At 35.5% G+C, this 482,497-nt stretch overlaps 15 protein-coding genes and 3 long non-coding RNA genes across 36 annotated transcripts; 10 read left to right on the forward strand and 8 right to left on the reverse strand.

Annotated features, from left to right (window-relative positions):
• Nucleotides 1-288: 288 nt before the first annotated feature.
• On the forward strand, nucleotides 289-20,078 carry LOC123867761 (probable E3 ubiquitin-protein ligase HERC4). Of its 4 annotated transcripts, XM_045909986.1 has the most exons (21): nucleotides 289-597; nucleotides 832-1,003; nucleotides 3,861-4,097; nucleotides 4,649-4,805; nucleotides 5,193-5,301; nucleotides 6,576-6,707; nucleotides 7,372-7,554; nucleotides 8,131-8,154; nucleotides 8,511-8,582; nucleotides 9,354-9,545; nucleotides 10,075-10,254; nucleotides 10,905-11,039; nucleotides 14,166-14,327; nucleotides 14,881-15,057; nucleotides 15,585-15,851; nucleotides 16,140-16,317; nucleotides 16,512-16,690; nucleotides 17,283-17,474; nucleotides 18,026-18,168; nucleotides 18,761-18,869; nucleotides 19,672-20,078. In XM_045909986.1, exons 1-21 carry the CDS (start codon nucleotides 529-531, stop codon nucleotides 19,822-19,824), a joined length of 3,222 nt encoding a protein of 1,073 aa, XP_045765942.1. In that variant the 5' UTR covers nucleotides 289-528; the 3' UTR covers nucleotides 19,825-20,078. The 4 variants fall into 4 exon arrangements, with proteins under 4 accessions (XP_045765942.1, XP_045765944.1, XP_045765943.1 ...); XM_045909988.1 differs by lacking the exon at nucleotides 8,511-8,582; XM_045909987.1 differs by lacking the exon at nucleotides 8,131-8,154.
• Nucleotides 20,079-24,115: 4,037 nt separating this feature from the next.
• LOC123867762 (DNA-directed RNA polymerase II subunit RPB1) lies at nucleotides 24,116-50,312 on the reverse strand. 11 transcript variants are annotated; one of them, XR_006796497.1, is made up of 12 exons: nucleotides 50,185-50,309; nucleotides 49,580-49,676; nucleotides 46,128-46,269; nucleotides 40,274-40,377; nucleotides 39,902-40,066; nucleotides 31,760-31,821; nucleotides 30,877-31,230; nucleotides 30,012-30,118; nucleotides 29,722-29,828; nucleotides 28,392-28,510; nucleotides 27,376-27,484; nucleotides 24,116-25,446 (listed from the first exon to the last, which is right to left on the reverse strand). XR_006796497.1 is itself a non-coding variant. In XM_045909994.1 (12 exons), exons 3-10 carry the CDS (start codon nucleotides 46,247-46,249, stop codon nucleotides 27,437-27,439), a joined length of 1,188 nt encoding a protein of 395 aa, XP_045765950.1. In that variant the 5' UTR covers nucleotides 46,250-46,269; nucleotides 49,580-49,676; nucleotides 50,185-50,309; the 3' UTR covers nucleotides 25,365-25,446; nucleotides 26,772-26,773; nucleotides 27,398-27,436. The 11 variants fall into 11 exon arrangements, 9 of the variants coding, with proteins under 9 accessions (XP_045765948.1, XP_045765949.1, XP_045765947.1 ...); XM_045909994.1 differs by lacking the exon at nucleotides 29,722-29,828 and adding an exon at nucleotides 26,772-26,773 and having other exon boundaries at nucleotides 25,365-25,446; nucleotides 27,398-27,484; nucleotides 29,905-30,118; XR_006796496.1 differs by lacking the exon at nucleotides 29,722-29,828 and having other exon boundaries at nucleotides 29,905-30,118.
• Nucleotides 50,313-53,867: 3,555 nt separating this feature from the next.
• Nucleotides 53,868-103,363, reverse strand: LOC123867763 (short neuropeptide F-like). Its single transcript, XM_045910001.1, has 6 exons — nucleotides 103,278-103,363; nucleotides 64,585-64,683; nucleotides 58,380-58,558; nucleotides 56,351-56,461; nucleotides 55,033-55,119; nucleotides 53,868-54,453 (listed from the first exon to the last, which is right to left on the reverse strand). The coding sequence occupies exons 2-6, from the start codon at nucleotides 64,679-64,681 to the stop codon at nucleotides 54,394-54,396; spliced, it is 534 nt and encodes a 177-aa protein (XP_045765957.1). The 5' UTR covers nucleotides 64,682-64,683; nucleotides 103,278-103,363; the 3' UTR covers nucleotides 53,868-54,393.
• Nucleotides 103,364-117,663: 14,300 nt separating this feature from the next.
• Nucleotides 117,664-118,336, reverse strand: LOC123867570. Its single transcript, XM_045909660.1, has 2 exons — nucleotides 117,942-118,336; nucleotides 117,664-117,866 (listed from the first exon to the last, which is right to left on the reverse strand). The coding sequence occupies exons 1-2, from the start codon at nucleotides 118,198-118,200 to the stop codon at nucleotides 117,784-117,786; spliced, it is 342 nt and encodes a 113-aa protein (XP_045765616.1). The 5' UTR covers nucleotides 118,201-118,336; the 3' UTR covers nucleotides 117,664-117,783.
• A 956-nt stretch (nucleotides 118,337-119,292) lies between these two features.
• Nucleotides 119,293-120,779, reverse strand: LOC123867572. The gene is made up of 2 exons (XR_006796443.1): nucleotides 120,704-120,779; nucleotides 119,293-119,354 (listed from the first exon to the last, which is right to left on the reverse strand). It is a non-coding gene; the product is annotated as an uncharacterized LOC123867572 (long non-coding RNA).
• LOC123867573 lies at nucleotides 119,349-120,840 on the forward strand. Its single transcript, XR_006796444.1, has 2 exons — nucleotides 119,349-119,429; nucleotides 120,779-120,840. It is a non-coding gene; the product is annotated as an uncharacterized LOC123867573 (long non-coding RNA).
• Nucleotides 119,495-120,840, forward strand: LOC123867566. Its single transcript, XM_045909657.1, has 3 exons — nucleotides 119,495-119,623; nucleotides 119,842-120,113; nucleotides 120,445-120,840. The coding sequence occupies exons 1-3, from the start codon at nucleotides 119,495-119,497 to the stop codon at nucleotides 120,458-120,460; spliced, it is 417 nt and encodes a 138-aa protein (XP_045765613.1). The 3' UTR covers nucleotides 120,461-120,840.
• Nucleotides 120,841-125,612: 4,772 nt separating this feature from the next.
• LOC123867557 (vacuolar protein sorting-associated protein 13) lies at nucleotides 125,613-174,732 on the reverse strand. 3 transcript variants are annotated; one of them, XM_045909642.1, is made up of 61 exons: nucleotides 174,347-174,732; nucleotides 174,171-174,257; nucleotides 171,608-171,805; nucleotides 171,291-171,511; nucleotides 170,171-170,309; nucleotides 168,819-169,017; nucleotides 168,131-168,265; nucleotides 167,369-167,519; nucleotides 166,948-167,062; nucleotides 166,042-166,276; nucleotides 165,583-165,716; nucleotides 164,836-164,959; nucleotides 164,446-164,598; nucleotides 164,074-164,248; nucleotides 163,109-163,302; nucleotides 162,956-163,025; nucleotides 161,689-161,839; nucleotides 159,557-159,840; nucleotides 158,797-158,934; nucleotides 158,378-158,480; nucleotides 157,388-157,620; nucleotides 156,576-156,731; nucleotides 156,004-156,243; nucleotides 155,270-155,491; nucleotides 154,409-154,684; nucleotides 153,933-154,099; nucleotides 153,323-153,462; nucleotides 152,330-152,496; nucleotides 151,618-151,761; nucleotides 150,833-151,055; nucleotides 150,019-150,165; nucleotides 149,600-149,793; nucleotides 149,017-149,154; nucleotides 147,921-148,073; nucleotides 144,806-144,892; nucleotides 144,174-144,304; nucleotides 143,766-143,874; nucleotides 142,966-143,163; nucleotides 142,401-142,557; nucleotides 141,602-141,720; nucleotides 140,914-141,138; nucleotides 139,587-139,802; nucleotides 138,258-138,311; nucleotides 136,439-136,642; nucleotides 136,219-136,356; nucleotides 135,995-136,141; nucleotides 135,298-135,446; nucleotides 134,623-134,754; nucleotides 134,333-134,548; nucleotides 134,046-134,217; nucleotides 133,443-133,665; nucleotides 133,025-133,200; nucleotides 132,447-132,566; nucleotides 132,080-132,189; nucleotides 131,701-131,896; nucleotides 131,101-131,250; nucleotides 130,543-130,632; nucleotides 130,010-130,179; nucleotides 127,100-127,226; nucleotides 126,299-126,424; nucleotides 125,613-125,949 (listed from the first exon to the last, which is right to left on the reverse strand). In XM_045909642.1, exons 1-61 carry the CDS (start codon nucleotides 174,444-174,446, stop codon nucleotides 125,752-125,754), a joined length of 9,846 nt encoding a protein of 3,281 aa, XP_045765598.1. In that variant the 5' UTR covers nucleotides 174,447-174,732; the 3' UTR covers nucleotides 125,613-125,751. The 3 variants fall into 3 exon arrangements, with proteins under 3 accessions (XP_045765598.1, XP_045765599.1, XP_045765600.1); XM_045909643.1 differs by lacking the exon at nucleotides 138,258-138,311 and adding an exon at nucleotides 138,676-138,717; XM_045909644.1 differs by lacking the exon at nucleotides 138,258-138,311.
• Nucleotides 174,733-175,665: 933 nt separating this feature from the next.
• LOC123867559 (CTP synthase) lies at nucleotides 175,666-185,541 on the reverse strand. Its single transcript, XM_045909646.1, has 11 exons — nucleotides 185,213-185,541; nucleotides 184,962-185,132; nucleotides 184,080-184,297; nucleotides 183,559-183,723; nucleotides 183,075-183,196; nucleotides 182,555-182,809; nucleotides 181,533-181,825; nucleotides 180,960-181,188; nucleotides 180,510-180,598; nucleotides 179,933-180,030; nucleotides 175,666-179,864 (listed from the first exon to the last, which is right to left on the reverse strand). The coding sequence occupies exons 1-10, from the start codon at nucleotides 185,385-185,387 to the stop codon at nucleotides 179,942-179,944; spliced, it is 1,806 nt and encodes a 601-aa protein (XP_045765602.1). The 5' UTR covers nucleotides 185,388-185,541; the 3' UTR covers nucleotides 175,666-179,864; nucleotides 179,933-179,941.
• A 654-nt stretch (nucleotides 185,542-186,195) lies between these two features.
• On the forward strand, nucleotides 186,196-187,932 carry LOC123867565 (U1 small nuclear ribonucleoprotein C). Its single transcript, XM_045909656.1, has one exon. The coding sequence runs from the start codon at nucleotides 186,375-186,377 to the stop codon at nucleotides 186,858-186,860; it is 486 nt and encodes a 161-aa protein (XP_045765612.1). The 5' UTR covers nucleotides 186,196-186,374; the 3' UTR covers nucleotides 186,861-187,932.
• A 1,572-nt stretch (nucleotides 187,933-189,504) lies between these two features.
• Nucleotides 189,505-283,735, reverse strand: LOC123867558. The gene is made up of 7 exons (XM_045909645.1): nucleotides 283,085-283,735; nucleotides 207,148-207,238; nucleotides 199,310-199,487; nucleotides 198,736-198,938; nucleotides 198,276-198,479; nucleotides 195,233-197,781; nucleotides 189,505-191,408 (listed from the first exon to the last, which is right to left on the reverse strand). The coding sequence occupies exons 1-7, from the start codon at nucleotides 283,371-283,373 to the stop codon at nucleotides 189,892-189,894; spliced, it is 5,031 nt and encodes a 1,676-aa protein (XP_045765601.1). The 5' UTR covers nucleotides 283,374-283,735; the 3' UTR covers nucleotides 189,505-189,891.
• A 13,144-nt stretch (nucleotides 283,736-296,879) lies between these two features.
• On the forward strand, nucleotides 296,880-316,208 carry LOC123867571. The gene is made up of 3 exons (XR_006796442.1): nucleotides 296,880-296,892; nucleotides 307,588-307,598; nucleotides 316,039-316,208. It is a non-coding gene; the product is annotated as an uncharacterized LOC123867571 (long non-coding RNA).
• LOC123867563 lies at nucleotides 301,198-480,833 on the reverse strand. Its single transcript, XM_045909654.1, has 7 exons — nucleotides 480,606-480,833; nucleotides 450,499-450,675; nucleotides 321,313-321,390; nucleotides 320,343-320,524; nucleotides 305,841-306,039; nucleotides 303,519-303,625; nucleotides 301,198-302,474 (listed from the first exon to the last, which is right to left on the reverse strand). Exons 2-7 carry the CDS (start codon nucleotides 450,542-450,544, stop codon nucleotides 302,352-302,354), a joined length of 735 nt encoding a protein of 244 aa, XP_045765610.1. The 5' UTR covers nucleotides 450,545-450,675; nucleotides 480,606-480,833; the 3' UTR covers nucleotides 301,198-302,351.
• Nucleotides 316,542-377,432, forward strand: LOC123867562. Of its 4 annotated transcripts, none has more exons than XM_045909653.1 (3): nucleotides 316,542-316,724; nucleotides 374,049-374,657; nucleotides 375,815-376,046. In XM_045909653.1, exons 1-3 carry the CDS (start codon nucleotides 316,719-316,721, stop codon nucleotides 375,896-375,898), a joined length of 699 nt encoding a protein of 232 aa, XP_045765609.1. In that variant the 5' UTR covers nucleotides 316,542-316,718; the 3' UTR covers nucleotides 375,899-376,046. The 4 variants fall into 4 exon arrangements, with proteins under 4 accessions (XP_045765609.1, XP_045765606.1, XP_045765607.1 ...); XM_045909650.1 differs by lacking the exon at nucleotides 375,815-376,046 and adding an exon at nucleotides 376,886-377,432 and having other exon boundaries at nucleotides 316,545-316,724; XM_045909651.1 differs by lacking the exons at nucleotides 316,542-316,724; nucleotides 375,815-376,046 and adding exons at nucleotides 373,140-373,358; nucleotides 376,886-377,432.
• On the forward strand, nucleotides 396,842-420,753 carry LOC123867561. Its single transcript, XM_045909648.1, has 2 exons — nucleotides 396,842-397,058; nucleotides 419,045-420,753. Exon 2 carries the CDS (start codon nucleotides 419,045-419,047, stop codon nucleotides 420,101-420,103), a length of 1,059 nt encoding a protein of 352 aa, XP_045765604.1. The 5' UTR covers nucleotides 396,842-397,058; the 3' UTR covers nucleotides 420,104-420,753.
• Nucleotides 427,816-430,353, forward strand: LOC123867564. The gene is made up of 2 exons (XM_045909655.1): nucleotides 427,816-427,958; nucleotides 429,427-430,353. Exon 2 carries the CDS (start codon nucleotides 429,427-429,429, stop codon nucleotides 429,985-429,987), a length of 561 nt encoding a protein of 186 aa, XP_045765611.1. The 5' UTR covers nucleotides 427,816-427,958; the 3' UTR covers nucleotides 429,988-430,353.
• LOC123867569 lies at nucleotides 434,133-436,913 on the forward strand. The gene is made up of 2 exons (XM_045909659.1): nucleotides 434,133-434,269; nucleotides 435,955-436,913. Exons 1-2 carry the CDS (start codon nucleotides 434,260-434,262, stop codon nucleotides 436,305-436,307), a joined length of 363 nt encoding a protein of 120 aa, XP_045765615.1. The 5' UTR covers nucleotides 434,133-434,259; the 3' UTR covers nucleotides 436,308-436,913.
• On the forward strand, nucleotides 470,413-473,220 carry LOC123867560 (uncharacterized protein K02A2.6-like). Its single transcript, XM_045909647.1, has 2 exons — nucleotides 470,413-470,518; nucleotides 471,841-473,220. The coding sequence occupies exons 1-2, from the start codon at nucleotides 470,460-470,462 to the stop codon at nucleotides 472,880-472,882; spliced, it is 1,101 nt and encodes a 366-aa protein (XP_045765603.1). The 5' UTR covers nucleotides 470,413-470,459; the 3' UTR covers nucleotides 472,883-473,220.
• Nucleotides 480,834-482,497: the final 1,664 nt, after the last annotated feature.

Here is a 482,497-nt window from a genome sequence, read left to right on the forward strand (position 1 = left end):
TGTAGAACTATCGATTGTATCGATACCTAGTATTACCTTTATCAATAGTATTGCTTGTAAAGAGCTATCTATACTATCGATAGATTGTAGTTATTATATGGTTATTATACTATTGGTTTTGCCCTATCGATATACAATTGATATTAGAGTATCTTATTTATTTAACTATTACCAGTACTCTCGTTAGAGAGTAGGTAGTATGTTCCTTGATATATTAATAGATATATAATAGTCTCTAATACGTCAATGGACTATCCATAGGCAACACTACGTGATACTATTTTTTTTTATACTTTAGGTAATTTTTGACAATTAGTAAAGTTAAAAATGAAATTTTTTCTCGATTTACTCAAATAGAATAAAATTGGCAAAAATGCCGTAAAATTCAATAGCTAAATGGAGCTTGCTCAATAACTGTAACCATAGTTTTTTGTGTTTTGTTAAAAACTTATCAGGGTATACTAGCTTAGAGGTTATAAATACAGGTAGAATAACAATAAAATCCATAAATTAGCAAAGAATAGCAAAATGTTTTGTTGGGGAAATGCAACTCATCATGAACTTTGTATTGAAACTAGTTCTGACTCCCTCGATTTAGTAAGTAATATAACTTATTGTGTTATTCCTACAAAAACAATATTTTATAAAATCTTGTTTTTTGTATTGAGATAGAACCTTATTTTCTATAAAATATAATGTTTTATGACACGATTTCTGAAAGCCTATTGATTGAGGGAGTACAAACCTCCTTCAATTGAGCTAAATCTTTTAAAACCTGTCTAAATTTCCCTTTTGCTAGTTGTAAACGATCTTAAATATCTTCATCATCAGGTAATAAAACCCACTTTATCAAAATGGCGAGAGAGCAGTCACATTCAGTGTGTAGAGGCTGGAGAGTTCCATACCCTATATTTGACAAACATGGGCCACCTTTACTCATGTGGAAGCAATGAGGTAGGGCAACTTGGAAGGTATACAGATTCAATTGGAGGCAAATTTCCAGGTAAGAAAACTTAAAATTTTGTTTGCCATTAAGTTACTGACAGACTAAAATGATATGTGTATGTGAAATGTATTCTTTGTTGACTCCAGTTAAATATTTAGTTCATATAAAAGTACATTTTGAAATAAATACCTAATAATTTGAAGTTTGAGATGAATAAAAAAATAACTGTAGTTCTGTGGTCTAAAGATTGACACTCAGGCTGAGAAAGCCAGAGAGGTGCAGGTTTCAATTTTGTTATGAATTCAGAAATTCCTTCAAGTATACATAATCCATACATATAATATACAGGGTGGTCAAAAAGTCGTGGATTAAACGAAATAAGGAGATAGAGGAGATCATTTCCAGCAAAAAAGTTTTCTACAGCATGGCCATATTTAAATTGCCCTAAGAGTTATGAATATTTTTGGGTTTTTTAACAAAATACCAGATTCTCTTACAATTAGACTAATTAAAAAAAAAATGAGATAAAAAACAATAAAACAAACGATGTTGTGTCATTACTAGATAATGTATTTGCACTACAAACCTTCTATTGAGGCTCTGGCTATCAAATTACAAGAGCTATTAATTTTTTTCCAAAACTTTTAAAGCGTTACTAAAAATTAAGTGTCACTTTAAAAGCGCACTGTGAAAAAAAAAATGTACTACGGAAAAGTGACCCTGTATCAGAAAAACTTGCTGATTTAATGCCTATTTAAATGAAGTATAACACATTACTCTTTGTTTCGTAATTCTGGTATTATAATCGTTTTTTCATATCAAGGTGCAAATTTCAGTAGATTAGTTTAATTCAAAATAATTTTGAAGATTATCATGCTGCTAGTTAAACTGCTAGTTTTTTGTACGTTGGAATGTTAGAAACATCACTGTGCTTGTCACACTTAAAATTTGTGAAAAGAACAGAAACTCTTCACTACCACCACGTGCCAGAACTACCCAGAACGCCCTCTTTTCTAAAAAACAAAAGGATAAAAAAACTATGCCTCTCTTTCACATCCTTCCTTATTCCAACAATGCAAATAGAAAGGATGATTAGTGTGAACGAGAGGCATAGTTTCCTAGAAAAGATGAACTACTTGCAAGACGGTCGTTCTGGGTAGTTCTGGCACGTGGTGGTAGTGAAGAGTTTCTGTTCTTTTCACAAATTTTAAGTGTGACAAGCACAGTGATGTTTCTAACATTCCAACGTATAAAAAACTAGCAGTTTAACACGTTAAACGCCGATAGAAAAAAATTAAAATCGTAAAAATACGATATGGTCGTAATTTGTTTATTATGTTACGATACGTATAGAAAATAAGTTTTATTCAATTCTGTACATGGGTTACATAGTTACAGTCAAATACATAGCTGAGGTCACCGGTGCACCCCATGGCGCACAAATACAGAAAATATATTTTCCGGTACCCGGCGCCGCGCCGGCCACCCCGCCGGCCACCCGCTACACTTTATTTTATTTTTCAGTAAAACTGATTTTTATGTTTGTATTTCATTAAAAAATAAAGACTGCTAATTTTCGTTTAAATAATAAAGACTAATTTGAATTATATATCCTGAATTTTTATTTTGGTTACTTTTTTCGCTATCTTTCATTTTTTCAATTCCTTACAAGGTATGTTTGTCCCACTGCGCAGTATAGTTCTACAGCGCCGTGCCGGTCACGGAGTACGAATAAAGTAACAGTCAGTATGGCCGGCGGCGAGAAAAAGTAGTTTGAATATGATTATACGTTGAGGTCACCGGTGACCCCCATGGCGCTATGATAGAGGAAGGGTGAGGTCACCGGTGACCCCCATGGCGTTTAACGTGTTAACTAGCAGCATGATAATCTTCAAAATTATTTTGAATTAAACTAATCTACTGAAATTTGCACCTTGATATGAAAAAACGATTATAATACCAGAATTGCGAAACAAAGAGTAATGTGTTATACCTCATTTAAATAGGCATTAAATCAGCAAGTTTTTCTGATACAGGGTCACTTTTCCGTAGTACATTTTTTTTTTCACAGTGCGCTTTTAAAGTGACACTAAATTTTTGGTAACGCTTTAAAAGTTTTGGAAAAAATTAATTGCTCTTGTAATTTGATAGCCAGAGCCTCAGTAGAAGGTTTGTAGTGCTGATACATTATCTAGTAATGACACAACATCGTTTGTTTTATTGTTTTTTATCTCATTTTTTTTTAATTAGTCTTATTGTAAGAGAATCTGGTATTTTGTTAAAAAACCCAAAAATATTCATAACTCTTAGGGCAATTTAAATATGGCCATGCTGTAGAAAACTTTTTTGCTGAAAATGACCTCCTCTATCTCCCTATTGTGTTTGATCCACGACTTTTTGACCACCCTGTATAAATGTGAAACTGTCTCTGCCTGTCTGCTAGTTTTCAATGCCAGTCCTTCAAACCAATTTTATGATATTTGGTATATTTTGCATCCCAGGGACTAACATAGCCTTCTTTTTGTCCTGGAAAATCAAAGGGTTCTCACTGGGTATTTTTACAAAGTTAAAACCATCCAGACCAAGTTGCAGGTGTGATTTATTAATATTATAATATAAATGTGAAAGTTTGGACATTTGTTACTCCTTCACATCATGATGACTGGAGAGATTTGGCTGAAATTTGGAAAGAAAGTAACTTATACTCTGCATTAACAAGTCAGCTACTTTTTGTCCTGGAAAAGAGTTCCTGAGGGATTCTTGAAAAACCTACAATATCCACATAGATGAAGTTGCTGGCATCATATAGTTAAAAATAATATAATGTCTCAAGAAGTGCCACTCTCTTAGAACATTGTGAAATGATGGTACTTTGTATACAACTGAATCAGTACTATTGTGCAATCTGTTTTAGCTTTAGTAGAAACATTCAAAGGCTGCACTCTAACAGCAGTAGCTTGTGGCCTGCAGCATTCCATGGCCTTGGACGAATGGGGACAGCCCTTCAGTTGGGGCTCCGACAGCATGGGGCAGCTTGGAAGCAACTTGGGGACTCACGCTCAGGACAAACCAAAAATAATAAAGTTCCTTGCTACTAAAAACGTTATTCAAGTAGACTGCGGTTCTTATCATTCTATAGCTTTATCAAATAGTGAGTACACTTTAATACAATACAATAGACTTTTTTGTCAATTAAACTTTACCTATCTGCATTCTCATATTTTAAAAATCAGAATTCAGAAGTTAGTAATCAATTTATTTTGGACAAAGTAAGTTTAGCACTTTTCCTCCATATACTACATCTAAATGATGTACAAGATTTGAAATTGAACACACAATAAGTAATTAAATCTTGTACCTCCTTTAACTTTTTGTAGGTTTTTTACCTGGGCGTCTTTCAAGTTTTTATTGTATAAAAAAACGAAAGGTCCCTATCTAGTACTATAAAATCTTAAAATATCTCTTTACTCATTAAAAATGCTACATTGGACCATATTTTAGTATACCATCAATTTCCTGTAATAGTTCTGTTTAGTCTATTACAAATCATAATTATTGTTACAATTTAAAAAATTTTGAATGGGATTCAAAATGTGCATAAAATAATACTATGTTTAAATAATAACTTTGGACTTACTCCATTGAGTTAAATTTTAAAGAAAAAAGTTTAGGTAAAATAATGTAATAAAATTATTTTTTTAGATGGTGATCTCTATGCATGGGGTGCAAACACATATGGGCAATGTGGTCTGGGAACCAAATCAAACAAGGAAACCACACCGCAGCAGATTACATCGCTGCTCGGCATACCTATAGCATTGATAGCATGTGGTGGTAACCACACTTTTGTTTTATCCAAGCAAGTATTACGAATTACGATGGCTTACGAAATCAAATATATATGTTTTTATATAATATCATAAACGCAAAAGTGTGCCTGTCTGTCTGATACTTAACAACCTTTCGGTGTTACAGATTTTAACGAAATTTATTTCAGAGATAGCTTGAGTCACGGGATAAAATGCATTGCGTGTATAGGCTATTATCTCGGTTAATTTTTAGAAAACTAAATCCACGCTTACAAATTCGCGGGCATCATCAAGGGGATTATTTAATTAATAAAAAATATTTAAGTATATTCTTTTTAATAAATTAAATAAGTACTAGATTTTGTTCCATAATCAAAAAATCTTTTTTTTTTTTTAATTTTGAACATAAGTATTTTTATATTTAAAATTGTGACCAGGTCGGGTGCTGTATTTGGCTGGGGGAAAAATAGCCATGGACAGTTAGGATTGCAAGATAGAGAAAATAGATGCTACCCAACACACTTAAAAACTCTCAGGAATGTCAAGGTAATACTGGGAATAACATTATCCATTTATTGTTGGTTTACAATACCCAAAAATCTATCTTACCATTCAATTTGCATTGAGATAGCTTCTTATTCTCTAACTCAGTGTTCACACATTTTCATTATTGTTACACTTGCCTCTGGCTTCTCCATACAATTTTGCGGATTATTTTATTTTTTGTTATTATAGAACTAAATCTGTCAGATGTTGATTCATCTTTTCATTATTTATGCCTGTCAACAATCAAATACCGTACAAGTGTAAATTAAAAATTTATAACACCCCCGACGATCCAAAGTATTTGAGTTTTCTAAAACATCATTTTCAAATAAATAATTATGTATTTAGGCAACGTCCATCTTGACAGCTTGACATTTGTCTATTGACATAATATTATGAACCTAACGGTTATCCAACCTTCTTTTCTACAAGAAAACTAGAAAAGAGCTGATAACTCTTAAACGGCTGAACCAATTTTTTTAGATTATAGCTAAAAACACTCTCGATCAAGCCACCTTTCAAACAAAAAAACCTAAATTAAAATCGGTTCAATCGTTTAGGCGCTACGATGCCACAGACAGATACACAGATACACAGATACACAGATACACAGACACACAGATACACACGTCAAACTTATAACACCCCTCTTTTTGGGTCGGGGGTTAAAAATGATAGTTATCTATTTTTGAGCAAATTTTGAGGCAACTTCGTGGCTAAATCCATATTAATATTATGTGCTGCCTGAGACTAAACAAGATTTTTTTACCAGCTCTTCTCTTTAGATCTTCTTTCCGAACCGGAGAATTCTGACGTAGCATAAGTGGCACAAGTTGTCCTACATAAAATGCTTTTTAATTCCATTTCAAATGTGAAAGCGTGTCTTTCTCTGTTATCTATTCACAGCCCATCCCCTTAACCAATTTTATCAAAATTGGTTCAAATTATTTACTGTGTTTATTATTTTTTGTTGGTCAATAATGCGAAGAATTTGACTTCACAAGATATATTATATTGAGAAAAGCTATTAATTTTGACCTGCAATAGATACTGAAAAACTTAAGACAATCTGTGATAATATTAGGTATCATGATTTTAAAATTTAGATTTTAAGGTATGAGTTTATATATACTGCACATAACTAGGTATTAAAACAATATTAAAAATCTCGCCTGCGGCTTTATTATTAAACTCGCACTCATATTTTATTAGCCCTTATAAAACAAAAGTTTCATAAACTGCTAATTGCTATAAATTAATTATTTTAATTAAAGGTCTGCCATATATCCTGTGGCGAAGATTTCACAGCCTTCCTTACGCTTGACGGTGGAGTGTTTACATGTGGCGCCGGGGAGTACGGACAAACTGGGCACGGGAACACTAAAGACGAACTAGTCCCTAGGAAGGTAAGTATATCTACTAACTTGGTGAAAGGGTTCAGGCACTTATACTCTTTCCACGGAAAGAAGTTGGTGATTCAAAATGTTTAGCACCCACTGAGTGTTTTGGCTCCGTCATTTGTATGGGATTACCTAACAGAGAGAGCGCCATGTTAGCTTTTTTCCATGGATAGAGTATAGAGAGAGTCTGGACTGCGTTTTATTCTTTTGTAGAAAATAGCTGAGTTTTAGTAAAACGCCAGATTAAACTCTTTTCTCGCCTCGTAATAGCATTTTTAAAAGCTTTTAGCGCGTCTCTGATCAGACGATGGAGCTGTGAGGTGGACATTGGAACTTTGCTGGGATATGGCATGACACTCTACAGTTATCCTAAGAAGCCAAAGATTTCGCGATGATTCGATTATGCTATAATCGTCACCGTTGTCAAAACAATAGTCCGAAATTGTACTTCAAATAATTACTGGCTTGGCACTAAAAATTTAAGCGCGGTTTAAACAAACTTAAGCCCGTTTATCCCACACATACGGACGTGTTCAAGGTGAGTTTAAATCATATTAAAACTTAAACAAAGTTTAAACACGTGCGTTTGTATGGCCTAAATGTTTTTAACGTTTGTTTAAACCACATTTAAGTATATGTGTTTACACCCATGTGTTACGCTGATGGGCAGGTGTTGGAGCTGATGGGCAGCACGGTGACGCAGGTGGCGTGCGGGCGGCGCCACATGCTGTGCCGCGTGGGCGAGCGCGTGCTGGCGTGCGGCTACGGCGCGCGCGGCCAGCTCGGCTGCCCGCACCTGGCCGTCGCGCTCGTTCCCACGCCTGTGCCCTTCACGCCCGCCGACGACTCACCCGTGAGTGCCCGCCCTTACCTACGTCGAGTACTCTCGTTGCACAATGCGATTTTAAAGCCATTTTTTCTATACTAAAACAAAAATATTCTCGATCACTGCGCTTGCGTTTACTGTCCACGCCTGATATATAAAACAATTGACAGCTGCGCTCTCGCTTATATGTGTGGGGTTTCACTTACATGCTAGATGTATACACAAAAAAGATCTCGCTCGCCAGTGCATCCAACGTGAACACCCATGGTTGCATTGTCGTATATTTCCAGCGTACTATCATAGTTCACTCTGATACTGTTGTGCACACCGAGCAAACTATAAGATACAAACGTTTTGACGATCAATCTTTTACCTTTGGTGATAAGGGTAACCATTTGACAGTTCATTTCGCTTATGGCATTTGATTGCGTTTGCTAATGCATCTCAATCGGATCTACTATCACTAGTTAACCCCATTAGTAATCCTTAGTCCGGTGTAAACGCAACGCTAAAGTGCAACTTAATCTGTCTTCCATTGCGTGTCAATAGTATTATAGACCAGTAATACACACTTTTTAAAAGTCCTTACCTCCTTTTATACAGACCGACGACTATTGGCAGGATAAGGTGAATATTGAAAAAATGTATTGTTTGTTTTGTATTCTAGTAGGTAGTTAGTGTGCGTGTTTTATTTACTTATAATTTCATCAGCATTACTGTTAATGTTAAGTTGCATTTATTACTATGCATCATCATCTTTTAGTATCCTTACACCCAATTTTAAATATGCTAATATTGCTAATAATTTTAATTTAACTATCTACTTATTTTAATTTGCACAAAATTGATAACTTCCTCTTCTTCTTCAAAAAAAAATCTTTTCAAATGATATTTTTTGATTTTGACTTTCATGGCATTGTTGAATGTTCTAAATTTTTATACCATTTTTTGTCAGTATACTAACATTGGACTATTCTTCTTAGCCAAAGAAGAAATCCAAGCTGGAGAGTACTGCGACATTGCGTAAGCCTGGCGCTGGTCCCTCAAAACTTAATGTTGAGTTATCTCTTATTAACATTTTGTTTATATGTTTAAAGTTTAAATATTATTTTTATATAAAATAAATATTAATTAATATTTAAACATATTAAAAGTAATAAAGTTTAAATATATTATTTTATTATATTTACAATATTATTTGACAACCATAACCTAGTTTATTTGTGTACCAGTAGTTATAGAAATATTTCATTAATATCATAATTTCTTTGTAGATTTCTTAACATTTCTTAATACTCTCTTCAGTTTTACACAAAAAAATTAACTGTTGCATGGTCTAGGTAAGTTTAGAGATATTTGTTAAATGATTTGTTGAGTAAGTACTTTCGTATTAAAAATCGTTCTTTTAGAAACTGTTGCATGAAGTAACTAAAATATATGTTAGGATTTTTGTTCAGCCAGGTATCTAACATACATAAATATTAGATATCTTATATATACTAAAACACCGATGTTCATTCACTAAATTTTTGGAAACTAATCTTTCAAAATTATAATTTTATACTATCACAAAAATTTGTTTTTGCTAGCGATCCAAGAATCGAGTTACGGTATTGATAGTGTAATACCCCATTGACACATAATTTTTTTTTGACAAACAATTTTATAAAGTACGTAATGGATATAAGGTTCAATTCACTAACTATTTAATGTTTCAGAAAAGATTATTTTTGACTCTGGCGTAATGTACCTATCTAAAGCCAAAAATACACTAATTGATTTAACTTTAAATTGCATACTAAGAAATCGCAATGAATGTTTTCCAGTTCCCTCCCGATATCTTCAACGGCCCTATCAGAGTGTTCGCGGGTGGTGACCACAGCTTCCTAGTCATCAATAGCGACAAATCCATATCGACGGATCTCCGATTACCAGACAACAAGAAACAAATACTCACACTCAGTTTGGCTAAGCTTGGGGCTTGCCAATTTTTTAAGGACCACGATGTTGTCAACCAGGTCCGAATGTAATTTGATTTTTGGATTATTTCTTGAACCTTTTTAAGGATCTTGTTACGAATTTGAAAGCCCAGGGCACAGTTGGAATTAAGGTACAGCTGGAATTAAGTCGACGATTAAAAGTACACATTTAGCTCATACTTTTTAACTTTCGTGATAGTCTTTTGTAACTTGAGAATATTCTGAGTAGGACTGCAGAACGCCACAGCATCATTAGCATGCCAGAGCTAGCATAGTTTACACATACTCGCGTATACATAAACTTATGCGGACTAACTGACTGGCAGTCTCATCTTTATAACTAGCTTATACCCACGACTTAAACGTGGGTATAAGCGGGGATTCGATGGATTCTCAACAAGTCACACTGTTACACTACACGATTGGATGTGGTTCGTTGGAAACCTATCGCAAAAAATGAAATGAACAGACGCGGCGTTGCCACGCACCTCATTGACTATAAACTGCGCTTCTGTCGCTTATTCCATGACACCGTACGGCCTTTTCCTACAACATATTGTTTTTCTAGGAACTGCTGGCTTATTTGGAGATAGTGTTCGGATCGCTCGCTTGCGTCAACGGTTCCTTCCTGCTCGGGCATAACGCGCACTTCGGCTGCAACACTAGAGTGCCCGGCGTAGACTTGGCTAAGGCGGAGGAGGCCTTTACACTCATTAGTCGATTAGAGAACTCTACTATACAGGAACTAGTAAGTTTTTTTAGAGTAAATAAACATGTTGACTTTGGGAAATCAATCCCACTTACTTAAATTGAGTTTTGAAAAGATAAAGATAAGTAAGGTCTATAACAAGTAAAAATTCCGTGAAAACTTTGATTTTCCGGCATAAAAAGTAGGCTATGACCGGTCAGGGTTGCAAGCTGTATCTGTTTCTGTACTTTCGTCAAAACGGAAGGGCCTTTAAAAATCTCGCGAGAACTCTTTGATTTTCCGGAACAAAAAATTAGCCTATGTTCGTTTCCGCGATGCCATCTCTGTACCAAATTTTGATAAAACCGGTTAGTGGATGGACCATAGAAGGATAACAGACAGACATAAACACACTTCCGCATATATTTATTATTTATACCTAGTATTGGTATGGATTACTAGCTGTTGCCCGCGAATGCGTCCGCGTGGATTCAGGTTTTTGAAAATCCCGTGAGAACTCTTTGATTTTCCGGGATAAATTGAAGCCTATGTTACTCTCGAGGTCTTCAACTATGCATCGATCTGTTGCTCTATTGCGACGTGATTGAAGGACCAAGCAATAACAAGACTTACAACAACTCAACACACTTTCGCATTTAAAATATGGGTAGTGAAGTTTTCTCATTTGTCTGTATTGGTATTACGAACAGATATTTAGCCATTTAACGGAGCAAGTGATAAAGAAAGTGAAGGTGTCGCCGCCCGATGCTGAGGCGCTTCGGTTGTTTCTAATACTGCCTCTGTACCACGAGATGAGAAATCCCCGGCGCCATCCCGAGTTACAGGTGCGTTTAAAATATTCGTCTGGTGTGTGGTACATGGCCATAGCGGTGATGGCCTAGTGGTTAAGAGCTCGTTTACACAGGCTGCGTAAGCGTTGTGTAAGCGTAGATGTAGCGCATACCATTGCGTTGTAATGTATGGAACTGTATGAAACATGTCATACCGCTTGCGTAGTGTGAACGTTTACGTAGACGTAATGCGTACAGTTACGTCTATGTGTTCACGCGCATCACTACGCACGTGTCAGGTGTACGTGCTGCATACGCAATAGGGTATTTTACACCTAGTGAGAAATGATCTAAAAATATTTATTTACGATAGTTTAGGCAATAAGAAAACAGGAAGTGTATCAGTTCACAAAATTATAAAATAAATTTTATATTTTAATTCGAAATTTTCACTTAGTTTTATCTGTGCAGCAATTATGCGAACCGCTAGCCGCCTATGTACCCGCCATATTACTACGTCATCATGTCAGTGAATCCTTCCCTTTCTAATTGCATGACCACAGTACTTTACGAATTACACAGTAACTGCACGAATTTGGGATTACTGATGCATGGATTAATAGTTTGGGCTCCCCAAACTAAAAATACTTTTCATCTTTGTCTGAGGCACATGGTTTTTTTTCTTTACATTAGTCATTTATTTTTCATCAACAAGCGTGTTATGGAACGATATTTTTAGCCTAATGTATGGGATACAAGGGAACCATAGACAATTTTCTATACTGTATGTGTAAAATGGAACATACTGCATATAGTTTTCCATATCGTGTTCCAACTAGATAAAACAGAAAACAAAAATTAGTTACTACTTACTATATTCTTACAATACGTAATCTCAAAATGGGAACAAAAGTACACTTTCTATGACAACAAGTACAGTAAATAACTCTAATTGTGATAGATATTATAAATAATGAACAGAACTTACATCGAAGTGATCTTCGCAGAAGTACAGTCGAGATTTTTGCAACAATTGCGATGGATCCCTTTTTGCAAGTTTAAACCAAGTATTTCTCATAGTTACATCGGTTGGCACTTTAATCTACAACTTTTTTGGTGTTTTTATACTTGTATTCTTACATTCAGGAACGACACACCAAAGATATGGATAATAACTCATTTTAAATTGTAATAATTTAATAATTTATCACCGAGTTAGCTTGTTGTTTACTTTAGAATTATTATTATCACAGACTACAATCTAGTATAGAGACAAAATTAGTGTCAATCTGTCATCTCTAGGAGGTACTTTAAATACTTTGTGAGCTTACTATCTAGTTTACACACAAAGCTACTCTGTGCCACTTTGTGATCTCTAGTTCCTGCCTACTCTGTGAGTTTAGTTTACTCAGAGACATGCTACCTAAACAAGATTGTGCACTGAGACACCAAAAACGAGCCTATTGAGATAGCGCTAAATTGGAGTGTGTCCCTTTGTATTAGGGTGACAACACGATTTGATAATGTAAGACATTTGACGGATTATATGAGAATAGGAGAGGATGAATCATCATGATAACCCATCGCCGCTCACTACTGAGCACGGGTCTCTTCTCAGAATGATAAAGGTTTAGGCCATAGTCTGCCGCGCTGTAGTTATAAAAGTAGAGAAATTCAATTTTTTTTTGTTCTGCGAAAAAGTACCAGTCATGTTAAGTATGGGTACCTATAATATAGGTAAGTAAAATTATTTTGTATAATCTGGTGCATGTGTTTAGGTCCTAAACAGTTTTAGGAAGTTCGTAAGCAAGGCATACTTTTGGGAAAATTGATGGTACAGCGTTTCTTTTTAAAAAAAATTCAGTGCACACGAAGCCGTAGCAAAATCTTCCGCTTTAAAATGCATTCCGCAAACTGCCGAATATTTGGTGATATTTCCTGGAACAACAGCGATCCATTTTTGCCTTAAGTCTTCATTTTTGAGAAATCTATCGATAAACAGAAAAAAACACTTCCATTAAACAATCAAATTATGGTTACCTTACTACTTCTGTATAGTATAGTACAGAATGTTCGCCATATTGTTTTGCTTGACACTCAGTGTTGTCATCCTATTAATTTAAAAAAATATTTATAATACTTTTTAAACTAAATGATATTTTAATGACATTATAAAATAAAGATAACAGTATGAAAATTACTGCGAAAACAAAAGAAAGTAATCTTGTTGTTTGAAATTAAATAAACAATGAATAAGAACTTTGTGAGCTACATCATAATTCGTACCATAGAAAATATTTTTTTATGCTTGCAATCCATTAGACAGTGACACACTCCAATTTATAGACCTCTCGCTCGGCTCGTTTTTCCGCTTAGCATAATTGTATTAGAAATTGGACTTTATGCTAATGCAACAGAATTTATTTTTGCAGGGAATTAAAGCTGAAGTGCACAATCATGTTTAGGTAGCACGTCTCTGAGTTTACTATACCGATGACGTCATAACATGGCGTCTAGGTAGCATAGCTACCGTTATCGTCAACTTGCGCGCGAAAATTTAAAATGCAAAATTTAAATGCATTTTTTTGGTACTTATCGATTGAATAAAATTTAAAAAAAAAATCTAGTGGTAAATTATCACCTTAAGATTAAATTGAGACACTTTTCAAAAAAGAGTAAAATACCCTATTGGTGTGAATCGGCTATTAGACGTCCTCTTGGTTTGATGATCCGTGATTCGATCCCGGCTGCGCGCCTCTATCTTTTCTAATTTATGTGCGTTGTGAACAATTGAATATCACTAGCTTTAACGGTGAAGGAAAACATCGCAAGGAAACCTACATGCTAAAGAATTTTCCTTGATGTTCTCAAAAAAGTTTGTGAAGTCTGCCAGTCCAAGCTATGGCTTTAGACTATGGTCGCACACTGGTGATTTGGTCGCCGTGGACTGCTATCATACTTCATACATCGCAAACTTTTGCCTGTGAGTTCGCATCGCATCTGCCTCTTGTGACGCGAATTCGCACTGTACCGCAACGCAGTTTTGTGTTCCCGCAAAGACCGCGCGCGTCCTTGTTTTACGTGAACATTTGTATGAAACTTTTGTATCTAGCATTTCGCGAGGTTGGTGAGTCACTCGCGATTTAGCGTGACCAAATTTACAGCGTGAGAAATCGACAGGGTCCGTTCGCGGAGGCCTTCAACAACCTGTCAGCGCACCCGCAGCGCATCGTGCAGCTGTGGTGGGAGTCCCAGTCCGCGGACTACTTCGAGATGCTGGTCGACATCTTCAAGAGCGTCGTCATGTACGAGCTCATGCAGCCCACTGTCCGCGCGAACAAGGTAAAGTGTCACCAGCCTTCAACAACTATTATAATTATGCATAAAAATAAACAAAAAGTACGGCTTGGCCGTTTAATGTTCGTGGAATTTTTATCTAATAGGTGTAACATTTAAGCCCAGAATAGCTTGTGTGATAATCACGAAATACAATACAAATTAGTGATGGTCGCACAAACTATTCCTTAAGGCCTTATAATATGTTTTGTCATGTAATAGTTTCACGAACATTAAACGGTCAAGCCGTACTTTTTCAACCAAGATGTAAGGTTTGTAGAATCAGAGCTGGTAAGTAGAGTTATTTGTTATTTATTGTTATAAATGTGATACATCCAACTTAAGAGCTATATACTCTGGACTTGGGATAGGTCCCATGGGCAGCACAAATCTAAGGTCAGTTAGGGGCTTGGCTCTACTAGAGATCTCACAACTTTTTAACAGTGAAATCATTATGAACTTGTGAGTCTTGGCAACCTTTACATGAAATGTTTTGGTGGGTTATGGATTTTCCTTTTGAGGTCCGGAACCCTATAAATTTTAACCCATTTTGTTACAGAAAATATACTTTAGCAGAAGTATAATTCAAATTTTGAATGCCCTGACGGCGTTGAACAAAATAAACTTCACAAATCCAAAGAAGCCTAAAATACCCGCAGAATGTTTTTATATAGAGGAATTATGTAACTATGTTGACATCGCCTCGGATTATATTAATTGGCTTTCGGATCACGATGTAAGTGTAATTTTTCCTAGTATAATAAAATTGTAATCATCATCATCATCAACTCCTCGCTGAGTACTTGTATCCTCTCAGAATGAGAATGGTTAGATCATAGTCCATCAACTACCACGCTGCTGGTCAGATGAGGATTGGCAGACTTTTCACATTATGCAGAACTCTCAGGCATGCAGGTTTCCTCACAACACAATTTCCCCTCACTGTTAAAGCAGGTGATATTTTATTTTTAAAAACGCTATGTGCCTAAGAAAAGTTAAGGGTACATGCCTGGTGTGTCTTTACCACTAGGTTACCAAAATAAACAAATTCAAAAAAGCACAAATTTTGTATTTATTTAAGTTCCGAAACATTCAGTTTATGTCATTGTTTTGTACTATTTAGAAATTCTTTTTTTATCATTGGAAGGCTTGCGCTTGATAAACATGGTTATTAAAAAGCAATGATGAGATCTAGGTCTTGATTAGATAGTCTTGATTCTGCTTGCTGTATGCGATATTTACACTACAATGTTCTTTCACCAGTCCACACTGCCGCATCTATGTAACTACGCGTTCCTATTCGACGTGCAATGCAAGTCCTTGCTATTAAAAATCGACCAGCAACTACAGATGCAAATGGCCGTCAACCGCGCCGCGACACAGATCTTCACTCGTCTCTTCATGGACCCCACGTACGAATACCAACGGGACCAGTTCCTTAACCTGACAGTCTCGAGAAACCACTTAGTGAGAGACACGATGCTGCAGATCAGTAACCATGATACGTCGCAACTGAAGAAGCCGCTGAGAGTAAGTTCGTTGTTTGTAGATATGACCTTTTGCCCCTTAGAATTATAAAGAATTTGTTACTTGTTAGATCTAGATTAAATACAAATGGCGCCAAACCGCGTTGCGACACAGATCTTGACTCGTCTCTTCATGGACAACGGGACAGGTTCCTTAAGTTCCAGGGGGGTACTCGGATCTCTTTGGGGAGAGATCGGGTTTTGGTGGCTTGTGATGACTATCCTCTAAAGGACGTGCGCTGAACGTTGGCACTAGGCCTAGAAGCTAGAATTAAAGTATAACTTGTTTTAGGTAGAATTTGTCGGCGAGGAGGCCGAGGACGCCGGTGGAGTAAAAAAGGAGTTCTTCATGTTACTTCTTAAAGAAATATTCGATCCGGTGTATGGCATGTTCAAACAATCTGAAGAGACCAATATGATATGGTTTTCGAATAATCCATTTGAGGACGATGTCATGTACTACTTGATAGGTAAGATGCCATTTTCTGTATTTTGACTATCGTCTGCCCGCCACTTCGTATGCATGGACTACACAAATTTCAAACCCGAGAGACCTCAAAAATAATTAGAATTTTCCCTAAATTACTGCATTCTTATGAATAAAATTATTATTATTTACTACAGCAAAGAAAACTACTAAAGAAAAGGAATTCTTTTGTTTTAGGCGCCATCTATGGTCTAGCTATATACAATTCTATTATTATCTATGTGCCTTTTCCTTTGGTGTTGTACAAGAAATTGCTTGGAGAGAGTGTAATGCTCGACGACTTATCCGATCTATACCCGACCTTAGCCAATAGTCTCAAAAGTTTATTGGAATACCCTGACGAGGACGTGGAAGACGTAAGTTGTGCTAATTCAATGATTATGACTATAATATGATGTTGTGAAAAACTAAATTATGACAAGAAAATAAATAACCATTAGATAAATGGATCGATTTCGATATTAAACAAAAGATCCTGAGGTTTCCAAAAATGTATAATCTACTAGATGAAGCCCGCGACTTCGTCCGCATGGATTTAGGTAAATCCCGTGTGAACTCTTTGATTTTCCTGGACCAAAGTAGCCCTGCCCTTTCCCGGGGTGCGAGCTATTTCTGTACAAAATTTCGCCAAATCGGTTAAAAGTATGAACCGTGAAAAGTTGGCAGACCGATAGACCGATACACATTCGCATTGTATTACGAGTACCTAGTATGGATAGTGGATAGTATATCAAGTTATAGTCTGTCCATCTTTGATGAAGTTTTTAAGAGGAGTTGTTGGGTTTTAGTTCTTTGAATTAATATCTTATTTACATAGGATGATTCGAATTAGCGACGGAAATACTTAAACTGAACATTTTTATACTGGCGGGAAGCGGCTTATGATAACTTTTTCTATCAAATGCAAATTAATGCTATTTGGACACTACAAAATACTTATATTTTCAGGTGTTTAGCCTTTGTTTCGCCGTAAACACAGAGGTCTTTGATCAGATTCAAGTGCACCCCTTGAAAGAGAACGGCGAAAACATTCCTGTGACGCATGAAAACAAGGGGGAGTATGTCAATTTGTATGTGGAGTTTTTGCTCAACAAATCCGTAGAAAATCAATTCAAAGCTTTCAACCAAGGTTTTCAAAAGGTATTACTTTACAATCATCATTAAAGTGTGATAACTGATATAGTAAAAAAAAGTATCTTATAAACACCCACAAACGGTCGGCCACAATAAAAACTAAATATGTTTGTTCCTTAATGCAAGTAGTGTCTTATATGCACTTACACATATACTTAATAAAAAGAAAAATCCTACCGTAAGTTATAAGCTTTTAACTGACTGCCTGTTTTCTATGCCAGAAGACTCGCTCCGCTGCCCCTTCATTCAGTTCACCTCGATGTTCGCGCCACTCGGCTTCGTAGGTTCGCTTCATTCATCACCTCCGTCATGTGCTTCTGGTTTCACGCTTTACAAACACTAGGGTTAAACTTATGAATTATAAATAGTATGGATAGAACAGCCAAGACTGTGTGGAGGGGGGTGATTAACTTTGTTCTGATCTTAGTTTAGAGGTACTCCGGTTACCCAAAGTATACTTGTCATTTCTATTTTAAAAACCTCAATAGTTTACGTTAAGAAAAAACATTTAAAGACCCCTCGTGGCCGTCTAGAACTTTATATTTATTTAATTTTAGGTATGCGGTGGCCGTATAATCAAATTATTCCGATCTCATGAGCTTATGTCAGTTGTTATTGGAAACGAAGATTACGATTGGGATCTGTTTGAAAGTAACTGCGAATACAAAAATGGATACGTGGCTTCAGATCCGCAAATCAGGTACCTATGTATCGTTCTTGTGGTTTCTGCCGCTAATCGCAACTTATCATGCACTTTATGAAAAACCTCTTATCTTGTTAGAAGTTTTGGGACTATGTGTGCTTGTGATACTAAAGTACTCGTATCTTAACCTAAGCTCTTTATTTCTCGATTAGATAATGGCTGCGATTGTGTCCGCGTTGTTTTTTAAAATTGCCGTGGGACTCTTTGATTTTCCAGCATAATAAGCGGGCGCCAAATGTCATAGAATTTGTTTTGAACTAATAAGTAAAAAATAAAAAACAATCTATGACAGTTTTACCCCTTACCAAGATGAAAGTTATGTCTGTACAAATTACCTATTATGATGTCCGTGACTTTGCCCACGTAGATTTCAAGAATCCCTTGGGATCTCTTTGATTTTACAAGACAAAAGTTAGCCTTCCTACCTTTCCTGGGTTGCAAGCAAGATATCCCTATTACAAACTTTTCCATTGTAGACTTCATTAATGACTGCCGTAAAAACTTTTAGAGTTCATTTATGTCTAATATTGTATTGTAATGTTTAGCTTCCTGTAATTCAAATATTCAATTTATCTTTTTATATTTCTAGATGGTTTTGGGAAGTGTTCCATGAAATTCCGATTGAAGACAAGAAAAAATTCTTACTATTCCTCACAGGCAGTGATCGCGTTCCTATCCAAGGAATGCGGGATATCAAAGTAAGACATGAAAGACATCATCAAGTATTAAAAGCGTTATGTTTGTACTCTATCCACGCAGAGAAGTTAATATAGTGCTCTCTCTGTTACGTAATCCCATACAAATGACAAAGACAAAAACTTAGGGGGCGTTAACTATTTTGAGTGGCCAACCAATCACAACCTCGGTGGATAAAGTTTAGCACAGTTTTCAAAGAAACTAGCTATACACCTTTACAGACAAAGTTTTGCTGTCAAAATGAAAAGGAATTTCTTATGAGGTGGTAGATTAATTTTACCAAGTAATTTTTTATACATTTCTCTCCTTGGTACAGAACCCGCAGAGTTGACCCACATTTAGCCGTTTTTTTTTTTAGGCTTTTATCTCAAAAGGAAAAAAGGAACCCTTATGGAATTACTGTTGTCTGTATGTCTGTCTATGCGTCTGTCTGTTGAGTCTGTCAAGAAAACCTATAGGATACTTCTCGTTGACCTAGAATCATGAAGTTTGGCAGGTAGGTAGGTCTTATAGCACAAGTAAAGGAATAAATCCGAAAACCGTGAATTTGTGGTTACATCACAAAAAAAAAATTAAAATGTGTTTCTATTTTCAAAGTTTGATAACTATACTAAGTGGGGTATCATATGAAAGGGCTTTACCTACCTGTACATTCTAAAGCAGATTTTTATTTATTTTTATCCGTAGTAGTTTTTGATTTATCGTGCAAAAGACGGAAAAAATTCCCGAGTACGGAACCCTCAGTGCGCGAGTTTGACTGGCACTTGACCAGTATTTTAAAATTTGGTATTAATTTGTCCACAGATAAGAATCCAGCCAGTAGCAGACGACCGGTACTTCCCCGTGGCTCACACGTGCTTCAACCTGCTCGACCTGCCGCGATACAAGACCAAGGAGCGCCTCAAGTACCACCTGCTGCAAGCCCTGCAGCAGACGCAGGGCTTCTCACTTGTTTGAACTCTCACACTAGGCCTCCAGCTGTAGGGGGCTAGCATGGAAGTTGCGATTATCACATTGCGACAGTCGATTTTTGACATTTTCTAGGTCCTACTAATATAAAGGTAACCAGAACGTTAGCAAAAATTTAGCGTTATTATTCTTCCTAACAACAAATCAATCCATACACAATAAAATAATATAAACAATCCAATGCCAATAACCTTAATAAATAAATTACCTTATTTTGTAGTTTTACTGATTTAGTATATTTCAAACCCGCAATGTATAGCGTGCAAAATTCGAGTCAATGCCCCACCTACGCGACATTGACTCCGAGTGGCCTACTTACACAACGTTCGTTGACCTCTAGCGTCAGTCAGATGTTTTATTTGCAATACTTTGTGAAATTTTAAAAATACAGGATTTCTTTATTTGTTTTTTCCGTGTTGGGTTTTTTTTGTGGTATCTTATCAGTAATCATCATTACTATCACCTGTCTTCGTTTTTGCTAGCGTTCTGGTTACACCCTGTAATATTATAAATGCGAAAGTGTATCTGTCTGTATACTATCTGCTAGATTTCACGGCCTATCCGTTTAACCGATTTTGATGAAAGGTACAGAGTTATCTTAAATTTCGGGGACGGGCATATGGTACTTTTTATTCTAGAAAATAAAAAGCTTACATTCCGGGGACGGACATATGCTACTTTTTATCCTAGAAAAGAGTTTCCGCTGGATTCTTAAAGGCCATCCGTTTAACCGATTTATACGGAATTTGGTACAGAGATAGCTTGCATCTCGAAATTTTTTATCCCAAAAAAACAAAGACGATCCCACGAGATTTTTAGAAAAATAAATCCACACAGTCGCGTCTATAAATATAAAGTCTGGAACAAAGTCGCGGGCATCAGGTAGTTTACTATATTTTTACAAAAACTACGCATATGATGATATTGGGAGTTCAGGCAATCAAAGGTAAATCCAATTGATCACAATGTAGCTGTCGAACTTCGGTGCTAGTCCTCCAGATTATGTATCTAGAGTTTATATTAGAATTTCCGAATAGGTCGAAAAGCTTAAAAGATAAAACAGTTCTCGTGTGAGACCCAAGAAACGTTAAACACGAAACAATCGCATTGGTCTATAAGTTCAATAGATTTCTTTGCCGCTCCAAAATATAGGTATATACTACATTTTTAAGGAGAGGCAATACGTTAAAAACGTATAAATATTTTTTGCAAAAAATTCACAGTAAGTAATTACATAATACTGAAACTGTATGAAAGTACAAAGTCGGAATTTTTATAAAATGTTCGTAATGTTTTATGAAGTAAGTACATTTACACATGTCAATGACCGATTCGTAGTCCTGTTCGTTTTTGTCTGCGTCTTAGACGCAAATCTTCTTGGGCTCTAGCGAGCTTCGTGCGAAAAGTGCTCACTACAGCACATGCCGTCAAATTAACTTGCGCTGTAAAATCAAGCTACTGTATTGCTGAATAGAACACGTATACGTACGTACATTCGCACGTAGTATATAAAAACGCTATTTTTTGCTTACATAAAAATCAAAGTCAGTAATGTTTTCCAGTGAACGGCAAACAGATTAGCAGAAAGCGGCGTAGTGGGGAAAAATTGACATATCGCGGCTAGTCAGCCAATCGCGTACACCCGCGTGATAGAATTCCTCTTGCACCCCTTCAGCCCGCCAAATAGTCCCTAAACTCATACTGCGCATTTTCAATTTTTTTTTTGTTTGCGGTATTAGTTTGCCGGTCACTGTATTCATGACCATAAATCAGACTGAAATTAAGTTAAACATATTTATATTATTATAACATAATTTATTTTATTATATTGTTAAAATTATATTTTACAATCAGCATTATAATCATGGATATTTCCTTTTTACCAGTATTTCTTGTTATTTCGCACTAAAAAGTTGAAAAAAATTTACCTGTTTTTATAAAAACCACTGCCCTTGCCTCACTCGACACCATATGATGATATATTTCTTAATTTTTAACCGAAAGATGTTACATTACGTAACAAAACATACCAAGATATGGTATTTTATATTTTACTAGCGGATATACTAGTATATTTACGTTTCCATGTACAATAGAAGGCAGAATGGCCTTGAAACACGCACAGGTTTGTGATATTAATGTTCTTTTCACACATGTGTTCAAGTTAAGACACGCGTCCTCCAATCGTCCACGGGTTTGCAACTCGAAACTGTTCTCCCAAACACGTGTTCAAGGTGATGCATGAGACTTAGGTTGAAATCTACAGAGCGCACTTTGACTTTGCTTAGACCTAAGTTTCAGTTAAAACGAGACAGATTTATGCCAGCCGTATAGAGCTGTCTCGTTTTAACAGTGTCTTACGTCCAGTCTATAGATCTCAGCCTTGGTCCTCCAATTGCGCACTAATAATAAATCAATACTGTATTTGCCAAAATCTAGGTTAGGTTAGAACATAAATATTCATGTGCCTTAGGTGCCTTAGGCTTTTAGGTTCTATACTTAAGTTAAAAACGTTTCCCATCCCATGAATCGCCTTGAACACGTGTTTGGAAGAACGTTTGAATTGCAAACCCGTGCGCGATTGGAGGAAGCGTGGCATAAATTGAACAAGAATTCTGAAAGAATATTAGTGTTACATAACCGTGCGTGTTTCAAGGCAGTACACGGAAACGTAAATACGTTACCGGGCATGTGTTACAACGCAACCAGTGCGCCGCATATTTATAGTTGATTGTACTATGTATGATGGTCCGCAAGTACTAGTAACAACTGTACAAAGTTGCAACTCGATTTTATGAACAATGCGCGATCGCATAGGTAACGAACAGACAAACAAACATCAATTTTTATTTTAACGTTTAAACTATCGTTAGTGATTTCCATTTCATGAATCAATCAATTTTTATAATACGAGTATATAAGATTTCTTCACGATCTTTAGTACTGCGAGTAGGTCTATAATCAAATTATTGATTTACTGATTTTCTTCTGTTTGTTCTTTGGAATGTTCTGAACGATTTTATTTTTATTTATAATAGATTTTTTTGAAATAGGTAACGATGGCAACTAAATTTTGGAGTATTCGCATCTTTTTCTTACTAATGTAATAAGAAAAGGACAGACGAACTTATTCAATCTAAAACTGTAACAGTGACTCGTGTCAGTCTTGCCTATAGTGTTTTTGTAAAGTAGCAATAACATTTCAAGTTGTTAATTTAAAATTAGTTTTCGTCCTTTTTTAGCAGTATCAAAAAGAAAAAGATGCAGATTCTCTAAAGTTTTAGAGAAATTGTTTTATTAATCAACTAGTAATGATTAAAAAGAGCTAGTGTGGCCATCAAATATATATAATAATAATTATTATTATTATTTATTATTAATAAAGAAATGGTTACGACTGTGATAAATATTTTGATTGCATTAAAGTCTTTACATGATATAGGTACCTATAATATGTGTCTCATATATACCTATTATGTAGCATATTATTAAACAGTATATACTGTAAATAATGTACATACTGTTATTTGACTGTATTTAGCTTAGCTAATTGGCTTAAATTATTTCGAAGCATTTATTGAAGCACTACGAGCTGTTTGGTGTTGCGGTCCGGTTTGTACACAATGTATGTATGATCAAATAATATAATATTTTCATAGCAATTTTGTTTCATTGAGAAAAGCGTTCAGCAGATAAACTAGAAACCAAAATAGGATTTACGTCGACCTAACTTTCGGCTGTGGCTAAAGTTAAATCTCTAAAGTTTAGAGAGATTTAAAAAGGTTCGCCACCCAGTCTAAGGCTGTATCTATGGATCGTACTTTGACTTTGCTCAGACTTAACACACTTTAAAAACGAGACAGCGCTATCTAGTTGAGATAAATCTGTCTCGTTTTAACTGAAACTTAAGTCTAAGCAAAGTCAAAGTGCGCTCTATAGATTTCAACCTTAGAGTCTAAAGTAAACTAGAATGCCTGGTCTAAATCTAGTGCTATTGTTTTCCGCAGAGAACCTTATGAAGGGGATAGCAATACGTTTAGACCTATTAGTTAGGAGCTGATTCCTTCAACAGAATTAGCCATAATTGTACTTATATCGAACTTATTTACGTTATACATAGTCTACACCTGTTTTTAAAGATTTAAGTACTGGATTAAGCTTTATTGCGAATTTCGATTCCGATTTTTTTAATCATTTAAGATTAAAGTATCCTAAAAAAAGATTCCAACGAATTGAGAACCTCCTCCTTTTTTGAAGTCGGTTAATAACTACGCCTTAGTGACTTTCAAAATTTTTATTTAAATAAAATATAAATGACATTTTGAAGTACAAAATTATTTGATTGAACTTTTTATATACAAAACAATTCGAGCGATTTCATCGTGACTAGGTACATACAAATTAAGCTTAGCCAATAAAATTACACTTCACATTTTACGTTGTATCATGTATGTAAACTAAAATCGAATTTCCCACACATGCACGAAATTTCGGCCGGGATTTCGTGCCTATGTGTCAGGGCGGGCCCAGGGGTGGTGCGAGCGGTGCGACTGCACCGTGCGTCCTTGGAAGGTGGGCGCCGAAACGGACTCAAATGTGCAAAATCATGTGCAATATTATATTATCTCTCCTTGGGCAAATTATAAAAATAAAATAAAAAAGAATATAATTTGTACCTCCATTGTAAGTTTTTAACTCGCTTTATTTTAATATTATTTTTTCTGTGCCTTTTTATAAAAAATAAAAAATTGCACTCGCTTCGCTCGCGCTCGTATAAGTTGATGAGTTTGTTAGGTAATTGTATGAGAAAAATCTTTCGTTAAAAAAAGCTAAGAAAATGAAAGAAAAATTGCATATTGGGGGTGCTAAAATGGAATCTTGCACCGCCAAAACTGATCTGGGCCGGCCCTGGTTTGTGGAAGAGTATAACTTTGTTAAAAAAGCGTAAAGCATCGTCGCATTAATATTTTTCGTAATAATGAATTGAATATAATATTAATTTTAAATGTAAATACTTTAAAGTATGACGACGTGAAATAATAATAATTGGCGAAAAAGTACTTAGTAGTATTTTTCTAATTTTATACTTACAAGCTAGGCATAATATAATAATGATAAATGTAAAATAAATAATACCTAAATGTACTGATTGTGATTATCCAATCAAGTACATGCACAAAGACTTTAATAAGCCAAAGTCTTTACAAGTACTTCTATTTGAAGTCCAATTCGGGACAACCATTGAGTAAATATTGGTTAAAATGGTGTTACAGATGAGTATCGAGTTGTACAAGTGACTATTGATTGCAAAATCCGAATTTTACAACAGTTTAGGAAACAGTAGGTATTTAGTATGGTTTCATTATGAAAATTCGGATTTTATACGTTCGACTAAAAAAAAGTAAGTATATTTTTAGATGGAGAATGGGAATTTACACTTGGTGTCAATGAGATTACCGACTAGGTATTTGAGACATTTCTTAACTACTTTTAGTACGAGGATCGGCCCGATTGGTATTCAAAGTGCTGTGTGCCCGGCGGAACACGGTAGCTTGTGTAACAGTGGTTGAGGGCGTGCTGCGAGAAGAAACCGGTGTAGTCCTTTTTCACCTGTAACATAAAACCCATCAAACCTTATTAGCTCCGAGGGTTCCGTACCTTGAACAAATACATATAATTAATTATCTTGTTGCTTAAATTATCTCCAAATCGCAATAGTCTAGTCCAAGTCAATATAACGACAAATGAACGATTTTCGGATTTGTTCCTTTACTAGTGCTGATTGAAAACTGGTTTCAATTACGATTGCGGTTCTTTTAGGTCAAAAAGGTTCCTATTTTCAGGACGGTTTTAGTTGTTGGTTGTCGGTTCCAATTGGTTCCGATAAAAGGTATTGAAATTAATATTAATTGGATTAACATGTCACGGTATTATTTGTAAAGATTAATGCAAAATATGAGTAAACTGATCAGCCTCGTCTATGCTGGTAGAGCTTGTCTATTTTGAAATGACGCGCCCCACTACATAATTTTGTTTAGTAATGTGTAAATTGCGGTGGTGGGCGCGACATTTCAAAATAGACCAGCTCTACATGAAAATCTGAAATAGATCAGAGAACTAATCGTGACAGGATACAACCTTTTGGGAAATTAGTTTTCCGCCATTCGCAAAGCTTTGTTAGCAAACTGAACTGAAGATGGAAATTGAGCATGCAAAACGGGATGTAGGTAGGTACCTACCGTACCGGAAGTAAGCCAAATGTAAGTAATTGAGGATATGATTTAGTGATAGACTTCGGGAGAAGGAATGCCAACTGTCAATATGTGTTTGTATTATTTTACAATTGTTATGTTGGTGCTTTACCTGTATAGGAACACTCAAGAAAATTCAAAATATTTAAAAAAAGTTACATAATATAAATATATAGATGATTCCGGCTATAGGCAAGTAAATCAGCCATGATAGTTTAAAGTTTTAGACGCTAAAGTACATCATATAAGTACCTATCAAAAACGGTTCCGAAAACCGGCAGAATTCGAACCTGCGTCTCTACTGGGTATCGCACCCGTAGTTGAGTTTCGAATTTGTTAGGATTCCGTACCCAAAAGGTAAAAACGGAGTCCTATTAATGTCAGTCTGCTGTCTGTCTGTCTGTGTCATCTAAATACTAAATAGTGTTAAGCGCACATGCAGGTAGGTACATCAAGCTAAGTATAATAATATGATAACTACAAAAAATACCAAGCCTCATAGTCCACAGATTCCAGAGACAGATAAATATAATTAATAAGTAGGTACTAATTACTATACTATTATTAATTAATAACTACTATCCTAAAAGTGATGCTATGATTCGAAGTTTTTAGCCAATTATGTGATACATATTATTTATGATGCTAAAATTGTGCCAATTCTGATCGATGTTATTTAACAACTACTTAGGATGCCTGTCTACTGGAGCAGAAAGAAGCGGAAACGTTTGTCAGGCCCATTTTCCACCTAAGCGGAGAAGAGGGGAAAAGCGATGTTTATAAATAACAAATCCGTTTTATTTCCACAATTTTCTCTGCGTAGCTTTGGTGGATACCATTCTATCCGGGAGGACAGATGTCTTATTTTTCTAAACGAATGTTCAGCGAAGATGTGAGTGTGTGCGACGAGCAGACTAGATACATGCGTTTCTTCCATGACCAACTGCGCTATATTCTCCGGAGTCAACACTGCTTCGTTCTAGCCCACATACCTAATAATATACGCTTTGCATTAGTGAAATCACCCTGCCCGCTATGTCGCTCGCCAGCGCTCATCTCTCCTCTCCGCTTTAATGGAAACCGAGCCTCAACCTATCAGGATTATTATGAGAAGATGACGAGGTCACTATCACGTCATCTACCAATAAAATCTGATTGGTCAGCTGAACACATTTCCGCTCCAAACCGCTTTTGTGGACAAGTACCCTGATTGGTTCTATCAAGAAGTGCTAAAAGTTAATAGAAGTATTTTGACCAAACAGTCACACATGACTGAAGCATCACTTACTAAAGGGGTATTAAAGTCCGGCATGTACCGACTTGGGTTTGGGTCGGAACGCGACGGGCCCTTAGACCTCGTTCATGGCAAGTAATTCGGCAAGCGAATACTGTCGCAGCTAAAACAGAACATGATATCTTTCAACATTCAATGAAGGGCGACCTATCAGGTTACTAGTTACTAACTACGTAGTATAATGGTAGTTTTCTTTTAAATTTTTAAGTTTTTTGTGTTTATCTACACAATGTTTTTTGAACGTAATATATTTACTTATTGATATTAGATACTTTGTTAGTTGGTCATAGAAGCTAGGGGTTTAAAAGCCAATCCGTTCGCCAAACACGCAATTTTTATCAGTATATAGGTTCCACAAAATCAAACCCAAGCATTTGTCCATTGCATCTTCATTTTATGTCATTAGTTGATGGGTAGGTACCTACGTAGTATTAAATTTAACGGTTTCCTATATAATATTATGTACATATGGTACATGCTACGTAAATCATATCTTCAGCATGCGTTTACTATAAAATTGAAAATGATGTGCCACGGTTCCCAACTTAGAAGTTTACCCAGGAGGTAAATAAGTTGGGTGGGATTTTTAGTGTATTTTCTGGGGTAGGGATTGTTTGACTTAAGTATAATTTTTTTTTTGATTAAGAAAAAAGATATAAAAATATATGGCCTGAAGTAATCTAATGTAGCCAATCATATTTATTTGATGACCTAGTGGCTTAGCGATACTTAGTATGGTTCTTCATTACTACGTAAGTACGCGTACTTGATTAAAAAACAAATGCCACCATAGTGTTTATATATAAACACCATAAACATAGCCTTACATAGGACGTTTAACGCGATATATTACAACTACCTACTCTGTGGTGACTGGTGGTTACCACCAAATTCGGTTTTTCAAAAACATAGACCTATAAATACTTTTTAAAAGAATAGATTGTTACCTACCCACCCAATATGGGAAAAAGAAAAATGCAGGCAGGAAGAAGTATCAAGAGCTCTATTACCTTACGGGGCCTGCAGGCGGGCCCTTTCGCTAGCTGTCTCCTTGCTTCGTTCTCTGCAGCCACTGCCTCCTTCACGGTCTGCGGCGGCCATTTCTGATCACCACGCATGTTTACGCCTCCTGAATAATATTAGGGCATAGATATCATGTGATCATACTTCCGATTTTCTATATACCCACAATACTAGACCACCTTTTAACTTTACCGAGTAGGGAGGCCTAGTAAGTACCTACCTACCTACAATTTTGACAAAATATAGGTTACGTAGGTATCAATCTACCTGCCTTAAGCTACCTAAAGTTACGTTAGATATATTTGTACCTAATATACGTTACTTTACAATTTTTAACGATTTCCAAGACCTCAGTTACCTACTTAATTCTCTCTTTTAGTGCTTATAAAGCTTTAAAACAACATTCTTGAGGTGTAATATGAAAGCTTTTACGTGTGGGGAGACGCTTTTCTAAAGCGCCGTAGCGACGTATAAAAAACCTTTTTAAAATAAAAACAATATACCTACGTACTTAGTACCTAGATACCTAGTTCGAGAAGATACCTATTAGATACCTAGCTAGTGCTAGTAGCTACCATCATCACGTGTGCAAGTTTCATAGCCTTTTAATCACACTAATATTATAAAGGCGAAAGTTGTGTGTATGTATGCTTGTTACTCTTTCACGCAAAAACTACCTGGACGGATTTGTCTGAAATTCGGAAAGGAGGATATTATCGATGTACGATACCTTGGATTAATACAGAATAAACTACTTTTTATTCAGTAGAAATCTATGGTTCCCGCGGGATTTTTAAACATATATCTACAAAGATGAAGTCGCGGGCATCATCTGGTTTATTATAATGTTGTCTCCTTTATTTTACACATCTCATTCTAATTATACCTATTAAAAAAAATAACAGATCGTGAAGCAATAATGTCAATACTTAGATCTTAGGTTGGTACTTTTGAGCGATGCTGTGGGGGATTGGCTAGGGAAGACCGGCGGTGGTTGCTGGCATACGAGTTTCTGTCTGTAGAGGATAATCGTCGACGGCGGCGGTGGCTCGAACTGCCTCTGTGGCAGGTGGTACATAACCGCCAAGATCTGAGGCTAAGCGAATGCTGCTGTTCACGCTTTATAATGCTTACCTTTGAGCGGTGCTGTGGCCGGTTGACTAGCGAAGACCGGCGATGGTTGCTGGTGTACGGGTTGCTGTCGACGGAGGGTGATCGTCGACGGCGGGGGCTCGAACTGCCTCTGTGGCAGGTGGTACAAAACCGCCAAGATCTGAGGCTAAGCGAATGCTGCTGTTCACGCTTTATAATGCTTACCTTTGAGCGATGCTGTGGCCGGTTGACTAGCAAAGACCGGCGATGGTTGCTGGTGTACGGGTTGCTGTCGACGGAGGGTGATCGTCGACGGCGGGGGCTCGAACTGCCTCTGTGGCAGGTGGTACAAAACCGCCAAGATCTGAGGCTAAGCGAATGCTGCTGTTCACGCTTTATAATGCTTACCTTTGAGCGATGCTGTGGCCGGTTGACTAGCAAAGACCGGCGATGGTTGCTGGTGTACGGGTTGCTGTCGACGGAGGGTGATCGTCGACGGCGGGGGCTCGAACTGCCTCTGTGGCGGCTGGTACGCGGGCTCCGAGTACTGCGGCTGTGGCGAGTATTGGCCCTGTGGCAAGTATTGGGGCTGCTGGTTGAATTGTGGGGTCGTCGACGTCGGCTGAAAGTATTTTTTATCCATATTACAATCAATTGTAAAAATATATGATTAGAGTATCGCAACATCTGTAACATTAAAAAAACGGTATTTTAAACATATCAAATAATATCCGTCGCTTTTCTAAAAATTATTATAACACGCATAGATCTATAAATAGTCAATAACACGATAATTTGTCAGAAATATATTTGTGAGAAATTAAAGAATGTGATGGAAATGTTTGATTAATTTAAAACTATTATTATTTACCGATAGCAATAACAATAAATTAATTTTATTTTTAGCTGTCGTACAGGTCGGTAGGTACGTAATATTTTCAGCGTTTGTGCTTTTATCGGTTTAACAAAAATGTTAATTACAAACATCAAAGTTTGCTGTCGTCACTCGTCAAAGACAGATAGATAAAATAGATTAGATTATGCATTTATTAAAGCAACACAAATTCGTACTCAGGTTTTCTGGCATAGGTATACCCATCTAGATATGTTGCTGAAACCTGAAACTTTATTATCTGTAAGCTAGTAGAAAATATCATGCATACGATTCGATTTATTTATTGCGCTACACAGAAATTAACTTTTGTAGTAGGGGGCTGGGTAGATAAAATTATCACAGTTAAGGTTTTAAGATTAGGTTAGTTGACTGGAGGTAGGTATTAATGTACTGAACCTCTTTGCGAAGTTTAACAATTATAGGGTAACACGGGCAAATGCTTGGGCATGCATGCATCCGCGATGGTTTTCATTCGGTCACTCTACCTGAGGGGAGATGGGGGCTGGTACGGGCGCCCAACGACTTTGTTGTGGTCGGTAGGGCTGCGCACTAGGCGACAACGGGCCCTGGCGGTAAGATGGGGCAACTGGGGAGGCGGTGACACCCGGCCCTACAGGGATCAGCTTACTTAGCCCTGTGACTTCCTGGCGTTTCCCTTCGCAGTGAGAAGGCTGCGACTGCGTTCCTTGGTTATATTGAGGGTATTGGTTCTGGGATGGAGTAGCTTGGTAGTGAGGTTGCGGGGAGTGTTGCTGAGGTTGCGGGGAGTATTGCGGCTGTGGGGAGTACGGAGACTGGGACGAAGAGAACTGGGCGTTGTTGTTGTATGCAGGACTCTGCTGTTGAGCATAAACGGAACTGCTAAGGACCATCTGATTCACTAAAAATACTATCGACTAAGGTAGCTTAAATGAAAATGAGGATTGACCATATTACGATATTATATTACTTAGGTAGGTATAGCAAAAATGAAATCGTTAAAAATAAATAATTATTATTGAAAGGAATATTATGTTCATCTTCCAAAAATATATGACAAGAGACGATATTATAGGTAAATATCACTAGATGTGTCGTTAATGTAATAAAAATTAAGTAAAGTAAATAGGTACCTATCCAGACTTAAATTAAAAAATATGATAAACTATCAAATCAGGGGGGTTTTGGGGTACATATTTGTTTTTAAATGAAAATAGGCTATATAAATTGATTTGCAATTATTTTATAGGTAGCTACTTGCACGATAATTTATCGCGTCATATTTTCATGCTATTATTGTGCTTTCTACATCAAACTTATGCTATGTGCAGCTTTTTACTCCTATTTTGTATATGTACAAAACACATTTTCCACATGCAGACGGATTACCTGTGGTGGTTGATGATATCCGTTGGTCTCAGGCGTTGGAGGCCACACTACTTTCTTTTGGCCTGAAACAAAACAGTTTTCAGTTAATTCACGCTACAAAATCTAAAAATTATAGCAAAACAAAAATACTTTCGAATATACTTTGAAAATACGTCCTCACCAATAAAATTTAACATTTATTTGTCATGTTTGATGTTCGGCGAAAATAAATGGTGTTGAAACAAAAAGTTGTGAATGTCGACGGCTTTGAGTGTCTAGAAAATGATAAGAGTTCGTCGAAAAGATTTACCTATCCACGCCGCTTACAGGTTAAATATTCATCCATACTAATATTATAAATGCGAAAGTGTGTCTGTCTGTATGTTATCTTTTCATCCGTTTAACCGACTGTGGTAGGTAAGTACCGTCGTGTCCCGTTACTTCGCCTGGTTTTTGACAGTTTTTGTCTTCCCGCCTAGAGAGTGTTTTTTATTTCAAGTCCTGCTTTTAATATATGGTGGCCTTTAGACATGACTATAAATTAAGACTGTTACGAAAAGTAATGCAGTTTTTAGAATGCCTCAAAAACTGTTTTGACTGAGCTAGGCGAAGTAAGGGCACAATTCCTAACTTCGCCTAGCAGCGTTTCTATGTTTATTGTCTATAATAACTGTCTCTGAAAAAGCGAAAGACCTATAGATTATGCCGCAAAATCATTTAGAAACGTAAATGGCAGAAAACAAAGTTCATTTTAGAAAAAAATTATCGGTAGGCGAAGTTAGGAACCCAACTGCCGTTGTTTCCATACATTTGTTCTTTTTTGCTAAGGGTTGTCAAAAGAAAGGAATCATAAAAAATACATATTAATACTGAACATGGTTTTCATTAAAAAAAAATACAAATCCTTAAAAGTTTTTATGAAATTTTTAATGAGAAAACTAAAACCAAAATTAAATCTAAAAACTAAATCAGTAGAAGTATAAAAAATCAGGCTTTTTTAGAAGGTAGGAAAGCGCACAAAACAAAAAATGTAGCAATAACAAATAGAAACAATAATTTTTGAACAAATTAAGTGTATATAACACAATAAAAGTAAGTAGTAAAAATTTTGATTGCCTTTATTTTATATACAAACAGAAATAAATCAATATTTTTTCTTCTTGAACAGTACAAAGTACGAACCCACGAGACAATTTTTTTACAGTTTTTTTTTTTTAAACTAAGATTTGTTTGTTCAGTTGTGTTGTTGTATTCAGTTGGATAAGTGCCTATTATTATCTATACTAATCTATCTATACTAATAAATAAAATTGAAGTGTCTGTCTGTAATTTCGAAATAAGTACCTCATATTAAGCTCATATGGTTATTTGAACGATACCATAACTGAATTACAATTTTTGAATTGTCTGACTGTCGGTTTGAACGGGCTGATCTTCGGAACGGCTGAACCGATTTTGACGGGATTTTCATAGACAAGTAGAGGGTTGACTAGGAAATAACATAGGGAACTTTTTAACACACTTTCAAAAAGGGAGTTTTGTTTTTCTACCTATGTACACCGAAATCTCCAAGATTTCTGAACCGATTTGTGTATTTTTTTTTTAATCAATAGAGGAACTTTGCGACAATGTTTCTAAAAAATTTGCATTCCAACTCCTCAATCCTGATGCTGCAGGGGATCTGACCACCAAAACTGATAGGTACAAATGAATTTATCAAAGATTAAGTGACAACCCTAGGGTTAGGCGAAGTATGGGACCATCATGGTGGCCGCAGTTACCTTGTTGATAAATCTTGATGTAACTCATCATCTACATAAGATATATTGAAAGCAATTGTACAACATAAAAGACGATAAAGTAGTGATTTTATTTTACAATAAAATTTAGCCATACTTGTCGTAGATTCTTGGCGGCACGTAAAGTTTTTGGCCGGTAGAAAAAAACATCTCACTTCCCGCAGCAGATAAATGGCTCTGGTCGCTATTGTTGTAAAGTTAGTTACAAATGGTCAGGAATAGTATTGCCGTAGATAACACTAGTATTGTATTTGGTAGGTTTTGAGCTGTTCGGTTCCCAACTTTAGCAGATTTTTCGATGTTTTTAAAATTAGGCGAAGTATGGTTTAGCAGGCGAAGTAACGGGACACGACGGTACAGTCTTGGCTGTATTTGCTACAGTATTGGACAGACAATATTGGACAACAGTAAGTATTGGCTACTTTTTACCTAGCGCAAAAATCTAAGTTCCCACAGGATTTAAAAAAATCTAAATCCACGCAAGCGAAGTAGATAGGAAAGTACCTACCTATCGTATTTTATTACTTTTTTGTTCATAATAGTGGATATTTGAATTTTTTTGACTTTGTAATTATGTGATTAGCTCTGTGTGTTTCTATCAACGCATACGATCTTGGATGATAATATCTGGAGACCACACGTTTTGCTTACATGAGTGGGTAACTTATTATGACACATTCCGCTTCAAATTAGTTTGGCCCACGGTGCTTTTGGATTTGCGCCAGATGATCGAAGAAAAAATAACTTTTTTCATTTGAAATCAGCGCTAACGTCAGTGCAGACAGGCTTTATTTTAGAGAAAAAGACAGACGTGTCTTAAATTTTATATCCTACTTTTTGATATGACATCAAAAAACGATCGTGGGAAGTAAAGTATGAGTGACTAAAAATTTTATTGTCACTTGATATTATATTAAATTTATCTTAGGTAATTTTACGGTAAAACATGTCTACTTAATTGTGTTATAACTAGGTATATAATATTAGGTATGGGTTTAATCTAACTAATGTAGTACACATAAGAGAATGAGAAAAGTTTCAGACTACTTAACTTACAACTAAGAGATTTTGTGTAAAATCAGTGTCTGTTTCCTCTTAGGTAATCAATAAATAAAGAAGCCACAAAGAAGCATGGGAAAATCAAAACGGTACATTGTTACGCGTTCCTCGAAGCTTTCTTCGCGTCGCAAGTTGCAACAAATTGTATACTAGGTACCTTATACCTAACCTATCGCATACCACGTGTTTACCGATAATATGACTAAGTTGGTTATAATAAATTTTTCCTAGGACCACAGAGTGCACGTCTGAATATTAAACAGGAATATACAGGAATTATAGATGTGTTAGGAATTGAAAAAGTATGTAAAAATTATGATGTAAATAAATGGTTATGATGTGTGAAAAATATTTTTTCACCTGGAAAAACCAAACCACGTACCTAGGTACGTACTCGTTTTATTGTGATATGGTATTTATTATTTAAAAAAACTAAGAAATTTTTGTAAATATGAGAGGTGTAGAAGGACTTACGAGACTGAACCGCATGTCACTCGCTCCACTAGCAGGTCAGGACTACGCGCGGACGCGAGTTGGCTCTCGCCAGGTGTATAATATGTGCGCAAATAACTACAAATTATATTATTTTCAGACACCACAGTCCACTCCTCTATGGTACAACGTCTTTCTAACGTCTTCTGGTTATTAAGTAGGTACAATACAAAACCGCCCATAGAGCCGGTTTTGTATAGGGGTAGGTGTTTTGTGTAGGGGGGTGTTTAGGGGTTGGGATAGCCCAACGACTTCTAAGTTCCAACACATTGTCTATTTGAACTTCTAGCCTTAAAAAACTAATCGAACTAATTAGACAAGAGGACCGTTTCAAAAACTCTCGTAGATATGGCAAAAGGATCTCGTAGATACCTACATAGTATCACTCTAATTGATGAAAATCTATCTATCTAAGGCACCATATATTTTGATTACAATCAAAAGCCTTTACGTTAATACGTTTGTATTAATATGAACATATTATGATGTACCTATGGTCATAATTCTTAATTATCTTGCCCATTGAACCACAAAATAATTATATAGCGAATACCGTCGCCATCGGCTATAATTAGGGCAATTTTCTTCTGGTTATCTTCTTAGACGTAAATAAAAGGTTTATGGCACTTTCGTCACATTCATTGCTCGCCTGTAAATAAACACAACTTTGCTTGTAAAAAACCGTATACCTCTAAGATTAGAATTTAGATATTATTACAGATTTTGTTACGATAGATATTACTTAAAACAAAGTGTAAAAGAATGAAGCATTTTTGTCTTTAACTCAGTTTCTCTATATTTGTTTGGTTTATTACGTATCTACCTATTTTATCTAGCTATTGGCTTGGTGCGTAGAGATGGCAGATGGTATGATACTCGTATATTGGAAGATGGGCACTGTTGCTTATTTGGGATGCTACGTGTGCATACACTTTAGCTGCATCCCTCATTTAGGCGACCACATAATGGCAGATGCACCGGCCACTTTCAAAGAGAGAGTCGATTAAACTGGGGATTAGAGCTGGCAACTTTGGTCAATTCAGTTTGGCCATCCAAGCAAAGGTGCAAAGCTGTCGGCATCTTGGGTAGGTAGGTACAATCCCTCGCTGTGGTGGTCTCGATAATGTTTTAGATTTTAGTAACTTAATTTATTTTAGTTTCCTAGTTTCCATTTATGATTATTTAGTCTTTTTTGGTTTTAATTTAGATTTATGTTTATTTTATAGAATTCACTGTCAATTATTATAATACCAACTACCAGAATAAATAAATACAAATATAGCTTCTCTCAAAATTGGTTTTGTGGTTTTCCATGGGTAACGTGGTTCAAAAAAAAGTGAATTAAATTATTACTCTTCAAAATAGTACCTACCTAAGAGACGCGATAGAGTCATCATTTTCTTTTCTCTTTTACTAAGTAGGTGCAATGCACATAGATACAGAATTAGTTCTTGAGTCACTGGCATTGGTTTTATATTTGGCATTAAGACACGTGAAACACAAGTTGAATCATCGATTGGCCTTTGCAGCGATCATCGCTAACGTGCATTACCAATGTCAGGTGCAAACATAAACAAACATAACTAGCAGTCTCTTGAATAAAATCAAAATAAATATCTACCTACTTATACATATGTATCTGCAAAGTAGGTATATAACGTATTACATGTATGCTTTCACGTTTTTTCAAAATCTCACAACCCAATTTTCAACAAAACACATAAATCGGTATCTACGCCATATTTTAATTCAAACAACCTTCGAACATCTAATTAGCTAATCGAGATATTAATATTCAAAGGTGTTAGTCTAATATTTTAATCTTTTCAAAAGAGGATTTTTTAACATAATTATAAGGAATTTTTATAGATACAGACAAGAAAATGGCAAAGAAAAACGCCTTTGAAACGGAATAAATACTTAATCTTGTAGATACTTACAGACATTTTAGGTAAATACTATCTAGTATCTACCAACCTACTCAGATTTTTTTCAGTAGCTGACTACTCGGAACACTATGCAGAACTAATAACCTATCATTGATGTCCTAGGCGTTGGACAATACCTAGGTAGGTAAGCACTTCTTATTAATAATTAAGCATATTAAGACCTCTAGATATCTCTACACTCAATATCCTGCTAATAAATATTAAAGTATGTTGTTTGTCGGGTTTTCCTTCAATCATGTGATGATCGAGCTAATTTTTTGCATGGATTTAATAAAGACTCAAGAAGAGTAACATAGGCTAATTTTTTGGAAAATTAAAGAGTTTCCACGGGATTTAAATAAAAACCTAAATCCGCACGGATGAAATCGCGAGCATCGTCTATTAGTTCTTATTATCGTCTATTATAATACGGGTTAATCACAATCACAAGGTTAAATTGGCATCCGCATCCTTTCATGCAAGTTTATATTGTTATCAATTTTGCTGCCAGAAACAAGCCTCAATGTTTTTAGGGGCATATTTTTACGTTAGTAATTGGCTGTAGATACATCTTTGTTGCTTACATACCTAATAGTAACAGGCACTAAAATATTAGGTAGGTATTGTGTTAAAATTAGTTCTAAAAAATAGACATGACGTGTTTAAAGAGAAGAAGTGCGTTTTTTGTAGTTCAAAGGTGTAATATACAACGGTGTGTGTTACCAACGGGTAGACTTGAATCCTGAAACATGTGAACTACAATTTCTATATCAATGGATAACGAAGTATACATGTTTTTTTCTATAGGCCAATGATATTATTAAAACTAATAAGTGGTGTGAGTGTTCCCGTATTGAAAGTGATACTCGTTCGGCGTTGCACCTTCTCAACAGAAGGTTAATATTAGCCGTTGATTCATGAAACGCTCGCGAAAGTAGACTCATCAGAAATAGTTACACATTGCGTCAAACAAAACGTGTTTTTTTTTTTCAGGGAGATTTATATACCTTCAGAATGTTTGATAAATCATATAATATGACAAAACATGAGGTAAATATTATATAGGTAATACCAAATAGAGCCATAGATTCTTTCGTTGTCTCGGCTTCTTGACAAACGTTTAAACGGTTCTTCGAGTTCGCTGGAGTTTTTTACGTTTCCACGATGTGCTGTTTGCAGGGTTGTAGCTGAGTTTTAATCGATTCTATTCTAACCTCTGCTTGTCGAGATTTAGACGTTATCTAACACTTGTCGAGAATATTACCTATGATTTAATCTTTTGTCAGTATCGTAGATTCTTATCTGAGTACAGGTTATTGCTTATCTAAACTAGCATACCTAGCAGAGTGTTTGTATACCTACATACATTATATATTGTTTATTAAATACTGTTAATAAAAACTAACAGAATAGGTAATTTATTCAGTAGAAATGAACATTTTTAATGAAGATATAAGGAATTTTGAGAAAATTCTGAAATAATTTCATAAATACCATAAAGAAAGACATCAATAGATGTAAATTTTTCGAACTTTGGGACAAACACTGGAAGTTTTTCAATTTACTTCCGCATCAATTCGCTTGATTCGCTTTTGTCGTGATAAGTAAACTTTAAATTAAGTATACTTATTTTTTCACATTGCTCAAACAAACCGCCATTAACATGTTGTCGAATGGATGTGATAACCTGAATATATTATTTTCTGTGATTGCACTGTTAAACGTGTTAGAACTTCACTAAATGATAAAACTAGAAAAAGTTTCTGTACTGGCTTTACGTAATCACTGATTTCCAAAGTATTTTCTAAGGTAACAACTGAAATAAGTTATAGATAATAACTTGCAAGTGTACTTTACCGACATATACTATTTCAGACATTTTCGTTGATATTCGTTCGCTCGCGAGTAATGTACTAACACTACAAAAGAGCTCTTGAACGTTTCTTACAAAATACTTATAAATTCTTGCCAAAATTTTTACGCCAATGACCAATCTCCGCAACAAGTAGGTGTCAAAAGAGTAATAACGTACTTAATGAAGATATTTGTAACCTGAAATTACTTTTAGGACATTACTCTTAAAGACAGAAATAGTTTGCCTGTATTTTAACTAAGTGGGTACATAGGTACCTACTTATTGAGTTTGTTTTTAAGATTGACTCCTGGACCAAAAGCTTTCAAGTGCCCGATCCAGTATAGGCTTGCTGTTTTTTGGTTTTGCAAAGAATTAGCAATTTCCACGCAAATATGACCATTTGCCCTTAGAACTACCTACTAAAATCCATATTTTAATATTATAAATGCGAAAGTGTGTCTGTCTGTCTGCTACGTTTTCACGGACCAACCGCTGAACCGATTTCAATGAAAGGTACAGACTTGGGATACATACTGGGGAAGGACATACTTAGGCTACTTTTTATCACGGAAAATCAAAGAGTTCCTACGGGATAAAAAAAACCGAAATCCACGCGGGTGTAGCCGCGGGCATCCTCTAGTTTTAGAAATAAAAGTAGGTACTTGTCTGTGTTTATGTTTGCAAAATGTTGAGATATATGAGTAGAGATTAGAAATTAAATACAAAAAAAAAGACTATCTTAGTATTTTAATCTAAATCTTGCTAACCTCAGTGTGTGACCTGATAGTGCTTCATATCATAGGTCATAGTTACAAGGTTTGTTAGAAATCAAAGTTTATACTTAAATCTCAATGCAATTCCCAAGCAACAAACGTGTGACTCAAAGTCATTACACATGTTTGCGAGACATGAAATCGACTTATCTATTCTATTTGTTCTATCTACAAATTAATCTCATACATGTGCTCGAATGACATGATGTGCTCTCTCTATTGTGGTTTACTATTTCTACCAGCAACAGCGAGGGTACCTTTAGTAGCCTTCATGAGATCGGAATAAATATACGAAGTGGAGTTGATTTGGCCATCCCAATTACGAGTCGGTTTCGTCTTTTTCGGCGGCCACAGTTGGTCAAATCTTCGCTGCGTGCGGACAAGGTTCTCCAAAATCGCCTGGATTTGGGTGGGGTCTAGTTCTGACAAAGCAGTTTCTTATTAAGGATTAGTAAGCTTGGACTGAGTCACGATGCTATTTTCTAGTTCTGCTCTATCCATCACGGATTCTAGAAGGTAGATATTACATTTTCCAGTGTAAACTTTATAAACATCTAGATTAATTTGCATTGTATAAGGTTAAAAAGGTACCCAAATCTGGTTCACGCAAACAGCTGGCGGTTACTTACTTGGTAAACCTTTGCGGTTGCGTTCTTCTTCCTCAAGCATGCGCAGAACGGCTGAGTTTGCCAGATTAGCCGGTTTGTCGGTACCGGGTTGCTGGAAGTTAATACTGCAACAAGAAAAACGACAATCAATAAAAATAATATTTTAATAAGTAGCTGTATATATTTCATAAATATTATATATATATATTTCGTATATATTTACCAAAATAGTAAAAGGAACCTTATGGTCTCTTAGACTGAGGTGCGACTAAATCCATCTATCCGTCCGTCCGTGCACAATTTCATGGACTTTGGTTGCTTTATTCAAATGAAATTGGAACTACGTTTGTATAGAGCGAGTGACGGAGAGACCCCTCTTAAATGGCAATCAGAAAGTAGTTTGTAAAAAAGGTGAATCGCGATAGGTACAGGAAACTTGTGGGAAACCGTAGCAAAAACTTGACAAAGCGTAAGAACTAACTTTGCTTTGATTGTGTTTCACAGTTTCCAATTCTGTTAATTTACACCATTCACGGCTTTAAGAACACCTTTGTTCATTCAGCTAATTAATTCATTATTATTTTGTTTTCTTCGTGCAATTTTCTAAAATAGGTCGTTATTCAAAATCTAAACTACACTGATCATAAAATTGAATGATCATCATCATCAACCTAATGCCTGCCCGCTACTGAGCACGGGTTCCTCTTTGAATGAGTCCACCACGCTGGCCAAGTACGGGTTGACCTTTGAGACCATTATGGAGAACACTCAGGCATACAGATTTCCTCACGATGGTTTCCTTCACCGTTAAAACAAGCGATATTAATCGTTAAAACGCACATAAATTCCAAAAATTAGAGGTACCTAAGTATATTTACGTGCGTATAATTGAATATTTGTGTAAGTAAAATAAAAATTGGATGTCGTAACTCATGAACTTACAGCCAAAAATGTATTTTAATTAATCATGTGGAATAGCTTAATATATCTACGTACTCTACTCACATTTTGCAAAATAAATCATTTCATTTCATTTCTATTTTGTGTCACCACAGTACAAACAATAATAGCTTTGTTGTTATTCGGTAATTACGGAAAACATACCAGTGTCGTCTAGATGTTGTGACTGATTTTATTCATAAGACCTTATTCAGTAGTGTAGTAGTACTAATTGTGATTATATAGCAAGCCTAAGCAGATTCTCCCAAGAGAAAAAATATTCTCGTTTTGATATTTTTAAAATATACCGTGCTACAATTTCATGAAGTATTATTATGTACTTACTTTGTGAAATTGTTTGATTAACGGACTCGGAAAATGAAAAAAATAAATAAAGGCAAACTGTAATTAGGTACTGTACACCGACTGTAAAGTTGTTAACTATAGGTATTCAACTAGTATTGAAGTAACAGTTGGTAGGCTTTTGGTAGGTATGTTTTCTAGACTAACACTGAAAGTCTACTGATGCAGCTTTTGTGTAGACTCAAGGCGTCATGGATCTGTCGCGCGATGTGTGTGCCCGAGCCTTTAGCCACTACCTACTTAGTAGGTACCTACTTACAGTTGTATTGCCCAAGTTTTCTATCAGATTAGCCCGTTTTCTTTCTTACTTTTCAATTTTATTACGATCTTGTGAGATACTCGTCGAGGGAAAACCTGTCATAGTTGAAACAGATTGAACTTGTATGCAGGTCGTTGAGCTACGATATTGCATTTTATACAAGTCAATACTTATTCATAAGTTCTAGCTATTTTCTGTGGGAAAATATCTTGTTCTTAGGCTATATTTTTAAAAGGACTGCATTATTAACAATTGAAACCGGTTTTATAGATTTATATACTAACCTAAATTGAGTAATGTGATCATTGAAAGTCTATATCTGTATTTTGATAGACATCATGATATTACGAAGAAAACATCGGTAAATACAGTACATTATACATATATACCTATAAATCGTTATAGTCAGTAGGTATGTTAAAGTACCTATGTTAAATTTTAACGTGTTCCCGTCAACATACTTTATGAAAGGTATCAAGTTAACTTTTATAACCATTTGTATAAATATTTACGTTTATTTTTACAATATAAATAATTAAAAACTTATACTTAAATATAACACATACTCTAAAATATTGACTCACCTACGCACTTCCATGACCATATTGCGAAGTTTAAATAATTTAGAAGTTGCACCGAATCAACAACGTTTGATTAATGAATTTAAATTTAACTTTATGGTTGATTGTATGCCAAAATGAAAATGCGGCGATGATCTTTTTAAATACCGAGCACGTGTTTCAGTTTAATTTTGTAATCAATATTAATAATACAATACTCAAAACTAATAACAGCGATTTCCTTTTGGATTTTTAAAAGACCTTTCGTATGCTTCTTATACCGCTGTTTTATAGTATTTATATTTTTAATATTAACAATAGTACTTTAATGAAAACAATTAAAAAAATATTTATTCTTAACTGATATATTTTTTTATTACTCAGATTTTTTAAACCGTGTTTAGTTTTAAAATGCTGCGCAAGCGCAGTGCGGTGCGGCAACAGATCGCGTCGGACTGTGCATGGACGCCAGCGTCCTTCTCCTCGTTTACTACCTACCTACGACCTAGAGAATCTAAAGATGTAATAATTGGCGATTTTAAAACACTCATAAATTATCTACGTACTAGAGAAATAAAACGCTTGATATTTGATAATTTAACCTCATCATAAGTGAATTAGTTCACGTAGATTTAACTTTAGGACTCTTTGATTTTTGAAAAAAATTCCTTAATCCGTCAAGTATTTAACAGAAAACATTACGTACTGTACCCATTTAAGAGAAGTACTTAAATAACTGCACAAAAAGCTAAACAACAACAAAAACTATGAAGAAAGTAAGTAAGCAAATCATAATATTAATATTATGCTCTAGCATGAACTTAATATTAAGCTTTAGCATGAATTTAGCTTTAATTGAGTGAAAGTTTTAAAACTTTTCAAACATAGAATGAGCTTTTTGAAAGTTTTTAGTCCAGCAAGTAATAAGCTTTTTTAAGTTAAAGAATTTCTTTCATTTTTAAAAATTTAAAATAATTCTTAAGTAATATATTCGTTCGATTTCCATTTCTGTCTATGTAGGTTATACGAAAAAGTTTTGAATTTGAAATATATATTACTTTTGGAGATACTTTCGTCTGGCGTTGATCTGGAGTATTTAAAAGATATTAATTTTGAGTAGTGTATCACTACTAATATTATAAATGCCAATCTTTGTTTGTTTGCTGATTTGTCCTTCAATCACGCCGCAATATAGCAATGGATCGACCGACGTAATTTTTTTCATAGATATAGTTAAACACTTGGTGAGTAACATACTACTTTTAGCCCGGGAAATCAAAGAATTAGGTTAAAGGGATTTTTAAAAACTGAAATCCACGCAGACGAAGATCGTGTAGTAATCAGTAATTAGGAATATGCTTGATACTATTATTTTTGATACTAATTTTCTTGTTTAAAAAATGAAATAAATTATATCATTGAATATTGCATTTAGCGGAGATTTATTTTGGCACAACCATTATGCTATACGGGAATGCAAGTAATGCAAATTGCAAACGCGGTGCTAAATCTACGCAAATGTCAGTGCCCTCGAAATGCACTTCCTTAGTACAAAAGTAGCCACATACCTACATAATTGGGTCATCATTTTTTTACTTAAACAAAAGCTTACTTAAAAAGCATTTTCGTCGGAAGTCCTCAGAAACAGCTCCGATTTTGATGATTTTTTTTTTAAATTCTTGTTTTTTATACATTATTTAAAATCAGAAACGTTTTGAAGCGGGGAAATAATTTTTAGTATTTTTTTATCCATTTGTGCGATATTTATACACGAAGTCCAGAAAAACGCTACTTTCTCTTTGAGAAGTTGTAGAGAAGGTCAAATGCTACAAATGACCTTTAAACACTTATGGGCGAAAACCGCCCGTTTTTGAGTTATTGATCGTTTTCAGAAAAATACGTATTTGTTTCTTTAAAAAAAAAAGTAAGGCATATTGCCGACTTTTTATTTAATTTCTAAGTACTAGACATCTCAATTAATAATTGTGAATACTAAAATAAAAATAATCTTTGTAGGTTCCCCGGTTAGGGATCCAAGACTGTACCAGTTTCATAATTTCTATTGGGTTACTTTGCCAAAAATACTATTTTTTTTAAAAGATACAGAAAATTTTGGCCTGCAAATTATTTGCAAAGCTTCTACACATTCTCAGCTATCTAATGATGTATAAAACTTGAAAATAAGTTGAAAATTAGCTAAAAAAATGATAAAATAATAGCACAAGGGAGAAATTTCTTAACGCTTAAATCTTAAGTAAATCGTTCCTATCGATCAATTGAGCTATCCCGTGGCCAATCTTATGATCAGATTTGACCAGATCATATGTTCACAGTAAACTGTTACCTCTTTCTAAGAAGAGACTACCTCTAAACAAAGAAAAAACGATTTGTTTAAAATTTAAGCGTTGAGAAATTTCTTCCCTGTGCTATTGTTTTATCGTTTTTTTTAGCTAATATTCAACTTATTTTAATGCTTTGTACATCATTAAATAGCTGAGAATCTGTAAAAGCTTTGCAAATAATTTGCAAGCCAAAAATTTCTGTAACTTAAAAAAAAAATAGCATTTTTGGCAAAGTAACCCAATAGAAATTATGAAACTGGTACAGTCTTGGATCCCTAACCGGGGAACCTACAAAGATTATTTTTATTTTAGTGCTCACAATTATTAATTCAGATGTCTAGTACTTAGAAATTAAATAAAAAGTCGGAAATATGCTTCACTTTTTTTTTAATAAATTTTAAAATAAACAAATACGTATTTTTCTGAAAACGATCAATAACTCAAAAACGGGCGGTTTTTGCCCATAAGTGTTTTGAGGTCATTTGTAGCATTTGACCTCCTCTACAACTTCTCAAAGAGAAGGTAGCGTTTTTCTGGACTACGTGGATAAATATCGCACATATGGATAAAAAAATACTAAAAATTATTTCCCCGCTTCAAAACGTTTCTGATTTTAAATAATGTATAAAAAACAAGAATTTAAAAAAAAAATCATCAAAATCGGAGCTGTTTCTGAGGACTTCCTAAGATTGGCTATTTTACGGCTTTATTTACTCCACTACAGCTAAGACCGCTTGAGAGAATCAGGATAAAGTAAAGTATAAAACTGTACAGGTTTATTTACCTATTGTTAAATTTATACTGCTATTTGACCACAAAACATCTCGTAGAGAGAGTGCGTATCTAATATTTAAAGTTTAGCATTTGTACGTGGCGTTTCAAAGTTTGTTTGTTTAGGTTTGGGTTGAATGCTAACTTCACGAGTAAGTTGCTTTGAGGTGAGAACAATGTTTTATTTGTGTTGGGAACTGTACCGCTGCCGTAATTCTGTAAATGCTGATTGTCTCATCTAAGGTATTTTTAAGAAATCTACGTTCCCTCGAGACAAATGAAATATTTGAATGTCGGATTTATTAACGTGCAAATTAAGCGTTTTATTAAATACGCACAAGAGCAAAAGGCAGATCGCCCTTCAGATGGACAGATCAGGTGAGGGCTGTAGTGACGTCATGAGTGCACGAGGAAGGCAGCTGTTAGTGAGGAGTAGAAACAACAACTGTTCTATCAAGAGCGAAAAGATTGAGAAGAAGGTTTATTTAGCGGGTGGTTCTGCTTTTAACCAAATGTTCCAGAACCATAGAAGAGAGGGTCAAGGATTTAACATGCCGCCCCAATGTGGATTGTCACGTATTTGTCTGTGTTTATCATGGGAAGTTATATAAAATAAAAATAATATAATCTCTACTACAAACCCGACGGTGCCATTGTCGAGGTTCTGCAAATGTTTGTTCAGCGTCTCTTGGATGTTTTGTTGAGAGTATAGACCAATAGGCGAGTTGAATTGCTTGTGCACTATCTTCGGACCGGTGGCCATTTTGGAAGTCGTTCGTTGCGCTGAAACAGAAAAAAAATTACTTTGCTAATTAAAAAAAGAATTTTTTGTTGATTTTCTTGATTTAGCTAACTAAAAGTAGACGAAAATATTAGGAAGGATTTTTCGAAGTATTGTATGTTTTTGTGTAAAATATTCAAGGAAGATATTAATTTTTAGCTTCACTTTTGGGTATTACTTTCTCGCCCTCAGCTTCGCTCGGGTGAAATTCCGGTCAAGCCGTTTGTATAAATTGATTTTTTTATTATTGGACTGTACCCACCGTACCTACTTCTCTATGTCTGACTAACTTTCAATCTGTCCGTCTTCATTGGTCCGGTATTTTTTTTATGTCAACAAGGCAACCTATTTCAATCTTATTGTTGCAAAGATTCATAAAGGAAGCAATTGCAAACTGCCATTCGTAACTTTATTGGTTACATTGTTGAAAGTTGAATTGCTTTTAAAATGTTTTTGAAAACCTACCTACAAGTTTTGAAAATTTGAAATACTTACTTTAAAAGGAAATTTAAAAAGTTTGCAACTTGTCAGGTTACCTAGATGTAATCTCAATAGGTAGGTACCTATTCGTCGCGGATATAGGTACGCCCGTCAACAACGCATTGGTGCACTTTGATTTACGTTTCTAACAAAATATAATCCGTAGATACGTTATAATTTACTCCGCTATAAAAATAAACATGTAAGTACTGTTTAAGTAGTTAAACAGTACTGTGACGATACGTAATGGTTAAGCCGGTACTAGACGGAATCTTACCGAACGACTTTTTTCTTGCAAAAATCAAGCCGCACTGTACCCTACCTACAATTATTTGTATGAAACCTCAAACGCCGTACGTGAATATGATGTCACAAATTGAATTGTATACAATTGCGATGATAATATCTCGCGGTTTGTTTTCGCAGAGTTTGGTAGCCGCAATTTTTCACGCAGAATTCTGTGCAGAAAGCTGTACGTATTGGCGAGAAAAATACGCGCAAACGGCTTCATATAATTTCTATAATTCAAAATTCTGCAATGAAAATCGCGCAGTAAAATTCCGCAGTGCGGGCTTACCCTTACACATGGAAAAAATTGGATTGTCAATTTGTATCCTCCTCATGAGATAATTTTATTACTGCTCCGTAAGATTCATGCCTCGGGTTACAGACGAAGCTTGCCGTCTTATTACGATTTTATTAGCCCTGGCAGCGACGACGACGGCTACAATATTTTTTCCGGATAATGTGTCAGAGACAGGGGCAGGTATCTTTGAATTTGAATCAATACGGTAATGCATGTATGTATTAGCTATGTAAAACATTAGATGCGATCTATTTTCCCTAAGCTGAGATAATAGGTAAGTAAGCATATCGTTGGTAACTTTTACGAAAACGCATATTATGCACTAAGGAAAATTCAGGAAAAATGTTAATAAAAGTTTAAGTAGATTGATATAAGTATTTTTGATCCTAACAATTCTTAGTTTAATATGTCTTACAGTATTTTCCAAAAGTTTCATGAACTGAATTGAAGTAGTAGGTACCCTCTCCTATAGTCAAACATCATCAAGGTAGATTGTTACAGGTCAAGACCACAATAGTAGGTAAAAACACCGCAGGTATAAATTAGTAACTATATAAAACGAAATAATAAGTAGAAATTATTTAGCATTAAAAGTCTCTGGCTTGTGCAAAGTGTGAACAGTTTAAGAATAGATTCATTTATTTCCCAAGAGAGATTAGATAAAAACAAGTTTTACGGGTGTGGTGGATGTTTGAAATATTCTGCCACAAACCAAAGTATGCAGAAAGATATACTTAAGTACTTTTGGAATTAGTAAAAATATAGTTAGGTATCTAGCCAATGACGTAAAACATTAAAAATGAATCTAGGTAATCATAGAGTTCTAAGTTTAAAGATTCTAGTTAGAAAAAGATAAAAGCAATATTTTACCCAAAAACTATCTATTGGAGTTAATTCACGTCATGATTTAAAAGTACATCACAACTAATTATCAAAACTAATCATAGTTTTTGCAGTAAAAATTCATCATGATTTGACTGAAGAAGTTCATTAATTTACCAAATTACAATATTTAATTAAGTACAAGATTTATATATTTTACATGTTCATGGTAAATCATGTTAGCAGACCATGCAATTTTCTGTTATCATTACCTAATCAATAAAATAAGAAAAAAAGACAGTAAAACCAATTCGACTGAAATAGATTAATTTGGTGCTTTTTTATTGGAAAATAATAGTTCGAAATATTCTAATATTTTTCTGTACAATTTTCAGGAAAAACTGAAATCGTAAACAATTATTCAAGTAACAGTATGGTTTCTAATAATAATTCGTCGAGAGCGAAGCATGCGTGGGAGAAACTAAAAAAGTTTGCGTTCCTGTCCCAAAGACACGTTTTATTTTAGAGCTGGGTGTTGATCTATGGTATTTTGTTTGTGATTTTGTTCGTTCACCTGTAGGGTTATCATCTATCTATAAATAAGAAAGAAATACGGTTTAATAATTTTAATATAATCAACTTCTCTGAATCCAGAGCTTTTCATACATACTTTTATATAACTTTGTAAAACTAACTATTTTTTATTTATTAAAATTAATATATAAAAAGTATGTAAATAAATGACATTATTTATTCATCACGATAATTTATTATTTATTTACGTAATTTTTAAAAAAATATAACACCCAGCAAATCCGGAGGTATAAATTACGTAAATGTACCTAACTTTCATTTTATGAAAAACAACATCACGGTTGTCTTATACATTTTTAGTTCCAATAATAATGTAATAACAATGTGTCTGGAACAGTGTAAAGGCCGAAACAGCTGTTGGTAGCGACAAGGTTAAGAGTACCGTCATCAAGGTTCAAAATATTTCTGTCCAAACCATACTGGACGCAAGTAGATACAGAAATAATTTTACTGATTATAAAAGCACATCTAATTCTTTATGCATGATTCGTGTGCCACAGACTTTGCAGTAATTAACATGCTCGCCTCTACCTTGTGCACCCAAGGTGCCAACATGACGAAATGTTCTCATAATAATTTATTACATGCATACTAAAATTTCCCCGACGCTGACGCGGCGCATTATACCCATCCGTGAAAATGAGACGCGCTATTTTCAGTATCGTGGAGTAAAGGCGATTATTTTTGTAACAAAATATTTGCGTGGAGTTAGTCATGGTCGTCGTGGTCAGCAGGTGACATACGAATGAAAAAACACATACGTCTAAAGCTTTTATTAGTACTAATGTTACGTGAAGCGTTGAGTTTAAAGAGTTTAGTGCGGAATATACCTTTTGCGGCGGAGAGGTTCGTGCGAGCAGCGGCGGTGCCGAACTCTTACTGAGCGGTAGGCGGCGCGCCCACGCCCGCCCGAGCTTCTAGCCTCACCTGTAACGTTTCATGAAAATCATAATAAACTGAATGAACTGCATTGCTAACTATTCGTTTTTCATTCCAACTATTCCATTTTCTACTGCGGTGATAACCTTGTAGTTAAGACGTCCGCCTCCTATTGGGGAGGTCACGGGATCCTCTAACTTTTCGAAGTTAATATGTATGAAGAGAGAGTGCGTTTAAAGAGATTAAATATCACTTGCTTTAACTGTGAAGAAAACATCGTGAGTAAACCTGAATGCTTGAAAGTTCTTCATAATATTCTCAAAGGCATGTAAAGTCCACCAATTCCCAATTAGCAAGCATGGCGGACTATGGTTTAAACCCTTTTCATTCTGAGAAGGGATCCGTGCTCAGTAGTGAGCCGGCGATGGGTTGAACATGATGATGATGATTACATTCCAAAACTCTCGCGTATAGGTACTCCATACGCTCGCAGAAAGAAAAGTTTTGAGGAAAAATACACATTGCCCGTTGTAGAGCCTTGACAGTGATGTCTTACCTGAGGAAAACAAAGAGTCTTCTTACACAATGCAGTCCTTGAACTTAAACTGGTGCGCACTAATGACTGTAATGAGCTGTGACAGACGAACGTCTCAGATGCTACCGACTCCTAGCCTGCGAGTGAACTAGCATATTCTATTACAAAATAAGCGAACATTTTTATTCACTAACTAAACTATTTTTAGACCCACAAAGTACATGACACTCGTAGATATAAGACTGCCAATTTAAATTATTTTCAAACAATCATGAAGGTTATTGATCCTTCAGACAATTCCTGGTCAAAATAATGTATTACCTACTTAATCCTTAACAAACTTAACAAACAATACTGGTTTAATTATGTTTATAGAGCAATAAAGAAGCAGTAATAATAGAAAAAAAGCGGCGATAGCCTAGTGGTTAAAATGTCGGCCTGAGAGTACTCCACAATCTTGACATGTTGTGTGAAGTCTGCCAATCGGCACTTAGCCAGCGTGATGGACTATGGTCAAACTTTTCTCATTCTGAGAGGAGACCCGTACTCAGTAGTGAGCCAGCGCGGCGATGGGTCGATGTTAATGCTGAAGGTAGAAATCACAAAAAAGTTTAAACTTACTTGTATAGCAGAATTTTGTAGTTATTTAGTATGGACTTAATCGTTTATTAAATCTATTTTTTTTAAAGATTTTATCATAAAACCTTGTCATAATACAAAGAAGCACTGCGAAATTGATGCATTGTTTTTATTTATAGCAGTAGACGAAAATAGAATAACAGGTGTGTAACCACACACAAAGTTTCTGCCAAAGTTAAATTCATATGACTATAATAAAACTGATAGAGTTTGCCTGTTTGTTTGTGAGCAAAATTATCAAGCAACCCCACTGAATTGATAAAGACGATACTTCTGTGTCCAAAAGTATTAATTTACTTCAAGAAGCCCGCGATTTTGACCGCGTGGATATAAATTTTAAAAATTCCGCGGGAACTCTTTAATTTCACGGGCTGAATAGCGCTGATAGCACTTGTGATTCGCTTTCCGTGAAACGTAGCTAACATTGCTTGCTATATTAATTTAACTAAATGTTCCTTTTTAACACGCAGCGATGCGCGTATTCTCACTTGCGCTTTCTTTAGCGTACAACAAACAATAATAGGAAATAATTTTGAATTTTGCTTCGTAAATTTTACAGGTTGTTTTAAGTGTACCTACCTACGACAAGGCTTTATGCTGAGCTGTTCACCCATTCTGGGTGGTGTCTACGGATGCAAATACCTACTTGTTCTTACATTTGTATTTCATTTTTATGTCTGTGACACCATTGTTGAATAAACATATTCCGTTCTTTCGTTTCTCTCTTTCAGTACATGCAGCTGAGTGTGACGTCCTATCGATCATTTCAAATCACACTGTACTGATACTGCTCATTGTGCTTGTTCCAAGAGCTAAAAGCCTTAAATATAGGTAGCTACTGATTCAACTTTGATTGTCAATTGTTGATTTTGTAACATAATACGGTAATTGCCTATGTCCAAAGTAAATTATTTCTCAGTGATCATTAAATGGAGGGTCTACCAAAATATGTAAAATCCACGTCCTTTGTTAGTTTTAATTGTAATAACCATTTTAAATTATCGATTAAACTTAAAAAAAGCACGTTAAATAGTTGTGACGCCACATACCAGTATTTCATAGAAGCTCGCATACTAAGCACGTGTTTTTCCGTTTGGTAAAAAGGTAGGTACTGATCAAGGTACTGATTTGACTAGTTGTCAAACACCGGATTGGTAATAGTGATACGTAAACTTTAAACTAAAACTACCAGGGTACGTTCCGCTTGCGAGGGTTTGAGACTCCATAATACAGCTCAATCCAATAGCAAGTGCAGCCGAATGCAAAAGCTAATGTAGCAAGTTTTTGTGTAGTACTATTTTTATTTATGATGTCATTGTGTGATGCACAGCTGTGAATATAAAAATACATCACTGTCTTTGGATTGCTGTTTGGTATTTTGATTTATTTCTTTATATTGATAGTAATAATAACAGTATTTATAGCGGTGATAGCTAGTGGCAAAGACTTCAGCCTCCTAATCGAGGGCTCTGGGGTTTGACTTTTTGCTCTAATTTGACCTCTACCTGTACCTAACTACGTGAATTTTAACTTTTTAACCCCCGACCCAAAAAGAGGGGTGTTATAAGTTTGACGTGTGTATCTGTGTCTCTGTGTATCTGTCTGTGGCATCGTAGCGCCTAAACGAATGAACCGATTTTAATTTAGTTTTTTTTTTGTTTGAAAGGTGGTGAAAAAAGGTTTCGAGAGTGTTCTAAGCTATAATTCAAGAAAATCAGTTCAGCCGTTTGAAAGTTATCAGCTTTTTTCTAGTTACTGTAACCTTCACTTGTCGGGGGTGTTATAAATTTTTAATTTACACTTGTTAAGTGATTAAATATCACTTTCTTGAAGGAAATCATCGTGAGAAAACCCTGCATGCCTTAGATTCCCATATGGTAGATCTCGATATTGTCTCAAAGGTCTGTGAAATCTACCAATTTGCACTTTGCCAGCATACTGGACTATGGTCTAACCATTTCTCATTCTAAAAGGAGACCTGTTGCTCAATAGTTGACCGGCGATAATAAATAATCGGCCGTTGTAATAAGGCCAGTTCCTTTCCATTAAACGATCGAGTCGATCCACGAGTGAAACGGATTATACGATACCTTGTGTTCCTGACAATTTGACGTGTACAATTTCTTCCAGACAGCCCTCTGCAGACGAGAATACCCCTCTCATATCTCTGAGCTGTATTTATTTGTACAAAGTTTGATGTAGGTAGGCACAAACTTCAAAATCACCAACATCATACTGCTGTTACCTACATAATTAAAATCAATTTTCATGTCAAGGTAGGTTACATTTTGATTTACTTTCGTCAAATATCCATTTGCAATAAAACTTGAGAAATTGGCTATGGTCACTTGCACTGTGTCAGTGTAAACACTCGCAGTATGTTGCCTCATACCTTTATCATCATCGCTAGCTAATCCGCCCTGGCTTGTTCGGGTATAATTTGTGATAATCCTTCCTTATTGGGTCTACCTACATTACACTTGAAGAAAACCTAGATTCATATTGTCTAAGGAATGGGTAAGCCCACTTGAGCCCACTTGATCCAGGGTGGTCAACGAAGTACTTAGTCGTTTATAAAGCTTCCTCCTATTAAAATCTCAAAATAATACATATTTTAATGCACAGCTTTTTTCCAATTATAGTTCTTTTATAGGTATCTGAATACCTGTAGAGACATTATTTTTATGAAGTTAAGTCAGGTTAAATTCCATTTGACTGAATCATAATGCGGCTATCTCTTTACACCAGATCCCTGCTTTAACAAAATTATAGCTAGTCAAATCTTTAAAATGACTTTCCTGGAAGCTTTTGAATTAACATTTATCATAATAATCTGCCGAAATCCTTATCCTACAGTTTTAAGAGATTTTAACCCAATTAAATATAATTACATACTTAATATAGGTACCTACCTCGTTAAATATTGGTAGTATCACAAGCATAATAACCTCATCTTATTTTATCCATATAATGCTAGGATGAATTTTTTATGGGTATAGAGCATGAACTTACTCGTATAAATAGAATAAAACATAATTTTGAGGGCGATATGAAATAAAACATCATAATTCGGATTAGCTTTTTATATTTCAACTTATTAATTGCACTATAATTACTATTTAAAGATAAATAAACATTAAAACAGTATTACTACTGGTGAAAAAAGTGGGAAAATCAGTACCTACATTAATTTATATGCCGAGTCTAACTACGAATAGTGTAGTAAAATAAAAATAGCAAAGTAAATTTTACATTTATCCAGCTCAAAAAATGTAAAATTCTTTGCTAGAAATAAGTAAAATCATGTTCTCAATAAATAAAATAGTAGATTTTTTATTATCAACTAAAAGTTTAGCGTTAGGATAGGATAACATATTTTAACAACATACATTTTATACTACATTTTGATTATGTACACATAGCTTATAATTGTTGTAGTTTAATTGAAATAACATCTAAAATTGATATTTAAAATTTGACACTTAGAATGTACGTCGTAAATATAATAAGTACTCTTTCCTTAGGACTATAGTTGCTGATAATAATTTGTATGGAGCGGAGAGATGAATTTACCTATAGAAGTGTGAATGTTCAGTTTGGTTGTCTGTCGTCTTCTGAACTTCCCGCCTTCACTTCCTTGGGTAGAGCCGACTGAAAATAATGAGAAACATATTTAATGTTAATTAATGTTAATTATTTATGTTCCACAAAGAAGGTAGGACAACAAAGCTAACCTGGAGCTAGTCTCAAAATCCATACTTCCATGCTAATATTGTATTGTAAAAACATGTCAGTTCTTTTGACTGTTATACGGCGCATTTAACTAATTTTGACGAAATATAATGCAGAGTTAATTGGCTTACATTTCAGGGACGGACATACTTTTCGTCCCGTAAAATCAAAGAGATCCCACGGGATTTTTCAAAAATCTTTATCCAACTAGACGAAGTCGCAGACATCATCTATTTAGTACAGAGGTACCTTGCATCGTGGAGATGGTCATACACTTGACATGCCATAGGAGTCACCGTTAGCCTACGAAATATTTTCAGGCGTGCTTTTGTTATATTAATATGGATTTTTTGTAAACTTCAATGCGGTTTCCTTATCTTAAAGAGAGATATTGTCCTTACATTCACACATAGCCTATAGAACAGGTGACCGTATGGTCATGGACCATGCGAAGCTGGGGCGCGTCAACTATAAAATCATATTAGTATAATTACTTACCTCAAATGGCAGCAGAAACATATTATTGTCGGATCTTCGGCCAAATCGGAGACGCATGGACGGGGCGCGCACAGCACGTTCCTGGTCCTGTGTAGTAAAGAAACTCGTGAAAACTACGATAAAAATGACTAACAACCATCATAACGCTAACACGATAATTAAAGTGCTGACCACGTTTCGTGATAATAGGAATAGTTCGATAGCTTCGAACTTCGCATATCGAACCATCGAGTTCGAAACGTTTAAGAGAATCAAGATGTGGAAGAGTTTTGGTCTATTGGTAACTAACCTTAGTTAGAATTTTCTCTTCAATAAAAGTTGCGTACGATCTGATTAGTTAAATAGTATGTTATTAAATGAAATGTAGTTTCAAGTTCAATCAATCCATCACCAGTTCACTACTGAAGTCAGTCTCCTCTCAGAATGAGAAGGGTCTAGGCCTCAGTCCAACGCGTTGGCCAAGTGCGGATTGGTTGACTTCACACATCGATGTTTTCCTTCACTGTTAAAGCAAGTGATATTTATTTGCTTAACACATATATAACTCCAGAAAGTTGGAGATGCGTGCCCGAGATCGAGCCTCTGACCCCCTGAATAGGAAACCTACGTTTTAACCATTAGGCTATCACCACTCACGGATTCAGGTTATGAAGTAGCAATTCTGAAACTATTTAATAAAGTTGCAGTATTTATTTATTTATTTATTTATTAAACCTAGTACCATTAAACTTTAGCCATTATCAAAGCTTTCAAATGCAGTTACTTTATTATTTTAAATATAAACTTTTAATGCAATATACTTAATGATGTGCATAATATAATCTATCATATTATTTATCTCTATGAATCTTATATATCGATGTAATCCTTCTACGCAAGTTTGGTACAAACACTCATATTTTGAACAAAAACCTAGAGAAAACAATTTAAAGTTACAAAATTGATTCAATTGCAAGAGGTTTCAACGATATGAAAGTTATAGCTCGACACATATTGCACGTCTGGTCTCACAAGAGAAAAATTGGACTATTCGTCATAAAACCGCGCCATTGTCGTAACAGCGAATAGTGGTTTGTTAGGGTGAATGAGTTCGTTTCGTGATTTCATGGCGTGTTACAGTTTTTATGAAGTCTCGGTCATTGTACCTACTTTGAAGGTGTTCGTAAGTATTGAGGGGGGTTTATTGTTGGTGTGATTTAATTACGAGCATATTGCCTGGGTACAGCTGTTGAAACTGGTTGTTGCAACTCTTGTTCCTCTTGTTGGCCATCTCATATTAGGTATAAGTTTAAGTACCTACCTTTAATGAAATGCTCACCTCCTGTGGGAAAATATGTGGCACGGCGCGTTCGTCTGATCGACGTCCGAAGCGCAGGCGCACGGGCGTACGCACATCGCGGAGGGACAATAGTTCGTCCATTTCGTCAAGCTAAAACGAGATGAAGTACATACTAGAATCCGATTATCCGACCTTACAAAAAAAATACTTTTAGTAATATCACCTCGGAAGAACGGTTAGGTAGATATTGCGTGCTAGTTCGAATGTTATTTAAACATTTATATTGTTATATTAATGATGATAATGGTTTGTTTTATGAAGCAAGTAAAGCAAGCTAAAACCTAAGTATGTAACAGGAAAGGTATAGCACTATCACTAGAACTAGTAGATAAACAAAAAATAACTATTTTATATTTTGGATTTCGCTGTTGTCATATTAATATGATGCCTACTCGGCAAGATAAAAGTGAATATAAATTAAATTGAGATAAGAAACAATAACATCAAACCGATATTTCAGTTAAATTGAAATTTGATACAAATTACATTATCTTCACCAGATTTTCTTTCACTTATTGAAAAAATGAAGTATTTTGATTAGATCACTCGCTATATTATGAAATCAGAGCTGTTAATAAAATATCTATTGAAATATCGAGTGGACCACCTAATTGAATTCAATGGATATCTAATGAAAATAATAAAACTAAATAGATTTTAACTATTTGATTAGGTCTCCATGTAGTATATGAAATCAGAGTTGATAATTATTTCTAATGAAATATTGAGTAGGTGTATAATCAAATGCAATTGAATAATTCATTAGAAATTAATAAAGGTAGATTTTAACCACCGAACTCTAAAAGTAATAAATAGGTAAGGTAAGGTCAATAAATGGTATGTGAACTCCGTCGTTGATTTTAATCAACTCAGTCATACCAATATGCACAAAAATAAATTTGGAAAGAACATAACTTACTTAATCACTATTATCTGTAGCATCCAAAGCAACATAAATAAATAATTTTACTGTAACCATTTACCGTCACTATCTTCCGAAAGAATAGAAATAAATACAACAATTAGATATTATATACAATATAAATAATATACTTATTCAATATTTTTTTTTTTTTCGTTTTAATGATTGTTTCACAATTTTTCATATCACAATTTTTAGTAGTTCTACTGTATTAAAATGCCTAGTTAATTAAAAACCTACTGTTCACGCTGTTCGTTTGTTAGTGGTAACACAAAAATCTTAAGTCGCGAAATTTACTCTTATCCATTGAGAGTTCTTCAACGAGCTCTCAAATCAAAAAACTTTTCAAAATATACCTAGGTATCTGATAAATAAATACTGACCTTCGTTTGTTAGTGGTAACACAAAAATCTTGAGTCAGAAATTGCATATACCACAAGATTCAGATTCAGATCTTGTTTGGTCGAATTGAGCAAAAGGGATCGCTTTCAAACCGTTTCAGGCTGAAATTACGGGTAACATTATCCACTTTTGTTTGCATTATCCTCTTGGGTACGTAATGCACAGATTTGCGGAATCTTGTAAATCAGTTTGGAGTTTTTTGATTCTTTTTGAGGTAGTAATTTTGCAGACTTGTTACCGGTAAGTAACTGTGAATATGTTGAGTTTAGGTTGAAATTACATTTGTCAGTGTCAATTCGCATTTAGCTGAGTACTTTAGAACACGAGTCAAAGGCTGCAATAGATAGCTATCACATGATTTCAGCTTCAATAGAATAAATACTATCGTGTTAATGATGCTAAAGAGTGTATAATACACCTAAGTGTATGAAATGGGCAAATAGACTAAGAACAAAAACAAGTGAAAAAAGCGAAAGCTGTCCACACGAACGGATTCTGTACGCTGTGACTCAAACTCACTCTGTAGGTGCTCGATCCGCCAGTCTGGTAGTAGGTATGGTACATAGTTCACGAAATGATTTTCAAAAATTACAGCTAGCCGGGGCGATTAAATTAGTTTTCATACGGAGTGTACTGCACCACTCTGCTATCAATATTTGCTGTGTGTTCAGGCTTTATACTTACAGGAGCTTGAGGAGGCATTTCAGGGTCGGAGCGTCGTCCGAAACGCAAGCGTCTTGAAGGTGAGCGCACGGATTTACGAGCGAGTGTGTGTCCGCTGAGAGCGTCGTGCTGTGCCAGTAGCGCGTAGAGCCCGTTTAGTGCATCCCACCCGCTCCTACTGTCAGCGACCGCGGATGATCCTGTCAGAGAAATATTTGTGTCAACGCAATGTATTTTGTACACTGTACTGTGGATAAATACATGATACTACTGTAAAAATATCTTTTAACTAATTCACTGTATTAACAAGACAAATGAATTTGAATTAGTTTGTCGGAAAAAGATTTGGGATTTTGAATTAAGAGGTTCAACTTCCCAAGATTTTATCTAGGGGAATTCAGGATGAAATCGAAAGACACCGTGTTAAGCTTGGTCGGACGGAGATTAAAAAATAGCTTTTGTACTTAATCATTTTTGAAACTGATCTAGAAAACTACAGTAGAAAACAGTAGTTATGATTTTACTTTATCAACTGTCGGATAAACAATTTTTTAAATGAAATAAACGCGCCGCGCTAGGTACTTAAGTATAATTCGGATATTTTCTTTAACAGATTTTGTTGCATCGTTTAGATGTTTGTTGTTGTTATACTATACCCTACCTACGTCTCTTATTTTCTAGAATAAAAATGACATGATTTCGTCTTAGTGAATATATTTTTACTTTATATATGAAAAAGTTGGACAATGTTCGTCAAATATAACATAAATACAAGTATAGTATCGTCTAAACCAAGTCGACGGAGGCGTCCAATCAACCAAGTATTCATCTGCAAGTTTAGTTAATCTCGGAATGTAATCACCCTTATCCCAAAGGGAATCCTACGTTAAACGTGAAGGCGATTAGGTGCTCGATGTAAAGATTGCAAGCAATTTGTTTCTCCAGTGTAAGGATTTCAAGTTTTATGATGGCCAATTTATTTGTTGTATCCAACGTCCGCCCTCTGCAGGGGTATTGAAATCATGGAATGTATTGTTACGTTTAAAATATCGCGCTCAAATGTAGTTGTAAGGTCACGTTTTTCATTATAACGAGCATGAAATATTTTGTAATTCAAAGTAAAGTCTTAGTATTTAATACAAAATATTGTATTTAATCTGTACTTTATATGTATTATATTTAGTTACTCGTAATTTTTACAAACTTTTATACTCATATATCTAAGTTCAAATTCAAATTCAAAATATTTTTATTCAATTAGACTTTTACAAGTTCTTTTGAATCGTCAAAAGCATCTACCACTGGTTCGGAATGCCTTTCCTACCGAGAAGAACCAGCACGAAACTCGGCGGTTGCTCTTTTCAAAGATTTGATACTAGAGGATGCCCGCGGCTTCGCCCGCGTGTATTTCGGTTTTTTTGAATCCCGTAGGAACTCTTTGATTTTCCGGTATAAAAAGTAGCCTATGTCCTTCCCCGGGATGTATCCCAAGTCTGTACCTTTCATTAAAATCGGTTCAGTGGTTGGGCCGTGAAAACGAAGCAGACAGACAGACAGACAGATAGACAGACAGACAGACTGACAGACACACTTTCGCATTTATAATATTAGTATGGATTATGCCATATATAAAAGCAATTGAAGTCCCGCGCATTGCTGGAGCGAATTGCAGGTCAAATCTACGCTCTTTTATCATTTACATAATCTTCGATTGTATAATGTGCTTTTCTCAGGAGCATATTTTTAATAGATTTTTGAACCTGTGTAAAGGCAAGTCCAAAATAATTGATTGAGGAATTTTCAAGATAATATCTATATTACCCATGTTAGCTACTGAGTATGACAAACGGTAGGTATACTAATATTCTCCATTTCGCTTCCAATTAAGCTTAAAGGACTTAAGGATAATATTAGGACAATAGTGCAACAGCCTGTCCTGTAGGTACCTAGGTACTTTTAGGATGATTAATTTAGTTGTTGCGTTAGCGGATTCAAGTGTAAGTTTATAATTTTTTATCAATAGTATATATAGGTAAGTACTATGATAAAATATTAGACTTAACAGGGCTCTCTCCGTCACTTACTTCATACAATCGTAGTTCCAATTTCATTTGAATATTAAGCAACCAAAGTCCATGAAATTTTGCAGACATGTTCTAGAAACTAATATCTGTGCTTGTTGTGTTTTAGATTTTTCTAAAAATATGTAGTTTTAAAATTACAGGGGCTTAAATATTTGTATTTGAATTTTTAAGACCGCGTAACTTTGAAACCGAATATTTTAACAGAAATCTGGAAAACCACAGGCATAAATATTAGTTTCTAGAATATGTCTGCAAAATTTCATAGACTTTGGTTGCTTAATATTCAAATGAAATTGGAACTACGTTTGTATGGAGCGAGTGACGGAGAGACCCCTCTTAAACCAAATAATAAAACAATTATTTTAATTGATCTAACGAAATATTTTGTCTAAGAGTTTGACAAATCAGCCAGAATAGAATACGAGAGTTATAAATTAAATTCAAATTGTGATAAGTTAATTTTAAAGCGTGTTCTTCATTAACATTGTTATTGCTGTTAATTTAATATGCAAATAGTTCGTTAAACCACTTGATTTAATTAGTGGTTGTAAAGCTTTATTCCGGGAGGTTCTATATATTACTTACGTACAGTATTTTAAACGTGTCTACCTGTATCGCATATTACATATCGTATTGTTAACGTAATTAACCCCCGACCCAAAAAGAGGGGTGTTATAAGTTTGACGTGTGTATCTGTGTATCTGTCTGTGGCCGATAAACCGATTTTAATTAAGTTTTTTTTGTTTGAAAGATGGCTTGATCGAGAGTCTTCTTAGCTATAATACAAGAAAATCGGTTCAGCCGTTTGAAAGTTATCGGCTCTTTTCTAGTTACTGTAACCTTCACTTGTCGGGGGTGTTATAAATTTTTAATTTACACTTGTTTGTACTTTCCACCCCATGTTTCCACCTAATAATAAAATGATTACACATTTTTGATTTCAACTCCAGGTTTTAATTATATCCAGTTTATAAAACCGATAATTACAGTTACATATTTATAACAGGTTTACTTATTCATATCGTATCATATTATTTTAATCCAAAGGTTAACGACATACCTACTTACGTGACTTCTGCTCATATAGTTTAGATTTATTGCGCTTTGTTTATATAGGTACCTATGTTATATACCTTGATATACCTACCTACTCTCGACATGGGATATTTGAAAATGTACCTAAATGTACCTTCATAACATTTTAATAGGTATTAATATCAAATATTTAGAAAAATAGACGCCCGCTGCTGGGCACAGATCTTTTGTAGAGATTTCCATATACCTCGGTCTACAAGTATAAGCACAGTTTTAATAAGTGCATGGCGCTCGTACCCAGGGACTCCTTACGACCCTTTTAAAATGTAGTCTATTGATATACTCAATACTACGCTTTTCGGTTACTATTCGAATAACTTGGGAATTAGGTTGGTCAGTTCTTTGAATGCGCCCCGCTTATTATCACTTAGCTTCAACTTGTTGACCTAAATCGATTACCTACTCTCGTACGTATCTCTTCATTCATCATTTTTGATTTGATCACACAAATAAACTTCCATTTCCAATCCATTCACCCGCTGCACTCAGTCACTACTACTAGAGCTTTCTAATGGGCTGATTGTTAGCGGCTATGGAGCCGGGTGACAGAAAAATAGTAAAGGAATATCGATTCAGATTATGGGAAAAAAATCTGATAAAAAGAACCAAAAAAATAGGTGTGAAAACTATATTTTCAATTACGCTTCCTACAATGATTGATTGCTTATATTTTTGTAGAGGATGTCTTGTACCAATTCTGATTTGGAGGCACAGCTGTTGCTGGACAGGACCGTCCAATTGATTTTGAATCACTCACCCTATAGGCTCTATCATATGTTAGAAAGTTATAGTTTTGTATTTGGAATTTCGCTTAATTGGATACTATAAACACAATTTTGAATTCCGTTTTACCACGGAAATATATTCCCGGAACTTAAAGCTCTAACCCGCGTCAGTTATCTTTTCTATCAATTATTTATTAATTGATTGACCAGATTGTTCAAGGTATCTATTTCAAACCGAGACAGAGATGTTGATTTGAGTACGAAATTATGTGTTTGAAACTTAAAAAGGTCCATGTTGGAAAGATAAGGCTAGCTTTTGTAATATTTTCCATAAAAAATTGGAAAGTTTTGATTAAAAATGTTTGTTTACATTTGGTAAATACTGTTTGTATGGTGTGTATATCAAGTTGAAATGACCAATGTTTTTTGTCGTGAACAAATGTACGAGTATTTCGTGGTTACTTATTTATTTGATTCAACACATAAATAAATATTAATTTTGTTTCTCGATGTCGTTTGCCGAGATTGCTTTTTAACATCAAAGCTTATTTATATAAAGTACCTCTATCCACCTACCACTGTCCGACACACAAGTTGCTTTATTTTATTTTTATAATGAAAGTGGAATTGATACCTATTTATTTCAGGGAATTATGAATTAGGAATCTTAATCATAAAAACGTTTTTTAATCTTTATTAAAAGGTAACGCAAATATCTACCAACTTACATAATTCAAGTTAAAATACTACATGACACTACCCATCTAATTTTGTCACACTTTTTAACAGCGAAAAAATTGAAAATGGAATGAAATGAATTTGCAGTAGGTAAGTAGGATTAAACTTACCTACTAGGACTTTGACTGGGCATATATTGGCTATTTAAGCTTTCTTTCTAGCCGCTGAAAACGGTAAAGCTTTCTAAATTATTTTGGGCAGTCATAACTTCTATAACTTGAACATCTTTTTTGACACTATAACTGCTAGAGCGGCTACTTACAAGAAATTGCCAATATGCGCCCAGCCTTGCGTTTGAAGCAGCCTGATGTACCTACCTACTGCAGCGGATTTAGAAAGTTCGTTTCGCCTATCATTACTTTAATCAGCCAAAATTGCTTCACTAGTACCTAAATAGCAATAAGGCTCAGATTTTAAAAATGAATGTAGGTTTTTTAAGCAAAAATAGACTTTGTGGTTTTATTATATGCAAATGACATTAAATCTCATTTTTATTGTGAAATAGGCTTGCGGTTCGGTTAGACGACAATCATGCTAAATGATTAGCCTAGAAGATGTGTATTCACTTTTGCCTTAAAGGCTATTTAGGTTATACGTGGCAGGAAACACAGACACCAGAAAGACATTCGACCATAACGGTACGTATCAGAAAACCTAAGTGTGGTACAGCAATTTTATGGTTGATAATAATCTGTGAAATTCATAGAAACTATGATCCCTTGCAGCAATCACCTCACTTGCGGTGCGAGAGGAGAATTTATAGCAGTCGTAAAATTGAATACTTAATAGGTGCTCTGTCGTCATACATTACAATAAAGCAAAGTAGGCAAGATGCTGTCTTGCCTACAGCTTTGCTTTATTGCAAGCTAAGCAAGCAATGCTCACCACCACTACGCAACACCACACATATTCCCAAAACATACTATTGACGCATGTTTCGCTCCGACACCGAAGCATCCTCAGGAAAAGTAGACCTTACAATGTGCAATTGCAAAGTCAAATATGCAATTGCTTTGCAATTGTGCATTAATTCCTTACATTTGGGCATTGTAAGGTCTACATTTAAGGTACTTGGTAGTGAGGGTCATGTGAGCGTACTCGAAAATAAATGCTAGTGATGAGACACCTGTCAACATAGTGTCAATATGAAGAATATAATTGACATAAAGTGTCAATTTTATTCCAGGTATTTACGCTCACTGGGGATCTTGGAATCGGAACAAAAATAACTGTCATTCACAATGTTACACGTCGAGCTGCACATTTTTCTTACCTACCCACTAGATTAAGTATTTTGTACCTACCTACCCTTTGACCTATAAATTTGGTACTTTGGTAATACTGGTTTCATAGTTTGGCTATAAAACTATAATAAGTTAACGCAGTGCCTAGTAAAACTGACTGTGGTGTTTGTGGCACTGAATATAACAGAAATGCCCTGTACATTCTATAAGTTTAATAAATATAAATACCTCAATTAAAAAATTGTATGGCACTCGTGTTCCAGTCAGTGCGTAGATTCCACTATTATAGGACTATCAGGGAGCAAAGCCGGGATAGGTCAACTAGTTATTTTAATATTACCGTCATATTGTGATAGTGCCTGCGCCGAGGATACGGGAATCATGCATATCGCTGTGAAGCCGTAAATTGCTAGAGCCAGCATCGTGTTCCGGGACATATCTGAAACAAGCAATAACATTTTGAATAATATACCATATTTTACAACACATTCAATATTCAGTTTTCACACAATCAACTTTCCAGAGCATTCGTTCGCATTTCCGGCACTAGCGAGTGTGCCGATTTACACACACATAATTCCCTGAGATAATAATGAAAATGATATAGAGAATATAAACCACTGATATTGATCATCCATCCTATGATAATACATGTATGCAGTATAAGCACTATGAAACTACTCGTATGAGTACTTATGACATAGCTGCCTGCGTAGCTACTCGTATATCACTCTTTAAGAATGACATAGCATGGATCTGTGTCTATAGTTAAAGACCTCTGAGTGAGAAAGAGTGATATAGCTGCGCAGGTAGCTATGTCACAGATCCATGCAAAAAAGTCAATCAGTTGCTACGTTGCGGTGTGATTGAAGGAAAAACTCACTATTGCCATTGATGGGTAGTGATAGATTCCATTAAAATCAGAAAAAATATACTTTTGTTTATGAAATTTACTAATAAAATAAATTATTTAGTACATACAGTACAAGTAGTCTTACAATGAAGCGCAAATAAGAGATAAAAACCAATTTATTTGTCAGAAAGGTTCGGACCTTAAATCACAATATTGTTGTAATGAAGACAGGTGGCTCGAGGTCGCTCTACTTCTTAAATATTGAATTTCACATAGCCTTTCTGATCATAATATTATATAAGTTAGGTATTACAAACATTACCAATTCTTAATTATTTACCTCTAATAGACTTAACTTGCCGAAGACATTTAAGTACAAAGATGTTACAAGATCATTGCTAAGTATTTTGACAGAAATCCAAGTTTTGAAAGGATTTCGACGTAAAAAAGGGTATAAATCTTAAGTTAAGGAAATAAAGCGTATAAATACAGTAAATAAATAGTACGAAAGCGTTAGCTATTATAAAAATAACATCAAAATGCCTCGTTTTCTTAGCGTTTTAATGGAGGTTAACCTTATAATGAAAATAAAGGGAGAATTAGGTATCTTTCTATCCTTATTAAGTAACTATACTTATGTTTAATAGCTAAGGTAGTTACAAGCATAAATCCTACAGTGGTGTACTGTACATAATTACTTATAAGGATAGTTAAAAAGTTACCTAGTATCCAGTAATAATAAAAATTCACTACCACTTTACTTCAATGACTGGATGTCTAAAAATATCAAACGGGCAAATGTTAAATCTAAAATAAGTTCTTGCGAAAGCAACTCTTTGAAACTTTCTTCTTTAACTTTACAACCAAGTTTACAACTAGGTATATAAAACTTTACAAAACTTTTCTTTTTATATCTATATTAAAATTTTACAAAACTACGGAACTTACCGTCAAGATGGAAATAATTATTATCCTACTGAAGATCGCAATAAAGAAAATTGCGGATAAGTGGTATAAGTATTGCACAGTCATGTACCTATATTGAGATAAAACAAATAGCTACTCGTGTACCAATACGAGTAGGTACCTAATACACAAAACCTAAACTCAATTTTAACTTGTGTGATTGACATTTCGATTAAACTTTAACTTTACTTCATTCTACAACTCCACCCTTTCATATATTTTTGAAATAGCTGATTTCATACAATATATTGCTGAATTTATTATTTTCAATCGATATTCGACATCTTTCAGTTCGATATTTTTCAGGCTCTCTTTTGGGAAATTACGTTTTTAGAAATTAATCAGTAAACAGACACATTCCTTGATATATGTAGTTAGACTGCTTCTAAATAGATCAGGAATCTATAGTTCGCGACAAATCGAGATGGCATTTGGGGTATGAGGCAGGGGGACGCCGCCTCTCGCACTGGGCTACCACAGGGGCTGTGCGGGGCGTCCCCATCCCGATTGCCATCTCTACCTGTCGCGTCAGAAGCAGCAATTCAGACAAGTACCTACTAACTATAGCTACAGAAGCAGGTATTTTTTGAAAAGTTTTAAAGTATTAGAAAAAAACGACCAAGTGGGATTTTTGTTCCAGAAAATCTAAATGTTTCCACGGGATTCTTAAAAAAACCAGCCAAGTCAGTCAGACTCGCGCACTGAGGGTTCCGTACTCGGGTATTTTTTCCAACATTTTGCACGATAAATTAAAACTATTATGCATAAAAATAAATAAAAATCTGTACAGGTAAAGCCCTTTCATATTATGATACCCCACCTGGTACGGACGGACAGACAGACAGACAACAAAGTGATCCAATAAGGGTTCCGTTTTTTCTTTTGAGGTACGGAACCCTAAAAAATGAAAACCTTAGTAATACAGATAAAAGATTTATTTAGTTAACGGTAGATAGTTAAATTATTGCTCAAATAACTGCGTTAATCTATCATCCACACAAACCCAATTAATCAGTGAATCACAGATTTGTTTAACTGAGATGTCCTCTGAGAATCTATTTTATGCTAATTAATCAATTATTATATCAGTTCACGCTAAGCCTAATGGTAATTTTCAATTGATTAGTAGCGATTGCTGTCGCAGCCTCTAATTCAAATAGGTATCATAATGTAACAAGTGTAAATTAAAAATTTATAACACCCCCGACAAGTGAAGGTTACAGTAATTAGAAAAGAGCTGATAACTTTCAAACGGCTGAACCGATTTTCTTAGATTATAGCTAAGAACACTCTCGATCAAGTTATCTTTCAAACAAAAAAAAAACTAAATTGAAATCGGTTCATTAGTTTAGGAGCTACGATGCCACAGACAGATACACAGATACACACGTCAAACTTATAACACCCCTCTTTTTGGGTCGGGGGTTAAATATTTAACTTAAATTTGGAGTTTTAGAATAAGACACCCGTATTTATATAAATTACTAGCATCAGCTAGCTATACATAAAAAAAAATAACTTTATAGTAAGGCCGCAATTAAACCTGTAGGTAAGTTTTACTCACGTATGTGAGTAGCTTACACATCGATGAGCTTACATAATTAACTTTTAACTTTACTAATGTAAACACTCTTTTAAGTGTCATTTACTAACATAAGGTAGGGCATTTACCTTAGTTTTGTTGTCAAGGTGTAATCGCGGCCTTATAAAAAAAACATGACAGAGATACAAGAAATCAGAAAAGAGTGACAGGTACCTAAGTAGCTACCTACACATAGCGTGTGACATGTGAATGTTTTATGAAAGTCAAAAATGAGACAAATATAACCACGTTCAACAAGTAGGGCAACGTGCCGTGGCGTGGTGTCATAAGCATAACGACCCCTCGTTCCGTCGCTCGAGACGTCATCAATCACGCTTATCACAGCCCCTGTCCCAACTCACAAGCACGGAACATGCTGCATTTTTTCATCGCGAATAAGTCATAGCTTATTTGTTCCTATTTGGTTTGGCCGTATTCAATTGTAACAAGTGTAATTTAAAAATTTATAACACCCCCGATAACTGAAGGTTACAGTAACTAGAAAAGAGCTAATAACTTTCAAATGGCTGTTTGAAAGTTAAATCGATTCAGCCGAATCGATTTTCTTGGATTATAACTAAGAACACTCTTGATCAAGCCAATTTTTTTGTTTGAAAGGTCAAACAAAAAAAAACTAAATTAAAATCGGTTTATTAGTTTAGGAGCAATGATACACACGTCAAACTTATAACACCCCTCTTTTTGGGTCGGGGGTTAATTAATATCAAAGCTTTCATGAACTTTTAGGTAGGTTCTTTACGTAGGTGCGTAGTCTTCAGCTAGTCTTTTAAGGTAAGCTAGCAAACTGGCAGACTTTCGTATGTTAGTGATATTATTTAAAATATTTGAGGAAAATATGGATGCATCCTAGTCGTGTGTACAACCAGAACATGTATAATTTTGGTTTAATTCAAAGTTAGAGCAGAATGTTCACACCGCATTCAGTTTAATAGCTTGGTTTGTGCCATGTGCCACTTATTTCTAAGCCTTTGATCCGAGTATAACTCTCGACTTATGTTAGGTAGGTAGGTATGTACTATACAAGTTTCAGTTCTGGGAGCAAGTTCTTCACTCACTAATTACTACGATGTCGTAGCCCATCGCTTGTAGATATGCTGAAATATCTTAGTATAAGTTGCTTGGAATCAAACAAATCAGTAGATTGTAATCATATAACCTACTGTAAAGAAAACATTAAAAGAAAAAAATAAATCAATCTATTAAATACCACACAGACACAAATTTCTTTTACTTAAATAAGTATTCATTTAGAAATCAAGGTCACTATACTACTCACAGTAATCAAGTATCAACCTATATAATATTGTGAAATACATCGATTAACACTACGTTTGATATACAAGACCACCTTCCTGCCTCATTATTATTAGATCGTGATCTCAGGTGATCTCGATCTGTACGCCAAGTAATCAACGAAAGCAATTCATAGAGCCCAAACGAAAAACATCATAAATTGCGAGCAAATGAGCAGGCGGGTCACCTGTTATTAGTCATGAACCGTCCTGTTGAAACTCGTCTTCGAAAAATATAGAAAAGACATGTGATCGCTCAGTCCGTTTGATTGCTGCGATTCCGCGAACACACACACAATATTTAAAAAGCTTAACGCCTTATATAATTTTAAGTATTATTTAAGTATTTATATAATTTTAAGTATTTATTGCATTTTAAGTATATTATTTTTAAATTTTTTATGATAGTGCTTTACCTTCAAGGAAGAACACTTATTTAGAAATAAGTAATCATATTTTAACATCCTGAAGTTTAAAAATCACGTTCATCGCAGGTAGATTTCCATTAAAATTAAAATTAAGCCACTTTTTCATTTAATCGATTACATTTTGTGATTAAAGGCGCGAATATAAAATGATTGATGATGTGAAATTTAAATTTTGTGACTCGTGCGGCTACAGATAACATTTTCCTTTGATGCGGCTGATGGAATGAACTTTTACGGAAAAACTGTCTGGTTTTTAACCCTGCATGAATAAGCTATTTGCATACCTATGTGCTTGTCTGCTATCTGCTATGCTATCCAACATAAACTGAATTTTCCCACAGAAATCTGTAGTCGTGCTAGGTACTCTTTCTATCAACTTCACTACTAACTAACAATCTTTTATCTCAGTTAAAACTCATACTGAAGTTGCTTATTTTCTAAAGGTTTTGGCTATTTTGGCTAATTACTTAGCTATTCAATTTTCTATATTTATGTGCTCATTTTCAATATTATCTACACCTTTTAATATTATTTGAATAGTATATGACAAAAAAACTGACATGATTTCTTATCAGTGACTAAACCAAGTCTATTGTGAACAAAATTGCCATTACAGTGGCATCTGAGAACACAGAATATATTTGTATTCTTAAGTATTTACCTACTTGAAGATAGGTTTTCATGTGTTTGCGTTCACTTTTTTACTGATACTGATACAAAAGATAACATTTCCTGAAAGCTCGTTTGTTTATTTGTTATACATCAGTTTCTTTTGTTTCGGTTTCTTTTGGTGGTCGATACGATTTTATTTCGTACTTTCATAATGTGATGCCCGTCACTTCGTTCGCGTGGATTGTTTTTAAACTTTTTGATTTTCCGCCATAAAAAGTAGCATAATATCCATCCCTGGGATACAAGCCATCCATATTCGTCAAAATCGGTTAAACGGATGGGCCGTGAAAATCTAGCACACTGACAGACAGACAGATAGATAAACTTTCGCATTTATTGTATGGATTTCTTTACTGTAAGAATAGTTCTCATGGAATTTACAGCGCAAATACTTTGCGAAGACTCAATTGCCCAAAGGTCAAGGGGCGAACTGAAATCTGAAAGGTCTTAACTCGTTAGTTCAGACTCCGTTGAACTATAATCGTACCTATTCCCAGCGTAGGTAAGTTTTACGCTCAGTTGGAGGGAAAGGAGAGTACATAATATATGATAGATTACACACGTAATACACTTTTGTGGAGAAAATATATCCTAATACCTATGTGATGATGCCCGAGACTTCGTCCGCGTGTATTTAGGTTTTAAAAATTCCGTGAGATCTCAATGAATTTCCGGGATAAAATTAGTCTACTTTTGTCTCCGGGATGCAAGCTATCCCAGCATCATTTACTTACGTAGATGATACCCCGCAACTTCTTCCATCTGGATTAAGATTTTAAGAAAGCCCCGTGGGAACTCTTTGCTTTTTCGGGAACAAAAGCTTATGTCCACGGGATAATATGCCTGTATCAGCTATCTATGTACCGGATTTCGTCAAAATCGGTTAAACGCATGAAAAGCTAGCAGATAAACAAACAGACATATAGACAGATAAACACATTTTTGCATTTAGGTATATTAATATATTTGTTCGTACCATATTATTATCTAATCTACCATTATAAACAGATATAGGTAGGTAAATCTAAAATTTTGGTTTCCAAAACAAAGCCATCGTTAAAATAAATCACAACAATTTGAAACCTAAATGAATGTAATAATTATTGTTTTTGTTGGAACAAGTTTCTATACTTAGTCACCTATTATTATTTTCAATTCATTTTACCTAATAGATTCGAAATTCTCTTTACATTATGTTTGTTTATACGTTTTCGTAATTTCCAACTGTAGATATTTCAGCAGCATGAACAAACCAGCTAAGCCCTGATTTAGCCCCGGGCTGGCTTTTGCCAGCGGGCCCATTTTAGAACCGTCCACACCCCCAACTTGCAATCTCCTGCACAATGTACATATATGTATTTTTCATAATATCTCTTTTAATTTCCTTAGACCGGGGAAGGGTTTGGCCGTGATTAGTTATCACCCTACAGCCGTGCCCCAAGCGATTTAGCGTTCTAGTACTAAGGCGCGTAATAACCGATTTCCTTGATAAAAACTGCTTTAAGTACCAATTCCACTGCTTCTATCTTAGACTGCCTCATTTGTTAGGTACCACATGAAATATAATGTCGTCGCACTAAAAAAAGGTATGCAAACCACATACGTCAACGAAAATGTTACCAAAATGATATTTTAAAGTATGAATCATATATTATTGTGTTATCTATATGACGAGGTGGCCCGTCACGAGCGAAGCGTGAATCAGCCTCTTTGATCCTCCAACCGGCAAATTGGTTGTCGACGCGACCACCGCCACCTGTACAATGTACTTACATACTCTCCACTATGATTTACACTAAATTTGAGCACATCAGTTTCAAATTTAAAATAATTTGCATTTCATAACGGATAAAAAATTTATAGGGTTAAATAATTGGAAGTATTTCTGAAAAAAAAAAAAAAACGTTCCAATCCACAATCTCAAAATTAAGATATTATGAACAAATGACGGTAAAATAACACGTCGCATCACAAACGTAGTTAGAACGTTTACAGAAAATACGTCCTATTTGTATTCAAATGTCGCTGTAGGCTGTAACTAGTTGTTTTTAAAATTTTATGTATTGTTCAAGATGTTATTAGTGTTATTTATGCTACAAGTGTGGCATGATGAAAATTACCGTCAAGGCGTCAATAGCGCCAATTGTCAACCCGAGCCGAAGGAGAGGCTATTCAAATATAGCGTCGAGAATGTAATTTTCAATGTGCATGTGTATCATACAACATTTTAGAATACACAGATGACAGTTAAATTAAAATGTTATGAATGTTATGGGGTTTCGGGGTACAGTAACGAGTTCAGTAACTATTAATTGCTTGATCACACGGGCTAGAATGTTGCATATTTAGAGTTTTTATTATCCTACTCCTCCTAACTACTCAGTACTGTGAAACACCTCAATAATAGCGGCTCCGAAACACCTGTTTCATGTGGCGTCCATTACATTCCCGCACAAGTGCGAATATGTATATTTCCTGCGCGCCTTTGCAAGGATAATAATAGCAGTGCGGTAATAGTTTTATTGTCCAAGGATAGTAAAAGTCTACTGTACTTATATTTTTTATAGCAGTGAAGTATGAGCCACTTTACGAGCAAATAAAACTATTGTAAAAAACTTGAGAAACCTTAACAACTCCCATAATAATATGTTATTCTGATAACAAATGATTTTTGCACGAGTATAAAATATTACGACGTTAAATAAGAAATATAAATCGCTGTCAGTCTACCCTCGACGGTGAATGATATTAGCTAGATTCTTTACATCATAATAATATCATTTACATGACACTATTCTTATAGGCATGGTAATATCATATTATATTCTATTCTGATGTGTATTTTGGACTGCAAACAGATTCATCAGTTTCATCAGTCATCACCTGCACCTACGTTACTCCGAATAATTCATGGGGCCTACCGTATCTTATTGTTGGTCGTAGGTATGCTTTATAGCAGAAGAACGTCGTTGCCATAACTTCTAATAATATATCTTTATCTAAGCAACTGCTAGCACTTTCATATAAATTCTGGTATCTACCTTTTCCAGTCTAAAGTAAGGGTAGAATGGTTCGTGAATAAATTCTTAGGTTCCCCAGATGACCGAAACCAAGGACCTGAATAACTTTTAACGGTATTGTAGGTATAGTTTAATAGGTATTTACAAGGTCAATGTTGCCTATTTCTTTTACAAATTAGTCTTATGTTTGTGAAAGGTTAACTTATACCTACGTTATAGTACCTATGTCTGCGTTTTAACAACGTCTGCAAGTAATTAGATACCCGCTGTATTTATCTAGGCCTTATTATTTAGCTACTCTCTCAACAAACATAAAATTATCTTTATTAAGAATTGATATTATGATAATAGCCTCAGCAAATCCTAAACGCATAAAATATATGTATTATAATAATATATTATAATGATTGACTGCCATCAATTAGCCGCAAAATGTTTGGATATTTTGAGCTTAATCGATTTGTACCTACCACTACCTATGGTAGGTACAGACTACGTACCGACGGCCGCGGCAGCCCAAGCAGAATCGTAGTGACACGTCTTGCGGGTTTTCCAAGATTTATCAATGAAAATGCAACGACAAAGGGTCGTTGTATTGATTGGGCCTATGATGCACGTTTCGGAAAACTTAATAGGTGCATAGTAGGAACGAATAATTTCCTTTCTCTAAAAACGAAGTCAAGTGTCGCTTTTGATTGATGTTTCTAGAGTAGTGGTGTTCAAAGGAAATTGAGACAACGAACTTAAATCATTTTCTTGCAAGAAGACTTAATAGTAGATCTTCACAGCTTTATTGCTAAATATAATAAATACCTATTAACATTTATAACATCATTATAAAATAAATTATTAGATAAACCATATCTTTTTATTTCATAGACCTAGATCATATAAGCCTGCGACTTGGTTCGCGTAGATTTAGGTTTTACAAAAATGGCATAGGAAATTTTTGATTTTCCGACCAAAAAATAGTCTATGTCCTTCTTCGGGATGCAAACTACTTATATATCTGGACCGAATTCCCTCAAAATTGATTAAACCAAACTGACACTGATAAACGCACTTTTACATTTGTAATATTAGTACAGATCGTAGTTAAAGCTGCAAGATTTGTTTTAACAAGTGTAAATTAAAAATTTATGACACCCCCGACAAGTGAAGGATACAGTAACTAGAAAAGAGCTGATAACTTTCAAACGGCTGAACCGATTTTCTTGCATTATAGCTAAGAACACTTTCGATCAAGCCACCTTTCAAACAAAAAACTAAATTAAAATCGGTTCATTAGTTTAAGAGCTACGATGCCAGATACACAGATACACACGTCAAACTTATAACACCCCTCTTTTTGGGTCGGGGGTTAAAAATAAGCACACTTTATGTAAATCAAATTCACACACAACACTTTCAAATCGAACTTTCAACCCTTCCGAGTTCTGGGTTTATAATTCTCTAACTGAATAGGTATTTCTCGTAAATGTATAAACTTTCGCCACGCTTACAATCTACTTGCTACCATAATATAAATTGACTGGCTGACATAAGATCAGCGTACAGCTTAAACCGTTTGGTTTAGTAACTTAAGATTTTGCATGAAGAAAGCTATAAGAAAGCAATTTCATCTGAGTAAAGACTCCTTCTTCAGTTCAAGGTCAGCTTGTCGTGTATATTTGAAATCTACATAATATTATAGGCTCTAGTGTTCTGTGTAACAAGGATATCCGTGTGGATTTGAAACAACTGCAGCTGTTTATAGGCGAACAAACGGGCGGACAACATCGCTTAATAACACGAATAGATAATTTACATCCAGACCCTTTGGACTGTAATTCATTTAGAAATAGGTATTTGTTCTTAGGATATATTCGTTCTCATTCTGAGAGGACACCCGTGTTCAGTATGAGCCTGCGATGGGTTTATCATGATGATGATTTTGGAAGTAAATATGAATTTTTAAATAGAATGTTTATGTAAAGTATTGATTAATTAGTTGCACGAATTTTATAGTATAAATCTAATTTTAACAAGGCATCAATTAATTTATGGACATAAACATTAAGTGAAAAATCATTTGCATGCCATTGCGCGGCTGATTTTGGCTTAGTTTAATTTCACTTGAAGGTAATCCCTCTGTTTACACATCTGCAACCATGAAAATAAAATAATGTATTATATAGTATGTGCTGTTTGTTCGACTTAATTGATTTTAGTAGAAGTAAGGGTAAGTACCAAGTAGGATTTCTAGCGCGAAGCTATGACAGTCATCACAGAAATATATCTCTCGCTTTTAACTAAAAAAAAAAAAAGTTCTACGTTCATCTACTATGCGTGTGAGTGAAGTCCTATCACATATTATTTTATACCGGTAAAGACACACTCTGACAAGTTCAACTTTCTATCTATTACAGTTCATGAGATACACCCCGTGATTGACAGACGGACGGTAAAGGCTTAGTAATAGGAAGAAATTGGCACCCTTCCAGTTACGCAACCGCAAAAACTAGTCACTTACACTTTACACCGATGCAAGCACACTAAAGCGAAAAATGCAATCAAGTTTTCCGGAAAACACGCCATAACAAGACGCTTTCATGGGGTGAAATAAAAAACAGCCTATGACATCGATCGAGCGAGAGGCAACAGGTAGACACGAGGGGAAAATAACAGTTCCGTGATCAGGTCTGTTCGATACATTTGTAATGAATAGGTATGATTCGACAGTAACATTTTGTTGATACATAATATTATACCTACACTACACTAATATCAAATACCTAAATCCACGCGGGCGAAGTCGCGGGCATCGGCTAGTCTATAATAATCTTTCTCAGCCGCAATCCGTGTATGTCTGTGTACTCACTTTTAACTTATAAACTTCTTGAGATTTTAACATTTTTCACGAGAATGATTTATATTATGTAAAAACACATCATAATAATAATCACGTCATCACACATAATATTTAACATCCTATAAGTATTACATATTAAGAATAGGTTGTTACGGCTATATACATATCTACTTAGTACATCCATACACTATACAGGTACATATTTAGTCGACTAGTTTACAGCTAACACGTTACAGAAGGTAATGAAGACCCAATGTTGTCTAGTATTATAGAATACCAAGATTAACATGGGAAAAAATTGCACTGTTCTGTTCCTTTCAAAAATTCTCACATTAGACTATACATAAATATTACTATGTATTTATATGAAGTATTTTTATAGCATATTTGAATAAAAAACAACTTGCAAACGTCTCTGACACTCGTCAGAGGGAGCAGCCGCCTCTTGTATTTGTGACAAGAGTAATAAAAAAAAACAATCTATGCTTATAATGGAAATCCTTGGATGAAGGACTATCTCTATGTGGAAATCACTCATAAAGTATGACATAGCTACCTATGCCTACTTACATAGTTATTTGAAATTATTATAACCATACGTCGAAGTAACCATATTAATAGAGCGAAGCCGGAAAGAGTCAGTAACTGGGATAATAATATGAAATAAGTATTTTTTCATCACACTAGCTCAGAAAAGCTTTTCTGTCGTTGGAATCTGCGGGGAGAATCCATTTTAATCATATTTTAATTGCTAGCGTGAAGAAGTCATTTAAAATTCGAACGTGACGAACTATGATGGTGTATATGGTAAAGCGTACCTACCTTTTTTCTTTCTATTGAAGAATAAACCACATACTGAAATTAACTAAGATTATGGAACCTATAGGCAAAAATTAGATTCGTATTGGGTCTTCGAATTCAAAACGCACTAAAAAAAAACTTTTTTTAAAATTTTCTTGTACAATTAGGTTTGTTTTCTTTGCTGTAGTAAGATATAAAGTTGTGTGTTTCGCACTGCTCCAAAATTATTTGTGCAGTGCCTTTGAATTCCTCGCTACGCTCAGGGTTCTATTTTTCTACTACTTGCTTCGCCTCAACCAAAGAATCCTTCGCTTGCTTGGAATTCAATACAAACACTCGCGCCAAATAACAACTTTACAGCCTTGCGTAACAAATAACTAAGTATTAATTTTTTAATATCTTGATTAATTTGTCCAGCGAAATCGGCGTTCCCGAAAAAGCTTTTCTGTTTCATAGAAAGATCACGTCGGGCTACGGTAGGTAGATACCTACTATACCTGCCCGTAAACTTGCTTCCATTTAATTGACATTACAAATTCGGAGACACTTTGCATTTGTTTATAAAGTCAAGGATAAAGTTTACAAATGAATATTTAAGTAAAGTAAAGTGATGGAGATTAATTATGAAATATCGTTTCACAAACTTTTTGATTGATTTAAATAACTTCAGCTAGGATTATAAACAGTGCAAAAGTTTTGAGTGAGTTGTCTCGTAAATTTTAATGGTTGTCCTACACCTGAAGCCTTTAAAATCTTTTACAGGTAATCAAAGCTTTAAGTTTAGAGACTATAGCAGAGCTGTGCAAGCGATATCGTTCACAAAAGTTACACTTTTAATGGAACTGTAAAATTAAATTCACTTTATAAATTAAATTTTAAATAATAAAAGACGTACCGACTCGTAATATACTAACTTACTAAGTAAAACATTTTAAAACAATCAAAAATTGATTGAAAAAACTGGTTAGTAATTGGTTGAAATCTGAATTACGGAGCTATGGACTATTTTATTTACGGAGATCGGAGGTTCGATCCCGGGCACGCACCGATGATGGATGAAAGGTAAGGGAACGGAAAATAAGTTAGTGATCTTGGCTAGACAGAATTTTAAGAACCTAATTCCCCGCGGACGAAGTCGCGAACAAAAGCTAGTTGGTTATAAAAATCTCAGAATAGTTATATCTAGCAAATCCCCGATTCATTATATGTGGTTGTGACAAGACCATCACATGCCTGCGTCGGTAGAGAGTAGAACCCCTTTTTCTCTTCTACTTTACTGCAAAGTACCTACACACGAAACTTTACAATAAAATCTTACATACTCGTGGTTACGAATTTTTATTGCTCACAGAATACTTATTTAATACCCTGAGAGAAAAGTTACCTACCTAATTTTCAACTATAGGTTTGAACCATGTTATGTTTCAACGGTTTTCACATAAAATGTTACAAATAGAGAGGTTCAAAAGGTGATAATTTGGGTACATACTCAGTCATGCGTTGATTACAACCAACATTTCTGTGGCTACGCGCTAAAGACAGCACTCCAGTGAAATTTGTAACAATCATACAACATTATCGTAGACGTTTGTATCTACTGATACTAATAGAATAAAGAGGATGCGTCTTAAATTCTTAAAATGTAGGTTAAGAGGAGTTAAATCTTTGAACCCGTCTCGGAAATCTGGAAAACCACGCATTATACTTAATACTTGTTTCTAGAACATAATATCAAAGGTAAGTTTTGTAGGGAAACGCTAGGGAAACTGCTCTTAAGGATAAAAAATATCTAAGTACCTTCATAAAATTGATTGTAGTGAATCAGTCTTATGAACACATCTAAATAATAATACAATTGTCTTTTGTTACAACTTAAGTCCGCAACGACTTATAGTCCAGTCACTAGCATAAGGAAAGGGTCAATCTCGGAATGAGAGGGACTAAGCTGAATTTTGGTACTTAAATAAATATATACATTCAAATTAATTTATGGATATATGTCCATGTGGAATAATGTACCTTCCGAATGGTGAAATAATCTTTAAAATAAATAGGTGCAGGCCGTTGGTAGGTCAATAATACACGTTAGAGGTTCCGAAGATTACCCTCCACATATGCACAAACTCCTAAATTCGCAATCTTTCTCATCGTCATGACAAACCGCCAGCTCACTACTGAGTACGGGTCTCCTCTCAGAATAAGAAGGGATTGGCCATAGTCCGTCACGCTGGCCAAGTGCGGATTGGTACCTTTGAGAATATTGTGGGCAACAAACACACAAAACAAAGTAGGTATACTTGTATAGGTATAGATTATGTAAATATAAATTTAATATTATGTATATTGTATAGGTAATATTTAAGAAAAAGACCCGTAAGCTCTATCCATCTCCACCTTACGTAATAATTGAGGATACGCTAGTACTCTGAAGGGCGATTTTGAGGGTAGTAATTTAAATGAGGGTTGCTTTAATGTAATTTTCGACCTCTTTCGGGATTATTCTACAAAATGATTTTGACGTCTATAAGGACGTCATGGTTTCCCATGTTTTATTTAATATAAAAAATAATAATATCATTTGAAATTTGAAGTAGGCAATTTTTTAAGAAACTAATAATAATTCATGTTGGTCGTCACCATAAAACATGATGTTATACAGCAACCATAGTGCTTTAAGTATTACTGAGTAATGAGTAATGAAGTGAATTATGAAGGGAATCCTGTTCATACGTCATTAAAATGGCTCCTGGTTACTGGTCCGTTTCCTGTCCGTCACCGGGGACCGCTTGTTACGTCTCATGAATAAAATCCACGTTCTCGGAAATCAAATTTTTATCACACGGCAACTTTTGCTCAAACTCGTTAATAGTTAGGTACGAATACGTAATTTTTGCTTCCCAATATTCAATTTTTTGAAATAAGATTTCATCACCATTTGCTTTAGTAGGTAAACAACCGAAAAGTTTATTCAAAATTCGAAAATCGTATGTAACCAAGCTTAATCTTTGCTTAAACCTAAAACTGTACACACAGAATCGTGAATTACAACAATAATTGCACTTTCTTCATTCTAACTATCACTTTAAAAACTCTAATAAGTATTATAGTTTTTGTTGCAGATGACACAAAATTCAAAGACTAGTATATTATCTAAAACCAAGAACAAATATAACAAATGTAAATTAAAAATTTATAACACCCCCGACAAGTGTACAGTAATAACTACAAAAGAGCAGATAACTTTCAAACGGCTGAACTGAATTTCTTGGATTATTTATAGCTAAGAATACTCTCGATCAAGCCACCTTTCAAACAAAAAAAACTAAATTAAAATCGGTTCATTAGTTTAGCAGCTACGATGCCACAAACAAATACACAGATACACAGATACACACGTCAAATTTATAACACCCCTCTTTTTGGGTCGGGGGTTAAAAATAATACATTGTATCTTCAGTAGGTAATATTCTCAGATTGGTTTCTAGTGAATTTTCCATTTAACTGACTTGTCGTTTCATTTGGATGGGCCAACGTTATGATTAGATAATATTATAATCTAAACAAAGGTAAATTAACGTCACTCCAATGCTCCAACGACACGTTTCAACTTTAACCAATAAATTTCTAATAAATATTTTTTTTAAAGGAACTGTAAAACAATAACATCGTTAAAAGTTAGGTATTGAACAAATAATTACCTACTTCGTTAAAACTTTTGAAGTGATTTTTTACAAACCCTTTTAATAACGAGGAAGTCAATTTATTCATAGCAGTCTTTCTGACTCTTTCATAATTTTTAAAGTTTTCTAAACTCATGTTTTTTAAACTTTGTTCGCTAGTCTTTATTCTAATTAGATATGAGTTATTTACCTTAAAATACAAACAAAATTTTAAAAATTGAAAATAGGAATAATTAAAAGAAAAATTAGGAACATTTCCTGATAGAAAAATAAAAATTTCGTTGTGGACCAATTTTTTCAATGCCTAAATAATCTTTAGCTATTAATTCATTGATGTCGGAAATAATCTACCATTATTGAGTCAAATTTTTACGTTTGGAATGTTTTTTCGGCTAATAGAAAAACAATCAAATCGTTATTCCTCAGTTAAAAGTTATTATTTAAAAATTGGCCGTCAAATACAAAAATATTGAATAAAGTTTTTGACGTCGTTTTGGTCTAACCGAACATATTGATTAAAAAGTTCCTAATTAGTTCTAGTTTGATGTGTCCATTTCATATTATAACCCCTTAAACTATTTGCTCAGTCGCTCATGAATATGCAAAAGACAATGTTATGCGGCAATCACCCTTCATAAAACTTCTCCTTACACACGAAAAGCCTTACCTAAGCAAATTAGTTTGAATGATTTTCGGAAAGAAGTTACATAAAATATTTGTTAAACATATGGAAGAGTTAGTAAAGTCTACATTTAAAATTGAATACGTCTTAACTCTTAACCGATTACTAAAGCCTTACGATAACTAAATAATTTATTTTTAATTACTCTTTTAAATTTGATTTTAAATATTTATATAGTTTATTTTTTAAAGTTATGTAACACATACTTAACGGCTGAATACGGCGGCGATTGGCTTATCTTGTCGATTTAACTAGTAAAAGTATTAATCTAAGTATATAAATAACAGCAAAGAAAAATTCCCACTATTATAATGTGCATTGGAAGATTCTATAAAAGTTATAGGTACCTAAGAAATCTGTATATAGTTCGGCCATGGTATTCATGGAGACTGAGTAGATAAGCGACGCCTTTTGCAGCAGGAAAATTTCTGTTCACATGGGAAACTAGAAATTTTACGCGGCAAAGCCGCGGGCAACTGCTAGTTAGGTTAGGTATAAAGTGTTAGAGTAGGACGTACCTACTTTCAATACTTCTATTTATTTAGTGACGATCCATTTTTGTGCTAGTATGATTTTACAATTGAATAATTCAACGTAAGTACAGTTGACAATTGAGATTAAAAACTTGTGCGACAGCCGCAATTCGCAAATTGAAGCGGATGTGTGATGCCGCATAAATTGTGTAGGAAGGGCGAGCGAGCCGTCGAAGCCTTCGAAACAAATGTTTGCGTTCGGATTTTACTGTCGACCACCTTTGTGTAACCACTATGCATTTGCAGGATCACCATGGCAAGAGTGCTCTGGTGTATCCTAACACTTGGCCAAATACTACTTGGAATGCAATTTTATCTACCTACGTATGGCTTATTTTTGAAATTCCGAAAATTCATTCAAAACAAGCTGTTTCAAACAACGTAAGCTAACGTCGCTAACGTTGTAAAAGTTTTAAGGACAACTACCATTAGAATATTTGCGCCTCTATTACCTTTCGATGCCAGGTGCATTATATTGAGTATACTTACTTGATAATAGTTTTTTTCGATACTTATTTGGACTATGCTATAAAATATTATCTTTCACTACGTCATGTACCTACCCGCACAATCTTACAGCGTCTAAAGATACACGTGCCATAAATCTCATTACTTGGGTCAGTTTATAAGGCCTGTCTTGATTCCATTATGGAAAATCAATATATGGGTGCAATATCTCAAGCAGGTGATGACCATAAATTAGATAGACTATTGAGCAGCCTTCATGAATTTCATAATAATATATTCTCAAAGTATGTACATAGTAGGACATTTGACACTAATATTGATATTTTGTACCTATGTATTGCTGCATATATTTGAAATGCTAACAAATATTAAAAAAATCACAATGAAAAGTTCAACCAGTTTTTAAAAATAAATTTTAAAAGTAAAGCAAACAGTACCGGAACAAGGCACAGCTGAAGTAGTTATTTTTATAGTCCACTAGCTGATGCCCGCAACTTCGTTCGCGTGTATGTAGGTTTTTAAAAATCCCGTGGGAACTCTCTAATTTTCCGGGATAAAAAGTAGCCTTTGTGCTAATCCAGGGTATAATCTATCTCTATTGTAAATTTCAGCCCAATCCGTTCAGTAGTTTTTGCGTGAAGGAGTAACAAACATACACACACATACACACAAACTTTCCCCTTTATAATATTAGTGTGAAGGGATAAAATTTTAAGGATGACGCGGTTGAGAAAAACTGAGTTAATAAATGGTAGATATAGGTACTTGTGTATAAAAATTGGGGACCGTGCCCTGCCAAATATTTTGTCGTTCTCTTTGATTTTGTTAAGGTCCCAGAGGAGTTGGGCAATACGAACATATTTATAAGTCATCGAATTCATCACAACCTAAGTACACCTCATAAATATTATGAATTGAAGTTTTCATGCCCCCAACATCTGCATGATTTCAGGTTGCAGGTTCAGTTCATGTGTTAGCATGCCTTGAATGACTTTAACTTTGACTTTGACTTTAACTTTGACTGACTGTACTTTTATTTTTAAACTCTGACTTATTCTGAACGTGAATTCACGTCATTCAACCCAATAGAGTGCTGTAATGCCAATTATTATAGTTTTTTTTTTAATAAGTTATTTTTACCCACATTATTTGTCTTGCCCATCCTTTAGCGAGTCCTTTTTAAAAAGCACCTCAAAATTTCGCACCAACTCTCCAACTTTTATGTTCCTTTTGTTATATCTACATAATGTGATATCTACAAAATGTCCTAACATTAAGCCATGTAATAGATAGGTCTTACAGCATATTTATAGTGCCCTTCCACAGTGAATGGCTTCATTGTGCGCACTAGGCGAGTGTTTACCGAGCGGGCCTTAGGTAAACATTCATAATGGCGTACTTCAACTTTCTTTCCACGTCATTGTTCCCGTTTGTTCTATTGCAAACTCTGCTCTCATTGTGACCACAATTTTAAATACCCTATTGCTTCTGGTATGGCAGGATATTATATTTTTTATAAATTAAAAAGAAATTAGGACAAAATTATTACGCTAACCAAATAGATTTTATACTAATTTAGCGTAGATTTAGCGTAGAACCTTTATAGGATCACTTCATTACCCGTTTGTTTGTTTTTATGTCTTGTGTCAAGACCGTTTTTCTCGGGAACGCGTAGAATTAGAACCGTAAAATTATTTATACAGAAATGCGATTACTATGTTGCAGTTGGAGATAATTTAAGCAACTAAATAATTATAAGGGATATAAGGGACTCCATATAAGGGACTTCCGTAGCTTGGAAAGATAGATAAGTACTAGGTAGATACATGTAATTATTATGGTAGGGAACCCTTATTATTATGGTACTTAAGAGGGCTCTCTCCGTCACTCGTTTCCACTTGTTTCATACAATCGTAGTTCCAATTTCATTTGAATACTAAGCAACCAAAGTCCATGAAATTTTGCAGACATATTCTAGAAACTAATATCTATGTCTGTGGTTTTCCAGATTTCTGTTAAAATACTCGGTTTCAAAGTTACGCGGTCTAAAAATTTTCATACAAATCTTTGAGCCCCTGTAATTTTAAAACTACATATTTTTAGAAAAATCGAAAACACCACAGACACAGATATTAGTTTCTAGAATATGTCTGCAAAATTTCATGGACTTTGGTTGCTTATTATTCAAATGAAATTGGAACTACGATTGTATGAAACGAGTGGAAACGAGTGACGGAGAGAGCCCTGTTAAAGAGCTTGCACTCGGCTGGTTTTTTTATTAACAAATCATGTTTGTAAATTAATTATTTCATAAAAAATTTGGAGAAAAGCTTTGTAAAGCAATTTAGTCACCTTGCCACATAAAAACTACTGAAGCAATAGAAAAGATCCATCATAAGTTTAAACATTTAAACTTTCGTACCTACTTACTCTGAAAACCTAAACTACAACAGTTTGCACACAGAAAGTATAATAAATTATGTTGTGTTACTATATCACACCACTGAATTAAGAAGTATTAATCGTAAAAAAATAATGTACAAAGGTAGATACAATAATGGTGAACAGAAGCCAAAGATACATTTATAGGTATGTTATAGATTCAAGTAGACCCTATAAACACACCCACATAAAGCTGATAACACACATATTATTTTAGCTCCGAACCCGATGTAGCGTGATGTAAAAACATTTGAAACAATCGTTAGTGACAACTGATTGAGTTTTTATATTTGAGTAAACAATGCTCAAGACCCTTTTAAATATTGGTTATTATGAAATATCCGAAATATCCCATATCCTCAATGAAATAATAATGAAATAAATTCTTAGTTACGAGTAAGTATCTATCTTCCTTACTAAGGGCACTTTATCTCTAATCACCGAAACGGTCGGTCTGTACGTAAGAATGCACCTTTGAAATGTAAACTTTCTCTACAATGCAGTCTGATATGATAGTCTAACTTAACATTTTATAAATATAAAACTTTGGATGTTTGTTATTTTTTACGTTTTTAGCTGAATAAAGATAGCTAAAAACATGAATAAGCTTTTTATGCCCGAAAACTATATCGACGCGAACGAAGTCGCATGCATCATTTAGTAACTAATAATTCTCTTCTCAACTTGTTTTATATACAATTATAACATATAGACAATTAGCATATAGACAAAGGGCAATGGGCTAAATAAATAGTCCTCAACTTCGCTATTTCCGAAACTTGTTTAAACAACGATAATAACGGAATAATTATTATTATTAACAATAGTTGTAGTTAACATTATGACTCTCTATGTTACTTAATGAAGAAGTTGTAGACATCGATATAATGAAAATATTCGTAATAATAGAATGAAATAAGTATCAGTATTGTGCAAAGTGTGGAGTGCGGGTTGAGTGGCGCATAGTGCAGGGTGCGAGACAAAGGGTTATTCTACATATCATTCGTTTCGTCATAAAGAATTAATAAAATATCTATTATATTAATAAAATATATAATTAATATTATAAAAGAATTAATAAATATATTTGTGAAGTGGCCGTTCTGAGGTCCAAGGTCATGTATTTTGCCCATTATCCTTAAAAAAACAAATAGGTAGGTACATAATATTAGTAACCACCCACTAAAAGAAAAAAATTATAATTTTGGTACCAACAAATAAATAAAATTGCTAAAAGTCAGTGTCGTGGAATAAAATAAAATGAATTGCAAAAGTTCAATTGCTTTCATCGTAATACATTCTGAGTAAAATGAATAAAATTTTCACTTTTTATATAGACTAACTGACCCTACCCTGCTTCGCTCGGATGAAATCACTCAAAACTCTTTCTTATTGGGGGATCTACACTATAGGAAAACGCTAAATGTAAAGTACTCGTATCTATTATATTTTCTACAGTTTTTACTGTAAATTGTACTTAGATACACGTTGATATTTCAATAAATCCTTTTGTATGTAAAGATTTGAGTTTTTACTCGTTTAATAGATTGATGTTGAACATTTCTGAATATTGTTGTGGGTAGTTGTGTCGTAGTGTGAAAGTATTTCACGAGGAGAACAAGGTTTAGCACTTAATTTCCGTTTGGTTAAACAGCTTATCTATAGAAGTACCTACCTACGTATTGTAAGTACGTAGTCACCAATATTTTCTTATATCAATCTTTTTGAAACAGTAGCATTTTGGGAATAAATCGGAGATAAATCTAAATTCCGCGCGCGGGAATTTGATTTCGGTGTTTTTGCGCAAATAATATGGCACCCTTCTGTCATTTCCATAAACTACAGCGAGCGAATTTTTCCTTATTTTTCCACTTGTTTACCTAAATTTTTGTGCAATTATATTATTTTACTTTATTAGTAGGTACGTATTTCTAGGTACGTATTTCTTCTTATTTTTATATTTTATACTTATACTAGTTCAAGTATAAGTATAAAATCGTAGTAAACTGCTTTTTTATTTGTTGAAACGAATAATTAATAGTTTATTGAAAATTTTACGATAAAACTTAAAGCATTATTCAACTGTACAAAACATGCCCGCGTGAAATGGTGCCAAGAATACTGACTGCATTTACGCGTTAGACAGTCAGGCTAATTCACTAAGTTAATAATGACGTATTTTAATCTTAAAATCATTTATTATTAGTACTGCTGTGCAAGCAAAGTTAGTTTAACTCTGAAGGGGCATCTGTCCACTCTTTGAGAGTGATACTTGTTACCTTGTTACGGCGCCCTAGCTTCTCGCTGATGAAAAGGGGTAGGTTAATTGGTAGCTTTGCATACCGCTACGAAGATACTTTGAGGCTTTTATTTTAAATGTCATCTTGTATATCCTCACGTTTTTCTTCCCAGGGGTAAAAATATCACACCTTAATAACATACGTACTACACATAGGTACGAACGTAGGTATTTTTAACGGAATTTTATAGCTTTTACGTTTTAGACTGAGCTGCCTAATCTTTGAAATATTTTATATACGTGACACCGGGATTACGTTAGTATGCAAAAGGCTATTTATGTACTTGATGGAAAAACTAAATCATCAGGCATCAGCTAGTTTCTTCAAAATATATCACTCGGGAGTCGGGACTAGTCGGCACCCAGCGGCAGTCATGTATAGATAGATACTCGAAGAATGTCAAACGGGACCTATTACTAAGAGACTCCGCTGTCCGTCCATCAGTCCGTCTGTCAGCGGGCTGTATCTTGTAAACTATAAATCTAGGTAGATCTGAAATATTTCACACAATGTGTATTTTTACTATATTTTGTATTTGTCGCTATAACAACACATACTTTAAAATTGCCACCACCAAAATTAAAAATAAATAAAAAGTGATATTTCTTCTATGATGGTTCGGAATTCTGTCGATGTACGGATGTGACATCCTCTACGAGATCCTCGGTCGCCTGTGTGAGACCGACTCACCCTTGGCCAATTTCTTATGTGTAGGTAAGTTATTGTTTACCACTTTGACTTGTCGCTTACTTAAATCGATTCTGACTATAACTGAAAACATTGTGAAAACAGATGCTGTCAAATACAGTCACCGTAATGATGGTCGTGGCAGGGTTGTTTACCCGACTCGAGTCTATATTTATATATAACGTGTGTTATGTTCATAACGTTAAATAAAAATAGTCGTCGTAATCAAGTTTACGCGTAGTCGATCTATTTTTAGAGTGATATAAGTACAAGTTTTGTGAAATCGGTTTGTCTAGTTTGAATTAGGTATCGATACGAAACGATTTCTGACTGAAATCTGATCAGACGCTATTTAAGCAGCTAAAGCGTGCCTATCGTGATGAAGGATACGCCCGGAGCTTCGTGATAATTTACAGGTAAAAGTTAACTCGCTATACGCGGTGGTCGCATTCATATTATCGAACTAAATAGTACTTACCTACAAGTCATCGTGCATTAAAAAGCGATAGTTCAATATGGACGTGTGGATTTATTGGGCCTGTTATTATACAGATGGAAAGCGTTAGTGATTTTAATATACATATTACATAATGTTATATATTCTAAATATATTTAGAATATTTTCTTTACAGGTTACTTAAAAGTTAAAACATGACAGACAATCACTTTTTTACGAAAACATCATACTAATGGTAGGGGAGGCCCGACGATTTGAGCTACGTCACAGTCACTGTAAAAAGTGATTGCTATATAGACGGTCCCATCTATATAGAAATCACTTTGCTATCAAAAAATGGGAGATCATTGAAAATCTATCTGAAAAGTTTCAGATAAGAGCCCACGTGCGTGGGAGGGGTGGTTTTAAATTTCCAAAAAGGACAAAAACTTGATGTTCAGCGCAAACGATTTCACATCATCGTAAACCTATGGGTTGAACATTGAAAGGCAAATCTGAGAACAAATACTAATAGATGTCAATAAATTAATCTGAGCAAGTCTTATGAGTAATGACTAATAAATTCCTTGACTTGATTCCTTTAATAATATGGCTGAGATTTCTATTTGAGGTGGATTCGACAACAATAATCAAATGAACGGGATCGGAAAATTAATTAAACTCTAGTTATCTGAGCATAATCTCCGGAAATGTGAGAGATTCAAGCGACAAAGTCGAAATTGTTGATGCAGTTATGCAACATCAATGAAATTTGAACTAGTGTAGGTTGTACGCGAAAGGTCGCAAACGGGGTATGCCCCGTACACCTGCACAGCACCCACGCTATCCCGCACCGGGTTAGCACGGGTGCTGTGCGGGTTTGCGGGACGTCCCCACCCCGATTGCCATCTCGACCTGTCGCGTACTATAGATCTAAACAGAAACAAAAGGTTGGTACATTAAACTGGAGTTAAGCCGGAACGAAGAATCTAAATAATCATTTTCATTATATTAAAACCTTCAAGCAAAAGTTTCCGTAAATAATAAAAATGACACCGAACTAATTATTATTATAACTTCAATTAAACCAAATAATAAAATTGTTAATATAACTCACCGGTCTTGTTAATTATTGAAACAATTTGCAACAGAGTGCAGACATAAGAAAGCGATATTCTTCGAGGTTTCGCCTTTCATTACCGCAAGCTCGTTAGGAATTAGCTCGACGTACGCGTAAGTTCTTTGATTAGGAGAGACGAGCCAATTCGTCTGAACCGCGCTGGTTTATGAGCACGTGCGGTTTATTGCTGCCACTATCACACCGTTTCGTGTACCTATAATATATTGAGTTTGAAGTGTTTTTCTTGTCAATACAAGAAATAAACGCCACCGATTTGTAATCTTTCCCACGACACAACAAAATCAGGATTTTTATAACCAATCTATACTTACTCTATACTAATACTTTAATAAATAAAATTGAAGTGTCTGTCTGTTTGAACGGGCTAATTTTCGGAATGGCTGAATTTGAGGGGACTTTCATAGACAAGTAGAGTTAACCAAGAAGTAACTTAGGCTACTTTTTTAACCAACTTTAAAAATGGAGGAGTTGTGTTTTTCTACCTATATACACTGATATCTTCGAGATTTATAAACCGATTTGCGTTTTTTTTAATCAATAGAGGAACTTCGCGATCTTGTTCCATAAAAAATTGGATTCCAACTCCTCAATCCTAATGCTGCAGGGGATCTAACCAATCCACGCGGGCGAAGCTGCGGGCATCATCTAGTTGGTAATAAGAATTAGGTATTTACGTATAAATCCCTGGTAAAAATATGAAATAACAATCTGTAAAAGGAGGAAACTATAGATAGCTACCTAATTATTCGCAAGTGATAACTTTTTTAAACCAAAAAAGAGATATTGAAAAACTTGTAATAAAATAATATCGTGTGCACAAGTAAATACTTAGCTATTTGATTTCGAAGTAAATGCAATTTTATTTTATCGTTATTAATTTAGTCTTCGCTTTTATGGTTATAGGTAACCATTTTTTTATAGGTCATAAGTCAGCCATACATCTGACCTAGTCAGACATCGTACCTGGTCCTATTGAATTAGATAAAACTGAAACATAACTCTTACCGTGGGTGGATGAAAAATGCAAACACCTATATTTTTCAACTATCATCGGTTTTTGCTTTTGTCATAGGTAGATGGTTAGATTTATAGCTCCGTTTTATTTGAAACGATAGATTTGAATATTTATTCAGAGCATAGACTGTAAAGTGAATTTTTACACTAGGACTGCCCAAAAAAATAAATGTAATGTTTTCAGGGTTCATTTCATAATGTGAGTTTCCATATTCCACCATAACTTCTAAATGCTGGAACAGATTTTGATGTATGGGGTATTTTTAGGGTCCTTATAATTTCTCGAGAGCACTGGACTTGTAGGTGATAACCGCAGTTGGTGTTTTAAAATCATTTGAATCCTACGAATATTATAAACGCGAAAGAAAGTTTGTATGTATAATGTATGGATGTAATGGATGTTTGTTACTCTTTTACGCAAAAACTACTCGATGGATTTGACTTAAATTTGGAATGGATATAGATTATACCACAAACGCTACTTTTTATCCCGAAAAATAAATGAGTTCCCACGGGATTAAAAAACCTATATCCATGGAAACGAAGTCGCGGGCATCGGCTAGTGATTAGATATTGTGTAATTCCACCAATCTAAACGTTGTGTGTGTGACTTTCAGTTACCCAGAAGATGATGTAGTACTGTTACTTATTGTAACTTTTTATGATTTGAAAAGAGCTACTTCTTAGTTAATGTTATATAAGCGGAAATCTTCTCAGTAGAATCTGTATTCCCAAAACGATTAAAGAATCGCATCGATGTCGCAAAAGAGACACTAGTTGTAGAGACAGTAGTTGTGTTGTAGTTGTAGGTTTTCTATATGAAATGTACATTTTTATTTGGATTTTTTATGGAAAATATGTACCTACCTTGATATCAAATCACGACACCAGTTGCAGGCTCATCCTAAATAACAGATTAAAATTAACACCCGCGCCGCTGAGTTGTTCAAAATAAATTCAAAAGTTTAAGTGGAGATTTAGATTTTAACTAATTTAATGACAAGAATTCAATGGAGTCTCGTGATTAAATTAATTTAACCTACACTTAAATTTGTGGATCTGTTTTTCCGTGAATCATGCTAGCTATCTTATAAAGTTGACTTACTCTGACACGCCATCTGGTGTATTGTGCTCTATTATATAGCTAACTTTATAAAGTATTTTGTTAAGGAAACACATTTTCACTTTACTTTTTGCGCAGTCTTTAGTTTCAAAAGTTTCAGATCTTTCTTTTATGAAACTTGCGTTTACTTCATCTATTATACAATGATGCTAATGAGCCTACTCGGATGTGTCATTGCTCTTTCTTTGTTATGTTAATTAGGTAGGTAACTTAGTAGCTCATAAGCTAACTCGTTAAGTTGTTCCCAGTAGACATTTTCTTCCATTTCCTGTTTCGGAGAGATTTTAGCTTAGAACATTTTAAAATAACAATTTTACTATCTCTATATTGTAGTGTATTGTAGTGCGTAAAAAACTGGCTCATCAAGGTTAGTGAATCTCACTGTAAGTGTATCCGGCTACCCAAGCTTAATATCTTACTATAAATGCAAAACCGAAATAAAATGAAGGAAACGAGAATTTTAATAAATTGGAAGGAACATAATTGAGAATTAATAAATTGAAAGGAACATATTATAAAAATGACACACAGGGGCCCGAGGTTCGATCCCGGGTACGTACCTCTAACTTTTTGATGAGTTTTAAGCAAACCCGCATATCTGAGAGTTCTCTAGTCTATACTGTTTTCAAAGGTGTATGAAGTCCGGAAATCCGCTTTTGGCCAGCGTGGTAGCCTATGACCAAACCCTTCTGGGCGTCTTAAACTTGCCGCAAAGAGGTGCTGCGGCCGCGCTGCTTTGGAAATCCATATTTAGTAAATTGACGCACGGCCTTAGCGCGGGTATAGCACAGTTTATGGAAAAGAAGGCATCCTTATTGCGAGAGAAGACCCGTGCTCAGTAGTGAACCGGCAACGGGAGCCGGATCACTACCTACTGATGAATAGAGTCTGAGTCTCTTCAGCTATCTAAAAATTAAACTTTTTATTTTATTTTTTCTAGAGTATTTAATCATCGGTCACGATCTTCCCCAAAGGAAACTCGGTCAAAAGAGATAGGCCTTTAAATGTTCTGTAAGTCACGTCACGGCGTTATTAAAACATCCTCCGTAATATTAAGCAAACAGTCAGTGTAGACAACTTCATCTTAGAGTTGAGTCGAGGAAAGTAAAACATTTACTGACACGGAACCAATTATATTTAATAGCGGAATATGTGATAGGATATTGTTTCCTACAAATATAATATTTCTTCAGTAACTCGGTTGCTCCACCATCATCAACCCATTGCCGCGCGCCGGCCGCCGGCACTACTGAGTACGCTCAGTGTGCCTAGTGGGAGATTTTTAACCTATTCGATCGCGTAAAAGTTAACTGCGTTTTGTATGGAATTGAAACAGCGCTATCTTCTTGTCACTAGATGGCGCTGTTTCAATTCCATACAAAACGCAGTTAACTTTTACGCGATCGAATAGGTTAAAAATCTCCCACTAGGCACACAGAATGACTATAGGTATATAGGTATACGTATACAGTAACATGTTTTCTTATAATATAACGGTTTATGAAATCTGTCCTACAAAATAGTAATATTATCTATATAATCAAACTCCTCCACGAGGAAGCAATCCTTGTTTTGTGAAGCCTAAAAATCTTAATACTACTAAAATTATAAATATTATTACCAACACGGATAAAATATTCTTGTTTAATAATATATAAACAGTTACGAAAAGCCACGATTGTTCGCACTTCAAGTAAGTGCAATGTAACGAGTGGATGAAATGGAACCTTCATTAGCAATGGACAGATTACAAAATTAAATTAAATTAGAAAAAAACTGTTAAAATAGCACTCCGTTAACATTTTCCGGCAGCTTTACCAGCCAATGTATGTATAATGTATATGTTCTGATTTCCGATGGTTATTATTTTCATCATAATGCATTCTAATATTATAAATGCGAAAATGTGTCTGTCTGTCTTTCTGCTAACTTTTAACGGCCCATCAGTTTAATCAATTTTGACGATGCAGAGATAGCTTGTATTTTGGAGACAGACGTACTAACAAAGCTACTTTTTATCCTGGAAAATCAAAAAGGATTGCCAAGGGAGTTTTAGAAAACTTTAATCCAAGCGGTTGAAGCGCGGGCAACTTCTAATTACATAGGCCAAATATTTACAAATACTTAAAGTTTATTGCATTAGGCGACAAGTCGGAGACAAAAGTACCTACTTGTAAAAGTTTATTTGAATAAAAATCTTTCTATTCTACTCTGTACTTTTACTGTATGTAAGTACATAAATAATATAGTATCACTAAGTAATATGACAATGCCCAATGAACACGATAAATGTTTGCCTCAGTATCGCTGTCTTTAGAATAACACATCATAAAGACAGTTGATGAAAGCCGCACTCGCCTCCATGCAATTCCATTGAGGACCACCACAAATCGATCACGAGCTCGCCTCACAATGACGTTCTAGAGACACGAGGAACATGAATTACGTCTGCCTAAAATGGAGTGACTGATTGCACACAAATAAAAGGATAAACATGCTATTTATAAAGTAGGGATGCGCATTCTTATTATGAGAAAAGTAGGTCATAACATATAATATAAGTATCCCTCAGTTTATCTGTGTCAACAGTTGAAATTGTCCTAATTATTGCCAACCCTTGGAAGGAGACGGCATGCTGAGAAGAAAACTGTTTAACAGAAGGCTTGCGTCGGAAAGCTCTATAATAAGAAAATACCATTTTTTATTCTTGAACTTAAAATATGGTAGAGAGTGAAAGGCTTTCTCATTTATAAGTAGAATATACCTGCTGCTAATATATATTTTCTATCTGTAGGTACATAGTCAGTTTCGAGAATAATAAAAGTACGTATAAAATCAGCTTAGTTTCGATAGAATGAGTAATAACAATTAGCGAAGATTGTTGGAGATAAATGATAATAATTAAAGTTTTAGAAGTGTTGCACGGCACTGAAAGTAATGCGATTATAATCAAAATGAAAGCTTAAATAATATAATTACTTACTCTTCAGTTGCTGGTTTTAGTCTTTGTGTATTTTTAATTAGGCGTAAAACAGATGATAACGGTACAAAGAACACTGAAAAATCGTGTCTTAGTTTTCACTAGAAAATACTCTTGACTTTGTTCGCCGTGTGAGCACTGTTTTTCTACGTACCTACTGGAATGAGCTTTGACACTATAGTCAAATGAGATCCGTAATAAATTATATGTTACTTTAATACTTTTTACGACATTGACACGTATAACATAAGTAAATATTCGCGTTTCATTTCAGACTGAGTGTAAAGCCAGCGCTAGGTAAACTTTTTCTAGGCTTGCGTACCCGTAGGGTACAACGGCACTCTATTACTAAGCCTCCGCTGTCCGTCCACCAGTCTGCCAGCGGGCTGTAACTCATGAGCCGTAATAGGTAGAGAGTTGAAATGTTCACAAAGTAGGTAAATTATGGCTGCTATAGCAAGAACCCATAAAAAATCAAGATGGCAAATTTCAAATTGGCCGCCTTATAAATTAAAAAGTAAATAGTGTTATATCTTGTACGATGGTACGAACTCTTCGTGTGCGACTCTGACTTCACTTGAACTATTTTATTATTATACTACTTTTAATCAAGGACGTCGAGTTTTTGAATTTCAGTCCGCTTTTTACCATTGAGCTAGTGGTTGGCACTAATTTTATTGTAGGCAGGTTTCTGATTCGTAACATAAGCTGTTTACAAGTTATACAGTAGGCATAATTAAACAGAACAGAGAGTATTTTTTGCTCTTTTAGGTAAACCGTAAATTTTTATTATTCCTAAGTCATAAACATGAATAATGCTACCAAACTTGCTAACTTATGTAGCTCCCTTCTAACAAGTCTTTAAAGAATTGCTCTGGTCTGTGAGAGATTACGTAGTAATCTGAGTAAGTAACTTAGATTGTGGCTATATTATTTTAATTATTTTGGTGAAAAATTAGTGTAATACATACTACAAAATGGGCAGGCCACATAATTCAAAAAGCCGATAAACGTTAGGGTCCAAGATGCTGGAATGCCCCCTTTTCCTAGTGTTGGACGGACCTACTAGGTGGAAGGACGACATCAGGCGAGTCGCAGGGAGCCGCTGTATTTAGGCGGCGCGGCGCAAGACCGTGGAGTGTGGAAGTCCCTACAAGAGACCTATGTCCAGTAGTGGTCGTCTAGCGGTTGTTGATAATAATGAGGACACTACAAGATAATAGACGATGATACAAGATGAATAATATGTCCTCGGCAACCTGGGCGGTCTACTTGGCTTCTGGAGCAAGCTTGGATGACTGGAGTGAAGACTTCGGCGGGGAGGGGCAACACACGCACAACAGACGGAAACGTTTAAGTGCGGAAACCAGCCCAGAGAGAAGAAGAAGAAGATGAATAACTTTATTTAGTGGTAAATAAAAATTGGCCTTTTCACTTGCTAATGAGAAGTAAAATTTACAATACATGTAAAAATATTTATTTTGTACACGTGAAGCTAAAATGAAATACATACATACGTATCTATTACGACATCCAATAAATAGACATTTGAGAGAGTTTCCGTTCAACTTTTACAAGAAATGTTTCCTCGTTTCTACCTTTCGCTGTTCTTCTCTTTTGATTGTTTGACTTGCCTTAAGGGGTTATTTGAGATATCTAAACTTTAACGTGATATGCAAAATTTTATCGATAAATTAAACTTTTCTAATTACACTTTCAGAAACAGCGGTAATTAGTACCTAAAACTTTAAACACGGAACTATAGGCTTCCTATATGATCAAAGTTATAGGCGTAAAATAGCCAGGCTCCAATAAAAATCAGACAGATTGGTTTTTCAATGTACTTAGAAAATGATCAACTTTCTTAATTTTCGACTCATCTTTGTCAACTAAATCATTTGATTCGCTCTAGATTTCATGCTCATTTATGACAGATCCAAGTTTCAGGATTTTATAAACCAAGTTTGAAGCCTCTCAGTAATTTTTTTACAAAGACCTGTTGCGATGATTGACACGCGCGACCTTTGGCCTTAAACTGATAAACCTGTTGAGAAATAAGTTACTGTGTCCTTTTTTGCCCACAGGATTGTTCTTGTTTGACTCATAATGTCTAAGGACACTTTGAGTTCCTGATAGATACATCTGCAGTCTATACTCTGTATGTCTCGATCCAGTCATGGACATCATAATCGTTTTGTTTGATGATTATTGATTTTCGTATATCCTTACGCTAATTAGCGCACCTATTCTAATTGATATATTAATCTCACCAACAAATACCTTGTTATTGGTCGGTGCGGTTATTAGATTAAAAAGACCTCGCTAGAATGTAGAAAATCAGTGAAACAATATTAAAATTCATAATAAAAGATTTTCAAATACAGCGTTGACCATACACTTACATGGTTGTAACACAAATTTTAGGATTAAGACGTTTATGTATTCCTACAAAAATTCTATTTTCTCACAAACCCGTCAAAAATAATGATTTAAAAATCCACTAGTTTATTTCAATCTTGAAACTCTGTTTGATTAACAAAGGTTTAAGGATTGCAAAAATACACAATTTGAAACTCTAAAGTCTAAAACTATTTCAAAGTAGTTCATTCTTAGATATTTATTTTATCAGCTAATCTTTGGATGGTCTAAAGTAAACTTTTTATATTGCGACTGGAATCGAAAACAAACGAGATCTAACTACTTACCTCTTTTAAAAGCATAAACAAAATATAAGTATATTTTACTGCGATTGCGAGAGAGTTTTTCAATGAAAATAATGAAATTTTAAAATTTAAGACCTTTTAATGTCACTGGCGAAGAAGCTTTTCTAAGTGCATATTCCAATACACTGGGTTAGTGCGTCATCGAACAGTAAAATAATTTTATAGCTGTCCAGTTGGATGCTAAACGCATAATCTGTCCATAAAACTGGTGTTTATTATCGACAAAATACAATCCTTTAGATAGCTACTTCAAGTAAGCTCCAGAGTTCCTTCCGCAAATATTGACAGTCAAACATAATATACTCATGATGTAGTAAACAGAAGAAATAGGAGAGAATTTAGACCAGTATTATATACCTACGGGTCATCTGTCTGTCTGAAAGCAGCAGTTTGCAAATAGAAGGTATATTATTACAAAGTCTCAATTCACGTGTCTGTAGGTGTAATTTACCTAAATTTTTCAATCTCAAAAGAAGTTTTATCATTGGTATTTACTGCACTTGCTAGAAAGGTTTTTAAATTAAAAATACATATTCCAGTTTAGTCCTTAGAGTAAATAATCTAGTCCATGTGCAGCTGAAGGACGAGTTAATTAGAGTACCTAACTAACACAAGTAAAAGACTCAAAGTAAGTGATGAATGTAGAAAATCATTTGTAGGAGATCATTTGAAGTAAGCAAGCCAATGTAGTAGTTTTTTTTTTTTAATGTTTTATACGAAAACAGATAATCATCAAAAGCTTCTTTGTGGTCATTATAATAACTTTGGACTTTTAATAATTATAATAACATGTAAGGGTAGGTATAATATTGTGATATAAGACTTCAAAAGATTAGCTTTAATTTGCAACTTTGTCCGAGTGATATATGTAATTCATAACTTTTAAGCACCCGAGAATAATGTAGTTTTCCATCAAAGGAAGAATTTTCATATTTAGGGCCTGTTTCACAACAGATAAACTTTATTTAACGGATAAATTTGACGTTATAACGGTTTTTGTATTGAAAAACTGTCAAAATGACAAAAACAAACTCACAAGTTAATCATCTCTCTTATCTCGTCATAATATCATCATCTCGCCATAGTATAGATAATGATTCAATAAAGCCATGTGAACCGATGCTACGAGTACATTAAAATTCCGAGCGCATTTTAGCTAGCTAAGATTTATTACCCTCAGGTGGTTTTATTATTTTAAATGTAAATCCATAAAATTCAAATAACTATCTTTTAAAGCAGAAACATTACATGAAAATAATTGGCTGTCAGTTAGCTACGTATTACATAATAAAGAGTTTAACTTTATTATAAGCTCTTCTATTTGGAACATTTAACACAGTTCGTTTAAATTTTCTAAAGCTTATTCTTAAAGGAAGTAACAAATTAAAAATAATATTTATTGGGTTATAATATGTATAGTAATGGTAACTAAACACACTCATACAGAAATAATTAGAAATAACATCACTCTAGTATCCAAAAATATAATGTATCATACGTGGCAGGTCGAGGTGGCAGTGGCAGGTCATTGAGAAACAAGCACTGAGCTATTTCAATCTAGGTAAGCAGTGTTTTTATGCCTCTATGTCCTACACTCCATTGATGTTTTCCTAGCCTTTCTTGGATTAGTTGCAGTCGAGCTACTATTAGAATCTCCTCTGTACTTAAAACAGAATGAATATCTTCTTCCCGGATCTATTTGTTTCAATATACGTTACTACCCGAAGAACCTAATGTTTCCGATGCTATGAGGGTGAGGAAATAGAGAGTGCGCCTGTGGTTGCACCACTTATCCACTGTAATATCTCCTAGTTCTCTCATATTTTAAAATCTTGGAAATTCGGAGGGTATCACTCGAGGTAGGGGGTGATTCATTTAGCCTCCAATTTCATGTATTTAAAGTTTTGCTAAGTCTGAATTATTTTATGTAGGTTACTTATTTTTTTTTGTAAAAAAATATAGTTACGAATAATGGTGTGGAATCCTTTGTTTTCCCGGTATGAAACGTATCCTATGTCACTCTCCAGAATGCAAGTCCGCTTCAGTGGTTGAACCGTAAAAAGATGACAGGCAGACGTACACATATAACTATTAATAATTTTTAACTTAATTATTTATTTTATCTGAAGCCTTCTTATATTTGAAAATACAAAATCTGAATTATATTTTTGACCGACTACATTGAATAACACTTTAACAAGGTGCTACGGCGTAGGCCGTAGGCCCGTAGGCTCGTAGATCACGAAGCAGTCTCGAGTCTTTGTAACTGTGAGGATAGAGTAAACAGATCTATTCAGTTTTGACATTCAATCTTGGGGGAGATGAAGCGACCCCTGTGTTTGTGCCTCACTCTTTTTTATTATTGATGATTCATACCTGCCCGATTTCAATAACATCTAGATGACGCGAATACTTTGTATAGCTAGTAGGGCAGTATTACTATTTGCCATATTTTTCAGAATAATAAAATAACTCACAGCTAGTGTTGAAATCAATGGCAAGACGGATTATTGTATTCATTGCTCGAAATAATAATATACAAATACAAGACAGGATTTTTACTTAAATTAAAAAATTTAATAAACCGACCTTTCCCTTGTCCACAGTATCTCTGTTCATTTTTAGTTTTTTTAATGCAATTTATTACGGATATAGGTACGCCCAAAAAAGTGCGTGGCAGAATACACATAAGGTCTCGTAAAAATGCTTAAATAAATAAAAATCATCGTACCCTAAGACAAAAAGAAGAATAAGCCTAGTAACGAAGCTATTTTTGTTGGGAAAATAAAAATTATACTAAAAATAGCCAAGCTTAATATTACTAAACAAACTATTAACTGTCCAAATAAAATACCTGAAAGTGTAAATTTGTTTTGTATTTAATTTCTAGCACTTACAATAATTGTAGAAGGCTTTAAATAAATACCTAGTTTAATCCGATGGGAGGCAATTAGCTGAAACCTCAATTTTCGCAGGGGCATTGAGATAGGTGTTAAATTATTATTACTATTCTAGTTATTCAATAAAACTATCTGCAAATAAAGATAAAATATAATAGAAATAGGCAGGTGCTTACATTTTTAATCCGCAATTCTTATATTATGTAAGTAGCTATAAAAACAAAATTGTTTTAATCTTTGTAGTCTTAGTATGCTTGCCACATCAGTTTGTATTCATAATATATTTTCATTCATAATACTAATTTAATTTGCAACCCTACAGCATAATATATTGAAAACTTTACGACAAATTACGTCTTATAGTAATTAATTTTGTTTTATTTTGCCTCTACGGCATGAGTACTCAAAGTTATTTGATTTTCTTTATTGCTGAAAGACAAAACAAAATAGGTACCTCATTATTTTAAAAGCAATTTATAAGACGGATAAGTAACGGCAGAGTTTTTGATTAAAAATAGTATAATACATTTTAAATATAAAAGATTACATTAAAATAATTAAGACAAAAAGCAGAATTTAGTAAAGTGAGTGTGTTTATGAAAAGTGATAGGCGTATTTTTTGTCTCTATGTTGTTCTTTCCTCATATTGAAATGCTTTTTATAAACTTCGGTACTTATCCATTTCTAAAGAACAGAAAGGGTTATTAGTGTCTTCTTTTACCCGAAAAAGAGAATATTCATTTATGATGAATGTGTCATATTATTTGTCTATATGTACATCATATTCCAGTAAAGCGGATGAGAGGCGTGTTAGGGGTTCGGCGAAGGGTCTTTAATTTGTGAAGCGGATGAATTGTTTGGATCTAGTTAAGTTTATGCATACATACATACTAAATAGGTACCTGTAATTAAAGGCTGTTAACGTTAACGAATGAGACTGATCGCACATGACACATCTTAGCCCGTGCTGAATTCGATATATTATGTACCTACGAGTATTTAACTTTACATTCGTATATTAAAATCCTTCAACGGATTTCACAATTGCTTCTACTGTATCTTATCATATTGTAGGTATAATTAAATCTGTATGGAACTTCGTACATAAATTTTGTTCCCATGTCAATATAACAAGCATTATGGGACTCTAGGTTCTGAATAGTTTATTAGAATTTATAAATTCCTTTCAAATAATTCGTTCGTAAATGAATCAGTCATCATCATCATCATCTCGACTCATTGCCGACCCACAGCTGAGCACGGGTCTGCTCCCAGGATAAAGAGAGATCACGTCGGTTAAATTAAGATTATCACACTTCACTGCTCACCTTTGAGAACATTATGGAGATTCTCAGGCGCATGTCAGGTTTCCTTATGATATTTTCCTTAACTTTCCTTTTAAAGCGATATTTAATTGCTTGAAATACACAATCTGAGTTTACACAAGTTTAGTGAAAGAAAAATAGGTGCATGCCCGGATTAAACCCCGGACGCCCCGGAGTTCAGTTCCGGCCTCCGAGACGTCTGATTAGATATTAGGTACATATTAGCAAGTTTATACAAGACTGATTTATTTACAAAGTAAATAAATACTTTTGACAAAGTTGGCAATAATAAATATATGGAATAAGAAATCCTTAGATAATTTAAGAGTTGCATAGATTATTTCTTGTTGTTTCTCTAATCATCTACAAAAGATGTATACCTAATTGAAACGAAAACTAATCAATAATAACCTATTCTTGAAAATCTCAGGTTAAGACTCAGCGGTTTATTAAAATATCCTTTGAAATCGAAGATTAAATGGTAATAAAGACTGATGGTTTCTATCGATGCATCGATTAATCAAACCATCGATATTTTAAGGGTGACATATTTTAGGTTTTATATTTTTATAGAAGGTAATAATAGCAAGAGCAAGATTGCCATTGTAGATTGCAAACTATGCTGCTTTGTTGGCATTATCGCTTCACAGGAAATAGGGAAAGTTTAGTATCCAAACATAAACAGCGACGAGTGACTTAGCGTGCTCTTTGAGCATGAAGAAGCTTAAAGTCAATGGATGACATATTGAGTTTGAAATTCCACTGAATAATGACCAAAGTGCTCTTTAATTGAAGGGCGAATCTTAGGGATAAGTACCCATATATGCTTTTGCTTAATTGCCTATTAAAATGTGACCACAGTAGTTGATTTTAATTTATTTGTAGAATTTTTTATTGATACATAATTACAACCATCTCTCAATATGATCTATTATCAAATAAAGTCAGTTTTTTTAAAGCATCGCACCAAATGCCAGCATTGAGGTAGCTGCAAGCTTGCTTTGCTTTGTAATATGCCTGGATACATTTAAATCCCTAAGAACTGGATTTTAATCAAGTAACACATTGGATGAAAATGTCATGCAGTGGGTTCTTGGACTATAAATAATTAAATGTCAAACACACAATCAGTGCTAATTATGTCACACTTGCTTAGCGTGTCTGGTGGCCACTTGGAGAGACATGATTAAGTGGCTTTTTCGTAATTGGATGCGAGGACGCTCCCCTATGTTATTCAAACTATTTGTGTTTATTATTGTGGAATGATTCTCTTATGGTAAAAATTATTTGAATACAAAATTAATCTGAATAAAAAATATATATAATTAAAAAGTGACTGACTGATTGATTGACAGATCTAACAACGCACAGCTTAAACGCGGTAGATACGTAGTTCGGGATAATTATAAGCTTGCTTCAAGTATGTAATATCTTTTTCAGAATTTTTGATATTAGGTACATCTTTTCCCGTAAGGCAATATATGTTACGTGATGCCAAAAGAGTCTACAGCGTCAAAAGATTCAAAGAAAATATTCTCACATTTTTATGATAATATGCGCCTGCTTTGGAATGCTTTGTTAAAGAATCTGATATTCAGGCATCCAAAAAGGATGTATTCAAATATAAGACTAATATGAAGGCTCATATTGTTACAAGTACAATAACAATAACTTTCTTTATGTTTTTACTAAATACCGAAAGTTGTTCCTTTTATTTTTATGTTAAAGGTTTAAATGCTATCAACTCCAAAATTTAAAAACGAAATATAATATATCAAGCGAAACGAATATCAAATATTGTATCTAGTTTGCAGCTATTTTAAATAAAAATCATTTTACTCATTACTATTTTACAAAATCAAATGATTTTACTCACATTCTAGAGTGTCTGGAAAAATTTTCACAGAGACAAAAACCTTATGCACATCTTCGTATCGTTTGTACTAATAATATAGTTTGACAAAAATAGTAAAAATTTCTTGAATTATTTTAACTTTGCAGGCTGGAATACATCCGGTGTCAGAATTCACTCTCGTGATTTCTTCGCGTCGCGTTGTATTCAATGAATACGTTTTCCACGCCGCGAAACAAAACTTTTATAAGAGGAACTTACCTGACAAGCGTGAAGTTTCGGAGCGCGGGAAAGTGTCACTGGAAGAACTTTACTGTGGTGTCACTCAGCCGATATGATCGCACGCATTCAATAACAAACTTTTCAGGCTTGCAGAGCTTATATAGGGCAGCGCTCCGCCCATTCCCGCCTGGGGGCGTTTCTACGACCGCGCTAACTTGACACCATTATAGTTTTCGTGAAAACTTAATGCGATTTCTTTGGCAGTGAAAGTTTTTTGTTTATTCCAGAAGTTGGTCAATGCTAATCGAATAGTTTCAATAGCACCAAATCCATAATGCTTTCATTCAGCGTGTATAGAGATACTCGTACGTACGGCTCAGTGTACCAACTTATAAATTGGTATTCTTACTTGCCCAGACAATATTCTTGAAGGAACGCAAATAAAACGATACTTTGGTAGTTTTGAAGTAGGGGTGTTAAGATGTTTTCGAATTTCAGTCCGCTCCTTTAACTGTCTAGCCTAATTAGAGCCTTAATAAAGGCTCTAATTTTATATTAAGAGCTCGGCCTCTAAAGTAAATATTACTTGCACTTGTCTTATGCACTCGAGTGTGACCACATTCCAATAATATGGTAACCATGACCAGATATGGTAACCAGAATAGTCTGCAAACTAACTAATGCTTTAAAAACTTACAACTCATTGATTTGGTCTCAATGAGTAACTGGTTTACAGACCAGGGTCTGAGTATGTGATATCTATTAAAAGTAGGTCTACCGAGTTTGTACTCATTGGATCTGATATGTTGGAGCAGGTAAGTGCTCGGTAATCGGATAACAAGTTTAGAATCGTCGACACATACATTCACATGTCGAGGGTGATTTAAATTCTTAATTTATCTATCTGATAAGAAAAGATTAAATTGGTACAAGAAAGATGGAAGTTTATAATTAGAGACCTTAACTTTCTACTAAGTTAAAAAATAAAATAAAAAGAGCCTTTATTGCAGAGTTAAAACTGTACAGGTTTTTCTTAATTAATTAATTAGATATAGGTACTTAAAATTATTACGATTAAAAAAATATTTACATACTACAAGGTTTTAAATTTATATTAATTCATACTCTCCGTGTCCATCGACATGGGCCTCCTCTAAATTTTTCCAAATGGTTCTGTTTCTGGCTAATCTTGTCCACATACCCCCAATATTTCTTATAAATATTTTTCAATATTTCTTCTATATTTCTTATATCATCCTCCCATCTTTTTTTTATTCTGAAAAAAAAATTAATAGATCTACTAAATTAATAGTGCGCAAATATTTAAATAAACAAAATAATACTAAATAAATGTCAAACAATATAACGAGCTAATTACATAACGTCTTTTATAATAATCAGGAAATAGATATTACAATAGAAGAAACAGAACAAAGACACAAAATATTGATATGACTACACTATGGTATTGATGTTATCCTCGAAGAACTCATTTACTGTGTACCTAATACTAATAAACAAGAGTTTGAATATTTTTGATTTAAAATTGCTTATATTAAGTTTTTTGAAGCTTTCTGGTAACTTATTTTAGACTCGTATGGCCATGCAATACACGTTCTTTTAGTATAGATTTATTCTTTGTCGTACGAGTTTATTTTCAAACCTTTATTAGACCTTGACATTGTGTCAGCCATTTGTTATAGTTGTTAAACTGAAACATATTATTGTTATACTAAACTCATATTTAAAAGCATTGAACTACTATGCACTAGTATCTCTATGTATAAAAGTTATCTTTTATATTCACTTTGATATTTGAAACATCTTGTACCTACTGTAAAGCTTTCAGCTTTAAATTTAAAGCTCCTGGCCATGAAATCGATATGAATGTCGAATTAATGCAAAAGTGGATTGTCAAAGGACTGTATTTTTAGATAGCACGCTGAATAACTGAAGCGAATTGGACTCCATTTGAAATGCTCTTGCAGTGCAAAAATATGAGCTTTGCTATTCCGGCGCTCAAGTGTCAACACTCTTGTAAAAAGCAATCGAACTTAAAATGTATTTCCACGTAATATTTTTCGTTAACTTGTTTCGTTTTGCTGTTTTTTTTAAGTTTTTAATAACCATGCCAACTATTGGTCTCAAGATGACTCTCAGTAATTTTTTTTTTATTTAAAAAAGAATATTAGCCATGTTAAAATGACTAATATTCTCCTTTCCTCTCCAACTAAGCGTCATGCTTGTGCTAGGAGTAGGTACGACAATAGTGCAACGGGCGGGGTTTGAACCGTCGATCTTTCAGCTTTCAGTCCACTCCTTTACCGGTTGAGCTATTGAGGCTAATATTCAGCGCGCGATGGAGATGGATGCTTGGAGTTTCTCTGCGTGATCAAATAAGGAATGAGGAATTCCTCAGGACAATCAGAGTAACCGAAATAGCTCAACGTGTCGGAAAGCTGAAATGGTAACGAGTAGGCCACATACTCGAAGTTTGAAAAACCGATGGAGACTGGGGTACCACTCCCAAGGTGCTAGAATGGCGACTTCAGACTAGAAAGCGTAGCGTTTCCAGGCAGCCCACTAGAGTAGAGAGACGAAAGGAGATCGAACGAGTCGCATGGAGCCGCTGAATTCAGGCGCCGCCGCCGCAGCGCAAGACTGTGGAGTGTGGGAGTCCCTACAAGAGACCTATGTCCAGCAGTGGTCGTTTATCGGTTGACAATGATAATGGGGAGAATGAACCATAAACATAACAGTTTTTAACAGTAATTGCGAACTTATTCTCTTTTCTATGAACTACGTCATCTAACATGGTGTCAGAAGTAGGTGTCTCTATATTCTCTGATTCTCTGTCTCTATATTGTCAATTTTATCTAAAAATCTAGATATTTAATTGTTTTTCTTTCTTTTATAAGTGTTTCCCATAAAGTACAATTTTGTGGCAGTAAATATTTTCCTCTAATATCACATCATACTATCGTACTATTCATACTGATATTATAAAAGTAAAAGTTTGTGTGTATGTTTGTGTGTATGTATGTGTGTATGTGCGTGTGTATGTTTGTTACTCACTCCTTCACGCAAAAACTACTTGACGGATTTGGCTGAAATTTGGAATGAAGATAGATAATATCCTGGATTAGCACATAAGCTACTTTTTATCCAGGAAAATCAAGGAGTTCCCACGGGATTTCAAAAAGCCTAAATCCACGCGGGTGAAGTCGCGGGCATCAGTTAGTTATTAATAAAATAAATAATGAAACTATTCCCTTACATTTTTTCCAATAACAAAATACAAAAGTTTCTATAGTTTGATTGAAATTTCCGGCCTACGTGAACTAGGCACCTACCTACTTTGTTTCTTTCGGTGTTCTGAATTCCCCGAAGGAATTATTCTACTCCCTTATCATAAATATGATTTAGATGAAATTTACAGGGATCCAAATTGTTTTATATAAAAAAAATATTTTGGGCAATTTATTGGCACTTAAAATAAAGTGCGCAAAAGTGATTTATCGTTAAAAGTCACTAAACAACTCTTTTTTAAACGTTAGATAAATTTAATGAAAAAAGTAAGTACATATATAGTGAAAAAATAAAATGGGAAACCACCATTGCATTCAATTGATTGCGTTTTAACTTTAAAGTGTTTATGATAGATTACTTGTTAACTCTTGCGTTTCATACCAAATGCATTTTTATTGTTACCTATAACTCACTATCAACTAGATGAATTCCATTTTGGGAATCAATTATGCCGAAGCAATTATAAAAAAGTGGTGGACAACAGATATGCATCATGCGTCATCGTACCCTCATCAATCAAACATGTTAGTCCACTCCAACGATTATGTTATGAATGTTTACGTAAAAAGCAATTAATGAATGTTTTCCCATTTGTATTCGGAAAACAATCAAAGCGAGAAGTGGGTAATTAAAATATATTTCACTCAAAACTTTGCTATAACTTTTCAAACTATAACAATGGGAAACCATATCTATCAACTGCCACTTGAAAATTACTGAAAATACGGTTTGCGCGGAATATACTTTGTTAATTTTATTAATGTATTTTCATAATAAATACTTACTATACCTAAGTCTCAACCCTGCAAAATTTATTAACAATATAATATATTGAATCAAAATACATCAACACGGCGGAAACTTTTCCCTTTCTTAGTTCTGCAACGCATTACAATTTACTGTAGCACTAGATAATACTGTCTATTTTTTCTTAGAGTATCTCTCCATTTCTAATCATCATACTACAACATTAGTAAGAGTTCACAATTTCATGCTTTTCATGATTTTCATGCTTAATAAGTTGTGGTACGAGTACCGGTAAGCGGATCACAAAAGTAAATTCGCCAACTTGCAGAGGAAAAGTCGCGAGATATACCCCAAAACCCGCGCTCAAATCGACGAAACTCTCTCTCTCTAATGCAGAAGGGAAATAGTTTGGTACATCAATTGGACAAGTTTGATAGAAACCAGCCTGGCCCGAATTCAAGCGCACGGCGAGATTTCAAACGCTCGGTTTCATCCGCTTCGGGCTGCTACTATACACGTCCCGGGAGATATATTCGTTAGGTCTAAGTTATAACCATTTATGCAACGAGTCGACGAGTAATTATTGTCTGGACCTTCAATTTTAAAGTGCACTAATGATTCTCGCGTGCGTAAGTAGGTACTTGCTTACGTTTCTATCGTTAAAAGAAAGAAAGAAACAAAACGATTATTTAAAAACTGTGCCACACTGTGTGGCCCACACATCACCTGAAGGTAGGAGAAGGTTACAAAGTGACTCCTACTTTGTAACCGCGCCGACTTTTTTAAAATCTTTCTGTCTGGCTCTACTGTAGTAGAGTTTGAATGAATCTGAAGTAATTATATTACAGCTTAATTTACATACCAATAATTACGTACCAATACGTACCGATTAACTACCACTAAATTTACCAGTTACCACCAATCACCATACTACCGTACCTAATTTATATACCAATTGTCGTTTTGAGATACAGAATTACGAGGAACTTTAATCATAGTTTATTTTTTATTTTTGATAGCGCCTTTCTTTTTTAACTGGAAATGAATATGTATGGCGCTGTACATTTGTATCCGTCGCAACCATAGACTTACGATTTTTTCGCTATGCTCGTACATTCGTAAGTCTATGGTTGCAACGAAAACGCATAAACCAGGATTTCGCCATATCCCTCAGGGATATGGTCAAACCCCGCGAGATGTGAAAACGAAAACTCAATTAGACCATTTCACTAAACAAATCTAGTGATATCATAAAATACTGAGCATATTATCGTGGTATTTCACTAGTCACTCAACTATGCTCAGTATTTTATGATATCACTAGATTTGTATAGTAAAATGGTCTAACTGAGTTGTCGTTTTAACATCTCGCGGGTTTGACCATATCCCTGAGGGATATGGGGAAATCCCGGTATATATACCATTTTCCTGCGACATATCTACGCTAAGCTTTTCATTTCGTAGCACCGCTACATAAAAGTTGCTACAGATTTAAATTATAATATCGTTCTTTTCGCAGATCCGTCGACTGTAGCGTAATAGAGATTTAAATTACCTCATATTTAGTTTTTCAAATTAGGCCAAATGACAAGGCTTGATTATACACATCAAATGTAAGTATGACCGAAATGTGTTTATTGTTTAAGCTTCAGTGTGTTACAGTTGAGTAAGGATCAAGGAATAAGGAAATAAAAAAATAAAAAAGTGTAGATTGGTTCACATTTATTCCAGCTAGATCCTGGAAAATCGTTCCCTAGAATCAAAAATTTGTCTCCAACATTCCAGGAGCATCCAACGCTGACAATAATCTTCGGATTGCAATACATACTTAGGTACTGTATTGGAATTATAGAAAGTAAGTATAAGACACCACAAATACCGTACCTACCGTTATAGATATTATTATAACGGTCTATTCGAAATAGTTAATCCATCCATACTAATATTATGTCTGTCTGTCTGTCTGTCTATAGCTTACCACGACCCAAGTCTTTAAAACCGATTTTGATGTTGGAAAAGAGATAGTTTTCATCCCGTAGATAAACATAGGCACTTTTATCCCGAAAAATCGAAGAGTTCCCACGGGGTTTTTGAAAACTTAATCCAACGTGAATGAAGTCGCAGAGATCAACTATTTGGTACAGAGATAGCGCATCCCTTATACCTACGGATATAGGCTACATTTTATCCTGGAAAATAGAAGACTTCTATCGGGATTTATCAAAAACCTTAACCCACGCAGACGATATCGTGGGTATCATCTAGTATTTTATATCTATTGTTTGTTACGACTTGGATCCTCTCTGTCATCTCACCCACTTACATCCACTGTACAGTTTACACTGCTCATTTGTTCACTGTTTTAGATCAGCTGTTATTCTTCATTGCATTATTCTTTATCCTAAATTGACCTACGTTGAGTTTACTTTAAAGTACATTTTCCGCTGAACACCTCAAAGTTTTATCTTTGTTAGCAAGCGAATCAGCCTCATGAAGTGGAAGAATATGCGAACACCGTACCGTTTAAAGTCGATGTGTATTTCTATAAGATATTTTATCTACCTACTTATTAAAATTGAAATCCGAAGTGTTGTAGTTCAAACCCCATCCATTGTTGTAGGATTGGACGGGAGTCTTTAAAATGTAAGTTTCTGTTTCGTTCACTATTAGAATCCCTCACAAAAAAGATGCAAAACACGTCAAAATGTTTTGTGGTGTATCGTAAGTAGTGATAGAAGGCGATTGAAGGCATCCATTACATATCTGCATACCTAAATGAAGAGTCAAGATATAGGCACATACGCGGCTCTCTGACACGCTCCGATAAATCACTCCGGCAGATTGCAACACAACACAACACAGTTATGTGTCTGAAGCTTAAGATATGAAATTAGCAGCTTCCAAACTAGAACTAGAACGGGAAACCAACGTACATAATAGGTAAGTATGTAGATGCCTTCGCGTGACTCGATGTTTGTCCATTTCTTTTATCTTAGACAATAAGAAACGGAAAAGACGCAAAGTTTCGGCAAATATGTACACGTTTAGCAATTCAGTAAAATAAACAATTTGTGTAAAGACATTTTAGCTGCGTATCTAGTTTCTTCAACATCAGTGATACGTAGGTAGGTACGTGTATTAACTGGTCTGCCTATGCCGTCTTTGTGTGCCCCTGTTAAAATGACTGTTCATATTTTATCCCCGGATAAACTCTGATGAATTAATTTGACGTTTTGACAGATTTCCTCCTGTACTTACAAAACCTTCCAAAACCTTTATTTATTAACCCCCGACCCAAACAGAGGGGTGTTATAAGTTTTACGTGTGTATCTGTGCACCTGTGTATCTGTCTGTGGCATCGTAGCGCCTAAACTAATGAACCGATTTTAATTTAGTTTTTTGTTTGAAAGGTGGCTTGTTCGAGAGTGTTCTTAGCTAAGTATAATCCAAGAAAATCGGTTCAGCCGTTTGTAAGTTATCAGCTCTTTTCTAGTTGTAACTACTTATAACCTTCACTTGTCGGGGGTATTATAAATTTTTAATTTACACTTGTTCCTTAATTATTTGACGATTGAAAATTTTGCCCTTATAAATATAATTCTTATACATCTATCTCATCATTATCATCATCATTGTCAACCAATAGACATCCGCTGCTGAACCTTGCAGGACTTCTACATGCCTTAGTCTTTCGCCGCCTAAATCCAGCGACTACTCCCAAACACTCGTTTGATGTCTTCTGTTTACCCCGTGGAGGGTCTGCCAAAACGCTGGGAGTCAACCTAGGCTTGGAACCTATCTATCTACTTTAATTGTAAAACACCACACTATCACACTATTATATCTACGATACATACTATACACGCTATTATATATACTATGTCACTATCACTTCACTAATATTATAAAGGCGAAAGTTTGTGTGTATGTTTGTTACTCCTTCACGCAAAAACTACCAGACGGATTTGCCTGAAATTGGGAATGGAGATAGATTATACCGTGGATTAGCACATAGGCTACTTTTTATCGCGGAAAATCAAAGAGTTCCCACGGGATTTAAAAAACCTACATCCTCGCGAACGAAGTCGCGGGCGTCAGCTAGTTAATTATAATGTCAAGATATATTATATATACCGCGTTTAATAGCCTCATCGGGTGACAGAAGGGCTGGCTCATTTTTTGCGCAACGGATCAGCCTGGCTGTCCAACGCGGAAATGCAGCCAGTATTCTTGGCACCATTCCACGCGGGCATGATTTGTATAGTAATTAGATAAGGCTAGCTTTAAGTTTTATTGTAATATTTTCAATAAAAAAAAAAAAAAAAAAAAGATATATTCTCTTTTTGAAGTTTTAACAACCTATTTTATCTACCTAGGTAAACCTAGTCAAAAAAAAAAAGATAGTTGTTTAACTATTAAATAATTTGTTAACATACTTTGGTGGTACATAGAAATGTAGCATAGCGAAAGGTAATTTTGTTATTTACGAATTACGAAGCATAGAAATACAATACGAGTAAGAGGCTTTACCTACCTACTTATTGGAAAATGGGGGATTCGTAATTGCTTATCATTCAATAATGGTTTTGATCGTTTGAGAATTTTATTCTATAACTTAAGCTCCGGCTACACGCTCCGTCTTACCTGAGAGCTTACTTGCACAAGCCACTATGCTGTGCGTGTCTGTGGTGCGTGTGTACAGCTTGAAGAAGACGGTATCCCGCGCGGTTCCAAATCTGCTAAAGATTGGACTGCGTTCTTGGTCTTGCACTGGCAGTTTTAACAACGCATGCAAGACGCTCGTGTAGTCGGCTGCCATTCTCGATGGTGACGTATTAATGTGGTATTTGGTATGGTAAAGTAAAAGATATACTCGCATTTGCTCGATCAACTTTAGTTCGTAATGTTTCCGCCTGTGTCGCTGGCTGTAGATGTATGAAAAAACTCGTTTTCGAGTTTAGTATTTTAAAAACTGTGAAATCTTATACTAGCCATACAGAGCGTTACTCGTAACTAAAATAATGTGTTTTCTGTATATACCCAGATCTGTTTGTTTATTGTAAAGGATTGGACACACAAAACGTGGTTCCTAAAAATTGCTATACTAATGTTTAGTTTTTGCCGCTCCTCGCAGCCGGTGTGCTGCATGAAGCGCACAAAGTCAACCATGCACACCTTATTAAAATAACATGCCTCATCATCTTCCGAAGAGAAGACTTTCAAGTAACAGCTACCTACCTACCTATTGAAATATACTAACAGTTATGATGCTGTGATCATATCTATAATACACAGGTAATAGGTAATATAATATGTACCAACAGGTATAGAACGCGACAGGTCGAGATGGCAATCAGGGTATGAGGCGGGGGGGACGCCCCGCACCCCGCGCACGTGCGCTATCCTGCTCTGGATTAGCGTGGATGGGGCCTCCTGTGCGGATGTGCGGGGCGTCCCCACCCCGAACGCCATCTCGACCTGTCGCGCACTATACCTACCTACAAAGTACCTAATGCCTTTGTCTTTCAAACAACATTCGTAACTATAATCCTGAAACATAAAGTGATTTTAATGGTCAATAACTTAATCCCATCAAAATACACATTAACCCTCTTACCTTATTTAATTGACTAACATAAATACGATTAAGGCTGAAATTTACTTGTACAACACATTGCGTGTTATGCTCTACAGTCATATCAACATCTACAGCATCAAACGGCAATGTATGAAATAAAACTGTTTTATTCGTTTATTCATGCGATTTGTATACCACCTACTCTTCCACGTAACTCTGTTTTTCGATATCAAAGCTTAGAAGCCTCGTCATTGTCCCGGCATGTAGTAAGAATACCAAATTAATATTAAGCAATAAAAGGACTTGAACAAATCATAATAGCCCATAAACAGCAGAACTAAAATCTTACCTAATAACTCCTTATACCTACCCTAAGGTCACAGATGGACTTAGATTTTGTTTAAATCACCTGAGAACTATAATTTTCCGGTTTAAAAAGTGGCCTATATTTGTAGTATCCGCGTCTACTGTAGTACATTGGGATGCAAGCTATTTCAGTAATATATTGACGTTACTTCTTTGCAGTAGGTTGGGTAGGTATGGTAAACTGGTAAAATGTATGAACATAACAATGCTCAAGTCATGTCTTATGCAAAAAATTGTTATCATTTCAGATTCAGTGCAGTTTGTATCAATATAACTCAAAATTTAAAGAACCCCCGACACAAAAACCTCTATAAGAAAACTAGAAAAGAGCTGATAACTTTCAAACGGCTAAACCGATTTTCTTCAATTATAGCTAAGAACACTCTCGATCAAAGCCACCTTTCAAACAAAAAAAAAACTAAATTAAAATCGGTTCATTCGTTTAGAAGCTACGATGCCACAGACAGATACACAGATACACACGTCAAACTTATAACACCCCTCTTTTTGGTCGGGGGTTAAAAAACGGGCGAATCGCCCGTCCTCAGGCGAATTAGCCCATTTCAAATAATACGTTTACGTACGTACTTACCTACTTAACTGTACTTTACAGCTGATTGACCTACTTAAATCGTGTACCTATAAGTTGGCCGTCATTTAATTATAAAATTAAACTAAGCTGACGGCAATTTCCTATAAATAGGATATTAGGTGCACCGAAGCGACGAATCTGCATCGATCTGGTGAGGACACGCCGTGCTGGCAGCTTTCTCGACCACTTTGGCTTTAAACTACCCATTTTAGACTACAATAATTAACTTCACTGCATCATTTCACTGATGTGGTTATATAATAGAAGTCATTGTTCGTGGATTTATCTAGGTTTTTAAAAATTCCGTAGAAACTCCTTGATTTTCCGGGTTAAAAAGTAGTCTAGGTCATATCTCTCGTCTATCATTATTCGGTGTAAATTTTTTAATTATCAGGACCTAGGTCATATCTCTCGTCTATCATTATTCGGTGTAAATTTTTTAATTATCAGGACCTAGGTCACATCTCTAGTCTATCATTATTCGGTGCAATTTTTTTTTAAATTATTATTAGACTTGTCCATTCTAGGTATGTATAAATTCTTGAAATCATAACTGCAGCTGTTGGTATACATAGATAATAACTTCTGCTGCAACGTTCAAAATAAACCTACTCAAGTTAGGTAGGTATAAATTCATCATATCAGCCTGCCTACATTATTCTATTGTTGTTATATATTAGTTTCATAAAATAAAAGTAACAGGTCATCCTCCGCTCTCGGCATCTTCATAACGAAGGTTGACATCTTGAAAAATTGAACCGCGTGAGTCTTCTACTAAGCAGGATCGTCGCATAGCCCCAGACCAGCCTACTTGAAAAATTGTTTGTACATGAGACTTTTTATTAAGAGTCATCTCTCGTCTTTCGTATAAAATAAACAGTTAGGTAGGTAATTAAATACAACACTCCACTGCAAATGCGTACAGAGCTTAGCACCGTCCCGTCGAAAGAAAAAAAAAATATTTTAATACTAGAGGATGCCCGCGACTTCGTTCGCGTGGATTTAGGTTTTCAAAGATGCCGTGGGAACTGTTTGATTTTCCGGGATAAAAAGTTGCCTATGTCAGGGACACAAGCTACCTCGGCATCTTTGATACAAATTGGTTAAGCGGATGAGTCTTTAGGAATCCCGTGGAAACAAGGGCAGGTACTCCAAGGGTTCCTTCTCGAAAACTATCAGTCAAAGATAGCTTAGTACCTACTACTAGCCACGATACTAAAGTATCTGGTAGGTAGGTACCTAATGCATGTCCTGATTTCTAATACTATTTCGAAGAAAATATAAAAAAATTACATTTTATACCTACTTTGACGAAAGATTTTAACTATACACCTTTGTTACCTGTTATCTGCCAAAGCCACGATGATCTAAGCTTCAGTCGTTAATCGTACCTATCCGTGTTGGAGACAAAGCGCATAGAAACTTTCTGATTTTATAAAATAACGAAGAACTCGCCCTCACAGGCTCTCTCTCTACAGGTTGAACAGGTACAGACATCACATAGGCACTTAGGCAGCAGGTACACGATGGCCGACCTTTGAGTTTGTAGGCTTATTTAAGCCTTTCACTCCATTGATTCGGTAATATTTTCCTAATTTAAGTAATTAAGTAGGTAGGTACTTACTATATAATATACTTCGCTTTATTAATCTAAGTAGCCGCTGAACACGCCTAAAGCGAAATTTCAATTAAGCAATGATTTTAATTAGATGATGTAAATTTTAGTGGAAAGTCTCTTCGACCAAAGAAAGAGGACGGCAGGCGCGGCGTTAAAATTTAAATAAATTAAGGAGGCCTAAAATTTATGGGGTTATAGGATTTATAGGAAGTAGCCTAAATTAGGTAGGTAGGTAGGTATCCAGTATACATACTTAGGTACATGATATTATTCAGAATATGAATCTACTCATGCCTATGAGTAACATGTAGGTACATTTACCACATCTAAGATCTAGCCATTTTAGGCCCGGTTTCCACCTAAGCGGGCGGAGAGAAGTGTTTAGTCGACCAATCCAATTTGAAAAGATGACATGATATTTTTTCCACTTCGTTTATTAAAAATCTGATTGGTCGACTGAACACATCTCCTCTCCGCTTCGCTTAGGTGGAAACCGGGCCTTACAGTGAAATAGGCCCCGAGATCAAAAACGAACGGTTATAGTTTGATGGAACCGTATTAATATGGTCCCTCTTCCACTTTTTCGAATATAAGCCGTCAGTAGCTAGGTAGAACCTGGAAGTACTTCTGCCAACTTTGTTAAGGCCTATCCCATTTCGCACATTTTTTCAAAAAGTAGCTACCTATCTAGTAGTAGTTAGTTAAGTATTTTAGGTTTGACAGTTTTTGTATACGAAATCACTGTCTAAACGTCAAAATTCCTCAGATAAAAGTTATTTGACGATAGAAAAGACATACTGAAAAGTTTTGAATAAGTTCTCCAAAAGCAATTTAGCGTTTCTTTTGTAGAAAGCTTCAGGGCAATATCAAGCTTTATTTTATCCTTCAGTCATTTTACAAGAGCAAGACTGCCTAAAAAAAGGAATGTAAGTACCTACCTACCTGTTTTCAGCGTTCATGTATATACCTACTTACTAGTATTTTTATTAAATAGTTCTCATTAAATAGTAGTAGTTCATTCTTATTAAATAGTAGGATAGGAGGAAGGAGTTTCAAATGTTTTAAGTAGGTACAACTCTTTTGAGTTAAGTTACTCGAATCAAATGCGATGTTTAATGAGCCATCCTTTAATGTCATTAAAATAATCGTACTTAACAGTGACGACGTACCTAAGCCTTCCTCCAGAATATCCCTTTTATTGTTTGGAAATAAAGTGTTTTACAACTTTTTTTATTGTAACATTGACAACTTTATAAGAATTTGGTTTATGTCCTTATAATATCCATTAACTAAATTGAGATGTGAGGGGAAAGAAGTTGCCAATCGGTCAACATTTTCATTTCTAACTGCTTCTAAAAATGAAGGTTCTCAGGTAATAGACTACGGGCCCATGTACAAAAATGGATGGGTCATATGAACCACCAGATGACGTATATAGGACGATATAAGAGCATAAAATAATACGATTCAGCACTATGCCGTCACTTGTAAGCTGTCCAACTGAGTGCTGGTGAGAATTCAAAAGTGCAGGTAGAGTGAGTACATTTTGGTCATATATTTTTGTACGGCATTTTTACCATCGATAGATCCATGAAAAATAGTAAGAAAGCGCGCAGTGCCGTAAAAAAATGGTGCGCCACAAAGTCGGTAAATTTTTTGATTTTCTGATAATTTCCGGAGTAAATTTGGTCATTTCATTCTGTACGGCATTAGTTTCATACTGTTTCAATACAGCCTCTAATCCATTATTCCGCAACGCCGTACAAAAATCATGCGACAAGGGGAAAAAATCGAGGGTTGCAACCGCCTCTCTTTCCGTGCTCCAGGGGGTGATTTGAAAAAGAACGGCTTTGGTTCCAAAACATTATCTAGCACTCAAAAGTACTATTAAAAATAATGCCGTCAAAAAATTAGTGTTCATTTGAATGTGTATCAATAATTATCTTAATTTCATGGTATACTTGATTTTTAAAGCTGTAAAATCATTTGACTCTGTACGGCAACTTTTTTTTTAACATGATAGTGTAAAATACTATTGTTATATAGTATTGCCGTTCAAAAGAAACTGTTCTAAAAAAAATTATTGAGAAATACAAAAACTGAAATTTTTCAAATTATTGCAAAAGTTTAAATATTCATAGATTAATAAAATATAGCAATTTTCTTCATTCTCCCCTTGTTTTAAATAGTATTAAGATAAATGAATTAGGAAAAAATGATGCCGTACATTTTAATGCAGTCCATATCTTTTAGGCTGATGAAAATGAAACAACTATTTTTTAGATAAATTCGATATATTTAAAGATGATAATACAAAATAAGGTTTTTATTTAAATTAATCAGTATCGGAATCAGCCGCTGAGTTGTTATCGGAGTCAACGTCTTCATCGACGTCCGAATTATCTTCTCTATCATTTTCTGAAACATGAATAAGTTTTTGTCAAAATTAAAGTCTTACGTACAGATTGAAGATGTAAAGATATATTTATTCACCTATGACGTCATCAATTTCTTCGCCTGATTCCTCATCCGGTTCCGTTATGTCACTGACTTTTTGGGGGCATTCCTCGCCGTGGAACCAGTCGAAATCGTACCGACCGTCATTGAACATCCATCCATATCTTATTGGTAACAAGGTCGACGGTATTTGTTTGTAGGCATTACACCAAATCTGTGCTATGTAGGTACTTCTCTTCATATGTTGTTTTAACTCCCTGAAACAAGGGGGAAACGACGTTGCTTCCAATTTCATAGCTTTCTTTTTGAAAGCTTCATTACAGCTTTTCGGTGTATAAATCCTATCGAATATGATACACCTTGCTTCGTTGACAGTTTTTCTTGCTTTTACATTGTATAAAACGCATACATATTCTTGCAGAACATTGAAAGTTTGTTCACTTTTTATAAATTACTAGAGGATGCCCGCGACTTCGTCCGCGTGGATTTAGATTTTAAAGATCCCGTGGGAACTGTTTGATTTTCCGGGATAAAATGCCTATGTCACTTACAGGATCGCAAGCTACCTCGGTACCTTTCATACAAATCGGTTAAGCGGATGGGTTTTTAGGAATCCCGTGGGAATTCTTTGATTTTCCGAGATAAAAAGTTGCATAAGTCAATTACAGAGACGCAAGCTACTTCGGCACCAAATTTCATACAAATCGGTTAAGCGGATGGGTTTTTGGGAATCCCGTGGGAACTCTTTGATTTTCTGGATAAAAAGTAGCCTATGTCCGTCCCCGGGATATAAGCTAACCCTGTACCAAATTTCGTCAGAATCGGTTAAACTGTTGGGCCGTGAAAAGGTAGCAGACAGACAGACAGACTGACACACTTTCGCATTTATAATATTAGTATGGATTGCATTAAGTACAAATAAACTATCTAAATGCCGTATAAAAAAATATCGTCATAAAGGACATCATTCACGTTTCATACATGTTTGGACCAAAAAATGAAAGTGCCGGCCAAAAAGAAAAAGTACTATAATCGGATAGAATACACAATTCCTAACATTTTTTACTATGACGTCCAATCTGTGCGCACAATGGTTACGTCGTAATAACATAAAAAATATTTTTTTTTTTTTTTAATTCTTAGGTGATAAAAAGGTTGGAGTGTCATTATAATATAAAAAATATTTATTAAAAGTAACTTACATGACCGCAAAATACTCAAGGTCAAATCCTAGTGGTCAAAATAATATAAAAACGTACTATTTAACACATTCATTTTCTTTATAATAAAGAATGTTGTCTTTTTAGAGTCAATCATTACTGGTTACTCTCTCTCTCTCTCAAAACTTCAAATGGAATTCCGAGAAATAATGAAAAGGGACGGCTACCTGGGTGCGTGAACGCATTGTTATTGGTTGCCGACCGCCCGCGCCACGCCAGCGTCACCAGCCTGCAGCCAGTCAGTTATCCATGCGACTTTGGTTACATCGGACGGCTATCGTGACATTACTCTCTTGTTCTTAAAGTGATACAATATCAAGTGTATTTAGCGAAACTTTTACGCAGCTCTGTGGCTTATTAACTGACATTATGAACGTACAATTGCGTATTTCGTGTTGTGTGCCTATTGGTGATCGCCGAAGTTATAGTTGGACATCCCGTGAATCACAACACATCGAAATCGCACAGTTTGTTATTGAAGATCTACTGGATCATCAGGTAAGGATTGTATTATCACTATATCGAATGAATATGCCTAAGATATTTACTACGAACAAACATCATAATACTCATGTACATATAACCTAAGCCGCATTTACTGCTATGTGTTTTTTAACAAATACAAGTTTTCAAATAAAGAGGGCCCCCCGCCCTCCGCAGATTTATTATTTTTTTATTTAATGATATATTACTAAGCTGATAAACATTTTTTTCAGAATGAACCTACAGATGTTATATGCCGACCTTGTTGGCAAAGGGCCGAGCGGCAATATCTCCGACGTCAACGTGAAGTGCAGGAACAACCTGACAACGAAGAACCTGATGTTGCAGGCGAAGGAGTTGACGCTGTGCCTCATTCTACAGTTTTACCTGGATATGTCCGAACTAGTAATACGGCAAACTCTTGTGTATTTCAACACTGTGTAGACACAACAAGACACAGAATATCAGAAAACATTATTCTACGTGTTCTTTGCCGATACAGTGTATTAATATCAGAAAACAGTCGTGTTTAAAACTGTAGAATGAGGCACAGCGTCAACTCCTTCGCCTGCAACATCAGGTTCTTCGTTGTCAGGTTGTTCCTGCACTTCACGTTGACGTCGGAGATATTGCCGCTCGGCCCTTTGCCAACAAGGTCGGCATATAACATCTGTAGGTTCATTCTGAAAAAAATGTTTATCAGCTTAGTAATATATCATTAAATAAAAAAATAATAAATCTGCGGAGGGCGGGGGGCCCTCTTTATTTGAAAACTTGTATTTGTTAAAAAACACATAGAAGTAAATGCGGCTTAGGTTATATGTACATGAGTATTATGATGTTTGTTCGTAGTAAATATCTTAGGCATATTCATTCGATATAGTGATAATACAATCCTTACCTGATGATCCAGTAGATCTTCAATAACAAACTGTGCGATTTCGATGTGTTGTGATTCACGGGATGTCCAACTATAACTTCGGCGATCACCAATAGGCACACAACACGAAATACGCAATTGTACGTTCATAATGTCAGTTAATAAGCCACAGAGCTGCGTAAAAGTTTCGCTAAATACACTTGATATTGTATCACTTTAAGAACAAGAGAGTAATGTCACGATAGCCGTCCGATGTAACCAAAGTCGCATGGATAACTGACTGGCTGCAGGCTGGTGACGCTGGCGTGGCGCGGGCGGTCGGCAACCAATAACAATGCGTTCACGCACCCAGGTAGCCGTCCCTTTTCATTATTTCTCGGAATTCCATTTGAAGTTTTGAGAGAGAGAGAGAGTAACCAGTAATGATTGACTCTAAAAAGACAACATTCTTTATTATAAAGAAAATGAATGTGTTAAATAGTACGTTTTTATATTATTTTGACCACTAGGATTTGACCTTGAGTATTTTGCGGTCATGTAAGTTACTTTTAATAAATATTTTTTATATTATAATGACACTCCAACCTTTTTTATCACCTAAGAATTAAAAAAAAAAAATATTTTTTATGTTATTACGACGTAACCATTGTGCGCACAGATTGGACGTCATAGTAAAAAATGATAGAAATTATGTATTCTATCCGAATATCGTACTTTTTTTTTCTGGCCGGCACTTTCATTTTTTGGTCCAAAATGAATGATGTCCTTTCACTTTACATTTCGTTCTATGGATTTTTCCTTGAGTTTTTTTCCCCTACAAACCTTTGGACCAACGAAAATGTACGGCATGTAAAAAAAAATTATCTATGCATAAAATACTTTCAAAATAAATTAATTTTATGTTGTTTCAAATCACCCCCCGGAGCACGGAAAGAGAGGGAGTTGCAACCCTCGATTTTTTCCCCTTGTCGCATGATATTTGTACGGCGTTGCGGAATAATGGATTAGAGGCTGTATTGAAACAGTATGAAACTAATGCCGTACAGAATGAAATGACCAAATTTACCCCGGAAATTGTCAGAAAATCAAAAAATTTACCGACTTTGTGGCGCACTATTTTTTTACGGCACTGCGCGCTTTCTTATTATTTTTCATGGATCTATTGATGGTAAAAATGCCGTACAAAAATATATGACCAAAATGTACTCACTCTACCTGCACTTTTGAATTCTCACCAGCACTCAGTTGGACAGCTTACAAGTGACGGCATAGTGCTGAATCGTATTATTTTATGCTCTTATATCGTCCTATATACGTCATCTGGTGGTTCATATGACCCATCCATTTTTGTACATGGGCCCGTAGTCTATAATTGTAGATATGCATATGCGTCTGTACCCATGTTGAGATTTTTCCTTTGTGACTTAACCAATCTGTACTCTGTTATTTTAGTTTTGTAGACAAAATTTTTTAAAGTCTACTGATGGTTTAGCGCCCGTTTGCAAAGAGACCCGTTTGCAAAAATGGACTATTTTATTTTTTAAACAAATTCGGATATCTGTCCACTGAATCAATCACATTATTGAGAGATAACGTTTTAATTTCACCAATTCATCTCTCAATATTGTGATTGATCCACTGATGTTTTCGGCACTGCTTCGCTTGAATGGACAGGCACCCTTAAGATGGCGGGTTTAGGTCATACTACGGTGTACATATAAAAAGACAGTCTGCTTAGTTCAAATTATTTAATATCAATCAAAAAGAGCTATACATAAGCTTCTGATAAGACAAAAAAATACATTAGAAATAAGTAAAGTGCGTTAAGCAATAATAGATTAAATATAAAATTATGTTTATCACAATAAACACTAATTAGCCATACTCAGGTCAATATCAATGTATCATGCATTTATTTGTCAAACGCTACATTCCCTCAAGCCCAGTATCAGCCAAAGCAGACATAGGCGGTGATATGTTTAGCAAACCAACCAGATTATTTATTACACCAACCAATCAAATTATTATTAGATTTACATAGATGACGTGTAATATTTTTGCGTCATCTATCAATACTCTGATTTGTCAGCTGAACACATCTCCGCTTCGCTGCGCTGAAGTGGATACCGGGCCTAAAAGTGACCTGAATACGCCTTTCAATACAGATTATAGACACGTAAACAATATCAAAAATATAGTTTTACAAAAAGGAAGAAATCGCACACTGTGCAATTTGAACGTTCAGTATAGGCTCAATTAGCCTCTTCATTGAATTGATTTATAACATCGGATCACTAAACTCTAACGGTATTAGAAATGAATTCACTAAACTTCGGATTAAGATCTGCTACGGTAGAAAATGGAAAATCGTCATAAACGCACATAAATTTAACGAGTCAGACACGAGAGTAAGCGCCACTAAAGAATGAATTTATTTTTAATACCGCAAAGGTAACACATTAATAAAATTTGCGAACAACCTAACAGATTCACAAAACTTAAATCAGCGTTGATACCCATCAACAAATCTAAACATCTCTTATATTATGTAAAGAATTGAACATCCTATATTTGCAACGGTCGTAAGGCACTGATAAGAATGGGTGAAACTTATTAATGTACTAACAAATCAATTATTAATTTATCAATAACGAGATGATGCCCGCTACTTCGCCCGGGTGGATTTGGGTTTTTTTTTTAATCCCGAGGAAACTCTTATTTTCCGGAATATAAAGTAGGTACCCTATGCCCATATTATGTGGGATGCAAGCTACCTCAGTAGCAAATTTCATAAAAATCGATAAGGCGGATGGGTCGTAAAAATGTAATAAACAGACAAGCAGACACACTTTCACATTTATAACATTAGTAATTAGCATTATTATGAATGAAAAATATTTAAGGATAAGAGATTTTATCACTTTATTCGAGTAATTTTTAATTAAGCATTTACGAGTAATTTACAATTTATTTCTAATGATGATCAATAATTGAAATAGTATTTGAATATGTGATTAGTTTTTATCGTGTCACAATATCGTTTCGAATAACAATCAGGCCGACTGCACTTTGGATGCGTTTTGGTACGACTCATGCGAACCGTACGAACTCGCATGAACAAACCCGACCTTCCAAGTAGGTATTATCGAAGCGCGCGTTAGTCATCTAATTATAGTCGTACGTGAAATTGTAGTTCTGACGTCCGAAAACAATCCGGATTTGTTGGACCTTTTAAATACACTTTTTTGCGTTACTTATAAAAAACGTATGTAGAAAATTGATTAACTTGGTTTACGGACACAAATATTTGTGGTACCTAAGCGAGAAAATAATATATCCAAAGAAATAGAAAGCCAAGGGAACACTATCTGACGGCGAAAACGTATCAGTGTTTGCAGTGTACGGCCAGTACGTTACGTACGATATAGGTACAAACTCGCATCCAAAGTGCGGTTAGCCTTAGAATACCTATTTTATAAACTGCTAGCTGGTGTGTTTTATATAACCATTTACACTTAATCACAATTAAATGCGTTATTGTTGGAAACAACTTAACGACAAACATAAAGAAAATTTTATACCATAATAAAAGTTATTAGTAATCCAGTTTATTAGGTAATTTGAGTATCAAACCTAATACTTATAGGTCTCCACTGGGAATTTTGAGAGAGGGCTGCTTAAGTAGACAAAAAACATAACAAGTATGGCCACATTCCATATAATAAACTATAATTATGTTAAATCATAAATAAACTATGATTTTTTCCAAAAAAAAAAACCATACTATAATATTTGCAATTAATCCAGTAAATATTTTGTGAAATAGAAACGTTTAGAAAACTCGTTCCATACAATGTGGTCATTCAATAAATAATGTAAACTATAATTTATTATGTCAAACCATAAACAAAGGATGATTTTTCCAAAACTACACTATAATATTTGCATTTACTTACACAATAAAGATTTTGTAAAATAATACCGTTACAACTCACTCCTTACACTGTGGTCATTCAATAAGTAATAATAGCATATTATGTACGAATTGTGATCGTAAAATAAAATACAGCAAGTGATGTAGTCGAACTGAATTTAAAGAAAACAAATTGACGTTTTTTGGGCTCCCATTTTGTAGCTTATTATTATTTATTAACGCGTGGGTTTAAAATTAATAATCTGTACAAGCTCTTTTCACGGGATCCATAGCACACGTAATAACATCTAAATCATACGAATAAAGAAATATAAAATAATATAATATTTTTGCAAGAAATTGACCTGATGAAACCTCGTTTACCAGAGAGCTTTTTTTATCGCGCGTTAAAAAAGCCTAGCAAATCAAAAAAATGGGAAACTGCATCTCTTCACACGCGTCGCTTTGTAATGGCACAGTATTGGCTTTTCAACGCTCTGCGGTAAGCATTGGATCGAAAATTTTATACAACGCTTTCATTATAATATATTATTACGCTCTCAAACCGATGTTTCAATCAATTATGTACTAAATATGCAACCCCACACAAAACTTCATAAAAAAAAAATCCGTTTTAAGTTTGTACTTACCTGTAATAATTTTTATAGCGAAATTAATGAAGGACGTATTTTCTGAAAAACGTTCCAACCTACAAGACAAAATTAAGATAATGATTATAAAAAATTGGTCATGGGTGGCGATCCCGGTACAATGACATGTCGCATCCCAAAATAAGTAGGTACATATTATCCTAATCATATCCCGGATATTTCTTTTGGGATGCAAAATGTTACTTTACTGTAATCATCCAGCTGTAATCAGTAAGTAGGAATCTCAATTTTTACGTGAGTTGAAACGTTATTCAGAAAATACGTGTAATTATACGAGAGTTAATTTTTCACGCAGCTTATCTAGTACATTAAGCTCTTTTCAGACTACACTATAATATAATAGCACAACAATATCGCGCACCATGCATTATTAATATATATGGTACAGTGAACTGTGAACGTGTCCATAATAATGTATGGTGCGCGATATTGTTGTGCTTTTAACTATTATGCTATTATATTATAGCGTAGTCTGAAAAGAGCTATAACGACAGAAGCTTAGTCGGGCTATATCGCAAGCACGGCAGCTTCGATCGAATACTTAGCGAAAGCCTTTCGGATTCAAGTGGTGCATGTTAAGGTGATAGGCGACAGCAAGCAGCGCGGTGCGACAATCGAATATAAGTAGAAAGAACTCCCCCAGCCAGTCGGCCGCGGTCATCCTTTCTACGGGCTCGTGTCAACGCGGGCGCATGAGGCGCTCGCACTGCGCGAGCAGGAAGCGCTTCTGCTGCTCGTCGTACAGGAACACCACTTTGCCCGAGCCCGAGCTGGGGAACATGCCCAGCACCTTCCTCTTGGCGGTCGGGATGTACACGCCTTTCGCGACCGCCGTCGGCACCTCGGGTATCTCCGACCACAGGTACGTCCACACGATCTGTAACATTCGTTTATATTTTAGAATACCTATTAATTTTAATTAATATAATATTGCGGTCAAACCCCCAAATCACGTACAATGTATGTATGTTCGTTTATTCTTCAATTCTCACACTTGGCATAAAAATTTAATTTAATTGTACTTAGTTATTAATCTTTTTGGAAATAAATTATTTATAATTTATAAGTCTAAAGTAACAGATTTCTTGTACTAAAACTGTCAAAATGCGATTTAATACTTTGACAAATGAAAAATCAACCCTAAAAAAATTGATAAAAAAATCCAAAATAATTGATCTTATTTATTGATTTTTTACTAAGAAACGATTGATTCAAATAATTTTTACCTGCCATCCGCCGAAAACGTTATTCTTCTCGAGGTAAAGCAGCCTTTTGTCCGTGCACATGACCACCTCCTTGCCCGGGATCACCCACACGTGCGCCTCGTACGTATCGGTGCTGACGAATTTACCCTGAACATGAATTAAATAAATAAATAATCATTTATTCATGTATCTCATATGATCCATTAATTACATCCATACTAATATTATAAATACGACAGTGTCTATTGTCTGTCTTTTAAATTTTCACAACCCATCCATTTAACCGATTTTGACGTTTGGTACAAGAGATACCTTGCATTTCGGGGAAGGACATTTGGTGCCGGAAAATTAAAATGGCTAACTTGTAAGTTCCCATGGGAATTTGTAAATCCTTAATCCACATGGACGAAGTTGTAGTAGTTGACGATAATGGTGCATCTACCGCTAAAACGTTTCCAAATTCCAACTCGAACAGCATCTTAGCCTTCGGGTCAGTAAGAGGCTTCAGCACCGCCCTGGTCCATATTGCCTTACCATTTCCTGCTCAAACAACATCTTGTAGCCCTCAGCCTGGAGGCGCAACTAGGGCTGCACGCCGACGTCAGACGCCAGGTAGTGCGCCGCCCTACGCTTCGTAACCTTGGACAGGTCCGCCTACCTGGTACCAGGGAAAACCCTCCACCTTCCACGCCCCACCAACCTCTCGGTTATATGGGGCGAATCGCGGGAGAGCGCCTATTCGGTACTTGCTCTTGGCGTTCTCCCGGGACGCCTTCTTGACTCTACAAATTATTTATGCCGCCCTGGTACATATCACCTTACCTTTTCTAGCTCGAACAGCATCTTGTAGCCCTCAGCCTGCAGGCGGGAGTAGGGCCGCACGCCGGCGTCGGGCGCCAGGTAACGCGCCGCCCTGCGCTTCGTCACCTCTTCCGACAGGTCCGCCGCCCTGGTATATTTACATAATACAAACGATGGTGCTTACTGGGATGTACAAAATCTCTAAACTGACAGATTTAAATGTAGTACAACCCCTTTTACAATGTTCCCCATAGAAAAAACCTTTCAATTTAGTTTAGAGATTACGTAAAACCGAACAATCGATTAAGCACCAATGGAAGAATAAAGCACTCGTGAAAGCAATCGGTGCCGCTGCCTGTACTAGGACCGTGCTAAAAATTTTGTAGGAAACACTGCACTCCGCATTGCGCATTGTAGGCCCCAGCCTATAAATTATTAAAAATGATTAACTAAGTTCAGTAAATTTCTTTTTAAAAATGTAAAACAGTCTACTTTCGGATTTATAGCAAATAGTTGTATTTAGTATAGATAATATTATTAATGTATATATAATACCAGTCGTACCTACGTGATTAGATTACCTACTTATTTGAAAATGTGACTTCAAATTAAAAAAAAAAATTAGCTCAACTATGTAGTAACAACAATTATTATATACAACAGACAATTACTTTACAACAGCTAATTAGCAACATGTAGGTATTTATGGAAATTAGAAGGAAATACGATCTATTTGAATTTTCAACAAACAACACAAAGGTAGGTAGGTTATAACCAGCATAATATTTCAACTCAGATTTATGAAAAAGCATGGAACATAATATCAATTAAATCGATAACCTATTAATAATTACAATCGTTTTATTTCTAGGACTAAGAGCTGAATTTCCAACCGTCAAAACATTAATTGGCAAAAAAATGATGTTTCGACAGATTTCTATAAAATATAGAGAACTATAAAAATGTCATATTTATGCCTCAGTAAAAATTATTATTCGACGATGGAAAAATCGGCCCTTAACAAAATATTTTTTCTACTCTACCCCAAAATGACTACGTACTCGTATCGCCTACATGTCCTAAAGCTTACTTCTAAAGGTGATTTTCATTGAGAACCTTCGGACAGAGGTGAGAAGGCCGGAGGTAAAGTCGACGAATCCGCCGACCGGTCGCACGACCAGTCCGATGGCGCCGTGGCCCAGGCCGCGCACGAAGCCGCTGGCGCCGCCCGCCTGCGCGCCCGCCAGCGGCCGCGCCACCACGCCGCGCACGCCCTCCACTACGCCCTACCACACGCGTGCAGCTACACTCGCGCAAGCGACAGTAGCGTGCACTGCCCACAACCCAGCAAAGTTAACTTGACCCGAACAGAATGCGTCCTCCCTTAGGTACTACCTAATAAGTTTTCTTTTTACACGACTGCCCAAAATAAGGAGTGTAATGTTTTTAGTTTTCATTTATGTAATAAAAATAAAAAACACGCATATCTTCCTATTTTACTTCCACTTAAACCACCCAGTAAATTAATCAATATTCAAGAAAAGATTCAAGTTAACTTTGGCAGGTTGTACAATGTACAAGCATAAAAGCATTGCATGCCTTTCAAAACAAAATAGGTACAAAAACTAAAACCCCAACTAATCGCAACGAAAAAATTTACAGTACCTCCGTGCCTGGTTCTTTAAAGGAGTACCTTTTCCAGGTTATTTTCTTCTGCCGAAATATCTACTAAGACATAAATTTGATGCCAAACCCGATACGTTTGTACATTTTTCTCTTGGTGTTGTCTTGGTTAGTCTGATAAAAACATCAGTCATATTTTGATTCCATATTGATTTGTTTGTGGTTAAACATGCCGAATGTTATAGAAATAAGTTATACTTGTATACGATGTGCTTTTGGCAAAATTTAAGACTTTCTGCCATTAAGACTTATGTCAAATAGCAACTCCTCAGTTTGTTGACCACTACTTTATGACCCGACCCGTGAACAAATTACCATTTATCTCAAAAGTCTTAAAAACAATATGAGAAACCACGCCAATTACTATTGTAATAATAAAAGCTTTTATTTTCTAGTTAGTAAAGCAAGCATAAGTAATATAAAAGAACTATACCAAACATATTCCATAATAATATGCATTCATATCTATAGCGCTTTATGCTATAGACTAATAGAGGAAAAATAGAAAAGCCCGTCAAAGCTGAATATCCAGTTGGTTCGTACACTGACTTTGAACCGCGTTTTTATAACTGTGCTAACAGAGACGCTGCGCGCGTTTCGACTATTAAGTCCTAAAGCCGCGCTTTCACGTGCCGAACAACTTGGGTAGTTCGTAAGTCATTCTACTTAAAACTTGTTTACACGTTTCGAAATTATGCAAATTGTAGGCTACAAGAAATTATACGCAAAATTCTAGCTTGTTTCTATAAACCGCATTATTATCAGTTTTCACATAGACAGGGATTGTTTTGGTACAAATCCAGAATAAGGCTAGGTATGACCATTTTCTGTCCCATAAAAAGCAAAATTATAAAATTAATAAATCTAGTCGAACAATGGCTTGTCGGACGGCGTAGTCGAACGACTTGTAGACGTTCGACTGACCACATGATGCGTCGAACGCCAAAGTAGGCAGTGTTTTACTTTAGTCGAATCGAAATTAAAGTTGAAAGACTTGGTCGAAATATTGTATACACGGACGAGTATAAATTTAACGACCAAGTCGTTCTACCAAGATGAACCCGTGAAAACGCGGCTTGTATTAGAACCACAGATCACCGTTAGAACAGTTGCAGATGTACGAAGCAGAGTTGGTGCGCGAATGTAGAAGATACGCAGCTTAACATCCACGCAAACAAGTGCAAAAAGTAGTTTAGGCCGGAAGCACCAAGGCAACATGCAAAACAGGTATGCACAGTTTGCTATCACCTTTTGACGGCATCGAACGATCCCGAAGCGAAATCAACGACGCCTGCCGTAGGTCGCGCCACGAGCCCTACGGCACCCACGCCCAGCCCTTTAAAGAACCCTTCCACGCCCTGGTCCCGAGCGCCCTCAAAAGGCTTTGTGAACACGCCTGTCACTCCATCCACCACGCCCTGTGTTCGTCACAAGTCAGTTTTATCATTAGTCAAGGCTTGCAAAAGTTGCATCTTTCAATTAAAATTCAGCAAAGATTTCAATTTTGCCACTTATTTTTATCATCTGAATATTATGGATGGATAATATCGGCCATGTACAACTCCGAACTTTTAAAGGCATTAACGTGATGTTATTACGTTAGAATCATTTATTAAATTCAGAAATTTCAGGTATAGACGAACAAACGGATTTGACAAATCCCGTGTGAAGTTTTATAACTTGTAATCACACTACACTAAAAGCCCTGATAGGTTTGTAGTAAATGCAAATATCATAAATAAGCAAAATTAAACTGTCAAAATAAAAATAAAAAATCATACCATTACAAGTCCCTTTCCACTTCTGGCGAGACCTTCCTGCAAGTTAGCCGGTGGTTTGTTGATGTTATCCCTCCGACGCCGCTGGTAATCCTGTATCGAAATAATAATAATGTCCATAAAAATTATGATGTCAATAAATGTATGTAATGTAATGTAATACTTTTAATTTTTTGCACCACAATAGCGACTAGAATATTTTACTAAGAATATAATTACGTTTGTAATGGCAAAGAAAGGAATGGAGCTAAAACGCCGTCAAAATAGACGAAGGGCCAGCGCAGACCAAGCGCGTCGAATAATCACAGTGCAGCGAATGGCGGTGAAAGCCGCTGCTTGTCGAGTGGCTACTAATGCAGGGTCATATATTTTCATTATAACAATTTCAATCGTATGAGAAAAACAAGCTGAGTTTAAGTTGCTAAAAAGTTGCACAAGTCAAGAGTGAATAAGGCAACTTCTAGGCAAGCGTGCTCCATCTTAGGCTGCGTCATCACTTGCTAGCAGGTCTGATTGCAGCCACGCGTTAGTCTGTAAATTAAAAAAAAAAACAAAGCTCACCTTGTCCAGCGACAGTGCAGCGAGGCCGTGTCCCATGGCGCCGGTGATGCGCGACACCGCGCCTGCCGCGCCGCCCACCGTGTGTCCCACCAGCGAGCGGACGCCCAGCATTAAACCTTCCGCGAACTCGCCAGGCCCTTGGATCGCGCCCTACGTCACACATACGCACATTTTCAATCAAGCAATCCTAGCCACAGAATCCATTCTTACTAATATTATAGACATGAACGTGCGTCTCTTTATCTACTATCTTTTCACAGCTCATCTTTTGAATTTCGACAGAATTTGGTACAGAGATAGCTTGCATTCCGGGGAAGGATAAAGGTTATCTTTTCTCCCAGACAATTAAAGAGTTCGTATTGGATTATTATTAACCTAAACCTAATTGCGGATTGGTAGACTTCACACACCTTTGAGAATATTATGAAGAACTCTCATGCAGGTTTCCTCACGATGTTTTCCTTCATTGTTAAAACAAGTGATATTTCATTAAAACGCACATACCTCCAAAAATTAACAGATGCGAACCTCCGATCCCCGATCAGGAGGTAGACGTCTTAAACACTAGGCTATCACAGCTTTTAAAATATCCACACTAACCTGGAACGGTTCATAAAAGAGATCTTCAACCCCCTTCTTCAGTCCAACAACCAGCCCGTACGGGTTGCCGATCACGTCGAGGCCGAGCACGAGCACATATAGCTGTTTCAACGCTTGCCCCGTGTAGTGACTCTGTACTTGAGCGATCAATTCCTTTTGGGACAAGAACTCGTAATTCCTTTCATAATATGACAGCCTATGGGACAAAAGTAGCATCAGTAATAGAAAAATTACTACATTTATTACTCGGTTGTGTATCATATATATAAAAAAATCACATAAATTCCAGAATAATACTTTATTTATTTGAAAAGAAGTACTTTCATAATTTTCCCTACGGAAATAGATAGGGGAAATAGAACGTTGAGGAAATACTCACTTGAATACAACATCGTTCATATCAGTCAACGTAACGCCTATACTCTGAAGTACAGTGCCTACGAATGTAGGTAGTTGGGTCGCTCCGCCCAATGAAAATGACACGTGAACCTAGTAAATAATGACAGCAAGGATAAATATTTAACAAAATTAATTCAATTTTTACGTAAATATGATAGGTAAAGACCATACTTCTATGACCATAAGAGTGACAGCAACTTCAAGAAATCAAAATTTCACTAAGGCTCAGAATTTTACGACTATAGCATATAGTTCTTGTAAACATAAATAAATCTTGTAGTTTTATGATAAGTAAACAACATTCAATCTAAGGGTGGTAACGCAATTTTATAGTCGGTGATACATACTTTCAGTGGGGACAGATGTAAATTGTCATAGAAGTTTTTCATATCCGAAGCAGCGCCCATTGCTGCTAGAGCTTCTAATGGTTGTCTTGCTTTTTCGATATCGAGTCGGAAGGCATCCAACTGTAAAGAAAAATTGTTTCAAAAAAAAGCACAAAAATGACAAACGCTCAGCCGTTACAAAACCTCAGCGTCAAAAGTGTATCCTGGTGCAGCCTCACACAGTGTTGACAAACCAATTTCGACATATTATGGGCCATGCGAAAACTATGCGACTTATTTGTAAAAGTTCCTTAAATCTCCCGATCACTATGCCGGGGACATCGATAAGTAAAGATCGACAGGTTCGTAAATAATAGATAATAATAAATGGAAGCAAGCGTTACTTTGCGGAGTTCCATTACACAAGGAACCACAAGCTAATTCACTATAATCTGCCAAAACGGACGAACCTGTGTGGTACAACGTGAACGACATGCGATATGCATCGTCAGCAGATGTAGACTCCACGTGGGACGACGGACAGCAGATTAAGCTTGTTGTTCCTTGTGTTCGTAAAGAATGATCGGGCGTGGTCTTACAGCTTCCTGCTCGGTGGGCACGCGCTGCGGGAACATGCCCATGAGCGCGTTGACGAGCCCCATGTCCAGCTTGACGTGGAACTCCTGCACCAGCAGCTTGTAGTACTTGTACTGCCGCACCGCGCTGTGCTCCATCATGCGCTCCACGATCGACACCTCGATGAACGGCTTCGTACCTGTTCATACATTCTATTCATAGGTATATTTTTAAAACAAACACTGGAATTTAATGAACAAGAAACTCACTTCAAATATTTTTCAAATAAAAAAGTGACTTGGATTCGCGTCTAACTACCTATACTTCTACTAATACTAGAGAAACAGACCGTTGACTAAACAATTGTATGGAATAAGAGTAAATAGCTGTTGCCAGTTAAGGAGTTCCGTCCCTCCTTTATCAGATCGTCAGTAAACATACCGGCGGGGTCATCGTTGGCGACGGACTTGGGCGGCGGCACGGGCGCCAGCATGACGGGGAAGGTGGGCAGCGGCAGTTGCTGGTCCACCTGCAGGCGGTACAGGCGCGCGTGCAGGCGCCGCGAGTGCGCGGTCAGCCCTAGCACCGCCCACACGCCCGGCGAGTGCGTGCGCCGGATCATACGCTCGTGCGGACGGATTATGCTCATTATAGCGAAATCCACCTGAATGTTGAAAATCATATACATTAAGGACAACATGCTGTTTTTTCAAATCATTAATACATACTGACAGAAAAAATCTGACGCATTTTCTGGCACGACACAAAACAGAAAAACGCATAATATGCCGCACACGTATCCGGCGAGTGCGTGCGTCGGATCAGACGCTCGTGCGGAAATACATCTTGATATTTTAAAAAACCTTTAATTATTTACATCACTTATTCCAGCAGGACGGGGTACACAAAATGTAAAAAGGGGGCATATTATATAATGGTCTACTACTAATTATGATAACACCAAGGTCAAACCTCAAGATTGCTATTTATTAATATCGGCAAAACATACACATACATCTCTCTATATACGAGTACATGGCATACCTCGGTCTTGTCATCAATTTTAACGCGTGGTGACACCTCACTATCGCTATCGGAAACCATTTTCTCAGCTTGGTATTTCTGATATGCTTCTTCGATCTGCATCGCCTTTAGTCCTTCAATTATTTTGTATCGTCGGGAACCTACTTTGCACTGTTCCCATATTATACCCGAACTGTAATATGTTAAATTAAAATTGTAAAAAATGAAACAAAATGAATTAAGCACCAATTGACAAAGAGTTTGTTTGGTTGAAAAAACTTTACAGTATTTACAGGATGAATACATACTTAGATATGCTGACATATAGAATCTCTGTGAGTTCAGGATCGTTAACGAGGGAAAGTCCAAGTCCGTGCATGGCCAGAACAAACTCAGTATGTATGGGTTCTGCCTCGCCAATAGTATGCGCTCCGCTCGCTAGAATTGGATCATCGGTGAAAAGAATCACTCGTTGAAGTCCGTCCAGGAAGGACACCCACCATAAACGTTGAGTTTCGTTAATCCTACAAGATAAAGTAACCATCAAAAGACAATTCGTTATTTTTGTCGTAGGTATTTTTCTGTTAACAGCACTTACATAAAATCTCCGATACCATCTTTTCTCAGGTCATTCTCAATCTCCTTACGCTTGTGTCCTTCAAACAAAAGTATTCGTGGACCCGCAGGATTTTCCCAAGTGTACAACATTTGGTTCATGGAAGGTAATTTTCTGTAAAATAAAATGACATGAAAAAGCTGAAACAACTAATGAAACGAGAACAATAATTTATTAATCAGAGGGAGAAACAAATAACCGGCTAAGTGCGAGTAAGAATTCCGAACCTTGGAAAGATACGCCCAGGGATTGAAACCTGCGCCATACAACATAATAAAGCACCTCTTTGCCGACTGCGCAGTTTATAAGCTTTCAAAAGATCTAATGCTTAGAAATATCAGTTTTGTGCCTAAGATTTCTAGACGCGATTTGAGACTATAATTTTCGAATTATTTCCTTTACTTATGAAACAAGAGTTTTCATTGTATAGTTCAACGGAAATTACCCTGTAACTTATAGGTATAAGTTTTGTTGATGCTACTTTTTATATAAAAACACGCTTCAAATAACTGTATCATTTATTCAATTAAATAAGTTATTGAGTTTAATATTCAGTATAAATTTTAACTTGATACCTCGATCCTTTTCTGAGAAAAAGGGTATGCAGTTACGAATTTATAATCTGAATAGTGAATTTTTACGCTAATAGCTATGTACCGGACGTTAACGTTTTCTTTCTCGTAAACGGTGATGCTGTGCTGCGTGTAGTTGACGAGCAGCGCGGGCGCGTGGCCGTCGCGGTACTGACGCACCGTCACGTACGTGCCGCCTTCGCTGAGCTGCACCTCCACGTGCAAGCCGCCATACTGCGGACATACAAAACGATCACATCGTAACATACAGTCCGACAAAGCTCTTTTGGTGCGTGGCCAAAATCAGAACTAAATCCGCCATCTAGAGAAGTGCACGTGTTGATAATTCGCTGTAAAGCGACAACTGCGCCCTCACTCAAGTGGCAAAGGAGCCTTGTCGGACTAGTTTTTCCTTTATTTTCTTTATCCTTAATTTTGGGAAATTAATCTTAACAAAATGTTTAAATTTAATTGCAACGAAATCAAAAGTAGCCAGTTTACTATTTACTTTTGTGAATTTATCGAATTTTGTGTGACATGCATCTGAGCACTATCAGTAACGGACACTTTCACAGATTTTGACGCAATTCAAACAGTGACGTCGCATTTAAATTAGATTAGAGGAATTTGTCAAAGTGCTATGATATAGGCGGCAGGGGTTAATAACTGCAATCGATGCCGAAACTTTATAAGTTATGGAGATACGAACAAATCAGGTCTGCAATGAAATAAACACACGGTTACTCAATTTATTTAGTTGTTAAGAAACATGAGCATCTTACCTCGTTATTAAGCTTCAGGCAAACACAATGTTGCTCAGTGTAGAGAAAGGGTGCTGCTATTTCTGTGGAGCCGGACACTCTCAGCAGCAACAATTTGTCCTCTTTTTCCACAACGGGCCAAAGTGGTGCACTTGAGTTTTGCTCAACCTAAACAAAACAAAAAAAATTGTAAGGCCTAAAAATTCAACCTATTATGATAAAAAAAAATTAAAAAAAATCCTTACCTCTTGCCAAGGATCTCCAGATCTGTTAAACTCTTGGTACTGAATCGGAAATGGGCATTCATTAATGATGAGGAAGAACGGCGTAAATATAACCATTTTCGTTAAACTGTTGAATGTCAATTGATTCGTCACTGCCACCTAAAAGGTTAATATAGCATAATTATTGTCATAGTGGAACCAAAAATAAATAAAAAGTTAAATAAATTGTTTCTGGTATAACCTGATAAGTTCTACCCTCATTCTTGCACGTAACGACTCCTGAACTTCCGGGAACGTCCAATGAAAACTTATCCGACCACTCTCCGAATTCGACTCTGATCGCAGCCTTCTTCTTCCCGAAGAAATTCTTTGCACGGAATGAAAATAGTATCGGTTCTTTGTAGTCTTTCGGATGGAAGATAACGTTGCCGGTTTCGTCAACATTCTACAATTGAATCAAATACAATAATTTTATTATAACACACCAACGGGCCATAGAAATATTATACAAAACTAGATCCACAACTTTATCCACGTGGATTTATATTTATTTTTAAATGCCTTGGCAACTTTCCAGAATTCAGTTCAGATTTTTTTCCAGAATTCCGGATTTTCCAGAATAAAATGTATCCTATGCCCATCTCCAGGATGCAAGCTATCTGTGCACAAAATAGATGACGCTCGCGACTTCATCCACGTGGATGGATTTGGGTTTTGAAAATCCCCTGGAAACTCATTGATTATCCCGGACAAAAAGTAGCCTACGTCCGTTCCCGGGATGCAAGCCATCAATGTACTAAACGTCAAAATCTGTTAAACGGATGGGCCGCGAAGATCTAGCTTCGCATTTTTTTTGATACTATTAGTATGGAAGGAAGTATAGATTATATATTGATAATTAATTTGTTGTTAAAAGTGTAATATTAAATACATTAAATATTTAACTTGGTGACCTCCTTATTAGTACAATGATGGTGATCTATGTACCATTCTGGTATAGTAATTTTAAAAGACATTTTAAGTAAAAGTTAAAACAATTATAACCCTTATAAGCCACAAGCAAAGAAAAAGCGCCTATCACCTCAGTGTTACGGCAACTTTTTGAAAATGTTTATCTTGATATTATCTTATCTCTTAGATTTAAAATACTCCATATTATTATCGCTTTTGACTAAAAAATGTACAACATTTTCAACTTTGTTTAAAGAATAAGCTCCCAACATAACAAAAATTACTATATCCATGCATCACGTGCAGTTACATAGACATGATTGAAGTATATGATGTGTTAACAAAGCTTGTCGGATTTTGAGAAAGATCACGGCTCCAGATGCATGCCCCTAATTTGACAACAAAATAACATCGCCACAATTTAATTGTAACACAGCTCTCGTAGTCCCAGCCGTAAGACACTTAATACGCGTTTCTTGAACAAGATATTTCCTTTGGTAGTTAGTCCTCTTTAGAACTCAGGACCATCAAGATTTTTGATGTAAATTTTTGAGGTTTCCCCTGAAAAATCAGCCCTCAGTCTGATTTTGAACATCGGTTAAGCAGCTAGACCAAGTTTGCTGCAATGCAAATCTGTATTCCTTTATGGAATTATAAATGAATACAGCATTGCAAAAAGTGGTAAAATGACAGTTTTCTGTTTTTCTGATGTATTGTGTAAAAGAAAAAACTCATAGCTCATTCAGTAATTCAACAATTTTTTTTTTGACATAGTGATAGTAGATAGTATTTAGCAGCCTTTATTTATTCGAAAATGATACCAAACTTGGCCTAATAGCTTAACTAAGGTAGGTATCAAAGATCAGACTGTGGGTCTTCCACCGATCTTCATTTACATCTCAATGGCTCCAATTACCTATTAAATCCTTTTTTGGGACCTAGGGATCAATCCTACCAAAGGAAATCTCTTGAACTTTTTCGTCGTGTACAGATGAGACTGAAGCTAAATATGCCCAACATAAACATTTCTGTGCAAAAGGCTGTGGATACCCGATTCTAGTTAAATTAATCCCCATCATCTGTGCGTACTATAATGTGTTTGCACTCACCGCCAAACACGAAGTATGGCGTCTAATAAATTTACTGCAACGAGAATGTTTTATCTGCAATGATATATGGGTACACTAATATAAATGCTATGATTCCGATATTCTGAATCTAAATTACGCAAACTAGAATATTATATAGGCTCCTTCTGGCTACTGATGAACATTTGTATAATTTATACTAAGCTTATATATTAACTATGTTTACGTAAATGAGTTAAGAATGATGATACACCAGTAACAAATAAATTCGAAACCAAAAAAAAAACTGTAACAAATAATGCAGTATTTCGAATGGTTGTTAAATTTTAGTTATATAAGCCAATTAGTTTATACAGAAAATAAATAGAAAGAATGCCGGCCAAAAAATAAAAGGCACTAATAATAGTGTATCTAAACGTGATATCCATCGTAAAGGTACCTTGTTGGGTGTACTGGAATCTTTTTCTGGTTTCTTTGATTTCTGCAAGTATGTTATGCTATTTGAATTCAAAAGACTAGAATATAATATGGAGAATCACAATAATCTACTATCTATACCATCATAAAAAAAAACCGGCCAAGTGCGAGATATTTAATTATACATAGAAATTACACAACCTGTAGCAATTCTAAATGGAATCCTAAATAAAACCAATTTAGTTTTTTTAATATAGTCTAAAAATAATTACGGTATAGACAATTTTGATGGTATAGAACAAGATATTATTATTTACGTCAGAGCGGCCATACGGGTGCAGTATCGGCAGTTGATCATAATGATCTTTGTGTTGACCTTATGTTGACAGATGTCGCTCATTGCTGCTATCAGCGTCAAAACGGCAAAAATCAAGTTGCTTACAAAACAGGTCGGCAATCGCAAGTCCAGCGTAATTGTATTAGTAGAGGTCAGTGGTCATTGATGACTGCTGCACGTGTATGGCCACCGATACTCGCAGAAAAACTAAAAATGGGTTTTCGATATCGTTAGTCACTTTTATTCTATGTATAAGTTCAATATTGATATAAAAATACCCTTTATCACACACCATACTATTCACAACCTTTAACTACACTGCACCTTCAGTTATTTGTCATTTATCTGCAATGACTTCAATAGACTGGTAACGGGCTGTCATGTTTTGAAGTAAGCTCGTAGGAGTCGTTTTACCTAAATGTATGTAAACACCGCGTCAGCTTGTGTTTGACACGCATGCGCGTAGCAGCAATCTACCCGCATGCGTGTCGCACGCAAACAAATCCCCGTACGCGTAAGATTTAATTTAAAGTGAAACAAAGCAAGTATTGCATGGTAACAAAACTGTGTTCTATAAACCTTACTTATAGACTTACCCTATAGCAGAGCGTAAAGCCGGTCTTGTTAAGCATCCAGAATGGACAGTAAAGGGACAACATCTGTGTGCCCTCCACGTCCGCACTGTGCATGCCCAGCTCTAGCGTCATCAAGGACGGGCTGTCGTGTGACTCGAACGACCACACTGACAGCTCTTCGAGTTCATCCGGTAGGTTCTTGGTGCATACCCAGCATTTATCCAGGTAGTTCTGAACCTATAAATAGAAACAAGGCAATGCATATAATAAAAATTTGCTGATGGATATTATTCGGCAACCCATGGCCGTTGGGGCAGACCGAGTACCAGCTAGCGCAGTGTAAGACGACCTCCAACCCGCTGGATGGACGATCTTTTGAACGCGTAGAAGGTAGTGGCAAGTGGTTGGATGAAGAAGACGGAGGATCGTGTGTGGTGGCTTACGTCCAGCACTGGACGCAAATAGGCTGATTGATTGATTGATTTGAATCTTATATGGCTAAGTTATTTGATTTGAGAGTGAATGATGCATTTTCAATCAGAATAAATAGTATTGAGCGTTTACGGTTTGAAGGGTGCCGATCGAAGCTCTATTGGGAGAGATACGACAGATGCGAACGATATGATACGAACATCTTTCCCCGCTCGAAAAGTTGTGTTTGTCGCAGGCCCAAATAACTCACAATGAAGGGCACCGCTAAGCAGTTCTGAAGCCTAATGCCCGATTTGAGAGTTACGCATTTTCTACCTTGTCTTGCTTTTTCATACAAGTCGTTTCTCAAAATTTGTGATTTGAGTGAGTCCGGAGATCTTTCCATAATAAAGATGGAAGCTCTATCTATTGGGTGAAAGATGCAACACCTGGAACATCTCTCTCGGTTCAAAGAGTTGCGTCCGTCGCAGGCTCAGTTGAGATACGAAATGCACCGATAAGCAGTTCTATAGCTTTACGGCCGAGTTAAGAATTACGCCTTTTCTACTTATTACCTTGTCCTGTTTTTTCACGAAGGCGGTGTCAGAGGGAGATCTTACCATAATGACGATTGAAGCTCTATTGGGCAACAGATGGAACATCTAAGCAGTCCTGTAACTTTACGGCTGAGTTACGAATTACGCCTTTTCTACTTATTAATTTGTGCTACTTTTTCATGAATTTTCATGTGAATTGCAGTTTGAGAGAGATCTTACCATAATGACGATTGAAACTCTATTGGGCAACAGATGGAATATCTAAACTAAGCAGTTCTGTAACTTTACGGCTGAGTTAAGAATTACGCCTTTTCTACTCATTAATTTGTCTTACTTTTTCATGAATTTTCATGTGAATTGCAGTTTAAGAGAGATCTTACCATAATGACGATTGAAGCTCTATTGGGTGAGAGGTGTGACAGATGGAACATCTCTCCCGGCTCGAAGACTTGCGTCCGCCGCAGGCCCAGTTGAGATACAATAACGGGGACCGGTAAGCAGTTCTGAAGCTTCACGGCCGGCTTCAGAACTATGTCGTAGCAGGAAGAGGCGAATGTGTGTCGATTCGAATGCTCGAAGAAAACTTGCTCCATCGTACCTACAGCCTGAAAGAATAAAACATTAATGCGATACATTGAGGCTAATTCAGCTGTACACAATCTCTTAACTAAAATGATAGGTCTCAACTGCAAATATATTGCTATCCCTTTCATAATGCTCCCAGCAGAAAAAGATAGCACGAGATTCTGTCCTTTCAATATAAATTTCGTTTAATTTCTTATTAAATTATTCAATATTCTTGAATGCCTAAAACACCAACCGACACACATGTCTGTTCGAACGAACTGCCAAGATAATACGAAGTAAAAAAGCTAATGAATATTATGCTAGCATAATAGTGACTGCATATATTATAGCCTATATTACTTCTGAAAAAAGTAGCTTTAACATGATGAAAAAATTATTAATATAGCTTAAGTGGTTTCAGAGTTTATCGATTACAAACAAACAAACAAATCTTTCCTCTTTATAATATTATATTTCATCTTTATAGAAGGATAGACTTACCCTGAGGTAGAATTTCTCTCCACTGTTTTTGTCCTTGGAATCACATTGCAGCAATTTCGACAACTTCACTTCTTGTTGTAGTTCACGCCATACAAACGGAGACACTGATACTGTGAAACCTGTGAAATTATATACAGCAACGTTTAGCTCTCAATTACTTTAGCTAATTACAGTTTTATTACTTTTACAGGAGGCAGCTATAGACCAAGGATTAAGATAGATGAAGATCTTGTCAACAAATGATGATAAAAAAATTAATTACGAAAGATTATAACCACAAAGAGGTGTCACTTATTTCTGGCTGTCACCTTGCCCTCTTCTTTGACTTAGAGCATATTTCGTATATTTTTAATGTGTGAAAGGAAAAACGGAACCCTTATAGGATTACTTTGTTGTCTGTCGGTCTGTCTGTCTGTCTGTTTGTCCGTCTGTCGTATCTGTCAAGAAAACCTATATGGTACTTCCCTTTAACCTAAAATCATAAAACTAGGCAGCTAGGTAGATCTTATAGCACAAGTAAAGGAAAAAATCCGAAAACCGTGTCGTTTTTTTATGTCGCATAAAAAAATTAAAACATGTTCACGAAAAATTTAACAGACCGTTTACTTGCAGAATTCTACATAAATGTGTTAGGTATATCTTGTACGATGGTACGGAACCCTTCGTGTGCGAGTCCGACTCGCACTTGACCGGTTTATTATTATTATATGGCCGTAAAATATTCTCGAATTTAGATTAGGCTCAATAAGGCCATAGACCCCAGATCCGTAAATCCATTTAAGAACAAAAAAAAAAGTACCTTCGACAGAGAAAAATATCTCCGCAGTGGGAGTGTGCACAGCCTGCAGCGGCAGCCGGAGGATGTCCCCCGGCGCCACGTCGCCCAGCAGCCGCACCTCGTTGCCGCTCAGCGTCATGTAGTATACCGACACCGCCACCGACAGCGTGTTTGACACCTGTTTACATTATCACACTAATATTATAAAGGTGAAAGTTTGTGTGTATGTTTATAACATTTTCACGAGGGGAGGAAGGGAGGGAGGGAGAGAGAGAGAGAGAGCGAAGGAGGGAGAGAAAAAGTGAAGGAGGCAGAGAGAGAGAGTGCGCGCGAGAGCGAGAGAGCGCGAGAATTTGAAATTAATTTGTATTATGGTGTGTATATCAAACTGGTGGTCTCTTCCAGGTTTTGTTGTTGAGAGAGCGAAGGAGGGAGAGAGAGAGTGCGCGCGAGAGCGAGAATTTGAAATTGATTTGTGTTATGGTGTCTATATAAAACTGGTGGAGTCTCTTCCAAGGTTTTGCTGTCAGTATATCAACGGCGGCTATGGCGGCGTGCGAGATGTTCGCCTGCTGAACTGCGTTACCTGAACAATGCTCCTAAGGTATATGTGCAGGGCCGCGTCGTGCATGACGACGTCGGAGATGAGGCCGCGCGGCTCCACGGCGGCGGCGTGCGAGACGTTCTTGGAGCGCGAGTCGGCCGTGAGGCGCCGCCCTATCTGGAAGTAGCGCTTGTCCGCACGCTCGACGGGGATCGTGATTTCTTCGTCCATTTCCATGATCTGTGTTGATAAAAATCCAATAAAGCTTCCACACGCTTATATTCCAAAGAAGAAAAAATGGGATTTATGTTGTCATCTAAATCCGATGAAAGACCGCGCCTTGCCGGCAATCGGCCACCGTGCCGACAACAGACGGAAACGTTTAAGTGCGGAAACCAGCCCACAGACAAGAAGAGCCTTTTGCCGATTGCGTCTAGTAGCTCCCTACGACTGGTTTGATATTGCCTGGACGGCCTGGACCGCCTGTTAAAAGAGGTTATCACTGCACTTCCCGATGCATGACCGAAATTCCAGCACCTTGAAACTCCCAACGTCTCGTGTATTTATTTACACGGGTCGACGATTGACTCCTATTGTTCGGTTTCGTTATTCAAATCCAAGAGTACCAAAATGTGTATTAGTATTAAAGAGTTTCTTAACTACCAACTGTTTGTTGTCTGTACTAAGACTGACATACATTTTAGTATTCGGTTGGTAAAGTATCAACTTCTACAAAAAAATCTAAGTTTGTTGTGTAAAAAATGGCATAATGTTAGCAGTGGTTGAGAGATGGTAACCTTATAAAATGAAATTCATCGGAACTCTAGATTATAAATATTTACCTTAACGTTTAGTTTAAGGGGTGGTGGAGGTTCATTTAGCTTCATGATGTTAAGTCCGCCGTGCTTCAGTTGCAAGGGAACAGAAGCGCTAGGCTCTAATACGACTTCTCTGCAAACAAACTCATAATATTTGAAACCAATAATTTCAAAATCAATAAATTAGTTTCAGTACACCTAAAACGAGTTTCTGTATTCAAAAACTAAATTCAATGTCAAGTTCTTCTATATCTCCCCTAGCGCCTCTAAGGAAAGTTTGTGACATAAAAATCACAAGTAAAGATATACAACTTTGAAATATGCAAAGTCCAAATGTTATAGACATGTATTATATATAGACATTCTCGATAAAGTCAAAGTTTTCGAGGTGTTAAAACTCGTTCTAGGGGTACTAGTTTCAGTATTACATACTTGAAATCGGAGTCAATATCATCAGTGAGGAAGACGGAGAAATCTTTGTTATTCACAAGTGACAGCTTGACCGTGAGCCCGGTACAGTTGTGAAACACATACGGCGCACCCAAAAACTTTTTATCAGGTTTCTGAAATTGATATAACAAAAGGTAGGTAAATGAATTAATAGAACGAATAAATTGTAAAGGCGGGTCCAGATATGTATCATTTGGTCGGATCCGATCCGACCACTGTATCCGTAACACTGTGTCATTCGTCGTATTTCATTGTGGCCTCCTTTCAGATTACTTCATATCTAATGTTATGATCGCCGTATCAAATTATCCAGTCCTGTATTTATCTCTCGAATCGTATCCGTATCGCCTTTGATGGTAAAACCGAGTGGATATGGAACAAGCTGGTTCGCGTATCGTATCAGAGCGGCGTACATGCGGTCGGACGAATTATATATATCTGGACCAGGCCTATGCGTCGAGCTCACTGCCAATGGAGTAGAACATCTGGTTTAGCACAACTGACGATCTATCGGATACATTACAGTGAACACAAAATGCGGAACTTTGAACTCAGTGTTCTAGCTCACTAACATGTGGGATCGAAGCTTAAAGTAATATTAAAGTTTTCCTCACACTATCGTCTATCTTCGACTTTGAGAGGACTGATGTGTCAGTGTCCCCAACAGCGGCCGAGAACGAGTTGCCCAGTTGAGTCAATACCTGAAAAAATATGCATATGAAAACGTGAACATTACTCCTCTACTTGTCCTAGATTAAGAACCTGTTTAGCAAACGTCAGATAAATTTTATCTGACCAATTAATTTGTCGTTGTGACAGTCTTTGTACTGAAAATCTGTCAAAATGTCAAATTTATTTATATTATTTATATAAAGTTTATCTGGTGGTAAACAGGCCCTTAGTTTGTTCATTAAGGGAAGTGACCGAATGTTTAGAGCCCAAATCTTCTTCTTCCTGACGTCATCCCAAAAGTTATTCCATACACCTATATACTTGAACTATGAAGTACACCAAGGTACAAGGTAACAGGTTGGTTAACAAGAGCTGGCACGCTTACAGTACTAATACAAATGCAATTTTATTAGGCAGCATGTTCTAAAAAAACGATTGTCAAAGAAAGTGATAATGTGGATGTGACACGTTTACCTAGAAGATGCCTATTCACTCTTTTATTGAAGATACCCGTATTGTAATTGGTAGGAAACACCGATCGCAAAGAGCATTCCAAACCTTAGCCATGCGTATGAGAAATGATGATGCAACGTTTCGTGCGTCGTGGTTATCGTGGAGATGGGATGTCGACGACATAAGGATGGAAACACGCCCAACGTCTTGCGGTTCGAAAAGGGGGGACAAGATCGAAAACTTCCTATACACACTCACAGAAGTATATCCTATAAAACACCGAAAAGCCGGCGAGCTTACGGCGGTGATCGAGACTTTGAAGTTTCGCCAGCAGAATAATTCTGTGGCCTGGTACTAAAAGGGCCAAAGTACGTTTTTATATGAAACGAGATTGTAATGCCAGTCTATTGTAAAAGTATGATATTTTTTTGTGCTAAAAGGGCGTTAGTGTATTAACAATCTTTCAAAAGTTACTATGTAAAAAAGGCCAATGTAGTGTGCGCTTTCATACAGTTAAGTAAAAAAATAAAAATGATGAAAGGGCTGAAGCATACTTAAGCCGATAAGAAATTATTAATTTTTACTTTCCTAGTAATAGGGTAAGAACTAAAACGATCAAAGTTAACATTAGCCCTTTTTTGTGATATAATTTTAGTTTGCTGCTTTATATATATCAAAGCAAAATAGACCAATGTATACATTGGTCCATTTTGCACTAAGCCAGTAATATTTTTACTAATATCCAAATGTTAAAAAGACCAAAGTAATGGTTGAAGAATTTCCAAAAAAGTCAACTAAGGTTGTCAATGGGTTGAGTAGACGCCAATGAGAGCCTCAATAGCTCAACGGTTGAGGAGCGGACTGAATTCCGAAAGGTTGGCGGTTCACACCTCACCCGTTGCACTATTGTCGTACCTACTCCTAACACAGCTTTGCGCTTAGTTGGAGGGGAAAGGGGAATATTAGTCATGATTAGCATGGCTAATAATAATCTTTAAAAAAAATGGACCCGAAAATACTTCTTCATTAATCAAAGTGAAACTAGAACTGAACTATGTCAAACTATGTTCCTTAGTACATTATCACTATCATTGAAAAAAGTAAGAGTAGTTGTTGAGAAAAAAAGGAACTCAGAGGTAGGAATACTTTCTGAAGATCAGCGAGGAAGGCACCAAAAGCAGAAAAGAATTAGCGAGGCCAGTAAGATGGAAGTAGAAAAAATTTAAATTGCAGTTAGAAGTGGAGCCTAACTTAGAAAAGAAACAAGAAATTGAGACAGAAAGATATGAAAATGAATAGCTGTATGAGTCTTCATATGCTGACAAAAAAAGAGACAATGAAAAAGCTAAAGTAAATGACAAAGTTATACTTAAGTTATCTTTCAACACCTTATTGAACAGCAGGGTTCAGTTTTTACAAGCGACAATTATGGACCCTGAACTTAACAATTTATAGAGTATCACAATCATCAGCAGATGCATATTGTTTATTATGGGATGAAACAATTGCTGGTAGAGGAGGACAAGAAATAGCTTTTTGTTTATATCACAATCTGAACACCCTGCCTAATAACATAGGCGAAATTAACATGTATAGTGACAGCTGCCCAGGACAGAATCGAAATATTTATGTTGCTATTATGATCATGTATTTTATAGAAAACTCTATCAACTCGCCAAGCAAAACCTTAAGTTTTTAGAACCAGGCCACACACATATGGAAGGAGACACTATACATGCTTCTATAGAAAAAGCTAAAAAAAACTGCAATGAAAATAGAATTACCAAAAGACTGGGCAAATTGTAGAAATGCAACAGTCACAGTTCTACAACTTCCAAAAACTACTCACTACACAATACGTACACCGAAAGATAAATTCAGTGAAAGAAAAGGTCAATGTGAATAAAATAAAATGGATACAGTGTAGAAAAATAGATCCAGGGGTATTATACTACAAATACTCATTTGATGATAGTAAATAATTATTCAAAGTGCTAAGTTTAAAAAGAAACCGAAATATGACACGTTCACAATCAGAAGATACTGCAACAGTTATAGCACCTCTCATGCCCCTAAATCAGAGACCTATTAAACTCCCTGCACCAAAAGTCAGAGACCTGCAATCATTTCTGGAGTACCTCCAACCATCCAGCTGTCCATTTTATGAGTCTTTGGAGACTGGCCCCGAAATGGAGGATATTGTGTCATGTTCTGATGAAGAAAATTAAAAATATTGTAATCTCTCCTTAATAAAATTTCTTAGAAAAACAACATTGGCCTTTTTAATTTTATACATAATTGGGAACTAACATAATAATTGTCATCAGTGCTAAAGGGGCTTAAGTTGTTAATATTTTCCAAAATATCATTTTTTTCTTAAATTAGAATTTAATTCATAAATCTACTTAAAAACATAAATCAAATAAAAGTGAAATATCTTTGCCATACTACATATAACACCTAAAATAATAACTATGTATGCTGATTCATTCTTATAACGCTCATTACTGAAAATAATGATTATTGATATTGGCCCTATTAGCACCAGGCCACAGAATTAATTTGCAGTAATTTAACGTCTCATTATGAATCGGTACGCTTTACCTCCATCCCGCTGCGAGTGATCGTGATCTCCAATGTTTCGCTGCTCGAGACTGTGATGGTCTTGCTGGCCTGGCGCTGCGCCACGGCTTGTATGTTGTTTGCGTCGTCCGAAGTATCGATAGAGAGCTGGTTCTCTTGTGGACGCATTACCACCTGCACAATACATTTCGTACCTTTAAAACTTCCTATTTTAGGCAAAATATCAAGGAAGCTGTGATAGCCTAGTGGTTAGAACGTCCGACTCCTTAATCGGAAGTCGCGGGTTCGATCCCGGGCACGCACCTCTCTATTTTTTCAGTTATGTGCGTTTTAAGCAATTAAATATCACTTGCTTTAACGGTGAAGAAAAACATCGTGAGTAGTAAACCTGCAAGCCTGAGAGTTCTCCATGTACTCAAAGGTGTGTTAAATCTGACAATCCGCATTGGGCCAGCATGGTAGATCATGGCCTAAGCCCTTCTCACTTTGAGAACAGATCCGTGCTCAGTAGTGGGCCGGCAATGGGTTGATTATGTCATGTCATCAAGGGAGCTTCTGTGTACATCTATTAGATACATATAAAAGGATTAACTAACCGAAGTACTCCTATTAACATCCTACTTATCCTCCCTGGTAAAAATATTTACTACTAGCTTATGTCCGCGACTTCGTCCACGTGGATTTAGGTTTTTCGTAATCCCGTGGGCTATGTAGACTATGTGCTAATCTAGGATATTATCTATCATCATTCCTCAGCCAAATCCATCCAGTAGTTTTTGCGTGAAGGAATAACAAACATACACCCACACATATCCACAAACTTTCGCCTTTATTACGTGTGATAGTTTGATTTATTTCAAATCTTCTCAGTTCCTAACAAACTAATATTTATTTATTTATTAGGACACCAGAAAATTATAATATTAATACATTCTTAAATCTATATATACACACACACATTATTAAATATATAACTTATTAATTAGGTGTCACAACTTGTGCCAAAAGAAATAAAAAAATAATTCTTATTAAACAATAAAAAAGTTTACAATGTACAAAATTTATGCCTTAAAATAAAGTAATTATCTAGCAATGAGTATATTTCAATTAAACTTACCTCCATTTTGAGCTCCCACGGTACGTGTTTGTACTGGGAGTCTTTCAGTACCTCTACTGGCTCTATGAGAGGCTCCCACATGGCACGCCCAATGTTGTAGTACGACACTTGCATTGCCCACGTAGTTTCCATAAACAACTGTTAATAACAATTTATACATTAAAAAAACCGGCCAAGTGCGAGTCAGACTCGCCTACTGAGGGTTCCATACTCAGGCATTTCTTCCAACATTTTTCAAGACAAATCAAAAACTATTATGCATAAAAATATTAATTATTTGTTCATTAATTTTTTTGTGGTGTAACCACAAATTCACGGTTTTCGGTTTTTTCCTTTACTTGTGCTATAAGACCTACGTACCTGCCCAATTTCATGATTCTAGGTCAACGGGAAGTACCCTATAGGTTATCTTGACAAACACGACAGACGGACAGACGGACAGCGAAGGCTGTGTGTAGGGTCCCGTTGACACCCTACGGGTATGCAACCCTAAAAAGTATACCAAGTCATATAAACAAGATTTATAATAATAATTATAATAGCCAAGTTAATCCAAAATAAAAATGCCACAGTAAATACTTACATCAGAACTCCAGTCCTTAACTTGACCAGTCAATGAAGCCTGCATTACAAGTACTGGAATTGTTTCATTACCGATCTCCATTTCCAAAGCCAACACTATAGATGGGCTCGACATAAGGCATATCTCTCCCACTGGTGGTTTGACTACCTCTTGACCAGGTGTTTCTTCTAAATCGAGAGCTTCTACGGCTTCCTCTAAACAAAAAACATATGTAGCAATTGAATATCTACATACAGTAGCCAGCAAGAAATATTGTACATCAACCTTTAGAAAGAGAATTCGGATTCGCAGAGTGTTGTCTCTGTCACTCATACCTATGTTACGTTTTGTCGGTCTCAACAACAAAGACAACGCTCTACGAAACCGCTATCTCTTTCTACAGCGAGGCTGGAGGTCTTCCCACACTGTCTTAGTCTTACCTGTCTTTAAAAACCAGTATGAGGTGGGTTTAAAAGGCTTAATGTCCCACAGACGGTCGTAGAATATTGGTTTGTTCTCTTGTTCGACGCAATCTTCCTCGCTGCTTGTGACCGTCGCTAGTACCCGATTCAGTAACGCGATAATTTCTGTGCGAAATACAATAAAAATTATTATATTAAATAAAAGAAGTAGATATCATACCTGCATAGCTAAAGTGAATACTTTAAACTTGTGTCGCATTCGTAGACCAATATCTCTTCTATTCACGTGCGTGATAATCACCGAACACGAATTATATACGCCATATAATATTAATGTAACATATCTATAGTATAGTAATATATAGTAGTAGGTCATTGATAAAGGAAGAACAATTTATGTAGACTCAACTGCAGTACATAATTTATGCGAATGAAATTAGTTTTACAAAAAAAAAAAAACAAAACTTAACTAAAAATATATGTCCTAAAATAGGTTAATCGGAGAAGTAAGCGCGACGCAATGGACCCCGCAGACCGGACACTGCGCCCTCCGCTACCATACGCTCCTCTATCTTACGCAGTTTTAGGTCGAAATCCATAGAGCGCACTTTGACTTTGCCTAGTTTCAGTTAAAACGAGACAGATTTATGCCAGTGGTATAACGCTGTCTCGTTTTAACGTATCTTAAGTCTGCGCAAAGTCAAAATGCGCTCTATAGATTTCGACGTTAGATGCCATCGCTTTTTGCCAGCAGCGAGCCACTTTGACGAAATAACGACATATTGGCGTGAAACGTGTGTAACGACAAGAGTGAAAAGAAGAAGTGACTAACCCGGCGACACAGTGATCTTGATGTCCGTGAGAGCGATGTCCACATGCATGCCCTGTCCGGGAGGCTGCGAGAGAGCGAGCGACAGATGCGCGGGCGCGAGCAGGAAGCGCGGCGCGGCGGACAGCTGCGCGCCCAGGCGCCGGACAGTCACCTGCAGCCCGGACACTGCGCCGTCCGCTACCATACGCTCCTCCGTCTTGCGCAGCTTAAGGCGCATCTCCATCTATTGGCACGCATTTTTTTCCATCTTTACACTTTTTTTGCTTAAAACTTAAAAATGTATGTGTATGATCCGATAAAATAAATCTGTATGGTACAACATACAACTCTTTTGGAGGAGTTGTGTTGTGTTACGTGATGATGGTGCGTTTTGCTTGCTTGCTTTACCAGTTTGTTTGTCTGGTGGGAGGCTTCGGCCGTGGTTAGTTACTACCCTCCCGGCAAAGCCGTGCCGCCAAGCGATTTTGCTATTCGGTATGATGCCTTTGACTGCCAGTCACATGATGGTAAATGACGATGCAGTCTAAGCTGGAAGCGGGCGAACTTGGAAGGGGTATGGCGGTGTCTACAAGGTATCGTAACGGATCCCTAAATCGCTCGGCGGAATGATTTTGCCGGTTTATCAAACATTGTTCATCAAAATTATACTGTTTTTGTTCAGTTTAAAGTAGTTTTGACTGGATAAGCGTTTTGACTGTAACTAAATAATTATGTATAGTAAGATGAATATGTAAGAGAAGATAGGGAGTACAAAAAGAGAACTAGAATGGGTTGTTGTCACTCACATTGAGAACAAGGGCATCGCACTCCTTCTGCTCTAGCGACTCCACCAGTATGATGTCGGGCTGCTCGATCTTGATGTTGACAGTCATCATCGCCAGCTTCGGCTCCGCCACTGAAGGCGCTGACACCACGGACACCTTTTTTCTCTACAAAGTACCAAAGTTAAAAGTTAGTCTTTACTAGCTGATGACTTCATTCGCGTGGATTTAAGTTTATTTTTCCGGGATAAGAAGTAATCTATTATGTCTGTCTAATGGGAAGATCAATACGACTGTTGAAACGTGAAAAGCTAACAGACAAACACACTTTCGCATTTATAATATGGGTAATGATAAGTAACCTAAATCCTTCTCATCCCAAGAGGAGATCCATGCTCAGTAGTAGACCGGCAATGGAAACCACCGACAAACGAAAAAAATAAGAAACAATCTAATATTATATAGGCGACAGTTTGTGTGTATGTGTGTCTACTTGTTACTCTTTCACGCAAAAACTACTAGACGGACTTGGCTGAAATTTAGAATGAAGATAGATTATACCCTCGATTAACACAGCAGGCTACATTTTATTCCGAAAAATTGAAGAGTTCCTAAGGGACCTAAGGGTAAAAAAACCTATATCTATATAGGGTTGAAGGGTTCCTAAGGGTAAAAAAACCTATATCGACGCGAACGAAGTTGCGGGCATTAACTAGTGAAACAATAATGTTCTTACGGTCACGTTGTCCAAAGACCTTTCAGTCTGCAACTTCACAGCTTTAACATCTTCTATGGGTTCAGAGTCTGGCGTTGCGTCACTCAAGCCAGTAGTCATAAACTCGGCAATCTTGTTTAGGAAATCCATTGCAAGGATTAGATTGAAGCTAAATATCCTCATATCAACTGGAAGAAAACAAGTATTTTTAGTAGGTACCCTTAGTAGGTACTCGTTTGCATATCTGAATAAAAATAAGTAAAATGGACCTAACCCCCTTGTTTTAAGTCATAGATTTGTCATCGAATTTTCTATATCTGCAGCAGTTATAGTGCATCCATACATCTATCTGTATGGACGAGTTAAACTCTCCATACCCTTAGTACATCTCAATAACGTTGATAGATGAGGAAAATAGACCCTATCCCCTTATGCTCAAGTCATAGAATCATTGCAAATGTTTCTATATCTACAGCAGATATAGTGCATCCATACATTTATCTATATGGACAAGTTAGAGCCTTGAAATAAGACAGTTTAGATCCCTTTTACATTGACTTCTGGTTACGATACTAGTAGAAATCTTTTTGTCTCAATCTTGAATTTAAGTACAAGTATGCTGTCTATCTTGTTAGGCTTGGGCCTAAACAAAACCTTGCAAACAAAAAAAAAACTACTTAGGTGGATATTGGTATCCACCTAAGTAGTTTTTTTTTGTTTGCAAGGTGGCTTGATCCAGAGTGTTCTAAGCTATAATCCAAGAAAATCGGTTCGGCCGTTTGAAAGTTATCAGCTCTTTTCTAGTTACTGTAACCTTCACTTGTCGGGGGTGTTATAAATTTTTAATTTACACTTGTTAAAAGATGACGTGATCATTTTTTCGCGTCATCTATTATGAATCTAATTGGTAGACTGAATACATAACCTCTCCTCTCAAGCGGAGATTGATATCGGGCCTTAATCTAGAAGATATAGTATGTATGATATTATATTTATTCGTGAAGTGAATCTTACCGAAGGTATCACCGTTCTTCATGGTGTAAGTAATGTCGATCATGCTGCGTATCTTTTCGGGTGTCTCCATGATTTTCTCTACTGTTTCATTTGACACGGAACGCTTTACTTCTTGTTTGTCGCGTCGCCTTTCTAAATACCTGGTGATGCAAGTTATTCATATGCCATATTTAACAGGTGCCAAGTTAATCTATCTATAATATATTGACTGTGGTATCACGCCTTCTAGACTAGTATAAAAGTGCAATGTGAATAATTTTTATGCGATTTGAATCCCAGAAACTTATTTATGTTTTCTGCTAAAGGACAATCTACATCTTGGTAAATTAACATGGAATAGGCCGTCGAAGTTCATTTGTCCATCCCTCTGATGTGATACAGCAAAAATTGTGAAAATCAGGATTAATTTACAGATTATCTTGTAATACTTTGCTGGCTCTATGCCTACAAGACAATTTTAGCCTCTGACACTATACTCTATCCGCCCTATCTTTTCACTGCCCGATTCTTTTCCACCTTAGGCATCCGAGTCAACAATGTAGTGCCAATAGTGAAATTCCAGAAAAACCTAGGATATAGATAAAAATATAGGATCAAAACGCAATCTCACCTCGTTATTTTAGCTCCACGGCCTGGCCTGGTGTCATCAAGAGTGCAGTCCACCAGTAGCACTGAAGTGTGTATGGAACCGTCCGAGAACATTCGACCCTTCACTGATAGTAACGCTAAACAGAAACGGGCCAGATCCACGTCTTTTACTAACATTGAATCCTCCGACTAAAACAAACATTGAAATATGAATAAATTGAGTTATAGTTTTGGATATTTTTCGTTGAAAATAATATATAAATAGCACCACAAATTAAACGTGAAGATACTTACGGCATCAATATAGCTCTTTGAACATAAAAAAAATCTAAACCTAAATGGTCTAAAAATCTAGAAAACTACAGTGTGAAATTTTTGTTTATAAAACTCATAAAATTATTTGTTTCATTTTGAGTATATAGGTTTCTAGATTAGTAGGATGGCATTAAATTTTCAAAAATTAACGACTATGTACGATATTATACGTTAGGTACTTACGTCACTCGTATTCATGAGATCTATAACAAAACTGTCCATCGTAAATGCGAACTTTATAGTAGTTCGTGGCATTTTAGTTTGTTCCTTCGATGGCGTCACTACAGTGACGGTCGATTTAGTTTGAATCCTACTCGTTTGGCTCTTCATAGGCACTTTGGAGGTTGCTTTGGACACGCCTGCCTGAGATTTGGCTTCTTCCGTCTTTGTTTGACCTTCTTGAAGGTTTTGGTTCAGAATTTTCATTATACTTTTGTAATCGCTATGCCCCACGGTAATCTAATGAAACACAAAATAATCTTGGTAATAATAAAAGTTTAACAATCCTCACAGCACGCCATCTTGCTGTTGAAGTTAAGAAAAAGGAACTCTGACCTTGAACCTGCGCAGTGGATGATTTATCAATATATGTTTGGTGGTATGAAGTGAGAAACGACGGTGGGGATGACTATCCCTTTCGCCAGTCAACCTTTCGAGTACCGTAGTAGTACTGTACCATTACGCATACATAATATCCCCTCTACATTCATCCAAAGATCTTTTTACCTGACAGTAATTGTATTTTGTACACAATAAATATATGTATCTTCTAAAATACATTCCAATCCAACCCACAATTAAGTCAGAATTATTATGAGCAAACTGAGTACAACTGGGCTTATTAAAATAACATAATATCGCATTACAAAACAAATATCCTGCAATTATCCTGGGTATTTCTTTTGCGAAGCGATATTTCATTTTATAATTGGCCTGCTGGTTTCAATTCAATCAATTTGTTTATATGTAAATTTAGACTTATGGGTTGAAAAGTTTCTCAGAAAATACGACCGAATTCAAGCGCAAAAAGTCAAAAGAACTCACGGCAATAGTTTTCATCCTTCCCGATATGTCCAAGTCGGGTAGGCTCTCGTACCAGGAGGAGAGGCTGCGCTTGACGAAAAGCTTGAAGCTCGTGGGACGCAGCAACTTGCGTTCGTGCACAGCGCCTTGGAAGTCGTTCTCGTCCGTTAGCATCACGCACGATACTTTCATGTCTTCCAGTTCGAGCGTTAGTTCGTCCACTGTTACTTTGTTATCGACGTCCTGATGAAGACAACAAAGACAATTTATAGGAGAAACTGGCTTACTGATTCTGATACTAAATATCAGAGTATTCGCATCTTTTTCTTACCAATGTAATAAGTATACACAAAACTAATTTAATTTAGAAGTGTCAAACCGCGTGCCGAACGCCAGTCGTAAGCCTATTGTTTAAATTTGTAGAGTGCACTAAAATTTAGATTTATTTACATTGTATAGTGTAACTTGTCAACGTTGCATGGCGTTGAGGCATAGTTTCCAGCCTACTGGCAAAGCCGTGCCGCCAAGCGATTTAGCGTTCCGGTATGATGCCTTGTAGAAACCAAAGAAGTATGGGTTTAATGAAAACTGCCATACCCTTTACAGGTTAGCCCGCTTCCATCTTAGACTGCATCATCACTTACCACCAGGTTAGATTGCAGTCAAGGGCTAACTTGTATTTGAATGAATAAATAAATAATGTGGTACTTTTGCACGTTCACTGTCAGTAATGTAGAGTACAGGTAGACACTTACGATAGCGGGCACGTCGACGAACTTGTTGCTAAGGTTCATGCGGCCCAGGTCGAGCAGCATGGCGGTCAGGCTGCTGGAGTTCTCGGGCACGATGATGATGGGCGCGGCGAGGCGCACGCGCAGCGACAGCTTGGTGGAGTTCTGGTACGCGTTCTGCACGTTGGCGCGCGCCGCATCCGCCGCTTGCGACGACGCTTCGATAATAGCCGCTTGTGCAGTTTGGAAATTGTTCAAGAATTCCTACGAAAAACGTTATGTAAAAACTAGATGTCACCTGCGACTTTGTTGGCGTAAGTTTCGGTTTTTTAGAAATCTCGTAAGAACTCTTTGATTTTCCGGGATAAAAGTAGCCTATATCCGAAGCTATTTCTGTAGAGGTCCGCGATTTCAAAGGCGTGGATTTGGGTAATCTAAAAATCCCGTAGAGACTCTGAGTTTTCCGGGACAAAAAGAAGCATACTATGTATGTAAAATCGTTAGTAAAATCATCAGGTAATAATTAAGTAACCAAGATAATAAATAATAAGGAACATAATTGCAAGTCTAAAAAGACAGTTACAAATTCTACTTACCAGCATAGAAGAGACGAACCAGTTGAGGAACACAATGCGAAGGCAATTAATTTGGGCATCTATGGACATATTGACGTCACTGACTGTTGGGTACTGGTCCAAGTTGTACAACACTATCTGGACGTTGATCACGTCACCGCCTAGCACTTTCAATATCTGAAATAGTAATGATATGACAGTATTTTTTGCTTATTATCGTAACACCTAGAAAGAAACCGGAATTGTTGCTTGTAGACGTTCCATAACTAAAGATAACAGAAATAACTACAAGTTAAGTTTTTAGATTCTTGTCTTCTTAAATTCTAATAAATTACGTAAACCATATTATGATTATGATATACCAAAAGAGTGAGCCTTCTGTAGCTGTAAGGTACAGAAGGCTCACTAAAGGCTCACTCAGAAGGTATACAGGGTGGAATTTTGTAATGCCACCTGAAGGGAAAGTACTCTTAATACTGTAGACAGAAAATTTTACTCAACGAAAACATTCCTTCATTTTTAAATAGAAAGAAAACTGCATTCAAAGATTTTCGAAAATTCGCTTGTGACACCCGGGAATCGAACCGATAAAAATCTGTAAAAATTACAACCTGTACTTTTATTGCATAGATCATTAGGGTCATTATAAGGATCAGATCTCTCTAAGAAACTTGATAAATTAAATTAAAGGAAAACCGTGAAATCTGGAATCAGATGACTATGTCACGTCAATTTACAATGATCTGATTGGTGGAACCTACACTGTGCGTTTCGAGCGCACTATGAGACCTCATAGTAATGATTGTGAATATGGTGTTATACTCGTACCATACCTCTTTGTGAACTGTTTCAGGATTCAAATCTTCCACCTTTATGGAGGCGATGGCACAGTCGACTTGCGTGTAAGACGTCTTGAGTATCAGTCCAGCGCCGGCGCCCTGCAGCTTCACTATGGACAGCGGTCTGACGTCGGTCGCGAATTCGATCTCCACAGCTCCGATCTTAACGTTAATTTTCAGTTGGATACTCTCCACTTGCTTGCGACGTGAGGGTTTTGCTACACTCGCTGGAATCGTTTAGCTTACTAAACAACTATACAAAAACAGAGATGCCTAAAATTCCAGCGTCGATTTAATTTTTTTTTTTAATATTCACTAAAATTATCTCCTAATATTAAAAATGCGAAAGTGTGTTTGTTTGTTGGTATATTGGTTTGTGAGGATTTTTCTAAAGCATAAAATATAAGTCAGGAGATGAAAATTTGTATGAAAATCCATCATTTCTCAAGCTATACATCTATAAGAGTAAGGAAAGTGAGTCAGGTAAAGCAAGTAAAGTAAAAAGTATTAGCATTTACGATGTTGGGAAATTCTAAGGGAAAGGAAGGCAGATAGAGGGTTAGATAAGAAGTGATACACACGGGATTTTTAACGACTTAATTTCACGTGGACGAAGTCGGTACTAAATTAATATTTTGTGGAACTTTTTATCCGTCATATTATTAACTTGCAACCCAGGCGGCTTGGCGCGGATCCCTTATTGCGATTTTCGTAGGGATCTCTTATTATTTTGAAAATAAAATATAGCCTATGGAACTCAGGAATAATTTTGCTTTCTACTGCTGAAAGAAATTTCAAAATCGATTCCTAATTACTTTCTACAAAAAAACTTTTAATACATATTAGTATAGATAAAATTATTTTAAATGACACTAAGTTTTTTTCTTTGAAAATTCAGCATACCCAACTTTTCCATTCATATTTTCGTGCAATTATGAAATTCTTTTATGATTTGGCACACATTTCATTAAATGCAGTCTTTACCTTTAGACTTGGCAACCGAGAATTCTTCATCTTCAGCAATGGTTTCCAATGGTCCCGCATTCGCGTACCTATCCACTGTACTCTGAATCGATTGTAACCTCGTCTAAAATTGTATAAGATTGGTAAATAAATAATTCCACATTACATCTATACAAATAAGTAAATTGAAGGGTCTTTCTGTGATTTTCAAATAAACAATAACTGAACTCTTATTTTTACATTATCTAACAAATTCAAGAATGATCATCAAAAAATGTACAATGGTACCTAATTTGTATAAATGGTTTGACTTTGACTTTGGAATAAGTATTTAACAGTCTAAAAGTATAAACAATGGGCTAAAGAGCTTCAACTATCACAGTAGTCGGTAGGTTTCCAAAGTCATGCTAGTAGAATCCTTTGACGGTGAACATATTTACCTGGTACTCATTGACTACAACTAAAATTTCCTGTAGACCTTCAAGATGCAGCAAAAGTTTTAATCTGGTAAAATCCAACTCGATCATTTGTTCCACTGAGCCATAATGACTTCGAAACTCCGGACATTTTTTATCCACCTGCGAATTTATCATAATCATGTATGCTTTACAAAACCACAATTTGTGTACAGGTCAAAACACTCGGTATAGAAAGTTCAGATGTCATATGTGTTACCCATATGCAACAACTGAAGAAGTTTTTTGAAACACTGAACATGTCAATTAGTTCATACTTAATATTATAAATGCGGAAGTGTGTCTGTCTGTCTGTTAGCTTTTTACGGCTCTTTCGTTTAACCGATTTTGACTAAAAGTACGGAGATAGCTTGCATCTCGGGGACAAACTTTTTTCTGGAAAACCAGAGTTCCCACTGGATTTTAAAAAACCTAAATCCACGCAAACGAAATCAGGTGTCTAATCAAATTCCAGCAGATATGGATGAAGTAGCCTTCTTCTCTTCCTGGGCTTCTTTTTCGTACTTGTACGTGAGAATGAAATAACCATTCATTGGCTCGATTACGGTAAAATGACAGCTACAATTTTACAATCGCAATCACCTCTGATTGGTTGACGCTTGCTCAATACTGACTGCAGTACATTATTGCAACAAGAATACCATAAATTCAGCCAATCATGACAATTGAGATTTTAAAAAAAGTTTGATGCAGTTTTTCCGCAATCGACCCGCAGCTCACTTACATTGCTATACGTGACAGCGAACAAATACTGGTTGACGGATGCAGTCGTCAACACTGGACTGTCCGACGCATCAACATCTGTCGTCAACTCCGGTGTCTCTATCATATTGATGATCTTCCGTCCCGCTCTATGGTGTTGCATGTCTACGGAACCGAGCCTTACATTCGCTTCTAGGGTAAACGTTTTTTGTGTGGCTGTAATCTCTAGGAGATTCAGAGAGAATACCAAAAACTTATCGTCTTGCGTTGCATGTACTGTTTTTCTGTTGACGCTTACTATCAGTTCTGAAAAGAAAATTACACTTAGTACGAGGGCGGCACTGAAAATTTCGGGAATCAAGGAAGTGACACAACATTACTATTTAAAAATGTATTTATTGCTTTTCGAAGTATTCTCCGCGAAATTTGACACATTTTTCCATACGATGGAACCAATCATTGAAGCAACCATTCCATTCGGAAGTTGGGGTCTTCAAAATGGCCGTTTTGTAGGCGTCCACAGCTTCTTCAGGTGATGAAAATCTCTGACCACGCAATGTATTCTTTATTTTAGGGATAGTAAAGAAATCATTAGGGCTTAGGTCGGGGCTGTACGGCGGATGGTCTAATAATTCTAAGTTTTTTTGCTCTAAAAACTCTTTTGTTCTGTGCGCGGTGTGACAACTCGCATTGTCGTGATGGAGGATGATGCGGCGGTTGCAGTTCTCTTTACGAAGTTCAGAAACGACCTGTGGCAAACAAATGCTAGCATACCATTCTGCATTAACCGTTCTTTGTACCTCAAGAGGAATAGTCGCAACATGGCCGGTTTTGGAGACAAACGTGGCCACCATTTTTTTTGCAACACTTCGTGAACGAACAATTTTTGTTGGCTTTAACTCATTTTCGAACACCCAAACTCGTGACTGGTTTTTTGTTTCGGGTTCGTACGTGTATATCCAGGATTCGTCACCTGATACGATGTTGTATACAGCATTTGAGGATCCTGCGTGGAATCTTTCGAGAGTTCTGACGCACCAAGTAACGCGAGCCGCTTTTTGCTCTTCACAGAGCAAATGCGGTATCCATCGGGAAAATAACTTTTTTACACCTAATTGTTCATGCAAGAATATTTGTATTTGACTCATGCCAATGTCTAAAGTTGCCTGAATTTCGCGGTATGTCACATGTCGATCTTCCTCAATCAGCTTACGAGCAGCATCAACGTTTTCTTGGGTGACTGCAGTTTTTGGACGACCTTGACGGGGATCATCACTGAGCTTGACACGTCCACGTTGAAATTCAGCAAACCAGTGATAAATTGTGGTTTTGGATGGGGCTTCATCACCAAATGCAGAAATCATCCGGTCAACACACTATTTTTGTGTTAAACCACTTCGAAAGTCATAATAAATCATCACTCTAGAATTTTCTCGAGTCAATTCCATTTTCTCAACGACTAAACAAGTTTGACAAGACATTGTGAAAAGACCGAGAATCTTTTTTTAAATGAATAAATGGTATTCGATTTTTAAAACCAAGGAGTTTTCAATTAAAAAGATTTTAATATGACAGGGACAGTGGAAATATTCCATTCCCGATACTTTTAGTGCAGCCTATGTACTCGCACATAATTGTATGTTATTGAAGTGAAAACTTCATTAGACGCGTTGGGTGGTTTCGGGATGGGTAAAAACTTCAAGGTCGCATCACCGACTACCGTGCTAGGCAAGCCCGCTCCAAACTAGACCTCATCATTGCTTTTTATTAAGCACTAGCCGATGCCCGCGACTTCGCCCGCGCGGTTTTAGGTTTTCAAAATCCCGTGGGAACTCTTTGATTTTCCGGGATAAAAAGTAGCCTATGTGCTAATCCAGGATATTATCTATCTCCATTCCAAATTTCAGCCAAATCCGTCCAGTAGTTTCTGCGTGAAGGAGTAACAAACATACACACACATACAAACTTTCGCCTTTATAATATTAGTGTGAAGTGTGATGATTATCGTCAAGAGCAAGCATATCTTGCTATTAAAAAAATAACACGTGTGAATACTGATGTTGGCACAAGCACTGGTCTATGTAAAACTCTGGTGATAAAAATTTAATTTCCTTAAATCTGATTCTGAAAAGCAATAGTGAATATTCTTCTTACCTTTCATGATAAAGAACGCTTCAACCTCAGTCAATTGCACAGTGTGTTCCGAATCTTTTCTTTGTTTAGATCGTGCTGTGTCCCTTTTTTGTTTCTCTACTGGATCTAGGTATTTTAAAAGTGATAGACTGGATGCCTTTGAATCACTCGGCTAAAAACAATAAGGTTATTTTATCATCTTTTATACTATTGTAACTTATTAAGTACGCCTGCTACCGTTGTTATGATTTATAAACTTACTGCTAACGCTGTTGAAATGCGTCTGCTAAAACGACTCACGCGTCACTACTGTACTACTACTGTATATTGTAATGGTACTATGTCAAAAAAATTCACGTACAGAACCCGGCAGCAAAATTTGCACATTAAACTTTAAAAAGAGACTTCGGCTGCGTAGAGCGTCGTCTCTGTCACTCATACCATTGACCATCATGTCGGTCTCAACGACACACATAACGCTTTACGAATCCGTTATTCTCTTTATAAAGTTCTATGCGCCATCTTTCCTGCCGGGTACAACTGTCCAGAACAATACAACACAAAGATTCAACTCAATTGGATGAATGAATCGGTTCGCATGGGTAACGAACGAACGAACAATCAGACATTAATTTTTATAATACTAACAATTTTTAATATTCCTATATGGTACTTATGTATGAATTAGTTTTAGTAGATCTACTTATAAAGGTATTTTTCAAATGTGACGTGATTTGTAACTAAGTACAATATGGTAACTAAATAAATAATAATTTTATTTAATTGATACCGAGTTTATTTATTTTGTTTTTGTGTTAAAATGCAAAAATAAAAACATTTAAATACTATTGTACTATGAAGTCCATGACCATATATTTAAATTATACTACAAAATAGACGAGTATATCTAAATGTGTGTAATTATAGTATTGATGCTAATTCAGTTGTGCATAATCTCTAAATTTACAGTAGTGCTATCTCCTTCACAATGTTTCCTGCGGTACAAGATAGCATCACTTTTAGACCTCGACTGAGTTTAGAGATTATGTAAAACAAATTAGCACAATTGTCTAATGTGAAGTTATCCACTGCTAAAAACAAAAAGTCATAATTCAGTATTTTTACCGCACCGTCGCCTTCTTGTACAGTTATCGTTGTTTGGATAACTTGACCAGATATGGTGTAAGCTAACTGGTAGCAAAATATCTTCAAAACAAATTAAAAATAAATCAAGAAATAATCAAACACGCTGAAGTATTTAATAAATCATAACATCAAGAATGTTTACCTTCAATTGGGTAGCTTCTTGTGATTGTGGTAAAGGCATGCTCACTAATATTTCACATAAAGTAAGTAACCTGGAAATTCAATTCATTTGTTAATTGGACGTAAAATGACTACACATTATAGTATTATGTGATATTTGCTTGTAAAAAATTACCTATCCTCCGATACACTGACGGCAATTTTTTGCAATTCGCCCATAATCTTAATTTTTGGCAACCTCGGGTCGTCGGTTATAAGGCATTTGTGAATTTGAATGACTAGGTTGGTGGGTTGCAGTAAATGTAAGGGTGTCGCTTCATTGGAAGCTATCGCGGAATGCCAATCTTCTTTTGGAGAAGCAATAACGATCTGAAACAGAACATAACAGACTAATTATTATTGTTAGCATGTTTGATTGGTGATAAAGCTGCTGTTGCGTGCTACCAAAATTAGACCGGGATTAATAACAATTCATTTAGTTTTTTCGCACGAAGTCGGGGACGCCGCAGCAGTGTTTGGAATTTCCTACATTATATCCTCCTGGCTTGCCCGTACAGGTTCAGCGAATCTTGGCGATGCAGAGCGTGGACATCGAGCGAGGCGTCGATTTCACGCTGATCGCACCCAACTTCACAATATTACTACTGGTACCTGCATCTCGGTGAGTCGGAGCGCCATGCGGTCGTAGCTGTGCTTGGCGATCTCCTGCAGTATCTCTTGTTCGGGCAAGCCTTGGCGATGCAGAGCGTGGACATCGAGCGAGGCGTCGATTTCACGCTGATCGCACCCAACTTCACAATATTACTACTGGTACCTGCATCTCGGTGAGTCGGAGCGCCATGCGGTCGTAGCTGTGCTTGGCGATCTCCTGCAGTATCTCTTGTTCGGGCAAGCCTTGGCGATGCAGAGCGTGGACATCGAGCGAGGCGTCGATTTCACGCTGATCGCACCCAACTTCACAATATTACTACTGGTACCTGCATCTCGGTGAGTCGGAGCGCCATGCGGTCGTAGCTGTGCTTGGCGATCTCCTGCAGTATCTCTTGTTCGGGCAAGCCTTGGCGATGCAGAGCGTGGACATCGAGCGAGGCGTCGATTTCACGCTGATCGCACCCAACTTCACAATATTACTACTGGTACCTGCATCTCGGTGAGTCGGAGCGCCATGCGGTCGTAGCTGTGCTTGGCGATCTCCTGCAGTATCTCTTGTTCGGGCAAGCCTTGGCGATGCAGAGCGTGGACATCGAGCGGCTCCGCGCGAGGCGCCGACTTCACACTGATCGCACCCAACTTCACTACTGCGCACGCTTCCTCTCTAAAATTATATAAATCAAGTTCAAATTACAACAAGAACACTCCTACTCTTTTCTCCTCCTCTCTCTCTCCCCCCTCTCTCACTCTCTCCCTCTCTCTCTCTCTACCTCTCTCTCTCCCTTTCTCTGTCTCTCTCTCTCAGTTTCCATTCTGATTCTGTATTCAGCATTTTCACTATATAAGATATAGATTTCTCACCCCTTGTACATGCCGGTTTTTGGAATAATGATGAACGACGCAGCAATGTCCACGTCCAATTCAATAAACGTGTGATGATGGACCGCGTACTGCATGCCCAGTGTGGATTTTTCTTTCAAGTCTGACAGCTTATTCTCCGCTACCGCTTGTAAACTGTCAAATAATTCAACATGTCAAGATGAAAAAAATAGACATTCTCGTATTGTAATAATTCTATGTTGTGCACTATTACATAAACTCTGACACAGTCCACTTAAAGTATACCCAATACATGTACTGAAAACAATCTTAAAAAAAGTTGCTAGTTATTTGTAAATAAAATATATGCAAACGAAACAATTGTTAGAAGAATTCACTTAATCCATATAATTGGACAATTATTCTACTCACGTAGTCAAAGCAGTGGATTCTGTAGGTGGCTTGAATACATTGACAATTTCGATGACCGTTTGTGCGTCGTATACTATTTGAAGAGGACGTGCTTGCACTCTGACGCGCTGATCGCATGCACCGTCTAGAAGAAGCATTCAAATTTAATCTGTAATCTAATTTAAATTCACCTGTACTGTCCCACGCCTGGACTAAGGCCTCTCTCCGATTCAAACTCAAACTCAAATCATTCATTCAAAGTAGGTACTATTGTACTCCTTTTGATGGTCAGAATTGTTAGATTTGTAAGATGATATAGTGGTTATAATTAATTACGTAAACTTAAAATTAAAGCTACGAGGGTTCCTCATATCACAATCCTAATTGCAAAATTTATCTATTCCACCACGCTATCGTCATTTCGGCCTGCCAAGCTGGCGTTGATGAATATAGAAAATCCAGAAATAAGATTTCCCCCAAGTCATATGGCATATCGCACACATAACCTGCCTAGCCCCATTAAATAAAGCGGCTGTAAGGCCAACGCTGGCTACTCGCGATTTGGAACACATAGCAAAATTTCTTGCACGATTTGCTAGAACAAAATTCCTTGCACGATCTGCTAAAGCAAAATTCCTTGCACGATCTGCTAGTTCTAGCCCAAGTATACTACGTTCCACAGCTCCTTGGCTCCTTGGCAAATCTTGAGCTTGGACTTTGGAGAGAACATTATACACACATTGGAGATTTTATCAAACAGGCTCTTACCTAACGGGTTTGTTTCAAATAGCACATTCAAAAGATTGACGTCCTTTGACACTTCTTTCGATGTTACTAATTGGGGCTCGAAGTCACCTTGACATTTTCCAGTTACCGTAAACGCACGCATTTGAACATCCACTCTGTAAAAAAAAATTACTTACTTATATCAATGCACACACAGTTAGATTAAGTACCTATCTTGTAAGAGTCTAGATAGATGTGCTGCATTTGGACTTCAAACTGAGTGTAAAATTGCAGTTGAGATGCAGTTTATTTGCAGTTAACACAACTGCTGACCGACTACGCATTTGCCGTGCAGTTTACCCAATGTACGCGTACTTTACATTAACTTTATACAGATTGCACGCGGACTGCACAGCCGATCGGTTAATCGTGGGGCGTACCCGCTATTTACATCGTCATTAAACCACGATATAGGCCTAAAATCATAACTTGGTTCCAAACCTCAAAGCATTAGCACTGGGTCTCTGTTTCATATCAACTTCAACGTTCTCGACGCAAGCTCGCAAAACTTCAACAAGGTCGTTGACTGAGACTTGTAGTTTGTCTAGACGGAAGTATCCTTCCACGGCGACGTATTCCGTGGGCAAATGTAGCGGGGCCGTGTTCTCTTGGTAGTCGATTGCGCGGAAAAGTTTCTCTTTTTCTTCTGGCGTCATTGCTTTCTCGAATTGTTTCACTAGAAAACAAAAATATTATCTCAACCTTTTTAAAGTTTAAACTATCATGAGTGATATTCATCTAAATATATAAAAGGAAAATTGATTGACTGATTGATCTATCAACGCACAGCTCAAACAACTGGACGGATCGGGCTGTTTGGCATGCAGATAGCTATTTATGACGTAGACATCTGTTAAGAAAGGAATTTTGAAAATTCAATCCCTAAAGGGATAAAACAGGGGTTTGAAATTTGTGTAGTCGACACGGACGAAGTCGCAGGCACAAGCTTATTATGAATATAAATATATGACGCTTTTAACGCCAAGACAACGCCATCATCCTTGGAAAAGGACACCATTAGTTCCGCATGCCAGAACTACAGTGACGATGGCAGCGACGAAGACCTGCAGGAACCGCGGGAGATGATCTACGGTTGCGAAACAGATGTTTCGTATAGCGGCCATTATATTTCCGCACTAGTGTGAATACTAATATTTCTGCATAACTTTATAGGCTAATAGCTGCGCTAATAATTTTAGTGCCCAAGGATGGTATTTGATAGTTTTAATAGTGTTCAAGTAAGAGACATTTTACGAGCAAATGTATTGTAAAATATATTTTTTTACAGCGAACGAATGAAGATAATACTCGTAGAAGTTTCTATATTAAAATGGAATTTGCACTTACTTATAGCAACGCCTTCTGAAAGTTCATCGTCTTTGGCAGAGCCGCCCGACCACCAGCCACTGAACCATCCGCGGGATTTTTTCGCCTCTTCCTCCAATTTACCCAGCCTCTCCACCTGATTTAAATATTGTTTATAATAATTAACACTTGGATTACGAAATAAAAAGTGCGAGTCGGACTCGCATAAGGAGCAGAAGGTATTTAACTTGGCATAGCATATTTTAAGTACAGTGGGCCACTATTTTTTTTATCACTTACTATTTATTTTATATTTATTAAACATATAAAATTTTTTACATTCAGTGCCATAAAAACCACAGTCAACAAAAAATTGCGAAATAAAAAAAAAAAAACGACTTCCCATTTTGAAGTTAGGGTAGTTAAAACAGTAGGTCCAGCGCTTATATCACATGCGACCTACCTCCATTTCTATCCTCTGTCGGATGACAACCAAGTTGAAGAGGTCCAGTGTTTTCTCTGCCTCGTCAAGCACGCATTTGTTTTCTGCGGATACTTTACCTTTGTTGCTAAGCTTACATTGGTAAGCAGACGCGTAATCTTTACATAATTGCCTGTAAAAGTGAAAATCAATTTATATGAAATTAAATTGTAATTTATTCAAATATGTAAGGGTACTACTGAGTAACTAACATGTGAACGAACACCGCTCACACATTAAATACAGCTTAAACCACTAAGTATTGCAGCACGTAGGTCTTTTCTATGACATAGACTTTCCTCTAAGGATTTTCAGAAATTCGTTCCGAGGCCAGACCAAAGTCTATAAAAATAAATATATCTACACGCTGATGTCCGCGACTTCAGGTTTTTAAAATCCTGTGGGAACTCTTTGATTTTCCAGGATAAAAAGTAGCCCATGTCAGTCTCAAGGCCTTTGACTATATTCATGCAAAAATCACGTCGATCCGTTGCAGCGTGATTTAAGGAGAAACCAGCAAACAAATAAATTTTCGCATTTATATTATGGATACTAATAATGGAAAGTCTGTCTGTGATATAGCCTTTTCAAGTATCAAAAACACTCATTTAAAATTTTTATCACTCGAAGGTGTTATCCTATGAAGGATCAACTCAATTTTCACACTTCCGAATGCAGTAAATGGCGAGCAATTGGACTAGGCAATAAGTAAAATTAAGTGAATTATTATGGAAAACTTCATACCTATGAGCCAACATGTGGTTCCAGTCCCAATTTCGTCGCCTTCTTTTAACCTCTTCTTCTAGAATACATTTGAACGCAAAATGCCACCAGGCTTTGTAGTGACCTTTGTATATGTTCAGATTGGGTCTGTATTTTCTGAAAGTTTATATAATTTTATAGTTTTTTTAAACTAGCTAAAACTACAGTAGCTACGGCCTACAAAAAACACGCGTGGGCAGTTACACTTCCCGACAGGAAAGATTGGACATCAAACTTTAGAAAGAGATATCTTCTTTGTAGAGCATCGTCCCTGTCACTCTTACCTATGTGTGCCTACGCATAGTTCTGAGATGCGGCAAGTCATATTTAACAGCGTCAATTATTTCTAATTTTCATAGCATGATGATGATGAGGATAAACAAAGATCGTGATCCTTACTTATCGTTATTTTTTTTTTTAATGTGTAAAAATAGCGAGCGACCGGAAGGTGAGTCCACCTGATATTAAGTGATTACCGCCGCCCATGAACATTTGCAGTAACAGAGGAATCGCCCAATGCGTTGCCGGCCTTGCAGGAATTTGTTGATCCGCCCTTTTAAATAACCCCGCATGGAAATCTAGTAAGAACACCGCCGAAGTGATTTGGTTCCACAGTTTGCATGGGGGTGAAGAAAAAGATCACAGTTTTCACAATGTTATATGAACTAACCTGTATGGTGCGCCTTTACTCATTCTGTCCATAGAATCTGCTAAGAGCATCATATCTTGGTACTGCAATTTTGTAAGACTGACTGCTAGTTGCTCCATATGCAGAGTAAGAATCACCTTTGGTATACTAAACTTTGGAAAGTCGCCTTCGGGTTTGGGATTCAATTTTAATTTGGCTGTTGCATTTATAGGACCCAATGCTGTAACCAATCGTAATAATTGCTGTTTTGTGTTATGAATAAAGCTGGGCAAGCATGTTTTAAACTTAAAGAACAATTGATTTTAAACTTTACTTTAGCATTAGTAGTTACTGAAATAAATAGACGTCACAGACGGACAGACTTAATTAGGTACTTGAAAAGAGAAAGCTATGTATGTGTGGAAAAGCACAGGCACAGATATTAGTTTCTAGAATATGTCCGCAAAATTTCATGGACTTTGGTTGCTTAATATTCAAATGAAATTGGAACTACGATTGTATGGAGTAAGTGACGGAGAGAGCCCTGTTAAAATCTCAAAGAACGGATTTAGATTTTTTTTACTATCGTAATCGTAATCCATTTTGGTGCGGAACCCTAAAACATCACATTGATTTTCTAGAATCTGGGAATGTCGCCTTATCAAATTATACAGCTAACTGCGTTCGTTCTATTTGGAAGAATGCCAGTTTCAGCCAGACTTTTATTTCTGTAACTGTATATGGATGAAGTAAACCATAAAAGATAAAAACAGAAGGTTGATGTAAAATTAGCTTTGTCAATATAAAGAGAAAATAGGGAAACAACTGAATTACACAGTAATAACATCAATATCATCATCATCACGATAAACCATCGGCGGCCCACTACTAAGCACAGGTCTCCTCTCAGAATAAGGTTTAGGCCATAGTCTACAGTGACCAAGTGCAGATTGGCAGACTTTACACACTTTTGAGAACGCTATGGAGAACTCTCATGCAGCTTTCCACACGATGTTTTCCTTCACCGTTAAAGCAAGTGATAATTAATTACATATAAGTGTTAATTAAAATTTATAATGCCCCCGACAAGTGAAGGTTACAGTAACTAGAAAAGAACTGATAACTTTCAAAAGGCTGAACCGATTGTCTCGGATTATAGCTAAGAACACTCTCGATCAAGCCATCTTTCAAACAAAAAAAAACTAAATTAAAATCGGTTCATTAGTTCATGAACTACGATGCCACAGACAGATAAACAGATACACACGTCAAACTTATAACACCCCTCTTTTTGGGTCGGGGGTTAAAACACACATAGCTCCGAACAGTTAGTGGTGCGTGCCCGGGATCGAACCCCCGACCTCCCGACCTCAATAATAATATGCATTAAGTACCATATTTATAAGATGATGGCTTTGAGGATTTTGTAGCAATCTCTCCCTGTAGTCTCTTTTTAATTTGTTCAACATCATTCTTTGAATACAATTCGGTGGCAGGATTCCAATAAATAGCTAAGCCTTCCAAGCTTAAAATCTGTTAATAGAAATAATATAAATAATCACAATCATTCACTGAAATAGGTTCATACATTTGAACACGCAGAGCGCAATATATTTATCCTTAACTGGTTGTGAACTCATGGAGGCCAGATAGCAATAGCAACGAGTAAAAACTTTAGACTGTCTCAAACCTTTTGTAACAGGAAAGGAATACTAAGATGGAAGCTTAGTAATCATAATAATTTGATGACTTCATAATCGCCAATTTTTTAGGCTAATTCGTAACGGTGTCGTTCGAAATGGTTTTTACTTATTAACTTCAAGGGAAGATTCATCATCGTAATCAACTCATCACCGGCCTACTACTGAGCACGGGTTTCCTCTCAGAATGAGAAGGGTTTAGGCCACAGTCCGCCACGCTGTCCAGTGCGCGTTGGATGACTTCATACACCTTTGAAGAACTCCCAAACGGGCAAGTTTCCTCACAATGTTTTCCTTCACCAAGGATGCGTTGCATCAATTCATCGCGTATTTTGTACAATAAACTTAATAACTACAAGTGTAAATTAAAAATTTATAACATCCCCGACAAGTGAAGGTTACAGTTACTAGAAAAGAGCTGATAACTTTCAAACGGCTGAACCGATTAACTATTATAGCTAAGAACACTCTCGATCAAGCCACCTTTCAAACAAAAAAAAAACTAAATTAAAATTGGTTCATTAGTTTAGGAGCTACGATGCCACAGACAGATACACAGATAGACATGTCAAACTTATAACACCCATTTTTTGGGTTGGGGGTTAAAAAGCACATGTGGAGCATTCAGCCTAAATATGTGATTTGTAGATTAACATTAAATGTTTCTCAGGCTGAGATCAAAAAGACATAAGACTGTTAAAACGAGACAGCGTTGTACCGCTGGCTTTAATCTGTGTCGTTTTAACTGAAACTTAAGTCTAAGTAAAAGTAAAGTAGTAAAGTGCACTCTATAGATTTCAACCTAAGAACTCACTTTGAAAATCTTGGTTACAGCTTCTTGTATGACAGTTTGCTTCCAATTTTCGTCTGTTGTGTGGACGGACAGATTGTGTAGGGTTATACCAAACGAGAAAGGCGCTTTAGGATTTGTTATGCTGTCCTCGTATCTTACGTGGATATCGCTTATTTTAAGCTGGACATTCTTAATAATCTGCGTTACTAATTTTTCAACAAACGTCTCATCCAATTTATCATCTGCAATCATAGTCAATGGAAAGCTTGATTAGAAATGATTGAATTAAATAAATTACTGTGGAAAATTGTTATTAAAAGTGAACAAAGTATACCTACCCTTTTCTGCCTCTTTCTTCTTAGCTTCTTCAACTCTAGCGAGCTCTGCTTGTTTAGCTGCCAGCGCCATTTTCTCCTCTTTTTCAGGATCATATTTAACTTCAGCGGTGGGGTTTACAATAAGAAACAACCGTTCTATAGTTGCTTCCACAGATGCACCATATAGATTTTTCCATGGTATTTTTAGTACAAGCTTTCCTGCAGATTAGAAATCTCTCAACTTATCCATACATATCAAGATGAAAGAAAAAAATTACTGACTGACATTACATACAGCTCAAACTTTTGGGTATAGGAAACACGAGATCTAGACTCTAGCTGATATATATTCTGTTTCTGTTAGATTTCCTCAAAAATGTACCTAACATCTTTCAACAATGTAAAATTTATCTCAAACAGCTACTTTTAAATGGATGTGACACATGGACAGATGGACAGACCGACCAGATGAAACTATAAATAAGGGTTCCTTGTTTTGCCAAAAAGCCTAAGTCCATGTGAAGTCGCAATATACCTAATAGCTAGTTTTACTATAAATAAATATAGAATCAGAGTATAATTAACAACAAGGTTTCAGACCATAGCTTTTTATGATTAACTAGCTAGTATAATCTTTTTATCTTTAACAATAATGACTAATTCTAATAATAATATTGATTAGTATTGGCTGCCTTTAATCCTATAATTTTTAAGCATATCTTATCTCTCCACAAAGTAATAAATAATTGTTATCTTTAAAATATTGTTAATATAGATATATATAGGCAAGCACATGTTTATAGAGTGAGCTAAAATCTAAATAAAAAAAATGTTTTACATAAGTACATATTGTTTTATCTTAATAAGTTTAGTAACACTTTAGATAACATGCTGTTATGGAGGTTACATTAAAATAATTAATTATTATTATATTTAGTAGGAACCTGATTTAATTTTAGTTTTGAATATGTTGTATTGAACTAATTAATAACACTTTCATTAGTATATTCATAATTTCATGATTATAATTTTTATAATTTCACAAATAAAATAATTTTGAAATTCATTTTCTACCAAATAAGCCTAAAGACGGAAACAAAATATTATCATACGCGACTGACCGCCGCGGCTTATAGGCATCTGGATACAAAAATGTACACTAAACTGTGCAAACTATTTTCAGAGTCGGTCTACTTGACTGATTTTGAGAAAATATGGTATAGACATAGCTTGCATCTAGAAGACAACATAGGCTAATTTTTAACTAGAAAAATTGAAGAGATCCCATGAGATACTTATAATCAATAAATCTGTACAGGCAAAGTCATAGGCATCATCTAGTAGTTATATAAAAAGGAGAAACTGACTAAAATCAAAATGCAGCTGAATCTGCGTAGTCTAGAAATTTAAGATTTTGCAGGTATGTTTAATGTAATCTCTCAATGAAAAAGGATATTCAAAAAATCCACTTGAGAGAAAATGGAGAAGATCATCTAGTAAAAAGTAAAAACGATAATAGTGCTCATGATACTTAGAGTAGCAAACAACTAAGTAGCAAGTACCTATAAAACTCAAACAAATGTCTCTCTCTAACTACATTATTAATTAAGTAAACTATAAAATTAGTTAATTATCACCTGTATTCCTATCAAGTACAATCTCACAATTGTTATCCTCTAATATTTAATAGAGTGAGTCACTACTACACTCAAACAGGTAGGTAACCATTTGGAGGCATGATGTCACTCTTTGAAGAATCTACTCCATAATAATTAATAAGGTCTAAGTTGCATGCTAACTACCTGTGACCTTGTATTAGTAGGTTACATTCAGTGATTTTATTTTTAGAAGTAGTAAGTATACCTATACAGTATACACTAGTTAGGTATGTTATCAAGAGTGCATTTTGTCAAATAACTAATTTGGTACATAATAAAAGCATTATTTTCTTCCTGCCTAGATTAATTATACTTTTATAGGCAGTAGTAAAATATACCTGAGTAATAGATAATTTTACACTGCTGTAAATTATGAAATTCAGTGCCAACATTTAAATGCATTCCAATAGCCATCTACAGAAAAATTAATCACAAGCTAGAAATGCTGAATTGTGTCTATTTGCTACCGAAGATGCATTGCATCATATTTTCAAAATTAATATTGCTAGTGTGTGTATACTGCAGTAGTCCTATTGTTTTATGTTTAACCACTCCTGCTGGATTATTCTCAAACTTAGTGTTCAACACTTAATGATGGCCAACAAGCTCATTTGACATTGATTGGTTCTGCATTGCTGCTTCACTGATATTAAAATATTTTTTCATATAAAACCTTCAAGGATTTTAAAAATAAATGTCAATTGAACTAGGTGGCTATCACAATGTTCAACATTGAGTTAGCAAGAGTATTAACTCACAATATTTTCCGTCCCCATTAAAACAAGTAATTAACATCACAAATAAGTCAGAGAATCTTAACCACTAAGCTATTATCAAGCCATATAATATCTCTGTTTCAATATCTATACCTATAAAATTTATCTATTTTTTAATGTCAATAGAATATTAATATTTAAATGGTATACCTAAGTGGCCATAAACAGTTTGAACAGGTATGTTGAGTTCCTCCAGGGCATTTTGTTTTAGTATTAGATTTTCAAGTACTACGTCACCTGAAAAAATAAATGTACAGCAAAATATAAATAAAAACAACCGCAATTATAGGGTATGTGTATGACATCACGCCTCATACAAAACTTACCGCCCCAAATCCCGAGTTTTAATTGAGATCTGTTCAAATTTTCGACGTAATTTCCAAGAAACCTGTTCAGTACATCTACAACTATTGATTCGAAAACCATGGTCGAGTTTTGATCTTTGGATCACTTAATTATTATTTCTATTAGGTATTTTTATAAACACATGATAAATTCAAAACAACACAGCTTCATCCAGTCAGTAGTCACTAATTCACAAAAAAGTGATTTATTAATAAAATGTCCCATACAAATGATATTTTTATAACATTACACAGCGTGCATAATAAGTTCATTTGAAAATTTTCAACAGAATTACAATAGTTATTGAATAATTCTTCCAGATAAATTCAAAATTACAAAATTCACGAAATCTCTTCGACAGCGAAAAATGGTAACTATTTATGTCATTGTCAAGAGCATAGAGTGTCAATGAATGTCAAAGTGACGGCGGTTGTCAACAGCTTTGCCAGATGATAGCTCTAGCAAATCCTCTGAAGTACAATAGAAACGGGTAACATTACTATAGCAGCAAGGGTTTTACGATGCCACCAGATGCCACAAAAAGTTTTATGTAGTGGTAGACCGCTTATGTTTTGTGCAAAATAACTATGAAGGTGTGTGTGTGTATCATAGATTTGATAAAGGTGTGTTCGCATTTGTTTAATTACAAAAAAAATCAGTTTATAACACGATCCTCGATTGAGAGCCACTCCGACATGATAATAGGCACAGAGAGTTACTTACCTATGTAATCACTACGATATTAGGTTCTAGGCCCCGGCAGTTTTGTAGATCGGACCATCGGACGAAGGTACCTACCTACACTTCTAATCTTAGCAGCACCGATTGCAACAGAAAGTTTATTGACAAAAAAATCCTATCCTGATTAATGTAATAGGCGCGGCAGGCTCTACCTTAGTGCTTTTGACCAAAGAGTAAATGTATATTATTTTTTGACTTAAGACCCGAGTCTGGAGAGATCTAAGCTTAAGGTTTAGATGCCTTGGAACTGGTCAGAAGCCAGGACTCCTCCAGAAAAAATTGCCAATGCAGGAGATGCAATGATGAGATGGTTATTTCCACCTTGCCCCGAGTGTTTTAAACGTTCAACCGAGTTTCCAGCCCATCTTCGTTTACTATGACTAAGCAGCAAATAAAAAACTTTTTCAAAATATAACATTTTATTATGCCTTAGTAGCTTATTCCACTGATACAAAGAACAACTATTTAATTACAAGAGTCTGATTGTCAACAGACAGTCACCAATGTCTCTTGTATTGGAATGACAATAATATTAGGTTAGGACTCTTGCGATCGTATATTATCTTATACTTACATTAATAATATTGTTCACCAAAACCGTGCGTTATAGTACATTCCCACTCAGGCAAACATCGGTACCTATCATTAGCCGACGAGCGACGTTGGCGAGTGTGAAAACTGTGAATGTTACAATTATTTAATACATTGAGCGGAAACCTTGCGAATACAGCGCGTGGTTGCCCGCTCCAAGTATCGCACGGCCTAACACATTCATACCATTTAAACAAATTCATGAACATTAAGTTAGAACCTCGATAGCTCAACGGTTGAGGAGCGGACTGAAATCCGAAAGGTCAGCGGTTCAAACTCCATCCGTAGAACTATTGTCGTACCCACTCCTGGCACAAGTTTTACGCTTAATTGGAGGGCAAGGGGAGTATTAGTCATGATTAGCATAACTAATATTCTTAAAAAAAAAAGGATATTATACATATTATTATTTAATACCTAATCGTTACGTTCAGGAAGACGTTGCGCGGCACGTGATACGTCGCGTTGTGCGGCACGTCTTGTGGTTACACGGTTCATGGGAGATGGTTGGATGGATACGGTCAAGTTAGCCCTTGACTGCAATTTCACCTGGTGGTAAGTGATTGAGCAGTCTAAGATGGAAGTCTATTGATTTGTTTCAACTCTTGAGTATGTCCCATCCGTTAAATGTTGATATTTGGAACAGCATGCACTCACGCTCGACTTGGAGCGCCAAAAGCGCGCGACGACACTTCTTCGTAAAAGCTCACATATTAGGTACATCAACATCGTTATATTTGGCCGCGTTACGCTACGCCAACGCACCGTGGAACGCTTCCCGTCTGAACGACGCCTTATAAATATTTCACGAACAACATATATTATTATTTAGTTTATATCGTATACTTACTAATTTGGGTTAAAATACATTTACACTACTCTTAAATAATATGTTGGCACTTTAAGAATGTTTTTTTGTGTATTTTTTGTGTATAGAGATTCATCTTCTAAAAGTAACAATAATTCAGGTAAATAATGGGATAGATTTCTGCTACATCAATGTTAACAGTAAGTAAAATAAAATGAAAATATAGATCTTTTAGACTATTTCTAACTATCTAATTTTCAGTCAAAACTATACAACATAATACAGTTATTGAAAAATAAACGTGTACTTATACACAGAATAACAATCAGGCCTCAAGCATCTCAACTTCCAAGGTCTTTGCAGGATGTTTATGTGCTGTTTCTTTAAAAGTACGAAGTTGCAAAAGCTTGTTACGAAATGTGTACATCTAACCTTCTTATACCCGGCTATTGTGTTTTAATTTTAATTTTGCGATAACTTTTCGTTGGAGACTGTTGTGGTGCGTGTGCTTTATATTTGTGTTACCTTTTGCTTATTTTTAATACTGTGTGTCTCCATAAAAATAAAAAATAAATCTAAAACAGGAAACCAATAGAATTTGAAAATTTTGCGTAAAAGCAAATTGCTTTACCAAATTGATTACTTTTTCACCAGCCATTTTTGTGTTATTCCATACGCTCATACCTAGTAAAACAAGCATGAAATATTTACTTTATAATGTATAATGTGGAATGTTTACTGATATATTTATTTTTACTTGTATGATATAAGTGTAACAATTATATTATACGCCTACATTTACGCAAAAGCGCATATTATGCAAGCGGGCTGTACCGTTTGAGAACATGGATAAGTTAGGTATTAATTCATCAAGAACAGCTCAAATGTGCAATGAAACACTTCCTATAGATTGATATTAACAATATAAAATAATGTAAAATAGTTAATTTCAATCATAGCTTATAATTCATATTGTAGGGTAGATTGTATTACATTAATAACTATATTTATCAATTTAAAATATGTATACTTAATAAAAATAAATTTCTCAGAATATGTTGACTATGAAGTTTTGGTTAACTAATTGAAGTTATTATGCTGTATAGCTGATGACTAGGCTATTTCCGATATCGATATTAATATAGGTACATTTCTTATATTTCAACATACATAAACTAATATACAAAGGTGCCTTATTGGTTTTGCACAAATCTCTAAACATAACAAGTGATCGTGTACCTACTAGAGATGTGCTATCCTTTTCTACGGGGATCATTTCGAAAAGGATAGCATTACATTTAGAGTGGTCAATTTAATTAGTAATAATGTTAAAGATATTTGTGTAACCAAATAGGCACCAATATACTACCGAGACATTAAAGTTTTTTTTTTTTATATTTACGCATTTATCACAATCAAATTACTTATTTAAATTATCTTAAAATTCATAAACATGCTGTAATATTTTTACATATTAAATGAACGCGAAACATATGCAAGCGATAATTTATATCTTACGAGTCTAAAAGTAGATTGCATATTTGTTAGATTTTCGACGATCGTTTGTCGCTTGACATGCTGTGTTTTGACCAGTAAGATTCCTGTCAGTTTCTTACAGATTTGCTGGATTTTATCGATCTTTAACATATAATCGATCGATAATAAATATCAACATTGAAATCGAGGATATTTCACAGATATCACTTGTTGATTTGTCGTAAAATTGTTTGTTGCTAACACATTTTATTTCTTTTATTTTTTATTTTAAAGGTTTACTAACGATTTAACATAATATCAACTTAATAACTAGTAACTTTTATTTTAAAGGTTTGCCTACTAACGATTTAACATATCAACTTAATAAGTATAGTAAATACATTGATTTTTCTATCATGCTCAAGTATGTTAAATCATTTAATGCTGATTCCGTAAAAATATGAAGAGGATAATAATTAAAGTACATAAAGATTCAATAAAATGTGTCTGTATGGCTAAATACAGTAATTTACGGAATATTAATGCTAATTCATTTCCTAAACTTTATTTGATTCAAGGTGAAAATTGTCATAAATCCGAGCAAATCTGTAGGCAACTTTCAGCAGATTGTGCATCTAATAGCACCACTGACCAGATGCACCCTAATTCGTCATTGCATTCAATTAGGAGTACAAGTCTATAAGCCATCTCAAAGCTTTCCTTTGGACACAAGAACTTTATCCAAATAAGAATAAGAAATATTGAATATTTTTGAATACATTTGACTATAAAATATTTTAGTTACAATAGGTAATAACATGTTCTTTAAAAAAAATTACAGATTGTAATAAGGCGAATAAAATACTTGTTGTATTATGATTTCGTAAACAGTAATAGCTGAAACTAGAAGATAATTATATTTTTATTATGGAATAAGTAGGTATAACAGATAAAATTCATCTTTGTCCAAAAACAGTGTAAAAAGTTTAAAACTCACATCAGTTTTCTTAAAATTAAAACTCATTTTCTTACTTAAAACTTTCTAAGTATGTGTAGCAAACAAAAATAATAATAATTATTTTTCAACTTGATACCTAAAGATCTAGACACAAAAATAAGAACTAAACAAAATTAGAACACAGAATTAGAATCTCATTAAAATATATCATTGAAAAGTGTAAGGCAGTTTTTTTTTTAATAATATCAGCTTCCAATAAAAACATAACGTATAAGTAAGTACATAGTGTACTAGGTATTTCAATTGAGAAACCATCGGAAAGTTGCTCCGCAACTCGCATAGCTGTCATATTTATATAATAGCAATTACAACCTAGATATAATAAGGTCTCAGAATAAGGTAAAAAATAAGCACAACAATAAAGAAACTAGAATTCAATTACAAGTTTGACATTACATAATGTGACTAATTCTGTTGTACACAATCTCTTATTTAATGTTGGGTTCCTATATTTAATGTCTGTAATCCGTCGATAAGTAACCATTGTTATTTGCCATAAAGATTATACAATTTTTGACAAATAATAACGTTGCTGCAAGTAACGTATCCTTAGATTAGGATAGATTAACTATAGGAACCTGTTTCTCAACGTTAATATAATTAATTGACAGGTCTAAATATAATGCTACCTTTTACGCAGAGAGCATTAAGAAAGGGATAGCAATACACAGAACTGTCATATTAGTTTAGAGATTGTGAAATATGTACGACAACATCAGTCACAATATCAAATGTTATGGCGTTGCTCTTCTTAGTTTTAAAAGTATAGAACTTAAAATTAAGTAAATCATATAAAACTAACTAATTCAACTCATTTTAAACTGGGCAAATAGACGGGTTTAGCTTATCAACTATACATTTATTTCTTAACTCAAAGTCTTTTTTTCTTAACTAGACAGTTAAGAAAAAAGGACTTTGAGTTAAGAACTATGTTACTAATATTTATTGCACACCATTAACTGGTTTTCCATTTTCTAGTACACTCTTTTCATCTATCAGGCTTAATGAAGATATTGATATATCTTCTTCATCTAGAACAGAGAAATGTAGTTTTTATATAATATTTATGGGCACCATTCTTAGTTGAAATAATAGGTAAAACTAGCAAGTAATTTTTGCAGTAACATGTAAGAACTTGGATATTCTATCTATGAACAAACAATGAAAACCTGGCTTTTCTGCCACTTATAGCTTGAGTACCTTAAAGATACCTATTGATGATGCCTATCTGTCTGTCAGCTGGCTTTTCACAGCCCATCTATTCAACCGATTTTGACGAATTTGGTACAGAGATAGCTTGCATTCTGGGGATAGACATAGGCTACTTTTTATCCCGGAAAATCAAAGAGTTCCCATGGGTATTCCAAAAATCCTTAATCCACGCAGGCGAAGTCGCGGGCATCAGCTAGTGATATAATAAACTCAAAGAATGTACGTCAATGACGTACATTCATCATTAACTTAGTGACACAGTTTACTTAATTAAACTAATAAAATTAATAATAATTACCTGAGCTAACATCTGACTGATTTCTAGGGCTGAATCGACATCCTTTAGACAAGTAACTCTTCAACTTGCCAATAGAAGCAAGTATCAACCTGCGAAAAAATTGAGCTTTCTTTAAAAGTAGGAATTCTCTAGATAATTAATCACAAACTATTATTTGATTTCAAAGATTAAACAGCCACAAGTTCTTCCATTAAAAATTAGACAATTTTGAAAATTAAATTCTACTATGAACTAAAGCTGTTCCTCATAAAAATCGGTCTGCGTGATAGTGAGCGGGACAGATACTCGGTATGGAACTGCTCGGAAACGTAGTAGGGGTGAGAGTCCACTACCGCCGCTTTAATGCGAATGCGCGTGGAGTGGCCATAATTTTTTATGTACCTAATTTGTGGCTTGTACCTTACTAGCAAATAATGCTATTAAAAAAGTTTACTACAGCTAAAGCCTTACCCCATAAACACTGGACTGGGTGACAGTGGCCGGGACAGATACTCGGGATGGAACTGCACAGACACATAGTAGGGGTGCGAGTCTACTACCGCCACCTCCATGCGAGTGCGCGTGGAGTCTTTGCCCACGAAGCGCAGGCCGCCGGCTTCCAGACGCTCTATGTACTCCGGGTTCACCTCATAACGGTGCCTGTGGCGCTCTTCTATCACGTCTTTCTTGTACAGTTTTGCTGTTAATTTTTAAATAAATAAGTAAAAGTTTATTCAGCTCAACAAAATCACAAAAAAAAAAGAATAAAAATAAATATACAATTCATACAAAATATCAACTAAACTTAAAACTAGAAAATACTAAGACCAATATTGTGTCTGTGAGCTAAAATATAATACAAATAATATATTAATAATGATTTTACATAATATCATTATTAATTATAAGCCGATCTGCCCGGCTTGCTTGGGAAATTTGATTAATATTCATAATAAATTATACATTACGTTAATTTATCACAATCGGGATTCACTTCAAAGCTGTGGGTGCCTTTCAAGCCAAAAGAAAAGAAGAAGTACTTACATACGATGCTAGGCTCCAAGTAAGTTTTCCTTTTCCCGAGTCTCATAGTACCGCCGAGGTTGCCAGGGTGGTGCTCCGGCATGTCGATGACGAGCTTGTCATCGCAGTCGGGGTTCACCTCAGTGCTATTGGCGCCCTTCAAGCCGAGCACATTTCTAGCGAACTCTACGACGGCCGCCTGCAGGCCGAGGCATATTCCTAGCATAGGCTTCTGAGTTTCCCTGCACCATTGGCACGCTTCGATTTTACCTTCTATTCCTCTTTGACCAAAACCGCCGGGGACTATAATACCACTGGAATAGTTAAGGTGTAAATTAATAATTTAAATGTAATGTATATTTCCTCAGTAAATATAAACAGAACTATTTTGCCATAGGTATATGCTGCTAGAGAATTTCAAGTCCCATAATCATCATGATTTTTGTCAAGACAGACAAACCTGTCAAACTTAGTATTACATGAGTGTTTTAATACCTAATTATGTAGAGTTTCATACACTACTTTCTCAAAACTCATATCTTAAAATCTAAAATCATAATAGTACGAAACGGCCAAAGGACGACGCACGGATTTGCCGCCATCCAGAGCCATAAAAAAAAGTACTATAATGGAAAAAATATATTTTAAAGCAATATTTTTCATTATTTTCCTGAAAAAAAGAGTGCTTTAATGAATTTATTTTACATTAAAGATATATGTGAATAAAGTATGCCAATTTGATTTCATAATCAGAATTTTAAGATATGAGACTAGATAAAACATCTAACTTTCTCATTACCCTATTTAAATAGTTACACATGTTTTATAGTGCAATGAAGTTCAACTTTTTTTTTTTTAATTATATAGACTAGCACTTGGCTGCAATCAGACCTGCTAGCAAGTGATGATGCAGCCTAAGATGGAGCGCGCTTGCCTAGAAGTTGCCTATTCACTCTTGACTTGAAGGTACCCATATTATAGGTGGAAGGGAAAAGTGATGCCGGAAGGGCGTGTGTTAATGTGATTAACTAGTAATTACATACTCGCTTTTGCATAGGTCCTGCCATGCTTTGTGATACGCGACAGGGTCATCAATCTTTGTTTGCTTCTCTAAGTTAACCGCTTCAATGTACGTCAAGACGAGCTTACAGCCAGCCGCGATACAAGCATGTTGCAAAGCCTTGGTAACACTTGCATAGCTGTCTTCTAGTTTTGTATACTTTCCTACAAGGGCAATGTTGACTTCACGTCGAAGATTGTCCACTCGTTTCGCTAGATTACGCCATTTCTGCATGAATCTGCAAGAATATAAATATTAAAATATTAAAACTGATCTCTCATCTATTTCTACTGTTTTTAATTTTTAAGATGGACAGACTTATGAATTGTTACATTTTAAGTAATCCATCATACTATCACACTTCACACTAATATTATATTATAAAGGCGAAAGTTTGTGTGTATGTGTGTGTGTGTGTGTGTATGTACGTTACTCCTTCACGCAAAAACCACTGGACGGATTTGGGTGAAATTTGAAATGGAGATCTTAGAATTACAGCTTACCTTCCTGGGCGTGGCATAGAAATGTTAAGTTGTAGTCTATCATTCAAATATTGGACTACACCCTGGTTCTCCATAAGCAATGGCACATGATACACTGATGTCAAATCATGAACACAGATCACCTGTAAAAGAATAAGTAAGTAGAATCTCACTAATAGACTTCAATAGACTGATACATCCAATAATCCGGCACCTACAAGGACCAACCAACATAGTTGATGACAAATATCACAGAATGAAATAGCTCTTCAGACTGTAGTTTAGTCTAGATATTTAAGTACACTTGATTTTCTCAAATTCTGATCAGGCACCTACAAGGACCAACCAACATAGTTGATGACAAATATCACAGAATGAAATAGCTCTTCAGACTGTAGTTTAGTCTAGATATTTAAGTACACTTGATTTTCTCAAATTCTGATCAGACTAGACCACAAACACTAGCCAATTTTATTCTAAACTAAACACTTAAGCTTACAGTTACCTGTTCTGGGCCTACATGACAGAAGTTGGAGATCTTTTCTTTGACATTGTGGTTTATAGGTTTTTCTGAGCGACACAATATTAAATCTGGTGATAGTCCAAGGCCCCTTAATTCACGCACAGATGATTGTGTTGGTTTTGTTTTCGGCTCTCCTGTTGATTTTGGCTAAAACATTCAAGATCATGCTATATAATAAAATTAAAGTATGTATAATTTATATGAATTTTAAGAATTATTTTTAATTCATTGAATATTGTATCATTAAATTGATCAATCATAAAGTTTAAATTAATTATTTATTAATTTATAAAGGTGTGTTTAGAACAATTAAACCATGCTTATTATAATTGTTGTGTATGTGTTTTTTCTGTATTAATTTTTTTGGTGTACAATAAAAGTATATTCATTCATTCATTTATTCAACAATATTTATATTTTTATTATGATAATTGTATTATTTTAAATGATTCCAACAGTAAATTATTTTTATTCAAACTAATAAAATATCACATTTAACCAACCATTGGTATCAGAGACACATGAGCACAGCAGAAATTTTCCCGTTTCACTCTGAACTGGAACTGTCTAAATGCTTCAACAAAAGACATCCCTTCTATATCACCTATGGTACCTCCCAACTCTACAATGCATACCATGGGAGGCGTGTTCTCTGGTGTGACAGGAATGTGAGCTACTCTCTGCACCCATTCTTGTATGGCATCAGTTATGTGGGGAATAACTGGTGATCAAACAAAGTTAATATTTTATTTTGTTTTTTAGGCAGAGGTTTTTTAAAATAAAACCCATGAAATTGAAATCATGAGAGGAAAAGGTGGCTGACTGATCTATCAACGCACAGCTCAAACTATTGGATGGATCAAGCTAAAATTTGGCATGCAGACAGCTATTATAACATGACACCCACTATGAAAGGATTTTTTGAAAATTCAAGGGGTAAAATAGGGGTTTGAATTTTGTGAAGTCCACATGGGCAAAGTCACAGGCATAAGCTAATACATAATAAAGATAAAATAAAGATTTTTGAACTACAATAATTACTTAAATTATAGAAATACTACTTAAGAGTATAAGGGGGAGTTTTCAGAATCGAGGCAGTTATGAAAATAAAATACACACTTGGCAGGTACTAGTGGTAAGTAATCGTTAGCAAGATGGCAGTCATATACATTTGTACTACATGATTTTTTCTTAATTTCATGCAGCTTTTTAGTCATATTTTGTACACCCAATTATGGACACTGGATTTGAATTAATACTTTCAAATTTTCCCACTTGCAGTTTTGAATGCAGAACAAGCAAGCAGTCTGATATAGACTCACGGCCCTCAGTCATGAGGCAACCATAAGAAAGAAGATTAGTATGGATATTGTTTTTACATATACCTTGTACTGTTTTTCCCAGGTAGTCGCCGCGGCGCTCACGCTCAATCACCTGCTGATATATTTTGCCCGTTGTAATGTTGTTATCTCGATGCAGCGTTATATCCAGGAAGCGCTCATAGTTGCCAAGATCAAGGTCTACTTCACCCCCGTCATCTAGTACATAAACTTCACCTAGAAAATAAAAATAGATGTTGCAGATAAATATAAAGGGATGCATAAAAAGTAGAACAGCTTTCATTCGTATTACCTACCGTGCTCGTATGGAGAGAAAGTTCCTGCGTCGATATTAATGTATGGGTCAATTTTAATCGAAGTCACGTCAATACCACAGCTTTTAAGAATTGTGCCAAAAGAACTTGCGATGACACCTTTTCCTACGCCACTTATAACACCACCAGTTACCAAAATGTATTTCATGTCAGGCATTTTTGTACATACACTTTACTACAATTATTAATTTATTACGAAGAGAAAATATAAGTTCAGGATACTTAACCATAAAATTACACGCGCAAATCACGAATTCGCGACTCGCCGCGCGGTTAAAAAACAAGGGCAACCGGAAAAAAAACCAAGAAGTTTAATTTGACAACTGACATCTGCACTGCAACTGACAGTTGCATCTACGCTGACTGACGATCGATCGTTTTAGTGAATGTGGGTAACATTAGAATATATAATTATACAGGTTAAACCAGGAGCTGAAGTAATGGAGAGTTCACCATAGAATGAGTTCAACTTTCTAGCGAACGTTCCATAAAATGATCATAGATATCTCTAAATGCATAGCTCGCCGCGAAAGGCAGAAAAATACTGCCTGTGCCCTTTGCGTGTTTTCATTGAGCAGTAATATCAATATCCAACCAATCGTAGCCAAGTGTTCAATATACTCTAGAATCGTCCAAAAGTCGTAGCCAGGTCTGTGAAATCGGTATCCAAATACCGATTTTACTGCATATTAAATTTTGCTATTACGTTTACATTCATATTATCTACGTTTTTCGCAATCGACCAACAGGTACTCGTTGACACCCAACATGAGCTCAACCTACAAAATAGCAGAGCCGTAAAACCATACGTAAAACCCATGATAAGGCCCTTCGATAAATAAAATCGAAGTGCAAGCGTTGAAAAAAAAGTGCCAATCTCAATGAATCATAGAGGTATACTTACGTTCATGCAATGAATGAGCGTGCTGTGCGTGAGCTGGAGCATAAGTTATCAAATGTCATTTGTCTTTAACGTCACATCACTAATGTCAAACCAATTCTCGAAGCGTTGCTGTATTTTTGGAGTTTTCTCGATTCCCAAGTGTTTTCCAATTTAATTTCTCCACTGTTACCAACTTGTTGAGAATTCACTGTTTCAGGCTATCTATAAATTATAGTGTAGGAGACGTTATATTCATTCAATATGCCTAAGTATTATTGCGACTACTGTGACACTTATTTAACCCATGACTCTCCTAGCGTCCGAAAAACACATTGCACCGGACGGAAACATAAAGATAACGTGAAGTTTTATTATCAGAAATGGATGGAAGAACAAGCCCAACATCTTATCGATGCTACAACAGCGGCATTTAAAGCTGGAAAAATTGCACAAAATCCGTTCGGAACGAAGGGAGCTGCCATTCCACCACCGTGGGACCCTTCAGTAATGGGAGGTCCCAGACCACCCGTGCAAACGCCTGGCGGACCACCGGGCATGATACCACCTCCGTCAATGGGTCATGGTGGACCTATGGCTCCACCGATGATGATGGGGCCACATGGACCTATGCCTCCTATGATGGGAATGCGACCACCTATGATGGGTCCATTAATGGGACCCATGGGCCCGATGGGACCCATGGGACAGATGAGACCACCTCTGATGAATGGACCTATGAATAAATAGTGAACAAATTAAACTAAGTGATATAAAATAAGGACTGATTTTTAGATTTTAATATACCTAAATAATGTGAACTAAGTAAAAACCAACCATATTTTCATTTTGTTTAATTTCCAAACAAGGTAGATGTGAAATATAAACTAGAAGTTTCAGTTTATATAAGAGTTGAACCTCATTGTTCTCTACTAATGTTTGTTGTTGTTCTCTACTAAACTTTGGTGTCAACAATATTAATGAATCTAGACCAATTTACCATATTTTTGTTTTCAATAGTTGCCAATCTATGGTGAGTTCTATAAAAAAATTATAAATAAATATTTAAAGTAAGTATGATTTAAGTAGAATGTTGATTTCATGAAAGTATAAGATCAGTATGACTAAAAGCTGATGAATGAATATATTTCCCTACATTTATTATAGTTTGTGTCAACAGTCAAAATTAACAGGTTGACTGTAAGAAAATTTAAAAGATGTGTACAACATGTACAATCTAAGAAAAGACTTGTCAGTCGCCACATTTGCTCATGTGTCTACTGTCCTAAAGACCAGTTTCTTCTTCTTCACTTGGCCACCAAGGCTTATTGTAGTGCCAACCCAACACAATAGCACAATGCACTTTGCTAATGTCAAGTAGCTTGAGGGAGGGACATAGGAGATTGGTCTTACCATATAGTAAACTGTACTTTTGTCATGAGAGTTGACACAGAGCGCAAATATGGTGAGTATTTTCTCACAATTGTATGGGTAATATTAGTACTTTGAAACTGGCTTGTCACATTTTATTAAAAATGGTACAAGAAATTATACTTATTTGCTTATACTCACATTAAACAGACTGGTCTTAGTATTATCTTTTTTTTTTTTTTTTTGATGTACTTACCTGCAAAAAGTATAGTGTGACTCAAGATCTGTTGTTTAGTTTAAGATTGCAGATAACCCTACCACCAATATCAGTGCTTGTAGTAAACTAAAACTACTTCATATTAAAAAAAAAAATGGATTTTATTTCAGACAGTAAAATTATAACCCATGTTTTGACCATGTATAATAATAATTAAAGAATATAAAAATTAAATTGTGTTTAATTCAATATCTAAGACGTCGACTGTAAGACGTCACAACATGGAAACCTTTTCTCCTTGTTAGTTCCGACGCCATAAGTATAACCTAGCTACTAGCTATAGCACTTCACGGTGAATTGTGAGGAAACTTGCTTGCAACAAAGTTAGGTATCTATAATGTAATCAAAGGTGTGTGAAGTCTGTCAATCCTCACTTGGTTAGCGTGGTAGGTTATGGCCAAAACCCTTCTCACTTAGAGAGTAGACCCGTTCTCTGTAGTGAGCCGGCGATGAGTTGATCACGATGACTAGCAGGCGAAGGACCTCTATGACACAATGATGAACATTGTAATCTTATAACTTATATAGGTACTTATAGTTTTTTGTTAGAAACATCCGTTTTTGGGTCCTGTACCCGAAGGCTGCCAACGAGACCTTATTACTTAGACTCCGCTGTCCGTCTGTTTGTCCGTCAGTAGGCTGTACCTATCTCATAAAACCCTAATAGGTAGAAAGTATAGTTATCTAGGTAGATACCCTCTACTTTAGATTATGAATTGGAAACTCAAATAAGAAGTCGGTTAAACATTTAACTTTTAATATTGTTTCTTAACGAGTTTCTCTCTGTGAAGCCGAAGTTGAAGTTGATGCCAAGGGAGGGGCAGGTTCTTCTCGATTTGAAAAAATCATTCCAGTTAGATCTATAAACAGTATAAGTGCACTAATCATTGGTAACACTCCCTGCAATACCAGAGCCGCATGTTGTTTACTAATCTGGCTTGCCTTTAGTGCTCTGAATACAATGAAAGAAAGAAATAATTGAACGGCGCAACATGCTACGAGGGCGTACATTTGCAAAAACCCAGAGGCCAAGTGCTGGCGAGCAGAGCCAATAACTAACATTCCAAGTAAAATGTATGTTGTAAACAGTGCAACTGGGGTAGTCAGTGCATGCGTTATGCCTAAACTTGGCGTTGCTCGCACATTAATTAGATTAGCTGTGTTGATTACAAGTACAAACACCCGAAGCTTTATTGAGTAGCTTTGATCGCTCATTGAACTGCTTGAAGTCATTCAGGTTGCATTTCATGGTTTCGAAGGAAAATACTAAGTATCTATCATGGTATTCTATCTAGATAACATGGATGTTTATAAATTAAATTACGCTGTCTTCTTTGCTTAATAGTTCACAAAACTGACTTCATAAGAAACTAAGAATATCTTTATGAAGAAATCAAAGAAATCCAAAGAAATCTATCAAATTACTTGTCAACATGGCATCAAATTCATTCACGTCAGCGGGTTTATTCCTTGATTCATAGAGACAGCAAGTATAATGCATAATAGGTAATCATTCATCTACTTATGTTTATTTCACTTTATTTTCTCTTTGCACTTCAAGGAGGGGCATGGATAGGTCGTGGAGAAGGCTTGAAGTAGGCACAAACCTATAGCATACCTATAGGCATGATGCATTTCTAAACTAGCAATTAGAAAAGAAGTGATGTCCGCAGGGAAAATTTTGAAAAGAATGGCACGGCACTACTTTTCATAGGCATAAAAGGTTCTTAATTAAAATAAGTATAAAATTGTTCAAAACGTTTATTTAAAATTTTATTTTTAATAACTTAAAAACCCGAAATCAGAACTAGTTAAAAGTAGGTAGGTACTTAAATGTACTACTGAATAAATACTTATACACTATTTTGTAACTGTAATTTATAATTATCTTAATTTCATAAACTAAGATTGGCCCCACTAGAGCGATTGTAAAACATACAAAACAAAAACAGACGAGAAGTAGTTTGAACACTGGGTTTAATTTATTACTGGTGCCAATTAAATGGCACACTAAGCAAGAAAAGACTAGATTAAAGCTTCCTAAATTTCATATCCTTAAAAGTATGTACATAATACGAACAAACGTGTAAAAAGCACCGCTTTGACACATCTGTCTTCCTAAATTACATTTTATCATAAGGCGGTCTCTAAAGTAGTCGGTGAAGTTTTCCCTCTTTCAGGAGATATTTTATTTCTTAGACCTGATTCGGTATTTGGAGAATTGGATCTTTTAAAAGATGTAAATTTTGGGAGCGACGGTTCTGGAGTGCTCTTAAAGAATTCCGCTCGCTTTGCTTGTATTATTTCCGATCTTGATAAAACTTGAGTATTTGGATAATCGCTACCTAATGGAAAAACACCTTGATCTATGTTTGAACTGCGAATTTCATCGATCTTATGCTCACTTATCGGTATTAGGGATCTTCTAGCCCCGAAATGTTGATTAGTCACTATAGGAACTGTTTTTGACGGTGGGCTTACTGGAGTTGTTTCACACTTTTCTCCAGAACTGTTAGAATTTTCGTCCTCATTGTTTGCTTCAGGTATGGGCGTAGATAGTACATCTGATCGCGGGCTTGCAAATCGCCACTGTGATTTTGGGGAAAGCAGAATTTTTGAAGTGTTTTTATGTTCCTTCAGCAAAGCGCTAGTCCGACCTGGAGACAGTGGTTGGTTGTTCGTTTTCATTGTCTTTCTATGTGAATAAGTTTTCGGCGATCCACTGAGATCGAGAATATTAATTTGTGATCTGTTTTCAGGCGGGGTAGAAGGAACTTGTTTTTCTTTAGAAAGTTTGAGTTGCTCTACCGCGGAGAGTTTATTCGATCTACTTTGTACGTTGTGTGTATTGAGTTTGACGCTGTGTTGCAAAAGCAACTTCTTAAAATCTAATCTTGACGTTTGTTGCAGAGGTCCATGTCGGTCTGCACAAGTCTCGTGCTTCGGAATGCCAAACGTCCCCATGGTATTAAATACCATGCTTTGTTTGTCACCGTCCGAAAAAAATATTCTGTTTTTGCTATCTCCTAAGTAACCAGTCTCTGGATACCGTTGGCTACTTTTAACAGCTAAAGATGTCTCCGAGCAAACGGGCGACAAGTTAACTGTACTCAATGCTGGCGACTCCGCTCGTTCGGGAGTTTCCTTGATGTTGAGTTTCTTTTTACTTTTGTGTATGACTGCATATAGCTCTTCGTTCGTCATAGTTGATTTAACAGGTGATAAAAGCTTGGAACTTAAGTCAATTATATTTTCTTTATTAGTTGGTGTAGAGGATTTGAAAGTGGCTGATGTTCGCGGATCTATCGGTGATATCTTTATGGAATCTTCATTATTCTGCCTAAAAACTTTGTTATCGGATTGTGCTTCTGCAAGGCTGCGTCTTGTCGGGCTACACAAAGTTTTCTCTCCTATTACTGTAGATTTCTCAATGTTGTTCGAAGGGGTAACTTTAGGGAGCGTCCAAAATTTTGGCTGGGTCGGACCCGTTTCATTGTCATAATTTATAACACCATGTCTTCCACGAAGATGTGCGGTATGGTATCGGTGGAGTGTGGGGTTGAGATGGTTTAAGTCAACTGACGGAAGATTGTCTTGTATTTGATGGTGGAGTTTTGATAGAGGCTTGTCAGCAATTGAATGTCGATAGTCTGAAAAGTATACAAATTTCAGTTAAACTGTTGTCATAAGATGAATTATTTTTACATAATTTTAAGGTTGGCACATTTAGTAGTTTCCAGTTATTATTATTAATCTTATTAGATAGCGCAGGCAACGAATTATTTTTACATAGTTAAGTGGCAGTGAATCAGTTATGCTCTTATGTTAAAATCCTCAACCTTTGAAAAGCAATATTTTATCAAAACTTCAGTAGGAAGTAGAAAAGGCTTAACTTAAAAGTAAAACACTTCTAAATACTGTAACGTGGTAGGTAATTTATATATAAAAACCTAGTACTGACTTTAGTAATACCATATTAATTAAGCAGTATTAAGTACCAGTTGATACCCCAGCATAAATCTATAATATCAATCATGCCAACTAAGCATTCTTAAGCTTGGAACTACGTGAACTATAACTATATACAACACCTTACTTATAGATATGAAGATATATGAACTTATAGATCATTAATTAGTGTAGAGTAAGTGCATGGTATTTTATTCTTTATAGGTAAGTACTTTTTTCAGTAATATTTTACTTCACATAATCTATTATACGTTACTTAAATATAAAGAACATTCTGCTTCCAATGCTGCAACTGTTAGTATAATATTAGTTATGGTTAGTTAATAGATAGGTATAGGTACATAATTATTATGGTATCGTCAAAGTACAAAACACAATCATTTAAAATGTTGAAGCTAGAGCTGTGTTACATTTTGATACCGAATATTTATTATAATAATTATGAGCATCAGAACTCAGAACCTCACAGAAAAGTTACGTGTTTCATTTTCTTCGTATGTAGGTACACGCATGCAAAAAACACCATGCCAAAAAGCAATTATCACTTTACCTTTGAAGTACTTGGCCTTAAAAAGTCGCAACCATTGGAAGCAATCTGGTTCCTTGTGCAAAGCCATGTTATGATCAGTATTTTTAATGTGTATTAAAAAATGTTTACATTGCAAAAACACACCTTGAACTTTTAAAATTATTATCAGTGCAGAAGTGTCTTCTTAAATTAGTGACATGTTATGAATTCAATAGTGTTAATCATCAAATACCAATTTAGTAAGACCCCTAGGAGTTGGTATGTTTAACGGTAATACTTGAAGTGCCTTTGGTTGTACACAAAAAAGAAGAATTAATTAAATTAATGGACATGATTTGAATCAAGCCGTCATTTTCAGCAAGGAGGGCATGAAAAGACGGCCATAATTTTAGCCCTTTACAAGTTTTGTGTACTACCGATTTGATCCTATAATATCATTGATCTTCAATTTATAAAATGAATGAAACTTTATTGAGTGGTGAATTTCTAAACAATTATTAGAGATAGTTATTAAGAATTTGCTAAGGGTCAGTTGCACATCATAGGGAGAAAGTAAAGTTAACGTTAAAGTTACGACAAATTAAGAATAAGCGAAGTTCACAAATTGTACAGGACAGTATTTAAAGCGAGTTCCTGTGCGTTATGAACGCGGGATGCGGGAACGTCCACGGCGCGAAACTATACGTAATAGTAAAACTATACTATGCACGACTGATGTAGACGCGCGGGTGTGGACTGGGCCATTAACTATCACGAAACCGCCGCGCGCGGCTGACGTTCCCGCTTTATAGTCGCTTAGGTTGCACAGGTTTGGATGATGCTTTTAAAAACCACCAAGCATGGTCCAGTGATTTTTAGCCGGTCAAAGTTAACTTTAATGTTAATCTTACTTGAACAGTTTGATGTGCGACTGGTCCTTAATTGGCAAGAATATTGAAATCGGCCACACAACAAAATTTTATTCATGAAGTGGTTAAATCAGTGCGTGATCTGTGAAAGGGGTGAAGTGAGGGTGACAGCGAAAGGAGTGAAATTAAATGAAATCAGTGCGTTAAATCACAAAACTTTTATAATATTATTTACAAAAACATTTAGAAATAGAATAATCACACCATGCACTTCATACAAAATTATAAATTGTCATAAGCGGTGCACACACAGGTGAAGAAAGCCACCATGCAATTTTATTATGGTGCTCCCACACAGAAGTTTTGAGAATATGAAACCAAAACATATGAAGCCCGATTAAAAATACCACCACAGACGAACGGTATCTACCTATTACATTTACAGATTACATATTTCTGAATCTACCTACACAATGAAACCTTTCATATTTTGATACCAAACTCTAAAGGTTCCTTTATCATAACACTTTTATTTCTAGTCGTCTTTTTATTTATTATCCGCCATATTGAATTCGCCATGACATCATACAGCTTGTGATATTCAGACCGTTAATACATTAAAATGAATGACCTTTGGCAAATGAAAATGAGTAGTTATTAGGGAACTGGTGAAATGACAGTCTGACACATACACAAAAATATTTAGTTACTAAATATCTATACTATATAAAGTTTTTTTTTTATTGAAAAAGGTTATGACGGTGTGGGAGCGTCCAAAACATGTAACAAATTGCGACAAAATGCAAAATATTATAAGTACATAACGTTCTAAAAAATTTATAAATCTCCTGTGTGTGAACACCACCAAAATTCAAATGCACGTAAAATTAGCACTCATAATATCAGAATATTATGTTGACTAACAAAAATTTAAGAATTTGAAAATTGTAACTAATTTCATAATTTAAATATGTATTTTATCACAGAGATGGGATAATATCTAAGGCAAGGAAGACGAGTGACAACGTCATTAATATCTCGCATGGACGGATGATCAATTAATAGTTATCTATTATTATGAAAAATATAAGGAATGCTGTTAAAAATCTTAAATGTACTACGCATAATGTCATTCTTTAAAAATACTTATAGCTATGGCGCTAAAATAAACAAAGTTATTAGAAATTCAAATAAAATAATTATAAATTAAGATTCACTATATCAATATCTAAGTAGTAAAGTAAGCGTAATAAATACAGGTAACAGAAAAGTATTTCTATAAAAAATACAATTAAAGTAAGTACATTCTACCAGATTTCAGTTCCATAATCAGATTCAGAAATAGATAAAATTCTAGCTCTGTGCATCGGTCCGTCATAAGGAACGGTAACTTTACTGGGCGTGAGAGGGCAAGTCGGCGACGCATGGAGCACACACACGTTGTCAGGGTCGGAATCCAGTATGGCTGATAACATGTCTATCGCCCTGTCCCTGGTGTCAGGGATGGACGCAATGGTGTGCCTCTTGGAAAGCGGAGTAGCTAATGGACTTAGGGTTAAAGCAGATAGTTCCATCTCAAAGTTGTCGTCAATGAAAGAATTACGATTATTATTATTCTGGACACATTCACAATTATCGAGCTCGTTATTAGAATTTTTGTGATTCAATTTAGGGGATACAGTTGATGGATAATTGATTTGTTCCCGTAGGAGATCTGCTGTGATTTCAGCTTGAATCAACTCAAAAGAATTGCCTTTCTTTGAATTGCTGTTAAAGCTGTCAAGTTTTAGGAGCTTTTTAATAGGCATCAACGGAGAATTGGCTAGTTTATAACTATCACTACGTTTGATTTTATTATTTGGATTCTTGTCAAAATTGCCACAGCTGGTTTTACTAGAGTTTACATTTTCATCATGATTTATGTTAGTGAACATTTTCATAACATCAGCTACTTTTTTATTACTCGGTTTACTTAAATTATTTTGGTTTTTGTTCTTAAAAATTACTGAAGTGTGGAAGTTAGGTACAAATGGAACAATATCTTCGCTTTCAAGGAACCTACCGGAATTTTCTGTGTTGGATCTATTAGCATCATTCGTAAATGACGTTGAGGGAATATGGGTCTTACCTGCGTTATCATCTTTCGTTGGAGATAAGCTGACACCGTCCGCGTCATGTATATTTACGTAAGCACCTGTTCTTGTTATCGCTTCGACTACTCGCGGTAGATCTTTATTTCTGTTAGCGACTGCATCTAATTTGTTATTATTCATAACAGGTGGAGCAGTGAAAGGCGTAGCGGCAATTATAGTGCTTGGTTTAGGAGGAGGCAAAGTCACAAATTCCTTAGTCATGGCACCATGGGGATCTATCGGCGCTTTAATAATCATTTTACCCAATTGGGGCGATGTGGGTTTACTGGACGGTGGTGGAGGTTCATACGGGAAATCAGTCTCATCCGTGATTTTCACAACATCTGCGCATTCTCTTTGAATGATTGTAGTTGTAGGGCATATTTCTTGAACGAATGGTCCAGGTTCGAATGTAGTATGAGCTCCTTTTCTTCTTTTTAGTGTATCTGACGAATAAATTACTTGGCCTTGAGAGTCTAACGTAACCTTTGCACCCTTTCTCTGAATTTCTTCTGATGCTTCAGACTGTTTATGGTCCAAACTATGTTCTACATAGTCTTTGCTCTCACTTAAGCAATTCGGAAGTTCATTCAATGAAACGTATTCTGTTTCTGGGAGTTTACCAGACAGAACAGCCTGTAAATTCTTTCGAACTATGTCATTATTAGCGTAGTTCCCTCTGCTTAAGCTGACCTTTTGATTGTTGTTCTTAACATCTGCAATTGTTACATAGTCTCCGGAATCATAAAAATCTTCCACTACTTCCGCGTCTTTGGCAGCAGGTGATTTTTTCGCTGATAGCTTATTTGGTAGTACACCTTTTAATCTACACATAAAGTTATTGAAGGGATGTAAAGAGGACTTGTATTGATTTTGTGATTTATATGATTTGACATCAGGTCTTATTTCTTTTTGCTTTTCTTCGTTAGGTAAATCTAATTTTGGCCTACTAGATGATTTAATCAAATCTCCATTGTTCTTTGTAATAGCTTCTTGTTTTCTGTTTCTTTCGGAACCTTTATTACTGGTTTCACTCTCATCATCTGAGTTTGTCGGAGTTATAACACACATGGATGGAATCCTGGAACTGTTGATAGTCGTCTTATATCTTATTCTTTCTATTCTATCTGTCCCTTCGAGATCGGATGATTCAGAGTAATCTTGTTCGGAAAGACTGTTTTTGCCATGGGCACTAGATACTGAGTCTTCTATCGGTGAGCTTGAAGTATTATGACCAGAGTCTGGGGAATTCGTACCTGTACTTTTCTTTGCACTTTCAAGATCGGTTTCAGTGTGCACTTCCGCGACGGCCGTAATTTCTCTTTGAGTGCCAACATTTTTTGTAATAGTTACTGTGTTTGAGGGAACTTCACTTATTTCGGGTGCTGAATGGTTGGATGATTGTTTGTCGGCATAGGATCTCATTGCCGTATATCTCAAACTAGTAAACGGAGATCTAGAAAACGACGAACTTGAACTTCGTTCTAAATTTCCCCGACTGCGAGTAATTTTGTTTAAGGAGCTTTTACGTTCAGGCACAGTGGGGCCTATTATCAAAGATTTATCACTATCACCCGCCATCAGGGTCGTGCAAACAGTACCAGCTGAACTTGTGGTAGTACTCGTAGATCCTTTTCCAAAAAGTTCGTATTCGTTTTCAGCTGATAAGTTTTGACTGTTAGAAGAATTCGATAGTGCCGTTGTCGTATGCAGAGGTGTAGAAGGAGACATTTCCTCTTCTTTCAATGTTTTGAGACCTGAATCCATGTGGAAAGAAGTATAATACCCTTCCGTATCACAAGAAAACTCAGAACTTGTTTCTAAATCTTCATGTAAATCATGAATGATATCTGGAGTTAGTGTACCTTCACTCGTCACACTTCCTGACCCGGATGTATTAAGGAATTTTCTTCTACTTATAATCGAGCTGGGCGGGCCATGGTGGTTATAGTTAAGAGAATTGTTAGACGTAGCTGCCGATGTTGAACTTTTGGGTGGCACTGTTGTCGTAGTTATTTCCGAGCCGATGCTCGTCCTGCCGGATTCGGAGCTCGCCGACCAGTTGCCGCTCGACGAATGCGGCTCGTCTCTTACAATGCCAGACCGTCTAGATCTTCTTTGCGTGGACGCCCCACGTAATTTTACTCCAGCACTAATAGTCGCGGTTGTTTGGACATTAGTCGGAACTCCGATACTCTTTTCTGATGACGAGTAAGACGCACACCTTTGGTGTGTTCTTCTATCTTCTTCTCCTGTTCGTTTTTTACGCATATTCACCCCTTCTTGAGTTTGATCATTTTCTGTGGCCGCAATCGATAAAAATTCTTTACTTTTCTCAGTTTTTGAGTCTCTGAAATTGTCCCTACTTGTACTAGGTGATCTGCCCATCATTTTTAATCTGTTCTTGCCCCATTGTTTTAAACTATTAAAATGACTCTTCTTGGCAATAGCATCTGTCGGGCTTTTCTTAAGCAAATCGCTCGACCGGGACCGGATGACTGTGCTATCTTCAATGTCTTCAGAAGCCACAGCGTTTGGTGTATCACTATGATAGAACAAACCAAGCAAAGCATTAGTCACACGCTCAAGGCCTATGAATAAATTCATTGATCAATCTCGCTTAGTCTCGTAACAGCGAGATTCATCAAGAATATTATCATTAATAATGAAGCTAATGAGAAAATGACTCTATTAGTGTTCAAGTGCACAACAATATTATGTTTATTGTTTTTATCTTTACTTCGTAAAAGAGAAGCGTAAGTGAATAACGACAACCAGGAACAAAAATAATTTATTCACATAAGCACGAGATAATAATATTATCGACAGGTTAAAATGTGCAAAAATTTATTAAACGATCATAAAGCTTCCACACGATACTGTGCTTAGGTTACTAAAGTTAATCGGTCGGCTCGAGATTACATTACCTACACTTTAATAAAAAATGGTACTTAATAATTTATGGGAAATAGAATTTTATAGTTGTCAAATATTATAGATAATGTAATCTGAAGTGTACAGTGCACTCTAAAAGCTTACCCAGCGATAGCCTCTCTAAGCTCTTTCTGATCAGTGCCCGAAATCGTGTTTCGTCTTTTACCCCGGGGTTTCCTCGTGCGCGTGCGGCGCTTCACCGTGTCCGTCTCACCGGTACTCGTCTCAATGTGGAGAGATTTTCGCGAGTTGCACATTCTATCGAAGAATTTGCCGGACGTGTCAATCGCGACAAGTTCGGGTGGAAATCTGTAAAAAGTAATAATAATCTCTCACAAATATGTAAATACCTAAATATTCAATCGTCGGTGACTATTACGTTTAATGTGACGGCATCTGATCGTAACGTTAGCGCTAACATTCTGAAAGTAGTCGACTTATAGTCGCGTTATATACGCGTAGATGCATCCTAATCTGCAAGTTGCTTTATGTCTTCAATGCACTAAAGAAATCTAGCTTATTTAGAGCTATCAATAATGTATTGGAAATTTTGCAAAGTTCTCACTTGGAAGCGATGACCCTCAGCTGCTCCTCGGGGCTGGGCAGGCGATGGTCGATGGGCTCGTCGTCGCCGGAGCCGCACTCGGACAGCTCGTCGGGCGTCAGAGTCACGCCGCTCGCGATGCGCATCGACGCGTCTGGCAGCGCAGTTACGTCCCCCACGGCTTCTTTCGATGTCCATTTTCGAAGGTGCTCTACTATTAAAGGCTGTGGACCATATTTTGAATGAAAACGTTAAAATTATAAGACGGAAGTCTGTTAAAAACGAAATAATATAAGAACTTTTGTGACTGATAAAAGTTAAAACGAAAGTCCTTATCAATTTTAAAAGTGATGCAAATGTTTTTGGGCAAAGGTTATCACTGTATCTAGTGGTAACTTTGCCTGCTGTCTCTCCTAATGGCAAGTGGATTTATACTTTAAATCACATCTAAGCTTTTTAGGTATTTGAAAACTTTATCGATATAATCACTTGCATCGTACAAAACCCTAAATCGCTGGGGGGTACGACTTTGGCACACACTAAAAGTACAAGTAAAAAAAGTGTAAATAGTACTTGAAGATGTCGTAAAGCTTACAATTCTAGTTTCAATTTCAACATTGAGTTTCTGGTGTATTCGTCTTCTTTTAGTGCTAAGCACAGGCGTACACAGGAGGTAGGGGGAATGTTGGGAATCTCTTCTGAGCTGGTCGAGTATGGAAGCGGAGAGTCGATCGGTCGTAGCCTTTTCGTACAAGTTTCGTAAGCTTGCAGGTCTGAAATAAACAATACAAAGTTAAGAAAATTAAATTAAAAATTTAAAAAACCCCCGACACATAAACCTCTAAAAAGTAAAAAATAATAGGTAAATATGTATGGGCCCTTTAAGGGGACGGTATATTCCAGGTATAATTTCAAATCTAGAGATGGCGATACACATTGTATCGGCATCTCTCTTAGACGCCCCTGAACCGGTTGCGCATCGCCACAGTGTAGATTATTATTTTCACATCGCTCCTGCATTTAATCATTACGTCACCCCACTTCAGTGTTTACGATGGAGTAAAAAGTCAAGTTATGTATAAGTTTAAAATTCAAAGTTATAGTGATAAAAAATATTTATTATGAAATAATTAAAAATTTATTTAAAAAAATTAATCTGTAGGTATCATCAGAATCGATTACATTCGACTTCGCTGGGTTACTTTATTGTAATATATAACATTGCGTATCTATAAAAATATGTGTACAAGTTAAATATTGTTTTATATACTACTAGAGGATCCCTGCGGCTTCGCCTGCGTTGATTTCGGTTTTTTTGAATCCCGTAGGAACTCTTCATTTTTCCGGGATAAAAAGTAGCCTATGTCCTTCTCCGGGATGTATCCAAGTCTGTACCAAATTTCATTAAAATCGGTTCAGTGGTTGGGCCGTGAAAACGTAGCAGACAGACAGACACACTTTCGCATTTATAATATTGGTATGGATTTTAATGCACACTGTTGCCAAGTTACTATCATTAGTTAGTAAACAGTCACTGATAAAAAAAAAACAACAATATTATAATGTACTTTTATTGTTTTGTCAACAACGAGAAATAATGAATGAGATCTATTTACAATCATGCTAATAGGTGTCTTTTTCAACCTGTATGCTTATTATAGTAGGAGATTTAACATTTCACCAACTTTCATAGAATGAGATCACACACACACAGTAACATTAAATTAAAATGGGCCTAAATAACCTTGACTTAAGGTCCTAAATTCAATTACACCGATTTTAATTTCTGGTTCTGTCTGACTGGCTATACATGAATGGATTAATTTGAGCTATAAAACAAGGCGGTTAAGGTCTATTTTACGTTAACGTTCTCATTATAAACCCCTATCTGCCAGTTTTGGTCATTACTGTGGTGACCATTACATTTGGCCTTGAAAGAAGATACTTCACATGGATAAAAGATTATAGCATGGACAAGTCCAAGTTTCTGAAATTTTCACTTATTGATAATGATAATACTGTCATTCCTAATTACTTACATTTATAGGTAAATCTTATATTTTCTATATCTTATTGCTATTATAGATGCTGAGATTATAGAAATTACACTCAACTGAAATTCAATGAAAATATAGTTAGCACGGACATTACACAAGTAACTATTTATTGCATTTCACTAATTACCGAGATCGTAAAATCCTATTTTTTCATATTATCAAAACGTTTACAGTAGAAAAATATCACACGCGCTAGGCGTGCAAAAACACCTGAAAGAGATTATATGCACCTGCAGCCATAACAGGATAACATTATAATATATTTCGTGTTGTATAAAAAGCTGTTTTGTTTATAATCCTTGTTTTTGTTTATTCAATATGGTTACAGTCAAACCGGCCCGCTCGGAGCTAATAGCCATAAAAGTTAACTAATTAGGTGAAATATTCCAAAAGAGCATAAGTAGGTATGTACACATTCAATACGCTAACTTAACTGTTTACGTTAAGGTTCAAAGTCAAAGCGCTGGAGAAATGTTTTTATATGATACTGAACAAAGTCAAGACAGAGATTAAAATATTTTATAGCTTTTTTGTTATATTCAGATTCGGGCCATTGATTCAAATTTTAAATTTGTAGTAATTATTTTCTCTAATTCAGAAGCTGAGCTCTTTTTCTGGATGCCTATCATTAGGCATCCAGAAAAAGAGGTCATTACCTTTTCGCTAAAAGACAATTTTACGTTGACTGACATGAAAGCAAAGTGCCTAGTAAGCCAATAGACAATTCAGCTAGATGACATCAAAGCAGATTACCCAGTCAGCAGAGAGTCAACTTAGCTGTACGCCATAAAAACAGAATGCACAAGTAGCAAAACGTCTGGAATTGTGAATAGTCTGTATGATTAGAACACCTCATTAGCCAGACGTCAAATTACATAGTTGGATGACATAAACGCTGAATGAGATAGTATCTAAAACGTCTGGAAAAGTAAATAGTCTAAATGGTCTGTTGCTTGCTCCTTTTTTAATTTTTAACCAACTTCCAAAAAGAAGGTGGTTCTCAATTCAGCCTGTTTTTTTACCCCATTGCGGCAAAGCCTAAAGGAAGAGTTATGATTTTAGCAGTCTGTATATGTATGTGTGTGTGTTTGTATCCAGATTCTGTGTGTTCCACCGTAGCGCCGAAACTACTGGGCTGATTTTGATGAATGAGGTGTAAATCCGGGTAACATAGGCTACATTTTATACGAAAAAAATTGACCTAACGGATGTAATATGAAAAAAGTGGGGGTGAAAAGGTACTACCACTAACTAACAATTGTGCCAGGACTGGTCCTGATGGGATTTTGAAGTTTGAAAAGGTGCAGTTGGTTCTCTATATAACGTAGACCCGCACTAAGACAGGATTTTGAGAAATTTGATCTGTAAATTGACCAAATTATCATACAACAATACTACTTCTCACGAACCTATAAAAGCTACGAACAAACGATTTCAGTAGTTACATTTTATTACTGTTCTTACCTTTCGATTCAAAACAAGAAAAATTGATACACTGATTTGGCATTCCAAAACGAAGCAACTCTCGTCCTAATAACAATTTAATGTATACTTTAAGAATAACTGCATAAGGTAAGTTTTACAACGAATATTTTAACATCGATATTTTAATGTTAGTATACGTGAGTGAGAACACAAAAGCCACAAAGATCCTTTGTATTGACAAAGGCAAACACAATAGGATCTTTCATTTCTTGTAAATTGAACTAGTTTTATGAGAAAAAGTATTAAGTACGTATGAAATTTTGTTTTGCACATTTTCAACTTTTAAGCTGTGACAATAAGGTCTAAGTTGAAGGAATATTTAATAGTATGATTATTTTTTTGATCTATAAAACATTTATGACACTGCAATTTTTAGTCAAACTTATTATTGACTACTTAGTGACGTATATACATAAAAAAACCAGCCAAGTGCGAGTCAGACTCGCGCACCAAGTTTCCGTATCCGTACTCAGGTATTTTTCCGACATTTTGCAAGATAAATCAAAAACTATTATGCTTAAAAATAAATTAAAATCAGTTTTAGAATGTTCAGGTAAAACCCTTTTATAAGATACCCCACTTGGTATAGTTATCTTACTTTGAAAATTGAAACACATTGTTTTTTAATGAACCCATAAATTCATGGTTTTTGCCAAATTTCATGATTCTAGGTCAACGGGAAGTACCCTATAGGTTTTACTGACAGACACAACACACACGGACAAAACAGACTGACAGGCGGACAGATAGACAGACATACAGTTAGATAGACAGACAAACAGACAGCAAATTGATCCTATAAGCGTTCCGCTTTTCTTTTTGAGGTACCGAACCCTAATAAATGATATCATTGCATAGCAAGTGAAGAAACTAAAAATTATAACACCTTGGATAAACATCTCGGACTTGAAAGTGGATGTCATTTTCATAATAATCATGATCATCATCATCATCATTATGAGCCCGTGGATGTCCACTGTTGGACATGGGCCTTCCCTAAAGAGCGCCAGCCGCTTTATATCATCAGTCCATCGTGCTGGAGGACGTCCTACACTTCGCTTGCTTATACGCGGTCTCCTCTCATCCTATTTTCATAATAATTAGTACTTTCCCCTAAAAACCTTTAAATTGATATCAATAAAGTTTTTTTTCCATCTTATCTTCTAATACTTATGCATTTTACAAGTTTGGTTTTTGATCTTTGAGCTACCGGGATAGAGCACTCAGATTAATTAATTTTTATTTTCAAATTATAAGTCCTGGTCTATAATGACCTAATATTAGCTTCACTACACTGCAATGTACTGTTTACTGCATTCTTTTTAAAATAATTACTTTTTTAATGTAATAAATGCACAATATAAACTTATCTTAAAATCTAGAAAAATCCTAAATAAAAATACTTTATAACATAGTACTGAATTTACTACTCTATGGCATTCTGTACAATTACAGTATGACAAAATGCTTATGAAACCCGAAACAGGTCCTGCCGCGCTGAGGCGACGGGTATGACTGACAAGATAACGTAATTACGGCCCATAATACTCAACAATAGGGTCGAAAATTCTTTGTACTCGCTCTGTACGCGATTTGAAGAGAATAAGCGAGGAAGCGTGAAATCAAATAATTTAGAATATAATTTGAAATATAGCACTTACTGTGAAATGATCGGACCGAATTATTTATTTGATTGTTTTACACCTATGGTGAAAGTTACGTCTTTAAGAGCTTTGTCATTAAAGAGAAAAACCCAAAAGTCTAAGGTTTTAGACCAAACTTCTGATTTTTTTTCTATCGAGGAAAGTTTGTCCAATCATGTTTTAATCGGACCAAATCCAAGGGGATATAATGAAAAATATTATATATTAATTTCAAATTTTTCGATCCATGCGTTCCTAACTTAATTCCATTTTAGTAAACTTTAGTATCGACGAAAACGGAGACCGCCGCGTTAAGAATAGTATAAATAGTAAAGTTTTATCCAAGCGTTCGTTGCGCCAGGGGACCGCTACCTATGATAAACTATGAAAGTCATCTGTTGTAGAAAGAATAGTCTTTAGCGGTCCCCCGACGCAACGAACGCTTGGATAAAACTTTACTATTTATACTATTCTTAAAGGGCCCATACATATTTACCTATTATTTTTTACTTTTTAGAGGTTTATGTGTCGGGGGTTTTTTAAATTTTTAATTTAATTTTTATTTCATGCTTTTTAAACTTTATTCATAAATTACCGTTTTTTTGTGCCATTCTAAAACCCAATTTCTATAATAATATAAATCCAATAAGGCAGCTAATATCTCTTCAAAAGTAACATCAATGTTATGTTAATTATACGTTCCATGAAATATTTTTGACCGAACATCACTAAATCAAGAATTATCTGAATGACTCACATAGTTTAACACGACCAAAACGAAATATCTGTTTCTAACATGTCGTTGCTTTAAAAATGTACCCATTTTACGTAGTCGTATAATAGTTCGCTTTTCAAGATACACCTACGATTAAATTGAAATCGACTTTCACCCGATGAAATAAGGAATAAAGTGGCTTGTATTTCATTTTGTTTGTTATTGCATGTCAAATTTTTATTTGACATAACTTTCAAAAACCGGTCAAGTGCGAGTCTGCCTCACACATGAAGAGTTCCGTACAAGTTTTTTTTTATGTAATGACAATTCAGTTGTCGGATTTTTTTCTTTACTTGTACAAGTAGAGTGCTTGGGCTATAAGATATTGCTACCTGTCTTTCATGATTCTACGTAAACGGGAAGTACCCAATTTATAAGTTTTGATTCTCTTGAAAGATGACATACAGACAGACAACGAAGTGGTAAAGGAAAACACCGTCAGGAAACCTGCATGCTTGAGACTTGGCCATAATGCTCCCTCAAAGGTGCGTGAGGTGTGCCAATACGTGCTTGGCCAGTGTGGTAGCTTCTCATTCTGAAAGGAGACTTGTGCTCAGTAGTGAGCCGGCGATGGGTTGATCCTGATGATGATGAATTTTAAACGTATTTTGTCAAAGTAAATAAGCTGAGTTCAAGCAGATAAAATAAAAAGAAGGTGCGCCTAATGCATCATCCAAACCTGCGCGACAAAGCGACTACGATGCGGGAACCTCAGCCGCGCGGAGGGTCATCGCCTCCTACGATATTTAATGGTGCCATGCACACCTACGCGACTACAACAGTCGAGGCTACCTACAACATCTTTTTTTTTCTACAGATACCTACTGAACCCTATAAATAGATTGACTATGGTTTGGGTTTGGGTTGATTGTTCGTGGCCTTTGGTTGACTGTTGGATATTATAATTGAATTGATGTTTTCTCGTTTAACTGTGATTATAATATTTTATAAATTAGAAACTCCGCGCCTACGATCCAAAGTATCGGAGTTTTCCAAAACATTATTTTCAAATAAATAATTATGTATCCAGGCAACGTCCATCTTGACAACTTGACATTTGCCAATTGACATAATATTATGAACCTCTGTTACAATAGTGAAAGATCCCAGGGCCACCAGCCGTCACGTATTTTCTGACGAACGAAATGTGGACGATTGAGTAGTGTTACTATATACTAAGAACGCATGCTTACAGACCTGCTAACTTGCTTAGACGGTCAATTTTCAGGTATCAGGTAATCAAGGTACATAAAAACATTACTTACCTCACGTAAATTCTCCAATTTTTTTAATTTTTAGCAGATTTTTTTTAATATTAATAATTAATTGAGATAAGTAAACTATAAGAGAGTGAGAGAGAAGTCAATATATCCTAATACATGTCTTACTCAGTCTCATGCGCGTAGATAATGATGCCCTCGCGCTCAAACCCACAGAGGCATTAAAATTGAATTTAGGGGATGATTGGCCCTCTGGATCGGTCTGTCTTCTTGTAAAAGGTTTTGAAATAGTTGTCTGGTGGACATATATAAAAATGGAGCATCAGAATTTACGTGCAGTTAAGTAATTACTTATTTTGGGAGCTTTAAAGCGTCTGCAAAGCAATACGGCCGACGCGGGAAGTGTCTGGGAGTATTGGCGACATATTTTTAAGGATATTGCCTAAAATATATGTAAAAATCAGTTTGGCGAATTTACGTGAGGTAAGTAATGTTTTTATGTACCTTGATTATCAGATACCTGAAAATTGTCCGTCTAAGCAAGCTAGCACGTAGGCTAGGCATGCTTTCTTAGTACTTACTAACACTACTCAATCGTACATATTTCCTGTGTCAGAAAATACGTAACCTCTGGTGGTCCTGGGATAAAAGTAATAAGAAAACCAGAAAAGAGCTGATAACTTCCAAACGGCTGAACCAATTTTTTTGGATTATAGCTAAGAACACTCTCGATCAAGCCACCTTTCAAACAAAAAAAACTAAATTAAAATCGGTTCATTCGTTTAGGCGCTACGAGGCCACAGACAGATACACAGATACACAGATACACAGATACACAGATACACAGATACACAGATACATAGATACACAGATACACACGTCAAACTTATAACACCCCTCTTTTTGGGTCGGGGGTTAAAAAACAGCTGCTCTCTATCAACTGTATGGTTATAATGTTGCAACATTTAATCAGTACCTATACTAAATATTATAAAATACAAAATTGTGTATGTTTGTCTGTTTGTTACTTTTTCATACCACATCTCTTAATCAATTTGACGAAATTCGGTAGGTACGGAGATTCTTCTTGTATGAAAAAAAAATGAAAAATCTTTATCGAGACGTTCATTCAGACGTACAATCATAAATCGTAACAGTAGGTATAGTAGCTGCATACGAGAATTTGTTTTAAGAAATACTGCTGCAGTACCTACGAATGTAATATCAGTTTCTAAATAGATAATTTAATTTACCTCGTGTCTGCCGTGAAAAGTTCTTTTCTGAGGGGATTGCTGGCCGTGTAGTGAACTTTGCGCAACGCAAAATCAGACAGGCTGCCCTCCGCTGAAACAAACACAATAATATAGAGAGAGCTATATTGCTAATCAAGAATTAGATGCCAACACCTAAAGTACTTTAAAATCAATCAAATGGAAATTAGAGTTTTAAAAGCTGTACTCTAAAATATTAAAAACAACAAGTGTAAATTAAAAATTTATAACACCCCCGACAAGTGAAGGTTACAGTAACTAGAAAAGAGCTGATAACTTTCAAACGGCTGAACCGATTTTCTTGGATTATAGCTAAGAACACTCTCGATCAAGCCACCTTTCAAATAAAAAAAACTAAATTAAAATCGGTTCATTAGTTTAGGAGCTACGATGCCACAGACAGATACACATACACAGATACACAGATACACACTTCAAACCTATAACACCCCTCTTTTTGGGTCGGGGGTTAAAAACAGAAAATTTTACATTTAAACACTGCAAGATTCTCTTCACTATTCAATATAAGGTCCTATATAGGTATATCGGCTGTATAAAGAGCATTTAGATTTTAAATTTTAACACATAGTTTTAAACTAAATTCGAACACATAGATAAAGTAGCTCAAATAAAATTAATAACTACAAGAGTAGGTATACAATGATCTAACAACAAATACAGTGAGCGCACCAGCCTGTACGCATCTTGGTTATTCATTGTGTTACAAAGCAGAGTAAACATTCTTGTGTGATATTATTAGGCAGACCGCTATTGTCTCTAAGTCTGTCTATCTGCTACCATTGCCCACCATCCGTTAATCGATTTTAACGCGTAGGTACAGCGATAGCTTTCATCCCGGAGATGGGTATAAGCTACTTTTTATCCTGGAAAAATCATAGATTTCCCACGGAATTTTCAAAAATCTTAATCCAGGCGGACGAGGTCGCGCACATCATCTAGGTAGTAAAAATTTGTAAAATAAATGAAAGGTCAAATTGGTATTCTGCAAATAGTTTACAAAGTGGCTTTTTATAGTGATGTAGACAAATGACGTCTATTTCTCAAACTGCCTCCAGCTTTATCATTGCGTTTTGCGGCAAGGGTTCCAAGCCCACCGCACAGATGATAAATTACAAAACCTTTGAGATAACCATGAAAAAATGATGTCGCATCGCACTACGTTGATACTGTATCAGTGATTTTTAGCGGTCTAGGTTGACATGGCTTTTATAGAGAATCATAGACATTTATTTATTTATTTATTTATTTATTTACTATAGTACCGCCCACAGAGTTACACATAATAATAATACTTTCATTCACTCTCTCCCTCTTAATATATTTTACTAAAATCCTTATACTAGGTAAGTACATCCACAGATTATCGTGTAGACTACAGATTAATAAATAGTAAAGCACAGTAGAATTAGTGTTTCCTTATAAGTAATAATATAGCTGACCCACCCCTTTTCAGTCGGATGAAAATGAAAGTCCTTTCTTATTGCAGGGGTCTAAGTTATAAAAGAAACCTACATACGAATTCTCCAGTTTTTGAACCTACAGTTTGAGCTGCACGTTCATGTGTCAGTCAGTCAGTCTCTTCTTTTAATATAATAAAAAGATGAACGAATAAATAAGGAAAAATAACTTTCTTTAAGATGTCTCAACTTTCCTTATCCTGTTAAGGCGAAAGTAGAACATAAACTCCCATGGGAATGAAATGCGAAGAGTTACCGGGCCCATAATAAAATAGCGAATTGAATTCTCCGGTGAATGGTGTTCAAGGCGCAGACTGGCCGCAGGAAACTAGTTCCATATAAAACAGATAGTGAGATTGAATAATATTGGATTGCAATAAGAAACGCGCAAGTGGGGCCATTGTCAGACGGCCTTGGTTCCCGGCGGACCAGGCCGTTGCACGCGTCGACGTGGGTGGGGTTTCGTACCAACCTGCTGTTGAAATACGCGGCTGAAGAAATTCACTTGAATCCTTAAATGTCTGCATTACTACACGAATGCCTAAAAAAACGTGTGTAATGTTTTCAAGGTCCATGTAATGTACCTATATGAGTTTCTTTAATAATGCCTGAACAGATTTAGATGTATTCCTTACATGATTCCGAGTGACACTATCTATAATTTTTTTGAAAATATTCAATATCTCGGACGCTATTTTCAGCTAATGTTGGTTTAACCTTTTTAGCTCGTTTTTTGGTTTACAGCACTAACACTGACCATTTCATATTTAAGTAGCGCATTCTCTGATACAGGTGACTAATAGCTATAGACAATAATTTATTATTGAACTAAAGTTCAAAAAAATCATAGTTAAATATAGAAGAACCTATTTGTAAAAAAAAAATGACATACCAGAGTGATCTGCACGTAAGTACCTGCTCCTACGTAATAAATTACGTATGTACCGTAGCCTCATGCAAAAAGATGGCCCGGTTACAACTTACATTACGAATATGTCCTTATGAATAAAAAGTTAATTGAAATTCTGTTTAATTGAGCAAAAAGGAATGTAGATTAAACGCGGAGAGGCTGGCAATAGAAATTCTCAAGAATGCAATAAACTGCAATGGACTTCTCAGCGCTCTCGAGAGAGTTCGGTAATTTTCGCTCGATAAATCCTGAATGAAGAAGTTATTTATCAACGTCTTTTAGAAACAGAAAGGATAATTTATTATTCAAGAATGAAATCCTATAGTTTTGTAAATAATGCCCTCACTCGTTCTAGTAATTTTTTTTTTTTGATATTATAAAAGTTTCATAACTAAGTTATATAAAGGGTACGATCTATACTACAATCCATACTAATATTATAAATGCGAAAGTGTGTCTATCTATCTGTCTGTTTGTTTCACGGTCCGTCTGTTTTTTGACGGGTATAGAGATAGTTTGCATCCTAGGGAAGGACAAAAGTTTTCACGGGATTTTGAAATGATATTCAAGTTGAAAGCTCGTTGTAAGTTTCTTGCTTCCACCACACATGGTCCAGAATGTTTAAAAAAAAATTAATAGAGAAATCAAATAACATTCACTGCCGCAGGCTAGAGAGGTTACATGTGGTCACGACTTTGAGAAGGCCTCGCAAGGGCGCGTCCCTAATAAGCCTGGTTAACGCATATACACGAGTGTTCCCGTTGCGAATACGAGCCGGTCTCTGGTAGGGAGCTTGGAACTAATATCTCTTCAAGTTAACCGAATAACAAACATTATTAGGTACTATTCAATAATGGTCATTGTCAATTATATTAGGCCGATGTAAGAAGTAGGTATAAGCGGAAGTCGGAAGTTCTGAGAGTTCTCCATAATGTTCTAAACTAAACCATGTACCTAACATACCATTCATGTACCATATTCTAGCAAAATAAACATTTCTTATTCTTCTTAAAAGTTGGTCAAGTCTGCCAATTCGCAATTGGCCTACGTGGTAGACTATGGTCTATGGCCTAAGCCTTAAACCCTTCTCATTCTAAGAGGAGCCCTTTGCTCAGTAGTGAGCCAGCAATAGTTGATTATGAGGATGTTGATGAAGAAATAGAAGCCATAATTTCGGTCGCGCCCGGTTTGCATGCCCGCGTGTTCACATTCAATAGGTAGAAGGAAGTTTTCGAGTTTCAGTTGTGAAAGAAGTTATAGTCTGAGAACTTACCTTGAACTTTGACATAAACGTGAATAGATAGGTTGCGAGTTCAAAGATTTATTTGCTTTGTAAGTAAAGAGAACTTGTTTTAGATATTTTCTGTTTATGATTCTACGGCAACGTACGGGGGAGAGGAGCATACTAGCCCGCGCGCCGCACCACACCCTGCATTCGCCATCTGCATTAGTGTTAGTGCTCCATCCGTACACAGTACACGAGCACGTGGAACAATACCGACAGACAGTAAGACATAACTACTTGACTGCCGATAACTATACTAAGTATATGTATAAGTACTGTAGTACTACTTAAACTACTCTTAAGGTGTAAATTTTAACCGCAAACTTTCCAATCTCACTGGATATCGGATTAAACCTCGGCAATCTGGAAGGCTTCTCGAAGCACTAAATATTCCTGACACGAGGGTGTCCGCGACTTGGTCACTTAAAAGAGAAGCCCAAACGCTACACGATATCGTATTACGCGGATTACCTAATTAGTGAATTCAGGCATAACGCAAATCTATAGGCGTCGAGTCTTTTTGATAACCACCTTTTCTTTGGGCAGGAGGAAAATCCTCATGGATGAGCCATGCCCGACTCCAATATATGAAAGACTTCACCCTTAATTTTTTTTTATTAATTTTCTGGCCTGTTCACTGACCACTCCCAAAATAACGTCATATGTATCCCGAAATTGAGGTTTTCTCAATGTTTTTGAGACCTAATCTACAGCTCAGTGCAATCAAGATGAGTTATGTTGATAAAAGTGAAAAAAATCAATTGCCGATACATAGAAAATGGCAAGCATTTTATAAACACAGTCTTCATATTATTTTATTGATCAACAATGCCTAGACTGAAGAAGTTACGTTATGCAGACAGTGTCGTGGGTTGTTGGGATGACATTCTTGCGAAAGGACATAACGTAGTGAGTCACTCGTACTCAGCTTATTTTGGGTTCGTCTGGGAATCACTAGGTACATGTTTAGTGTTCGATAAATATGTAAGTACTAACTAAGTCTAGTCATTGTCTCTAACGGAAATTTTTATTACTTTTCCGTTTGTAGACCAACCATAATATTATTGAATAGGTAAAGAACAAATAATTAGATCACGACGCGGCGATTACAATAATTCTGTGATTAATGATTACTGACACGAAGGGATGATCATCTTGTTTAAAACGTATTATAAATACAAAACATACGCTAGAGCTAGAACAAAAATACTCAAAAGAAGAGTAATGGGACTTCAAGTAAAAAAAAAATTACATTATACTTTAAGTATAAGCGTATATTTTTGGATGCCTTTGATATTCATAAAATGAAAATTCACAGCAAAAAATGCCAAAAAGTCAATGTAACCTCTTTCGAGTACCGACCCTTTTTCGCAAACAAAGGCACCGTGGGCACCGTATAATTTTTGATAAGTTATCCTATTTACACGCGTTGAGATAACTTTGCCTATAGTTCTGCTGTAGCGGTTTTATGTAAATCATCTAATGATAAGCTTATGGGTTATGCTTAGGTTATGAGCAAAATGCTGACTGGACCTACTGAATATTTTGACGTAGTTGGGGTTAGCTTATATTGTGATATATTATGAAGATTCAATGTAAAATAAGTATTTGTTATACCAGTCTTTTTACTCGTTTTTCCAACATGTAGTGTAGACGAAGAAGCGAATATTTATTAGTATCACATAAAATGAAACATTTTTAGTACTTATAAAATATACACAATTGCGGTGGGGGCCATAAAGGAGTCGTTTTTATAGCTGAAAAGATTTAATACGGGACACTATCGATACATTTGGAAACATTAAAAAGTTAAAATTTTGACGTAGAAAGAGTTTTTGGAAATACTATATAAAATTAGAAGCTTTAACAGATTTTAACTATGCTCTCTATTAATTTTCTGAATCCACAAGTTAAAAATGAAAGAACCCTGTATTAAAATTACCAGTAATATTTTAGAGATATTAAAAAAATTGATCTTTAAAGAAAGAATAGATGGTTTGAAATAATAAATGAAAAGGTAGAAAGAAATAGAAATTCTTAAATACTTATTTGGGATCTAGAAAAGAAATAAAAAAGATATACAATAGTATAAAACATATACAATAGCAAAAATTGCTGGCTGTTGCGCCGCGCTGATGTTATTTTACGAAGCATGTTTTACTCGTAGTATAAACTCTATTAAATATTTCTCCGCTCTGGTCGTAAGCCGCAACGAATGCTGCAGCGTTTTAAGGAATACAAAGCACGATATGGAGTAAACAGTGCTACGTGCCCCAGTTATCTGCAAAACTAACTACAGTTTTTTTAACCCTCACAATGCAATTGTGAAATTCTTGAGGTTTTTGAAATTCTAGCCTTGTCAAAATTTTGCTTGCTTTCCTTATTTTCGAACACAGTTTTAAAATTCGTATCAAGCTTAGTTAGCTTACAGTTTGATGAACTAACCAACACATACGAGTAGCTACCTAAGTACTTAGTTTGATATCACATACACAATGGTGATATTAGTTTTTTTTAAACATAAGATTAATTTGTAAGTATTTAATCCAGCAATGCGTGGGACTTCAATTACTTTCTTACATGGCATAATATTGTATGTCAAATCTTTGAAAAGAGCAAGCGCCGAGTTTCTTTCGGGTTCTTCTCGGTAAGAAAGGCATTCCGAACCAGTGGCAGATGCTTTTGACGATTCAAAAGTACTTGTAAAAGTCTAATTGAATAAAAATATTTTGAATTTTGAATAATAATTAATTAATTAAATAAACTTAATTTAAACTAAAGCTAACAACAAAAAACATAATTATTTAGCAGCACACATGCAGCACACTATCGTAGAAGTTTCAGTCGGAAGTCGCAAAAGGCGGCCCTCCTTGTCAGTTTATATTTCACGCTATAACAACACGTAATGAAGCTGAAGGTCCAGATTTAGTCGTTAACTTTCCCTATCAAATGGAGATTAATACTCGTAAAGATTATTATCTTAATTATGTGTAGTGGTTAGAATTTCCAATTGCCGCGGATGCTTCCGCTGTGAGCCTTGTGCTTGCGGTTATATAAAGTTTTAATCATAGGAAGGAAAATCTGAAGGCCATAAATTTTATATTGAGAAGGTACTAAGTAGATACAGATGCTTGATTACCTGATTAAATAAAGTTCTCGTGTCGTGGTTATCTTGCACAATTTTTTAGTTGCCACAGTGGAAATAATCTTTCAACTTTCGCGAAAGATATACACTGGACAGCAAATAAACCGGGCCACCCACTACCTTGGAAGTCTGATTCGATTTTCTCAAAAAGTATAAAACTTACAACTATCAAAATTATACCTGCAGAAAGTGCATTTCATGATGATTAAAATGAATGGAAATTCATTGCGATAATAACTAAGATTAATCTTACTTGATATGTAGGGTCAAAGTGAAAACTCAGACACCTCAATGACTAAGCGCCTTGAATTTGCTATAGCTTCCCTCAGTTGATAAAGTAGGTAAACGACGTCATGACTCATGCACCCACAGAAATAATACTAGGTTGATCTGTACTTGTACCATTGGGCACCATTGATACGGCAATGATAATAATATTTGCATCTGTATTATTGTATCTACCTTATTAGTTACAGATTCAATTAATAAACAATAAACGTTAGTAAAGGGAAATAAATGCATTGCACCTCCTTTCGAATGATACCAGCTATTAGTCAATAATGACCATACTGAACGCGCAACTGAACGTCAAGACCTAGATTTATGAGGTATTTGCCGTTATACAGGGGGGATTAAACAGCCTAACGTGTTAATAAAGTGCAGGCAGATTCATCATTATCAACTTGAGTGATGAGCAACCTACATTAGACATTATAGTTCAGAAGATAAATTAAGAGAGTAGGTAACATTATCCACAAAAATCGTATTCCTTTTGAAGACACATAATTCTGCCTTAAATCCTAAGTACAATCATTTCGTCAACGTTAACATTAATATCTGATAAGAATAGTTTTCTTTTGTTATCAAAGTTTAGATCACGTCGCCAATTTGAATGTTACAGGCGTTGTAAGCATAAATCTGGGGACAGCTACCGTTCGCTTGCTGAATTTTGGATGAAGGAGTTCCGTCTTTGCCTTTTAATTTCAAGTTTGGAGTAAATGTTTGTGTTATAAACAGTGCTCCACACAATGCAAAAACTGAAGCGGATGAATTCCTATCTAGATTTAATGCACAATAGGTGAACCTCACAAAACACTGTATCGGATCGTTCACGCTTTGAACCTTTGAATTTTGTGCGGTTTAATAAATAAGCCCCATCCACGTTGCCGAAAATTGATTCAATGCTCACAGTGAGGCTATCGATATACCTTTACCTACTCATTCGTACCTGAATAGTTCCATCGAAATCGATGTTAAAAACTTTTGTATCGAATTTCACAAAATTGCAATGCAAAACCTAAAGGATATATTTACTAGAACAATTAGTTTTTATCAAAGAAACAAATTTTATTCTTTAAAATCGAAAATTAACGGATTGGTGAACAATAGAATTAGTTTTACTTTACAGTTTTATACTTTTTTTAAATAAATGTAACAGTAAGCTATATTTGTAGTAAATTAGTACGATAGGTTCATTGACCAAAGACGCAACCCACAGCAATCCGTCTTGGTACCATAAAAGATGAACAGTAAAAAGTGGTACAGAGAAAATGATCTCCAACAAGCCATGAATACTTCCGTTTAAGGATAGCAGGAAGGGTACCGACAGGTTCTAACATCGCAACTCAGAATGTTCAGAAAAAAGTAATGCCGTCAGATCAGCGGGACTTTTGCAGAAAAGGAATGGACACCCTGGTAACGAAGTGAATTTTCTTATGATTATACCTTCCTTATAGTTGCACCTTATACGTATCACAGGTAATGTTAGTTACCGTTAGTCTATCCGTATTGTATGGAGTCACTTCAAGTGATGTGGTCTTGAATTTGTATACATGCAATTTAGGTATTTTATGACGTTTTTGAACGTACCTACTGGTCATTGTAATAATCATCCACGTGTGTGTTACTCGTTAATTAATTATAGTGTTTCTAATTCATCATGAAACAGAAAATTAGAAACACTCTCATAATTCACAATTCTCACTCAAATATCAAAGTACCTAATTTTATTTTATAGTTGTCAAATAAATAATCGTCTCCCAAAAGTCGCATTTTCAATATGGGGCCTGAACATAGGTTTACTTAGTTAAGCTCAAAAGGGCTAACATTGTAGAGCCCGCATCAAAATAAGCTGACAGTTTTACGAATGGAAATAAAATTTGCGAAACAAAGGAGCGGATTTCAGAAAGGTTCAATAAAATAAAATTTGCGGTTTGTATAGGAATAGAATAAGAACATTTTAGATTGGAACATCAGAAGGTAAGACTGTGACAGGCATAGTTTTGCTTTTTGATTTTATCTTGTCACTTTTCCGACCTAATTACCTAAGTAGATAATAATAATATAATATAAAATAATAATAATATACTTACATTTGCAATAAAACTAATATTTCTCGATCATCAGAAAGATATCAAGTGAATATTGAAATGTGAAGGTTACTTACCTGTCGAAAATTACTTCAAGTTTTTTAAACAGACAATAAGGTGTCTCGTTAAACTAAATTACGTACCTAATAAATTATAATTATGCCAGAGGAAAAGTTCTTGTTGCCCCTCTCGAGTTGCCTCTAATGTCTGGGCGCAACATTAGCCAAATATAAATTACAATGAAAAATAAACAGGTATTTTAAAAGGATCATTAAAATTCGCAAATGTTTACCAATGTTGTATTTTATGGTTTTCAAATTATATTTTTTTCAAGGAAAGTTATCTCTTTTGCCCGTAATTGTTCCCTATACCTATCAGTAAATATGCCTAACCGATGCCTGAAGGGTTACCTAATTACGTAGGAGTTAGTGTTTGCTGTTTATTTACAGTATATTATTGGCTGTAAACTGGTCAGAAGCACTACTGCCGATAGTATCGAAGGCTCGTTAACTCTTAACTTATTATATTTTCAGGCAGACGTACAATGGGTAGGCGTGGTTAGACTATGGATTATAAACGTAACTGGGAAGCTTATTGCAAATAAAACCTATCTCTTCGGTATCAAAGATTTAGCAGGTAGTACCTAGTACCTACCTACACCACAAAAGTTAGAGAAGAATACTAACTATTATAGCAAGTATTAGGGTCTAACTTTTGTTGAATATAATAAATAAGTATAATATTTCAGTATCATTTTAAGTATAAAAACGTACCTACTATGGTTTGAAAATTAAACTTACAAATTAGTAACGTCAATGACCGGGTGCTTCCAACGATATAGGTGCGTTGTGGGCGACGGACATATGCAAAAGCCTCAAAACTATTACTGAGCTTTATATTGAAGGGCTTAAAGTTTATGTTATGAATGTCATGTCGTGCCGTAAAAAGGTTTTACGCTACATTGAGCTCTTGCGGTGGGATATCGAATGACGTGCCCTTATTTCGCATTGCATTCACGTCGTTGGAGAATAGAATTATTGCATACGACAGACGTCAATGAGATACTTTTTCTTTGAATTTCGATTGAGCAGTATAGTTAAAGCTTGCAAAAATCGGCATGTTCCAGTGTTACAAAAAATTAAATTAAAAATTTAAAAAACCCCCGACACATAAACCTCTAAAAAGTAAAAAATAATAGGTAAATATGTATGGGCCCTTTAAGGGGACGGTATATTCCAGGTATAATTTCAAATCTAGAGATGGCGATACACATTGTATCGGCATCTCTCTTAGACGCCCCTGAACCGGTTGCGCATCGCCACAGTGTAGATTATTATTTTCACATCGCTCCTGCATTTAATCATTACGTCACCCCACTTCAGTGTTTACGATGGAGTAAAAAGTCAAGTTATGTATAAGTTTAAAATTCAAAGTTATAGTGATAAAAAATATTTATTATGAAATAATTAAAAATTTATTTAAAAAAATTAATCTGTAGGTATCATCAGAATCGATTACATTCGACTTCGCTGGGTTACTTTATTGTAATATATAACATTGCGTATCTATAAAAATATGTGTACAAGTTAAATATTGTTTTATATACTACTAGAGGATCCCTGCGGCTTCGCCTGCGTTGATTTCGGTTTTTTTGAATCCCGTAGGAACTCTTCATTTTTCCGGGATAAAAAGTAGCCTATGTCCTTCTCCGGGATGTATCCAAGTCTGTACCAAATTTCATTAAAATCGGTTCAGTGGTTGGGCCGTGAAAACGTAGCAGACAGACAGACACACTTTCGCATTTATAATATTGGTATGGATTTTAATGCACACTGTTGCCAAGTTACTATCATTAGTTAGTAAACAGTCACTGATAAAAAAAAAACAACAATATTATAATGTACTTTTATTGTTTTGTCAACAACGAGAAATAATGAATGAGATCTATTTACAATCATGCTAATAGGTGTCTTTTTCAACCTGTATGCTTATTATAGTAGGAGATTTAACATTTCACCAACTTTCATAGAATGAGATCACACACACACAGTAACATTAAATTAAAATGGGCCTAAATAACCTTGACTTAAGGTCCTAAATTCAATTACACCGATTTTAATTTCTGGTTCTGTCTGACTGGCTATACATGAATGGATTAATTTGAGCTATAAAACAAGGCGGTTAAGGTCTATTTTACGTTAACGTTCTCATTATAAACCCCTATCTGCCAGTTTTGGTCATTACTGTGGTGACCATTACATTTGGCCTTGAAAGAAGATACTTCACATGGATAAAAGATTATAGCATGGACAAGTCCAAGTTTCTGAAATTTTCACTTATTGATAATGATAATACTGTCATTCCTAATTACTTACATTTATAGGTAAATCTTATATTTTCTATATCTTATTGCTATTATAGATGCTGAGATTATAGAAATTACACTCAACTGAAATTCAATGAAAATATAGTTAGCACGGACATTACACAAGTAACTATTTATTGCATTTCACTAATTACCGAGATCGTAAAATCCTATTTTTTCATATTATCAAAACGTTTACAGTAGAAAAATATCACACGCGCTAGGCGTGCAAAAACACCTGAAAGAGATTATATGCACCTGCAGCCATAACAGGATAACATTATAATATATTTCGTGTTGTATAAAAAGCTGTTTTGTTTATAATCCTTGTTTTTGTTTATTCAATATGGTTACAGTCAAACCGGCCCGCTCGGAGCTAATAGCCATAAAAGTTAACTAATTAGGTGAAATATTCCAAAAGAGCATAAGTAGGTATGTACACATTCAATACGCTAACTTAACTGTTTACGTTAAGGTTCAAAGTCAAAGCGCTGGAGAAATGTTTTTATATGATACTGAACAAAGTCAAGACAGAGATTAAAATATTTTATAGCTTTTTTGTTATATTCAGATTCGGGCCATTGATTCAAATTTTAAATTTGTAGTAATTATTTTCTCTAATTCAGAAGCTGACCTCTTTTTCTGGATGCCTATCATTAGGCATCCAGAAAAAGAGGTCATTACCTTTTCGCTAAAAGACAATTTTACGTTGACTGACATGAAAGCAAAGTGCCTAGTAAGCCAATAGACAATTCAGCTAGATGACATCAAAGCAGATTACCCAGTCAGCAGAGAGTCAACTTAGCTGTACGCCATAAAAACAGAATGCACAAGTAGCAAAACGTCTGGAATTGTGAATAGTCTGTATGATTAGAACACCTCATTAGCCAGACGTCAAATTACATAGTTGGATGACATAAACGCTGAATGAGATAGTATCTAAAACGTCTGGAAAAGTAAATAGTCTAAATGGTCTGTTGCTTGCTCCTTTTTTAATTTTTAACCAACTTCCAAAAAGAAGGTGGTTCTCAATTCAGCCTGTTTTTTTACCCCATTGCGGCAAAGCCTAAAGGAAGAGTTATGATTTTAGCAGTCTGTATATGTATGTGTGTGTGTTTGTATCCAGATTCTGTGTGTTCCACCGTAGCGCCGAAACTACTGGGCTGATTTTGATGAATGAGGTGTAAATCCGGGTAACATAGGCTACATTTTATACGAAAAAAATTGACCTAACGGATGTAATATGAAAAAAGTGGGGGTGAAAAGGTACTACCACTAACTAACAATTGTGCCAGGACTGGTCCTGATGGGATTTTGAAGTTTGAAAAGGTGCAGTTGGTTCTCTATATAACGTAGACCCGCACTAAGACAGGATTTTGAGAAATTTGATCTGTAAATTGACCAAATTATCATACAACAATACTACTTCTCACGAACCTATAAAAGCTACGAACAAACGATTTCAGTAGTTACATTTTATTACTGTTCTTACCTTTCGATTCAAAACAAGAAAAATTGATACACTGATTTGGCATTCCAAAACGAAGCAACTCTCGTCCTAATAACAATTTAATGTATACTTTAAGAATAACTGCATAAGGTAAGTTTTACAACGAATATTTTAACATCGATAGTTTAATGTTAGTATACGTGAGTGAGAACACAAAAGCCACAAAGATCCTTTGTATTGACAAAGGCAAACACAATAGGATCTTTCATTTCTTGTAAATTGAACTAGTTTTATGAGAAAAAGTATTAAGTACGTATGAAATTTTGTTTTGCACATTTTCAACTTTTAAGCTGTGACAATAAGGTCTAAGTTGAAGGAATATTTAATAGTATGATTATTTTTTTGATCTATAAAACATTTATGACACTGCAATTTTTAGTCAAACTTATTATTGACTACTTAGTGACGTATATACATAAAAAAACCAGCCAAGTGCGAGTCAGACTCGCGCACCAAGTTTCCGTATCCGTACTCAGGTATTTTTCCGACATTTTGCAAGATAAATCAAAAACTATTATGCTTAAAAATAAATTAAAATCAGTTTTAGAATGTTCAGGTAAAACCCTTTTATAAGATACCCCACTTGGTATAGTTATCTTACTTTGAAAATTGAAACACATTGTTTTTTAATGAACCCATAAATTCATGGTTTTTGCCAAATTTCATGATTCTAGGTCAACGGGAAGTACCCTATAGGTTTTACTGACAGACACAACACACACGGACAAAACAGACTGACAGGCGGACAGATAGACAGACATACAGTTAGATAGACAGACAAACAGACAGCAAATTGATCCTATAAGCGTTCCGCTTTTCTTTTTGAGGTACCGAACCCTAATAAATGATATCATTGCATAGCAAGTGAAGAAACTAAAAATTATAACACCTTGGATAAACATCTCGGACTTGAAAGTGGATGTCATTTTCATAATAATCATGATCATCATCATCATCATTATGAGCCCGTGGATGTCCACTGTTGGACATGGGCCTTCCCTAAAGAGCGCCAGCCGCTTTATATCATCAGTCCATCGTGCTGGAGGACGTCCTACACTTCGCTTGCTTATACGCGGTCTCCTCTCATCCTATTTTCATAATAATTAGTACTTTCCCCTAAAAACCTTTAAATTGATATCAATAAAGTTTTTTTTCCATCTTATCTTCTAATACTTATGCATTTTACAAGTTTGGTTTTTGATCTTTGAGCTACCGGGATAGAGCACTCAGATTAATTAATTTTTATTTTCAAATTATAAGTCCTGGTCTATAATGACCTAATATTAGCTTCACTACACTGCAATGTACTGTTTACTGCATTCTTTTTAAAATAATTACTTTTTTAATGTAATAAATGCACAATATAAACTTATCTTAAAATCTAGAAAAATCCTAAATAAAAATACTTTATAACATAGTACTGAATTTACTACTCTATGGCATTCTGTACAATTACAGTATGACAAAATGCTTATGAAACCCGAAACAGGTCCTGCCGCGCTGAGGCGACGGGTATGACTGACAAGATAACGTAATTACGGCCCATAATACTCAACAATAGGGTCGAAAATTCTTTGTACTCGCTCTGTACGCGATTTGAAGAGAATAAGCGAGGAAGCGTGAAATCAAATAATTTAGAATATAATTTGAAATATAGCACTTACTGTGAAATGATCGGACCGAATTATTTATTTGATTGTTTTACACCTATGGTGAAAGTTACGTCTTTAAGAGCTTTGTCATTAAAGAGAAAAACCCAAAAGTCTAAGGTTTTAGACCAAACTTCTGATTTTTTTTCTATCGAGGAAAGTTTGTCCAATCATGTTTTAATCGGACCAAATCCAAGGGGATATAATGAAAAATATTATATATTAATTTCAAATTTTTCGATCCATGCGTTCCTAACTTAATTCCATTTTAGTAAACTTTAGTATCGACGAAAACGGAGACCGCCGCGTTAAGAATAGTATAAATAGTAAAGTTTTATCCAAGCGTTCGTTGCGCCAGGGGACCGCTACCTATGATAAACTATGAAAGTCATCTGTTGTAGAAAGAATAGTCTTTAGCGGTCCCCCGACGCAACGAACGCTTGGATAAAACTTTACTATTTATACTATTCTTAAAGGGCCCATACATATTTACCTATTATTTTTTACTTTTTAGAGGTTTATGTGTCGGGGGTTTTTTAAATTTTTAATTTAATTTTTATTTCATGCTTTTTAAACTTTATTCATAAATTACCGTTTTTTTGTGCCATTCTAAAACCCAATTTCTATAATAATATAAATCCAATAAGGCAGCTAATATCTCTTCAAAAGTAACATCAATGTTATGTTAATTATACGTTCCATGAAATATTTTTGACCGAACATCACTAAATCAAGAATTATCTGAATGACTCACATAGTTTAACACGACCAAAACGAAATATCTGTTTCTAACATGTCGTTGCTTTAAAAATGTACCCATTTTACGTAGTCGTATAATAGTTCGCTTTTCAAGATACACCTACGATTAAATTGAAATCGACTTTCACCCGATGAAATAAGGAATAAAGTGGCTTGTATTTCATTTTGTTTGTTATTGCATGTCAAATTTTTATTTGACATAACTTTCAAAAACCGGTCAAGTGCGAGTCTGCCTCACACATGAAGAGTTCCGTACAAGTTTTTTTTTATGTAATGACAATTCAGTTGTCGGATTTTTTTCTTTACTTGTACAAGTAGAGTGCTTGGGCTATAAGATATTGCTACCTGTCTTTCATGATTCTACGTAAACGGGAAGTACCCAATTTATAAGTTTTGATTCTCTTGAAAGATGACATACAGACAGACAACGAAGTGGTAAAGGAAAACACCGTCAGGAAACCTGCATGCTTGAGACTTGGCCATAATGCTCCCTCAAAGGTGCGTGAGGTGTGCCAATACGTGCTTGGCCAGTGTGGTAGCTTCTCATTCTGAAAGGAGACTTGTGCTCAGTAGTGAGCCGGCGATGGGTTGATCCTGATGATGATGAATTTTAAACGTATTTTGTCAAAGTAAATAAGCTGAGTTCAAGCAGATAAAATAAAAAGAAGGTGCGCCTAATGCATCATCCAAACCTGCGCGACAAAGCGACTACGATGCGGGAACCTCAGCCGCGCGGAGGGTCATCGCCTCCTACGATATTTAATGGTGCCATGCACACCTACGCGACTACAACAGTCGAGGCTACCTACAACATCTTTTTTTTTCTACAGATACCTACTGAACCCTATAAATAGATTGACTATGGTTTGGGTTTGGGTTGATTGTTCGTGGCCTTTGGTTGACTGTTGGATATTATAATTGAATTGATGTTTTCTCGTTTAACTGTGATTATAATATTTTATAAATTAGAAACTCCGCGCCTACGATCCAAAGTATCGGAGTTTTCCAAAACATTATTTTCAAATAAATAATTATGTATCCAGGCAACGTCCATCTTGACAACTTGACATTTGCCAATTGACATAATATTATGAACCTCTGTTACAATAGTGAAAGATCCCAGGGCCACCAGCCGTCACGTATTTTCTGACGAACGAAATGTGGACGATTGAGTAGTGTTACTATATACTAAGAACGCATGCTTACAGACCTGCTAACTTGCTTAGACGGTCAATTTTCAGGTATCAGGTAATCAAGGTACATAAAAACATTACTTACCTCACGTAAATTCTCCAATTTTTTTAATTTTTAGCAGATTTTTTTTAATATTAATAATTAATTGAGATAAGTAAACTATAAGAGAGTGAGAGAGAAGTCAATATATCCTAATACATGTCTTACTCAGTCTCATGCGCGTAGATAATGATGCCCTCGCGCTCAAACCCACAGAGGCATTAAAATTGAATTTAGGGGATGATTGGCCCTCTGGATCGGTCTGTCTTCTTGTAAAAGGTTTTGAAATAGTTGTCTGGTGGACATATATAAAAATGGAGCATCAGAATTTACGTGCAGTTAAGTAATTACTTATTTTGGGAGCTTTAAAGCGTCTGCAAAGCAATACGGCCGACGCGGGAAGTGTCTGGGAGTATTGGCGACATATTTTTAAGGATATTGCCTAAAATATATGTAAAAATCAGTTTGGCGAATTTACGTGAGGTAAGTAATGTTTTTATGTACCTTGATTATCAGATACCTGAAAATTGTCCGTCTAAGCAAGCTAGCACGTAGGCTAGGCATGCTTTCTTAGTACTTACTAACACTACTCAATCGTACATATTTCCTGTGTCAGAAAATACGTAACCTCTGGTGGTCCTGGGATAAAAGTAATAAGAAAACCAGAAAAGAGCTGATAACTTCCAAACGGCTGAACCAATTTTTTTGGATTATAGCTAAGAACACTCTCGATCAAGCCACCTTTCAAACAAAAAAAACTAAATTAAAATCGGTTCATTCGTTTAGGCGCTACGAGGCCACAGACAGATACACAGATACACAGATACACAGATACACAGATACACAGATACACAGATACACAGATACATAGATACACAGATACACACGTCAAACTTATAACACCCCTCTTTTTGGGTCGGGGGTTAAAAAATATAAACCTATATACCTACCTACTTACTTACTTTATATTTTTCTAAATAAACAAACAAATTGAATGTTATCACATCAGATTTACGACTACAGAATAAGTAATTACCTACTTAGTACTTATTTATGTGCTTTGATTTTGAATATGTTCAGGAATTAGGAATAGATATTAGATAAATATACCTATTCCTAAAACAAATTGATTACTTACCTATATAAATTTTCTTTTCTTGGTTTCCTAATTTATGTACCTAAGCATTTTTTTATTTTTTCATAAATAATCGTATCAAAGTACGAAATGCATGTTGGTTTTTTTTTGTGATATCGATTTATAAAAGTACTACAGGGGCATTGAATGACGGGTATTTTCAAAATGATAATGTAGGGAGCCCCGTCACCTCGAGGCTAATAGCCGAAGCCCAGTCGAAACAGCAGATAGGTACCTTACTAACGCAAATTAGTCATTCACAGTTACCGACCTTTAGTAAAATATTTTGAAACAATGTATACACCCTTATGAACAAAACGATAAGCTGGTATCAAATTCAAAACACGAATCTAACTTCGCTTGGTTGATTTTGGAATACAGTAGGAAGTGGTGGCACAGGCAGCCAAGTTTCTGTCAATTTGCTAGACTAGCGTGTGGCTACTGGCTACATATTCGCTATGAATTCTTAAGAACTGCGGTAGCCATTTTCCGCTTTGTAAGCTATTGATATTGCACATGTGCTAGCATTGTATAAAACATTTATATCCTACACGTAATATTCAAAGAAAATTCTCATTTCTTATAATATCGACCGTTAACCGCCAGTATGTGTGAGTCATCGATATAGTGAGTATAGAAATAAGCAAGTAGTACAAAAATACAGAAACTTTATAGCATCATAATATCTAATGAGTACTTAAGGGGCACGAGACGGGTCTACCCGCGAAATTCAAATTTAGTTTGGTTTTCGCAATTTGTAAAATAATGCGACAACGTAGGCTTATGGCATTTTAATTGCGTCAATGGCAGTATTATCCTCACAGCTTTATATAAAAATCTTTACTTGAAAGGGCCCAGTTTAAGAAGATCTAGTATCGACTAATTTGTGACCTATAGTCGATACTAGAGCTAATTTTTTAAACTGGACCCTTTCCAGTAAAGATTTTTATACAAACCTGTGAGGATGATACTGCCATTGGCGCAATTAAAGTGCCATAAGCCTACTTTGTTGTATTACATAGTTAAAAATTGCGAAAAACCAAATTAAATTTGAACTTCGCGGGCAGACCCGTCGCATCCAACTTAAATAGTTAATGCTGAAAATAGTATTATAATTTTATTATATCTCTTCTACCTTCTAGTGTCTTTGACCTGGACAAACGTGCAGGTGCTCCACATAAAACGGATAATAAAATAATCACATCAATATTCTCGGTCATTAAACATCAACAGGTGCTGGAATAAATCATAGGCTATTTGAAACCATTCATAATAATATGACTGGCACCACAGACTGGCAACGATATTGGATGGATGGTTGTCGACTGATTAACACGAACTCTTTAATTTTCCTATTCTATTTAATTATTCATTATAATTTTAAATGATGTTGGTATATTCGTAAACCTTTGATTTAGAGGAAAATTAAGAAACTTTAAATTAATAACTAAGTTATTGATTCTTGATAAAAGTAAGGAGGTCATCATAACAATGAAGTTACGACGTAGCAAAAGGTAATAATATCGTGTTATGTTTCCCTTTCCGTGCAATTTGTGTGGTATAAAAGAATTTGGCGTTCACAAAATGTAATTCTACGAACACATTCTTTCACACTCAACATAAAGAACGTTCGTGCACCTTCAATAAAAGCTTTTATGTGAAAATATCACAAGTATATTATATTAATTTAAGTAAAAAATATTATAGAAATAGGATTTTTAGTAAAACAATCATACGCCGCGTGGACTAGACTTTCAAACCCAACCAAAATTTTGAATTTTCAAAGATCCTTTTTTAACGGGTACCTACGTCATAATAGCTATTTGTATGCCAAATTTTAGCCCGATCCGCCAAGTAGTTTTAGCTGTGCGTTCATTTCAGTCAGTCAGTTAGTCAGTCAGCTTTTCCTTTTATTTATATAGATAAAAAACAAATCATACTTTGTTGATAAAAAAAGAGTTGCGTCTGAAAGATTCAAAAAGTATATAGGTACGAAGCAGTGGTAGCAATTTCCAGGTCCTAAGATAGTAATTATAGCTATGCTAAAAAGTATAGACCGTCGTGTCGTCTGAAAACGCACTAATAGATAAACAAAATCAATAACGGCTAAGGGCTTAAGGGGGACCTATGGGTCAACAAAGTTTAAAGGTATCCTTGATATAAATCATTAAAAGCCAATAGGGCCAAAGATCGTAGAATGATAACACACGAAATGATGGCACAATGATTTAAAACAAAATCTTCTGGGTGGTCCTCTTTTCCAATTTAGGTATATTGATATTGCTGGTTCTTCTCGGTAGGAATGGCATTTCGAACCAGTGGTTAATTTTTTTGATGATTCTTATTTCAATTAAAATCTGATTAAGTATTACATTTATATTCTTTTCTAATTGACAACTAATGAATAGAGGATCAGTTTACACTTTATGTATTTACATGAAACTAGTTTAGTAGGCACGTTTAAATTATTTGATTCTCCAATAATAATAATTATAGTAGATACTTATAATTATAGTAGTAGTCTACTATAATTATATTAAGCCGCTATGTCTGACTGACTTAGGTATACTTCTTAATTTGCTATGTTGCAGTTCCCAATCACAAGTCACATACAAAGAAATAGTTTGTTGTGTCTAAAATGGGGAAAAGGCTACATCCTTCACACAAATGAATGGTAAGAATTGAGTTAACACGGACCTTCTATTAGCAAGTGTAATGGCGAGCCTTACTACGTGTGAACGGTTACAAAATTTTAACACATCGGCTTCAGGTTGCAGGTTTCCATCATTCGACTCCATGGGGTTATGATTAAAGGAATGTCTATGTTATATTTCGAGGTCAAGTTTTTAACTTTATCTACCTAGTTAAAAAACCAGTTGGAATTAAAATATCTCATTGGGATAAGGTGCGGCAACCGGAGACGAAAAACTTAGTCTTGTTATTGAATGAACGGAGCGGCCTTGGTTGAATATGTTTCGGAAATACGAAGTAGTGGAATCTTTACTAGTCTCAATTTTGTAGAATAAAAAAAAAATTTGGGTGGAACAGTTTGACGGACGACTCGTGTAAATGATCGTGGTCGTTAACATCAGGTTAGAAACGCAGTATTTTGTCAACGTAAGTTAAATACTCGTTTATCTTTTTGGTCTAAAACTACATAAAACTATAATTAACGTTTTCACAATTTGCAAGTTTGGTGTAAATTAATTTAGCTTTGGAAGTTGAAAAACTCACGAGCAAATATGCGTCGGGAATAATTAGCGATAGTTTGTTGAAAATAAATACTGGGGCACATGCAAAATTTAGAGATAGCGTGAGATATTTGATGATATTTATAAGAAAGCTCAGAGTAACTCCGTGGGCGATGGAAAAAACCATGCTTGGAGTTTCTCTACGTGATCAAAATGAGGAGGTCCGTAAGAAAATCCGAGTAACTGACGTAGCTCAGAGAGTTGCGAAGTTTAAGTGGCAATGGGCGGGCTGGGCACATATTTCTAAAAACCGATAGACATTGGGGTTTCAAGGTGCCGGAGTGGCCACCTCGCACCAGAAAGCGCAATGGAAGACCCCCAATAAGTGGACAGGTGATAACAAACTAGACACAAGGGAGTCGCTGAATGCAGGCGGCGCAAGACCGTGGCGTGTGGAAGACCCTACAAGAGACCTTCTATTGATTGATGATGACAGTGATGATGAGGAGATATTCATATATGCAGGAACAGTCGTCGGCATTGGCAACTGATGTTAAAGACTGACCGTAGTCATGGAATGTTCACTCATACCGTTAATAGAAAACATTCCATAAAGATTATTATCTGAACTGTCGAGTATGGTTACTTTACTTAACCCGTGGCCGTAACGAAAAACTTGTTTAACTGGTATAATAAAAGACGAAAGTGTTGGATATAGATTGCCATAATACTATGTGAAAATACGAAATATGTAAATTGTTTATTAAAAGTATTATTAATCGGTTAATTTAACACAATAAATAACAATTAATGAAAATTTCCCTAAACGGCGAATTCGAACTTCTTAAGTTATTATTCAGTCTTTTGTGTATGTCTGAGGTAAAGAACTTATATTTACCGAATAAAAAATATCCGGAATTAACGAATAACGCAGAACAGTTCGGACTTTTACCATTAAGACTTGGTTAATCTTAGGCTTTACTGGGAAATCCTAGAATTTACCGAAGTCCGAGCTGTTACAGTAACACATACACTATTAGGTGTATTTTATAAAATAAATAGCAATGACGACATGTGCATAAGTGCAGCGTGAGGAGTCAAAGCTCAAATAATATCTTTTTCTTCTTTATTTATTATGGGACTTTTATATCTAAGTATAATATGTCAGTTCCGTTATAAAAGTATGTACATTGTACATGATATAAAAACAAAAAGTTCTTAAGTTAACACAATAATCTTAACGTAAAGTTCAACTATATAGAACTTGGAAAGTAAAGTTACAGATGTTCACTTGCTTCCTAGCAAATAGTACAGGAAACGAAACAGGGCTAGTGTGTTGCCTTAGCGGTATTCATTGTTTAAACAAAGTGCTGGTTGGTTTAACTTTTACATTTAATGTTTGAGTAGATATGAGGTGCCAAACTTACATTTTAAGACTTAAATTAGTTGAAAAAGAGATTCATAATAAAATTACTTAATTACAAACGAGACATGCAAAAATATAATATAGATGTTAGATACAAGTCAGTCACACTAGTCAGTCAATTTGATATTGATTAATCTGTTAATATTAATATTATAGTTAACATTGTTTGATTGGTACTAATATGGCTTGTTTGTGAGTTAGAGAAGTCTAATTTTATTATTCCACTGATTGATATCGCCACTATACTAGGTACTTTACAAGTAAGCTACTAATCTTGACATAGTCTATAATATATTGGGACCGTTTAATTAAATATAGAAACCGAACGTTTGCCAGTCTTCCATCACTACTCTCTAGCACAATGCGGCTCAAAGAGATTCTTTGTGGTGCCGATGGCCGGTGTTTGAAGTTTGATCAAACAATACGCCTTCATATACTCAACACCTCCGCTTTATTATGTCTTCTGTGGTTTGTCTGCTTTGTTTAGGTTGATTTTTAATAGCGGATACTCAACGTTCGCTATTAGGTACATATAAATCTCTGGGGATACTTTAACTTTGATGCACTTGGTTTAATAAAGAAAGTGTTGACCACAGACACGCATTCAGTTTTTTAAATAACGCTGTTTTTTTTTTAGATTAATTGTAAATTCTGTGCAGTTCAGCTCAGAAGATCGCTGCCTTTGTTATACACGTACAATATCTATTAGAGCAAATAGAGCTACGTAATGGCGGTGGTTTTCTCGATTGAAATGCATGGAAAGCCCAAGTAATTGTGCTATTTTTTCTGCAGGTACTCGTAGGTATGTCTCTGTGTTTTGTACTGTGTACTGTGTTTGCGCTATGGTCCCAAATAAAAGAATATTTATTTATTTGGAAAAAAATCATCATGGGCTTCTTATTAGTAGATATTACTAAAGTTATGTTCTGAGAACACCTTTGAAATACCAGACGCAAGATTCTATTGAGGAACTCTTAAAATAAACCACACGAATGGTGTTTGATCGACTTCCCCCGACCTAATCACGTCAGTACCTATGGCTTACGCTGCAGGATAATTAAAAAAGGTCCATTAGCTATTTAAGGAGATATCGAGCTGAATGGCACCTATAACTCTGACGACCTCCCTGGCACAGTGGTAAGCCCTGTGGTCTTATTAGTGGGAGGTGTCGGGTCCGATTCCCGGCTGGGGTTTGGAATTTTACAATTTTTGAATCTCTGGTCTGGTCTGGTGGGAGCCTTCGGCCATGACTTGTTACCACCCTACCGGTAAAGCCGTGCCGCCAAGCGATTTTGTAACTTACGGTACGATGCCGTGTAGAACCCAAAGTCATACAGGGTTAATAAAACTATCATATCCCTTCCAGCTTCCATCTTAGACTGCATCATCACTTATCACCAGGTGAGATTGCAGTCAACGGCGAACTTGTATCTGATTTTAAAAAACTTTCCACGTGTCATCACTGTTACCTATGATGGCCGTCTTACGTCTGACGTTTCACCGTCATTTTACTACGGCTTTTATATGACGGCACTGCTCTCTAATAAAACGTAGCTTTACCGAATTTTGCTTAAAAATAAACTTTAGAATTTTTGTAACCAAATCCAAACCTCAATCATACAAATAGATAAATCAAGCCTATCTACCGTAGAAATATTTTGAAAACAGAATTCCTGGTACAGTGCACACTCATTCATATGTATAATTTGCGTACCTACTACCTACCTAATGTTTAAATTAATTCAACAAGCACTTATTTCAAAAAGCGGCTCTGTAGGTAACTATGTAAGGCACTAACGAACGTCAAAAACATTTTTACTTCATCTCTGCTAATTTCCCATACAAGTTTATAAGCCATGCTTTTATTAAAAGAACTAGCATAAAGTTTATACGTTGCACTACTTGTATAAAGTTAACTGCGCTCTACTAACGTTAAAAGAAATAAATATCTTTATGAGACTCGATTGTGTGAGAAACTAGGGAAGCTTAAAGAACTCAGATTTAATATGTAGGTGAGTACGTACAAACAGCGACAATCGCATGTTTTGCTAGGTTTGCACCCGCCAATGTAAGCGACTATGGACGGGTGCAAACCTACCTATGTCGCTGACTCTACCTACGAGTAAGTACTAACGCAACGTTCTTCAAGAAACGTTTTTTCCTAGTAAATCATCCATACTAATATTATTAACCGTTTTTGACGAAGCCCCAGGGAAGGACATAGGCTACTTTTGGTCCCAGAAAATCAAAACATCAAAGAGCTCCCACGGGATTTTTAGGAAACCTTAATCCACGTGGAGGAATTCGTGGGCATCATGTATTTGGTACAGAGATAGCTTGCATCCTGCAGACAGGCATAGGCTACTTTTTATCCGTGCTAAATAATTTGCAGTTCATTCCACAACATGTATTTTGTAGTATAGATATATAAAAATTTACAACTATGTTAATTAGCAAGTTAGGATTAGTAGATGCACGCACGCAGTTGGCACTCATGAACTTCTAGCATTAAAAATGTTTCCTATAGTACGCGACAGGGTGAAATTGTTGGTTTATGTAATGTAATCCTATTCTTAGAGAAATGGCAATGGGGAGAGAACACCCCGCGCTAACCCTATGCGAACGAGGTGTTGCCTCCTTCCCCCGCCTCATACCCCGATTGCCATCTCAACCTGTCGCGGGCTATAGTTACAGCTTTCAGTCTAGTCGTTCTGTCCACTTCATGGGAGAACGTGCCGTTCTTGCATCGTGCATTTGTTTGAAAGAAAAGTCATATTTTTTGAAATAACAAAAGCACCCATCGTAACATGTGAATCAAGGTTATTAAACCCATTCGCTTTACGGTTACGGTCTGATACCAATTCCGTTGGACTTCACTCAGCTATATGTATTTTAACCTTTTGCAAGCGTTGTGGGAATTTGTTACGCTCAACCATTGCCCAATGAATAATAGCACTAGCAAAAGCAAACCACTATTATAGTGCAAATGAACGCACATAAAATTCCCATGTAATTATTTTGAAATTCGCTCCTAGCATTCGCCAATTGTCAAAAGGCGATAATTATATATTGTAGTTTCCGGAATCAAGATTGGGTAAGTCCATTATGAGAAGTTGTCCAATGCTGTCAATAAAATCTGTGTTTGTGTTACCATGTTGCCATAAGATAGCCTTGATTAACATAGGTAAGGCCAGATCCGTATGCGGTTCTGTAGGTTAGGTATCTAGGAGATTAGCATAACCTTAATGCAGTTGTTGGCTTAAGTTAGTTAAATCAGACTTTCTACTTGCATCGTTTGTATAATCTTCTGTGTCGAACTTGAAAACATAATACTTAATTAAAACGGAACTAAGAATTATGGCGATTTACTAATAGGATTTCATTGAAATTAAAAAAAAATCGGAATCTGTGAAGACTGCCGACAGAAGTGAAATCTATAAAACTATGGACTATTTCAAACTGTAACACAACAGCCACACCAGCTGGCGCTAATCACAGGGTGTGGAAATATAGATCGCATCACTCCCTGTAACTTGCCAAGTTGGAACTAGATGGCGCTGACTGTACGTTGGCAAAAAAGTAAACAACGCTAGGGAGATTTTCCAGCTCTTTCTTACATTCTGGCGCCCAACGTGGGGCAGCTGTCTTACATCTGGCGCGCAACGTGGAACCGCTGTTTACAAACTGGCGGACACTTCAGGCAAGTCAAACACCACCCAAGGCCCAAGGTTCTACGTGACGAGATCGGGACGAACATCAGCGTTTCACTTGAAGACCAAACCATTTATTATCAAAACAGACAGAAGTAACTATGATAGGAGAACTACGATAGGAGCTGTTTTGATCCAGGGGGAGGGGGAAAATGAACACCCCGGTTCAACCTTTACGAAGGAGGGGATGGCCACGGAAACACAACTAAGAAGCAAACTTATTGATCCAGTTTCCTCGTCGGGACGCCTTCGGAAGCTGAGGGGGAGACTGTAACACAACAGCCACACCAGCTGGCGCTAATCACAGGGTGTGGAAATATAGATCGCATCACTCCCTGTAACTTGCCAAGTTGGAACTAGATGGCGCTGACTGTACGTTGGCAAAAAAGTAAACAACGCTAGGGAGATTTTCCAGCTCTTTCTTACATTCTGGCGCCCAACGTGGGGCAGCTGTCTTACAAAACTAATTTGAAATTTAATAATTTGAAAATCCAAAATGGTAGTATATAAGAAATAAAATTTATAATTATTAAATTAAAACTATTAACATTGATTGAATTTTTACATCTATCGGCACTTCGAGCGCTATTTACACAACATGTCGGTGACGCAACCTTGAAATTTTTACCCATCCCAAAATTGCCCAACGCGCCTAGTTTTCACTTCGAAAACAGGAAGTGTACGAAGTTCTGGAAAATATATAGATGGAATAGGCAACCCTGTTACAGAAACAGATAGGCCTTAAAAGTCACAACGGTAGCTCACATTCTTACGGTCGATAGTTCCTAGTATGGTGTTAAATAAATCAGTGCAAGGTACAGAAGTCGTTTCACCAAAACGGGATAGAGGAATGGTGGAGCGATTTATTTCTATGGGATACATTGCGTAGCCCTCGTTCCCGTGTTCGCAATAAACGAAATGGAACAGGATTATTATGAATGATTATTACTTCTTGTGTGTTTTGTACGGAGCCATTTGTGTGAAAAGTAACTAGCTATTATTTTCTGTTGCTCTGATACCACGTAGTCTGATTTATGAACATTCTTCCCAAAAAAATATCGCGGAGCAAAATGTTTCTCATATCCCTTTTTTGTAGGAATAAGATGGTTTTAAAAGTTGTTTGTTATTAAGAAGAGCCCTAGTTTTTAATTCAACATATACTACTTAATAAATTATTATGTGAATGTACTTACTTAGGGTACTCTATTAAAATTATTTTTTTAGGCTAAAATGATGAAATCATAAAATTTATATTTTATCAGGTAATATAGATAAGCAGTAACATTAATTTTATCAGCGATAAAACGCAGGACTGCTTCATTAAAATTTTGACAAGACTTACTACGAGTAACCTACGTTGTATAAGTTGCGATGGCAAGAAATGACACAATTATTTCCTAAAGATGTGAACACTAATTGAAAATATAATTTGATAATGACGATTTCACTTATCTTTTACATCGAAAGTAATTAAACACGCGATTCAATAACTAGTGAAGAAGTTAGTTATTATGTAAACTGACTGGATTATTGCTACAAACTGGAGATGGTTTTAAGTTCAGTAGTCTTTGTGTTCATTTTATTTCATGCATATTAGGTAAATAATCCATACATACTTATATTATAAATGCGAAAGTGTGTCGGGCTATTACCTTTTCACAGCTCAACCGATCTTGTCGTAATTTTGTAAAGAGACAAATTTCATACTGAGACCGGACAAAGGATAAGTTTAATACAGGTAAATCAAAGAGTTCCCACGGGATTTTTAAAACTTAGTTTATTTAAACACCGACGTACACAATTATATTTAACTTTATTTCCTTTTTCCTATCCCAGGCCCACATTCAAATATTAATTTATGAACCATGGAACAGACCATGACTAACAGGGAGTGAGTGATCTTCAAATTGAATAGTTGTCAAGCTATTGTGAAGTGTTTCAATGTTCCCTTGAGAACTATCTACCTCATGCCAAGTCACGGAGAAAAGGCTCGTAGTTTCAGAAAATAGCGGCCTTTCAACAATCAGAAAAATTTATTAACAAATATTTATTTAATTAGACCGCAGTTTTTATAATGGTAGGTACCGTGACTGATTCTCATTAGTTGGTTTTCAGTTGCTAAAATAAAAATCCAACAAAATAAAAACGTCCGAAAATTGTATAGAAAATACCAATTGAAAGACGATAGGGTAGTTCTGTTTGAATCGCAGGAAAGTTTTAATTAGCCTATTCTTTCAGGCTATAAGTTAATGATGTAAACAGGACAAGTCAGGTTTTACCTCTCGTATAATTGAATTTGCATTTGATTTATAAATAAATGATAAGTAAACTTAATATAGAGAAATAGAAATAAAATCATTTCATGCCTTCATAGAAGATTGGTTCCCGGTAGATCTTAATTGAGGCGGGGCGGTCGACGACTTATGGCTCACGACAAGCTTCGGGCACCGGGTGTCGCCCGTGTGGTCCCACCGGTATATTTGTGTTAGATAACATAACTTTATACTGGAGTAGCTTAAGTGGTTTAGCCTATGTTTATCTAAATCCAGTTTGTTTCAAATGGTTTAATTGGGTCTACATACCTATGTTACTTTATTTTTCCACTTTATCATTCTGTGTCTACAAGATGCAGAAGACCCCACATAAAGTATGAGTATCAATTACTTAATAATTAGTAAAAGATAAGATAATATAATTAACAAGTTTATTGATAGTATGACGTAGCAAAGGTTTGACTAGGCACACAGAATACGAGACGAGCACAATACTATTTTTTTTCTCTCTCGTCTGGCTTTACAAAGATTAGCCAATGTCAAGTTTGTAGTTATTTGTAACAAGTTAGGGAAACTATACAAGTATGGACTCCGTCTGTGCCAGCGCTCGCCGACACACGCACGGCACCCCCTTAGAGCGTTTTCCAGTCAGTTTTAACAAAAAAAACACTCCAAAAAGGCAGAGCGCGCCCGCCAGCTAACACCAACACAGACGAAGTCAGCACAATACTATCAAAACAAGTTGCGTGAGATCTAGGTATATGAGTGCTAGGTCGCCATAAAAACTAATCCGGCTTTAAAACTGGAGATGATAATAATGTAACATAGTGTATCTTTTTTATCTTTAATTGAACAACATTTCAATCTTTTAACTGGCTAAACCTTTTATGTTACTAGGAATACAATATAGTACATGTAAATCAACAAGTTAAAATACAAAGCTGAAAACACCTAAGTTAGTTTGACCTAAAAAGAGTTGTGAGATCTCTTGACCTCTGCTTGAGCAATTAAGGCGTTCCAATGAAGCGGGAGACCGTGCAAAAGGTGAGTGCTTTACAGCGCCGTAATGAAATACTATGCTAAGTGAATCTTGTATATTGAATTCAATTTGCATATACGCCATCGTATAATATATACAGAACGGCAGAATATATACAGAACAGAATTTATGTAGGTAACTTAGTTATCTAGATTTTCAAGACTAGTTTTTCAAGGCTACTGCGAGTTCCAGCAACGTAGCAGAGATTGATAGTCAAATTAGCGACTTTTTATCAAATGTGCTGAATGGGAGTTTGTATGAAATACATCAATTTGACGTCAAATTATTCCCTTCGAAATAATTTATTTTAGATAGGCATTATCCCAATTGTATGGTTATTTTATACTCCGAGATCGTTCAATTATACAATAGGTACAGAATCAAGAAAAAGATAACTAGATGAAGCAGAATTATTTTTTGAAGCTGGTTGCTACATGCTTATACATTAATGCGATGAATGAGAAAATAAAGAGTACAAAAGAAAACTTTATAAATGTAAAGCTGTAGGCCATGACTACTGTAAAACCTCGTTTTACTTGACTCACATAAAACTTATCAGTGGAATTTACGTAGCTACTTTTAGCAGTAGGTAATGGACGCAAAGCACGTACCTAACAAGAAGATAGCAATTTGTAGAGTGCCTCAAGCTAGCTCAAAAGATCATAATTATTGTTCGCCCTGTCATTCACGAAGCATTGAAAACTGAGATAGCTTTTATTTAAAGTCTAAAAAGTTAAGGAAAATTAAGTAAGTATTTTATACACCGGTGCATAGTTACAATTTTTTTTAATAAATTTAGTTCAAAAATTGATAGAGGACGTAGATGTACGAATGAAATACAGTTTTAGTGGTTTTGAATCAACAAAAGTATTAACTTTCATACATTATGAAGTCATAAAGTTAAAGAAAAATAAAAAGTTTGGTACAAATAGAAGTCATATTACAAAAGTTAAGGACAAGGATTTGACTGCGCCACTTCAATAACATTAAATTTAGGATCGGGGAAAGAAATAGTCAACGAAATTGGATTTTGTTTTATTGTTTTGGTGAGTGTATATTTCGTTGAGGTAGGTATTTTTTATATTTGGCTAAGTGTGAATTTTTCTATATACTTAAATGTATCTCCTTAGTGTTCTTGATTAAGCCTTAAATATAATAAGATCTTACATAGTGAATTTCAGTTGATAATTTAGAAAAATTTACCACATTCGTATCATATAATGACTAGCCCATAGAAATCAAGAAAGTAAAACATTCATTCTAGCACATAAAATATTAGTAGCACGTTGCATAAGCTACTTCTATATCTATCAATGTGTGCTTACCTTATGCCACGTGTTAACAAGACTCAGCGGGTGCTTTTACGGTCAAATGTGAGGCAAACTGTGGCCCTTTCTCTTATTCCTTATCGCGAAGGAAAAAAAGCTTTTTCATGTCGAGAGCTGTCGATATGCAAGCGAAGCACCATTGTTCCTTCTTAGACGCATGTACAAAGGAACAGCGAACAGCACAAGTCAAGGCTTTTTGTGCTACCTTTGAGATCAAATTCAATGCAATCGTATGGTGACCATTAACAAAGCCAACAATTTTATTGTAAGCGGATATTATTCCCACCCCATTTATTTGTTCTGGCATCAAGAGCAAGCAACGTCTTTAGTTTCACGGATGGAAAGAACAAGATTATATCAAATCATAGGTAGGTACTAAATGAAACGAAAACAGAAACGCTCATTTAGAATTCAATTCCAAAATTGAATTAAGCAATCAACGAAACTAATCTTCATGTGAATAGTTAATCCTTTGATCATTAACAGTTTATAGGACTGTTATCGCAAATGATTGCTAATTACAACTTATTTTCACTATTAACTAATTATAAGTTTGTGATAGTGAAAAGAGAAATAAGTTAAGGGAGATTCCTTAAACTATTTTATTTAGTTACATAATTTTAAACAATAGTTCCTAAAATGTTGTAATAATAATACAAAGTTTAAATTTATTAATTATAGAAATACTACTGGAAGAGATTGTTTGTTAACTGGATACGGGAAATTCACTCGTCGCTCTCAAAGAAAGCGGTCAAATGTCAAGGAGATAATTGTTAGTGCAGGAAATTAAAAGCATTACGCAACTGGGCCAATCCGCCGCATTCACTTTATGACAATTGAAGGCGTATACAAAGGCATGTAGTTAGTCAAACGTTCTTTTTCTTATCATATCGTAATGTCAGATATTTTAATAAGCATAGGTGTACTGAATCGTTTTGTCACTGCGGCCTGAGCGGTTGATAAAAGCAGTACAGATTGCAGTTAAAAAATAAGTAAGCCAACGATTTTGACGCTTTTATGTTTAGTTTTTGCGATGATTCTTGTTTTATCTGCTGTTCATTTATTTTAACATTTTAAAATGTGCCGAGTTGAGGACCTCCTTCTGTATGGAAGTCGGTTAAAAGGAAAATTCAGTAACTGTGTAACGCTACTGCTTTTCTTATTTATTGAAAAATAGTATTTTAGTTATCATGTTAAGTAAACATTGTAATACGTACAATGAGAACCAGTTCTAGTTGCGACGTAGCGTGGGCAGAATTACATAATCACGGCCACGATAAGACAGATAAAAGTCAATGAAACCAAGCGTACCACAACTCCTCCTGCTCTCATCTTTACCATAAACACATAGGTACCTACATAATCATGGAGACGTTAAACATTTAAAATTTATACTTAATAAATACTTATCACTTATTAAAAAAGTTTTTGAATAACCTTAGTTGTGGCACTAACTGACTTGGTGATTTTCTTATGTTTCTTCTTTGAGCCGCGATTATTTCTTTAGCGTCACTTTATTGGTTGCAATATAATTAAAATTTTATTCCATTGTTAATTTTATGTGAATGTTATAACATTTACTCACATGAAATTATTATGTACATTTAGTGCCACAAAAACACAGTCCGTTTTACTATGCGATTTGTTAATAATAGTAAATGAATCTGAAGGCATCTCATTGGTTGTGTTAAAAACAAAAACAGTAACATTGTAGATAGTTAGCTGTAAGACTTACACCCAGCGGTTTACCAACGTTTAAACCAATTATTACTATAAAACATAAACAAAACTCAACGCAATTTCAGACATTATAATGGTTTCTTAACAGAGGAAGTTCTAATCTATAATCGTATAATATCGCAAAGGTGAGGCTGTAACATTTAGCGTACAGGAAGACGTTGATTGCACAATACTTACACGTTAGAAATTATTTTGCAAGAGAGAATATGGATGCATATACCATCTTGAGTGAATTCAGTAATTTTTGGTGTTGGTTGATTGGCGAGGGTTTTCATAATATTATACTTAACTGTGTTTAATAACATGCTAAACAATATTTGCTCGTGTCAAACGCCCTTTAAATTTTCAAGCATGTCGTGTCTTTGTGACATACACGTATTGCATATAGTTAATTAAGTAGATTATCAGTTATGACTGATATTTAAATATCTTGGACCTTTATAATGGTTAACTTCGGCCGTGGCAATATTACCCTACCGGCAAGGCAATGTCTTAGAATTCCGGTATGATGCCGCTTAGAATTTTAGAAGTAAATTAAGGAATTAATTTAATATAAACTGCCCTACCCCTTTCAGGCTGGTCTGCTTCGATCACCAGCAGTTCCCACCAGAAGAGATGTACTGTAATAAATTATTCTATAATTCTATTTAAATAAGAATAAAAAGCAAAATATCTGCCAAGAGTCATTAACACTGCATTTTCTTGTTTGTTTGTCTGCGAGGTGTCTGACATGACACGCGAACGTGAATCATGCGCGCGGGCGTAACATCCGTACGTCGCGTCGTAGGTACGCCTGCGCACTGCACAGGTTTTATGTAATTATGTTTCATGCAACCCATTTCGAACTGTTCCCTAACTGTTCGTACCGTCTCATTAGGCTGTCCTATCGAGAACGTGGGGGCTTTGTTTTAAGTGTTTCATTATTAATTTTATAGTATCTCAAGTCTCAACTCTTTACTTCGTCGTATTTTAACTCTATTCTTGCACTATCCCGATAATAATTCTTGGCATTAGGTTTTTTTTTCACGCTTGTCTCTTTGTGTGTTTTCTTTAAACCAGAAACTACGTGCCTACCTACTTTCTCAAAGTGCAATAATAAAATCGTAATTTGCCCCAGCTATGGTTTCATCCAGCAGCTCTTGAGGCCATCTTATGAGGCGCTCAGACCGATCGATACCTAACCTATTGCATATTTTTATATTAATCAAAAGATGTGCTTCAGTTTTTAAATATAGATGTTATAATACCTAATATACCCTGTTTTTAATCTAATTCAAAACTCTATGGTTTCTAGTTTATTACTGTTAAATCAGTACCTACGAATGGATTCTTATTAAAAAGCCTGTCGGTGCGTACAAGTAGCGTGACCAAACCAATAGCGGTTTGAAACAAGGCCGCTCGTAACATTTGGCGTAGTTATAGCAAGGTCAATTTACTAAGCTGGCCGTCTAAAAAGGAACCTGATTTAGCTCCGCCTTAGAATTAGATCTCATTTCCGCTGTTTCGTGATATCACGTCGTATAAAGGTACTATAGAAAACGAAGTCGAATAATTTACCGGGAAAAGATTACGTAGATTGCATTAATTGATCATTACGATCGATTATTCCTATATAATATGCTTATTTGTATGACTCTTTTTGGCTATGGATATATTATAATTTATAATTTAAATATAACATAGTTTTTTAATACTAAATTCGTACTTTTATTGAATAAAAATCAGCTTTACCATTTATTAACTGGGTTTTATTCCATACCTACACTCTTTTAGAGAATAGAACAGAAAAGCTCTTTTACAGAATATAATAGAAAAGAGGGTAGCAATATTCAAATAAACATAAATAATACATGAAGCAACCTCAACCAAGGATGCTTAGTTATAAATTATAGAGTATATAATATTAAAATGTAGCTTCAATGAAAATTCATCCGTAGAAGATTCCCACGTAAACGTGGCGGATTGTCGAATTGTTGAAATATTAATAACTTTATGCAAATTGTGGAGGTTCTAATTCACATTTAAGATTGTTTCCTCATTAGATCCTTCTGAAGATCCTTATGTCTTCCACGAGCCTTCGCATTTGTATATTGTCTACCAATCTATAGCTCCTGCGGTACTAGTGGAGCGGTGCGGGAGGGTGACATTTATCGCAAGTTGACGAATCACTGAGCCTTCGCGTCTCATCGTCACATCCCTTCCGCATAGCGCCAATACCCCAGTAGCCTACTCAGTTATGTGTTATACTTGTAATTGGCTATTAATCTGCGATCTATTTAAAAATTTCATACTGACAAAAACTATGGTAGTAACGAAAACTAGATCAAACTTGTGGTTAAGGTTTCACATATAAAGGTAACACACAGGAGTATAAAATAACGAAATACATAGTAGCTACGAAACGTACTCGTTCGATACCCAGGCTCCGAAATGATCACAAAACATGATGACACACTTCGTTTAATTATTCAAGAAAGGCACTGGGTAACTTTAAGGACTACGGAATTGTTAGTGACAATGTTTATGAAGTTATGGTCCATATTCTATAGTAAGGAATGGGTAAGTATGTGGGACGGCCGTTAACTATAAGATCCATAAATTTCGGCATTGTTACCTAGCAATGGAACGTAGAATATGATAAAGGTACGGTTTCCGTACCCAAACTACCATCTAAAATAATTGTCATGACGTAGTACGTGGAGATCATCATTATAGATGACTCATGACTATGATATCCTATATTTTGAAAGAACGATTCTTGGTTACAAATAATATGTAAACATATTATATAAAAACTTGTACTGACTGATCTATCTTCCCACAACCTAAACCACTGGGGTTTAGGAAGTTTAACTTTGACGGCAGGTTCCTTTTATGCCTTGTTAATATAAGAAAGGATTTTTTGGGAAATGAATGAAAAATTGAATGAAATGTAATTTTCAAGTTACATATCTATGAAAATTGGTAATAAGGGTTTTGGGCAAAACGAAGAATGGTTACAGGGTTTTAGGAAATTCTAGCCCCTCACTGATTTTCAAAAAACCGGCCAAGTACCAGTCGGGCCGAGGGTTTACTGTTGTTCTGTGTTTGTTGTTTAAAGTTTTGTTGTGTTGTGTTGTTTAAAGTTTGAACGAATTAAATCAAGGATAGGTACGAGGTAGGCAGAGTCCGACGGCATGTTAACTAGTAATTAATGTTGTGTGGGACAGTGATTTGCGATAAACGCTTGAGTGCTACACTCAACTCAATGAAATAGGCACGCCGACGTTTCTGTCGGTTCAGTCTCAAGTACTTTGGACAATGGGACGATAAGTCAGCTCAGTGAAAAGCTGACGGGGATAATGCCCTTAAGACTATTTGCGACCCGTGTTTCTCGAATGAAATATTTGTCTTCAATTTCAGACAAGATTCCTCCTACTGCAGTAAAATCTCATTAAACGCCTACAAGTTTGTTAATAATTCCTAAATATTTGATTTCCATTTAGAAAGTGCGCAAAGGTTCATAATTATCACGATTTATATTCTATTGAAAGGGGAAAAAATAAAGGGGAAAAGTCTAGTGTAAGAAATTCCATTGAAACTTTTAATTGTTTATTATTTACTTAAGTCCTAAGTGGCCTAGAAACTAATTTAGAAAGTTTACTTGTTAAAAAATATTCTTTAAGAGTCACGTTCACTCTGACTCTTAACTAAATGCGGCATGTTTGTTATGCACTAACATACCTACATAAGTGAATGTTATTTTAAGTAAGTATTAAGTTTCAAGTACATTTAAACATTGAAATAGTATTAAAATGTTTATATGCTACAAGTAACTACAGCAGCTGGGCTTTGCACCCCAGAGTGGACATTTTTAGAATGTATGTAAATTAAAAACTGATTTTAAATTGAATATTTTCCCACAGGATTTTTAAAATACCTAAATCTTCGCAGACGAGGTCGCGGGCATTACCCAATGGTTTTATATTATTTAAAAAGTTTAATACTTTACGAATCATTTAATTTTTTAAATATTTATGAACCTATTAAACAATAACGATCCTTATCTTTATTTATGTACGATTCTGAACCAAGATCAATAAAATAGATATCGCGATATTTAGACTGGCAGGAAAGTGGTTATTTACGTGATACCTTTGTGCATACAAACAGACAAACGGACACTTCCTTTGCCCTTTCAGTCTCGCCGCCACTCGTGACTAACATCGATGTAGGTTCGTGATAAGCCGATATTATTTACACGTTGAATCGTTATGCTTTGACGGTCGAATAAATGTTAAAAAGAAAATAGTATCATAAGACTTCTCGTGAGATAAGGTGATGATTTATAGCTTTTATTATCAAAAGGTTAGACCAGTTTATCTGAGAATCCGGGAATAAGTCTAACTAGCAGATTTAAGTGATAACAGGCTAGGATTTGATTTATTGCAAGCTTAGAGTCAATTTCACCTTTTGTTTGTTGGTTTTCCTTAAGTTTACCTTTAGTTATTAAAAAGCGCGAGCCATCGTGATTCGTGACCTTGGGTGTTTAATTCATCCAAGGTCGTGACCAGTGCCAAAATATAATGTTCACCCATTGTTCGCCTCACTAGTGTAAGGTTATTTTTAAAAAGTTGATTTGAGTTGTCAAAAATAATATAAAATTATTAATTTAGCTGATGAAGGTAGTTTGGTAAAATCGATATTTGGCTCATTCGATGTCATACAATCTGTTACTAGGAGGCTAACAAGATTGAACTTGCATAAATACGGGTGTTTTGAAGGTTTTAGTTCAGTCTCCTTCTGAGATTCGGAGCGATATCGCATATTTTCGGTATTTGAATTGTGAACTGAATAATTAGATGTTGTGATAGCAATCACGCTCTAATTAAATTATTTATTTTGGCATTAGTTTGTTTAGATTAAAACTCTCGGATAACCTTACACATTAAACTTGTGTTTTTTTTGTGTTGGTTTTGGAGAGGACATTCCAATAATTCGATAAAAATATTTAAATAATACCTGCTTTTCTGAGTGACGCCAATAATTCAGAAGTGGGATGTGTCTCACGTTGCCTTAATTTCGCTTTGGTATCTTTTTTTAAACAACCCACATTTGATTAAAATTTTAATTGAGTTTGATTTGGTGATTAAAATTTTTAGTTTTTTTTTTAAGAATTTAGTCTTTTGTGAAGTGGAAAGTAATTTGCAATAAGTGGTTCAGATTTTGTATACATCGAATGAGAATTTAGTCGTTCGGATTGACTGGATATTAAAACTGAGAGTTCGGCAGTTCAGGTGTAGGTTTTAATGATTTGACGGAGGGCAGGATAGCCCATGATTTGGATTTGACTTAGGGCAAGGAAGCCCGCGACTGACATGACAAGATTATTTAGAAACACGAGGGCGTGTTAAATTCAGGACGGCCGAACTGTAAGGTTATTTTTAAAAAGTTGATTTGAGTTGTCAAAAATAATATAAAATTATTAATTTAGCTGATGAAGGTAGTTTGGTAAAATCGATATTTGGCTCATTCGATGTCATACAATCTGTTACTAGGAGGCTAACAAGATTGAACTTGCATAAATACGGGTGTTTTGAAGGTTTTAGTTCAGTCTCCTTCTGAGATTCGGAGCGATATCGCATATTTTCGGTATTTGAATTGTGAACTGAATAATTAGATGTTGTGATAGCAATCACGCTCTAATTAAATTATTTATTTTGGCATTAGTTTGTTTAGATTAAAACTCTCGGATAACCTTACACATTAAACTTGTGTTTTTTTTGTGTTGGTTTTGGAGAGGACATTCCAATAATTCGATAAAAATATTTAAATAATACCTGCTTTTCTGAGTGACGCCAGTAATAGTTAAAAAAGCTCGCCTTTGTCACTTAAAACCAGTGAGCAAAAGACAACTTTGCCCACTCAGTAAAGAAAAGTGTTTTGAATTTAGAACGTAGCGTAATGGCATTTCTATGGCTCTCGAAACGTTCAGAAACTCCGTAGATATACCCATTTTACTTCTATAATATTTTTATTTTAGATATGCGGCATCAGGCGCACTATTCGACTAAATATTTTTTGATCACTTTGAACACTATTTTCAAACTTATATCGTTCGAAACTATTGTTTAATCTAAACAACATTAAATACAAAATAAAGTAGAAAATTTGAATGAAGTAAGTAGCCTACTAATGTTTATATTTTTTATTTTTATTTAATAACTTTATGTAAGGTCGCATCTTTTCGAATGCACCAAAAAGCGGGAAACCCCCTTCTTTTGGATCAATAATTAGGTCCTTTAAGAGATTTTTCCGCTCAAACTCCGCACGTTAACAAAAACGAACTTTGCTCTCTTGTTGTACTAATAAATAGGTATGTATAATAAATTTTATTCCGGAAATATTAAGTCACTGAGTAGTTATTTTTTTCGATTTTTTCGTTGCCTCCATCAAACATGAGATCACGGGTAGTACATGATTATGACATCTCATTAAATCGCGGTAGTACCTCTTACATCAATACATCGTTTAAATTGGATACTCACTGATGATATTTTATAGATAAGCAGCTAAAAGGAATAATAATTCCGAGAGGCTTTTACTTCCGACAGCCAAGAAGCGGCTGAGAGCAATTTGTTTTGCAATAGGGTCGTCGTGCCCCATCGACACAAATGAAGGGTCAGCTGATGGGCCTTAATTTATCTTGGTAAATTCGTTATCTTGTCCAACGTCTTCTTTAAGAGAGGAGACATTAGAAGTTTTTATTTGAGTTTCTTCAAAGTAGACTTTCTATCATTACTCATTTACCTTTCCAAAACTATGTTGATAATTATGACATTTTAATTTACGATTATTTTAAACTTCATTTCCTCATGTGCTCCGATATACCTATAGTAGGTTAAGTTCCAAATTCGCCGATATACAAATAATTAATAATAATAATTATACGTTATACTTAGTAGTAACTTGGTCATTGTACTGATGTCATGGAGATAACTTACCTGGAACAAGAAAATATAAATTAGCTTCCAATCCACTTAGGTAGGTAGGTACCTATAACCTTCGAAAATCAAATGTAACATTTGAACATGTATCATATAAAATTAAAAGGGTGGCTGACAACAACGTGAAATCACCGAGCTAGATATATCAGATAAAACACATTTTGTTCCTTATTTGCTTTAGCACTGATCACGATTTTGAATGTGAACCAAAACTCGGAATGCAGTACAAATTGTTTACGACTATGAAAAGACCAATAACATCGGCCATTGTGGTCAATAACGGATAATTGAAAAATGCCTACAAATTCGATTGTTAAGTCAGGCGAGAATACTTTTATGATTTATGAAAGACCACGGCTGAAATACCATGGTGCGTGGGGCTGATACAGAAAGTAAAATACGAGCTTTTTTTATTTATTTTCGAAAGGGTAAAACGATGTGGGTCTCGAGAGTGCAAATAGTTTTACGAGGTGTGACAAATAAACATATAAGTATGTATACAAAACATATAGCCGTTTATTTGGTAACTGTAAACAGTGATCTACCTAAACATTCTGGAATACCAAAGTGGGTATGACAATATGGTTAGGTAGGATACGATATTTAAATATAGAAAAGGGGAATCGATTCTAATTTCGAAAATGTGAAAAATACGTGGAGTAGAGAATCTGCAAACACTTCTCAAAAGTAACTTTTTGCCTTTCATTAATTTGTTCATTCATAGTTTATCAGCCGAAAACCATCTACTGCTTGACATAGGTTTCTACCATGAATTCTAACTTTTCTAGTTCCAATTTCACCATCGTTTGGCAGACTTATTGACGATTGTTAAGTTAAATTGAATAAAAACATTTTGAATTGAATTGCAGGTTGCACAGTACCTACTCAGTGAGACGTTGCTGCTCGTTCTTTGGTTCAGGATCCCTTGTACGACACTCTGCGATAGAGATGAGGCAAACTACACATGGGAGTTCTGCTAACGTTTGGCGTTTGGCTTCGACCACCTTTGGGGTGGTGGAACTATTCCAAAAGCTGGCACTACAAAAACTTTCACCTTGCGACCTTTGAAATCTAAGGTTATTACAGATTAAACATAAATAAGCCGCAGAGTTGCTTTCTAATGAAATACAATACACAATGAAAGTTTTCAGTTAATTTTAATCGATAAACGGTCTATTATAGCGTTGTCGGCGCCCGCGCAATGGACCGTGAAAATGTTAGCCGATCGAAGAGGAATGCAACGATAAGTGAATAGAGCCTAATTAAAACCGAGGGGCCAGATAAACTTATCGGTCACTATTAGGGCTGACGTCTACAAATTAATCAAAAGCAAGGGAAGTTCGTGATCACGGCTATTTCATATTTAATGACACCCGACGTCCAAGGGGGTCTCGGAAATTTTATTTAAATTAGTTAATGAAAGAAATTAAATATGTATGAAGAATTTTACCTGGTAGACTTTCTCATGAAATGTTAACTGTTCAGTGTCCAGTTATAATCTTAAAGCTTAAATGCGTAAAATTAACTGTCTCATCTATTACTATCATGTATTTTATTTGATAAATGGCAGCCCTAGTAACTGTATTATAGGTTCTAGGCCCCAGGCCACTTGAGTTGTTGACTCACAGATGCTCATTCACATGCAGTAAGCAGATGCTTGCGAATCTGCAACTTGATAGACAGATTTGGTAGTTAATTGATTCTCTGCTTTGACCTTAATAGGTCGATGAGACCACAGACTCTGTATTGAACTCTCATACCTACTAACCAAACTTCTTGATATTATTTTTATTAAAACATAACTAAGTACTTACTTTTTATAATTAAAATTCTACAAAATAATAATTTAATAATTTTTCTGGTAAGTGGTAAATCGAAACGCCCGCCGCCGCGCTGTAAAGTTCGTCAAAAAATAATTTCTTACAAATAAATTTGAAGTTCATGGCCCACTCATGCCACAATAAGCCGAGGGGAATAAAATATACCATCTGGCATATATCACAAAGCTTTTCCGAAATGATAAGCGTGATAATATAGATGGCCACTAATGCACCGCCCAGTGTATTAAATAACATTGAAGTCATTATACCGAGATTACGATGACTGCGTACATTCATTACAATTTACATCGGGAGGGGCCGTTCTATTTAAAATAATCATTATCGTGACAGGTCTTTTGTACTGTTAAGCGAGACACGTGTGCAAAGTAAAACACGTGAATAAAAGAAAGCGATTTAATTGGGATCGCCTATTTATTAAGCTATAAGCGCTGAGTGCGCCATTGAAATACTAATGAACAAAAAAACTAAGAAACGATCATTGTAGTATGCTTAACGTAGTAATATTACTATACATTCTACAACTAAGACTATACTATAATCGTGTGTATCGTGAATAGGTAAGTGAAGGAAGGATCCGAAAAGGCGTGGTCTCTCCCAAAATACTTTCCATGCAAATGAAATTAACTTGGTTACGCTTCATAAACAGAGCCCAGCAAAAACATAACTTTGTATACTTAATAATATTGAATAAATCTATCGAATGATAAACTTAGGCTCAATTAAATGCCTACTGAACTGACCACCGGAGTAGAACGATGATGCGTTAGCATATTACAAATGCATTACTTTCGGTTAAAGGGCTTTTATCGTTCCGAAAACGTAATTACATTAAAATAATGTTTATGGCTCCCGAAATTAATTTGTAATGTTTTGAAAGTCAAAATGCTCATTTTAATTAATTTAAATGCTTTCTAAAGCTATTGAGTCCGACTCACTCTGATGGTACGCAAAACGTTTCAAGACTAACATACAGAATGCGCGACGACATCGTGCCCAACACGAGTTCTAAAGTTGTTATACGAGCAAAGTCTGTATGATTGTATCAAGTATTGAAATCAACGCGTTCATACTGCAAAACGCGCATTATATCCGCGATTCTGTAGGATTTAGCCACCCCGCAAACTTCATTTTGACTTTATTCCTACCATAAAAGCACCATTAAATGGCAGCTTTACTCTTACTACTATCTAGTCCCATAGGCTAATAAGTAATAACTATACGGTACTTTAATTTAAACTTTCTTAATTATAATGAATTTTTTAATCTAATTTACAGTCCAATAACTGTCCTTTGTTTATTCTAATAGGTGAGTTTGACGTGCTTGATACAATTCCTTGTAAGTATGTATTACAAACAGTACATGTTTACGCGCGGTTCGGTGTGTTTTCTTTCCGTGAGGTTTCAGTCGCGCGTTGTATGTGTTGCACACTTTATATTAGGGACTAAGGACGCGTGCCAGTCCAGCTGTTGCGGTAAAAAGCGACTACATAAATGAAACTGTAGCGCCTGATGCACCCATTATTATTCATGCACATATTCCATCGCCTATTATTTGCGTTCTATAGATGTTCCGAACATTGTCCGCTTAAACACATGGCATTTTGTTGTCAAGGGATATTATTTCGGTTTAATTCAATAATCTGCAGTTTTTTTGTTTATTTAAAACATATTGCTCTATATTATGTAACCAAACCCATATATAAAATATTACTTATGTGCCATAATGTATATATGTATATGTTGCTGTTTATGTTTTAATAGTGTAAATAATATGTAAGTAGACAATAATTAAATAGGTACATAATACATTTTGTAGATATATCGATATTTGCATTTTCCCTACAGAGTTGATAATTTTATTGATTTATTACTAACATGTACTAAGATAATGTTTAACTATTCGCTATATGCCAGGCAAAATTCTGCCAAATAATATGTACCTATCTAAAATTTCGTGACTTAAAGTAATAAATAAGATCAGAAGGGCACTGATAAACTGCCCTACTGGCATATTAATTTTGCAAAGCTTAATTAGGTTGTTTATTTATTGTAACCATAAATAATAAGCCGTTATCCATGAATGGTAGGAATCCTAGATAATTGTACGAACTGTGAACCAGATGTGTGCGTCACGCATGAATGAATCTTAATTGATAGTGGAACATGTGGCATAGATATGTTATGATTGGTATCGAAAATGATTTCATCTGCCATTATTTTTTTGACTATTACATAATATTATTATTAGTTATAGATATGTCATAGAGGTAACAAGTGTAAATTAAAAATTTATAATACCCCCCGACAAGTGAAGGTTACGGTAATAACTAGAAAAGAGCTGCTTTCAAACGGCTGAACCGATTCTCTTGGATTACAGCTAAGAACACTCTCGATCAAGCCACCTTTCAAAAAAAACTAAATTAAAATCGGCTCATTAGTTTAGGAGCTACGATGCCACAGACAGTTACACAGATACACACGTCAAACTTATAACACCCCACTTTTTGGGTCGGGGGTTAAAAACTCAGTGTAAATGTCCGCAATATACTGTGTGTGGACAATTCAATTTATTTTCTCGAGAAATTATTGTCTCCATGTATAAAGTTTATTTTGGTATCAATATATTTTATATTCTTAAGTGGAATAGGTTAGGTGAAAATTGGTAAGAGATTTGAAAATGTTTCCTCTCCCACAGGCGGCAAATCTTCGCAACCCAGTAAAGGCATCCCTCTTTTCCGTCTGGTTACCCTCAAAAGTTATATTTGGATACGTACCTTGCACCAAATCCAACTTCTTAAACTATTTACGGATGAACTTAACCTTTATCTTTCCATTTTCGATTTTATTATCCACTCTTCAGATAGGTATGTCTTTTACGAGTATTACTTTTCTGTTGCTGAGCAAAAAAAGTAATTGGATATCCACTAAAAATAAAGCAAAAGGCTACCGATGCATCGATTAAGTTTTACTACGTCATTAAAGGATAGGAACATGACATAAAAGTGATAGTTTCGTTGGAGAAAAACAAATAAATTAACTTAGTGATCCATAATAAGATCTTTAGTCGTGTCAAGTTGGTAGTTCACATAACTCGTTATTATGGCTAAGTCAGACCGAGAGACGAGGAAGTACGGAAGAGTTATTAGGGGTGTAGGAATAATATTGTGATGTTTATTCTAGGATTCGCGAGGTTAATGGCCTTACTCGGATAGCTGCATACATGGCGGTTGGCAAGCTGCAATGAAATTTGACACTGGCTAATTTATTAACCTCAGCACAGCCATGTCTAGAAATTACGCTGTTATCCTAATTTCACAAGGCAGAAGAATAATTTTAATCACTTCTTCTTGTCCTTTATCCTATGTGGAGTTTGTGTGTAAAACATGTGTTTTACACACAAAATATCCTATCTCAAGCATATCTAAAATTTACAACAGTTTATACATAAGTACCTAGGTATAATCACGTGCATTAAAATTATAATTGACTAGCGACCCGTCCCGACTTCGCCCGGGTAATATACAGATAATATATAATATTAAGCCTCCGTGCATCTGGAATAATGTGATCTTTCAAATGGCGAAACAATTTTTCAAATAGTTGCAGTGATTTTGGAGATTATCTCCACACATACACAAACTCATACAGAATTAAAGGTATAATTTATAGCTTATAGCACTCAGGTATAAAGTAGTTATTTGTTTATCAGTGACAGAATTTTCAGAATCGGATTGTCACGAGGTACTTCCGGGGATTACCTCCTACATCCAAACGTTCAAATACTTCTTTATAATAAATGTTTAGTTATTAAGTTATTACTTAGCAGTTTTATGTTAAAGATTAATAAACTTACCGTTTGCAAAGTTCAGGTCACCTACATGAAAATATGATATGTATTTATTGAATTTAGCATTAAATCCTAAACGCATTTTTAATAGAGTATAAATCTTGCGTTATGTTCGACATTTTAATTTTCTTCCGACACGTGAGAATGAATCAGCAGGCCCTGCTGCTCGTAAAACCTGAACGATTCAAGTTTCTTAACTCCAGTAGTATAGTATTGTTATTGTAAGTGGAAAGCATCCTTTTGAAGGGGTATCGTATATCACAAAAGGTTTGACGAAAACATTTCTAAGTATAAAATGTAGTCACTTATGTGAATAATAAGTAGTAACTGATAGGTTTGTTATGTTACTACTATATACTAGGATGTATACTAACCATCATTCGCACTGGTTAAACAGTTTGGTTGGGAGATTCAAAGCATTGCAATACGTCTCTGTGTAGAAACTAGAAACCAATTAAGGTTATGGGCTCGTACTCGGTCCATGTTAGCTTGCATCATCACTTACCATCAAGCCTGTCAAGCTCCAGGCTGCTGTTATCAATAAAAAGTACGTGTTCATGTTTAAGACACATCATTAGTACAGTAAGAGCGAAGCTATTTGTTGTTTATAGAATAGAGCCTAAAATAAAACAATGAGGGGTGGGAGTGTGTTTTTCTTCACTTCACACCTAGCACGTGCAATGTCATGTAGTTTGATTACCTTAACAACGTAGGCTATTTCTGTTTTGTTAGCTTAGGGTGACGCCTAAAGGTGGCTAAAGTGTTGTTAAAATTCTTTATAATTTTAACAAAATAATTAGAAATCTATTTTTACATAGCATTTTTTTTAAATATTGATAAAGAAAAGTTTTTGGGGTCGTATTATAATATCCATAGTATGCCAGCCAAATAATGGACGCACAAGTATCTACGGAATGCAAATCAATAATGTCATACGGTATGCACGGCTGATAATAAAATGTTTATTCATGATAACAGCTACTTAGGTATCGTAATAACAACAGATGAATTGTACTACTTTCTGCACAACTCTCGCATGCTCTATATTGTATGGAAAAGTTTATAGTTGCTTTCGTCAGGATGCTAGAACATACCAACTTACTTAGTTCAAATTATATAGGCTTAGTATTTTCATTGCTTCGCTACTCTCGTTGTTATGTGGTTGGGTCAGGTTGTTTTAGATTTGGATCATTGGATTAATTTATTTTTCTCGGAATGAAATTGAATAATATCTATTCTACAATCTACGTTTCTCCAAAATTTGATTAGGTGTGGGAGTGACGGAAGTTTATCAATGAAAAATGCTATGGTGATCGCACCCACACTTCTAACTGTAACTCAACTATACAGGTTCCAGAACTAAGCCCGTATTACGAAAAAAATACCACTTGGGCTTATTCAACCTGATATTGACCTCAACTCTTAATAGGTAGTCAGTTTGTCTGTTTATAAATCAAATGAAATGTAGGCTATACATTGAATAAGCCTATGAAGTAAAAGCGTGCGTATCGTTACTTATTCAACTTGAAACATTAGTTAAGTTATAAAATATCCCACCAAAAACATTTCATGTAAAATGTTGCCAAGACTCACAAGTTCATAATGCTTTCACTGTTAAAAAGTTATGAGATCTCTAGTAGAGCCAAGCCCCTAGCTGAGCTTAGAATTGCGCTGCCCATGGGACCTATCCCAAGTCCAAAGTATATAGCTCTTAAATGCTCTTGAGTATATCACATTTATAACAATAAAGAACAAATAACTCTACTTACAAGCTCTGATTTTACAAACCCTAAATCTTGGTTAAAAAAGGACGGCTTGGCCGTTTAATGTTCGTGGTACTTTTATCTGATATGACATTTAAGCCCGGAATAGCTTGTGCGACAATCATGAAGAATAATATAAATTAGTAATTGTCGAACAAACTATTCCTTATGACCTTAATATTATAATATGTTATGACATGTAATAGTTTCACGAACATTAAACGGCCAAGCCGTACTTTTTTAACCAAGATTTAGGGTTTGTAAAATCAGAGCTTGTAAGTAGAGTTATTTGTTCTTTATTGTTATAAATGTGATATACTCAAGAGCATTTAAGAGCTATATACTTTGGACTTGGGATAGGTCCCATGGGCAGCGCAATTCTAAGCTCAGCTAGGGGCTTGGCTCTACTAGAGATCTCATAACTTTTTAACAGTGAAAGCATTATGAACTTGTGAGTCTTGGCAACATTTTACATGAAATGTTTTTGGTGGGATTTCATTTCTTTTTGGCAGGTGCCCTAGATTTTTTTTTTGGATCTATTTTTTGTAGGTACCTACATCATTTTCATGGCCCGCTCTCTATCGTTACCTCTTTTTTTAAAAGCTTTTATTCCACTTGCAATGTATGTAACTATGTTTGTTTGGGTGGAATCTTGCAACTCAATTTTAAAGCAGATATATCAAATTTCAGTCTTTTAGGACTTCAGGAAACACATTTTTTAAATGTACAGACTGGGAAAAGTTTATTTTCCTGTTGTTTGAATGAAATCCCTAGCCTACATACCAAACTTCAGTCTTCTAGGACTTAGGGAAGTACTTTAGAACTTTTGACTAGAGGGGTTTTGAATGGCAATAAATCTGAAACCATAACAGGTAGAGAATTGATACTTGGTACGTTTGATAAGTCTGTCAAGGACATATTATCCTGAAAATATCAGCATTCTAGCGATAGACTTTACAAATAATTTGCTTCCCCCATACGTGGGAGTGGAGGGGGAAAATTTTGAATTTCTTAATTTTCTTGTAGTTTGTATGCAATTTCTAGTGTACACACCAAATTTCAGTCTTCTAGGACTTCGGGAAGTACCCTAGAATTACAGACTAGAAGTTTTGACTGTCAATAAATCTGAAACTATAAAAGCTAGACAATTGATACTCAATGCGTTTAATAAATCTGCCAAGGACATCTTATCCTGAAAATATCAGCATTCTAGCGACAGAATTTACAGATTTGCTTCACCCATAAGAGGCGTAGAGGGGGGGCATTTCCAATTTCTTAATTTTCCTGTATTTTGTTGTCAATTTCTAGTCTACATACCAAATTTCAGTCTTCTAGGACTTCGGGAAGTACCTTAGAGGTTTTGAGTAGAGGTTTTGATGATCATCAGTGAGGGACGAAATCGGCGTATTTTAGGTATCAATAAATCTGTAACCATAAAAGCTAGATATTTGATACTTGGTATATTTGATAAATTTGCTGAGGACACCTTATACTGCAAATTTCAGCTTTCTAGCGTCATCCAGACCGAAGTTATGACGAGTCGAAAATACGGCGAAACACTTCGAGAAAAAGGTACGTAGCGCCCCGGCCGCCGTTTGGCTCGTCTTGGCGGGGGCACTGCCGTGCCCCCTGATCTAAGCGCCTTTTTTGAAGGCATTCTTATGTCTCGTTAGCTACCTACGTGACTGTAGTGTACAAGCAGCACGAATTGGTGGAAAGAATCGTCTGGTTCTTATCGGCTTCCTTATTTTATCGCTATCAAACGTTTATGGTAGTAGAGTGAAAGTGTAGGTAATTAAAAGAACCAACATTTTGATGACAGTTTAAAAAAAAACTGTATTAGCAGTAGATAGGTATACGTTTCTAGTATCTACTACCTACAAATACAAAAATTAACAACACTCGTATCTGTAGGTGTTTGCTATATATACTGAAGCACCTACTTAAATAAATAATACAAGGAGAACAATTTTTTTATCTTGTTTAACGGCAGTACTAATATAATTATACCTACTGAATATATTTTTTGTAATATATTTACCTACATAAGTGTGGAATATAAGTAATTACATCCATCCATGCCCAATGCACATGCCTGCAATAATTAATTACAAAGTGTGTATGATTATAATAATTGTACTTAATATAGCAAAATATTTAATCATTATAATTTTTCATTATTATTTTGCCAATCAATTTTGAATTTAGCTAAAACCATACTAAAAGAAACCGCATTCAAATCGGTCCACCCACTTGAGCACAACGATGCCTCATGCTACATACATAAAGAAACTCAGATACAAATTAAACTTAAATAACACCGCTCTCAATTAATAATAAGGAGAAAGCCTAGGAAGAAGGTTATGATCTATTATTGAATGTGATAGGCAAGTAAGTGTAATCATCTAATCGTTTATAAATATAACGACCCATATAATAGTCAATCGTATAACGATAACGATTGATAAGATTCACCTCGCCTCACCTATATTTCTTTTTATGTAAACACGTTAAACAAATATGTTTAGGTATCTCGTACTTAGTACGTGCCATTGAATATAATAAAAAAATAACTTCAATTTAAATCGTCTGGGCATAACATTGGCTTAACCAGAGAGGAGTCGACGACCACTGATTGATATTCTTGTATTGATTCGAAGATGAACGATGCACTATCAGAGATATTCCTTTTGTTCGGTCAGTTCGATTTAATACATTTCAATATCGAGGCCGGTGCTTAGTTATCATCAATTTCATTGTTGGTCAGTTATTTTAACTTGTGAGATCGATCTCTTTGATATTTCCGACCTTGGGACTCGACGTAAGCATATAGGTATTCGGGTTTATTATAAACATAGGAATGGATAACTAAATTATTCAATGTAATAACTAAAGCCTTTCTCATCATCAACGAAACACAAGTATCAGTTAGTAAAATAACTCCCAACCTTAGTGCCTTAGATTTTTTTGTACCAGAAATTGTAACAATAAAGAGGAAAGGACTTGGAAGCACTTATCTCCATCAGAGATCTTTGGCAGTGCGAGAGGTTGTAAAGGGAGTGGAATAGGTATAACAAAGATATAAAGTACTAGCTGACGCCCGCGACTTCGTCCGCGTGGATTTAGATTTTTCGAAATCCCGTGAGAACTCTTTGGTTTTCCGGGATAAAAAGTAGCCGATGTGCTAATCCAGGATATTATCTATCTCCATTCTGAATTTCAGCCAAATCCGTCCAGTGGTTTTTGCGTGAAGGAGTAACAAACATACACACACACACACACACACATACAAACTTTCGCCTTTATAATATTAGTGTGATTCATGTAAAAAGTTTAATAAATATTATGATATTATTTGTTCATATAGAATGAATGAGTAGGATTAATAATAATAAAAACACGACTGTTCGGCCAAATATGAAAAAAAAAATTAAAAAAATTGATTAAATAATAATGAATTGACGATTTGTTTTGTCTAAAAATGGCGCCATGCATACTGCATTTCTTTCAAAAAAAAAAAAAATTATAGCCACTTTCACCCGGGATGATAATTCTAACGTTAGTCGATACTTACCTCATATATCCAAATCTGCAGGCCGATTCAGAACCCTTCGATAACATAATTGTCGATCGATTCGGCAAGTTGTCGTTCGATAAAATGTATTTTCAATTCAGAATAACCGAATCGACAGTGAAATTGTCGAATCCGAAACCGAATCGAACAGACGTAGATATCGTTCGATTACGACTATCAAACGCTATTCACAACAACCTAACCGAATAATATTTGTCGAACGTCCGATAATTTTTGATGTTTACTTATCGAAAGCTATAGGGCATTCGATATCTTTTTGTTCACCTAGTTTCGTACCATCGTACAAGAAACAACAGTTTTGAGACTTTGTAATTTAATATTATTTGTTGTTATAGCGGCAAGAAATACACATTTTGTGAAAATTTCAACTCTCTACCTATTACGCTACACGAGATACAGCCCGCTGACAGACAGACGGACAGCGGAGTCTTAGTAATAGGGTCCCGTTGGTGCCCTTCGGGTACAAAACCCTAAAACCAGCGGACAAAAATCACAACACCGAGCTTAAAAAAGCTAGAACCCAGAGCCGTAAAACCAGTTAATAAAAAAAAAACCAAACTTGCCATTGATTGACAGACGTAATTGATGTTTGACATTTGTGTGTATTTACGAGGATAGCTTTAATAAAACTTCACTAGTACATTTCGATGTTTTTCTCTCGAAATCAATAATTTAATAAGCTATCATTTTAAGTAATGACTTAAATTACCTTCAAGATGAATAAAAGTTATTTTTTTATGTTTAACTTGAATTTAAAAACAAGTAAAATTTTGGTAACATAACATACTTTATAAATGCACATGTAATCGCAATGTTTCTTATCGAAAACGGTATCGTAATCGAAATCGAATCGAATCCTTTTGTCGAACGTTCTGAATTGCACGATAAAATTTGTTCGATTCGAGATCGATACCGAATCGAATCGATTCGTTATCTTATCGAAGTGTTCTGAATCGCCCTGCTGCTCAGGCAATTAGAATTTATGATGGAATAAAGAAACTCACATACCTACATACATGAACCCTGATAGCATTACACTCCTTTTTAACCCCCGACCCAAAAAGAGGGCTGTTATAAGTTTGACGTGTGTATCTGTGTATCTGTGTATCTGTCTGTGGCATCGTAGCGCCTAAACGAATGAACCGATTTTAATTTAGTTTTTTTTGTTTGAAAGGCGGCTTGATCGAGAGTGTTCTTAACTATAATCTAAAAAAATTGGTTCAGGCGTTTAAGAGTTATCAGCTCTTTTCTAGTTTTCTTGTAGAAAAGAAGGTTAGATAAACGTTAGGTTCATAATATTATGTCAATAGACAAATGTCAAGCTGTCAAGATGGACGTTGCCTAAATACATAATTATTTATTTGAAAATGATGTTTTGGAAAACTCAAATACTTTGGATCGTAGGGGGTGTTATAAATTTTTAATTTACACTTGTTTAAGCAGTCGTGTAAATAATAAATCGCTGTAGGTAGTGTCAAGTTTATCGCTACAAAGAATTAAATCGTGCGCTGACTCGATGTTAGGTTTCACAACGTTTCCTGTTCATAAATTAGAAACCCAGGCTAGCTCATCCCGTGCTAGACATGGAACGGAAATAATTAGGTCGATTGCTTGCGATAACCATTGTGGAAAATAGGATGGAACTGAGCGTTTTTTTATTGTGTTTGTCTTCTAAGGATAGTTTTAATTTACATCGAAATCTATACTAAAATAACACGAGTCTGTCTGTCCTTTTCATACCTTTTAAAGGTTCACCCGCTGAACCAATTTTCACGAAAGGCAAAGATATAGCTCGGATTGACCACGAGATTTTCAAGTTTAAACCAGGCGGATATAGTGGCGGGTATCAAAATGGAAATTCGTTTAGATAAATAATTACCATGATAACTGTGATGACTCAAGCACGTTTGTCGGATGTGATAACGTTGTCTGAGGTGTCATGTGTCGGTCATTACAAAGAATAAGGAACGCGGCCAGAATGTATGCTTTCTCTGCAGCTTGTGTGAATGCAGGTAATTGTACACCCACGCTTGTAGGCTGTAGCCCACAGACCACAGAGTTCTAAATAAGGTAAATGGCACTTATCTGCTTTCTTTAATATCGGCATAGCGTGTGGTCGATTTTTTCAAGTCAATTTATAACAAAAATATATACATAATTCAAAAGAACATTACATTATTATATTTAGCATTCAACTATAAGATCTATGTGAAATGGGAAGTGGGGACCCTATGTAGATAAACGATTATTTAGAAGTAAGAGGTCTATCATTTTGAGACGAAAACAGTAGTGATTGAGAATACCGGCAATAACAAAGTGTATTTCCCTCAAGGAAATTACTTACCACAACTTAAAAATATGACAGAATTTTTGAAAAATCACACATTACACTGTATTTTTAACCGACTTCGAGAAAAGGAGGAGGTTCTCAATTCGTTGGAATCTTTTTTTTTATAATGTAGCTAAGAAAGCTCTAATTTTTGTTCTTAAAATCTGAAACCTTCGATTACGTTCGCTTCAATGCCAGTTTTATAAACGAATCCTAAGTTCCAATAAGTACAATTTATAAATAAATACAAATAAGTGCAATTTTTACAATAGTTGTATGAGTTGCACACTAATTTTGTCTAGACATCTGCGCAGCGAAACGCTTATACCTACTCCTTTATCACTACTAGGTGTATTCTAATTTATGTATATACTGTATAGCCTATCCAGGGATAAACATGCGATGAGGATGTGATGACAAATAAAATTATGAATGTGTAGTTGCAAAGGCACCATTTTATATGTATTTTTAACCCCCGACTCAAAAAGAGGGGTGTTATAAGTTTGACGTGTGTATCTGTGTATCTGTGTATCTGTGTGTCTGTGTATCTGTGTATCTGTCTGTGGCATCGTAGCGCCTAAACGAATGAACCGATTTTAATTTAGTTTTTTTTGTTTGAAAGGTGGCTTGATCGAGAGTGTTCTTAGCTATAATCCAAAAAAATTGGTGCAGCCGTTTAAGCGTTATCAGCTCTTTTCTAGTTTTCTTGTAGAAAAGAAGGTTACATAACCGTTAGGTTCATAATAATATTATGTCAATTGACAAGTGTCAAGCTGTCAAGATGGACGTTGCCTTGATACATAATTATTTATTTGAAAATGATGTTTTGGAAAACTCTGATACTTTGGATCGTAGGCGCGGAATAGTCCAAGAAAATCGGTTCAGCCGTTTGAAAGTTATCAGGTATTTTCGGTCTTTTCTAGTTACTGTAACTTCACTTGTCGGGGGTGTTATAAATTTTTAATTTACACTTGTATCATTACGTATCAGCGATATAAATGTAAATCCATGTCTTTGTTGCGTATAATTTTGACAAATGGATTTTTGTATCAGTTTATATTATTAACCGAAAAAAATATCTTTGTATAAATTGTAATTAGATAAGGCTAGTTTTAAGTTTAATTGTAATATTAAAAAACTATTCGCTAAGTATATTATTTATTTTTGTACTAGCCAATGCCCGCGACTTCGCCCGCGTGAATTTAGGTTTTTTGAAATCCCGTGGGAACTCTTTGATTTTCCGGGATAAAAAGTAGCCTATGTGCTAATCCAGGATATTATCTATCTCCATTCTGAATTCCAGCCAAATCCGTCCAGTGGTTTTTGCGTGAAGGAGTAACAAACATACACACACACACACACACACACACATACAAACTTTCGCCTTTATAATATTAGTGTGATTAGATAGAAGAGATTTTAAGAAATTGTGAGCGTTAGGTGTTTGGAGTTTGAACATCTAACTTCAAATCATGTTACGGATCGAATATTTAGTGAAGCGAATATGTTTTCACGTGTTTATATTACCTTTTTTTATTTATAGAGTAGCGCTTGGCTGCAATCATACCTGATGGCAAGTGATGATGCAGCCTAAGATGGAGCGCGCTTGCCTAGAAGATGCCTATTCACTCTTGACTTGAAGGTACCCATATTAAAATATTACCTATAGTTAGTATCCAACTCAGTCCAATATATTCCTTCAAAGTCTCGTTTTACGTCCATAAAATCTTATTTCCATCACAATACTCTTGGCTTAGCGCCATGCCTTCGATAGTACACAAAAGTGCTTTTCAGAGCTCTATGAAATTGTACTCAAAGAATATTGCTCAATGCCTCAGTTGACTACGAATAAAAAGCATTTATGAGGATACACTATACACTATAGAATTTGGTATGGAAGTTTATGTTCCATTATTATTTATTACTAAGTCACAATGGTAGATTTTTATCAAGGCATATAACACAGAAGAAGCAATATGTTCTTGTCTTCTGTACCTACCTCGGTGAACATCACTTTTTAACCCCCGACCCAAAAAGAGGGATGTTATAAGTTTGACGTGTGTCAGCCGTTTGAAAGTTTTCAGCTCTTTTCTATTTACTGTAACCTTCACTTGTCGGGGGTGATATATTAATTTTTAATTTACACTTGTTACGTCTGTACTTAGTATTAGTAGTCTGCGAGCTTGCATGAAATAGTTCAGCATAACGTGATAAACATTTATTTTGAGATAGGCAACATCCCTATGAACATGGTAAGCATCCTTGAAACGGTTTTTCGATAATCTCAGAGAGTACCATAAATATTAAATAATTAATCAGCAAACTGCAATAATATAAACAAGATTTTCATCGGCTCTTAAAAAGCGTTTCTGACTCATTTAAAGTAAAGATATCTTTACAAGTGCGAGTATTCGGAGAACATAAAGAGCTTGATTGGACTCAATTCAATAAAAATAAATTGTTAATTAGTCCTTACTTGAAAATGTATTCGTTAATTAAATATAAACTATCACGTGTTTTAAATCCTCATAATTGATTGCTAGCATTGAGTATATTGGAAATATCTGGCTCTGGAAAACCGCGTTCTCAAAGCAATCTAATCAGTAATCATAATTAATTAGATTATTATTACTCGGAGAGAATTTATAATTAGGTACTTTTTTAATCATCTTGTCCAGTATTATTCATTTACAATGTGGCAAGTCAAAATTTAAAATGAAAAACATAAAGATTAATTTTCGGAGATCATTACCCTTGCTGGTATCCTTGGGAGCAATCCATCATAAAGATTTCCTCTCCGGTCGCTTTGCTACTTGCCGCGCTAAATTAAGCGTATAAAACGAACTCTAATGACGGAAATATTACGTGCAACAAACAGAGTTAACATTACGAAACGTATAACTAACCTATTCAAATTACATAATTCATACTTACTAGCCGCAATGCCGGTCAGTATTACCTCAGCAGGATGTGCATTTACTAGTAACACAGAAAACAGTACCATATAATTATCCAGAATAAATGACTGAGGATCTTCGCAATCTGGCATAAAATATAATTTTAAGATAAGAAGTTCGCTAGGTTGGTGCAATTTAAGGCAATTATGATTGCGATTTCACCTGCGTTTTGTACATTATTAGGTGGGATATTATGACTAGCGCACCCGCCGCGCCTTCGCTTACGTGGAATTTTTGAAAATCGGCGAAGGGAATTTTCGAAAACCCCGAAACACGTATTTCTTAATTTTTAACTGAGAGTCTAAAACCCAATTTTTTCAAGGTTATACTTGGTAAAGTGTTAATTTCATTACATATTTAGCCCCTTAAGGCATGGAATCTCTTCTTCTTAGTGGGTGCCTACGTCATAAAAGGAACCTACTGTCAAAATTTCAAGTTTAGCGGTTTGGACTTTGGACTGTGCGTTGATAGAGCAGTCAGTCAATCAGGACAAGTCTTTTTATAGTTATACGTAGAAAAACCTTTTAGCCGACAGAACAGTAGGACGGTTGTGTTGAATATTCCATTTATACCGGCAGGTCTGTCACAGCAAATAATCTTAAACGAAAGACAAACCAGTGGTTTGGAGTCGCACTTGTAAGTATCGGATGTCGCAATGCGATTGCTGGACAAGAATCGATATCGTTATCTCTTCATTGCTCACGATAAATTGATCCACGCCTATGCATTCGCGTCGATGTCACAATATGTTTAATTACAACAAAGTGTTACACATCAAATTGATATAATTATTACCAGTGGAATATTTGAGACACATTTACATAGTTTTCTAAGGTTCCGTACCCGAACGGTGCCAACGGGACCCTGACCCTGCCGCTGTCCGTCCGTCTGTCAGTTGATGATATCTCGTGAACTGTAATAGGTAGAGAGCTGTCACAGAATGTGTATTTCTATTGCCGCTATAACAACAAATAATAAACAATTCAAATTGCTGTCAATCATACAGAACCCTTAGTCTGCGAATCCGACTTGTCTCCAAATATTATGTACGAACACTGACAACCATCAAGGAAAACTTTTTGTCTCATAATAAAGTTATCTGAGTTTTCAGCTATAATTTGATTTTAGAAGTTGATAGTGTTACATAAATGTTTGATATTTTCTTAGGGGTTATTCCAGAAAATACCCTTTCTCTTCGAGGTATGTTTTCAAACAAATTCATCCTAGTACTTACGTGCTATATTTTGAGGCGTTTTGTGTTGGCTTTTACAAGCAATCTCTATATTAATGTGTCGAGTTGCTTAACTAAACCAAAACACTTGTTGACTTCTTCCTTGATTGTTGGCATTCAACGTAGTTATTTGTAGATTTCATCGTTCCGTGTAAACCATGATGCGCCAGGATTGCTCTTAGTGCATTGTTTTGAATTCGCTGCAGCATCTCTTGGTTGGAATTGCTTGTTGTTCTATACCATTGACCAGGTGTATTTAATTATGCTCTCGTAGAGAGTCGAATCCGCAACTTTGTGAGCCACATGATGCAATTTTTAGAAATATAAAAAATAACGATATTTAACTTTTCCCCCTATCTTGCATCGAAGTAAACAAGTGCCAATGATCCGTAACGCAATCGATCTTCAGTGAACCATGCCTTATCTACCTCTTTACAAAATATTGCATATGGAAAAGGTTTGAAAGGATAGAGTTCTTGTAACCCAAACTTTTGATATATAATATGAGACACGTAAATCAATATTACAACAGTTTTATGTAGGCATGCGCTTGACTGCAACCACATCAAATAGTACCTACTTAGGTGATGGATGCAACATAAGGTGGAGCGCGCCTGCGTAAGGTGCCCATTCACTCTTCTTACGCAGGTCTTACCGTCAGGTCTTTAGACATTGTAGATGTATGTATGTATATACTTTATTATATATCACCACAAAGCACAAATGACAGGTTACAAAAAAGAGAACATAAAATGTAGATACACAAAGGCAGTCTTACCCAGATCTCTTCCAGACAACCTTAACACACTTAGATGTGTTGAGTTATTAGTTACTATATCATTAGTTACACAGAATTCAGTAGATTTTAATTGATTCAACCATAAATTTTGAATAGATAGTACTTATGCCTATTTCTACAAAGGTTGCTAGTTTTACGAGGGACGGATGGAAGGTTTTTGGACTTTACACTTACTAAATTTGCAAAAAATATTGAGCACGCGTGTGTCTGGACGTCGTCGCTCGCAGTTCAGTGGGCAAAGCGCAGGTGGCGAGTAACGGTCGGTAGTCGGTACACAATGAAGCCGGTTGCGGACAGGGGACAGGGACATTTGCGACCGTCTTAACGGTCTTTAAGGGATCTTGTATTACGCTAGGTAAATACGCCCTAATAGGTGTGCGTTGAACTGTTGAATAACCTGAAGCTAGGGGAGAATTTGGAATTACATTTTAGTACTCGAAACGTTCTTGAACATTGCGCGTGACTGCTTTTTTGAGCAGTTAAACAACTGATTGTATCTGAATCACGACTCCTGACCGACGTTTAATAAGTAGGTACCTAACTACTTAAATTCGTCATATTTTCCAAAAAGTTTCTAAGTTAAAACTCCACATACTTATAGGTGCTTATAAATAACTAGCTTATGCCCGCAACTACACCCACGTGGAATAGGTACACAAACAAACCCCTATTTTACCGCCTAACTAATGAGTTAAATTTTCAAATACCCTTAGCGGATGTCTACGTCATATTAGATGCATGCTGAATTTCAGCCCGTAAATAACAAAAATAATTTTGTCTTTTCATGACAAGCTTATTTTTAACAGGGCTCTCTCCGTCACTCGTTTCATACAATCGTAGTTCCAATTTCATTTGAATACTAAGCAACCAAAGTCCATGAAATTTTGCAGACATATTCTAGAAACTAATATCTATGTCTGTGGTGTTTTAGATTTTTCTAAAAATATGTAGTTTTAAAATTACAGGGGCTCAAATATTTGTATGAAAATTTTAAAGACCGCATAACTTTGAAACCGAATATTTTAACAGAAATCTGGAAAACCACAGACATAGATATTAGTTTCTAGAATATGTCTGCAAAATTTCATGGACTTTGGTTGCTTAATATTCAAATGAAATTGGAACTACGATTGTATGAAACGAGTGGAAATGAGTGACGGAGAGAGCCCTCTTAACTGCCTAACAAATGTTTCCATGGCCTGCCAATCAAATCATGTACCTACCTAGTCAGCAAGGGCAGCTTTTTATTTGCCTAATCAGTTTCAAGCAAGTTCAGAGTAACTAATTAATCAAGATGATTTGATGGAGACCCAAACCACAAACTAATACAAACAAGACCTACTTTCTGTAGAAACGGCCCCTTTGGTCACTATTTCGTTATTTATTCGTGTGTGTGGGCGAGCTTGTCCGAGCCATTCAAGCTACATCCCAAAACTAGTATTGGATCACTAGATGCCTTCACGAGTTCGTTGATTTGTATAGCCTTTTTAACTGACTCGTAGCTTTTTTGTTTCATTGATTGTCTACAATAAGATCAATTCATCCAACACTTTCCTTCATAAACTTTGAAATGGATAAAAAAATCAATAAAAAATACTGACACGTTATTTTTTTTGGTAAATAAAAAATATCCTACTTAGTTAAGAGAATTATTACAGGTTAGTTAGCTAATAATTTCAAAGCTACATATAAAATTACGAGCTTACGTTAAAAATCGATACTGATCGCCTGTCTACCATAATAAAACGATCATGCACGTAACACTAAAGTCGACAATAGGGTGGTTGGGTTCACCCTTCTGCGCGGGACTCGTTTTACGGCTTTTAATAATTTGGTGTGTAAGCTGCACTGATTGTTACCCCATAGCCCACAGCTGCTCGCGGTAAAAAGATTAACGACAATAAATCACAATTTTTTTTACGCTGTTGTTAACATAGGTGAGCGTGCGTTTACGATAAACTCATGATAGTGTAAACATCTTGCTCTTCCAGATATTGGTAGTTAACAAAAGTGAAATATTTTCAGTTTACATTGTTGTGTACTTACTCTATTGCGTAGCACTAAAGAAAGCTAGTTAAAAACAAAGTAGGTACTTAAGTAGTTTTGAAGTTTCAAATTAGCAATAACACAAAACCCACACAAAAACTATTTCATGCTACTGATAATAATCTTCTTCTAACTAAAAATTAAAAGCTTTGCTGATTTGATTAATTCAGTTTGAGGAGGCGAAGTTTTTTTTTTTATTTTTATGAATGAAAGTCAAGTTTCACGCCCATAAATGGCCGATAGTGTTCGCTTAAATCTTCTGTCGTCTGCCGAAACCTGTAACGGCGACTTGTTAGTGAGTAAGTGACAGGGTTCGTTCACCGCCGCAGTCGGTCCACGAATAAATCATGTTAAACCTGAACTGGAAAATGCTGACGTAACTTAATGGACTAAGACAAATAGCCTGGTTACGTGTGACACACAATTATTATAACCGTTATGAGAAGCGACATATTTTGTCGAATGGCGCAACGATGTCTCGCAAGTCGCGACCAAGAGATAGTACCTACCTATCTACCTAGTAGTAGGTATAGCATCTTTCAGGTTTTTGCAATGGGTTTATTATGGATTACACAACCCTACCGGAAATGATGTACGGTCATACGTTGAAAGTCAATTTGTATGGAGCTGTATGTAGGTACAACTGCCATGGTTCACGGAACATAAAAAGCGACAGACCTCCGTGAACCCTTTTAGCAATCACGCAAGCTCGTTGTCGATCAACACGTCAATAATAATTATTATTATTACAATAATGCAAAGATCGTCGGATTATTATTAGTGCTATGAAGTTATGAATTTATGATCCTTCCCACGAAATGTTGTACTTTTAATTATTAGGGTCTTCAAAGGCAGGTGCCACTTGTTATTCTCCCTTATACCTACATGTAGGTAGATAGGTACGTCTCGTAAGCATTGTATACGTATATATAAAGAGAATCTGTGAATGTCTGTCTATCCATTTCATAATACAAAGTAGGTTATAATGTTGTAAAGCAATTAGATAAAAAAATATTGAGATTGCAATAGATTGAGATGGAGGATGAAGGAACTGATGGATTACGGTACTATAGCAAGTACTACGGCGACCATTAATTTTGAATGCAATTTCAGCTGGAAATAAACGCCAATAGTGGCTAATATGTTATGGAGGCAACGTGCTTGCAGGCTGCAGCTGCAGCGCCAGCAAGTACAACTTTTGCTATTTACGAGTACCATTACTGAAGTGCATCCACTCTTTCTTATCTCAAGCATACATTCGCGATCGGCGTTCTTCATGTTATCATCTACTTCCAACATTCACGATAAACAGTACCTACCTACACATTATTGTGTAAAAAAGCAAAGTGAAATATGATGCGCTATCAGTGCTATCACCACGCAAGCAATTTTATCACTTATCTTTCATGTCGCATATTTACAATTATTATGAGTTTATCGTACATTTTCCACATTACAATAAATGTCGGTTTTCCCTAGCAGTCTGGCCAGCGTTTTCCATACAAAAGTAGTTTAGTTCCCAGTTGAGTGTTAACCGATTGGTTAAATGTTTGTTGATAATTGTTTCTAGAATGTGTCTACAAAATTTATCTTACTATTATTTCAATATTATTTACTAAAACTCAATAAATTTAGTAGACACGATCTAGAAACAAATATATGTCTGTGGTTTCCAGATTCCAGTAAAAATGTGTAATTTCAAAGTTTCACAAAGATTTACTGACAAATCTTTGAACCGGTGTAACCTAGCGAACACTGAGGAGCGAGCAAAGGCTACTTCTCTTAAACGATGGCTGATTAGATAATAATATATTCGTGGCATTTGTTATAACAGGATGGAAAATACAAGTATTGTAATTTTGTGAACGTTTCTTATTTTTTATCACGCGTATACTCAAGGCCATCACACAGATAGACGAGTCACGCTTGTAGATATATTTTGTGCTTATAATGTTCTGTTAGTGAATAGTACAAAATTCAATTTGTTTCTCACAGCATGATGATAAATGATAAAACACTGACTTACTATTTTTATCTTAGTGGCAACATCGAAGGTTCAACGGTCGAGTCAGTTCAAACAATTTTATTAAGTTTTTCGTTTATGTACCTACATAATATGTACGGGCCAAACCGGTGGTAAAGTAGAATTTTATATTTCCTTAACGACTTCTGAATTATACAGCCGAACGCCCAACGAAATCAGCTTGCATGCCTGAATTCCAAATGAAGTGATCGTACGAGACTCCTGCAATAACCATGAGACTTGAGAGCGGCCCTTTTGAAAACGTTCGCCCTTTAAACAACGTCTTGCAACAACGACATACCCTTAAGGTTAAATAGAAGTTCAGGAGAACACTTTTATGGTTATCGTTTTAAAAATAACCCAATATTATCACAATAGCTTCTTTATAAACAAGCATCCCAAGAATGATTTTATTTATCAAAAAAAGGTATAATCTATTTTTTATGATGTACGTGACCGGCCATTCGTCCGGCTAAAATCTTAGGCTAGGTAATGTTAGAAACTTAGAACATAAATACGCATGTACACTTAGGTTCTATTAGTTAATACACCTAAAAAATGCCAAAAAAATTCTTCAAGAAAGAAGATAAATCATTGAAAAAGAGGGACACTCATCAAAAAAGATGACTGTTTTGCAAAAATTAAAACGATAACTAAAATAAATGCCTTTATCAAAGAACGTCCATTATGAATCATGATTTCTGCCTATATACGTACCTAGGTACTCGTAGATTATATGGCCAAAATCGGAAAGCTGCTTGGATAGATAAAACTAGCCGAGTTGTGAAAACCATCATTCTCGGCATTTACGCCAAATTGGAAAACGATAAGAATGCCTAAACCGAAACAGTAAGGAAGAAAATTATTTGAAGAGAACTCTGAAAGATTTTAGCCCAAACTATTGACTTATATGTCCCGAATGATAACTAAATTGTTACCTACCAATGTTTAAAAATAATAAACATTTAACTATCTCAAGATTTTTTGTTATTTCTTAAGTAATACGTAGTCATGACTCATGAGCTGAATATCCTGTGTGTCTGTTTCAAATAGATTCCCATGTCCAATAACGTCATCATCTCAAGGATGTCGTAGAAAAAACTATAAATCAGATTCAATGCACATGTCTAATAAAACATTTAAATGTTAGAATTTTTTTCTTTTTACATGTAGTATTGTTACGTACACAAAATGGTGAAGTAAGTTTTGATTTTGAAACAGTATTATAATGCCCAAGGCTTTGTAAAACTAAGCATTCATAATATCCTTCTGGATTACTCATGCTGAAACATGATAGTTTTAATATTTTTTCTAGATAGTGCCCTATAAGACCCATAGCTCTATAATCTATCTCACATGTCAAGTTTATGATATAGGTAGTATAAGATATATCATAGGATAAGATATCAAGTCACGTAATAAAATTTATGTAACTTCAACCTGTAGGCAGTTCTCTTGTTACCGAATATAGTTAACCAATATTAAGTTTTTTTAAGTAATTTGAAATTGGATTTGGAGAAAAAGGCAATTAATATGGCAATTAATGTTCTTCTATTTACAGAACTTTGGTTCGGCTAACCTTTTTTGTGTTCTACCATAGAATAGGTAACTATACAGGTCAGTCATTCATTTACATCTTGACGGTGTTGTGAGAAGAAACGCATACCTGAATGTTGAGCAGTGTCTCCTTTGTTAATAGACAAGAGAAGATTGATAGGCAACAAAAATCTCGACATTGAATATCTAACAAAAAATATCTCATGAAAACAGCGGAAATAACTCTGGGTAGGGTCAGGAAACAATTAATATACTTCAAATAATAATATTTCTGGCTAGGCGTGTACGTCAGTTGTAGTTTTACATATTATATATTCCAGCAATGGCGAAATTCTGAACAATTGCTTATGTAATCTTCGACAGTCCCACGCTGCGCGTGCACCGTTGCGGCACTATTGTGCCCAAAAAATCTGAATAATGGGTGCTTTTTCTTCTTTTGTTCCAATAAAAAATACGAATTTTTCGTAAGCGCGGACAATGGGGTACGATAAAAATTCGTGACAACACGTTCAATAATAAATGAAGCAGGAAATTTTCATGCAATAACCATCTTTTTTAATAAACTAATGAGTTTTTTTAACCTCTGTTTGATCGATCAGTAGCACGATTGTAGATGTACGGTTTGGTCTTACGACTTGATCTTTCATTTTTCATCTTAGGTTTTGACGATTACTTAAGTAGGTAGTGTATAAGGAAATATTTGGCACCAGGTAATAAAAGTAACAACTACAACCCCATTTCCTTCCTTCCTTCCTTCAGGCTAAAGTACGCCGTGTGGTGCAGTTTGAACAAAAGACAGGACTTCCGATCAGCTGCCGCGCACCCCTGTTTTTTATGTGGCTTCATCAACATTGACTTTTTGAAGTTAGTCACATTATTGTCTCTATACTACGAACCTATAACTATAATCATAAAAGTTTCCAAAATTGGGTGTACTACCGGCTCCTCTAGTCAAGGGTGTTAGTGTCACAAAGGCTTGAAATTAAAAACCGGCCAAGTGCGAGTCAGACTCGCATTTTGCACGATAAATAAAAAACTATTATACATAAAAATAAATAAAAATCTGTTTTACGATGTACAGTTAAAGCCCTTTCATATGATACACCACTTGGTATAGTTATCTTATTTTGAAAATTAAAACACATTTTAATTTTTTTTTTAATGATGTAACCACAAATTCGCGGTTTTCAGATTTTTTCCTGCACTTGTGCTATAAGACCTACCTACCTACCAAATTTCGTGATTCTTGGTCAACGGGAAGTAGATACCCTATATGTTTCTTGAGAGACACGACGGACAGACAGACAGACAACAAAGTGTTCCTATAAGGGTTCCGTTTTTCCTTTTGAGGTACGGAACCCTAAAAACGCTGGCATGGGATAAAAATTACTAAAGTGATCCATTTATCACAGTCGGTATTAAAAATCATCAATCGTTCTGAAATAATAGCTGTTAGCCAGCTAATAAAATTTTATTGGTCAGTTTTTGTGGCTAATGTTCAATGAGTAAATGCGTTGACATTGCAACTACTTCTTGATTAAAACATAGCATTATGAAATTGAACATAATATAGGTAGTGTGTTTGCGCCATACGCTGTAAACAGGAAGGCTAGGTACGCTAAATTTATTGCCAGCGAATCGCCGAAATATTGCATCATAAGCCCCGTTACACACATTACTCGATTCTTTACGCCTTTGTGAACATCCCATAATTGAGCGATATCGGCGAATCGTTATTACTCGTACCATATTCTCGCAGACCGTGGTAGTTATAAAAAGTTTATCATGTAGCAGTAAGCACGGTATGTTACTCTCTTTCTCTGCATCAGTAGAGCCGATGTACGTACGAGTACGTCCTTACGTACCTTTGTAGATCCTAAACGCTATCTGAGATTCAACCGAGAAATCGATCCCGAAACTTCTTCCTTGTATATCGTCACGCAAGATTAAGGCAAACATATTATTGGCCAGTTACATTCTATTTATAACGCGTTGTAAATCCTCTTGGAATTATGAAGCACGTGCAAGCTGCGTAATTCACGAAAGTCGTAAACTGAATTTCAAGTTCACCGGAGGGAAAGTTTGACTTTTATGTATTTAAAAGATTTCTTTGGTATGTGTTGAGACATTCCAGCAACCAGTCTGGCCCCGGCCGCCGTTTGAGCCGCCAGCGTATAATTAGCGTGGGTTTTTAAAGGTCATTGTCACAGCCTCGCCTCTGGCTGCATAGATCAGAAATAAAATCAACCTATTGTTCTATACTTCTCAAAGTACTTTTTGTTGGTCGAGGATGTAATATAAAAGCTATTATAGAATACATTTGGTGGTTAAAAATATAATCTCTTAAATGGCAGGTTTCTATCAGTTTGTATTACTTATCTCCCTAAAAATACAATGTAAGTTATAATCATATTGAGACAGGTAGGTATTATGTACATAGTTAGTTATCCATTTAATTTCATATTATAATTGCTTTTCCAATGCATAAGTCAATGAGGTGTTTATAGCCTTATATTCAAAACAAAGAAATCTTTTGTCTCCTTAATGAATTTGACCTCTAAAAGATTTAGGTCAACGAAGGGTCAATACCTATTTATTACTTAAGTACTTATTTGATAATTCCGTGAGAGGACTTGTGTCATATGTTAATATCCTCTGATGATTATAATAATAATTGTAGTAGGTAAGTATTAACCTTACACCTTGCACAAGAACTCGACCTTCTCTGTTCTTAAGAAAGTCGATATAAGTATGTAATTTAATACCTACATCCAATCAATCCAATACATGAATGCTACATGTTTACGAAGAGACATTGGTGTTGATAATAACTGGCAATAAATTAAACTTAACTAAACCAATTAGTCATAAACCTCATAAAGCTCCGATGATAATGTACAAAGCTTTTAACCGACTCCGACGCTTACGACAATCATTATTCATTAGTGTTCTCGTTATTAAGTACCTACCAACCTTAATTATTGTATTTACTTGGGAGCTTCTTGGGTGACACTTTTTTGTCAAAGAGTTTAATTTTTCCAAAATTTTAGGTGTTCAAAGTAAGGTTACGTACCTACTCAATTAGATGGTAATTAGGTAGTTACATAAGTAAGTAATTGTTGCTTATTTTTATTCGGTAATTTACAAATTTACAAAATTACCATGGGTTCGTGGGGCGAGGATGCCAGATCCTTTTTTAAGGACCTGTCATCCCGTCTTGTGGAGTCCACGGGTGACCGGAAATCTGGCAGTTACGTTGGTCAGCATATTAGTCTGGCCATTCAACGAGGTAACGCAGCCAGCGTTCTGGGCACCCTGCCTCGTTACAGTGATTTGGATGATATTTTTGTTTTATAATTTTTATATTTAAGTATTTTTAACGTTTGTGAAAATCTGTATGTTTACAAATTGAAGGTCCAAGATTTTACATTAGGTACAGATTTAGCTTTAAAAATTGCGAATAGTTTGAATAGAATAATGATTTGCGCATTACTAATATTAGTATGAATAAAGATTAATTATATTATTTTTGTTCATATTTGTATACAAAAGCTTGCATTAGAGCTAGAGCACACTACCTGGCCGGCTTTTTCTTGGAATTTATTGAAGGACAAAAAGTTCTCTTCCCTTTTAATGGTTCCCACAATGCCGAGAGGGGTGAGCATCTCAAGTGTAGTTTTTATCTCTTCTTATATTTCTAGTGGGCCACAACAGATCTCTAAAATAAACTCAACTACGTTCCCAAAATTGCCAACGGCAATACTTAAAGATTGTTAAAAACCTCACAAAATATAGTTATAGTATAGTATAGTATAGTATAGTAAATCCGGGTATCTTTAAAACAAGAGTGAATAGGCACCTTCTAGGTAAACGCGTCCCATCTTAGACCACATCATCACTTTCCATCAGGTATGATTGTGGTCAAGCGCTTACCTATAGTGAATTAAAAAAAAAAGAAAAGTAAAATAGTTAACTGCTTACTTACCATAAAAACCATACAGTCATCTAACCCATGTAGAAGATATCTAAAGCATGTGACTTATGGATAATTAAATAACTTTTCAGTTTTCGTTTACAACTACCTTCCTACAGTTATGATGTTTTCTTACCAATTCAGTAATACGGGCTTATTACGGGAACCGCCGACCTCTCGAATAGGAGGCAGACGTCCTAACCACTAGGCTATATCAGGTTCTCATTTTATTTACAGTCTTATTCATAAAAATTTGTAGAAGCTTTATTAGCTTGTTATAAGCAAAGTTCTCAAAAACATGATTCATAAACGTTCAATAGTGCTAAAAGTGTGCAATAACGGCTCCATAACTTATAACAGGCTGAACCCTACTATAAACCCTTATTAAAGAACAAGATGGCCGCCGTCTTGTCTTAACAGCTGATAATTTGTTTGGAAGTGAGGTTATTTTGTTTTGGTTGATTCTAGTGTCATTGCATTGTAATTATTATTTGTACGTTATTTATTCTGGATTCGAGAGGCTGTGGTAATTAACTAGAGTTGCAAGTTTTAACTGCCATAAGATGCTAGGGACGGACGTCGTGAAGTAGGTACCTAAAAGTTTCTACCTAATTTCGAAGTTTCTTTTCATGTAATCATTCTTTTACATAGGTATGTGATTTCTTCTAACGTAAGAAATATGGCGGTGATGCAGCTCAGTACCTAACTACATAAACCGAGAAGGATTTGGGTAAAAAAGGGCTGGCTCATTTTTTACGCAACGGATCAGCGTGGCTGTCAAGCGTGGAAATGCAGCCAGTATTCTTGGCACCATTCCACACGGGCATGATTTGTATAGTAATTAGATAAGGCTAGCTTTAAGTTTTATTGTAATATTTTCAATTTAAAAAAAAGGATTTTATTCCATGATTGTCCAGGTACTGTATCTAAATTCTAATACATACTTTTACCTAATACATCTTTTTTTTTAAATAGTATAATAAAATCTAACGCTAATTTCTAAATTCCTTCCTGTTTCCATTTTTATAATTAAATAAATCGGAACAAAACTCCGAACGATAATACCTAACTATCCTCCAGAACTCAGACAATTGACCGAAATTCGAAAACAAATGTCACACCTGCGTCACTTTTCTGTGTAGAGCCCAGTTTTTTTGCAATTTTGTCTATGAATTCATCAGAACGACAACATAACAAAGCGAAACTAGCCTATAGCGAGAATTTAGTTGTGAGAGGTTTATTGAACCTTTATGAATAAAGAAAGTTATGAAACGTTTAATAGGCCTAATGAGCATTTTAGCTAATGAACGTTTTAAACCTATATTAAGGGATTTTTATGAATAAGACTGTAAGTGTGTATTACTGCGTTTCAATATCCCCACAATGTAAGCCTTTCTAAAGGTATTATTTTCGCAACTGAGCCGAGCACAAACTTTAAACACATTAGGTAAGTAGGTATAGAGTACTTAGATTTAAGCTGGGGTTCAGATTACAAGACGAAGACTTGCTTAATACGTAGCGACTGGAGATATTCAATAGCTTGCAAAACTATACCGCTATGCTACAAGGAAAGGCTCCGTTGGGACGAAAGGTGACACCGTTGACTGTGGCATTAGGTGATCGGTGACTTGGTTTCAATTGCAACTCGCTATAATATAAAACTGCATGCAAGGCAAGTAATGTATTACGTACAATGATTTGTAATGATTGAATATGAAACCTCTATATTATTTCAAGGAAATGAATGAACGAAAGTAAAAGCGCTTTTTTACTTAATGAAATCGTAAGGTTCTTCGAATCTTAGGTTAAAGATTGGTCAATAATTAATTAATGGACAAGACAAAACTGTAGATGTTTTCAAATTAACAGTTCATGGGGTAGAACCATATAAACGTACCAATAATCGCAGCTATAAATGATATTTTTCAATAGCATTTCGTACCCAAGGTCTTGCATTTAAACTATTACTAAACTACATAACACAGGCAACCCAATTTATAAAATCCTACTGAACATGATTTGAAGTTAGGAAGATAGTGTTACGTTAGAAAAGAATCTTCGAACAAAATGGAATTCGTAATCTCCATATCAGTAATCTCTACACAGTTATTTACTTTTAACCAATAACTAAGTAAGTAGGTACTATTACCTAGTTGTACCCACATTCCAGCGAATAAACCATTATTTATTTATTAACCCCCGACCCAAAAAGAGGGGTGTTATAAGTTTGACGTGTATCTGTGTATCTGTCTGTGGCATCGTAGCTCCTAAACGAATGAACCGATTTTAATTTAGTTTTTTTTTTGTTTGAAAGGTGGCTTGATCGAGAGTGTTCTTAGCTATAATCGAAGAAAATCGGTTCAGCCGTTTGAAAGTTATTAGCTCTTTTCTAGTTTTCTTAAAGAGGATTTTGTGTCGGGGGTTTTTTAAATTTTGAGTTATTTACTTTCGTATTTTGCTAAATGAAAGACTGGTAGCAATGTGCACTATGTATTATGGGCCCCTAGTTAGTTTGCCCTCCATATCTGGTTAACTTAAAAGGCCCGTATCACTAAAGTCCCTGATTATGATAGACGGCTTCAATAAAATTCAGACAAGCCGATACGTAGTACGTAATTTATTGTATGTTACTTAATCCATATTGGAAAAGTTTTTCAAGTTAGTCCATATTTTAACATTTAAAATTTATGTCATCAGGGATTAACTAAGTAAAGCTGATTTCATTTAAAAAAACAATCTTTCACAGGCTTCTGAACTGAAGACTGTTCTTAGGAACGATTTAAGAGTTCTGATAGCATTGATATACAAAGGAAGATAGCGGTGTCTTACTTCCTAATCAAGAACTTTATCGTCGGCATCTGAGATGCGGGCCACGGGAACTATAATTTACTCCATACAAAGTAGGACAACACAGATTTATATGACATAGTCACATCCTCTGTTATTATTCGGTGGTTGAGATCATAACCGCTGCCGCCATCATGATTTATGGCATTTTGACACGATAAAATTGCAAACTTTTCTTTTCTACTAAAATTTTTGCTACAAAATGTTTAATATCTATAAATGTCTTACTAACTATAACTTTGTAGCTAGGCATTAGTTCAGTTGAAGTTTAAAATAGTTTCGGGTAAGTTCTCTTTTTATATGAGAAATCAAAATGTTTGGAGGAAACCTGCCTGCACTGGATGATATAAGTTCTGAAATTTATTCAACCATCTAACCCGCCGCCCATTTTAATTAGCATTCTGTTATTAGTCATTTCTGTGTAGCAAGACCCGAAAGAACACATAATATTATGAGTGAAACCTTTAAGGCGGTTGTCTTTAATCTTTTCCGGAATGTGATAGTAGGTATACTAAAAAACTGACAAAAAACTAAACATTTACTCTCTTGGACGCAAAATAACTCTTTGAGAAGGAAAAATAAATAAGGTCGTAAATGGCGTTCTGTCGTTTTTGACACACTGGTCACGAGAATGAACGGACACGTCTTGGACAAGGGATAAATAAGCCATGGGAAATCCAAGGCAAACTATTTGTTATGGACATTAGTTAGAGTCAAATTCGTTTAAGTTATTTAAAATAATCTAATGTTAACAAAAGTTAACAAATGTAAACAAAGTTGAATACCATGAAATATAGACAGGGAAAGATTTGTCATAAAAGAAGGACCAAGTAGGTATATTTTTTGAAATTGTTTTGAACAATTTTTAAATAAGATTACCTTAGATTACAATAATATATTATATTGTGGTTTCGCATTACTCCTTTAATTAATTGCCACGCTCTGAACTCATTTCCTAGTTACAAAGAAAGTTGATAAAGTCTTTATCGGACATTGAACTTTGCTTTACGTTGATCTAAGCTACTATAGTGTATGTAGATTAAAAACATCGATAATGTGAAGTACCTATTAATGTACCTATTATTTAAAGTAGATGACAATTGGCAATTATAGGTGATATTCAGTTACGCTGTTAAGTTTAATTAAGTTTTCGCAGTAATTATAACTCGACGGTTAGCTGGAGAAAACTTCGGCCATGTACCGCCTTCTTTACTTCTGAATTTCTATGTGTAACCAACATACCTACATATTATGTGTTCATAAATCGGTCGATGAATAATATTGACTAAATAAATCTTAGTGTTTACTTTTACACAACGACAGGCGCTGAGCGCTAATTGGTTAAGTGTGAAGACAATACATATTGTTATGGTTACGTTTCATCTATTCTCTTTCAATTTCAGTTTCGCTTAGGGTCTAACCACATGGACGGCAAGCAGACTGCAAAATTGCATTTGGGATGCAATTTTACTGTAGTTCACGTAACTGCAGCAATAAACACATACAATATCGCAGGTGTTTCCCAGACCATCTGTCATGACTCATGAGACTCACACCTAGCATAATAATTATTATGTAGTTATGAATTATGATCTATTAGCGACCCGCCCCGGCACATAAATTAATACAAATCAATATTAATCGTTTTCTCTTGAAATACTCTATGTATCAATGAAAACCGCATTAAAATCCGTTGCGTAAGAATTTAAAAAGAGACAGCGGGAAGCAACTTTATTTTATATACTGTGTAGGGATAGGTAATTATTATGTAGAGCGCCCTTTGACTTTGTTCAGACCCTATTAAAACGAGACAGCGCTATACAGCTAAAAGAAAACTATCTCGTTTTGACTGAAACCTAAATCTGAGTAAAGTCGAAGTACGGTCCATGGGTTCCGCTTTAGGCTGATTGTTCATCAGTGTGTGTGAGGACAATGAGCGATGATGACGGAAAAATCAACTAATAAGAGAAAAGTATGCTGTGCAAGGATACGAAAATTAACCATTGGTATTGGTTAACTTCCGTCTCTAGTGGACAGCTAATGTAGTGATGATATTCGAAGTCCGTAGGATTTAAAAATAGGTGATGCGTTGCGGAAAAGCGAAGCATTTTTCTTTTTACTGAGACGGGTCTGGAGTTGACTGAATCACATAATGATGAAGCCCGTGCACTAATGATGCAGTTCCACGGAACTCGCCAACCCATAGCTTGGAATAGACAAAGCACTTTGACTATAGAAAGGATGGGATCATTAGCTGCCAAAGGTTGACTATCGTCATCGAGCGATGGATGTCCACAGCTGGACATAGATCTCTTGTATGGACTTCCTCACGCAACAGTCTTGCACCGCCGCCTCCTGAATCCATTGGTTTTCATGTATCCACGCGACTCGTTTGATGTCGTCTGTCCACCTAGAGCACGTAGTGGTATCATCCAACACTGCACTTTCCGGTGCGAGGTCGCCATTCCATTACCTTCATAGGCATAGGCTCGCCAGTCAATCGGCACTTGATTCATGAGTACTTACTTAAGTGCCTACTAATTGTTATTTGATTTGTTTTTTTTTTTTAATATTACATATTAAGTAATTAAATAAGCGAATCAAAGATATATCTATGTAGCTAGAATCTAGTAAATCGTCTTTGATGCAAGAGCAGCACAATACAAAGTCCATAATCTAGATTAGGCTTTACCTACATTTGCTTATGAAGTGAAGTGTTTCAATAACATTTACCTAGGAGTAGTTCTAACTTCTACTATGCTTATGCTTATTGTACCTACCTATTTCATGCATTTTAATATCATAGACTTAAGTACCTACACTATTTATGACTTTTTTTACTGGCGATGCTATAGGTTGAAGATCGTACTTTATGCGTTGTTTAGTGAAGGCTGTAGGAATGTGAATGCTACACATTTCTAAACATCATCAACATCTTACAGATGCTAAAAGTTAATTGATTTTGATTGTTTGCTGATTGTTTGAGTAGTCGACTAACTAATCGGTTTTCAAATTGCCAGTCGACTAGTCGGCAATACACCGAATTACCTACCTACCGAACAAACAAACAAAGAAACAGAGGAACAAAAAATTTATCCAGTTCTAATCTGTTTATAACTAGCCGCTAACTTGTCGGGAAATCAGCTTGAATTAGAGTGCAGTACCAAACAAACAAACAAACAGACCGATAAAAAAGCGAGTTAATAAAAACGTGTTATATTCAAAACAAGTAAGTAGGTATAAAATGATGGTTTTATTTTATTTGCGAAGCGCCAATTATAATCGGCATACTTTGGCGACTAGTCGACGACTACAAAATATGCCGGATACTTGGATGAATAAATACTCAGGATGGTATGCTCCGAAAAGTCAAATGAAGCAGGGGAACTGTCAGTTGATGAGTATGTGTGCGTTGTGGAATGATACCATTCACATATGAAAATTTGCCTATTTTCCTATTTTTCCCTATTTTTCCCTTTCACGATGATTATTAAAAAATGAGATCTCATTAGATTAGTCTTTATTATGATAGTTACAAATCGATGGATGTTCGATGCTAGAAAATAATAATTTATCGATTGCAACGTATTAAAATTTACCTACTCTGTTTTTACATAATTTTGATTAATTACAGTATAGGGCCTCTGGCCTTATTGAAAATCTCTGCTTAACAGGGTGCCCATCACCATGTTTACTATATAATCGTATCCTGACAGTTAAAAATAAAAAAGTTAAAAAGTCAAATATAAAAACGCAATATATTCACTAAAAATATTTAATAATAATCCAAGTATGTACCAGTTAGCGATTTTATTTAGCGTATCTCGCAGGGTTAGTAGACTATTTATTACTTTTGGTGTTATACACCGGGCAAGTTTACATCCCTATATCGTAGATCTCTTACCAAATTACACAAAGCGGCTCTTGGGTAGCGGTTTTTTTTTTTTCTCTAAGCCAAATTCAAAGTTATTTATTCAAAATGGGTTCATATTTTATTTGTCTTGTGTTTTCTGACATTTATGACCTTAAAAAATACCTAAAGATAAATATTCTAGCTATCCGTATAGCGTCCCATCTTTGACCACATCACGCGTGACGAGTCCTCCGTTCGTCGCTAAGGTTGTTTTGGTGGGTGCCTACCAAAACAACCTATCATGGATTAACTATAACTAAATAATATTATTAATGTAGTAAGATTTTGATTACCTATTTATTTATTTCTTTATTGCACACACAAACATATACATTTACAAAAAACATAGAAGACAACATGGTAAGTACGTTGGACAGATAAAAACGTATGTTTTTATCTGTCCAACGTACGTACACCAATTACGTAGGTACCTAGGTACTTCATGATAAATTTGGCATGCAGCTATTATGACGGAGACTGGTATATTAAATGTACTACAATTTAGTAATAAGTTTTGTTTTAGTTAAATTTCAATATCAATTTAAAATCTTTTAATTAACAAAACAGCCTTTTTCGCTTAGTTATATTATGATTGTCATCAAAAATAAAATATAAATTTGTCTAAATATAATGAAAAAAAAATTGCTCATTTTTAGGCAAAATTACCCCATTTATTTTCTGACAACCCTAGACTTCAATTTGAAGTTGTGTAATTTGCACAGCACGATTACGATACGATTTAAAATTAAATTATTTCATTGAAGTGTCAAACAAAAAAATATAATCACTACGTTGTGTCAAATGCGTATCGGAAGGTGTTAAGTGACCAGTTTCGTAGAATTTATGTTGAGTTTGTGTGCGTGACGTGTAATTACAGAGATTTGGTCGATAGTGGGTCGATAGTTGTGCTTCCTTCGTTTGTACGGCGGGGTCACCGGTTGGCCGGATAGTCGGCTTTCCCGACTAGTCGGCCCATCTCTAATAGTTAATACCTACCTATTTAAGTAGTTGTAGTAGGATTATCCTGCTAATCATGCTTTCAAGTGTAACAACTTAAACGGTCAAGACGCAGCGCGGGCGGCGCGGCGTCCTCATCGGATGTTCTTGAAATTATCTCAGAAGTTTTTATGGTCTGCATTGGAATCTGGGTGTTTTTTCCCATTGCGGGCTGCTCGAAAGCACGAACAGGTTTTTCGATAGCGCGCGGTAATGCATCAAGCTGGACTTTTTTGTGAAGTCGGCATGGCATGCCTGAGGAGTACGGTTTAATGAGATTTCCAAATGATCGTTTTATTTAATGTAGGTAAGCAAAATTTTATAGTGATATTACTATAATCAATGTACCTACCTACAGAAGGTTCCTACCTACTTAAAAGTTTTAAATTTATTTTCAATAGTTTAGTAATTTTCTTGAAAACCATAATTTTCTAGTGACAGTTGACAGATAAATGTATCTTATAAGCATATGTACTTACATGTAAGGATGCATTTAAATAGATAGTGATTAGGTGGTCCTAGGCAAAGAGAATATAATCACTATGTGGGCCTAAGGATCTACTTACCGCCCTTGAGCTCCTAGGTACCTATAGCAATTTTATTAACGCTAAGTGGTAGAGAATTAAGTTTGTACTTAAGTAAAATATTTAATTTTGTAGTTAGTTACTTACGGACTGGAACTTTCTTCGGGTCATATTTCTCCACCAGCTCTTGGATACATTCGATCTTCGACCGCGCACATTTCGACCTCTCAGTTATTCCTTCTAGCTGTGACGTGAGCTCACTGAAGATGTCTTCAGCCAGGAGAACCAAGGAGGCGAGCTGTCGAAGTGCGTTACTGAGAGTACAGTTGGTCACCGCTTGGAGTTCCTCATCCGTGACCCTCGGCTTCCCGTTTTCATCTCGCAAACTAGTTCGTGAGAGAAACTTTGGATCCACCACGCGCTGCACGAAAGGCATCTCAACAGAAGTTCCCAAAACAAGTAGCACAGATTATACACCCATTCCCGCGGCGCGAATTTAACTTAATTCCGGCATCCATTCAACACATCACATTAAAAAAATGTCAGGTAGGTAACTGCCACTTTGAATCAACCGACATCGTACTCGGGAAACTTTCACTAATTTTACTTTTAACATAAATACAATTTAGTTTATGACCGATTCTCGCGCTTGAATATTCGGTTTCGTTCATGAAAATGAGAAAATAAAGTTTGTTAGAAACTTTTCATATGGACGAAATCCCGCCATTTTTTCATCTCTACTAACGACATCACTCAATGACCGAAGCTGGCGGCCGAATGTAAAACGAATGAAGGAAAGGAAGCCTTTGCTCGGTGCTGCCATCGAAAATAACTATTTGTAATTTCCCTATTTTGTTTTTTTTTTCCTTTTCTAGTTAAATAGAATTTTTAAAATAATTATGAGGTTTTTACATTCTGCAAAAATATTTACACTTATTAAATAATTTTTTTAAATTTTGATATTATTAATATTGTTTGCCTGTCTGCTTCCTTTTCACAGCCTATCCGCTTAACTAATTTTGACGTAATCTGGTAAGTACAGGAACAGTTTTTATCCCAGGGAGGGATATGGGCTTCTTTGTGTCCCGTGAAATCAAAAAGTTCCCACAGAATTTAAAAATCACATACGTGTATGAAGTCGCGGTTATCATTTTTTTGGAACAAAGACAGCTTTCATCCTAGAGATGGATACCTAATATATATGTTGCCTATTTTTTATCCCAAAAAATCAAGGAATTCTCCAGGGAAATTTTAAAACCTAAATCTACGTGAACGAAGACACACTCACACAAGACAAGTAAAATATTAAAATAACTCTGATTGAAAACTTTACCAAAATTTCAATGCTAAATAGTGTCACAAGTGGGGAGGAATACAAATTTATTTGATAATCTAAAAATTTTTGACACACAGTGTGGGTCTTCATAATGTTTTTTTTTATTTGCTAAATTTTTTTTTTCTCTGACATGATGGTCGGAGACTTTTGATAGCTGACATGGCTTTTATTTTTCTTATTGCCTTGTTCCGTTGGACGAGAATGAGCAGCTTTGTTTTTTTTAGCATTTCATTAATTATAATGAGTTTTATTATGTTTTACATGTATAACATATGTATATATTATCTTATATTATATAACTGTACATATTTCTTACTGTTATTTATTTTTTTACTTAAGTTTAGACATACTTATAGTTAATTAAGTTCTTATTTGCTGTTTTCATTTTAATTTCTGTTTAATACTCATCTAGGTACGAATTACCTATGTGAGTATTACCTAATTCTAGTGGCATTTCTCATTTTTACTTTTTTGTCAATTCTTCACAAAATTCTAGAAACATTTTACTGACTTTCCTGCTAGCTAGGATGACGACTATAGTTTCTCTATTTATCTTATAACTATTTATCTTATATAATACTTAATAGGATGCGAGCTTGACTCTATTTATCTTATAAATAGAGTCTAGCTAGCATCCTATTACATAATTATTCCAGCTCTATCAGCTTTCTACCAAATTTTGGGCATTCTATCAAAATATTATGTAAAACCAACTCATCTGCTTCATCATCACAGTCACAGGTAGGGTTGTCCTTACATTTCAATCGGTATAAATATTGTCCAAAACCACCGTGACCTTTTAGCGTCTGCACGAGAATCGGTGGAAGCTTAATTTTGTTCAATATCATTAAAGCGCTGATTACATTCGGAAAGAATACTTTTGTTAGAGCCGCGTTTCTGCTCTCTGTATACCGTTGGCCCCACAGCTGAGTTAATGTTCCTCTGATCGTTTGGGCACGGATCATAATCTGTGGTCATATTTTTTTTTACTGCTTCTTTTGCCATAAAATTGGACCTTTCGCTTCCTACAATTTCAGTGTGCGGCCTTCATAATGTGCACACATTAAATTGACGAAAACTATGCCTAATTTTATCGACAGAAAACGTATTAAAAAATCTATAAAACAGACATCATAGTGATTGGAAGTAATTGGGCTTCCTCTGATAATAAAATTTGTAGGAGAAAAATTACCATAAATTGAATATTAACATAGTTTTTTTTTGCAAAACTTTGTTTTTTTTTTAAATTTCTCAATAAAACATTCATGAAATCACCTACCCTTTTTATCACTTTAAGTTATTTTTCACCGTGTTAGCTACCTAATAGTAAAATTGCAAGTTTATTATTCAATTATGATTATATTGTCTATCAACTGCTAAAATGGCACTCTAAAAATGCCATTCATTGTCCTTTTATGGGTGGTTTATTTGGGGTGATAATTAACTCACAAGGGTTTAATCAAAACCATTTATTATTTTACACAAAATTATTAACACAATAAACAACTTCTTATAATAATGTAGATTTTTCCTTTATTTTAAGCAAAAGTATGAATACTGGCAACACTAATCTTCTTGCCATCTATTGGCAAATATGCAAAGTTTTAGTCACGTAACTAAATCGCTTCAATAGATGGAGCTATACAAATGTTTTTAAAAACAAAATTTCAATGATTTTTATTAAAATTACTAAATTACTACATGTTAATTTATTAAAATTAACTTATAGCATGCTGCATATATACGTAGTATTGACTGTGAAACCTTTAATTATAATCTGTTGCTTATAAAAGGTTGCTGTGGCACCTTTCTAATAAAATAGTTTGAACTTTTCACAAAAGACAGCAGCACTTGCGTAAAGTTTGGTATAGCTAGTACGTTGATATAATGGTAGATGGCGTTGAAAGAAAAGACAAAATTGCTCTGTTTAAATTCTGTAATCTATACTAATAAATAAAATTGGAGTGTCTGTCTGTAATTTCGAAATAACTACCTCATATTAAGCTCATAGGGTTATTTGAACGATACCTTAACTGAATCACACGTTTTTAAAATTTTTGTCTGTCTGTCTGTCTGTCTGTCTGTCTGTCTGTTTGAAAAGGCTAATCTTTGGAACGGCTGAACCGATTTTGACGGGATTTTCACAGACAAGTAGAGGATTGACCAGGATGTAACATACTTAGGTAGGGCTACTTTTTTAACCGACTTTCAAAAAGGGAGTTGTGTTTTTCTACCTATGTACACCGAAATCTCTGAGATTTCTAAACCGATTTGCGTATTTTTTTTTTAATCGATAGAGGAACTTTGCGACATTGTTTCATAAAAAATTTGGATTCCAACTCCTCAATCCTGATGCTGCAGGGGATCTGACCAATCCACGCGGGCGAAGCTGCGGGCATCAGCTAGTTAATAATAAAATGAGTCGTATTTAATAATAAAATGAGTCGTATTTTTAAATAAAAATTACATGTTTTTCGTTGACTGAGAATATTATAATCATCATGAACGCCGACTCAGAAGGGGTTTGCCAAAGTCTACCACGCTGGCCGAGCGCGGTTTGGCAGACTTCACATACTTACCTACCTTTGAGAACATAGGGAAAAACTCTTAGGCCTCATCATGTTGTTTTTCTTCACCGTTAAAGCAAGTGACATTTTGCTTAAAACGCACATAACTGCGAAAAGTTAGAGGTGCGTGCGTGATCGAAGGTGAACCCCAGAAACTCGACTGGAAGGCCAACGTCTTAACCACTGCACTATCACTGCTTTTTTTCTGTATAGAATATTTAGAAGTAGTTATAAGTTAACATTGAAAAAAAGTTGAATGTACATACGATATGTAGTATGAGTACTACCTAGGCATACAATACCCTGTGTCCTGTTAAGTATATGTATTTACACTTCCCCGCTAATTTAGTAAGCTGCTCAGGTTGTCTAGCTACCCAGGGTAAAGGTCCTAACTAAAGTCCTACAAAGCAGAAAAGGTTCTACCTACTTATATAGGTACCTGGGCATTTAAAATAAAACACGGTTTGCAGAAAAAATAATATTTTTTATTTTATAACAAAGCGCTCTTTCACATATATGATTACAATAGCTATTATATTATTAGGATAATACTAATTATGTTACAACTGTAGTTTAAACAGCTTCAACCTACCAAGGTAGGTACATGATAATTTTATTATTCCAATACATTCTGGATACCTAATATATTTTGCTTAGCAATCAACATTTATTCGCAACGAACATTTTACTTTTTAAACATTTTTACAAAATATTTACCTTATTCTGTATTAGGTATTTATTACACACGTTCAGCTTACTGATTCGCTAAATCGATATCTATTCAATTCAACTCAATTTTGTTTTACTGGATGATAGCCACCGAGTTCATTAGACATTTATTTTTAATCCATTGAAGGTTTTCTACGAAAGAATATTATAAGTGTCACTTAGTGAAGCAGCAATGTAGAATAAACCAATGTCAAATGAGCTCGGGGGCTATTATTCAATGCTAAGTAGACGCAGAGTTAATAATTGCAAAATATGAATTGCGTTACAATCCTAAAAAATTGGATTGTATTGTAGTACTCTACTTCTTGGGATATAATTACTAGGGTGCGGCGCGTCGCTACCAGAATGCAGTTCTCCACGGTCGTCGCTCCAAACCGAACGCAAAGCGGTGTAAATAAATTTACATTACGTCGTTAGTGGCATAAAATTAGTGTCATAACATTGATTTCACTATCAATTGCATGTGTAAACGTCTAATTTCGCAATGCATTTCGTGCCACTAACGTCGTAATGTAAATTCCGCTTAAGCGAGTGCTTTTCCAAACGGGCGGCACATTGTTACAGTTGCCTACCTACTCAAGAGTACGACGATGTTTTAACTTATACGTTGAAAAATCAAAATTTTTCAACAAGCGGGCGTAAATAAATAATGAAGCTAGTAAATCGATAATTAGCTTAGTTTTAGATCTAAGTAGGTATAACAGCAAATAATACCTAAGAGAATAATCAGCGTAATAGATAAGTTCGTATGGAAAAGCGCGTATGAAGAGTAAATCAGTTTTACAGATCGCAAAATTGTGGATAATAGATATGCTAAGCTAATTGCGATCCCAAAAATGGAAACTGTAGAAAAAAATTTACTAGTACAAGTCATAGTAGAAAGACATGAATGCCACTTTCTCAACAAACTGCAGTTTATTTGACAAGTCTATTTACTAACCCCCGACCCAAAAAGGGGGTGTTATAAGTTTGACGTGTGCATCTGTGTATCTGTGTATCTGTCTGTGGCATCGTAGCTCCTAAACGAATGAACCGATTTTAATTTAGTTTTGTTTTGTTTGAAAGATGGCTTGATCGAGTGTTCTTAGCTATAATCGAAGAAAATCGGTTTGCAGCCGTTTGAAAGTTATCAGCTCTTTTCTAGTTTTCTTATAGAGGTTTTTGTGTCGGAGGTTTTTAAATTTTTAAGTTATGTATGAACTAGGTTTAATAAATATAAATTAAACAAGCACCTAGATAACTAAGTACAATGAAAATAAACTACTTACTGGACATTATAGAGGAATGCAATGTTATGAATGATTACCTGTAGGTACAGTCGGTAATCGGTATACAGACAGTAGAACAAGAATGATTAGGTAGGTACTTATTTATTATACAAATAGGTAGGTAAGTAATTAACTATAATTTAAGCACGAAATTACTATGACATTTACTAACGGCTCGATTATGTTAGGTACTAAATAAGTGATATTAATAGTTTTATAATTAACTAGGTAGTTTTATTTAGCCGACTTTCAAAGAGGCGGAGGTTTTTAATCTTTTTTGTACAATGAAAAATCCAGAAACTTTGGAGGAATTGGTCTACTTAGAAAAAACCGGTCAAGTACGAGTTAGACTCGCACACGAAGGGTTCCGGACGATCGTAAAAATATACCTAACACTTTTATGTAGAACCTGAGCCATCTAATTTTATGTAATTTAGTAGGTACATTAATTTTTTCGTGATGTTACAACAAATTCACGGCTTTCGAACTTTTTCCTTTACATGTGCTATAAGACCTGCCAAACATGAATCAAGGTCAATGAGAAGCACCCTATAATAGGTTTTCTTGACTGACACGACAGACAGACGGACAGACAGACACAACAAAGTAGTCCCATAAGGGTTCCTTTTTTCCTTTTGAGGTACGGAACCCTAAAAACGCACCGAATCACGATCGGGTCCTTTTTGGAAGTCGATTAAATATGTAAAGTAAGAAATAAGCAAAACAAGACCTCTCAATTAAAAGTTACTTAGTTGATGGTATTTCACCTGAAATGGTAAGTTAGTAGCTGTAGGTACATTCACAAAGTTATATTTAAGTAGGACTTAAAATTGGCACATTCTTGCTCGAGTAATTACCAATTCATAATTTTTAGGTTTCCGTAGCTCAAAAAAAAACGAAACCCTTATAGGACCACTTTGTTGTCTGTCTGTCTTTCCGTCCGTCCGTCGTGTTGTATAGTTATATCTTGTACAATGGTACGGAACCCTTCGTATGCGAGTTCGACTCGCACTTGACCAGTTTTTAGGGTTCCGTAAGAAACTTATAGGGTACTTCCCGTTGACCTAGAATCATGAAATTTGGTTGGTAGGTAGGTCTTATAGCACAAGTACAGGAATAAATCTGCAAACCGCGAATTTGTGGTGACATCATTATAAAAAAATTAAAATGTGTTTCAATTTTGAAAATAAGATAACTATACCAAATGGGGTATCATATGAAATGGGCTTTACCTGTGCATCCTAAAACAGATTTTTTATTTTTATGTATAATAGTTTTTAATTTATCGTGCAAAATGTTGGAAAAAATACCCGAGTACGGAACCCTCATTGCGCGAGTCTGACTCGCACTTGGCCGGTTTTTAGGTTAAGATTCCACAAACCACAAAAAGAGCCGACACAAAAGAGTAGATATCTATTATACTACAGCTATCTAGGTACATATAAAAAGGAAGGCTTGTGAGGTCAAGGAAATTTTATCTTCTCGACGCTCATTAAGTAAATGTCAAAATAATTATAAAAAGATTGACAAATGACACTGATGATGATCATCCTCGTTACTATAGTGAATAACCATTGATGAACATCTATGTACACTTAACCATATTTTTGTTCACGTTGTTACAATATGAAAAGTACGTAATTTTTATTCACTTACGCATTTAGAAACTGCTTACAAAAAGCTTTCAAGTTACTTTCAAAAAGTAGATTTTTTCAGTTCTGAGCAACAATTTTAAGTGGTTCTTTTATTTCAGGGGGTTGATTTCATTTGATTTAATCTTAGGGTAGGTAAATTGTAACATAACGTTGCATTAATAAATAATAAATAACCCACACTAAATATTTATATATGTATATTGTATTATACCTGGTGGTAATAGTACCATTCCTTGTAAGTACACAATTTAGAAGTTATCGGTAATATCCGCATAATCAATCTTATCTGAACTGAGACTATATTCTAGAGACCTTCTTATTCAGTATTCTTATTGCAAAAATGATGTAAAATTTATGTACTTAATTAAGAACAATTTCTATCAAATTTGATATGTGGATTCACTGAGCCTATAGCGTAAAGTGACGGTCATTGGTTTTTAGATCAAGGTACATACATTACATGTACCTTCTACTCGTAAGTTATGTCGTATTGCATATTGAAATGTAAACTCATCAATAAAACATTCGCCGTCATAGTAATTATTAGGTACTTATTATGTTAAGAATTTCAATTTAACTAACTCTTACATAGCTATTTGATTAAAACTTCTACACACTTAGGTAATTAGTTATCTTATTTAATGGCAGTAGTATGACTTACAACTAAGTAATAATACTTATGTAATACAGCGAAGAATAAAAAATAAACAATTTTTCTCAATAAGAATATCCAAAGCGGTATATTATAAATAACTAACTTGGTACATGAAAGGTTTCAGTTGCAGCTATTTCTACTGATAATATTATTAATACGTCATACAAATAAAAATGTTCCTAATTATTTCACATACGGGAATATTACGTTCATAAAATATATTTTTAACAAAGAAAGATTCTCTAATATATTAGCCTCACTATTTGCTTTCATATTATTCCGTTAGGTTGTTATTTAATATAAGTACCTACATATTATAAGTACCTAAGTTGTAATATCTTAAAATCTATAGACCTATTATGATTGTAACTTGTATAAATAGTATCCACTAGGTGTTAGGTAGGTACGTCAAAATAATAAATTTGAAAATTTATATGTAAATTACTTATGTTGGCGCTATCTCAGATCGCGCCAACAGATACCTACATTTTGTGATCTCAGGATTTTAATTTTATTATTATTAATAGTAGTGAAATAAAACATAACTTACTCATAATTAATGCTGTATTTCTTATACTTTACCACTTGTCTTTACAATTTGCCACTTTAACACTTTAACACTTGACAATATTCCACTTCACACTTTCTCGATTGGAGTACAAAAATACACTGACTGAGCGGGCTGGCCCGACTCTCGAAGAAAACTCCAACTACTTCCGGACAATAATAATTGCCTTTGTCAATATACGTCTTGTCATGAAACGTATATTGACAAAGGTATAATAACATATTTAATAAGGTGTATTGACGTGGCTACACTTGTTTCATTACACAAAAGTTATATAAAAATAGTAATTTGGTCAGTGTTGCTGATAATAAACAGTATTTTAGCCAGTGTTGCTAACAGTCGGCCATCCAAATTGGGTCGTCGACCTCGAGCGACAAGCAACAAAACATGGCAGATTTACGTTATTGTATCACTAATAATTTCTAACTTTCTATAAATATAATTAATAATTTAAATAAACAAATTCTATTTTAAGTATTTACGTAATCATGGACCATTGTTGTCCTTGAAATAAATATTGGACCAGGTTGTCCAATGTTAAATGCTAAGACCAACGTTGTTCGTATGCCACCAGGCCTCTAATAATTTCAAATTAACAAATTCTATTTTAACTATAAACATAGTCACCGACCATGGTGGTCCTTAAAATAAATATTGGACCAGGGTTGTCCCAGCATATTTTATTCTAGGACCAGGGCTGTCCCTTAAAGGGTGATTCAGAAATATTTTCGTTTCTGTTTTGTCTGTAGTCTGTCATACGCAGGTAACAGAGGGTGAGGAAAGGTCTACAGGTTTTTTCTTTTTACAAGGATCAGGATTTAAATATATATATCTTTACTGGGCGTCTCAATAAAATATTTTGATTTAATGTTGGTAAAAATAATGTTCTAAGTGCAAATTCAATTGGGTCCACAAGAGGGGACTGGGAACACAATGCCGGCCAAAAAACCGGGTTGCATAAGAACTTCAAGAACGGGGAAAACCGTCTACTATATGTCCATCTGTCTCAGCTAATATAAGACTATAATGCGTTTGGTCCCAAAAACTCTAAATTTGAATAAATCACAGTTCTGCCGATTATTAAAGGCATTACACTTGCGTTCTAATAAAGCTGTTGCCGTACAGGAAATAAATCCCGATAACCCTGTCAACTGACTCGAATTCTACAGTAAGAGCGTAATCGAGACGACGTTAATTGGCCACCGAGGAGTCCAGGTTTAATCCTCACTGACTTTTTCTTATGAAGCTATCTGGAAAGCAAAATTTACGATCCGTTACTGCAAAGTTAATTTTGATGATTGAAATTTTAGCTCCAGATTAAGCGAATTTAAAGTTAGTGATTGCCATTTAAAAATGGTTGTTTTCCATTGATAAAAATCTAGTTCTTCTCTTTCATTTGGTGTTACATTTATTAAATTTAACAAAACTTTAATGTTATTGTCATTTATTTCCAACACGAAAATATTTTTGAATGACCCTTTTATTTTCATTTAGGACCAGGGTTGTCCATTAAATTTGAACTATATGTATTCATTTAGGACCAGGGTTGTCCATCAACCTATAACCATATCCATTAGTTACTTAGCATTTTATATTATTGTGAACTATCTTTTGTATGCAATTACTATCCGATTCGAATGAAACGATTACGTTTTAATTGTCAATTCATCAACTGTTGTGATATTTATTTCAATTAGATGTTTAGCCAATTACGGGTCCCTTTCTGAGGATTCACTGGAAGACATTAAGCAGTGTTCATGTGGTCTATTGAAAATAGCTTCCTACTACTACTGTCCTGCGACATATGCAATCTATCATATATCCTAAATAACAATATGAGACTGTTCCGTTGAGGACTGTCCTACCATGACTGGTATACGATTGTAATGTGTAACACTTTGAACAGTTCTACTTTTGCTTCGTCAACTTTACAGTGCTTTTACAACACACCAGCGTATAACCTGGCGTATGGTACTATGCTAGAAGAAATGTGCCTTACGCATTGGTTTAGTAGTCTACGACAATCTTCGCATCATTAACTTTCTAATGACACTGATTTCAGGCTCATTGGTTGGATGGTTTCAAAGTCTGTAACGGGCATATATAGTAACACTTTTTTTCTTGTGTTTTATATTATTGGGATAAGGATGTACAAACAACAAAAGTTTGCAAGGCATACCAACACGCATCCACGTGTGAATGTGTGATATTACCAACGATATAACTGTAAATTCCTTAACACGCACATATAGGTGAAACTTATACGTAAAAGTATTATATACTCATCTCACGCATTCAGCATAAGAAGTGAGCTGCCCTTAACCAATAATATTAACCTATTATAAGCGTCACTCAGAAAAGCAGGTATTATTTAAATACTGTTGAATTATCGAAATGTCCTCCCAAAACCTACGTAAACGCAGGTTCAATGCGAAGAGTTTATTCAAGAGTTTTAATTTAAAAATTTAATGGCAAAATTAATAATTTAATTAGAGCGTGATTGCTATCACAACATCTAATTATCCAGTTCACAATACAAATACCGAAAATATGCGATATCGCTCCGAATCTCAGATGGAGACTAAACCAAAACCTTCAAAACACCCATGTTTATGAAAGTTCAATATTGTTGGCCTTTTAGTAATAGATTGTATGAGATCGAATAAGCCAAATATCGATTTTATCTAACTACCTTCATCAGATAAATTTATAATTTTATATTATTTTGACAATTCAAAATCATTACAAAAAACTATTTAACTACCATTATATCGCACCTACTTAAGACGCAATTCCGTGAAATTACGACATAATTTTGTATCCCGTGATTTTGTGTCTCTTCTACGTAAACAAGTCTCACAACTATGAAAAATCTAACGATGTTGCAAGTATATTTGTTTTGTTTGGACAAAACCTACCTAACACTTAATGATATTGGTAAGTATCATACGAGAAGTATACCCAAATTTTTAAAATATAGATTGAAAATTAAAGAGATTCTATATTATATTATTCTATATAATTTATTACTATTAGAAACTACTTATTTATTTCAATTGTAACAGAATATGTAATGGAAGAGCGGGGTCGCCCGCCATAAGTACTAGTTTAATACCAGTTACTTACTGGGACGGTTCCAATTTCTATGTTATATTTAAAATATATTTAAACTTGTTTTTTACTGAAATAAATATTTTTGTATTTTGTATTTTGTATTATATGTATTTATTTAATTAACCTTAATTATATTATGAAGGAAGATTAGTTATGTTTTGCCATAAAGTAAACTTTTATATTTGTCTGCAAGGGTGAACGGTGCAACTGTATAACGGTTATACAATGGTTCCACTTTAGTGACTGTCCAGCCAGAAATATTTCACAATTATTGTTAATGAGATTAGAGATCCTCATATCTCATACTAACAGAGAGAGGGGCTCCCCAGAAAAGTGATCTAGTTTGTATATATGTAGATATGTGTATTAAAATGTACACAGTCTAACGTCACCCAATCTTGAATTAAATTATCTGTGTAATTTCTGTATTGTTCTAGTTCTAGTCTGTAAGGCGAGAGCACTGTTACCTATAACACGGGTTTATTTATTTATTTTATTTTTATTTATTTATTTAATTAAAGACTTAATTAAAAATAACATTTTACACTAATTGTTGTAGACCAAAGCACTAGATAATTAAAACTGAGACTGGTGTTTGAATATTTGCAAATAGATCGTAGTCTGTGCTAGGGCTGACAAAAAAAAGATCAATTTATTTTAAGATTAAAAAAAAATAAAAACTAGAGTTATAAAAAGGTTAAGCCTACATTTACTTTTTTTTTTTTTTTTTTTAATTCTAGTTATAGATAGTGCATCAGTGTTAAATAAAGCTTAGTTTGGTCATCAGAAGCTCAAACTAATTTTTAGGTGTAACATTAGAAACAATAGAGATTTTATTTATTTAATTCATTAATTCATTCATTTAATCATGTTAATTCATAACACCAATGGCTCATTTAGTTAATATTGTTAATAAAATGTAAAGCTCATCCATTTCAATAAAACTCATATGTATTGCAAAACTGCATAAGCAATTATTTATAAATATTATCGAAGAGTACGGACACCCCTTTTTTTTATCTTCTTACTTTTAGTTTATAATAAGTTTAATATGTATAAGAATTGATTTTGTTTTTAGGTCTTTAGACCTATGTAATTATTCAAATAATAAAAAGTACAAAAGAAAGAAATATGTCTATAACTGTAACTGTTCGATTAACTTGTATCATATGGCACTTTTATTAGCTTTACTGAAGAGAACAGGGATCTCAATTCCATTACGGAAGCTAACTCCCTTTCTATTAATTTGTTAACAGCTGTTCTATTGGTTTTTTTTTTGAGACATTTTATCGATGCTGATATTAGCATTTTTGTTTTTTAAACTACAAATAACAAAACATCAAAGACAATGTACAAGAGAGATTTGAACTCATAACCTCTAATCGTGGGCCTACCTGTTACACCACAAGTGCAAAGCGTGTTAGCCCGAATGACGATACCTTAAATCCATAGAGTGATTAATATTATCCTCATTGCTCTAATTATTAAGAATTCTTTCTAACTTAACCAACGCAACGTGATGCGCATTGACTAAACTGGTTTTGCTTACATAATATGTGGGCGTCCTTAGTAGTTGTAACTTCAATATTTACGTGTGCTATATGTATGCTTTTGTGTGTGTTACGCGACACTGGACGGGTGCAAATATAACTATTTTACTGTGTGTACCACAGTATTCTCAAATCTTTGTCAGTATATTAGTTACTACGGATTTTATTTAAATCGTAATATCTAATTATGCAACATTCGCTGCCAAAATCAATGAAGGCCTTGAACGAAATTTGATTTATTCTGACAGCCTTATGATGTTAATATAAAAAAAACGATAAGTGATTATTAATTATTGAAACTATCATAACCGTTATTTTTTTCTTTGACTAACCGGGTATAATACGATAGTGATTTTGTATGTATGCACTTTTCTTTATACTTAAGTTCTTTTAAGATTGATTAACGATATGACCGCTCCTATAACGTTTATTTATAAGTCATATTTTATTTTCATTTATTTACTTCTTGTTCCTTACTAATTGTCAGTCATACTTTATGATTATTTACTAATTGTTATTCATACTTTATGATTTTCATAAATGTTAACACTTAATAGAATAATAAATAATAATAAATAATAAATAATACTTGTAACAATTATAATTACCAATGTTATACTGTGGAACGCCCCGACGGGGCTTCATGTTGTAACATTATATATATATATATTATGATTTACTCGTAAAACATGAATGCAAGAGAAATAATAAAAAATAAGCTAGTAGCTTGAACTAGTACTGCTTGGTTCCGTGGCAACGTCACACTTGCCACACACTCACACAAAGTTCGTGACATATTTGTTTTTTTTTTTTTTTAAATTGGACTAAGGCTCTGTCAAGCCCCTCGAGCCGTCTGTTTGTGACCCTCGAGCTTATAGTTACAACTACGAGAGCTCTTCAGGCCCTGTTTAGATTGCATATTTATAGTTTTAACTGAGGACTGCGCTTTTAATGGTTTACTTCGGTTTGTGTCATAATCCATATGACAAATATTTATTAAAGCAATTTTACCCTAGTAGAATGTCTCCAGCGAATCCCCAAATTGGGAAAGGTTAGCTATCATCGGTTATCATGGCATCCGATCGTAATTTTCGTCAGAAAGTAACGCAGTTAACAATTTAGCTTGCCATTCTCACCCACTAGATGAGAATCTGAGCGTATCCTAGGTTTCAAGGCATCTAAACGTTTCGTAAAAATACTCGAAAAGAAAAGACTCATTTTTGCGATCGCCGGCTGCACGGGCACCGTCTGGCACGGCTGCCCAACTGCCGGCTACGTGAGTGCCGGCTGGCGCGGCCGCCCGAGCAGTGGCTGCGTGAGCGCCAGCCACCGCGGCCACCCGAGCGCTGGCTGTGTGGGCGCCGGCTGTCGCTGCTGCGCGAGCACCGGCTGCACGGGCGCCGGCTGGCACGGCTTGCCCGAGCGTCGACTGCGTGAGCGCCGGCCGGCGGCGGCTGCGAGCGCCGGCTGTGTTGGCGCCGGCTGCAAGGGCGCCGGCTGGTGCGGCTGCCCGAGCGCCGGCTGCGTGAGCGCCGGCCGCGTGAGCGCCGGCTGCGTGAGCGCCGGCTGCGTGAGCGCCGGCTGCGTGAGCGCCGGCTGGCGCGGCTGCAAGCACCACCTGTGTGGGCGCCGGCTGCACGGGCGCCGACTGGCGCGCCTGCCCGAGCGTCGACTGCGTGAGCACCGGCTGGCGCGGCTGCGAGCGCCGGTTGTGCGGACGCCGGCTGCGAGCGCCGGCTGCGTGGGCGCCGGCGATGCGGCTGCCCGAGCGCCAGCTGCGTGAGCGCCGGCTGCGTGAGCGCCGGCTGGCGCGGCTGCAAGCACCGCCTGTGTGGGCGCCGGCTGCACGGGCGCCGGCTGGCGCGCCTGCCTGAGCGTCGACTGCGTGAGCGCCGGCTGGCGCGGCTACGAGCGCCGGCTGTGTGGACGCCGGCTGCGAGCACCGGCTGTGTGGGCACCGGCTGCCCGAGCGCCAGCTTCGTGAGCGCCGGCTGGCGCGGCTGCCCGAGCAACGGCTGCGTGAGCGCCGGCTGGCGTGGCCACCGAGATCCTGGAGCGTTTCGCCTCCTTCCGCGATGCCGCATCATCTCGGTGGACTGAGACGTAGACACCATCTTGTTCGGGAGGGTTCACTGTAAGCCATACCAGATACGGGAGGCAGTAAAAGTTCGAAAAAATATGAGGTTCTATGCATGTGGAACATATTAGTTTTATTCAATTATGAATTATAAATACAGATATTGATATTTTTCTGATCATTACGCGACTATATTCTCCTTGACTATCACCGTGAGGACGTACGAGTAAGTCACTCAGAGAAACTAATGAGAATTAATTTTAATGTTTATGCAATACCCACAAGAAGTCGATTATATCAAGGATTTGCCTTGAAGAAAAACTTGAAACAAAAACGAATAGCATGCGGTATTTTATTTGTCACGTGACTAACATCAATTTCAATTTCACAAAATATGGGTATTTTTTAAAAATAAATGACAAGTTTACGGTTCTTATTTGTTGGTAACTAGTATCACAAAATGAAATAATCACAAAATGTGTGTTTCATTTTATTTTATTTTGATAAAAAGAAATTTTAAAGTTTAAATGTTGTATATCTTAGTGGATTTTGCGTTAATTCTACCCACTTCTGAAATGTTGGCGCTATCTCAGATCGCGCCAACAGATACCTACATTTTGTGATCTCAGGATTTTAATTTTATTATTATTAATAGTAGTGAAATAAAACATAACTTACTCATAATTAATGCTGTATTTCTTATACTTTACCACTTGTCTTTACAATTTGCCACTTTAACACTTTAACACTTGACAATATTCCACTTCACACTTTCTCGATTGGAGTACAAAAATACACTGACTGAGCGGGCTGGCCCGACTCTCGAAGAAAACTCCAACTACTTCCGGACAATAATAATTGCCTTTGTCAATATACGTCTTGTCATGAAACGTATATTGACAAAGGTATAATAACATATTTAATAAGGTGTATTGACGTGGCTACACTTGTTTCATTACACAAAAGTTATATAAAAATAGTAATTTGGTCAGTGTTGCTGATAATAAACAGTATTTTAGCCAGTGTTGCTAACACTTAAATTATTGAAATGTACCACAATGATTATACTAGCGGCACGCTATGATGGCCGGTTTGACGTTTGTCCGCTCATGAAGTTCCGTATTAATTGATAACGACTTTGAAGGAAATAATTGTATTACTTTATTGACGATAGTGATGTGCAGAGATTCATTAATTTTATCGAATGTAGTTTTAGGTTTAGGACTCAAAATTTATTTATTAAATTGATTTCTTAAATGTATACAAGTGTAGAAAAATCAGTTTGCACCATTTAAGGGGTGAATGTACTTGTGAATATGAACAATTTTCACTATGTGGACAAACCTCTGAAATCGCAAAAAAATATCAATAAATTTTTAAAAATGGAATCTAATACGATCGTCACATAGGATCGCTGGCTAGCACAACTACTACCTCCGGCAAACTCGCGTCAATGCTCAATGCAAAACAAAGCAGTTTCGAATTGACGTTGCTTCGAAAAGTATGTATGCATATGTTTCTTGTGTGCATATAAAGTATGTATATTCATTTTCGTTCAAATATTCAGTTCGTTCAAATAAATTAAATAAACATATACATTTTTGTTTTATTAAACCTATTTAATCAGGTACAAAAACAAAACTTAATTGTTTTTTGTTCGAGAATAAATTGACATTCCACATCACTATTGTAATGTGTCAAACCGGCCATCATAGCGTGCCGCTAGTGTAGTTGTTCTTAATTATTATTTAAAAGTAGGCAAATAAGATCGAGAATTACAAAGTTCAAAGTTTTGGTGTCACTGTTGCCACTAAGCCTTTACTAATACCATTCGAAGTTTATTCATAAACTGTTGGAAATTGGGTGAGTATTAAATATACAATTTTTCCATAACTTGATACCATTGTATTAATGATACCTTAGCAATGATATCTTTTAATTACACTGCATGTTTTAATATTGAACACATACTATGGTATATGACGATTAAATTGCATATTATTATTAAATGAGTACTAATAATAGTATGTATTTAAATACATAAATAATTTTACACATTGTATTAACATCTATTTATCTAGAAGCTGAAATATTGGCAGATATTTTTTTATATTCATCATAATTTTCTATCATATAGAGAAGACAAAGCCTATTATAAAAATTTAAATAAGTAAGGCATTTTTCGTCAATATATTATTAAGAACTAATAGGTAATAAAATATAATAGATTTAGAATAAAATATACATATTTATAAAGCATTCTTTTATATTTAGCGATTTAAACATGAGTATTGCAAATCTAATAAAAATAAGGGAATTATATTGGATGAATACCTACCAAGCATAATAATTATTATTAATCTAAGGGCACTATACATATTAAAATAATAATAAGACGAGATATTATAAACTATAAATAAGTACCAGTATGCACTGCACTATAAGTAAAACAATTACAGCAAATACATCCAAGTACATTACTAACATCGATAAGATATGTTTACATAAAATATGTATAAGTTTGTTGTAATGTTTATTTACTACACAATATCGCAGCCATATTTTACATAACTATATAATTTTTAATATAATATATCTACTTAATATTGGATTGATTGCGGTTTAATAGCTATGCAAAATGTCGAGACTAAATTGGCTTCGCCTATTCGGTCTTCAAAAAAAAAAATTGAAGAATATCGCAATCGCATAGATTACAATAATAATAATAATCAATTGAGATCAATAATAAAAAAATAATAATGAATAATACATAAAAACTACTTTTATGACTATAAAATTATTATATAATAATATCTAATGCTTTTTAAAAGTCTATGTAGGTAACTACCTACATAAATAACATGTGAAGCCCTCATAAAATACATAACATATTATCATGTACGTAGTATGAACTTAGCTCTTATTGATTTGCTTAGGAAACAGAATCAGTTGAATTATCTTTACATAATATGCAGGTAACAGATACGTATGATCACTTATTCAGTTTATCTTAACTATACTAATATTTTTGATCCAGCCGGATATGTGTTTTGGTAGGTTTTTTACAAACATTGAAGATCAATAAAAGACCGAAGAACTTGAAAAAAGGAAGGTTAACGTTGAAATTAGAGAATACGGATTCGGACGAGTACTTAACGTTAAAGTACCTAACTTACACTAACTCACTTAATATAAACTCAGAACAAAGTCCAATTAACAAAGTCGCGCAAACTAAACGAGTACTCGTCACACTACACGACGCTAGTAACACCTGAATTTTCAGCTCTTGCCACTTTTCATATATTTGCATAAAATTTGCTTCGTGTAAACAAAAGATAAATCACGGCTTAAACAAAAAATTAGAAGGATAAGCGATAAATTAGATAATGTTTAAAATCCATAAGAAACTACGTCATAATGTTTTGATTTGATCATACTCTTCAAAAGTTCATATTGTTTGTGAGCATACAATATAAAATTAGAATGCTTAAAATTATTCTATCGCAGGCAATATTATATAAACTGGAAATTATTTAGTTAACGGCAGAATGGAAAATGGCGTACATGATGCCAAAAAGCTTTCATTGCAGCGATCTTGCTTGTAGCTTTCTTAAATTCTTCCTCACTTGCACATAGTCATGTTTAGTTAAGTTTTACGTTTTTGTCATTCAATTCAATATTTAAACTATTTTTCAAGCTTAAGGTTGAAGGTTAAGCTAATTGCAATTTGCATACATAGCATATAATATGCGAACACCGAAGTTGCCAAGGCTTGAAGAGGATTTGAAAGTGGCAATGAATCTTTAATTCATATCCCTAAAAGGATTTGCTTCTAGCGACGTCTTGACCGTGGTCGGTCGGTGAAGGAGGCTCTCATTTATTTGCGCACGCCTCGCTAGGGGTCGACCTCGTGGCAGACTTCCATGTAATCAGGATCATGCATAATGTCTTTTATCATATCCTTCAGCATTGTGTATCTCGGGAACATTGGGTATATCTTCGAACTGACGTATTCAGACTGTAATGAAACAAAATACAGAGTTAAATACTCTCTACAAATACCGACATCCATTCTACTCGCACGAAACATTTTTCCTCGACATTTCTAATACGAACATTTCTAATACGAACTGCTAAGGTGTGGAATGCCCTTCCAGCATCCGTATTTTCTGCAAAGTATACCTAACCTAAAGGTACCAGTGTTTTACTCTCACTAAGACTACGGTAGCCAGAGCAGTACACCTACCAACAATGCTAAGAATAGATGTGCTAATTATTGTAATTTGTGTATTACGTACGAGTATTCCAGCACGATGGACCGACGATATAAAGCGGCTGGCGGGAAGTGGCTGGATGAGGAAGGGTGAGGACCGGGTGTGGTGGCGCTCTATAGGGAAGGCCTATGTCCAACAGTGGACGTCCACAGACTGATGATGATGATGTACGAGTACTACTACTTAATTATTATTAGAAATTTTGAAATATCTTGCTTGGGAAACAAAGTGATCTCAGTTTTTCCCTGGATTTCAAATAATTGTGCTGTACTGTAGGTACATGTTAAAGTAGATTATGTGTATGCAAATATTTATACAGATTACCAATTTAACCTTGGGTAATGTTTGCGTTAAATGTCTACTGCCGCGTCCACATTCCACAATGTACTTGTTTGTATTTGTCAAAAATAATATGGTTTCCAAGCACTCCAAGCCCATATTTTCGACGGGATACGCTAATTTCGTGAAAAAAAATATTCAACGATTGGTTAATTATGATGAAGAGGATAGATAACATCACCACACGACGTAATTGCCGAAATCTTGATGAACTTACTGCTATTCTTCATGGAAATAAAGTTACTAGACCCGCTTCGAGACCCGCCAGAGGCGCAAAAATCTTCAGAATTACAAAAAGTGACACAGACAGACACAGTTCGCATCCATCTACGAGTAGTTTTTTCAAGTCAAGTGAAGTGAACAAATCTTCTTTCCGCTCAGCATGTAGGCAATGGCCCTCCGGGCGTCAGCGGTAGCTTAACAAAGGTTTAAATAGATATAGTAATTACCTTCAATTCCCTGATGAGGTTCCTCAAGCCGGTGTATTTCTTCAGCAAACGATACAAATCATTGGTCATTTGAGTGTTTTCCGTTTCTATTTGTGACGTTGTCATATCTGAAACATGTATTTACGGAAATTCAGAAAAGATCTTTTAGTGAGTGGATCCTAATACATGCACATAATAAACATTCTATACAAGACATCTCATAGCTGAAAATCGTGAACCCTTTCCATATCACATACTTAACGAGATCAGTTGTAGACTTTAGAAGTCCTTTTTATAGCGTTCCAATTGTAGGTATGAGGAATATGATTGTTGTGGTTCATGTTGGTTGAACTTGTTAAGGTTGTAGTAGCTAGGTAAGACGGTCGGTCCGGAAGTCGCTATAAGGGGTGATGTGGAGCCGACCTAGGCAAGTAAGCATAGGTTTATCTAGTTACGTTACGCTGGTAGTTTCACGTGCAATACGTGATACCATGATTGTAATTGAGGGTAGTTCAATGTCATTTGATAAAACAAGAATATCGTATTGTGCGCATGACTCGTGAGAGTTGCAATAATTAACATTAAGGCTATGCGTTAAGGATTGTTTTCACGTAGATTGAGAGTATCGTTTGTGCGCCCACGTAGGGTCAGTTAATTAAAAGTGTACTAATCTTGACGCATCCGGCTCATCATTATCCTAATTTAATTTAAGTGGTACAATTTCTATGTTAACCTTTATTATTTTCTGATATGTTTCGTTAATATAAGTAAGTTTTTATTCCATGGACTTCCACAAAGTAACGCCTGATTCTATTCAATATAATGCGTGCTATTTCGGTTGTTAGAAAGACGATGGTAACGCCATTAATTAATATGACTTTCCACAATTGGAACAAAATGATTGATCTAACAAACCATAACAAGTGTAACACGAACGAGTACCTACGTAATACAAAATTGGAACATGACAGGAATATGACTTCACTCACTGATGATCTCTACTAATACAAGTACGCTGGAGCTGTAACGCCAACCAGTTTTTGAAGTAATTTAATTTTCGCCACTTTGGCGCTGAAAGCAGCAGTGATGAGTGAACGTCATGCGAGCATATTTGGAACTAAATATTAATGATGAGACATCTGTCAACTTAGTGTCGACACGAAGTCGACATTGGTGAAGTGCATTAGCTGGGTTGGCACTACAATAAGCCACCAATCAAGTGAAGAAGAAGAAGAGCATTCGACACAAAAGTGACATTTTTAATTTCCGGTAGGTACTCTAGGTGGGGCACTTAGTATTGATACTAGTATTGCTGATCAGCACAAAAAGTTGACGTCATTGTGTATAGCCACAGCACGCACACCTCTTCCAGCGTATTTGTATATGTCCATTTCAGTGACTTCACTGCAATAATTGGAACCAGAACACTGTAACATGAGATACCAAGACTCCTAAATCATGTCGAGGACGTAATGTAATTAGTATCCTCGTGTTCTTCTTAGACACACAAGATGTATGGTTTGGAATTTCAAGTAGGTACAGTGATTGGAATTTTGCCAAAGATTATTTGAAGCTATTAAATGCCCAGCATGTATTGCAATATCTCTTTTTTGCAATTTGTTTGAACGACTCGACGATGGTGCTTACTATGTTAGAAATCTTTACACAATTATCATCATCTGATAGGTTTCTGATAGGTAGTTAAATATCGTTGAGAAAACTAGTAAATCTATTCAATTTATAAAAGTTCCCCAATCATAAAGTTGTAGGATATCAAAGTCGAGCGAAGAGCAAAGGAAAGGGAAACGGAAATGAGAAGTAGAAATGGTTTACCTAAGCTTTCCGTTTGAGAACATATTACATACATAGTTTGTAGACTTTTTTTAATGAAAAACTATAAATACAAAGTGAAGGGAGATGAAAATGAAATTCTGTGAAATCTGTTGTAAAAAAATTAAAATATCTGATTCAATCGAAAAAATATGTATGTGTATAGTATACATAAGTTTAATAATAAACATGTTTTTATTTTCATTCATTAAATTTTCATAGCTAATTCCTTCTTTTTGGAAAGAGGAGTCTTATTTCTTATTAATAATTGTTACATATTATTATATATTAAGATTAATTTAGGAAGGAGTGTTACATGATTAAAAATATTCCAATGGTGGAAAATCAAAAATACGCACTATTTTGAGCAAAGTCAAAATACGCTTTAAAAATACGCCTAAAAAGATTTACGAGTATTGTTTGTTACCTTCTTCTTTCTGGGCTGGTTTCCGCACTTAAACGTTTCCGTCTGTTGTGCATCTTACCTTATAATAAGATATAAAAATTTATTACCATTAAGTCGTTCTATTCGCTCCCTCTTGTCAGCAGCTTCTTCAGCCAGCTTGGAGGATGTCTTGACTCCTTCTCCAGATTTCTGAGTCTTCTCCATGATGGCGCACGCTCGAAGCACGAAAGCTGGTACCGTCTCCGCTTTCTCTTGCTTTGGGATTTCGACTAACGACCAGTATTGGGTTTCTAGGCGGATGACATCCTAAACATGAATAGAATTAATGTTAGCAAAATTCATTTGATCCTGAATTGAAAAAAAAAAAAAATCTTTTTTTGCAGGTTGAAATCAGGTTTTTATTTTACCATGGGCCTAAATGGGCCTAATAAGAACGCTCCCAGTCGTTCAGCGGGTGATGAAGAGAACCATGCTGGAAGTATCTCTATATTGTGATCAAATCAGAAATGTGAACGAATAAGGCTTAACGATTCGAAAAGCTAAGGTGATGATGGGTGATAGATATAGCTCAAAGTACCTATAAACATTGGGATCCCAAGGGGCTGACCCTGGGGTTTTTTTTTAAAACTATTACAATATAAACTTTGACTGCAATCTCACCTGGTGGGAAGTAACGAGACAGATTTATGCCAGCGGTATAACGCTGTCTCGTTTTAACTTACCTACTTAGGTCTGAGCAAAGTCAAAGTGCGCTCTATAGATCTCAGCCTAAGATGGAAGCGGGCTAACTCGGAAGAGGTCAGGAAGTTTTTTTAAATCCATATCCCTAATTGGTTTCTACACGGCATCATACCGGAACGCTAAATCACTTGGCGGTATGTGTTTACTTTGGTAATCTTTTTAAGATTTGGTAAATTATTTGACGATTCAAAAGCACCTGTAAAAGTTTATTTGAATAAAAATCTAATATATTCTATTCTATTCTAAGAAACTTATTACCAGAACTAGATGTCTACCGGTTGAAAGATGAAGGACAAGAGTCTTTTTCCTAAATCTGTGAGGACAATGTTTACTTGCTGTCGTAACTTATAAGTCCGTCGATACATTTTATTATTAGTCAACGGCTTTGATGATTTGAGGGATAAGTGCAAGAAGGTAGGTGATTCCAGTAGTAGTGTAAACATCGCATCGTCGAGGAGCCTACTTCTTAAAATTCTCGCTACTTTCAAAGAATCCCAAAGATATTAAAAAAAATTCACGTATGAATGAATTCAATCTACCGTTTTCAAGAGAGCCTCAATGCATATGGATGCAGTATAATGCATACAAATCTGATCGCCTTTTTGTTCACTGAATTCGCCTCGATCGAAAATATATACCTACATAAATATATATTAGCTCAGAATAAGTTCAGAGTTGATGATGTGTAATGGTTTTGAATTAAAACAATTATTATAACTTCCTTATTAACTAATAAGGAATTTATAACAAATAAACAGTGCCTTCTTATATGTTTATGCGATGTTCTTAGGTAATTTATAATGTTCTTATTATTTACTGGCTTTAGAACGCGTAATTGTTAGTAGGTATAAGGCTATGCTAACAATATTTACTTATTAATATTATTAGATCTTCATCTTATTCAAATCGATGGTCCGATAATCAGTTTTTTTTATTTCACTTTTCAGTTAGGTAGGTACTTTATGTTCTCACTTATTGTTACTGGTACTATGTCATTCCAAATTTGGTACTATTTCAATGCACTGGTGCAAGAATTTTCAAAATCGGTTCAGTAGTTCCAGAGATTACTTCCTACAAACAAACTTATAAACTTTACCTCTCATATTAGTATAGATATAAGTATTGTATTTATCCATGGAATAGGTAAGCCCACCCAAGTGAAATGGCGGGTCAAAAAGTATCAAAATTAAGTTAACTAAATAATTCTAAGGCTGAAATATATAGAGAGCGCACTTTGACTTTGCTTAGACTTCAGTTACAGTTAAAACGAGATAGATTTATGCCAGCGGTATAGTGCTGTCTCGTTTTAACAGAGTCTTAAGTCTAAGCAAAGTCAAAGCGCGCTCTATATGTATATCTCAGCCTAAGTATAAAGTTTTTCAAAGATATAACGAAACAAGTTAGTTCGTTTTAACGAACTGAATAGTTTCGCACATAAAAGAACAACTATTATGACCGAGGCTTTAAGTGGTCAACTTTGCTCTGGAACGCTTCCAGTTTAACTGATAAAGGCAACCTTGCTTTTGTAACCACAACATTTAGCTCTGCAAACTTTTACATGTTGAATAATAATGAGAGTTTGCTTGTTTTGATTGTTTCTGTGGATTGGGTTGTGTTTAACATGGCTGTTTCCGTCACTTACTCCATACAATCGTAGTTCCAATTTCATTTGAATATTAAGCAACCAAAGTCCATGAAATTTTGGAGACATATTCTAGAAACTAATATCTGTGCCTGTGGTGTTTTAGATTTTTCTAAAAATATCTAGCTTTAAAATTACAGGGGCTCAAAGATTTGTTTGTGAATTTTTAAGACCGCGTAACTTTGAAACCGAATATTTTAACAGAAATCTGGAAAACCACAGGCATAGATATTAGTTTCTAGAATATGCCTGCAAAAATTCATGGACTTTGGTTGCTTAATATTCAAATGAAATTGGAACTACGTTTGTATGTAGCGAGTGACGGAGAGACCCCTCTTGAATAAATAAGTAGGTGGGTACCTAAGTATTATGTTCGTAGGATGATTTTTTACCCTTTAAATAAGAGAGACATAATACCCTTAACGTACGTAGCATCTCACACATGTTATCAGTGACCTTTCTTGCTTCCACTAAGAAGATTTACTTACGTAATAATTTGATAATGGAAGCTACTTTTAGTGAGGAGATCCTTAATTAGCCGCTTATTAAAAAAGTAAGTAACAATCTAATTGTAAGAGCAGACTGGTTTTAACGCGAAGTAAAGTTAGGAATAGTAATGGAATAGCAAGTCGAGATGGCAATCTAGGTATGAGGCCGGGAAAGAGGGGGCACACCTGCATGTCGCGTCGCCCGCGTTATCCTGGGGCTGGGACCTGTGTCGTACTATACTTACTTTGACCTGAGACTATTTTTAACCCCCGACCTATAAAGAGGGGTGTTATAAGTTTTACGTGTGTAATCCGTGTATCTGTGTATCTGTCTGTGGCATCGTAGCTCCTAAACTAATTAACCGATTTTAATTTAGTTTTTTTTGTTTGAAAGGTAGCTTAGCTTGATCGAGAGTGTTCTTAGCTACAATCCAAGAAAATCGGTTCAGCCGTTTGCAAGTTATCAGCTCTTTTCTAGTTCACCTTCACTTGTCGGGGGTGTTATAAATTTTTAATTTACACTTGTAATACGAATGAAGTAGCTAAGTGACAAGGGAAGCGTTAGCTAAAATAATTCTACAAAAGTTAAAACGAGGTTGAATTACGACTTTGTCGTTTGAAATCCTACGCTGAGTGGATCATTGTGCTCGTCCAATCGTCATAAAGCGTTGCTTTACGAGGTTTTGTTTCTAACGAATGAGGTTTTCTGAATAAAGCGTGATTGTTCCATCCGTTTAAGGACCTATGCATTTTCAATTTATTTTCTTAGTAGGCATATTTAAATTATTTATTGTCATTGTCACATTAAAACTAGATATTTTTGCAAAATTCTGGCTAACCAAGGATAATATCAGTGTCTAGAACGTATTTACTATTGAATTTGATTAGTTAATATTGCATAACAGTGCAGAGATAATAATAATATGAGGATTGTACAGGGTCTACAGGATTTGTAATAAGTGCTTCAAAAGTGACCCGAAAAATTAAAGCAAAACTAAAAGCTTGACTTTATTACAATTATTAGTCTTTTGACTTATTTCTTAGGTTCTAAATTTTATTTTACAAGAAATATTTTTGTTCTGATTTTTAAAAAAAACCTGGCGATGTCATTTTCTTCGTGATCTTGTTATCTATTCTATATGAGTGCATAATAAGTTCAACATTTTGCACTTTTAAACGGCTAAGCGTAGGCTTTGAATTGTTCAATAAATAAGCAGAGGCTTTCAACATCGTACCTATCTATTTAATTAATTACTACGTTATTACATTTGTGTACTAATTATATTTTGCAATGCAAATAATAATGTTGTACCTATTTACGTATAATATTTAACAAATTAGTGGAAAATGTTGACTTTCTATAATAGTTTAATAAAACTGTTATACGTGGAGAAAATAAAATAGCAGTTCTGGCAAGTTTCACAAGTACAAAAAGGAACTATTACGAACGACTGTTCTAAGTGGATAAGTTTGCACTGGAACCTTTCCAGTTTTTACCGATAAAGACAATCTCGCTTTTGTTACCATAACATTTAACGCCGGAAACTTTTACAAGCGAAATAAAACGACTTTTGTATTGTGAATTGTGTGAAAAAATCCTTGGCAAGGATTTTTAAAATTAAGTTAGTAGGATGGTAGGTATCTTTTATTTTGTACTCAGTTCTTGCAAAGATTTGCACAGGACACAGTCTTGTTACATTAGGTTTAGTTGTTTCTACCGTCACCTCTCGTCGTTTACCTAGTTGCAAGTTAACGACGGATTTTTTTCCGGTGAAGGGTCTTTATTGAGGATCTTGAGACCTTAGCCTTTATTGGTTTAGCGAGCTATGTGATCTATGTGATTGCCACTTCAGGCAGTTCTTTGAGCTAGATCTGCTACTAAAATAAGTATACCATTTAAATATAATTAGATCATCAAGTGGTTATGAAGTTATACCATTAGATAAATCATTTTAGCACACGAGTAATTATTAACCTGTAATTTTATGATGCTTTTAAAAACTTGTAAAGCAATTTCATACACTGGCGCCTTTCTGTCCAGTTTTATCACAAAACTAGAGTAAATTATTTATGTAAAATTTTACTAAGCGAATATCTCAAAATTCCTGTCGCCGCTTGGCCTCTGTCAATGCAATTACAATCGGGCCAATGGATTAACTCTGGCTATTTCTACTCTTTGATGAAATTTACTTTGAGAGTTATTTGTTTCAATTGAGGTTAGTTTAATATTTATTTTATTTATGAGGAGACTTATTTGACCACAAACTCTGTTGATTTTTCCTTCATTTGCTGAGTTTGTTAAAATAATAAGTATAACAATTTCCTTTTGTGGTTTAAATGTTGATATTATTTATAAATATTATGAACCTAGGTGAAATATTTTTTAAAGGAAAGTAGAAATTCGGAGCGAGTGCGTCCTGCATTGATATAGTCCATTTATCAGACTTAAGGGATCTTCAAAAACCTACATCCACGCGGACGTAGTCGCGGGCATCCTCTAGTAAGAATATAAAAAAAAACTAAATGTACGCGGAAAAAGTCTCGCGCATCATCTAGTAATTAATAACTAATCAAACTCAATGAAATTTTATAGATTACGATCTAGGAACTAATATTCTATTAGTCATTGTCAATTAGGTATCTTTTTTTACGGAAATCCAGCAAACCACAGGCACAGGTAAGTAGTTTTTAAAACTTGAAACACAATTTCATCAAGTTTGATTGGTTAGTGTTCAAATAAAAACCAAATTACGTTCGTATGTAGAGCGGTGGAGAGCGCGCTAGGGAAACTTCTCTTAATAAACGTTATCGTCAACAAATTGCAACAGATAAATACCAACTACATGAAAATCCAATAATGAAAACTTCTGTTAAATGCGATTAATTAACAGAAATCCAATGCAGATACGCGAAAATCGTGAACAACTAGGTCGTGCATCGTTTAACACACGACATAAAACTAAAGAGGATTATACCCACTGCGATATAGGGCTTGAACACACCGCACACGCGACAACAGCGACGCACGACGCGATGCGCGGCGTTGCGATCTCGCGCGGGTCCTACTACTCGGTCAAGCTAAGTTTGCACCTCGCCTCCATTACGTCACACTGACATGACGCTTTAGTACGGTAAGCGAACCGTACTGACGCGACAAGACGACCGCGGGGAGGTTCGCTCTTTAGATCTTAGCCTAAGACCAAAAAAATCATTCTAAATACGTTAAATCAAAATATTGTCTTTCAAACCAAGACGACACAAAATATTGGAAATTTTTCCTGTTCTTGGACTCATCAATTAAAACGTTAACATTGCCAAGCGTACAAAGGATCTGTGTTAATATAGTTCAGTGCCACAAAACTCCGCTCTACAATGTAGCATGCTTCATAGCTATAGTGTATACTGTATATGTAGTGCATTATGTGCCTACTATGCGCGTATGCACGCGTTTAGTGTGACGACCAACCATGAATGCTGCTTTTAAAAGTTTTCTTACTATAGGGTTCAGGACTCGAAGGGTGCCAACGCGACCCTATTAATAAGCCCTGCACACTCTCCGTCAGTTCGTCTGTCTGTCAGCGAGCTGTATCTCGTGAACCATAATAGATATACCTAGAGAGTTGAAATTTTCACAGGATGTGTATATCTCTTGCCGCTTTAACAACAAATAATATTTTTTTTTAAACTAGCCGCCACGAAAAAACGTGTTATTCCTTGTACGGTAGTATGGTAACACGACTCGTACCGTATTGCTTTTGTTTATTAGGATAACAATTTTTAAATAAATAAATACTGTCGGACAAAAGCCGGTATTACTTTGAAGAAGTACATAATACAAAGGAACAACAAGCCTATTTCGGTATAGTTTGCTAAACCACATAATTCTTTACCTTTGATACAACAAGAGTTCAACGTACAGTTGCATGAGCTGTGCATTGCCCTGCCCGCCCATACCTGCTTGCATAATAGCGGGAAGGCGGGCGGTGCGTTGCGCGTCCTTGCTCTTTGTACCATACAGGTTATACAAGATAAACTTGGTTTTGAAGTGGTTGCCGCGTCAGTTGATTTTGGGATATACCTACCTAAAAACTTCAAGGTCGCGTCACCGACATGCTAATGTTAATAGTACTCAGAGTGCCGATAGATGTAAAAACTAAATTACTAATATACTTACATGTTTATAAACATTACATGGTTTTAACTTTTAATTTACTTACATGTTTATAAAATATTATTTTTAATCATTACTACAATTAATTTGGAATCCAAAAAAACAAAGCTATTTGATAGTTTTACAAAGGTTTTAAGTTTTTATTTCTGTTAGCAGTCCCCACAGACTGCTTATTTTGTAAATTTCAAAATTTAAGACTTATCAACCAATTCAATTTTCACTCGGTTCAAGTTGTTTTTTTAATATCATAAAGGCGCTTTAATTAAAACGAACGTGACTATCGACTCCTCGGTCTTCCATTTAGGAAAATTCATCCATTTCAAATAAGGGAATTCAATTGTTACTTAATTAAAAAACCTGAACAATTTATAGATTACAAGCTATTTTCTTTTAGTAAATTCTCTCCATTTTGTGCCGGAATTAATGTTAAATAAGATTTTTTCGGTTGATATTGCTAGTGTTATATTATTTCTAATATTGAGTTCTAACAACTGACACTACTAAGGTATATTTTTGTTGGCCTTACGCCCAGGTTTCATACAAAATTCGTATTATATTGTAATACCGTACAAGGTGGTTGTTTACATATTATGAAAAATATTAAAGATAAATCAATATCGCGCTTGCTTTTAGCTTTGTTCGATTAAAACATACAAATATGTAGGTACGCTAAAGACCTATTATTTTTATTATTGGTATAAAAAACCACTAGGTACCTACACTATTTTGTGTATACGTTATGTAAAATGAGGATACAGTTTTGTCAGAAATCTTTTCAAAATTATCGAAAAAGTCCAAATTGAAACCACGTCCTGATCAGGGCAAAAAAGTGATAGTACCTACCTATGTTGATAGGGGTCGATGGGAGATCTCAGATAACTGAAAATCTATCTGAAAAGTTTTTGATTTTCAATAAGAACAATAATTTCGCTCTGAGTATGACGTACCTACTTCAAATCCTCTGGGTCTCCCTACCATAAGAACAGTATGAAATCTAATTTATTTATTTTCAAATGTGCGAATGGGGTACGGTACTGTACGGTTCAAGGAATGTACCATAACCATGCTGGGCCCGTGGTGCGTGCCTAATTATGTAGATATTTCTATTAATACTTCGGTTCTTCCACGGCCCTCCATCATATGACCGTCCATGCAAGGACTAAGAAGTAAGTATATTTGTCCAGAAGTTGGTTAAAAATCTGAACTTTTATGTATCATACAGAATTCAATTATTTGGGGTACGGATTGTACTTTTTCTGAAAATATGTCGTAGATTCTAATTCGCCTAAGGGCGTTTCGCACTTTCGTATACAATTTGTATTCGTTTTGTCGGGATATAGTCAATTCTCACATAATATCTAATATTATTTTTGACAACAAAATACATATATCAGCATTCTTTGTACCCAGGCACTTTATGCGTTTAAAAAAAATCACACACAAAGCAGAAGTAATAAAAAAAAGGTTCGCTAACTTTACCCTCAATTTCGTTAAAAACTGGTATGTTTATATTATACCTAGATACGTTCGTAAAAACCATTGGCGCCGTAAATTGTCTACCCTTTGTTCCACAACGCTTCCTTTGTGTTTTGCACTTTTATTTGTGGTTTCCGTTTACATGATGCGCTACAAGCGTGCCAAGTTTTACTTCCGCAGGCATTAACTTCACTAAAATTAAGGGGAGCTATCTTAAAACAAGTCGTTATTATCAAGAAGCTGTGACAACCTAGTGGTTAAGACGTCCGCCTCCTATTCGGAAGATCGAGGGTTAGATCCCGGACACGCACCTCTGACTTTTCTGAGTTATGTGAGTTTTAGGTAATTAAATATCACTTGCTTCAACGATGAAGGAAAATATCTGAGGAAACCTGCATGCCTGAGAAAAATAAATAAATAAATAAAAAATATTTTTTATTCAATTTTTTTAAAGTTTTGAATCGTTAAGTGCATGTACCACTGGATCGCAATGCCTTTCCTACCGAAAAGAGTTCTCGAGAGTTCTCAAAGGTGTGTGAAATGGTAGCTGAAGCAAGCTGAAGCGGCAGAGGACAGCTGGCCATAATTGCTGTAGGCGCAATGACCGTTGGAGCCTAAAAGTCTTATAGTCCTAGTAAGCGTAGCGTGGAGCACCCTCCAGCGAGATGGACTGACGACATAAAGAGGGAAGCGGAAGGCTAGATGAGGAAGGCTGAAGGCAGGGTGTGGTTGTGCTCACTAGGAAAGGCAGTTCAACAGTTAATGCCCGCAGGCTGATATAGTGATAAGATTTCACGTTATGAACAATTTTTGCTAGCTTGACAGTTTCGTATTCATAACTGTTATCAAGTCCTCGAGTGCGTTTGTATGTAACTAAAACTTCATTATAGAGAAATAAATATAAACCAAAATAACGATTTAAAAAGACGGAAACGTTTAAGTGCGGAATCCAGTCCAGAGAGAAGAAAACTAAAATAACGAAGATCTGACCCAAAACAAATTCAAATATAGGTACGCGCACTGAAACATTCCCATGGACGTGATACGATTGTCTATAGTCTAAACTCTATATTGTTACGTCTACGCTCATAAAAATCACCAGTGTATCGCAGCCTTTATATTATGATCGCATATTATAATGAGTATCTACAAACATGATACGGTACAACTTTTAATTATTACTCATCATAATATTATGTAGCATTATTAAGTAACTGCATTTACATTTGTTTCCTTTGGCATACCTACCTGATAGTTGCTAATATTTATTAGTTATTTATTTTTGATTTAATATTTAGTTAAATTGTTAAAACTATTTTGGAGATTTACTAACTTATGGCTGAATTACCTACTTTTGTTATTATTGTCATAATCTGTTATATTATGTCCAGTGAATTAAAAAAAAATTGTAATCATACGTATAATATAATCATCTATTATCACAAGTATTTTGCAAACAATCTATCTAAAGGTGAACTTTATTAATTCATAATACAAAACTAATCGCTCATTTATTCTATCATTTTGAAGATCTCAACTGCCTTACGACTGCTTACAAGATTAAAGATAACTTGATTAAATGTGTGTACCTATATTTAATAGCATTTAATTATACATATCCGGGTAAAAACGTTTGTTAAAAAGTTCATTTGTTGAACTTTGGCGTTACAACAAAAAAACATTAAAAAAAAAAACTTACGTAAGTGATGTGTGTAAACATAACTTTTTTACACGTCCTCGAGATGTGCAAAAGTATGTTCCTAGACCAAATATAGCTAGATCTACAGTATTTGACGACCTCCCTACGCAGTGGTAAGCACTATGGGATGGCTGTGCTTATTAGTGGGAGGTCCCGGGTTCGATTCCCGGCAGGGGTTTGGAATTTTAGAATTCTAAATTTCTGGTCTGGTCTGGTGGAAGACTTCGGCCGTGGCTAGTTACCACCCCAGCCCCAAAGCTGTGCCGCCAGGCGATTTAGGATTCCGGTACGATTGTAGAAACAAAGGTTCCTTCCCCCTTCTAGCTCCCTTCTAGGTTAGCTCGCTTCCATCTTAGACTGCATCATCACTTACCACTAGGTGAGATTGCAGTCATGGGCTCATTTGTATCTGAATAAAATAAATGAAAAAGTACCTACAAATAATAACTGAACTAATCGTGTAGTGTGTAGTGTGTACCAATTAAAAGGAACGTGGATCACGTCTTGTAGTTTAATTAAGACAAGCATCTGCATACATTTATTTGTCTTCCGTCCGCGTCTGTCGAGGTATATTGTTTAGAGGAAGTATTGAGACTTCACAACATTCAGTAAAAAGTTTCTTTTTGATTTGTATTCTAGATTCGTTTCCTTTGAAATATAAAGAAGTAGGTTGGTAATTGGCCAAACAATCTAAGTGAGTTAGAGCGAGTTTCCACAAAGCCGGGCGTGGTGTCTTCTGAGTTCTGACTCTCATAAGAGACGGAAATAATGGCTGTAAGAACAATTTATTTAATTTAATTTACTTAAATTTATCTTTTCACGTGATTGATTCTAGGTAGAGCTGTTTTGCTTTTCTTTTTACCCCCGACCCAAAAAGAGGGGTGTTATAAGTTTTACGTGTGTACCTGTGTATCTGTCTGTGGCATCGTAGCTCCTAAACTAATGAACCGATTTTAATTTAGTTTTTTTTTTTGTTTGAAAGGTGGCTTGATTGAGAGTGTTCTTAGCTATAATCCAAGAAAATCGGTTCAGCCGTTGGAAGTTATCAGCTCTTTTCTAGTTACTGTAACCTTCACTTGTCGGGGGTGTTATAAATTTTTAATTTACGTCTTGTTAACCGTGCAGAGAGGTAAGTATCTGCGTTACATAATTTATCTTCGATCCATGTATGCGATCGCTATTACTGAAGTTTATCTATTTAGCGCTTAAAGTCTGCCTATCTACATCATCCGCATTTACGATGCCTCTTGATATAAAAATGTACCGTAGTTTTCATTCGTAGTTTCAATTTCAAATTTTTTAGTTTTAATTTACATTTAATTTTTAATCATTATTTTTTTATAAATTACCAGAAAAAATAAATAATGCACTGTATTCATACTTATGCAAACTCCTACAAGACTAGAGTGAACGCGCACCCCCGGCTTGGACACCGGTACGGTCTATCTAAATTCTAAAGTCTAAACACCCGGTCCATCGTAGTATAGTGGGTACCTACTCGTTGTTCAGCTTCGCGGTCGAAAGGCTACGTTAAACCAATTTCATTCCTGCAGCATCCAGGTCACGTTTTGCGAACCTTTGTGTTAGCTTGAATTTCTGCCAACTATTATAATATTATTTGTATGTACCAAATATAATAGATACAGACACGGAACAACTATGGTAGCTGTCTAAATACAGCGTTTCATTTTGTTGGACATTAATAGATTTTAATAGTTAAATAGATTTCCCTGTTGGTTTGGATTACAAATGTGGAATAGTAAGGTTTATTGTGCGTTTACTTGTCAAATATCGATTGTCATGAATAATAATTACTTACCATACTTTTCCGTTTATTAAAAGTTATTAAAAGCAGTTTAACGTCCACCAAAATAAACGATCCGGTCGAACACAATAACAATGTTAGGAAAATTGGCTATACAAAAAAATTATTTAATAAGGCAAAAAAGCCGGCCAAGTGCGAGTCAAACTCACAAACAAAGGGTTCCGTACCATCGTACAAGATAGGTATGTCCTTTTTAAATATTTTTAATATGTGCCATTTTGAAATTTTGATTACATACTTGTTAATATAGCGGTAATAGAAATTAGAAATAAGAACACACTCCGTGACATTTTCAATTCTCTACCTATAATGGTTCATCAGATACAGCTCGCTGACAGACAGACGGAGGATAGACGGACAGAGAATAGGGTCCCGTTGGCACCCTTCTGGTACGGAATTCTGAAAACTAGAGTGACATGGAAATATTTCCAAACTGGGTTTCTTGAAAATAATAAACGAAACCCGTCAGCGCAATACCCCGTTATTTGATGTTAATTGATTGCCGTCCGTCCTTTGATGGAAGTTATAATCACCGCCTCGAACGAGAAGCTTTTTATAGATTTTTTAAAAGGGAAAATTCTCCGAGATTAAATGAGAACTGGAGAAAATTCTTGTCATCAAGAATTGTTCTTGTCTTTGTTACTTGCTGTAGTACGATCTGTTTTCTATTTGGTGCAGTAACGGGTCTAACTTGAAAGGGGTATTGATTGTTTAAATCAAACCCTAACTGGTTTCTCCCTACGCAGCATCATACCCCGAACGCTAAATCCTTTTGTGGTACGTCTAATGTAGGGTCGCAGTTAGATATTTGAGTTTCACACGATTGCAACCTTGTCATTTCTTTACTAATTTTGGTTGTGGTTGGGAATGTGGAAGGCAAATGACTACGAGGTAGATCTCCAATTCGGTGGTTACACCAATTCAAAGAAACGACTTTAGACGCACACGCTTCTATAATGCTGTATGTACCTGCCTACATCTAAAGATATGAACCAACGGAAGAACAAACACCCCAAGATGCTAGCTTGTCAATGAGCTGATTATGATCTGGGCCACTCATATGAGGCACCGACTGGATAGTTCATAAGTATTCACTTTGAATACCGCTTTGAAATGAACTTGTACAACTCCGTAGTGACTTCTCGAAGAACTTTATGTTCTACTATCCGCTGAAGCAGCCGCATCATTAGCTCGCGAAAGGAATTTACTAGTTCTAGATAAAAACATTTTAAATCGTTAAATGCCATTAAACTTTATTTGTAGCCGGCTCATAGCGATGTATGTTCTAAAGATTCTTAAAGCAAAAGAATTAAGATTGTTCTGAAATTCTACTTACATTTCAAGATCTAGTAGGTACTTATACCAGAGCATTTTATTTTTACTGGGCCTCGCATTTATGCAATTTATTTATTAAGTAAAAAGTAATTGATTGGTTTACACATTGTTTACGCATGGCTTCGAACTTATTTTCTAAATGGAATGCGCGTTATCTCGAGCAATTTAAGATTGGAAGATTATTTTGCCGGCGACTAAAAACTCAAAGGACGACTAGTAAAATAAACTGGCAGCGTTTTAATTTTATTGCGACAAATGAATTAAATAAGCAGTTAAAGTTCAGCTTATAAAAATATGGAAACGGTGGAATAATAAAGGCAACAAAAATTATAAAGAAATAGTTAAATACTTAATAAATTGGGGTCGTATAAGTAAATAATATTTTGGCGGCTCATCATATTGCACTAAGGCGACTTTTATGTTGTTTTAGCGGCTAAGTACTTGCTGCCATATAAAAATACTTTTGGGCAGTGTTCTGCAATGCTCATCGGTGATGATAATAATATGATGAGTTATGTGCCCTGCCCATTGCAATTTCAGCTCTGCGACTTATGAGCTATGTCAATGCAGGAAAATGCGTCTCTACCAAAGTTTAGGCATTTAGGTATTAGGTACTTGCTCAGTAAATACAATGATAATATTATTATTTTAATATTAATATGTTATAATGTAATTGGTATGTCATGATTACGTTATGATGTTATGCAAAATGTAAAATTTGGACGAAAATAGGTTGAGGTTTGTGGTTAAACAATTATTTATTATTTACGAGTATTACTCTTATAACCCTGATGAATAGGATAATTTTGGCGCTTGGTTGTTATTAATTTTAGTTCGCGAAAATATAATTAAGCTTAACTCACCTTAATATATAAAACTAGCGTTTTTCTGTGACTTCATCCGCGTGAATAAAAAGAATATCCTAGGCCCGCTTCCAGGACTCAAGCATCGGGTGTTTGTAGGAATGAGAGGGGGTGATTATAGAAAATTAACCATTACTTTGGCTCCAGATTACTGTTCCACTTCGATAGGCGACTGCTGGTCAACGTGTAATCACTGTTTGCAAATATGAAAACTAACCTAGGAAAAAGTTCAATATTTTTGATGGAAATCCACAAAATGACCGTTTGTGGAAAATGCTATACGCCAATTATTAGGTCCTGCAAGCGTTAACCGAATAGGTAGGTACATAAGCCAAACACCATTGGATCAAAGATACTTGAGACATTTACCTTAATCATAGCTTTGAGTAGTGCGTATCGTGTGAAGACATTTCTTTCAGCCTTGGACTCGCTGTAGCGCGCCATGAGTGTGATGAGTGCTTTCTTGGCTGTATCGTAATTCTCGTCCAGCCTCACTCGTACCATCCGGAGCCTTTCATTCGTTTCAATAACTTCTTCCTTAGTCTGCCCGCCTGGTAAAGTAAGATTACATAGGTACATGCTGAGACAAAAAGAGAGACTCCAGAACAGTGCGATGGAAAAATTTGTCTAAAACACCTTCCAGAAAGTGGACTAAGCGGCCACACTGCACATTTAACGGTGGCCTGCAGTCTTAGCCTGTGCCTAAGCATCATACAGTTCCTGCCAAGCATAACTTAAATACCTTCAAGGTAACAGTGAATAGGCATCTTCTAGGTAAGCGCGCTCCAAGCTAGATCGCATCATAGTATTTTATTTATTAGATTTGATTGTAGTCACAATAAAAAAACTGGTCAAGTGCGTGTCGGATTTTCATAAATTCATGGTTTTTGGATTTTTCCATTTAAGTAGGTAGGTACTTGTGCTATAAGACATTGCTACCTGCCAAATTTCATGGTTCTAGGTTAACGGGAACTCCCCTGCAGGTTTTGATTCCCATGATTCTTGACAGACAGATAGATAGACGACGAAATGATCCTATAAGGGTTCCTTTTATTTTCTGGAGATACGGATCCTAAAAAAAAGTTCCTTGTATTACAAATCGTTACATGTCATGCAACTGCCGATGTGCCGCCCTGCCAACTTGCGTTTTGTATGGCAAGATGGTATCAATTCGAGAAATTCTCTAGCATACTCAATTAGACAAACCACTCACTTTATATACATCCCAGAGTTTATAATATATACCTACGGTGTGTTCTGATACGTAAGCTTGAACGGCGATTGCCAATTATACGTTCAGTCTAAGTTAAAAAATAAAAATATGTATTAAGTAACTTACTGGAAGTGCCTTCGTCTTTGACATCTTGAACAATACGGCGAACGCTTTGTGTAAACTTTCCAACTAAATTGGTACTGGCTGTAACAAAGAAAAATTGCTATTAGAAATAACATTAAAAAATAGGTAATTATAAACTAAATGACCATTAGGATGATCGCATACTACACGCAAACCGCAAAAGCCGCACGCGTCGAATAAATGCGACGATTTTTGCGCACATTACCACATTGTATTATTTATTTAAAGTCATTTTGTTTAGCTCATATTATTTTCTCTAGGAATTTCTGACATCTAGAACCCTGTGGTGTTTGATTCAAGAAAGTTCGTGAAGGCATTTTCTACTGCTTTTTCGGAAGCCGATTTTATTACGCGGCGTGTTTTGTAACTTACAAGACGTGTTATTACGTTCGGTGCGCGCGACTGTTACGGCTTAGAGCAATCCTGCACTGCGATCACTTTTAGGAGTAAAAATTAACATACAATATTTACTTAACTAACAACCACGTTCAGGATCGTTTAATCTTTGGCTTGAGTACAAGCTTTAACTATCGTGTGGTCACGGTAGGTAGATAAAGAAGATTTTGTCTAGTAAAGTTTAGCGGCTATGTAGCAAGTTCACAACACGGATGTGCACTCAAATGCTAGGCTAAGCCGATGCTCGTCTCCTCTTACAAGTAAACGATGAATCGAAGCTCTATATATACCTATACCTACATCATGCATCAAACATACATCTATTCGGTACCGTCGTCGTGTTAGGGCTTAGAAGCTTTCTGTTTTGATTAGGTACATTCTGAAAGGCACTTTAAGAATGAATGAAAGAACCTAATCTTGTACACATCATATTCTTTGTGAATACAATTTTTATAAATTAAGTCATAATATAAATTACTTATATAAACTGTAACTGGACAATTTGTGTACCTATATTAAATATAATTGAATGATGCATTATTATAGAATAAATAGATAGGTACATGGGAATGTAATAAAAATGTATAAATATACTAAACCTAAAAAACTGTAATGCAAATTAAATGCTTTTAAGCACAAGCTGAGCTGATCCATAGCTCCCTGCTTTTAACTCTGAGTTTGAACAGGACTTGATATAAGTTCCTACTTATCAGAAAAAGTGTTCAATATTCAGTACCCTTATTATATAAATTTTTCACTTCAAGCACTTTATAACTACTTAACATAAATCTTTTACTCGTGCAACTTACTTCTTGGCATGTAATAACTTTTTAACGAAAACGGATAAGACATAGTCGGTATAGTCGCTCGAACAACGACTTAATTAAAAATCAGACTACATCGAAACAAATTGCTCTGATACACTGGAGTTTGCGGAACATTTTGCCCCTCCTCGCAATAAGGATTTTCCAATTAAAAATTATTTAAAAATAAAACTCACTAAGTAATTTTTCTTTTGTATTATTCGGAAAAGCTGAAAAGAATTCTCTATCATTCAGAATAGTTAATACAAAAGAAAATTTTGAGTATAGTTCCAGTTTTAATTAGAAACTGAAAATCAAAATACATTACAGTTGCATTAAACTTATACCTAATAGCCCTACCATATTTTTTGCATAATAATATGCACCAAACACCTAATAGTATTAGGTAGAGATTTGAAATGCGATTTGAGATTTGTCTATTTCTATTATAACTAATAAAAAAACTAAAATAGTGAAAATAAAGTTAAAAATGGTCGCCATAGCATTATATCTTGTACGATGGTACGGAAGCCTTCGTGTGCAAGTCCCACACGCACTTGATCTTTTTTTAAAACTTTTACAGGTATTCCTTGCTAAACCAGTATTGTATGGCGAAAGTGGGAGGCAAATAACGAAATTGTTCTTCCGGAGTGACCGGAAATCACCGGCTGTCACTGACTTGATCGCTCATGGCTCATACGAAGATTGATGCAGTAATAACATTTTAACGTCAAAATTTAATTGTAGTCTTATGGCGACTTGTATGGCTCTAGGTCAATGATCTTGTCGAGTTTCAAGACACCATTATAGGATTGCTGCTTTTCCTTGACAACAAAATTAACAAAATATCACGCGTAATTTTAGCTTTGGCGTCATGCAAGTTACATTGTATTGTTTCATGGGTAGGTAAATTTTGTAAACATTAAGTTTGTTTGTAAACTTAAAATTCTCAATTTAGCAATAATAATCATCAACATTTTGCCGACGCATTACTAGACACGCGTCTCCTCTCAGAATGAAAGGATTTTCTACCATAGACCACCACTGGCCAAGGCTGGATTAGCAGACTTCATATGCTTAACTTTGAGCACATTAGGGAGAAGTCTCAGGCATGTAGGTTTCCTCACTTTACCCTTGGGGCCAAAATCTCGGACCTCTCATACAGAGGCCAACGTCTTAACCATAGATAGAAACCATATTATCACTGCTATTTTAATTTTTTTAAATTTTGTAAAACAGATAGTATAACTAGATAACAACAGCTATGGTTTTCTCGCTTAGGTATATTATTGTCTTTATTTGAAAGTGTTACTTCTCATTATTTCTTCTCATTTAAAATATAGTTACGAAAGCTTTGTAGGGTAAAACTCTACCTCTACTCTACGTTTAACATTTAACTGTACTACATCTGCCTTAGCCAAAAAATTAATGTTGCTAGTGGTACAAGTTTGATAGAGTAACTACTCCAATATCTATCGATAAGGAACGATATTATTCTCGATTATTCTTCTTGGTTAATTTTAAATGAATATGTATAAGTCATGCCCGCATGTTTTGTTTTCTTAAAATCGAGTTAAAATTGTAAACAAGAAGCAGCCGGTAACCAGCCAGCCATACCGGCTTTTGGAGTTGATAACAAGGTGAAATCGTTAAAACTCTGTGCAAGGAATTGTAGAAAATAAAAACTTCCGTACCTAGTGAAAACAATTCGCTTGCGTGAGAGCGTGCGAGCTGCAATTGCCGTTATTTCTAGTAACGTCTGTGACTGAATACTGAAATACCTATTCATTTGCTCAAACTCTGAATAGATAGGTACGAGGTAGTATAAACTGTATCTAATTACTGATACCTATGTTTTAAAAAATATCTACAGCTATTGATTGTTTCAGTAGGTATGAAATTTAATAAACTTACATAATTCCTATTTAAAATATTGATATAACGTAAGTGATGAATGCTAACGTTTTTAGTTTGAGGAGCTGACAAACAATACAAAGTAAATTACAATTCTGATCATTTTTCATCTGGTCGTTTTTAGCCCACTGAATACAAAAATCTGAACTAATTTCCAAGCAAAATGTTTGATTGTGCTAAAATTGCGTTCAACATTCTTGAGCTCGATCACTAAATACAACTCCGAAGTCATTTCCAAACAAAACAGCCTAAAAATCGTTCGTGATTTCTATCAAAACAGCATAATAATTTCAGCCTTGCTGTATAGCCTGTTTTAATTAGCCTACTAGCATCCCACTCGTGAACCGAAACCATGTGATTTCATTGGCAAGTTTTTAGCCAACGAAGATTAACGACAATTCGTTTTTAAGGAATAAATAAAAAGACGTAAGGAATTTACATAAATGCCATTATAAGGTTTCGACAACTTTCTTATAGTTTTTTGTTCTTCCTGTAAACTTCGTACTAATTAAACCGTTTTGTTTGCCAGCTCCTTAATTCGTAGAATCCATAGCTGCATTTTTTAATTTTGGTTTATTTAGCTAGTGCCTACTAGATGGAAGTTAGTGTACCTACCAATTTGAATATTCGATCTCGATGCGGTAGCGCTGCACTACAAGTTGCGAGCTAATATGGCTACTCCCTCTGATGAATTTGGTAGAGCTGTGAGTACGTACAACTGATTTAGATTACATATACGTATATCCAGAGACGGCCCATGAGTTTATGGGGCCCTGGGCTTATTAGGTTCCTGCCTAATTAATCATCTAATTGCTATTTTTTAGTAACAGATGCATAAAGCCCATTCGATTGTAAATGACTGCGTTTGTGAGAAAATACACCGAAAATAAATGAGGAGTACCTATGATTATTATAGTAGTAGAAGAAAAGAGTGTAATAGCGAAATACAACTAAAAAACAGCTTCGGGAATCCCAAGTTTCATTTGATAGGCAGTTTCATTTATAAGGAAAACCTTTTTATATAATAATAATTGGAAGTGATTATTTACTTAATAGTAATTACAAAGAGAAGTAATTTAGTAATCAAAATTCAATTAACTTAAGGGTAGCAGTACAAACCCAATTCGTATCAATTGAAAATTTAATTAAATTCAATTTTCATTCTGTATCGCTTAATTTATCTACATCATAACCAAGTTTAAGTGAACCGTTCCTTCAACAAGAAATGAGTTCATTGTACTTACGATCTACTGCAGGGTGCGGAAAGGAAACGGGTTCTGTACTCAAAGGCCGGCCTTTTTCGAAAGCAGTCTCGTAATGAGACACTTATATCTACTGCATCTCGGGTAAAATTTTGAAAAGACTTTTTGGGGTTCCGGAGGGTGCCAACAGGACCCTATTGCTACAGCTTTGCTGTCTATCCGTCTATATGTAAGAGGGCTGTATCTCATGAACCGTAATAGGTAGGTAGAGAGTTGAAATTTTCAGAGAGTGTATTTCACAAATTCTCAGATGTTTTCAGATTACCGCTGTAACAAGAAATACTAAAAAACCAAGAAGGTGAATTTCGGAATCGCCACCATGCAAATTAAAAAAAAATTAAAAGTACATAATGTTTGCTATATTTTGTACGATGTACGGAACCCTTTACGTGTGAGTCCGACTCGCGATTTAAAAAAAACAGACTTTTGAATAGATAGACACTCTACCGGCAAAAGACATGCCGTCAAGCGATTTACGTTCCGGTAAAAACCAAAGGGGCAGTGGTTTAATTAAGACTGCCATACCCCTTCCAGATTCACAAGTTTCCATCTTAGACTGCACCACCATTTACCACTAGGTGAGATTGCAGTCCAGAGCTAACTTGTATATGAATAAAAATAAAAAAGATTTTATGTTAGAAAAATTCAATCGAGTGTTTTTCCTAGTACGAGGGCGGCACTGAAAATTTCGGGAATCAAGGAAGTGACACAACATTACTATTTAAAAATGTATTTATTGCTTTTCGAAGTATTCTCCGCGAAATTTGACACATTTTTCCATACGATGGAACCAATATTGAAGCAACCATTCCATTCGGAAGTTGGGGTCTTCAAAATGGCCGTTTTGTAGGCGTCCACAGCTTCTTCAGGTGATGAAAATCTCTGACCACGCAATGTATTCTTTATTTTAGGGATAGTACAGAAATCATTATGGCTTAGGTCGGGGCTGTACGGCGGATGGTCTAATAATTCTATGTTTTCTTGCTCTAAAAACTCTTTTGTTCTGTGCGCGGTGTGAGAACTCGCATTGTCGTGATGGAGGATGATGCGGCGGTTGCAGTTCTCTTTACGGAGTTCAGAAACGACCTGTGGCAAACAAATGCTAGCATACCATTCTGCATTAACCGTTCTTTGTCCCTCAAGAGGAATAGTGGCAACATGGCCGGTTTTGGAGACAAACGTGGCCACCATTTTTTTTGCAACACTTCGTGAACGAACAATTTTTGTTGGCTTTAACTCATTTTCGAACACCCAAACTCGCGACTGGTTTTTTGTTTCGGGTTCATACGCGTATATCCAGGATTCGTCACCTGATACGATGTTGTATACAGCATTTGAGGATCCTGCGTGGAATCTTTCGAGAGTTCTGACGCACCAAGTAACGCGAGCCGCTTTTTGCTCTTCACAGAGCAAATGCGGTATCCGTCGGGAAAACAACTTTTTTACACCTAATTGTTCATGCAAGAATATTTGTATTTGACTTATGCCAATGTCTAAAGTTGCCTGAATTTCGCGGTATGTCACATGTTGATCTTCCTCAATCAGCTTACGCACAGCATCAACGTTTTCTTGGGTGACTGCAGTTTTTGGACGACCTTGACTGGGATCATCACTGAGCTTGACACGTCCACGTTGAAGTTCAGCAAACCAGCGATAAATTGTGGTTTTGGATGGGGCTTCATCACCAAATGCAGAAATCATCCGGTCAACACACTATTTTTGTGTTAAACCACTTCGAAAGTCATAATAAATCATCGCTCTAGAATTTTCTCGAGTCAATTCCATTTTCTCAACGACTAAACAAGTTTAACAAGACATTGTGAAAAGACCGAGAATCTTTTTTTAAATAAATAAATGGTATTCGATTTTTAAAACCAAGGAGTTTTCAATTAAAAAGATTTTAATATGACAGGGACAGTGGAAATATTCCATTCCCGATACTTTTAGTGCAGCCTATGTATACCCGTTACCCGTAGTGTACCAACCAAGGCGTCCTTACTTAAATGCTAGTACCTAGCGCTCTGCGAGATCGATGCCAAGTCTGGTAGAAAAGTAAATTTGCACAAGCAAGCCAGGAAATGGAGACTAAGTCGAGAGCTTAACTTTTGGGACTTCGCCGAAGCATTTTATCTTGACGCTTTACAGTAAACTCTCTACAGAAAGTAAACCTCCAACAAAAATCTGCTTAAGTAGTTTGTAGAGAATAGTGGTTGTGGCCTTGGTAATAAACAGATATGCATAAATAAATTGGTTAATACTTCGAGACTGTTACAATTATTTAATACTTGAGTAAAAACTTAGTTAAAAAAATAGGTATTAAGCAAGCATCTTTGATTGGCGCTTTCATACTCGTACATTCAAATGCGGCAGGAAGATGTGAGTGAGGGTGATCCTAGCATGTTCTATGTAGTGATTTTACCTTCTATAATTAAGATACATATATATTTCAGAGCTTCTTCCTAAGCGTATTAGATAGGTTTGTAAAATAAACGCATAGTTAAAGTTTGAAACCTTGCTGCTTAAGACATTGTTTACGAGTAGTTCACACCATGTTTAACTTGCAAGTTGCAGTTAGGAGTCGGCAAGTACATAGTTTAAATAGTTAAGAGGTAAGACGCGGGATTAAATTGCACCTTAGGACAAAATAAGATAGGAGGTATAATATGGTATAATACCAAAATAATTCAGATTTTAGAGGTCAATCGCACAATTAACGGAATTAAACGAACTGTTGGGTAAATGTCACTTAGGAATAAAGAATATGTTAATAATAGAACAAGATGATGCCCGTGACTTTATACATATTACAGAGATTTTTTAAAATGTCGTAGGGACTTTTTGATTTGCCGAGATAAAATTTTCAAAGATAAAGATTTTTTTTCTCTCCTCTGGCTTTACAAAGATTAGCCAATGTCAAGTTTGTAGTTATTTGTAACAAGTTAGTTAAACTATACAAGTATGGACCCCGTCTGTGCCGGCGCTCGCCGACACACGCACGGCACCCCCTTAGAGCGCTTTCCAGTCAGTTTTAACATAAAAAAAACACTCCTAAAAGGCAGAACACGCCCGCCAGCTAACACCAATACAGACGAAGTCCATAAAGATTTTTCGAGATAAAAAGTAGCCATGTTCACTTCCAGGTTGCAAGGATCTCTGCAGCATATAGGTAGACGATGCCCGCGGCTTAGTCCACGTGGATATAGGTTTTTAAAAAACGCAGGAAATCAAAGAGATTTTTCTTGGACAAAAAGTAGCCTATCCGTCTCCGGAATGAAAGGTACATGACTCTATACTTTATTAAAAGGCCGTGAAAACGAAATAGACAGAGAGACAGATAAACTTTCGTGTATAAACTATAGGGCGACAGGTCGAGATGGCAATCGAGGTGGGACGCAATGCACACCCCCACAGCCCCCACATCCCTCGCGCTAACCCGGTGTGGGATAGCGCGGGTGACGTGCGGGTGTGCGGGGTGTTCCCCCACCTCATACCCCGATTGCCATCTCGACTTGTCGCGTACTATAGGGATATTAGTAAAGGTATGGATTGTCATGATGATTATTATTTTGTCTACTATCATCTTGGATGTACATCATTTGTAGTTATGTTGTTATTGATTAATAGAATCAACTGTCTAATTAATTTCAGCAATCAAAGCGTATTGTAACTTAGGACCGTAGGCGTATTCAGTGATAGATGACCTCACACAAATCACTATGTAGTTATACTGTATTTCTATTGAAGGTAGGTTATTACGTACGTGTCTGGTTATAATAATTAATAGGTATGACTAACTCAACTTAAAACTAATTCATATAAAAGCAGTTCAATCACCTTTGTTCAGCTTCCAATTTTCATATTATTTTCCAGGAGAAAGATCAATCTGACCTAACCCAACGAGGGCAATTGTAATAAACAATTTTTTTCTAAAAAAATCTTCGTCCAAACACTGTCGAGTTATGTAGGTACTGTCATCATTTTTCTATGGAACAGTTGACTTCTTTTCACGATTTATAAGGGTGGCTCTCATTCTTTAAGGTTCTCATAGTGAAAATTGTTTATATCGACAAAAAGATACGTATTTTTGAATTAATATCCTGCCTCCGACGACGCTAAGTATATGGTATGCAGGGAAAGGTTGCCGGTTGCTAAAATACTAAATCATTAAACGTATAAGTATAAGGCAAATGATCCTTGACACTGCATAGCGCTAAGTTTAGCTAGCGTTCTAATTACACCCTATAGGTGGCGCGAGAAATAAAGTAGAGCTTATTTAATTAGAGCTCCTAAATATGTTTTATTATGTGACCTCTTACAGAAATTTATAAGCGAATATAATGAAGGCGCTCTGGCCTCGTTTAATTTTAATTGCGTTTTTGCGTCTTAATAGCCAGTTATAAATTACTCCAACATTATAGGACTCTATTTATTAAAGAAGTAGAAGTATTTTAGAAAGTTCTATGATTTGAAGTTTGTTTAAATTTTCTATTTAGTTATAATGTAAAAGTTAAATTAATTTTGGAGGAAATTATTAAGCGTTCTAATTTCTTAAGCCTACCAAACAAACTTTGGACTGCAAATGCCGCACCTCTTCCATACTGGTGCCTACCAAATTAAATTCAAGTTGTAGTCAAAGAAATACTGTATAATCGTTGTCATCATTTATAAAAGGTTAGTAGACAGCTTGACGACGAATTATATTATTATTTCATCTATATCAATATATAAAATTATATCTACATACTACAAGATAAACCAGTTGTAACATGTAAGTTGTTACAGTGTATCGTTCAAAGGTTCAAATAAAGGTAAAGGAGAAAAAAAGGGAATGTAAATGTAAATGAAAGAGCTTGCTATTCCAAGCCTAACGAACTGTATGAATCTAACTGACCGGATAAAGCTTTTCAATTGGAATAGATCTGACCAAACAAAATAAACACCGTCTCTATAGAGGATCTAAATCATGTTCCTATATCGTTTACTCGTATATAGCGCTGGCACTTTTAATTGCTTTATTCACATTGATTTGTTTTTGTTACGACTGAATTCCGCAGTGTTTGCAATGAGAACTAACACTGCCAGAATTCTACTGAATCTCTGAGAATATTTATATTTTGATAAAAGTAGGCAAAACATAACTTTGCCGAGTTTGCACAAGTTCTGCTACTGTGAAAATATGTGCATTTTAGTGTCAACATCTCATATTATGATGCTGCTCCTGTGTCGCTTCAGAGTGACACGTACCTACTGTTAGAACCGAGGCAACATCTCACTTTTTTTAGCGACGGTAACATTACACGGATGTCACCTGTCAGCGTCTGTGGCGGTTTTGACAGTTGAGTCAGGAGATTAGAATAGGTGATTGTGCGGAAGCGAGGCAATGTAGAGAATGATATTATTATTGATTGTGAATCTTAGAATAAGAACAGAGTTGTAAATATCTAAGTAATGGTGATGGGCTAAAATGTCTTGAATATACAATAGTAGAAACCGAAGAACTGTGTTTGACTAGCTACAGCCCCAAGATGTCCCCGAGTGAGACAGAAGAAATAGGCTCTGTTAATACTACGTATATTAATTTTATAGGCAGTGTGTGGGTTGTATGGTAGGTACTTATTGCCACAAAATACGTAATAGTACTATTCGGTATTGCTTGCTTTTTCTGCATGTTATAGTCTGCGGTGGAGTGGACGATGCATAGCGCACTGCGCATGTTAGTACGTTGTAGTGGTTGTACATACAGTACAGATTTAACTTAGGTATATATAGCGGATTATAGCAAAATATTATGTTTTTTTTTTTTAATAACCAAGCCATTGTACTATTTATTACTTTTTACAAAAAACTTAAAGCTAGCCTTATCTAATTACTATATAAATCATGCTCGCGTGGAATGGTGCCAAGAATACTGGCTGCATTTCCGCGTTGGACAGCCAGGCTGATCCGTTGCGCAAAAAATGAGCCAGCCCTTCTGTCACCCGATGAGGCTATTAAACGCGGTGACATGTCTCGTAAATTTTTTTTTTTGTTTTATGTAATTAGTCAGCAGTAAAGTTCTAAAAAAGTTGAATTTAGTTTTTTTTTTAACTTTTATGAACTTTTCCAGTTTTTAGTAAAAGTTTTTGAGTTATAAACCCAATAAGAGCATAAGTATCTAGTGAATCCATAAAACTGTTGTTATTGAAAGTAGGTAATAGAATAAAATAGAAACTCCAAATAATATTGAGAAAATTTTTATAAATTTAGAAGCGATCTGAAAATTACTGTTTAAGTTAAATCCATTTGATTCCACAGAAATTCGAACAGTGAAAAGTCGAATTGGAATCAATTGAAAATTCAATCAAAGACAAATTTTACCAAAGTCGCTTCGTTAAAACCAAAATCGTAGCAAAGTTTTAGGTGAAGTTTGTGGTTCGTTTAATACAAATATGCCTTACTTTGCCTTTTGTTACCAAAATTACAATTTGCCTTCAAATTTTTGTCTGTAAGGTATCTACACAGCAACAAATTCTCTAAACAACATTCACAAAACGAGGATGACTTCTTAAGTACAATCATCATCATCAAGACATCGCCGGCCCTATTACCATACTCTGTGCTATTACTGAGATTCTTAGAATATGAAGGGTTCTTCGTAGAACAAGAAGTCCACTATCTTAGTTAAGTGCGGATTGGCAGACTTCACGCCCCTTGAGAACATTGCAGAGAACTTTCAGGCGTACATCTCATCATGTTTTCCTTCACCGTCAAAGCAAGTGATATTTTTAACTGCTGAAAAGATAGGTACAATAACAAATACATTATTAAGTATAATCCATACTCATATTATTATAAATGCGAAAGTGTGTCTGTCTGTCTGCTAGGTTTTCACGTTTGTTACAGATATAAGTAGAGCTGCATCCTGGGGAAGGACAAAGGCTTCTTTTACCCCGGATTTTTATAACTAGTTTTTTATAACTATGCGACTGCGGGCATAATCTAGTAAGTATAATATCAAGAAAAAACTAATAAAACTAGATGGGGTAGTTAGGTCTACGCGGTGGCATTGGTAATGGCAAATAATGATGTAGCTCAGGTGACCTTTCTGTAGAAATAGGGCTATAAACGAAATTACAGAAATAAGGACCCAAATGTTCTTATGCTAATTACGAAAATTATGTAAATGTAAATGGAGGCACATGAATGTAATGAAGGCACAGTTGAGATAAACCAAGATGTAGGTATACTTTCAAGTAAGAGTTTTACTTATGAAATAGTGCCTGAAAACACACAACGTGCGGCAGAAACGCGTGCCCAACGCGACTCCTACATTTTTAGGGCTCCTTACCTATTATTGAGCCTCCGCTGTCCGTCCGTCCGTCCGTCCATCCATCTATCTGCCAGAGAGCTGTATCTAGTAGACCATAATAGGTAAGAGTTGAAATTTACACAGAATTTGTCTTTCTATTGCCGCTATGACAACAAATAATGAAAATTTCAAAATGACCGCCATGAAAATGAGAAAAAATTAAAATGTGTGTTTATTTTTTGGTTAGTCCGTCAACCATGTCACAGTGTAACTTTGGATAGACCTGATGTTTTACATGAATATACAAATTGAAGACCTGGAGTGTGATATTCTTACTTTTGGCCTCGGAAAATCAAAAAGCTCCAAATCAAGAAAGTCGCGGGCATAAATTAGTATTTTATAAAGCCAAAATAGCTAGGTCGCTTCATTTGGAACTTTTGAGTAAGACTGTCTGAAGAACTTATAAAGTTGAAAACAGATAAATTACACTCGCAAGAAATTTTGTTAAGTACCTACCTAACGCTAAATGAAAATGTGTCTCCGAGTCATGAAATTCTAAGCCCCGTTATAATTTTCCCTGAGAAATTCCTCTGGGCCTGAAATCAACCCGTCGCGCGCCTAATGAAAATTAATTACAGCTACTCTGCGCAGCCACTTAAAATCACCAATCTGTTACATTTTGTCACCGCTTGCCATTTATTCAAGGTTACTGGAATTCGATGACTATAAAAAGAACTTTTGCTTTTCTTCTTACCCTTTTACTTGGAGTGTTTTGAAAACCTTGTAAAAGTTAATCAAGTAGGTACTTTATACAAAAATAGTAGGTATATTTTTACAAAAGTTTTTTGGAGTCAAGTACATTTTTTTAATCGATGATCGAAACGATGGAATGTAAAAAAAATACAAATGCTGCTAATCCCGCTGTTCAGTCAAAAGCACGCCGCATCATTAGACTTTCACTCGGCCATATTTTGTCGGTTTTGCACGTGGTCTAAGGAGCCTTTGCGTTTAGTGGACGAGCAGACGTAAAACCAATCTATTTGACCAGCCTGAGTTAACCAAGGAATAAAAACCTTAATGTGCTATAATCCGCTGAAAAAGGCAAATCTGTATGGTACAACATGCACCGCCCGCCCTCCCATTGCTAAGCATGCAGGAAAAACCAGACACCAAGCAAGCCCCAAGTACCACTACGCAACACTACACAAATGCACCACACATCCTCCGGTGTCGGAGCGAAACGTGCGTCGAGTGTGTTCTGGTGGATTTGTGTGGTGTTGCGTGGTGGTACATGGATCTTGCTTGGAGACTGGCTTTTCCTGCATGCTTAGCAGTGGGAGGGTAGATGTTGTACTATACAGATTTGGCTATTTCAGCGGATTAAAGCAAATTAAGTTATTTTATTCCTTGAATATCATGGACTTCCGCAAAGTAACGCCTGCTTCTATACAATAGCCTAAGTTAAGTCAAAACTGGTCAAATGGATTCGAAGCTTTAGCTGAAATCATTTTGCAAGCTTTGCAAGTAGGTTTTGTGTAAAGCGCTTTACTTCAAACTACTCGTATATATAGAGAAACTATACAGCCTTAATTTTCGTTTAATGGCTTCAACGGCCATAAACCTTTTCTGAGACGATTGAATTCCAGGAACGCGCGTTCGAGAATCTTATCTTCAAGAGAAAATATGTCCTTTCGTACATGTTAGCCAAGACTTAGTGCATATAATATAATATAACATTTTTGTTAAAGTACTGACCTAAATATGTTCTTATATGGCATTATTTGATCAAATGAGTAAGTAGTACCTCTAGCCGATAAAAACTTTATCTGTTCTATTTAATTTATCATGATAGTCTAAGTACTTAATTTTGATTTTGTCAAACAGTTTGTTTTGTTTTGACCTTTTTGACTTTACCAGCAAAGGTAATTTTGGCAAAGCAAGTTTTTGCGGTTTTACAAAAACTAATCTTCCTTTGTTTTGTTTGAAACAATAGATGTTTTTACGGTATATAACGTGATGTCGTCGTTTAAAGTAAGAATCATTTAAGGCTATATTATATCTTCTAGCATATCTACTATGTGTACCAATACGTATTCTACCATAACCGTGTTGAACAAAGGCCCATTTTAAGTGCAAACATGAACCTGTAAAGTGTGACATTGTATCACTATACATGCATGCGAAAGTGTGTTTGTTTGTTAGTTTGTCCTTCAATAACGTCGCAACGGAGCAATGAATTGACGGAATTTTTTGAGTGGGTAAGTATAGTTATCATCATCATCATCATCATCATCAGCCTGTGGACGTCCACTGCTGGACATAGGCCTTCCCTAAAGAGCGCCACCACACCCGGTCCTCAGCCTTCCTCATCCAGCCACTTCCCGCCAGCCGCTTAATATCATCGGTCCATCGTGCTGGAGGGCGTCCCACACTACGTTTGCTTAAACGCGGTCTCCACTCAAGGACTTTCCGGCTCCAACGGCCATCGCCTCTACGACAAGCATGGCCTGCCCACTGCCACTTCAGCTTGCTAATAGTTTGGGCTATGTCAGTGACCTTGGTTCTCCTGCGGATCTCCTCATTTCGGATCTTATCCCTCAAGGAAACTCCTAACATAGCCCTCTCCATAGCTCGCTGAGCAACTTTGAATTTGTGGACAAGGCCGTTTGTCAGTGTCCACGTTTCAGCACCATAGGTGAGGACGGGAAGGACACATAAGGAAGTATAGTTAAGGACCCGTAAATTGACTTAGGCTATTTTTTATCCTCAGAAATCAAAGAGAAATTTCTCACGGGATTTTTAAAAAACCTTAATCCACGTAGAGAACGCTGTGGAGATCAGCTAGTCACGAATTAAAAAAAGATTATTAGGTTTTGGAGATTACAGCAAAGCGTCGTAAAAGTTGAGATGTGGTGTCGCACTGATTGATCTCAGACTGCTGAAACAGTCATGAATCATAATAATCCTCCGACGAAAATGTGACTCTTTATAATATGAGTGTTACGTCACGTTCCTGAAGCATGCTTTTGTACCAGCGATATAAATGTTCTGCATTGACGTTTGTGTTTTCAACAATCTTCTGATTTGAGCATTTCCCTTTGCTTTTCAGGAGTACCGGCTTACTAACGCGCTTCCAAAGCGCTAACTTTATTATCAGGGTCTGGCACTTTGGTTGTGATGGATTGGATCCTTTATTTGTAATTCGATAATATTATTATATTACTGACGCTGTTCAGTTCGGTAAAGTTATAGCAAAAATTTGATTAGACCGTACTAGTTAGTAGTTTGTTGATCTAAAATCCATTAATCATTCTCCTGAACTTTTAGAGCAAATTAGACAAGGCGGAATTTTTGCTATGTTGGCGCCTTCTTAACTCCTTATCCTCGGATCATAGTATTCTAGGAAATATAATGAAAAATATTATAAGTACATGTATTATGAACTAATATTAATTTTAATATCGACGAAAATGGAGAAGGCCTCGTTAACTCACCTTTTATATCTTCTCTACTCTTAACATTTAAAGAGCTTATGGGTTTACTTTATGAATAGGTACTGATTGATATTCAAATATGCTGGGCTCACCCATGATTAATCCGATATGGTCTACGGAATGATTTGGCTGTTATCTGTCAATCTAGTACGCAAAATATGACTCATACTGACGTGATTCTATAGGAAGGCAAGGTATAGTGAATCAGAATTAGGTACTTGATAGACCTAGTGTGGGCGGTAGAGCATTGTTTATACCATTCCATAGCCTATAAAAATAGATCGATATTAAATTAATGTTTTGTTAACATGTTGCGTAATAGGAATTCAATCAATGGCTTTGGAGCCAGTGAGCGTTCCCCAGCGGGCAACATACAAACAGTTTCTTATTTGATAGTCTGTAGACATGCTCAAAGAAAGCGAAACTGATATCTGTGGTTGCAGTTCACCAGATTTCCGTCTCTCTGTCTTTCTCTCTTTCTTTCTCATTCTCTGAATCGGCACACTAATCTCTAGGGCTTGTCTACTATTATATTAATTTTCGAGTATTTGAAAGTGTGATTGTCTGATTAGCTTTTCATAGTCACGATTTTGATAAAATTTGGTGCAAACATTCCGGGAACGGGGTACTTCTTATCCCGGAAAATCGAAGTGTTTTCCCGGAACTAAAAAAAAAATATAGCCTACGTCACTCAGGAGTAGTGTAGCTTCCTAATGGTGAAAATTTTTTGTTGTTCCAGAAATTAATTCCTACAACAAAGTTACAAACTTTACCTCTTTTCACCTAATATTAGTATAGATTAGTAAGTATTAGTATATTAGTACCTATAGATCTCCAACAGAGTTCATAAAAATCTGTAATCATCCTAATGAACAATATACTCTAGTAAGGCTCTCCGATACCAACTTTTGATTCATTATGATAATGGGTTTAAGTTTTCACACTTATAATATAGGTATATTTGATAGCAATACCTGGTAAAATGACAAAATATTCTTTTGCGATAAGAAGTTTAAATATTGATGGACTGATTCATATTATTAGGCATATCTACCTAATAGTGAGCATGGCCCTTATTTGCATACATACATTTTTTATATCTGAAACATACGCAATCTAATCTAGTAGTGTATGGTACATAACTGTATATATGACTTCCAGCAAACAAACCGTATGAGGTTTCAACTGGATTCAACAATTTCAGGTAAAAATTGTATTCTTGTGACTTGAATATAAAAAAATACAGGCAGAAATAGGTATTCTTCACGAAGAAAAACCTATTTACGTAGGACAAGATTTGCGACGTTCAATACTAAATTAGAGTACCTAATATTTCACTTATCTTACTCATTAAAATGTCGTCATGGGCGGTAGTGATTTAATTTAAGAGGGGTCTCTCCGTCACTCGCTCCATACAAACGTAGTTCCAATTTCATTTGAATATTAAGCAACTAAAGTCCATGAAATTTTGCAGACATATTCTAGAAACTAATATGCCTATGCCTGTCGTTTTCTAGATTTCTGTTAAAATATTCGGTTTCAAAGTTACGCGGTCTTAAAAATCACATACAAATCTTTGAGCTCCTGTAATTTTGAAACTACATATTTAAAAAAAAAAAATTAAAACACCACAGGCACAGATATTAGTTTCTAGAATATGTCTGCATTTCATGGACTTTGGTTGCTTAGTATTCAAATGAAATTGGAACTACGATTGTATGGAGTAAGTGACGGAGAGAGCCTTGTTAATATCAAATGATCCGTTTGTTCATTAATTCGTCCCTTTTCATTTTAAAATAATGCAACATCACTTTCTTTTAGAGTCTGTTATAAGGAGATTGTCAACTTCAAAGCTTACTTTCAAGCTTTTTGATCTAAAAACCACCGTTGGGAGAAGTACAAAATACAAAAACGCAGAAAATTTCAAGTAAATAGTTTACTTGACAATTTAGTCCCTTTGCCTAATTTATGAGAATAATATTGTACCTCTCCTAATTATAAAATAGACACGTCCTTCATTAACACGACATTGTTTAAGCATAACTTTGAGTTGGGGGTCATAATATGAGAGTTGGGGGTCATATGAAATGTTTCCCCGTTAAAATTCCAGAGGTCCTGTATACAATTAATGTGGAACCGCTACAAAAGCGTCCTCGGTTAGCACAAGTAAATACAGTTTTATACTTATGTGCAGATTGGGGTTTGGGTGTAAATTTTGGGTTCACCTATAATACTGACAGGATTATTGTTTATCTATCAACAAATACCAGGTTACCGATTTGCAACATGAAGAAGAGAAGATTTGCAAGAGATGTTTACTAAAAACCTTGGAATTTTGTAGAAGAATCAATAAGAATTTCTATGAACATAATTGAATATGAACACGGACGTATTAAGAGAGGACTTATATATCGTAAATAATAAAATAATATGTAGAGAAATAAAATTAATCAACTTCCATAGATAGAAGACGCTGTCTAAACCGATAAGGATTATTGTCATACAGTAGCTTCTTTTACCAAAACATGCAAGAATTTAATTGGAATGGTAAAAAACAAAAGGAATTTTATTGAGTAGTTTTTGGCGGATGAAAGTCACAGCAGTGCAACGCAACGCCGAGATATCCATTACTGGACAATCATCTTATTGAACAGGTTGCTAATTTATTTCTTCGTGCCCTTGTTCAGCAGATACCTGTTGCCGTTTCTATCAAACACTTTCTTATTTTCCCATTTACATAATGAATACCGTCAGGTCCCTTGGCGACATTAGATGAGTAAATGATGCGTCTTATTTACACTTCAATGGTCTTTAAATGCTAAAGTTACCATCCTTCTTTAATCTGATATCGAGATATTGGAGTTATAGGTGTGCCTCAAATGATTTTAGATACCTAGAGAATGTTAGAGAAAATTGTGCTAGGAAGAAAGAAAAGAGCATAATTTTTGTCAGAAGAACCTTCTTTTCTATTTTGAGTAGCTAATCTGAACTGGCTGAATTGAACACCTCATATACATCAATCACACTAATATTCTAAAGGCGAAAGTTTGTATGTGTGTGTGTGTGTGTGTGTGTGTGTGTGTGTGTGTGTGTGTGTGTGTGTGTGTGTGTGTGTGTGTGTGTGTGTGTGTGTGTGTGTGTGTGTGTATGTTTGTTACTCCTTCACGCAAAAACTACTGAACGGATTTGGCTGAAATTTAGAATGGAGATAGATAATATCCTGGATTAGCACATAGGCTACTTTTTATCCCGGAAAATTAAAGAGTTCCCACGGGATTTCAGAAAACCTAAATCCACGCGGGCGAAGTCGCGGGCATTGGCTAGTGTAATTTAATATTTTATTTCAATTACATAATAGTGGTAATAGCCTAGTGGTAAAGATGTCGGTCTCCTATTTGGATATTCAGGGGTTCGATTCCGGGCACGCACCTTTAATTTTTCGTCGTTTTAAGCGATTAGGTAAATATCACTTGCTTTTACAGTGAACGAACTTACTTTCTTGGTTTAGGTTACTAAGTACGGGTTTCCTTTCAGAATGAGAAGGGTTTGGCCACTGTCCACCAGGTTTCCAAGTACGAATTGACATTTGAGAACATTATGAAGAACTCTCAAGCATGTAGGTTTCCTCATGATATTTTCCTTCACCGTTAAAGCAAGTGATAAAACGTACATGATATATCTACGAAAAGTTAGAGATGCGTGCCCAGGATCGAACACCGACCTCCCGAAGACAAGGCTATCACTAGGTACATTATTATAAAGCCATGATAGCCTAGATAGATAAAGCGTGAATTTACAAAACAGTAAATAGATCCGTGAAGGTGATAAATGACATAATTGATATTAACAATCTTAATGACGTACTAATTTGGGGCTTTTATTACGTTGCTCTAAATGAGTGTTAAAATAATTGCGTATACTTTACAGAAATAATGATGTAATGCCATTATCAGCAAATCTCAATTACAAGAGAAGGCCTCTTTATTCTCACATGAATGGGGTGGAAACAATGGTTTGTTTAGGGTTGCTAGGTAGGTGCTTTTATTTTCGGACTTGGAGTAGGTATAGGCCATAATATACACTTTGTATAGGAGGTGTTTTTTGTAATTTATTTGCCTCGTTAGCTCAACGGTTGAGGAGCGGACTGAATTCCGAAAGGTCGGCGGTTCAAACCCCACCCGTTGCACTATTGTCGTACCCACTCCTGGCACAAGCTTTACGCTTAATTGGAGGGGAAAGGGGAGTATTAGTCATAATTAGCATGGCTAATAATCTTTCTACAAAAAATCAAGATAAAGTTAAACAGCACCAAAACCCGACTACTACCCGCAAACTGTCGATAGATAGCGATAGACGATAATACAAGTAAAATTGTTTTTCTGTCACTCGATGGATTTTAACAGTGCACTATAGGTATTTATATTTATGAACTCAGAATTTTTTCCTCTTACATTCGATATCCTACTCGATACAATAGCAAAAAAATATTTGGAGACCTCCACTTTTTTGGATATAACATCCGTCAGGTCGATTTTTTCGTATAAAATAACGTATTTTATATCACCCGGACTATAATAACGAACCGATTGACACCTGATTCATCAAAATCAAGCGCTACGGTGGAAGACACATAAATACAAACCTACATACATACATATTATATACATAGACTGCTAAAATCATAATCCTTCCTTTTGCTTTTGCCGTAGTCAGGTAAAAAGTGGTTCTTATTATAATTTGAATGAAACATGCAAAAATACCGCAAAATATATTTTAGTCAATATTAATAGAGTACTAGCACATTTACGGCATAGTTACGATTTTATGGATTGTTAGAGGAAATTTTAAAGATTTATAGAATTGTGACTTGGTGCTTCTAATGCTAACTATTATGGTTTGCCTCCTTTCACTATTTTTTAGAAAAAAGTGTCAACCCTAGCGTTAACCTCGATATTTTTAGAAGTATTCTGTATGCTACTCTATACCGTAATGGCTAACGAAGGTTTCTTGGAGTGCTATTGCAAGTATCCGCCCGATTTGTGGGTGATAAAACTTTTCGAAGCTTCTTTAAGTGATAACCATGAATGATATGAGTAGGAGTTTAATGGTGCAGTTTCACTGAAGTGGAAATGTGTTAAGCTGATCAATCAGGTTATTGAGAGATGACGTGATCTAATTAATCATGATAGGACGTTGTAGTTCCCCTACACTTGTCTTTAGTACATACTGCCGATTTAACTAGAATTCAACAATTTTGCTTACAGTTAAAGTTGCACGTAAGCTTTTCAAAAGTCAATAAATGAAAATGTATCTGTAACATATCGTTGAATTTTCAACAAACTACCAAATAACAAGTTGGAAACTTTAAGGAAACAGTACGTATTGTGCCAGGTAGACAAAATAGAGGTAACTAAATCTATATGTAGATGTAGACAATAGATAGATAGATAGATAGAACACTTTATTGCACACAAAAACACATGTAAAAGATCACAACACAGAAAGAAGAAAACAGAAAAAACAATTGTGTGCAAAGGCGGCCTTATTGCTTCTAGCAATCTCTACCAGGCAACCTTTAGCAACAATATTAGTTACTCTGCAGAAAATAACACTGTGCTACCAAATTATCTAGCGTTCCAGTACATGGAGTTAGGAGTCAGCTTAGCTTGTACAATGTCGTGTAAACCCGATGGGTTTAATAAAACTGAATAGCACTTCCAGGTTAGCCCGGCCCGCTTCCATTTTAGATTGTATCGTTAGGTCAAATCGCAGTCAAGGGCTAACCAGTCATCGAATAACATAAAAAATTCATAACCTATTTACGAAAATGACACTGAATAGCGAATAATATATTTTTGTATATATAAAGCGGCGTCGCGCCGTGTTCTGAATTTCAATGGACCAAATTTGATATGTGTAACGATAACCAAATGCGATTGTTGCGCATTATTGAAGGCAACTCTGTACGTCTAAATGTTAAGTATTCACAGACAAAGGCTTTTGTTAAAATTTAATGTAGTCAAGGTTTTAAGGTAAACGCATGCCATACACGTCAGAATACACCAACATTATTTTAAATGTACCCAATCTATTTGTATGCATCAAAATGTGCTGGCAGAAAACACAAAATTCTAATTAATATACAACCCTGGTACAAATATTTTTTGTACGCTCCATGATGTTAAAAAGGGCGTAAACCCCGCGCCAATAGGTATCTATTTAGGTAGTTTTATACGAATTCTGAACGAAATGACGCCTGCGATTTCATCCGTGTAGATTTAGATTTTTTAAAATACCGTTGGAGCCCTTTGATAAAAGTAGCCTATAGTCACTATCCAGGTCTTTAACTATTTTGTTTTTCTTAGCTCCTAATCCTTCTTTATAATATTTGCGAAGAACCACCGACTCAGTTCTTGCATAATGGACGCAACAAATTATAGAGGCAATGAAAAAAAACTTAAATTCAAGTATAGGTACATAGGTAAGAGGCAGTAAAAGTTTTAATATGCACCGCATGCCGGCCGGTCGCAAGTGTTTGCTCCAACTTTAAATGTAGATTCTATTAGGGATAAACATCTTGTAGTTAGCTTTTAAAGTTTGCCCACCGAAACGTGCTTTAACTAAGTTCAAAGTTAGGCGCGCCCTTGATTGGTGTTTGTCGTAAAACCGAACTGAATAGGATTAAATGAAAGCAACAAAATGTAAGCACTAGAAGAAACGTATAATTCCGTATTACTTGAGCCAAATACCTAGACAGAATTAATGTCAAACTGTAACAAGCAACGTTTTAGTTTTAAGGAAATACAGTGACGACTTTTTTGGAGGCAAAATAGATGAAAAGTGAGGTAAAACTGTGCAGATCGCATGTACGGTCTAACGTCGGTACATATCGGAAAATAAAGTGTATCTATTTTATAAATGTGTACTAGTATTCGTAATATTGCAAAGGTAAAGTGACATCTTGCTTCGAATTGCATACTGTCCCAATGTCGGTCATGCTCATGTCCTACGGCAACGTACGCCACTTTCATATTGAGTTAGTTGCGATATGCTTCGGGAAAATATCGGCAAGTTGGCATAATATTGTATAATATGTACTACGTGCCAGATCAATATGTTTTTATATATTTTTCATCATACGAGTATGTCAAGAGAGTGTAGAATGCGAAAAAAAAAAATGTGTTCAAGAGACAGTCAAGCTAAACCATTTTCCTCTTGTACCTATATTGCGTATATTACTAAAACGAAAAGAAAAATGTTGCCAAGACCCTAGGGACAGAACAGGCGGACAGACAATACGTGACCAGAAAATGTATATTGAGTAAGTAATTCTGGTATTACTTTAGGCATTTTACGTGGAGATTATTTTCTATAACTTGATTCAGGTACTAAGGGTGCAAATTCATACAAGGTTACTGATAAAATCTCATGAAAATTGAATAAGTAAAAAGTGAGTAACTGATCATCTTATATTTTCAGAGCGCTCGAAAATTTGTTATTTCAAAATCACGTATGAAAAACGAAAAGTGCGAGTTGGACTCGCACACGCAGGACTCCATACCTTCCATCATACAAGATGTAACACTATGTACTTCAGTTTTTTTTTATTCGCTTGACAGTCATTTTGAAATTCACCATCTTGGTTTTTGGTTTTTGGTTTTTTGTTACAGCGGCAATAGAAATACACTCTGTAAAATTTTCAACTCTCTACCTATTACCATTACGGTTTGTCAGACACAGCCTGCTGACAGACAAACGGACGGACGGACAGCGGAGGCTTAGTAACAGGGTTCCGTTGGCATTTTGGGTGCGGAACCCTAAAAATTAGGGGAGGCTGCACGAAGCATAATTCAAGCTATTTGTTCTACATAATAAGTACTTACTTCTATCTCTAAGTAAAACATAGTATATTAAAATGTTGAATAGAATTATGAAATTCTGAATTGCAACGGAGGTTATGGAGCTAGGTAGTCCCAGTGGTCCAATTTAGACAACGATAATATTCTAAATTGAAGGAGGTTAGGGAGCTTTCAGAAGCTTTGGCTGAAATGCGACTTATCTTTCCAGTACCATTCGTGTAGAACTTATTGTGCAGACTGTTTAGTTTACAAAAGCCAAGAATCCATTGTATTGGAATATTTGAGTCCGAATTTAAAGTACAAAAATATGTCGTAAATATGTACCAAATAAATGATACAGAAAACAAAAAAATGGTAGTATAAATAATACCTATACAAGTTATAATTTATTTAATTTAATTTTGTATTTGATGTTAGTGCATCTTCAGCGACACATTATCGAATCGTAGCGGAAAATAAAACATAACTAAGCAGAAAATATAAATGCGAAAATGTGTTTGTTTGTTGGTTTGTCACACCGGAGCAATGAATCGACGTGATTTTTTATATGCGTATAGTTAAAGACTTGAAGTAGATAATGAAATAGGCTATTTTTCTCCCGGAAAGTCATAGAGTTCCCACGAATTTAAAAAAAAAAACTAAAGTCTCGCGGACGCGGGAATCAGCTAGTATATAATAAAGCTGTTACTACCAACTGAAACTGCATTAACTGCTACTCAATTAACTGATACTGAAACTGAATTAACTGAATAGTATTGCCAAGTTAGCAAGTTTGTTGCAAATCTCCGTAACGTAATGTTATAGAATTTGGCTGCCAAAAAATCCAACTCAAAGTAGGTACACGTATCAGTTCGTTAACTTTTGACCATTTGACCCTTAACCTTAACCATGGACCTATCGAATAATGACTTGTGCAGTCCACTTTACTTGTTTAACTTAACGGGAATCTTACTTTAACTGCCCGGTGTGCAACAGACCCGTGGTGCAATATTGTATCATCCGACTAAGATATTGGAGCAGAGGAGAAATCTCGGGTAATTGCTTTCGCCGGGATCGCGACCCGCTATATTGACACAGCGTCTATAGTTGCGTCTGGGTCACTGCTTCGTAGATTTATTATTTTTTCTACGACATTCTATTAGGACCTAATAACAAGATTATTGGAGCTTTGAGAGCTCTCATGTTTTAAAAAGATTTTCAATTTCCTTAGATAAATATTTAATCAAGTAGATTCGACTTACAACGTTACAACAGAAAATTTGTATTAGTATTTAAATGTGAAAGTGTTTGTTAGTTTAGTTGTATGGTGTTATGCTTTAGTATATATAAATCGAGGTTATGGAATTTTGGAAACCATTTTGTTAGTCACGCTCAAAACTGTAGGTAGATGAGTAAATATTTTAACGAGGATAGATTAAGTCAAAAATTGGTTTCGCATTTCAAGCTGGAAATGCAAACGGGGAAGGGAATTGTTCAAACAACTTCTGAAAATTAGGATTTGAATTTGCACGAATTTGCATGCCAACTACGGTCTACCCTCAACTATTACGTTTCGTATGAAATTACTTTTCAGCGTTAAGTACCGCGAGTAAGAACCTAAGCATTTCTCTTCATATAAGTAGATATTTGCTTAACAAAATTATTTTGAAACCATCGCTATACTTCAAACCCTTTATTTTACATGGACCTTTTTCTGTTCATGTGATTTTTTTAATCCCATAAAAATCCCTTCCTTTCCCCAAAATATACACGCCCTTCTCCAGTTGATATTTAAGCTTTGTGGCGTAAAAAGAAATAAAAAACATATCTAAGTTTCAAGATTTATAATATGAAATATGGATTCAAGGTCCTTTTTTATGTCTAGAAAGGTATGCTTAGGTAGATTTGTTCCTGGAACGCCGTCACTTCCTGATCCAGTAAATAATATCTAGATAGGTAATACAATTATTATGACTCAGTTCAATAAATGCAGAAAATACTTGTCGTGAGTGAAAATCCAAGTCTTGTTTTACTGGGAAGTATATTTCTGAAAATTTTTATTACTCAGAAGTCAAGTCAGACAATTATTTATAACTAAGAACAGCAAACGGATATTTAAAATGAAAAAATCTAACTTCTGTTTCTTTTTTCTTCTTATAATTATTCAAGTCTCTAGAAAAAATAATTGTAGATGTTTATTAAAAATTAAAAATTGAAAAATTGTTTGATTTAAGACGTTCTAAACAACAACTTTCAAGGCAAGCGTTATCTAATTAAATAAAAGGAAAATTTGTTGGCAACAACTCGTTCTCACGTTCGGTGTTGCTTGATGTTGGTGGTTATGCTGTGGTCGTGACGTCAGAGCCCCCTCCATCGAGACGAAAAAGATGGCGCTAGGGCGAGGACGTGGCGTGGAACGACAAGCTTCAGTTGCTGTTTGCGCTCCAACCGATTTACATTGCATTATACGGGTTGATTTTACTATCTGAGACTTTAATTGTTTACATCAGAAGTGTGTAGTAACTTACGCTTTGAGGAAAAATCGGTCGAAACGCAAACGTACTTTTCCAGCTAGAGGTCTTCAAGTGCCAGGACACCGTCGGCCGCGATGGAAACGTAATAAGGTATCTCGTAAAGATACCGAAACTGTGAGTACTTTGAATAATTATTAAAGATTAAGTGAATATGGTTTAAATTACTAAATCGTATTCTCAAACTTTTGTATAGTCAGGTGAGATAATTCGTTACTAAACTAAGTTGAAGGTATCAGCTAAAAGTCTGGCACGATTTAATATTGCGTACAGTCTATAAGTGGTCCTCGTGGGAATAGTGATCGGTAAACGAAATTGTCTTTTAGTTCCAAATTCAAAGGAATATGTTTTAAAATGGTTAATTTTTAGTTTGTTCGAATTTTATTTTGGAACTAAATGTTAAATTCACGTTTGTCTCAACTTTTTTTTCGAACAAAATATTATTTAAATTATAGTGGGTCAATTATTATAGTAGCATCAGTAATATACGTCCTTAGAAGATAATAATTTAAAAACGTGTGACGATTGAGCTAGTTATTTACATAGAAGTTTTTATAATAAAAATATTAAACATGTGGGTAGTATACGTGACGAACAAGTTAAAATGTTATAGTGGTAGTGGTAAAAGTAATCGAAGAATGTCTTAGGTTAGTCAAACTTCACAAGTGAAATGTTAGCTCAGATATAAATCATGATAACCAATCCCGAACTCGTATACTGAAAAGAAATGAAATTTATTTATTTGCTGAATATCAGTTGTTGAGTTCAAAATTATAACTAAGCAGCGACCTTCATATTCTACTTAATAAGCATGCAAATATTTATTTTAATACTCATCAGGAATAATCCGTACAAATAATCCTAATGAGACCAAAAAGTGAATTAATTTCTATGGTAACATGTCTCTTAATTAAATGTCAATATTAATATTATAATAATAAGTTATTATATTAATTGTAAGTAAATGTTACATAATATATGGGTTAAAAAGTGTATATTTTTGATACATGTCACGAGGCGTTTATAGATACCGGAAGTAGGTAGTTGTCCGCGCATATCAAAATCGTTAGTAAAGGGATTTCAGTTTAAAAACATTTATTTATCAATAAAGAGCATAACAGTCCTTTTAGATATCAGGAATTACAGCTATTTACATATGAAGTTTTAGTTTTATTTTTTTTATATTCTGCGTGATCATCGACATAAGCATCCCCTTTTCGATATAATATTCAATATACAATAGAATAGAATAGAATAGACTAGACTAGAATAGAATATGATATAATATAAAAGAATAGAATATAATATAATAATTCAAGTAAACTTTTACAAATGCTTTTGAATCGTCAAAATAATTTACCATGCATTACAATATGATGTTTGACTAGAGCGTTATAATATTAGGGCGTACTTTTGGCATACAAGATGAATAATTTTACGTAACGTTTCTATTTAAAGATAAAGCTGAATTTTTTTTTGTTGATACAAGGGTTTTTAGCAGAATTACAAAAAGGTAATAAAAAAAAAATGTGTTAACATTCCTTTTGATTCAATTGCGTTAAGCGAATTTATTTTTACGTTATAGGTATGTACCTATTGGGTACTAGGGAGTAATAACTTGCTTGGACGGAATGTAACAGAGTGATCCGATTTGGTTTATCCCCGAGAAAAGTAATGTAATAGTAGTAGACTCGTATACACATTGACCTCTGAAAGCATTTTAGCTATTTTTTGTACATCCAAACAGAGAACCGTTTTGTATACATGTACAAGTCAATTAGATTGAACTAGAACGAAGGTAAAAGGATTGTACATCATATTTTAATAAAATAGACACAGACAGACTAGTAACGATGAAAGTAATATTTCTCTTCAGAGTTAGAACTATTGCCTGTAGTCTGTTCAATTCAAAAGTTTTGTTGCATTTGTTGGGTACCTGCTTCAAAAACAAATAATAATTACGGATTGTGGTGTGTATAATATGATAATGAAGCTTTATTTAGTTTGTAAAGTTATAGTATATCATTAATAATGCAAATTAGAATAATATTTAAAAAAATAACTATGATTTATGTTGGTAGTTAATACCTAATATTACAAATTTGGGTAAAAGCTTCACATTTGCGTTGAACAAAGAAATATTCTTGTCCGGATAGCTAAGTGGGTAGTATTAACTTGAGAAATTCTCATTAAAAAGATTACAATAAGAGGGTAGACAAATGCAACATTTTTATGCTCTCAGCTGCAATTCTGTGCTATAATCAGGACGGGCCGAAAATAATAAAGAGTGACAGTAAGAGTATATTGTGCGAATAGAAATATTAAATAGCATACAGTGGCAGTAGATGAATTCCCTGCGCGAATGGACAGATGAATGAGTTAAAAAGAAAGTCTTGGTTTTGGCAGTGGCATGCATCGGTGTCGCTCATAATCCATGACTCTCTGTTTATCATTTTTAATTAGCCTAATAATTATTTGAGATAGCGTAATTTAATATTTGCATATATGGAATATGAAATACCAATTATTATTATTGTTTGATACTAGAGTAATTCATGAATTAAAATAGTTTGTGGGTTATAAGATTATATTTGGTGACCAACCCTTGTAATTAATAATGCAGTGAACTAGTGAAATCATTAATATAACTGCAGTTAAGATATTGATTAGTTTAAAAAGTGATAGTTTTAGTATGATAATAATTATTTAAAGTTAACTTTGATAGCACCAGCTTTACAATCAAATGATCCGTTTATAATAATAAAGCATTGATAGTTAAAATAAAACGGATGAGATCAAATATGATTCTTATGAGATCAAATACCTTGTATTATGGTGAACTAGGCACCGGTGATCCCTTGCGTGGATGCGCGGTAGATAAAGATAGTGTGGTGATTGCATACGTGGATGAATAGTGTCGGAGCACTGTGTGGGTGCACGATGCTATGGCATTGAGTATGTGTTCAGAATTTAGTAAAGAATTTTGAGATTTAGTAAAGAGGTATGATCTGATGTTAATCGTGAGTGCTAATGCATTGCTTCTTTAAAGAATATTCATGGAGTATTAAAAACCGTGTTGGCAAGGCTACCCTGTGTATTATGTTGAGTAATCTATTTAAAATTAAGTATGTATAGCAACATAATTGATACAGCGAGCCGTGATAAAATTTTGGAAGATTAATTAGTTGGAATATTGCACCATGGATATAAGATATCACGCTGGGATACGAAGCTTGAACTTTGATAAAATATTCGAAAGATAATTGGGAATATTGTACCATGAATATAAAATATCACATTGGAATACGATGCTTAAACTTGAAGGCGAACTTGGTACGCTTAAGTGAGTGAAATGCTCTTTAAGTGCAAGTGGTCTTCAAGTGATCTTCTACGATGCTTGACCTTGATGGCGAACTTGGTACGCTTAAGTGAGTGAAATGCTCTTTAAGTGCAAGTGGTCTTCAAGTGGTCTTTTATAATGCTTGGAACTTGATGGCGAACTTGGTACGCTTAAGTGAGCGAAATGCTCTTTAAGTGCAAGTGGTCTTCAAGTGGTCTTCTATGATGCTTGGAACTTGAAGGTGAACTTGGTACACTTAAGTGAGCGAAATGTTCTTTAAGTGCAAGTGGTCTTCAAGTGGTCTTCACCAACTTGGTACGCTTAAGTGAGCGAAATATTCTTTAAGTGCAAGTGGTCTTGACCAACTTGCTGCATTTAAGTGAGCGAAACGCTCTTTAAGTGCAGTTGGTTTTCAACTACGACAAATCTGGTCCCCTAAGTGTGGCAAAGTCCCTTTAGATGCGGTTGTTTTGTTCTTTAAATTGAAAGCTGTTGTTGTGATGAGTGATAACGAATGGACAATATTCCTGGATCTTACGAGTACATAGTGGAGGTATCTTGTTAAGTTGCGAGCTGTCGTATGATTGTTAAGTGATAAGTGACAATGAATGGGCAATATTCCTTAGAAGTTAGGAAGGATCCTTACAAGTAGGTAATGTGAATCAGGTGTTAACGGTTGTTTATTTTGCAGTAATTTTATCCCGACTCGTGGGGTGCCCGGGGCGGGCACCATGCAGCATGGCCGTGTTGGCAACAACTCGTTCTCACGTTCGGTGTTGCTTGATGTTGGTGGTTATGCTGTGGTCGTGACGTCAGAGCCCCCTCCATCGAGACGAAAAAGATGGCGCTAGGGCGAGGACGTGGCGTGGAACGACAAGCTTCAGTTGCTGTTTGCGCTCCAACCGATTTACATTGCATTATACGGGTTGATTTTACTATCTGAGACTTTAATTGTTTACAAATTCATGGACTGACTGTCCAGGTCAAACTCTTGCATCTAGAAATCTGAAATTTTGCACAGAGGTTTCCTTAATAATGTAGACAAGGAATAAGGCTGGATTTTTGAAATTCCCATGCTATGTTCCCACGGGATAGGATATAAAGAAGATGTATATTTTAGTTTGAAAGGTCAAAGAGTTTCCACAAGATTTTTAAAAAACCTAAACGAACGCGAATGAGTTCACAGGCATCTGCTAGTTGAAATTATTATTGATTTTTAGAACGTTCTAAAAGCGACAACAACCTTCAAAGCAGGATTTATCTACTAGATAAGAGCGGAACCTTGACTAACCATCAGATAGATGCAAACAAACCATAATAATCTTTATCTTAAGCCTTTTATTAAATTGTGGAACTACATTCCATGTCCAAGAACTATAAACTAAGTTTATTTGCTCGTGAAAAGACCGGGAAAAGTTTGATGAAACAGCTTCATAGCCCGTAAAGCGATTTAACGGCTCTTTTTGTGTTTTCAAAGTATTTTCTGCAACTTGGTAGCACCTTGCGATGTGACTTCTATTTTTACTAACTTTAAAGGAGATAATATTGATTCGCAATATTAAGGTTTTATAAGTGGGAGAGCTCGGATTCCACTCCCATTAGGGATATTTTGGGAAATCATAGTTTCTGAATTGTTACGGGTCTGGTCTCGTTGGAGCATTTAGCCTCGAAGATGCCAAGAAGATGAAAGATGTAAGATGAGTCAAAGTGTTTCACGATATAACAAATTCAAGATCTGATGGATTTAAAACCTTGGCGTGATATCATCAGTGTTATGCTTCAAAATATTCATAAAATTATTATTTTGTAAAAGTCGTGACAGCTCATCATGCACGGCTTATCGTATTGTACAATGCTTCACTTGGTATTTCATGACTTTAGAAGGCTACAATTAATCATGGTATTGTTATTGCAGCTTCAATTGTCTAAATATGTTTTTATATAGGAAGTTGTGAATCAGAAATGTTTATTTTTTTATCATCTCTATAGTATTGTATGTAATGAGAGCACTATGAGACAACCGATGTCAACCGAGATGACATTTTTTTTCCAACAACAAATAAATTATTTCACAAAATATTATTAAACATCTAAATATGAAGCCAAAAAGAACTAAAAGTTGTATATATAAACAATAAACATGAAGAACAATAATAAAATAATAACATGGACTCCATAGTAATTTGTTAAATGGAAACTCGACGACATCGACATGCCAGCGCACATACAGCACAAATAACATCTGGTGTTGACTCGTCGTCGGACGAGGATTATAGGACCCCGCCGTCATCTACGGGGTCCGCCGATGACACCAGGCCACCGAGACGAGCACCACGACGACGAGCAACACACCCGCCACCGGATGGCTTGGAGCAACAGGAGCTGCGTGCTCCTACGACTGCTTCCGCCGCCAGTGGTGTAGTGCGTCGCATGAGATGGACTCAACGAATGAATGAGAACGTCATGCGAGCGTACTATAGGGCGACAGATGGGGGAACTAATCTCACTGGGTATCGCTCAAGAATGGTGTCTTTGTTTCAGGCCCTTGAACCGACAGTGACCGTGTCCGCTCAGCGACTATCGGATCAAGTGCGAGTTATTCAGCGCCGTCGTATGCTGGATGAATCTACACTTGATCGATTGCGCTTAAATTTACCACAAGTTATTACTACCGGTAACTCAACTCATAAATCTCCACAAATTCCGAGTGTTATAGAGATTTTAAACACCCAAGAGGAGTTACAAGGTAGTTTAGATTTGACGGTAAGTAACCAGAATGATGAGCAAATGAGGAGGACTTTGGAGGATGCGATTTTAGAGTTTAGATCTGTGCCTAACAACCTTAGACCGAAACTACCTCGTTTGCCTGTCCATAGACGAAATATGGCGTTGATGGCAGTTCTAGACAAAATATTAGGTACATATTTAGAAAGTTCATATGACCTAAATGATACGCATTCGATCCTATACTGTGGAGCTGTTGCAGCATGTCGGATAGCTTCTATCAAATTTCCAGAGCTGCATAGAGCTGTAAAAAGACCAAATACAGCTCCAGCTTGGCAGGCTGGGATCGAAAGGCGTATCTCTTTGACTAGAACTCTCATTGCAAAGCTGATCTGTTTTAGGGCGGGCAATAGTCGCCCAAGGATAATGCGATTTGTACACCAAGCATTTGCTGGGACTAATATTAGTCCCTCTCAGTATTTGTCTTTGGTTACGGATCGTATTGACTTCCTGAAACAGAAAGTCTATGCATGGGCACAACGCATTAGGCGCTTTAGAAAACGCATTGATCGAGCTTCTCAGAATCGTATGTTCCAAAGTGACCAACGGAAGATGTACAGGAATTGGGAACGACCTAGAGGTTGTATGGTCGATGGAGAGCTTCCTACACCTGATTCTACGTCAGATTTCTGGCGTAGCATTTGGTCGGCTCCCATAGATCATACCGAAGGTGAGTGGATGAATGTTGTGAGGGATCAGTGCGCTACGGTGGTAGAGATGAATCCTGTAACCATTAGTGCTGAGGATGTAAGATGTGCAATTCGTTCGGCATCGAACTGGAAATGCCCGGGACCGGATGGGCTGCACAACTTCTGGCTAAAATGGTTCCGTAGTGCACATCCTGTCTTAGCAACACAATTCCAGAACTCCATTGACTCTGGATCGTTACCGACACTCATGACAACTGGTGTCACGTTCTTGATACATAAGTCCGGAAGTACCGCAGACCCAAAAAACTATCGCCCTATAACCTGCTTACCGACCATCTATAAGCTACTTACATCTATTCTAACCACAAAAATAACTATGCATATTAATGCAAATAATATTTTGGCCCAGGTTCAGAATGGATGTAAGGCTAGGGCACGCGGTACAAAGGAACTACTCCTCATTGACACTGCTATTTGCCAACAGGTTCGGCGAAATAGAAAAAATCTAGTGGCTGCTTGGATTGACTACAAGAAGGCCTATGATTCAGTGCCTCACACGTGGCTCATGGAGATCATGAGGTTGTATAAGGTCGATGCAACTCTATGTTCTTTCCTTGACTCATGTATGAGTCAGTGGATGACAGTCCTTCGTCAACCAGGTGGTAATGAGTTTTTTGAATCAGCTGAACCGATAAGGATTAAGCGGGGAATTTTCCAGGGGGACAGTTTGAGCCCTTTATGGTTTTGCTTGGCACTGAATCCTCTCAGTACACTACTGAAGGACTCAGGGTTAGGCTATCGTCTTCGCAAGGGGGGTGAGGTCATATCTCACTTACTTTATATGGATGATCTCAAACTGTATGCATCTAAACGAACAGACCTTGTGAAATTGCTAAAGATTACTCAGAACTTTAGCAATAACATAGGGATGGAATTTGGTGTTGACAAGTGTGCGATTATCAATATAGAGCGAGGTAGGGTTGTGAACTCTGAGAATTTAGTTCTTTCAGAAACTTTGATTCTTAGATCTCTCTGTGAAGGTGAAACATATAAATATCTTGGAATGTCAGAAGCGCTTGGTATTGAAGTGAGGACTATGAAACAGGCAGTGGAGGAGCGTTTCTTTGGCCGCCTAAAAAAAGTTCTCAATAGTCTTTTATCTGGTGGCAACAAAGTACGTGCCTTTAATGGCTGGGTTATGCCTTTACTTATATACACTTTTGGCATTCTAAAATGGACTCAAACTGAACTGGATGCCTTGGATCGAAGAATCCGAAAATTGTTGACTACATATCGTATGCATCATCCACGTTCATCTGTTATGAGATTGTATATCCCACGCAAGTGTGGAGGGCGTGGTTTTTTAAATGCCAAGAACCTTCATAATCGTGAGGTATGCAATCTCAGAGATTATTTTCTCAAAGTAAATGTGGGAATACATAGGGATGTAGTTGCAGTTGATAAAGGTCTTACTCCGCTTTCCTTAGGCAAAAATAACTGGCGTAAGCCCATAGTGCTTAGCACTTCGGATCGCATAGCTGTATGGAGGAGTAAGGAGTTGCATGGAAGATTCTACAAGGCCTTAACTAGGCCGGATGTAGATTCCATAGCCTCTGTATCCTGGCTACAGTTTGGGGACCTCTTTGGGGAAACCGAAGGTTTTATATGTGCAATTATGGACGAAGTTATTAAGACTAATAATTACCGGAAACATATAATGAAAGATGGAACGCTTGACATATGTCGTGCGTGCCATCTTCCTGGGGAATCCCTCAGACATATTGTTTCCGGTTGTTCTTATCTTGCTAACGGCGAATACTTACACAGACATAATCAAGTAGCCAAGATAATCCATCAACAACTTGCTCTTCAATATGGCCTTGTAGATACTGAGGTGCCGTACTATAGGTACGACCCAATGTCAGTTCTTGAAAATAGCAGTGCCCTGCTTTACTGGGATCGGTCGGTTATCACTGACAGGTATATTGTAGCCAATAGACCTGATATAGTGCTAGTTGACCGATCAGCGCGTCGAGCAATGATTGTTGATGTCACTATTCCACATGATGATAATCTAGTGAAAGCAGAAAAGGAAAAAGTATCGAAATACTTGGACCTGGCCCACGAGATTACCGCCATGTGGAGTGTTGACTCAGCGATTATTGTACCGATAGTTGTATCAGTCCACGGTCTTATTGCGAACAGTTTCGACCAACATCTCAAGAAACTGTCGCTTAACTGTTGGATCAAGGGTAAGATACAGAAGGCAGTGATTCTTGAGACGGCACGCATTGTGAGGAGGTTCCTCACTCTGGAGCCCTGACCACTGACGGCTTGGGTCCAACCCACCCTGTTGCCAGTGGGAGTCATTTTATCATATTTTTATTCAATGTTTTTTTTTTCCGTTTAGTTTTTTGTTGTTTATGTTATTTTATTTTTTGTTGTTTCTGTTATTTTTTCTGTTTCTGTTATTTTTTCTATGTTTCTGTTATTTTTTCTGTTTCTGTTATTTCTTCTGTTGTTTCTGTTATTTTTTCTGTTGTTTCTGTTATTTTTTCTGTGTTTATGTTATTTTTTCTGTTGTTTTTGTTATTTTATTGTTTGTTGTTTAAAAATAAGATAAAATGAGAAAAATAAATAAATAATAGAGCACTATGTTAATGCGATATGCTGGAGTATGCCGCAGCCCATAGGGCCGCATGATACAATAATTGAGATGAAAAAAATAAGAATAAAAGTACAGTTTCTGATGAGATATTACAACAACAAACTATACGGACAGTAAGCAGAAGGAACAGTATACTGATAATCTGTTTGCTCTATACAAACTGAGATGCTCATTATACAAACATTAGTTACCTCAAGGAAAAACATGTCTGGCTCGTACAGAGGTAAGCCAGAGACGGAAAATTTAAAAACCTGAAATGAATTCATGAATTATTAGAAACTAGAGGATGCCCGCGACTTCGTCCGCGTGGATTTAGGTTTTTAAAGATCCCGTGGAATCTGTTTGATTTTACGGGATAAAATGTCTATGTCAATTACAGGGACGCAAGCTACCTCGGTACCAAATTTCATACAAATCGGTTAAGCGGATGGGTTTTTAGGAATCCCGTGGGAACTCTTTGATTTTCCGGGATAAAAAGTAGCATAATATGTCCCTCCCCGGGATATAAGCTAACCCTGTACCAAATTTCGTCAGAATTGGTGAAAATGTTGGGCCGTGAAAAGGTAGTAGACAGACAGACAGACATACTTTCGCATTTATAATATTAGTATGGATATTGCACACGGCCGTAAAACTGCGAGATGTACACATACATACATTGAAACAGATCTTTTCGTAGACTCATAGAGGGATCTGTCGACTTTACATTTATTCAAATTATATTATGATGCCCGCGGCTTTTTGATTATCTCATATCCTGGGATAAGAAGTAACCTACTTCCGTCTCTTGATCGTCTCTCAGAGAAAGCTTGCATCCATGACAGATGTACCGTCTCCAGGCAATGTAAGCTATCTTTGTACCAAATAGATGATGACAACGATTTCTTCATTATGCGTATAAAAATCCCGTGAGAACTCTTTGATTTTCCTGGACGAAAATAGCTTATGTCCTTCTCAGGGCTAAGAGCTATCTCGGTGCTTATTTCGTCAAAATCGCTCAAATAGATGGGGCGTGAAAAGCCAGCAGACAGACACATTTTCGCATTTATAATTTACATTGACCTTTACTACTTTATTAAGATAGGTTTGTGAGATTTAGGTATATGACGCAAGAAAAAACAAATAAAATAAGTAAATAATCTTTACTTTTCACACATTCATTTTACATTAATAAACTTATAGCAAACTTAGTTACTCCATTTGAAATTATGATTTACAGTAACAAATGGGACGATGATCCTGTAGAAGAATGAACTGCAGTCAGTGATCATCGCCCTCCTCTTACAATATTATGAGAGTATCTCAAATGACTAATAGTAGTACCTAAGTTAAATTAGTCACAAAAACTTGATTATTAATTTTATCCTTGTGATAGATTACATCAATCAGATCTTAGATTATATTTATATTTGAAATTCAGAGCCAAAAAAAAATAACAAAAGAGGATATTACAACGAAATACCCAGTACGTTAAATCACTTATCAAAATATTTTCTTTATTATTTACAATGTTGTTCAATCGCTACTTTGTAAACAGGAATTTAAATAAAGCGCCCCAATAAATGCGATAGCTTTCACAGCGTTAAATTTGGTCCTTTACGTAAAATAAAATATTTTAATATTAACGGTTCCGTCCTTTGATGTGTGATTCCGTGATTTTATTGGTGTTCTGTTACGCTGTGAGCAATAGCTCACATAGCTGAAATTGTTCATGCCGTACCATAATTTCACAATAAAATGATATTATCCAATGTGTGTACCTACCAAAGAGAGATGCAGGTTTGAATCCTGCTGGTTTTCTAATTTGTTTATTTAAAATTATGATGGTTATTGCTATCTAGTTATATATATTATGGATTCAAGCATTCAATTTGTCTATTGATGACCTGTTAACATTGAAAGTTGGTATCTTCTAAAAACTTAAAGTCACTCAGCTTTGACAGTTTGCTATTGGAGCAAGGTGGCAACTATACAATTCGTAGAAGAACCACAGTGACCGACATAGCTCAAAGGATTAGCAAGTTGAACTCTAAAGTGGCAGACTTATCCGTCGCAGAACCGACAGCCACTGGGGAAAGTGTTCTTGAGTGGAGACCACGTACCTACGAGTCAGCGAAGTGTATTATGACGACTTCTAGACGACGACTTCAAGAATGAGGCGGAAATACTTAACTCCGATTTTTTTTTGCAAACAGCGTCATGAACTATTCAATTTTTTCGGACCATAGTGCATGTGATAGATATCGTTTAAGGACTCTTTTATGGTTTGACCTTGGTTTAACATCCCGAACGATCTTCAACCTCTGATTACTAGATGAAAGGTATTTTATATGAACCAACATACCTTGTATGGATTGCTTAATGAAATCAGTCAAAGCTACCTACCAATAGGTAAGATTTAAGTTAGACTACCAATATTTTTTCAATTTCTTCTCCTATCTGTTAACCAAACGAATTCTACTATATCAATCGAGAGCAGGAAACATAAGGAATAAGAAAATGTAGAGTGCTCTCAGAAAAAAATCGTACAAGGTCGGGTTGCCGAGCTTTTAATTTCCAGAATTTAGGCAATATTTACATTTATCGGATAACCGTACTAATTCGATACCCATCGAAAGAAACCGATAGGAGGTTCTTATAGGTTTAATAAATACTGTCATCCCCTTTCATCTTCCGCTTCCATCTAAGATTGCATTATTTTCATCACTTACCACCAGGTAAAATCACAGTCAAGGGCTGACTAGAAATGGAATAAGAATAAAATAACAAATTATCATTTACTATCTAAGTAATCTTACCTATAAGATAATATTATGTATGTACCTATTCACAATCCCTCTATTAATTTACGTTTCACTTATACTTTCTTTTACCTTTTTTCTCGTATCCCCGTGGTATCAGTAAGCCTCGCAGAGCTATATTATGGAAATTACTGTCAACCTGCTATGAAAAATTCATGACTTTCAGTAGTCATTTCTTTATAAGGCCCTACCGAATAGATTCGTGATTCCAATCCCTAGGCGCCCAAACGCTTTTACGAATAAATAAAAAATCTTTTTCGTATTGGTGAAAGATATTTTAATACAAATTTTAGGTGTAAGTAGGTACCTACCTTATGTACTGTGAATTATTCATAAAATTAAGGGATTATATTAATGAGCTTATGTTTCAACTTTTAGAACTTCTGGCGACAAAACGTTGACATTGTTTTTATCGCAAAGAAATCAGCTTCACTGTTCAGCGAAGGAATTCAGGCAGCTTCAGAAATAAAAGCTAAGACGGAAAACGGAAAAGTCACGCAGTAATTAATAATGACGATATAATGAAAGATAAAAAAATCATGCCATAATCTCTTATAACTGACTAGCGACCCGCCCCAGCTTCGTAAGGGTGCAATGTAGATTATCGCAAATTAACACAAAACAAAATACCGTGAAAACCGCATTAAAATCCGTTGCGTACTTTAAAAGATCTACGTACACACAGACAGCGGGACGCAATTTTATTTTATACTAGCCGATGCCCGCGACTTCGCTCGCGCCGATTAAGGTTTTTCGAAATACCGTGGAAACTTTTTGATTTTCCGGGATAAAAAGTAGCCTATGTGCTAATCCAGGATATTATCAATCTCCATTCCAAATTTCAGCCAAATCCGTCCAGTAGTTTTTGCGTGAAGGAGTAACAAACATACACACACACACACACACACACATACAAACTTTCGCCTTTATAATATTATGAGTGTGACTAGTTTATCCCTGCGATTTCGTCCGCGTGGACTACACAAATTTCACACCCCTATTTTACCCCCTTAGGGGTTGAATTTTCAAAAATCCTTCCTTAATGGATGTAATAGCTCGTCATAAACCGCATGCATAATTTCAGCCCAATCCGTCTAGTAGTTTGAGCTGTGCGTTGATAGATCAGTCAGTCAGTTAGTTAGCTTTTCCTTTTATATACACATGTAGGGAAGTTGTATCGTTATGTGTTTCGCTAATTACTTTGCAAGTAGTTTTGAGGTTTCAGCTAACGAGTTCCCTCTCAAGGCCTTTGAAATAAAACGTACCTAGACCATATTTTAGAGTCGCAAAACTATGCCGATTAGCGACGGAAACAAATGTTACGGTTACGTTACGGCTCTCGATTTCAATGAATGAATGCTTCTGTTACCCTTAGTACTTTACCTGTCTATGATAATTACATTTGCATACAATTATATCCTGCTTCCTAGCTGTGATAGCCTAGTGGTTAGGATGTCCGCCTCCTAATCGGTCAGGGGTTCGATCCCGGGCACGCACCTCTATTTTTTCGGAGCTATGTGCGTTTTATCACTCGCTTTAACGATGACGAACAACATCGTGTGGAAACCTGCATAAGTGAGAGTTTTCCATAATGTTCTGTGTGAAGTCTGCCAATACGCACTTGGCCAGCGTAGTCAGTAGACTATGGCCAAATCCTTTCTCACTCTGAGAGAAGACCCATATAGTGACTTGACTGTTTTTATGACCGCTATGACATCGAATCCATATACTTCCATACTAATATTGTAAATGCGAAAGTGTGTCTGTCTTTCTACGTTTTCACGGCCCAACCGCTGAACCAATTTTAATGAAATTTGGTTCAGACATGGGATACATCCCGGGGAAGGACATATACTACTTTTTAACCCGGAAAATCAAAGAGTAGGAACGGGATTTTAAAAAAACCGAAATCCACGCGGGTGAAGCCGCGGGCATCCTGTTGTAATAAATAAATAAACAAAAATATTAAAAAAACTAGTTTTTTTTAGTAGTACTTCAGTCGTTTTGGTACGATTAATGCATCCATCCAATGTGAATCCGAGGATTGTCGATTCGAAGTAGCCGTAGTAGTACTTACCTACTACTATTTGTGAGGGGTTGCGTACTAGATCCGAATTTCGGCATCGTTTTACTGTAAATATATTTACGCTGTGTGTCTTCACCGATAAGTAAGATGAAAAAACTTATCTTTTAAATATTAAGTGGTCTTTAGAAACTGATTAAAAATATAACTTAGAGGTAAATGATTCTGATGAATAATAATAATAAATTCAGTAGATTAGCAGCTTTTTAATTTTTAACCCCCGACCCAAAAAGAGGGGTGTTATAAGTTTGACGTGTGTATCTGTGTATCGGTGTATCTGTGTATCTGTCTGTGGCATCGTAGCTCCTAAACTAATGAACCGGTTTTAATTTAGTTTTTTTTTTTTGTTTGAAAGGTGGCTTGATCGAGAGTGTTCTTAGCTATAATTCAAGAAAATTGGTTCAGCCGTTTGAAAGTTATCAGCTCTTTTCTAGTTACTGTAACCTTCACTTGTCGGGGGTGTTATAATTTTTAATTTACACTTGTTATATATCTAGTGATGATTCACTGTGAACTTCGGTTCTATGTAGCATTTATCATATTAGTATAGACAGTTCAAGAGGTTAAAACCGTCTTTAAAAGTGGTCTGGTCTTTATCTTTAGGTGTTATGCGTCGGCTTTAATGTACCTACCCATATTATTATAGTGGCTGGAAGCACGCTGGAAGGCTGGCGTTGGTCTGCGTTAGAACATGCCAAAAAATAATTAAGTTTAAAATTTAGTTTAGTCGGCTTTGTTATACATTTTCATCCATAAATTCAGAATTTCCTATTTTTAGGGTTCTGTACCTCAAAAGGTAAAACTGAACCCTTATAGGATCACTTTGTTGTCTGTATGTCTGTCTGTCTGTGCGTCCGTGCGTTGTGTCTGTCAAGAAACCTATAGGGTACCTACTTCCCATTGATCTAGAATAATGAAATTTGGTAGGTAGGTCTTATAGCACAAGTACAGGAATAGATCTGAAAACCGCGAATTTGTGGTTACATCATTAAAAAAAAATTAAAATATGTTTCAATTTTAAAAGTAAGATAACTATACCAAGTGGGGTATCATATGAAAGGGATTTACTTGTACATTCTAAAACAGATTTTTATTTATTTTTATGCGTAATAGGTTTTGATTTATCATGCAAAATGTTGGAAAAAATACCCGAGTACGGAACTCTCAGTGCGCGAGTCTGACTCGCACTTGGCTGGTTTTTTAACATTATCTGTATAAGTATTATGTATGATATGTTTTGTAGCGTCATGATCATGAGTACACCACTAAGTTAGGAACAATCAGTGTCTGAATAATAATTCATAGTCAGCCTTTATGCTTATTAAATTGAATTGTTTTTGTGTCATTGTTCGCATTACATTGATTAAGCTTTGTCAGATAAAATGATGTCATCGTCTATACATACGACGTTACAAAATAAATATTGATGCAAAAACCATGCAAAAACACAAGTTTTGTAGGAGCGCGGCTTAAAGATTCTAAAGTCGGTAACATATTTACAGTACTAAGCAGGTGTTTGTGAAACCACTTGAATAAATGAAAAGATACTATCAGAATTTATTATTTTCTAATGGTTTGGAAAATAGTACAGCGTTGCAGCGCACACATGCGACTATTAGAACTTAAGCAAGTAACTTGCATCGATAAAGACGGTCTTGACTTGTGCTTCTAAAAATACACCACCACTTGCATTGGTGGTATAATTTTTTACCTCCGCAATAATGTTAAAATATTTCAGTGTAAAATGTAGATCATTTTAGGATATTTGATAACATAAAGTGTTTTGAGTTGGAAGGGATTGGAGAGGTGCGGAGACTTTTTTCCAAAAGCTTGACATTTCTATCTTAATCAGCTAGTTATTATGTTGTATTATAAGTTATAACTTATCAACACACCTTATTTGAATAATGTTATGACTACGAGTTATTCCGAACTTTAACAAACAATTTAAAGTTCATAACTACAACTTGTTCAAGCGACAAGACAGTTAACTACATTAACTACCTAGATCATCTCCGTCGCACGGCGATCCAATTATCCACTTGTCAGTGGTTTTATGCTAACGAGAAAAATCTCTTTAAATAAAATTCGTCGAAGCGGATTGATGATTCGTTTCATGACTAAAAATAAATTTCACCGTTTGTGCCAGATGTTTTCTTTAAAATACATTTTAGCCAGGTCCACACTGAGAGGTCTGCACGTCTCCACACTGAGAGGTCTGCACGTCTCGCAGTCGAGCATTAGTAGACGCAAAAAAAAGTAATCTAATCTGAACACAAGGCATATGACTGCGCATTGTAGAAAAATAGATCTTAACTGAGCTTGTAGTACCCGTGCAAAGTGTTACAACTTCAGATTGGACTACTTGTTTTGCGTGTACTATGCATTTTCTGTTTGCCATATTTTGTCGGAAAATAAATAAGTATTTCATGTATAGATGTTTTCAATTTCAGCGCAAACGAACGAACTGCACACGAACCTTCAGCATCGTGATTCGCGGGCTCGCTTTATATGGCCTCGGCTATTGATAGAAAAATTCCTTTACTAGCTGGGTCTTCCTGCTACTTTGTTTACATGTTCAATCAATTGAGATCAAGGCGCTTTACGATAACTTTTAGAAATCATCGTACATCCAAAGTATCTTATAAGTTTTCACCACAGTTAATTTTGAAAGTGTTGAGAGACAACATTCTGCGCGCGGGATAAAAATCTGTTTGGCTTTCAGGTAAAAATACTTCGAATAGAAGTAGCTGTAAGTATAAATATTTATTTTATCAATTTTATCCGCGTCTAGTAATGTAAAACATTTCTTCTTTTTATAGCCATTACTATGTATTAGAAGAGAAGTAATTACTTACTTAGCAATAAATATTTTTTTTGCAAAACCACCCTATGATTAAAAATTCTTTGGCCGGTATAACAATGTGAATTTTAGAGTTATTTCTTAATTTTCCTATCCTTTAGGGTTATCGTCAACGACGATTTTATGAAGCGATATTAGCGATATAGCCGTCAAAAGACGGTACAGTAACGATACGACGCTGGCCCTTGTAGGTGAAGTACCCAAGATTCAGTTTCAAATTCAATATTCAAAATATTTTTACTCAATTAAACTTTTACAAGTACTTTTGAACCGTCAAATGCATCTACCACTGGTTCGGAATGCCTTTCCTACTGAGAAGAATCAGCAAGAAACTCTGTATTTCTACCGTACCTATGTAATATGTATCTACTATCTACCATCGCGTCGCGATGATTCGTATTCAATCTATGGCGCGGCTGTATCGCTATACAAAAAGTCGCCGTGGGTGATGTCCCATAGACTCATAGCAAACACCAATGCCAAGGTGACTGAACTGTATCGCAGCCCGTAATTGGCTCAAGGTTTGTATGTATTGATGTCATACGTAGTATTTGCGTGGAGGCCGACAGGGTGCAATGAATAAATCTATTTTCTTGTTTATTTTTCAAATTAAGTCAAAGTATTTATTTCCTGTACTTAAAAAGATGCGTCTTTATTATTGACAGACAGAGTAACAATAGGTCCTGAGAAACACAACTGGTGACTTGGACACCAGTCAAGTTGGGTCCATGTAGCAGGACAGTGTATCCTACGACTATTATCTGCTTCTACTATACTTATCTACTCTATGATAAATGAATCATAGTATAGCCACATAGCCCACCACCTCAAGCGCTAATTTTAAATTCATCTTCAACTCATATTTAGCAAATACCTAAATATATTTCGTTTCATTAAACCAGACTAGATAGAGTAGAGTTATAGGTATTCATCAGAAATAGTATCACACTAATATCACATTATAATATTTTAAAGGCGAAAGTTTGTGGTATGTGTGTATGTTTGTTACTCTTTCACGAAAAACCTACTGGACAGATTTGAGTTAAATTTAGAACGAAGATAGATTATATCCTGGATTAACACATAGGCTACTTTTTATCCCAGAAAATTAAAGAGTTCAACGGGATTTTTACAAACCCATATCCGCGCAGACGAAGTCGCGGGCATCAGCTAGTCTTAATAAATATTGGCCACTCTGCCACACTGGGGCGAGACAGGCTGTAATAATTAGTAGATATTCCATATAACATATTATAATAGCAATTATTCAACATAAGGCGGTTACATTAAAGAAGTTATAAATCACCACATCTATCTCGATGATTGAAGTAATTAGCGAGATTGGAATCGTTTACCTAACCTAGGAATATCTGAATTAAGGACACGTTCACACTTCCTTATAATATAAGTTCATAATATTATTGCTAGTAGGTACTTTAATTTTTTTATTACAGGATAGGCATGCGGTTGGCGACACTGCTAAATTATTGGAGCGCGTTTACCTTCGCTCCAAGGGCCATCCCCATTCATTTCTAGTTCTCGTAATCTGCTTCATACTGACATCATAAGTGACACAGGCTGTCCTACATTATCATTACCAAGCGATAGAAGTCAGCCGCTGGAGAAAGGTCTCTTATAGGGACTTCCACCCGCCATGGTCTTGCGCGCCTGAATCCAGAGGATTGCAAAGCTGAATGGGCAAGGTGCATAGTTCAAACAAGCGATATGCATTGGGGGTCCCATCTCCCAAGGTACCTACTAGAATGGCGACCTTAGACTGAAAAGCGTAGCGTTGGAAGACCTCTGGGTCTTGGTGGTCCTAGGTGAACAGACGACATCAAACGAGTGCCACATGAAATAAATTCATTGCATTACATAGTAGTTCCTTAACATACTCGTAAATCTAAACAGCAGTAGTCACATCAGAGACGGGTGAAGTGAACCCTTTGTAATATCGACATTTTGTTAATTGAGTTTGGAAAGCAGGGCAATCAATTTCAAGGGCAACAATTTGGTGGCTTTACGGCTCGGTTTAATTAATATCGAAATTAATGTCGGCGTAGGTAAACTATAAATAACTAAGGATGGGTGGCTAAACTGTGTATGAAAATGTAATTACCAGCGTTTCTGGCTGGCTTTCTCTCACTTAGCTTTTGCTTTCGGTACTTCGGTACTCTGAATATTTCCTAAGCCTGTGAAAATATGATGGATAATATAATTTATTGAATATTTTTTTGTATCATTTACATAGTATTAGTAACCACAACGCCTTTATCTTTATTACTGGTGCAAACAGGTACTTATTAGGAGATTCTGGGGCAGAGGACTTATTTCAGAGAAGACTGAAATGAACAGACCACCTTAATTCACATTTCAATTTTATTGATGAGTCTTTGCCTATGGAAGCGGTATTAATTTATGGCTTCTAGTACGCTTCGAGTGTATAATTTCGTGGGCAATCGGTGCGTTGTTAATTTTCCATTATCAACGTAACGCTCAAAGCGCCACGCTGGGTCTTCGGAATGAGGTAATTTTGTACCCACTAAGAAACAGTTAAGTATGAATTCCATTCGAGCAAAGCCGGGGTAATGTTAGGAACTTTACGGAATACGGATGTGGCAAGATTCATTAACTAACTATAATAGGCTGAATTTTATTGATGAGTCTTTGCCTATGGAAGCGGTATTAATTTATGGCTTCTAGTACGCTTCGAGTGTATAATTTCGTGGGCAATCGGTGCGTTGTTAATTTTCCATTATCAACGTAACGCTCAAAGCGCCACGCTGGGTCTTCGGAATGAGGTAATTTTGTACCCACTAAGAAACAGTTAAGTATGAATTCCATTCGAGCAAAGCCGGGGTAATGTTAGGAACTTTACGGAATACGGATGTGGCAAGATTCATTAACTAACTATAATAGGCTGAATTTTCCATACTTCGTTATAGTGCTCTAATTAACGTCCTATTCGAGTACGAGAAAACCAATTTTCATGCGTAGTTTCTCGATAAAGAAGAATCATGTGGGATGTCTACGTCATTAAAAAACCAGTAGGTACGTCATTAAGAAAACATTAGGTAATCTTGTCTGAACAAGCGATGGATGGAAAAAATTGTAAGTATCAGCTATTCTTTTTTCTATCATTTATGTACCTAAGTTTATTTTTGAACAGATTTATTTAGCGTCACGGGTTGCGAAGCTGAACTGGAAAGGCGCATAGTTCGAAAAATTGATAGACGTTGGACTCCCAAGGTGCTAAGAATGGCGACATCGCACCGGAAAGCGCAGTGTTGGAAGAACACTACCTACTAGATGGACAAGCGACACAAAACGAGTCGCAGGGAGTCACTTTGAAGAATTAATCAGAAGGCGAAGATCGTGGCATGAGGAAGTCCCTACAAGAGGCCTATATCCGGCAATAGACGTTATCAGTCGATAATGATAATGATGATCATTCAACTTCACTTTATTCGATTTAAATGTTGCGATAATTCCGACCGGATTGAGTGATTTTTAGTTTTCTTATTAGACACATAGGTATGCGGTTAGCCACCATGTTTTGGGGTCTTCTTCTTCTTCTCTCTGGGCTGGTTTCTGCACTTAAACGTTTCCGTCTGTTGTGCGTATGTTTTGGGGTCATAATAATATCTCTGGCAACACCAGGTAATATAATGTACTATTTCGAGGGGCAACGCACACTGTTTGAAGACTTGTCTTGGGGCACTAATGGATTTTACTTCCGTAAATTCTCTTATTTAAAACAAAGGGAATACTGAGCTTTATATACATAATGTTATTACTTTAATAAGTACCTATAGATATGTGTAAAATACAAGTATGTCAATACCGACCCATGATTTTCAACCAATGCCTGGAATGCATTGAATTAATAATATCACGAACTGTATAATCTAGTCACCAGATCCATTATGCCTCGATTAAGTTATAATGATTTATATTACTTGTTTAATGTTTATTATAACATTATTTTTCCCACACACTAACAATTTTTTACAATACTTATTAGTTTTAACTTTAGTTTGTTTAGTTTAAGAGCATGGTCCCTTGCTGGTAAAATCCTCTTATATCCTTTATCCTTCTTATATCCTTTATATCCTTTTCTATTCCTAACCTAACCTAACCTAAGGTTTCAAAGGTGTGTGAAATCACACACCTTTGAAACCTTAGGTTTCCTCGTCATGAGTCAAAAATGATTAGTTTTTCCTATTTATTCGTCTAAACAGAAATTAATATCAATAACCACTTTTACCAGCGATATAAAGTAAACTCCATGTCTTTGACTTTTACTTCCTTTATATGTAGGTATATCTTGACAATTATCTCAATTACACATCTTAAACAATTTCATTTCTTTTACATTAGCCACTTAAACTTAATGCACCATTTTGTAGTAAGGACTATTTATTTCTACATGAAAAGTCATACACAAAATTTTCACACTTGATATAGACTCGTCACAAACCATAGATAAAATTATATCACAACAGTTTTTGAGTAGTTAAGTGATTCCTTCGCCGCTAAACCAAATGGTATTTAATTGCTTTAAAAGGCATAAGTTGGAAAAGTTAGAGATGCCAGCTCGGGATTGAACTCCGGATCCGCCGTATAGGCGGCCGACCTCCTAACCACTAAGCTACCACCGCTAATATAAATTACCAATTTATTTGTCATTGGACTCCGCCTGTAGGTGTTGATTATAATAATTATATTATTAACTTGAATGAACATGTGTATCCTGATGACAAAGGGGTTATCATAAACTATGTCATCGGTCTGACTAATGCAGTAATTAATTAACAATAATCTGATTTACATTAGCTCTCCCACTAGTACGCGTACTCCTGTGAATCATATTATTATATTAATATTATTTTTACACACTAAATAGCGGTTTTTTTTAAAGAAATAAAATGGTTAAACACGCACCATTCCCATAATAAACCTCTTTAAAGTCCTAGGACTAAACTCGAAAACGCGCCTTTAAAAGATAACCATTCTACGAACAAATGATAGTAATGAGAAGTCTACTTTTCACTTAGTACTAGATATACATACATATTATAAAAAAAATCATTCAAACTGATACGAAGACCGTATAGGCTGCAGAACATGAATTAGCGCGGATCACAATAATATTCAAAATGTCTAAGGCTTCCCCAGCCAGTATTAGAACTCGAGAGCGAATTAAATGCTCCATCCTGAGTGGAATTTATCTCGTTTCAATCAAAACTTTACTCCTTTAGTCCTTACTTACTTTTTCTATGAAATTTAAAACTCGTTTTTTTTGAGATTGTTATTTGAGTTCATCTTTGTTCTGTTTCTTTTTCATCTGCCAGCTTCAGCCTTTTTTATATATAACATTCTAAGTCTAAGAAATTGTTCAGTTTAAAAGCTTTTTATAAAGTGGTTTTAAGAAATCATTCCTTAAGGTTCTTCAAAGTTACTCTCAGCGAGAAAATATGTCATTCTTGATCATAATATCAGAGTGAACTAGAATGAGGAAACTCTCAGTTTGATCCTAAATAGAAGATATGTTAAATATTAGGCTATGATGACGTGCAAAATCATAGAAAAATCGAGCTACCTTAACTTGCCAGTGACGTCGAAGCCTCGACGTTTTGTTAGAAATTCCTAATTGTTGTGAACTGTGATAATATTTTATCAATCATATGTTATTGTTCATTTGTTTTTTTTAATTAAAGATTTATTTGAAAATTCTTGAGACATCTTGAAAATGAATATTTGAACGGGGAAACCACTGATATAGATAATGTTAAGATATTATTTGTTATTTCCATACCAGACATACACCTAAATATTAGTTCCTACAAGTATTTACCTAATACAAAATCTCATTGATTGGTTAGTATAGTAGTTAGTATAGAATTATAGTAGTTTTCAAACAGTGTTTTCAAATGAGAGCCAAACTACGTTTGTTTGGAGCGCACTATGAATAAAACCGCTTAATGGATTTCAGTATTGTTGTTTATATTTCATGTTTAGTTTTTCCAAGGAAGTAAACCATGGCAATGCTCCAAATCAAGCTGGGTTTCCCGTGACATCACGCCTTGATGGGTTTTTAGGCGTCGCTCCCACACATAACGGTCTCGAGTTACTCCTGGCTTTAAAGCCCGCTCTTCACTAGCGCCCGCGAACGCGAAATAAATATAGTATGGATGGTCATGGTCGTGGTTTTGCGTTCGTGCTGCGCGACATTAATATCCGATTTTGTTTCGGTTTTGCTGGTAGTGATAAAGTAACTGCCGTGGGCATCCACACATTCCATCCTGGAAATTAGTAGGTACTCTGGTAGCCTAGTCGGAGTGTCCGGGGTTCGATCCCAGGCGAAGCGATTGGCGAGTACACAGAACGTTGTGTTGACACTATGTTGACAGATGTCTCATCACTTACATTTAGTTCCGAGTACACTCAATTGACGGTCACTAATGCTATCAGCGCCAAAATGGCGAAAATCAACCAGTCGTAAGTCCAGCATACTTGTCTTTAGCAGAGGTCAGTGGTTTTGATATTTTCGCTCACAGAAGAACTACTTACTACCGGTTCTCTTGCGCCAACTTTAGCTGCCCTATTTGTAGCTGTAAATGTCTTTCTTTTCTTTTCCTTGCTCGCATTTCGTTTGTTTAGTTAGTCACAGTAGAAAGTGTTGCTAGGACATTTTTTTTAACATCTGACAAGAGGGAAAAACCAATGATGATTAAGTTGGCAAAAAGTTCACGTGACTGAACGGAGATTAATGAATAAAAATATCTGTACAGTTTATTCTTTAATAGATTGCGTGTCAGAGTTAGCACCATTACAGAAATGAAATAATATAAAAGGAAAGACACTTACTTACTTGTATACTTAATCATGTTCTGCTCAAGCCCTTGGGTTAACTTTAATTATAAAACATTTGATAAATAATATAATTTTATTTTTTCCTTTCATTGTTTACCTCATTAGTTATTTAGAGGATATTTAAATTAACTTATTTGAGAAAAGGGATTTACAATAATTTCCTGCTCATGGCAGGAAAACACGTTATACGTATTAAAAACCGGTCAGGTGCGAGTCGGACTTGCACACGTAGGGTTGCATGGCGTCTATTTTGATTTTTTTTTTTTGTTATAGCGGCTATAGAAATACACTCTGTAAAAATTTCAACTCTAAAGGTACCTACTACGCTTCATGAGATACAGCCCGCTGACAGACAGAAAGACAGTCGGACAGACAGATAGACAGACAGACGGAAAGACGGGTGGACAGACAGACAGACGGAAAGACGGGTGGACAGACAGACAGACGGACGGACAGACGATCACTGGAGGCTTAGTACCTAGTATCCCGTTGGCCGCCTTCGGTTACGGAACCCTAAAAGCGAAAAAAACCGAAAATTTTGACCTTTGACCTTGAATAGCTTTTGCAAATATGGGATCGATGGGGACTTTTCACAATTCATTTATAATGGTGTTTCCAGCATTCGTACCTTTTTTTAGCTTTATCCGAATTATTGTAACCTTGAATGACTATTTTGACTGGACGACTAAGCGAAAGCGAATCTCGGTCTTGTGTAGGAACTAGGAAGATATTTTATATGTCCCTATAAATATTTTATACGATCGCTGTTGGTATCCAATTTGTTACAATCGTTTAAATGATCGTTGTTCCCGCTGTCCACATTAATTGTACCCTTTCGGAGAGAATTTAATTTTTTGTGTATCTCTGCTGTACATGGAATAAAGTTAGCGTTTCCGAGCCAAATCTATAAGGCTATAGGTTTTTATAGCAATTTGCTTACGACCAGCAACCGCTGTTAGTATCTGTATAACAGCTAGTATGTAAATAAATAAAAAACCGGCCAAGTGCGAGTCAGACTCGCGCATTGAGGGTTCCGTACTCAGTTATTTTTCAAACATTTTGTACGATAAATCAAAGACTATTATGCATAAATATAAATAAAAAACTGTTTTAAAATGTACGAGTAGGTAAAGCTCTTTCATATGACCCCCCCCCCCCCCTTTTGGTATTGTTATCTTATTTTAAAAATTGAAACACATTATAGTGTATGTGCCCGAAATCGGTCAGATAATAAAAATCAGGATTTTATATTTATTTTTGAATTGCACCATCCGCAGTTCCTGAATCACTATAGCTTACGAGTACTATACCCTGCATCATCAGGGTTGAGGAGTTGGGAGCTGGAGTCCAAGCGTGAAGTCCTAGTACCTAGAATATTAATTCAATATTCAGAACACTTCCTGAATCATGATACTCAGGCGGGCAGTAACCCTGCAGCATCAGGATTGAGGAGTTAGATTTAGAATTTTTATGGGACCACCACGGAAACTTCTACTATTGATTAAAAAAAAAATTTTGCAAATCGGTCCAGAAACCTTGAATAAATCGGTCTGCATATATTACGTAAAAAAAACGGGGCGAATCAAGAAGCACCTCCTTTTTTGGAAGTCGATTAAAAACCAATTGTGTTGGGTTTTAATTGTATTGAATCAGAAGTTATAGAAAACAGCAACATAGTGATTTGTACAGTTATTTCTTAAATTGTATTTTATTCTTTTTCATTTTTTTTTTGCATTTTTTTTCTTAAATTGTTTTGTAGTGTATTGTATTATTTGTATTCGTTATAGTAATTATGTATGAAGTTCTCATTCTGAGGAGACCCGTGCTCAGTAGTGATGATGATGATGATTTTCGAAGTACATGCTACTGGATTAGGTACCTAATAAAAATATTTTTGATGAAAAAATCTGAACTTAGCAAGGTAAAATCACGTTGGTAATAATTATTATTATATTATTTAGTTACGTAGCTAAGTATAAAAAACTGAAATGAGAAAATAAAAAGGCAAGATGACTATATTATAATAAATTAAAAATAGAGAGAGGGGGGGGGGGGGCGTTCGTAGCAGCTTATTTACCGTTAGAGTAAAAGTAGAATATATTCATAAAACAACATACAGACCTACATAATTTTTGACCAATTTCTTAATCGGTTTTAGGGGCAAAAGTAATAATAATTTGTAAAAATTCACTCAATTACTATAAATAACTCGATCAATAGTCTGATAATCAGGGTCGAAAAGACCAGTCTAGTCTCTCACGCCACGACAGTTGCGCGTGCGCAGTTTCAGTTAAAGATAGATGATAAAGTGTGTGAAACAAATAACGGTTTTTAATAAAACTTGTGATTTATTCGTGTTTCAACTTTAACATTTTATGTAGAATCATTGGAAGCTAAGGGTATTTAAGTAAGATTATTCAGTCTTTTTCAAACAAAGGTATGTCTCATTTCATGATTGAAAAGTTAACATAAATAGCCTCTCCAATCGTTACGTGAATAGGTACTCTGTGCTAAATTACAACGTCGTATGATACAAAATTTGACTTAATACCTAGATTATTTGTAATAAGTAATTGAGTTCACAGTATTTGTATACAAACTGTAACACGGTGAAGTCAATGACCTAGTTTATTTATACACAGCTGATGTGTGTAGGTAAAGTCTTATGTTAAGTATAATGGCGCACACATAAATAAGTACCTATATATGAAAAACAGAAACTGAAAACTAACGGCACACTAGGTACCTATATGATATTTTCTGTGGTAGTTATACATTTATGTACCTTTATCTAAACGAACTTTGTGGCTGTAAGCATTGAAATTGGATGGTAGTCCTAGCAAAAACCTGGCTCTGGTTTAAATGACTGTTTTTTTAAGTAATGCAATCGTGCTTTTAATAATCTGTGATCTGGTTATTGTGAGATGTTTTATTTTCTACGAATAAACCAACTAAGTGTTCCACAGGGTACAGGTTTCTGCCTGCCAAGTCTTATCTGCTAAACCTTAGCGCTTTAGCATTCCCATTCGTGCCGTGAAAATGGATGCATGATTATATTATACAAAATATATGTTTAATTACGTCAAATGTTTTAAGACAACTCGTTAAACTTTCATTTTTGTTTTAGATGAAGCGAATCGTAGTTTTACTGGCGATAATATTTTATGTGGCGATGGTCAGAGGAAGAAATTTAAACGATGATAATCCAGAAAGTGAAGATAGCGATGATGGGCATCAGGAGAAGCATGTCCGTGATCATACTAACAGTCAAATGAGACATCGCCGTCGACCTAGACAGTCTTTCTACAATCATTTTAATTCTTATAATCCTTATGATGATTTTTATGGACGGAGAAGAGATGATAGGAGAGACTATTACAGTCGCCAGCAAGAAGAATTATTTTCTCGGATATTAGAACAAATAGAAGAACTGTCTATGAGTATAAAAAAGGCACAATCACCTCCACCTCCACCGCAGCCACAAATTATTTACGTACCTCTCCCATATCCAGTGCCACAATGCATAAATCCGACCAAACCATTCACACCAAACTTAACTGATAGATGGAACAATATGAATGATAAAAATCAAAATTGGGGCTTAGTACCTGGTAATTTAGGAATGGATGATGACGATGGAAGCGACGGTGCAAGGCCTATAAACCTCGACCCTGTAATATCCGACGAACCAACGGTTAAACCGCCCCCTGTCGAACATGGAAGCAGCCAAGCTGGGGTAAGACTTGTACAATTTCTATACTAATTTAAGCCAGTGGGATTTGCATTGATTCCAATCGGTATGTTCTGATAATTGATGTTTTTAATTTTATTTAAATTAGTAGACCAAGAGAATCGAATATTAAGTCCAGTTATAATTAATAAATTAAAAATCTCATAGTTTAACATACAGTACAGATACTTACAGTACATACATACAAAATTTCAATTAATTTACCAAATGTAATTTTTTAATTCAACATCACTATTAGATATTAGATGTTATAGTATATTTTACTGCTTTGAATCGCAAATAAATCGCATGAGGCCCAATTTCACCAAGCATTTAACCCCCGTTTAGTCAAACATTGTAATGCTGTCCCTCTTGGCCGATGGCATAAGAATGACACAAAGAATAAAGTGCAGAAACCAAAACCATTTGCAAACGGACGCGAAAGTCAAAACTGCACTGGATGTGTAATTATTAAGATTCACTTACTTCATAGTGTCTGGTGTAGTAATTTTATTCTGACACTTATCACTAATAATTGATCCATATAATATTATAAATGCGAAAGTTTGTGTCTGTCTGTCTGTCTGCTAGCTTTTCACGGCCCATCAGTTTAACCGATTTTGATAAAATTTGAAACAGAGTTAGCGTAATTCCCTAAGGGATAGGGATGGACATAATATGCTACTTTTATCCCCGGATCATTTTAACCGATTTTAGGTTTTGAGAATGACCAATCCAATGCGTAGTATATAGAGTTTGTTAGGTTTATGGCAATCTAAGTTTACTTGAAAAGTAATAACACTAGGGCCTCTGACCTTGTAGGTTATACTCATAGTATAATGTATTTAAAGGTAGATCCACACCTGCGCACGCGCATGAACCGTGCAAACAATGCCCATCGAACACCTATGAAGCGTCACTGCCTCTGTGCGCACGTGAATGTGGCGAACGTATAAGTATATCATGTTTTTAATCACTCCCAAAAACTTACGAACATGTGCAAGCCGTGACATGCACGCAAACCGATCGCAAACCACTCGTGGACACGTCCACTTTGAGTTTTTATGATGTGCCTTGCTTGCAAGGTTCGTACGCGTGCGCGGGTGTGGATTAACCTTATAAGTTAAGGCTTGCTGACTAATGCTTATCGTTCTTTTTGACAGTGTAAATATGGCATGTCCAACTGTCAACGTTATGTAAGAAATAGAAGAAAGAGTACAACCATACCCAAGAATAGAATACTATGATATGCATACAGGACTTCTCAATTGGAAATGTTATTGAATAACTTCTTTTACTTTTAATAATTAACCATACCAAAGATTAACTTCTCTATTTTTAACGTATACACAGTATGAATATAATTAACATTACTAAAATAAATGTATGTGAATACTTCTGTGTTTTTATTATCCACCACTATACACAATATTTCCACTTATTTTTAAAATACTAACTATGAATTAATATAAATTAAGATTTTCAATCTACTTTATGCATATTATATCAAATAGTAAAGAGTTCACAAAAAAACCTACTTACTAGAAAAAATAATATTTATAACTATTTGCAAAAAAATACTAATAATATAATATTTCTAGTAGTGTAAAAATATAATACTATAATTCGAAATTAGATACAAACCTCATAAATAAATAGGTAGTTGAGTCTAGTAGCTAGTAAATGTTACTGTTTTGTTCCTTAGTTGAAGATATTTTGGTCAGAAACACGTAAAACTATATAATTATTATGATAAGACAAATACAGCAAGCTACGGCTGTATGGCTTTTCAGACAAAGTGGCTTTCAAATTACCTATTCGCATAGTAATTAAAAGCCTGGTCTTTTTGCAAATCTTTCTAACGTTGACAAACGAGTAGCTGGAAGAAAATAAAATGGGTATCTTTAATTTTCTGGTAAAATTGTAACCATGCAACGCGGAGAAATCCTTCAACCAGAATATACAAACAAATAAGTATCAATTGTTGCATTGTATCAATTGTTGCATTGTATCAATTGTTGCATTGGAACCCAGAACTTTCTGCTGGTAAGCGGGCCGCATGGTTAGAGGTGCGCCCACTTATTAGACAAAAAAAACGCGAGCGAAAACAACGAGATTTCTAGGGTTATTTGCATAACAAACAGTTAAAATAAGATTTAAATCACGTTAACTTTTCTTTAACCGCCTGATGTGCAACCGACCTTTGATTATATATTTATGCACGTTTGTTACAGATGACAACGGCCAGGCCAACGTTCAGTGAGCCAGGACGATGCAAAGCCGCCATACTTGTCTGTTGCCAAGATACCAGCAACCAGGAAAAACAACAATGCTTCTCGAACTACGGTTGCAATAAAACATATTCGCTTGCAAGAGCTTGTCATCCCAGTGTCGTAAAACGAGTTATTGCAGAGTTTGCCGAGGCATACGCACCTATCAATGACACGTAAAATACGACATAAATAAATATTAAGTACTCTTTCAGTATTCTAAGGCTGATTTTTCAATCGCCACATAAACTTTGGCTGAGGGATATAAAGTATTATTTTCATTCCTCAGTTTTTACATGGCGATTTAAAAAACGGATCTTAATTAAAACTAGCATTTAAGAAATAGTTAGTTCTTTAAAACTCAACAGACCCCTGTTGAAGTTTGCAACTTCGATCAGTCCATTCAAGTACGACAAGTATATTTAGTTAATGAATCCTCGATATTATGATTTAATTACATTTTTAGTTAATATCAAGTAGATAGTTTGTAAATGAGAGTTAAATAGATAGATAAAAAAATATTCGTCCACGAAACAAAGATTACAATTTACGCTTACAAAAAATAATTAGGTACCTACCTGCTTAGAAACTATTCAGAACTAGCTGATGCCCGCGACTTCGTTCGCGTGGATTGGAGGTTTTTAAAATTCCCGTGGGAACTCTTTGATTTTCCGGGATAAAAAGTAGCCTATGTGCTAATCCAGGGTATAATCTATCTCCATTCTAAATTTCAGCCTAATCCGTCAAGTAGTTTTTGCGTGAAGGAGTAACAAACATACACACACACATACAAACTTTCTCCTTTATAATATTAGTGTGATATCGTGGAAAAATAAGATCAAAAACAGCACAAAATCCATTTTTTTTAATGTTTTGTGGCATAGATGCTGACACCTAAATATTTAGTTAAATAATAAGCAAGTAAGTTTCCACATAAGCAAGCTATGTATTATGTATTCTGAGGCTATGTACGAATTTGGTGTTACTATTATCGTCAATACGACCTTCACAATGAATATTTGTTAATACATGATACTATGATTTGGGGCCATAATTTATGTTCCTGTTAATATTCCTAACTGTTATTGTTACGAAAATTACGACCGTTAGTTTTAAGTAAATTTTCCTTTAAAGGTAACTTCCTAATCCTCGAATATTATTGGGATTTCCTCAATAACAACCACAATTCTACAATTAAGTACATAACATTATGATTTTATAGTTACAAAACAATAAATTTATTATTGTAAATGCACTGAATCTTCTCCAGTGTTTAACAAACATTTTGAGCCTATGCAGACTGTGGCGGAGTTAAAGCGCGTCAAACGCAACTGTAGTAATCTGATGATTTAATTGATGATACTAATTGCATATTTGTATTTGAATGAAGGAGGCACTTACATAATGTGAAACGGGAGCCTCTATTACAACCTTTATAAAGGTACCTACCAAGTCCTAAACATGGGATTGGCAGCTATTACAGTGTTAATAGTAGGAATTGATCGGTTTAAGTTAGAACTATGAATTACCTTTATGAAATACAATTAGGTTGGTTTTTCTGACAATTCTATTTCTTTATTTATTTCATCTAAATAATATTAATCTTTAGTTTCTATGGAGTAGATGATTTTGTTAGCAGCAGCGTTTATTTGTTGTTTACGTTTAGTGTAACATACGCTTAATTACAATGGCAGCTAATGATACTAGTCGTATGTCCTATCTATTAATTAATTAATATTTACAATAATTGATTGATTATAGTTTATAATACATATACCTACTTAACAATAAAGATTTATTTTTTTAATTTCTTATTTTATTTTCAAATAAATTACGTAACTAAATATTAACTTAAAATAAATTAAATTAATAGAGAAAAAGGTAATTAAATTACATTGGTTAATACTTGTATAAAGTACCTTATGTAACTAAAACAATGTCATTAGTCATAGTTTCTGAAAATGTTTGTGTTTTATTATATTTTTCCGACTTGAATACGATTTGACTATACTTGTCATAAATAATATTTTTTCCAGTGTCCTCAAGGAAGGACTTATTGTACTTACCTACTTAACTACTAGGTATATCAAATTCTAGTATGGTTACAGAAAAATATGTGTTTTGTTTGGCAAAAGTGAATATGAAACAATTTTAAAAAATCCTGGTTTATGAGGTAAGCAATCACTAAGAAAGGAATTTTGGAAATTCCACCCCTAAGGGCGTTAGATAGGGGATGAAAATTTGTATAAAGTGCGTCAGTTGCCAAGCTGATACATCTATGAAAATTAGTATTTAGACCTTTGATATATAATGGAGACATAGATGCATATCTGTTTCAAGATTTCACCGTTTAATATCGTTATTCAGGAGACTTGTCTGTAGTTCAGTTAGTTGAGGAATGTTTGATCCCACCAAAAACATTTCATGTAAAATGTTGCCAAGACTCACAAGTTCATAATGCTTTCACTGTTAAAAAGTTATGAGATCTCTAGTAGAGCCAAGCCCCTAGCTAGCTTAGAATTGCGCTGCCCATGGGACCTATCCCAAGTCCAAAGTATATAGCTCTTAAATGCTCTTGAGTATATCACATTTATAACAATAAAGAATAAATAACTCTACTTACAAGCTCTGATTTTACAAACCCTAAATCTTGGTTAAAAAAGGACGGCTTGGCCGTTTAATGTTCGTGGTACTTTTATCTGATATGACATTTAAGCCCGGAATAGCTTGTGCGACAATCATGAAGTATAATAAAAATTAGTAATTGTCGAACAAACTATTCCTTATGACCTTAATATAATATGTTATGTCATGTTATAGTTTCACGAACATTAAACGGCCAAGCCGTACTTTTTTAACCAAGATTTAGGGTTTGTAAAATCAGAGCTTGTAAGTAGAGTTATTTATTCTTTATTGTTATAAATGTGATATACTCAAGAGCATTTAAGAGCTATATACTTTGGACTTGGGATAGGTCCCATGGGCAGCGCAATTCTAAGCTAGCTAGGGGCTTGGCTCTACTAGAGATCTCATAACTTTTTAACAGTGAAAGCATTATGAACTTGTGAGTCTTGGCAACATTTTACATGAAATGTTTTTGGTGGGATTTCATTTCTTTTTGGCAGGTGCCCTAGATTTTTTTTTTGGATCTATTTTTTGTAGGTACCTACATCATTTTCATGGCCCGCTCTCTATCGTTACCTCTTTTTTTAAAATGTATGTAACTATGTTTGTTTGGGTGGAATCTTGCAACTCAATTTTAAAGCAGATATATCAAATTTCAGTCTTTTAGGACTTCAGGAAACACATTTTTTAAATGTACAGACTAGGAAAAGTTTATTTTCCTGTTGTTTGAATGAAATCCCTAGCCTACATACCAAATTTCAGTCTTCTAGGACTTAGGGAAGTACTTTAGAACTTTTGACTAGAGGGGTTTTGAATGGCAATAAATCTGAAACCATAACAGGTAGACAATTGATACTTGGTACGTTTGATAAGGCTGTTAAGGACATATTATCCTGAAAATATCAGCATTCTAGCGATAGACTTTACAAATAATTTGCTTCCCCCATACGTGGGAGTGGAGGGGGAAAATTTTGAATTTCTTAATTTTCCTGTAGTTTGTATGCAATTTCTAGTGTACACACCAAATTTCAGTCTTCTAGGACTTCGGGAAGTACCCTAGAATTACAGACTAGAAGTTTTGACTGTCAATAAATCTGAAACTATAAAAGCTAGACAATTGATACTCAATGCGTTTAATAAATCTGCCCAGGACATCTTATCCTGAAAATATCAGCATTCTAGCGACAGAATTTACAGATTCGCTTCACCCATAAGAGGCGTAGAGGGGGGGCATTTCCAATTTCTTAATTTTCCTGTAGTTTGTAGTCAATTTCTAGTCTACATACCAAATTTCAGTCTTCTAGAACTTCGGGAAGTACCTTAGAGGTTTTGAGTAGAGGTTTTGATGATCATCAGTGAGGGACGAAATCGGCGTATTTTAGGTATCAATAAATCTGTAACCATAAAAGCTAGATATTTGATACTTGGTACATTTGGTAAATTTGCTGAGGACACCTTATACTGAAAATTTCAGCTTTCTAGCGTCATCCAGACCGAAGTTATGACGGGTCGAAAATACGGCGAAACACTTCGAGAAAAAGGTACGTAGCGCCCCGGCCGCCGTTTGGCTCGTCTTGGCGGGGGCACTGCCGTGCCCCCTGATAGATGTGTAATAAGTCCTGCAGTAGGTGTAAGTAGGTATACGGTCTATACGGTATACCTACATAGTTACCAAATTGATTGATAAGCAACAAAATAATTTGTTGAACAGACTATATCTAGAAAAACCTGATGATGAATAAGTATATTTTTTATATTAAATATATTTTGCTAAATTACAACAAATACTTTGAAATCTTTACAAAAGAAATAAAGACACTTTATTCTCTTCTAGCTGACCCGGCTCAGCTTCCTTCGGCATTTTACAATCTAACGAGCGTTTGGAAACTGCCGACGCGCGACATTTACTTACTATAATGGCGAAACGGGCGAAACTGTACGTACCTGCCACAATAATGCAAATGATATAATTCGATAATATTAATTCAATACTCAATGTTAAAATTGGTAGTATCTTCATTCTTCACATCCTTACTCGTAGAATCTTGGCATTGAATACGAGACATAACATTGAGTAAGTATGTCTGGTATTCATTGCCAAATTATAAGTTGCATACCTAATCGTAATCACCACCCATATAATGAAAGTATATTTGTTTGTTATTTTGTCTTTCAATCATGACCCAACGAAGCAACGGATCGACGTGATTTTTTGCATGTTATTAGTAAGTATGTATATAGTTAAAGACATAATATGTTACTTTTTGTACCGAAAATCAAAGAATTCTTTGGAAAACCTGTAAAGGCCTAAATCCACGCTGACGAATTCACGGGCATCAGCTAATAATATGTATTATAATATGTGAAAGTTTGTTTGTTATATACATACATGGATTGCTAAAAACATAACCCTTCCTTTTGTCTTGGCCGTAGTTGGTTAAAAAGAAGCGCTGCATTGTGACGTTTTGTCATTGCTGTTGTCGCTAGTCTCTTCTCAGACATACATATTTTGTCGTGAGACTTGGACTGGACTCATGCGGCGTTCAGATGTAGCCTTACTAAAGTTCATTGATCTCTAACGGTGCTTACAGGGCAACTTTAATAAAGGCAGACAGACTAAGCGCACACAACATAATGTGCAACGCATTATGACATCTTTCATCTGAGTGTACGACTTTACGAAACTAGCTATGACTTCGTCCGCATGGACCACACATATTCCAAACCCCTATTTTACCCCTTTGAATTTTCAAAAATCCTCTCTTAGGCTATATCTGCATCATACCTATGTCTTTCAGCCCGATACGTCGAGTAGTTTGAGCTGTGCGTTGATAGTTTATTAGATAGATATTATTTAGATTGAGTCGTAGAACATAACAATTACGTACCGAAAGCTTTCTGATATTTTTTATTTAACCCTGTATATATTTAGACTAAAAGATGCCTATGATTTCGTCGCGTGAATTTAATTTTTTTTTTAAATTCACGCGACGTGAAATTAATAAAGAAAATTTACGAAATATGTTTGTGAAGATGAAGCTAAATCAAGACATTGTTTAGAAAAAGTAATTAAATTAGTTAATGCCTTTTAATTATAAAGTAATGCCTTTCCAGCATCATTGATCATTTCTGATTGACGAGGCTGTTAGTAAGGAGATAGTTAGATACAAAAATGCAGTTCGGGCAGACTTAATAAAACAACAAAAGTGGGATCAGGTTTACGTGTGCTGCTGTTTTCTTTTTGGGCTCAGTTCAGATGTCCGGTAAGGGTAATGGGGATGCCTGCATGCATCATAAATATGTGAAAAACTAGTTTAATTTCTGATGAGGTGATCGGATAATGACATGGTCGCTAACTATAATTATGATTATACGAATTTCATTTTTGATCACGTAGAAAAACTCTGAGCATATCTCTCTCCACCGCTCGCTCTGGACTTATTATTATAGGCCTAAGGAAGTCCAGAGCGACCGATGGAGAGAGATTATGCTCAGAGTTTTTAACTACGTGATCAAAAATGAGATTCGTAGAAGAGCGAGAGTAACACACATTGCTCAGCGATTTGCGAAGCTGAAACTTATTGCAATGGCTCGGATACATCAAATTCCAAGGTATTGGAATGGCGACTTAACACCGTAAAGCGCAGTGTTGTTAGCCCCATCACAAGGTGGAAAGATAACTGTGATGAGGAAAAACGAGTTGAAAGAAGTTGCTGGATACAAACGGCACAAGATTTTAATTTCTAGGAATTTCTAGGATTTTTTTTAATGTCCTGACCTCTGAGTCGTCGATGCAGGTAGGTGTATCATAAAGGTGAGTAAGTATATACTTCAGTTTAAGGTAATGATGACTCGCTCAGGATACAAACACGATCTTATCAAATATGTTTAACCCTGCATTTTACCACAAAGAAATTTTCGAGTTGCATACCTAAATATTTTGGGGGAAAATGACTCAAGCATTTGATTGTTACTTGTTAGTTGTTATCCGAAGTTTTTGACGAGGAATAACAATAAAAATGTGATGACTTCATCGGAAGTAAATAGGTGACTAACACTCATATACTTTATAGATTATAATGGTGATAAGGCATTAAAAATACTTTCATAATATTACAATGCAGTTGTTATTGTAATATTATGAACGTACCTAAATTTGAATGAAAATCGTTTCAGCTGTAGATAATAGCGTCTGACGCACTTCAACTGCGTCTGCGCGGAGAATTTCGCCGTGTGCAAAGGCTGTGACACCAATTACTATTATTCTGATATGTACCTACTTCTTTTTTATTCCGACAAATAGCCTTTGAGTGCGAGGGGTCGCACTGCGATCCCCGCCACTGGTATAAGCGGGTTGCGAAAAAGTCACCTAAGAGTAATTCCAAGACAAATTCTTGTTAATGGTTTTTGGCTTTATTAGCTGTATTCGTCAAAAAAGTCTACTAAAATCAGACCAATTGAAGTAATTTATTTTCAAGATGGATATGGATGGATGCCACTAACATTAAAAACCGGCAAAACTAGTGCAACTTAGTTAATTTTCAAAGTAGAAAAATTATTTTAATTTCTAACTTACGGTTTTTATGGTCGAGGAATTCATTTCAAGCAATTAAATGTTTTGCTATGTCTATTTTTCATTGAAATAGTAGGTACCCACACTCACATAAAACTTTTAGTATGGTTATGGCTATATTTTTATAATTAGCATGAAAAACATTTAATGGTTGAAATGAATTCTATTACCATAAAATTATAAGTAAGATAATTTTTCTAAGTTAACAAAAATTGACAAAATTGCAGATGTTTTTCCGAATTCAATGTTAGCGGAGGGCCGCGCCATCTTGAAAATGGAACACTTCTGGTGCTCCGACAGCTCCGATTTTAGTAAATATTTTACTAACGAATACCAAAAGCTCGATTGAGGGAAAATTGCTTCAATCATTATTACAATCGCAATCGTTGTGATTGGCTGGAATTTATGGTATTTGCCAATACATTGTAGCCAATAGTGAGCGAGCGTTAACCAATCAAGAGATGATTGCGATCGTGACATTGTAGCTGTCATTCTACCGCAATCGAGCCGCTGATTTCACGTCGCTTACAAATATTTTGATGGGAATTATCCTATGCCTGATCGTATATTGCTCCGCCTAGTTAGTAGGTCAGATGTAGTGATGTAAGCGGACTAACTTGGAAGGGGTTATGGTATGGCAGAATAATTTATCCCACAACCCTAATCGGTTTCTATTCTACGCGGATTATTACCACGCAATCATGCAATATTGATAACATTCTTATCACTACGATGGATTTTCTATTTTTATTAGATTTACAAAAGCAGATTGTAGAGAGACGACTTTTCTCTAATCTATGAAACCTTCGCCCCAAATGAGTTCAATGTAAATTGTATTTGTGTTTCAACGTTATCCAAAAATGAGTCATACCTACTTAGGTCGAACATTAAAACTGTAAAAATATTTTAGATAACTTTTATCGTGGGTTTCTACCAACGTATCGAGGCACAATGGCGCTGTTTGTACCTATATGAAGTCATTCGGAGAAATTACAAAAGTTTTTGTGTTAACAATTACGAATAACTTACCTAAATACATCGATGCTTAGATACCAAAAGTTTAGTAAGTATATAAGTATAATTAGTATATATTGTAAGAGTTAGTTTTGTAATTTCAAAAATTCTGGTTTAACCAAAAGAAAACTTTTTAGTTATCCCCGGATCTACAAATAACTAATGATAATTGTTAGATTTTTGTTAGAATTTCGTTCAGTGGAACCATTTTACAATCGAACCACTAGGTATAGCCAAGGTCGCATCCCTACATAGTCGAAATCCCACGGATCCGTACGAAGCGATTTGCTTACCCGTTTCTAATACACAGTGCTAGAATATGGAAAGCCCTGCCGGCTTCCGTTGTTCCCGCTAGTTATATTATTGGTACCTTCAAAGAAGAGTGAATAGGCACCTTCTGGGCAGGCGTGCTCTACTTTAGGCTGCATCAACTGCTTGGTGTGATTGCAGTCAAGCGCAAGCCCATTTAGTTACTTATAAAAATAAAATAAAAGTCAGTATGTCTGCTAGAGAGACTAGGCACTTAGGCGATCGTAATCAATGTGCAACCAGTTCTCAATTATTGAATGGCATTGATTATTTGGTATTTCAATTAGAAAAACCCAGCGGAAGCCGGTAGTCAGCTCAACTCAATTAGGTATGGAATATTAAATACAGCTGTGGTGTGATACAGAAGAGGGACGTGGCAAAAATAGGTACATCTCTTACCCATTGGCTGGTAGCGTAGGTACTGCGCTATTATGCAAGAAAATTACTCTAATCCGCCACTCACCTTCAATAAACTACAACCATCACCTCATGGCTCCTAGAAGTTGTACTATTGATCTATAGAATAGAACAGAATAGAATAGATTTTTATTCAAGTAAATTTTTACAAGTGCTTTTGAATCGTCAAATAATTTACCACTGGTTCGGAATGCCGTTCCGACCGAGAAGATCCAGCAAGAAACTCGGCGGTTGCTCTTTTCAATTGTTCAATTTTCCTTCCTTATAATATATTTCCTTAAATGATTTAAAAGGTAAACAGTTAGTTTCTCGCTGAGATGTAAAAGTGTCGCACTATTATACGCTATAATTAATCATGTTACGAGTGAAAAAACTAACTTCAGAAGGTCTAAAACGCCAGGCAAATCGCTTCGCATACGCGTTTCTCCGAGAAGGCTCCTACCATAGTCTACTTAGGAAAAGTAACGTAGGTGTACTAGGAACTGCATAAAGCCGAACGTAATATCTGTACGTAGGTATACATGAATAGTTCTACCATCAGTTTCGCCGGATCAGATACAAATTGGTATCGTGTGTGGGTATTTCAGCCTGAAGACCAATGCGCTAAAGGCGGCCGGACAGACTGAAGGGATTCAATTTAACCCGCAAATTGAAATGAACTGATGAGATTGTTTCATGTAGGTATGTGCACGACATGCACGGTGCACGCACACGAGGTTCGTCTGTACAGTTGTGCCTAGAATAATTATTTTTTGTAATTGTTGAGTGTTTGAATATTTGCTTTTAAAATAGGCCAGGCGGAATTAACTGTGGCAATGACTTTATTTGGACTAATATTTTATTATTATTTTATTATTTAATAAATCACACTAATATTATAAAGGCGAAAGTTTGTATGTGTGTATGTTTGTTATTCCTTCACGCAAAAACTACTGGACGGATTTGGCTATTTGGAATGGAGATAGATAATATCCTGGATTAGCACATAGGGTACTTTTATCCCGGAAAATCAAAGAGTTCCCACGGGATTTCAGAAAACCTAAATGCACGCGCGCGGGCGAAGTCGCGGGCATCGGCTAGTCGGTTATAAATAAGTACTCCATTGATGCAGGAGAAATCTTCATTGTAGGTGATGTAGGAAGGATCAAAGAAAACGTATTGATTTTGAATTAGAGTATAAAAGGTCTACGTTGACTACGTAATATTATCTAGGTACTAGATGTAACATAAATATGCAGCCCTAAAATATTTTTTTTACTAATTTTATAGTTATCTTTCAGTTTTTCCGGAATCGAATTCGAGTGCAAGCGAATACACAGAAAAGTTAAATTTTTCAGCATATCTCTATATACGAGTAGGTAGCGGAAGCAATATATTGCTAGCGTTTGGTTTTGTAAATTTTAGTAGTTATGTATTGATCGGCGGGCAGTCCCGTTACCGGGACGCAACATTATTTATCTTTCTTTTATTTGAAAAAAATTACTCCATGCTCAGGTTACCAGCTATATATTGACTAGAGTTATATTGGATGAGATTACTTAAAAAGCGCTTTTGGGCTCGTATTCAATTGAGTTTATCAATGGAATCGGCCGTTCTTCCTACCAAGAAAAAGGAAGAGTAGTTTACAAGTAGTTTTTACCAAGTTGCTCCTTATGCGGGGCCGGTCCATCCATAAAGTCGAACTAAGCGACGGCTCAGGGCGCTTGAATTTAGGGAGCGGTATGACAAGGGTAAGTATGGGGCAGGCATGTTAGCACGAGTTAATTAGGTGCTATGGCATGCCATCTCTTCCGTGTCGTGTGTATCACCAAAGCTATAAAAATAGTTCTGGTCAACGTCAATGTATTATAATATTATAGCCACCGCCCTGAGTACATATAATAAGGATGTTTCTGTAAGATCAAAGAAATTTTTGCACTCGCTTCGCTCACAAACCCGTGCTGAAACTTGTAAGAAATTAAGCGTGTTCGCTCAAGCGAACATATTCTGTTTCTGGATCAGATGTCTTGTTCGTTTCAGTCAATCCAGCAATTTGTCCAGGAAGGCGAGCGAGTTATCTTGGGTCGGCGCTGTTCGTCATATTACACACCGCCCGTGTTTTAGTTGTAGAGGTAGAATGAGAAAATGAAAAATTCCTTTAGAAATAAAGTGGATCTAAGGCTTAACTTGATCGACGTGATTTCGAAGCGTCTAATTCGAGAGCTAATTTACGATTTTGTAAACCGTAGTCAATTCACGTACATCCCGTCACGATCCTTCGAACACCATTGCGAAATGATGCAAGATGCGACACTGCGCAATTGGCCTTACAATAACTAAGTAGTTACCCATTTACTTCGATTTGGCTTTACAAAATAGGAATCCTTGAGCCATATCATCTATACCCACTAATATTATAAAGAGGTAAAGTTGTTTGTATGATGTAATCTCTGGAACAGTACTTACCGATTTTGAAAATTCTTTGACCAGTAGAGAAAGCTACATTATTCTTGAGTGACTTATGCTATAGTATTTTATTTTCCAAAAAATTTGAGACCCCTACTAACACTAGGAAATGACAGTTTTTGTATTGAAAACCTGCCAAAATATAAAATTTACTCTCGGATATGACTTATTTTAAACTTTATTCAAAATTTTGTTGTATTCTTGCATATATAGTGTTTTCCTCGATATTATGAAATGAAAAGTTGTGTGTTTCGCACGACTGCAAAATTTGCGCTCGTGCCTTTGAATTACTGACGACGTCATAAAAACTCTGTACTTTAATCTATGTGCTTATATCTAGAGTTAGACATAGTCATTATGGGTTAATTTATGAATCATCCATTAGACATCGTTTTCAACACGTGCAAAAATAGATATCCCTAACCAGAAAATGATTCAATATTGACTTGCAAAAAAAATTCCTGCTAAAATATTATTAGGATAGTACATACCGTAGTAAATACCTCCAGTGTCACACCCCCTTCATGATATGACTACAGCTCTGCGTAATAATATACGAGTAGGTATGAGTGTGTCGTAGTAGTAAAACCGTTATAATATTAACCGTTATGGTGTTATATTTATGTTTAGCCTAATAATAATATTATGTTAATAGAATCTACGTCATGGTTTATTCGGAAAAAACCTTTTGGGTTCGCGTCGTACTCTAAAACGTCATTAAAAGGTACCTACCCACCTAGATACTCTACTCGACCCTATCGACCTATTAGGTACAACTAGATAATCATGCTATTTCTTCTCCTTTCTATTATTTCGGAACGGACCGAAGAAATAGATGAAGAAGTTCTTCCTATCATCTGCTCTGGCTTATGCCATTCCTGCTAAGTCGCTTGCAATTTTCGCCATCTACTGCATCTTCGCTCCAACGAACGTTGCCACGTGTGTCTGCCTATCTGTTGTCGACCTTCTTTTTGCGACCAGCGATTTGGCAGTTTCTCCACATGACCATATTAGAAATGAAGAGATATACGGTTCTCGAAGTTCTACGAATTCTCGACATAACCCAACGGGTTGCGAACTTGAAGTTGTATTTCGAAGAACCGATAGACGTTCGGAAAGCGTAGCGTTGGCAAACTTTCCACTACGTAGACAGAAATTTGATTTTTATATTATGGGGGGAGGGGAGGGGGTGGGGGGGGGGTTCGGAAATTTCTGTGCTGGCTACGGCCATGGTTATATATTTCAAACCGAACTCTACCAATATTTCATATTCACAGTTACAAAGCATTTTATCCGGAAAAGTAGAGTACGCCTTCCGTACACCGGAAAGCCTATATATATTTCATCATTCTATAGTTTCCACCATGATACCAAAGTGACGTCAGAGCTGTAAGCTTACTGTATCGGAAAAACCTCAATTAATAGCGTGACAAGACCGTGGGTGTTTCTAAACGATTCCATACTTACAAGTACTTGACGGCAGATGTTCTACAATCAACAGCATTGAGCAGATTTTAATACCTATGGCCGCTACTTCGCATGGCTAAAGCTTAGTGCTTTTGTTTGCTAAGTGATAAAAGCTAATTTCAAGAATCTACTGAACAAATTTGAGGTAGGTGTATGTATGAGCAAATTGTGAAGAAAGTTTGCACTTTCTATGTGCTTGGACCACTGGACATAATATTATCTACATAATAAGTGTGAAGGTAGGGGCGGCAAATATTATTTCCGATTTGATGAGGCCCATTACTTCACTAGCATGGATTTAGGTTTTGAAATATCCCGTGAGAACTCTCTTATTTTCCAAAAAGTAGCCCATGTCACTCTCCAGGTCTTTGACTATATTTAGGCGAAAATCAAGACCCTTTGCTCTGTTGTTGCGTTGAAGGACAAATCAAGAAACAAGTACACTTTCGATTTCGCATATATCATTAGTTATCGAAGATTTCATCCCTCATCTAATTTTTATGGTTGCATATCTTAGGATAGGTAAGTAACCTACCTTCTACCAATGCTTTGCATTACTACTACACCAAAATAAGCAAGACATAGGTAAGATAATATAAAGGCTTTTAGAAAATGTTGGTAAAACAGCATTGAAATCCACTTAGAAGTTTAGAAGGTCAAAGCGAATACACATACACGCGGATTGCTACTTTGTTTTATACTACAGAGCTTAAGGTATATCTTTGCTGTCCTAGCTGTGGGTAGCCATACTGCCGTAACAATGATAGGTATATTCAGTTTTTAGAGTTCCGTACCCGAAAGCCTATTTTAAGCCTCTGCTGTCCGTCTGTCTGTCAACGGGCTGTATCTCGTGAACCATAATAAGTAGAGAAATGGTAAAGTATAGAATTTTCCACTGAATCTGTTGTTACAAACAAAAAAATAAAAATAAACTATTTTTCCTTTTTTTTTTAAACCCTTCATGTGCAAGTCCGACTCGCACTTGATCGGTTTTTTATTGTTAAAAAAAACATGTAAGTAGCTTTTAAACACAATGAAAATACATGTAAAAAAAAACTGCGCTCTCTGAAATGAACGAGGTATAGGCACGTATAGGTACTTCCGCTTATCACACGTCCTCCTGAATACTGATAAAAACACAGTAAAGTCATTCTTGGTATGCCTAGGTACTTGCTGAAGTGACAGAAGTTCTATTATCTAGAACATATTATGTATGATTCAGAACTTATACGAGTCAGTCACTTAGTGACTGATCAAGTCATTTAAAGGTTCTCAATTTCTGGTAGGTCTGTGGAATGTATTTTTTTTTCATGAAACATTCGGGTTTGTTATTCATTTACATTTCAAAATAGATTTGGCAGCTGCTCAAAAACTCGGACTTTTTCTAATAAACTCTGATGAATTTATATGAGTAAAATTATTTTATGGTCATTATAGGTAGCTAACCTACTTACTAAGCTTTCTGTCTTTTTTCTGCAAAGACGTGTTTGAATCAGCTTACATTTTAAATCCTAAACAGTGCCTTGAATACGTTGCTCGTAGACTAAGAAGGGGGTAAAGCCTACCGACTCAGTCAGGCCACATGGACCATCCAATTCCGCAATTTCTTATAGGTTTTAAAAAAATATTTCATGCATAATAAAATAAATACTTTCCTGTAGATATTATTGCATGGCTGATTTGTAAGATGAAACATTACTCCTGAAGCAATCCATACTAATATTATAAATGCGAAAGTGTGTCTGTCTGTCTATCTGTCTGTCTGTCTGCTTCCTTTTCACGGTCCAACAGTTTAACCGATTCTGACGAAAGGTACAGAGAGAGTTAGCTTATATCCCGGGGACGGACATAGGCTACTATTTTCCCGAAAAATCAAAGAGTTCCTACGGGATTCCTAAAGACCCATCCGCTCAACCGATTTGTATGTTTGGTACCGAGGTAGCTTGCGTCCATGTTATTGATATATACAACTTTTTATCCCGGACAACCAAACATTTCCCACGGAAACAGGGAAATTAGCACAAAGCTTAAACAATACCTTTTTATTTTTTTATTCAGATACCAATCTAACCTGGTGATAAGTGTCGATGATGCAGTCTAAGATGGAAGCTGGCTAACCTACACTGGAAAATTCGTCCTTTCTGGAAATTCTCGAGCTTAATTACTTTTGATAGATAGTTTCAGATTACATTTCCGCATTTCAGATATATATTATAATATATAGTAGGTACCTATTCTGTATAAATAACAAAACACAAATCGCTCGCTGCGCTTGCTTTGCTTGCGTTGTTGGTTTCAATTTCATTTCTTCTATTTAGTACATCCTTAAGATTTTTTTTCGAGATTTTTTTTCTGTAAAAATAATGAATAACCTTGCACTCACTTCGTTTGCGCTTGCATAAAATTAACGAAAACTACCTGCTAACTATACTAGAATAGTATAGTTAACTTCGTTTGCTATTATGAATACGAGTATGAAGATGAGCGAGACCTGTATTTATACAAAGTAGGAAGTGAACAGACACTTGGCAGACATAGTTAACATCTTTACTACCTGCCACATACGAAAATATTCGCACATTCACTTCTGGTTTTTTTTCCTGTGTAATTACTTGTACTAAGTATGTACAGTGTGCCTAAAATAGCTAACGAGGTAGCGGCAGCTTTTGTTTTACGTATTTACACAATTTATTTTAATAAGGCTTGAGTGAATCGTTTCTTTATTTTTATTTACTTACTTAAATAATATTCTTCCTAAATTATGTCGTCTTTTGCTTGTGGTCAATACTTACAAATCAAGTCCTACGGAAATTATTGTTTTAGAATTTAGTCTCATGCTGAGGCTACTGAGAGCTTCAAGATTTTAAATAATATGATACATGTATATATGTATTGTACATGATACATGTATATATTTTCTCTGAAAACTGCCGTATTGTGGACGTACTTTCCTGAAAATAAGGAAAAACTTTTACTGAAATTTGTATTAGCGTTTTAAAAACGCAACAGCCAACAACTTTTGAAAGCGATTTAATCCATCTGACCTTCACAAATCCCTTAGTAGATTAATTTACTTTTACTAACAATTATTGATTAGGCAAATAATGCTATGGTTGATGATTATGGTTGATGAATATGTAACACTACTACATTTAGGTCACAATATAGATCACAAATTAATTATTATTATTAATATTGTAGTTTGCCGATTATATTGCGATTTATTTTAAAATATAAAAGCTGCTTTTCTTCTTCTTCTTTTCTTGTTTGGTGGCTTTTTGTAGTGCCAAGCCAGTAGGTATCGAGTAGCTTGAGGGAATGTTTAATTTTCCAGATTCCCAGATGGTTTCTATACATTTTGTTGTTGTACCCACCTAAACGACTTTCGACTTTTACTACCTAATTTTGTTTGCTTGTGAGATTTTTGTAACCTTTTTTTTCTCTTACGGAAATCATTAATTTTATTTATTAATTATTCGTTATCACACTAATATTATAAAGGAGAAAGTTTGTATGTGTGTGTGTATGTTTGTTACTCCTTCACGCAAAAACTACAAGACGGATTGGGCTGAAATTTAGATTGGAGATAGATTATACCCTGGATTAGCACATAGGCTACTTTTTATCCCGGAAAATCAATGAGTTCCCACGGGTATTTTAAAAAACCTACATCCACGCGAACGAAGTCGCGGGTATCAGCTAGTAAGATCATAAACGTAATTTATATCTATGGATTTTATAGTCCTATTAGATACATACAGATTTTCAATAAATTGTTTAAATAAATAAATAATTTTAATAAATTACCTAGAAGTTTCATGTAATTTCCGTTTGCTTGGTGATACACTGAACTTGCTTATTATGAAATACTAGATCATTATTTTCCGTTAATATGAAACAATTGTTGTTCACAATCACAATTGTGCCTTCGATCGATCGATCGACAAATCGATCGATGGAATTATGATAAATTGTATTATACCTACCTTTATATTAAAACAATTTTTATTGTATATGACTTTATCTACCAGTTATACTTAAAAAGTGCATAAGAGAAAAAAAATACGAAAATTATTACTTACATTATAATTGCGAATGTGTGTATGTTTTTTGATTTCCTTTAATCACACCACAACGGAACAACAAATCGACGTGATTTTTTCCATAGATACCTATTTAGTTAACAACCTGGAGCAGGGCATAGACTATTTTTTATTCCGGAAAATCAAAGAATACCCATGGGATTTTAAGAAAGCCAAAATCTACGTGGATTACGCGGACTTCACCTAGTATTACTATAACTATCTATCCGTGTCGTATTATTTCTAACAAATATCATTTCCATGCCAATTTTTGGGTTTATCGTAACGTAATGATCAATGTTCGTTTCGGCGAGAACATCAAAAAACTATTACAAACAAATTATCTGAGGAAGTTAAAAAAAGATACGATAATCTGAGATCTTCAAACATTTCCTAAGACCAATTGACCCACTGTTTCTCTGTTAAGTAACACACTGATTTAAATACAATTTAGTAAGATTTAACACATTCTCCAAAGACGGGCAGAAAATGTGATGCTTTACGTTAACACATATCATAAACCTGTATAATTATAAACTAATGATATTTTATGAATTGATTGTATTGATTTTCGTATTACCTAAGTAATTATAATTTGAGGTTAACTTGTTTTGCCTTGAGGACGGTTAAAGATCTAGGACGATTTAACAAGGTAGATATCCAATTATAGTTTTCTAAAGTGACCTAAACAGGAATCAAAGAGGGAATTTTCGTTAGCGATTCTCACGCCAAGTCGTGCTTCGTGGTTTAACTTGACGTTGATGAATAAGCCCGCTAAGTGAAGTCAACTCGCATTAAGGTACCTATAATAATGACAATAGCGCAAAGAGCGGTGGTAGCTTTGTGGTTAAAACATTGGTCTGCTATTCGAGAGGCAAAGGATTCGATTTCAGGCACTTTCGGAGTTGTGTGCTTTTTAAGCAACGACACATTATTTGCTTTGACGGTGAAGGTGAAAAAACATAGTGAGGAAACCTACATATTTAAGAGTTCTCCATAATGTTCTTAAAGGTGTGTGAAGTCTGCTAATCCGCACTGGGCCAGCGTGGCAGACTATGGTCTGTACATTCATCAATCTGAGAAAAGACCCGTTCTCAGGGTCTTAGTAGTGGACCGGCGATGGGTTAATCATGATGATGATAGCGCAATGTTGAGCTCTACCTATTAACTGGTTCGATTCCCGTCTGGGCCAATTTGGGTATTTAAATTACTGGATGGACTCAGGTCTGGCCTTGTGGGTGAATCAGTCCTGGCTAGTTATACTATAACCTTGCCCAGAAAGCTATCAGCTGCAAAGGTTACCGGAGTCCTCCTAATCGCTTTCTACCCACATCCGTATGTATTTTGTTTTTGTCATCAATTAGGGTATAGTTAAAACTGTCCTATCCCTTACAGGTTAGCCCATTTATACTCGTATCTTAGACTATATCTTCAATCACCACCAGGGGTGTTCAGAGTCAATAAACAATTTGTCACCGAATCCATACTTCCATACTTATATTATAAATGCGAAAGTGTGCCTGTCCGTCTGTCTGTCTGTCTATCTGCTACCTTTTCACGGCCAAACAGTGTACCCGATTCTGACGTTTGGTACCGGGGTAGCTTATATCCCGGGGACGGGCAAAAAATACGGCTACTTGTAAAAAATATTTATACAATTCATAGTCGTAACAGATTTACAAGATTATTTACTGGAGCAACATAACCACTAAAACGAGAGGATCGAGCCTCTTTCGCTGCAAGAAAGTTGTTGAACGGTAAACTGGTTAAACAGCTTTGGCGAAAGTGTATGCAAAATGTGAATTCTTCGTTTGGTTCTTTGTAAAATCATAACGACACACTTCATAATGAGGCTCCACGTTTGAGTGGAAATCAACAAAACGATTTTGTTTGTTTCATACAAAAGAAAGAGCATAGAATGCATGAAAGAGTTAGAGGGCAAGGCCTAGTTGTCAAAGCGTTTTGAAATATTTACATTCTGCCATTATACTTACCGACTACACTTAAGTATTATTCATTCTGTGGAATAAATAACTTAGTAACGGTTCTTGATCTCTAAGAAAGCATGTGTCTGCTGCAATTTAAGCACTGAATTTAGCCGCTGAGGTTCCATTCGTATTTCGGTAAATATGTTAAGGTTTCATACATTGTTAGGCTTGGCCCTTTACCTACATATAAATGGTTTGTATTGCCGTCTATTGTCAGGAATTGTTAACCCAATTTGAACATTCCTGTACCTATTGCTGTTTGTGTTGTCACTTGTCATCTAAATTCAGGTCTAATGACTGTCGCTTCGTATCAGTCTGTCAAAAACAGTAACTGAACCTTGACCTTGCTAGCAATATGTGATTAATAACCCTGATACTAGAAGAAGGTTAATGGAGAGGGAATATAACTTTTCACACGAACATGCGAATAATAGGAATTGATAATAGTATTGAGAAATACTTAGATTGCAAGTTGCAACCTCCGCAAAGGTAAACAATGAGAATCAAAGTTTTTATAAAAAATATTATTATATTATATGAAAAATAACTATTTTACACTGCATTTTTCATCTTGTAAGCTTGTTTTAATGGAAATAAAAATAGTGCGTTTAATATTTAAATCAAAAATATAAAAAAGAAAAGGACAAATAATATTAATAAATAGGTGCATTTAATGTTACAAAAATGTTTTGTTACCAAATAACGACAGTGAATAATTTTGCTAGATGTTAAAAATTCTTAAGGGAATTTTCTCTAGCAAAGTAAGTAAAAATTCTTAAAAAAATATCAATTTTCTAGTATTTTTTAATAAGAATTATTAATAATTAACCAAGATTTATTAATAAGAAATCAAATGGTTCCCCAGTAATTTCGAAGTAGGTAGAGTTTCATACCGAAGATGTCTAGACTTTCGTTGAACTAGGTACCTAGAAGTACATAGGTCTAGGTATTGCTCTCAATACTGATATTGTTCGCTAAATAAAACATGCTAGTATGGGTATAAGCGTCAAGCCTGTGTGTGAGCAAGTCAGTTGAGTATCTAATCTCGAATCGAGCGAGTGCCTTTGCTGTGCCTTCCACAAATGATGACGGAAGGAACCAAACAAACAAGAGAATAACGTGATTTTTGGATTGAGTGAATGTGATCAGTACTACGCTATTACAAATAATATAATACTGAAATTGGTTCCGGAGTCTTATCGCTTTTTACACTCAAGGTAAGGATGCAACCGTACTTTTAATTAAGCATTTAAAAATCGTGAATCGGCTACGATATCTTACCGTTGAAGCTTCATCAATATTGATTAAGGACAGCGTACTATTATTAATATTCATCTTTATTTTTTTCATTCTTTGATTAAATTATATTTTACTCGACGATGCCCGTGACTTCGTCCGCGTGTTTTAGGTAAATATATTTCAATGGGAACTTTTTGATTTTCCAGAATGAAAAGTATCCTATTTTCGTCTCCAGGATGCAAGATTACTAAATGAAAAATTTCGGCAAAATCGGTTCAGTGGTTTTGCCTTGAAAATGTGACAAATAGACATAAACGCTTTCGCTGGGTTTTTATTCTAAGGCTTTCGCATTTATATTAATAATACCTACCTATGAAAAATAGTGAATTTACACACAGTTTTGTTTGCGATGAAGATAAAATGATTATTGTGACCTATGGTTACGAAATTCGTCATTATTACATACTTATCGTCACTATAAATATTTACCTACTAGGTACATAATTATTATGTAAAAAATTATTACTAGGTACTTAGTTATTATAAAATTGAAAATATATTAACGGTTAGCAGTTTGTATTTACTGTTTGGAAGCGAATAATAAATAATTATTAATTAGCTACTTACCTACTTAATTTATCGTCTTTTTTGATAAACTAGTATCGGAGAAAGTTCTTATCATCTCTATACTAATTATTTATTTTAAATTATGTAGTAAAAAAGAAAGTCTAGCTGCGTTCTTCTGTACAATAGATTTCAATGCGGTTTTTATATTACCATAGTTTTGAACGTACCCAACCTGTATAAAATGTTAGTATAAAATATACTTATACTTATTTATCTGACTTCAGATACTCGCACGTAATATATAATGACATAACACTTTCATCATATATTTAGTAGGTAATAGGCACCCAAGCCTATGCCGGTATGCCGATTGCCGGGCAGAGTCTGCTAGGTAGTAGGCATCCTTTTATTTTTTTAAGTATATCTAATTTAAATTTTTAAGGCCACCGGTGCAAAATCGACTCGTGTCAGTTAATTACGCTAAGATTCTCACTAATAAAGGCATTAGTACACTGACGCATCTGTATACGTTAGCGAAACGATTTACGTCTTTATGGCATCGTAAATTCTTTGATGTTTCGCTATCGCATGCGAAAGTGTGAGTGTAAAAAGTAAGCATAACAGTTTCCCTGCTGTGGATACGCCCAAAGCCTAATATTTGCGTTAGAACAGGAAGTTTCGCTTGTGTTTCGTATGTCACCAGTACATCAACAGTTTCGCTGTTACGGTTTCGCAGCGGAGATGTGCTACACGCTTTATAGAACGCAATGGACACGTTGCTGTACCAGCGTGTGAAAAATTTACCCAATTTTTTAGTATTAGCTAAGTTTTCTCAAAAAACATTAGTGTTTTTACACACGGCATGCCAAGACTGAATACAATAGTAAGTCTATACTGCTGAATGCATCATTATATTATAATAGTTGAAATAATGATAGATTTTATTATTGTAGGTAGGTACGAGGCGTATTGCGTTTGATTCCGTTAACATAATATTATGAGAATCTGTACATTTTTAGGGTTCCAAATCGTGACTACGATCGCGATATCCTCTTACTAAGACTACGCTATCCATTCGTCCGTTTGTCAGTGGGCTGTGTCTCGTGAACCATAATGGGTAGAAAATTGTGAAAAAAAGTGTTATTTCTTGTACGATTGTACGGGACCCTTCCTTACGATTCCGACTCGCACTTGGACGATTTTTTATTAGTTACGGATAGTCCTATCATTAGTCAAAAATCAAAATCTTATCATAATACTTTTTGACAACGGACGGTCCATGTTCCATGCCCGTGTGCAACGTAGGTACATGTAATATTAGACAGGTAGATACATATTCTAAGATAGGAATTCAGTTTTCAATTAATTCAAGAGTTTAGGATGCTAAGTTTAGTTCATCAATATTATATCTACCTATATTATATCAGTGGCATTATTGAGTAAGTGAACGGTGCACCGTAATCTACGGTCAAGGGCACTTGGGCTGAGATGTACCTACCTATATAGTGTACTTTGACTTTGCTCTGACTTTCATGATCATTGCATTATAATACTAGTGCAGGGTTTTCCAGATCATTTTACTTCACCAAAAACGTGCGATGAATTCGTTATAATTTAATATTTTCCCTATCCGAATAAAGTATCGTCAATGTAAATTCATTCATTTGTTGGAATGTAAAAAATTTGCCTTCTAAAAAAAACTGTGCTAAAATACCATAAAAGGTAAAACAAATTCATAATAAGTAGGTACTTAACGAATAACTGCACTGTACGCGTTAAATCGAAAATTAATTTGAAATAAATGGAAGTAAATTGAAAATATAACTTCTGATTCAACATGTTCAATCAAATTATTATAAAATGGATGAAGTTCAATCAATTTGTATGTATGTATAACTAATACGATTTTGCATCAATAAGCTCAATTTTCAACGTTAAAACTTTCAAGTTAAATAATCAAAATTATGTACCTATTAAAATTGTTTATAATATATTGGTATTTTGAGTCTGGGCCCATAACTTATTAGAAAATAATAGATAGTGAAAACTAAATCAAAATACAATTGAACTAAATTGGTACCTATTGAAATGTCAAAACATGAACCAACCCCTCTGTCACAAGATGAGTCAATTGATTGCCGTGGTAAAAAAATTCAGCATTATGACTCCATGGCCCTGGAGACTCAACAGCAAATGGAACAAAAATATAATTCTTGATCAGAAAGACATACTTGCGACGCTTAGGTACTGGTTTCAGTCTGCTGTGGCTCCCGGTCTTGATATTTTCTTCCCAACTTGACACGGGCCAATGTGTCAACGCACGTTGCCTCCCAAAAGGTCTGTGAAAACCAGCGTCAATCCATCAGTTTCATGCCATCATCACAACTAATTCGTTCTTACTCACTTACCGCAGATGGTGGCAAGAGCTAAAGAGAACCATGTTATTTTTACCATGAGAGTCCGTGAGTTCCAAAATAAACTTCTTTTCCACATGGATATCTACTCGTATGCTCATGAAGTCATGACATAGGTAGTAATTATAGTGTTCTCAGAGTCCTGCGAGCCACACAAAAACTTTGTTATTTGAGAAAGCCGAGATTTTTGGATTCCTTTTCAGATAAGCTTAGAAGCTTGGCTCGATCTCGTCACTTGTAAGGATTTGAACCAAATTGAATTATGTATTAATAATAAAACCTTCCAAAACGCTGTGAAGAATATTAATGCAGTAATAAAAGATATGTCGGACTACTCGTGTGTAATTCTTTAGAGTCCAGTTCGATGACCGTAAGTCCATTATTGGAAATAGGTACCTATTTACAGTTACACTTGATCTCATTTTAATGTTAGCTTGACCACAATGTTATCCGATGGGCGATGCAGATTGACGCCTACGTCTTGTTACAACTATTAATTATCGTATCTTGGCTTTGTATTAGTACCTAGATAGTAGATACAACTACAGGCTGTTTCGGCCTGCGTTCGCACGTGTTATTAGTAGTGGAACTTTTTCTGGGTGGCAGTATAGTTATTGGTGAAAAGTTCAATTGATTGATTAATGGAACGTGGACTCTAACAATAAGTAACTTATATGCAGATGCACTATGTAGTCATAGGCAGGTGTATTTGCTATGCAGCAGGTAGGTAGGTTTACACCTTAATAATTATGTTTGCATACTGCATAAGTTTAGATCTAGGTTAGTTCTATTCTAGGTGCTACTGAAGCTACATATAATATGGTGAATAGAGCATATTTTTAACCCCCGACCCAAAAAGAGGGGTCTTATAAGTTTGACGTGTGTATCTGTGTATCTGTCTGTGGCATCGTAGCTCCTAAACGAATGAACCGATTTTAATTTAGTTTTTTTTTTGTTTGAAAGGTGGCGGCTTGATCGAGAGTGCTCTTAGCTATAATCGAAGAAAATCGGTTTAGCCGTTTGAAAGTTATCAGCTCTTTTCTAGTTACATCTTATACCTAGAGGTTTTTGTGTCGGGGGTTTTTTAAATTTTGAGTTTTCTATAAATAGCATTGAAATATTTACAAAGATATAAAAAAAAATGACGTGGTGTTAAAATGTTGCATTAGCGGATTAAAACAATACATAAAAGACTCTAAAATTGAAAATAATTATTTTGTTTTTAAATTAAACGGATGGAAACTGGTTACCGAGCGTAGCTATACTAATTTAACAACAGCACTTACAGCACTTACTATCACGACTACGGAATACGGATGAGCGCACATATTCTGTAACCTTTACCATTATGAGACTGAAACAAACAAAGCGCTATCAAGCGCTTACTCAGTATCAAGCGCTAGGTACCTACTGTTACATACATGTGCTTCATACAATTCAGACCTATATACTCAAATGAATAAAATAAAAACCGGCCAAGTGCGAGTCAGACTCGCGCACCGAGGGTTCCGTACTCGTGAATTTTTTTCGACATTTTGCACGATAAATCAAAAACTACTAAAATAAATAAATAAAAATCTGTTTTAGAATGTACAGGCCCTGTAAAGCCCTTTCATAATATGATACCCCACTTAGTATAGTTATCTTACTTTGAAAATTAGAACACGTTTTAATTTTTTTTTAAAGGATGTAACCACAAATTCGCGGTTTTCAGATTTATTCCTGTATTTGTGCTATAAGACCTACCTATCTACCAAATTTCATGATTCTAGGTCAACGGGAAGTACCCTATAGGTTTCTTGACAGACACGACGGACAGACTACGAAGTGATCCTATAAGGGGTCCGTTTTTCCTTTTGAGGTATGGAACCCTAAAAACGTAAAAAAATATTCAGCAAATAATTCATTCTCCCTTCGGAGCGGAGAATAGTCATTACCTACCCAGTACAGTAGCCACTCTTCTTCAAGCCGATCTATCGGATTCTTTCGTAACTCACTCTAAGTAAGGCCGACCTCTTTGTCCACTTCCAGAATAGGATGCCGAATAATTTACTTAGCCAAACATATAATAAGATGTCATATTATTCATTAGCGTTTTTTAACGACGCGTCAAGCAGGTTTCTTTCGTAAATACTTGTAGGACGTCAATGAAATGATAATAGCTATAATAAAAATATAATGTTAGAACTTAAACAGTCCTTCGATTAAATAAAAAACATTTTTTTCTTTATTACAGAAAAAACAAGTTTTAAACGTTCTTTGAATTAACGGACATTATAATATCAATAATGCCGACTAACTGCTACATGGTTTGGTAGCAAAACTGTAAAATAATACTCGCTGAGTTGAAAACCTCCTCCGTTTTGAAAGTCGGTTAAAATAAATTATTACAAAAAAAAAAATGATAAATTTTATAGTTATTCTAGAGGTAAAAATTGTTGTTTTTTTAACTTTTTTAAAAACCAAAAAAACTTTAAAAAATTCCTACATGCATAAACTCTGCTTTATGTTTTAGAAAAATGACAAAGTGATTAGAACACATGGAGTAAGCCGTTGTAAAATCTGCAATAAGTTAAACGCTTTTATTTTATGCCGCAGTTTCTGTTTACGGGATGCCACTGATCATCACTTTATTATCATTGCAGTCCACGCAATCAAGAAGTTGAAACATTCCACGGAACGTTAATTGGCTGAATCAAATAGGCTAAAAACCATAAAAACAAACAGACACACCGCATAGGTCATGCAACATCTATTATGCGTCATACTATCATTATTACGATAGAATATGTCATTGCATGATTTGTATTGTTATAATTTATCACTATTGCATTCCATCGTCATTTTTACCCGAGTACGGAAAGGTTGATGTTTGTGGGAGTATATGTTCATCTGTTTATGTATACTTCGCATCTCCTGCCTCCTGCACTGTTTTGAAAAAAATGCCCGGCAAACAACTTGGACCTGAAGCAGTGTAGTGCGAGAAAGTTGACGAATCCGGGAAGCGAAAGTCGACATATCAACCAATCGCGTGCACTCGCGCCGACTGATCGACCAATCGCGTGCACCCGCCAGACGCCAGCCAATTGCGTCAATGCTCTAGTTGTTTACCGGGCATTTTTCTTGTAATAATGAACTAGTGTTTAAAGACTTCGCCCTCCTATTCCGCTGGTCAGGAGTTCGATCCTGGACACCCACCTTAAATTAATTATTAAAATATCACGTGTTTTAAGATTAAAGGAAAACATTGTGAGAAAATCTGCATACCTGAGAGTTCTCCATAATGTTCTCAAAGTTTGTGAAGTCTGCCAATCCGCACTTGACTTCGTATAACTATAGCCTAAACAATAAACTTTTCTCATACTGAGAGGAGACCCAAGCTCAGTAGTGGCCTGAGTGGGTTATAATTATGACGTAATAATGATTATAATAAAATAAAGGTGCCGTTACCAAAATAAAACAATTATGGATGATTTTGAAGACGCAATTTGTTTTATAATAAAAAGATCGTTTAAATAACATTCATTTACTGACTATAATTTCCTAGGTAGCTATTATTTGTAAGAATGGGTTTTGTTCGGCGATATGATGTCATTTATGGAGTAGGTACAGTATGCATGGATTTGGTCGTGATGCCAAGAGCACTTTTATTGTATATTTGAACCAATCGGAGCTTAAATAATAATAATTATTATAGTTTTATAGTGTTTTTATCGTTTTAACTACTTAGGCCTGCGATCCGAATATTTTTTAGATAAAATTATCAATATGCAGATAGTCTGAAAACTAACCTGATTTTCGGGAGGTAGATAACTTTATATATTCACTATTACCTAAGTATGCATATTTTCAAAAATGCATCTATTATTTTTAGTATATAAACAAATAATATAAAGAAATTATAGAACGCTAAATCTATCCATTAGATTAAAAATAACTAATTACTAAACTAAATGTTTAAAAGAGGTGTTTTAAACATATTTTTTATTTAAAAAAAAAAATGTTCTACACATGGTCTAAACAACAGATGTTTTTAAACAATTTTTTTGTAATCCTGGTTTTATGTTTATCTTTATATCTAAACATCCATATTATCTATGCATGAAAACTTTTATAATAATATTATATTAAAGCTGTTTTGCTCTTCGGTGGGTTCTTATATATATGTATACCTAAATCATAGCTAATATTATATGTATACTGTATATTCCACATATGTAAAGTAATCTTAGCCCAACAGAATAGAAGCCGCCGCGATTTTACGACCATTAAGCAAATCTCGCCTTGAATGGCGCTAACTAGCCGAAAATTGACTAACATCTCACGCATCTCACATCATTATTTCAAAACTTTTTCTGACTGCTTTACATTTTTAACTCTATCTCGGAAATTATTTGATTTAGCACGTTTTGTCACGATTCTCCGTGTTTATGCTTGAACAGAATTATTGTGATAAAAAAAGAGAAAAATAACCGGTATTATTAAAATATATAATATAATATTTTCGACTAATAGAATCCGATCTGTCAACCAAGTAATATTATGCTATCAATTCTACAAAAAAAATTGTCCACACATTAATAAATCTAGAAAACCTACATACTAGACGATGCCCGTAACTTCATCCACCATGGATTTAGTTTTAAACTACGTAGAAACTCTTTGATTTTCCACGATAAAAAGTAGTCTATATGTGCCTATGTAACTCTTCGTATTTAATTATAGTTAATGCTTATTCGTGAAAAAAACATGCTGATGCGTGGATTCTTTACGGCGTGATTTAAAGACGGACAAACAAAAACACTTTCATGTTTATAATATGGGTAGTAATTCTAAAATAATAAAAAAGAAAATGCGACTGTGTTGCTTTGTTTTATATATTCAAACGCCTGATAAGAACATAAATCACTTACTATAATGTTATGCCTCCTTGTTAATTATTACATCGTGGGTGAAACCCATTTAATTTTTTACACTGAGGTTGTTTGCCTAGCCTAGGCGACCTGCCGTCCTTGATATAAAACTAATATTTCCTGTACATAGATTTCATTTCTCAATTTTAACAGGGCTCTCTCCGTCACTCGCTTCATACAATCGTAGTTCCAATTTCATTTGAATATTAAGCAACCAAAGTCCATGGAATTTTGCAGACATATTCTAGAAACTAATATCTGTGTCTGTGGTGTTTTAGATTTTTCTACAAATATGTAGTTTTAAAATTACAGAGGCTCAAAGATTTGTATGTAAATTTTTAAGACCGCGTAATTTTGAAACCGAATATTTTAACAGGAACCTGGAAAACCACAAACATAGATATTAGTTTCTAGAATATGTCTGCAAAATTTCATGGACTTTGGTTGCTTAATATTCAAATGAAATTGGAACTACGTTTGTATGAAGCGAGTGACGGAGAGACCCCTCTTAATGGTGTTTAAATTCAATAGAACGTAAAATATACTATCAGTATCGTAAACTATTTCTCCTAACCGAATTTCAATAGCCAATTTAATAGAGACTAGCCTAATTGCACAGGTAAGAATAAGATGGAACGGTAATCTGACAAGACCGGAGATAGAACAACTCGTCTTCATTTGCTTTCCGGGGCATATGGGTGTAAGACCTCGTATTTCAGACCAGCAGTTTTCTTGTCAGAAAATCCCAATAGCTTTTTTAGCTTAAACTAGGACATGAACCCGGGACCTTATTCTGCGGCTGAATACCTTAGCTAGTTACTGGACCAACGAGGCAGTAGATAATATTCAATTTTAAAGAAAAATATCATCAATAATCTTTCTAAAACGTCGCGATTTTCGCTATTTTGGCGCTGATAGCAGCAGTGAGCGTCATGTGAGTGTGCTCGTAACTAAATGACAGTGATGAGTTAACTAGTGTCAATACGAAGACAATTTGACAGAAAGTGTCAATTTTAATTCCCTATACGCTCGGTAAGGCGCTTCAAACCGGCATAAAAATAGCTGTCATTTTGTGTGGCACAACTTTTCCAGCGTTTATTATGTCCATTTTAGTAGATTAAAGGCTCCAAAGGCCAATTCCATTCACACCACTTAAAAAGGTACAATTATAATAAAAGCAAAACTCTTTGAACACGAGTTTGACATTTTTAAAAGCCAAAGGGCACTTTGAAGCGATCTTTGCATAGATATGTAGATCTTTGTCATCAGAGAGCTCAAAATCAGCTTAACTTATTGCTAAACTGTGTTTGTTACGGATGGCCTTTGTGTAAAGTGCTTTTTATTGTAAATATTAAGTACGGTTAGATTTAATCTTCAGCCAGGCTATGAACGACTTAAAATTGGCAAGTAGCACTTAGGTACGTATAGTAAAATAACGTCTACGGTATCAATCTTTCCCTGTTACGTTTTCTTTAATATAAAGTCCATACGATAAGCAAATGAGATCATTGATCTATTGAGATAGCCACCAAACTAAATTAGCGCAGATATAAATCTACTTATCTTAGGAAAACCAGCAACTTTTGGCAAGTAGGTGATTAAGATTCACAAAGATCTCATGGACCGTCTAAATGGCATGACGGTAAAATATAGCTAAAACAAAGTACATACCTACTTACGTATAGCTCCTAACCATTTTTCAAGGTTCCTAAGAATGGTCTGATCAAACCCCTTAAATTTACAATTCGCAAAGCTAATAGTTATAATTAAGATGTACAATAGGTGTTACATCAGATGAACATGTTTAATAACATGTATAAGGTTTAATTTGCCTCAATTTTTCAAAATAATTGAGATTCAAGAAGATGATGGAGTCGACTTCGTCAGCGTGGACGAAGCTTATGTTCGTCCCCGGGTTGCAAGCTATCTCTCTACCAAACATACAAATCGGTTTAATGGCTGGGCCGAGAAAAGCTACCTGACAGACAGATACACTTTTGCATTTAAAATATTAGTATAGAATAGAGATGGATTTTATGTTAATTGTGACCGCGTAGGTAGAGGTACGCTATGAGACGTTATCGCATCTATTTGTAAAATAAAATTAGACTATATACTTTTTATACGACATTTTGACAGAACATTATACAAAAATTTTAATATTATATCAAACAAAACGAAAAGTTACAGTAAATGAATGAATAGTAATAATTTGGAGCAAATGACTGAATACAATGTATCAAGACAACCAATTTGGTTTGTAGTCATTTTGACCTTCAGCATCTAGTAACAAAAACACAATACCTACTACATCTACTAACGATAAAAACAAAAGCGATAAAGCAAGCAGGATTCCGAATTTATTACCACAACAATTTTCCTAAACATTAGTTAGGTGGTCTCTACAAATCATATTCAGCGGGTCGATACTACATATTAACAGTATTGGAGTGATGATAGTTTTGATGCAGACCATTAGTGTTTACATAATAAATACAGATATCTAACGCATTAGTTAACGCTCCTATCGTTAATTTAAATTATCGTGCCCCTAATTAATGTTAGCAATTATGGAGCATCGTAAGTCGTAACTACATGTGCATCACCGGCCACTTGTATAAATATCTCGATACAAATTATATTGAAGTTTATTTGTGGTATGAATTGACTGGTATGGGATAGGTGGATATTAATAACTAGAAGATGCCTGCGGCTTCGCCCGCGTGGATTTCGGTTTTTTAAAATCCCGTAGGAACTCTTTGATTTTCCGGGATAAAAAGTAGCCTATTTGCTAATCCAGGGTATTATCTATCTCTATTCCAAATTTCAGCCAAATCTATACAGTAGTTATTGCGTAAAACGCGAGTGCCTATAAAGTATAAAATCAACTAATAATTCTACAAAGTAAACAATCTTCAAACTCAACAAAACTGTTTAAATACTAGTGATAGTGCTTAAATTGTCAATAGGAACTTAAATATACATAAACACAGCAAAATATGTGGTTATTTTCCCGAGAATAATGTTATCTAAATATAATATAGTGCAAACAAAGTAGGTATAAAAGCAATGATAATTTTACACAGAAATCAATCCTCAAACTCGACAAAATACAGTTTATCTACTAGTGATGGTGCTTGAATTCTTATGTGAACTTAAATAGGTATAGAACAGCAGAATGTGTGATTGAAATAGCAAAACTAGAAATAAAAAGTCAATTAATACTACGTCAATTAATTATTGTCAACCATTTGTCAACGGTCAAATATTATAGCAGGATGTCTACCAGATCAAAACGAAGGAATATCTGCTCAACATGCACACACACTATAAAAGTGAAAGAATACTTGGAATGTACTATTTGTAATAACACGTTTGACTTAAAATGTGCCAGTATTACTTTAAAAAGATACAATTCAATGTCAACCGATAAGAGACTTACATGGAAATGTCATAAATGTAGAAAGAGTTCAACACAGGAAATTAAAAATCTATCAAATACTGAACAGCTTACACAAAGTATTTCATTAGACAAAACCATAACAAATAATAACAACTTATCCAGCAAGAACACTCTAACATTACATAACCAATCATTAGAAAATATAACTTTTTGCAGTTCAATGGAAGACCTTCATGATTCTTCACTAAGAGACGTCAGCACTTGTAGTTTACCAGATCTAGCTACAATTGACAGCTCACAAGTTTTAGATCTGAAACAGGACTTAGCAACCTTATCTGAGCAATTAGAAAGTGCTCATGAAGAAATTGCCAAATTAAATATAGAAAACTCAAATCTAAGAAAGTCAATAGAAGAAAATGAAAAACAAATAAAATTACTTAAAACCTTACTAAGTGACGGAAATTCTTCCATCAATTCCACACCGATGCGATCAAAGAAAAAGAAATCTAAACGCACGCCATCAGTAAGAACCTCTATACAAGACACGCCAACCTCCGATATTGAAAAAGAATCTTTATACACGCCAATTATACGAATGCCTATGGATGATAAAACCACGACGTCAATATCCCATAAATCAATAGAACGAACACCAATTAATTTGGAAACTACATCACCAAAATCACTAGAAACTAAAATTTATGAGAAACTGGCTCAAAACAGTTCTAATGCCCAAAGACAATCAGGAAGAAAAATTTGCATAATAGGAAGTCAACAATTTAAAAATTTATCCACAGCACTCATTGAATCTAGAAGAAACAATCCCTATGAAAATTATACAATTGAAGCGTTCATTAAGCCTGATGCGTTGACAGGGGACATTCTCAAATCCTGTGAACTGTATGATCTTACCTGTAATGACAAATTAATATTAACCGTAGGTGAAAATGACTGCGATCCGATTAAGATATCATCTGACTTATACACAAAAATACGTTCCTTGCCCCAAGTTCACATTATTGTAACTAGCGTAAATTTTAATAAGCATCTGAATGAACAAAAACTTAATGACATGTTGCGATTGATATGTAACAGATTTCCTAATACTACGTTTCTTAATCTGGATAAAAACATTTATCGAAACAGCACACTGTATTATAATATTATGTGCCATAAAATAAATCTCATAATCGACCAAATAGACTACAACAAAAGATTTTTGAACTTCACAAAACAAAGATCCATAAGTCGTTCTACAGCAAAAGGAACGATACCATATTATTTTTCAAAAGTGACTCGTGATATAGCTGCAAAAAATAGTCAAACTACAAACCAAAATGTGGCAAAGAAGGGAACAATTCCCTTTTATTTTAAACCAATCAAAATTGATGAAAGAAAAAATGGGAAAAACCAGCTTTTTCGTCCCAAAAATGAGTAATTTAACATGCATTTGTAAAGTCCTTCACCAAAATGTTGCTGGCTTTCTAGCAAAGAAAGACCTAGTAGAAATCATGCTTGAAGATCTGCAAGATCCGGATAAAATTGATATACTATGCTTCACGGAAACTTTCATTCCAAAAGGGCATGAAAGTAATATAAAACTACATGGTTATTTATTAGCATCTAATTACTGTAGAACAAAAAGAAGGGGTGGTGTTTGTATATTAACATTACAAGGGATAGGATCAAAAAATTTAGAATATCTACATACTATAAGTGAACCTAAAGCATTTGAATGTTGTGGGATAGAAATAGTAGACAAAAATCTATTTATCATCTGCATCTACAGAACACCTGATTCTAATGTTGGTATATTTTTTGAAAAACTAAGAATTGTGCTTCAGAAATACTGTAAAAAGAACAGGAGAATTATCATAGCAGGTGACTTTAATATAAATACACTGCATTGTAATAAAATTTCTGAGCAGTTACAGCAAATCGTACAAAATTTTAACTTTAAATTACACATTAATTTACCAACGAGAAATAATACATGCATTGATCATATAATGAGTAATATTGATAATGCTATAGGCTCTTTACATAATTACGATATTTCTGACCATAACACAGCACAAATTTTAAGTTTCACAAATGATAACATTAAAAATAAATTATCGATGTTTATGTACAAACGTGATTATTGTAATTATAATATTGATATTTTCAAAAATTATCTAAAAAGTTTGTCATTCAGTGAAGTCTATGAAGAAAAAGATTTCAATAAGGCATTTAGTAAATTTCATTCTTTGGTTACTCTATTGTATAGACTTTGTTTCCCGAAGGTAAAAATAAAAAATATGCAATACAGTGGAAAACAGAAATGGATAACTAAAGGTATTCGAATAAGCAGTAAAATAAAAAGAGCATTAAGATATAAAATATTAAAAAAAAAAGACAATAGCAATAAGAATAACTATATGAAATATGCAAGAACATTAAAACATTGTATTGCGACAGCAAAAAAATTGAGTAATAGCCATTACATAGCAAACAGTAAAAATATATGTTATGCAACGTGGAAAATTATAAAAAGCGAAACAAAAAGTGACATTAGTAACAACTGCATCGAATCAGTTCTGGTAAATAATAATGAAATTACTAACGCTAAAGATATAGCAAATAGTTTTAATGATTATTGGATAAATTTGACTAATACTAGTGGTATTTGTTTGACAAAGCGAAAAATGAAATCTAGAATAAATCAAAATATAACTGGAAGTAGTCTCTTTCTCAATCCAGTAACGGAAAACGAAATATTAAAAATAATACAATCCTTGCGGAATACTAAAGCAGTAGGCTATGATGAAATTCTCACAAAAATTATTAAAATATGCAAAAATGAACTAGTTCCAGTTATAACATACCTAGTCAATTTGTCGTTTGAAAGTGGTGAATTTCCAGATGCCCTAAAATTATCGGTGGTCAAGCCACTACATAAAAAAGACGACAAAAAAAGCCTTAATAACTACCGCCCAATTGCACTCGTATCTATACTTTCAAAAGTCCTTGAGAAAGCAATGTATGGCCGATTAACTAATTTCTTTACAAAAAATAATATAATAAATAAGCAACAATTTGGCTTTCAAAAAAACAAGTCGACGATATTAGCTGCATTTAAGCTGGTTAACAAGATAGCAGAAAATATAGACTCTAAAAAACCCACGTGTGTAATATTTTTTGACATGAGCAAGGCATTTGATTACGTATCACACACCATCCTGTTAGATAAGTTGGAGCAAAATGGCATCAGAGGACCAGCTCTTAACTGGATGGAGTCTTACTTAAAAGATCGTAAGCAATGTGTAGAGATCAATTCTATCGACGAGAAGGCAACCATAATAGCCCACCAATCAAACTTCAAATATAATAGATTCGGTGTTCCACAAGGAAGCGTCCTTGGACCATTATTATTTTTAATTTATATTAATGACCTGCCTAGCGTGACAAAAAATGACTGTTATTTATTCGCTGATGACATATCAATAATCGTGACATGCAATAATAAAAATGAAATCAATATATATGAAAATGACATTAATAATGAAATTAATACGGTGGTAAATTGGCTGCAGGATAATAATCTTAAAGTTAATATACAAAAAACCACATTTATGCAATTTAGTTTAAGTGACCGTTCTAATAACTACAACCTCAATATAAATTATACAAATACCCAAATAGAAGAAGCCCTGCATGTTAAATTTTTAGGAGTACTTCTAGATAAAAATCTAAAATGGAAAGAGCACATCGAAATGGTATGCCAAAAAATTCATAGATATGTTTATGTGTTATATAGATTACGAAAAACGGCCTTTCTAAATACAGTCCTGGCAGCCTATCATGGCTATGTCGCATCAGTACTTCGATATGGCCTCATCTTGTGGGGAAACTCTAGCGAGGCTGACAGAGCTTTCATAGCCCAAAAGAGATGTATAAGAGCTATGACAGGAGCTTTTTATTTGGATTCGTGTCAACCACTATTTAAAAAATTACGTATTCTCCCACTTCCGTGCATGTACATCTATGAAATCTGTATTTTTGTCAAACAACATAATGATCTATTTATAAAAGCAAGAGATATTTATCCGAGAAATACAAGAAACGGCGACAGACTAGTCATTGCACATAGGTTTTTTAATGCATCTTACGGAAAATGCAGCTATGTCATGTGTATAAAAATATTTAATAAGCTCCCTCCCGGCTTACGGATATTACCCCTCCAACAATTTAAAAAGAATCTTTTTACATGGCTAATAGATAAATGTTTTTACTCGATAAATGAAATGTTGGCACATTAGATTAGACTATTTAATTATAACTATAATTGATCTGTAAAATAGTAATTCCTATTACACTAAAAATATTGACATCAAATAATAATATATACTGTATGTAGAATTAAAGTTGATTAGAATAGGTACATATTAAAAATAATTTTGAATCTATTAATGTTGAATGAATTGTAATAATAATAATTAGAATATTATATATTTATAATGGTATGACAAGATTGTATTCATGACTAGTTATGTTATTGTATTATTTATTGCATACCGAAAGGTAGAATTTGGAGCATCTAACAATAATAGTTTTAAGATCTGTAAACTAACCCAAATTCGCAATAAAGATTATTGAATTGAATTAAAAGAGTAACAAACATACACACACATACACACAAACTTTCGCCTTTATTATATTACTGTGATAATCATATATCAATTAATCACCATTCAACCAAAACGATTGCCCAAAGTGCCATTTGATCATGAATCAGGTATTTATTAATTTTAGTGTCTATTGTCTTTCCATATGGTTGGCTTGGCTAGGTATGTTAAATACGTCTTATGAATCTTACACAGCCGATTTCTTCAGTGGGACGGCAAATTATAATATTATTATCTCTATTTAGGATTGCAGATTCCATTCAAATAATATGTATTGTGCTTTATACAATCTGTTGGTAAGTGAGTGGCATGTGAGCCGATTTCGTAAGAGACCAAGTTTCGCTAATGTAAATCATTAATGATATCAAAAACACGAATAGTTCCGTACCATCCTACAAGAAATAACAATGATTATTTAAAATTTAAACTCTGTAAAAATCTTAACTCTCTACCTATTTTATAGTTCACGAGATACAGTCCGCTGACAGACAGACAGACGGACAGACAGCGGAGGCTTAGTTATAGGGTCCCGTTGGCATCCTTAGGGTACGGAACCCTAAAACTGGCATCAGAACTAAGGCTATTCACAAATTGACTATCATGATATTTACACCTGCGGCCTGACTTTTAAAGACTTTTTTTTATCTATAATCCAAGACTGAAGGCGACCCATGTATATAATGTCAAGTGCAAAGTCACAGGTTTGTAGTTTTGTACTTCTATAAAAATGTACTTAATTGCTAAACAATTCAAAGCGTACAAAGCTGTTTCGACACCTACTGTCTCTTCTGTGATTCGACAACCCAACCAAATTCGGCAAGCAACTCAGCAGTTTTTATTTTCAAAACATACAAAGTTACAATTTAGCGATGTAACAAACAAATAAGTAAACTATCCTGTGGCCAACTGAAAGCTCAACCGGTTGCTTCCATGTAAATAAACTTTAGTAAAACTTTATTAAAGTAAACTTTATTAAAGTAAACTTTATTAAAGTAAACATTTAATTAAAGTAAAAGTTTTATTAAAGTAAACTTTAATAAAATGAGGAGATGAAGTTTGAAAGCGTAATCTATTTATTCCGTTTCAAATCGAAGGTGCTATTCTGAAATTATATTTACATACATGTTAATTAATAGTTGAAAATTATAAGGCAATCTTCAAGTACAGCTACATGGCTCATAATATTATATCTATGAAGTACCTAAGCCATGAAATAAAATCGTTTAATAAACAAATATTCTCCAGTTGTAGATCCTATTCAAAATACAAACATTATTCCGTGCGTAATTAATTGAATGAGCGCACCGTCGCGTCGCGTCGCGTCACACGTAAATCCATTTTGTGAGGGACCTATTTCGTTTTGAAATTAAACACATTCAAAAATTGGTTATTACCATTGATGTTGAAAGAGCCAGTCCTGTTATTAGGTACACATTTTATTACCCTATTATAAACGCCAAAGTGTTTGTTTGTTGGTTCTTTGGTTTGTCCTTAAATCACGTTGCAACGGAGCAACGGATTGCCGTGATTTTTGCATAGGTACAATGATCTGGAGAGTGACGTAAGTTACTTTTTATCCCGGAAAAGTCACGCCAACGAAGTCGCGGGCATCAGCTAGTCTATCTATAAATTAAGATGGAAGGCGATTATGCCGTTAAGTAATGCCAAGTAGGTCACATGTTTATCTTTAAATATTATACGTATAATGCATTGTGCTGTAGGTGTTAGTGCTTTAGACCGTGATTAATCTACTCGGACCTTTGGTTGAACGACCTATCAACAAAGCTAATTTACAACAAGGTAGCTGACAGCACTATCTAATTTTTCAGTCAATTACGGGTTTGGAGGTGTTTATATGTACCTATTTATATTACCGGTATTGCACCTAATTAATTGTCCCAAACGCTACTTTATCTATTTGAATATGATTTGTACAGTAATTAGATTAGGCTAGTTTTTGGTTTTATTGTAACATTTTTAGTAATTCAATAATATTGAACATAATTATTATCTACTTAATTAACATTAATAAAGAAGAATAATAACTTTTTTAGATACATTTTTTGTTCTTATTTTGTATTAGGGGATGCCCGCGGCTTCGCCCGCGTGGATTTCGATTTTTTTAAATCCCGTAGGAATTCTTTGATTTTCCGGGATAACAAGTATCCTATGTCCTTCTCCGGGATGTATCCCAAGCCTGTGCCAAATTTCAACAAAATCAGTTGAGCGTTTGGGCCTTGAAAACGTAGCAGACAAACAGACAGACAGACACACATTTATAATATGTATTAGTATGGATCATAATCAACTCATCGCCAACCCAGTACTGATCACGGGTCTGATTGTCGTCTGATGGATGATTGTCGTCAAGTGCACCCTATTATGCAATAAAAAAAAGTTAGAGGTATTTATCACACTAATATTATAAAGGCGAAAGTTTGTATGTGTGTGTGTGTGTGTGTGTGTGTGTGTGTGTGTGTGTGTGTGTGTGTGTGTGGGTGGGTGTGTGTGTGTGTGTGTGTGTGTGTGTGTGTATGTTTGTTACTCCTTCACGCAAAAACTACTGGACGGATTTGGCTGAAATTCAGAATGGCGATAGATAATATCCTGGATTAGCACATAGGCTACTTTTTATCCCGGAAAACCAAAGAGTTCCCACGGGATTTCGAAAAACCTAAATCCACGCGGACGAAGTCGCGGGCGTCAGCTAGTATTGTATATAGAAAAATATAGTAGTTAGATAAATAGGCTCCTTGGTGCGTACGAGTAAATATGAACGCAGCGCATACTTTTAATAGGTATGTATGCATATTGTAACGTATAAATGCAGAAGTCGAATATTATTATATTTTATAGTATTATACACTCCAGAGTATATTTGAACCTAAATCCATTAGCTAGCAAACAGATTTTTTAATGACTAAACCATTAAATCTAAATTCAACTCGCAAATATTGATCTAGTCTCAAGGACCCATATTATCATCAGCTATTTCGTAGTTTTATCTTACTGTATGAAGCGTACTTCAGAATTATAAACTTCATGAAGGCGATCTATTATTTTTATGACAGAATAATAATTATGTTTGATTTAAAAAAAAAAACCGTTCAGGTGCAAGTCTAACTCGTACACAAAGGGTTCCGTACCATTGCATCATGCAATATAATATGTACTATATTTACCAATACAGTACTATATTTACAGTTTTATGCTGAACACTTCAAATTAAAAACAGACAGCTTGTATAATATGCGATTTAGTAACTAATTATTTTTTTTGACAATTTTTTTTATGTAACCACAAATTCACGTTTTTCGGGTTTTTCCTTTACCTACTTGTGCTGTAAGACCTACCTATCTGGCCTTTCATGATTCTAGGTCAACGGGAACTTTTCACATTTTGATTGATCCTATAAGGAGCCCTTTTTCCTTTTGAGGCACGGAACCCTACAAATGGACTTAGTTATTAATTATTATCGGTGTGATCTAGTATAATGTAGACTACTTTTAATTTAAGCATCTAATAATATAATCTTTTACCTTGAACTTTATTATATTAAGTAGTAAGTTGACCAATGATTTCCTTATTATTACACATTAATTGGCCTTTATAAAATGCTAAATCCTCTTCATTTATGCAAAGATACAAATGAGACTTTGATATTTATTACTATTAATTTAAGTATTAATTAGGAGTAGGTATGGATAGCGAAACGAACAAACAATATCAAAATATAAGAAATGTTAATGGAACACTTACTAGGTTTTGGTTTTACCATTACAATTGACATTAATGTTAATCTCATCTAAAGATTATACTCCTAATTTATCAACATTTGACTTCCTTAAAGGTTATAATATGATATTTATATGTACCCATAATATTGAGGCGAAAATAAACGGCACAGATGTTATTAAAAATTAACATTTAGTTCCATTATCTCCAATTAGAATGGAAATTTAAAGAAACTTAGTAGCACTTAACTGAACACATACGAATTGGTTCAAAAAACATGAAAAACGAAACATTCGAAAGTAGGTGTAAGTGTGAGATAAAACATTACCTTTAGGCTGAATCATTAGTAATAATTAATTGTTCCAAAGTAAGAGCATCTAAAGTGCGGTCAATCAGCTAGTGAGATTGTCATCGATTCTGCTTTCTCTAAAGTCTAAATTAAAAGATTATCTACATCTTCTTTATTTTAATATGGCTTAAAAAAGACAGAATATGAATTTTAAAGTAAAGGCAAAATTTTAATGGTACCCTACTAAGTAATGTAAAAATAGGGTCACGATGTTTGGCAGTTTTAAAACTGTTAAGTTTCTCTTTCTTATTATATTGTGAGAAAAAATAAACACTTTAAAGTTTACTTGCAATCAGAATCGGTACCAATATCATCTCACTGCATATTGGCGAGAAAGTAATAATTTGTTGAAGAGCTTGTAACAACGTCAGGTAACCCGCCTCCTGCTCGTTTATATTTAAAACAAGTGTAAATTAAAAATTTATAACACCCCAGACGATCCAAAGTATTTGAGTTTTCCAAAACATCATTTTCAAATAAATAATTATATGTATTTAGGCAACGTCCATCTTGACAGCTTGACATTTGTCAATTGACATAATATTATGAACCTAACGGTTATCTAACCTTCTTTTCTACAAGAAAACTAGAAAAGAGCTGATAACTCTTAAACGGCTGAACCAATTTTTTTAGATTATAGCTAAGAACACTCTCGATCAAGCCACCTTTCAAACAAAAAAAACTAAATTAAAATCGGTTCATTCGTTTAGGCGCTACGATGCCACAGACAGATACACAGATACACAGACACACAGATACACAGATACACACGTCAAACTTATAACACCCCTCTTTTTGGGTCGGGGGTTAAAAAATGAAGTTTTTAACTCATTTCGCCTACGAGCTAGAGACCTGTGACACACAGACAGACAGCAGAGTGCCATTAATAGGGTTTCGTTTTTACCCTTTGGGTACGGAACCCTAAAAAACATCTTATCATAAAAACAACAGTGTTTAATAAGCTTAACAAAATAATATAGAAGGAAAAGCTGACTGACTGACTGATCTATCAATGCACAGCTCAAAAGACTGGACAAATCCGGGCTGAGATATTTGTAGATATGCATGCAAATAGCTATTATGACGCAAACAACGAATGAATTTTCAAAAAACCTTCGTTTTTTTTAAAAATTCAACCCCATAAGTGGGTAAAATAGGGGTTTAAAATTTGTAATTTGGCATAAGCAAGTTACAAAATTAACTAGAAAAAATACATTTGCCATTTTATATTTATTAACCTAAAAGTTCTTTTCAAACCCTAGTTTCAACCCGATCCCTTTGTCCCGATTTTCGAAAGACAATAGAGATGGGAAAGCCTAGAATAGAAAACTTCACAGCGTCGTGTTTCATGCGCGGTCAGCTTTATGCATAAAGTATTATATAAACATTATTTTTGTTATTTTGACTACAGTACCTCTGAAAAGAGAAAAGTCAGAACATTTTGCTGCTGTCGTAATATTATCGTCAAAAGCATTTTTTCATGTTTTCTGAAGCTCTATCCAAAATGAAGTAGGTTAGTTTTCGATAGCATAAAAATGAACTTTGAATTTCATTCGGACTAATATCATAAATGCGAAAGTACGAGTATGTCTGTTTGTCTGCTAGCTATTCACGTCCCATTCGTTCAACCGATTTTGATGAAATTATTACAGAGATCCTGGGAAAGGAAAAAGGCTTCTTTTGGTCTAAATAGTTCCAGATATCGCCTACTTAGCACGAAGGTAACACGCCCACTGGAGATGGGCATAGACTGCTTTCTATCCCGGAAAAGCAAAGAGTTCCCTCGAGATTTTTAAAAACCTAAATCCACGTGGACGAAGTCGCACACATCATCTAGTATTTATAAATTAAAACTACTTAATTGTAGAGAAATATAATCAAGTTTGTTTTCTAAATTATTCCTTATTTCATTTCAGATGGCGAAAGGTCTGTTACTATTATTTGGCATAATAGTCTTACAACGATGTTCCAAAGCTGCACCGAGTGAACCTACTGAAAACATTCATCCAGTGATTACTGCAAGTATTCAAGGAGATACAACACTCGATAGTGAACCAAATATTGCAAGACATTCAACAAACGACAACGATGCCAGTGAGAGTCAACGACAAAAACGTTTTTACGATTTCACAGGATTTGAATATTCACCATACGATTTGCCACCTGCTTTGTCTTATCCAAGCCAACCTCAAAATGTAAAAAGAGATAGTTCTCATAATACTGCTGTATATGGCACTGAAGATCCATTAAACATTATATTCAAAAGGTTGCACGAAATAGTAAGAGATGTTAGATATCAAAACGTACCGCAGCCTGCCTACACTCCAATACCAGCCTATATTCCATTCTTCTATATACCACAGTATGACTGCGGTTGTACAAATAATAACCAAGGGCCAGCACCACCAGTAAATAATCCTACACCTCAACCACCGTTACCAGCTACAAGTAGTGATAATCCAGCTAATGGTATCGAAACAACTACAAATAGTAGCGTTACATTAGATAATAGAGGTGGGTTTGATGATAGGAGACAAAATTGGGGTGTAGTGACAAGCAAACCAGATTCGAATAATGTCGTTATGGGTGACGGAAGCAGACCAATCAATTTTGAGCCTATCCCTCCTGCAGAACCCACGGAAATACCTGCGCCACCAGTAGATCATGGAACTATTCAAGCTGGCGCCGAACCTGCACAAAACCCAAATCAAATCAACTCACCTCCGTCCCAGGGCTACGTCCCAGAACGCCCAGAAGTAATGCTCGACCTGCCAGCAAGCAGTTCTAAAAATTATATACCATCTCTTTGTGATGGAGCCATAATAAGTTGTTGTAATCGTCCTCAAATTACAAATAAATGCTTTGAATCTCTTGGTTGTGAAGACCCTTCTATTTATGGCAGTCCTTGTGACCCGAAAGTACAACTAATGGTGATAAATAAATTTCAGTACTTTCAAAAGAGAAGAGCTGGTTGAGAGTTGAGACCTATATAAAATGAAGAGAGAGAGACGTTTGAAAGTTAGGCAAGTGCTGCTTTGAAATTAGGTCATATTAATTAATAGATAGGTATTATATTATAAGTCTTTTGAATGTCTGTATGTTATGTTCAATGTTCGATTTCCGTTGCTCCTATGTTTGCCTAATTAATTTGCCTCAGGTCTAGCAGAACTCTTAGACAATTTCTTATTTTCCTTAGAATTTGACAAATTAATTTTTTTTGAGTGAAAATAACGCACCTCAATTTCAATACCAAAACAAACTGAAATGCCCTTACTATAGTTTTAAGGGCAAGTTTTCAATCTAACTTAGGAATTAAGTCGATGTTTAGACAATTTATTGTTTTGAAAATCTATGAAAAAGTCAAGTTATTCTGCAGTTAAAATTTAGCTTACGATTTAAAATCATCTCTTGAAGAAAATAAAGAACAAATCGAAAGCAGTAACAAAATAGTTTGCTTTCAGCGATTAACTACAAACTTATAGCATTCCTAGGATTAGTCAAAAATGCGTTAGTCAAAATTCAAAGCTATGAACTTTGCTTATGGCCTAAAAATTGACGAGGTAAACCCAGGAGTGGTGGAGATTCAGATTTTGATAGAGATATTTATTATAAGTGTCGTTGAACAAGTAAAATCCCTATCAACGTTTATTAAGAGGGGTCTCTCCGTCACTCGGTCCATACAAACGTAGTTCGTCTCTCATTGGAATACTAACCAATCATACTCAATGGGATTTTGTAGAAACGTTCCGGGAACTAATATCTATGCCTGTGGTTTTCCAGATTTCCGTTAAAATATTCGGTTTCAAAGTTACGCGGTCTTAAAAATTCACATACAAAATTTGAGCACCTGTAATTTTAAAACTACATATTTTTAGAAAAATCTAAAACACCACAGGCACAGATATTAGTTTCTAGAATATGTCTGCAAAATTTCATGGACTTTGGTAGCTTAATATTCAAATGAAATTGGGACTACGATTGTATGGAGTAAGTGACGGAGAGAGCCCTGTTAAGAGCACTAAGCAATAACTAGTAAAATAAAGAAAGCTATAGTATTGCATTTTTACTGCTGAATGGGTAAGTGCAACGATACGTCTTAAGTTTTATTTATATACATAGTTACAGATTTGAGTGTTTTTAAATGCGTTTCTTAGATGATCAGTAGGTATAGGTATTTTAAAATCTACGGTTAAGACAAAAAAAATGTTAAAAATCGAGTATTTCTTTTTATGGGCATTTGATATGATGATTTGACGGCCAAATTCTGCCACTTTTTTGTATTCTACAGTGAATGAATCAAACTTTGTTACATTTAGCTAAAAATCTGTTTCATTTTAGCCCCTGAACGTATGTACCTACATATTATTTATGATTAAAATTATTGATTTTCTGTACATTATCGAAAAATATTTTTTTCTCACGTAATTGCATTGTGATTGCATGGTTCAACTACTAAAATGAATCGACACTTCCAATACTATAGTTTAGTAAACGTCGTCATACTAAACGACTCATATGGGGTGTACAAATATAATTGTGATACCTTGTTCCTATAGTATTTGATATTTTTAATCATATTAGTTAGATGTACGAAATACGTCCTAGTTATGTGATAATAATAACTTGACACTGTACGAAGTTTCTCAGAAAATATTGTGTGTTTTAGGAAGTTTCTGAAGTATGAAAGTTCAATTGTTTAAGTACGTATATATTTTTACTGGCTTCAAAAAAGGGCAGGTGCGTGCGTCTCTGTGGTGCGTTTTTTGTTATCAAAAATGAACTTATTTTTTAGATTTACCAGTTGGGATACTGTATGACATATAGGTACAAACATAACTGATTATTATATCATGTAAAATCTTTTTTTATAAAAATATGCCTCCGTATGATAGGTTTAACTAAATTGTTTGTCAGAGTTTCGACTAGTGTTAAACCCGTCTGGCGTAGTTATTCAATGTACACTCACGATAATTTATTCTTGTCAATGACTGCCTTATGACTATGGGTGACACATAAACTCGACATAGCTTGGCTAAAACGTGCTATAGCGCCAATGCAAATTAAAATAACTTCTTATACATTATTATGGACATACTAATTAAAAATATTATCTAACTCGTTAAATTAATATCCCTAGTTGTATTTGCTTGATTGAATTGGCTAAACATGATGTCAAAGTGCTTAAATTATCAACACATATTACGTTCGTCTGTAGAGCCAAAATCAATGTTTGTAATTTCATTAGTACATAAGTTAGTCCTTTATTTTATATCCTACTAATATTATAAAGACGAATGTTTCTATCTATGTATGTATGTATGGATGTTTGTTACTCATTCACGCCAAAACTAATGGACAGATTTGGCTGAAAATAATGGAGATAAATTACTATACCCTGGATTGATACATAGGCTACTTTTTGTCTTGGGAAATCAATGAGTTCCTACGAGATTTTTAAAAACCTATATCCACGGGAACGAAGTCTCAGGTATCAAGCTAGTATTCATATATTATATTATGTACTTATAATTTGTGACACTTATTCATTATATTTATATAATTATTTTGTATTTTGTACAATACAGTGTTCATTTTACATAATCATGATTTACTTGAGAGTATATGTTTATTAATTCTACTATCCATCGTACCTATACCTACCATCCACAGCGCCAAAGGTTGTCTATAAGAGATTGCTTATATCAAAGTAACCTTTTCAATCTATAGGTATATATGTATGAGTACAATAAATATTTCGTAAGAAATAAATAACTATTTGCAGTATCAATGGTACTTTTTTTAGAGGTATCTTTAAAGATGCAATGCTACAAATGGTATACAACAATCTTATTTCTAAGAACCATTTCGACTTTGTTTTACAGAGTCTACCTTTTAGCGACTTAGAATTAATATTTTAAATGTTACTGTGAAATATTTATTTATTTACTAATCATATTAATCGTACGAGTAATATGTACCCCAGGTACCTAATATAATATTTATAGTTAATTTAACAGTATTGTGACAAAGTCTCATCGCTGAACTTTGTTACAATGATTGGTAAAACATTACAACACTGTACCTAAGTACCTACAGCAATATAATTAATCAAGAGTGCAGATATACCAACAAAAAGGATTTTCAAAAACTTTGGTACCTACCAATTCAGACACAATAATATTTATAGGTACCTACAACAAAACTACATAAACCCTTCTATTCACAATGTTTCCATTGAAAAATCCACTTTGCTTTAAATCCAATAATAGTTATTAAGTTTATCGTAATTTGTGATTATATTTTTTATTGTTATGATGATAAAATGTACATAATTTTACTATTTATGTTTTCATAGTAGAAATAAAATTATTATAATTTAAATGATAAATAAATAATAATTATAGGAACTACTTTTTTATTTATTTCATTATAAAATACTAGCTAAGTAACAGGTACGTAGCATGCGTTGCAACGCATCTATTGGGTTAAGAGCCTGCGAGGGCCAGATCTTCGTTATATTTTTATAAAAGCTGAAAGTTTATTAAGCTGCGTATTGTCCCCAACACAGGGAAGAATACCCCCTGCCAGATATTCTTAAGAGGGCTCTGTTAAAATATTCGGTTTCAAAGTTACGCGGTCTTAAAATTTTCATACAAATCTTGGAGCCCCTGTAATTTTAAAACTACATATTTTTTTAAAAATCTAAAATACCACAGACACAGATATTAGTTTCTAGAATATGTCTGCAAAATTTCATGGACTTTGGTTGCTTAATATTCAAATGAAATCGGAACTACGATTGTATGAAACGAGTGGAAACGAGTGACGGAGAGAGCCCTGTTAAATGGGTGTCAGGCAGGGCGTGGCCACGACTCATAAGTGTCTGGCAATGCATGACGTGATTTCTAATACTATTCTGAAGAAAATATAAAAAAGTTACACTTTATACCAGTGTAATTTTGTGAAATTTTTTACACCTTTTTTACCTGTTATCTCCCAAACCCACCATGATCTAAATTTCATAGTGGCTGTACGTTCTTCCGTGTTGGGGACAATACGCAGAGAAACTTTCAGCTTTTATAAAATAACGAAGGTTTGGCCCTCCCTCTATATCAGTTTTAGGATTTGAGCACCACGTAAGTACCTTGATGGTAGTATACCAAAAACCTCCACGCTAACTTGCCAACAACTACTGTGCAATATTTCAACTCTATTGAATGGACGACGTGCTATCACATAACGTCATTTATTTAAGACCCTTTGAGTTCTAATAAAATAAATTAATCCCCTGATCATCATCGCCGGCCCACTAAGCGCCCCAGGTCTCCTCTCAGAATGAGAAGGGCTTAGGGCAGGCCATCGTCCGCTACGTTGGCCAAATGTAGATTGGTAGACTTCATAGACTTCAAGACACACCGTTGAGAACACTATAGAGAACACTCACTCATACAGGTTTCCTTACGATGTTTTCCTTCACCATTAATGCAAGAAATATTTAAGTATTTTTAAATATAATCTAATTATAAAATGTGATATTTAATTATAATATAATTTTAAAAAAGAATGCAAAAATACAAAACTGAAGTAGAGCTTATCTATTTTGAAATGACGCGCCCCACTACATAATTTTGTGTATAAGTGATGTGTTAATTGCGGTGGTGGGGCGCGTCTTTTCAAAATAGACAAGCTCTACTATAATATATTAACATGTTGTGTATAACTTTTATTAAAAAAGTTGGGTTCAAAGGTTTCAAACGGATGTCACTGCAATTTACCTTGCGCTATTTTACAATTTTACACGAAAGCTTTCTGCTGGTGGAACCTAAGGACTGCCTAGTTTAACAGGGCTCTCTCCGTCACTCGTTTCCACTCGTTTCATACAATCGTAGTTCCAATTTCATTTGAATATTAAGCAACCAAAGTCCATGAAATTTCGCAGACATATTCTAGAAACTAATATCTGTGTCTGTGGTGTTTTAGATTTTTCTAAAAATATGTAGTTTTAAAATTACAGGGGCTCCAAGATATGTATGAAAATTTTTAAGACCGCGTAACTTTGAAACCGAATATTTTAACAGAAATCTGGAAAACCACAGACACAGATATTAGTTTTTAGAATATGTCTGCAAAATTTCATGGACTTTGGTTGCTTAATATTCAAATGAAATTGGAACTACGTTTGTATGAAACGAGTGACGGAGACAGCCCTCTTAAGCGCTCGATGAGAACAAATGATTTAATACTGCATTTTGTTCTTGCAGCTTTTATTAGTTTTTATGCAACATTCCCTTTTCCTTTTATATTTAAGTGTAGAGCGAAAAATATGTGCAAATTAATATTAGCTTGACGGAACAGGGATCAAACCTGTGACCCCGTAACTTTTGACCGCGTATTATTATGTGATTGCTGGACTAGGTGATTAAAATATTTAAACAATAAATTTACTTGACTAAGTTACTATATTTATACTTTATAATTAGGCGTTAAATATACTTTTCAGTCTGCCAAACTGCACTGGGCCAGCGTGGCAGACTATGGCCTAAACCATTCTCATTGTGAGAGGAGACTCGAACTCAGTAGTGGGCCGGCGATGATGATACATTTTAGATTTTGACTTTTGACGCTGACAAAGTGTGCATTCACCGACTTCACACATCTTGGAGAACATAATGGAGAACTCTCAGACATGCTATCCTCACGATGTTCTTTTTCCGTTAAAGCAAGTGATATTATCCATTCATATAAGATTTGGTATATCTTACGGTACACATCGTCACGAGCGATGGATACTCTGGTTACATAAAAAAAAACTATTATCTAACAACCATATCATAGCACGGCGGCGTCTTTGCCGTCATAACAATATGGTGCAGCGAATAGAAGGAGCATCTTAGTAGTATAAAATCGCTACAATTCGGAACAATTACTACTTAAACCTACTAGGTAGGTACTTGGCTCTTACACACTTATCGTAAACGGCCGGAAGGGCTCATTCGACGACTCAGACGCTTGACTCATTTGTTCCTTACATAATCTCACAAAGAAAAACCTCAATTCGCCTACTCAGCTTTATCTACCACTCACCAATATAGTATAATTTTTTTTTAGATTTCGGGCTTGATCAAAATGGTGAAGAAATAGAGTGAATTCAGAGATTTTTAACTACAACGTATAATTAAAACTATACTACATAGGAAAACAATATAGAATATTAGTATCGGTTTTCATAAAAAAGGCGTGGCTGCTATCATATTTAAGAGGAGCATGTACCGATTTTAGCATCAATTATAAACAAGGAGAAACTCGCGAAAGACAGAAACAAATGGCGTAAGAGCATTAAGAAGGACTTCCATGCTCATGGTGATTCCCGGTTTGTCGTACTCGCCTGCAAAAGAATAAGGAGACATTTCACTGGCTCTGTCTACATTGCGACAGGTTCAACTGCCCCCTTCGTGGCAGAGGTCTCGCGAACATGAAACTATTTAGGCTTATTCGAACAAGATTAAAGTTGAAAACTAAAACCCGACTGCGATCGTCTTAAACGCTGAAATATTATAGTAAAACTGTTTTTGTCGCTTTGTATACTTTAATGCTGTAGTATCTTTATATAGTTTTGTATTTATGAACTCAGAATTTTCTCCTCTTTCATTTGACGTCTCACTCGATACAATAGCAAAAAAAAAAAATTTGCAGACCCCACTTTTTTTGATGTAATATCCGTTAGGTCAATTTTTTCGTATTTTAGTCTATGTCACTCGGACCTTTACGATGAATCAATTGACACCTCATTCATCAAAATCGGCCCAGTAGTTTAGGCCCTACGGCGGTACACACTGCTAAAATCATAACCCTTCCTTTTGGCTTTGCCGCAGTCAGGTAAAAAAGTTTCAACGGACAGTGTACGAATTAATTATCAAGACGGAAAGGCCTACAACGACAACATATTATTGTCTACCACATCGAACGTGTTAAAAAATACGGTTGACGTCAGGAGTAACAGCAGTTGCTTTATTCGGAACTGGTATCTTCTGCAGACTGCCGGCGTAAATGGTGACGTCCATACCCTTTTCGGTAAAATGTGCTTTATTCGGCCCGTGTTGTCTAGCGACCTTATGAGAAGTGTATTCGTAGCGAACTCCGTACAAACGTATTTTGGTTCTCATAAACTTAAAGAAATTCGACACAAATTAGACACATGTTCTAGTTATTCAATAGAATACTGTATTTGTAGTTTCCGGATTTCCGTTAAAACATATAGTTTCAAACTTACACGGCTCCAGGATTTACATACAAATCTTTGAGCCAGTGTTAACTCTAAAACTAGACATTTTTACGGAAATTTGCAATATTTTTATGGATATCTGGCTAACCATAGACACAGATTTCAGTCATAAAACTTGTCTACAAAACATTGAGTTGGTCGGTTAATTATAATAATAATCAAATGAGAAGCATACTACGTATGTATGCAACGCTCTCGAGAGGAACTCCTCTTAATGTTTGATAACTGATAAGTATACATGGTTCTCGTATTAGTATTTTCAATAAACCCTTTGCGAAAATCGCTCGAAATATTTATCCAACTGTTAATACATATACCTACGTGGGAAATTTCTTACAACCCGCATAATCTGGGACCTCTGTGCAAATAATGAGACACACGAGTATTACTGACGCATGCGCGCCGATCGTATTTATTCGCCAACGAAAGAGGTGTGACACCACAAGCAACTGACCTATTGACTAGATCACACGTTAACTTGTATACATAATAATTCCAGTAATTTTTACTAGTTTAGAATTTTAAGGAGACATTGTAGTGTTACAAAAGTAAGTTACTTTTTTATTCATCACGTGCTTACGAAATCTTTAGCGATTACATTGCAGATAATAGTTTCCCTTTCAGTGGTTTTATATAGTTCTTCTTTAAGGTATTTTACTTGGGCAATGATTAATGGTGTTAACTCCTTACTGATTTTAAAAATAAAATCCATATTAATACAATATTATTTATTTGAATTGGCATAACAGTTTTTTTTTAATAAAACAAACTTACATCTAAATTAAAACTAATTTAAAAAAAAAAAAATATAATAAATGCGAAAGTGCGTCTATCTGACGTTTCTATCCATCTGTTAAAATCGATTTCGATAACGAAATTCGGTAGAGACAGGCTTGCATCCTGGAGACATGCTAAGTATTTTTTATTGCGAAAAATGAAATATTGTCACGGGATTTAAAAAAAAATTGATCCACGCGGACGAAATTGCAGCACAGTCGTAAAATACAACACTATTTTAAACCAACTTCTGTATACATCCATAACTAAGTTTTATTTGTTTTTATACGTGCTCTAAAGCATCATTAGATTGGTTTTCAGAATCTTTTTTCCTGTATGTACTACGAGTATATTGTTTTAAATAAGTGGAAATTTTTACTTACAATCTCGTGGTACTGACCTCCAAGTGGAATGTAGACCGGTTCATTTATTTACTTAGTTATTGTTGTGTCTATAATGAGAACTGATTATTGTGTAACTTTATATGGTCAGCAATGACATGGTTTACACTTTGATGTCTTTTTAACCCCCGACCCAAAAGAGGGCTGTTTTAAGTTTGACGTGTGTATCTGTGTATCTGTATATCTTTGTATCTGTCTGTGGCATCGTAGCTCCTAAACTAATGAACCGATTTCAATTTTCTTTTTTTTTTGTTTGAAAGGTGGCTTGATCGAGAGTGTTCTTAGCTATCATCCAATAAAATCGGTTCAGCCGTTTGAAAGTTATCAGCTCTTTTCTAGTTATTATTATAACCTTCTTTTGTCGGGGGTGTTATAAATTTTTAATTAACACTTGTTTCTTGAGAAGATCTTGAAATGTTTTAGAGTCACTTTAAAAGTGAGATATTAGAAATAAGATACAATTTGACTTCATTAGTAACGCCCGAATTCCTGACCGGTTTCGCTCTGATGTCTACTTGCAAAATTTCAAATTTTTAGATCTAGCAGTTTGAGCTAGCTGGACATTGATCAGGCTTCATTCAGATTCAGTCAATTTGTCCTTTTATACACTACCATTTGCCACTTCGCCCGCGTTTCATATGTAAGATAGCCTATGTTACTTCTGAAAAAAGTAGCGTTCTAACGAAAGGTAAAAGAATTTTGAAAACCAGTTCAGTAGTTTCAGAGTTTATCTATTACAAACAAACAATAAATCTTTCCTATTTATTATATTATTATATATTTCAGTATAGATATCATATTATGTAGATCAATATTACATTTTGCACTTTCTTTTCAGATGGCGACATTACTTATACTGATTGTGGGATTCTTGCACTTAGTGAACGTGGAACTTGCACCTGCACCATTAACAAGTCCTAGGATAGACACTGACATGTTTCAAATTCCTGTTCTCGACAATAGATTTAATTTCGATGATAAAAGACAAAACTGGGGCTTACTAATTAACGGATCAATCTATACTGAAAACGAAGATGTGAGCTACAATAGACCAATTACTATTCCAAGACTATATTCTACAAGCACTCCTCTTTCGTCAGAAAAAAAATTAGCCAAACCACAGGCTGACGCCATACCTGAAACGAGTGTATCATTTAAAGCAAAACGATTCTTGCAAAAATCATCCGAAGTTAACAGTGGATTAAAAGTAATAAATAACGAACCGAAGAAAACTCGCTTGCAATGCGATGTAGAACGTATAAAGTGTTGCATCAACGAATCGGAAGTAAGCAACTGCCCAATAGCAAGTGAGTGTTTAAAGTTGGAATATAGCTCCGATTTGTGCGATACAAAAGTTTTGCAAGAGAGTATTAATAGGGTTCTGAATTCGTTTTCATAAGTGATGGAAACTTCAACTGGATTCATAATTATCATCAACCGATAGACGCCCACTGCTGGGCATGTCGGTTACTCTGGTTCTTTTACGGATCTCCTCATTGCTGATTTAATCACATAGATAAACTCCAAGGATAGCTCTCTCCATCACCTGCCGAGTGACTTTTTGGATGAGCTTTCTTATGAGGCCCATAGATAGCGACCATATGTCTCGGATCCATAAGCCATCACTGGCAAGTAGCCACACGCACTGCTCGAAGACTTTCATTGAGACCACTGGCTTTTACAGACTACATAAAACGAATTTAAAAATGTTTGTAGTTGGAACGTGATTAACTAGTTATTTCTTACTTGATTGTAAAGAAAATAACAAAAAAGTGGAAAACTGGAGTGTAATAGAAAAAAAATCCCACGGTCTTCTGCAATGGAATGGTCTCCTGCGTATAACAATGGAATACCATTGCTAGACAATGTTATGAGCTATGTAAATAGTAATTTTGATTCAAGCTTTAACTATTTTTAGTGTTCTTGTGGGTAGTATAGACAAAATTTCAGTATTTTATTATTAGTTATATGTATGATCAAGGTGTGCCATATAATAATATGTAACTAGTTAGAAATTTTGTGAATAACAACATAATTCTTCATAGGACGTAAATATAAAATAAATATTAAAATTATTTTCAAATTGTTTTTTATATATTGTATATACGAAGTTTCGTGATTAATAAAGTACTCGTATTTCGTACATTCTTTATCAACCACTGCCCGGCTAGCATAGGCAGTAGATAAAAATTATATCCCCCGATTATATCCACTGATGTCATACAAATCAGTATAATTTTTATCTACTGCCCATGCTAGCCGGGCTGATAACTTTATTTATTATAGCCTTTAATGATTTATGGATTAAAACCCCCAATCAATTTCTGTAAAAACTAAAGTTGTGCAATTTATAATGCTACTTGTGTAAAAGGAAATCATGGGAAAATCTACTCATAAAGTGTTAGTAGGTTAGGTTAGGTTTTTGCTATTGATGCACGTTTATTTAACGTGCAGTTTTGCACATTAAGTACGTTATTTGAAGGGTTTGTCGATTTGTCCAGCAAAAGCTAAATTTCCTTATACCTACGTTTGCTACTTTTGATTTTTCTCGTAGTTTTAAGTTTTCCCATAATACGTACATTAAAGCAAAAAACGGAATAGGTACTAATGAAATTACCTCGGTCTCCATCCGTCCGTCCAGCCATCCGTATAATATGTCTATCACAGTCGTTTTTTAACCCCCGACCCAAAAGAGGGGTGTTATAAGTTTGACGTGTGTGTGTGTATCTGTGTATCTGTCTGTGGCATCGTAGCTCCTAAACTAATGAACCGATTTTAATTTAGTTTTTTTTGTTTGAAAGGTGGCTTGATCGAGAGTGTTCTTAGCTATAATCTAAGAAAATCGGTTCAGCCGTTTGAAAGTTATCAGCTCTTTTCTAGTTACTGTAACCTTCACTTGTCGGGGCTGTTATAAATTTTTAATTTACACTTGTTAGATACATATTATATAAGTTAGGATAAGTACATAGGCTTTATTCACATCACGATCAATCGGATTTGAGAAAAAAAGTTCGACCCTATCGTAGCAGTAAGTAATTAGCACTTGTGGAAAGTCTGCAGTGCAGTCTGGCTTAAAGAAACACACAGATGATGAAAATGGAAAAGATAACTTGTAACGGTTATTCCAAACCCGTATTTAACAGGGCTCTCTCCGTCACTCGTTTCCACTCGTTTCATACAATCGTAGTTCCAATTTCATTTGAATATTAAGCAACCAAAGTCCATGAAATTTTGCATACATATTCTAGAAAATAATATCTGTGTCTGTGGTGTTTTAGATTTTTCTAGAAAATATGTAGTTTTAAAATTTCAGGGGCTCCAAGATTTGTATGAAATTTTTTAAGACCGCGTAACTTTGAAACCGAATATTTTAACAGAAATCTGGAAAACCACAGACATAGATATTAGTTTCTAGAATATGTCTGCAAAATTTCATGGACTTAGGTTGCTTAATATTCAAATGAAATTGGAACTACGATTGTATGAAACGAGTGGAAACGAGTGACGGAGAGAGCCCTCTTAAACGAATTTGTATTAGAAATGAGGAAAAAATTCTACTGTAGGTAGATATTAGTTAAATGCAAACATTTAATATTTTATTTTAGTGCCAGATAGGATAAAGCGACTTTGTTAATAAACGGACTTTTTGTATGCATTTCGTAGGAGTGTCAATAGCACGCTGTTGCACTCAACAAGCACACTGATGAAACGAGAGTCACAAAGGTTTCGTTTGTCCTCGTTGATACGCTCACTCGTCGACGATTTACTTAGTATACACTCCAGTGGCTGGTTCCCGCCTCGCGAGGCTTGCTTTGCGCGTGGCGTGGCGTTGATTACGCGTCTCGACCGCGGCAAACACCGAGGCAACGCGGCGCGAGGTGATGCATCCACCACGTTAATAGGCCTTGCAAGCATTTACATCAGTCAGCGGTCCCATAACTTAGCCTAAGTATGATTTACTTATCTAATAAATGAAGTGGTATTATTATTTTTAAATACATAGGCCCGATTTTCCAATCGTGAAATAACTTTTATCTGAGGAACTTTGACGTTTAAACAAATTTTCTATACAAAAACTGTCAAACCTCAAATAATTTATTCCTCAGATAAAAGTTATTTGACGGTTGAAAAAGGGCCCTGTCTTTAATTTAATTAAGCTTCACGTTGGTCTTTTTTAATTTATTAATGCAACAGCAAACACAATGCGATGCAGCATTGTCTGTCGTACATAGCTCATTATAGGACTACCGCCGCCGGTATCACTAAGGCTCACGAGCTTTCTTCATAAATTGCTGGCTTCCTGAAGCCGAGAGATCAACATTTTGAGGCGAAAATTTCCTGTATAACTGCTCTACCCCTCTAGGATGTTAAAAAGTGCAGATAGTATCAGCACCATATTGTGTATTCAATCTGTTTTTTCCGTTTTACAGTCATACATTTCCGTTTCCCTGGTGACACCTGCTGACGCAACGCCCATTATAATATACCTATGTGCGTACTCGTAAATGTAAACAAAATATTTGAGTCTGAGTTTAAATATGTGTCATACGAGTATAATTACTCATTATGAGTAAATTATATGATATTAGCTTATAATATTATACTATGCGTGAACAAAGTTAAATTGGGTTAACTGTAAAGTAGGTAGATACATCAACTCTACACTACTTTACCATAATCCATAAAATACATTGCATAAGTATGTAAATACGAATGTGTGTGTGTCTATCTATCGTTAACTTTTCAAGGCACATTTAATCACCCAATTTTGACCAAACGGTACGTACATAAACAGCGTTCATCTCAAAGATAGACATAGACGAAAATAAAAAAGGTACCCATGGGATTTAAAAAAATCTAAATCCAAGCGAAGCCGCCGGCGTCGTTTAGGTAGTTTTAAATAAAGACTAGTTACGAACATAATAAATCTACAATACAACAACAGTGCAAATGTAACTATAATAATACTTATTTATTTTGCAATGCAATTATTGTAGTGAACTTACATTAATATGACTAAGCAGTAATGGCAGTAATACATGTTTTAATAAATACACACTAAAAATATTTTAACGGTTGTACAACAAGTGTAAATTAAAAATTTATAACACCCCGACAAGTGAAGGTTACAGTAACTAGAAAAGAGCAGATAATTTTCAAACGGCTGAACCGATTTTCTTGGATTATGGCTAAGAACACTCTCGATCAAGCCACCTTTTAAACAAAAAAATCTGAATTAAAATCGGTTCATTGGTTTAGGAGCTACGATGCCACAGATAGATACACAGATACACAGATACACACGTCAAACTTATAACACCCCTCTTTTTGGGTCGAGGGTTAAGAATAATTACATAATACCCAAAACAAATGGACGAAATAAAATCGACGATGACTTCCGGAATATTAAAATTCCCGTCTGCGTCGAAGAAGGTACAGATATCTGATAAAACAACAACAATGAACTGTCAACTGAAGCAATATACCTACCACATACCACACTTAGCATTATCCATAGTACCTATACGTAATCCTATATTATCGTACTATGTATCCGTTTAGGTACCAGATAGCAAAGCCGCATGGCTGAGTGTAGACGTCTAGAAGAAGTGATTTTGTTTTAAAATATTTTGGAAAGTGAACAGTGTTATAAAAGAAACCCTAAAATATCATGTGTGAAAGTAAGTATTGCTCAGCTCGCAGTTTTGTATTGAGAAGTTTTATGTGAAGATTGTTCTCAATATGTTGTTATTTTTTATTTTATTTCACGAGTGAATTATTTTCGGCGCTGCACGATTTTTTTTATCACTATAGCTTGTACGTGTTTTAAGTTTTCATTCGATATATTTTTTTTATACTTGTGTTATAAACCTACTTGTATTACCTATTTAACATGTAATATGTTGGACTTTTGACTAGCTTATTTATTTACTGCATAGTAGTTTTTTATATAGCTAACGAAAGGACCAATTAAGTTCAAGTAGATTTACATAAAACTTTATGAAGTTGTCTTCAGTTGATTTTATGATCCAAGATGATCGAAACTCAATTAAAACAAACGTCAATCATGATTAAACTGACACCCAAGCATGAGATAGGCGTATATTTTAATCTCCCTTGAGAAATTAACATTGTTAAAGAAGCATTTTTCAAATTACTAGAGTCATGGAGTAGGCAGATCAACATTTGATGGTTTTCCTAAAGAAAATTTGAATTTCTATAGAAAACCCGATTATATATGACCCGGATGATTGGATAAAAAGGAAAATTGACTAACTGACATCATAAATGTACAGCGCTCAAACGGCTGCGTCTGTAAACTTGAAATATTGATAGTTTATTTAACTTGCCGTGTTAGTATGTGGTCCAATCTTGTAACTGAATTTGAGTCAATTTTTCTTGATTGAGCTGAAACTCGGAACACATATTATGTAACTTCGACAATGCAATAATATGGTACCATGGTGGTCCCATGATGGAGGCGGGAGGTAGTCATAGGAACTCCTTAACATCTCAACTTACCTGTATTATAAATCAGATTTTCAGTGTGATATGATAATGAGGTTCATCTTCTAGGTAGTTACATTATAAAAAAAGTCGCAGTTAAAATGCAAATACTCATTATATTATTTTATTATTACGTACTTACTATACCTATATTTTATACAAACTGGGAAAACCCGATCAACGCAACCTCTGACTCACAAAAGCATCAATGATGTTGTTGAGATAGCAGAAATTGTTGGCAGCATGACATTTGCGATAGCAGAAAATAGTACAAATCCATATAATCGTTATTGGAAAAACTTTGTTTCCACGTTCCAAGAGTCTAAAGTTGACTCTAGAGTACAATAATTATTATCAACTTTATCGATATAGGGCTATAACACACTGTGATGTTATTTTTTTGTCGCAACATTTAGATAAACAAAGTTATGGATATATTTATTGCATTGCCTACCAGTTACAGTAGAGTGTATCCATTATATAAGTCTATGTGTGTATCTAATTTATTTTTGGTTGAGAAGTTCAAGCCCCTATCCTCTGTGCCCTAATCGCGTCACAATAACATATCGTAAATTAAAAACAAAACGGTCTCTATCCAAAAGTTTTGATTTTACAATATGTCCAATTAAAGAACAACAAAGTATAAAATGACACTATTCAAAAAGTATAGAAAAGATGGCCCTCACAACTACTAATTTTTGTATAGACACTGAGTGATATTTTTGTTTCCAATGAGCGATATTTTGAGTATCATACGGTCGTATTAAGCAGACCCGCTCTTACAGCTAACTTCTCAGCCGCCAAAATATTTATTTGTATACGAACTATACTAACCGAGATGAAATCGTTTCAATTACAGATATGACCAAATACTTCCTCATAGTAGTTGCTGCCGTGATGATGGTGCAAACTGAAGCCAAAGATATACCTGCATTGGTAACGAACAACAAGTTAGGACCAACGTACAACGAATTGCTCTATATCCTCCAATCTAGACACGGGGAGAAGGGTAACCGGCCGAAGCACTTAACGCCATGCGCCCGAGCCATATTGGGATGCTGTAACAACAGAGTGATGAATGAGACTTGTTCTGAAAATCTCAAATGTGGAGCGTACTTTTTTGACGACAACCCCTGTGAAGACAAATTTATCGTGGACGCTTTGAATGCCGCAAAACTATTTTACGAACAGTTTAACTTAGTAGCCGCGTAATAAAATGATTATAAGAGGCATATAAGAGGCCATCGGTTAAGGAAAATGCGCTAAGTAAATCTTATTCAGTTACTAATTCGCCAGTGACGGGATAATAATAACCTCCATTAAATTAATATACCTACTTAAGTATTCAAGATCCACACAAGAGAAAAGTAAATGCATAGAAATGTGAATATTAGTGAAATACCAGAAAGTTTCTTTACTGCAAGGTATGCGATGAACTTGCTATAACCTTACCTTCGTTTGCTATAACCTTTACAAACGGGTAAAAATATCTACTCGTTTAGTCAAAGGATATTTAAAGGACATTTATAGAATAATTTTATGTACCTACGTGTTTTATGGTATTTGTACATCTTACATTACTTGTATAAATTGTACCCAGCGGCGTGCAGGCTATAGAGGCATAAAACACTGCTTACCCTACTTGAAATAGCTCAATGTTCAGTTTTCATTATGCCTACCTGAAAAGAGGTACGTGCCTAATACTTACTTACCCTGACTTTAAACCTTATGCACGCCACTGTTAGTATACTTAACTCTTTATAGATCTGAATTAGTAAAATTAAAACACTACAGTATAACTGCTTCTAGGTATTACTTCAAAAATCTAGTCGATATACCTAGCTTAAGGCAGATCGATTTAGTATAAATGCTGTTCCTACGTTTAAGTTAGAAATGTAAATATATAATTTATTGTTAGTATAATGTGTAATTAACTGATACTAAGGGCTGATTTTTCAATCTATACTAATATTATAAACCTTTGTATTTTTGTATGTTTGTATTGAATAGGCTCAAAAACTACTGGACAGATTTCAAAATTTCTTTTACCATTACTTAGAGGGATTCTTCCGAATCCGTATAGGCTATATTTTATCCCGGAAAATAGATAGGATTTTTCGTGGTAGTGTCCACCCGTGCGAAGCCGGGGCGGGTCGCTAGTCGTTAATAACTTTTATCTGAGGAACAAACTTGGTATTTGAATTTTTTTTCTATAGGAATTCTGTCAAAACGTGAAATTTATTCCTTAGATAAAAGGTACCTATATGGCGATTGAAAAATCGGCCCTAAAATTGATTTTTTAACGTAACGTAATTTTTTGTAACTAAATATCAGCAGTATTTATTAACTTACACTGTGCCACTGTGTGTGTGTGTGTAATGTTACATAATATTATAAGATGAAGCCCGCATCTCTAGTGATATTTATAGCTACTTATCATAATGTTGCTACGATATTTTGTAACTTGTGTCTAACATATTTATTATCTAAGCAAATCTCTAATCTTATTACGAACCCATTACCGAACCACATCTGAGAACCGTTCCCCTCAAAGATTGAGAAAGGTTTGGGCCATAGTGGCTGGCCGGTTGTGGTTGTGACTCAACTTCGACTTCACCCATCTTTGAGAACATTATGGAGAACTTTCAGTCATGTCGGTTTCCTCTAGATTTTTTTGTTTCTAAAAGAATATTAGCCATGCTAATCATTACTAATACTCCCCTTTCCCCTCTAATTAAGTGTAAAGCTTGTGCTAGGAGTAAATACGACAATAGTGCAACGAATGAGGTTTGAACCGCCGCCCGGCGCCGAACTTTTGGAAGTCCGCTCCTCAACCGTTGAGCTATCGAGGCTCTATAAGATGATTATAGATGTTTTCCTTTGTCGTTACATCAAATTATATGTAAATGCTTAAACTTAAGCGGATATTTTATTGGGAGGCAAGTGGCAACCCTAAGCGAAGCAGGCACAGTTTAGTTCAAGTTAATAATGTATAAATCCCGGCCGGCTCTGGCGCGCAGCCAGCTTGATCCGGGCAACAAGTGAGTGTATACTTGTGTAACACTCCACATTATGCGGCCAACGTTATTGTTCACTTGCCATTTATTATTGCTCTTATTTATTACTAGCCGGCTCGCCCTGGCTTTACACGGGTGGGCTGACATATTCTCTGGTCTAAATACGAACATTTTATAATGTACAGTGCGACACGGATCTTTTGGCGCTTGAATGACATTGACAGGCAGTGGTAAATTATTTGACGATTCAAAAGCACTTGTAAAAGTTCATTTGAATAAAAATCTATTCTATTCTATTCTATTATACAGGGGGGCGTAGTTGTAGAACAATGCAAGCAATAAGAATGTCCTCAATTTTAAAAAATATGTTGAAAATTTTGAAAATTTGAAATGAAAGGGTCAATGTTAAAAATCGAGTTTTTATCTAATGGCCACCCGCCAAAAGATCCTTGTCGCCAAACTGAAGAACCTATGTGTATTGTAAAAAAAAGTTTAGATTTGACCTAAGACTGACATGGACATAATGATGTAGAAGTACTTGTATCAAAGGAGAAACTAACTAACTGTGAGCTTGAGAAATTCAAACGGGATTCTATAACAAGTGTAAATTAAAAATTTATAACACCCCCGACGATCCAAAGTATTTGAGTTTTCCAAAACATCATTTTCAAATAAATAATTATGTATTTAGGCAACGTCCATCTTGACAGCTTGACATTTGTCTATTGACATAATATTATGAACCTAACGGTTATCTAACCTTCTTTTCTACAAGAAAACTAGAAAAGAGCTGATAACTCTTAAACGGCTGAACCAATTTTTTTAGATTATAGCTAAGAACACTCTCGATCAAGCCACCTTTCAAACAAAAAAAACTAAATTAAAATCGGTTCATTCGTTTAGGCGCTACGATGCCAAAGACAGATACACAGATACACAGATACACCGATACACAGATACACAGATACACACGTCAAACTTATAACACCTCTCTTTTTGGTCGGGGGTTAAAAAGACCTAAATCTAAGACAAGTCAAAAAAATCACAAGAAGTCAAAAGAATGGACAACCATACAACAGTGAATTTTAATATTTCATAGTCATACTTGTTATTGACTGTAAATACATAAAAATTAAAAAAATAGTAAGTAAAGATACCTACCGTAATTATATTTCAGGACGATAACAATTATCCTACGTACTTTTTAGTTGAAAAAAAAAACACTGTTTTTATGAACGCTTACCATTTTTGCGGTGCTGTTATTATGTGTAATTATGAAACCGCAATGTCCTATTTGTGGTAATTCAAATAAATGATTCTTACAAAGCAGTTTTTTTTATATATTTTAATACACAAATCTTGATCAAAATATAAATTTTCGATGACTGGTAAGAGCTGCTTATATTATGTATGTATAATAAATGCTTGGTGACCAATTAGGTACAATATTACTTTTATATGCATAGAGTAACAGCGGAAATCAAAATCATCTAAATTATTTACAAACAATATTATAGGAAACGATTAACTGTGCCATTGTGAAGCATGTGATTTGTATATTATCTCTATTGTGGTCCCCCACGTCAGTTACAGTTCGCTGATTATACATATAAACTTATAAAGTATTGTTAACAATAAAGCTATGGTAATAAAGTGAATAAATTATGAGTGTAACAAATTATTATCAGTCGTTAAATACAATTAAATATAAAAAGTTTTTTTTTTTTTGTAATCCCTCCGACATATTTTATGTAACCAAATGGAGTAAACGGCACAGTGCTCTGAAGTCATTTTTAGGGATCCGTACCTCATAAGGAAAAACGGAACTCTTATACGATCACTCTGTTGTCACGTCACGGACAGACGGACGAACAGACAGACGTCTCAGACAGACAACAAAGTGATCTTAGAAGGGTTCCGTTTTTCCTTTTGAGGTACGGAACCCGGAAACATGTTGTTAAATCTCGAAATAAGTCTAAAATCATATGAACCTTTTCACTAAAACTTGGATTGTTTTATTATATCTCTCTCTACCTTTGCCATTATCATGAGGCACAAAATTGTAGCAATCAAATTGCAATCTCAATTTTCTTCCCTGAAATAAAACAGGGCAAGTTCCCTTATCAATCGTAATAAAAGTAGGTATAATGGTACATCTAAGATGCCTTTATTGCCTGTAAAACACTTTTTAGGGTTCCGTACGAATTGATTCCGTCTGTAAGTAATTACTAAGTCTCCTCTGTCCGTCCGTCTGTCTGTCAGCGAACTGTAGGTTTCTCATGATCATAATCGGTAGAGAATTGCGTATAAATTAAAATAAATATATTTGAACAAGAATGCTTGTTTCTTACAGGTAATCCATCTAAAAATTAAGCATAAGTAATTATTTGATTTCATTTATTTATATAGCACTAGAGGAAGCCCGCAACTTCGTCCGCGTGGATTTAGATTTTTAAAGACCCCGTGGGAACTCTTTGATTTTCCGGGATAAAAAGTAGCCTATGTCCGTCCCCGGGATATAAGCTAACCCTGTACCAAATTTCGTCAGAATCAGTTACACTGTTGGGCCGTGAAAAGGTAGCAGACAGACAGACAGACAGACAGCTAGACAGACAGACAGACACACTTTCGCATTTATAATATTAAGTAATAAGTAATATGGATTATTTTTTAAATGCTTATTTTTTATATCCTTTTAATGTCTACAAACTAATAGGTAACTGTACTATTGGGAACCTAATAAAATCCGATAAGGTTAACTAGTGATCCGTGACGGCTTCGACGATCGAGTTTAGTCAGCGTTTAGGTTTTCCCAAGGCTTCTTTACGTAAATGCTTATTATTATTGCTCACTCTATTCACAACTTCGATGTTTGATGACCTAAATATCAATATTGGAAGGCCCAACTTTTTCAACGGTTAAACCTTTTTTTCTCTCTCGTCTGGCTTTACACTGATTAGCCAATGTCAAGTTTGTAGTTATTTACAAGTTAGGGAAACTATATGTATAAGTATGGACTCCGTCTGTGCCGGCGCCCGCCGACATACACGCGACGCCCCTTTAGAGCGCTTCCCAGTCAGTTCCACCACCAATAAACACCAGCAGAACACAAAAACCGGCCACTTCTAACAAAAAAAAACAATAAGTTCATAAGCTACTTCTTACCATAAATTGGAAATTATGTACAGGTATAGAATTATTAGTGATAGCTTGGTGGTTAAGATGTCAGCCTCTTATTCGGGAGGTCCGTGGTCGATTCCAAGTATGCACCTCTAACTTTTCTGAGTTACCTATGTGCGTTTAAGCAATAGGTAAATATCACTGGCTTTAATGGAGAAGGAAAACATCGTGGAGAAACCTGGATACCCGAGAGTTCTCCATAATCTTCCAAAGATGTGTGAAAGCCGCACTTGACCAGCGTGGTAGACTAAGGCCAAACCCTCCCATTCTAAGAAGGAGACCCGTGCTCAATAGTAACAAACTATACAAAGGGTGCAAGGGCGGCCTTATTGCTAAAGCAATCTCTTACAGGCAACCTTTGATGAAAGGCTTTAACTGACCAGAGCGTGGGATGGTGCAAGAACTGAGAAGTAAAATTAAAAACCTTAAAAGTAGGTGGTACATAATAATATATAAAAAAATAGGTAAAACATATATTTATTATATGAAACAGATAATTATTTATTTGTATCATTAAAATCCATGTCAGATATTATATAATATTTCGTATGGACCGTGCCACATCGGTAATATTATTATGTAACAAAAGAAGCGCAGGCTCTATTCATCCGCGCTTCACCAATCAGCATTATCGAGATCGAAACTAGATATACCATTCACAGAAAACGGATTTGCATTCGTAAACCTATACATATTAGTAGTAAATATTTAAATATTAGTAGTAAATCACACTAATATTATAAAGGCGAAAGTTTGTATGTGTGTGTGTGTGTGTATGTTTGTTACTCCTTCACGCAAAAACTACTGGACGGATTTGGCTTAAATTTGGAATGGAGATAGATAATATCCTGGATTAGCACATAGGCTACTTTTTATCCCGGAAAATAAAAGAGTTCCCACGGGATTTCAAAAAACCTAAATGCACGCGGGCGAAGTCGCGGGCATCGGCTAGTATTTAAATATCCACGATAGTAGCCCTACTAATTTATCGAACCTACGAAATTGCCATTAATAATGTACCCACTGCTCTTAAAACTTATATCTATGTATAGGCAGATAGGTAAGTAGTACTATTGTAAAAAAATGTAGGAACTCTGAATTATATTTGATTATATTATATGCATAGATCACTAGATATACTGATTAAGATGAAAACTTTAGTTTGATAGGACGGGATAAAAAATCAATCACTTTTTAATACTGCAACTATTAAACAAATCGGCCACTCGAATTTTACTACCTACTTCATTCAGCTATTCAAGCACCAATAAATAATAATCACTGCCAAACTTTGCCTTTAATATATTTAAAAACAAATTCGTTGAAAGCTTTTGAAAAAATTATTGTAAAGCGAATATTTGTTTCCTTTGAATGAAGAAAGTACGAGAAACTCTTTGAAAGAGAATAAAATATCGAGAATATATATCGATCGATTTTAAATTATAAAAATATTCACTAGACTTCTTTAGCGTGGATTTAGTTTTTTAATAAATAATCGTAGGAATTCTTTCATTTTCCGGTATAAAAAGTAGCTTATGCCACCCATGCATAAAATCACGTCAATCCATTGCACTGTTGTGGCGTGATTGACGGACAGACCAACAAATAAACACACTTTGGGATTTATAATTTGGGCAGTGATAGTAGTAGTGAGTAGTGATGTAGCCAATAATACAAATTATTTCATTCACGCTATTCCTAAATCCAGGTTAGACTGGATAAAAAGAATGTAGAATGACTTTGTATGTACAATAAATAATTCATTTTAATCCACGCCGCGCCCATAAAGATAGTTTCAAACTAAATCAGGCTTTAAACTATCTTTAGTTTTTCCAATTTAAAGAAGCAAATGAAGTCTAAATTACAAAGGATTACTTAGAAAAGCAATTTGTATGTATCTACTATCCGTGGTAGCAACGATGTAGCTCCGTAAGCCCTTGGGGAACGTTCACTAAAGCTGTGATAGTATTTCTTCGCTAACTCTACGACACGTAAGCCGATGCTATGCAAAACAAATTGCGTCAATTAGTATTCCTTTTTTACGAGTATATCTATTGTATTTTCTACTCGGTACACTCAGTATTTATATTTCGTCACTTATTGAGTTGATTTTAAAATAACCCTTAACAAGTTAGACGGTTGTTATGGGTTTAAAACCCATATGTATTGCTAATAGGTTTCTATGCAATATCGTACTGGAACGCCACATCGCTTAATGGGTAAGCCTTTACCGGGAGCTAGCAACGGCTGAAACCTCCCACCAAACCAGACCAGGGACAATTTCACAATAATTATAAATTCCCAAATAGCCCCTGCTGGAAATAAAGTTCATTTGTTAAACCAATATTTCATGCCAAAGCAATTACGCCGACCGGCAGACCCCTTTCATGGTGACGGGTATTTTATTCCACGCTGAAACAAATTTGATTTAATATCGATGAGGATCAAACAGCCAAAACGATAACATTTTTCATTGTCCTCGGATATCGGTCCTTTTTATTTTATTTACTAACCAGAGGATGCCCGCGACTTCGTCCGCGTGGATTTTTGAAGATTCCGTGGTAACTGTTTGGTTTTCCGGGATAAAAAGTTATCTATGTCAATAACATGGACGCAAGACACCTCCGTACAAAATTTCATACAAATCGTTTAAGCGGATGGGTCTTTAGGAATCCCGTGGGAACTCTTTGATTTGCTGGGTTAAAAAGTAGCCTACGTCCGTCCCCGGGATATAAGCTAACTCTGTGCCTATCGTCAGAATCGGTTAAACTGTTGGGCCGTGAAAAGACAGACATACCTCCACATTTATAATATTAGTAAAGTATGGATCTATTGGATAGGATAGATGTCTAGTGAAATTTTTTATTATTGCAATTTGTATAATATTTTCTGGACCATCCAGAACGATTGCCAGACAAGATAGGTATATCTTTAGCACTTTCTAGACGTCTACGTTCATCAGTAGACCTGTAGTAGACAATACCTTACTCAAACACAACTTACATTACATTAAACCGTCATCAGTATGTTTTTCAAGGGAACAATTAAGGAACCCTATTAATTGCCCTCAAAAGAAAAAAGGTTTTCGCTACTAACGAGTCTCAGTGTTAATTTTGGCTCAACGTTTTCACGCAAGGTAGAGCTCGGATACCTGAATAGAATATAATAACGAGTTTTGTTTGCTTAGACCTTCTTATTACGTGACTTACTTACATATTTATAGCGTTTCTGAAACTAGACAGCAATTCGGGTTTTCATTTTGGTACACCTAAATCGAATTATTTATCTCTATGTATATAGAAAAAAAAGGTGACAGTGATCTATCTACGCACAGCTCAAACTATACTGGACTGAAATTTGACATAATATGTATCATCCATTTCCGAAAATTCGACCCCTAAGGGGGTAAAACAGGAGTTTGAATTTGTATATTCCACGCGGACGAAGTCACGGGCATAGGCTAGTTTTTGTAATAGTCATGTTCCCCGTTGTCGTTTTCAGAATGCTAAGTTTTTAATTTAATCCAGATTAGTTCAGCGTCCATTCATGTTGACGAAAACTTAGCTTAGCTTGGAAAAAAGGAACTTTTAACCGATATTATATCGAATCAAATACGTTTAGTATTTGGTATTTTTACTTTGATAGAAGAGTAGAAGAATGGTATTGCTGTTCTAACACAAAGGCTTTAAAATTACTACCTATACCTAGGTCCTAGATATTAGTTTCAAAAACGTGTCTAGAAAATTACAACGAATTTGATTTATTAATATTCAAATGAGAACTACGTTTGTATGAAGCGAGTCACGGAGATACGTCTTTAAGTACGCGGCAGGAAAAATCTGATTAAAAACTGGAACACGTTGAATCTTGAGAGTATAAGAGAATTGGTGCACGAGTGACTATGCATTAATTAGAGCTCGGATGTTTTGACGTTTAGTTACTTATCAAAAAATTGAAAATACAATTGTTGGCGTTTTATTAGTTTAACGATATTCGTCATTCCGTCGAAACCGGTAACAGATTTTTCCGCTACTTGGAACTATTCGATTGAGTTGAAAGTTTGCAGACGAGAGTAGTTTGGATGACAATAGATGATTATGATACTTACGATTAGGTGTCTCAGTTGAAGAAGGTGGAAGGTGGAAATTGGAACTATCTATGGCGGGACATGGATAACTATGGCGGGACAGTCGAATAAGGACTCATTTACCTTACACAAGGAACAACACATACACTCCAATTTATTTTCTGTGTACGTACTCCTACGTAGTTGACTAGTGTCCGTATAGATTGGCTATCACCAAAAATCGGTCGTAAGAACATCATTTATATCAATATTATTTTCTTATCGGAACTTAATGATCTGTGACAAAAATAAACCAACAATAAATATATAATATATAACAAGGTTAATGCTAAATCTGGAAAAGGTATCTGTGATGACGTAAGCAACCACTAAGAAAGGGGTTTAGGAAAATCCCGCGGGATCTAACAATGTGGGAATAATGAGATTACACTATATAGGCAGATAACGATATTAATAATAGTTTCAATTGGAAAACACTTTATACTACGAAAACCCCCTACTATTATGTAATTAATGAAACAGGGTCAGAGCTCTCAGTAATAAGGAATCCATGCAGATAGCAGATTCTTGATTAATCAGTGAGTTTGAATAAAGAACATAGAGGACAGAAAAAGACTTAAAATTCAAAATGCTAGTGTGTAGCAGGTTATACGTGGGCGCCGCGCTCATTAATGCATCGTCATTCGTGCACCGGCATCGCTTATGTAACGCTATTTATAACGTGTTCTGGTTTTTAATCAGTGTTTCTTATCGTTGAAAAACTAAGCTCTAGAATTTAAGCCTATTTCATGAAACACAGCTTTAGTTATCTACGAGTATAATACTAATATATTATTAATGCGGTGTTTCTGTCTGTCTGTTATGCTTTTCAGGTTTTCACGGCCTATCTACTAAACCGATTTAGACGAAAGGTACAGAGACAGCTAGCATTCCGGGAAAGGATATACCTAAGTTATTTTTAGCCTCGTAAACCCAAAAAGTTCCCACGGGATTTTCAAAAAAACCTAGATCCACATCGGTGAAGTGGTGGACATCATCTACTTGGTACTAGGCAGCTTGAATGAGACGGGGCTCTCCGGCACTGATAAAAGGTAGGACCTCCAAAGTCCCATCCAGTTACCGATTGGGGTTAATGTTGCTTAACCAACACAGTCGATTGATATCTGCTGTCGTGAGTCGTAACTAGTTACTAGACTGCGCTACCCATATTCAAGATAGCATCTATCTATTATTTTTTGCCCGTCATACTGCTAGTTTCCTCAACCAAACTAACTCTTAACTGTATTCATGAAAAATCCTTACGGGTTTGGTGGAACCATAAAAAATAAGAATTAATATTATAAAAATAATATTTGGGATAAGTGTTTGTGCTAAAGTAGTTTAAGGACTTTGATATGAAATTAATGTATCTTGAATTGATATAATTTTAAAATGGTACCTAAAAAATTAATGGAAGTATAGCATATTTTACAAAACTTTTTCGTTTTATTTTAGAAAATATTTTGTGTTCGTTTCATTACTAGATACCTATTGTTAGAATTTACCAAACATAGACGATTTATACAGCAGGAATATACAATTGTTTAAATATTGCGTAAGCAAAAAAATATATTTTTATCAATAAGTCAAATCAAACAAAATAACTGACAGATTTGTATGGATTTGCACACACGTTTCTTCTTGATCGGCAGATATTTCTGCTGATTACCAAACAGAAATTATTTTGGTTTTCCATAACAAGAACCATTGAAAAAGTTATAAAGTTACGTGAATCTATAGTCACATCTCGAGTCCAGATCCACGTATATTTTACTAGTCATAATCGGTTAGCGAATGGGCCGCGAAAAGGTAATAGGGACAGATACCTATACTTTCACATTTTATAATATCAGTATGGTGGGTGCTCAGCATAGGCCAAACCTTTAAAATGATAAGAACAGTATAACAAATGATTGTGTACTAGATTGAATTTTGAAAGTAGATACAGGAGACCCATGATTATCTATACTAATAAATAAAATTGGAGTGTCTGTCTGTAATTTCGAAATAACTACCTCATATTAAGCTCATATGGTTATTTAAACGATACCATAACTGAATCACACGTTTTTAAAATTTTTGTCTGTCTGTCTGTCTGTCTATCTGTCTGTCTGTCTGTCTGTCTGTCTGTCTGTCTGTTTGAAAAGGCTAATCTTTGGAACGGCTGAACCGATTTTGACGGGACTTTCACAGGCAAGTAGAGGATTGACCAGGGCGTAAAATAGGCTACTTTTTTAACCGACTTTTAAAAAGGGAGTTGTGTTTTTCTACCTATGTACACCGAAATCTCCGAGATTTCTGAACCGATTTGCGTCATTTCTTTTTAATCGATAGAGGAACTTTGCGACATTGTTTCATAAAAAATTTGGAGTCCAACTCCTCAATCCTGATGCTGCAGGGGATCTGACCAATCCACGCGGGCGAAGCTGCGGGCATCAGCTAGTTATTAATATAACAGGCGTGTTGAACCAATGAATCATTAAAAATGTCTGCTAAACGCTTTGACGTCATGGATTTGGGAAATACGTCCAAGATTACGCAAAAAATGTTGTATCGATTAAATCTGCACGAAAAAGTATAAATTATACCTACATACCAGTTTTATTTAATTGCCCTTATAATATATATCTTTTTACCTCTAAATTGAGGTAAAAAGAATAGAGAATAGAATAGAAAAGTTTCATTCAAATAAACTTTTCGACAGTGCTTTCGAATCGTCACCGTCGTCGTTTTGCAATGACCTTCCTACCGAAAATATGACCTTTTTAATTTTGAAAAACGGTCATCTTTTTGAATGATTGATCTACTTTTTTAATGATTTTACCATTTGAAACATTAAAAAAAATTTTTTTAGGTATATCAATTATCAACCCAATAACTAGAACCTAAGTGCCCGGCTTGTATGTGGAAATGAATAGTTATGTTCTGATATAACCTAACCTAAGATTTTGGCTGACAGGAATATCACTGGTCACGTCGTTCAATCATCAAAAAAATACATCTTATAATTTTTTAAAGTGTTCTTTTATAATAATAGACCATTTTAGGTGATTGAATACATAAATATATTTATTCCCTCAAGAAACTAGCCACTAGTAGTAGTAACTAGAATTATTATAACACTAAGTAGTTATAATAATTCTTATCGAACTAAAAACTATACCTACCGACTTTTTATACATATATTGAAATGTACTTAATAGGTATACAAAATAGGTAGCTTAGCATATTGATTGCAGTTCCAGGTGACTGGATTCAATTCCCAACGCGACTCCATCATAATTGTGCCAAATGTACGTGTATATAGATATAGGTTGGGTCAATTTGAAATAATATTAATTAATAGGAGCAGGTAGAGGCGATTCATATTGAATTGATGCCTGTATAATGTGTGTGTGTGTGTGTGTTTGTAAACATTAATCTGTTGGATCGACAAATAACCTTCTCCTAATTCAATTTTGCTTATCCTATTTTGCTTGAAAAATTTGATTAAGCCCCAAATTTTATCTCGCAATAACTTTGGGAAACATAAGTTTGTTAGGCATTTGTTTGTCCAATATCCAAAGTAAAGGGCTGATGAAAATCGGCAAGGGAAAATCCGCCGACGCTTCGCCTTCAGTAATGAACCCATTTATCCCGTCTGAAACTCGATACAGGAAATGTAGGAGTTTGGAAGAAATAACATATTGCTTAGAGCGAGCTTGTTGGCACCGTCAAAAGCTATTAAAAAAATCTTAACATTTCTGAAGTAGGTATTTATTTAAGACACCGATATAAATAAACTAGCCTAAATTGGTATAGGTACATTGGCTGGCGTCCGAGTCGTAGTCTAGGCATTTCTTGTAAAAGCCTTTGTCTGTGGATAGAATCCCACCTGCCAATATGAATCGACTGGAGAGTAGCGTGCTATATTGGCTACTCGCCAACAGTCCATGCAAAGGTACCCAGGGGAGCAATTCCGGTCCTTCACTAGACTAATTTTCGCCTGGAGTAGATAGATATTGCACCAGCTTAACACTATGCTATTGCGATTTCGATAAAGAACTATAGAGTAGCTATGTAGCACCAGAAGTGTAAGTTTAGTGGAAAGTTACGTTAATTTATTACTAGGTAAAAAATAAAATGTAATGTAAAATGGTGATAGTAACAAGTGTAAATTAAAAATTTATAACACCCTTGACAAGTGAAGGTTACAGTAACTAAAAAAGATAACTTTCAAACGGCTGAACTGATTTTCTTGGATTATAGCTAAGAACACTCTCGATCAAGCCACCTTTCAAACAAACAAAAAAACTAAATTAAAATCCGTTCATTAGTTTTGGAGCTACGATGCCTCAGATCATTTTGGAGAACACGCAGGCATGCAGGTTTTTTCATGATGTTTTCTTTTACTGTAAAAGCACGTGATAATTAATTGATTGCTTAAAACGCTATATAACTTCCCGATTCCGGGAACGAGGTGCGTGCCCAAGATCGAACCCCAGATCCCCCGACTAGGAAAGAAGTAGACGTCTAAACCACTGCCTATCACGGTTTACGGGTTTTACACTATACATAATATCACCCTCATTACGCATCTGCGCAACTCACGCTGTGAAGGCGTCTTTCCTCACTCGCGTTTTTGCGTCTGGGTTATTTTATTATGGTCGCTGATGTCTACAGACTGACTAATTTTTCCAAACCACAGCTTAAACTGTATAGTTTGAAATGTCGATATATATTTTTGATACCGTAAAATCCTGAAACATTATGAAAATTAACTTAAAACTTTTCTCAACCAGACTAAGAAAAAACAATTAGATATTTTCTGAATTTCATATGAATCGTTGTTCGATATTAAAACTTGTCGGTAATAACATAGTACAAAATTGAAATTCTGTCTGATTCTGCTGATGATCTGTCTTCTAACTCTGCACTTTCCAATGCGAGGTCACCATTCTAGCAACTTGGGACCCCAAAGTCTATTGGTTTTTCAAATAATGTGCCCTGCCTATTGCCGCTTCAGCTTCGCAAGTCGTTGAGCTATGTCGGTTGCTTAATAGTAGGTATCTGGAAGGTTCTGTGTTACATCTAAACTTACATTTCTGTGAGTCAGTCTTGTGCGGCGACTTCTTGTCTCGCACCATGGCTGCGAGGGAGCGGCGCGGGCGCGCGAGCTGCGGGGACGGCGGCGGCCAGCGCGGGCGTGCGCTGTACTATCGCCCGCGGCAAGAACCCCCGCTCATCGCCACTGTGTTATCGTGGTTGTGCCAGACTCCTGCAAACACCACAATATATTTGATGCAAGCACATAATCATCAGCATCATGATCAACCTATCACCGGCCCACTACTGAACTTGGGTCTCCTCTCACAAACCCTTCTCGGTTTAGGCCATAGGCTGCTAAGTTGGCCCAGTGTGGATTGGCAGACTTCACACACCTTTTTTGAGAACATGGATGGAGAACTCTCAAGCATAGAGGTTTCCTCAAGATATTTTCTGTCACCGTTACAGAAAGTGATATTTAATTATTGCTTTAAACGCACATATCTCCAAAGAGTTAAGGTGGCATTCCGAACGAGTGGTAGATGCTCTTGACGATTCAAAAGTACTGTAAAAATCTGATTGATTTTTGGGTTGTGCCTGGAATCGAATCCCCGACATTCCGAAAAGAAGGCCGATCTAACCATTAGGCTATTACCGTTTGGCAAGCACAGAATTGTTATTTCTAAATCTGTATGTCATCCCGTCTTGTGGAGTTCACTGTCCACGGGTGACCGGAGGTCTGGCAGTTTACCTTGGTCAGCATATTAGTCTTGCCATTCAACGAGGTAACGCAGCCAGCGTCCTGGGCACCCTGACTCGTTACAGTGATTTGGACGACATTTTTTTATAATTTTTATATTTAAGTATTTATAGTATTTGTGAATATTAAGAATGAATTTTAAAAAAAAATGTGTTTTAGTATTTTTGGGAGCTCAACCGCCTCGCCAATTTTTAAAAACTCTACTTCCTCAAAAAAGGCAATCCTCGTTAATTCGTATTATATCTTCTAAACCCTGTCCTATTTGAGTACAGCTTTTATCATTAAACATTTCATAAAGCAGATATTTTATGCACAACATCACACTGACATTTAAAATTCGATATCCGGTACATCCGGTGAATCCGGAGGAAAGTGCAGATATGAAACTACGACTGAATCACCCCATATCACCCCGGACTTGCAGGGGTGGCTTCAGGGTAAACTTTGAGATACGCAGCTATGAGTGAGGCACAAAATAGTTCACTATGCTTTGAATAAAAATGTATAAAAAGCGACGAGACGAATCGCGGTCGCGCATTTACTCTCCATACATTTCTTTACACAGCATTGTGTTTTAGCCTCAAAGTCTATCTAAAACCATAATATCTATCTACGTAAGAAGTTTATCCGCGAAATACTCTAAGAGTAGGTATAAATATCATCCTTTTAGATTGTATTGTAGGTAAAGGAATCTCTCTTTAATTCATATTATTTTATTGTTCTGGGAATTAACCTAGTGCTTATTCATTTCAGACACAGGATACCTAAATAAATTCAGCACTTTGTTCATCTTATAAATTATTCATTTAATTATACTACTAAGTACCTAATCATAATGCTAAACCGACAAGGACCGCCATCTAAGTCCTCCGCTGTTTTAATCAATTAAATATGTATTTTATCAACGTCGTTAAATGCCCTTAAGTATTAAAAAATTAGCTCCAGCAGCGATCCTAATTAGATCTCCTCTAATTCAATTATGTTTGTAGGTAGTTAGGTACTTGGTTCTATTTCTCATTATCCTTATTTTAAAAATATGTATCGCAGTTAATAGTTAATTACTATCCATAAATAAAGTTCAAAATTATAACAGAGCTCGTTTCATCATTGAACCTAAATGTTTATTGGAGCGAGAGAATTCATTAACCTTCCGGAAAAACGATCAAAGCGATTTAGAACCCATTACCTTGATGTCGCTATGCTGACGGCGCATAGGAACGACTAATCACTGGTGACGCCTGCCGCCAAATGAGGATAAACGTCGCTACAACTACTTGCTATAATATCTTTGTCACCAACGAAACCCGATTTTGGGATATAGAACTTAACTTGGCCAGCCAAACCCGATTTTAGGAGAAACTATAGTGCGTGTTTCCTTAGTTTGCTCATAAGATACACAAATCGCAGAAACCTCTTGGAGAAACGCATAAGCAGCGCGAATCCCTGGCGCCTTAAAAACCTTCTGGAGTTACGAGTTTTTCACTCGTATCATAATTATTTCATTATCGGTTCGTAGCAACAAGGACGTTCGGCAACAAGCTACTTGTAATCTAAGGAAAACGGAAGTTTAGTTTTGACTATGTGTTATTGAATATTTGGGGTTATAAACTAGGATGTCTACCCCAGAAACCCGTTTTGTCGTCCCTCCTTTGCAAGAATCTGAGTTTTAAAAACACTAAATAAAAGGCAAAAAAACCTGGAGTCAGTGTGTTGGAATTTTCATGGTGTTGAAATATCCAAAACTATGTTTGAACTTTAAATAATGGAATTGAGAGTCATTCAGCAGGTGTTGGAGGCAGGTAATCATGCTCGTTCTAAGTCTTCTACGTAAGGAAATCAGAAATGAGGAGACCCGTAGAAGAACCAGAGTAACCTAAATAGCACAACGTGTGAAGAAGTGACAATGAACGGGACTCAAAGACCCATCGATGTAGGGGTCCCAAGGACGATGACCTTTATAGTATCTACTATAGCATTATGATATTCTTATTACGTTTTAACAATATATTTCACTGATTCGAATTGATATCACTTGAAAGAATAATCTTCGACCTTGGGATTCTTTGTGTATCAAATATTTATTTACAAAGTAGGTACAGACACGTAACGTTAAACTGAAATAAAAGGGCTTCGTGAAGATTTTATCGCTGGAAGCAATATTCTCCAGACGATCCTATGCGACAGTATGAACAATCCTGAATGCGGGTCAAAGCTTAACGCGATATATTTGAATAAAGCTTAGTTTTATTTTATAAATAAAATACCGAACCGTCTCTGCATTCCGCACGGGTTACCTTATGTGTTCATAATGTACCTTATATGAACGTTCTCTACGACCGTCATCACAACCCGATGCCAGCACACTACTGAGCATGGGTCTCTTCTCAGAATGCGAAGGATTTAAGCCGTAGACACACCCACGATACATTCTGGATTTTTTTTCTATGGGTTAAAAGTTGAACAAAATCTATTCAGTACTTTTTGCCATTAGCCGATTACGGGTGACTACAGATATACAAAAAAAAAAATGAAATATACAATAAAGTTAAATAATTACAGTAACTTAGGTGCATAATACGTATTATTAAATAACAAAGTAATAGTCATAAATAATCTGAATCTATAGTTCTCTACGGAATGATTTTCCGTATGCTCTATCTATAAGATTTTTTTTAAGCTTACCTAAAAACTCTACACTATGTTCTTTAAAAAAACGTGCAGTGATTTTCTTTATATTCTCAGTCATGTGTTCTGTTTTTATTTACTTGAATATTGCTAAATCCCAGCTATAATTCACACAAGCTGTGTGACTAGGTAAAACAGCGCAGTTTATCAGGTGTCAGCCTGACGAATCTAGTCTCAAACACAACAATGAGTTCCGAATAGAAACATGGAGCTTTGCACAATATAGGCACTTTGGGTTAGCAACCAAAATAGCGCATGAAAATAGCTATGATTCAGAATGCGAATGAATATTGCGAAGTTTCAGTCATGGTGACTTCAATTATAATATCTCATATGCTACTTTTTAATGGTTATAAGCCTTGTAAAATGCCACTCAAGAGGCTTTGTATACATATAGGTATAAATACGTTTGAGTTTAGTATAATTACAGAAATCTCTTCGACGAGACACTATTTACTTGTTAAAATCAGTAAAATCTGTTTAGTACCTAATGAGATTAGGTGATTGTCAAACATACCAACGTGAAAACTTGATTTTACTTGTAATTATTAAAATATTGTAAAAATGTAGACATATAACCAGCATTATACTCACGCATGTATTTTAAATCTCAAATATTGAAAATTCCGATATAAGAATGTTTTGTGTGAAAAATTGTATCTCTACTCGTAGCCTAGCTGCTATCGAACCAAAGGCAACGTGCCAGACGCTTGACAGTGATTCAGTTTGATATCACCAAGATTACACTTTAGTTACTCAGCATTTACATCTCTGGAATTACAATAATATGAAGATTAAATATACTCCTTCTTCTGATATCTTGCCCTTGACGAAGTTAAAAAGTTAAAAATCCCTTGTAGCCTAGATCACTTCTTGTATGAACCTCTACCTGTCTGTGAAAGTCAATTCCCTTATTTTTACGAAAGTCACAATACTTCTAGGCAAGCGCGCTTCATCTTAGGCTGCATCATCACTTGCCAGGCTGCCGGTCTCATTGCAGCCAAACTATACAAAAGCTGGATAGGTCACGAAAAGGTGACAGACAGACACACGGACAGACAGACACATTTTCGCATTTAATGCATTTATTAACATGGAAGTGTGTGTGCACAAATGACTGCCTATTTCAAACTTAATTTAATGAAACGCTTTATCTTGGTGCTTATGGTAATTATTTGTTATTATTATGCAAGCTACTGCGTCGCGTGGAATGGTAGCAAGAATTTTAGCTGCATTTCCGGCACGAAAATTAGTTTAATAAAATTAAACTATTAGTAGTTGAATAGGTTCCTATATAATATATTATTAAAATAATTAAAAAAAAACATCACTCTCCTGCCATATTGCCTGTCAACTTGACAAAGAAACCCTATCTTGTACGTGTACTTCTGATTCGCACTTGACCAGTTTTTGGACATGATTACTACTTACTTACTATTTAACCCCCGACCCAAAAAGAGGGGTGTTATTAGTTTGACGTGAGTATCTGTGTGTCTGTCTGTGGCATCGTAGCTCCTAAACTAATGAACCGATTTTATAGCTCCTAAACTAATGTTTCAAAGGTGGCTTGATCGAGAGTGTTTTTAGCTATAATCCAAGAAAATTGATTCAGCCGTTTGAGAGTTATGAGCTCTTTTCTAGTTAATGTAACCTTCACTTGTCGGGGGTGTTATAAATTTTTAATTTACACTTGTTTAATTTTTAGAAGCTTAGGTACTAAACTTGGAAATTATGTTCTAATACTTAAGTAGTTTACAAGAGTTAAGTGCAGAACATCCATCAGTATTATCTTATCGAGACGGCGCGGCACCTCCAGGCTCGAGTTACTCCGCGTCGTCTTGTCGTTTATAGCCCCTTGTATCGTTCAATAAACCATAATTCTTACACTCTGTGGGAATAGATAAGAAAGTATTCTGAATTGGTTTAACTTCCGCTTCGAATGATTTGCTCTTTAACGCTAGACTAAATTAATAGCTGTTGTAGATTACTAGACTAGGCTAGATTATTTTTCTGCAAAAGCATAAGCATTAAATTGATGACAAAGCCGTAGCATAGCTAGCAAGGGAAACCTACTGATATGAAGTTTTGTAGAGAAAAATCTTGGCAACCAAAATCAGTAAATAAGTTAGTAGCTACGGACGACGACGACGGCTTAAAAGCAGCACATCGATCACTGTTATCTTGTCAAGACGCCTGCCACTTCGGAATCCTAGTCTACCCCATAGGTATACAGGTATAACTAATCTTGTTTAAGCTCAGGCGATATACCTTTACAGGATACCTACGATATGAAGCATTTTCACTTTTGTATGTTTTAAAAAATCCTTATTAAAGACATTAAACGCTTGCTTAACTAAGTTTGGCTAAGGCCCTTACTAATAAAAAATAACACATTTATACGATATACAAGATTTATGCACATCAAATGTATGAGATATAGTTGTATACCTTCGGAAGAGTCTAATTTCGTACTTAGGTAGGTACTACTAAATATGTAATAAAAAGCTATTTTGTTTATTTAAATAAACATGTTATTCAAAGCTTGTGCTAGGAATCGTGCAACGGTTTGGTATGAACCGGTGACATTAGGTATTTCAGTATGTTCCCCGACCGTCGAGCTATTCAGGCTTTTAATTATTTACTGCAAAACAGTCACAAAGTTAAAATATCTAATATACTGAAATCTGAAAGTATAAAATGAAACTCCGAAATAAACTTGGCTGGACACACTCGCCGTGTATCTTAAAATGAAGCCCCAAAATAATTGTAAGCTTATTTCAGGGTTTGTTTTACTTTGTGCGCTGTTTCAACTTTTAGCTCGAAATGAACAGCAATTTTAATCACGAGAAATATTGAAACTGCACCGTCATTAGGAAGGACAAATGGGTACTAATTAAATATCTTGAGCCATATTATATTGGCTTAGTGGTGTAATGGGAACCATTTCTCTCTACAGCCTTATTTCAAATCACAGCTGCCGGCATTCTGTAAAGGAACTATTATTGCTTTTTTAAAACAAAATTACAGGTGAAATTAGATCTGTATTTAAAATTAATGATTTTGTAATTTATAATGACTTAAACATAGTTTAATTAAGGTAACGATTCTTAACTCATTTATACACCAAGGCTTTTACAAATCCCGTGAGATCTAATTGATTTTCTAGGATAAAAGTCGTCCCCAGGATGCAAACGATCTTTGTATCTTTCGTGACATACAGACACACTTTCGTATATATAATAATATTAGTATGGTAAAGTATAGATTAAGATTAAACACATTCGCGACGTGTACTGTTGCAAGGAAATCTTACAACCCTTAATTACAAAGAAACCTTTTAAGAAAAAGGAGCTAAAAAAATGTTTCCACCCAGTAATTTTAAGGTTAACCGAAAGAACCGGAGATTAATTTTGTATTACGTGACGAAAAACTCGCTTTACCAAAATTCATAACAATTCGCAGTTTTCGGGAAGGATTTGATAGACATTTGCAATTTTGAGTACTTACCTTTTATATCAAAATTCTTTCTTCAACATACTCGTACATGTAGAAACAAAAATTATTTTTTAACTTTGTAGAGACTATGGAAGTTGATTTTATGAAAAAAAAATCACCATTAACAGCTTTTGAACTCCATAAGGTTTGAAAGTACTGTATCCTGCATTATCAAGGTCGAGGAGTTGGGACTTATCATTTTTTTTTTTCATCAAAAAATATGGGACCATCTCGCAAACTTCCTCTATTTACCAAAAAAAACGGTCCAGAAAGCTCTGAGAAATCGCTACATTGTCAACAAGTAAAAAACGCGCTATGGTCTTATTAGTGGGAGGTCCCAAGTTCGATTCCCGGAAGGGGCAATTTTTGATTTATAATTTCTAAATTGTCTCTGATCGGAGGCCTCAGCCGTGGCTGTATTTACCACCCTACTAGCAAAGCCGTACCGCCAAACGACTTATTATTCCGGTACGATACCGTGTAGAAACCGATAAACGGTATGGGTTTTACAAAACTGCTATGTCCCTTCAGCCAATGTCCACCTACCATTAGGTGAGATCGCAGTCAAGGGCTAACTAAGTGTAATCGTAAAAAGACCTTATATTTGGTAGTCGGTTAAAAAAAAAAGCAATCGAAACTCGCTTGTAATAAATGGCAACAAACTTGAGCGGCGTGATTTATTTGTGTTCACAGCGGACATTTATTGTACTCTGCTCCTTATCGCTTTTGATGTATCAAACTGAGATAGCTTTTGACGATGGGCAAAAATTTATCAGAGCAACGTGTTTCGAGCAGTAAAAAACATGGATATAAACGTTGATGTTTTCATATCAATCGTCTTTTGTCGTGAATAAATTATTTCTGTTGCTTCAGAGTATTTATTTGTCTTTGTTGAAAGGAGCATTAGGATTCAGGTGGATTTAGATGTAAAAAAACTCAAAGAAACAATTTTTTCCCCCGGAAAAGAAAACAGAGAAAGTATAGCCTATAGATCATTATTTCAAAACTTGCCAACGAAAGTCCCGTCAAAACTAGTTCAAAAGTCTATACAATAAATTATTTCAAATAAGTTTAGGCATGCTTGGATAACGTATACCACGGGCATCGTAGCACCCCGCCCGCCCGTCGCATCTACGCCGCCCAACTTATCGCTAAGCCCATCGCACGACGACGCCTGTAGCACATCTCCGCTACGAAACCGTAGCAGCAAAACCGATGAAGTTCCGCCATGACTTGGCACTTGTATGACTTGTAAAAAAATTGCAGAAGTAAAACTGTCCTTTGTAATGCAAAGATTTGAGTATGAGTTGATCGTTTCCCCATTATTAACTTAGCGAAGGACTCAATTCTGTAGAAATATTACATTTACCGGCGGAGATGTTTCCGCCGTTAAATGAATAGATAGATAGATAGATAGATAGAACACTTTATTGCACACAAAAACACATGTAAAGTATCACAACACAGAAAGAAGAAAACAAGAAAACAATTGTGTGCAAAGGCGGCCTTACTGCTTGGAGCAATCTCTACCAGCCCGGCTAGCATGGGCAGTAGATAAAAATTATATCCCCGATTATATCCACTGATTTCTATGACATCAGTGGATATAATCGGGGGATATAATTTTTATCTACTGCCCATGCTAGCCGGGCAGGCAACCTATGCTGAGAGGAGAAGTGCTAGTGTTGGATAGTACCAAGTCGCAAAGAATTTTTAAAAAGACTTATTTTGAATATTGCAAAATCGAAACACATTTCGCTTAGTGAAAATCAATCGCGTGGGAAAAAGATGTACTCATAACTCATGACTTATAATGCGTTAGAAATAACAGATTCGCTGCTTATTCGTAACTCGTAGAGGGCTCGTAGCGGACATGTAGTGTCGCTATATTGATTTCGCGGTGGAGATCTGCAGTAAACTTTGTGGGTAGGCCGTAATGTTGACAGCGTTTACGACTAAGGTCCAGTTGCATGACAGGCAGTTATAGTCACGTTACTGTTACCGTTAAACTTGGATCGTCAATAAAAGCAAAATGGTTACAATAGTCAGGATTCATTAGCTTTGAACTAAAAAAAATACTTTTAATCTTCATTATGGAGGTAAGAAGTATGTATACTAATTTGTAAAACCTATTTTGTTTTTATGGTAATCAAAGTTAAACGCTAGACATAACGTTTTTTTCTCTCAGGTAAGATGAAAATCCGCGGGGATGTTTCAGTTTCTGGCAAGTCCGACTCTCTGGGGATGCTGCCCAACAGCCTATGAACTCAAAACCTCCTCCTCTTCTCCGCTCTTTCAGGAACCTATAAACGTACTGACGTCTGTCGCCACACACTGGACCAGCGATTGCTGACCTGTTTTTGAAGCAACTCGATTTTCGCCATTTGCCATCATGTGAGCATACACGAAGCTAGTGATGAAACATCTGTCAACATAGTGTCAAAACGAAAACCATTTGACACAAAATGTCAATTTTAATTCCCGGTACGCTGGGTGGGACGCTATGAATTGACCCAAAAAATAACTGTAGGTAACTAAACTAATTTGGGATGCCACATATGCCATTTTCGTACGTTGCATAACCATCTGTTATGTCCAGTTATGCAACTGAATGTAAGTACATAGTGTTTTAATGAGATGCGGACAACAAGGCCGCACCAAGAAATTTAATTTCGTGGAATCTCGGTAAAGCGATTACATTATCCTCGGAACGGCGCGTTTCAAGATGAGGTTTATGAAGTGACAAATTTACACTGATTTTAATTTACCCCAGTAAAATTAACATCTAAAATTGGTTTCAATTTTTTAAATTCACTTTATTTATTTAACTATTTTCCTCTCCAGAGATTTTACTCGCTAGGGTTTATTCCGCTTATTCATAGTCATGACTGTAAAAGATAATATATTAGTCATTTAGTCTATGCATAAGCTCTTTTTTTAGATCCTTTAGATCCGTTAACTGACGCGGAAGATTCATGACCCTTGAGCGGAATATAAGAGTTCTAGTACATCCATCTGCCGAATATGAATGATCCATCGTTCACGGGATTATAAAATAAATTATTGTCAAAACCGAGTGTGACGTAGTATTTATGATGTGATTATGTATACTTTAAGGCATAATTTATTTCACTCCGGGGATAGTTTCGCAACGAGCAATGGGCCACAGTATTGCGTGAAATTATTCATGCTTTACCACACACATGCTGTACCAATTCGTCAATTGACAATTGCTCAGTCACGGGAACTCTGACGGTATACAACTTACACAATGTAAAATAAATCGGGTAAAAATATACATATTATGTATAGCCTGACAAGGAATATTTTTATATTCTATTATATTTTATAACTTGCTCTGGGGCGCCACTTTTGCATTTTCCATTGCAATAGGTACTAATTATATATTATTGTATAGGTAAATTATTTCCATTAGCATTCCGCTATATGGCGAAGTTTTTCTTGTTCTGGTCAGGCTTTAGTAATGAAAATGAAAAAAAAAAAAAATGATTTTTTTTTATTTTTCTCTTTACATTGCCTTAATTAAAAGTAAAGAACGGTAACAACTGCGTTAGTTAGAAACTGTGTTACAGTTGTTTTAACGCCCGCCTCAGATTGAGACAAGTGTAAATTAAAAATTTATAACACCCCCGACGATCCAAAGTATCTGAGTTTTCCAAAACATCATTTTCAAATAAATAATTATGTATTTAGGCAACGTCCATCTTGACAGCTTGACATTTGTCTATTGACATAATATTATGAACCTAACGGTTATCTAACCTTCTTTTCTACAAGAAAACTAGAAAAGAGCTGATAACTCTTAAACGGCTGAACCAATTTTTTTAGATTATAGCTAAGAACACTCTCGATCAAGCCACCTTTCAAACAAAAAAAACTAAATCAAAATCGGTTCATTCGTTTAGGCGCTAAGATGCCACAGACAGATACACAGATACACAGATACACAGACACACAGATACACACGTCAAACTTATAACACCCCTCTTTTTGGGTCGGGGGTTAAAAATGAACAAATTCATACATAACAGATCAGCAAACTTTGTAGATAAAAATTGCCAGTTGTAAGCCTTCCCTGGAAAGTTGTGTATCTTGTCGGAAACGAAACGTTAACGCCAAGTATATAAATTGCTGCAGAGAACACTTTTATATTTTTCAGTACGTAAATCCGGATAACATGTTTTTCCGTGTATGACTTTACATAAAATGTAAGCTACGAAATAATTTATGGCGGAAAGAGGCACACGGAACACTCGGTTCATTCATGCGGTGAAGCCTCCGTGACACCAAACGTTTACGAAACTCGAAAGTAATACGAGTATTAGCTACTTAGCTATAGTTATTTCGCAATGATAATATACCTATATTTGTAAAAAATAAGTAGATTAGTTAGCCGGTAAAGCCGGCTTCTCTTCTGGTGCTGCATATGTTCATGGGTGGGCGGTAATCACTAAAAATCCGGTGACTCGCCTGCTCACTTTCTCGCCATCTAAACTACGACACTTAGGCCACATTTAGAAAGTGCTATCTGTTCTACTCTCGTGCGTTTTGTATCTTCTGTCTTATTCGTCATCGAGCACGATTTTTTACGCCATGACCGTCATGTCTCCTTACTACCAGTCCAAACTTATATTTTTTTTGGAATTGAACCCTGCAACCCGTTAAGGCGAGCCCAGTTTAGAATATTTTAACAACCATATAAATAATTTTCCCAAGACAGATTTATTAATCGAGGGTTTCAATACCTATTGGTAATAAAATTATCTCAACCGGACCGTATAATTTGCAGTCATGGTATAAATGAGTAATCTAAATAACTGCTTTTCTGTTTCAATGGCATTCAGTATCAAGTAAAACCGATCATTGATAAATAATAAGACAATTATTATAAACATGAAAAGGTATTTGAATTGAAACAAAAATCTTTAATCTTACTTCAAAAGATGGTGAACCATTTTAGTTTTCTCTACTAAAGTTAAGATGTGCTACAAGTGCCCTTATGAAATAGCTCCATTGTAAAAAGAGGTCACTACTTTGGCTATGAAAAGGTTAAAAGAGAGATCTCCCGGCGATGTAAGAGGGTTGTGCTCAGAGAAAGGAAGCAAACAGTCCATTTGATTTTAAAGTCAACTATTTTAATTGAATGTTGAACTGAATGATACTCAATGAGATTTAGTTAGATTTAATTTTCTGTAGAAACCAAACCAAAGCCGTCCTCGTCGTGGTTCAAGAATCTTTTCGTGGTTCAAGAGACTTTTGTGATAGATATAAGTTGTTGTTAATAAGAATGTAAATAGGTAGATCAAAGATTTCAAGTAAATAAGAGAAAATAAGTATTTAGCACACGGAAAGACAGAGATAAGTAAAAGAAGAACTACTGTTAGAATAACTATAAACCAACATATTAAAGTAATAGTCTCGACGAGTTTCAAAGCTAAAGTGGCAATGGGAGGAGGTATAGAGATATTGGTTCACCGAGTATTGACGAGGAACTCTAAAACTGGTACATGAATCGTGTCGAAGTGATACATGGAATCCAAGAACCTACATAGCCCCAAAGAATAAGAAGAAGAACGGTTTTCTAGGGGATAGCAATGAGGTGGGCTTCCAGATCCTTCCGAATAAGCCACGACGACGAACAAGCCTTAAATAAAATATTTGTGTATCCCTTGCTTTGCTATACCTAACCCGGGTTTATATGCCCCACACGATGACCGCGGTCAGATCTACCGAATGATAAACTGTCTGGAGCAAGATCCCAGAACGGATCATTACTCAGCGGGTTTATCACCCTTATCTTTTGTATTGTTATACCTGTATCGAGGCGTGTGTGGTCTAGTTGGGACAACGCATACTAATTGATTGCGATTTTTAAGCAACCTTGACCCAAATTCCCAAGTTGAAGACTAGATGGGTGATGGGTGGGTTTGGAGCTCCGATTTTGGGCTTTACAGTTCCTCCGTGCCTCGGAGAGCAAGTTAAGCCATCGGCTCCGGTTATTATCATTAACATGTGATGTTAATTACTACGGACTAAGGCTGAGATCTATATAGCGAACTTTGAATTTGAAAACTTAAGATACTGTTTAAACGAGATAGCGTTATCTGATTCGCTGACATAAATTGGTCTCATTTTGACTGAAACTGTAAGAAAAATTAATATTATCCACGCAAAAAAAACTAATCATCTATTTGTTCTGCATTACTCCCTAATTTTTCTCAATTCTAGTAGAGTAGGTAATCTTTAATTCCAAGTAAAATCTAATAAATACGGTCGTAGTTTACTAGGTGTCGGGATAATTCAACACATGGCACCGCAAAGAGGAATTCAATTTCACGGGATCTAACCTAAGGCGATTAAAGCGTAGCAATATGACGATATTAAGGTTTTATTATGTAGGTTTTTCTCTTTTTCCCTTTTTACTTACATCCAAGAGCATTGACGTCAGCTACTAGGCTACTTTACTTACTTATTACTTAATTCATATTTATGTCATACTGTCTGGTACAACCAAACACTAGTACCTAATCACCATTTTACTCAAGTGAGATTTTAAGAAAATGTACATTTACCAGGAATAGCTGAGACTCGGTAGGGTGTATGTCACAGAACCTGCACCTACCTACCTATACTTCCCTTATTACAAGACAGAGCTAATTTATGAATCAAAAAAGACCTAAAATAAAAACATAATAAACTTTAAGATAAAAAGCTAATTGACGCCATTAGTGAACACAAAACATCACCTCAATTTTCCAGTTTTTAAACGTACTTAAGCCTTTTCTGACGCGAAAAATCGCTCTTGATTAAGTTTAATCCTCCTTTTGAAGCGAGCTTAAGCGCTGAATACCTACCTTGGTGTATTAATTAAAACTCTTTGGCAACACGTAACTGTAGTAAGTTTTTATAGGAGCCATTTTACTTTTTTCAAATAATAATAATTTATGAGTTCCTTCTCTACCTAAATTTGTATGCCTTGGATTTTTTTGTCTATTTTAGGTAAGTGGGAAGGTTCATAAGGTATTGCTTACCTATTTTTCTTTTTTAACCGACTTCCAAAAAAGGAGGAGGTTCTTTAAAGTAAAAACTATGTGCGTATAGTATGAGCGTTTTAAGCAATTAAATACATAATAAGCAATTGTGCTTTAACTGTCAACGAAAACATCGCGAGGGAACCTGTATGTCTGAGAGTTTCGCATAGCTTTATAAAGGTGTTTGAAGTATGCCAATCCGCACTTGACCAGCGTCGCGGACTATGCCCTAAAAGAGAAGATGGCCTAAAGTTTAAGCCATCTTCTCTCAGAATGAGAAGGCTTCAGGCCCTAAACCCTTCTCTCAAAATAGGGTTTAAAGCCTTAACCCTTCACTACTACCCCGTTTCACTACTACCTATTGACCCATGCTCAGTATGATGATCATGATGATGATGACTACAAATCTACAAATCTTCTTTAGTCTCTATTGTTATGGATCATAGAGTAAGATAAGTAATTTAACATGTCATACTCGGAAGAAAACTTAAAATAATGATGTCCTAAGGAAATGAAAGATAAAAGGAATAGACTCCGCAGTCGAAGAGAGCAGCTGCAAAATGAAATGACTTCGCAAATTGCATTTAGAGTTATTAAAATGCAAACGTCCCCATGTCCACCGCTCTGTTAAATGCATTTTATCCGAGCCGACTTGCAATGTTCTACATTTCAACTTTATTTAAAAACTAGCTGATGCCCGCGACTTCGTTCGCGTGGATGTGGGTTTTTTAAAAATCCCGTGGGAACTCTTTGATTTTCCGGGATAAAAAGTAGCCTATGTGCTAATCCAGGATGTAATCTATCTACATTCTAAATTTCAGCCCAATCCGTCCAGTAGTTTTTGCGGGAAGGAGTAACAAACATACACACACACACACACACACACACACACACACACACACACACACACACACACAAACTTTCGCCTTTATAATATTAGTGGGACATATTATACAGGAACCTACTTAAGTTCTTACTTCTTGCGCAGTTAGTTTAATGATACACGACGTACAATTATTATTTAAACCATAGAATTCTTAATGAGGTAATAGAAATGGTGTCTGCTCACATAAATGAGTTTTTACCTAATACCGAGACATCATGTTGATTTTAAGGCAACTCTACGGCAACTCATAGAAAAATAATTCAAAAGAAAGCATCAAAAGCAATGTAAATTAAACTACACTATTCAAATACGTCTGTTTTTATAATAACGCGCACTAATGTTTCATTAAGAGGGCTCTCTCCGTCACTCGTTTCATACAATCGTAGTTCCAATTTCATTTGAATATTAAGGAACCAAAGTCCATGAAATTTTGCAGAGATATTCTAGAAACTAATATCTATGTCTATGCACCTAAATCCATTCGGAAGAAATCATAAACTTCGACGTGGAAGAAATCGTAGGCATTAGTTAGTATTCAAATAAACCTCATTTGTATGAAACGCATTTCAAATAGGTAGGTATCGTTATTAGTTACTACTGCGCTGAATACACAACTTACACTACACAACTTACAAAAATACACTAGTATTCAGTAGTAAGTTTGAGCTGTGTTGATACTTCAGTAGGACGGATTCTACTGTCTGTGTTAATACGAGTATAAGTGTAAATCTGGAACGAGCAGTGTGGAATTCTGAAATAAGAACAAAGAGCAATGTGATAAACTACTGTGACAGTTTCCCGAGTGCAATTACCGCTCTAGTGAGCGTACGAAACCTACCTACCTACATACGAAAGTGCAATCTATGTTTGTGCTGTGTATAATTACAAAATCAACACGTGTTGTGATAATATAATATGTTTATGATAGTTTATTATTCAAAAGCTGCATTAATGTTACGAACGTGCTCGTACATGAGCAAATTTAGTACCAGCAGTGCAGATTGCTGAGACAGGGACAAAAACCGATGAAATAAACTATCGTGACTGCAACAGTCGCACAATGAGACACTGCGCCTTTGGCGACTAGTACAATAGGTGTTACGTAAGTGGCTATATCAGCACACGGGCAGATATATATAAGTTGGCTCTACAAAAAGCCACCAAATAAGAAAAGAAGAAGATATATAAATGTTTGTGCTGTTTTCTTCTATAGCGTGAAAAGTAAAAGGTTCTTCTTTGTAAGATAGGCCACGATAAGTAGGTATAAGCGCTCGCTGCTTTTGTAGTTGCTTGACGCCCACGTACACTTTACCATAGAGGTCGTTTCTTTCACAGACACCCTAATTGTTTGTGTTTGACAGTTGACTGTCGAATTCAGTTATATCAGAGTGACTAGTTCACTCTGACCTTGAGTGAATGACATCGAAGCTTCGATGTTTTAGACGTTTTATTACAAGTTCCCCGACTGTCGTGAACTGTGGTAAGTAATGTTGAAATGAACCGAAAACTGTTTGGAATGTATTACGCCATTAGTGTTTAATATCGAGCTCATGGCAACCACTATCTAACGCAACCAGTGCCTCAGTGTGCGGAAACTCCACACGTTGTGCAACCGCCACCCTGGGGGACGGCATAAACTGAAAATGTAAGCTACTTTTGCGCTGTATCGCACACTTGTAGCACATTTATATTTCTAATTTATGCTAACGGTTGAAACGTGCTTATTATTCACGAGCGTAGATGGTCCTAGATAGTATGCCTAGGGAAAATGAGGCCTGATTTATTTCACACACTTCACGAGGTATGTTGCGGCCATCAAAATATTTTCGCCTGGATAGGAGTACAGGAAAGGCACAGTTCCAAGCTTCATTTACGCCAAAGCAGCATAGTGCGACATTCCGGCACGCCATACAGGATTATGTACAAGAATTTAAAGTGTAGCAAGAGTCGTCGGCAGACTGTTATAGCGTAATATTCAAATTCAACAGCACGTGGTGGTTATATCTTTCCCTAAATTATTTAGGCCCCACTTTAGACCTGTAGTGTATGCGCTGGCGCGGGAGGGCGTTGCAGTCTCCGGGGGCGCTGGGGAGTCATTGTCGGCCATGACAGGGAGTGTGCGTGTTCCAGCGTTACGTGTGCTTTACATCCCTTTGTGTGTCCAGAGAGTGTTTTATTAGTGTAATCACAACACTACAAGTGGCGACGAGGATAAAAGTAAGTACATGTAACTCTAATAAAAAAAAAAAGGATAAATGAAGGAAGGAACAGTAATGGTTACCTATTTGTTGCCTATCAATTGTTTACGTGTTAGCTTCGGTCCGAATAACCTATTATAAATTGTTGGTATTAGGTATAGGTACCTAATAGGATAAAAAAAAAAAAAAATTAGTTTAATGAACACTGTAATGTTATATGCATAAATCAGAATCACTTAGGAACCAAGTAAATACGTAAACAAAGGTACCTACTGGCAAACAAATTTATACTCGTATTTATGCCGCTATCCTTCATTGTTAAGGGCCTTGCATTATATCAAATAGAAGGGAATAAGGCCATACAATTATTATGCAAAGGTTGTTGTGTAAGGTTATTAAAAAAAAAAATATTATCTAATGAAGGTGGTTTAACAAAATAATAATTGACTCATTCGATGTCGTACGATCTGTTGCTAGGTGGCCAACAAAAGTAAATTGTTATAAATACGGGAGTTATGAAGGTTTCAAATAAAACCTGCTTTCCAGACTCTTGGATTATATGGATATCTACAAAAATATATATTGTGCACGTATACAACCTAACGATACCTACCTTTGATCAGTTCAATTGATATAATGTATGATTTATGATCATAGATTTGACTTAATGAGAAACATATTTTATGCACATACATTACACAATGTAATATTGATTATTATTTTATTATTAAATTTGGTTATAAGTAATAACTTAAAATATGATAGTTTGAATAATAATTCAATTAGATTGCACGAGGCAGGAAACATGTGTATAAAGTTTATGGTAACTTTGATTATTTCATTGTATTAGTAACAACAATTACATCACAACATTTAAGTTATGCACTTATCCTATTGTTTACTTGCACAATTTATATGGAGATGATCCAGTAATAAGAAAGGTTCACTTTAAGGCCACGCAATGAATAGAGTCACGCAAATTAAATCAAAGGGCCACGCAAAATAAATCAAAGGGCCACGCAAAATTAATCAAAGGGTCACGAAAAATAAATCAAAGGGCCACGCAGATTAAATCAAAGGGCCACGCAGATTAACTCAAAGGGCCACGCAGATTAAATCAAAGGGCCACGCAGATTATATCAAAGGGCCACGCAGATTAACTCAAAGGGCCACGCAGATTAAATCAAAGGGCCACGCAGATTATATCAAAGGGCCACGCAGATTAAATTAAAGGCCACGCAGACTAAATCTAAGGGCCACGCAGATTAAATTATGGACATATTTTAAGGTACTCGTATACGCCTTAAGTAACATATTAAAAATATGTGTATATAATTAGGTCCAACTGTATGAGAGGGCTACGCAGTGTAATACTAAAAAAAAAAGAGCCACGCAAAAATAAGAGTCAACATTTTGTTGCAGGCTGCCCCAAAATGACTCATGCATCATCTACACTTCCTAACTTGCAACATTTTGATTGCGAAGGCGATCCAACATCTATCGGCACTCGCTGGGAAAAATGGAAAAGAGCATTCGAAATTTACTTACTGGCTGCCAACATCGAGACACCTGTAAAAAAACGGGCTACTCTACTCCATGTGGGGGGTATAGCACTCCAGGAAGTTTATTATAACATACCCGGCGCTCACGTTGAAGAAGAAGGTGTCGATGTTTATGAAGTAGCTCTAAAGAAATTGGACAGTCACTTTGCTCCAAAACAAAGTCGGATTTACGAAAGGTATCTCTTTAGACTCATGAAACAGGAAGAAGAAGAACAATTCGAACGATTTTTATTAAGGTTAAGAACTCAAGCCGAAAAATGTCAATTCCATGACAAAGAGCAGCATATTATTGACCAAATCACTGAAAAGTGCAGACAAGTCGAATTGAGGAAAAAAATTTTAGAAGGTGGAGATACAATTACTCTAGACGAAATCATCAGTAAAGCAAATGCATTAGAAGTTGTAGCCAGACAATTGGATAAATTTAAAATGGTAAAGACAAATGATACGAACAATTTCAACAAAGCAGAAATAAATAAAATCGATAACAAGAAAAAATATAACAAACCGTTCCCAAGACAATTCTCGAACACTAAATGTAGTAGATGTGGAAGCCCCTCCCACTCATCCGAAGACATAAAATGCCCAGCAAAAGACAAACGATGTTTGAAGTGTGGCTTCATTGGTCATTTCCGGGAAAATTGTAGAACTCGACAGAAAAGACAGTTTTCGGGCAACAGGACGGAAACCGTAAATAAAAAACCAAAAATAGAAACAAAAAAAGGTGCCTTTAGATCTGAAATTGACTACATTTTCAATCTGGGTGAAAACGGAGATAAAAAGGATGAGACCGGTGAAGTACGAAAGGAAAAGACAGAAGAGTCCCGAATAGATTATATTTTCCACCTGGATGATGACGAAACTATAAAGTGCAGTATTGGGGGAGTTACCATTGACATTTTGATCGATTCGGGAAGTAAATGCAACGTAATTACTGATAAAACATGGCAGCTTCTAAAAGACAATAGAGTGAAAATTTCTAATCAAATACGCAAACCTAATAAGACACTTGTTTCTTACGGCAGTAAAGAACCTTTGGATATAATGGGCTCCTTTGACGCGAACATTTCAGTCATTGCTAATAAGTGTATAAAAGGTACCATCTATGTTATCAGAAACGGCACACGTGATTTATTAGGCAAGGAGACAGCAATTCAGTTAGGCGTGCTAAAAATTGGGCTTCAAATTAACTCAATAAGTAATGAGAAACCATCAGATAAAGTGTTTCCAAAGTTCAAAGGAGTAACGGTCCAAATCCCAATAGACCAAACAGTTAAACCAGTTATCCAGCCATATCGAAGAGTCCCCATTCCTTTAGAAGAAAAGGTTATCAAAAAATTAAAGGAACTTAAAGATGCGGATATCATTGAGGAAGTAAATGAACCCTCACCGTGGGTATCACCCATGGTTCCCGTTCTTAAAGAAGGACAAGAAGAGGTACGTATTTGCTTAGATATGAGAAGAGCTAACGAAGCAATTATAAGAGAAAATCACCCCCTTCCAACAATGAAGGAATTGCTACCTAACTTTCGTCAAGCGAAATACTTTTCTAAACTTGACATAAAAAATGCCTTTCATCAACTCGAAATTCATGAAGATTGTAGGTACATTACTACATTTAGTACTAGCAAAGGACTATATAGATATAAGAGACTAATGTTCGGAATTTCTTGTGCGCCAGAGATGTTCCAAAAAATTTTAGAAAAGATGTTGTTAGGCTGTGAAGGGACATTCAATTTTATAGACGACATAATTGTACACGGTGCCACAGAAAAAGAACATGACGCAAGGTTAAGTAAGGTGTTACAAGTTTTGAAAGAAAACAACGTTCTGCTAAATGAAAACAAATGCATTTATAAAACTCAAACAATTGAATTTCTCGGTCATGAACTTTCAGCTAGTGGAATTAGGCCACTTGAAAAATATTTGACAGCAATTAAAACTAGTAGAATACCAAATACTATTGAAGAAATTCAAAGTTTTTTGGGCTTGGTTAATTTTGTAAGTAAATGGATTCCCAACTTAGCTACCCTTACTGAACCTTTGCGCGAACTGTTACGGTTAGGCATTGGAAAGTCAGCAAATGTTCAGAAATTCTGGACACCTAAGCAGGATGAGGCATTTGAAGCTTTAAAGAAAAGCATATCCAATATTGAAACTTTAGGCTACTATAGTCCTTCTGATAAAACCCAGGTTATCGCTGATGCCTCTCCTGTAGGGTTAGGTGCAGTGTTGGTTCAGATTGGTAAAGATGGTCCCCGTGTGATCGCTTTTGGTCACAAGGCTCTCACTGACTGTGAAAAGAGATATTGTCAAACAGAAAAAGAAGCCTTGGCGCTCGTTTGGGCAGTAGAACACTTTAAGATATACCTGTTTGGCAAAGACTTTGAACTAATAAGCGATCACAAACCATTGGAAACCATTTTTGGACGAACTTCTAAACCATGCGCAAGAATAGAACGGTGGGTACTTCGGTTACAGGCTTACAGGTACAAAGTCATCTACCGTCCAGGTAAATCCAACATAGCTGACACAATTTCCAGACTTGGCAAAATTTCCTCGTCAGAACCATTTGATCCTGAAAATTACATTAACCAAATCGTAAGTTACAGTAGACCTATCGCGGTTCCATTGAACGAAATTGAAGGATGTTCTGCTGGAGACGAGGAAATTTTGAAAGTCAAAGAGGGTATTTTTAATAATGACTGGCACGATTCCATTAACAACTTTAAAATTATACAAAATGAACTTTGTTTTAGTGGAGATATCCTTCTTCGGGGAACTAGGATAGTTATACCTCATCTTCTGCGGCAACGAGTACTGGAAGCAGCTCATGAAGGCCATCCAGGCATAGTAGCAATGAAAGCTCGCCTCAGAACAAAGGTGTGGTGGCCTAGGATTGACAAAGATGCTGAACGATTAGTAAAAGCTTGCCGAGGATGTACGCTTGTATCAAATCCTACTCCGCCACATCCAATGAAGAGACGAGCACTTCCCGCTGAACCTTGGGTTGACATAGCGATGGACTTCTTGGGGCCGCTTCCTAGTCACGATTACCTGTTGATACTTGTTGATTACTATAGTAGATATAAAGAAATCAAAGTAATGCGCAGTATTACTTCTCTTGATACGATAAAGGTGTTAAAAGAAATATTCTCCAGATTAGGTTATCCAGCAACCTTGACGTGTGATAATGGAACTCAGATGACTGGCGAGGTTTTCCGGAAATATTGTAAGGAATGTGGAATCATCCTATATAATACAGTTCCGTATTGGCCTCAAATGAACGGGGAAGTCGAGAGGCAAAATCGAGACGTTTTAAAACGTCTAAAAATTTGCCAAGCTGAAAACAAGGATTGGAAAGAGGACATTTTCAGTTATTTAATGATGTATAACAGTACGCCTCACTCTGTTACAGGCAAATCTCCCTCGGAGTTATTTTATAAAAGACAGTTTAGAGACAAGATCCCAGCAGCACCAGATATGGAGTATAAGGCAATAGATGAAGAGGTAAGAGATAGGGACCTGCAAAAGAAGGAAAAAGGGAAAGAGTATGCAGATCTCAAAAGGAAAGCGACAGATAGCAACTTAGAAATAGGAGAAAAAGTATTAGTGAAAAATTTGATCAAAGATAATAAGTTAACCTCCAATTTCAATCCCACTACGCATACAGTTACGGATGTGAGTGGTGGTGATGTTAATATTAGGAATGATGAAACCGGAAAAGAATATCGGCGAAATATAGTCCATTTAAAGAAATTAAATGATTCATGGACGGTTGTGAACCAGAGTAGCAGTTAGTTAACTATGATTAGGTTGATTAGGTGTGATTGGATTTTGTACAAAAGTAAATTGTGTTAAATTGTTAATTGGGAATTGTATTGAATGTTGTTAAAAGGAAGTAAAACCAAAATTGTTTTGTTAAATTTAAAACCATAATTGTTTTGTCTAATTTTGCCTACTGTAACCTACTGTAATTTCAAATTATTTCATATAATAAAAATAAAGAAGGGATGTAGTGTATGCGCTGGCGCGGGAGGGCGTTGCAGTCTCCGGGGGCGCTGGGGAGTCATTGTCGGCCATGACAGGGAGTGTGCGTGTTCCAGCGTTACGTGTGCTTTACATCCCTTTGTGTGTCCAGAGAGTGTTTTATTAGTGTAATCACAACACTACAAGACCTCAAAATTAATGTTTCATTTTCAGCATGCTGCATTGTCGCATGTTGTTGTTTCCACGTAAATCAACTTTAAAATTCTGTCAATTTTGCCTTTGGGCCATGAGGCGGGGCGTCTCCCCGCCTCATGCCACGATTGCCATCTCAACCAGGTAGGTGTGAATCCATTGAATCTACTATACGTACTACGATTGCAGATTTCTTCTTGCTATAGGTACCTCCTTCATATTGTTTCGTGAAGTTAATAAATAAATGACTATTAGTATCTTTTTCTTGTAACTTATTAAGAAAAGCTAATACTGAATAAATATTTGCAATAGCGCATAGATACGAAGAAGTGGAATTTTCTCGTGACACGTACGATAGTCAATATACGCGTAGGGATTTCATGAAACCACATTTTTCGTTTTATTTCCTGGACTGAATACCTACTGTTAAACTTAAATTCAGTTTGCAAGTTTCTATAAAAGTGCGATTTACGTACATTATTTATTTCTCACTACATTCTTTCGCGACAAAGATAAAATTCAATTTATGTTATAAAACACAATTTTTTCTGATCTCAATATTCGTGATTGAAAATCCCTTTTATCATTTTTTGTAGGTTATATATGTAAGGTTATTTTTAAAAATTGATTTGAGTTGTCAAAAATAATATAAAATTATTAATGTTTCTAATGCAGGTAGTTTGATAAAATCGATATTTGGCTCATTCGATTTCATACAATCTGTTACTAGGAGGCCAACAAGATTGAACTTGCATAAAATACGGGTGTTTTGAAGGTTTTAGTTGAGTCTCCTTCTGAGATTCGGAGCGATATCGCATATTTTCGGTATTTGGATTGTGAACTGAATAATTAGATGTTGTGATAGCAATCACGCTCTAATTAAATTATTTATTTTGGCATTAGTTTGTTTAGATTAAAACTCTCGGATAACCTTACACATTAAACTTTTGTTTTTTTTTTGTGTTGGTTTTGGAGAGGACATTCCAATAATTCGATAAAAATATTTAAATAATACCTGCTTTTCTGAGTGACGCCAATAATTCAGAAGTGGGATGTGTCTCACGTTGTCTTAATTTCGCTTTGGTATCTTTTTGTAAACAACCACATTTGATTAAAAATTTTATTGAGTTTGATTTGGTGATTAAAATTTTTAGTTTTTTTTTTAATAATTTAGTCTTTTGTGAATTGGAAAGTAATTTGCAATGAGTGGTTCAGATTTTGTATACATCGAATGAGAAGTTAGTCGTTTGGATTTATTGTTGACTTGATATTAAAACTGAGAGTTCGGCAGTTCAAGGGTAGGTTTTAATGATTTGACGGAGGGCAGGATAGCCCATGATTTGGATTTGACTTAGGGCAAGGAAGCCCGCGACTGACATGACAAGATTGATTAGAAACACGAGGACGTGTTAAATTCAGGACGGCCAAACTGTAAGGTTATTTTTAAAAATTGATTTGAGTTGTCAAAAATAATATAAAATTATTAATGTTTCTAATGCAGGTAGTTTGATAAAATCGATATTTGGCTCATTCGATTTCATACAATCTGTTACTAGGAGGCCAACAAGATTGAACTTGCATAAAATACGGGTGTTTTGAAGGTTTTAGTTGAGTCTCCTTCTGAGATTCGGAGCGATATCGCATATTTTCGGTATTTGGATTGTGAACTGAATAATTAGATGTTGTGATAGCAATCACGCTCTAATTAAATTATTTATTTTGGCATTAGTTTGTTTAGATTAAAACTCTCGGATAACCTTACACATTAAACTTGTGTTTTTTTTTGTGTTGGTTTTGGAGAGGACATTCCAATAATTCGATAAAAATATTTAAATAATACCTGCTTTTCTGAGTGACGCCAATATATATATTATATGCATTTGTTAGGTAGCTATCTCCCAGGCATTTGGCAGAATTTTAAAAAATAACGTTTAACGTATGTTTTTATTTTGTCAGGATTTTACGTAGGTTTTTATTTTATCACTTTGTCAGGTTTTAAGACGGGTTTTATATTTTTTAATGTGTGATTTGATAATATAATACCCACAAAAATATTTATTTTCATACTTTGCAGTAGGTTGGTTTGGTACTACCAATTTTAGTTTTTTTTGTAAAGAATAATTTTAGGTTGTGCTTGAAACGTTTTGAATGCTCAATTTCATTCTAAGTTTATAGAATGTACAAAAATAATAAAAATAAAATGAAAATGCTTCTCCGAAGTTTCTCACTGAAAAACCCGGTCATATTTGTTATATAGATAGTTTATAAGTTCGATTATCCTACGGATATAATTAAAACTGCTGCTACTGACAACACCGACAGCGCAATTATGTTTTCCTATAGATACCAAGCAGCAGTTATGTTGAAGCTCAATTACCCCAATCACTACAAATTGCCTGCCCGTTCAGTATGCTTCCTTCAGCTTTAACACGCATGGAAAATCGATCCACATATAATACTAACACTGTATTTCTTTACTTTACTGAATAGGTAACTACAAAGTAAACTGTTCTTCAATAATGACTTAGGGCCGAACCTCACATTATACTATTGCATTATTACAAGTGAATTGGATCGGTCGAAATCACGATTTGGAAGCTAGTCAGTAGAAGCAATCGATGTTACATCGGAACAGCACTGTGTGTGACTGCAGCACATTTCACTTGTCGATCTGTGATGCACTCGAACGTCGATCTCAGCGATTTAGTGAGTCTCTGTCATGGCACGCTGAATTAATGCAACAAGTTGCTAAACAGCATCGAAACGGCAGGGAAAGCGCTGATCGCCGATAGGTACTTACCAATAGTATCATGTAAGATATTTTCATAGTGATTTAATTGTACGTTTAATGTGTACTAAAAATTTATACAAGAAAAAGTGCGAATTTATATTAAATAGGTATATTTAATATTAAGTATAAAAACCGCTGAATCTCGTGACTGAAATATTATTTTCACTAAAATATATTTCATAAAATATGAGCAAGAAGAAACAAATTCAATTTACTCGTGGTTTGGTGTAAGTAAAGACGTCGGATACATACCTACCTACTTAAGAATCATGTAGTTCGCACCATGGATTTAAGCAAAATACTAAAAGCCTCAGCTTTACGTGACCTGTTACCAAAACTAATGAGAAAACAAAAGGAAAACTTTACTTTATCGCTAAGGGTGAAGCACACGAACATCGGAGATTAGTTATTTTGCGACTGCGACGTGATGCTGAATCGCGTTTTGGCGACAAACTACGTTCGATCATGGCTTATAATCGCGCGTTTAAACGACTATAAGTATACGATGTACGATGTACGAAGTAGACTATAAGTATTCGATGCTCCAGTAAAGTACAGTCACTGAAGCTTCGAATATTATTGATATTAACGAGTATTATTAATATTATTCGAATATTACTATTAACGAGTATTATTCGAAATTAAAAGTTCAATCGCATCACCTCGCTCCCAAAAAGTGTCTATATAGTCTAATCTGTGCCTTAAATTTATATTTTATCTAATGTAATTATACGTTGGTTCCTTTTCATCCCAACCTCTCTCGCAACAAAAGAAAATGGTGCGAAGGCGTGCAAATACAAAGCTAGTTATGAATTTTCGCAATTTAGTAAAAGGAATTTTGTAATATATTAGAATGTTACACATAGTAGGAAAATCATGTTTTTTTCGTTTATTTAGCTGAAAAAGGAACAAAAAGTCAAAAATTACATTAATAGGTAAGTAGGTACTTCTCAAATCACAGCAATACAAAGTTAAAGCGCTAATTTATTTCAGAAACTTCTAAAAACTTTGTAGGCTTTCACATAGACATAGAAGCTTAAAAGAAGAAGAAGGGCTATCAGCAGGAAGCATGGGAGTTTCAGCAGATGGTATCAGTAATATTTCAATACTCAATACAAATAAATAAAATTGAAGTAGTTATGCTTCTGCATCTATGTTAAATTTTGATTTTTGCTCCCATTATCCAAACCCAAACACATTTTGTTTTCATTTGTTGCCTATTTTCCCAAGCTAATCTCCGATTGGATTGATGTTGACGACAAAAATGCTCTATATTGCAAAAAGCGATAAAGGATGCTTCCTCTCGGAGATTTAAGACTAGTTTACACATTGCGAGCTGCTGACCGGATAGAAGACAGTTGCTCGAATTATGTGCTCGTAGCAGTAGTTTGACTTAGCAGTTTTCAGGTGAAAGTAGTTAGTTACCTAGTCTCTTGTGAGTAGTACTTCAATGTTGAGTAAACTTGATAAGTACTAAACTAGTGAGCTACTGGCGAAAGCGTCCGAACGATACGAGTGATGTGCGTGCCGCTACCATGTGAGTAGAGGGGGAAGACGAGCAGGCGAGTAGAAACAAAAAATGTTGAAGTTACTCGGTCTAGGATGGGAACTGTCCAACTCGCAAGTACGAGTAACTCGTATTATACGTCCAAATACTGCGAGTTGCCGCACTGCAGTTACTGACTTGGTCAGCTCGCACGCTAGCTCGCACTGTGTAAACCAGGTATTACTCGCACGAGTAGTTTCACAGGAAAACAATAAAATTATACCGTAAGGTTGCGGAAAAATAACATAAGGGTGAGTAGATATAAGATTATATTCGTAGCATCGATCTTGTGCTACTTCTAAGCTTCTTTAAAATGAAAGGTAGTAGGTATATTTTACTATAAAAGATATTTTACTTTAAAGCACGTACGATTTAAACTTTTATCAAGGGGGCCATTATGCGGCTCGTATAAGGGTATTTTGCGCGTAAAGTGATATTTATAGCGAAGTGAGTTTAGCTATTACACTGTGCCGTTACTTATACAACGTGTATAATTTTCTTTAAAAGCATTAAATACTGACTAAATGACTGAGCTCAAGCAGTCATTGATCGCCTGCTTGAAGCTGCCAATGATAACTGCTGCCAACCGCCCGGAGCAGTCGCAACTGCTTGAAGCGGTTCCGAGTATGTATGCAAATAAAAGACTGTAGTTCACTAGGCAGTCGCAGCTTGGAGCAGTCACTCATGGCCGCTTCAAGCTGCCCATGTATGGCCAGCCTAAGTCAGCACTTTTGAAATTTTGGAAAAAGGATTTTTGAAAATTTATTCCCTATTGGTAGCGAATCATTTTTTTTAAAATTTACAGACTATCATTTGGCTGCATTCAGACCTGGTAGTACTATCAAATATTCACAGTGATTCAAACACGAACCTGAGAGCATGAATAAGTGACTTCACATTACTCACTAAATCCGTAATTAAATAAATAAGTAAATAATTTGTGGGAAATCACGATTACTGCACATCAAAGCTTGCCCCGCCGAAAGGGTAGATTAAGGAAGTTGTGCATAATCAATTCTATCCTTGCGGCTTGCCTGGTATAAAATACCTAAAATACTATAAACCGAATACCTAAAATACTATAAACCATGTCAGACTACAATTTCGAAAGACTAATAGTCGCGAATTTTGAAAAACCGAGAAAATTTTTGAAGAATCTCGAAATTTTTTCTATGACTCTAGAGACCTCTTAACTCTATCTAGTCTTAGAAACTGTGATGAGGTGATGAAAATGTTGCACTGATTTTGGTACTACGAGTACCTATGTTTGGAATCTAGAAAACTATGCCTATCACGATGTTATAGTAAGTATAGTAAGTATTTTTAGTAAGTAACATAAGTAACGTAGTAATACTAGGTACTAGCGACCCGCCCCGGCTTCGCACGGGTGGACATTTATTTTTTCTATTTTCCGGGATAAAATATAGCCTATACGGATTCGGAAGAATCCCTCTAAGTAATGGTAAAAGAAATTTTGAAATCGGTCTAGTAGTTTTTGAGCCTATTCAATACAAACATACAAAAATACAAAAATACAAAGGTTTCCTCTTTATAATATTAGTATAGATAAATGTCGTAGGTAGGTGCGTCCCAATAAAGTAAACTTGCTCAAAGTAATTGAGTAAACAACGCATACAGCCCAAATTGCTGTTAGATGACCGTAAAGATATATAGTTCTACCTAGTATAATAATAGAACTTCAATTTTGGTAGATATACCGTATAAGTAACTAATTAGAAGCTTGCGTCGGTCGGTAGGCTTAATCTAAGCCGGGTTGAGACACATCTAAACTTATGTAATAGGCACGTATACTATAAAGTCTTATATATCCTAGGTATATGCATATAGTCAGTGTAAAGGTACGTCCAAAAAATTTGAACTCGTAAATAGGTATATGCCTGAAAATAGTAAATACATATTTCACGAGGAGGAGGCGAACAAAACTGTGAAATAGTACATACACATCTAATCAAAATCCTGCTTTTTTTAGGGTTTCGTAGCCAAATGGCAAAAAACGGAACCCTTAGGGATTCGTCATGTCTGTCTGTCTGTCTGCCCGTATGTCACGGCCACTATTTTCCGAAACTATAAGAACTATACTGTTGAAACTTGGTAAGTGGATGTATTCTGTGAACCGCATTAAGATTTTCACACAAAAATAGAATAAAAACAATAATTTTTATTTTATTTCAAAAAAATACCCGAGTACGGAACCCTCGGAGTACCTACGGAGTAACGGGGTCTGACTCGCACTTGGCCGGTTTTTTCTTCTTTAATCCGGACATTTTTGGCCCACTGATTCATACAAAATCTGAACTCATTTCTAAGCAAAACGGCCCAAAACTGTACTGAGATAAAGTCCTAAGTTCCTGATTTCGATCACAGAATAGGTATAGGTACACACTTGAAGTCATTTCTAAGCAAAACGTCCTGAAACTGTGCTAAAAAGTCCAAAGTTCGTGATTTCGTTCAAAACAGTAAAGTTTCAACAGTTTTTATTGGTTTTTTTTGCTCCTCTTGTAAAATTTCTTGCAATTACACCGTTTTGTTCGTCAGCTTCTCAGATATTTTAATTTATATACATACTGTAATGCAGTCTACGCACTATTATTATAAGAAAATATTACTTTCTTATGTTATCATTGCGCTATATTATGTAGGTAATTAAATTAATGCGTTTCATTTTACAAACTGCATGTAAATCTACAAAAAAATCATTTATGAAATTGTATAATTATCTACCACAATATTTGTACGCCGCTACGGCTTATGTGTTGAACTTTTGTAATAACTACTATCATCTTTTGTAACACACATTATGCAAATAAAGAATTTGTATTCTATTCCTATTTCTAGACGTTTTTAATATACCTAGATAGTTAAAATTGGAAAATACGCAAGTGCCTTTTCCTTTGAAAATATCAAATGAAACGTTGTTTTTGTGTTGTTGTGTAACATAACTTGAATTGCTGCTCATACAAGAGATAGTAAAAAGTTTAACTCACCGATCATTCTATCCGCCAAACGACTTTGGAGAACCACCAGTTATATAATATAGTTTAAAAGTTTTATCACTTTCCTTCTACGAGAAAATAATAAGTTACGTTAGGAAATTCAAATGGGTAAATGATATTAACCAAAAATACAAGGCAAAAGTATATTTCAGTGAAATAAACGCTAGACAAAGAGTAGAGGGAAATTAGAAGGTTCAAGAGGGAAGTTCACGTTGCGAATGTCCCGGAACGACTGAGTTTTATCCGGGGTGGCATTTCCCATCCTTAGCCATCTGCAAAACATTTTCAACCCCTTGTGACGCGCGCGTTATTAATTTTTTTTTATTACAACGCCATCTACTAGCACAGTCGAAAAGCAGATCAGAACCAACTTTAGCTATACAGCTGCTCTTGTCCCAGTACAGGAAGTATTTCCTCTGTTGGTGTGTTTTTCCTCCATACAAAGATGGCATTACTTGAATTTGCTTAGCTTTTCCCTGTACTGGTGAAACTTGGTAGGCTATGTATTCCGTAGCCGTAATACGTAGGTACCAGCTTCCTGCAATAGATGGCACGGCTTCGAAGGAGAAGTGTAGTGTCACTAAAAACGCGCGCGTATGCGTGTTTAATAATAATTCATAATATCCATTCTAATATAATTTGTTACTTATTCTCATTTCATTTCAGTTAATAATAAATGTGAACTATAACCTTCTCACGCCCCATCCGTTTAACCAATTTTGGCGGAATTTCGTACAAAGATACTCGTAGCATGCATTCCGATTCCGAAGATGGACATAGGCTACTTTTTTCCTGAAAAATCAAAGAGCTGCCACGATATTATTGAAAGTTCTTGACCGAAGGTACAGAGATAGCTTGCATCCTGGAGAAGGACATAGGCTTCTATTTATCCCGTAAAATCAAAGAGTTTTCACGGTATTTCTACAAAACCTAGGTATATCCTCGCGGATAAAATCCTCCTCTTCCAAAATTGTGGGTATTAACTGATAGTACCTACCTACTACAATATTGAGATTCGAACACAATTTACAGGGGCAGACATATAATGCAACTATATCTAATCAGTGGTCACTTTAAATTAATTCTCTAATTCTAAAATCTAGTAAGTAAAATTAATAAGTAATACGAGGAAGTAACTGATTGCAGCATCATTCAAAACTGCGTGACCAAAGCGACTGCGAAGAGGGAACGTCAGCCGCGCGGCGGTCGCCTTCCGCGATTTGATGGCGCCATGCAACCTACGCGACCACCTTTATATTCGCGTATTGTAGATATTTTTTTCATTGTAGGTAAGCGCTTGACCACAATCACACATGGAAAGTGATGATGTGGCCTAAGATGGGACGCGTTTACCTAGAAGACGCCTATTCACTCTTGTTTTAAAGATACCTGGATAATGGATTGTACATAATTGGTAGGAAACACAGATCGCGGAAGAGTATTCTAAACCTTAGCCAAGCGAATGAGGAATGATGAAGCAAAACGTGTCGTGCGTGTAGATGGAATGTCTACGACATAAGGATGGAAACTCGCCCGTTGTCTTCGCCATGCGACGCGCAGGTGTGGCCGTAGCTTTAAACACATAATCAAGTATTGTATAAAGGCTCAGTGGTCTGTGATTGTACAGCACGTGATGCCAAATGTACGCAATTGCAACTTGTTCCATTGCAACGCTTTTAACCGTTCGTTGAAAAGGCTTTGTGGTCTAACCGAATCTTGGACCAAACTGTCATCGGTCATCACCGCTAAAAAGTGATCCCACCAAAAAGATAAACGTGTGAACTTACTAATTAAATAAGTAATTCTTAGTAATTTATTAGTAGATAGCCGCGGCTAAAGGGCGGAAAGGGCCAAGATGCGCAAATATGAAAATAAGTATAGAA

Source organism: Maniola jurtina, chromosome 8 (genome assembly GCF_905333055.1).
Source record: "Maniola jurtina chromosome 8, ilManJurt1.1, whole genome shotgun sequence".
Lineage (NCBI taxonomy): Eukaryota > Metazoa > Arthropoda > Insecta > Lepidoptera > Nymphalidae > Maniola > Maniola jurtina.

Coding starts and splice junctions, on each gene's coding strand:
- LOC123867761 (XM_045909986.1), top strand. CDS start 529: ATGTTTTGTTGGGGAAATGCAACTCATCATGAACTTTGTATTGAAACT. Junction 4,098..4,648: donor TTCTATAGCTTTATCAAATA/GTGAGTACACTT, acceptor TTATTTTTTTAG/ATGGTGATCTCTATGCATGG. Junction 15,852..16,139: donor AACTGAAGAAGCCGCTGAGA/GTAAGTTCGTTG, acceptor AACTTGTTTTAG/GTAGAATTTGTCGGCGAGGA.
- LOC123867762 (XM_045909992.1), bottom strand. CDS start 46,249: ATGGCCACCGGTCCGAAGATAGTGCACAAGCAATTCAACTCGCCTATT. Junction 40,067..40,273: donor CAACCGCAAAGGTTTACCAA/GTAAGTAACCGC, acceptor CTGCTTTGTCAG/AACTAGACCCCACCCAAATC. Junction 29,829..30,011: donor GCGTACCAGCCGCCACAGAG/GCAGTTCGAGCC, acceptor CCTGCCACAGAG/GCAGTTCGAGCCCCCGCCGT.
- LOC123867763 (XM_045910001.1), bottom strand. CDS start 64,681: ATGTCCCGGAACACGATGCTGGCTCTAGCAATTTACGGCTTCACAGCG. Junction 58,559..64,584: donor GGCACTATCACAATATGACG/GTAATATTAAAA, acceptor TTTCTCTGACAG/GATCATCCGCGGTCGCTGAC. Junction 54,454..55,032: donor TGTTTCTGCTGCCATTTGAG/GTAAGTAATTAT, acceptor CATTATTTTCAG/TCGGCTCTACCCAAGGAAGT.
- LOC123867570 (XM_045909660.1), bottom strand. CDS start 118,200: ATGAAATTGGAAGCAACGTCGTTTCCCCCTTGTTTCAGGGAGTTAAAA. Junction 117,867..117,941: donor AGAAATTGATGACGTCATAG/GTGAATAAATAT, acceptor TTCATGTTTCAG/AAAATGATAGAGAAGATAAT.
- LOC123867566 (XM_045909657.1), top strand. CDS start 119,495: ATGAACGTACAATTGCGTATTTCGTGTTGTGTGCCTATTGGTGATCGC. Junction 119,624..119,841: donor AAGATCTACTGGATCATCAG/GTAAGGATTGTA, acceptor CATTTTTTTCAG/AATGAACCTACAGATGTTAT.
- LOC123867557 (XM_045909642.1), bottom strand. CDS start 174,446: ATGGTTTTCGAATCAATAGTTGTAGATGTACTGAACAGGTTTCTTGGA. Junction 165,717..166,041: donor CCCAGTGCTAATGCTTTGAG/GTTTGGAACCAA, acceptor TTTTTTTTACAG/AGTGGATGTTCAAATGCGTG. Junction 163,303..164,073: donor TCCGACTCACCGAGATGCAG/GTACCAGTAGTA, acceptor GTTCTGTTTCAG/ATCGTTATTGCTTCTCCAAA.
- LOC123867559 (XM_045909646.1), bottom strand. CDS start 185,387: ATGCCTGACATGAAATACATTTTGGTAACTGGTGGTGTTATAAGTGGC. Junction 181,189..181,532: donor CTTGGAGCCTAGCATCGTAT/GTAAGTACTTCT, acceptor AAAAATTAACAG/CAAAACTGTACAAGAAAGAC. Junction 180,599..180,959: donor CCCAGTCCAGTGTTTATGGG/GTAAGGCTTTAG, acceptor ATTTTTTCGCAG/GTTGATACTTGCTTCTATTG.
- LOC123867565 (XM_045909656.1), top strand. CDS start 186,375: ATGCCTAAGTATTATTGCGACTACTGTGACACTTATTTAACCCATGAC.
- LOC123867558 (XM_045909645.1), bottom strand. CDS start 283,373: ATGCCTTTCGTGCAGCGCGTGGTGGATCCAAAGTTTCTCTCACGAACT. Junction 207,239..283,084: donor CCCGAAGAAAGTTCCAGTCC/GTAAGTAACTAA, acceptor TGTTTGTTTCAG/CGGAGGGCAGCCTGTCTGAT. Junction 191,409..195,232: donor AACGAAAGATGATAACGCAG/GTAAGACCCATA, acceptor TATACTTTTCAG/ACTATCGACATTCAATTGCT.
- LOC123867562 (XM_045909650.1), top strand. Junction 374,658..376,885: donor ATGGAAGCAGCCAAGCTGGG/GTAAGACTTGTA, acceptor CGTTTGTTACAG/ATGACAACGGCCAGGCCAAC.
- LOC123867561 (XM_045909648.1), top strand. CDS start 419,045: ATGGCGAAAGGTCTGTTACTATTATTTGGCATAATAGTCTTACAACGA.
- LOC123867564 (XM_045909655.1), top strand. CDS start 429,427: ATGGCGACATTACTTATACTGATTGTGGGATTCTTGCACTTAGTGAAC.
- LOC123867563 (XM_045909654.1), bottom strand. CDS start 450,544: ATGGTGCGAGACAAGAAGTCGCCGCACAAGACTGACTCACAGAAAT. Junction 321,391..450,498: donor CAAGACTGACTCACAGAAAT/GTAAGTTTAGAT, acceptor TCTTTGTTACAG/CCAGTACCAATTTAGTTGGA. Junction 320,525..321,312: donor CAAAGACGAAGGCACTTCCA/GTAAGTTACTTA, acceptor TTACTTTACCAG/GCGGGCAGACTAAGGAAGAA.
- LOC123867560 (XM_045909647.1), top strand. CDS start 470,460: ATGAACCCTCACCGTGGGTATCACCCATGGTTCCCGTTCTTAAAGAAG. Junction 470,519..471,840: donor TTAAAGAAGGACAAGAAGAG/GTACGTATTTGC, acceptor ACTTTGTTTTAG/TGGAGATATCCTTCTTCGGG.